The sequence below is a fragment of the Dasypus novemcinctus genome, unplaced genomic scaffold (genome assembly GCF_030445035.2).
Source record: "Dasypus novemcinctus isolate mDasNov1 unplaced genomic scaffold, mDasNov1.1.hap2 H_5, whole genome shotgun sequence".
NCBI classification, from domain to species: Eukaryota; Metazoa; Chordata; class Mammalia; order Cingulata; family Dasypodidae; genus Dasypus; species Dasypus novemcinctus.
The window spans coordinates 1-410,113 of record NW_026688142.1 but is presented as its reverse complement, the minus strand read 5'-3'; the positions used below and the strand labels follow the sequence as shown (position 1 = coordinate 410,113).

At 42.6% G+C, this 410,113-nt stretch overlaps 3 protein-coding genes, 4 long non-coding RNA genes and 1 other non-coding gene across 27 annotated transcripts; 2 read left to right on the top strand and 6 right to left on the bottom strand.

Annotated features, from left to right (window-relative positions):
* Positions 1–124,504: 124,504 nt before the first annotated feature.
* TRNAG-CCC (transfer RNA glycine (anticodon CCC)) lies at positions 124,505–124,577 on the bottom strand. Its single transcript has one exon. It is a non-coding gene; the product is annotated as a tRNA-Gly (tRNA).
* Positions 124,578–142,469: 17,892 nt separating this feature from the next.
* LOC101424339 (probable E3 ubiquitin-protein ligase MARCHF10) lies at positions 142,470–226,580 on the top strand. Of its 13 annotated transcripts, none has more exons than XM_058292499.2 (14): positions 142,520–142,776; positions 144,124–144,212; positions 145,013–145,093; positions 147,642–147,748; positions 150,012–150,050; positions 154,206–154,325; positions 157,310–157,378; positions 175,453–175,624; positions 187,749–187,898; positions 193,396–194,812; positions 208,490–208,656; positions 210,966–211,075; positions 217,255–217,368; positions 226,126–226,580. In XM_058292499.2, exons 4-14 carry the CDS (start codon positions 147,659–147,661, stop codon positions 226,390–226,392), a joined length of 2,715 nt encoding a protein of 904 aa, XP_058148482.1. In that variant the 5' UTR covers positions 142,520–142,776; positions 144,124–144,212; positions 145,013–145,093; positions 147,642–147,658; the 3' UTR covers positions 226,393–226,580. The 13 variants fall into 13 exon arrangements, with proteins under 13 accessions (XP_071069676.1, XP_058148482.1, XP_058148484.1 ...); XM_058292508.2 differs by lacking the exon at positions 142,520–142,776 and adding an exon at positions 222,614–222,656 and having other exon boundaries at positions 144,024–144,212; positions 226,126–226,283; XM_058292501.2 differs by lacking the exon at positions 144,124–144,212.
* On the bottom strand, positions 185,330–191,950 carry LOC131277462 (uncharacterized). Its single transcript, XR_009184633.2, has 3 exons — positions 190,956–191,950; positions 190,751–190,863; positions 185,330–185,491 (listed from the first exon to the last, which is right to left on the bottom strand). It is a non-coding gene; the product is annotated as an uncharacterized lncRNA (long non-coding RNA).
* On the bottom strand, positions 208,287–213,874 carry LOC131277461 (uncharacterized). Of its 2 annotated transcripts, none has more exons than XR_009184631.2 (3): positions 213,704–213,874; positions 213,030–213,160; positions 208,287–208,634 (listed from the first exon to the last, which is right to left on the bottom strand). It is a non-coding gene; the product is annotated as an uncharacterized lncRNA (long non-coding RNA). The 2 variants fall into 2 exon arrangements; XR_009184632.2 differs by having other exon boundaries at positions 208,287–208,493.
* Positions 222,840–224,113, bottom strand: LOC131277463 (uncharacterized). The gene is made up of 2 exons (XR_009184634.1): positions 223,975–224,113; positions 222,840–223,059 (listed from the first exon to the last, which is right to left on the bottom strand). It is a non-coding gene; the product is annotated as an uncharacterized lncRNA (long non-coding RNA).
* Positions 226,581–231,454: 4,874 nt separating the features above from the next.
* Positions 231,455–287,058, bottom strand: LOC131272930 (C-type mannose receptor 2). Of its 4 annotated transcripts, none has more exons than XM_058292518.2 (30): positions 286,496–287,058; positions 254,954–255,355; positions 254,015–254,188; positions 253,639–253,803; positions 253,340–253,453; positions 252,649–252,792; positions 249,346–249,534; positions 249,069–249,223; positions 247,647–247,754; positions 245,792–245,907; positions 245,252–245,400; positions 244,421–244,638; positions 243,599–243,741; positions 242,213–242,315; positions 241,841–241,979; positions 241,700–241,735; positions 241,225–241,385; positions 241,059–241,126; positions 240,351–240,451; positions 239,890–240,032; positions 235,864–235,978; positions 235,594–235,757; positions 235,312–235,420; positions 234,549–234,787; positions 234,264–234,432; positions 234,022–234,171; positions 233,583–233,702; positions 233,270–233,449; positions 232,866–232,892; positions 231,455–232,756 (listed from the first exon to the last, which is right to left on the bottom strand). In XM_058292518.2, the coding sequence occupies exons 1-30, from the start codon at positions 286,596–286,598 to the stop codon at positions 232,533–232,535; spliced, it is 4,428 nt and encodes a 1,475-aa protein (XP_058148501.1). In that variant the 5' UTR covers positions 286,599–287,058; the 3' UTR covers positions 231,455–232,532. The 4 variants fall into 4 exon arrangements, with proteins under 4 accessions (XP_058148501.1, XP_058148499.1, XP_058148500.1 ...); XM_058292516.2 differs by having other exon boundaries at positions 233,255–233,449; positions 286,496–287,057; XM_058292517.2 differs by having other exon boundaries at positions 231,455–232,753; positions 233,255–233,449; positions 286,496–287,056.
* LOC139438491 (uncharacterized) lies at positions 286,494–287,797 on the top strand. The gene is made up of 2 exons (XR_011648180.1): positions 286,494–286,556; positions 287,420–287,797. It is a non-coding gene; the product is annotated as an uncharacterized lncRNA (long non-coding RNA).
* Positions 287,798–296,398: 8,601 nt separating this feature from the next.
* LOC131277464 (serine/threonine-protein kinase tousled-like 2) lies at positions 296,399–405,147 on the bottom strand. 4 transcript variants are annotated; one of them, XM_058292514.2, is made up of 20 exons: positions 405,080–405,147; positions 403,828–403,897; positions 402,867–402,910; positions 402,048–402,143; positions 383,585–383,752; positions 370,182–370,277; positions 368,860–368,952; positions 360,444–360,554; positions 353,452–353,588; positions 334,865–335,017; positions 330,526–330,592; positions 328,825–328,922; positions 326,480–326,561; positions 323,933–324,024; positions 314,443–314,532; positions 310,162–310,331; positions 308,807–308,945; positions 304,686–304,797; positions 302,341–302,448; positions 296,399–299,137 (listed from the first exon to the last, which is right to left on the bottom strand). In XM_058292514.2, exons 5-20 carry the CDS (start codon positions 383,666–383,668, stop codon positions 298,964–298,966), a joined length of 1,806 nt encoding a protein of 601 aa, XP_058148497.1. In that variant the 5' UTR covers positions 383,669–383,752; positions 402,048–402,143; positions 402,867–402,910; positions 403,828–403,897; positions 405,080–405,147; the 3' UTR covers positions 296,399–298,963. The 4 variants fall into 4 exon arrangements, with proteins under 4 accessions (XP_058148497.1, XP_058148498.1, XP_058148495.1 ...); XM_058292515.2 differs by lacking the exon at positions 402,048–402,143; XM_058292512.1 differs by lacking the exons at positions 402,048–402,143; positions 402,867–402,910; positions 403,828–403,897; positions 405,080–405,147 and adding an exon at positions 399,816–399,899.
* Between the last annotated feature and the right edge of the window lie 4,966 nt (positions 405,148–410,113).

Here is a 410,113-nt window from a genome sequence, read left to right as displayed (position 1 = left end):
TTATTTATTCCCTTTACTTTCTTTTTCTTTTTTAATTTATCCTCCCCATCTCCCAGATGGTTCTCTTGTCTGTCTTTTCATTGCTTGCTTGCCTTCTCCAGGAGGCATGGCAGGAGGCAATATCTGCTCCTCTTCTTTAGGAGGCACCAGGACCCAAACCCAGGACCTCCCATGTGGTAGGCCAATACTCAAGTGGTTGAACCACATCTGATTCCCAATTTTGGTTGATTTTTTGTATGGAGTATGAGGTAGGGTTCTTTTTTTTTGGCAAAGAGAGATCCCATTTTCCCAGCACCATTTGTTAAAGAATCTGTTCTTTCTTAATTGACTGGTCTTTACTCCCTTGTCAAAAATCATTTGGCCATAATGTAAGTATTGGTTTCTGAGCTCTCAATTCAATTCCATTGTTCTATACGTCTGTCATTGTGCCAGTACCATGCTGCTTTGATTATTGTGACTATGTAATACTTTTTAAAATCAGGAAGTCTGAGTCCAACTTTATTCTTTTTCAAGATGACTTTAGCTGTTCAGGGCTCCTGACCCTTCCATATTAATTTGATGATTGGCTTCCCATTTCTTTTTTTTAATCCTTATAAATTGATTTATATTTACATTTTATATAAATGGAATCATACAATATGTTACACAATATAGTTTGTTCATAGTAATGCATGCAGTATTTGTCCTTTTGTGTCTGGCTTACTTTGCTACAGGTGGCTTTCCATTTCTGCAAAGAAGGTTGTTGGAATTTTGATTAGGATTGCATTGAATCTATAAATTGTTTTGGGTAGGACTGACATCTTAATGATATTTAGTCTTCCAATCCATGAATTTGGAATGGCCTTCCATTTATTTATGTCTTCTTTGATTTCTTTTAGCAGTGTTTTATAGTAGTCTGTGTACAAGTCCCTTACATCCTTGGTCAACCAAAGGGGTGCTGATGCAAAATACCAGAAATGGTTGATTTTTATAAAGGGTATTTATTTTGGGTAGGAACTTACAGATAACAGGCCATAAAGCATAAGTTACTTCTCTCACCAAAGTCTATGTTGGAACAAGACGGCTGCCAATGGCTATGAGGGTTCAGGCTTCCTGGATTTCTCCCTTCCAGGGTCTTGCTTCTCTCTGGGTTCAAGGTTTCTTTCTTCCTGGGACTGGTGTCTCTTTCCTCTGTGAGCTTACTTCCCAGGGCTCCAGCTTAAGTCTTCAGCACCAAACTCCAACATCAAAACCCCCCAACTCTGTCCTTTACCATACCTTTTATCTGTGAGTCCCCACCCACCAAGGGGTAGGGACTCAACGCCCTTAGACGTGGCCCAATCAAAGCCCTAATCATAACTCAATCACACCCAGGTACAGACCATATTACAAACATAGTCCAATATCTATTTTTGGAATTCATAACCATATCAAACTGCTACACTTGGTTAAATTTATTCCTAAATATTTGATTCTTTTAGTTGTTATAGTGAATGGAATATTTTTCTTGATTTCTTCTTCTGATTATTCATTGCTTGTATATATAAGCACTACTGATTTTAGGATGTCAATCTTGTACCCCACCATGTTGCTGAATTCATTTATTAGCTCTAGGAGCTGCATTGTGGATTTTTCAGGCTTTTCTATATAACAATCATGTCATCTGCAAATAGACAAAGTTTTACTTCCTCCTTTCCAACGTAGATGCATTTTATTTCTTTTTCTTGCCTAATTGCCCTGGCTAGAACTTCCAGTACAATGTTGAAAAATGGTGGTGACCGTGGGCATCCTTGTCTTGCTCCAGATCTTAGAGGGAAAGTGTTCAATCTTTCACCATTAAGGTAGGTTGTTAGCTGTGGGCTTTTCATAAATGCCCTTTATCATGGTGAAGAGGTTTCCTTCTATTCCTAGTGTTCTAAAACAATTTATAATTTGTTTTTAATCAAGAAAGCGTTCTAGATTTTGTCAAATGCCTTTTCTGCATCAATTGAGATAATCATGTGGTTTATTTCCTTCATCACGTTAATTTATATTACTTGATTTTCTTATGTTGAGCTAGCCTTGAATACCAATGATAAATCCCACTTGATCATGGTGTATGAATCTTTTTTTTAAAGAGTCTTTTTTTTTCAAAGATTTATTTTTATTTATTTCTCTCCCTTTCCTGCCCCCCTGCCCTGTTGTCTGCTCTCTGTGTCCATTCACTGTGTGTTCTTCTATGTCCGCTTGCATTCTTATCAGCGTCACCAGGAATCTGTGTCACTTTTTCATTGCATCATCTTGCTGTGTCAGCTCTCTGTGTGTGCAGCACCACTCTTGGGTGGGCTGCACTTTTTTTGCATGGGACAACTCTCCTTGCAGGGCAACGTACTTGCACATGGGGCACCCCTACATGGGGACACCCCTGCGTGGCATGGCACTCCTTGTGTGCAGCAGCACTGCACATGGCCCAGCTCACCACACAGACCAGGAGGCCTGGGTACCGAACCCTGAACCTCCTATATGGTAGGCATATGCTCTATCAATTGAGCCACAACTGCTTCCTTAATTCTTTTACTATGCTGTTGGATACAGATTGCTAGCATTTTGTTGAGGATATTTCATCTTTATTCATGAGCGATATTGGTCTGTAGTTTTCTTTTCTTGTGGTATTTTTATCTGGCTTTGGTATGAGGGTGGTGTTGGCCTCTTAGAATGAGTTACAGAGTGTTTCCTCCTCTTCAATATTTTGAAAGAGTTTGAGCAGAAATGGAGTTAAGACTTCTTGGAATATTTGGTATAATTCTACTCTGAAACCATCTGGTACTGAACTCTTCTTTGTTGGAGGTCTTTGATTACTAATTCAATCTCTTTACTGGTAATTGTTTGTGGAGATCTTCTATTTGTTCTTGAGTCAATGTAAGTAGTTTGTTTTTTTCTAAGAATTTGTCCATTTCATCTAGGTTATCTAATTTATTGGCATACAGTTGTTCAAAGTATCCTCTTAAACTCTCTTTTATTTCAGTGGGATCAGTAGCAATATTCCCCTTTTCATTTCTGATTGTCATTATTTGTATCCTCTCTCTCTTTTTCTTTTCAGTCTATCTAAGGGTTTGTCAATTTTATTGATAGTCTCAAAGAACCAAATTTTGTGGCGCTTTTTTTCTCTCTATTGTTATTATGTTTTCTATTTATTTATCTCCATTCTAATCTTTGTAACTTCTTTCCTTCTACTTGCTTTGGATTTAGTTTGCTCTTCTTTTTCTAGTTCTTCCAGTTTTGTTTGTCTAGTTTGTTCTCTTTTAATGTAAGCAATTAGAGCTAAAAATTTCCCTCTCGGCACTGCCTTCCCTGCATCCGATAAGTTTTGGTATGTTGTATTTTCATTTTCATTCACTCAAGATATTTCCTAATTTTGCTTGTGATTTCCTTTTTAACCCATTGGTTGTTTAAGAGTACATTGTTTAATTTCCACATATTTTTGAGTTTTCCATTTCTCCCTCTGTTATTCATTTCTAGCTTCATTCTATTGTGTTCAGAGATGATACATTGTATGCTTTCAATATTTTTCAATTTATTGAGACTGACTTTGTGACCTAACATATTGACTATCCTGGAGAATGATCCATGTGTACTTCAGAAGAACAGATATTCTTGTTGTTGTTGAATGAGGTGTTCTATATATGTCTGTATGGTCCAGTTGGTTTAGAATATTATTCAAGTCTTGTATTTCCTTATTGATGTTCAATCCATTATTGAAAATAGTGTATTAAAATCTCCTACTATTAATGTAAACCCATCAATTTCTCCCTGGAAATCTGTCTATATTTGCTTCATACATTTTGGTGCTCTGGTGTTAACTGTATATATATTTATAATGTTGAATTGTTCCCTTTATCAGTATATAATGACTGTCTTTGTCCCTAGTAACTATTTTTTACTTAAAGTTTATTTTATCTGATATTAGTATAACTACCCCTGGTCTCTTTTGATTACTACTTGCATGGTATATTTTTATCCATGCTTTCACTTTCAGTCTATTTGTATCTTTGAATTTAAGGTGTATCTCTTGCAAATAGCATACAGTTGGGTTATGCTTTTTTATCCATTCTGCCAGTCTCTGCCTTCTGACAGTAGAGTTTAATTCATTTACATTTTAAGTAACTAGATAAATAATGCAGATCTATCTTCTGCTATTTTATTATTTTGCCTTTATATGTCTTATGCATTTTTTGTCCTTCAAGCCTACTCATAATGCCTACTTGTATACTTACTTGATTTTTTGTGTTGTACTGTATTGAGTGCCTCCTCTTTTCTCTCTGTATATATTTTTCATCTCTTTTCTTTGTGGTTATCATGAGGTTAAAATTTAACATACTAAATACATAACAATCATATTTGGTTTGATAACAACTTAACTTCAGTAGCATACATGTATACTTTTCTTACACCTCTCTACCCCCTACCTTTTAAAAATACTTGTTACCACTTACATCTTTGTACATTGTATGTCCAAAACCATAGATTTATCATTATTTTTTATGCATTTGCATTTTTGCATCTGTAGGAAATAAGAAGTGGAGTTACATGCAAAATAATACACTATAATACAGTAATACTGACATTTATAATTACCCAAATGGTTACCTTTACTGCAGGTCTTTATTCTTTATGCCCCTTTGAACCACTGTCTAGAGTCCTTTCCTTTCAGTCTGAAGAACTCCCTTTAGCATTGCTTATAGGACAGGTCTAGTGGTGATGAACTCACTCTGCTTTTGTTTCTCTGAGACTGTCTTAATCACCCCCTCATTTTTTAATGAAAATCTTGCCAGATTTAAATTCTTCATTGGCAGTTGTTTTCTTTCAGCATTTAAGTATTTCAGCCCACTGCCTTCTTGCCTCTATGGTTTCTGAAGAGAGATCAGTATTCAAATAATTAGATTCCCTTGCACATAATACATTGCTTTTCTCTTCAGTTTTCAAAATTCAATAGTTTGATCAATATATGATGTGGTGTGTTTTTTCCCATTTATTCTGTTTGGTTTTCTCTAGTCTAATTAGATGTGCACATCTGTGTTTTTTCCAAATATGGGAAGTTCTCTGTCATTATTTCTTGGAATATGCCTTCCGCCCCTTTCTCTCTTTCTTCTTCTTCTGGAACAATATAATGCATATATGGGTCTGCTTGATGGTGTCCCAGAAGTGTGTTAGGCTATTTTGGCTTTTTAAATTCCTTTTTTCTTTCTGCTCCTCAGCCTGATTCATTTCACATATCTTGTTTTCCAGTTCACTGATTCTTTCTTCTGCCAGCTCCAATCTGCTCTTGAAACCCTCCTCAGCATTTCTCATTTCAGTTATTGTGGTCTTCAACTTCAGTAGTTCTGTTTGGGGCCTTTTGAAAATTTATGTCTCTTTACTAAGATTCTCATATTGCTCATTTACTGTTTTCCTGATATCCTGTAGTTCTTTCTCTGTTTTCCTTTATATTCTTGAGCATTTTTTAAAGGTGGTTCCAGGGACTGAAACTGGGAACTTGTACATGGAAAGCAGGCACTCAACCAAATGAGCTACATCCATTCCCCTCCTTGAGAATTTTTTTAAAAAGATTTATTTATTTTATTTATTTCTCTCCCCTACCTCCCCACCCCAGTTGTCTGTTCTCTGTGTCTATTTGCTGCATGTTCTTCTCTGTCTGCTTCGGTTGTTGTCAGCAGCATGGGAATCTGTGTTTCTTTTTGTTGTGTCATCTTGCTGCGTCAGCTCTCCGTGTGTGCAGTGCCATTCCTGGGCAGGCTGCACTTTCTTTCATGCTGGGCGGCTCTCCTTATGGGGTGCATTCCTTGCACATGGGGCTCCCCTATGCGGGGACAGCCCTGCATGGCATGGCACTCCTTGCGTGCATCAGCACTGTGCATGGGCCAGTTCCACGCAAGTCAAGGAGGCCCGGGGTTTGAACCACGGACCTCCCATGTGGTAGACGGACGCCCTAACTGCTGGGCCAAGTCTGCTTCTGTCCTTGAGCATTTTTAAGATCATTTTTTAAAAGACTTCATTTGGTATTTCCACATTCTGTTCTTTTTCATTGGTGTTTTCTGGATTTTTATCTTCTTCCTGTGGATGAGCCATCATTTCCTATTTCTTTATTTGTTTTATACTCTCTTGTTGTACACTGTGCATTTTAATATTTTAAAATGTTAATCTTGGAATTTATTCCCTGAGATTTCTGTTTCTTGATTTTGTAACCAGCTAGTGATAAGACAAAGCTTTTCTTGAGTTTCAGCCCTCTTACCAGGAATGTCAGCATAAGATGAATGCAGTGTGCAGGGTTTTCCCTGTCTCTCTAGGCCTCTGTCTTGTCCTGGGCTTTTGCTTGTTAGTTGTTTTAGGGTCACCCTGTTTACAGGATTTTAGTTGCTCCCCTCTGTTTCCCAGAAAACAGACTTCCCTCTCCCAGATGTTTAAAGCCGTCAAGACTTTGCTCCAGACTTTCTACCTCTATAGTGTCTTATATACCTTTCATTTGCCTGGAGGGCAAATTCTGGGGGAGGGGCACAACATAGAAGACTTTCTCAAATCAGTCTTTCTCAGCCAAATCTGAGCTAGGGACACACAAGTTCCCTGAGGAGGGAATCAGGAAGAGTACCAAGAGCTTCTCTTTTTTTTAAAGATTTATTTTTATTTATTTATCCTCCCCTCTCCACAACCTTTTTTGCAGTCACTGTCTGCTCTCTGGGTCCATTTGCTGTGTCCTCTCTGTATCCGCTCATCTTCTCCTTAAGAGGCACCAGGAACTGAACCTGGACCTCCCATGAAGAAGAGAGGGGCGCAATCACCTGAGCCACCTCAGCTCCCTGGTTTGTTGTGTCTCTCATTGTCTTTCCTCTTTGTGTCTCTTTTCTTGTGGCATCTTGTTGCATCAGCTCACTGTGCCTGCCCTCTGCACCAGCTCTTCTTCTCTAGGAGGCACTGTGAACTGAACCTGGGCCCTCCCATGTAGTAGGCAGAAGTCCAATCGCTTGAGCCACATCTGCTTCACCCAAGAGCTTCTTGCGAGACTCCCCAAAGCTGAGCTTTCTTGGCCTGCCCAGCAAATGCAGCCCTTCAACTAACTATCTCCTGCAGCCCTGAGGAAGAACAATGTCCTTCAGTCCCATCATTTCCTATGGTCGGTTGAAACAATGGCTGCCACCACCATTGTCCAGGGCAGGATGAAATAATGGCTATCCTCAGAGCTGTGTCCCCCATGATTTGAAGTTGCTAATTGAAAGCTATGATTGATGATCACCCCCAGTCAAGAGGAATAAGATTTTTATGTCCGTATCTATCACCCACCAAGTTAGCCAGGAGCTGGCCCCCACAGTGGCCTGCCACAAGAGTGGGGGATGAACACCAGTAGCCACCCCATGGGAGAGCATTTTATTGTATATTACCATAATTTATCAGTCTCTTCTTCCTGCTCTCCTCTGGATATTGTACAGAGTTCTTCTGGCCTCTGGAGTTTTAAAATATTTATTTCAGACAGTTCCTGCCTGTTTAATAGTTGTTTTGGTGGAAGGACTGAGTCCTGGAACTCTCAACTTCACCATCTTCCTACAATCCTCTCCCTCTAGGGTATTTTAAATTTCTGTTACTATGGTCTTCAGCTCTGTTTGGTTCTTTTTCATAATTTGTACCTCTATTAATATTCTCTTTGTGTCCAACTATTGTTTTCCTAATTTCTTTTAGTTTTTTGTGTGTTCATCTTTTGTTTTCCTGATTTCTTTTAGTTCTTTTTCCTGATTTCCTGTAGTTGTTTAGCTTGATGTCCCAGATATGATTGTCCTCATGATAATTTCTAATATGTTTTAATCTCCTTTGCCTGGGCCATCACTTCCTGTTTCTTTGTATGCTTTGTAACCTTTTGTTGCAACCTGGCCATTTTGATATTTTAAAGTGTTATCATTAGAATTTAGTCTAGGAGGCATCTGTTAGGCTTGTATCCAGCTAGTGTTATGACAGAGTTTTCCTTGAGTTCAAGGAGCAAACAAGAAGAAGGAGGAGGGGGAGGAGGAGGGGGAAACCTTCCCCAGACTTTGTATAATAGATTTACCTGTGTGTATGCTCTTTTTCAGGGCTTATCTATAACCATGACTTTAGAAAATAGTTTGAGGCCAAACACAGGGTCCTCCCTAATTCTTTCTGAACATGCATCTTGTCTTGGGCAGAAGCATATGGCCCTAGCAATTCCCCTGATTACACAGATACCAATGTCCCCTTCTCTCTAGGAAACAGTTTCTTTGTTGTCTCAGGCACTGCACTTTTTGTCCTACAGCCAGCTATCCCTTGCCCCAGCTATCCCTTGCCCCTATTCACAACTTGAATATACCATTTTTTTAAAAGACTATCTTTCCTCCATGGAAATGGGAACTGTCTTGGCATCCTTGTCAAAAATCAATTGACAATAATGTATGAGTTTATTTCTGGACTAGTCTATTCATTATAGATAGATAGATAGATAGATAGATAGATAGATAGATAGATAGACAGATAGATAGATATAGATGTCCTTATTCCAATACCACATAATCTTGGGTATACACCTGTGTATGAGTTTTAAAATCAGGAAATATGAGTCCTCCAACTTTGTTCTTGTTTTCCAAGATTGATTTGACTATTGTAGGTCCTTTGCATTTCCATATGAATTTTAGGATCATCTTGTCAAATTCTGGAAAAGGCCAGCAAGGATTTTGATAGGGATTGTCTTAAATCTGTAAATCAATTCAAAGAGTATTGCCATCTTAATATTAAGACTTCCAGTCCTTGATCATGGTAGAAATATTGTATCCATTTATTTAGGTCTTCTTCAATTTCTTTCCACAATGTTTTGTAGTATTCAGTATGCAAGACATGCACTTCTTTTCTAAATATATTCATAAGTAATGTATTCCTGATGCTATTGTAAATGGGATTGTTGTCTTAATTTCCTTATCATACAGCTCATTGCTACTTTGTAGAAATACAATTGATTTTTGTATATTGATCTTATCCCACAGCCTTGATGAACTTATTTACCAGCTCAATAGATTTTTGTGTGGTGTTTTGGGTTTTTATGAGGCTGGTAATCTTAATGAATATAAAAAAGATTGCGCAGCTAGTACTGATCATCGGATGACCCTGTCCTACCAAACCCTTTCTTTCCTCCTATAATTCACTTTCCATTATCTCCAGGAGTGAAGAATTAGCACATTCCTTCTGGGTTTTTTGTTTGTTTGTTTGTTTTTTTGAGGTACTGAGGCTGGGGATTGAAACTGGAACTTCATAATTGGGAAGCTGGTGCTCACCACTGAGTCACATTGGCTCCCCTGAGTTGCTTTCTTTCATTTGTTTGCTTGTTGTTTATTTGTTTGTTTGTTTGTTTTCAGGAGGCACTGGGAACTGAGCAGCGGGACCTCTCATTGGGAAGAAGGGACTCAATTGCTTGAGCCACATCCACTCCCCAGCACATTCCTTTTGAAAGTTTGCCTCCTTCTGACCTGCATATTCCTGAATTGTGGCAATTGTCTCTTTGGTTCCTGATACTATAATAACTAAAATTGCTGCCCTTACTTACCACCTAAACTGAAAAAACCTAATTTTCCAAGGGAGTACACCTACAATAAATTCCTCCTCTGCTACATCTTCAAAAATCTTATTTTATGCACCTGCTCATTTACTACAAATCCTCTTTGCGTCACTTTACTAATATGATTTTTATAATTTTTTTCAACAAGTACAAGGGAGGGAAGGGCCCAAAGAGGATTCAGCCATTTTAAATATTAGGGTAAACACGGATGCAAATATTCCATAATGGCAAAAGAAAATGAATTTGTGATATTCTGGAAATATAGCACCAAGCTACGCTCTACTAAACCAAAGATTAATGTTGTAGTAATTGCTACTACAAAAGTAGTGTTTAAGATTACTTACCACTTGCAGCAGTGCTCAGAGATGTATTCACCAAGTGCAATGAATGTCCCATGATGATGGAAAAAGTTGTTGTTATGGGAAGAGTGGGGTAAGGGGGGTGGGGGTATATGTGGACCTCATATTTTTTTAGTGTAACATTTTAAAAAAAGACAAAAAAATAGAGGAAAAAAATAATAAAAGAGTTAAAATGGAAAAAAAAATTACCACATAAAGAAAGTATGATGTAGCCTTTAATAGAATAAGAGAATGTATTATATGGCACAATTTCCAAGACACATTATTTTGTGAAAAAGAAGATTCTAGAATGTATGTGTCTTCATCTTCCATTGCAAATACAAAAAATCACAACAAACTTAGTTGCTTAAAACAACACAGATTTATTATCTTATAATTCTATAGGCCGGAAGTCCAATACAGGTACCAATAGACTAAAATCAAGGTGTTAGCAGGACTATGTTCTTTCTTGTGGCTCTAAGAGAGATTCTGTTTCCTTGTGCACACAGATGGCAGAATGCAGTTCCATGCGATTGTAGGACTGAGGTCTTCATTTCCTTGCTAACTACCCTTAGGTGTTTGCATTTATAGCCACCTATATTTCAAAGCCAGCAATGGTGTGACACATCCTTTTTACACCCTGCTTGCATCATCACATTTTAGGGGTTAGGAGGGTGCATGCAGAGAATGGAGAGTGAATACTAACAGGTGAAGGGTTTCTTTTGGATTGATTAAAGCATACTCAAATTAGACAGTGGTGATGGTCCTATAACTGTGAATATTCTAAAACCCACAAAATATACTAAAGTGGTGGATTTAATGGTAAAAGAATTATGTCTCAATTTTTAAAAAATACATAAAAACCATATTTAAAAGTTTGAGCCAAGATACCTGAATTCAAACATGGAGGCAACATTTCAATTGGACATCCATAACCAAAAGATTGAAAGAGGACCCCTATCTCACTCCCTATACAAGAATCAACTCAAAATGGATCGAAGACCTAACTATAAAAGCCAGGATCATACAAGTACCAGAAGAAAATGTAGGGAAATATTTTCAAGATCTTGTGGTAGGGGTGGTTTCTTGGATCTTACACCCAAAACATGCACAATAAAAGAAATGAGACTTCCTCAAAATCAAACACTTTTTTTTTTTTGGTACTGGAGGCTGAACCTGGGACCTTGGATGTGGAAAGCCAGGGCTCAACCACTGAGCCACAGCAATTCCCCTGAGTTGGTTTTTTTCATTCCTTTGTTTGTTGTTTGATTTTTTTGTTTTTAGGAAGCACCAGGAACTGAACCCAGAACCTCCCATGTGGGAAGCAGGCACTTAATTGCTTGAGCGACATCTGCTCCCAAAATTAAACACTTTTGTACCTCAAAGGACATTGTCAAAAGAGTGAAAAGGTAGCTGACTCAATTGGAGAAAATATTCGGAAATCTATGAAAGATACAAAGATGCTACGACTCAACAATAAAAAGACTAATGGCCCAATTTAAAAATGGATCAAAGACTTGAATAGACATTTGTCCAAAGAACAAAAACAAATGGCAAAAAGAAAACACATAAAAAATGTTCAACATCACTAACAATTAGGGAAATGCAAATCAAAGCTACGATGAAATATAATTTCATGCCTAATAGAATGGTCCCTATTAAAAAGACAGAAAACTCCAAGTGTTGGTGAGGATGTGGAGAGATAGAATGATTATTCACTGTTGGTGGGAATGTAGAATGGTACAGCCACTGTGGAGGACTGTTTGGAAATTCCTAAAGAAGTTGAATATAGATTTGCCGCATGACCTGGCAATACTTGGCATATATGCCCAGAAGAACTGAGAGCTGTGACACGAACAGATATCTGCACACAGATGTTCACAGCAGCATTATTCACAATTGCCAAAAGATAAAAACAACCTAGGTATCCATCAACCAATGAATGCATAAACAAACTGTGGTGTATACACACAGTGGAATATTATGCAACTGTAAGAAGAAATGAAGTCATAAAGCATATGACAACATGGCTGAATGTGGAAGATACTATGTTGAGTGAAGCAAGCCAGACAGAAAAAGTCAAACACAGTATGATTATGCTTTTATGAACTAAATATATTGTGTAAGCTCATGGAGTTAATATCTAGAATATGGGTCACTAGAAAATAGAATGAGTTTAGAGAATGGAAATCTGAGGGTTAACTTGTACAGAATTGGTAAAAAGGTTTTGTGTTAATCTTTGGAAATAATTAGAAAAGGTGAAAATACAACACAATGTTTCTAACTAATAATGCTATTATATGGGTAAGACAGTGGTTGAAAGAGAAAGACTAAGGTCATGTGTATTACTAAAAGGAAAGCTAAAAAATGTAACATGGACTGTATAGCATAGTAAAACCTTATGTGAAATATGAATATGGGTAATAGTGCATAGAGAAGACTTTTTCTTTGAAACTGAACAAATGCTATATATGTTAATGTTACAAGATGTTAATATCAGAAAAAAAGCAGTGATGATGGGAATGGAGAAGAGGGACTCAGATTCAATGAATATTTAATATGTAAAATTCTGTAAGACTCAGTATAATGAGGAATAAGGGAGAGGGAAAAGTCTGGAATAACTCACAGCTTTTTGCCTTGGGTCTCTAGATGGATGGTGGTACCATTACCTGAAAAAGGAATATGAGAGAAGAAGGATTGTAGGCAGAAATAATGACTTTTGTTTGGGGCAATACTTAGGTATCAGGTCCTTGGAAAACAATCAAGAGTATGTGTCCAGCAGGGGCAATGCAACTTTGATGAAGCTACTTAATCTCTCTTTCCTTGGTTTACTGATCTATGAAATGGTACCATTTTAATGACTACTAGCTATTAAATGTATATGTGTATATATATACATATATACATATATATGAGAGTTTTTCACCTAATCTGCTTTGGGAAAATTGTAAACTTTTAAAATTATGTGTTGAATATGTGCCTAGCTATCTACAAAGAAACTTGCTCAGTGTTATCAGATGCATATTTATATTTAGAGGTGTAACTTGATTTAAACCAACTCAATGAGAATACAGATATAACAAATGAATCAGTTACAGAGTGATAGTTTGCAGCCTACAAAGACTCAGAATAAGATTGTTTTTTATTAAGCATTCTTCTTTGTGACTATAAACCCATTTACTTTAGAGAACTAGACTTGCATAAATTACAAAAATAATAAAAGCAAATATTTATTTTATGCTTGCTACATGTCAGACATAGTGCTAAGCCCCTTACAAGTGTTGTCTTTTTTATTCCCCTAATAATCCTATTGAAGTAGATATTAGTATTCTCATTTTATAAATTAAAAAACCAAGGTTTAGAGAGGTTAAATAATATAATCAAGATAATTAATCTGGTAAGTGGTAAAGCCAGGACTCAAACCCAGGTCTCACCCACTCCAAAGTACAAGTTCATGACCCAGTACTATTATTATATATGAAGCTGTACTCTTATTATATATAAAGCCATGTACTTTTATTACATATAAAACCACTGTTATATGCATTCTTAGATCAATTTAATGATCAAAGTAACATACTGGTCTAATTTATGTGAAAATTATTAACTCTCTTCTCTTGCTTTGATATTCTTATCTCTATTTAGCATTCCCAGTTAATTTCCAGTTTCACTCTTGACTCTTCATGTGCAGCTCCATTATTTCCCTGTCTTCCCTTCTTCTCATCACCATTGTTCTATTCAGCACACAAATTGGATATGTTCAGTTAACAAGGAAAACTTTGGCCTGATATCGAAGTATTTGTGCTATCATTCAGAGGGCCTTTACTCAAATTCATTCCTGGTCTAGCCCCCTGGATTCGGCAGGTGCAATGAATATGCCGCCCTGATAAAAGAATCTGGTGATGTGGGAGGAGTGGGGGGGTGGGGAGTGGGGGTATATGGGTCCTCTTAAATTTTTTAATGTAACGTTTTATATGATCTATGTATCTTTTTTAAAAAATTTTAAATCTATTTTTTTTTAAAGTATATAGTAAAAAAACTTATTGGAGAAGAAGGAAGGGCCAAAGCAAATATATATTCATGATGAGATGGACCTAGGCATGTGGTACCAGAAAATTTGCTGAGTGGAAAAGAGGAAATGAAGAGACATTTGTTCTTCATAAAAGAATGCGACTGTGCCTTTTCTGTAAAATGAAAAGAATGTCAGGTCAGCAGGGGTATCTCTAGCACTGAAGAAAGTAGATGTACAAGGGAATGGGCATGACAGGATTTTTCAAAAGATGGCGACCACTGCCAGAGACTAGACTGAAATATATTTCATTTAGGGTGTTACGGGGCTCCTCAGACACACATAGACTCCTTAGGCAAGAAGTAGTTCCTGCTCATGGTTATTTTTTTCAATAGTGACCAGAAGTTTTAAGAAGAACCTTGCCAAAGGACAGACCTTAATTAAACATGCAGATTTTTTTTTTTGAATTGTTGGTATGAATTTATCTTCTCTTGGAAGAAAGGCACTTCAAATAATCAGTATGCATTGTGTTCAGGATCTAATTTCCCAAATGTCAGCATGCAATACATTTTAAAAATAATTCACCTTACAATGTGTTTTTCCTATTACATTCATATGGCAGAAATTATTGCAAATAATAGTCTAGGAAGCTGGGATCATCATTTTATCAGCTAATGGGTCTGACTTGGTAGTTGACAGTGAAGGTTATTTCTATTGAAGAAAGAAAGAGAATTCCACACTATTTCAAAAATAAACATTAATTGTCTTTTATCAGCTGTCCCTCTGCCCCTCTCTAGTCTCGCACATTCCCTGTTTCTCAAGCCTTTCAGTTTATAGCTGCCTGAACATGATTTCCTATTTTACCTCCATGCTTTGCATGTACCTCTCTTGTCTTCGATATGTTTTCATCTAACCTTCAAAACCAGAATAATCATCTGGTTTTTTGTGATCATTACTTATTTTTAGTTTCCTTAGCTATTGCAGCTTTAGTCTATACTATTTTGTCATTTCTTTCAGATTGAAATATTTCTTTGGATTTGATCTCAAGTTGTTTTATGTGTGTATGTTTTAGCTACCAATTAGATTTTACATTCTCTGGAGAGCTTAAGGGTTATGCCTTCTATTTCTTTAGCATTCAATATAAGAACACATTAAAATGAAATAAATGCCATACCTGTGATACATCCTAACCAGCCTTATGTATTTGACAATGATTCGAGAAAGATTTTATTAAACAGTTATCAAATAAATTTCAAATGGTTAAAGATGTGATGTGAGCAACCAGTTTCTCCTTCATGGATCTTTTATCCAGGAATTTATTAAAGCTTTCTTATACATCTTTATAGTGGTTGCCTTTATCAAATCTCAGGTTAATAATTTCTTCACTAATACATGAAGATTCTGTCCTAAAATATAAGGTCAGTTTGGCCTACTCATTACCAATTTATTCTTCCACAAGTTTAATTATCCAACGAATGTTTGTTGAGCACATACTGTATAGATAACAGGTAGTATATACACTAAAAGGACCTTAAGTTTTACATTCTGTTTGGAAAACCAAGACACAAGTGAAATGAAAACAAAAGAACAGAAAGTTGTCTCTGTTTAAGTTCTGAATAAGTGAATGGTGCTAGGTTGGAGGAGTAAGAGAGGAGAAATAAGTAAAGGAGTGGCCAGTGAACTCTTTCTAATGCTATTTTGATATAAATGTTGCCTAAAAGGATGGACAAGAGAATGATCAAAGACACAGAAGTAAGACTGTACATGTGTTGTTTGAGTGATGATAGGTGTTTAGTCCAGCTGTGTGAAAGGTACATGAAGAGTTTTTTAAATAACACAAGACATCATTATTATTGTTGTTTTAAATATTATTAATTTAGATGTCCCCTTTCTAGTGCTCTTCGTTCTTTCTTGCATTTCTGGACTTACATTCACTTCTACCAGCTGTGATTATTTTCATTTCTACCTGAAGAATTCCCATTATTATTTCTTTTAGTGCAGATCTGTGAAATCCCTAGGTTTCTATTTTTATGAAAATGTCTCTGAAAAAAAAAGAAAGAAAGAAAATGTCTCCCTTTCACCTACATTATGGAAGAATATTTTTCCTGGGTATAGAATTCTAAGTTTACAGTCATTTTTCTACCTCTTTAAAGATGCTGTTCCATTGCTTTCTGGTTTCCATAATTTTTGTTTAAAAGTTAGCTTAAGTCCTACAGTTGCTCATTTGAAGATAATGTGACTTTTTTTTTTTTTTTAATCCTGGCTTATTTTAAGATTTTCATATTTACCTTTAGTTTTCAGTGATTTGGCTAGATGTGATTTTCTTTGTATTTATTCTCCTTTGTATTCATAGAGCTTCTTGAATCTGTGGCTTATTGTCCTCTTTTAGTTCAGGGAAATGCTTATCTACTGTCTCTTCAAATATGGCTCCTGACACATTATTTCTCTCCACTTCTTTAGGTCTCCATTGACAATCAGATCTTTCATCATGTCCCATATGTTTCTTATACTCTTTTCTCTAATCCATATTTTTTCTCTGTTCTTCAATCTGGATGTTTTCTACTGAACTGTCTTCCAGTTCATTAATCTCTTCTGCTTTGTCTAATAAGTTTTATACCCATTTACTGGTGTTTCAGTTTACCAAAGGGCTGCCAATGCAATATACCAGAAATGTGCTGGCTTTTAAAAAGGGAATTTATTGGGGGAAAAGAGCTTATAGTTCTGAGGCCATGAAAGGTCCAAAGGCACCATGAGAGATGCTTTCTTACCAAAGGTCAGTTTCTGACAGATCCTGGAGTCCTGTCACCTTCCTGAAGCCCTCTTTCTCTCACATGGCAGGGTCAAAATGTTAGTTTCCTCTCTCTGTGTCTCTGTGCCTCCATTTCTCAGTTGATATAAGACCCCAGAAAGAGGGCAGAGACCCAACCTGGGTCTCCTCACTGGCATAGTCCAACCAAAGGCCCTAAAGTGATCTAATCAAGTGCTCTAATCAAAGGTCCCTTAACTGAAAATAATGCAATCAAGGAGCCCCAGACCCACAGGATTGGATTAGTTCAAGAACATAATCTTTTCTGGGATTCATAAAATTCATACTGTCACACTCCACCCTCTAAATCCTAAAAAGACTTGTTCTTTCCAGGTGCAAAATACATTCATTATATCACAGTATTTTAAAAAGGCTTATATCATTTCAGGAGAAATGCTAAGTACAAAATCTCATAAAAATCAGTTATGGACATGCAATTTGTCTTGGATCAAAGTTCCCCTCTGGTTGTAGACCTGAAAAAATTAGAAAAGAAGTTATCTGCTTCTAATATACTTAGGAGGGACAGTCATAGAATAAACATTTCCATTACTATATGGAAAAATTGGGAGGAAAACAAGGATCACAGATCTCGAACAATTCTGAAAACCTACAGGGCATACTCCACTAGATTTCAAAGTCTGAGAGTCATCTATAAGATGACATCTTCTCTTTGGGACTTGGAAAGGGAGTCCCATGCTTTTGAAGGCCCCACCCAGCAGCCATCTTCTTGGTTTCACCCTCATCAAGCATCTGGGTGGTGTCCAAGTTCTAGGCCTTGCCCTCTAAGAACATTGGGGTGACAGCCACACTCTCCCCAATCTCTGACTTACAGGCCAAACCCCCTCAGAACAGTGGGACAGTGAACTCTTTTTAATCTCTGGGGAATGTGCCCCACCCTCTCTCTAGCCTGGGGCAGTCAAATTCTCTGTGAAAAACTGGACAGAAGGCCCACCCTCTTCAAATGCTGGGGTGACACTTACCACATGGGAGGTTCCTGGCACAGTTCCCAGTACCCCCTGGAGAAGATGAGCAAGACAACAAGCTGGCATGATGGACAGGTGTGGTGAGCTGATGTAACAAGATTAAGCAATAAGGAGACAAAGAGGAAAGACAATGTGAGACACAACAAAGCAGGGAGCTGAGGTGGCTCAAACTATTGAGTGCCTCTGTCCCACATAGGAGGTCCTTGGTTCAGTTCCCAGTGCCCCCGAAAGAGAAGACAAGCAGATACAGAAAATACACAGTGAATGGACACAAAGAACAGACAGTGAGTGCAAAACAATGAGGGGGGGATGAATAAATAAAAATAAATCTTTAAAAAAAATGCTGGGGGGAACTCACTCTTTCTGCATATATGGGTGGAGGTCCCTCTCTTGGCCCAAAAAGATATCTTCCAGACTTTCGAGAAGCTCAGAATTTCCCAAACCATCAACTTCTGGTTTCTTTATGCCCAGGAGTTCAATTCTCAGCTTATCTCTCTTCTCTCACATTTTGCTATAAGCTGCAAAGAGAAGCCAAGCTAGATTTTCCTAAATTAGTTTGGAAATCTCTTCAGCTAAATATCCAAGCTCATCACTTTCAAATTCTGCCTTCCATCTAACATCAGGAGTCAATTTCGCCAAGTTCTCTACCATTTTATTTTTTTATTTTTATTTCTTTCTCTCCCCTTCCTCCTGCCCCACCCCAGTTTTCTGTTCTCTGTGTCCATTTGCTATGGGTTGTTCTTTTTGTCTGCTTCTGTTGTTGTCAGTGGCATGGGAATCTGTGTTTCTTTTTGTTGTGTCATCTCAACATGTGTGCGGTGCCATTCTTGGCAGGCTGCACTTTCTTTCATGCTGGGCAGCTCCCCTTATGGGGTGCGCTCCTTGCGCATGGGGCTCCCCTATGCGGGGGACACCCCTGCGTGGTAGGGTACTCCTTGAGTGCATGAGCACTGCGCATGGGCCAGCTCCACATGGGTCAAGTAGGCCCGGGGTTTGAACTGCAGACCTTCCATGTGGTAGGCGGATGCCCTATCCATTGGCCAAGTCTGCTTCCCACAACTGGGTTCTTAATTTCAGTTATTATATTTTTCAATTCTGTGATTTCCAATTAATTCTTTTAAGTGACCCCAATTCTCTGGTGGAATTCTCCATCTTTTCATCTATTTCCTTAAACATATTAATCACAGTTATTTTTAAAATCAGTGACTGAATAACTCTACCATGCTTATCACTCTTAGGTTTATTTCTATGGTCTATTTTGTCTCTTGATTTTCAGTCATTTGATCCTTCATTCTGGTATTCCTGATGTTTTTTTATTGAATGCCAGACTTTGCATATAAAATTATAAGACTCCAGATGATGTTATTATCCTCCACAGAAGTTTCATCTTCTACTGACAGTGAAATAGACTTCAGGCAGATCACAGTAATCCAGGTAAAGCTGATTTGTCCATACTTCCAGAGAATAGCCCTTTCTGGGACTCAGCTAAAAACTTAATTTTTTTATTAGAGTCTTTTCTCCTTGATAGACCCAATTTAGATGTCCCCAAGACCATGAAACTGCTGAAATCTCTGCTCAGCTTTTTAGCCTCTTAGTAGCTTCTTTTTTATTGATTTCATGATACCTCTTCCTATACATGTGCAGCTTAGGAGTAATCAAATGTCAACAGAGGAAACTGCAATCACAAAGTCAACCTGACTTCTCTGCTATTCCTTTTTTTTTTTTTAGAAGTTAATGGGGATTGAACCTGGGACCTTGTACATATGAAGCACATGCTCAGACACTGAGCTACACCCACTCCCCTCTGCTATTCCATTTTTTTTAAGATTTATTTTTTATTTACTTCTCTCCCCTTCCCTGCCCTACCCCCAGTTGTCTGCTCCCTGTGTCCATTCACTGTGTGTTCTTCTGTGTCTGCTTGTATTCTTGTCAGCAGCACCAGGAATCTGTGTCTCTTTGTTGTTGTGTCATCTTGCTGCGTCAGCTCTCTGTGTGTGCAGTGCCGTTCCTGGGCAGGCTGCACTTTTTTTGTGCTGGGTGGTTCTCCTTAATGGGGCACACGTCTTGTGCATGGGGCTTCCCTATGCAGGGGACACCCCTGTGTGGCATGGCATTCCTTGCATGCATCAGCACTGTGTGTGGCCAGCTCATCACACTGGTCAGGAAGCCCTGGGTTTGAACCTTGGACCTCCCATGTGGTAGGTGGATGCCCTACCCATTGGGCTGAATCCGCTTCCTTGCTATTCCCTTTTATTGAGGATTTTAGGACCCTGAAATCCTGGCTACCTTGGTTGCTCTCTGATGTCTTCAAAAATCTGCATTTTGCATTTTAAACAGATTTTATAGACGTTATCAATAGAAGATTTAATCATAATCAGAAGTGGAAGTAAAGTTTCCAATTTAGAAATAGTAAAAAAAACACCAAAAACTTAGTCCTCTGAATTAATTAAAGTCTCTTTAATGTAAAGTAAAATACATAAAATGTAAAACTAAATGAATTTTAGTAGGACAAACATCATTGAAATTGAATGACTATTTTAGTTTGCTAAGAGCTGCTGATGCAATTTACCAGAAATAGATTGACCTTTGTAATGAGGATTTATTAAGTTAAAAGCTTACAGTTCTGAGGCTGTGAAAATATCCAAATCAAGGCATTGTCAGAGATGCTGTCTTACCAAATGTTGGCTGCAGGTGATGTTGGACTCCTTCCTCGTGGCAAGACACAATGGCAGCTCTATGGTCTGGGTCACTACTACTGGCTTCTACTCCACGCTTACTTAACCCCTGAGTTCAGCTGTGGGTTATCAGGCATATGACTTGTCTATCACCTCTCCTCTGAGCCATGTCTCTTTCAGCCTCTTGGGGGCCTCTTTCTATGCTTCTGTGGCCTCCAGGATCTTCTTCTCAGTCTCTCAGGGTTTCTCTGTCTCTTTTGATTTTTCTCTGTATGTCTCTGCTTCCAATCCTCCATTTATAAAGAATTCCAGCAAGAAGACCAAGACCTACCCTGGGTCAAGCCTCACTGAAGTAATCCAATCAAAGGCCTCCAACAGAAGTGATCCAATCAAGAGTTCCCTCCCATAAGAGGTTTACATGCAGAGGAGTTGATTCACTTTAAAAACACGATTTTCTGGGTCCATAAAAGACTCAAAGCAGCACAATGACTTAGGTTAAGAAATATAACTTTGGCTCCCACCCTGGAATCACTTTCCGTGTGTCTAATTTGAATGATAATCCCCTCACTCTTCCTATAAGGAACCATTATGTATAGTTCTATTACTTCTATAGTAATCACCCCCTTGCATTTTTTAAATTGTCACTCAAATGTGCATCCCTAGGCACTATAGTTTAGTCTTAGCCATTTAAAAAATGTTGTAATTTAAAAAAATCTCCTTTAAGCCATAGGTTCCCTTAATCCCTTTCTTTTTTCTTACAACTTATTGGGTTATTTGACCTGGAAAGTTTCTCAGGACCTGAATTTTGCTGATTGCATATGCTTAGTTTAACATGTTCCTCTGTCCTTTATATTTCCAGAAAATTGGTTGCTGGATCTAGAGTTTAGATCAGACACAGGTTCCACCTCTTTCCAAAGTGCCTGGCAAGACCGTAGAAGTCGCATAATGTTTAGTGTCTCTCTTTTGGGATTGATGTCTTGCAAAACAATAAAAGGTACATAATGTCTGGTTATCTCATTTGATTTAGTGGCTATTGATGCCTAATGTTTATATTTTTTAATTCATTGGCGCTGCAAAATGGTGATATTCTAATTCTTTATTTTCTTTTTCACTTTTTTTAGCTCGGAAACAAGTATGAAGAGGCACTTCCCCTCATCTATTTGGTTATCTGGTGATACAATTCATATAGGAAAGGCAGCATAAATGTATGATTTATTTAGCAGATTTCAAGAGAATGAATTAGTTTCCTATTATCCTCTGAAGGTGATCATTTTCTCTTTTTAAATATCTCATTCTGAACTCATAGGCTTAGACATATTTGGTTGGTTTTAGTTTATTGAAATTATTATTATTGTTGAAATTCAAACTGTCCCTTCTTTGCCAAGTGGGAGCCTCTTCATATTGGAGCCTCACTTCAAATCCTAGCAGTGTTTGATAACTTCCTTGTTATTTAGTTTGACAAAAGATTTTGTTGCCATTTTGTATATTTCTTGTCCAAAACTTGGGAATCACTATTTCTCCAAGATACCCTGGTCTCTTTAAATGAGAAATGGCACTTCAAGAAAACATTCTGGGCATTGGGGATATTCATTGCTACTGGATTGGTTATTGTTTCTAAATATTTTCAAAGGACAGGAAAAGGTTATGATCACATACACAGAGGCAAATACATTTAAATATGAAATACCTGATGTACTGGTCAGGGTTCTCTAGGGAAACAACTGACAGGAGCTATCTGTAAATATTATGAGATTCTATAAAATTGTCTCACATGACTATGGGGATGCACAAGTCCAAATTCCATAGGGCAGACTGCAAGACAGGAACTCCAATAAAGGTCCTTGATTAATTCCCCAGGAGAAGCTGGCTGACTGAAGTAGAGAGAGAAATTTTCTCTTCTGACTGCTGAAATAATCACTTCTCCTTTTAAAACCTTCAACTGATTGGATATGTCTCTCATTGCTGAAGGCAGTCTCCTCAGTTGTACAGATGTAATCTGTACAGATGTAATCGCCATGGATGCAATCAACTTGCTGATGATTTAAGTCCACAAAATGTCCTCACAGTAACAATTAGGTCAGTGCTTCCTTGACCAAACAACTGGGCACAATTACCTGGCCTAGCTGATACATGAACCAGACCATCACACCTCATGAGTTTGATATTGATATTTACAATTCAAATTCAAATTTACAGAGGTTTTACTTAATCTCTTCTCCATTCCATCTGTATCTTCTTTCTTATAAACCAAGAAACCTCATTTTCAAGGACATAGAATATTATAGAATAAGAACACCCCTAATTACTCATTTGTTTTTATATCATATTACGAATAAAACAATCTCAGAATAACAATACTAATATAAGTAATAATATAATATAATAAGTAATATAAGTGATAATATAAGTAATAAAAACATTTTTAAAAATTTGCATATGCTGTTTCCCCAGTTTTTGAAGTTGTACTATAACATTTTAGTTCTCATTTAGTCTTAGTTCTACCAGTAGTAACTGTATTTCATGCTCATCACCAGTCCTTATGTTGATGTCTCTGGTAATTTTTGTTGTCTGATACTCAATCTCTAGTAGATTTCTCAGGAAGGGCTCATGGGAACACTATTCCTTAAGTTTCACATGTTGAGAATAGTCATTTATGTCCTTTATACTTTATTCACGCATTCTTTCCTTAGGTGTCTTTAAGATCTCTCTTAATATTCTGATGATAATGTACAAAAGTAAGTCTGATGATAATCTAATTTTTTCCCCTTATAAGTCATACACTATTTTTTCCTAGAGGCCCAAATAACTTTCTTCTTTTTCTTTAAAATCCAACAATTTTATGAGACTTGGCCATGCTAGGTGTGCAGTGTACTCTATCAATCTGTCATTTCAAATTCTTTTTTTTCCCTCAGAAAAGTTTTCCTGAATTATAGTTTTAGTATTTGTTCTGTTTCCTTGCATTTGTTTTTCTTCTTTATGGACTTCTATTATATGTATATTGGCTCTTCTTTGTCAATCTTATATATTTTACAGTGTCTCTCAAATTCCTTTTGTCTATTTTTTAATTTAAAATTCTTTAAAAATTTTTTTTCTTATTTTTCACCTATTTTTATTCAGACACTACTGTCATGTTTATTTCCTCTTATTTTCGTTCTGGCTTATGCTTTATTTCTTTCTTTTTTAAAAAAGATTTATTTTTATTTATTTCTCTCCCCTTACTCCACCCCCCGCCCCCGACCCATTGTTTGCCCTCTTGTGTCCATTCTCTGTGCGTTCTTCTGTGCCCGATTGCATTCTTGGTGGCACCGGGAATCTGTCTCTTTTGTTGTTGTTGTTGTGTCATCTTGCTGCATCGGCTCTCCATGTGTCCGGCGCCACTCCTGGGCTGGCTGTGCTTTTTTTGTGTGGAGCGCCTCTCCTCAGAGGGCGCACTCCTTGTGCATGGGGCTCCCCAACACGGGGGATACCCCTGCATGGCACGGCACTCCTTGTGCACAGCAGCATTGAACGTGGGCCAGCTCACCACACGGGCCAGGAGGCCCTGGGTTTGAACCCTGGACCTCCTATATGGTAGGTGAATGGTCTATCAGTTGAGCCACATTGCTTTCCATGCTTTGTTTCTGAAATCACTTTTCTTTATTGCTAATTATGTCTTGAGTTTCTAATTCTTATTTCTGTTGTGACTTTATGTCTTGCATAATTTTCTTAATGGATTTTAGCTCATTTGGAAATAAGTTACAGGTTTATTCCATTTTGTGGATATGATTTTCTGGGGAGATTTTCATTTTCTGTAGGGATGTTATTTAGCTCCTAGTCCCTTCTCTCTCTCTGTCTCTCTGTCTCTCTCTGTCTCTCTGTCTCTCTCTCCTTATTTTTCTTAAAATAACTGTTATAGGATTTGACCTGGATATATTTTTTTCTGTTGTCTCTTTTTTTGTGAAATTAGTTTCCTTAACTTTTAGAATGAGTGGCATTTAGTAAAACTTTCATTTCTTCACAAAACTTCCTCTGTTGATTTTGGGGAGTATTAAAAAACAAGGCCATTTGCTCTATGATATTTCACCACTTTGGTCTGGAGCTTTCCTTTATCTCTGTTGTCCATGTTCTGCTCAATTTTTATTCCTCCCCAAACAGTTTCTCCTCAATGCGAGACTCTCTCCTATAAGGAAGAGTTAGCAGGTCAGTTTTGAGACTTCATAGGAGCTCTACTGCTTGTTCCAGTCCCATGGGACATTTACACTGTGAGCCTGGTATTTGTATTGGTCAGAACCTCACCCTGTCTCAGCTGCTGTTGTCAAACTGGCCTGCCCTCTTTCCAGTGAATGCCTGTTGGCTATTTTAGGGTCCTCTTGTTCTCAGGTCCATCAGATGCTATTCCGCTGTTTCCTTCTCTTTTCTTCCATGTAGACACTGATACCATGCAGGTCTTGTAGCTGTGGGTAGTTTGTCCCAACCCACTTGTATTTTGGGGTTTTGCACCTAGTTTTGTTATAAATATTGTTCAAGGGTTTTTGGTTTTGCTATTCACTTGTTCCATTCTTATGTTGGAATTCAGAGAGATTTAAAAACTATGCTACTGAGAAGCAGAAGTGGCTCAAACAGTTGGATGCCTGCCTACCACATGGGAGGTTCAGTTCCCTATGCCTCCTAAAAAAGATGAGCAAGACAACAAGCTGAAATGATGGGCTGGCATGGTGAGCTGACACCATAAGATGACATATCAAGATGACACAACAAAGAATAACCATGAAGAAACACAAGGAGAGACACAAAAAGCTGGAGCAGAGGTGGCTCAAGCCATTTTGTGCCTCCCTCCCACATGGGAGGTCTTGCATTTGGTTCCCAGTGCCTCCTGAAAAAATGACAAGCACGCAGCAAATATACACAGAGAGCAGACAGTGACTGCAAAACAATGGGGAGGGGTGGAAGCGGGGAGAATAAATAAAATAAAGCTTTAAAAAAAAAACAAAACTATGCTACTGATGCTGTTACCTTCCTAGAATCCTTCCTTGAATTAATTCAGTTGTAAGTGTATTTTGTATTACAGTCCCTTTAGAAGACTGGTTCTAACTTATGGATATAAGCAAGGTTGTCCCAGAAGGGCAAAAAAGATAATTCCTATGAAATTTTGGTTCTGTTTGGACCTGGGAAAGTTAAGAGCTTTAAATCTTGCTGTTTATGATACCACAATTAATTATCAAATATAAGAAAACTAAACTATGAGCATAGCAAATTATCAGCTCCCATAAATTTTTTAAAACATTTAAATTTAATTGCAACAGAAATATTTCTTAGGCTTGGGGATTATTTGTAATAATAAATAAAATAATTGGTTATTGTTTGTATACATATCCTCAGAATTAGCACAAGGCAGCTTTCTTTTATGAGGTACATATGCATAAATTACTTGTGTACAAGGATATAATATATTTGCATATTTTACTTCAATTTTACTACATTTGTGGCCAGGAAACTAATAATTGGTCAAAACAAAATGTCTTTCAGAACAGAAGAAATTTCAATTGGTCATTTTATCCAGGTCACTGCCCGAAGAATCTTTCTAACTCAATGCATCTGAGGCAATTAATAATAGCAATGGCTGTAAATAATGGGTTTTTGGTTTTGCTATCTAGTTTTGCTACCAGATGAGCTTAAGTGTGGTGACAACAAGCACAGCAGAAAGATACAATACTTAGGCATGAATTCAAAAAAAATAACAGTGCTATGGTAGCTAGGAAACGCAGCACAGATAGTGCATTGAAGAGGAACAGTTAGGAGCCAGGGGTAACTCTAGGGCCTTGTTACGATGCTATGCAAGTGGCATTGCACACCGTTGCCATAGCTACAGAACCATACAGACTATTGACACACAGACCCTATGTACCACCCACCCTGCTGCCACTTCTTTCTACACCTGCCCATGTGAGTTTTCTACAGCTCCAGTATAAGGAGAAAAAGACCATATGGTTTAAATCAAAATATTTTTTTCACTTATAAAAATCAGAATGCCAGTGATTCAGAGCAGACGTCAATGAAGGATCAGAAAATGCTTATTTCTCAAGGATCAACAGGCCTCAGAATATCTACTCAAGGAGGAAAGTCTGGTGACCCTCACAATGCACCTACATGTCTACTCTTTTGTTCCTTTTCACCCTCTAGATCTTTTTCCTTGCTACACAGGTCCTGTCTTGCTCTGCTTCCCACCCCCAACTTGCTGCCTTGACACTAGTACAGGGGAAATTATAACATTATTCAAAGGAATACATGTGGATTGAATACATGTGGATGTAGAGCAGGGATTAGATATTTTGGTACTCTGTTTCCTTACAGTAGGATTAAAGAAAAGCTTTTGCGTGCCACTGCCAGATTTAAAGCAAAGCCAGGGCAGACTAAAGAGAAAACAGCAAAAAGAAAAAGAAACAGAAGAGAGAAGCCTCTTGGATATAATTAGAGAGATTCCTAGGTATCATTCTGAAGCTGAGGGTGGGAAGGTAGGCAATGACTAACACACATTGTTTGGGAGGGATGCTTGGGGCAGGGGGGAAAACCTAATTTTCCCTAGTGTACCCTTCCTGGTGAACTAACTTGTATTTAGTCAGCTCGGGGTCTTACTTTCCTACATTTATGGATACCATAATGTGAATGAAATGATTTAGGTACTTTCTGGTTCTATTTCTGGAATTTCAGATGAGATGAAGTCTCCAAACACTTTGTGTGCATTCTTTCTCTGCTTATGCCATATAAGCCAACCCTATCCTTAATATCGAAGACAGTGTGGCATAGAGGAAAGATGGTTTTGCCATCCATCATATCTGAATTCAAATCCAAGATCAGGTACTCATTAGCTGTGTGATCTTGGGCAAGTCACTTAGCCTCTCTGAGCTGAGGTTCCCCTATTTATGGAAGAGACAAACATAACACCTGTCTCACAGAGTTGTTGCCACATGGAAAGCAGGAAAAAAGAAAGGCATACTCTTGTGGTAGAGAGTGATGAATTGGTCCTTTGTGGACTTGCCCTTTCATTAGAAGAAGCACTTTTGACCCAGTGAGTGAATATTGTGCTACTAGGGGTGAACTAGTTGGAAGAGCAAAACTCTTCACATGAACCTATGTGGGTTGATTTAATGTAAAACACATCTGATGTTCTATTAATTAAAAGGCACAGATGTAGCCTTGCGTTTGCCAGTAGGCTGCCTCATACAATCCTGCTCTGTGATAAGGTATGTTCCACCATGCATTCCCAGGGTATTTGTTTCATGTTATGCTTATGAGGTTCTGTGGGGCTAGATATTGACACTCTGTGGTCATTTGTTTGTTTGTTCATTCATGCACTCATTCATCAAATACTTATTGAGCAGCTAGTACTTCCCAGGCACTGTTCTAGGCACTGAGGAAATAGAATAAAATAAAGAACCAGCTCTCATAGAGAGACTGACAACATGTTGATTTATAAGGTCAGACAACTATATACATACAGAAAATAAAACAGAGTAAGGGAATAGAACATCAGGAATGAGGGTGGTTGTGGAAGGCATCTCCAGATGGAATTTAAGCAGAAAACTGAATGAATTCAGGGAAAGAATCGTACCGTCTGGGGGAAGCATTTCAGGAAGAAGGAATGGTAAACGTAAAGTCCTTGAAGCTAGAGCATGCTTGATGTATTCAAGGAGCAGCATGAAGGCCACTATGGTTGGAGAGAAGTGAGAGAGGAAGAGAGTAGAGAGTAGCTAGTCGTGGCAGTTTGATATTATTTATGAATTCCAGAAAGGAGATCTTGATTATGTTTGTAAACTGGTCTGTTCCTCTGGGTTTGATAACCTTTGATTGTATTGGATTCAGCTGAGATACCTTTGATTAAATTATGTCGAGATTAGGGCTTTGATTCCACCACAGTAGGACGTGCAGGGTTGAGTCCCTAGCCCTGGGTGGAACGATAAAACAGACTCTTTACATGGAAGTAGACACACAGAAAAAGACTCTTCAGAGGAGAGAACTGGGTTTTGACGTTGGAGTCCCAGGGAGAGTCAAGCCGTTCAGCTGGTAGTTTACAGCTGACCTTGTGAAGAGAACAGGGCAGCTGAGCCTGGAAAGAAATGAGCCCCAATGAGCCTTATGCCAGCCTACAGTTGAGATTGGAAGAAGCTGGACCCACAGAGACTTAAGAGGGAAGAGGAAGGCTGAACCCTTGCAGACATCACCTGCCATCTTGTGTCAACATGTGGCAACAGATTTTGGGTAAGAAAGTACCTCTCAAGGTACCTGAGTTGGACTATTTAGGGCCTTGTGACTGTAAGCTTCTATCCTAAATAAATACCCTTTATAAAAGCCAACAGTTCTCTCTGCCTAGCAGAGGCCACACCAAATCGTGGTGTGCATTTCCATCTTTCTCTCCCATTTCTCAGCAAACTTCATTTCCCCCCCATTTCCCAAATAAATTATTTTTACTGGCCCAGAAACAAACAAACAAACAGATTTCTGAAACTGTGCATCAACACCCCTTTGGCTGACTAATACACTAGTCTTCTGCAATCTTAACGCATTTTAAATGAGTAAAAATTTAATAATAAAAATATGTGAACCAGATTTCATAGAGATCATGGAAGCAATATGACACAGGGAAAAAAGTCTAGGCTTTAAAGCCAATAAGAACTGAGTTCAAACCCAAGCCCTGTCATTTATTAGCTTTATGTCCTCGGACAAGTCATCTAACATTACGAGCCTCAATTTTCTCATCTATAAAGTGTGAAAAACAAATGATTTTGCAGGTGTATTGTGAAGTAATAAGATTTTTTTTTTATTCAGCTATTAGTTTGATAAAGAAGAGGCTTTGGAAGATAGATTTGGGTTTGAATTTCAGTTTTATATTTTGCCCACTCAGTGACCATGAGACTCTTTGTCTTCTTCACCCATGAACTGCAAAAATAGTATTTGTGTGATAGATGGATATGAGAATTTAACTAGATGAAGTATGCTTTTATGTTTTGCAGTTTCATTATTATGTAACTGTGGATTTTTTCTTTTTGTCTTACTCAGGATTCAATATTCTCATTTAATCTGAAGACTCATGTCTTTTTTTAGTTCTGGACAATTCTTATTCATTAGCTCTTTGAATGGTGCCTTTTGCCAATGTCTGCCATTTTCTCTGTATCAAGTTGGTTGGGCTAGGTTATGCTGCAGAACAAACAATCCCAAAATGTCTGTGGCCTAAAATAAAACATTTTATTCTTTATATCACATACATGTCCATGGAGGTCTGACTGGTGGTCTCTGTTCTGTGTTGTCCTAAGTTTAAGACCTTGTTGATAGTCCAACCACTGTTGAAATATTGCTGGTTGCCTTGGCAGAAGAGAAAAAGAATGTGTTTAATTGTACATCAAGCCTTAAATCGTCTGCTCAGAACGGACATATATCACTTCTGCTCACATTTCATTGGCTAATACAAGTTACATGGCCACACCTTATTTTGGTGTGGAGAAGTGCAATTAACCCATGTGTCCAGGAAAAGAGCAAGAAATATTTGGAAGTTAGCAATAATGACATCTGGAACTTCTTTAGAAATATATTGGCCTTCTCATTCTATCCTATGTGTCTCAACTTCTATTTCACATTATCCCTTTATCTTTTTCTGTGCAGCATTTATTAGATCTTATAATTAATGCATTCTCTCTTCAGCTATGTCTTACCTACTGTTCAACTCAACCACTGAGTTTTAATTTTCAAAAACTACATTTTTCATATCTAGAAATTTTTTTTCAAATCAACTGCTCTTTTTCATGTTGTCCCTTTTTGTTTAATGGATTCTATTCCTTCCTTTTTATTTTAAAGCATCTTAAAACATCTTTCAGTTTGGTCTATTATTTCTAGTTCTAGAAGTGCTAATTCTCCTGAGAACTGTATCTGCTGATTCTTATGCTGATTTGTCTTCTTGCCTAGTTTTTAATTCTTTTTTATGAGCTCATCTTCAGTAAGGATAGTTTCATCTGCCCTTGACTTTAGAAATGTCCCTACAGGGTAGTTTTACATTCGCCTCTGTAAAGGACTGGTGGCTACCACTGGTCTAGGACAAATTCTCATGCTAATTTCTCAGCTAGCATCATAGAACTGTGTGGGAAAGATGATTTCAGACCCAATACTCTGTTTCTGAGTGGGTTAGCCTTGGGTTGGGTTCCACTTTCTCATGGATAAATCTCTTTCTGTATATTACCCTGGGTATATATCAAGCTTTACTAATATTTCCAGAGGCTGGCAGAAGGAGTATTTGTAGCTCCTATTTCACAGATAGTGTAAACGTTTACGGCTTGGGCCTATATGGGTAGTTCAGTACTACTCCGCTTCAGTGTAGGTCCTAAAACCTGTACTCCCCATCTTATTCTGCCATCAGAACACCAGCCCTCATCCATTAAGCCCTCTTTCCAGTTCAAAATCCAGATGGCCCAAAATCCAGATGGCCACTCACTTTTTCTTCCCGTTTTAGTTTCCTAGGCTGCTTAAGCAAATGCCATGAAATGAGCCTAGTTAAACAATGGGAATTTCATCACTCACAATTTTAAGCCTGGGAAAATGTCCAAATCTAAGCATCGCTATGGTGAGGCTTTCTCCTTGAGGAGCGTGGCATTCTGAGACTGGCTGTCTTCTGGGTTCCTTTTCAACTTTTTACTTCCTGTGGCTTTCTCTCTAACTCTGAATTTCATTCTCTTATGAAGGACTCTGGTAATAGGATTAAGACCCATCCTGACTGAAGTGGGACACACCTTAACTGAAGAAACTTCATCAAAAGGCCCTACTTACAAGGTTTACAGCCACAGGAATGGACTGAATTTAAGAGCATGTTTTTCTGGGATACATTCGGCTTCAAACCACCATGATTCCCATTCATCACCTAATTTTGAAACCCTCCTTTTTCCAGGACTTGTAGACATCCCTCACTCAATTTGAGCTCAGTTATTTATTTAAGAAAAAAATAATTGGTTATATTTTAAGCAGCATTCCTATGTGCTTGGACTTGAGGATGAGATTCTTTTAATCACCTTAGTCTACCATATTGACCAAATTTCCTATACTTTTAAGATGAGTGGGTGTAGAAGGAATAAGATCAACAAGATTATAGCTGGTAAGGTATTAAGGGCCAAGAAGGGTTTTATAAAGAGGGGAGACATGTTTGAGGAAAGAAACTGAACAATGGAGAGGGAATAATTGTGTAGCGACAAGGTTGGATCAGGAATTTGGAGCACAGGTTGAGGGATTAGCTTTTGACAGAAGATTTATCTCTTCCTTAAAAACAGGAAAGGAGAAAGGAATGGTTGAGGGAGTCTGGAAATTGAGGCCTGATACCTCTCTTTTCTCTGAGGTAGGACTCAAGGCAAGCAATGGAGCTGGAAGCCTGGGGAGTACTGAAGTTTCGTAACATCAGCTGTGAGGAAAAGGAGAGTCAAATATGGACAAAAATAAAAACATTCCCAAATAGAAAAGTAGGCCCAGCCGAAGTTGGAAACCATGTGTCACCAACACAGCACCACTCAACTGCCCACCTGCAGGAGCAGGGAAATACATGGTTGGTTGAGGATTAGACTTTGCAAGGCTGCTGCCGATAAAGGATGAGCAGGTAAGGAACTGAACGGAGAGTCGGAAGAGCATGTTTGAAGGGATGAAATATAGAAACCGAGCTGAACATGAACTAAACTCTCCTTAAACAGCAACACAAAGTTGGAACAAATGACCGTAGTTTGTGACAGCCACAGTGACAGTCAGACCTCTGGGAACTGAAACATCAGGATTCAGTGTTGCTTTTGTGATCAGATTTTCTTCTTTCCCCTTAGGTAAAAATTGCCTTGTCATTGTCCTGACAGTTACTCTACCTTTTTTTTTTTTTAAGATTTATTTATTTATCTCCCCTTCCCCCCCCCCACCCCCCACCCCCAGTGTCTCTTCTCTGTGTCTATTTGCTACGTGTTCTTCTTTGTCTGCTTCTGTTGTCAGCAGCACAGGAATCTGTGTTTCTTTTTGTTGCGTCATCTTGTTGTTGTGTCAGCTCTCCATGTGTGTGCGGCGCCATTCCTGGGCAGGCTGCACCTTCTTTTTGTTGCTGGGCGGCTCTCCTTATGGGGCACACTCCTTGCGCGTGGGGCTCCCCTACGTGGGGACACCCCTGCATGGCACGGCACCCCCTGCGCACATCAGCACTGTGTGTGGGCCAGCTCCACAAGGATCAAGGAGGCCCAGGGTATGAACCATGGACCTCCCATGTGGTAGATGGACACCCTAACCACTGGGCCAAGTCTGCTTGCCGTCTGTATCTACTTTAGATCGCCCTGATTTGTTGACTCTGTATGTCAATAGTTTAAACTCCCCAAGGGAGAACCAGGTTGGTATAGCCAGTATCCAGTCTTACTGAAAGATTCCAGACCACTCATCGGTTTTTGACCTTTGGATCAGGAGTCCATCCTTGGCCCAACCAGCTGAGACAAGGGTGATGAGGTCACATGGCAGGCATGTAATTGCATATGGGAACTCTCAAAAAGGTCTAAGACTTTCCAGAAAACTTTCCAGAAGGAATAAAACTACAGGCAGAACTTTTCCCATAAACATTGGAATAGCATTTCTCCTCCTAAACTTTGTCTCCAGTGCTCATTTTTCTCCAGTTTGGGGAGCTGGACATTGTTCAAAAATTTCCTATATAGAGCACCTAATCGTGTAAGTTGCATATTTTTTATTTGCCTGGAATTTACTGCACCCACTCGCCCCTGTGTACACTTTCGTTTTTTCACTCTAACTCACATTTTGAGGAAGAAATAATTATTTTCTACACGTAATTTTCTTTCTGGCATGCTGAAATTAGAAGTAGTGGTGTAGAATCTTCCAAAGGATGACAAAACAAGTAATTTCAGTTTCAAGGTGTGGGATTTTAACCAATTAATATAAAACATTCTGGCAATGTCTAGTCATTTATATTGTCTGGAGCAGAGCTTGGCAAACTTTCTGTAAGGGGCCAGATAGTAAATATTTTAGGCTTTGCAGGCCATACTGTCTTTATCATGACTACTCTATCCTATAGCACTAAGACAGACATAGACAATATATAAATGAATGAACATGGCTGTGTTCCAGTAAAAATTTATTTACAAAAAACAGGCAACAAACTAGACTTAGCCTGAAGGCTGTAGCTTACCAGTCCTTGATCTAGAGTATAATTATTTATGGTTTCTGCTATTTGGTAGGGTAAGAGCTGAACCTCACAACAGTAGTGGTTTTTATAACAGATGGCATGGAGATTCACCATTCTATTGGCTTTCCATATGTAGATTAAGTTATATTACGATAAATAATTGAATGTCACCACATCACACAACTCTGGAATCATGCAGTGGCCATATGCAGTGGCCCTGAATAAATTTAAAGTGATATTTTGCAGTTCCAATTTGAGATCAGATTAGGCAAAGGAATGGATAGTGTGTTAATTCATTTCTTTATCCAGGAAGGTTATTTGAAACTTATTGGCTCAGACACTGCAATAACTGCCAAGGGCACAGAAACAAATCAAGGAGCTTATGGTCTAGTAAATGAAAAATAAATGTGAAAAATTATGGTTGCTATCATAGAAGTCTGCGTAAGGTGGAAGGTGAGGGAAAGAGGAAGCCACTTTTACCTGGGAGGGGAAGGAAAGGCTTTATAGATGTGGTAAAGCTTGGAGCATCTTCTGGAATGATGCAGAGTATGCAGGATAATGAAAATCTTGGCTGGTCTTTGTCCTCAGTTCCTGGGGAAGCAACCCATGAATCTTTGGAATTTCCTGTGATAGGAGTGTCTTTTGTTCTTCTTCTCCATCCTCTGGGAGAGGAATGGGGCTGCAGATTGAGCTCAACCATGTGGGTATTGGTTCTATCAATCATGTCAGCATAATGAGACCCCCTATAAACTCAGGACACTTGAAGCTCTGAGCTCCCATGATTGAGAAAACACATTGCTGCCATGCCCAGAGGGTGATACATTCTGACTCCATATGGAAAGGACAGGAAGGCTTGCAGCTGAGAACCTTCCAGACCTCACCCTCAGCATCTCTCCTTTTGGCTTCTTATTTGTATCTTTTTACTATAATAAACCTATAAATAGTAAATAGAGCACTTTCAGTGAGTTCTGTGAGTCATTCTAGCGAGTGGACAGATCCCAGGGGGTGGTGGGAAACCCTGAATTTGTAGCCAGTTGGTCAGGAATGCAAGTGGCCTGGGCTCTGGAACCTGTGCCTGGTGCCTGAAGGGCAATCATGTAGAGATGCCCTGAATCTGTGGGGTCTGGCCTGACTCCTGGTAGTTGGAGTCAAAATTTAATTCATAGAGTTACTGCAGTATTTGCAGGTGGTGTCAAGCTGTGCAGTCGATTGACAGAAGGTTTTTGATAGTATTTACAGCTTGCCAGGCATAAAATGGGATTGTAGGATGGGCCTGGGAAACAGGGGCAGCAGCAGGGTCAATAGTGTGACGTAATCTATCCCATGATGTTCTCACTATGACCTGAAATCATAGCTTTCTCGTTTTCAAGAAGGGAAAAAAAAAAGTCTTAACGCCTTAGCTATTTGATGTATCTGTGACAGTTTTTTGAGATCACTGGCAGCTCCAGAATTTCAATACAGGAGGAGCTTAAGGAGGCAGTCTGATTAAAAGGCAGAAGGGTGGATGGTAGGTGACTAATTGAAGCTACATTTGCATGGTAAATGCACTGTTTTTACTTAGTCTGCCGGTTATGGGTTAATAAAAAATAACATTGTCTAAAGATGCCTTTATTGACACTTCACATAAAATGGAGAAAATGCCAATTGTTTATTTCAAAGAATAAGCATACCAAGGAATGGTTTAAAGGGACAGCGATGGGGACTATGAGAGGGGGCACACCCCCTCCCCCACAATTACCTTTTGGCATCACTAGGGCTGAGTGTTGTCTCTGTTCCATGCACTATGCTAAGCGATGAAATGTTTTATATCTTTAGCTAAGCTTCCCCAATTTACAGATGAAGGCTCAGAGGTTTAGAGAGGTTAAATATATTGCCTCACTCATATAGCTGGGAATTTCCTTTCAACAACAATCTAAAAAAAAGAAAGAAAGAAAGGTATAAATTGGAACTCTGCATTAACACAATAGCTAGTAGGCACATGTGACTATTTAAATGTAAATCAATTTAAAATTCCATTCCTAAATGGAGCTAGTCTCCTTCAAGTGCTCAATAGCCAGATGTGACTAGGAGCTACTGTATCGGACAGTACAGATACAGAATATTTTCATCATTGCACGCGGTTCTATTGGCTAAAGTAGATGACCACTTATAATTCAGTACTGACTCATGATTGTGCTCATATTTGCTTTGGATTTGCAATCAAATTGACATGAGATAGCATTCCCCAATTGTCCCTGGCAAATGAGAAAAGAATAAGAGCTAACCTTGTATGTGAATCCGAGGCATTTGCATGGTACTAATGAAGGTGATCTAGTACTTCAAGTTAAGTTCAAGAAATAGTTTTATACACCAAAATCAAAAGAACCTGCCCTGTGGTATTCAGTACCTTGTTTACTTTGTAATCAAGTTATTTCATTTCAGCAAAATAACATCATCCGTCTAACTAAATTAGCATTGTCAATTTGAATATCATTGACTCCATGGTTTCGTTGCCGGATTTTGTCTAGGTTCTTCACTATGCTGCAGAAATGAATTTCAAGAGCACTTTGGGCAAGTTAGGCCAGTAATTTATTCAGGTAGGGAAGGAAGAGAAATGGGAGAAAATAACACATCATGGGTCCCAGGTAGAGAGGAAGAGGCTGAAAAGTGATAAAGTGGGCTGATTTATAGACTACAATTCTCCATTATAGATTATAAATGCCCAGGTTTTACTTGTGTGGCAACCATGGCAGGGGAAAAATGGCAAGAGCAGGGCACAAAAGGCAGGAACAGGAGTCCAAAGGCAAGAGAGCGCTCAGGCCTTCCACCTACTTTTTGAACTATTAATTTTTCCACCCCCCATGAGGGCCCAGTGATAAAGTCCTTGGGGAATATCGGGGGCTTCTCCTGGCTTCCGGGGGAAGTCTTGTTCTGGATGGCAGAATCCTGGGGAGGGTCACCCAGCAGCCATCTTGGGGGTTATTGATGTCCACGTGGACTTTTTTCCAGGTTTCAGATCCATGTATTGATTCCCTATCTTTCTAGCTGGCTTCAGTTCATTTAAATGTAATCTGAGAAAAAGTCTTTGGTTTATAAGAATTATAAACATTAGGAGCTTGTATACCTAGTTTTATTTTTGTACATCTAAAAATAGCATTGTACTAAAAAGAATTTAAGTAAATGTGAGAATCAGTGGAGAATTTGTGTTCCCCTTTAGAAGGGGAAAGCCTTTTGAATGAAGGAGTCTGAACACATCACTTGTAGCACAGTTGTGGGCCCACTGAGCTTGCGTGGTTATTAGAACCCTATCAAATCTGGATGAACTGGAGCATTTCTGGCACCAGTATGCAATAATTCCACCCAGTGAGATATTATAATACAAACTGCAGCAGCTGGCAAGGCTTCACACTGACGAAGCATTTTACTCCCTAATTTTCTAATCACCCCCATTTTAGAATTCAATTAGTAAAATTTGAATTTACACTATTCGTAAATACACAATTTTCCACCACCCCTTCACTGCTCTTAATACACCAAAAATTTTTGCAGTGAGCAAGGAGACCATCAAGCAAAACTTACACTTTTCATTTTCTGGCACATTTAGATTTTTTTTTTCTGTCTTAATCAGACCAACTATTCTCAAGCACCTCACTGATGGGAAATAGGACTCAAGAGTGTCATTTTCATATTACCACTTCACAATGTTTTACTGAAAGATTCCTATCTTCTCACTTAATCTTCAGCCTACAGCTTTCCCCCTGAATCTGCGGATGAGTTTCACACTCTCTGAGGCAAACACTTCTTTTCTCACCCTAAATGAGAATCAGAGGCCTATCTAGGCCGGGCTATGTCACTGGGTGCACCTCGGGGCTGCTCTCTGCTCAGGTCAGTCATTTCACTGTGATTGCAACAGTCTAAGGAGTCCAATTCAGGTACTGCCTAGACCACGGGGGAAGTAAACTATTATTTTTAGTGGTATTGTGTATTACATTGGGGCCCCTTATTTATGTCATTGCATGTATACATAACCCCAGAACCTTGACTGAATTCCTTACTTTAAATTCTCAAAATTACTGGGTAAAGAAGACACAGGTGCTTATGTAAATGACAAACTACCAAAATCCTACGAACCAGGAAACTACAAAGTGTTAAAAATCTGCTTAGCACTTTTTAAAAATACCCCAAAGATATACAAACTAACACTGAAAAGAGTTCTAAAAACCCACCTCCCTCCCCTTGAGAAGGTATTTTTGGTTGTTGAGATGAGTACGTAAAGCAATCTTTTATTCTTTTAGTTGGATTTTGCAAGTGTAACTAATTATAATTGTTGAAGTTAAATAATGCTAAACTCATAATAGTAGGCATATTTTACTTAGCTCTTATTCTAACCAGACATTGTGTCAAGCTATTTACACTTATTATCTAACATATTCCTTATAGCCATTTAGTGATGGCAGGCAGTATTATCTCTATTTTATAGATTAAAAAACAAAAGCAAAACCTGTGGAGGCTTACCAATTAGCCTGAGGCCACAAAGCTAGTGAATGTTAGTGAGAGAGGATTTGAACTCAGGGCTTCCTAAACTTCAAAATCCATAATCTTAGCCTCACAAGCAATAATATAGTAGCGCAAGGATATATGAAATATACCTTTGTATAATATCTATTATAAAGATATATATATATAATAATGAGCTATATTCTGTTGAATTTGTTGCTATTCCTCAAACTAAGCATTCTTATTTTCAATATTCACTTTAACTTCTAGGAAAATCAAGACAAGATCTCACTACGGTCAGTTACAGATCATTCTTAAATTATATCACCGGGTGTTGGCGATGCAAACGCTGTTCACAAAGTGCCCTCTTTTTTGCTGGTTATTCGCAAGTTTTGGTCCAATGTTCCTAAACCCTTTCCTCTCCAGTCACAAGAGTCCCAATAAAGAAAAACAGATGCCCCTTTTCATCCCAAGATGATTTCTCAAGAGTGCTCTGCAAACATCACTTCACTTCTCTGGTGGGGTCACCTTTGTGGGACAGTTCAGTCACCCCAACACCTGGGCATCCACCGGGACCATGGCTTAGGACCAAGAGCAGAATAATGAATTACCCACTTGAAAATGCAAGGGGAATTTTGAGGGCCTGCATTTTTGTCCAAGCCTTTTGATAAACATCCTAATTTCTGTCAATAAAAAATTGTCGCTCTTTGGAAAAACACAAGCATGTTTTAAACCCAGGTTGCTTTCAGAAGATCTTAGTTTATGCAGAATATTGTTCCTTGAGCTTTAACTGTCACCTCTATAAACTCTAAACTGGCTTGGTTCCTTGTGAAAACAGCTATCCCTTCCCACATTCCCGCCCCACCCTCAGGCCTAGGGGCAGATGCAGAAAATCTTTCTACCTGCTATTAATTCCCAGTCTTTCTCAGTTTATTTGGGGGAAAATGAGTCCCACAGAGAAGAGTAACAGTCTGGCAGGAACTGACTGGATAGTTATTTCATATGTTGTAAAATCATATTCGATAAACTGATCTAATATGGACTTTGTGATGTCTGTTATGAACTTGTCTAAAGTTTGTATTTGACCATTTAAAAAAGGGAGTTGACTAAGCAAATAATGTCTATTTAATTGCAATTTGTAAAGAAAAGAGGATTTAAAGCTGAAGGACAAAGTACGTTTTTTCAGTATGTTAGAAGCACCTATTTGCATGCAAAGATAATTTTACAGTTACCATTTATATGTTCATTATAGCAAATTTGACAGGACCTCTTCTGGGCAATGCTTTTATGATAGTCTTAAACTTGGAAGTGATAAAAACAGCCTTTAAAAAATTTGTATAATGCCGCTTACTCAGTTGTAGCCAATTAGTGAAGTTTTATTCTTTTGCCCCAAAACTCCAAATACGTTGTTACATAACATCACAAATTAAATGTTATAGCCTATAAACACAAATTAAATGTTATAGCCTATAAATTCACAAAAGAGTATTAAAATGGAATGGATTTATATTGATAACCACTGAATCTAGGTATTGAGTACTGGTCTCTTCTTCTGTGGATAGTTTAATATATTGCTAATACAAAGTTTTAAATGAACACATACTTCTATACATCAAGCCTAATGGGTGGACAAATTCATTTTGCCATATAGGTGTGGTTGCTTAGTTGTGGTTTGGTCCATAACCTTTTCAAAAAATGAAAATAATGACCTCCTGCCCCTCTTTTTTAAAAGTGCAAACTGTGCCAGCTGATTTGAATGGAAGAGAATGTTTTACACTCTATTTTCACAGCTGTCTTATCAGTTTCCTAAACTGAATTAGGGTGGAGCACAGGGTTCAGGAATTTCACTAGGGGCAGGACTGCCGGCTTTGTTGTTGTGGTTTGAAGATAACGATATCTTCCCAGGATTACCTCTTGGAGTGAAGACATTTCCCCAGAGCAAATAGAGTAGGGCCCTAAAGATATCTTCATATAGTTTACAGAGTGGTTGAAGCTTAGCAGGCTGTAGATGGTCCTGCCAGTCTTGTGGGAAAATGATTTGGTATTCAGTTGTTTTTGCTGGAGCACTTTCCCAAAATATGCATAGAACAACTAGATAAAGCCTCCCCGTTCCCCTCCTCCGCCTGAAGATTCTCTCTGACCCCTAGGTGTGGCAGGCTTGCTTTGTTCAGGACCAAGTAGGACAAGAGCTGGCAGGTAAATAAGCAAAGTATCCTTTCAGGCTTCTCTACTGCTGACGTCAGGGCTGTTCTCTTGGCTTTAATGTGGAAATAAGAATTTCCACAATTTCAAAGGGAGTGTCTGTTACTATTTGGTTATGAGCTGAATAATTATTTAGGTTTTTGACCTCTTTCTATGATCTGGATTTCCATGCCTGTGAGACATGAATTGAACGGAGGACTTGATGAGAAGCTGAATAAACTTTTTCTTTTTCTTTTTTTTTTTTTTTGCAGAGTTTTCATTTTACTCATAACCTAGTTTCAGACTGGAAATGTGGGTGGTGAGTGTCCAGGCCCTTCTTGAAACATTACACAATCTATTAGAGTTATACAAAAGGAACAGAAAAGAGCCTATAACCCACTTTGAAAATGTGTTTCATAATATAGCCTCTGAAACCCTGAAAAATTATTCAGGGCATATTGACACTGTTTCCTGATGGAAGAGAAGAATTCTCAAAACAATTAAAAATACATTGCTTCTATATCCCAGAAGGTAGAAAGGGGAAGAACAAGAATGATAGACCAAGGGGCTTGGGAATGCCATGCTTTGGGAACTTGCCAACCACTTACTGGTTCAAAGGTTTAGACCCTGAACCTTGAAAAGGGTCCCATATTTGGAGGGTTGCAGTTGGTATAACTTTTACATATATCACAACAGATTTTCATCAGAAACTTTTATTAAAATGACAGCATAGATTAAGGTCTTCTATCTCCCTTTGTCTCTCTAGAATTTTTAAGGAAAATTCATGTGCTTTCATCATCATGAATCATATTTTGAGAGCTCATGAGATACATGGCAATGTGATTAGGTAGTTGGGAAGTTTATGAATCACATATGGTCCCAGCTTTCAAGGAGTTTCTCTTTCACTCATTCATTAAATGAATATGTAGAATGCCTGCTATGTGCTGGGAACCATGCTAAGTGCTGGACATGTGGCAATACACAAGAAAGACAAGATTCTTGTTGTTTTGTGTGGACCCACACAGTACAATAGAACATCAGAAGTAATAAGTGCCAAGATGAAAATATAACAGTGTGTATAGGGTATCAGTCAGTGGTCAAGCACCTTTTTTCCTGTGTACAAGGTCCCGAGTTAAATCCCCGGTACGTCCTTAAAAAAAAAAAAAAGACAGGGTGATAGTGAATGAGTGAACATTTTAAACTGAGTGGTGAGGGAAGGCCCCTCTGACAAGGTGACATTTAAATTGAAACCCAAATACTGGGAAGAAGCCAGCTGAGGAAGATCAAGGGAATTCATATTCCAGGGAGAGAGAACAGCTAGGACAGAGGCTTGAGAGCTTAACATGTTCAAGGAACATAATGATCTCAAGTGTGACTGGGGTATGTTGAGTAGGGAAGGGGGTGTTGTGGTCAGAGTGGGCCAGAAACTTGATCCAGCAGGGCCTTGAAGGCCAGGCTTTATTCTAAATTCGGAAAAGGCCTTGGAGAGTTATAAGCAGAGGAGTGACGTTAACTGAGAAGGAAGATTATATAATGTGGCTCTAGTAGTAATTCAGGTCATCATCAAGAGATGATGGTTTGGACAAGGGCAGAGGGGGAAAGAAGCAGACTGATTTGGGATATTCTGGAGGCAGAGTAGACAGTACTTGGGTTCATGGTGGGGCGCTTAAGGGAATGGATGATGCCCAGGCTCCTGGCTTGGGCTCCTGTTGGTGCCATTCGCTGAGATAAGGAGAGGGCAGGGAGAGGAGATCAGGCCGAGGGAAACTAAGATTTGCTTTGGGACATGTTAATTTTGAAATACACATGAAACATTCTGAATTAGAAATGAATATGAAGTAGGCAGCTGGTTCAGATGGAGGGCTGGGGCTGGAAATATCAGTTTGGGAGATCTCAGCGTAGAGTGGGACAGAAGCCCAGGTGAAGTGGGTTGAAGAGAGAATGAGAGGCGAGAAATGAAGACAGCAGCTACAGATAATTATAAGACTTGCTGCAAAAGGGGAATGGAGAAATGGGGTTGCAGGAGCATGTGGGGTCAAGGAACAGGTTCTCTAAAAATAGCTACTATTTTTTAAAGATGGCAGGACTGAACTAGTTTCTAAGCTGATGAAATGATGCAGTATAGAGAGAACAAATTTCAGTCTGGGAAGGGTCTTTAGGGATTACCTAGTCCATCTCCTCCAAATATAAACCCAAAGAAAGGAGACAATTTGGGAAACTAAAAGCATAGCTTGCTATTTGGCATGTATGTTATCTCAGGCTTTGGGAGAGAAATGGTGACACAAATAGAAGGCAATCAAGAAGAAAGGGGACTTGGGAGGGCAGAAGAGGAAGGAAATGTGATTTTAAAAATAGCTGAGAGTCAGAAAATGTACCTGTAGGACCTGGGGAGGTGGCTGCAGAGTAAACAAGTTATGCCCTAAACTTCTAGAGACTACCTTTTTCAGGAGACATCATCAGTTCTGTTTGTCAGCTGAAGTCTTTCTAGCCTAGGGAGGGAGGAGTATGGTGCTGGTAAGAATGCCCACCCCTCACTGGAGAGGAGAGAGTAACAGGTCATGGAACTGCTTTGTGCCTCACTTAAACATGAGGTTATAAATGCTTACCTCATGGAGTTAGTGAGTGACTCAAACAAGACCATTGTTGTAAAGTATGTGGCACACTTAGTATATTTCCAGGCATTTGAAGCCTTCTGGTAATGCCTTTCTAAGTTCCTTGGGGTCAGGAACATATCTTATTATTTTTAAATTTTCCATGGCACCTAATATATAGGTTTTTTTTTAAGATTTATTTTTTAAAATTTATTTCTCTACCCTTCCCCCTGTGCCCCCCCCGCCTTTGTCTGTTCTCTGTGTCCATTCGCTGTGTGTTCTTCTGTGTCCACTTGCATTCTTATAAGTGGCACCAGGAATCTGTGCCTCTTTTTGTTGCATCAGCTCTCCATGTGTATGGCACCACTCCTGGGCAGGCTGTGCTTTTTTCGCGTGGGGCGGCTCTCCTTGCAGGGTGCACTCCTTGTACATGGGGCTCCCCTATGCGGGGGACACCCCTGCATGGTATGGCACTCCTTGCGTGCATCAGTACTGTGTGTGGGCCAGCTCACCACATGAGTCAAGAGGTCCTGGGTTTGAACCCTGGACCTCCCATATGGTAGGCGGTTGCTCTATCAGTTGAGTCAACTCCACTTCTCTAATATATAATCTTAACCTTAAATGGATGGCAAATGTTCAATTCCTTTTTTTCCCTTTGTTTTTGCTGGGCTGAACCCTATATCTCACTTACAGATTCTTGCACACCAAAGCTTGCATCAAAATGCATCAGTCCATGGGAATCAAACTTGGCTCAATGGATAGAGCATCCACCTACCATATGGGAGGTCCAGGGTTCAAACCCAGGACCTCCTGGCCCATGTGATGAGCTGGCCCACGCACAGTGCTAATGTGCGCAACGAGTGCCATGCCACACAGGGGTGTCCCCCGCGTAGGGGAGCCCCACACGCAAGGAGTGCACCTGGTAAGGAGAGCCACCCAGCATGAAAAAAAGTGCAGCTTGCCCAGGAGTGGCACCGCACACATGGAGAGCTAATGCAGCAAGAAGACGCAACACAAAACAGAGACACAAAACAGAGTCCTGGTGCCACTGACAATAATATAAGCAGACACAGAAGAACACACAGTGAATGGACACAGAGAACAGACAACTGGGGGGTGGGGAGAGGAATAAATAAAAATAAATCTTAAAAAAAAAACAAAAAACTCACCAGTCCAGAAAGCTTTCTTAGATCACCTCCAATTGCACTGCTCACCTCCTTGTCTCATATCCCTTCACACTTACATCTTCCGTCTACAGGGTTCTGTTGAATGTAAAATGATAGAAAGTCAGCGTTAGGAGGGACTTCAGCCTCATTCTGTCCTCTTTCCCAAGCAATAAAGATATTAATAACATCACCTTGATTAAACACAAATTTGTATCTATGCTAAATTTACCTTTTATAGCAGAGTTCGTATAATTTCTTGACCTAGTTGATTAACTCCACAAAGATTGGTTCAGTCCCATATCAGTTTTTAACATTCTTAGTTCATTTCCCATGTGTGTATATGTTTGTGTGGTTAAGTGTTCTCTCCCATTAAAATGAAAGCTCCCCAAGGAAAGAGACCCTGCAAAGTTCTTGTAAAAAAAAGAAAAATTTTATTTTGAAACATTTCAGCCAGAAGAAAAAATTGAAGTCAAATGTGTATATTCTATCCTGTTTCAAATATTACACAACTGTAGCTACCTGTGTTCCCTCTTTCCACATCTCTATCCTGAGAATATTTATCATTCCTATGTAGGTTTTATCCCTTTACTTCATATGTGTGAATTCGTATCAAGTTCTGCTTTCCTAGCATTTCTGATGTATGCACTTAGGAGGTTCTCAAAATTCGTTAAATGAATGATGCTTGCTTGCTTGCTTGAGAACAGGAACTGGGTCTTTTTCTTCCTTTTTCATTACTCTTCCTTATATAGTGGATGCTTTGGAGGGTAAAATAGGTCCTTAATTGTTGTTGATTTTTATAAAATCTATGATATAAATTATATATTTATTTTCATTTTTTTATTATTATCTTTTTTTCTCTCCCCTTCCCCCTCCCCCTCCAATTGTTTGCTCTCTTGTGTCCATTTGCTGTGTGTTCTTCTGTGTCTGCTTGCATTCTCAGTGGCACCGGGAATCTTTGTCTCTTTTTTGTTGCTTTATCTTGCCGCATCAGCTCTCTGTGTGTGCGGTGCCACTCCTGGGCTGGCTGTGCTTTTCACAAGGGGTGGCTCTCCTTGAGGGGCGCACTGCTTGCGCATGGGGTTCCCCTACATGGGGGTCACCCCTGTGTGGCACGGCACTCCTTGCACACGGCAGCCCTGCGAGTGGGTCAGCTCACCACATGGGCCAGGAGGCCCTGGACTTCCTATATGGTAGGTGGATGCTCTATCAGTTGAGCCACATCTGCTTCCCTATGATATAAATTATAGATATTCTTCCAAGTCTGAGAGAGTATGCCCCTAATAAGATCAGAATGTAATATCACCAAATTGGATATTAAAATCACCTATTTATGAGGTAGGGTTTACTGGGCATCTTGCCAGTTGCCATTTATAGACTCTCAGTATACTATCTGCCCTTCTGGGCTCTCATCTTTTTCCATGGAACAATATACCTGGAAACTATACTTCTTTGCTTTCTTGCGAGCAGTGTTCTTTGCTTAGATGCTGAGAGGTACTTGCATGAGATTTGGTAGAGGGAAGAGAAGAAGAAGCCGTTGTTTTCTGGAGGTAGTTGTGGGCAGCTTGTGGGCAGCAGCAGAGGGCTGATGGATTTTGCCTATAGCTTTTGGGTGTTGTCCTAAGAACCCTCTTGCCCCACATTGGTGCTACAGGCAGTTGAGATCAGTGGCAGTAGCTTCCTTGTGATCCCTGCCCAAAAAAGATTTCCTAAAGGAGATTTTCTGACTGGCCATTACTCTACCAGCTTTCTCAGTGTTGTGTAAACCTTAAATTCCCTGTATTAAACCTCTTCCTATCTGAAATACCTAGAACAGTGTCTGTTTACCTGACTGTACCATGACAGATCCACAAGCTTCCATCAGAAGCCCCAGGGAAATAGAACTTGATATGGAGATCTCCTAAGGCCCTGAGAGCAGTTACAATGGGGCCTTTGGAATTGATGATCCATGACTTTGGCACTTGGAGGCCCTTCACAGTTGTCACCCAAGCCTATGTTTGGGCTCTGGGGAAACAGGTTTATGTGTAAAATGAAAGTATATTATCATTGAATCTATAAAGCTGTCTAAAATCTACAGAGACAAATGAAGGGATATAAAGAATTATTTTAATATTCACTACACAGGTATGTGTGAAGAATGATTTGAAGAACACACAAAAAACAAATAACAGAGAACTAGGTGACTAAAGGACAGGGGTTGAGGACAGACATTTCACTATATATGCTCATATACCTTCTGAATTTTATACCATGTGCATGTATTATCTATTCTAAAAATAAATATTATTTAATAAATAGCAACAATTGCATACCATTTTACAATCACCAGATTTTCAAAAATCACAAAATCTAACAATATAAAATGTTGACCATGAAATGAGGAAACAGGAACTTGAACCAGGAAGCAGATGTGGCTCAAGCGATTGAGCTCCCACCTACCACATCGGAGGTCCCAGTTTCAGTTCCCAGTGTCTCCTGAAGAAGATTAGCAAGACAGCAAGCTGGTGTGACAGGCAGGCATGGTGAGCTGATGCAACAAGATGACACAACAAGAAGACACAAACAGGAAAGACAATGAGAGACACAACAAAGCAGGGAGCTGAGGTGGCTCTCTCCCACATGGGAGGTCCCAGGCTTGATTTCTGGTGCATCCTAAAGAGAAGAGAAGCAGACACAGAGAGCAGACAGTGTGCACAAACAATGAGGGGGGTTGGATAAATAAATAAAATAAAACTTTAAAACAAACAAACTTGAACCCACTGCTGGCAGGAATTTAAGTTTGTAGAACTACTTGCTAGAGGGTGAGGAAAGGAATCAATTTGGTAATATCCAGTAAAGTTGAAAATGTACAAACCCTGAAGTCAGTAATACCTTTTCTATGTATATACTCTGGAGAAATTCTTACATGTCAGGAGAATATATAAAGATGGTCAATGCAATATTGTAATAGTTGAAAAATTGGAAACATAAAATGACCATTAACAGGGAAATAAATAAATTATGATATATTAAAAACTAAAATACTATCAATAGTGTTCATAACATCATTTACTGTATGCAAAAGATATAAGCAACACAAGTGTCCATCAACAGATGAATGGGTAAACAAAATGTGGAAGATACATACAGTAGAATATTAGCCATAAAAAGAGGGTCTGATACATTCTGCAACATAGATGAACCTTGAAGAAATCTTCAAGACACAATAGGACAGATATATAATTTCATATTTATGAAACAAAATATGCAAATTCGTAGATACAAAAAGCATATTAGAGATTATCAAGGGATTAGGAAAAGGAAAATGGAGAATGGGGAGTCAATGCTTAATGGGTGTAGAATTACCGTTTGGGGTGATGGAAAAGTTTTGGTAATAGTAGCACAATGTTGTGAGTGTAATTAATGCCACTGGTTATTAATATATGCTAGAAAGTGGTTAAAATGGGAAATTTTATGTTATTTATGTTACATAATTTTAAAAAAAGAAATATTGTGTAACAGTTAAAACAAATGGCCTAGCTTTATATATGTCAATATGGATATTTTTCAAAAATGTATTTTTGAGAAAAGAAAGGGAGCTACTGAATTATATATATGGTACGGCAGCATTCACATAATTTCTAAAACACATGTGCTAATAGTAGAGTATAAAAAATGTGCTAGAAGAGTTCATACTTAATTCATTAAAGCAGTGGCTCTTGTAAGAGATAGAGGAGATTGGGACTGAGAAACTTTGTCTTTTTATTATATTTCTTTTTTTAAAAAATCTGAAGCAAAAATGATAAAATATTCTACCCTAATGGTGGTTAGGCTGGAAAGCCATCATTTAGGTACTTAAAGTGCCCCATTTGTCCAAAAGAGTAAAAATCCCTCACAATGTGTTCAAGTTAGCATTTATTAGGCATCTACTCTGCGTCAGATTCTACAGTAAGAAAGAGAGACACAGTTTTCAAAGAGCAATACTGAACAACCAGCAAGATAGCAGCAGATCCAATGGTCAACTTGTGTTCCAGGGCAGTTAGTAATCACCTAGAGCCTAATCTAAAGCTCCTGTTTGGGGGCTCCAAGAGACCAGAGGAGCATCCTGCATCACCCTTGGGGGAGTGAATAGGGGGGCTGTGCATTTGCAGAGAGGATTCATGAGTGTGGCTGGAGTTGGACGCTCCATTTCCTGGGAATGGAGGAGAAGGAGATGGCTGGGCACCAACTTTGGCTGCTAATTAGTACATTTGGCTGACTAAAGTCTAATCTTAAAAACAGCTATGGTTTGAACCTGTCTAAGTCAGAGGGAGGCTGGTAGCTGCCATTTTGACTCTGCCCCTGGCATGAAGGCAAGCAGGGCTGACTGAAAACCACAGTGCTGGTAGGAACAGCTCCTTTCTATCCAGATCAGATTGCAGCTCTCAACTAAGCCCCAGGCCAACCTCCAGCAGGGAGGAAGCTAGGGGTACCTGCTCTAGCCTCTACGGGTAACTGCAGACCACACTGCGAAGGCCAGTGCTCATCCTACTCTGGTGGTGCAAGCTGCCTCAGGAGCTATTCTGTGGCTGGAGTTGGAAACTCCATTTCCCAAACACAGGGGAGGAAGAGACAGTTGGCCATCAACTTCAGCTACTGATTAGAAAATTCAGCTGGCTAAAGTATACCCCTATGAAGAGCTAAAGTTTGAACCTGTCCAAGTTGGAAAGAGGCCAGTAGCTGCCATTTTGACTCCACCCCCTGAATGAGAGGAAGCAGGCAGATTGAAAATCACAGTGATGGTAGGGATTGGCTTCTTACAACCCAGATCTGACTGCAGCCCTAGCCTTGGCTTCAATCCCACCTCTGGCAGGGGGAAGCTGGTGGGACCTGTGCCAGCCTCTCTGGGTAACTGCAGATACATTCGGCTGGCACAGACTGAATAGTAGGAAGTCTACTTGGGCAACTGTGGTCCTTTTGGACCCCCATGACATAGATTGCTGCCCATACTTGCAGCTCTATCCCCTCCCAAGGCAGGGGAGAAAGGGACTTGAAGCTTCATCAGTCTCTCTGGGCAACTACAGACAGTCTTGCCTTGCACAACTTGGATTATTATACTACAGCTGTAGATCTGTCCTTACCCATGTCAAAGGAGAAAGGTGGGAGAAGCTTCATTGGTCCCTGGGACAACATGGGCAGCTTGAGCCTCCACAGCTTATAGCACCAACTACATTCTTGGCTCCTACTATACAACCAGCAAGGGAAGAAGGGCAAGAAAGCCCTAAACTAAAGAGAGAAACTGCACCCAAAATAAATACACCTAGTAAGCCAGATGCCAAGACACCAACACAAAACTACAATCCATACCAAGAAACAGGAAGATATGGCCCAGTTAAAGGAAAAAGATAAGCATCCAGATGACATAAAGGAGTTGAGAAAACTAATCATAGATGTTCAAACAAATATTCTTAATAAATTCAATGAGATGGCTAAAGAGATTAAGGATATTAAGAAGACATTGGATGAGCACAAAGAAGAATTGAAAGCATAAATAGAAAAATAGCAGTTTGTAAGGGATTTAAGTCACAATAAATGAAATTAAAAATACACTGGGGAAGTGGATTTGGCTCAATGGATAGAGCATCTGCCTACCACATGGGAGGTCCAAGGTTCAAGCCCAGGGCCTCCTGGCCTATGTGGTGAAGCTGGCCTATGCCCAGTGCTGATGCACGCAAGGAGTACCATGCCATACGGGGGTGTCCCCGCATAGGGGAGCCCCATGCACAAGGAGTGTACCCCATAAGGAGAGTCACCCCACGTGAAAAAAGTGCAGCCTGCCCAGGAATGGGGCCACACACAAGGAGAGCTGACATAGCAAGATGATGCAACAAAAAGAGACACAGATTCTGGGTGCCACTGACAAGAATAGGCAGACCCAGAAGAACACACAGTGAATAGACATAGAGAGCAGACAACTGTGGGGGGGGCAGAGGGGAGAGAAATAAATAAAAAATAAATCTTAAAAAAAATACACCAGAGTCATATAGCAGCAGATTTGAGGAGGCAGAAGAAAGGATTGGTGAACTTGAAGACATGGCCTCTGAAAGCAAACATACAAAAGAACAGATAAAGAAAAGAATGGAAAAAATTGGACAAGGTCTCAGGGAACTAAATGACAGCAAGAGACATGCAAACATGTGTCATGGGTGTCCCAGAAGGAGAAGAGAAGAGAAAAGGGGCAAAAAGAATATTTGAAGAAATAATGGTAGAAAATTTCCCAGCCCTATTGAAGGACATAGATATCTGTGTTCAAGAATCACGATATATTCTCATCCAAATAAATCTGAATAGACCAACTCTAGGACACATACTAATCAGAATGTCAAATGCCAAAGAAAAAGATTTCTAAGAGCAGCAAGAGAAAAGCAGTGCATAACATATAAGGGATACCCAATAAGATTAAGTGCCAATATCTCACCAGAAAACATGGAGGCAAGAAGACAGTGGTCTGATATATTTAAGATACTGCATGAGAAAAACTTCCAGCCAAGAATCTTTTATTCAGCAAGATTGTCTTTCAAAAATGAGGGCAAGTTTAGAATATTCACAGATAAACAGAAACAGAGAGTTTATAACAAAGAGACTGGCCTTGCAGGAAATACTAAAGGGTGTACTATAGTCTGAAAAGAAAAGACAGGAGAGAGAGGCTTGTAAGAGTCTAGAAATGAAGATTTTTATCAATAAAAGTAACTGAATGTGTAAAAAGAGTGATGAAAATAAAATATGACAGATAAAACCCAAAGGTCAAAATGGGTGAAATAAGAACAACCTTTACAGTAATAGCATTGAATGTTAATGGATTAAACTCCCCAATCAAAAGACACCAACTGGCAGACTGGATAAGAAAATATGAGCTCTTTATATGCTGTCTGCAAGAGACTCACCTTAGAACCAAGGCTCCAGTAGCCTGAAAGTGAAAGACTGGGAAAAGATATTCCACACATGCGGCAATGAAAAAAAAAACCTGGAGTAGCTATACTTATATCAGATGAAACAGACTTTAAAAGACACTAGTAATTCACAATCTGAGGAGGAAGTCAGGAAAAAATTCCATTTACAATGGCAACTAAAAGAATCAAATATTTAGGAATAATCTTAACCAAGAATGCAAAGTACTTGTATTCAGAAAACTACAATGCATTGTTAAAAGAAATTTAAAAAGACATAAAAAATTAGAAGAATATTCCATGCTCATGGATTGGGAGACTAAATAGATGTCAATTATACCCAAACTGATATACAGATTCAATGCAATTCCAATAAAAATCCCACAAGCATTTTTAAAACAAATGGAAATGACAATTATCAAATTTATTTGGAAGAGTAAGGGGTCCTGAATAGCCAGAAACATCTTTAAAAGGAAAAAGGAAGTTGGAGCTCTCTCACTTCTGGAATTTAAATCATTTTACTTAGCTATTCCGTGGTGGAATATTTCTTACAGATTATGAGACAATAACCATGGTCATGTCATGGCATGGCATGTCATGGCACTGGCATAAAGATAGACACATCGACCTATGGAACTGAGTTGATGGTTCAGAAACAGACTCTCACATATATGGTCAAGTGATTTTTGACAAGCCTGTCAAGCCCACCCAGCTTGGGCAGAACAGTCCATTCAACAAATGGTGCTGGGAGAACTGGATATCCATAGCCAAAAGAAAAAAGGAGGACTCCTATCTCACACCTTATACAAAAATTGACTCAAAATGAATCAAAGACCTAAATATAAAAGCAAGAACCATAAAGCCTCTAGAAGAAAATGTAGGAAAACATCTTCAAGACCTGGCGGTAGGTGGTGGATTCTTAAAGGAGATAAGAGGAGGGCTGAGAAGGACTACTGATGCTTAATGAATGCACAAGTTTTAATTTACCTTACTGTGAAAGTATGAAAATGTATAGAGTTGATGATGACACTTAATAGTGAGTAACAGCTGGTCCATAAATGGGAAAGTGGCTGGAAGGGTAATCTAGGGATGTAAATGTCAATTTAAAGAAGGCTAGAGAATAATCTAGGGACTGATTATTGTGGTTGATTGTGCAGATGCAAGAGTGTCCTTCTGTGAGCTATAGTAGATGTACCTCACTATTGCAGGGTGGTAGGAATGTGGAGAAGCATGAGGAAAAATACAACTGGAGTGACTTATGGACTGTGATTAACAGCAATACTGTAATATTCACGCATCTATATCAAAGATGTACTGTGTTGGTAATGGGGGAGTATGGCAAAAGTATGCCAAATGTATGCTACGGACCATGGTTATTGTCTCATAATCGGTAAGAAATATTCCACCATGGTGATGTGTAGATGAAGGGGTGTTGTATGGGAATTCTACATGTGCATAATGGTTTTGTAAGTTCATAACTTCTGTAATAAAAATATATTTGAAAAAATAATAATAGGGTGGGTTGGGGGGGGAAATACACCAAATGTAAGATATGGACTATAGTTAGTAGTAAGATTTTGATGATATTCTTGCATAATTTGTGGCAAATGTCTCACAATGCAAGGTGTTGGGGGTAGGTTGATGTATGGGATTCCTGTATGATACTACACGTTTGTTTTTTAAGTTCACAACTTTTACTGTACATTACTGTTTATGTATGTTCATGTATGAATGATATAAAAATGAAATAATAATAGGGTGGATTGGGGGGGAATTCACCAAATGTTAAGATACTTTGGTTAGTAGTAATATTTTGAGGATCCTCTTTTATCATTTGTTAAAAATGTTTCATGTTTTCCTGAGTTGATTTTTTCCTTTGCTTCGTTTGTTGTTTTTTTATATAGTTTTTTTAGGAGGCCCCAGGAACTGAACCTGGGACCTAACCATGTAGAAGTCGTACTCAATCGCTTGAGCCATATTCCTTTGCTAGTTTTTAATCACATAAATATGATAGTTTGTGTGTATTTTTCACCATATACCAAAGAATATTTGTTGTGGTTAGAGTATAGAAGATATTTTATTTAACAGTTTGTTAGCTTGATTTATAACATTTAAATATTTAGATAAATGGTGCTTGGGCCTCTCTTTACACTCTTGCCCCAAGGCCCACAAATGGAGAGAAGCATGCCTTTAAAACAGGTCTATTTTCTACCCTCAAGGAGTTCCCAGTATAGTGGGGGTGCAGATAAGTAGGTCATTGTGATGATTGTTGTGATAAAACAGTAGATGCTATGGGAACATACAGGGACTAGGGTGTGGTCAGGGAGGGCTTCCTGGAGGAAGTTCTTTTTAGGCTAAGCTGAAGGATAAATATGAGATAACCAGGTGAAGGAAGGGATAGTGGAGAAAGGACATAAGAGGAGAATTCCAGGCAAAAGAAACAATACATCACTGAGGCAGCAAAGTTTTCCTGTACAGGACCAGGTAGCAAATATTTGAGATTTTGTAGGCCATACAATCTCTGTTTCAACCACTCAACTCTGCTGTTGTAGCGCAAAAGCAGACTTAGGCAATATGTAAATGAATGGGTATGGATGTGGTAAAAAAAAATTTATTTCCAAAATAGTCATTGGTCCCATGGACCTTAGTTTGCTAACTCTTGGTATGTGAGGAGGACCAGGCCTGGGAGGAGACATATTTGAAGCACTGACAGTCAATCCATATGACTGATGTCCAGAGCATGAAGCAGGAGAAGGAGTGATGCTTTGGGGGAGTTAAGAAGAAGGCTGCAGAGTGGAAGAGGAGTCTGGATGCTGAGACCTAAAAGGTGGCTGCCACAGGCAAAAATATATTTGGTGTATTTTTCCCCCAACCCACCCTAGGGTAGTGGTGGGCAGAGGGAGAAAAGTGAATGGTTTAGAGATTCAGTGAGTGCAGGTGGAGAGGGAGAGAAAAAGAGAAAGGAAGTGAAGGACCCTCGGGTAAGCAGATTTGAGCTGAGGATTGGGGGTAGGTGATGGGATCTACTCAGCACGCTCAGTTGGTTCAGTGCCTGCCCCTCACTTGGCTATGTATACGCAGGCATTTTTGTCAGAAATGTGGCTGGCAGTTTCTCTGTTAGTACAATCTATACGTTCTGAGGTCAGAGGGAAGCTAAACATGCAGAGCAAAATACTGTGTAATGACAATCCTAGGGGATAATTACTATTGACAGGCTTTCTCCAGCCTACTAGGACTGCTGGCTTCAGTTACTCTGGTTCTCTTTATTCACAACTAATTTAACAATACCACCAGGACCCAGTTTCTGGTGGTAACAATATAGCCAACTTGGTGGGGAAAGGCAGCTTCATCAAGGCAGTAAATCTGGTCAACCAGTTGGCCTGGCACTCCAGGCATCATGTCCCAATATACACGATTAGCTGCTGGCCCTGGTGGGGTCGGGTGGGTAGGTGATGTTCCTACAGCTCCTCACCTACGGTCACCCCCAGAGAGGTATCCTGTAGAAAATGAGGGTGCCATGGAGTGGGGTGGGTAGGCGGAGCAGGTTTTTTGAGCATTCCCTGACACACTCTCTGGAGCGGGTTCGCTGTAAGTGTTGTTCATCTGTTGAGCCAGAACAAGGGTAGCATCACAGAAACAATTTAGAGATCCTGTGGATGTGAATTCATGGGCCTGCGGCATTCATCATCAATCAGAGAACAAATGCTGCTGGGGCTGTTTGAGGAACAGTGGCCCCAGGGATACAGCAGGAGGCAGGTGCTGTGTGATGCCTCCTAGGGCTCTTGCTGGAGAGCTGTAAGCCTCCATCAGTGCACCAGCGTCACGGCCTCCCCGATTCCCCTCTTGCCCCCTTCTAATCCACCAAGCTGCCTGAGTGACCTTTTCAAAATGTAAATCGGATCATGTTACCCTTCTGTTTAAAAGCCTTGAAAACCACTTCCCATTGCATTTAGGAGAAAATCCAAACTCCTCGCCATGGCCTACATGCCTGCACACTCTGGCCCAGTCCTCGCTCCATAGGCTTCCTCCCCTGTATCCTTCCCTTTCAGTCACATTAGCTTTCTCTCAGTTCTTCTGGTGCCCCCAAGAGTCTTCCAAAGTAGGGTCTTTCTTTTTCACTTATTTCACTTTATTCATTTCTCCCCATCCCCTTGTTTCTGCATTTGCTGTGTCTATTTGTTATGTGCTGGTCTTTTTTTTTTTAAGGAGGCACCCAGGACAACCGAACCTGGGACCTCCCATGGAGGAGGGAGGTGCCTAATCGCTTGAGCCACCTCCACTCCCTGCTTTGTTTTGACTTTCATTATGTTTTCCTCCATGTGTCTCTTGTTGCATCATCTTATTGAGTCAGCCTATCACATCAGCTTGCTGTCTGGCTTGTCTTCTCCAAGAAGCACCAGGAACTGAACCTGGACTTCCCATGTGGTAGGCGGAAAGGCAGTCACTTGAACCATATCCACTTCCCCACTTATTCTAGAAGTTCTCTGCATTCCATCCCCCAAGCATAGCTGCCTCCTCCTCTCATTTCAGATATCCACTTAAATATCACCTTCTTAGAGGGACCTTTCCTGATCACCCAGGCTAGGTTGACTCTCTTCTGACAGCTCTTTTTTTTTTTTTTTAAGATTCATTTTATTTATTTTCCCTTCCTCTCCTGCCCCCTGTTGTCTGCTCTCTGTGTCCATTCACTGCATGTTCTGTGTCCACTTGCATTTTTGTCAGGTAGCACCGGGGAATCTGTGTCTCTTTTTTGTTGCATCATCTTGCTGAAATTAGTCATTAAAGGAAACCGGTCCACATTTTGGATGACGGCTTGCCGTGGAAGGAGCAGCAGTCTTTCAATGCCTCTTGGTGTGGTAAAATAGAGGCCAATCCTTCTGGTAAACACCCCGGAACTGTTCTTTCCCTAGAGCAGCACACTGACCCGGATAGCATTTTGAGAGCCAAGTCCAAGGAGACTTGAGTTTGGGAGAGTTTCAAGGGTAGAAGATGCCAGTCCTGTCTCAGTTTTGCCTTGTAGCGAGTGTTTTTATCCAAATGTGCAAAGCTTTCCCTCTCCACCTCTCTTGCGCTCCCATCCCCCTCCCCTTTCCAAAAGTCCTTCCAGCTGCTATTTTTGATTCCAGCCTCAAGGCAAATGTTTCACTGTAGCAGAATTACTGTAAAATTCCTTCCTGTGCTCCCACAGATAATGGAACTGTGACATAAGAGTCAATTCCCTAGAGAACCCCAGAAACCTGCCACTTCAGAAATGGCCCAAAGGCAATCCCAAAAGACAGATCTAAGGAAACAGAACTCTCATGAAAGGTTATCATCAAAGGTATAGGTCAAACAATATGATTGTTTTTAAATGGCACTAGCTGAATCTGGGTACATTTCCATTCTCTTCAAAGCACCAAAGGCAAATGAGGGGCAGAAAATAGTATTATGAAGTTTGAGGATAGGCCCATGGGCCCATAAACACAGAAATCTGGAATAAAAAAAGAACTTAAGTGGGCAGAGTATAAACAGGGAGAAAAAATGTATTTAAAAAGCACCTGTAAAACTGCAGAGGAAGCAGCATCCTTGAAAAACAATGAGTCATAAATCTTTTTTTTTTCCTCCTCTGGTGGACAGAGAATACAAAAAAGGACTAGTATGAATGCTGATGGTGGGTATTTCCACTTCACTGCCATTCCAGCACGTCTGGGGAAGGTCTGGGAATGGTTTGTGTCAAGTTTAAAAAGTAAATTTGAATTATCATAAAAGGAAATTCTCAAATTAAACACTTCTGGGAATTTGTGTGTTGTCTTGAAACAATGCTCCTGATTTCCAATTTCCTTTGTGCCTCAGCTATTAAAATATACTTTCACTTTAAATTCATTAATTCAGTACTAAGACAAATTTGGGTAGTCACCTTCATCAGATCCATTTTAAGTTATAAAAACAGGTTATTTGTTGCATAAGAAAAAAAATAAAAGTTCTTCCTAATTAGAAGATGGTTTACCTATTTAAGTGAACAAAGTAATTAAAAGAGGCAAGCCAGAACTTAATTTACTTGAGAATCTAGTTACAAAAGTTGATGACAGGGAAGCAGACTTGGCCCAACGGATAGGGTGTCCACCTACCACATGGGAGGTCCGCGGTTCAAACTCCGGGTCTCCTTGACGCGTGTGGAGCTGGCCAATGTGCAGTGCTGATGCACGCAAGGAGTGCCCTGCCATGCAGCTCCACGCACCCCCACGCACAAGGAGTGCGCCCCACAAGGAGAGCCACCCAGCGCGAAAGAAAGTACAGCCTGCCCAAGAATGGTGCCACACACACGGAGAGCTGCCACAACAAGATGACACAACAAAAAGAAACACAGATTCCTGGTGCCGCTGATAAGGATAGAAGTGGTCACAGAAGAACACACAGCGAATGGACACAGAGAGCAGACAACTGCGGGCAGGGGGTGGGGGAGGGGGAGGGAGAAATAAATAAAAAATAAATCTCTAAAAAAAAAAGTTGATGACAGACATCCAAGTGCTTCCTACAGCCTGTTGGGGGTAGAGACATATAAGGACAGGTGTATAGGTGTTGGGTAGATATGCCCGCAATTCTTCAGCCCTCCCTGTTTCTGTGCCTGTTCCCATGATGACTTTGTACTTCCTCCCTGAAAGGGGAAGAGTAATTTTCCCACCCTTTGACTCTAAGTAGGGCCATCTAATTTATTTTGGTCAAAGGACATTCACATATGTGAAGCAAATAGAGGCTTGAAAAAGCACTTGCTCCATTGGATGTGTGCTCTTCCACCTCAATCATTGCCAAGAGAAAAATGTTCCCAGGTTGGTCCCAGAAGGGAAGGGAGACACTGGGAGGAGAGTTACCCTGCAAAGCTCAGCCCAGTCAGCCCTAGCTGACTGCAGGTACACAATGGAGCCCGGCCTACATCAGCCAACCCCAATCAATTCATGTGAACTAAAATAAAAAGTGATTCTTTTATCTTTTTTTTTTAGAGAAATTATAGACTTTTGGAAAAAATCATGCATAAAGCATAGAGGTGATTCTTTTTTAAGCCACTGAATTTGGGGGTTATTTGGTAGAGGTGTTATGGGCTTCTGTTGGCTCTCCAGGGAGTTCCACAACCTCAGAGTAGCCTTAATGTCATAAAGGTTACATGCATCATAGGCCCACCATTTCTATTCAAAATCACAGAACGCCTTCCCTATTCTAAGGGAAGATCTTGAGATTTTATCTGAAAACCTCCTGTTTTACTTTGGGTTGCTCTAGAAACCCAAATCCTGAGATAAGGATTCAAGTATAAGTAGTTTATTTAAATGGTGAAGGTATGGAAGTGGGTGATAGAAAGAGAAGGCAGAAATAAAGGGTGTATTACCAAGTGAGCTACTACTGTGGGCAACTGGGGCTTAATTGCACTGGGAAAGTCTGGGAGCCAGTATAGAACACACCTCAGTGTAATCCCACCCGAGGGACAGAGGGAGCTAGGGTATTTCTTCTGGTCCTGCCAGTCATTGGCTAAAGGCTACCCCAGGGGACGTAATCCAGGGGACATAATCCTGAGCACTTCCAGCCTGCCACACTTGCAATTGCCAGAGAGCAGGAAGAGCAAGTGCTGGCTCTAAGTCCAGTAGTCCTGCACCAAACAGATAAAGCAAAGGGATATGCTTTTTTCTTACCTTGGGGAGCATGAAACCATGGCAGGTTGGGTGCTAGAAAGACCAAGTCATATCTTTGGAGCAGGGGATACTGTGTTTGACCATAGGAATGTATACTTCCAGGTCAAGCTTCCTTTTATATTCTGTACAGTTTTCTGTCACTTCCCCAGTCCTTTCTCATATCACTTTCTTATTGATGGGTGGCAACACCCATGGTTGTTTGCCTTGCAGCGGCCCACAAGCCTGACAATCCAGGCTCATCTGGTCCATGGAACCAGGAGACTGATGCTCTCCCTGAAAATGGAAATGCTAATGACAGGCTCTGCAATTTTATGACATCCATGAACACAATGTCAGGCTTCCCTCTAAGGTACAACCTTCCAGAATGTAAAGGGTTTAAAAAATTGTAGAGATTGATAAGTGCTCCTCAATTTTTTCATCAAAGTTTGATTAGCAGAAAAAAGTACCTCAACCCCATTGGTAGACCAAAGTGGGTTTATTTGAATGTAAAATGATGTTTCAAATTACTTATCAGTGAGTGTCATGGACATGGTGCTTTTATCTGCCAGCATCCTTTCCTTGGAGGAAATCACAGTACTCCCACTGCATCACTGCCATGCTGCTGTCAGTCATGGTGGCTGTGGATCCCTATTCGCAGCCGGGCTGCTGACACGTGGTACCCTGCTGGCCCATATTTCACAGAGGGCCCAACTGCAGTCTCTTTTTAAAATTGGCTTATGGATATGAGGAGAAAGTTCTTTTCCTCTGTGGGTGGCTAAGCAAGGAGAACTTGGATCTGAAGTTGCCAGCAGTCAGCTCAACTGCAACTTGGGGAAAACCTACACACAGAGTGAGGTCAAGCAGAGAAGAAAGGTGGAAGGAGAGTGAGCTCTGAAAGCATCCTTGGAGCTCCTGTATCCAACTATACCTGAAGCTTCATGGGCTTCCAGGTCAAGTGAACTCTCAAAAACAAAACACAAAACAAAAAACCAGGGATTTGCTTAAGCCACTTTCATTTGCTATTGAAAGATTCTGAAACTGTTTAGTAAAATTGACATTCCAGAAAAAGTGCCTTGTTTATTCTGCGGCTTCATATTACCCAGCATATTGCATACATCCCCTAGGACGATGTGAGGCAGGTTTTAGGATCATAGCCTTATGTTTTTATTTCAGAGATGCTTTAACCCCACTTTTTTTCCCCTCACATTTGTTATTAATCATGAAAACATTTTTATAATTGCACTATTAACTATAATCCATTGTTTACAATAAGGTTCACTATGTTGTACAGTCCTGTATTTTATCTTTTAAATTTTTATTCTAGTAATCTATATATGACCTAAAATTTCTCCTTTTAACCACATTCACACACATAATTCAATGTTGTTAGTTACACTCACAATGTTATGCTACCATCACCAACATCCATGTCCAAAACTTTACAACTAACCTATTCTGTTCAAACAAAGCATTAATTCCCTATCCCCTACCCCCTCTTCTTACTATTCTTCAAATCAGCACTGATTCTGAACACTTTTGCCTTAAATTTTCCCGATTCCTTCCCTAACCTGAGCCTCCTGTGAAGATCTTAATTAAGCTCTTTGCCAAATCACACCCCCAACTCCCTGTTCCCTGCACCATTCCCTCCACCACTTAAGGTTTGTTCTGATGTTTTGTGGGATCCTCTGCTCCCCACTCAGTGCACAGACACTACTCTTCCCCACCTTCTGCCTCAGTCTCCCTAACTGATTGTGGACAATGTATCCTTCAGAAAATAAAATCCGTGAGATGTTAGCCACCCAGGAGAGAATTTTTGTCAGACTTCAGGGATCAGAGAAGAGACGAATATGCCACTGCCAGAGCAGACTGGGAAAATCCCTATGATGTCAATGCAATGAGCTTGGTTTTGAGGAACAGAAGCGGGAGGCAGGACCCCAACCAAAGCAACAACCACAGAACATTCCTCTCTTATTAAGAGCCTATTGTCTGTGTTGCACTATACTTAAGTCCGACAGGAGTACACAAAGGAAGTCACAGACAGGCCCTACTTTCTAGGCAATTATAATCTAGTTGAAGGATGGAGTAAAAATTCAGAGAATGATCACATGGTGAAGTATAACAGTGTGTGGCAGGGCAGCACAAAAGAGTGTTAGATGAGTAATAAACAGATGCAGTCGAAGGGAAGGGCTGAGTGAGGCGAGTTAGTGAAAGAGGGACTCATGGAGGAAATAAATTTTGAGTCAGGCCCTGAAGGAAGTAAATGACAAATGTAAATTGGGGGTGGCCATGGGGAAAAGCTTCAACTGTCTGCAGAGTTGTGTAACTCAAATATGCTCTGACCTGTTTACCTGTGAAGACACAGGCCAAATCACTCTGAAGGGATTGAGCATGTTTCTGTAAGTCTGCACAAAACCACCACTTTGGTCAAAAGAATGCAGTATGTTTGGAACTGGGCACACCCTGTAGATGATGTCACGTCTGCAGATCAAAGTCAGGCTAATGTCACTTACAAGGGAAGATGACTTAGAAAATATAGTTTGTATTTTGCTTTTATTTAGCCTTTGTTTTCTAAGGTTAATTTATAAGATAAAGATTTTAGTCTTGATTACAGTTCTTAGTAAATGAAAGTCATTTTAAAAGTCTAGTTCCTTGAAGTGAAATGCAGAATTTATGGAAATACAAATTCTTGTTGCTATGCTAATCATGCTAATTGAAATAGAAGCCCTCTTTAAAAAAACAAAAAAAACAACAAAACAAAGCAAAAGAAAACCCACTCGTTTTTGCTATAAGAACAAAAACGAAAGAGAGACATAATAAATGAGTTTGTAAATTGTTCTCTTTGCAGCAGATAGCAGCTAAAATTTGGTCTTTAGCCATAACTAAAACACACTTTCAAGTTTCTTGCTTATTCTGGCAATATAAAAACAGCCTGTAATGAGACCACTTTTGCCAAGACTACAAGCTTTGGCCTTATCACCATTATTAGAAGCAATCCAAGAAACACTATTTAAGGCTAATTTGGTGCCCTTTTGAGGAGACTTTTGAAACCATAAAAAAAGAGCCCAGACGATAAACTGAATTGGAAGGACAAGTTCCTCCTTGGCTGTAAGTGAATTACATTGTCCCCCGTCTATGGATAAAACAGAGAATTATGCTCTCCCAGGCTGCCAAGCCTTACTTGACAACCACTACAAAAATTTAACAATAAATGAAACTGACATCCTACTTTACCAGACTGGGGATGCATCTGAACTTCCACAGAAAGACAGCAGGACTCGAGTTTCCTTCCCTGGAGGCTAGGCTATAGAACACCTAAGGAAAACAACTGTGAGCACATATTTCTTTCCAAGGCATTTGTAGCCTGTGCTCTGCTTCCAGTCTTACCACAGAACCACGATCAATTTTCACAGCTTTTTCACTAGATGCAGGGGATGTGAAATTACTCCCATTGACAATAAGCATTCTCGAGGGCTCTGGTAATTGCACAGTCTAGTGCAGCAGAAAAGAGGTCCTAACAAAAGCACGTTGACAATTGGTTACCATTAATTTCCTCTGGTGCTGGCATTTGTATCTGCAGTAAAAAATTAAGGTCTCAGGTAAAGCCTAGCCTTCTCCATTAGCAGTAAGTTCAACCAGCAGAATACAGCCAGCAGGTGATTTCTTCTCCAGTCATCTTTGAAAAGTTTGTGGCACCAAATCTAATCACAGCCAAGATTTGTAGAACCAAAGTTGTCACGTCCTGCCTGGTAACTTCTGCACATCATCTTTCCCCATCTCACTACACTCTTCCCATCTTTTATTCTGCCCCATTTGCAAGATGAGTGCCCAATGACCTTTCACAATGGACCATGGTAGATAGCTTCAATATCATTTCCATCTTTAAAGGCTTAACATCTGTGGGATGCTTAGACTAGAGGCAGCTTCTGGCTCCTGCCTTCTTGTTTAATGCAATGGTCCATATAACAGGAACAGAATGACAATAAAAGTAACCTACGTCAAGGTGTATTAGGACCCAACTAGAGATACTGATGGAGTGTGTGTGTGCGTTTGTGTCCAGAGCTCAGATTGTCTTGTAGCTACCAACAGCTGATCCAGCACTAAGGAAACATCATTCTCAGGGAGGCGCTGTAAGGTCAACTTCCTCACTGATATAAGAATGATTTATTTTCTCTGAAAGATTCCATCTAATTCAACCCAAAGTAAATTCAATAAAAAGCAATGTGTGTGCTTGTGTAAATATAACTTAAGTAAGAAGTTGCTATTTGGAGAATTTGACAATAAAGGTATAAACAACAGGAAAATAATTGTCATGATGTATTTAGAAAATTGGACTAAGAATGTTATAAGGTCAGGTTCACCTGGTTCTAGTTCATTTTGGGATCTCGGTTGTCAGTCTGTCAACAAAAAGGCACATTTCTTTCATGCCTTTGCCTGCCCAAAGTTAAAAAAATAATAAAATGTTCCCATTCATGTTTGCTATCAAAGAATTTCCTTTTTACAGTCCCAGAAAACCAGATAGAGGAAGGGAACCAACATTTACCGAGTGTCAGACATGATGTTATGTATTTTATATGCAGTATATATTTCACAAATGTTATCTAATTTAATTTTCACAACCCTGAGGAACTGTTAAACTCCAGGGTGTCTGACTCCTAAGCTTGAACTCCTCCCTCCATATTATCTTACAGCACCCAGTTTACCAATTTTCAGTGAAATAGAATACAATAAAATTCACTCGAGAGTAAAATATAATGAAAATAATTTAACCTTTATTTGTAAAAAAAGTACTTTGCCTCGTTTTATTTTTCTGAACACCAGCTATCATGGCATAGTTTAATCTTATTTCTTTTTTTAAAAAAACTAACAAAATAAAAAATAAAATATAGGCTGAGGAAGCAGACTTAGCCCAATGGATAGGGCGTCCACCTACCACATGGGAGGTCCCCCGTTCAAACCCCGGGCCTCCTTGACCTGTGTGGAGCTGGCCCATGTGCAGTGCTGATGCGCGCAAGGAACGCCGTGTCATGCAGGGGTGTCCGCGTAGGGGAGCCCCATGCGCAAGGAGTGCGCCCTGTAAGGAGAGTCGCCCAGCGAGAGAGAATGTGCAGCCTGCCCAGGAATGGCACCACACACAAGGAGACCTGACGCAGCAAGATGATGCAACAAAAAGAAACACAGATTCCCAGTGCTGCTGATAAGGATAGAAGCGGTCACAGAAGAACACACAGTGAATGGACACAGAGAGCAGACAATGGCAGGGGGTGGGGGCCGGGTGGGGGGGGAAGGGGAGAGAAATAAATTTTTAAAAAATCTTAAAATATATATATATATATATATATATATATATATATATATATATATGCTGAATCTATACTGATCCTATGTCATATTCTAATGTCAAATTATTTATTTAACCATTGCCTTTTCTAATAAAATGAAAGGGCAGAAAAAGTCACCTTTTAGTTGTATGGATATTATACACTGTGTGGTATTATTTATGCATGTATGTATGTATGTACACCTATTTTTAGCCATCTCTGAATCTTTGGGCCTGGGAAATGACAAAATTATGGGCCTTTATTCTTCCAAACACCTGCTTTTTATTCACCTGTAAAATTAGATAATACTTGGCAATATAAACAGGTTCAGGTAGGGTTGAGATAAATTTTGTGGATTTCAGCTGCCTATTAGATTAAGTGGAATTAAGAAATTTGGGGCCACACCCCTAATTTCAGACAGCAATACCATGGAAGACAATCCCTCTTCCCTATGGACCATTACTTGAAGAGCATCAAAAGACAGATTATATTTTTAATGCATTTCTCAAGTTAATTTCTATCGTCTTTCCTTCAAAACCCATTTTCCTTTTAACTATCCAACTTCTGTTCATACTATTGCCATTTTCTCACTCTCCCAGGATAAAAAATCTTGGACTAGCACTTCTCAAAATTGGTTCTAGAAATACTAAGGTCTATGATATGCTAATGGGGTATGCAAAATGAAGAACCTCTCTAGGAAATACTAGATTAAAGAGAATTACACATGGGAAACGGACTTGGCCCAGTGGTTAGGGCGTCCGTCTACCACATGGGAGGTCCACGGTTCAAATCCCTGGCCTCCTTGACCCGTGTGGAGCTGGCCCATGCAGAGCGCTGATGCGTGCAAGGAGTGCCGGGCCACGCAGGGGTGTCCCCCGCGTAGGGGATCCCCACACGCAAGGAGTGCGCCCCGTAAGGAGAGCCGCCCAGCGCGAAAGAAAGTGCAGCCTGCCCAGGAATGGCGCCGCCCACACTTCCCGTGCCGCTGATGACAACAGAAGTGGACAAAGAAACAAGACGCAGCAAATAGACACAGAGAACAAACAACCGGGAGAGGGGGGGAATTAAATAAATAAACAAATCTTAAAAAAAAAAAAGAGAGAATTACACAGGTTCCACTTCTCATAATGGTTGGATCAACCCGTTCTGCAGATAAAAACAATAAATTCTCAAAAGAATATAGATGACAACTACTTGAAGATACTAGGGAATGACTATAAGCAGGCAGATACTGAAGCTGGGGGTGGGGGTATGTGAGGCAGTAGTATGAAGACAGGAATGGCTTTGGGTGAATCTCCCACTTTACTATTAGTCTGAGAACAGATCCTATGATATGCTAGGCAGGATGGCTAAAACTCAAAAGAAACTATAATTACTCAACATACAAAGAAATAGGGAAATGTGACTCCCACTCAAGAGAAAAGACAATCAACAGAGACCAATTCCTAGATCACCCAGATACTGGAATTAGCAGACAAGAATTTTCAAGTAGCTATCAAACTATACTCAGTGATGTAAAGGAAAACATGCTCACAGTGAATGAAAAGATATGAAATCTCAGATATAGAAAATGGAAATTCTAGAATTTAAAAATACAGTATCTTAAAGAAAATTATCCAGATTTCTTTGTTGCAGTTTTAAAATATATTCATGTGCATTATTTAATCCCAAAGAGAAAAATAAACTATGGGACACTTTTACAATCTTATTTAATCACAAAATACTTAAGAACATCTCTAAGGAACAAAATTTGGAAATTGCTACCTTACAGATTCAATGTAAGGTATCTGCAATTAGATTGTAACAAAGTTTTATTGATTTAGTCAGCCAAAGGGGTACTGGTGCAAAGTACCAGAGATCTGTTGGTTTTTTATAAAGGGTATTTATCTGGGGCAGAAGCTTGCAATTACAAGGTCCTAAAGAGTCCAACTCAAGATACCATAAGAGGTACTTTCTCACCCAAAGTCAGTTGTCATGTGTGGAAGCAAGATGGCGGGCAATATCTGCAAGTGTTCAGACTTCCATCTTCCTCTTAAGGCATCATGGTCCCAGCTTCTTCTGATCTCAGCTGTAGTCCGGCATAAGGCTGTGTCTCAGGTCTTCTCAGCTGCTCTGTTCTCTTCACAAGGTCAGTTATAAACTATCAGGTGAATGTCTCATCTCTCCCCAGGGCTTCAGCATCAAAATCAAGTTCCCTCCTCTGCCGTGTCTTTTTCTGTGTATCAACTTCTCCACGTTCTTGATTGAGTGTCAGTTTATATAGCCCACCAAAGGGTCTGGGACTCAACCCTGCACACCCTAATGACATGGTTGAATCAAAGACCTAATCTTGATTTAATCAAGGAAATGTAAAGCCTTTGAATTTTAATCAATCAAAGGATATCATGTTAAGAGGAACAGACTAGTTTACAAATGTAATTTCTCTTTTTGGAATTCATACATAATCTCAAACTGCCACACACATTAAAGTTTGAGAAGCATTGGTCTATACCAGTGGTTACCCAAGTATACTCCCTGTACTAGCAGCAGCAGTGGCATAAAGTGGGGACTTGTTAAAAAAGGCAAATTCTTGGGCCCAAATCAGAACTACTGAATCAGAAAATCTGGTTTAACAAACTCTTCAGGTGATTCTGATACACACTTAAATTTGAGAACAGCTTGTCTATACCATGCTGCCTCACATTAAATTGCTGAAAGTACATGCACCTGGCTAGAAGGAAGCATGCATGAAAGGCAAGAGTGAAATAAAAGTACGACCCTATGGGATAGAGATTCAAGTAATAACCTATATGAAGAAAGCATATAATTTCACTGAGAGACATAAAGGTCTCAATATGGAGGAAATGCTAATGCTTTACAAATTAACATCTTATTTAATATAATTCAAATTACTATTCTAGGGAATAGAGCTTGATAAAGAAATTTTAAAGTTCCTGTAGGAGAATAAACAAGTGATAATAACCAACAAACGTTTGGGAAAATATAAAAAGATAAATGAGGGGAGGTTAATTTTACCAGAGATTAAAACGTATTATAAAACTACAATAAACAAAACACAGGTTTATAACTAGATCAGTGGAACAGATTAGATGGTCCCTAATGTAGTGATACTCAAAAAGAGGGACTTTTTCAAATAATTCAAGCTGTTTTAGTTTGCTAGACAGCTTAAGACAAATACCATGAAATGGGTTGGCTTTAAACAATGGTAATTTATTAGCTTTCAGTTAGGGTTGTGAGAATGTCCCAATCAAGGCATCGTCAAGGCAATGCTTTCTTCCCAAAGACTGGCTGCCAGAGATCCTGGACTTCTCTGTCACATAGAAAAGCACATGTTGGCATCTGCTGTTCTCTCCCTTCTCTTCTGAGTTTTGTTGATTTCAGCATCATTCTTCTATGGCTTTCTCTCTCTTTATCTGGATTTCATTCTTTTATGAAGGACTCCAGTAAGAGGATTAAAACCCACCCTGGGCCATGCCTTAACTGAAGTAACCTAATCAAAAGTCCTCCCTACAATAGATTTTACCCACAGGAATGGATTAGCTTTAAGAGCACGATTTTCTGTGGTACATATAGTTCCAAAACACAACACATGCCATCTCCTGGAAATTCTGGTATGTCTCCCTTTGGGATTAAACCCTCCAGTTATAAATTATTGCTTATTGTAAGTTTAAATTTTGTGGAGATTGAAAAAAATACTAAAAACCATTTCCCCAAAATATATAAGGGTTTAGTATATGATTTAAAATATAACTCATATTAATGGGGAAAGCATAGAATATTCAATAATTTGAACAGAGGTATGATTTAGTATTGGGGGGAAATTTTTAACTTAGAGCTTCCTCTCAGAATTTGTACTACATATATTCCAGAAGTTTTTAAATAGTATACTCACACAACATAAAATATATATATAAAAATTTGTTTCTTTATGTCAATATACCACCAATAGAATTTAGAAGGCAATAATAAACTACACAAAACAGTTTGTGACAGTTATGGGTAGAGGGTAACATATTTCATATTTAAAGCATTCTTACAAATCAATGACAAAATTACTAAAGTCTCAATAAAAAAATGGTCAAAGGATATTAACAGACAAGTAATGAAAGAATACAAATGTCAATGATCATTTAAAAACATTAGCCTCATTAATAATTTTTTTTATGAAGTACCAGGGATTGAATCTGGGACCTCATACATGAGAAGAAGGCGCTCAACCACTGAGCTATACCTGCTCCATTTATTAATAATTAATTAATGCAAATTAAAACTTTAAACATTTTGGTTAAATTTAAATTCACTTATTTATATTTGGTTAAAATTTTAACAGGCAATGGATGCGTATCAGTATGCTTCTATGTGGAACGGTAAAGTGGTAGAACTTTTCTAGAAATCTAGTTGACAATGTCTTCATTCAGTAATCTGACCCACAGAAATTAAATCTAGACAAATAATCAGAATTAATCACATAAAAACGAAATATTGGATACAATATAAATGAACAAAATCAGAAAAATAATTAAAAGATGATACATTCATTAGATATAATATCATGCAGCCATTAAAATAATGCTTTTGAAGAAAATTTAATGCTGTAAAATATTTCAAGATGATGTTAATTTTTAAAAGTAAGTTACAAAATTACATACAATAGAATTTCAATTTTGTACAAAATGAAAATAAGCTAAAATATTAACAGTGATTTTCTTTGTATCTAAATTTTTTTCTTTGTGATTTTCTGAATATTCTAAAATAAGTATGTATTACTTTTAAAAAGTGATGATTTTAAAAAAGCTTACTGAAATAGTTTGAGGGGAATTCATGAAAACTTGTTTCTCTCTTTCACTACTAGCACCACAAAAATAGGGCTATTTCTCATAGAATCAATCAGTTAAAATGCATTTAGTAGGCCAAAAACAGATATTAGTAGGGGCCAAATAAAGAAACATAAGTCACATTCTCTGGCACTAATTAGCTTTTAAAACCAGAAGAAAAACTACTTTTGCGTGTCTATTATACATACACATAAGTGTACCTATATATATGGATATATGTGTATGAACTAAACAAACAAAAAAATGAGTTTGTCCTTGATGTTTTGATGTACTACGCTTGTTTCTATTATTGTAAATCTCAGAATTCTGATCTTATTCTTTGCTCCTCCTTGACTTTTTCCTCCTCCTTTTTCCTGTTGTTTGACATTCTTTTCACTTCATCCAGACTGCTCTCCAGCCATTCTTTCCCTAAATATACAGCTCCTCATGTCCTTCACTAGATTTCTCCTAATCTGAAAACAACATGAGCCAGCAGTTATCGAATTGATTGTCAGTACTTGTTTTGACATTTCCTTTTGTCAAGAACTGTGAAGGGTCTGAGATTTTCCTCCCCTTGCAAGCTAACAAGTGAGCCTGTCACAGTATCATGGATGTTGGCAGAAGGTATGAAGGTCCTAGGTCAGAGACAAAGGGCTTTATTACTCATGACACAACAAGCAGCACAAGCTTCTTGTGTTAGTTCCCTTTGCCCCCAAAGTCTTAGAGGGGTGACACGGAGGTTGTCCAGGTAGATGTTGTGTACATAGTAGATCTGTGTCAAAACCAAGGAATGCTGAGTTCAGGGAACCCAGATCTTTTATAATGGGGTGCAAGCAAACCTGTTTAACCCATGGCCAGGAGGAAGATATTATAATCATTATACTCACAGTAAACCAACCTGCCCTTTGCTCCAGTGGAAATTACTCTATCTTCCAAGGCTCATCACTATACAAACACTCTTGAAAAGATAGACTGCAACAAAAGCCTCTGCTCACAAGACTGGCAGGAATGTGGGAGGCCCATGGAGAATTGTCTCCCAATACCTCTTCCAACATTTTTTGGGTAATTTTATTTTGAAACAACTTCAGACTAACAGAAAAGTTGCAAGAATAGTGCAAGGAACTCCTTATACTCCCAAGAATTAAATTTTGTCTATATTTTATCTTTCATTCTCTCTAGATAAATATTGATATCAATATATTCCTATTTTATTTTCTGAACCATTTGAGAATAAGTTGAAAAAGGTATGCCCTTTTGCTTTTTAATAATTTAGTTTGTATTTCCTAAAAATTAGGACATAACCTTGCATAACCTCAGAATAATTATCAAAATCAGGGAATTTAACATCTATATAATACTATTATCTAATCCATAATCCATATTTATCAATTGGTTTACAATGGAAATTTATTGTCTCATGTTTTTAGAGGCTAGAAGACTTGCTTCCTCTTGAGGTCAGTAGCATTCTGGTGTTGGCTTTCCACAATCCTTGGGGTTTCTTGGATTTGCCATCACATGTGATGAACTCTCCTTTCTCTTCCAGGTTTCCACCGAATTTCTGCTTCCAGCTCTTCTGAGTGGCTTTCTCTTTCTTTGTCTGAATTTCTTCTGCTTGTAAAGTATTCCAGTAATCCAGGTTAAGATAAGATCCAACCTCATGTGGTTGAGCCACATCTTAACTTAAAAAATCATGGCTGCTTTGACTAGCATGTCCAAGGCATGGGACTACAGAACACAGTGGACAAAGTGGTAGAAGATGGACTATGGTTAACAGTACAAATATGAGAGTGTTCTCTCATGAACTATAATACATGTACAATACTAATACAGTGTTAGTAACAGGGGGTATATGGAAAAATACATCAAGGGTATGCTATGGACCATAGTTAGTGGTAATAGTCTGATCCTGTTCTTTCATAATCTGTAATAAATGCTCCACAACAATGTAAGGTGTTGGTGGAGGGGTGATGTATGGGAATTTTGCACATAATGCATGATTGTTTTTTAAACTCACTTCTCTTTAAAAAAAATCATGGATGTGTTTTGTAGACATTATGCTGTGGAAAATAAGCTTGTCCTGAAAGAGTAAGGTTTCAGTCTCCTGGCGGCTAAATCCAGTACCATACAATGGGTTGGCTTAAACAGCGTGGCGCTTGGGAGGATTCGCTCATGGTCTTGAGGAGAAGTCCAAAATCGAGGCATCAGCACTGCAGTGCTTTCTCCCTGAAAACTGTGGTGTTCTGGGATTGGCTCCCCACAATCCTTGAGTCCTCAGCCCTTCCGTCACATGACAAAGCACGTGGTGGTGTCTTTCTCCTTTTTCTTCCAGGTTTCATTGACGTCAGCTTCTGGCTGCTTTCCATGGCTTCTCCTTTCATGTATAATTTCCTTTGTTTATAAGAACTTCCGCCACACTGGACTAAGGTCCACCCTCGTTCAGTTTGGGAATATTTAATAATATCTTCAAAGGTCCTTTTTACAAATGGGTTCCTACCTACAGGACTAGGGGTTGGCATCTGAATATACCTTTTGTGTGGGACATGATTCAATCCCCAACACTGTGGTTTTGATTTAATTTTAATTCCCTGATGATTAATGATGTTCAGCACTCTTTTATATGTTTATTGGCCATCTGACAATCTTCCCTTAGGAAGTGAGTTCATACCTGTTCAAACCTTTTTTTTTTTTTTTTTAAAGATTTTTATTTATTTCACACACACACACCATCATTGTCTGCTGTCTCTGTGTCCATTAGCTGTACATTCTTCTGTGTCTGCTTGTCTTTTCTTCAGAAGGCACTGGGAACCAGTCCTGGGACCTTCTGGAGTGGGAGGGAGGTACTCAATTTCTTGCACCCCTCAGCTCCCTGGTCTGCTGCATCTCTTATTATCTTTCCTCTGTGTCTCTTTTATTGTTGTTTCATCTTGCTGCACCAGTTAACTGGCCCACATGGACCAGCACTCCAGCACAGGCCAACACTCTGCATGGGCCAGCTCTCCACTTGGGCTAGCTCTCTGTGTGGGGCCAGCTTGCCTTCATCAGGAGGCCCTGGGAATCAAATCCTGGACTCCCATATGGTAGGCAGGAGCCCAATTGCTTGAGCCACATCTGCTTTCCTAAACCTTTTCTTTTTACCATCTTTATTGAGATATAATTCACATACTATACAATTTCCCAATTAAAGTATGTGATTCAATGTATTTTAGTATATTCACAGTTGTGCATCTATCACCACAATCAATTTTAGAACATTTTCATTAGCCCCCCAAAGTAATTCCTCCCTCCCCACGCCCAGCCTAAGTAACCACTAATCTACCTCCTGTTTCTACAGACTTGCCTATTATAATCATTTCACTAAATGGACTCATACAATATGTGTCCTTTAGTAACTGGCTTTTTTTCACCTAGCATAATGTTTTCAAGGTTCATCCATGTTGTTGCATGTATCAGTACTTCATTTCTTTTTATTGCTAAATAATATTCCATTGTACACATATACCATCTTTTATTTATTCATTCATCAGTTGATGGGAATTTGGATTGTTTCCACTTTTTTTGCTGTTTTGAAATTCATGTACAAGTTTTTGTGTGGACACATCTTTTCATTTCTCTTGGGACTAGGAGTGGAATTGCTGAGTCATATGGTAACTCTATACTTAACATTTTGAGGAACTACCAGACTGTTTTCTCAGGCAAATGTAACATTTTCATTACCACCAGTAGTGTATGAGGGTTCCAATTTCTCTACATCCTTGCCAACACTTGTTATCTGTTTTTATTATTAATATTATTATTATAGCCACTGCTACTCTAGTGGGTATGAAGTGATACTTCATATGGGTTTTGTTGTTGTTGTTGTTTTTTAGGAAGTAGCAAGGATTGAACCCAGGACCTCATACATGTGAAACAGGTGCTCAAACAATGAGCTATCCCCACTCTACTCACGTGTTGTTGTTTTTTCCTTTTTTTTATTATTAGTATTATTTTTTGAGGTAGCAGAGTCTGGGGATTGAAACTGGGACCTCGTATGTGGGAATCTGGTGCTCAACCACAGCCATATCACCTCCCCTGAGTTGTTTTTTTCATTTGTTTTCATTGTTATTTGTTTTTTTGTTGTTTTTTTTTTTAAAGATTTCTTTATTTATTTAATTCCCCCCCCTCCCCTGGTTGTCTGTTCTTGGTGTCTATTTGCTGCGTCTTGTTTCTTTGTCCGCTTCTGTTGTCGTCAGCGGCACGGGAAGTGTGGGCGGCGCCATTTCTGGGCAGGCTGCTCTTTCTTTTCACGCTGGGCGGCTTTCCTCACGGGCGCACTCCTTGCGCGTGGGGCTCCCCCACGCGGGGGACACCCTTGCGTGGCACGGCACTCCTTGCGCGCATCAGCACTGCGCATGGGCCAGCTGCACACGGGTCAAGGAGGCCCGGGGCTTGAACCGCGGACCTCCCATATGGTAGACGGACGCCCTAACCACTGGGCCAAAGTCCGTTTCCCTGTTTTTTTTGTTTTTTAAGGTGGCACCGGAAACTGAACCCGGGACCTCCCATGTTGGAAGCAGGCGCTCAACTGCTTGAGCCACATCTGCTCCCTTATTATTATTTTTAAAGAAGCTTTAGATTACATAAATGTTAAATTGAAAATATAGGGGATACCCATATATCTCCCCCCCCCCACTTTTCCCCATTAACAACATCTTTCATTTATGTAGTACATTTGTTACAATTGATGAACACATATTGAAGTATTCCTACTCACCATGGTCTATAGTTTTCATTTTGGTTTACACTTTGCATCACACAATTTTATAGGTTTTGACAAAATGTATAATGGCTTGTATCCATCACTGCAATGTCATGTAGAACAATATCCCCAAATTGCCCCATGTCACACATATTCTTCCCTCATCCTCCCCTCAGAACCTCTGGTGACCACTGCCTTTATATCAGTGTTACAGGTTCTTTCATTATTAGAAAAATAATAAGTCTACTTTAGTGCATAGTTGCATTCCCCCCTTATGTTTGTGTCCATTTCTCAATCTTGAGGATTTGGGGATGGCGATGCCCCCTCTGCTTACGGTTGAGAGGGGGCTTAGTTCTCATGGGGCAGATGGGTGGAACTGTCTTGCTTGCAGTTGTAGATACTGTCTGTTTTTTGGGAAGGGCATTGTCCATCATCATCCTTCTGTTAATAGTCCTGGGCAAGTCTGATGAACTGTAGAGTGGGTGTTGGCTGCAACTCTGCTAGGTTCAGGGCTCATATGATTTTAATCTACATTTCCCTGATAGATGTCTCTTCAAATCTTTTGCCCATTTTTTTTTAATTGGACTACTTGTCTTGATTAATGAGATATAGGAGTTTTTTATAAATATATTCTAGATATAAGTCCTTTATCAGATGTATGTTTTATAAATATTTTCTCTCAGTCTGTGGCTTTCCCAATTATTTTCTTACTGGTGTCTTTTGATGAGCAGAATTTTAAATTTTGGTGAAGTCCAATTTATCAGTTTTTTCTTTTTTATATATATTTACTTCTGTGTCCTGCCAAAGAAATTTTGCCTACCTCCAGGTTAAATGTGACCTCCATTCTCCTATACTTTCTTCTAGAAGATTTATATCTTTAGTTTTAACTTTCGGTCTATGATCCATCTTGAATTAATTTTTGCATATAATGTAGCTTTATTTTTTTCCACAAGAATATTTAGTTCTAGCCCCATTTGTTGAACACTTCCTTTCCTCATTGAATTTCTTTGATATGTTTGTCAAAAAGTAATTGACCATGTAAAAGAGTCTACTTCTGTCCTCTCTATTCTCAACATGTAATTTTTTTTTTGTTTTTAATTTTTCACTGCACTCCTCATTAAGGGATCTGAACAAAAATGGTATTCAAAATTAACCGGAGGGAAGTGGATTTGGCCCAATGGATAGGGTGTCTGCCTACCACACGGGAGGTCCAAGGTTCAAACCCAGTGCCTCCTGACCCGTGTGATGAGCTGGCCCACTCGCAGTGCTGATGTGCGCAAGGAGTGCCATGCCACACAGAGGTGTCCCCATGTAGGGGAGCCCCACACACAAGGAGTGCACCCCATAAGGAGAGCTGCAAAAAAAGTGCAGCCTGCCCATGAATGGCGCCACACACACAGAAAGCTGACGCAGCATGATGCAACAAAAAGACACAGATTCCCGGTGCCACTGACAAGAATACAAGCGGACACAGAAGAACACACAGGGAATGGACACAGAGAGCAGACAACTGGGTGGGAGGGGGCAGGGAAGGGAGAGAAATTTAAAAAAAATTAACCGGTCCATCAGCTTTGGGAAAAAGTATAAACAGCACAGTTTCTCTGTTCTACCAAGTACATTATTGATGAACATTTATCAACTGTTGAGTGATAATGCATTTCCATACAAAGAACAGCATTATTATGTAAAAAATACTTTATAATTATAATTTCATGATGATCATATGCATCATCACTTCTTTAAAAATAAACTATTATTTCCTCTTTGGTTAATTTTTAATAATTACAGTCAAATAACTGACATTAACAGAATTAATAAATGACATTCAATCAAATAAATTCATTTACTTGGTTTCTAAGTACATGTGCTGTTTGGGTATTTTGTGGATCCCAGAAAATCCTGTTCTTAAAGGAACCCATTTGAGTGTGTAAGCCTATTTATTGTACATGGGACCTACCAGTTAGATTCGGTTAAGAGACCTTTTGATTAGATTGTGGGACCCAGGGTGGGTCCTAATCCTCTTACTAGAGTCCCTTATAAACAGAGGTCTAAAAAGCCAGACACAGAAAGAAAGGTGCAAAAACAGAGAAACCCCGAGAGGCTGAGTGGTCCCAGAGGCCAGAGGCTAGAATCAGCAGAACACAGATAAGGAAAAAGGCCCCCAAGAGGCTGAAAGAATCAAGGCACAGATGAGAGGGAAGAGATGAGCTGCATGGCTGATTGCCCACAGCTGAGCTCGGGGAGAAAGTGAGCCTGGAGGAGAAGGCAGGGGCGGGCAGAGCTGCCATCATGGCTGCTGTGTGCCAGATCGCCCACAGCTGCAACTTGGTGAGACAGCATCTCTTGCTGGTGCCTTGCAGTGGACACTTCCACAGCCTCAGAACAGTAAGCTTTTAACCTAATAAATCCCTGTTATAAAAGCCAACCTGTTTCTGGTATATTGCTCCCCACAGCTTTTAGCAAATTAAAGCAGTAGGTCATATTATTTTAGTTGCAAATTCTCTTCTGGAATGTTTAAAAGACAAGATTAAATAGCAAACAAAAACCAAACAAAAATATTAAATGAAAAGAGAGGCTCTTACTTTATGGTTGTGCTATGAGACCTGCTGGATAAACAGCCCCTATGAGGGCTGTCAGTCACACTGTGTGTGTGTGTGGAAATTCTCCACGTAAGAGGATGGGGTAATAGCGATGTCCAGCTCACGTAGTGTTTTTTGAAAACCAGCAGGCAGACTCACCAAGGTGTTAAGGGAACAGTGTCTTTAAATATTAAAACATAAACACAAACAGGGTGTAGGGGGAAACCCAGGTTTAGGAGTGGGCGGCCAGCATTTGAATCCTGGCTCTGCTGCTAGCCAATTACAACTCCTCTAAGTTTTGGTTTCTCCCCTATAAAGTGGTGGTGATAATACCCGAGAAGCAGGGTTGTTGTGAAGATGAAAGGATATTAAATGATGGTGACTCGAGGTTAGAAATCAGGCTTCCTATCATTACCACAGCCAGGGATTTCTCTTCTTGTTTGCCTCCATCTGCCACCAGGGGATATTGTGGTCTCAACGAGCATGAGTTTTGGAGTCAGTAGGACTCCAGGTAGGAATCCTGGCTTTGCTACTTAAAAGCTCATAATTTCAGGCAAGTTCTTTAAAGCCCCTGAACCCCAGAGACAAGAATACCTAGAGCATTAGGTTAATATATGGATTAAATCCCATGGCTGATATTTAGCTCCTGCCACAGCAGCTGGGACATAGGTGATATTTAATACAAACTGGTTTGCTTCAACATATGCTTCTTAAATACAATATGATCTCACATGCCACGGGTAAAGAGGGTAATGGTACAACATGGAAGTTATGTTGGTTCCTATGTTGTTTTCCAGCATGTTAATGTTTGGACAGTACTGGGGGCATGATTTCTCACAGTTCCTACCTCTGTATTAAGAGGAAACGGGGAAACGGACTTTGGCCCAGTGGTTAGGGCGTCCGTCTACCATATGGGAGGTTCGCGGTTCAAACCCCGGGCCTCCTTGACCCGTGTGGAGCTGGCCATGCGCAGTGCTGATGCGCGCAAGGAGTGCCGTGCCACGCAAGGGTGTCCCCCGCATGCGGGAGCCCCACGCGCAAAGGAGTGCGCCCCGTGAGGAAAGCTGCCCAGCGTGAAAAAGAGAGAGCAGCCTGCCCAGGAATGGCGCCGCCCACACTTCCCGTGCTGCTGACGACAACAGAAGTGGACAAAGAAACAAGACGCAGCAGATAGACACCAAGAACAGACAACCAGGGGAGGGGGGGGAATTAAATAAATAAATAAATCTTTAAAAAAAAAAAGAGGAAACGTCAGCTCTTTATGAAGACCTTAAGGAGATAGCTGAGAATATACAAGGCTGCCTTCTTTAGACTGACTTAGTGACTTTAAGAGCCACCATGCCGTCCTCAGGCCCAGCTTTCTGGAGAAACTCAGGAGGCAGATGAAGATGCAGTCAAGACTCTTCCCTCTGTAGAAAAAAGGTGGACTAATGAGGAGAGCTACTCCTAAATTAAATGTTTAATTTTGGGACGCAGACTTGGCCCAGTGGTTAGGGCGTCCGTCTACCACATGGGAGGTTCATGGTTCAAACCTTGGGCCTCCTTGACCCATGTGGAGCTGGCCCATGCGCAGTGCTGATGTGCGCAAGGAGTGCCCTGCCACACCGGGGTGTCCCTGCGTAGGGGAGCCCCACGTGCAAGGAGTGCACCCCGTAAGGAGAGCCGCCCAGTGCGAAAAAAGTGCAGCCTGCCCAGGAATGGCGCCGCACACACAAAGAGCTGACACAGCAAGATGACGCAACAAAAAGAGACACAGATTCCCATGCCGCTGACAACTGCAGAAGTGGACAAAGACGACGCAGCAAATAGACACAGAGAACAGACAACCGGGGTGGGGAGGGGAGAGAAATAAATAAATAAATAAATCTTTTTAAAAAAATGTTTAATTTTGATGAACTGGTCCCTGTTACAAGTGAATGCCCTCCAGGATGAGCGTCTCAAAGGAGGCGGCTGCTGTGTGCCTTCTGAGGGGTTTAGTGGGGCTAATAGTTTATTAGTTTTGACATTGTTTTTGTTGGTGCTCTGGTTACAAAGTTGCAATAGGTTTTGAGTGGTCTGCCGCAAACCCATTTTTTCCAGCCAGCCGGGTTATTTTTACTGCTCCAATTTGCAGACCACCAGGCTTTCCAGGAACACAGAGGTGGTGTATCAGAAAAGAGATCTGGGGAAACGGACTTTGGCCCAGTGGTTAGGGCGTCCGTCTACCACATGGGAGGTCCGCGGTTCAAGCCCCGGGCCTCCTTGACCCGTGTGGAGCTGGCCATGCGCAGTGCTGATGCGCGCAAGGAGTGCCGCGCCACGCAAGGGTGTCCCCCGCATGGGGGAGCCCCACGCGCAAGGAGTGCGCCCGTGAGGAAAGCCGCCCAGCGTGAAAAGAAAGAGCAGCCTGCCCAGGAATGGCGCCGCCCACACTTCCCGTGCCGCTGACGACAACGGAAGCGGACAAAGAAATAAGACGCAGCAAATAGACACCAAGAACAGACAACCAGGGGAGGGGGGGAAATTAAATAAATAAATAAATCTTTAAAAAAAAAAAGAAAAGAGATCTGCATACATGCCCCTTTCTCTAAGATTTTTATGAGCTCATCGTAAAAAAATGCAAGCAATAGATAAAAGAAAAATAATGAAACGTTTAGTGTGTCCTTTTTCTACACACTAACTTAATTCTCACAACAGCTCTCTAAAGTAGCTTCTGCTGTTACACCAATTTAGAGAAGGGGAAACTGAGCAACTGGTAGATTAAGTAACATGCCCAAAGTCACACAGCTGGAAAGAGGTGGAGCAAGAATTAAAACATGTGCTTCTTCTATATGTTTAAATACACATACAGACACACAAATCATATTGTTTTGTTTTGTTGGTTTTTAGCATTAATAGGATTAGCCTTACATAATATCTTTAATTTACAGGCTCTGCCTTATTAGAAAGCCTAAGTAAACCAAAAGCTGTTAGTAATTCACAGCTATTTACATTTCGCGAGTCTCATGTTTCATTCCAAGAAATCAGGCTCATCAATTATTTGCCTTTGGTAACATGTTAATTATACAAATAATTAGAGTTCAGAGTAGACATGAACATGAAAGTATAATGAATAGTTTAGCTAATTGCTCTTTTTGGTCATGAACAGTTGCCGATCTATGTATTAGCAGATCCCATATTCAGCTAAATTCTCATAACTTTTCTTTGTGGAAAAGTCCCAATCAGGGAAGACAAATAGATTTATGCTGTCCCGACAACCTTAACCCATTGATTACAGCTGTGGGGAGCACTGTGCTGAGATGCCTTCTGCCCCCCCCCCCCCCCCCCCCCCCCCCCCCCCCCGCTCCTGGAATGGCCTTGTGATTGATGAGTCCATTTGCCCCTGGGGAGAGTGTGGTTGGCAGCAGGGGAGCCAGATATCTCCATCTCAAGAAGAGAATGTCCCTTACCCTCGGAGGTCACAGCCACGTGTTTTCTGTTCCCTCTAACAATTCTTCTGTGGGAGGTGAGGAGGGAAAGGGAGTCAGACGTGGATTCTGTCCTCCTAATCGGAAAGGCAGAAATGGCCTGAGAGAGCACCTAGATAGGATGATGTAAAGGCTCAGAGGGGAGAAAGGATGCTTTTCTGTAACAGGAAGAAAGGGCCAGAGGTGGATGAGGTGATCCTCTTCAGGTGGCTCTTGAAGGAGAGAGAAATGGGGGTGGGGCAGGGCGAGGAGGGCTCAGCATTTTTTATTTCCTTCTGGGGCAAACAATGAATCACCTGCTTTAACAAGAAAGAAGGAAATGCAAAACAGTAGCATGGACAAGGGAAGAGTTTAGTGTGGCTGGAATGCAGGAAAATAAAGGAAGGTAAAGTTGGGAAACAAGGGCAGGCCCAGGCTGTGAGAGGCCTGGAAACATCAGATTAAAAATGTTCTAGAACAATGTTTTTCAAGGTATGTTCATAGGATGCTCACGGTTGTTATAGAACAAAAGGGTTCTGTTGAGAAAACTGAATTTAAAAACAATTAAATAGATTTCTACACCTCAGGATTTTTCAGAGCTTTTAAAATGCTTATGTGTACTGTGAATCTCCAAGAAAGACCTGCAAAACCCCAAATTTTATGACATAGAAATTTGTTTTCTTGGGGAACTTCAGGAGATGGGTGTTCTGTGGAACACACTCAGTATAGCAATACGAGCCTATGTGAGAGAGGAAAATAATGACTTCCTTGCATGGTCTGTGTTCAGGGAATAGAGTCATTTGTTCAACTCTTGCCATCCACTTATTCTTTGCCATCTGCTCTAGACAATCGACCCCCTGGCTTCCCTTTTCTCCCCCATAGCACTGTAGCATATAGAAAGAGCCTTCTTTCCTAGATTCTTATTTCAATGTGGAAGAACACTCATTAGTGGAATGTTCTCAGCCTCTCTCCAATCCCTGACTTATTCCCCCCAGGGCAGAACTGACTATAAGGTTTGAGTTTGGGATAAGACAGGGGCATGTTCTTCTCAGCCCTCTCCTCCGTTTCCCTCCTGTGATCTGCCTCCTGCAGCAAGCCAGCAATCAGTTAGATCCTCCACGTTATGACTTCCACAGGGCATCCCCCTCCCTCACCTGTGGTTAGCCAGCTACGCGCACTGCTGGGTGGGTGTTCTGGGTAAGGCCAAGCTACTGCCACAGGGACCTGAACACGAAGGGGCACAAACAAGGTATAAACCTATTTCCCTTCCACCGGTAGTTCCGAACAAGGAGACAGGGTCAGCGTCATGCAGTCATCCAGGTACCCAGGCCTGCAGGGCAGCTCTGCCCTTCTCCAGAAGTAGCACCCTCGGTAGATGTTTCCAGCAGAAAGGAAAAGGAAGAGGAGTCCAAGGCCCAGGCCTTGGTGAGCACTGTCTTAGACGCATGGCCACACCCTGCAGCAAGGAAGGCTGGGAAAAGGTGCCTCTACCTGGGCAGCCACATGCCCAAGAAGAAAGGAAGAATGTAATTGGACCTACAGTCAGGATTATCCATCATGCTGGGGTTCTGAAGAAGGAAATCCATTGCTACTATACCTCTACATCCTGTTCTCCAACAGCTTTGTCAATAACCAAGCTAATATTCTGATCTCCAGCTGCCTGACTCTTCTGTGTTGCTCATTTGGTTCAGAACTCAGATTGGGAAGAGATAGCTATTCTACATTGACTCCCTAAAATCCCAATACTTGCAGGGGCTTTATGAAACTAATGACCTTAGAGTGGTGTGATACCCTCAGAGTACACATGCAACATTACCTGCTAGGTGACCCACTGGCTGCTCTTCTAGGAACTCCTGTACCATTGTTACAGGAGTAGGAAGAAAACTACTTGTTCCAAAGGTGGTGTCAACCCCCTCACCACCACCACCACCCCACTCCCAGTTTATTGTTATCAGGATCTGCCTTTGTAACTTCCTTTGCAGCCAGACCCATTTGTGATGCTTTCCCGGGCTCGGTTCCTGCCCTGATAAGACCTTGCCTCTGTTTCAGGGCTCTAATCATGCCCTGTTTTGAATCACGAGCCTGTCATCCTGGATCCCAGATGTGCTGCCTGCCCTGCCCTCAGTTGCCTGATGCCTCTTGACCTCTACCAGCCTGCCTGGACTCCTTTGTGCTCCTCTGACCTCTACATATTTTGTGTGCTTTGGGCGCTCCTGGTAAACCTAGTGATGTCTGGTCTCTAGCGCTAGCAACCCTGGTGTGACTGGGACTCTGGCTCCAGCCACTTGTTCAAAGACAAAAGTTCCCGTGGACTGAGGCACTGGGCTCATGCATGCCCAATAAACACCTTTCTGCATCCTTTCCAGGCTGTGGCGGCCTCCAGTTGAGATTCCATAATTCTGCTCGGAAGGAATGAGCAAGCAGCTTCTATATTTAACATCATTTAATTATCCCCTGTGGAGGGGGAAAAAAATCTTAGTGATGACATGTTTAGGGCGGCACTTCCAAGGAGATTTAGTCAATTAGACGACATTGGGTGGGGAAATCTCGAAGAGGGGGTGAGATCTCCAGAAGTCACCCGGCTCTGTTAGGTTGAGCAGTCAGAAGCCAATCATGGTGAGATTTAATAAGACTGGGAGAGTGGGCAAAACCTTGGCAGATGAGCTTGATGGAAATAAGAGTGAGACAGGGAGAAAAACCACGACAATAGAATATGAGGGGCTGCCTCTACGAACTAACTGCTGTGACCCAGGAGAGGGACTCGGGGATCCTTGCAGAGTCTGCAGCAAAAGCCTTTGTCCCTATTTGGAAATTGTTAGGGGAAAAAAACAAAAAAAAATTTTTTAAAATAGGACCTTACCTTTGTTCTAAATATAGACTAGAATGTGCATTTGTCATTGATGCATTCAAAAAAGGGATAATGGGGTTCATAAGGCATTTTGAATGATCAAGGCCTTCTGGATGAGGCCAGGATGGAGGCTGGAGGCTATGTGCCGCAGTCCAGAAAATTAAGAAAGGGACAGAGAATGCAAACATCAGCCAAAACCCAGTTTGGAATTAGGAGGTATCCTGAGATAGTTTGAAGATTTCAGCTAAGTGAAAACTTGTTACTAAATGTATGGAGCTCATTACCGTCCAAGAGGTAGGATAGGCTGAAAATAGAAATAAATTTTTAAAACCGCTTATATAACATTGTGGCAGTTGGAACTATCATAGGGAAATGTCATTGCTGAAGATGAGATAATAGGGAGGTCAATCACGTCTCCCAACACACAGCCCTCAGTCTCACTCTCGGCACCAATGGAAAATATCATGGCTTAGACCACACATGAGAATCTTATTGAAAAACAAATATGAGTCCCTATTTGAATGTGCATATTGTCATATTAGAGATGCATATTTTATATTTCGGCCTGTGCTAGGCATTTTTATATACATGTTAATGCTTATAGTAACAGCACAAGAGATAATAATTATCCCCATTTCATAGACAAGAAACCGAAGCACTGACAGGTTAAATAACTAGCTCAAGGTCACACAAAGTCAGTAAATTAGGAAGCTGGGAATTAAAGCCCAGGCATACCCTTCTTCAGTGCAACACTGTCTTTCATCTCACCCATTTCTGATGTTTTTCTGTCCCTCAGACCTAAATTTAAAGTCTATGGCTACGAGCCAAAATTTCAAAAATGATGCTTTTGTCACTGCTTATTGCTGAATAAAATGACCTCAGACATTAAAGGACCAGCCCAAAGTACCCAGCAGGAGGCAGGAAACAATTAGGGTCCTGGGGACTGAGACAGGAAGGGGAAATGGGAGGAAACTAAAAATGAGGCCCTAATGGGGGTCAGGCATCTCTCATTCTGACATGTGATTCTCATAACACCCATTTTAGTTCCCATTTTAGAGATGTGAAGACTGACTCTTAGATTTTGCAAGATGCCCAAGAACCCGTAGTGTATGAGGCAACAGACTCAGTATGTGAAACCAGATGTGTTTAATGCCCAAGCTACCTCCTTGGAAGGGAGGATTGTCATTTCAACTGTGTCCCCCTCCCCAACCACCCAACAACCCACAATCACATGGCTTTTTTTTATTGGTCACCTCCATTGCCACAAACTCCAGACGACTCTCTGCACTCCACTTTTGCTAAATCAGCTGCTGGCAGGGGCTGAAGAGACCCTTTGACTATCCAGAGATTCTGGTTGGAATTGTTTCTGTTGTTTGGGTTTTGATGGGTTCCATCCTTCGCCCTGTCACGATTTTTTCTTAGTCAGCTATCATGCAAGTCTTCAATAGGACAGATGAATATTCTTTGTTGTCAGGGACTGTCCTGTACCTTGTAGGATGTTTAGCAACATCCCTGGCCTGTACCCACTAGATGCTGGCAGCTTCCCCTTCCCCCTCCAGTTGGGTACTGCCAAATGTCACCTGGAGGGCAAACTCCATCCCGGGAATGTAAGCCAAGGAGAGATGGTCGCGTATCACCTGTGGGTGGAGCCTGGGTTTTCTGGTTTGGGGGAGGGAATGCAGCTCATGGATTGCTGGCCCTGTACTTAGCTGATGCCCCACGAGATGTTAAAAATGTAGAGCTTTCAATGTGCAGATGGCTCGCGCTGCTTAATTACCAGCCGAAAGCACGCTAGCATTTCCCTCCCTCTCCCTGCCTGCAGCAGCCCGCCAGGAGCCGTGGAGGCATTAACGACGGGGAGCAGTTGCCCTTTCCCGCATCCTCATCACACACTAATTATTTTATTCTAAAGAGACAAAGTAGAGAGAATGTAACATATGATTCTGACGACAAACACTTTTTTTTAAAACTGTCTGATTTTCCTAGGGACTAGAGCATAGGAGCTGGTTGCTAAGCAACTGGGAATCTGCAGACTCCTGTACTGGCCATGCTGGTTTCAGAAATGAGCCATAAAAGGAATTCCCCAGTGAGAAGGGATCCCATACCATTGCCTGGTTGCTATGGACACCATACATAAGTGATGGATCCTGGGTTAGAGGCCTTGCTTAAGAAAAAAATACGTTGCCTCTGCTTAGGGCTTGAGTGGTATGAGCAAGGTAAGGAAGACTTCTTCCCCTACGGAATCCATGTGGTCATGTCCCAGCCCCTTCCCCATGTGCTCCCCAGAAAGAGAGGTCTGAATCTAAGCAGCTGAGACATTCCATCCAATTTCAGCTCTGCTTTTATTTAATATGTTCCAGTCTTTGCTAGAGTTGGAAGGGAGTCTGCAATCTGGAAAGCAAATTTTTAAGCAAGAAAAGATGCCTCGGGTGGCAGACAGGCTGTCTGTCTATCATCCATCCCTGTTCGGGGGCCACACAGTGCCCAGATCAGGCACAAGGGCAGCTCTCTATGTTCACAAGTTCTATTGGAATTTTTGCAAAACAAGAGAGATTAGCAGAGAAAAAGACAATAGTTGTGCCTCCAAAATGAAATTGGCACATCATGCAGAGCAAGGCCCACAATAGGCCACTGCAATTCAGTCAGAAATTAGAAACAGACTTCACATAATAAGAGTGAAAAATGTGAGGCAAACACAATGATGCAGAGCATAAAACACAAAGATGTGCAGGTTTAACTGGACATCGCTGTGGCGACACTGAAACAGATGTGCCTTGTTGTAGCAGCATAGACTGTAAGATCCTCATGGACAGGAACCTTGGGGACACTAGACTCTAACCCCCAGAAACCACAAATGAGAGGACTCAAGGTCATAGAAGACAAGCATTTCTGAACAGTAAAGGAAAACTCTACATTTTTAATATTGCTGTGTAATGAATTACCCCCAAAATTGAGCAGCTTCAAACAACAAACATTTATTGTCTTACAGTGTCTGTGGTCAGGAGTCGGGACCGCCTTACCTGGGTGCCTCTAGGTGCCCCTGACTTGAGGTGTCTCCCAAGCTGCATGATGCAGGCAGGGCTGCGCCATCTCAGGGCTCCACTGGGGGACGGTGCACTTCCAAGCCCACCGGGGTGGCTGTTGGTGAGTCTCGGGTACCTACTGGCTGGAGATTTCAGACCTTCACCTCCCGGGCCTCTCGATAGGACAGCTCATGACCGGGCAGATGACTTTCCTCAGAGTGAAAGAACAAGAGAGAGCATTCGAGAAGCCACAGACTTTTTAAAAAACCTAATCTCAGAAGTGATATCCCATCATTTTTGCCATAGATACTTCGTTATAAATGAGTCACTAGGTTCTGCCCAGGATTCCACAAGGACATGATCCCAGGAGCTGGGGATCACTGGGGGCCATCTCAGATGCTGCCAACCACAATAACCAAGAAAGCTCCTAGGATGGGACCTATGAGCAGGAGAGACTGGGGATGGGATTGAGCTGCTAATTGCATGTGGAAGATGGGAGAGGGGAGAGTAGAGGGCTGAGGAAGGGGCAACTAGGGGAAGCTGAAGGGAGAAGAGGAGAGGAAAGATAATGTGAGGAGGAGAAAAATAGTAGCATAATGGGGAATGAAAACCTGGTAGAGTGGGAACAGGGAAATTGGGGGTAGGTGGGCATTAGGGAGTTGGAAAGATAAAAATAAAAAAATAAGAAATAAGAAAAAAGAAAGAAACTAGACAGAGAACATGGGATGGGGGATGGGAAATGGAATGGGAATATAAGAAGAATTAAGACCAGGCAGAAGGGAGTGGAAATAGGGGGAGTAGAAATAGAGAGAGAAGAGAACTGGGGAGCATGGGACTAGAGCTTAAGCAGACAGTGTGAGAGAAGAGAGAAAGAAAATTGTAGTGAGAGGGGCATTGGAGAGGGGAAGTGATGATGGGAGAATTCTACAGAAGAGATGGAGAAAGGGGGGTGTATCATGGAACTGGAGCAGAAGGTAGCAATGGGAAAATAACAATAACAATAAGGATTTATGAATACTAAGAATTTTATATGTCTTGCATCATTTAGTCTTCACCACTAGCCAACATTGTAGATACTCTTGTTTACAGCATTTCAGGGGTGAAGAAATGGAATCTTAGAAAGATTAAGTAACTAGCCTAAGGCAATATAGCCAGAAAGTGGCTGCAGGTGTGTGGGGAGGCGAGCAGAGCATCTTCTTGCTGGGCAACCAGCCCCAACCCTCACAGTCATCTTGGCCAAGGCAGAAGGAGCTGAGCAGTGGAAAGTCTACTTACTTATTCTAATTGTACATGAATGTTGGCTCCTATCTCTACCACTGCCCCTGGCACTCCAAGTTCCAACACAGATTTAGAAGGCTGAATTCCTTGGAATAGCAATAGACTCATCAGAATGTAAGGTCCAGGGTGCCTTGATTTATCATATGGACCCACATATTAAAATAAAATTCCCATGCTGTCACTATGTGGTTATTTCTCTACATCTGTCTCCACTACTGCATGGCCCCTGTGAGGGTGCTGTATCTCCTTCAGAACCCTCACAGTTTCCAGAGTGAGTATTCAAAAACTTTGTGGAAACAAACACTTAGTTCTACCAAATCCAATGAGAAATTTTGCTGCCTTAACTTACTAGCTTCACAGCGAGCCCTTCCTTGAGGGCAGGAGAGTGCAGGGGTGGGCAGATTCTACCTAGCCTGAGGTGGCAAGAGGTGGGGAAGCTGGAAGAAGGCATAGTGGTCAAGTGGGGAAAGACAGGCACTCTTTCTTCCAGGCCAGCTCTTCATTAGTTACTTGACTCTGAACAAATTACTTAACCACATTGGGATGCAGTGTCCTTATCAGCAAAATAAACAGTTTGTACTAGGTGATCTCTCAGTGAGACCAATACAGATATAGACTTGCTACTTAAGCATACCTGACATAGATCCGTTCTGAATTCTATTCGCCAAGATGCCAATCTATCAGTATGCTGTCTAGTGAAGTTCAGCTAAACTCTTGCCTCAACTTTCCCCCCCAAGAATGTGGCAAATGTGCGCAATTCAGACTCCATGAGCTGAATTCACCTCATCAACAAGATTCTCCTCTGATACTATGTTAAGAACTCAGAGGGGCTTACCAGCTCCGAGGACAATCGGAAACTTACTGGGAGTGATTGGTTCAGCTGCCTGGGTGCCATGAGGGATAAAGAGAACAGCAGGAGTCACTGAGGACAAGAGGCCCCAGAGACTCCAGGAGCTGTCATGGGAATAAGGATGCCTGGGTTTAATCACACTTTTCAATTGTCAGTGGAGCTGGAAACCAGGAATAAAAGACAGTGTCTCATACCTTTGGTTGGCCCCTGCCCATTCAGAAAGTTACAGATGATCTGCTTACCACACCAAGGTCCTTGAGGTATCCAAGGATTTAGAGTCACTTTTCAAAAGCATCTGCCGGCAAGCATATGCTAAATATAGAAATCCATTGCTGGTGGATTAAGAACACCTTGAGAACAAAGCTTGCATACATTTGCTTCTATACTTTCCATCTACTGAAAATGATGGATGGGAGCATTTTGAGAAGGCTGGATATCCATCTATTTGTTGCGGCCACTGATTCTATTACCTAGTATTTCTGCATAAAGAAACTATTTGGAGGGAAAAGACTTCACTATCATAATAAGCCTTAAGAAAACTTTTTTGGTTTGCAGAAAATCATACAGAGTATACATACACTAATAAGGAGTTTTAGTGCCCCTCAGGAGCAGTGGAGAGTCTACTTTCTCACACGTGTTCCAAGGAGTTAAGGGTTGCTGGCATCCTGCCCATGGCCTCTTGGTCTTCACATTTCAGCACACAGTGCTAATACCATATCTCTTTGCCTGAGGCTCTTGGACTTCTACTTCTGCCCAGGTAGAGGGTATACATACTGGGAAATGAATGCCCACCCCACCCCCACCTTGGAAGTAGCCTTTACCCCTCATGTGGGCTAACTCTGCGACACATCTTCTACACTGTCTCCCAGAGAGCCCAAGCAAGACTGAGCCCCACTTGCCACCACTGTAACCTGCTCAGTGGCACACCATTTACTGACTTCTTTCCCTTCCCTGTGTCACTTCCCCACTCCGCTCCCAGCAACGTCACCTCCCCAGTAAACCACCTGTACAGCATCTTTGTCTCTAGGGGAACCCAAACCAACATGGGAAGGAACAGAGAAAAATGATTGTTGTTTAAAAGAAGGGTTTCTGTAAGCAGTGTGCTCCCATGGTGCATTTAAGAATTTATTTACAGGTCATTACCTTCCTTTACAGAAATGCTGTGGGATAGACTAAGAAGTGCTGCCAAACAAAGACCAATCAGAAATGAAGATAAAGCATCTCTGAAACGGGCAGAGAGGTTAATAGGAGCATTGACTCCATTTACAAAACTTCTATTTACCCATGGCTTTCCTCTATTATGGGAAATGCACCACACCCGGAATGATAACAAATATGCAGCATCCCTTGAGACTCATTTCCATGTAGTCATCCTGGAAAATCATGCTGACGGGGGACAAGGAACTTTTCAGAAGCCACAAGGCTGTAGCTTAGTGGTGCTCGGGCCTGGATTGTCTCATTTGCCTCCAGCAGCATCTGGTCCTGAGGCTGCCCCAGTGCAGACAAATGGAGGGAGGGGAGCAAAATAAGCCTAACATGAAAGATAACTAAAGAGGAAGCAGCTTACAGCATGTGGGCTCAATTTTCCTCAAAAAGCTCATAATATAACTGTCTAAAATGGCACTGTAAACCCAAAGTATAAAATAATTACGTTCAGTCCCAAATTCAACACAATAAAGGTTATTTGCTCGCATGCCCTAGCAACCATCTCATAGAGGGGGAGAAAAAATACCATACAAAACAAAATGTAAACTTGCAAAGCAGTAATAAAACCAGCGCACAACTATTCATTTCAAGTCTATTTTGAAAAGCCTTTGATAGCACCAGTAATTCCCCATAAAGCTCCTGTTCTCTTGCCATAATTCCCTTTTGGAGATAGAAAAAGTTATTTTGTTAGTTTTTTTCTGTCCTACAGTCATTCCTTTTAAGGAGATAAAGTCCACTTTATTTCCCAGTTTTATTTGTTTGTCATTCTTAAAAAAAAAACAAAAACGTGACCACTTGTATCCAGCTAAGCCTAGCCAACAGGCAGGCTTAGTGGCAATATCAGGGCTAATCCTCCTTGTTTTGCTCAACAAAATTTATTTAATAGTCTCAACAAGGTGCTAAATATTGCTCAAGAGATTTGTCCACAAGATGCTGAAATATTCTGATAAAAATGTAGGAAAGTCAACCCATCATCTACCCATTTCCAAAAATTCTGGTGCTTCGTGGCATGCAGGCCTTTGAGGATGAGCAATTCCTTCGGGTGCCTTCACAGGCCTGCCTACAGCAGAGGCAAGGAGGAGAGGTCTTGGGAAACCTTTGGATGCAAGAACAGAAATTGACTTAGACAAGCTTCAGGAAGAGGGGGGGTCGTAGTAAGAATTCATGGACTCCAAAGAAAGGCTCCAGGAAGAGTGGGAACCAGTAGCAGGAGCTGCAGAGGGCCATGTGGGAGAGGTATACCTAGAAGGGAGTGGGTATGTGGGTAGTGATTAATGTCTTTGACATAGGAAGACCAAAAGGGAAGTAGAGAAGAGGAACAGAGGGCAGGAAAAGAAGTAAACTGATAGGAACAAAGGAGAAAAGAAAGATATGTATAGAGTGCTGAAATATCAACAAATGCTTCAGCCAGCAATCACCAACTATCCCTGATGTAGAATCAGTCTCCATAATATGGAGAGATTGCAAACACAGAATGCTTCTAATAAAACCGAATTGGTCATTCTGATTTACATGTTGTTATGGACTATTTTTAAAGAGATTAAGTGAAAAGATGTACATGAACCTGATAGAGTCCATGTACTATTTATGCTTAGGTTTTATTTTTATTTATTTATTTATTTATATTTTTAAAGATTTGTTTTACTTTATTAATATATATAGTAATATTGATTTGTTTAAAAATAAAAAATAAAAACTTACATCAACATAAAAAAAAAAGATTTGTTTTATTTCTCCCTCCCCTCTTCCCCTCTATTATCTGCTTTCTGTGTCCATTTGCTGTGTGTTCTTCTGCATCCACTTGCATTCTTGTCATTTGGCACTGGGAAACTGTGTCACTTTTTTTGTTACATCATCTTGCTGCATCAGCTCTCCATGTGTGCAGTGCCACTCCTAGGCAGGCTGCACTTTATTTTGCATGGGGTGGCTCTCCTTGCGAGGTACCCTCCTTGCTCTTGGGGCACCCCTACTCAGGGGACACCCATGTGGCACAGCACTCCTTTCATGCAGCAGCACTGCACATGGGCCAGCTCACCATGCAGGCCAGGAGGCCCTGGGTATCGAACCCTGGACCCTCCATATGGTAGGCGGACACTATCAGTTGAGCCACAACTGCTTCCCTATATTAAGGTTTTAAAAGTTCAATAACTTGACTTACATGGATAATAGAAATAGTCTGTAATGGATTTTTAGGCAGTTTGATGTTTCTTGCTACTGATGATGTAGCCTTCAGTTTAGTTTATCGTCACACATATGGTGGCACTCTTCCTCTCCAGCTCTTAAATTCCACTTCAATTTTTATCAGAGATGTTTTCTGACTCTCTATGATGTCAAAGGTACTGTGCTAAGTACTCCTATAGATATCGAGTTGAATAAGACATAGCCCTGACTTTATGGAGTTTATAATTTGAAAGTGGAGGTGGGTGGAAGGGGAAGGACATGCAATTAGATGCATACATCAGACCAGAGAGATAGTTGCCTGTGTCCATACAGGCTGCTCTTAGAGTGGGGGCTTTGACGGCTCCTCTCCTCTTAAACCTCCCCCCAATATCTTTTAATCCAATTCCTACCCATCCTTGCAACTTCCATATCCATCTAGTTTCATCAGATCTTTCCCTTGCTTGAGATTTCATTGGAATCTCTCCAACCTTTGCCTAGCCCAGTAGGATGGCAGTTCTTACTGGAGGCTATGTGGTGCCTTTAAGAGCCCCCGAGTGAGCCGACCTAGGGAACCGCTCAAAGACACGTTTGCCTGAGCTCCTGGGCACCTGAACTCCTTTGCCTGCTCAGACGCTGTGCTCTCTGCTCTGTCGCTGGCTTCAGGACTTCACATTTCTGATTCCTCCCACAGTTCTCCGTGCTTTGATCAGGCTGGAATGTGTGTGGACCAGAGGGGAAAGAGAGCTCCAAGGGGCTGGCCAGTCCTCATTCCTTCTATCGCCTTCCTATCCTCAGCTGCCTCTCAGAATCAGGTGGGAGACTGCTACACACCACTCAGGCATTGACAGGTTCATGCATCTCCAGAACTTTCTCCATCAGACCTGTCCTTGGAGAAGCATGATCTTAGGAACTCTGTCCCTAGCGGCTTGGGTATAGTAATTCCTGCTCCCATCCCCTCCACCTGATTCAGGGGTGGCAGGGATTAGATGCCCAGGGTTTTTGCCAGCATTAGTGCTTGGTTGTTGCTTAAGTGTTGGCACCTGACACCTCTGCCCTGCAGAACAAGTGCCATGGGGGAGTAATAAGCTCTTTACCTAGCGGAACTGCACTGTGGCCCAGACTCAAAGCATCTGATTCTTATCAGAGCCAGAAGGGCAGGTTTTACCGGAGTTCCTATCCCCAAACTTGAAAAGCGACTTTACTGTTGACTCCTCACACCGGGGTTTCATGCTATTCTTGAGAAAAGGTCAAGCACTGCACCTCCATAATGTCTCTAGAGAGCACAAAATGGCCTTAGCACTACTGCCACCTCAGATAGGGTGACCAACTGTCCAGTTTTACCTGAGACTAAGGTACTTCCTGGGACTTGGGACTTACAGTGTTAAAACCAGAGAAGACCCAAGCAAATCGGGATGAGTGGGTCACCCTAACTAGAACTGATCCCTGACCTTTTAGAACAGCTACTTGGCATCCACGGGACCTACAACTGAGCAAAAGTACATAAGCGTGCAAAGGGAAATGGATGTGGCTCAAACACTTGGGCTCCTGTCTACCATATAGGAGGTCCAAGGTTCACTACCCAGGGCCTCCTGGTGAATGCAAGCTGGCCCACATGGTGAGCCGGCCCATGCAGAGTGCCAGTCCACATGGGAATGAGGCCCTGCGTGGGAATACCACCCTGCCTCCACGGAGAGCATGCACAGCAAGATGACGCAACAAGAGAAGCAGAGGAGAGGAAATAAGAAGACGTAGCAGAACAGGGAACTGAGGTATTTGCCTCTCTCCCACTCTGGAAGGTCCCAGGATTGGTTCCTGGAGCTGCCTAATGAGAATACAAGCAGACACAGAAGAACACACAGCGAATGGACACAGAGAGCAAACAGCAGGGGGAATAGGGAGGAGAAATAAAGAAAATAAATCTTTGGGGAAAAAAAAGAGGTGCAAAGAAAGAGCTGGTTCTGGAACAACTGCAGGCTGTGGCTGCCTTTGCCTTATGCAGAACTCTTGCTGGGTTCAGAACCCCAGTGTGTACATAGGGTAGGATAGCCATTGTTCCCTTAGATCGCGGCAGGAAGAAATGAGTCTTGTCTAAGTCTTGTCAAATCGGGATGCTGCTACATATGTTTAAATTGAGAAGTATATAACTGGTACAGAATTGGACCACGACCCTTCCTGCCACCGTCTTCTCCACCCTGCAAAGTCCCTGGGGCGGCTGTATGCACTGAGGACAAAGTGAGGCAAATGGACACTCATTCTAACTGGTGCTTGGGCCCCAAACTCCATTGTCAAACCCCAGTTAACTGGCTGGTGTCACTTAGGTTCTGGACCAGAACCAAAGCCCAAACCCAAACCTTAGATCAAACCACTCCAATGTGAAGAAAAGCCAAACTAAGGAGAGTCATCGGCGAGCAGAGCCAAAGAAGGACAACAGACAGGACCAAGAGAAGCCTTGGCCCAAAGTCCAAAGGCAGCCTGGTGTCCCAGCCAGGGCCCTAGTGGTAGAGAGCCCTCCCCAGCCCAAAGCCTCCTGGAAGCAGTGTGATCCAAAAAGAGGCAGTGGCTCGATCTCCAGGCCGTGCTTTATTTTTCTGGAATCATTGAAGTATACTTTAATGCATGTGCTCTAGGACTCTTAGCTATTTTAAAACCTCTATCTCTGTGTAGCGTGGCCCAATAAAATGTCCTGATTTTGACCAGCCTCCTTTTGGAGAGAGCTATGAGCTTCCCCTGCCTTGGAAACCAGAACTGTTTAAGTGTCCCCAGAGCTGGTGTCAAGAGATTTGCACTTCAGTTCTTAAGGATCTCTGTGACTGACTGGAGGCAGAACAATTTCTCAGTTTCCTCACCTATAAAATTGCACTAATTCTCTCTCTCTCACACGCACACACACACGTACACCCGCACATACACACACACACCCCTATTCTGCTTTATTTCTTAGTGCCAGGCTGAGCCCTATTGAAGCCTGAGGCAAAAAGAAAAACGAGCAATACTGCTTCTCTATTCAAAATTTTGTTCATCGTAGATTTTTTGCAGTAGTTTTGATTTTTTAAAATATTGCATTAAAATATTAATCTTGATTTCTAAGTTTTTTCGCACTCCCTTAAATTTTGGACCTGAGGCTCCACTCGCCTGCCTCACCCTAGTCCCAGCCCCCTAAGCCTTCTCTCTGTCTAGGTGAGTTGCCTGAGGAGGGAAGAAGGGAGTGCCACGGACAGGCAGAAAGAAGATACTAAGGGCTTCACAAAATTACCTAGAACCAACCAAAACAGTTATTTTGTTATTAGTAACCCAGCTATGCTATCTAGCCTTGTTTGAGGTGTTAGTCTTGTTTCCCCCAAACTAAAAACTCTTTGAGTGTGGGAACCCTCGTGTCTGCTTTTTAATGCCGCACCCACACCCCACTCTCACCCCAAGTGCCCAGCACAGCATTAAACAGAGTTAAGGACTGAATTGTTATAATGAAAATATAACACTGAATTCAAGATTTCACATTCACCCTTCCCTTGACTTTCCAGAAGACACTATTTATCATTTTAAAACCTTTTTTTTTCTTTTTTTAACAGACAATAAAAACGCAAAAAGTAGAGCAGTTGTTTTGGCACAGTGTTACTGGATAATGAAAAAGAAATTTGCATCTCGTTCCTTGCTTCTTCTTCTCAGCGTCAAGTGGAGCAGGGAGAGGTTCAGACTCAGACAAACAAGCCTCTTGGGGACCCAGGGGGCAGCGGCTCCTCTTCCTGAGGAAGGTCACCAGCTGGCCTCACCCCATTCTTTGACTTGCCAAGCCGAAGGGGGCTGGCTACCCACTACCTGGCTGCGAGTCTGTGGGAGAACATCAAACCCCACCCCTGCGGGCTATGGGTGGGAGGCCAAGGAATTAGGATTCAAACTTTGTGGGTGAAAAGTCTGCAATAGCAGACATTTGAAAGGAATGTCACTGCTTTCGAATAGATGAAGTAATAAAGACTAATCACTATAAAAATAGCTTCGTGTGGAAGCCCTGCCAAGCCTTCATCAAATAAATAAGCAATAATTGGTGTTAAGGTTCTGTAATGGGGGAAGGCACTGAACTGGAGTCTCTTCTTGTTGGGCCACTAACTGACTGTGTGCCCTTGAACAAGTCACTTGCCCTGGATGCCTCATTTTCTTCATCTGTAAGGCAGGGTGTTGACCTAGATAAACACGCCCCTTTCTTCTACCTCTGATGTGAGCTAGGAGGGGGCGGCACAGGGCTGGGCGCAGAGCCTTAAAGGTCCCCTCCAGTCGCCTTTCAGCCCTGGGGGCCTTTTTTTTTTCCATGGAAGGTGTCAAATTCTTAATTAGTGGGTTTCAAAAACTGGAGAATGTGAAGCTTTCCTGTCTATTTGAGGAGAACAAAGGTTTACCTTTTAAAGCCAAGAAAGAGGTCTTGCTTAGTATTCCAACTGAAGCAAGTCGCACCCCATGAAAATGAAATGGAAGCATAAAACGTCCTAAAAATCTGGAACTGTACAAGCAAAGGACAAGTACTGTGCGGGTAGTTTTAAAAAGATTTTCCTTCCATTTGCAACACCTTTGTGCTTCCTTTATGGATCTCGCCATCCCTTTTTCAGCTCTACAACAAGCTATTTTAAGTGTCTGTTTTCCTTCTATACAGTGAGCCTGTTCACATAGGCAATTTAATTGTCATCATACTTTTTCTTAGTCTTTCAAGACCTTTTGTAACGGTGAAATAATTTTAGGCATGCCAAGCACAAATCCATTAAATACTTTCTTATTTCACTAATGAACTATTGTGGGTGGTAAAAATTAATTTCATTCCACCCATGATACTCACATATCTGTTAGATTTTTAGAGTTGAGAAATAAAGGTTGCAAATAACTGAAGTCAAATGAGAGTTTCATCTTAAAACATTCAGGCTGTTGTTTCATTTATGCCAGAACGTATCAGAAGAAAAGTCTACAAAAATACTTTGCAAAATAGAAATGAGTTCAACAGGTCCAACCTCAGGGCTGATGCTGCAAAGGTTTTTATAAGCTGGATATGCTGAGGACCTGGAAGGACTTCGTGATAATGGATTGGAGATGTGTTTGAGCTCATTCCGATGAGCTCATTTGTTTAATGCCTGGCCCTGGCGATGCCAGAGTCCTGGGTTTAATCACCGTCCAGCTCAGTGCTGCTCAACTCCACAGCTCAGGCTGTAGCCCCTGGCTGCCATTTTACACACTTGTATGGGAAGTCACAAATGAGAAGAGTAGAGGATGTGGAGAGAGTCAAGCAAACACTTCCCTACAGCAGGGAAAGGAACTCCAAGCACAGGGACTTCTAACGGAAGGTCAGGAAAGCCATTTGGACTTGCAAGGGAAAGTGCATTGTAGTAATGTCAGGTCAGATCCATAACTCTCCCTGGAAGGTGCTCTGAAAAGGAAAACAAAAATCATCCTCATCACATGGATGACAATAATGATCCTGTTGTGAGTAGCGGAGACCCTCTCCAGGTCCCTTCAGAAAAAGGGGGCAAAAGCCACAACTCAAAAGAGAAGAAACAGGTCTAATGTCACAAGACAAGAAAGGTCAGGGTCCTGTCCCCACAGGTAACCATTTCCCAAACTACTGAGGACCGTGACAGATGCGAGATTGCGATTGACTATTAAATGCTTCCTTCCTTGCTGTCAGGCCCTTCCAGAGTCAACTCTGATTTACTTAAATTAATGTCAGTGCCTTAGGTGGGAGAAGTGGCATGCTTAGTTTTCTTTAGTCAGACTTAATTACAATTTCTGCCTCTAAATGTGTGTAAACTGCTCCAAAGCATTCCATACACCCGGTACTTGAACCTTCTATCCTTCTTTCCTTCAACTCTTATTCTTGACTCCTTTTTTGTTTCTCCCCTCCTTTCTTTGTAAACCCCTAAAGGTAACTAGATGAGGGGACTCAATCAATGATAGTAAAGAGTCCCCCAGTCGGAGGGAAAGCAGACAAAAATCTCAAATTCATTTACTGTGGCCATGAAGCAACTGCTAAGGAGCGTCTGAAGGCGTTTGAAGCTGGGCTTGGGGCTTAGCAACATAACCAGGAAGAAGGACAGCTCCTTGAAAGAACAAATGAAGAAAGAGGAATGATGCAGCAGTTGTCATAATTATTTTCGGTCTGCAAAAACAACGATTTGTTGTACTTCAATACCCACATTCCCTCGCACACAACTTGATACCTTTATTATTTTTTTACATTAAAAGGCAGTAAGCCTTGAAAGACAATAAAGCCTTGGAAAGTAGAGTCTGCCTAAACAAAAAGCTTCTCTCCTCAAGTGACAGAAATTTGGATAAAAGCTATTTTTAGATGAAATATAGCTAACTATATCTAACTAAGGTCCAGATGTGATTCTACCACAAGAATAGAAAAACAAATCATCTAAAGCACTGAGCTGTACTTGAAAACATTTTTTTTTTTACATTTTTGGGTAATAATGATTTATAGTGGAAAGACATGGGCACGTGACACTGACCATCGGCTCTGCAGTGTTTCCCTCGGGAATGACATCTGCACACATGGCTTCAACATGTAGAGGATCCTGAGGTCTGCATTCCGGATTTAATTATTACTAGCTCTCTGGGCTTGCAGAGATATGCAGTATGTGTCCACATGTGCATAAAGCAATGAAGTGAGAGGTTCAATTGTATCGGGATTGCTGTGCTAGGCCAGTGTGGTCCTCTAATAGTTGCCACCTTGAAAGGTCACCTGCTTATTCTAACGATGCTGCTTCTGCTCCAGGCATTCTTGGAAGTCCTCCTACTCATTCACTCAACAAACATTTATCAACATCCACAGTTTTCCAAGTACTCTTTTAGGTGCTGAGAATAAAGTGATGAGCAGAACAAATATAGCTCTTGCCCACATGCTTACAGTTGAGTGAAAGTTCTTTTGGAGCCCAGTTAATAAATTACAAAAGAAAATCAATGTTATGACTCTAAAGACACAAATGGTGGTGTCCAGATTGAATGCTGCCTTCATCACTGGACATGATACTGGCCATCAAAAAAAAAAAGTCTCTTTCTGAAATATAATCACTGAAGATATTCAAAATAAACTTGATGCAGGCTCCAAGAGAAGGGTAACAAACAGATCACTGTGCAAGGGCATCATCACTGGAATAAAGACTTGGCCTTTCCAAGTGGCTATTTCCACAGTTGATGCTCCAATGAGGGAGTAAAGACAGCAGCCAGGTGGTAGGGAGGAAGCTGTGAGGGGTGAGGGGAAGTGGCAGAGAACTAGGTGGGGGCAAATCTAATCCAAGTCCAGGCAGGTGATAAAATCCCTGAGTAGAGGAGAGAGTGGCGCTCTTACTGGGGAGAGAGGCATTTGGTGAGGGCAGCTTCAAAAGAGTTGAGCCCAGGTGGTTGGAGAATCAGTCTTGGCCAATCTATTCAAAAGGATCCATCCAAAAACTGGATGGGGAAGAGCAGAAACTAGGCCTACACGCTGTGTACCCAGGGCAATAGAAATATCTAGGTTACCCAAAAGATTCTGGCTGTTAGTAGCAAAACAGGTGATCTGGTTTCTCCAAGAACCAGGATAGGTAGGGGCTGGACAATATGGCTTTATGGGGCCATGAAAGTACTGGCCCTTGCACCCTTGATAGAGGCAACTACAACTACTTTTAAAACTTCAAACCTGCAGATGATATAGTGTGAAGCCTAAGCATACCTATGCCCTCATTATGGATAGTCAATAAAGGATTAAGATGGAACAAGGACTAACAACTTTACTTGACATTATTTCATAATCATTTCTTAAATATCTAGTAGCCATCTGAAGATGCACATATGTGAAAGGTTATTCTTCTCATAGCTGACAAAATGTGCACACAGTTATGCAGTTGAAATGGTTTTCTCACCATTACAGAGGGATTTGCATGCAGCCATACAAACTCTCCTCCCCTAAATCCCTTACAAATAGCGAACATTGAAGAAATGCATAGCTGGAAACTGGTAAGTACTTTGTAGGTATGAAATAGATTTGATCAAACTGAAGACATTGGACCTGCAACTTCAGTTCCATTAATATTATATTCTACAACTGAACTAATCAGAAGAACCAGAGTGCCCTTCCTTTCCCTCCTCAAGAGCTGGCCCATCAGGACAGTCTTCTAGGTCAGTCACTGGGTTGGAAATGCAGTTACCTTGTGCTCCTTGGTGCCTTGGGGATGCCGCTCATCTGTGGGGGCTCTCATGGAGTTGTCTTCTTGATCTCCACCCCAAAGCCCTGGTTTTCGAACCTGGCGTCCCACAGAACCCTGAGGGTACCTCAGGATCCATGGCATGGCCTGGAGAGTGGGGCCCAGGCTTTCAGGCTTCCCCACCTCAGTACATAACAAAGCTGCTCTTTATTTTTTTAATCCATCTTCTATACTGGTCCTCATGCAAAATTTTGTTTGATAAAACAAAAGGTTAGAAAATAAATCCACCACACCTTGTACTGTTGTCATTGATCATTACCCAAAATAATCATTGCCTTTCTGGCCATCCGTCTTTTCTTGCTCTAACAAAGTAGGGTTTAATTCCAGAACAGATTTTCGAGCTCCTCACCCATCCAGTTGCTTACTGAACTGCATCACTTACGTGTCCCAAGGACACCTTAAACTGAACATTCCTAAAGCTGGACTCTTCTCTCAAAACAGATCTTGAAATCTATTCCTCTGCCTGTCTCTCTGAACCCACCACCATACACACACAGTCACTTCAGACAATGATCTTCGGGTTTTTTCCTTCTTTTTGACTCACATCCCATAGGTGCTAATGTCTTAATGATTTTACATCCTTCATAATGAACTGCTTTAGTCCAGGTCTTCTTCATCTTCCTTCTAGATTACTGCAACAATCATCTAATTGGCCTTCTTAATTCCACTTTTAATGACCTTCCCCTTCTCCCCTTCCCAATCTGCTGCACAATTGCCTTTCAAAATTACAAATTGGACCTCGTAACCACTTCTACTTAAAATCCTTCAATAGATGCCCATTGCCTTCAAATTACAAACTAAACTCTTTACTATGGAATTTAATGTTCTTCTTAGGTTGTCCCCATGTCTCTCTCCACTTCTCCCACCACTCCATCTCTTGGCCAGTATCCAAACCCAGGCCCAGCAAACCGCATGCTGCTTCTCCTGAATGATGGGCCCTCCGCTCTCCACCACCCTTCTTCCCTGGCTTAATACCTACTCAGTCTTCAAAAACATATTGAATGTTTACACAGGGACTGTTTTGGTGCTCTGCACATATAAGATAATTTCTAATCCTCCCAAGAACTGCTTGGGATTTCTAGAAGCTGATGAATCGGCCCAAGGTCACACAGCTGGTATGTAGTTAAACAGAGTCCCACACCCTGGATGCTTGCCTCCAGCACTTGCATTCTTACTACAAAGCTAAGAAGCCTCACTGCACAACTCTACTCAGAAGTTATCTTCTCTGGGGGCCTCCCCTTACCCCTTATCTTGCTCCTCCCATAGCACCCTACCTAGGCTTTCCTCTAACGACGCAGGTTTAATGTGACAGGCGAGCACTCACCTGTCTCTGTCCTAGGTTATGAACTTCTGGCAGGCCGATGTTGGACCTTTTAATTACAAAATTAATACCTGTTCAAAGATGTTAAAATTCAAGTGCGGCGGCTTGCTCAGTCAGTAGAGGTGGGGTCTGGCTGCGGACGAGGGGTCGGTCCCACTTGGGACGAGGGGTCGGTCAGGCAGCAGACGAGGGGTCGGTCTCACAGGGGTTGCGCGGTTCGGCTGACGGGGTCGCCCGGTGAAGCCGGCGATGAACTGGGGACAAGGGAGGCCAGGCCCTTGTCGGGGGCTCTCAGGACTGGAGGGCGCATGGCAGAAGAACTACCGCGGAGACAAGGTAAACGCACAAGTCCAACTTTATTGAGGGAGAGGCAACAGTTTTATAGGGGCTGGGGAAGGCTGATTGGTCGAAGCCACGCCCTGCTCTGATTGGTTGCCGGAGAAAGGTCAGTGGGAGGGGTGGTGATTAGGGATTGGCTGTCGCTGTTGCTGGGGGAAGTGGCAGGGTTTAGGGATTGGTGGCTGCTGTTGCTGGGGTAGAGGGCAGACTTGAGTTTCCCGCCCACACCTGGCTGTTGCTGCTGTCGGGGGGGAGGGGAAAAGGCGGACTGGAATCTTCCGCCCTGCGCCTGCACAGGGAGAAAGAAGAAGAAGGGTGCTGCCCCACAAGGCATCGCGTGGTGCCATCCAGGAGGAGGGGCGGCCGCGGAAGCATGGCTGCCGAGAAGGGGAGACCCGAGGGCACTCTGCGCCCATGCCGAGCTTCCTTCAGGGGTGGCGGTGGGCCCGACCAACCACCCTATTATGGGGGCAGCGGAATTAGGCCTACCGTGGCTGCCCCCCCGCCAGGCCAGCAAACCACACTTCAGCCCGAGGGGTGACCGCATTCAAGTAATATACAAAGCTGTAAGTAGACCCCCATCTCTCATACAACTCCTTAAAAGCAACCCATGTTAACCCACTTCTTACATAACCTTCCAGAATTTTTTCTGTCACTATGGAAAAAAATATACATATATACACATAGCATTTTCCTCCAAGATGGGCTCATATTATGCACACTATGCTGCAAATTTGGCTTTTTTCCCTTAAGACTACATCTTAGAGAAGTAGATGTGGCTCAAGTGATTGGGCTCCCATCTACCATATGGGAGGTCCAGGGTTCGATTGCCTCCTGGTGTAGGCAAGCTGACCCACATGGAGTGCTGGCCCAAACAGCAAGCTGGCCCAAGCAGAGAGCTGGTGCAGCAAGATGATGCAACAAAAAGAGACACGGAGGAGAGACAATAAAAGACACAGCAGAGCAGGGAGCTGAGGTGGCATAAGAGATTGAGCACCTCTCTCTCACTCCAGAAGGTCCCAGGATCAGTTCCTGGTGCCGCCTAAAGAGAAAACAAGCAGGCACAGAAGAACACACAAGCAAAGGGACACAGAGAGCACACAATGGGGGAGGGGAATATAAATCTTAAAAAAAAAAAGACTACATCTTAGACATTTTTCTGTATTATTACATATAGATATACTTCATTCTCTCCTTTTTATATATAAATAATGCATATATATTAATTTTGCAATACATATAAATGAATAAAACTCACTATTTAAAGGCCTGGTGGGGGGATCTAGCTATATGCTGTTTATAAGAGAAACACCTAAAACATGATGCAGAAAGATTAAAAGTCAAGGGATTCATTGAATACATTAAAAATACAATATATATATATTTATATGCATAAATAAATGGGAGCGAAGGGAAAGCTCTGCCTTACAGAAAAAAGCCAACTGATAAATATAGATGATCGATCCAAGTAGAAAATCACCAAGTAGGCAACCATCATAGTAATAATTGATTCAAGCAAGAATAATCAATGTTTACTAAAACTGAGAGGGTAAAGATTTGAGGACTAACAGGATATTTGCAATTGTCTCAAAATATCTCTCCATGAAGGAGGTAATGAATTTATAAATTATCAAGGGAAAAAATAACTCTAATGAACTTATAAATTGACAAGGGAAAAATAATAGCTTCCCAATGAAGAAGATACTTGGCAGGCACCACCTTAACCAAGTGATACAAATTATTAGCACAATTAATGGGACCTAGCAACATCATCTGCTATGATGCACTGAGAGGGAGACAGCATCATTTCTGGACTATTCCTATCAAAAATGAATCTAATCAGGAGGAAACATCAGACTAACCGAAATGAAGGGGCACTCTGCAAAATATCTGACCAGACTCTTCAAAAACGTCAAGTTCATGAAAGACAAAGAAAGCACTGGGGAAACATTTCAACAGTTGTCATATTAACAGTCCCCCTTGGAAGCACAAGCACTTCAGACCTTTGCTGGAGACATTCAAAATTAAAAGAACTAAAGAGATATGACAACAGAATACACTTTCTTTTTTACATAAATTATGTTATTGGGACAGATCTCAGGTAACATAGATCACCTCTAAATACTTCTACACGTATCCCTAAGAGATGAGACTTTTTTGTTATTTTTAGCATTGCCACAATGTCATTTCACAGCAGGCTGGATGTCAGAGCCGTAAGAGAGATGCAGACAGAGCCTTGTACCAGCCTCTCCATCCGGCAGAGTGGAACTGCCTGGGGATTCCTGCAAAACACCCGGATCTCTGGGGTGATGCTCCAGTGGTGGTATTTTTAAATCCATCCACATGAATCCAGTGTGCAACTCAACCGCTGCTAACCTCTCCTTTCTCAGCTCCCACTCTCCATCCTTGTGCTCTGTGCCTTAACGATGTCAAACTGTAGTTCTGGGGGCACCCAGTTTTGACCTTGGCCCTGTTCCTTGGGCTGGCAGGTTGGGTGGGGTGTCCCTCCTCTGGGCTCCTGAGTGCTCCAGCATTGCCACACGGGATGAATGTTTTCCCTGTATCCGTATTTGTTGCTTCAATAGCTACATCTCCTCGAGGTTGCCTGACAGCAGCGCTGGAGTGCATTGAACCGAGAGCTCTGGCGGCTCAGAGGAGGGCACTAGGTCCCTGGGCTGCGAATTTGGGAAAGGCCTTCTGGAGGGAGTGGCCTTTGAGCAGCAACTTCAAAGCAGGGTGGAATGTGTATAAACCCATAATTGGGCTTGCTCCTACTTGAACTGAGTCCCCAGAATGCCTGGGGTGTTTCTTTCTGTCTCCTCCCCTTTCCTCACTTTAAAGTGAGATCTTCCGCATCTTGAGGGTGTTTTAGAGCCCGGTTTTTAAAGTTAAGTTAATATCCAGGCTTTGCACCTGCCTTGCCTTGGGCAATTCACTGGACCTCACTGGCCCTCTGCTTCCTCACCCAAGAACTGAGAATAATGATTCTTCATAGGGTTGTGGCGAGCGTAAAATGGGATGCTGTTGGTAGTGGTGACAAAGAACCACTAAAAATAAGCAGTTGAGTAGCCACTCTGGTTGCTGTGATGAGGCAAACTTGGAGCAGGGGCAAAGCTCTTTGTTAGGACGTTTGTCATATCTTTCCCCAAGCCGAAGAAAGGTTTTGTGACTCTTCTTTTCCTTCGTGTAATTGTCCACATGAAAGACTCCCCATCCTTATACAATTCACATCTCACCGGAGGCTCTGCCTTTTTTTTTTTTAATTAAAACTTTTAATTTGAGATAATTGTAGGTTCAAACACAGTTGTAAGAAATAATGCAGAAAAATCCCATGTATATCCTTTACCCAATTTCCTCCAATGGCAACTTCTTATGAAACTATAGTATAATATCACAGCGAGGACTGTCTTAGTTTCCTGGCTGTTGTGACAAGTACCACACAAAGTGCTGGCTTGACAACAGGAATTTATTGGTTCACGGTTTCAGAGGCTAGAAGGCTTGCTTCCTCCCAGGTCAGTAGCATTCTGGATGGCTGGTATTACTTGGTTCCTTGGCTTTCCTGTCACATGGTGATGTCTTCCCCTTTGTCTTCCAGGTTCTGTTGACTTCCAGCTTCTATTTCTCCAGGTATTTTTTTCCTTCATAAAGCCTCTTGTTATAGGAATAAGGCCCCAACCTCATTAGTGGGGCCACACCTTAACTAAAAGTAACATCTTCAAAAGGTCCTATTTATAATGGGTTCACATCCATAGGAATGGATTAAGATAAGAACATACTTTTTTCTGTGGTTTTTAATTCAACCTACCTCAAGGATATTGAGGTTGATAATAACAGTCACTGTATAAAATATTTCCATCAGCACAAAGATTCTCCTCGTTGCCCTTTAATAACCTTACCCACTTTCCTCTACTCCCAGTCCCTCCTTAAACCCTGGCATTTCTATAATTTTATCACCCATTTCTATAATTTTATCATTTTAAGAAAGTTATATAAATAAAATCATGTAATATATAGCCTTCTGGGGCTGGCTTAATTCACTCATATAATTCTCTGGAGAGTCATCTAGGGGTTATTGTGTGTGCTGATAATTTGTTCCTTTTTATTGCTCAGTATTTCATGGTACATAAGTACTACAGTTTGTTTAACCTTTCTATTCACCTATTGAAGAACATCTTGTTTTTTTTTCTAGTTTGGGGCTATTACAAATAAAGGCGAGATTAATATTCATGTACAGGTTTTCGTGTGAATATAAATCTTTGTGTTTTTTGAGATAAATGTCCAAGAATGCAGTTGGTCATGTGGTAGATGAATGTTTAGTTTTTTTTTTTTAAGAAATTGCCAACAATTTTCCAGGATAGCTGTATCCTTTTACATTCCCACCAGCAAAGCATGAGAGATCCAATTTCTCCACAGCCTCACCAGCATTTGGTGTTGTCACCCTTTTTTTGTTTTAGTTATTCTAATAGGTATTTAGTGGTTATAAGAGTATCCCATTAGATTTTCATTTTCATTTCTCTAGTGGTAATGATGTCAACCATCTTCTGATGTGGTTTTTTTTTGCCATCTGTATGTCTTATTCAGTGAAGTGTTTCTTCATGTCTTTTGCCCATCTTCTAATTGGATTGTTTGCTTTATGCATTCTAGATACTAATCCTTTGCTGGATATATAGTTTGCAAATATTTTCTGTGTAGAAATAAAACCAGATCTTGTCTTTTCATCCTCTTAATTGGCTCTTTCACAGAACAGTATTCCTCTATTATTCTTTGATGTCTTCAGTATCTGTAGTGATATTGGTAATATGTGTCTTCACCTTTTTTTTTTTTTTTTTAATTTCCAACTGTTTAGAGATTTTCTATTACTGGTTCCTAGTTGGTTCTTTTGTAGTCAGAGAACACACTTTGTGTGATTTCAATCCTTTAACATTTGTTGAAGTTTGTTTGTGGGGTTTTTTGGCTCAGGATATGCTCTATGTTGGTTTATATTCCCTGGGTACTTAAAATGAATGTCTCTTCTGATGTTGAATGAAGTGTTCAATAAATGTTGATTAGATCTTGTAGGTTGATGGTGTTGTTGAGTTCTGCTACATTCTTGCAATTTTCTGTCTAGTTGTTCTAACAATTGTTGAGAGAGAAGTGTTGACATCTTCAATTGTGATTGAATTGTAATTGTGTGATTGAAGTGTGGATTGTATATTTCTCCTTGTAGTTTTTTTTTTAAAGATGTATTTACTTATTTCTCCCCCCTCCTTCCATTGTCTGCTCTCTGTGTCCATTTGCTGTGTGTTCTTCTGTGTCTGCTTGTATTCTCATTAGGCTGCTCTGGGAACCAATCCTGGGACTTTCTGGAGTGGGAGAGAGGCAATCATTCTCTTGCACCACCTCAGCTCCCCGGTCTGCTGTGTCTCTTATTGTCTTTCCTCTGTGTCTCTTTTTGTTGCATCATCTCGCTGCATCAGCTCTCCATGTGGGTCAGCACTCCTGTGTGGGGCAGCACTTCACGTGGGCCAGCTTGCCTTCACCAAGAGGCCCTGGGTATTGAACCCTGGACCTCCTATATGGTAGACAAGAGGCCAATTACTTGAGCCACATCTGTTTCCCTCCTTGTAGTTCTATTAGTTTTACTTCACAAATTTTGCAGCTCTGTTGTTTTGTACATACACACATAGGATTGCTATGTTTCTTGGTGGATCAACACTTTCATCTTTATAAATATCCCTTTTTGTCTGTTTTAGTTTACCAAAGGGTTGCCAGTGCAAAGTACCAGAAATCTGTTGGCTTTTATAATGGGGATTTATTTGAGGTAAAAGCTTACAGTCCCAAGGCCATGCAATATCCAAATTGAGGCATCAGCAGAGATACTTTCTCACTGAAGTCAGCTACTGTTGATTCTGGTGTTGTTGCCACATGGTGAAGCAAGATGGCTGCTGATCTCTGCAGAGCTCTCTGCCTTCCCCTCCAGAATCTACCATTTCTAGGAGCTCAGCTGTGAGCAACCAGGCATAGGGCTTGTATCTTTCTGGGCCTTAGTTCTTTGAGCCTTTTGGGGGTCTTCTGTTTTCCTGCAGTCCTCTCTCTTTCTCACATTGCATAATCAACTATGCTGGCTTTCTTTTCCTGCATCTGTCTGTCTGTGTGTCCATTTATATCAGACCCAGCAAGGGTGTGGAGACAACCTGAGTCACACCTCACTGATGTAGTCCAATCAAAAGCCTTAAAGTGATTTTATCAAGTAATTAAAGGCCCTTCAACTGGTAACTCCCAGAAGAATAGATTAGTTAAAAAACATAATATTTCTCTTTTTGAGTTTCATGAAATAATTTCAAACTGCCACACTATCTCTAGAAATTTTTTTGCCCTGAAGTCTACTTTACCTGATATTAATATAATTGCTCCTGATTTCCTTTGATTAATGCTTGCATGACATATGTTTTTTCTATCCTTCCACTTTCAACCTGCCTATATATCATTATATTTGAAACTTCTTGTAGATCATATATAGTTTGGTCATGTTTTTAAATCCACTCTGACAATTTCTGTCTTTAATTGGTGTGTTTAGACCCTTTACATTTAATGTAATTACAGATATGTTAGGGATTACTCTGCCATTTTAAAAAATTTTGTTTGTACTCTCTGATTTTCATTTCTCTATTTTCTTTTTTTTCTGCTTTCTTGTGAGATACTTGAACATTTTTTAGAATTCCATTTTCATTTATCTATAGTGTGTTTGACTATATCTATTTTTATAGCCATTTTAGTGGTTTAGTGGTATTACACTATATCTCTTATCACCATCTACCGGTGTTGTCATTTTACCAGTTCCAGTGAAATATAGAAAACTTACCTCCTTTTACATTCTTTTACCCTCTCCTATTTATAATGATGTGGGCTATGGGTGGAAGGCTCTTTGTCTCTTCAGAGATAACTAAGTTGTTTGGCTTGTGGGTGTGGAACGGTAAGAGGCTGCAGTCCTGCCCTTAGGGACAGTGGAAGCGGCTCCAGTCCCAGGAAATGTTTAACAATGCAAGGGCTATAAACTTTAAGTATTTAGGGGAAATGCAAAAAGTAAATAGCTAAAAGCTTATCTAGAAGGTCTGGAGTCCATGCTAAAAGCTTACCTAAGATGTGGAAGAGATATATGCTAATTGAAGCCTATTGAGAACTGAAACAAAGGGACCATTTGGCCTTTCCTCTCTGTATAAAAGACATTTGAAAATCTTGTTTGGGGCTCGGGATTCAAACTGAAAGCTCCCGAGTCCGGCCGGCTGTCAATAAACCATTTTTCCTTCTCAAAATCATTCCTGAGTCCTGGCCTCTCTATACTCAAATAATTGAACTTCTCTTACATTCCACAACATTTTTGGCGACTCCGCCGGGACTCAAATGAAGGCCAGAGACGGTAGCATTTTGCTGCCCCTTCCAAATCCCCAAGGAAGCCAGGAGGACTCGGGTGAACCCCAAATCTGGGCACCCCTGGATTAAATTTAATCCAGAAAAGATGTGGGCTCCACCAGAATCTTCCCGACAAAAATCGAGGGCAATGGAAGGTCTGAAGAGAAAGATTCTGGGAACGAAAAAGAACTCCAAACATGGAAGAAGGTAAGACTCCCCGGGTGAGCACAGTCTGGAAGGCCCTAGTTTTAATTGCTAGGAAGGGGAGGCTGATCACCTCCCGAGAGAACCCTAGTAGCCCCAGAAGGCTGGGGGGAAGCCGTTCTCTCTAGGCTTGGGAAAAGGAGGAAAACCGGGGAAAAGCCCTGGTGTTTTGGGTTTGTCTAACTGCATGTTAGAATCTGGTACTGGTCTTATATCCACTAAAGGAGTGGAGTCTCGATTTTAATAGGAAGGGCTATTTATAGGTTCAAGTCCTAATGTCCTGGAAATTGGTCTAGATTAAGGAAAACAAAACTTGGTTACAGGAAAATGGATCGGCTTTTCTGGTGGAGCTTGGTCTGGGTGTAAAGTTTAAACAGTGGAAAAGTCTAGCTGAAATCTTTTGTTATAGTGCTAATTTGTGAATGAATTCACTTTATACCAAATGTTAAGTGTTCTGAGGTTTGTGATGGCTGTGGGGGCAGCCATGGTGAAAATAAATATATAAACTTGTGGGTCAGATTAGTGACCTTTGTGCTTCTGTCTGTGTCAGCTCAAGGCTAGTGTTGGAGTTGTGTCCTTATGTAAAGTGGAATTACAGCTGAGCTGGAGCCCTCCCTTGCCATTGGCAAGGGAGTGGAATGATTCTGGGGCAAAAGCTGAGGAGTCTGGATGTTTGCGGAGTCTAGATGTTTGTGCATGCTGTGCTGTCTTGTCTCTGGTCTGGCCCTTTGCCGGGGCTTGGAGGCCAACTGTGTCCGCGCCACGCACCCAAGTTTGTTGGGGATGTCCCAGTCAGGGTAACTGGGTCCCTAGGAGAGTTGCCAAATTTGAGTAGGTTCTGTCTGCCCATTTTGGCTGAAAGCTGGAAAGGGGGGAGTGGCTTGCCCCTTTCCAGTGAGTCCACCCTTCTATTCATAAGCCGCATTCCTGTTTGTTGTGCGCCTGACTGCCTGGAAGGGGGGGGGAAGTGAAGAGGGTGAAAGCAGAATCAGAATAAATGCGGTAAAGTTCCCTCCTTAGGGTGTCAAAGCCAAAATACCTTTGCATTCTGCCCAGGTTCTTAGAAGGTATTGTAGTAACTTTAAGTAAGAGAATGTGTTCTGTGAAGGTAAAATTTGTCTTAAGGGTATAAATAATTATAAAAGTTTTACAAAGCATTGTTTAAATTAAGGTATTTAAATGGCTAATTGCAGAAGGTCATTATTTAACAAAAACTGAATTAATAATAATAATAATAAAAGGCAATTTTATAACAAACATATTCGGCAGCCAGTCTCCCCTGCCAACTTGCTTCCAAAAAAACTGTTTCTGGTATTACATGCTACTAAGTATTTAAAGTGAAAAAAAGTTCATTATTTTAACAAACTTGTTTAGTATTAATGGCAATTACATGTTGTAAGAAGTTTGCCTGGTAACTTAGTATGTGGGATATATGGAGTGTGTTTTTATTGTTAAGGAAACAGAAGATGATTTTGTCCTAAGATAAAATGATTGATTATTGGAAAGAGTAGAGTGTGGGACAGAACCTGAATGAATACTGAAAGTGTAGAAGGTTTGTGGAAGGAAAATTTTTATGATTAAATTGAGTAAGATCAATATACAAAGAAAATCTTTTATCAATAGCTTCTTGTGCTTTAACCTCATCATTTCCTCAGTGTTTGAAGAAGAGTCTTACCTCTTTTAAAAGAACATTTTATGTTCTAGAAATCAAATCCTGAAAAGTAGCCTTTTATTTCAAACTAACTGCAAGAGATTTATTCTTTTACTTTAAAGGAAAAATTAAAGTAATGGTTAAGTTCATTTAATATGTTATAAGTTGAATGAAGGGTATTTAAAGGTGTTATAAAATTAATAGGTTTTTTAAAAAAAATTAATAAAAACTGTAACTAAGGGTTAAAATCATTTATAAATGCATTTATATTATAAAACAGTAGAAAGACAATAACTGAGATTATAGCTGGGTGAATTTAGCCTGAAACTATTATTTAAGTGTAAATTCTACACTAACCTTTCCTTTGTTTATGGTTACTTCAAGCCTAACCTCACCCTTTGCCTTTGCCTATGGTTATTTCATAATTGAGAAGAGCTGGGACATCACTGTCTCCTCTCCTGGTATTAGTAACCCTTTCTCTCATGAATTCAAGTGTAAACTAAATAAATTGCTGCCTGATAGAATAAGGTTAAATGGCCACTGGAGTTTTATTATCTCCAAAATCAAAAAGGGGGGTGGAGGGGGAGAAGTCTCCTGCCTTGACGGTCAGTGTTCCTAAGAGTGGCAATTCATGAGAGAAAGCAGTCTGTCTCCCTGAGGCTTCAAATAGCCTCAGTATATATATATATATAAAATTAATCTTGTTGCTTATCCAAAATTCTGCTAATTTCAAAGTAAAATATAAAGTTCTAAAACAAAATGGTGCTAAGGCATTGAGAACATTTTGGTTATTACAATCCATTAAGTAAGAAAGAAAATTCTTGTGGTAAACTGCATGGTCATAGTGCAAATTAAGAAGAGTTTCAAAAGTCTTTGAAAAGTTTAAAGTAACTAAAGTCATGTTGTTGTGTCAAACTATTCATGTCTGCCTATTTGCTCAAATTGTTGAGGTTAAATATGCAGTTATATAAGTAATATGTATTTCTGGACCCCTAATTAATTAAGCTAAACAGTATATAAAATAATGCAAATTATAAGTAATATCAATGAGTTGTGTTTGTGTCTAACTCTTTGTGTCTGCCCATTTTAAAAAAAATGCTCAATGTATGTCTTCATACATCAGGATAATATCAAATTAACAAATAAAAATTCTTAAAAGAGGTCTATTCAAATTGTTAAAAATTAAATATGCAGTTATATTTATAAATATTCTTAAAGCCCAAATTAAACTAAGCAGGATGAAAAAGTCATAGAAATCTGATTATTGAAACAATTGGAAAAGGGCCTCCTCTTTGCAAGAGCTTTTAAGGCAAGACTAGGTGTGGCAGATTAAACCTATCTACTAGGCTAGGGAATTAAGAATCAGTTTGCCTGGTAATTTCCCAGTTTAAACCTTTGTCAGCCATAAATTGCAAAAAAAAAAAAAAAAAAAACAACAAAGATTAGGTTAATTTTCACATAAGAAAAATGTTGATGTAACCTGGCGGCCTGCTGCCTCAGTCTCCCACTCCCGGGTTTGACAGCAGTGGAGGAGACCAGTTTAGGCCAGTCCTATGGGCAGTGGAAGGATGCCCAAGAAGGAGCTAAGTTGGTGCCATTTCAGCACTAAATTCTATTCCTTATTTGACAAAGGGGGAGCAGGTAAAAACTAAAATGGTTGGAATGTGATAGAAGAAGCAGTTAAATCAAACTTTTGCGTGGGAAAGTTAAATCTCAGATAAGCTGTAACTTCTGAAGTATCCAATCTATGGAAAAACAGGAAGAGTTGCATGCTAGGCTTAGGGGTATAAATTGTGTCATTTTTCTTTGTTCGTGGCACCAGCCATATCTGGCTCTGCACCCCTTCTTGCAAGATTGAGAATAAATTATTTTCTTCTCCACAATCTGGTGAGCCTTAATTTCTTCCAGAAGATTTCTTTCCAACGAAATAAAGGTAATTAGTGGCTCTATTAACAAATTTCAGTAAGTAAAGGAAAGTCCATAAAAACTATGGAGAGATCTTTCCTGGGTTATGATTTTTAAAAAATTAAGTAATTGTGTAATGTGTTTTAAAACCTGGTAATCAGTATGCATGTGTTTTAAAACCTGGTAGTCAGTATGCTTTTAATTTAATAATTTTCATAACTTAAAGAAGTTTTTAGCTTCCTGTAAGGGAAAAAGAGAACATTCCTTGCATAAACTATTATGGTTTCAATTTTATTTAACTTGAGTGTAATCTCCCATAGTTAATTTATAAACTAAATTAACATTATATGTACAAAATCTTTACAGTAATGAAAATTGTAAGTTCACATTGGTGAAATTAGGCTAAAGGAAAAAGATTGTAGATATGCTCTCTTAAATAGAGTAAATTTCTTTCATTGGTAATTGTAATTTAGTAAGTTTATTTAAACATGAGGTGGCTAGTCAATGTGGTTATAGTCAATTATAAAGAGTTTGTAAAACATCTTCCAAACTGAAAATGTTTAAATAGTTCTAGTTGTAGAAGTCATTGTTAACTAAAGAAACTTAGATTGGTATTGGTAGCAGAAATAACTTCATGATAATAAACCTGTCTGAAGGCCACTGCAAAATACACATTTAAGTAAATGGTAATAAAAAGTTGTCTTGATTCTATTGGAAATATTCTGTTTTCATTCTAACAATGAAAAATAATATTTTTCCTCTATTACAAAAGTAAAGTACCTACTGTTATCTTCATAGTAAAATTGTGTAAGTAAATAGTCATTTGATATATGTATTGCGTTAAGTTGTTTAAAATATATATAAAACAAGGAATAAACTTTAACATTGTCAAACTCTTGTGCATTCGAACCAGGCCTTGTATACATTACAGGTGGCCTCTCCATGTGAGTTATTGGCTAGGCTGGTCACTGACCCCTCAATTAAAAATATGTGCTATATCAGTCTCTGGTTCTGCTCCTGAAGTCGATGGAAACTATATTGCAGTTTCAAGCTCCTGCAGCCAATAATGACTCGGTACAGCCAAGTGTACAATGGATATTGCCTCCAGACTGGCACTGTTCCATGGTGCCAGAGAGCACTATGCACCAGGCTAGTGGAATACTGGAAAATCTCTCTAAGATGAAGGATGCTACAACTTGCTCACTGCGTTGAAGAACATGCTAAGTGGAGCCATGATACCAGGATACTGTAAGTAAAACTTAAACACAATTGGCATTATGGCCTGCTCTCATGGAGAGATAACATGTAAAGTATTACAAACCTGAAACTCAAAACTAATAATTGCAACTCTGAATCCTTATGCATTAAGTAATACATTAGTTAATATTAAGTGCTGCACTTTTATCCTGTACTAAATATATGCCTAATAATTGTAATGTTATCTTTTCTATTTTGGATCAAGTGCAGAAGTATATTAGACATGTTAAATTCCTGGTAAAATCATTTTCTAAACAGTTAATAACATGTCTATAGAATAAGGTGGCAGTCTCAGCCAGTCTCAGTCAACTTCTATATTCTGCTGTACTCTGCTGTGTAGCAAAAGTGAGGCTTGCTTGCTGATGGTGAGTCACCTATTGAACAAGTCAAAATTGCTAGAAATTGTACAATGAAAACCAAGGTGTAAAAATCTTTATTCTGTAGTTCTGATCACTCCCACAGGTGAAAACTAAGAGTATTTCCAAATTAATGTTCTAATCCTGAGTGAAGCCAGTTGCCCAAGGAGTGCCAGTTCACCAGGAGCATCTGACAGAGCGAATGAGTGTCAATCATTGAACAGCTTGGGATGTGTCTTCAGACAAAGCTAAGTGTCTGTTGCAATTTCTCTCTAAAGATGGATAACTTAAAAAAGAATATAGACTTCCGGCAAGATGGTGGCTGAGTGAGCTTGCCTTGCCGTCTCTCCTGGGAAGAGGCAGCTGGGCACCGCTGGAGGTTCTCCGGGACCAGGCTTTTTCAGGATTTTTTCAGGGCAGGAAGTGTCTGGACATCGATTTGGTGGGAAGCTCTTGGGGGGAATCGGCTGGGAGGCGTCGGAGACTCTTTGGGACCGGCTGTTTCGGGATTTTTCCTGGTCCGGAGGTGTCTGGACATCGATTTGGAGGGAAGGTAACAGAGAGGATCCATCTGTAAAATATACACGGAGATCCCAGCTACGTGTGGAGGACTCCCTCCTTGGGTAGGCGGAGCCGAGGCAGCTAGCACCGCGGCGGGTGGCGGGCGGGAGAGCCGAGCCGCGCTGTGCCGCGGCGGCGGGCGGTGGGCGGGGAAGCCGAGTCCGGCAGAGCCCGGCTGAGCCGCAGCGGGCGGGGGGGCCCAAGCCCAGCCATGCCGCGCCGGGCGGCGGGCGGGGGACCGGAGCCCAGCTGAGCCCAGCCGAGCCTGGCGGCGGGGTTTCTGTTCTTTGTTTTTTTTTTTAATTTTATTTTATTTTTATTTTTTATTTTTTATTTGTTGTTGTTGTTCTTGTTGTTCTTTTTTTTTTTTTCAATCCTCTCTTTCTTGTCCCCAATATTCTTCTTATACTATCTTACCTTAACAATACAATAGGTCCTACAGGAAATACCTCACATTTGCTGGGTTTCCTCACCCTCCACTGCCGCATTGCTCTGTGAATAGATTTAGCCTATCTACACTATCCTCTTTGCCCTACAACTTGATATCCTCCACCATCTGCTATCTCTCCTATATTCCATCTCCCTTTCTTTGATCCACAAAGTGTCTAACTCTTAATTTCTAATACCTTTGTTTAGTTTTCCATCTGGTATTCGTCCCTGAAACTATTACCTTTCTTTTCTCTTTCCCTCTCTCATGAAAACAATAGCCTCTTAGTACGTACCACATTCCTCCCATATTCAGTCGTCTACCTCATTATAGGTACTTTCCTACTACTATAACTCTACACAATTTACATGATCTAACCTCCATCCTCCCAGAACTCATATTGTTGCTTTGTAAACATATATCACCAATACTACTTCACACTTTTTCCTTCCTTACACAATTGACTTTCCCCAGCACTAATACTTTCCTTTAAAGTGAGCTTAACTAGCAATAAGAAATTGGAATAAGAAGAACAAAGTGACAAAGAGAAGATATAACACTTACGCAAAAACAACAGCTAATTAATCTCCAAGACTAGACAAAGAAGCTAAGGAACTGATTAAACCCGTCAAGAAAAAATGTTGACAAGACAGCAACAAAAATCTACAAACCAAACCAGTAATCAGGAAAACATGGCTGAATCCAATCAACAAACTGAAAATCAGGAAGGGGGGCAGGACTTCGCACAAGCAATGAAAGATCTCAGAACATTTATCACCGACAAATTTGATGAAGTAATGAAAGAGGTTAACAGCGTGAAGACAACACTTGGAGGGGAAATTGCAGACATGCGCAAAAAAATAACAGATATGATGGAAATGAACACCACGATTCAAGAAATCAAAAATACACTTGCAGCAAATATCAGCAGACTAGAAGAGGCAGAGCAGAGAATTAGTGATGTGGAAGACAGTGCATTGGAAATCAAACAGATAGTAGAAGTGGTCAATAAAAAGGTAGAAAAAATCCAGATAGGACTTAGGGACCTGAATGATAACGCAAAACGCTCAAACATACGTATTATAGGCATTCCAGAAGGAGAAGAGAAGGGAAAGGGGTCAGAAGGAGTGTTGCAGGAAATAATGAATGAAAACTTCCCAAATCTACTGAAAGAGACAGATGTACATATCCAAGAAGCACAGCGCACTCCACTGGTCATAAACCCCAACAGGCCCACCCCAAGACATATACTTGTCAAATTATCCAATGCTCAAGACAAAGAAAAAATTCTAAAAGCAGCAAGAGAAAAGAAAACCATCACATACAAGGGAAACTCCATAAGATTAAGTGCTGATTTCTCATCTGAAACCATGGAGGCAAGAAGGCAGTGGTATGATATAGTCAAGGTACTAAAGGAAAAAAATCTCCAACCAAGAATACTCTATCCAGCTAAACTAGCATTCAAAAATGATGGAGAGTTCAAAATATTCACAGATAAACAGAAACTGAAAGAGTATATCAACAAGAAACCTCCCCTTCAAGAAATTCTTAAGGGAATTCTGCAGGAAGAAAGGAAAAAACAGGACAGTCAGAGATGGAGGAGAGTGTAAAAGCAACAAGAAAGACAAAAATAGAAGGGGAAAATAAAATAATACAAACAAAATATAACAAACACAAATCCAACCAAAATATGGCTACCATAAATAACTCTCTAAACGTAATAACACTGAATGTCAACGGATTAAACTCACCTATCAAAAGATTCAGACTGGGACACTGGATAAGGAAATACAACCCATCTATATGCTGCCTACAAGAGACACATCTTAGACCCAGAGACTCATGGAGGTTGAAAGTGAATGGCTGGAAAACAATCATACAAGCAAACAACAACCAAAAAAAGGCAAGAGTAGCTATATTAATATCAGACAAAATAGACTTTAAATGCGAAACAATTGTGAGAGACAAAGAAGGATACTATATTTTAGTGAAAGGGACAATTTGTCAAGAAGATCGAACAATCATAAATATTTATGCTCCTAACAAGGGCGCCTCTAAATATGTGAGGCAAACGCTGGAAAAACTAAGTGAAAGAATAGATGCATCTACAATTATAGTGGGGGATTTTAATACACCACTATCAACTCTGGACAGAACATCTCAAAAGAGAATCACTAAAGAAACAAAACATTTGAACAGTATATTAGAAGAGCTGGATCTAATAGACATATATAGATCATTACACCCAAACACAGCAGGATATACATTTTTCTCAAGCGCACATGGAACATTCTCCAAGATTGACCATATGCTAGGCCACAAAGAAAGGCTTAATGAATTCAGAAAGATCGAAATCATACAAAACAATATCTCTGACCACAGTGGAGTCAAGCTGGAAATTTGCAAGGGACAGAGACCCAGACTTCACACAACAATTTGGAAATTAAACAGCACACTCTTAGAAAAACAGTGGGTCAAAGAGGAAATCTCAAAAGAAATCAATGACTACCTTGAAACAAATGATAATGATAACACAAAATACCAAAATTTATGAGATGCAGCAAAAGCGGTACTGAGAGGGAAATTTATAGCCATAAATTCATATATCAAAAAAGAAGAAAGAGCAGAAATTGAAGAATTAACTGCACATTTGAAGGAATTAGAAAAACAACAACAAAGTAACCCAACAGGAAGAAGAAGGAAGGAAATAACAAAGATAAGAGCAGAACTAAATGAAATAGAAAATAAGAAAGCACTTGAAAAAATAAACAAGACCAAGAGCTGGTTTTTTGAGAAGATCAACAAAATTGACAAACCTTTAGCGAGACTAACAAAGAAAAAAAGAGAAAAGATGCAAATACACAAAATAAGAAATGAGAAAGGTGATATCACCACTGACCCCACAGAAATAAAGACTATCATAAGAGGATACTTTGAAAAACTATATTCCAACAAAAATGACAATTTAGAGGAAATGGACAAATTCCTAGAAATACATAAGCAGCCCATACTGACGAAAGAAGAAATTGATGATCTTAACAAACCAATCACAAGCAAAGAGATAGAATCAGTCATTAAAAATCTCCCAACTAAGAAGAGCCCAGGGCCAGACGGCTTCACAGGTGAATTCTACAAAACATTCCGGAAAGAACTAACACCAATCCTGTTGAAACTATTCCAAAAAATTGAAACAGAAGGAACACTGCCTAATTCCTTCTATGATGCCAACATTACCCTAGTACCAAAGCCAAACAAAGACACCACAAGAAAGGAAAATTACAGACCAATTTCTCTAATGAACCTAGACGCAAAAATACTTAACAAAATACTTGCTAATCGTATTCAACAACACATTAAACGAATTATACACCATGACCAAGTGGGATTTATCCCAGGTATGCAAGGATGGTTCAACATAAGAAAATCAATCAATGTAATACACCATATAAACAGATTGAGAGAAAAAAACCACATGATTATATCTATAGATGCAGAAAAGGCATTTGACAAAATACAGCACCCCTTCCTGATAAAAACACTCCAAAAGATCGGAATACAAGGAAACTTTTTGAACATGATAAAGAGTATATATGAAAAACCTAAAGCCAACATTGTTTACAATGGCGAAGTCCTGAAATCCTTCCCTCTAAAATCAGGAACAAGACAAGGATGCCCATTGTCTCTGCTCCTATTTAACATTGTCTTGGAAGTACTGGCTCGAGCACTGAGACAAGAACCAGATATAAAAGGCATTCAAACTGGAAGGGAAGAAGTCAAAATTTCATTATTTGCAGATGACATGATCCTATATATAGAAAACCCTGAGAGATCTTCAACAAAGCTCCTAGAACTCATAAATGAGTTTAGCAAAGTCGCAGGTTATAAGATCAATGCGCAAAAATCAGTAGCATTTCTATACACCAATAATGAGCAAGATCAGGAGGAAATCAAGAAACAAATACCATTCACAATAGTAAATAAAAAAATCAAATACTTAGGAATAAATTTAACTAAAGAGGTAAAAAACTTATACATCGAGAACTATACAAGATTGTTCAAGGAAATCAAAGAAGACCTAAATAAATGGAAGAATATTCCCTGTTCATGGATAGGAAGACTGAATATTATTAAGATGTCTATCCTACCAAAACTGATCTACACATTCAATGCAATCCCAATAAAAATCAACACAGCCTTCTTTAAGGAACTAGAAAAACTAACTATGAAATTTATTTGGAATAAAAAGAGGCCCCGAATAGCCAAAGACATATTGAAAAAGAAAAACGAAATAGGAGGAATCACACTTCCTGACTTCAAAACATACTACAAAGCTACAGTAGTGAAAACAGCATGGTACTGGCATAAGGAGAGACACACAGACCAATGGAATCGAATTGAAAGTTCAGATATAGAACCTCATGTATATAGCCATATAATATTCGATAAAGCCACCAAACCCTCTCAACTGGGAGAGAATGGCCTATTCAACAAATGGTGCCTGGAGAACTGGATAGCCATATGTAGAAGAATGAAAGAGGATTACCATCTCACACCTTATACAAAGATCAACTCTAGATGGATCAAAGACCTAAATATAAGAGCCAAGACCATAAAGACCTTAGAAAGCAGTGTAGGGAAACATCTACAGGACCTTGTAATAGGAAATGGCTTCATGAATATCACACCAAAAGCACGAGCAGCAAAAGAACAAATAGATAAATGGGACTACCTCAAAATTAAAGCCTTCTGCACCTCAAAGGAGTTTGTCAAGAAAGTAAAAAGGGAACCCACACAATGGGAGAAAATATTTGGAAACCATATATCTGATAAGAGACTTATAACTTGCATATATAAAGAACTCATATATCTCGAAAACAAAAAGATAAACAACCCATTTAAAAAATGGGAAAAAGATTTAAACAGACACTTCTCCAAAGAAGAAATACAAATGGCTAAAAAGCACATGAAAAAATGCTCCAAATCCCTAGCTATCAGGGAAATGCAAATCAAAACTACAATGAGATACCATCTTACTCCCATAAGATTGGCAGCCATGAAAAAAACAGTAGAATACAAATGCTGGAGAGGATGTGAAGAAAGGGGAACACTCATCCATTGCTGGTGGGAATGCAGAAGGATCCAACCATTCTGGAGGACAGTTTGGCGGTTTCTCAAAAAATTATCCATAGATTTGCCATATGACCCAGCAATACCACTGCTGGGTATATACCCATCAGATCTGAAAACAAGGACACAAACCGATATATGTACACCAATGTTCATAGCAGCATTGTTCACCATCGCCAAAAGTTGGAATCAATCCAAAAGTCCATCAACAGATGAGTGGATCAATAAAATGTGGTATATACACACAATGGAATACTACTCAGCTGTAAGAACCAATACACTACAATCGCACGTGATAACATGGATGAACCTTGAGAATCTTATGTTAAGTGAAGCAACCCAGGCATTGAAGGACAAATACTATATGACCTCAATGATATGAAATAAGTTGACTGCCTTAGAGAGCTAGAGTCTGGAAAAGTGGCTTACTGGAAATCGGGGGGTGGAGGAAGGATGTGAGGTTAATGTCTGTAGGGGTGGAATCTGTGATGAGCTGGGGGTAAGTATGAGCACAAAGAAGGGACAAAATGGGGGCAAGGGGTTACCTTCGGGTGGGGTTTTCTGGGTTTGAGGGGGGCTGGGGATGGGAAGAGGGGTAATATGGTCCAAGAAATAGGTGGGAGGGAGGGGCAACATACAAACATGGGAGAGTGCCAGAAGTTCGTTGAGAACTAAATGTTGAGTAAAACGTATCAAAGTATAAATAGGAGGGTCACCTGGTTAGGACGCTCAGGGGGTATGGTCTGATGCGGGACGGACTCCGGAGGGAATAGCTGAAGGCTCATTTTGCCAAGGTGGGTTCTACCATTGGGTGGGGTGGACCCATATCCTGGGGAAGACTAATGCCGTCGAATAGAGAGAACTGTATCTCTCGTGAGAAAGGACGGCTCCCAGGGCATTAGATTGGCAGGTGTTGTGGGCCCTAAGGGGAGGGGAAAATGGACGTGCAATGGATAGAACAAAGGTAAATAAGGGGGCAAAAGAGGAGTTATGTGAGAGTACACGAGGATGAATATAAAACAGCTAATATTACACCAAAAACATATAGGGGACGACAGACTAATAATGAAAACCATAAGACAAAACATAGGATAACTAAAAAATTTAGAAAACTGTACAACCTAAAGTATGAACCACATAGTAAGCACAAATGTTACCTTGTTTGAAAACTATAGTTTCGGAATCTGTACATCAGTTTCAGGAAATATGATATGAATAAGTTAAAAGATTATTGCTGTGGAAGGGAAAAGGTTTTATGGTGGATCTGGGGAAATACTGTATATTGTATATATGAATTTTGGTGATCTAAGACTCTTCTGAAGCTGACATTATGTTGGGATTCACTTTACGGGAAGTTTTGGATCACAGAGTGGTTCAACAATGGCAGCGGAGGAATACTGATATGGGATGTTATTGACAGGATATATATGGTTGACAGGGAGTTATACAGGGCATATGCCCAGGGTATATGGTAATGTCTATATATACTCATAGTGGAAACAATTAAAAACAACAGCTGGGGGGGTACTGGGCTCCTGGCCGGGGGGTCACTGTTGTGGGCCCTGGGAGAGCAGCGGCAATCCTCCAGGTGCAACGGCAAGAACCAGGAAGGAAGGAGGGCCCAACAGTGGGCTCTTGATACTAATGGCTACACTTTTGAGCCTATGCACCTGCAATAAGAACAAGGCCTAGAGTAGTATTGTGCCTGGGGGTTTCCTCCTGACAGCCTTCATGTTACTCAAATGTGGCCACTCTCACAGCCAAACTCAGCGTGTAGATGTGATGCATTCCCCCCAGCGTGGGACACGACACCCGGGGATGAGCCTCCCTGGCACCGAGGGATCACTACCACATACCAGCTGAAGAAGCAACTAGAAAATGACCTTGAATTAAAGATTCAATGCGGAACAGCAGAATATACCTGTCTACATATAATAACATGACTTTGGGAAGCGGTTTGACCTAATGTAAGGGGGAAATGGAAAGGAGAAATGAGATTATAAGGCTGTGAGTCTCTAAAAAAGAGTCTGGAGGTTGTCAGAAGGAATACCCCTATGTACAACTGAACAGAGTCTAAGAGACAGATAAGGTAGATACAACCCCAGGTATTGGTTCTTTTGAGGGATAAAGAGACCCACGGGTTCTATGGTCATGGCAGAAGGGGTTCACTGCCATGACAGATGGCCCTTCTTTGGAGCTGGTGTTTCTGCGTGATGGAAATGGACTCAGAGGGGATCTCTTTTCACAAGACTTGCATGCTACTTTATTGGAATTGTAGTTGGTGCTGAGTTTAAGATATATGTAGGGGATTTGAATCTCTGGACTGATAATATGACACCCAGGCCCAGAGCCTCAACAGACTTCAGCTCCTACACTTTGACTTATTGGACTTACTCCACTCAGCTAACATGGAGTTGAAGAAGGTCAACCACCACAACATGGAGCCTAGAGTGTCTACAACTAGAAGCGGGAAGAGTGCATCCAGTACCCATGTGGAATCTAAGCCCTCACTTGACATAGGTGTGCAATGGACACAACCAATCCAATGTCCACAGAGGAAATGTGAAATGGGTGTGGGAACGGTAGCCATGGGGGCTGCTGGGTGTGGGGAACGGGAGGAAGAGATGAGATGTGGAGGCGTTTTCGGGACGTGGAGTTGTCCTGGATAGTGCTTCACGGACAATTACGGGACACTGTAGATCCCCCCAGGGCCCACTGGATGGAACGTGAGAGAGTCTGGGCTATGATGTGGACCATTGACTATGGGGTGCAGTGATGCTCAGAGATGAACTTACCAGGTGCAATGGATGTATCACGATGATGGGAGAGAGTGTTGCTGTGGGGGGAGTGGGGGACGGGGGCGGTGGGGTTGAATGGGACCTCATATATATTTTTTAATGTAATTAAAAAATAATAATAATAAATAAATATTTTTTTAAAAAAAAAAAGAATATATATGCTGTTCCCACCAGCTTTTAAGGAATGCCATCTTTATAGGCACCTAACCTTGTCTACCTCTGTAATCCAATGTGTCCTCTTTTAAAAACAGGTATTCCAAATTTTTAATTAAGTTTGTTTCTTTCAGAGTGAACATCTTATTAACCATATGAAAACTTCATCCAACTTCGTACAGAATGCCAGATCCATCTTCCTCCAGTTAGAATAAATTAAAGAGTTTTACACCTTATTAGGCAATGACTACAGCCCATGGCCAGCAGGAAGCAGTTACAGAAAAGAGATCGTCTCCCTTCAGCACCCCTTTTAAATTAAAGGTGTAAACTCTTTAAGAGTAAAATAAAAGTAATAGATGGATCTGGAACCTGACTGGAAATCCACGTGAGTGCCAGTGGCAGCAGAATAACTGCAGGAGGCCCCTGCCCAAGATTCTGCTGTCCAGAATGAAAAGTTCTAAACTTCTAAAAACAGTCCTGGATGCTGTACTAAAGACTGATAAATAATCAATCAAGACGACAAAACAGCCATCCACCTCATAGCTCCAACAATAATTATGCCAAAGCTTAGCAAGATAAACTTTGGCAAAAGGGGGGGAATGATGTGGGCTATGGGTGGAAGGCTCTTTGTCTCTTCAGAGATAACTAAGTTGTTTGGCTTGTGGGTGTGGAACGGTAAGAGGCTGCAGTCCTGCCCTTAGGGACAGTGGAAGCGGCTCCAGTCCCAGGAAATGTTTAACAATGCAAGGGCTATAAACTTTAAGTATTTAGGGGAAATGCAAAAAGTAAATAGCTAAAAGCTTATCTAGGTCTGGAGTCCATGCTAAAAGCTTACCTAAGATGTGGAAGAGATATATGCTAATTGAAGCCTATTGAGAACTGAAACAAAGGGACCATTTGGCCTTTCCTCTCTGTATAAAAGACATTTGAAAATCTTGTTTGGGGCTCGGGATTCAAACTGAAAGCTCCCGAGTCCGGCCGGCCATCAATAAACCATTTTTCCTTCTCAAAATCATTCCTGAGTCCTGGCCTCTCTATACTCAAATAATTGAACTTCTCTTACATTCCACAACAATAATGTAATTGTCTTAATATTATGTAATATTACTTCTATAGACATTTAGAACCATATGAGACAATGTTATAATTTTTGCTTCAACCATAAAATATAATTTAGAAAACACAAGAAGGACAGATTATTTTACTTACCCATATTTTTTGCGTACTATATTTATTCTTCCTTCCTATTTTTCCGAAGTCCCTCTTTTTATTGCTTCTTGCCCATTTAGAGAAATTTCTTTAACCATTCTTTTAGACTAAGTTTGCTAGTGAGACATCCTCTTAGTTTCCCTTCATCTGAGAATGTTTTGAAGGATATTTTCACTAATTTTTTTCCTTTGCCTTTAGTTTTCAGAAATTTAATTGTGATGTGTCTTGGTGTGCATTTCTTTGAGTCTGTTCAGCATCCTGAATCTGTAAGCTTATGTCATGAGCCAAATTTGAAAAGTTTTCAACTATTATTTCTTCAAGCACTTTTTCAGTCCCACTTTCTTCCTTCTGTGACTCCAATGACACGAATGCTAGATTTTTTTAAATGGTTTTACAAGCTCCTGAAGCTCTATTTATTTATTTTTCAACTATTTTCTCTCTGTTGCTAAGATTAGGTAATTTCTATTGTTTTGTCTTCCAATTCACTGAATCTTGCCTCTTTCCCCTCATTCTGCTGTTGAGTTCTTTCACTGAGTTTTTATTTCAATCATTGTATTTTTCAGTTCTAATATTTCCATTTCATTCTTTATATCTTTTCTTTCTTTGCTGAGACTTTCTATCCTTTCATTTGTTGCAAGTGTGTTCATAGTTGCTTGTTGCAAGCAGTCATGACTGCTTTGAAATTTTTGTCATATAATTCTAACATCCCTGTCATTTTCATGTTGGCATCTACTGCATGTCTTTTTTCATTCATTTGAGATCTCTTGGTTCGTGGTATTATGAGTGATTTTCATGTAAAACCTGGACATTTTCATATGCTGTCAGACTACAGATCTTATTTAAATGTCTGTTTTAGCAGACTATTTTTTTAGGAGGTACTGGGGATTGAACCCAGGACCTCATACTTGGGAAGTAGGAACTCAAACCACTGAGCTACACCTGCTCCCCTTAGCTGACTTTTTTTTTTATATTGTTCTGGAAGGGGAAAAAAGGGTATAACTTCACTACTGTCAGGTGGAGATAGGAGTCCAGGTTCTCCACTCAGCTTCCATTGACACTCAAGTAATGCTTCTCATTACAGTTTAGCAGGGGTGGGAGTTTCAGCTCCCCACATGGTCTCCACTGACACCATGGGGAGAGGGATGCTTATTACCAGCCAGTGGGATAAAAGCCTTGACTCTCTAAATGGGCTTTTCTGACATCACCCAGGTAGGAAGTTTGGAGTGCCTCATTACAGTAGAAGCCGAAACACCCCAATTGACCTTTACTGACATAGTGGGGGTGGAGACCACAGGTTTTTTGCTGTTGTTTGTTTGTTTTGTAGCATTTGGCTGGAGTGGTTACATTTAAAAGTATTTTGTCTTGCTAGGCTACCCCTTTCCTGGTTCTGGCTAGAGAAAGCAGGCTTTTGTTGGGGCTTTTGTGTGTGTATATGCTGGCTTCTTTGCCTGTAAGTCTGGGATATAGTGGCAAAAAGAAATCCCAGAAAACTCACAACCATGTTGTTCCTCAGGCCCATCGTATCTAGCTGTTCTGCCTTCTACTTTCCATTTTGCAGTCTTCTTACGTTAGCTTTATATTTAATGTCAAGGGTTTTTAGTCATACTTAGTATGTCTAATCCTCCTTCCCACTGCTTCATTTTTTTAAAAAAAACTTCTATTGAAGAGATGCACCATAATTGACTGAAAGACATTTCGTTTGCTAACAAATGTAGTTTGTCCTACTAAAAACAATGCTACCATGAATAGGAGAGCAGGTTGTTTTATTTGTTTGCTTATTTTTTAAATTTCTGTATCACCAAGCCTCAGTAGAGAGCCTGCCACATAGCAGGAGGTCAATATATGTTTATTGAATGAATGAATGCATTATGACTGAACTGCAAACTTCATTCTTTACCAAGTGTGCACCTGTCTCTGTCAGGGATTGTTAGCATACAAGAGAAGACTTTAAGACCTCAAAAATTAGAGTAGATATTGACTGAAAATAAATTTATTAACTAATAAAGACTTGAGATACCACCAGTATTTGCATTTTATAGTAAAAATAAATTAGCTTTCTTGGTATGTGTGCAAATATGATTAGAAGAAAATACATCAAAACAAAATCCCAGTGTTAACCCTAGGATAATGAAAGATTTCCATTGTCTTAGTGATTTAAATTTTCTTCAGTGATCATGTATTATTTCTGAAAAGAATAAAACCATAAATTTCATTCTAAGGGTAGATTTCTAAAGTTTCAAGGTATTGAAACTCAGTGGCCTAAAACTTTGGTCATTAGTAGAGGGTCTGGAGTTTCAATAAATCATATCATGCTGCCTGTCTAAATACTTGTAATCCTGCCCATGTATTAACGTGGAAACAGAGGTTGAAGCATAAGTGGGATTTATCACTTCACCAAAAACATCATGGCATTTAAGGGGGACAGGTCTTCAGGTAAACTGCACAGAAATTTTATATCAGTGTAGATGGCATTAGTTACATAAACTGGACAAAGAAGGTGGCAGACTAATGAAAACAAAAGCTGACATTAATTTAGCTCTTACTTTATGTCAGGTTTTGTCCTAGATGCTTTACAGGACAACATGCCCATTTTACAGGTGAGGAGATAGAGGCAGACTAGGTTACCTGATTGCTATAGGTCTCATAGTAGCAAGTAGAAGAGCCAAGATTCAAAACACAGGCAGTGTGTTTCCAGAACCAACCTCTTCGTAATTGCAGGAAGTTGTCAGGAAGGCCTTCTCTTCCCTAGAAATAACCTCCCCTACCAGTTGTTTCCTAATAAGTAGAGTGTGTCAGAAATAGCATTCAAGTTCTGGGTGAAAAAGGAAGATGTAACTAAACTTGCCTACAGAAATTCGGTGTGGGCAAGTACATCCCTGTGACATTTCCCTGATTCCTTACTACTGACCAGCACCCTTCCCACTTTGGAACCCACGTCATGATTCACCTTCACCCTTATCTTTTGACCATCTCTCTGCCTTTGGAACGAGTCCCTGCCTCTACACTGGTGGTACGTCACACCTCTGAGGGTTTCATCCTTGGGATCTGCTCTAGCTACTCTCCATGTTCACGCACACCTTTAGCCGGTCCCTCTGGCTAAATCTCTGACAATGCGAGAGATTAATTTCTCTGGTTGAAAGTTTTGGTCACTGAGAAAAGCAATATTCCTGGTAAGCTACACTAAGTCTTATTAGTATTTTCTTCACTAAATTCATTCACACAAAGGCATAATTTCCTGGGCCAGAAAGTAAGAATAGATTATAATTCAGTTAAAAATGAAGGACATAATTTTGATGAAGATGATGGTAATTATTGGAGTGATACCTGTGAGGTTCTACACTCTTTACATATATTGTCTATTCATGTATATAATCTTCACAGCCTTGGCAATGATGCATTTCCCTCTTACAGATGGAGAAAAAGAAGCTCAGAAAAATGAAATGAGGTTACAAAGCCACAATTAAAATCCAGGTCTTTCTGATTTGCAAAGTTCAAGCTCTTTCCCCAGTTCCATGCTTATAGGACACTGGTGGATGAGTAGGAAAAGAAAGACAAAAGTTGGGGGCACTAAATACAAATATATCATAAGTCCATTACTGGGCACCATCTACTAATTTTTTTACCACTAAGTGACATTCATTGGCTCATAAACTTTAGCTTACATACACACACAGTCATACACATACATAATGTATTTCTTACAAAATAAAAATGATATTCTTCCAAGAATAACTGAGGAAAATCTAAATAAAAGTAACTTTGCCCAATGAATTAGAATACCAACTTCAGTACATATTATTTCTTCTGTGCCTCCTAAACTCTTTTTGCAGAAAAGTAAGTTAACATTTCACATTTAGAAAACTAATTCTATTTGGTCATTCTGAGGGTTGAACTAAAGAGTATTATGGGCTGCCTTCATTTGCTGTAGATCAGTGATTCTCTAAGTGTGGTCCATAGGCCCTGGGAATCCCTAAGGCCCTTTTAGATGGGTCCATGAAATTAATAGTATTTTTGCTATAACACTAAGATATTGTTTGTCTCTTGGCTGGGTTGAAATTTTCACAGATACTACAAAAGTCATGGTGGGTAAAACTGCTGATACCTTAATATGAATCTGGCAGAGGAACCAACTATACTAGTATGAAAAGTCCATTGATAGAGTTGCAGATTCCTCATTGCAACAAACCTTTAAGAAACTACCACATGTCAAATTTTGGTTTGGGATCAGAGAAGAATATCCATAATTATCTGAAAAAGCTGTTAAAATATTCCTTTCTTTTCCAACTACATATCTATGTAGGGCCAGATTTACTTTGTATACTTCAACCAAAGCAACATATCACAACAGATTGAAGGCAGAAGCAGATAGGAGAATCCAGTTGTCTTCCGTTAAGTCAGACAAAATCTGAAACAATCCCTCTCTTCTCTTTAAATGCTTTTGTATTAGAAAATACCATTATTTTTCTTTTAAAATGTTAACATGCAATGGACTTATTTTTAAGTGAACAAATAAATATCTTTAAATTTTTTCAGTTCTAATTTTTAAAAAAAATTTTAAATTTAAAGATATATAGATCACAAAAAATGTTACATTAAAAAATATAAGTGGTTCCCATAAGTTCTAATTTTTTATACAGTAAATATTGATAGACATGATCCACACAAACAAAAACTCTTTTGGTTCTTAAAAAATTTTTAAGCACATAAAGAGGTCCTGAGGCCAAATTTTGAGAACTACCGTACTAGACTTAAGTGATCTGGTTAAACTTTCATTTTTAGGCTATTTTCTGGACCATTTAACAAGTAATATACTTATTGCAATTATACCTAATAGTTACACTGAAAGTGTCCATCAGGGATGTTGTGATACATGTAAAAAAAATAAAATAAATATTTAAAAATATATATATATATACATACACTAAGCATGTCTTTTTCCCAAACATGAATTTGGAATTTGTTCAATATTCACTTTTCTGTAATTTCCTTTTAAAATGAAACATTTCAAAAAATATAATAAAACACGAAGGTAAATAAAAAACAGTACAAGTCAAATTTATGGTGTGGGAACATAAGGCTTGCTATTACAGTTTTTAATGGCAGATAGTTTACAATAAACATTGGGCTTAGCCTGGTAGAAAATAGTCACAGACAGGAGGTAATTACTTGTCCATCTCCAAGCATGAGAAGCTCTGGAGTCCCTCCAGTTGAATAAAGCAGATCTGCCAACTGTCACTCATTTGGACTAATGCTTTTTTTTGTTGTTTTAATTAAATTGGAAAAAAGAACATAAGCTAAACCTCCCTCTGGAAGTGCTAAAATTCCATGGATGGATAAATCTGTGTGGCCCATCCTTTTACGATGTCTTTATTAGTCTTGAGGAAATCACATAGACTCCCATAAATAGAGTCACAGAGGGGAATGGAATGTATACTGTGCTAAAAAGGGCCCGTTGCCAGCAAATCTGAATATTACAGTGAGGTTTCTATAAACGGTAGGAGAAAAGCAGCTAGATCCCTGTACAGATAACAAGAATATAAATGGACCTTTTAATGAGCTTTGCATCATCACATATGAAATAATAAATACACCCAAACAGAGATAAAAGGAGGAAAAGTGAAATTATGCAAAAATTCTGTCGGTAAGATATGTGGGCAGCATAACTCAAAATAGAAACCAAGCAGCTTTCCAAAGACTTGAAGGTCTTAGATGAAGAAAATATCTTCATATTTTGTTTAATCCTGTTCTCTCCAACTTTTGTCAGAAACTGTTCCCCACCTCTGATTATTTGGGGACAGTGGAACTATTCACAGAAATATACCTGAAACAGTTTCTCACAAACATATATTCTAATTTTAAGATTTTAACACTCAAAAAAGAACTGTGGCAAAATTCAAGGTTATGTGTAGGAAGAAGAACCAAGATACACATGACATACATGTTTTATATTAATTTCTAATATGCTTCACAAATAACATTTATTTCTGCTTTATGAATATTTTGGATTAAAGGGTGATTTAGCATCAATTCAAACTAAAAAGGCTTCACCAGTTATTATTACACCTTAGTTTATCTCAAATCAAGGGCATTTATCTCAAATCATGGTGTTTTCTTCTTGCAATGAAGAACACCAGTAAGAGTAATTTTGATTTTTATTTGCATTGTCGTTTCATTGGCTAAGATGCTGCCCCGTTGCTACAATGGCAACCTCCATTTCATTTTATAATGAATGAAATATTTTTCCTTATGCCACTATGTGTAGCAGAACTTGTGTCTATTCCATGGCGATGCTAGCAGTAACCCAACTCATGTTTAAAATGAAGAACAAATTATGTGAGATCTTATGAACAGTAATGCAATTCCATTATACAAATTTATGACACTTCACAGGTGCCACATGCAAAGGAAGTAATGTGAACAGTGGGAAAATGAATAAAATTTAAGAGAGGAACTGAGATACTGCTTCTCTACTATTTTTCCTTCAGGTGCTGATGCCCACTTCATCAACTTCATAAGAAGTAGTGCAGGAGTAAGTATGATGGTGTTAGGCTACCATTTCATAAAACTCAGTATTGACTATGAAGTCCTGGACTTATCTAAAACATTACACTCTGAAGGCTCCCAGCTCATGGGTGGGCTTTATTTGACCCTTACAGAGTTTTTCTAAAAATTGGATTAGTTTCCAACATTCACAAATCAGGATATTTCACAAACAGAAACCAAACAAAACTTTTTACTGGGTAATTAGAAGGTTGGAAAAGCTGGGCCTGCATCATTCTCCCTCGGCAGCAAGGGGCATAGCATGGCCCCTCCAGCTGGCTGTTACTCAGGCACCTTACCTGCTTGGCTCTTGGAGGTATCTGAGTGTGAGACTCTCATTAATGAGTCCCTTGGACTTAGGTCTTGAGTCAATGGAGAAAAGAGTCATCAGACTCAAGTGTGTGCTCCTTTGGGGTCCCTCCCTATCCTTTCCAAACCTCCATGGTAAGAACAGAGTTTCAGATCCCAATTGGATATAAAATAGGATGCACTGAGGGCCACTGTCCCAGACCAAAATTGCTTCCAAGTTATCTTTGATCTGCAGACATTTTGAGAAATAAGGGTTCAGCACCTCTTCTTGAAGTTTGTATATAACCGAGGCTGAACTCGGGTATATATCTTAATTCAAAATGAAAAGGTTCTGGGAAATTGGCCCAGCATGAAGGTGTTGTTGAAATGTCCTCTGTGAGATGAGGTAGAAAGCACTAGCTAGAAGAATACCTGATCTGGGCCCCACTCTGCCCTAACTAGCTGTGGGACCAGAGCAAGCCAGTTCATCTCAATTGGCCTCTGTCTCTTCACCTATAAAATGAAGGGAATCTTTCCAAGTTCACAGCTCAGGCCTTACATTAAAATCACCTGAGACACCTTAAAAACTACTGATGCCTAAACCCCATCCAGACCAACTGAACCTCATTCTCTGAGGTGGGGGCCCAGGAATCAGTATTTTTCCAAAGATCCCCAGGTGATTCTGAAGCAAAGAGAGGGAAAAGAGCATAATTCAATGTAATCTCCAAGGTTCCTTCCCATTCTCCAATTCTGGGCTCTCCATGGTTCGAGACAGGTGCCAGGAGAACAGCTGTTTGCTTCTGTTCATTTCTCCTTTATATCAGATTGCCAGCAAAGAGTATTTATTTTACCCGCACAAAAAAATACATGGCATGTGGTCATAGCTTTTCATCTTCATGTAAGTCATTAAGAGAGGCCTGAACTGGAACTCCCAGATTCTAACACTCACACCCTTAAATTTACTCTCCACAACCATAGGTCACTTGTCCAAGGCCCACTGATCCCCACATAGTAAGTATTTTTATCTGGCAAAGATATCTAAATTGTTGCCATTTAAAAGATACCAAGAGCTGCATACACTATTACAAGGTAGTCCCCCAGCTATGTGTTGCTACTGAGCACCTGAAGTATAACTTGTCCCAGTTGACATGTGCTGGAAACAAAAAATATACAGCAGACTTTGAATATTTAGGACCCCCCCTAAAAAAAGCATGTAAAATATCTCAATAATTTTTATATTTATTATGTATTGAAATGATAATGTTTTGATATAGTGGGTTTAATAAACTTTATTACTAAAATTAATTTCACTGTTTCTTTTTACTTTTAAAATGTGATTACTGGAAAAATTTAAATTACCTACATGGCTCACATTATATTTCTATTGGGCAGTGCTGACTAAGAGGTGTCTGCTTTCTGAAACTTTAATTGCAGTTTATAGTGTTTAAAAGAAGATGATGAACTAAGTTGGGAGTTTGAAAAACATTTGATAGTCTTAACTGCATTGGCTCCTATAAGGGGATTATTCTTCCCCCCACCCCACCCCTGCGTCATTATTATTTGTGTTTGCTGCCTGCTCTCTGCGTCTGTTCGTTGTGTGCTCAGATTTTTTTTTTTTTTTAGGAGGCACCGGGAACCTGAGTCACCTCCGCTCCCAAGGGGACTATTCTTAATAGAACTGATTGAAAACTACACAGCCTTAGCTGGGTGGGAGACTCACAAATCCAAAGTAATACTTCATGCCAAAAGGACACTCTTGTACACCCAAATAAGACCCTTGGGAGAATCCCAGTAGAACACTTACTAGGGAGAAGAATGTGGAGGTTATTGGTCATTTCCCCTTTCTTTCTACTTAACAGAGTTAGGTGTATAACTTCAGTATCTCAATATCTCTTTTCATAATGTTTTCCCTATTCATGTGCTCACTAATGCCAATTCTGTCCTAAGGCAGGAAGCCTTCAAATCGTAAACAATGAACCACATCAGTGTGTCTATATAGATGAGGACAACCTCTTAATGTCCCATTCAGTTGCAACTTTGTTTTCCATCATTGGTCTCTCCAGTTCTTCAAAGCTGTTGTTTCTACAGTCTAGTGTGATTTCCAACCCAAAGGTCTTAGATTAGTAGTTATCAGGTGCCCCCACCCGTGCCTTATCATAGAGCTACAATAGAGGGCAGGGAGGGAAAAACATGTCAGACGGAACGCTGGGAAATAGAGCCAGCTTTAGGTTCAGAAAAGAGTAGGCAGCTGTCCAAAATGTATGAATTCAGGGGTGCCAGGAAAGCTCCGACACGCAAAGAAAACTTTTTTCTCATTAGCTGGCTGATGGCTTTAACTGCCCCATTAGAGCCAAAGCTCTTTTAGTTGAAGGCACTGAGGCCTCTTAAATGAGCATGTTCCCAGGTGCCCACCCTACCCCCACCCCCATTTATACCTTAACATGAATACTTTGCAGATCAACTCGATTCAATAAACATTGACTGAATACGCATGTGGCAACCCTAAGCAGTTTTTGATAAGACTGTTATGGGCACCCCTCCAGACAGGAAGGGAAAGAAACGTTGGATTGAGGAAAAGGGCACAGACAGGAAGGCCGGGCAAGCTGCCAACCAATGCCACCTAGCTCACCGTCTAGCCGGCATCTGGCACTGCTGAGAAAGACTCCCATGGAAGGGAACTGGCCCAGAGAGGGGCACCAGTGCGTGGGGCTCAAGCAGTACTTGGAGGCCCTTCACCATCCACCGCCGTGAGAACCTTCTTTCCACTTGCTCCCAGCTCCCAGAACCACCCCTACCTCGACTGAAGCACTTACCACGTGATCTTGTTTACTCTCCTTCCTCCCCCACAAGCACAAAGACTCTGCCTTACTCTTCTGAGAGTCCCCAGAACCTATTTGGGGCTTAGTAAGTGCTCGTACGTATTTGATGGACGACTAAATGCACATGCCTTCCAGTCTCACTGGGGCTACCGGGTAAGTCTGTTATCCTACTGATGGCACTCGGGGTTAAGGAGGTTGCAAACCCCTGCCTCGAACTATGCCTACATTTCTAAACTCTGGACATCACATTTTGAAACAAAGACGAGGGTAAGAGGCAAAAGGCAGATTGGGGCATGAACATGTTACCACTCTGTGAGTGCGTGCCTACTTGTACGCTGTCAGAATAGCACGGTGCCGTTTCCCAGGACCGTTCACGACAGCTTCTCCCCAGCCTCAGTAGGTTTCCATGAGGAGGGCCATTATGATGATTTGTTTTGCTCTGTTTTGTATTAAAATAAGTAAAAAGCAGAGTGTATCAAATCCCCCAGCCCCCAATTATAGGGTATAATACTTTTTAACAAAATGAACTTCCATCATTTTCCAGCACTTGTGAAATGTTGACAGTAAGTGCCTGGCACTCTGAGAGCTCAAGGTTCCAGCAACAGTTGTGTGGCCTTGGATAAGGAACACAGGGAGACTCTTTGTCCTCTGGTTTCTTCAGTGTATTAAGGGAAGATAAGGGTATATTCAATGGGTATGAAAAAAGCTTAACATTACTCAGTTCGAAGCTCTTTGAAATGCATGAAGGGCACTGCACTGTATAAATTTAACACTTGTCCTAGTGTTTGCTCAGAGCCCTTTTCTGAAAATTTGTAAAATTTCTCTGTATATATACATATATAAAATTTCTCTGTATATATACATATATAAAATTTCTCTGTATATATACATATATATACATACATGTATATATATACATGTATATGTATATATACATAACATATATATATTATGTATGTATGTATGTATGAATATATCTGAAAATGTTTTAAAATTTTTACAATCACACTGTAATAATGGTAAAGTGTCTGTACAATGTATCTAATGCAAGCCTGCCATGATAAGAGCTATTTGAGAAACTAAATCACATCAATGAAAGAACCGCAATGAGTCAATTGGTGAAATATTGCATTAGCAGTGGCCTCTGACCCTGCACGATGCCAACCAAATGCTTTCTGCTCTCCTTGTAATTTAATCATTTTTCCAGTTAAATTAATTTCTTAAAATCCACTCAGCTAAGCCGCCTGTTTTAAAAACAAAGCAAGCAAGCAAACAAAAAGCAACAAACTGCAGTCGTGCTGTGGATGGCAATATGAAACGATGAAAATGCAGCAACGAGAGGCCATCACGGTGTGTCTGCCATGCAGGACTGGCTGGGAAGGTATTTTTGTAAAGGTAGCATGAGAAAAGTGCTAACAAGCTGGCTCCAAACGTCCTATGCTTGGGCTTGCTGGGAGAGTGTATTCCACACACATCCAGGAATTTGTTTGAGGAGTGAGCGTGGTTAAGTCATGTTTTAAGAATGTTCTCTCATTATCCTGACTCAGAGGGTGCAGTGAGCCGCAGAAGGGACGTTGCACAGTGATACCTTCTGTTTCATCAGTTTTCAAGAACTGCCTTCTACTGTACTGATGGCGGTATCCTGATGTCATGGGAGGTTAACTCCTTCACGTCTTCTTTTTATATGGTCAGAGCAAGAATGCTTGACGCTGTTGATGTTTTTTGAAAAACTGCATAACCCAGGGGCTTGGCTTGTTGAGGGAGGGGAGAGGGGAGAGGAGAAGGTTGTCTAGGAGAGATGACGGGGCCAGAGGAGGAGGAGCGTGGAAGGAGAAGAGAGAACCAATTATAACAGTCTATGAAGCCAGCCAAGAAATTTGTTTGGGAAAATAGAAATCTAAGAGTTGTGGTTTGGCAAGTTACTCTGACTCTTGATGAGAAAGGCAGAGAGAGGGGAAATGGGTATGAAGGGGGGGTGCGGGGAGAAGAAAGGAGAGAAGAGGAAGGAAAGGCAGCCAAGATTAGGAGAGAAAGAAAGTCAAGGGGATGGGGAATAAAAGGAGCAAGAACCCAGTGTCTGAAAAAATGCCTCGGTAAGGGATCGTATGAGGGAATGCATTATAGTAAGAGCCTGGATGTTAAAAATCAGGATAAACTACCCAATGTGGGACATCTGGTCACCTCAGTGTCCAGGACCTAGAAGAATTATCTTTGATATTTCATTTGTGATCATTTTGACTCATGCCAATGACAAGCACATGACATTTTGAAGTTTCCTCAAAGGGCAGAATAGGGACCATGAGGCCATTACTACAAATAAATAAGAGGGTCCCACTCCCCCACCCCCCTATGACTTCTCTTACAACATCCTATCTGTGTTCTGGCACTAGATATCATTTGTCATTGTGTATTTATTGATTGTTCTACTTGTAAATTGTCTGTGATACCTACTAGACATTCAATAAATATTTGTTGATTGAATGAATGGATGAATGGGGTGGAATGTTCCAGATTCACTGATCTAGAGTGCACAGCTTTGAACCCTGGCGGCAGTCCCCAACAGCCCATCTTTTCTCTGTCCCCTCCTCCTCCCCGCAGCTCCAGGCCTAGTTCCCTCCTATGCCTTGAAGCTGCTTCTGCTGCCTGCGAATATAGCAATCGGGACATCTCCTAGTTAAAAGGGAGGTAAGCAGCCATCCTCGGTGGGACAGAGATGATGAGAAGCCACAAAGAGTTAAAGAAAGAAATTAGAGCTCACAACTGATCTCCTTTTCCTTTGTGTGATCAGAAAAACAAAGAAAACCACAAAAGAAAGATATCTGAAGAGAAATAATTCTGGGTCTGGGATGCAGGCTCATCTGTGTGGCAGGGTTCATTTTCCAAGGGATCCCCACCGCATCCCAGTGAGTGCAGAGGGCGCTCTGCAATACCTCATGCCTTGAATAACCAGGAAATGGTTGATTAGAAAGGAGGTGGCTGCCCTCCAAATCAGTGCCCTGGTCCTTTCTCTTGCTGCTTGCTGGCTGTTGCCCTACTCTCTTCCTCACTTGTTCTGCACATTTATCCAAACAAAATGTCATGGAGTACCCTCTGTCTTGAAGCTCCAAGAGCTACATAGTGCTCATGCTTTCCTTCCCTTCTAACCAAAAGGATTTGTTTTTTTGGCCTGAGTATCCATCTGTCTCACGTGGGAGGCCAGACACTTCTATAACCCATTGTGCAAATAACTGTCATAGCTTTCTGAAGCCTAAGTCATCTTACTCAGGGCTTGATGATCAGGCTGCAAATTAACCTCCTGCCCAAATGAGTATGGCTTGAGTTTATCCAAAGTCCAAACAAATCAGATACTCCTTTTGGACCAAAGTCAAAGTCTTTCCTTTGGGAACAATTTTTCAGAAATCCAGAAAAGCAGCATGCCTGATGTTCTCAAGTTCTTAAAATCACATCCAATCTTATATCAGATGCCTCAATTGCCATAATGTAGGGTTTTGAAAAGCCTGAAGCTTCCAAACTGGATAAAGAAATCAAAGACTGTTTGAACTTTTGAAAAATATCTCAACAGTAAAGGATCCAAAAAATTTTATGAGTTTGCCCCCCCCTTTGTAAAACAGCACAGTATATCTGCTACAATTCCAAATGAGGAAAAGTCTAAGGGAGCCCCCAAAGGACACGCTTTTTTATGAATTGTAGAGAGTTTGCCAATCTCTAATAGAGTCTACTTATTCCCACAGAAAGAATCAGGTCTCAAATATCTGATCTATGAAAGCCCAACAGGCCTAACTAATTTTCATATAGTTCATGGATGGTTGCAAGACCCAAATTGGATACACCCTCACAAATAGGGATGAGGTCATACAATGTCACTCTGTGAAATTCTGGATAAAAAATAATCAATATTAAGTTAACCATGGAGATGTTAGTAACATAAGATTATCATCTTAAAGAAGTAATAAACCTTTAGAGGTGCTTTATAAACTTATTGACATTATACTTTAGGGTGTCCTCAGACCTCAGCAAAGAGAATTAAATCTATGTAATATAAATAATAATGATAGCTGCTATATGTCAGTCACAATGCCCAAAATGTTACATCTGTTATTTCATTAATCCTCACAAGCATCTGGTGAAGAGGCTCTGGCTAATCCCACTTTTAACAATGAGGAACTCAGGGTGCAAAGGAGGGGATGAAAGCTGTTCCCTATCATCCAAAGCTGGGATTTTAACTCAGGCCTTCTTGACTCCAAACTCTGCTTCTAGGGGCATAAATGGAAGTAAAATTGTCACGGGAAGTTGAGCAAAAAGGCAGTTAACCAAAACAAAGCTGTGGCAAAAATCTTCAAAAGCTTTGAGGTGAATAATTCAAATTGGTTACCAAGGCTAAAACATCCCTGGAGGACAGGAAGGTTGTTCCTTAAGGCCACCTCAAGTAGTTGGAGATATCCCTTAAGAACACTCAATTCCCTTCGATCTAATTCAATCTTCACCAACTTTCTGATCTGTAATTTGATCTCCTGGGGGTGCCTTTCCACCTGGAGGGCATACTTGGTACACAGGGCCAGGGCTGGTCAGCCTGCGAGCTTTATTCTCAAGGATGAAATAATAACTTGGTTGGGTAGATGACAAATCACTCTGCTGAGTGGGATTATTGGGCACTAAACTCCTAAAAAGATCAGCCCAGGATTAACTAAAATGGAGTTGCTAGTCCTACAAAACCAAGGACCCTATCCTGCTCCATGGTCTCCATCAAAATGTACACCTAGTCCGTGAGCTTGCCTTGAAACAGCCTTCCAAACTCCTTAGTCTTCTTAATGACATCAATTTAAGACTATTGTTAGTGGTTGATGTTAATAACATACCTACATACCTACCTTTACATACCTACAGTCTGGCTAAATATAACTTTGGGATAGATGTAGAATGTCACAGCCGCCCAGGTCTACTCAATAAGCCAGTAGTCAGTTTTTAAAATCAATTGGGTGAATCCTTTGCACAAAGGAGTGCTGAAGGGAGAACACATGAAGCTCTAAAGAACTAACATACCCCCAATCCCCTTCCCAGGAAAACTGCTCCCAGAGATTCTTTCTGCAAACATTGTGGCCATCTGCCTTGTATGAAGGCAATACCACTGCCCTGGTCTCAACTGATGGTACAAAGAACCCATCAAAGTAACATGCAAAAAAAAAAAAAAAAAAAAAAAAAACACTACTCAACAAATTATCACAAACACCCATGCAGGTACCACTCAGTTCAAGAAATAAAATCATATCAGAAATCCCTCTTATGTTCCTTCCCAATTACCACCTCCTCTCTCTCCTGCAAAAGCGATCACTATCCTGACTTTAAACATTATAGTTTTCCTGTTTTTTAATCTTTATATAAATGGTGTCATGCAGTTTTTATTCTTTTGTGTCAGGCAACTTTCATTTATTCAACATTATGTTTGAGATATTCATCCATTTGTTGAAAGTAACTGTACTTTATTCATCTTCATTGTAGTATGTATTCTACTGTAGGATTATACCAAAATATATTTACCCATCCTACTGTTAAAAAAAAAAAAAGAACCCATCAGTTACAGCGAGGCCCAAAGCAAAATCAACCATGTTTAAGTTGGTTATGAAGGAGCTTCTGAGGCCACTTGGCATGAAGATCTAAATCCAGCAGGAGAGCTCCCAATTAGATAGTAACAAACAGACCTAGTTAGTCTCTCTCCGTCTTTCTCTCTCTCTCTCTAAGTAAATATTAGGTGAACAAAGAGGTTGCTCTAGCTCAAGTGAGCATTGGGGCCACGTCTATAGGAGGCTGCTTGACATCCAGTCTTACAAGACGGAAGACTTAGATGTATAACAGCCCCCCTGGAGAGCTCACTCTTTGCACTGAATTAAATATTTCCCTCAAAAGGCTTATTTCTGAAGCTTAATACATGGTCCACTCCTAAAATTTTCTACTTTAAGTTGCCCTTTGCAGAACTCTTAGATTAAAAATTAAATGAGGGAAGCGGATTTAGTTCAACTGATAAAGAGCATCTGCCTACCGTTTGGGAGGTCCAGGGTTCAAACCCAGGGCCCCCTGACCCACGTGGTGAGCTGGTCCATGCACAGTGCTGATACACACAAGGAGTGCTGTGCCACATGGGGGTGTCCCCCACTAGGGGAGCCCCACATGCAAGGAATGTGCCCTGCAAGGAGGACCACCCTGCACAAAAAAAGCCCAGCCTGCCCAGGAGTGGCACCGCACACACAGAGAGCTGATGCAGCAAGATGACACTGTAAGGGTAAGGCCACACTGGGAAAATAGGAATAAAACTACATTAGGAAATAGGAATCGCAAGTGCCTTCAGAAGAGTGCCAATAAATAACTTAGGGCTTAGGGCTGCTCCCAAGAAGATTACCAATAAATAACTCAGGGCTTAGGGCTGATCACAAAAAAGGACTTTTAAAAAGAAAAAATAGATATGCTACCTTCAGCTAACCGCAGTGTTCTGCTTCTGTGCCTGCTTGCACCCTTGCTTACTAGTAAACCCCCTCCCCCTCCTAAAAAAACTATAAAAACACGTCTTCCTTGAAACTCGGGGCTGTTCTCTCCTCTGCGTAGGATGAGGTAGTCGCCGCGCGGCTAATAAAGCTCTCAGTTGGAACTCTATTCAAAGTCTGAGTCTGGTCAATATCACTGGTCTATAACAACACAACAAAAAGACACAGATTCCTGGTGCTGCTGACAAGAATGCAAGTGGACACAGAAATACACATGGCGAATGGACACAGAGAGCAGAAAACAGGAGGGGGGGCGGGAGAAGGGGAGAAAAATAAATAAATAAATAAATCTTAAGAAAAAAAGCCGAAAGAGTGACCTCTGCGGGGGGGCGGGGGGAGGAGAAAACTAAAGGACTTCTCAAAGCTTACTTGGAAACATTACATACCTCAATCAGTAGAATCTATTGTCTCGAGTCTTAATTGTTTTCAGCATTTATTCATCATCTATTAGGGATGTTGTGCAAGAAGTTATAAAGAATAGGGTCCTTTCCCCAATCAGGAATTTTTTCCCCCTCACATTAATATTTATCTTCCTTTGATGCTAGAACTCATCTAATTTGTAATTTTCATGCTAAGTTTAGGTTTACTCTTTAAATGCTAAGGATGGAATTGCTCTATAATATTTTACAGGCTGACCACTGACCCTATCATTCTCTTTCAAGGGAATCATGACTTTTTTCACAGAGCTTAATTGTCAAAAATCCTTGAAATGTGGGAGAGTTTAAAAACGAGATATAAAATGACTTCCCCAGGACTTGTTATTTAACATCTTAAAATATTGTTAACACTCATATATACACTGAATAAAGTATTAAAATATGCCTCAGAAAGTAAATCTAACTGGTTATTGAATGCTTACTATGTGCAAGTATGACGCCAAATGTTTGTTTGTCCTTTCACATTTAATACTCGCAGCAATCTTTTGACATAGATAGTATTATATTGATGTGGAAAGAGAAAAATCTGGGTCTAATTTGTACCAAGGGCTTTTCTTACTAGTGGGCTGAATCAAGGAAATGGGAATGAGAAGTCCTGCTTTTGGACCCTGTTTCTGACCCTGTCACTTCTCTTCAACTATTTCACTGGGCTTCAATTTCCTCCTCTGTTAATTGTTAATAATCAATGATTACCATTAATTGTTATAATAATTTTATTGGGAGGAGGTGTCTTAGCTCCAACAGAACAAGTTCTTTACTAACATTTCACTATTTCAGTTTCAATCCAGTGTGTCTTAAAGAATTTTCATCTTTAAGCATCTCCTTTTGAAAGACAAAAACCGTGGGGAGATGTCTTAGGTTAGTCCTTATCAGTCAACACTTCAATCATCAGTTAATGCTTTAATAAGGATCACTTGATAGTCAGTTGAGAACAAGAACAGAACATGGATTGGGGAACTGGAGGGGAAAGATACTAGGAATTGCTGAAGGACCAATGACGTTTGGATGAGAATGCCCCAAACCAAGACTTCACCTAAGTTTTTATCTGGACTATGCCTGGCTCAGGGTATTCCTTAGAAACTGGCAAGAAGGTGGGGAATAATGTTTGGTGTGTAATACTAGTCCCATCTGGCTGAAGTATGAGTGAAGAGAACTGAAGGAGAAAAACCAAGAAAGCAAGCCCTGAGGGAGAGGGTAGGGCAAGCCATAGTCAAGAGTTTGGATTTTTATTCCACAGGTAATGGGGAATCTTTGAGAGTTTCTTAGCAGGGGATCAGTGACCCTAACTTATGTTGCTTATAGGACGAGGAAAATGGTAGGAGTAGGACCTGGAGAACAGGACATTGGTTAGGAGGTCCTTCTGTGGTTAGGAGTCCAAACTACAGTGTGGCGGTAAGAATAGAAGAAGGATGCAGAGGATGTGACCACTGACTGGGTGGGAGGGGTGGCAGAGAGGACACCCAAACCATAGACATTCTAGGGAACGATGAAAGGTTCAAGAATTTCTATTGTTTCCCTACCCTCTACCCAATCAAAAATGCCCAAACTTGACATCAATTGGCAAGTTATCGAGTACCTAAATATGCAAAATGAATGGAAGAGTCACCTGTGCATATGAAACCACAAACAAAAATAAAGATGGCAGGGAGAGGGCATGGCTGGCAGAGGTCCTGGTGCCCTCCTTCCAAGACTGTGGACACCAGTCTAAATCTCTAAGACCCTCCTCCTTCCTTGTCAAAGGCAGTGAGGACGACTGTTAACCAGGAGACCTGACTGTGGGCTCTGCGGCTGACTGGGTGCCTCTCAATCACTCATTTCTTTCCTCCTTTGTAAGTTGGACCAGAACATTTCTGAGATCATCTGCAGAGCTCAGACTCCAGGGTTGCAGTGTTTTCCCCCCTCTCTCCGTGTCTCCCCTTTAATATTATTTTATTCAATTAAAAATATTTTCCCCTCTCGCTCTCTAATCATGGCGCGGATTCAAGAACGGAGTGAAGGCCTAGCTAGATAGCTGGGTCTTGGCATGGACATCAAGAGGACAAAGCCCATCCGCCCCCTCCTTTAGCATCCCCTCCCTGCCAGCCGCCATCCATCCCCGCTTTGCCTTTCCGACTGCATCCCGGCCCGTTCCCACGGCAACCGGCGCGGCGCCGGCCTCCGGGCCCCGCACCTCCGGGCCGCAGCCCCTGGCCCCGCCCCCCGCCCCGCGCTCGCGGCCGGCGGCGCCCCGCACACGCGCGAGGAGGGAGGCGGTCTGGTTGCCAGGGAAACGCGAGGACGCCCAGCAGCCGCCCGCACCGCCTCCGCCCCTAGAAAGCCCGGCGGCCGCCGCGGAAAGCTGCCTCGGGGGAGGGGAAGAAGAGGGGCCGGCGGAGGGAGGGAAGAAGCGAGCGGAGGAGGAAGCGGTGCGCTGGGACGGCCCCCGCGCCCTCGATGAGCGGCTCCTCCGCCCCGGGCCGGCCCGCCTGCCCCGCCCCTCGGCCCCGTGTGGCCCCGCGCTGGGGAAGAAAGGACAGATCCTCCAGGTAACGGGCCGGCGCCGCCCCGAGGGCCCCGCCTCGCCCCCGCCTCGCCGGCCCCCTCTCCTTCACACTGGCAGGTTCTGAAGGCAAACAGGGCCTGCAGCCCCAAGGCCCAGCGGCTTCCGCCCCTCGGCTGACCCCTGCGGCAGTTTTTTCTGCCTGGAGTGGCAGGTTTTGTGAGGAGTCTTCTGTCCCTTTGCACACTGGCCTCCGCCGCCCACCTACCTAACTTGCCCAAAGACTTCACTGATCTTCAAGTCCAGGAAAGGTGTACCCTGACCGCGACCCCAAGGGCTTCTGAGTGTGGAACTGTTGATACCGTTATTAATAATAACATCAAATTGCTTGTCAAGACTGTGACGTTTCCCTTCAAAAGTTTCACAATTACCCATGGAGTCTCTCTCTTCTGGACTTTAAAGACCAATGTGTAGCCACCCACCTCGTAGTTTCACAGTAAAATGCAGGGTCCTCAGCATAAAGCTTTTCTTACAGGCGGCCCCTCCCCCATCCTTGATATCCTAAACCCAATTGCCTGGAAGAGTCAAGTAGTTCAATGATGTCAAACTGCCCCCACCACCTATCCCTCCTCTTCGTGATCACAATAGTCTCTGAGTAGCTGCTGTGAGGGGACAGGGAATGCTAGGAAAATTGGGCCCAAATCACTAGATTTTGTTGCTTATACTCAAGACGTTTCTATAAACTAAGATTTTTAAAAGCTAAAATTTTTTAATCCCGTAATCTTTGTCATTACAAATTAATTGTGGGAAAAGTTAAATGTCTCCTGAAATGCTTCTTCCAAGCATCCAATTACGGAAAAGGGGGAAGATATAAACCTGATTGTGAGGGATTAATATAGCCATTTAAGATTTCATTTCAAAGGAAACTTCAGCCTAAAGAGGAGTTTTAAATTTCCATTTTCGTTTATTGCTGAGCCATTAAAATATTCGCTTTAATGATATTTCTAATATGAGAACATAGTAAAATAACTTGTTATTAAAAAGAACTCAAATCTATTATGTTGACAAATGTGTTCATAGAACAGAACTATACATATAATATGGTTCTTTTAGAGAACTGAAAGAAATATATTCTGCAGTCAGATTCTGTTCTCCTTAGTCAGGGAAATTAGGTTTGAATTCATTGGAAATTTACCCTAGAGAGGAATGCACATGTCACAAAATTCTTAGAATATCCCTCATTGAAATTTCACAGATAAGTAGAATTTTGAGGCCAAGAAGAGTCATTTTGTTCTTGCTCTGTCAAGCAGGACCCCTTCTCCCTTCCCCACATACCTCCTACTCCCTTCTCTTCTCCCGCTTTAATATGGTTTCTTACTTTTGATTTCTGAAGCACAAATTTGGCACAATACATTATCACTGGAGACTTAAAACAAGTGTGCACGACCATGAGTGAATTTTAAATTGAGAAGCAGTTCAAAGGTGAGCAACAGAAAGAGAATACAGAATGCTCTTTTAGAAATGTGTGCCTAGCCCACATTTTATCATCATTCTCTCCCCCTTCCCCTCCACCTGTCTGTATTTGTTGAGGAAAATATTTTGGCTTCAAATGACCATCTGGTTGAGTAGGCCCACAAAGCTGAGATCTACAAATTAAGCATTTTCTCATGCGTATTTATTTACATAGTTATTTCTGTTTCTTGTCCATCCTGGTTGGCTTTTTCAAAGTTTCAGTGCAATGTGAAGTTCAAGTGACACTTCAGAAATATGGACAATATTTGCTCAGACTTTAGTGACCTACCAACTCTTTGATCATCTGTAATGTTTCCTGGGTGTTGTGGAGTATTTATTCTCATAGAGTATTGATGTATTTAAATGAGAAATTATATGTAGCACCATGATGCTTCTAAATATCTATTTTTTATTAAAATACAATGTTATGGAGAGTTTATGGAGAGAAAACAGACTTTTGTAGGGAATTTTAAAGTCCTTTATTTTGTAGGTGATTGTGAAGTCAGAGGTAACCTAGCAAGTCAACTAGTAGTATTTCCTATCTATTTAGACAAAGTTATTTCATGCCTCCTAACTTAGAAGCCTCCTTAAACTAACACTGCACTAGATCCATGATAGATTAACTGGCTTTTCTGGTTAACTTTTTGACGAAAATTTATCATGCAACTGTACTCTCGGATGTGTCCCTTTAGTGACCTTTAACATATTTTCATTATGAATCCTTATGTTCTCTGCCTGATTAATATTCAGAAGGCTTCTCTTTCCAACAGTAGCAGCAGGGTTCATCTTTCTGCCTGTTTTAACACCATCGTTTTCTGGAAAGGGTGAGAACACAACTTCATTCTATGCAGGTACTAATTCATATGAAAAGTTAAAAGTGACCTTTTAAAATATAATCCCATAAATGACTATTGAAATTATCAGAAACAAAACTTAGGTTACACCTGTGGTATGTGGAACTACCTACTGGACTGTAATTTTATATTTCGACTCTCAAGGACCAACTTCCCATATTTTAGGGAAAATTATCACAAGTTTTCCCTAGTGCGCAGGGCTAGAAGATGAAGGTCTCGAGATTTGGAGCCGATGACTCTCGAGGGTCTACCAGACCAGACGCTCAGTCGCTGTGAGAGTTCCCTTTTTGTGTCTGGACCCAATCAGTTTCTGCATCCACCACCCTCATTACACGAAGTCTGCGGTGTTTAGGGTTAGTATATACAGAACTGAGTAAACTAGAGGAGAGAAGGAAAGTCCCAGAATGTATACTCCTGCGGGCAGAAGTATTGTCTGTCTTATCCCTGCTGGTTCTCCAGAGCTTACAGCAGAACCTGTCATGAAGTAGTCATTTTAAAAACATTGTGTGTGTGGAACTGAATGAAAGAGCTCTAAACAATAAGCAGGAATGGTGTGGGACCTCTGCTGCCCTTACAGATGAGGTCTAGCAGACTCTTTACCAGTGCTGTTAATATAATTTTGTGAACTTAAATAATTTGGTCATAAATTGAGGCCACGTCAATCAGAGCCAAACCTCTTGAAAGCATTGTCTCTTCTTCCTCACCTCCCCTTTATGCAACCCACTGCAATCTGTCTTCAGCCCTGTCGCTCCACTAAATGCTCTCATCAAGGTTATTAATAGCCTCTTTCTTGAAACACTCTCTTCTCTGCATCTATGAAACTGCACCCACCTGGTTTTCCTCCTGCCTCCCTCGTGCTTCCTTCTCAGGTTTCTTTGCAGTTTCTCCTCAAGTACCTTTTCCACAGAGAGATATATTTTAGCTCTCCTCAGAGTTTTGTCCTGGGTCCTTTTCTCTATTCAATACCCCATTTTCCCCAAGGCCTTCAAGCCTTAATTTGACCTTAATTTGTCACCAAAATGCCAGTGATGCCCAAATCTTTACCTCTCTAATAAGCTCCAGAGCCTGCCTCTAACTGCCTACTGGACATCTCCATTTGAAGTGCCCCAAATACTTCAAACTCCACCATATTTTCTCACAATCCTCCTCCTCCTTCCTTGTTTCCTGAAGGGAACTTGGGTCCGACCTGCCCGTAGCCTGGGCATCGTGTCCCCCTCCTACCCCATCCATATAATCTACCAAATTATGATGATTTATTTTCTCTTCTGATCGTCCCTCATATCCATCATGATTAAGAGTGTCGGCACTAGCATAAGACTCCCAGGGTTCAAATCCCAACTTCTCCACTTACTAGCTCTAATTTTAGGCAAGTTACTTAATCCCTTTGTGCCTCAGTTTATTTCATCTGTAAAACAGATAATCACAGCGCCTGCCTCATAGAGTCATTGTGAAAATTGGAGTAATATGTGTAATTGCTTAGAACAATACTTGGCACTGCAAGAAGCTCAATAAATAGTAGCTGTGGTCATTGTCTTCATTTCTCCACGGATGCTATCCAAGTCTGGCCGCCATCTTTAATCTTTTCTAGATTACTATAATACATTCCCAGCGGTTTTACTGCTTCCATCCTTTCTCCCTTCCTCACCACCCGCATCCATTGTCCATACTACAAGTGGAGGGACCTTTTAAAAATGTAAATCTCATCATTTACTTCCCAGGTTGGAAACTTACAGTGGCTTCACATGACTGTTAGAGTCACAGCCCTCACGATCCCCTATGAGCTGGCCCCAGCGTCCCTTCTGGAGTTGTTCTCCCTCTCTCTCTGCTCTGACCATGTTGGCCCTCCAGTTCCTTAGCTGCATCAGCTCCTGCCCCGAAGCCACTGCATCTGCTCTCCTCTCTGTTGAGACGCTCTTCCCATCTTTTAGTTAGCTCACCCTTTATCAAAATCAGTGTTTTCCCTTCCTAAGGAAAATCTTGCCTGACTCCTCCAGTCTAGGTTATGCCATTCCATAATAACGCTCTTTCAAAGGTCCCCATACGTCTGCTCCATACCACTGATCACAAGCAGGGTTCATTGTTCAATATCCATCTTGCACCCTAGATTGTACACAAAACAAGGGCAGGGACCGTATCTGCCTTGCTCACTGTTGTATGCCAGTACCTAGCACTGCCTGGTTAAAATATGGGTGCAATAATTTTTGACAAAATGAATTGAAAAAATCAAGAGCTTAGAACTTTGGTCACTGGTAGGTTCTCAGGTTTCTCTTTTGTCATGTTGTCAAACTGCTTCTGAATCAGGTATCTGCCAGGCTAACTCCCAGTGAATAACCAGGACAGGATCACTGATAACTGTGGCTGCATTATTTATGCCTGGACCAGGAGGCCTGGAAGGGCATTACCCCCAACACGAGGCATCCCTTCAGTCTGAAAGGAGCACCTATGCCTTTCAAACAATGGGAGTTCAACTAAGACTCATAAAGCCCAAAATGGCAAAGCAGCAAAGGATTATATCACAAGGCATTTATTTATCTCTTATATGCAGGTTGGGGATTAAGAATCATGTTGCATGAAGCAAGTGACAGGCAGAAGTTCGTCAGTGATGTGCAATATCTGCGGGACATGCAGCATAAGGTGGACACTGAATATCAGGTAATTGCAGAAAGCAAGGTTTACCTTCCACCTTCTCTTTATTGTAGTGGGAAAGAATTCAGAATACAGTATCAATATCCGATAACCAGCAATAGTTTTCTAAAGTCCCAAACCCACCACTTAATCCCTGTGAGACCATGAGAAAGCCACTTCTCAGAGTCTCAGTTTTCCCATCTGTTAAATGGGATTATTATTAGTATTCACCTTATAACATTGTCATGAGCATGAAATGAAGGAACAGTTTTAAAGTATTTAGCACAGGACTTGGTCAACATGTGATATTAATGGCTTAAATCTGACCAGCCAGCTCTCAGAAGAAGAGATGATAAGGAGTTAACCTGGGTCACCCTATTGTTTATAAAAATCACATGCCCTTCCACTGTCTTCCTGTCCCGCCTAAAGAGAGGTGGTTAGCACATTCTACAATAAGCTAACTACCCGTCACCGTAGTTACAGTGTTTATGTGCAAAACCAAAACAGACGGGGAGCCTGAGGAGCCATGACGCAATTACCCAGAGCTGGCGAAGGACAAACCTGCCAAACAGGATTGTGGGATTCTGGGAGCATTCCTCTTGTCAGGGCCTCAGCCTCGGTTGACGACTGGGAATGGCTCCCTACCTAAGGAAAACACAGCACTGCCGCTACCAGGTTTTCCCCCTTCTTAGCAATTTCAAATATAACTGAAAACTCCTGGGTCACCAAGGAAACCAGACCCATCTCAGTAACCTGATTTCACCTGTATTAGTACAGCTTCTATTTGGGGCTGGAAATGGAGTAAGTGATTTCCTCCCACAATTTGCCAATCCACCTATGAGGAGACTATGAAATGAAGGAAATTCGGTTAAACAAGCAAGAATATAAACATTTGAACTGGTCACCCTGGGAGTCCATCTAGTTTTCACAAAGGTGTCGCTACTACCCTCTTTTACAGAGCTTATAAAATTGTATTGAAATTGCTTTTCGTGTGACTTCCTCTCACACTGGACCACAGGTTCTTAAGGGTGAGCCAAATGCCTTATTGATGAAAGCCCGTGAATTACCTAACTTGACCACCAACTCTGTTTATTAGACTTAGCTCTAGCTGACCTGTGACTATTCCTAAAATTAAAAACCCACTGTTATTGAGCATTTTCAAAACCAAATAGCACAAGGTTTGCAAAAATTAAAAATGGATATCTATAAGATATCCCCTGTAATGTTGACATAAGTGTGTAACAACCAACAGTAACCACATTGTTGGCTATTACAACTGTATTATTTATTTAATCTGCAACTTGTCTTGATCCAGAAAGGATTTAAAGTAGAGGTTTCAAAATCAATTGCTTGACTTTAGTGACCCCTCAATGGTTTGGCCCGCATATGACCTATGTGTTATTGAGATAATTTTCTAAGGTAGACCTTGCATTGGGTGGGTATTGAAACCCTGAATCTTTGATAAGCTTGGCCACTTCTCATGGAAATCCCAGCTTTCACTTGGGGTGCAACGTCCTGCTTAGGACACTAGCCAGTTACCATTATGGGGTATACAAATGGTGTGAAACCTCATAACTTGACAGGACTCCCAAATCATATACATTTGCCACATTTTCCTTCCTGTGCTTGACTCACCTTAATGAACTGGCTCAAACTGAGACCTTTAAGAACCTTCTGTATAAGCTATTCCTAAATGTGCAATAGTGTTGGTATGCACGAAATTAGCAGTGCCTTTACTTTCCTGCTAGCAGCAGGAAAGGAGGGTTAAACCCACCCTGAGTTATTTTGATGCTACTCCTTTCCATGGTTGGGTGGGACTCTTTAGCGAAAACAAGAGGAAATAAACATCTATTTGGCATATTACATGCTATTTCAGAATCTGGTAACTAGTATATAATTATATGCCATCTCGGAATTTGGCTCCATTTCTTCAAGGGTGTTCTTGCTGCATAGCTTTAGCTTTCTTTTCTCTTTTTCTTTTTTTGGTCAACTGTGTTTATGTAACTCAGAGGCAGAATTTAGCCATTAATGTCTACTGGAAAGCTGGAGTGAAAGATTACCCTCAGCATTTCAGAGTGCTTTTCCATAATCTATCAAATGTATTCAAATTGGTTTCATTTCATGTCACTTACTCATCCTGATTCTTTCAAGTACAGATCAAACAACTGAAAATGATTATTTAAGTGTGTCCAAGAATGAGATAGGTGGCTTTACGCCAGGTGGCAGGGCTTGAGGGCTTCCCCCCCAGGGAGTGGAGGGGATGGAAATAATTCAACTTCTCTTCCCATAGGAGTCAGGGAGAAGATGCTCTTCCCTGATCAACTTTGAGGTATGTGTTACTTGATTCTACACAGCTAAAACAGGAAAATATACTAGTTCAAGGGGAATATCATGTCAATTTGGCTTTACACCTTTGATTTCTTAACCTCTTAAAACTAATAAACTTTAATAAATTCACCAACGATAATGAACACTCCAAACTCTGGGGTATGGATGTGATGTCATTAGAACAGTAACAACAAAAGAACCAAATGAAGGCAGTGGCAACTCCCACTCCTCAAAATGCCAATGCATTTCAGGTAAAAATAAGCTTGACAGAGGCTGGTGTTGACTGAGCTGTAAAGTTGGGCTGTAGTTATGGCGTTTTTTAATACCAGGGCTATGAGACTGGGAAGTGTTCCTGTAGCACATGGCTTCCTAAGATCAGGCACAGTGACCCAGGTGAGACACCAGGAGCTGTGGAAAACAGTCTGGCAGTTCCTTAAGTTAAATGTAGACCTACCATATGACCCTGCAATTCCACTTCTAGGTGTGTGATTAAAAGAATTGAAAGCATGGACTCGAACAGATTCTTATAGGTAATGTTTGTAGCATTATTCACAATAGCCAAAAGGTGGAAATAACCGAAGTTCCTATCAACAAGTGAATAGATAGACAAAGTGTGGTATATACATACAACGGAATATTACTCAGCCATAAAAAGGAAGTTCAAAGACATGCTACAACATGAATGAACCTTGAAGATATTACGCTGAGTGAAATAAGCCAGACATAAAAGGACAAATAGTCTATGATTCCACTTATATGAAATATCTAGAACAGGCAAATTCATAGAGATGGAAAACAGATTAGAGGTTACCAGGGGCTGGTAGTAACTGCTTAATGGCTATAGAGTTTCTGTTTGGGGTGATGAAAAAGTTTGGAAATAGATAGTGATGATGGTTGCATAACATTGGAAATGTAATCAGTGCCACTGAATTGTATACTTAAAAATAGTTTAAATGGCAAATTTTATGTTATATATGGTTTACCAATACCATTTTAAAAATGTAAACCAGGAAATAGGGTTGGAAACAAGTTAAAACCTAAACACGACAATGATGCTGATGAACACCATTTGTTGCAGACTGACCATGGGCCAGGCCCTCTGCTAAGCATATTACCAGTGGTACCTCGTAGTCTTCTCCAGACTGTTCTGCGGCAGAGAGACATCTCTCTCCTACCAGCGAGGGAAGTGAGAATCAATGAAGTTAGTCAGCTGCCTCAAAGGTCACGATGCTAGAAAGTGGCAGAACAGGAGTTTGTCATGTTTACCAGTATTAGGTTACAGTGAGTCACAAAACCCACATCATCTCCCACAGGCATGTATGCACTTTCTGCGTTTTGCTTCCATAGTGGTGGCTTCTGCATGGAAGCCTGCCTGACTGGGAGTGCTGGCGTCAGAGGGACAGGCTGGGGCTGGGCTGGGGGGGAAGCCACATCTCAGGGGAAGTGAAGGAGGAAGCGCTGATTCTCCCTGGGAGGAGGAATGAATAAGTTACCTGAAGCCTTCGATTTCAAGACTGCCCTAAGCCAGTTTAGTCACACAAACAGAAACTTATTTATAGCAATCTAGACCCTGACACGTGAAATTGGAAGGGGCATATTTTAAAAGTTCAGGGTAAAGTTGGCCACTAGTCATTCCTAATTACTAATCTGTTCCTCATCTCCATTCCATAGCTTTCACACTCCTCTCCCCTGTCACTTCAGGATGCCGGGAGTACAAACGTCATCAACATCAACAACAACAAAAAATCACTCACATCTACAGTAAAAAGAAAACTAGCCCCTGGAAGGGAATCTGACAACATTCTTGCTAGTTCTAGGACTAGAAGTTTGAACTTGGCTCTGTCCTTGTGTTCCTTCTCCTTAGCAAAGCTATAACTTTGAGAGAAGGATGAATGTTTGATTTTCACAGAAAGATTGCTTGGTTGTATGAGATAAAAATTTCTAAGTGCCTATCTTCCCACTGTTCTGTTCTCCTGCTCCTCTGTGAGAGGGGGGAAGAGGACCCAGAGGGAAAAACAAATTATTAAATGTTGCAAAGCTATCTATCCCTCCTCCCCTTTTGGTACAGAAATATTTTAGTTGCATGAAATCTTGGAGAGGATTTTCAAAAATCACTCAGCCCACAAGAATTCTGTTCATCCCACAAAATCTGCCTGGGTCCTGCGTGCATTTGCTAACGCTGGCTCCTCCACTTTCAATCCATCAGCATTTTCTCCTTCCGCCTTCAATACCAGTAGGTTAGGATAACACAGACATCTGCTGCTTTCCGAAACAACTTACGTAGCCAGGGCTCCTTCCAAACTAAAGCGCCGATTGAGTCCTTGTAAAAGGAATAGGAAAAGAGAGGCACGTAGTCGAACTTCCTAAGCTCTCTGGCAGACTCCCTTTAGGTTTACTTTATTTATTATACTGTCCAGTATCTTTGTTTAACTTATGTATTATAATAAATATTGTCCAGTATTTATTAAAATGGTTTAGTTTTTAAAAAGAAGATGAACCGTGGGACAGAAACACACCCCCCCACCACCACAACCACCATCTTGGAGTGCTCTCCCTTTCCCAGGGAGGCCGGCCCACCTTTTTCTTGGGAATCCAGGATTCTGCTTCCAGGCAGCATTTACTGCAGGCAACCATCTGGCTGCTGCAAAGAAGCCCCCAGGGCTGGCGCTTCACCTGCATCTCCATTGTAAAGCGTAGTGTGGCTGATTTTCTGTCCCCAAATCCAAGTGGTAATGGTTGTTTCTCTGCTTAACCTTGAAGCATAGTATTAGGCTTTCCCTGTGTCATCAGTTTCTAGCAGGTCCTTCTTCATCAAGGAAGGGGGTTCGTTTTTCTAACGGAGGGGAAAAAACGCCCCAGGAATCTTTCCTTTCTTTCTCAAGTCAGCCCCAGGAAAGGGGAGATGTCAGCCCTAAGCTTAGAAACATCGTTGTTGGTTTGTTCACTGAGACAGTGGAGAATTTGGCACTGCCAGCACAAAGGTGAATTCAGTCACTGGATCCACAAGTACAGAGATGCTCCAAGAAGTGTTACTGTTTCAGGGTATTTAAAATATCAGCGGAAATCTCCATAGTACATGTTATCCTTGGGTTTGTTCAATCCTAATACTGGAGGAGAAATAGTTGGGTGCATATATATTTCAATTATTTTATTTTTGTCAAGAGATATGGGAAAATTATTTTTGGTACAATATTTGCACTTGGGGATTGGTATTGTCCTGCAACATAAATGCAATTCAACAAACAACCTGCTAGCTGCTTGTGGTCCTTGCCCTCAGGGTTCTCACCAGCAAGATAAACATAGAAAGCAGACAACTAAATAAAATAGGAAAAACTGAATAACTTAAGCTATGTAAAAAGGAGCAATTTTTTTTAAAGGAGGTACTGGGGATTGAACCCAGGACCTCATAGATGGAAAGCAGACACTCAACCATGGAGCTACATCCGCTCCCCAATGAGAGTTGGTTTTTTTCATTTGTTTGTTTTGTTTTTTAGGAGGTACTGGGGGTCGAACCTGGGCCCTTGTATGTGCAAAGCAGGCGCTCAACCATTTGAGCTATATCAACTCCCTGAGCAATTAATTTTTATCTGGGAAGGAGTAGTGAGTGAGGCAGGGAAAACTAAAGCTTAGAGATGCCACCTGAGCTGGTTCTTAGTAGGTCTGCAGGATTTGCCAAGAAAGCACCCAGTGAAACTCATCGCAAGTGGAAGGAACAGCATGTGCTGAAGCTCTGAGGTGTGAAAATTCTGATCCTGTAACTAAGGTGTAATCCATGGGTGTAGGGCACAGTGAAGTGGATTAGACAGAGGAGCTATGATAGGGATGAGAGCACAGCAAGAAGAGAATGAGGGTATTAGGTACTACCTTCCTTAAGGCAGTTGTTGGGTAAGTAATGGTCAAAAGGCTTCTGAGTATGTTTATTATTTGAATTTATTAAGGAAATGGCTTATATTTTTGATCTGGCATTTTAGGGGAAGGGAAGAAAGAGTGAAGGTGAGTTAATGATACCTGAGCGAATGTCTGTACTTGGTGATGGGTATTTGATGTACCTTTGGTGATTGCACAGTTTATTTCCTGTGCCTCACAATTGGAATTAAGCATGAAGTTACCAATGCCAACTGTAGACCTAAGACAAAGAAATATTCTTGTTCTCCAGGCTTGTCTGAGACGACAGGAACATAAAAGAGACCTGACAGACAAGAAGCGAGATCAATTTTGGGTGCCAGAGACAAGTTTTGAGAGATCCCGGGTTTCAAGCGGGTCATCTTCTAAACAGGTACTTAGAACTCTGGGAGACATTCTCCTGCTGCCTTGTGCGTGCATGCATGCGTGTGTGTGTGTGTGTGTGTGTTACTAGGGTAACACTGACTTGAAAAGGAGACGTTGAAGAATCCTACCGTTGAGAAAGCCCCCGCTGCTCCTCAGCTGTGTGGCTTCCCACTGTACTTTTCGGGGACCTCGTTCTTCTTACCTGGAGATAGCAGACCTGACTTAGATGGTCTCCAAGACTATCCAGATTGGAAATGCTGTAACTTTTTGATTTTAAGAGTCAGGGAAACAGGGTAGTATATGGGAATCCTGTATTTTATGCATGAGTGTTCTGTAAACCCACAACTTTTCTAGTAAAATAAAATAAAATAAATATCAGAGGTACTGGGCCTTCTAAAGCACAGCATCATACTGGTGGCTTATAGTCTTACCCATTGCACGGCTGGATTTAGTTTTTATTTCAAATGAAGGAAGAGATTAAAATGCAGTTCGTTCATTTAATAACTGGCAGTTTAAGTATTTTTGTCTAGGATGATAAATAATAAGAGCAATATAGTAATAGTGATATAATAACAATCTGATAATAATTATAGCTGTTATCATTATTTGAGTATGCATGCTGACAATGTTCTAGGTACTGTGCAAAGCACTTTATACGTATAGACTTATTTATTAAATAATTGTCATAAATCTATATACATTTGCCTCATTTTACAGATGAGGAAAACAGAGCCTTAGAGACATTAAAAAGCTTTTCCTAAGATTTCACAGTCACTATGTGGTAAAGTAGGGATTCCATTCCAGGCAGTCTTACCCCAGAGATGGTGTGCTGAACTACTGAGCTAGATGCTCATATTTCAAATTTAAGATCTTATCCGCGTAAGAATTTTACTTATCCTATGTAAGAGCTAAATACCACAAACTGCATTCAGTACTGGTTGTTAGCATGGTGAATTGATTTAAGATGAGTAATATGCTTTTTATGAATTCTTATTTAATATTTTATGCCTGAAATATACTCTAGAGGATGGACTCTCTCTTGCATGGATTCCTGAGATGGATCCTGGATACCTGATATAAATCAAGTTCTTGTTGGGATTTCTTCTTTAATCGAGGATGTTCACACTGCAGGTTATTTAATGTTCAAAGGACAACTTAGAAACCTCAGTGATTGATGTTTATGGATATAGATGTATCCCTGGGAGAGATACAGCCTCCCTATTAGGGAAAATAAAATCACACAATAAAATATTCCACCTAGAGTCTGAAGGTGAAAGAGGCTATCTCACAATGTCTATAGCACTGAGAAATGAATCTTCTGGATTCTTTCCTGTTAGTCAAGGACTAAATATAATGCCTACTGCTGATTAAACTTAGGGAGTGAGATTAATCCAAAAATTAAATCAAGTTTGGCTAAAATAACATGTTTTTAGCATGAAGATAAATTCTCACATTTTTGCACAAAAACTAGAAACAAATCAAGGACAGATTAAAAATGTAATTTAAGTCAAACAGTAACATGTAGCAATCTTCTTAGATTAGAACTGCTAAACAAATGGGCAGCTGGGTTCTTCCATTTTCATGCAAAGACTCGTGTGAAGTCGTGGCCATTTTGTATGGTCGTGTTCCTGCATTTAGGATATTCTAGGACTTGAAATTTTAGGCTCCTCTCCACAAACTTCGTTGGCAGGAAAAGCTGATGACAGTTTCCTATAGTTTTCTTCTTCATGTTATCAAAATTGTTTATTCTTTAAATCATTGCAAAATGTGCTCATACTATCTCCAAAAAAAGGTGTAGTGAACATAAAAAAGTTATTATGAAATAGCGTCTATAATCCCCGACTATACGGATCTTATTTCCCAGCTCTCAATTTTATTATTTTTGTATTCAACAAAAATATGTGGGAAAATGCATAAAACTGGCAATTTTTATTGTAAAGTACGAGGATGGGATTTTTCATGTGTGTACTGTATCATTGTAGCTCAGTGTTTTGGAGAACCCCAAACAATATTACTTATATAATCTCAATTTTTCCAGATAACGATATCCCAGGGGTTTAGGCCTTGGCTTTTAGAAGTGCCTTCAAAGGCTTTGTCTTCTCTATCAAGAAGAGTGACAAAATCAGAATTTTCCTTGGTGAAATTCCCCTGTTTGCTCTCTGCCTGCAGGAGGATTTGCCTCTGGATAGAAAAGCCCAGGAAGAGCAGGGTGAGAGGAATTGTCACTGAGTGCCTCACTCTCAACAGCCTTCTGACTTGCTGTGCTGAGAATGCTGATCTGCTCCTGGCTCCATTCTATGACTCTGGCTTGGCATGAATGAAGCCAGTGAGCCCTTAGGAGATTCAGACCAGATCCAGACAATCTTGTAGCCCCCAGGATCATGAGCTGGTTTGGAAATTCCCCTCCCAGGTGTGGACTCCCTACCAAACTTTCTATCAAAATCTAGTTGTTCTTAAACCTTCAGAGTCTGGGCCTGCCCTGCTATATCTCAAACCTGCAGAACTAATCAAGCCTCTTTCTTCAGGGCCCTCAAAGCCAGAGAGGTCCTGGAGCTAGTCTCCCAAAGAAGGCTAGGAATAAGAATGCTGGCTTCTCCTAAAGGAGGACCTGGGCCAGACTAATAGGGATCCAAATTCCAGAGCTCAGTGTATTGAATGTTACACAGGCACTGGAGTAGCAAAGGGTTCTTAATCAATCAGAACCAGGCAGGAGGAAGTAACACCCCAGCCAGCCAGTGTAAACACTACCAAACCCTTCTTCTCTAGTAGGTGAACATTCCCTGAATAATTTATTTCTAGACAGTGCTATGGCAGAAAACTCTAAGTAATGTTTTGCTCCCAATGTGTGTTCATTCTCTGATGGGGTGAGTAGTATGAAAATGAATTGCTTAACCCCTGGAAATTGTTCCATTGTGCAGTTACCATGTAAAGCATGCCACCACAAGATTTTGACATTTGTTATTTTCATCACTTGTTCATTCCTTAACCTAGACTCAAATCGTCAGAATGAACCTGGAACAAGAAAGGCATTTGTCATCAAGTAACAGAGCCAGTGTCAAGGTATCCTTTCCAAACGCTGCCTACGGGTAGGCAGATCCCCAAGTGCACAGTTAATGTGGTGGCCATCCCATGGCTGCACAGTCCCCTCATTGTGACTGGGGGCACTAATCGCTATGCAGAGCCTGTGCTTAATCTAAATCCAAGATAAAGCAATAACTATCAAGCCTGCGCTAAGATGTTCTTTAAGTGCTACCTCCTAAATATATTTAAGTTAGTGACTTGGTGTAGTACAAAGAGCACTTATCATCAAAGGCCCACTCTGCCTCTTATTAGCAGTGTGAATTCAAGCAAACCACTTAACTTCTTAGCACTTCAATTCCCTATCAAGGAGACACTTATTATTATGCGTACCTCATAGGATCATTGTGATAACGAGTAAGACTCTAAAGTGGCAGGCCAACACTGGATTACATTATAGATTGCCTTGGTGGCCAGCTGTGCTTGGAAATATTGCTCCAGCAGTTATCAGCGGAGGAACAAGCTTGGAGGTTTCTAGAATAGCTTCTTTCATCTCAGCCCAGTCCCAGGTCCCATTTCTAAAAGCCCACCTAATGGAGTGATTTAATTTTTAACTCTTTTCAAAGTTAAATGCAATCTTGTGAACTGCTTAATCAGATTAGAATTTTTTTCTCTCCCCTTCCCCCCGCCCCTCCAGTTGTCTGCTCTCTGTGTCCATTTGCTGTGTGTTCTTCTGTGTCCACCTGTATTCTTGTCAACAGCACCTGGACAGCACCTCTCTTTTTGTTGTGTCATCTTGCTGCACCAGCTCTCTGTGTGTGTGGCGCCACTCCTGGGCAGGCTGCACTTTCTTTGCACTGGGTGGCTCTCCTTATGGGGCACACTCCTTGCGCGTGGGGCTTCCCTGCGTGGCACGGCACTCCTTGTGCACATCAGCTCTGCGTGTGGGCCAGCTCATCACATGGGTCAGGAGGCCCTGGGTTTGAACCTTGGACCTCCCATGTGGTAGGCAGATACTCTATCCGTTGGGCCAAATCTGCTTCCCCAGATTAGAATTTAACATCTAAAATAGTGAAGTAAAATAAACAGTGACTACGTTTTAGTTTTCTAAAAGTTGCTGGGAGCAATGTACCAGAAATGGGTTGGCTTTTATAATGGGAATTTATTAGGTTGAAAGCTTATCGTCCTGAAACCATGAGAGTGTCCGCCTCAAGGCACCATCAAGAGATGCTGTCTCACCAAGTTGCAGCTGTGTGTGATCAGGCACATGGCAGGGCATGATGGCAGCTCTGCTGGTCTCTGCCTTCTCCTCCGGGCTCACTTTCTCCCTGAGCTCAGCTGTGAGCAATTTTATTCCTCTGTTTATAAAGGAATCCAGTAAGAGGATTAAGACCCATCCTGGGCTATGCCCTCAAGCAATCTAATGAAATGGCCCTTAACTGATTGAATCTAATCAAAGGTTCACAATAGGTTTAATAACATAATTTTCTGGGGTCCACATAAGAGACTCAAACCGACACGCCACATAACCAACTAAACTAACCAACAAAGCAGTCTCATGAGATGGGAAGGAAGCAGGATCCTTCTATCCCGGGACAGCTGCTGACCTGGAGGAACCTGCTGTGATTGGCAGTTCTCCTCTCAAACCTTCCTAGAGAAGGGACAGGGCCCCATTGAAGATGATGAAAATTATTAGCCCTGGACCTGGAGGACAGCAAGCTTCTATGAAGAGAGACATCATGGGTGCTCTTCTTCCAAGATCCTATGTCCTTGCTGGCAGGGACACTTTCAAACGCATAAACCTTTCAAGGACAGAGATTATTGTCACTACTTTTAAATCAGGATGTAGAGACCTCTTAGGTTTTCAAGACACTGTTTGCTCTGGTAATAGGAAGAAGATTTTAGTCCTTTCATCATCAGCAACCATGCAGCTAAATATTTAGATTCCAGGTTACAAGGACCTATCGTTACGTTGGAAGGAGGTGTAGGCAGTTAACCTGATACCAAGAAGCAGCTGGCTGGGCCCCAGGTCTGGCTCGGTCTGATGGAAGATCTCTAAGGTCACCTCAGTCTCTCAGCTAGCAAGGTAAACTTAATGTGAAGCTTAAATATGAAGGCTCTTACCCAACATAGCATTTTAATTCTTTTGTCCATGATAATCCACACAAACATTGGAGGTTAAACTAAAATATGAAACCTCTCCAAGAAAGCTGCAGCAGCATAAATTGTCAGAATGTGCATCCATAGATGAGGACAGTGAAGACCTAGGTCTGTGCCGTCCAATACGGTGGCCACTAGGCACCTGTAACTATTTCTATTAAAGTTATTTAAAGTGAAAGTTGACATTCACTTTCTCTGCCGCACTAGTCACATTTCATATGCTCAGTAGCCACATGCAGTTATTGGCTACCGGAATGGATCATGCAGATACAGAACACTTCTGTTATCGCAGAAACTTCTATCAGACCATGCCGCTGTAGATTATGGTCAAGTCCAAAAAACGAAATGAAACAAGATCGCGTGGACCAGGAAGGGGGTTTGTTTCCCAGAAACTGGTCCTGCACAATCTACAATACAATGCTGTGCCCACTCGGGTCCTTGCAAATGTTAGCCCTCTGATGATTCAGTGGTCTGCAAAGGCTGGCTCGGTTTGCATTTGGTGCTTTTCTGTGACCTGAGTGTATTTGCATGACTTCATTTCATTACCTGTTGATTCACCTTATCCTGTCTGTGCTACCACTGGCTTCTCTTTCAAAAGGCTCTTGGGGAGTCATTCTCCCATCAATCTATGCCAGCCTGCTGATACTCTTAACAGTGTCACAAAAGCAGCCATGGCTTAGGACATAGCATCTGCATTCTGTGCATCCTCTTTCCATTTTTTTTTTTCTAACTTCTGCTTGTTTACTGTCGGATTCCTTGTGAGTTGGACCTCACTTCTTTTCTGGCTCCAGGCCTCCGGTGTATTGTTGAGGCAGTTCACACACAGGCACAGGTTCTAGTTACCAAAGGGCCCCACCCTGGGAGGCTGTGAGTCATCTCTAACACCTGGTGTTGTGTTTTGTCACAGCTGCCCTCTTGACTCTTGCTCAGATTCTGTGCCCCGGAGGTGCACCTGCGTAATAATGCAGCTTCTGCACACAGCATCTTGAGCCCAAGATATACGTCATGGACGGGGAATGTGCGGCCCATAATTGACAAGTGCAGATCTGTGGGAATTTTCATTTGAATGTGTTTCCTATTTTAGCTGCTGATCTGTCTGCCATGGCATGTCCCCTAGGCCCCTTAGACTAAAGATGCAGAATGTATCATCTTATCACCTCAAATTGGGTCCTCATTCTGAATTTATTTCTGCTCAAGTCAGAATTCTGGAAATTATCTTAGATTGTTGCTCCTTCTTATAATCCACAGCAATCAAACACCAAAGCCTGACTTCCTAATCTTCTCCCTCTTGAATCTTTTCCGCCCTTACTTCCCCTTTGCAGAACGCTGTCTTTTATTTCCCTGAATTATTAGAGGAGTCATTTCCCTGGTGGTTTTGCCTTCCATCTCACCCCTTTCAACTAGTCTTCCAGGCTGCCTAAAAGTGTTCTTTCCAGAAGCAATTTGGATCATGTCACTCCTCTGTTAAAAATTCTTCAGTTGTTCCCCACTGTCTTTGGGGTCAAGTTCAGACATCTTAGCAGAGTACTCAGGGTACTCTGAGGGCACCTCTTCTGGGAAGAGTTTCCAGGGCTTCTCCTGGGGGTCAGGTGACTTTGCTCTTTCCCCTCTTTTTATGCTCAAGCACCCTAGGCACGTCCACTATGTGGTAGATTCTTCTGTCTGCCTTCCTTAGGCTGGAAGCTACTCAAAATCAGGCTCTGCTTATCATTATATCTTCAACAGTGCCTAGCACATAATAGGAGCTCAATGAATATTTGATAGCTGACAATTGCAAGAATGTTTGAGGAATGCACACAAGTTGAAAGTCACATCTATAACCTTGACCACCAGGAAAGGGAACCTCAGCCTGAGCGAAGGGAAAGGAAAGGGAATGATGTTACTTGCAGGGCAAATGCTGCCTGACCTGGCTTGAAGTGTTTGAGAGGGGAGTGGTTTGCTTGCAACAGCCAATGTGCAATGGCGAGTTTGGGTCTGAAGGTGGATTGGTTGGTTAGGGTCATCCCTTTGGAAACCCTTGAACTGGTGGTGACCAGAGAGCATTCTTTTCCTGGCATATCTCTCTGCAGGAAGACAGATGGCTTCTTCATAAGCTTAGTGTAGGGGGAGCAGTTGTGGCTGAAATGGTTGGATACCTGCCTCCCACATGGGAGGTCCTGGTGCGGTTCCCACTGCCTCCTAAAGAAGATGAGTGGACACAATGAGCAGACACAGTGAGCAGACAATGAACAGACAACGAACAGAGAGACGAGGGAGCCGTGGCAGGGGAGGGTTGGGCAAAGCGCAGTGTAAGATCCTTTAGCCACGGGTAGGCAAGAGCCTATGGACATAATAATGGCAGAGTTATAGCTCTCAGTGGACAGAGGAGGCTCAGAACATCCCTGAGGTCACCCAGGATTGTACTTCGTAAGAGAGGTCATCTTGTTGCAGTTGAATATTCTGCCAGGTAACTCACGGGACTGAATCGGATATTTCCTTTTTAATTAGATTATAGATTAATTGGAATACCTCGTGTGCCTCTGGGGGGCCAACTAGGGTGCTGGAAGTCTTCAACACCACTAATGGAGCAAACGAGCAAGAACAGTCTCTTGGGCAAAACCAGCAAGGCTTCATTTCTCCTTGCCCTCTGTGCTGTGCCTGAGTTCCACTAGGTGGTTTTAAAAGAGTCATGGCAGTCAAATGGGGCAACTGTCAGACTAAATTGCAGCTGCTACCAAAATGCTGTCTTGCTTTTTCAACAATAAGTGAGACAACCTCAACTCAGTTCTCCCACAAGGGTGATTCTGCCATGTGGCCAAATGATATGAATACCAACTGATATCCCAGCTCACTGAAATTGTTTGTGCTGAGGATTGGTGGCCTCTGACCCCAAAAGATCCCTGTGTTAATTAGTTGGATTTAGCAGTTTAGAAATGGTATAAGAGAAGATTATTGTAAAGTGGCTTTTTTTCATTATATGTAGGGCTATATATTTTGGTTTAGTCTATTTTATTAAAATTCTCTACTTTAAAAAAATGGTTCTAATTAACTTTTAAAACCAAAAAACTTGTTACAAAGTAATTAAAATTCAGCTCTCAAAATTTTAAATTTTTTCAGTTATATGATACTGTTCAAATATATATCTGCATTTTACAAAATATTTTATAGCACACAGCATTTCATCCTAAAACTTTCTTTTGTTTTTATATATTTGCTTTATATTTTGCTTTACTCACTGAGAAATTATAAATCATGTGTGTTCAAGACGCTGTGTTATGTGCTATGAGGATATAGTAATGAATAAGCCATGTCCCTGTCCTTGAGCAGTTTACAGTGTTGGTGAAATAAGACATACATAACTGCCTGCTTTCAAGACAGATCTGATGAGTGTAATAAAAAGGCTAAGGGATAACAGCACAACTCTGTGATGAAAATGAGAGCCACTGAGTGTACACTTTGAATGGACTATATAAAACATGGGGCTGTATAACACAGGTAATCTATTGATAGAAGATGGACTGTGGTTAACAGGACAAATATGAGACAGTTTTCTTGTGAACAATAACAAATGTATAATACTAATAATCGGGTGGGTTGGGGGAAAAATAGACCAAGATGTGGGCTATAGTTATAGCAATATTTTGATGATGTTCTTTCATAGTAACGAATGTTTCACCATAACACAAGACGTTGGTGGTGGGGTGATATATGGGAGCTCTGTATGATGATATGCATGTTTGTTTTGTATATTCACAGTGTTCACAATACCCTTATTATTTATGTATACTCATGTATGAATGGTATACTTCAATAAAACTTTATAAAAAGGCAAGGGGAAGTCTAAGAAAGCCTCACAGATGATGAAGATTTTAAGTTACATCTTAAGAAATGGGCAAGACTTGGGGAGCTGGCAGTGGAGGTGGAGAGCTGAGATGGGGAGGACGTTACAGTGAAAGGAATAGCGTAAGTCAAGCAGATATCGGTGCGTTGAGAAATGGCAGGTGGTCCAGTCTCGTGCAGCCACGAGTTGTCCATCCTTGCTGTAAGTGAAGCCTGGCTCTTCCCTGATGATGCCCCCCCCCCACCGTATCCCCTTTCCAGGGTGGCTGTTCTATCACTCTTCCCTTTTCCTAATACTCAATCCCTCCTCTCTCCTTTTCCCCATACCATAGCTGTCCTCACTTGGGAACTTCCTTGGCTTCTGCACCCCACTTCCCCACCCCCTTTCTTCCTTACCCACTCTTTTCTCATTCCCACCTACTGGCAAACTCTCTGCCTGTGCTCAGGCCCCACCTCCTTGCTCTTCTCAGGACCCTTACCTGTATCCCCTCCTTCATCCCTTCCCTGCCTCGAGCTCCCACCTCTCTGCACCAGCATCTTCCCATCAGCATTTAATCTCCCATCCGGCCTCCCACAAAAGAACAGAACAGTCCTTTCTTTTTTAAAAAAAAATTTTTTTAATTTAAAGTTAATAGATCACAAGGAATGTTACATTAAAAAACATAAAAAGCAAGAAACAAAAGAGGTTCCCATATGACCCACTCCCCACCCCCCACCACATCATTTTTTTAATTGTATTTTTTTGAAGATATATATATCACAAAAAAAATGTTACACTAAAAAATATAAGAGGTTCCTGTATACCCCCCACCTCCCCATCCCACTCCTCCCACACCAACAACCTCCCCCATCATTGTGGCACACTCATCGCATTCAGTGAACACATTTTGGGGCACTGCTGCACTACACAGATAATGGTTTACCCTGTAGTTCACACTCTCCCCCAGTACATTCAGTGGGTTATGGCAGGGTATATAAGGTCCAGCATCTGACCCTGCAATATCATTAAAGACAACTCAAAATCCCAAAAATGCCCCCACATCACATCTCTTCTACCCTCTCCCTGCCCTCAGCAACTACTGTGTCCACTTTCTCCACCTGGATGCTAAAATTTCTTCTATTACTTGTCACAATAGTTTTATAGTAGAATATCAGTAATCCACTCTAGTCCATATTTTGTTCCTCCATTCTGTGGACCCTGATAGGTGATGTCCTCTCCACCTCTAGATCAAGAGGGGGCTTAGATCTCACATGGATGATGGATGCAATTCCTCTGCTTACAATTGTAGGCACTCTTGATTCCCTGGTGTGGTGGTTGACCATCTTCACCTCCCTGTTAATGGACCTGGGTAAGACCAACGAACCAGAGAGTAGGAGTCGCCACTCTGCTGAGAGGCTCAGGGCCCAGCTGGCACATGAGCAGTCCCGAGATTCAAGTCTCCTGAGTATGAACCATCCCTAGCGCCAACCACAGGTTCAGTAAAAGTGACAGAAGAGGCATGTGTAGAAAGGACACATCTGAGTCCAGCTCCGTCACACTCAGGAGCACAAATTCCAGAGTAGGGCCCTCTTAACATGGCATAGAGTTCCAAATCCATCTGCCATGACTATATATCCTGTGGATCTCCATAGCCTTCAGGAGAACCAGTACCTAGGGCTGTATCTACTTTGGCTTTTTTTGGGGTCCTGCTGAGGTGTGCATAAGCGCAACCCCTCTGATGACCTCCTGACTCTTTTTGGAAGACTCTTAGCCATATCAACTAATTTGTCTTTGGCATTTCCCCCTTATTATTCAAGGTCAAAGCAGGGTTTTTTTTTGTTTTTTTTTTTTTTATAATATTACATTGTATGTGTATGCCACATTTTTTTTTTTAAAGATTTATTTATTTATTTAATTTCCCCCCCCTCCCCTGGTTGTCTGTTCTTGGTGTCTATTTGTTGCGTCTTGTTTCTTTGTCCGCTTCTGTTGTCGTCAGCGGCATGGGAAGTGTGGGTGGCACCATTCCTGGGCAGGCTGCTCTTTCTTTTCACGCTGGGCGGCTCTCCTCATGGGCACACTCCTTGCGCGTGGGGCTCCCCCACGCGGGGGACACCCTTGCATGGCAAGGCACTCCTTGCGCGCATCAGCGCTGCGCATGGCCAGCTCCACACGGGTCAAGGAGGCCCGGGGTTTGAACCGCGGACCTCCCATGTGGTAGACGGACGCCCTAACCACTGGGCCAAAGTCCGTTTCCCGAAAGAGCAGTTTTTAACACTTGATCCAACATGTAGGCTGAGATATTCTGCTGGTCTGAGTTGACCCTTTTACTCAAGGTCTCTTTCTAGTTGCTTCTCCAGTTAGTGATTGGTAGTAATACCGCGGCACTAGGGAGGCTCATCCCCAGGAGTCATGCCCCACACTGGGGGGAAGGTAATGCATTTACATACTGAGTTTTGGCTTAGAGAGTGGCCACATTTGAGCAACATGGAGGCTCTCAGGAGGTAACTCTTAGGCACCCTAAGGCTCTAGGCCTAGTTCATATTTCAGGCACACAGGCTCCTAAGCACAGTCATCAGTATCAAGGGCTCATTATTGGACCATCCTTCCTTGTTGATCTTTGCCGTTGCACTTGGGGGGTTATTGTTGTTTCATTGGGGAATGTGACAGAGCTCCCCTGGGTGGAAACTCAGCACTCCCTCAGTTGATGTTTGTAACTGTAACTACTATAAAAATGCCCAACATGTACAGAAATCCTGTATTTTATGCATGATTGTTCTGTAAATGTATAACTTCTCTAATAAAAAAAAAAGTTATTAAAAAAAATGCCCAACATATATCCTAACATAGTTATGTTCCCTAAATTCATGTCCTGGAGAACCCCCCCCTACCCATGTACCCCCCATCAATAACACCCCACACCAGAGTTCCTCCCCTGCCATAGTTAAACCTCCCTGTGGTCCAAAACTTCTTCAACAATGAATCCTAATATATTGCCAAATCAACTAATAGGAAATTGAAATACAGTGATGGGTTTAAAGTTTAGAAATAGAATACATAGTAATTTAGAAAACCTAAAATAAAATAAAAATAAATTGGCCTATTAATAAAATGAAAAATATTATAAAGCTTTGTTTCTAATGTTTTGCCTTTCATCACTGTAATAGGTGTTGCCCTGTATGTACAGTGGCAAGGCACTTTCATTTCTTCCTCAGTGTCTACATCCTTTTTTTTTCTTTCTAATTTTTAATTTTGTCTTCAAAAAAGTTTTAGATCACAGTAATTCACATACACAATATAGGGGACTCTCAGATATCCAACATCAAACTCTTTTCTCCTTTCCCCAGCAATGATCTCTTTACATGTTCATGTTGTATTTGCTGCAGCTGATGTACAAATTTTGAAACATAGCTATCAAACTTGGCTCCATTTTGGTTTACATTATTGTTTATATTTTAGACAGTACAAATTTCTAAATTTTTCGTTTACATTTTAGTTTATAGACTTTTATACACCTTAGATGTAAGTTGACATGTCCATTGTTGCATGATCTTGTGGAGCACTTCCATTGCCCCCCAGTACCCTGCTTCCATCCATACTATACCTCTCTCCCCTCCCCTTAGGGCACACTGTGGCACTCAAGCTTCACTACTTGAGGAACCAGATTTACAAATACTGCAACAATGCTGAGGGCTTGACATACTAGACTGCCCTAACTAATTGGGAGCCAGCAATCCTCTTGAGACACAATTCCCTCTCTTTGGGAACATCGGGTCTCCCCAGGATGTGGATACACCTTCACACTCATTGTATGGATCTCCACCCAATGATATAAAACCACTATGACAAAATGAGCACTCACATACTTCCTAGAAGCTTGTCCCTGTACCAGATGCCCCCCCTTAAGCACCTTAAACACGTGATCCTTCCTTATTATATTTTCTAAAGAGTTCAGAACCCACACCCCCCTCCAGTTACTTCTCCTTCACAGTCAAAAGTTCTCAAAAGAATCATTCACACTGACTGACTCCCTTTCCCCACCTCCTACTCACTCCTCAGCCCACTCCAATCTGGCTTCCACACTCCTCTTTCCTCAGAAATGGCTCTTCATCAAATGACTGCCACATCTTTGAACACACGGGATCTTTCTCAGTCCTCATGGTACATGACAGCATTAGCTTCACTTGGCCACTCGCTTCTCCTGGAAATGTTGCCTCCTGAGCTTCTATGGCACCACATTTCTCTCCTGGTTTCCTCCCTTGTCCCTGAGTGCTGCTTCTCAAACTCCACTGCTCTGTTTCTCATCCTCCTCTGCTCAGGTGCTGAAAGCTGGATTTCATCAACACTTGATTCTCTTCTCACTCTATTCCAGGATTTTGGGGTGGTTTTTTGTTTGCTTCTTTTGTTTTGTTTTTGTGTATGTGTGTGGGGGGGTGGGGTTTGTTTTTCTATATTTTACTAATTTTTGTGCCACAGATCTCTTTGACACTATGGTGAACCTTCTGGGTACCCTTCTTAGAATAATATTTTTAATTGCATAAAATAAAATCCATAGGATTACAAAGGAAACCTTTGTAAAATATAGCCATCAAAATATTTTTAGGAATTTATGATTCAGTAATATATTTGCTTCTTTATTAACACATTGAATAACAAGTGGTGGGTGTAAAGGATATTTTGAGACATCTTCAACAAATTTAATGAGATGTGAAAATATCTGTGATTTCTATTGGTGACAAAAATCACAGGTACTGCTAATACTACCATGGTTTGTTGCCTACATTCATAAATGAAAGATATGCTTCGATTTTAGTTACAGATTAGTGAAAGTAAAGATGTAATAATAAAATAAAGCAGTAACATTTTTACCATCCAAGATTATGCTTCCTACCCACTTAGGTTAGTCCATCTACTCCCAAGACTTTAACTGCCAATAACTCTTTTTTTTTTCTTTTTTATTCCTTTTTTTTTTTTTTTTTTTTTTTTTTTGAGGTACCAGGGCTGGGGATTGAACCCAGGACCATATATGTGGGAAGCCAGCTTGAGTTAAACTGGCTCTCCCAAGTTGGTTTTGTCATTCGTTTGTTGGTTTTGGTTGGATTTTTAGGAGATACCAGGGATCAAATTTGTACATGGGAAGCAGGTGCTCAACCACTTGAGCTACATCCACTCCCTAGCTAATGACTCTTAAAATTACCCTTCCAGCCCAAACCTCTCTTTTGATCTCTAGACCTGGATATCCAACTCATTACTCAATATCGCTACTTGGATGTCTCAGAGACACTTCAAACGCAACATGCCCAGTGCTAAAGTTCCCAACCTGGTCCTTCATTTCTTCCTCATATACCTTATATATCATATATATCTTCTTCCTTATATATCAGAATCTTAGGAAACATCCCTGACACTGTGTCTTCACCCACCCCTGTATTTAATCCATCACCAAGTTCTATCAGTTTTACTTCTTGTATCATCCAGGGTTCTTGAGAGAAACAGAACCAACAGGATATATGTGTATGGAAATTCCAGTAAGAGTGATGTTGAAGTCTTGAGTTTGAGTTTCTTAGGGGAACCCTGCAGGCTGGGAATCCCAGTAAGAGTTGATCTTGAAGTGTTTGGTCTGAAATCCATAGGAGAGGCCAGCAGGCCGGAAACTCATAGAATAATAGAGGATGTAGACTTGAGGCAGAATTTTTTCTTAATATTGAAGGTAGTCTCCTTTACTTAAAGTCAACTCATTACAGATGCTAATTCCAGCTACACAATACCTCCACAGAACACCTAGGCCAGTTCTTGACCAAACAATTGGACACCATGACTTAGCCAAGTTGACACATAAAATTAGCCATCATACTTCCTAAATATCTTTTTAATCCATCTGTGTCTTCTTCTCTGCCATGGCCTAGTCAAGTTTCTGGAGTGGCCTCCTAATGTAAATCTGCACACTCATACTTCTGCCCTCAAATCCCATTTTCCATGCCACAGGTAAAAAGATATTTACAAATAGAACTCAGATCACTTTACTTCCTTACTTAAACTTCCATGACATCCTGTGACTTTTAGAATGGGACCAAAATCTGTCACAAGGCTCTGTGGGAACTGGCCCTCTACTGTTCTTTGCTTCCTCCACATAAAGGCCACCTCCAGCCAGAGAGCATTTGCATATGTTGTTCCTTCTTCTTGCAACACTCACCCCTTCCCCTCCCCCTCCAAATCTCAGATCTCAATTTTGGTCACTTCCCTAACTGCTCCCTCCTCCCAACTAGATTAGGACCCTCTGCCCTCTGTTCTTATGGCTCTCTGAATTTTTCCTTTATAGCATTTATGATGGTTATAATTTTACACTTATTTAATAATTATTTAATTTAAATGATCTACTTTCCCACCTAGGCTATAAGCTCCATGAGGACAAAGTCTTTGCTTTATTCATCATTCTCATAGCCCCACATATATAGTTGCATTGCCTTTTCTGTGGTGGCTCCTGTTAGTATACTAACTTTATGCTTGTCCTAAAGCATCAAGTGAGAAATAGGACAATCTTTTTAAATTCATCTTATATTGACTTTCCAATATTGCTCATTGATCTTAGTGTTACAGGATGATCTCATGAAGGGAACAGCTTTTAATTAATATAATGAAATTAATGTTTATTAATGTTATCAATCCCTTTGCTTTATTGGTGCTCAAGTCACAAATTCTGATAAAATCATCCTGAACATGTGAAGGACTTTGCTGCTATTATAGTTTTTTCCTAGAAAAGAGAAATTTTACCCTGCTTTGTGCTTCAACAGCACTCTGTGTAGAGTATACTTTACTTTCTTTGTTTTTTAAGATTTATTTATTTATTTTCCCCCCTTCTCCTCTTCCTGCCCTGCTGTTTTTGCTGTCCATGTTGTCTTCTCATTTTCTCCCCTCTAGGATTCACTGGGATTTGATCTTGGGGACCTCTGATGTAGAGAAAAGTTCCCTGTCAATTGCACCACCTTAGTTCCTGTGTGACTCACTTGCACGGGCACTGGCTCACCATGTGAGCACTTGCGCTTACCACACAGGCATTCACATGGGCACTGGCTTGCCACACAGGCATGCATTCTCTTCTTCTTTTTCACCAGGAGGCCCCAGGAGTCAAACCTGGGTCCTCCCATATGGTAGGCGGAAGCTCTATCACTTGAGCCACATTCACTTCCCTGCTTTAGATTTCTTGGACACATAAAGTAACTGTCCTATCCAGAATGCTATTTATACAAGCCACCCTCAATTCCTTCAGGCAGTTTTTGAGTCTGAGGTGCAGGTTAAATGCAGACTTTGGGGACAGCACTCTAAAGATGCTCATTTGCACCCATGATCCCTTGGTCATCTTTCCCATTTTCACTCTTTAAGTGTTGAGGTTCACTGCCTTGATCATACTCTTTCATAACCAAATGAGACTAAATTTATTTCAAATGTAATAAGCATACAGTTTCTCTCTGGAACTCTACTCTGCCTCCTCCACCTTATTCACAGCAAATTGTGCCCTTATCTACACTATGTCATAAGGTCTGCCTAGCTCAGCCTTCCATCTTATAGCACATGGCAAAAATGGGTTTTGTATACATAGATTTCAGAAGCACCCCTTGGGGAAGGGAGGGGGTGGCATACCACCTGAGAACTAATTTTCTGGGTCTTGGAACTGAGCCATCAGCTAAGAGGTAGAAATTAACTTCAAATTCTTTCTGTCCCTGACAACTTTTGTCTCCTTGCTCTCCTGAACATCTCTGTTCATTATCGTCTTGCCATTTCATACTCAACGTTGTCTGGTCCCAGTTTTAAAATCTAGTCATTCCCACATTCCTGAGGAAATGCATCCTACTTCCCAGCCCTGGGTCTCCATCTTCCAGGAGGTCTAACTTGAACCATTATAATGTGTCTAAGTCCTAACTTCAGTGTCCTGCTCCATTTACATTCCCTAAATGTAAGTCCCTTTTCTCCCAGTGTGACTCTCTGAACTTATGAGAGATACTAGCCCTAAGCAAAGAAATGTCTCTACTTTATTATGTATGATGCCACACAAAAGCAAGTTGGAGAGCTTAGAAAATGTTAAATCCAAAAATAAGAATATTCCAGAAAATATTGACAATAGCTTCTTTTAGTTAACATAGCTTTATTAGAATTTTCTTGGCAAATTCTCAGTAGAGAATTTTAATTCTACTCTTGTATCATGTAAGGCTTTTTTTTTTTTTTATGTTTCAGGCTTGATTTTGAAAGATAGTGTTGGTTTTCTTCCCACAAAGGAATAGCAATGTGCTGTTGCTTCCACCTCCATGTGACATTTCAACTTATGAACATATGGGGAAAGGAATGAAAATTGTAATTACTATTCAAAATTACAAGAGGAAAAGACACAGCTTAAAAATAACTTTAAATCAAAACAATTTGTTTGATTATCTCTAAATGTTATTAAACATTTGCCGTTAGAGCTTTACCGTATAAAAATTTGTCCCGTATTTTCTTTAGACTAGATAAATTTCAAGTGGCTATTTGTAAATTTTATAGCCTTGGGAGGAAGCTGAGAGTCTGGTATAGAAGTGACCCACCTCTTCATTCATATCCCTTGGAGTAGATGAAATCAAACAAAATGTTCAATTGGGGTTTTTGGTTTTGGTTTCAAACATGGGTAGTTATAAAATTGTGTGGTACAAAGTGTAAACCATAATGTAAACTAGAGAACATGGTTAGCAGAAGTGCTTCAATATGTGTTCATCAATTGTACAAATGTACCATACTAATGAAAGATGTTGTTAATGGGGAAAAGTATGGGGGGAGGGGTGGGGCACATGGGAATCCCCTCTCTCTATATATATATTTTTTAAGATTTTTTATTTATTTCTCTCCCCTTCCCCCCCTCCCACTTTGTCTGCTCTCTGTGTCCATTCATTGTGTGTTCTTCTATGTCCACTTGTATTCTTGTCAGTGGCACTGGGATTCTGTGTCTCTTTTTGTTGCATCATCTTGCTCTGTGTGTGTGTGTGGCACCACTCCTGGGCAGGCTGCGCTTTTTTCACACAGGGCGGCTCTCCTTATGGGGCACACCCCTTGCGCATGGGGCTCCCCTATGCAAGGTACACCCCTCTGTGGCATGGCACTCCTTGTGTGCATCAGCTCTGCACGTGGGCCAGCTCACCACATGGGTCAGGAGGCCCTGGGTTTGAACCTGAACCTCCCATGTGGTAGGCAGATGCTCTATCAGTTGAGCCAAATCCACTTCCCTATATATTTTTTATGTAACATCTATGTAATCTAAGGTTCTATAAAAATAAAGGAAAAAAATGGGTACTTAATAATCAGAAGTTAGGGAGTTAATTTTTTTAAATGCCTGCATATGAATTTATGACTAATTATAAAATCTAACTCGTACTATGTGCCTAGCACTATTCTAAGTAGTACACACATATATTCATTTAATCCTCACAGAACCACCAAAGGTAGCTACTCATTGTTCATGGATGGAAAAAATCTGAGACACAGATTAATTAACTAACCTGATGTCACACAATTGCTATGAGGAGAAGCCAAGATTCAGTCCCAAGAGCTGGGTTCCAGAGTCTTAAATGCCATACTTTAGTGCCAGAATAAGTTACTGTAACTTCTTCCATGTAAGGAAAGGATGGCATGATTGGTTTTCATAAGACAGGCTGATGAAAACATCTGCGAACATGAGAACAAAGGCAGAAGATATTGAAGTGCTTTGTCTAAGAATACTCAGGGAGGCAAGCAGGAAAAGAGTCAGTAGCACATTCATAAGTAGTATAGCTGTTGACATTGCTGACTTCAGTTTCCAACTGACCAAATATCCACTTTAGCTGCTGTTTCTAGAATAAGGAATGATGGTTCTACCCAGGAACCATAGCAGGATGTACTTGGAATACAGGTGTTCAGTCCCATTCATTAGAGACATAGATTAATTGGCCAGCCTTTCCTTCACTTCCTCTATGCTCTGAAGGCTGGAAGTATAATGAAAGTGAGGGAAGGGTAAACACGCTAACCATCCAATAAAGTATCGCCTTTCCAACCCCTCCCAGCTCACCACTCCTGGGACTAGCAAAGAATTCCTTGGCTGGGGAAGAGAGGTGGGGATGGACCCACTAATGCTAATACTAGTCTGTGAAGAGCAGGGCCCAGAGGAGGCAGCCTTCTCCACCCACGAACCTGAGCTGTTTGTGTTGGGCAGTTTTGGAAGAAATTCTATCCCATGCTCACTGATATTTTTATCACCTATGACTTCCAGGATTTAATTATAAGGACAGGCTTAGGGTCATAATTAAAATTTGCCCACATTTCCTTTTCTGGTAATGGAGACCTGTCTCTTGTTCAGAGATGACCTAATGTTTCATTTTTGACATTTCAGAGTAATATTCAAGGGTTTCTATTACATTCCAGATTTGAAAGAAAAGAGGATAATTCTGTCCTTATCCTGGCCCTTTATCTTAAGGTGGTCTTTTTTCTGAAAAGGTATGGAGAAACAATAATTATTTGTTTGAAGGTTGTATCCAGACTCTAAATTACAAAACATGACTTATATTCTAGGTGGATAATGATCTGTTCACATGTAGATTTATACAGACTTTTTCTTAGGAGACTGACAAGTAAGGAATGTTTTTAGGGTTCAGTTTGTGTTACACTGCATGCAATTTTTCAAACCTATTCAGAATATTTTCCTGAGTCAGGAGCTTGTAAAATGAAAATGCCACAACTGTCAATGAGAACGATGAGCAAGATCTAATATAAATTGCAACAGTTGGGGAGGTCTGGGGGATATCTGGGGGATATTAATTTAGCATTCCATGCCTGCAAAAGACCACATTTTCAGAGAACTTTCCAATTTTGGACTAATGTGCCATGTAGAAGAACTTAGTGACCCTTCCCCCAGGGGAAACAAAATTAAAATCTCTTGGTTTGGATTGTTGCAGAATGTGTAACTATAGCAATCACGTTAACACCATGACTTAAACTGAAAACTGTAAGCGGGACTAAAATTGCCTGTTAGTGCTAGGTTTCCAATAGTCATTTATAATTCTTCATTTCTCTGGTAGGTATATATATGGAAAAATTTTAAGACTGTTGAATGCCTACATAATTTTTATTGGGTCTGAAAGACTGTGTTAGGATACTGTCATACCACAGGAATAATGATTTGTCCACCCATAGAATTAAACTGACTTCTTTATAGAAGACAGACACAATAGGGATTTTTTAAAAGCTGAGTTTGTCATATGTTGTACCCAGTAACTTAGAGTATTGAGACTGAGATCTGATTTATTTAGTCCCCACCACATTACCTAAATAACTTTTTGTTGTCAAGTATATGAATAACATAAGTGACATTTTTGGCGACGCACTTGGCCCAGTGGTCAGGGCGTCTGTCTACCACATGGGAGGTCTGCGGTTCAAACCCTGAGTCTCCTTGACCCGTGTGGAGCTGGCCCATGCGCAGTGCTGATGCACACAAGGAGTGCTGTGCCACGCAGGGGTGTCCCCGCGTAGAGGAGCCCCACGCGCAAGGAGTGCACCCTGTAAGGAGAACCGCCCAGCGCAAAAGAAAGTGCAGCCTGCCTAAGAATGGCGCCACCCACACGCAGAGCTGACACAAGATGATGCAACAAAAAGAAACACAGATTCCCATGCCGCTAACAACAGAAGCCGACAAGGAAGATGGCAGCAAATAGACACAGAGAACAGATAACCGGAGTGTGGGGGAGGGAGAAATAAATAAATAGATAGATAGATAAATAAATAGATAGGGACAGTTTTTCCCCATCTGCCTACCTCCAAAGTAGTTCAAATATAAACAGCAAAACGTTTCAAAGCACTATTGTTTCTTCTGATGGCATGGGTAGCTTTTAATACGAGCTGTTTATTAGTCATCAAATCACTTTAAGGGTCAGAAATTCATTCTTGTCACTCTGTTCTACAAAACAGACTCATTAACTTTGCTGTTATTTCTAAGTTAATATGTCCTGTCAGTCAAAATTTCACTGGCGAAAGGGCCTGTAGAGCATGGCTGGATTCTATGGTACGCTTCTGGAGGGTGGGGGTCGCTGTATTTGCTTCATTTCTTTTTATTTTGTCTAGTGAAGGTAATATCTTAGTCATTAATACTCAAGACACTTTTCATTTTCGGTAGAGTTCTGTTGAGGAGGATCCTCTATCCGAAACAAGGTTGTCTGCCAAGACTTCTGTGGTTAAATGTGATTCCAAACTTCCAGCAATTGACCAAACGTCAGTCAAGCAGAAACATAAAAGTACCATGACTCCAAGGAAACCAGAGAAGGCCGGCCCCAGCAAACCCTCTCCAGGTGAGTAGCTGACTTATCGATATTCAAGAAATCTAAAATCCCACTGTCGATGCAACAATCAAATTGGTGGTATTGGTGAGACCTAGTTTTTTCCCCAAATGGCTAATTCAGGTTTTGGAAAGTCAAGAATTATATACAAATGGTCAAATTAATTTCAGAGTAGAATACCAGGTCAAGAAGACATAAACTGTTTACAACAGCTGGGTCCACTGCCCACATTTTCAGCCCCATCATTTGATTTGTGTGGCACTTGCCTAGAATTGCCACCTTTTCATCTTCTTGGGGGATAAAGGAGTTTGGCCTCAGGTATCAAGTTTTATGACTCAAACCAGAGCATGAAGAGAAACTTTCAAAAGCATCTGGATGGCATAATTTATAGCCAAGAGATAGCGTAATAAAGTCCTTAGGTTCTGGGTTTGCTCTCTGTGGGAGAAAAGGAGCTTGATAAATCCCCCTTTTGTGCAATTTGGTAAATAATTCGCTCTTTAGCTGCTTTGAAGCAAGAAGCAGCCCTCTGCTCAAGGCAGAAGTGATTTAATAGTATCCAGTAAGGGGATAAATTCAATGGAAAGTTTAGAGTCCCTCCGGCTCGTCCCCATCAAAGCCAACATCTGTAGGACAAACTTGATTCCTCCCATAACTGATGTCTAAGTCGGGCTAACTAGGCGGAAAGGTCTGCCTTCTGCTTCGCAGTAGGATGGAAATGATCCAAATTAACTGCTGAAGACTTTGTAAATAGTGTGCAATTCATTTAACTCCAAATCACAACTACTTTCTAATCCTAAATAGCTCCTGTCATGCAACTGCGCGTCCAGCTAAACCCTAATGCATTTCTAGAAAATGGCAACTTTCACTTGGATTAACCACCCATGTTTTATTGCTTTAATGAAGTCAAAATCAAATTGACTTCTGAAGTGATGCCTTTTCAGGCAAATTCCCAACTCTTTTTCCTCATTTAATCAAGGGGAAGTACCATCATAGTTAACAATTTATTATTTTAAAGACTTTGAATAGGAATTAGGCTTTTAATTTAGCTGTTTGAGGCTGAAATAGAATTGTTCCCCAAATAGGTTGTTCCCCAACTATTTCAAAGCACAGTTTGTAATTTATTAGATCGAGAATATTTTTTATGGCAAAAATGGAATTTAGTTTAAATAATGCAGCCCCACTCATTAGATATCATTTGTAGACTCTTTGCTAAAAGCAGGTAACTGTTTGCAGACTGCCCTTTTTCATCTATGGAGAAAAATCACTGAAATGACCAATGGAGTCCCACTCAATGATTGCAGTTTGACTGATTAATACAGATGTCTTTCAGTCTGAGCAAACTCCATATGAACCTTAAAACACTGATCAAAAAGAGAGAAACTAATTCATTTTACATTCTTTAAAGCATCAGATTTGAAGAATTATCAGACTGGAAAATAACAACGTGCAGGCAAGAGAGCCAAGCCAGCAGAAAGATATCAGCTTCCATCACATGAGGGGTGGCATTTGTAGGAAAAGCCTTTAAAAACCACCAGCTTTATCATAGTACTGTGGCCAGAGACCACGTCTAGGACCTGGGCTGCCGTGCACTGGACCGAGGCCTGGCCGTCCAGCAAGTGTAGCAGTTCTGGTGATTGATGTCAGTTGCCACAGAAGCCGAATCAGTTGTCCAACTCTTGGGGTTGATCAGGATGCCAGCTAAAAGTAATGCATTGGGAGATCAGGATCCATTCATCATATGGGTATAGACTCACCCTCAAGTTTCTTGATTCTTGAGACTTGGCAAGAGTTTAAGTTGAGTGTCTTCGGGAAAAGTCAAGTGGGTGGTTGTGACAATTCTGAAAATTCAGATAAATACCCTATTTATCCGAACTACCTGACACATTGACCCAATTCACGAGGTAAATTCTCAGTTCCCTCCTTTACTTTGCCTCCACAGGGAAATATTTATCTAAAGCATTTTAGGGGTGACCCAGAGCTTTCAGTGAGTCACGAAATCTTCTTCCCATGACAGGCCTGAGATGCTGTGTGAAACCGATGCACTGAATACAGTAAAATCCCTGGGTAGCATCTGCCCAATGGGCTAGCCTTACAGTGCTATGCCAAACAGTTGAGGACTAAAATTGTATATCTGGGGGAGTGTGACTTGACTTTCATATGAATCTCTATAAATATAATCCATGCCATAGAAGGGTTTTGTTGTGTGTGCATTGCCATGGAGAACCCCTAAGATGGCTATTTATAATATAGGAAATGTCAGTGCCCTTGACAAATAGATGTATAACCAAGAAGGTGTCAGATTCTTTTTGTTCTTCACACTCCATTAGAAGAAATTCACACATTTTAAATTCATATATTTCATGAAACTATTTCTAGATGAGTTGACTTATGCTGCTCCTCATCTCTGTCCATGCAGTAGGGTGTGGCGCTTAAAGGGTGAGTGCTTCAGAGTCAAATGCTTGGATTAGCATCTCAGCTCTGTTTCTTATTTGCTGTGTGACTGGACAGGTAACTTCTGTGTACTTCAGTTTCCTCATCTGTAAAATGGGGCTAAAACAGATCCTACCTGCTGGGGTAGGAAGATTCAATGATAGATCGCCTTCTTAGCTATTAGAACAGTGGCTGGCACCAAAGCCCTCAATAAATTAGCGCACTGTAATATCTAGCGCATGACCACATAATATCTAGCACATAATATCTATCACATGAGAGCTGCGTTTAGTAAGGAGAATGGACCAGAAAACTTTGTTTTCTTTGCCTTAATGTTATTTGTCCCCCTCCATCTTTTTTTCCTTTAAAAATCAGAGCTGTACTTTTAAAATCTATAACACATACACAAGTACAGACACTTTTACTGTACCTTGAATTCCCAAAGCAAAACACCAAACGAAAAGAAGATGAATAATCAGAAAGCAGTCACCAAGCCAAAGATCTGTTTGCTCTCCAAAAAGAAAATTCAGGCAGTGAGTCAAGATCCAGCTGAGCCTGATGTGCAGTTGATTCAGAAATCCTATTTCATGACCAAGGTGAACTCCGTTATAGGGTGAGAATTGAGCCTAGTAGAGTGATGTGGTCTGGCTTCCGAGTCCCAAGTTGATCAGTAAGAAGCAGAGCCGTTAGCAGGTCCAGCGAGTGCAGGAGGACAGGGAAGTGCCTGGACTCCCACAGGCTCCCAAGTCACCTCCCAGCCCCAGCCCGAGTTGGAAAGCAGCCACCTCTCCTTTCCAGGCCACATAGAGGCATCCAAAGGCCATTGCTCCTGCCACGGGGCGCTGGCGCCTGGGCCCTAAAGCGCTGTCTACCCCAGTGCCAGGCACGCAGGGTGTGCCCTCTCCTGTCCTCCGCTCTCACCTGGAACTTGGGCATACTCCGCCTCGTTAAGTGCCAGGAAAACTGATCTGGATCGAGTCCTCCGAGCCTGCTTCCAAAATCTTGCCCTTTAAAACAAAGCCAAGCGTTCTGAAATTATCCTCACTTATTTTTTAGTTCAATGTTAGTCATTATCAGATTCAGATTTGTAGGAGGAGCTAGACCTATTCAACCTTATTGCTTCTTGTCATAAAGATGTACTCTTGAAAATTTAAGAAAAAGCAGTGAAGTCAGATTTAGAAAGATAAATGTCTAAAATAACTGTGGTCTCTTTTGAATTGGCAAATACTTATTTGAAGAGCAGCTGGGAAGAGAAATTTGAGGGCAAATCCTAAATCTTCATTACTTAAGTTGCATATAAATTCTGCTGAAGATTTCCTCTGAAAGACCAAGATTAATGGGTTTCCAGGCAAGTCCAGTTGGTGTCCAACAACTTTCCAAGCTATCTGCCCAAGTTAGGAAATAACCGACATAAGCAAATACTCACATTTTTATATGAAGAATCAGAATTCTCAGTCCCTTTATCATAATTATTCTGAGACACAGAGACTTGGGGGTGTTGCAGACCCCAGATTTTGAAGTCCTGGCCCAGAACCTTGGTTCTACTGCTTTATAGCCCTATAAACAGCAAATGGGCAACTGCTCTGAACTCTGTTTACTCGTCAGTGAAATGGAGTTTTTCCCTACCTCACCAGGGAAAGGGGGGAGTGAAACCCTGGGTCTAGGCTTTAGACTAGGTAGTCTACAGGTTAAGTCTTAGGTAGGCTACAGGTTAAGCGGCAGCCTTTCTGCTATCTGTGAAACCCGCTCACAACACCACCTGCTGCTTCAGGGTTAGTATCTCTACAAGAAAACTCCTGACCACAGAAACTTTCATTTGAGATGTAATAGAGGTTATAAATAGATTATAAAAATTGTTAACCTGTTTGACTATCCATGGGGTCCTCCATTTACCCAGAACCTACATGGATGTTAGCAAATACATTCAGCTGCCACCACTGTCCCCGAGTGAGTGCTATCAGGGAAAATTTGTTTTCTTATCCATCACTCATTCATTCAGCATTTCAGCATTCATATACTGCAACTTACCTGCTCTGCACTGGGGATACAGAAATAAAATGCACTCAGAACCTGCCCTCAGGGGGCTGACAGCCTAGTGGGAGGGGCAGGACACAAACAGGACAAACTGTGATTCAGGACCTGACCAAGGTAAGTTCTACCAGCTCGTGGGGAGGGACAAGTAGGGCAAGAATCCTAAAGGACAAGAAAATTTAGCCAGGCGAAGAAGTGCTGAATGTGCCAAAGGCATTAGGAGAGAGCGCACGAGGAAGAGGGGCTGGGGTTGAAACAGACAGACGTCAGGGAGCTACAGTCTAGGGCCTAACTCCTTTAAGTGTCCCCACAGTAGTAGCAGAGGTGTCACCTGGGAGCTTGTTAGAAATGCAGAACCTCAGGTCCCACCCCAGACTTAGTATCCCGGAATCTACATTTTAACAAGGTCCCAAAGATATCTGAATGCATGGAGTCTGAGAAGCTCTAGTTCAGGGTCAGGGTACAGATTAGGAAAGGCAGAGATGAGACCCTTCAGGTGGGCAAGGACCAGGCCTCCAGGGGCCTTGAACCTCCTGCTGAAAGCAATAGAGTGTCGCTGAAGCAGGGAGGTGACGCAGGCAGATGAGTGCGTGTTTAAAAGCTGATTCTGGCTGTCGAATGGAGAAGGGGTCAGATGGGAGGGTGAGGGCAGCCAGGTGCTGGCTGAGCGACTCAACAAGCAGCAGCAGTAGTAGACTAGGGCTTCTTAACTACACAACCCCTTTGCCAGTCAGGTGAAAAACCACGGACCCCTTACTAAGTCCACACTATACTGTGTATTATTTAATACATACATCACACCCGCACCAACACGTCCCCACAGAAATGTTTTTTTTGAATTTCAATTCAGGCTCACGGAGCACTTGTTAAGAACCCCCGCAGAAATGAGAAGGGTTTGACCTGGAGAAAAGGCAGAAAGGATTAGAGAAGAGGGTGTAGGCTTGAAGGGTGCTTAAGGAAGTAAACCTGGCACAATTTGGTACGTGTTGGATGTAGGAATATGGAAAAGGGAGGAAACCAAAGAGAGCTCAGATTTCTGACCTGAAAATGCGGCCTGTGGGGAGTACCTTGCCAAGAATGAGGAAGCAGAAAAGGGTGGGTTATATTCAGACAGCAATACCAGGAAGTACTTCCTGCTGCCGGGAGGAATCTGAGGGCATCAGTGAGGAAGAGGTGGTTGAAACCACAACACTGTCTCACCTAGGAGAGTGGACCAAGTAAGCAGAACAATAACGAAGGGACCTCGGGAAATGAGAACGGTGGAGGGAAACATTTTTAACAAGCATTCCAGGTGCTTCTCATCACAGAGGTTTGGGAGACTGTCTCAGAGTGGCTCTTAAACTTCCACATGCATGAGAAACACCTGGGGCGCTTGTTAAACTGCGGGTTCTGATTCAGTCGTTCCGGTGGGTCGAGAGCTGTAGTTCTCAGAGGCTCCCAGGTGATGTCCCAGCTGCTGGTCTAGGAGCACACTTGGACAAGCAAGGCCAGAGAAAATGCCCACCTCGTTTGCAGATGAAGGGGTTCTGAGAACGTGAGCAGTGACCCAAGGCGGCCCAACTGGATAGGGCAGAGCTGAGGGTGGTGGTACATGACAGGGCCTCTGGATCGTGACTCCATCAGGCACCCGTCACGTTCTTCCAGCAAGGTTGGCAGTTTGTGAGATGAGTGAACAAGTCATTGCCTCATTTAGACACATCTCTGATCCACCCGCTTTTTTCCCCTTGGCTTCTCTCGCTTCCCATAATCCCTCCAAGATTTCTCTGCTTCTTTCTCTGTTCCCAAACTTCCCCTCTGCAGCAGAAAGGTGAGACGAGGGCACGGCCACACACATCTACAAGCGGTAGCTGGGGGACTGGGAAGAGACTTTACCTAAGTGAGACCCTTGCAGGTCACCATAGGTTGCTGCTAGGACAGCCAGTTAGACTGTAGGAGACGAGAAAGGACCGGGGGCGTCCACGCAGCGGCCTCCGGACAATCTCTGGGAACTTACTAGGGCAGCACGTCCCTGAGTTCCTCAGGGGAGCCAGGGGCTGTGGGCTAGAAAGGAAATGATGGCGATCCCATCTGCCTTGGTCAGTTCTTCAGTGGCTTTGATGTCCGAGCTAGGCGCTTCCTGGGCGGGAGCCAGGCCTGCTGGTCCTCTGGCACCCGGAGACTCTCCCCACCCCCTGAGTTTTGATTGATTTACAGACTTTTTTTTACTTCTGTTCCCACCATGAGTGCTGCTTCCTGATTGCTCTTTTTCTTTTGTGCAGGTGACAGCAGCGAGCACCCCCTGTTCTGTGTTGAATATTCCCCTTACTGCACCGTCTTTGCTCTCTCCCCTGCTGAGCAGTCCAATCCCAATTACTGCTGCCTCCTCCTGCCACTAGTGCCGCCGGTCTCCCAGGCGCCCCAGGACCCAGCCCCTTCCTATCTCCCTCCGATTTCCTTTCCCTCCTTCACAAACCCTCCTTCCTCCTCTCCGGGCCCCGTGCCCCCGTCTCCAGCAGCCCTGTGCTACTTCCCCATCTCCTGCCCTACTCCGTCTGAGATCCCTGTGCTGTGTCTGCCTGGCCCCAGAAGGCCCAGTAAAATTTACCTTGTGTGGTAAGTCGCCCTTGGCAAGGCACACAGCACAGTGGAATTTGGGAGTGGGGGGTGACCTCAAGCTTCCAGAAGGCAGGAGGAAGGGCAGGGGGCCAGAAGGCAGTGCTATGGACAATACCAAGAGGTGTGGTGTGCAGGGAAGCAGGAAGACGAGACAGCCGCTGACACTTCTCTCGGGCCCAGCCGCCCTCTAGCACTAATGGAATGAGCGACCAATAAAATCCCATCACCTCTTGAGACTCATTTGATTTCTTAACTCCTGTACTGGCATATTTTGGAACGTAACCACCAGAAACTGAACAGGCCCTTCTGTGTCTGATCGTACCCTTGGCTGTGTGAATGTGCGCACGCCAAGCCCACCCTGAGAGGGTGGTGCCAGGACAGGTCGTTCTGCAGGCATACACTAGAACTGAAAACCCATTCAGAACCACACCAAGGAGGGACAAATTAAAGGGCTCAGTAGCTGTTTATATTCCCTTTCCTGCCTACTTATTAGGCACTACGTTTCCTGAAATAAAAAATCCCACCCCCTGGGTTCCAAAAGAAAATATATTTATGGTACATAATTAAGCTTTAATTACGATCTCCTCTGGGTATGTGAGACAACAAACATTTCCAGCACACTCAAATAGGCAAATAGAGGCAGCCTATTATTTGTGACTGTACAGAAAGCTGCCTATATGCCAAGGCAACTTCAGTTCTTGTGGTTAAGCTTTATTTCTTCCCACAATCTGAAGGAAGCAATAAAATTTTTGAAAAGATGTCTCTTAGAATCATGGCACTTCCTAGGCACTGGGGATCTGGGTCAAGGTAGCATGAGGGAAGGGTAAAGGCTCAGGGATTTTATTTTCCTTTTTCTTTTCCATTTTATCTATCCAGAAACCTTGTTTGTGTACTGCTAGTGATGTAACTGAACAATTATGAAGTCAATGGAGTTAACGTGGACAGTTAAATGGACTTAGTTCTCAGTTGTCAGGGTCTTACTATATATGTGAGATTTCTACTTTTTTTTCTTTCTTGGCCAAATTAAGAACCATGTAGTTTGCCAAGTACAGTTTCCCAGCATTGCAAGAGAACCAAGGCAGACACCTATTATCCAAGCCGCAGGGTGGTTTCCTTGTTGCTGGAGGCCTTCCCTTGCTCACATGCTCAGGTATCACAGTCTTCCCAAAATACCTGACAATTCAGGATGTCGAGTTACCTGGAGGTGAGACTCCTGAACACAAACGCCTCTTCCATGAGGCAGAAGGCTCGTCCTGCTACCTGAAGAATTCTTGTTTATATTCCAGTGTAAGTCTAACTTTGTCTTCCTGTAAACTGATATATGTAACATAGTGAGGATCTATCTTAGGCCCCAAAGGTCTAAAGTTTGATTCTTTTTTTTATTCTCTCCCTCCCACCCCCCCACCCACAGTTGTCTGCTCTCTGTGTCCATTCGCTGCGCGTTCTTCTTTGTCGCTTCTGTTGTTGTCAGTGGCACGGGAATCTTGTGTCTCTTCTCTGTGCCATCTTGCTGCATCAGTTCCCGTGGTGTGCGGTGCCACTCCTAGGCAGGCTGCACTTTCCCTCATGCTGGGCAGCTTTCCTTACAGGGCGCACTCCCCGCGCATGGGGCTCCCCTACGCAGGGGACACCCCTGCGTGGCAGGGCACTCCTTCTGCACATCAGCACTGCACATGGGCCAGCTGCACATGCTGAACCACGTGGTCTGAACCGCAGACCTCCCATGTGGTAGACAGACGCCCCATCCATTGCGCCAAGTCCACTTCCCAGTTTGGTTCATTTTTGAGTGTGGGTGAAGTGATTAGGAGCTTGGTAGAGAAGCTGAATGGGAGTGATTCAAATGCTTAAATCCACGTACATGCAAATTATGCAGGCTAGTCCACCTCATTTTCAACTACTCTTGCAGGTGGAAGAGAGAATATTTCACAAGAGTTGCTTTTCATAGAATCTAAAGGGTATCACAGGGAAGAAGTCAACAGTAGGGCCAAATTAGATTATTCTCTTTAAGGTCATGACCAAAATGTCTTACTCATCTTTGTGAACCCTCAAATTATTGCACGGCACAGGCACATGGGCTATTTGTTGAGCAAATCATAATAAAAAAGAGTTGCTATTTGCCTTCTGGATTTAAAAAAAGGGTTGACAGAAACCCTCAGCAAGAACTACACAGGAAAGAAGGCTGCTGAATAATTATTCACAACCTATAAGTCCTGCATAACAATGACTTTCTGATCAAATTCTGTTCTCTCCCGTGGTTGTGGAGGGTTATGACTATTACTTCTAAAGGCAGAAGAAGCAACTACTGTTTTGTAGCAGCTGCCATGTAGCAGACACTGTTATACCATTTATGTATATTATTGTTAAACTTGACAATAACCTGATTTAATTAATATTAATGGGAATTGATGTTGCCATTTTCCAGTTACTGAAACTGAGGTTCAAATTGCCAAATGTAAGGTTCAAATTGCCACTAAGAGTGGTGATCTCCACCACTAGGCCCTGGTAAAACAACCTCTAGGTGTTCAGCTTTATTACTTTAATTTGCTGAACACTTGATTAGAGGAGACATGAAATTGGTTTTGGATATCATTGAAGAGATCTGAAGCTTTGAAGAAAGCAACTTTTTGAACAAGAAAACCAAATAACCCACCTTAAGCCATTTGGATGTTTTTTACAACAGAAGACTTGTTTTAGTTTGGAAGTCCACGTGGTTTCAGCTGAATGCATCTTCTTGAGCCCTCCAAATCATTATTTGCCATGTATGATGCTACACAGTGTGAGGCACACACACCCTGGGTAAGAGATGGTCCCTATCCTTACAGTCTAGTTGGAGAGAAAACACATACCCATTAAGCACTTTTAGAACATTTAAATGTGAAAGGTCATGGGAATCTTAGCAGTAAGGATTCTGGCCAAAGCAGAGTCATGGCAGATTTGGATATAAGATTGAAAATGACCCTGAAGGGCCTGTTGGCTGGCCAGGCTGGGTATACAGACCCTCTGGGAGGGAGGGTGTGTGAGAGGGAGTGGTGGGGACCCGCAGGCTATATGAAGTTCTGTTGCCTGCAATGTGTAGGAAAGTTTAATATTCTGCTTGGGATTCCTGCTTGGAATCAGGGTGAAATCCTAACCAGGACCTTTGGGCCTGACATAAGTCCTGGACTTGGCCTGAGCCCCAACCTGCCCCTTCTTTGGTCTTCCCTGTTTCCTCCTCAGTAATAAGAACCCTGCTGCTTCCCCTCTGCCAGTCAGTGTGAAAAGAAGCAGGCAGTTGTTGACTTTTCCATGAGCGAGGGAGGGATGAGGCAACAGGAAGCCTTTCCAGCTTGTCAGGTGGTGAGGGAGAAGTCGCTGGAGCTAAAGGATGCAATTCTTGCTGTCTTCCCACGTTCCCTGTATGGCATGTTCGTTGCTATAAAGCACTTGATCCATCTCCTCATCTCAGCCTCCTCTTGGTCAGTGAAATGTCTAATCACCACTCTACACCCTCCAAAGATGATGTTCTCATTTTCCACCAAACTTCTACACTATTCTTTCAAGTCACATCCACAACCTCTCTGGGCTCTACCAACTTGCCCTCAGCTGGAACAGACACCACCAGCAGCTCCCCTCATTCTAGTAGGTTCTCTGTGCCCACAATTATCTCTGTCTTGGGCACAGAACCCACTGCCTTCCTCTTCTGTCAGGAGAAGTGGGTAGTATCTAATCATTGTTTTAAACTAGGCTTCCTGGGTGCCAGAGACAACGTTCATTCCTTTTCTGAATCCGGATTTACACTCTGAAGCATAACTCCAGATGTCTCCAAGAAAGACTGCTCTTCCACACACAGGGACCTATTCCTGTGTTGCCTACTGGCTCCATCTATTTGTGAAATTTCTAAACTGTCCCTAAGGGGGATGAACCAGGCAAATTCTCATGGATTTGGGGGAGATATTCATAATTTTACTACATTGTGAACTCAAGAACTTGTGGAGATGCGTGAAAATTACTGAAACTGTTTCTCCATACTCCCATGAAGTGATTCTTAATATATGTGAAGAGGAAACTTGAGATTATTCATACCAATTAGCAATCTAATTAAAAATGTCGATTTTTTTTTTTTTTAATATTCTTTGGGAACTCACTCCACAGTAGCACTCCAGCTATTGTGTTTCTACTGAGCATGTCAGCCCAGCACAGGGGTGGGGAGCCTGTAGGCTAGAAAATGGGGGTGTGGCCCCCAGACGCTTGGCACCTTTCTCTAAGGCCACGTGAGCTGCTAATAAACAACCTGAGGCAACATGGATGAACCTTGAAAACATTGTGTTAAATAAGCCAGAAATAGGAGGGCCAATATTGTATGATTCCACTTATATGAAATATAAGTAGATTGGAGTTACCAGGGGCCAGGGAGGAGGGAGGAATGGAGTTATTACTTAGCAAGTACAGAGTTTCCATTTGGGGTGATGAGAACATTTTGGTAATAAATGGTGGTGATGGCCGTACAATTTTGTAAATATAATTAGTACCACTAGATTTTACACTTAAAAAAATGGTTAAGATGGGAAAGTTTGCATCACATGTATATTACCATAGTAAAAATAGGTTTTAAATACAGAAAAATAAACAACTTGAGGACACAAATAGATGGTACAAAAAAATGTGGTTCAAACTTGGATGAGCACTTGGGGAACAGGGCTATTGTGAGTCCAAACTGTAGAAGTCTCTTGACAGTGTTACAAACAGAACTATCCCAACACCTACAAATTGGAAGCTAGATACTTCTTAGCAAAAGAAAAGACACCACAGCGACTCTGCACTGCAGGTGCCATGAGTGCTCATTAAAGGTAATAAATGCCCTGTGCTGTACATTATTTCCACTTAACACATAGGGAAACTGAGGCTTGGAGAGGTGAAGCAAATTGCTCAAGTTGACATGGCTACAAAGGTAGTGGAACCAGGTTTCAAATCTAGCTCTTCTCGGGCTCCAGGGTCCATTCTCCTCCCTGCCTCCCCCACAGCTGGGCCTTTTGAGCATTCTTTATACAGAAAATGTTTTCCCTGTAAAAATTAATTATTCAAAAGATTTTGCACCTTTCAGCAGCCCAGGCACAGATTTTATCAAGGAAGAGGAGGCCAAACCTGGGGAGACTGACAGTCAGCCCAGAAATGCAGAGCCCAAGAGCGTCTGGGGACAGAAACAGACAGAAATCACAGCTGCTGGCAAAGGCGCCGGCTCTCAGGGGAGCAGGTAAGGACTGGTGGCTTGTGCGCCTTGGTCCTCAGAGAGGAGGCCTGACTTGTGCTGTTACCTGGTGAATTCTTTATGATTTTTAGACCCTTGTGCTTTTACATGAAGGATAGTGTACCTTAAAATGAAACACTTAAAAGGTTTGAAAAGCAACCATTTGATCTAGTTCTTTTCTGCAAGAGAGGCTGGTGGGAAAAGGGGAAAAAATAGTGTTTTTTTCCTCTTCCATCACTCCATGAGCATGACGAGGCACAGCTTTGAGTAGATGCCAGTGGTGTAGCTTCTGGAGAGTGCATTTGGGTGGTGGATGGCAGGGAGAGGTGGAGAAACTGTCTGCAACTGCAGGGAGGTCTCCTCTGGCCACAGGTCCCACGCTCCCCAAGAGGGAGGATGGATGTAAGGGTGGCAGACTGCCCAGCGACCACAGGGATCTTCTTCCTCCTGATCCAGGGCAATCATAGCATCAAGATTTAATGTGCAAGAAATATCATCAAAGCAAATACATGCTTTGTGTCAAAACACTGGCTTGGTAGACATACCTCCTCTCTCTAAGTTTCGGTCCTGAACATTGATCCCAGGCCGTGCTGCTCTGCTAGCCATGTCACTCTCTTCTGTAGTGGCAGGAAGGTAAGGAGGAGCCCCCTTTAGGGTTCAAGGAAAGTGACACTCCACAGCCAACATTACCATGGACCTGGTCTTTGTCCTTAGGGAAACCACCGAACATCACATTCCTGCTACTAAATGAACATAGTAGCCTTCATTTTAAAATGTGACATATACTGTGGTGGACACATATATGGTAGAGCATGGGATCATTTGGACAGCTTAGAGTTAAGGGAAATTACAGCATATATGAATCTGTAACAACTAGATATCCACCATGGCCCCAGGTATCTCATGCCTCCTGTCACGGGAAAGGATGTGAGCTTTAGGGCAGACCTCAGTTCTAATGCCAGCTCTTCTACCTAGCAATGGACACTGGCAGGGGCGAGGAGGCACTCTGGGTTACAGTTTCCTTATCTTAAAATAAGTGTAATGGTATCCTGATTGCATACAACAACTAAGTGGAATAATGTGCCATCTAGCACCTGGCACAGAGATCCACATAGCAAGCATTCAGCTATTGTAAGTCTTTTTTTTTGCTACCTACACAGTGGCCCCTGATGAACTCCCATGTGTAATTTGAAAGGTAGAGTTTCCTAGGCAGGAGATGTTCCTGGACCAAACACAGGGCTTATGCAATCCTCCATCTTCACCCAGATGTCTTCCATTATCCTGAGATCTGTTAAGAGTTTGTCCCAATTTTCTATTATACCTTGGGCTCTTTATCTTCCCCCAATTATTTCTTCACTAATCTCTCGAGTTCCTTTTCTCATTTTCTGAAGTGGTTTCCATAAATTGGAGTAGAAACAAGATCAATTTGCATTGTTTCGATGGGAGCAAATGTGACAGAGGTAATATGTGGGAAATTCTCGTAAATCAATAAGAAAAAAACACAAATACCTACGAGAAAAATGGGGATTACAGGCAATTTCACAGAGAAAGAAACACAGGTGGCTAATAAACATGTGAAGGAAAAAAGTTCAATCTCACTAAGTAACAAATATAAATTTACATGAGATGAATTTTGCCTACCAAATTGGCTAAGGTTTCTAAAATACTACTCAATATTGGCAGTGAAAAGAATAGCTAACTTTTCCCAAGAACTGATGTGTCCCTTGCTGGCTGAACACTTGACATGGATTGTTGGTGACACTGTCCTACTAGTAGGGTGATTTGGTCCATCCTTTCTGGAATGAAATCTGGCCACATATGTCAAAAGCCCTTAGAGGGTGGCAGACTTGGCCCAGTGGTTAGGACGTCCGTCTGCCACATGGGAGGTCCGCGGTTCAAACCCCGGGCCTCCTTGACCCGTGTGGAGCTGGCCAACGAGCAGTGCTGATGCGTGCAAGGAGTGCCCTGCCACGCAGGGGTGTCCCCGCGTAGGGGAGCCCCATGCACAAGGAGTGCACCCCGTAAGGAGAGCCGCCCAGCGTGAAAGAAAGTGCAGCCTGCCCAGGAATGGCGCCGCACACACGGAGAGCTGACACAACAAGATGACACAGCAAAAAGAAACAGAGATTCCCGTGCTGCTGACAACAACAGAAGCGGACAAAGAAACAAGATGCAGCAAATAGACACAGAGAACAGACAACTGGGGTGTGGGGGGGGAGGGGAGAGAAATAAATAAATCTTAAAAAAAAAAAGAGAGAGACATTTAAATTAAAAAAAAAAAAAAGCCCTTAGAAAGTTCATACCTTTTGACTTAGTAGTTCCACCATTTTGAATCTTTTCTAAGGCAATGAGATGTAGTCAAAGACATATAAACAAGGGTATTTATCACAGTATCATTTTGACAGCAAAAATCTCAAACTTACATGCCCAACAATTAGGGGAAGAGTTAAATAAATTAATAAACAGTTAATAGTTATATAATATACCCTTATAGTATAATTAATATCATGTTCTTAAAGAATCATTAAGGGCAACAGATAAATGTTCACAATAAAATGTTGAGTGAAAGAAACCAGGATATGAAATTGTCTATGTACAAATATCCTAATTTTGTTTTTATCTCTACATAAGAGACCCAAGGGTTGTAAATGCAAATGCCTTCAGGGAACAGGCAAATATGGCTGGTGAAATACACAACAGAGCTTTGGGACCTGTGGTAAACCACAGTACATGCTTCACCTAAAGGCGTTTAATTCGTTTTTAAAACGCTGAGCCAGTGCTCGCTTTGGCAGCACATATACTAATTGCTGAGCCAAGCCTGGTGAAAGTAGCCAAGGGATCTTGAGTTTGCAACTCACCCCTGAATTCCAGAACAGTCACAATGGTCAGCTGAGTTTGAGATTATAGGTCATTTTTATTTTCTTCATTATCCTCTTCTCTGGTTTCCAAATTTTTTTATGAGCTTCGATTCCTTTTATAATCAAAGAAAAAAGTTAAAAGTTTATGTATGTTGGAATGTAAGAAATGATTGGCAATGCACGGAAGTCCAGACGAAAGGCATACCTCTTAGGGCAAACAGATGCTTGCTCCAGCTTCAACTCATCTCATTACACCTAAAACTCCTGGAAATGGCAGCACTCCATGCAGAGCTGGAGCCCATGCGGGACCTCAGCGAGGCATTCGGCAGCATCTGTAGGACCTGGTCTATGAATAGCACATCCCCAGCATGCCAAATTGGATGTTTATTCCCAGCCCTAGAGCTACTGAAATCTGCTCCCTATTTGATAGACGCAAGAAATAGGGTTAGAATAGCATAAATATAGAATGTCACAGTCTGCCACCTTAGGGGAAACATATACACACACAACAGGGAAGCTCTGATTGAATTTTTAAAGGCGAAGAGAGCTGTGGAGACCAGGATGGAGATGCATTCCCTGGGGTACTTCTGGGATCTGGCAGTGTCACCAGGTGAAAGCTTGGTGGCTTCTGGGAAATGAGTATAAGATTCCTGTAGAGCTTCCAATTTCTGAAGCTGCCCTAGCTGATTCTTTTGCCTATTTGGTGTCTCCACGTTACCCAGGTAGAAAACAGAGCTAAATTGGCCCAGGGGCAGAAGAGGCAGCTCCCGCCATCTTCCCCAGAGACAGCCGGGCTTGAGTGTTCACGGGATGATCAGGAGATCCGGGTTCCCGCACTGGCAGCACTGTTAGCTCATCCCCGCCCTCCATCAAAGTCAAGAAGAGAAATCAACCAGAGCATATGCTTCTGACTCCTCCAGCCTTTTTTTTTTCTTTTTTTTTTTTTAGAAAACTGCCAGGAGAATTCGGCTGGTCATATAGTAGCATTTGTTCCTCAAAATGCAGATCGACCCGGTCTAGGATAGGCACACCAATTTCACTCATATGCATACATAGTCAAATACTCAAAGCATCCTTGAATTGCTGATATCACTCTGATTCTAGATATCACTCTGAGTTCTAGAAGAGCTGATGAGTAAAGATTCACAGTGTTGCTGAGTATCCCGTGCAGTTAACTATATAAAAGAGGCTTATAGAGTATTAGGATATTAGACACTCAGCGGGGGCTCTCTCTATGAGGCCCCTCAGTTAAAGTGAGTCAGGATTGACTTGGCCCTTCACTGAGCCACTGCCCTGAGGATTTGCATTTCACCAGCCTGAGCTGTTATCACACAGACCTGCCCAGACTGTGGGGTCCTGTCCACTCTACAGCGTGAACTCCTTTAGAAACGGAATGATAAGGATAAGCAGAGCCTCATCAGATCCTGCAGAATGGCAGAGAGGGAAGTAAAAGGGGGCAGGAGAGATGTCACGAGGAAATGAAGGTATGGGGCGGCAAAGAAGAAGCACCTGCAGTTTAGTATCCACATTGAGAGGGTGAAAAAGCCCTCAGCAGCATACGCACACCACCACGAATTAAATGGATTCTGTTTTCCACCAGAAAATTGGAAGTTTATTAAGGGATAGCACAGGGTAGTAGCTAAGAATACCAACAATCAAGCAGGCTTGGGCCCAAACGTTCACTCCATCACTTGCTAGAAATAGGATCTCGGGCATGTTCCTTGCTGTCCCTCTGTCTTGGTTCCCCTGTGATAATGTGGGGTGATGGTGGTGCCTGTTTTACAGGGTTGGGAGATTGGCGTGCATGTATATTCTGCAGCTGGCCTGTGGCCTCTACTGCTCAGCGTAAGCCCTCAGTAAGTAGGGCTCATTCACTGTTGTTCTTACATAAGGGCAACTTTTGAACAAGTGATTTCGTCAATAGAAATTCCTATGAGTTGGTACTTTTCCTCTCTCCTCTCTCCATGTATCTTCATATTTTAGATTCCTGGAGGAAAAAAAAACAACTACTACAGTTGTTACAAAGGTTACAAAGTGACTTTTAATAAACAGGAGATAATGATTCCATAAGAGATTTATAATTGTTATTTGCACTAAACAGTAGACGATCAAAATCATCCCACCAGGCACCAGCTTCTTCCTGATCTCCTACGATAAACTCTGTCTTCAGCTTTTGTAAGCTGTGGGGGTAGCAGGAGGGTCATAAACGCAGGCTGAGTGAATCTGGATGAGAAAGCACTGGTGGTTTTTGTAGAAGTCATCCCTGGAGTGCTGCTTTTCCTCTTCAATAAATACTGGAATGAAAACCAGCACTTAGTCATGCGTTTATCCATCATCAGCCCTGACTGGCCTGCGGCTGGACCAGTCTCCGTCCCCGAGGTTGCTTCAGAAAGAATCTAGATCCTCAGGGTCAGCCAGGTTTCCCCAAAGCCAGCCTGCTGGCCACAGGTGTAAAAAGGGGAATTCAGAAACTGTAAAAGGCAGCACTCTGCTCTGCCTCCTCCTGCGCTGCCACCATTTTGACCACACCTGCCTTCCTCTCCCAGGGCTTGTTTGTTGCCGGAAGGGACTCTCACCTTGGTGTTAGAGCTCTTTCAATCCAGGCACCTATAGTAGAGTGATAAATTTGTCTTTTCTCAATGCAGATCCAGTAGCTCAACAACTCGAAGGCCCAATGTGGGCAAGTGACACTAAGCTTAAGAGGCCGGTTCGAGAGAGAAGAAACTTAGTGCCCTCCTTACAACAGACAACAGCTGACAACGCCCCTGAGAGGGCCAGCAAAGGAGACCGGAGTGTTCTCTCCCAGAGCGAACCACACTCAGCTCTAACCCAGGCCTTCCAAGGAGCAAATGTTCCTCAAGAGCTGAGTGAGTCCTCGGGGCCATCGCTCACCTCCACGCCTAAAGGAGGGTCAAGAAGGGCACCATTTAGATTCAGAGACGAAGATTTTTATTCCATTTTATCATTAAATCCTGGAGGAGAAAATGATGACACTGAAGAGGAAATCCACTTAGAGGAAGAACTTCTGTTGGTTGATATGTTCCCACCCCGTTCTCCTTCCAGTCATAAAAGAAGTCGATTTCTTGGGACATCCACCTCGCAGGCAAAAAATAAAAATTTTGAAGAAGATCCTGAAAATCGCAGAGCAAATTCCTCAAGAAGAAGTGAGCTTAGTCATGGCTCATTAAGAATAAGCAATGCAATAGAGCCAGTAACAGAGCAGCCTTCTGTCGGGCAAAAGATGTTCCAAGACCCTGGGCTGATTGATGGGACGTCTGCTAGAGGGAATGGCGGTGGTGACAATGAAAATGAGCAAAAGGCCCTTTATCCATGGGATACCAAATCTGAACCAAGACAAAAGGATGGTGTCAATGCTGAGAGTGTATCTATTGACTGTACTGTGGCAGATAGGCCTGGGACCCATCATTATGAAAGAGATTGGCAAGCCTATTTAAACAGTTCTAGAAATTCTCTTGACTGCTTTCCTTCTGGTAGACCAACAGCTCCAAGACCATCAGTGAATTCACCTTATTATGCTCCCGGGTCATTAGTGCATTCTGCTCTGAGAGGTGATAGTCCAGCAGACTTGTCAGTGTCATCTTCTTTGGTTCACAGTTCAGACTCAGAGGGAAACTCAAGGTTTAATGTTCGTCGGCCACTGTCCCCCATTAGAAATAGGAATCCATTTACCAGTGCTGAAAATCCCAGTTATTTTCCAGGAGACGGTACACATGAATTTGATGTCAGGGAAGCAGAAGATATTACCTTCACAAGCCAGCCTCAGGGGGCTCCATTATACCCAGAAGATCTCATACTAAATCCTCAAGGTGACTTGTCCTCTGTGGATTCTTCCAGCTCCTCTCCATCAAGAATGAACTTACAAGGCCACTTGCACATGTCTGGGTCCCTAGAAGAAAATATGCCTTTTACTTTCTTTGCAGTGTCTGATTTCCCAAATCAAAATGGTAATGGAAACAGAATGGCAGCCTCTGGTTTCAGAGACAACAAGGCAGCCACTAAGATAAGAACAGACCCTGAGAAACTCAAGAAATTACAAGAAAGGTGAGGGATTTTCATGACTTTATATATGTATACATATATTTTAAATTCCATTTTGCCAAAGCTGAAATAAACTGCTTTCATTAGAGGATCGTGGGTATTTTAAAACGTAGATAGGCTCTTTCTTGATATTTCTTTTTTCTGGGCATTTTAATTATTGCTCTTTTGAGAAAAATTATCTCCATTTTGTTTCTTCTGAAAATATATGTATATATAAAGAAAAGCTCAATTTCTTCATTATTCCCAAAATGTTTTTTCGTTGAATACCCTAACTTTAAGAAAGGCAAGTTTTCCAGATAAAAGGTTTTCTGACTGTTGCATACAGCTAGCTCTTCTCACCAGCAATTAAGAACCTAGATTTTTTTTTTTTTTTTTTTTTTTTTTTATGAAAAGGTTGCTATCTCCCCAGAGAATGAACTACTCAGCACTTGAAGTTCACAGCTCTCCCCAGTGGGACTGAACGCAAATCCACCAACAGCTCTAGAATTTGAACCTTCCAAACTAAAAGGCCTTTCCCAAACAGTTACCATAGTTACCTCAGTTCTCTGAAGGGTGGTGCTGGGGTAACCACTGCTTCCATTTTATGTGCTCTTTCTCATACGAGAGAGAAACAAGATCTTTTTTTGAATTGCCCTTTTCTTTGATCTTTCCTTTCTTGTGAGATATTTGGGGGATATTTCACAGCTATGAAATGTGATACTTTTAAAAGCCATCATTAAGTGCCATGTCAGGATTCCACCATTTCATTTATGATAGGTATTTACCCCGATCTTCCCTGGCTGATCTGGAAATTCTTTGAAGGTGAGCTCTTTTTGTGTAGTTTGGTATGGCTCATTTGGCCCATTAATTATCATATTGCTATTCATTTGTAAGTGGGAAAATTCCATGGCAATGAATTAGAAATAAAAAGTAGAAAAATGAACATAAGAATGCCTTGCTTACTCGTTCATCTTTCATCCAACTCCCAGTCATGAGGTAACTTTGCAGTTAGCAGCACCTTTCTTGCCCCCATATTAAACAAGCTACCACAGGGCAGCCCCAAGGTGAAGGGACCAGAGGTCCCACACCCACCCTCCTCATCAACCCACAAACACAACCTCAGACACACTTGTCAGGAGTCTGGACTTCACTGTCCCAAAGTGGTGCCTTTGGGTAAAAAGGAAATTCCTTTTAAAATGCCTCCACCTCTAGGCATGGTAATGCATTAAACAGCTGGTATTTGTGTACTTCTTAGCGTAAGATTCTTTTTTTTCTCCTGTACATGATAAACTTTAGCTCTTCATATTCTTTGAAGTGTTCATTTTAGGAAATATTTAATATAGAGTTTTAACTCATAAACCACATGCAACCTCACCTTCCAGAGAAAAATACTATCAAAAACTTTGTATCTAGTCTTTTATCTTTACAAATAAGTGTATTTTTAGCAGACATTGGCTCATGCTGTTTTATAATGTGCTTTAATATTTTAAATGTCACATTCTCCTAAACTTTTCGCTCAGTTACTTGAATATAAAATATACTATACATATAAGTAAGTATCTAGCATATGCTTTAAATAATTAAACAGCTAACGCTGTGCCTACCCTCCAGCTCATGAGAACATTGTTGACAGGCTGGAGCCCGTCACCGACCAGGTCCCCTCATCTTCGCCCTCAGGTCCCGCTCGCACCCCATCCCACCTTCCCATGCCCTACGCCCAGCTCCCAAGGAGAGCACTCCTGCAGTCTCTTATCATTCCCTTAGTTTTGGTTTTGTTGTGTTTGGGGATTTTTTTAAAAATTATTATTGCTTTACCATATGTTTCCCTAAGCAATGTATTGCATAGTTTTATGTGTTTTTGAACTCTGTAGAAATGGAACCACGCCTCTATTCTTCTGTGAAGACTTGCTTTTTCCCCTTGCTTTTAATTCATTTGGCTTTCACCATTGCAAAGTATTCTTTTGTATGAATACACAATTTAGCCATTCTCTGGTCGATGGGTTGTTTACTGTTTTCTGCCAACAGTGCTGTATGAATATTCTTGTAAATTTCTTCTAGTACATAGGGCAAAAATTCTCTGGGACATATTTATTTACTGTTTTTAGTACAGTACATTCCACTGTACTAACTAATGCCAATTTCTTGTCCCACCTGTAACGTACAATGTACATCCTTGCCAATACTTGGATCGCGAGACTTTCCAAATTTTTGCCAGTCTGGTGGAAGTAAAATATTGTCTTACTGTGATTTTAATTTGCATTTTCATGACTACTAATGAGATTACACATCTTTTAGATGTTAAATGACCATTTGTGTTTTCTCTTCTGTGAAATGCTTACTGTTGTCTTTTGTCTATTTTACTTTTAGAATATTTTTCTTTTTAGTATTTATTTTAGGAGTCCTTTATATATTCTGGCTACCAATCTAACTTTTTGACAGGTACATGTTAGAATTACCTTTTCTCAATTTGTATTTACTTTTTCTTTATGAAGCCTTTTAACAAAAATTCTTAATTTTATGGTAGTTGTGATGGTTAATATCATGTGTCACTTGGCTAGGTTATGTTCCAATTGTTTAGTCAAGCAAGCACTGACTTGATTGTTACTGTGAGGGTATTTCATGGATTTAAATCATTAGTCATTTGATTGCATTTCTGGCTGATTACATCTACAATCAGCAAAAGAAAGTGCCCTCCACAATGAGAGAAGTCTCATTCAATCAGCTGAAGGCCTTAAAGGAAGAACTGATGATTTCAGTAGTCAGAAAAGAGAATTTCTACCTACTTCAGCCAGCCAGCTTCTCCTGGGGAATTCAGTGAAACCTTCATTGGAGTTCCCAAATTGCAGCCTGCCCTATGGAATTTGGACTTGCCAATCCCCATTGTGGTGTGAAGCCAATTCTTATAATAAATCTCTTAATATTTATATATACATAAATATATATCATATCAGTACTGTTTCTCTGGAGAACCCTGACTAATATAGTAGTTAAATGTATCGATCTTATTCCTTTTGGATTGTGATTTGCCTCTTGTCTTTTTTTTTTTTTAAAGATTTCTCTCCCTTCCCTTCCCCCTGCCCCCCCATTGTTTGCTCTCTTGTGTCCATTCTCTCTGTGTTCCTCTGTGTCCACTGCATTCTTGTCAGTGGCACCGGGAATCTGTCTCTTTTTGTTCCTTCCCCTTGCTGTGGCAGCTCTCCATGTGTGCAGCGCCACTCCTGGGCAGGCTGTGCTTTTTTCACACAGGGCAGCTCTCCTTGCTGGGCGCACTCCTCGCACATGAGGCTCCCCTACATGGGGACACCCCTGCGTGGCATGGCACTCCTTGTACGCCGCAGCACTGCACATGGGCCAGCTCACCACACAGGCCAGGAGGCCCTGTGTTCGAACCCTGGACCTCCTATATGGTAGGTAGATGCTCTATCAGTTGAGCCACATCCATTTCCCTGCATCTTGTCTTGATTAAGAAATTATTCTTTGACGTCATTATGATATTTTTCCTATTTTTCTCTAAAATCACTACCGTTTTACTTTGCACATTTTGGACTTGAGGTAAAATGGAGTTTGGATGTAAATGTGAAGTGATTTTTAAAATGTGGTGTGAGGTGTTTGAGTTTCCTCTTTGCTAAAGCAAATACTATGCAATGCATTGGCTTAAACAACAGAAATTTGCTAGCTCACAATTTTGAGGCTCAGAGAAAGTCAAATCAAGGCATTATCAAAGTCTTTCTTTTTTCCCAAAGACTGGCATTCTGGGACTGGCTGCCAGTGATTCTCGGTCCTTGGCTCCTCTGTCACATAGCAGTGCACATGGTGGCCTTTCCTTTCTAGTCCTGGTTCTGTTGACTTTTGGCTTCTTGCTTCCCGTTGCTTCCTATCTGTCTGAATTTCATTTTGCTTAGTAAGACCCATCCTGATTGGATCGGGCCACATCTGAGCTGAGGTAACCTTATCAAAATCCTATTTAAAATGGGTTTACAACCACAGGAATGGTTTAAGAACATGTTTTTCCAGAGTACAAAGCTCCAGATCACCACGTGAGGTAAGATTTATTTTCCCTTTATGAATACCCAGTTGTCCCAGGATCTTTCCCTGGTGGTCTGCAGGGCCACCTCTGTCGTACATAACATGCCTGTACATGTGCAAGTCTGTTTCAGAGCTCTCTATCCCAATCCACTGTTCTTTTTGTCTTTTCCTAATCCACACCATTTTAAGTGTAATAAATCTTGATAACTGATGGCACAAAGCTTGCCTGCCCACTTTGCTCTTCTTTAAGAGTCCTTCACAATATATATTTAAGAATCAGCTTGCTGGAATTTTTAATGGAATTGCATTGAATCTATAGATCATTTTGGGGAGAAATGACATCTTTAAGATAGTGAATCTTTCATCCATAAACATGGTATATCTCTCTTCATTTGTTTACATATTTTTTAATGCCTTTCAATGTAGTTCTTTGTTTATTTGTTTGTTTCGTTTTTGAGGTACCGGGGTCAGGAATCGAACCCAGGACCTTGTATTGGGAAACCAGTGCTCAAACCACTGGCTCCCCCAAGTTGGTTTTTTTTTTTGCTTGTTTTTTTGTTTTGTTTTGCTTTTAAGTGTCAAATTTCTTTACATAATTTTTTTTTTCATTTCCCCCTCTGTCCCTGAGATGGCTCCCTTGTCGGTCTGCTCATTGTCTGCTCATCATCTTTAGGAGGCACTGAGAACCAAACCTGGGACCTCCCATGTGGGAGGCTAGAGCCTAACGGCGTGAGCCACTTCCACTCCCCGCTGGTTGCGGTTTCTGCTGGTTGCAGCTTCTGGTGGTTGAGGCTTCTTGCTGGTTACAGCGTCTGCTCATCTTCTTTAGGAGGCACCAAAAACCAACCCGGGACCTTCCACGAGGGATGTGGGTGCCCAACTGCTTGAGCCATATCCGTTCCGTTTTGTTTTTATTTTTAGGAAGTACCGGGGATCAAACCCAGGTATATGGGAAGCAGGCACTCAACCATTTGAGCTACATCCTCTCCTCAATGTCGTTTTTATTTTCTTCATAAAAGTCTTGCACATTTTTGCTTCATTTATCCCCAGGCACTTTGTTGTTATGTGCTATTGCAAACAGTAATGTAAATTATAATTTTAACTTTGTTGCTGGTGTATAGAAATGCAATTGACTATATGTTTTCTTTGTGTTCTTGCTAAACCCTCTTACTAATTCTAATATTTTGTCTGTAAATAGCTGGGAGTTTTCTATGTAGAAAATCATTTCAACTGTGAATAATAACCTTATTCCTTTCCAAACCATATACCTTTTTTTTGTTTTGACTGTTTTTGTCTTTTTAAAACATTTTCTCCATATACTTTTTGATTCTTTTCTTACAGTGTTACTTAATTTTTTAATAATTAGTGGACCTATTTTGATTTAATCAGTCTCCTGTTTAAGCATGTCCATTAGTAAGAATAACTTTTTTTTTGTTTAAGATTTATGTCCCCCCTACCCCTACCCCTCCACCTTACTGTTTTTGCTGTCTGTGTCAATTCACTGTGTAATCTTCTGTATCTATTTCTCTTTTTGTCTTCTCTTCTCATCTTTGTCTTCTAGGATTCACCGGGATTCGATTCTGGAGACCTCTAATGTGGACAGAGTTTCCCTGTCAGCTGCACTACCTCATTTCCTAGTTTCTGCTGTGCTTCACCTTGACTCTCCCCTTTGTCTCTCTTTTGTTGCATCCTTATTTTATTGCATGACTCACTTGCGTGGGCACTGGCTTACTGTGCGGGCACTGGCTCACTGCACAGGCACGCTTTCTCTTCTTTTTCACCAGGAGGCCCCAGGGATCGAACCTAGGTCCTCCCATATAATAGGTGGAAGCCCCATCACTTGAGCCACATTGGCTTCCCTAGAATAACTTCTTAAATGTGTAATCGCTGAAGAAAAAGAATGTACATTTGTAAGGTTTTTAATGTATATTTTCAAATTGCTGTTCAGGAAAGCTTTACACATTGCTTTCTCACCATCATTTTATGAGAGTCCTATTTCCCTACTCCTTTGCCAATTCGTTTGTCAAATGAATGGACAAAAATTATGACCATGTCAGTTCAATCTGGTTATCTGTTATTGCTGTTGTTTTTGCTTATTAACAATGTTGAACTTTTTCCATGACTATGGTTAATCTTTATTTTTTCACTTGTAATTGCTTGATCATATTCCTTGTCCATTTTTCTATTGGGATGTTAGTACTATTTTTATATACTGTAAGGATTCTATGTATAACATTTTATGTATAACAAAATAGTAACCCTTTATTAAATATTGTGCAAATGCTTTTTCACTTTTCACATTTTATTTACCTTCCTATTTTTATGATGTTTTTGACATAGTAGAAAACTTTAAATTAAATTCAAACCTGGCAATATTTTCCTTTTTGGCTTTTGCAATGGATACCATGTTTATAAAATCCAATGCCCACTCAGGTGTCCTTAGTCACTTTTTTCTAGTATTTTTAAGATCTTATTATATACATCATAGTGATTAAAAACATGTGCTTTGGAGGCTGAAGGTTCTAGATTTGATTTCTGGTTCTAGCAACTCTGTGACTCCGGGCAAATTCCTTTATTTCTGTAAGTTTCTGTTTTTCTACCCATAAAACAGTAATAATAATGTACACTCCTCAAAGAGCAGTGAAAATTAGATGGAGTTATAAATATTTATGTATGTCTTAGTGTGCCCAGCACACAATAAACAGTAAATGGTAAATGTACGTAAATTCATGTGGGATATATTTGGTGAATATAGTTTTGATATAGAGTTCTAATATCTTGTTTTTTTAAAAATGTTTAGCCTGTTGTCCCACCATCATTCTACTTTTTCCTGACTAATTTGAAATGCCTGCTTTGACATGCATTATCCTATACATACTAAAGTCTCTTTCTAGACTTTCAGTTCTGTTCCCATAACCATCTCTTGCTAACCATCATCTGAGGCTTCAGCGAGTCATAATCTTTTTGTTGGTGGAGGGTCTTGCCTTGATGTTGATTGCTGCTGACTGATCAGGGTGGTGGTTGTTGAAGGTTGGTGTGAATGTGGAAATATTTTAAAATTTAAGACAATAAAATTTGCCACATTCATTAACTCTTCCTTTCATAAAAGATTTCTCTGTAGCATGGAATGCTATTTGATAGTATTTTGCCCACAGTAGAACTTCTTTCAAAATTGGAGTCAATCCTCTCAAACCCTGATGCTGCTTTATCAACTACATTTATGCAATAGTCTAAATCCTTTGTTGTCATTTCAGCAGTGTCCACAGTATCTTCGCCAGTAGATTCCATCTCAAGAAACCACTTTCTTTGCTCATCCATAAGAAGCAACTCCTCATCCATTAAAGTTTCATCATGATATTGTAGCAATGCAGTCACATCTTCAGCCTGTACTTGTAATTCTAGTTCTCTTGCTCTTTATATCACATCTGCTCTTCTTTCCTCCCGTGAAGTTTTTTTTAAATATATTTTTAAAAGATACTTAGATTACATAAAAAAAAAAAAAATAAGGGATTCCCATATGTCCCACTCTCCATACCTCCTACTTTTCCCGACGATAACAACTTCTTTCATTAGTGAGGTACATTCATTGCAATTGATTAACACATTTTGGAGCATTGCCACTAAGCATGGATTATAGTTTACATTGTAGTTTATACTCTCTCCCACTCAATTCTGTAGGTTACCTCCCACTGAAGTCTTTTTTTTTTTTTAAGATTTATTTATTTATTTCTCTCCCCTTCCCCACCCCTCCACCCCGGTTGTCTATTCTCTGTGTCTGTTTGCTGGGTCTTCTTCTTTGTCCGCTTCTGTTGTCAGCAGCACGGGAATCTTTGTTTCTTTTTGTTGCGTCAGTTCTCTGTGTGTGCGGCACCATTCCTGGGCAGGCTGCACTCTCTTTCGTGCTGGGTGGCTCTCCTTATCGGGCGCACTCTTTGCGCATGGGGCTCCCCTACACAGGAGACACCCCTGTGTGGCAGAGCACTCCTTGCACGCATCAGCACTGCGCATAGGACAATTCCACACGGGTCAAGGAGGCCCGGGGTTTGAACCACGGACTTCCCATGTGGTAGATGGACGCCTTAACCACTGGGCCAAGTCCGCCGCCCCATTGAAGTCTTGAATCCCTCAAAGTCATCCATGAGAGTTGGAATCAACTTCTTCCAAACTCCTGTTAATGTTGATATATATTTTTTTAAGATTTTATTTATTTATTTATTTCTCTGCCCTGCCCCCCCCACCCCAGTTGTCTGTTCTCTCTGTCTATTGGCTGTGTCTTCTTCTTTGTCTGCTTCTGTTGTTGTCAGCTGCACAGGAATCTGTGTTTCTTTCTGTTGCGTCATCTCGTTGTGTCAGCTCTCCGTGTGGGCAGCGCCATTCTTAGGCAGGCTGCACTTTTTTTCATGCTGGGCGGCTCTCCTTACGGGGTGCACTCCTTGCGCATGGAGCTCCCCTATGTGGGGGACACCCCAGCATGGCACGGCACTCCTTACGTGCATCAGCACTGCACATGGGCCAGCTCCACACAGGTCAAGGAGGCCCGGGGTTTGAACCGCAGACTTCCCATGTGGTAGACAGACACCCTAACCACTGGGCCACGTCCGCTTCCCTAATGTTGATATTTTAACCTCCTCCCATGAATCAGGAATGTTCTTAATGGCATCTAGAATTGTAAATCCATTCTAGAATGTTTTCAAATGACTTTGCCCAGATCCATCAGAGTAATAATTGTCTATGGGAGCTATAGCCTTACAAAATGTATTTTTTAAATAGTAATCAAAATTACTCCTTGATCCATGGGCTGCAGAATGGATGTTATGTTAGCAGGCATGAAAACAACATGAATCACATTGTACATCTCCATCAGAGCTCTTGGGTGACCAGGTGCATTGTCAATGTGTATTCATATTTTGAACGGAATCTGTTTTTCTGAGTAGTAGGTCTCATCAGTGAGCTTAAAATATTCAGTAAACCATGTTGTAAACAGATGGGTTGTCATATAGGCGTTGTTCCATTATAGAGTGCAGGCAGAGTAGATTTAGCATAATTCTTAAGGACCCTAGGATTTTTTGCATGGCAAGTGATCACTGGCTTCAACCTAAAGTCATCAGCTGCATTAGCCCCTAACAAGGAGTCAGCCTGTGCTTTGAAGTTTTGAAACCGAGCATTGACTTCTCTCTAGCTATGAAAGTCCTAGATGACATCTTCTTCCAATAAAAGGCTGTTTCATCAACATTGAAAATCTTTTGTTCAGTGTAGCCATCTTCATCAATTATCTTAGCTAGATTTTCTGGATAACTTGCCGCTTCTGCATCAGCACTTGGAGCCTCCCCTTGCACTTTTATGTCAGGGAAATGGCTTCTTTCCTTAAACCTCATGAGCCAACCTTTGCTGGCTTCAAACTTTTCTGCAGCTTTCTCACCTCTCTCAGCCTTCATAGAACTGAAGAGAGTTAGGGCCTTAGGTGTTGGTTTATGGGAGTGTAGTGGCTGGTTTGATCTATACAGACCACTAAAACTTTCTCCAAATTAGCAGTAAGGCTTTTTCCCTTTCTTATCATCCATGTATTCACTGGAGTAGCACTTTTAATTCCTTCAAGAATGTTTCCTTTGCATTCACAACTTGGCTGTTTGGTTCAAGAGGCCTAACTATTAGCCTATCTCAGCTTTTGACATTCCTTTCTCACTGAGCTTAATCGTTTCTAGTTTGCTTATACTTAAAGTGAGGGACATTCAACTCCTCCTTTCCCTTGAACACTCAGAGGCCATTGTAGGATTAATAGGGCTAATTTCAATATTGTTGTGTCTCAGGGAATTAGGAGGCAAGAGAAGGAGAGACACAGGGAACTGCCAGTTGGTGGAGCAATCAGAACACATACATTTATCGATTAAGTTTGTCATCTTCTATGTACATGGTTCATGATGCCCAAAACAATTACAGTAGTAACCTCAAAGATCACAGATCATCATAACAGATATAATAATAATGAAAAAGGTTGGGATATTGTGAGAATTATGAAAATGTGACATGGAGACATGAAATGAGCACATGCTGTTGGAAAAATGGTGCCAATAGACTTGCTCAACAAAGAGTTGCCACAAACCTTCAATGTGCAAAAAATACAATATCTGCAAGGCAAAGTGTAGTAAAATGAGGTATGCCTGTAGATAGGTAGCCAAATGGTTGCCCTGCCAGTTGTGTGCCTTGTTTCCCGTCATCCTCTCCTCTAAATGAGGGGTTTTGCATAGATGGGCTCTGTTTTTATTTATTGGTTTATTTTGTTTTTGACTTTGGACTTTATGGAAAGTTTCCGTTCTTTAGTGTGCAGTTCAGGAGCTTTTTGCTCCCTTGTCTGTTTGTTCATTGCTTGCTCTTTTGTTTTTGTTCATTGTTTTACTCGTTGTCTGCTCTTTGTTTGTTTTGTTTTTTCTTGTTTGTTCATTGTCTGCTCATGGTTGCTTTTGCTCATTTTCTGCTTGTTTATTTTTGCTCATTGCCTGCTTGTTTTCTTTAGGAGACACTGGGAACCAAACCCAGGACCTCCCAAGTGGGAGACAGTCTCTCAACTGCTTGAGCCACATCCACTCCCAGTTCAGGAGTTTTAACCTGGACAGAAGTACTTCTGCAGCCTGCTGCTTAGTGTAACAGAAGGGGAAGGGGGAGCAGTTGGCCCCAAAGTTCTGAAGCAGCTCTGCAAATTACCTTCAAAATTGCCCTTGTTCCATGTGTTTGTATCCCCAAGCTTGGAATCTCTGTGGATCTGCTCTTCCCTTCTCAATATCTTGCTCATGGGACAGCATCTTGGGTTGTGGTTTCCTCTCTCTTTGTCAGTGTGATCAGATCTGTGTCTATTTTCCAGAAATTCATCATAAGTTCTGGCCTACTTGTTTCCCAGAACTATTGTGGATTTACTCTATTTAAAGTATCTTTTGGGAAGTGAATGTGGCTCAACAGATAGAGCATCTGCCTACCATATGGAGGGTGCAGGGTTCAAACCCAGGGCCTCCTGGCCCATGTAGTGAGCTGGCGCACGCGCGATGCTGCTGCACACAAGGAGTGCCATGCCACACAGGGGTGTTGCCCGCGTCAGGGTGCCCCCTGCACAAGGAGTGGCCCCTGCTCAAGGAGAGCCGCCCCTTGCAAAACCACAGTCTACCCAGGAGTGGCACTGCACACCGAGTGCTGATGCAGCAAAATGACGCAACAAAAAAGAGATGCAGATCCCCAGTGCCGCCTGATGAGACTACAAGTGGACACAGAAGAAAACACAGCGAGTGGACACAGAGAGCAGACAAGGGGCAGGGGGGCAAGGAGGGGAGAAATAAATAAATAAATGTTTAAAAATATACATAAAGTATCTTTGTTTGTCTTTTTAAAGAAATTTGGGGAGGGGAGGGAAGTAGATCGTAGTGCATAGCCCTGTCTTGATCTAATCCTAGAGAGCAGCCTCAATTCTGTGAAAATAGCTTATGCATAGAAATAATGATAGAAGTATACCAAAATGTTAAAGAGCAGTTATTTTGAGGTGGTGACTTTATGCTTGTTTTTAATTCTCTTCTATACTTTCCTGTCTCTTCCTTCACTTTTAATTGTAAAATTTTTTTTTTCAAAATAAAGTAATAGTCCATGGATTCCCATTAATACCTTTGAGAGGATGGAGGACTTTAAATTAGGAACCAGGTATTTATAAACTATAAAAAACTCACCACAGAGCTGTTGATCCTGGTGTTTAAACCAGTGGTCTTCAGACTTGGCAGCTATCCTAATATTCAGATTCCTGCTCCCCTGGTTTTGAACCAGAATCTCTAAGGGAGAGATCAGGAATCTGTTTTATGAGCGCCCCCATGTGTGTTAATTCTTAATTTGTATAAAATTCCTGTTTGGTGTGATGGAAAAATGTTGGTAATGGATGGTGGTGGTGGTAGCACAACATTACAAATGTAATTAACACCACTCAACTGTATATTTGAAAGTGTTTAAAATGGGAAATTTTAGATTGCATATGTTACCAGAATAAAAATTTCAAAAAACCATAGAACTGTACAACACAGTGACCCCTAATGTAAACTGTGGACTACAGTTAATAGTATAATTATAAAAATATTGTTTCATCAATTGTAACAAAGATACCACACTAATGCAAAGTGTTAACGATAGGGAAATCTCTGGGGGTGGGTAGTAATTTGGAAACTCTATACTTTCTGCATGACTTTTCTATAAACCTACAACTTCTCTAATAAATAAATATATATGTGGAGAAAGAGAGAGAGAGAGAGAAATGCTCCCCCAGGTGATCCTGATGATTATTTACATTTGGAAATCACTGCTTTAGCTTATTTGTTTCCAAATGCATTACCTCATACTTACATAAGTGAAAATTCTCTGTCACTTTTCTTCCTACCTTCTTATATTTGCAAGATCTCCCTATAGTTTATCGTCATCAGCTGGGGCATTTAATCCACTGTATACTTGCTCTTCCAGATTATTTATGAAAACAAGGAAAATATAATGAAATTTATTGAAATCTCAGTGTTTAAAATATTTTAAAAGTATTCCGAATGTGCAGAAGGGAAAACTCCCTGACACTACTCCTTTTCATTGAGTGCCCTTTCTTGGGCAAGAAGGCCTCTTAAGAAATTGAGCATATCATATTTTTCATAATGTAATTTTAAAAAATAAATAAATAAATAATTAAAAAAAAAAAAAAAGAAATTGAGCATATAGTCTACATCCAGAGCAATGTCCATTTCTTCCTCTCCTTTAATGTTAGTCTCTAGCCAGTTTCCTTTCCTTGACCAAACAGCCCCAGTCCCATGAGTATTCTAAAGGACAAAAATGCATCTTTGTGTAAAACCTTGTGAAAGGCTTCTTGAAAGCCTACCAACATACCAGCCAGCATTTCACTCGCCATTTATTAAACACAAATATATTTGTCTGCATTTCCATTAATTCTGTTTTCATCAGATTCCAGCAGCTTACATTCAGGAATGTTGACATAATTTGTTGGCAAGTGTGGTGTTATTGGTGAGCTCATGTCCAGGTTCATTGCCTCATCATTTATCCAAACCAGCATCTACTGAGTGGCCTCTGTGCCAAATACTGATTGCACTTTACAGTTTGCAGAACAGGCTTAGTACCACCATCACTGCATCCAGTCTGCCTACAACCCTGGGAAGTAGGCAGCACAGTATTACCATCATGATCCTCATTTTAAAGATGGGGAAATAGAGGCCTGGGTTGCTTAAGTAACTTGTCCAAGGTTGCACAACTCAGCAAGTGTCAGAAGCAGGCCTCAAACCCAAGCCCCTGACCTCAAATCCCACGCACTCATCAAAACACCACACTGCCAACTTCTCACGGTTCTTTTCCCCAGTTTTCCTCTGAAGCCTTTCCCACACCTCTTGCTTTATGGTAAAAGTATGTCTGGTTCTCCTAGTAATCTTATACACATCAATAACTGCAAAAGAACCTGCTGTAAGAATTCTTGCACTTATAATCAGTAACCATTCCGGGAAGAACCGTCAGGTCAGATGGCGCAGCCAGAGAACTTCCAGAACACTGGTGGGCAGGGCGCAGGGTTGCTCCCCCATCTCTCCTCCGATAATGCCCTGGGAATTGGTATTTGTGGAAACTGCAAACGTGTGGACTCCTGGTCACGAGGGCTTGTTTTCCATTTAGTCTCCTGGAGGAGGATTCGGAGGAGGAGGGAGACTTGTGTCGCATCTGTCAGATAGCCGGGGGTTCCCCAACCAACCCCCTCCTGGAGCCTTGTGGCTGTGTGGGAAGCCTGCAGTTTGTTCATCAAGAGTGCCTGAAAAAGTGGCTGAAAGTGAAAATAACATCAGGTAGGTGGGGAAGGAAGAACCAAACGTGCAGCCACATATAATTAATATGAGACACAGTGTGGGCCTCGGGGCCTTGTCAACAGCTCACTGTCCTGGGCCAGGCAGTAACTTGGGGAAACAGGGCCTGGTCCGGTGTGCTCGAGCACAGCTTTGGTAGGCTGTCAGCAGGACTAAAGGCTGTCTTCACTTTATGGGGGGGGGGTGGGGGGGGTGCGGGGGGCGGTGAGTTTAGTTTGGTTTTTCCTAATCTGAAAGAAGAGTCCTGGAATCATCTGCTATTGAACCCGACCCCTGCTTGAGGCCTCAGCAGAGAGGCTAAGCCGGCCCCCCAGAAGGAAGGGTTGGTAGAAATGGGCCGGTGGCTGCACCTCAGCAAGCATCAAGCACACAGCAGGCCTGCCCGGCGCTCCTGAGCACCCGCAGGACGCACACAGGGCTGCTGCTTTCGAGTTTGGTGGGGGGTGGGGGTGGGGAGCCGGTACCTAAGAAACTGAGCAAAGCGGCCTTTTTTTTGCAGTGAAGGGTAGGAAGAGAGAGCTGATCTAATTTTTGAAAACTATTTTAGATAAAGAGATTTCCGTGTGCTGGTTTTGTCAGCTCTCTCTTTAACAGATCTTATAACGGGGTATGAAGCCCCTTCTCAACTCCCTGCGGAGGTTATAACCTAAATATAGCCACATCAGTAGGTCTGCTGTAGTTTTCTTGGCAGAGAACAGAAGGTTTCTTTAAAACAGGAATGAGAGCAACTTTAACAAAAAAAAAACACAACGCGTCAATGCAAAGAGCAAGTCGATTAGAAAAATAGCTGCTGTGTCTTTCAGACCCGCCTCTCTGACAACTTTTACCCCATAGCCAGATCCTGTTTCTTTCCTCTCCCACCCTCTCCTCTTTGGTGATCACTGTTCCGGGCAGCCCAGGAGACCCAGAGCTTTGCCTTGTCCCCAGGGACAGCACACCACTTAATCAGAGGAAGGAGCATGTGGGGTCACACATTCTCTGCCTCATCCCTGAGGCTCTTTTTCTCCCTAGTGTGAGAAATATAGGCTCACTGCCCAAGATCTTTAAATGCAGAATGCCACAGCAAGCAGAGTACGTGGTCCTTCTGGAGGACAAGTGAAATTTTGATTGCTAATGACTCTGCCATACAATGCTTTACCTTACTAGAAATGTGGGCTAATTAAGCATCTCGCAGAGAATATACTCATGAAACGTGATGAAAGTGCTGCTAAAGGCTTGCAAATGCCAATGCTAGTATGTTCAGCAGGATTCGACTGGAAGACACAGGGGACACTGAGTAGCCTAAAGCATTACAAAATGATGCTAAAAAAAAATCAAACAAAATACAGATGCGAGATTGCTTTTTAGCCTTGTCCTTTGAAAGTCTCTAATATTTACTATTTCTGTATATCACTAGTGAGGAAAAATAGACCTGGTGAATAAAACTGCCCAAGCCCTAGTGTCACCAAATAAATGCAGGTAAATAATGAGTCTTCTATTTTCTAATGCATAAAATAAACACCAGTACATCATCGGCCAAAAGGTAGCAACTACACTAAAATGTTTGGCAGAACGTTTGCTTAGATATGCAGTGACTCTTCTTCATCTTCCACTTTTGCACTGGGAAATAGGGTTGTTAGAAGGGGAAAAATAGCTGATGTTGATTGCATTTTTGGAAAAACAACAACAAACACCAGCAGCGAAGGAAGCCTTCTCCTGTTTCTCTTCCCTGGACTGAGCCCAGGCTTAGGGCCTGGCCTTGTGCTACTGTCACTAGTACCCACACATGGCCCCTGGCTGCCTCCCTTTTCTCAGGTGGGAATGTCACTTCGGCAGGAGTAAAGGCAGAATTTTAGGCCTTAGATTGAGGATAGCTTCTTCCATTCTTTTGGTCCTCACTGATTCATTTAGTTGGCCCTGTATTAGGTCTACAAGGGAAAACAACAACAAACAAACCATGGGCCCACTCTTTTGGCAAACACCTGTGTTATAGACTCAGCCTCCATATAGCAAATTCCAATTTTATGAACCATTATTTATATTTGAATTGAAAGCAAGACCTGTTATTTAAAAGTCATGGAAATTTCACTTATATGAAGCTTGCATAGTAATGAGAATGATTACAAAGGAAAATTTTCAGATCTCAGACTCAAGGTCACTTTCTACAGAAGATGACTGGCTTTTAGATGAAGTTCACTGAAGCTCAGAATTCATAACACATACAAGTTTGCTCTCAAAATATCACCTGTCAAAGTGCCAACACAAACAGACCTGGCATTATATGTACCAAATAATTCTCTATCTAATTTAAGGAGCAGATCTAGGTGCCGTGAAAACCTGTGAAATGTGTAAGCAAGGCCTGATGGTCGATCTGGATGACTTGAACTTGAACGAGTTCTACCAGAAGCATCAGCAGTCCCGGGTAAGAAACCCTCTCACCCACCCTGTTTCTGCGGGCTGTAGTCAGTTAGACAGGCGAGGTAGGGCAAACTCACTTTTCCCAAATGAAAGAATGTAGAAGGCCTGTGTGTGGTGTGAGGCTAAGAATGTCCATTTAGCTCACTTCTCTGAGAAGGTCTGTCACTAAATAGGAAAAAAGTCCTGGTCATCATGGGTTGAGTTCACCCTGCTGTCAGGGATAAAAATAGGACGCTTCAGTGGCCAACTGGACACACAGAAGTAGTGAAAAGTCTGGCAAATTCTATGCCAAACTTTGCTGAAATAATTTAAATTTCATAGCAACAGGAACAAAACAACTAATCAGGTTCTTACAGGAAATGGTTCTCAATTTGAATATTAAGTAACTCTGGGGATGTAAGAAACTGCTTTACCCAAGGTTAATAAGCATGTATAGGTGCCTACTGTGTGCTTTTAACACATAGTGAATTAAGTCTCCTGGGGCATTTGGATTGCAATACTAGTATTGTGATAGCATTCATTAACCTTAGGTGGTCAGGTGATTTATGCCAGTGGTTAATCACCCAATTCTGAGGCAACTAATCTCTCATATAAAACTGCACTGCCCAATACAGAAGCCATACGCTAGTTCTAATTGAAACGTGTTATAAGTGTTAAAGACACACTGAATTTCTAAGACTCAGTCAAAAATATATATATATCATTAATAATTTTGTGTTAAATATATACAATATTGAAGAATTAGTCCAAAATAAGAAGTAAATATCACGTTAATAATTTTACATTAATTATGTGTTAAAATTATAATATTTGGGTTTATTGAGTTAACTAAAATATATTAATTTCACCAGTTTTTTACTTTTTTAATGTGGCTACTAGGAATTTTCAAATTATATATGCAGTTCACATTTATGGCTCACATTTCAATTCTATTGAATGGTGCTGATCTAGAAGATGCCTAGCACATAATAAGCAATCGATAAATATTTATCAAATGAAAATAGCCCATCATTACCATGGTGATTTAAGACTGACCTCCCTTATAAGACGATCAGAAGAAATGATTAATAATCCTGGCTGTAAAGCACATCATTTTAAAACTATACAATCATTTAACAACCAAAATGTCACCCTTCAGGGGAGTCACTTCACTTCAGTTTTCAGATCATGAATTTGTATCCAGGCCTCCTTTTGCCAAAAGCACAGCTGAGTCAAAATGGTGCATGTGATTCTGGGCAATTCCACGGTTTGCTTTTTTAAAACTCTAAGGCTGCTAGACAAAGGAGCCCGCCAAAATGATCATAATAAAGGAGATTTGAACAGCTCAATCAACAACATCAACAGGCTTGATACAATGGACCTAATACCACACCAGCCACAAGCATATTCTAGAAAGAACTGTGAAAGTAATTCTGTCAGTCATGGTATGCTCAAAAGGTGTGATTGATGAAAGCTGAATGAAGGGCAAAAATATGGGCAGTAAAAGAAAGGAACAAGGAGTGGTAAAAGAAAAAAAAAAAGGAGTGGTGGAGTACCCTGGCACTAGCAATGTGATCACCTCTCCGTAGGCCTGAAGGGACAAGGGGAGGAAGCTGTAGCTGTAGGAGAGGGACACCCAACAGCCTGTGGCCTTCAAGAGAGAAGGGCAGTCACGGCCACACCTCTCCTCCCACCCCTTGACCTCCTGCCAATGCCTCCCGTTAGCCAAACCCAGCTGGACGGCGGAGAGCAGGTTGCCTACAGAAGGCAGTCTGTTGAAGTCAACCTCTAGGGCACAGAGCAGGGGTAGAAAGTGGATCTGGAGGGGAAAAATAGAAACTACCCACCACAGTAATTATTCTGTGTGGAAGCAGAAAAGATTTCCAATGCGTTTGGATGTGAACTTGACAAACCATCAAAGCCTTTTGAAAATGCCCTTCACTATCACCACAAGTGGAAGCTGGAACGGACAGACTCACCCTGGTGTGACAACAGCGGTCACAAGGGCCAGTGTGCACTATGTATCTACTGATGGAAAGCAGCTGAGGGCGCATACTTTCGCTGAAGTTCTGATTCTTCTGATGGCCGGTTGTGAATTTAATTGTTAAACCTGAGACACAAGGAAAGTGTGACTTAGATGAGTATAGTAGATTAGCTCAAGAGTGAGGTGATTTGTTTAACATAAAGATGTCAGGGGTGAGGTGTGAGGCACACAGGAGCTAACAAGGCAGACACGCTCCTTGTCCTCGCAGACTGTACACCCAGCAGGTTCACCCAAATTCCATCTTTAATTCCTGCCCCTTACAGGGTGATTTGTTCTGTGAAATACCACTTGCATTCGTATTGTTAGCTCACCTTATAATGTCTCAGGGAAGCAGACAGATTAGGGAGCTCCCCGCCTCCCCAACCCCTCGTTTATAAATGGAGTCCCTTTGGTCCTGTATAGTGAAGACTCTTTGCCCAAAGTCATCGCCTTGATGGCCCCTGGCTGTCCGAGTAAGCCCTCTGGGGGCCAGGCCCACTACGTGGTGGGGGCATGCCCCTCGCATCCCTGCTCCTGTGGCAGAGGAGGGTCTCCGCGGGCCCCTGGCCTGACCATGCTCCATCACAGCCAACAGCAGGTGTCCTGGGACATGCGCAGTCACCTACTCACCTTCAGACCTGGGAGAGCTCTCGAAGCCTTGAAGACTTGTTAAAGTGTCCAGTCAAGCTTTCGACTTCTTCTGAGGGATCCTATCGGGAACTTCAGTGGGTAGCACATCTCCGGGTGGAAATGGATAGTAACCAAACAACGGGCGGTGGGGGGAGGGGGTGCAGGAGGAAAGAAAGAAAAACAGCCGCAGGCAGGCAGAGCCCTCCGGAGCCCGCCCCCGATGCTCCCGGGCCTTCTCCCTCTCCAGCCTCACCGCCCCCGCCCTCCACCCCCTTGCCCTGGGTCTGGTGCACGAAGGGAACCGTGGTGGGAGCCCAAGTGCCGTACGGCGGGGTCAGGGGAGGAGCAGGTCAGTCTGAGCTCCAATAAATAACACTCTGATATCTAGTTCCTTTTGCCCTCGCCAAATAAATACTGCAGAACTCTTTCAGATAACAAATTCCTCCCACTTGTAGCTTGGGAGTATAAAGGACGATGACTCTGAGTTGGCTGTCAAACGCCCGCTCGGATTGGTCCACCCGAGCGCCTTTGTGCAGCATCCCAGGCTTTGCAGCGCACGCGGCACACGCAAAGGGCGCACAGAAAAGAGCTCAGCCCCGGAGATTTATGGCGCCATGTGACAGGCTCCCTCCCACAGACCGGAGAAGAGACACAATCTGCTAGAAGTGACTTTTCAAATTATCTGCAGAAACCATTAGTGGATATTTTCCCATCTGCATGCCCCCGGGCCTTATTGAGTCATAAAAAGTAAACGATTTCCCTGCATGCTTTGACAAACCTGATAGTTCCAAGCCATTTTCTAGCTGATTGATTTGCCAGTATGCATCAGAGTGCCTATGAGCCGAAAGGCCGACGGGCGGAGAGAGCTGGAGAGGAAACCAGCAGCAGCTCGCTGAGGGAGCAGCGGCCCAGGAAGACTGAGGGGCGAGGCTCGGCTTGTCTGCAGGAGCTGAGCTGCAACCCCGAAGGCTTCCCAGAGAAGGAGGCTTGTCTGAAACGAGAGGGCAGACACCCGTTCATGGAAAGGCGGGAGGAGGCGATTAAAACAGAAAAAATGAAAACCAACAACTTCCTCTCTCTCCACTCTAGACCAAGGTAAGAAGAGCAAAGAAAACACGGCCACAGACTAAAAATAGGACTGCTAAGGACAGCTGACTTGAGCCTTTAAACGCAGGTCTGGAGGACAGTAGAAGGGCCTTGAGCAGGGACCTTGGGGACCCCCATGGGGCGCCGACTCAGAAGGAAGAGCTGGTTGATGCTAACTTGGGCACTTTTCCTGGCAGCTCTTTTGGCAAGGGAGAGGTGTGAGCTGCACCAACATCTGAGCTACCCCTGATCTAGGGGAATGGGGACAACAGCCCCTGCAGCTCCCTGCGCTGTTGCGAAGGAAGGAAAATGAGACCCTGAAGTGGTCACTGTGTCAAGTCCGAGCTTCGTTTATCCTGGGAAAACAGGGTTACAAGTCTGACCTTTCCCAAGGGCCATGCCCTCTGCGGAGAGCGTTGCCCTGGGGCGGGGTGGCCTCCTGAGCGCCATCTGGCCCTTCCTGGGGCTCCCTAGCCTAGCCGCGGGGATTGGCATGAGCACAGATGCCCTGCAGAGGGGGAGGAGGCACTACTAATGCTGCTAATTCACTGAAGCACATAGTCTGTGAAAGGTCCAAAGGCTGAGGCCTAACAGCACAGCCAAAAGAGCGAGGGCAGAGGAGCCGGGGCCAGCCAGATGGCCACATCCCTCCTGTGTCACACACCTGCTCTGAGCACCGGTGATGCTGCTGGGAAGATGCACAAAAAATTAAACTCAATCCATCCCTCAGGAAAAAGGAGAAACTTTAACAAGTACAAGATACAATATACAAATAAAAATACGGTGTACAAATAAAGACAAAAGCTCAGGAGTCCTGGAGTGAGGCGATGATGGAGGTGGGTAAGGCTCCTCAGGAAGCTTCCCCAAGGAGGTGAAGTCTGTGACTGGAAGTTATGGACACAGCCTGGCAGAAAGGTGGGAGGGGGCATTCAAAATAGATGCATGAAAGCAAGTCCACAGACCAAACCAGAAGCTTGAGCAAGGGCCCTGAGGCCTGGGTGGCCGCCCCTGCCAGGGCAGAATGCTCCCTGAGGACTAAATCATACAGACCAGCAGGAGAGGGTGACCCTGAGGGGAGACCAGCATTCAGCCCAATTCCAAAGGAAGAATCTTCCAGAGCTAAGGTCTGGGGCCCATTCTCTGGGTAAACAAGGGATCTGGGAAAATAAAGCACCCCTGTGGTAACTGTTATACCAGATTCTCCTACTGAAAGCTGGCTGCCCTCCTAAGACAGCGGTCTCCTTGCATTTACACCTCTGCTCAAGATGCCAGTAGCTCCACGTTACACACTGCGTGACATTCAGACTCCTCAGTTCTGCTCAAGATGGTCCCCACCTCACCATCTCGCCAGCCCATGCCGAAAAAAGCGTCTTTAATCCAAAACCAATACCTTCCCCATATACTCCACTCTCCCCACATACTCCAGTGCATAGGGAATCTCATGCAAAACTCTCCGCTGTCTCCTTCCCTAGCCCTTTGCTGGTATTCAGTGCCTCTGCCTGAAAGGCCCTTAGTTCCCCTCACAGCCACCCACTAAAGCCTCTTCCAGCCTGGAAGGGACCGCTCAAAGGCCCCCTCCCCCCCGAGAAGCCTTGCCCCACACTCAACCAATCTCTTTCTTCCCCTTGGCTTCTCCGCTGTAGCCCTTGACACGTCCCGCTTGCCCTGGCTGGTCATGAACAAACTCCCTCCCACATCAGGTGATGGGGTCCCAGCGAGCAGTCGCACAACTTGTTGCCCTCTGTTCCCCACAGCACCCAGCACTAGACTTTCTACGTGTAACTGCTCCCTCAGTGTTACGGAATGGCGCTGAGCCTGGGATCTGGAGCTTTTACAGAGCGTCCTCCTCTGGGAGTAAAACATTCCAGGATGGTTGCCCCCCAGGACAGGCCTTGCCTTGGGGCTTGGGCTCCTGTCCCATTTCTTTTTTTTTCTTTTTCTTTTTCTTTTTTTAAAGATTTATTTTTTATTTCTCTCCCTTCCCTGTCCCCGCCACCCCCCCCCCCCAGTTGTCTGCTCGCTGTGTCCATTCGCTGTGTGTTCTTCTGTGTCTGCTTGGATTCTTGTCAGTGGCACGGGAATCTGTGTTTCTTTTTGTTGCGTCATCTTGCTGCATCAGCTCTCCGTGTGGGCGGCACCATTCCTGGGCAGGCTGCACTTTTTTCGTGCTGGGTGGCTCTCCTTACAGGGCGCACTCCTTGCGCATAGGGCTCCCCTACACGGGGGACGCCCCTGCATGGTGTGGCACTCCTTGCGCGCATCAGTGCTGCGCATGGGCCAGCTTCATCACACAGGTCAGGAGGCCCTGGGTTTGAACCCTGGATCTCCCATGTCGTAGGCGGACGCTCAAATCCGCTTCCTCTGTCCCATTTCTTAACACCTCTCAGTCTTGTCACCCTCCACCCTATGATTTAAATCATGAATATTTTCAAGCTGAACTTAAGAGCTTCCTTTTCCTTATTTAGGCACAAAATGAGCTGATGAATTCGGGCTTGTACCTGGTGCTGCTACTTCACCTCTATGAACAGAGGTTTGCAGAACTCATGAGACTCAACTACAGTCGGGTCACAAGAGAGAGGGTAAGACTGGCTCTAACGTGGCCCTCCCATGGCAGTCCTGAAACCCTTGCAGTGTTGTTTGTCGCATGTGCAATCTGTTGAGGTTCTCACGGTCACTTGGTGGGATATGGGGCTGTCATTGTTAGCACTAAGACTTAGCAGCTGCGGCTTATAGACAGTGACCCTCTGGCTGAAAAGTAAATGATAATTACATAATTGCTTACTATTAAACATGAGTGGTAATTAAATGATCATCACTGGTTGTATAAGTAAGTGGGTCTCCAGGGATATTTGCCCCCCAAAATAGAGGCCAGCAAGAATGCTGGGACTGAGCAAGCATTAGGTTTGGGCATGCCCACTGCCAAGCAGGAAGAGTCCATGGAAACCAGGCACCTTTCTCGAGGAAGAGTTGTTTAAATATTAATAGCAATGAGACCGTAAGAGGGGCCTCTGCGTATTTTGCTTTGGAGTCCAGAGTACATTATGCCAGCGTATGCATGCTGGGGTGTGCATGCCGGCTGGAGGAGACACGCTGCCAAGAAGTGAAGGCGTTCGTGGTACTAGTGTTTGCTGTTAGAAAAGTGTCCACGTGCTTGCGTGGAGTGATCATCTGTGGCTGCCCTTCCTGTAACGAGATCTGAGGGCCCCGGGAGGCTGCATAGTATAGCAGGAAATCCTGGCCCTACTCCTCACTGTTGCCTGCCTGTGGCAAAGTCCACAACCCTCACGGAATCATTCCCATGGAAAAAGAAGATACTGGACTGGCTGACCTCTGAAGTGTCCTCATATACTTGGTCTTTGTCATGTCAGAACCTTGAGCCCCAAGGGACTTCCCTCTTCATTAAATGCCTCTCTGTGGCCATGCCAGGAGAGAGCACTGCCAGGCCCTGCCTTGGTCAGGTCAGGAGCTGGGAGGTTTTTAGTTGTTTGGATCAGAACACTTCTTGAGGCTTGGAACTTGACCTCCGCTCATATTAGAAGGTCATGACTGGAAAGTGAGCCAGTGTGACAGCGGACAGCCAAGCCACCAAAGCAGCCATGAGGCAGTTTTAGTGGTCCTTGCCACCCCACTCCATATAGCTCTATCTTCACTCCTTCTCTTTCTTCTTCTTCTTCCTCTTCTCCTCACTCTCTTTCTCTTTCCTTTATCTGCTGGCACCAGTCCCTGCCTGGGGGTTGCCATCCACTGATTCCAAATGTTCTTTACACAGCAGCAGACCCTGCATGACAGGGGGCTGTTGCAGTCTATTTAGAGTCAACCTATTAAAAAGGCTGGGTTCAAACCTTGCGTTTGTCCTAGGTTTGTCCCTACATGATTTCTGGCTTAAATTCTCCCCTTAGACCCTATGCTCACAATTAAGAAAACAGACTGGGTCTTAGCCAAGATATCTTCTCAGGAATCTCACCCTCTTTTTGACCTGGGCTTGTCCTTCCTTACCTCTTCTATGGTCCTAATGGTGACATAAACTCCTCATAGAAATACATTTAAAGAAAGAAAAGTACAGGAAGCAGGAAATGATCCTTTGTTAACATTTCTGTAACCTCATTTTCATGATTCCACATCTTTTTTAATGAACTTTTTATTGCACATTGAGCTTCAAAGCATTGTGGTTGATTTAGCTTACAGATGGCCCCAATGTCACCGAGCAACATAAGCAAACACGAGAAGACAACAAACAGTCCAACCCAATGGATTGAAACCAAGGCCCTGAAGCATTGGTTTCTGGCTTCCTAGTAAAACTGTCCCAGAGAAAGAGTAGGTTACACTTGGGAGCAAACTAGAAACCAGAGCGGAAGGAAGCAGAAAAGGGTCGGGCAGCACTCTTCTCTCACCACAACCTTCCATGTAATTTCAAAAACCCTAAAATAGATCTTGCCCACTTCAACCACCGAGCAAGAACCATTGCAAATAACCAGCTAAGAGGCACACAGGTAGGAAACGAAATGGCTCTTGGCAAAGTTACACTCTTCTTGATTCAAGTCTCAGAATTTTCTTGTAGGATATGCTCAGAATCTGAGGGTAACATTTAGCAAAATAGAGACCCTCAGTTGGGAGAGAAACTCTCCTTGACTCTTCTTTACCTACCAGAACACTCACATGGGGCTTCTTGGTTGTATCTAATTAAGAGTTCCAGTAATAAATGCTTGTTAATGATGATAATAATCATTCATTCATTCATTCATTCATGCACTGCTCTCTACCACGTGCTGAGATGAGGATCAGGGGAAGTGATGATGATGCCATTTTTTCTCCTTTCTTTGAGGAACTTATGATTAAGCTGGGAGAAGAGACTCACATATTTACAAAACCAGGAAAGTTGGAAAGTGGCACTTGGGCAAGAGAACAGTGAAATTAACAACATAAGATCTTCTCTGGCTGAAGCTTCCTGAGGTTTCCAGGATTCCAAAAGCAAGCGATTTGTCTCCCCAGTGAGGCTGAGAGCTATTTAAAAGCACAGCCAGGACTTTAATACTTTTCTCTTATGTTGGGCACACGATGAGTCCTACATGACTGTTGACTAGGTCTCAGGTACTGTGGGTGCTCAGAGCAGCAAGTGATTGCAAAAGTGCCCAACAACTGCCAAAGAAGGACGTGGCCTGCATGGGGTGGGAACGGGGGTTGTTCTTAACTCCTTGGGCACAGTCCTTTTGTACCCCACAGTCCTCTGGTATCTAGAAAATGCCTGGCACATAGTAGGTGTTCAGTGACTTTTTGGTGCACAAATTGATGAACTAATGAATCAGAACCTAATCTTTCAAGGAGGCAAGTCTTGATTTATGTTTGGAAAAAGTAATAGGACAAATTTGTGGAGAGGAAGTATTCTCAGTAAAGTATTCTCAGTAAAGCTCAAGGTATATTCATTTATTTCAAGATTTACTGTGTGCCTACTATGTGCTAGCTTCTAAACTAGATGCTGGTTGATTAAGACACTCCTTGCCTACAAGGATTTGAGTGAATAGAGAACCATCATGTAACCAAGAATGTGCTGTGTATTATCATAGATGGTGGAGCCAGATACAGAGAAACATAGAGCAGAGTTAGCAATGAACCCCTCCTCCCTCTCCTTCTCTAGGCAGGGGCCTCAGGGACAAAAGCCAATGCTTCTGGGCCTTGCTTTTTCTGTAATTTGGTTGTACTCTTTGCTACCAATCTTCCCGCTGTTTTGGGAGCCTGGTGGCCAACCTGCTTCCATTAACACTCGCCTGATCAAGGGAGGAGATGATGTTTGAACTGAATCTGGGAGAGTTTACAGATAGACAGGGTTGGTTGGGAAGGAAAGGAACTCTGTGCAGTGGGAAGCACACACTTAGAGGCTCAGAGACATGAAAAGGCCTGGCGTGCTTGGGACAAGTCAGGGAGCAGAGTGTGGCCAGGGCCTGGCAGGCAGTGAGCCTGTAGGCATAGGAAGGGACCAGGATATGAAGGGTTTGTCTGGACTCTCCAACAGGTGATCGAGAGCCCCGGACTGGTCAGGAGAGTCCCATTTTTGAAAGATAGCTCAGGCAGCCATGTGGAGGGTAGGCTGGAGGGGGAAGCAGAGAACAGCTGGGAGGCTGTTGGAGTGATACAGGGTAAGGGGACCCATGTGGGGAGCACTGGAGATGGGAAGAACAGGCCAACTTGGGATGGGCACGGGGTTGAGGTACAGCCAAAGGAAGGCATTGAACGTTAATCTCTGCAAGCACCCAGTGGACAGCTGGCCTTTCTTGCTTCAAATTTTCATGGTGGGAGCACCTCCAGAGAACTTAGGACCCCACCAGCCTCAGCTGACCCCACCTGGCTCAACCTTTAGTCTGACAGAGACAGAAGGCTGGCCTTATGAAGGTGCCTCCCTCTGTCCCTTTCAGCGCCCATGTGGATACTCCATTAGTCAGGGCCTGCTCTCCCAAGACCCTCTGGCCTGGGCTTCCTCTGAGCCATAGGTCTTGTCTCTACCACACTCCCTGTTCCCCTCAATGAAATGTACCCGTACCCTGAGACCCCACCCTGCCTGCCCAGGGCAAACCCCCAGACTCCCTGGTGCCTAATTATCAGTAGAAAGAATCCCAGTCACAGAGCTAAAAGGCAAAGGGCCTTCCCTGAATTAGTGTCCAGTCGCCTGGACTTGGCGCCCCTGTTGGCCTTCTGCCCAGGTGTGCTGGTAATGGTGGACACTTCTGGTTAGGTGGAGGGGTAGGGAGTGCAGTCGCTGGCATGGGATGCAAATTGGGTCTTGAAATAGCTTCCAAATCCTACTGGTACATTCAGAGTAGGATTGTGTGACTTTCTCTATACCCCCTCCCCATTCACACCATGTCACACCAAATGTATCCAAACTATGGGAAGCCCAGGCTTGGACCACAGTTGGGAAAGTTTCCAGTACTCACCAAGATGAAGTTTCCTGGTGGAGTGCGGAGAGGTGGTTAGATACTATCACCTGGCCCCGGCCAGCAGCTCAGTCTAGAGCAGGCTGAGATCATCTCCGCAGCCCAGAGACATGAAGGCAGCAGTTACCAGAGTCCTGAGGTATTATTTACCAGGTAATGATACCTGCAACTCTAGAAGAAATTCCAACCCCCACACCAGCCTCCCTGCCCCAGGGGCACGAAAGGGGCTAGAAAGGGGCTCAGGGACTAAAGCTGCCTCCTGCCCAAGCAGTTGCCCCAGTAACAGGGTCCACCACCCCTTGTTTGGTCTCCAGCCTGTCACAAAGCCCCTCTTCTCAGGGGAAGAGCGCCCCATCCCTCCTTCACAGATCCCACACCCTAGTGGCCTGGCACAATGGGCTCCCGCGGAGTACACAGTGTTTCTTATTGTGGCATAAAATGCCATAAAGTCAGAACAAAGAGGGAGCCCAGGGCCTTGATGGGCCTGCTGCTTCCTGCCGGGCAGAGAATACAACTGATTGTTTAAAAGCCAGTGGTGAGGCAAGTGGCCAATTAACACGGCCTTCACCCCCAAGGCCTGTAAATGTGATTCCCTAGTCCGAATGGGATTCTGCTATTCAGATCAATTGCCGAAAGGAAGCAAGTCTGTCCACACTGCCAAATTTAGAAGCCCTGAACAGCGAAGGTGACCTGGGTGATCGCTGCAGCTGTCTTTACAACTAAACTAAGCCCTGCCCATGCCGAGTATCAACATTGTCCTCAGCCCCTATGCCCACTCTCCCTGTCCCTTTAAGGTGATGTAAAGGACACCTAGAACATTCCCGAAACTAGAGAATTATACGTCTGTTCACAGTTGTATTGGAAAACAATTCATTTCTCATTGTCTTCTTTCTCATAGTTGTCAAGAAATTACCCACAACCCAGACCGGAAGAAAATGAAAGTAGGTTTGGGGGTCAGTCTGGCCCTTTTGAGGGTGTTTGTTAATTTGCTTTTTTTTTTTTCTGTTACTGTATTGGACCTAAGACGGTGGAAGGAAGTAATGGCCACCACCCAGAGGCAAATATAACCCCAGAAAGCTTGGGAAACTCTAGCCGCAGAAAACAATCAGGAAGGCCAGTCCAAGTATGCTGAATGCAGAGCAGATAAGAATTTTAATTCATCCTGAAAGCAAGGAAAAGGGCTGACAAAGGGGAAGAGGGTATCAGCAGGCGTAAGATGACTTGCTGCTTGGTTTTTTCCTTTTCTTTGCCCGGATTCTCCAGAGTCCAGTACGTGGTGAGCCCTTCAGGTTTTTTTACTGCCCGGGTCCTCTGGGTTTTTCCTTTCCAAACCCTGGATGGGGGCTGTTTAGCCATTAGGAGACAAATACATTTTCAAGCCAGAGGTTTTATTGGATTTTCTCACCACTCGGCCCTATCAAGTGAGTTTGCTGGATCCAGAGGTTGAACAAGGAAAACAGTTCTGAGAGATGCCCCTCAAAGGAGGCTGGAGGAAAGTCTCCTCCTGTTCACTATCCTCACAGAAAACCCGAGTGGAGAAAATGTGCTTAATGAAAGCAGGCGAGCTTGCAGTCAGACTCAGGAAGAACTTCTCCTTCAGTAGAGGAGAGAATAAACATGGCAGTGAATTGAGGAGGATGTAACAATCTACTCCCAAAGGCTCTTCTGGTGGATTTTGCAACTGCCTTGTCCCCAAGGGTTTAGGACAGTGGTTCCCCTATGGGGAACCTCATCAAAAATACAGATTCCTGGGATCCTCCAAGAGATTCCAATTCAGACGACAGGATGGGGCCCCGCATTTGAGCCGGGTCAGCCTGTTGCAGTCAGTCACCTTTAAGCTTTAGGGACCCCTCCCCCCGCCCCCCCCCCCAGTAGACCTGCTGGAGGAGATGCTGAACCAGCTCAAATCATCACTGGGTGGGGCTCAGATTATGCCCCTGAGAACCCAATTTATTATTCAGGGCATGGCAGTCTGAGAACCCCGGGTGGGGGGGGGGGGGGCGGCCGGGGCGGGAAGGATCATTTTCAGAGACAGTTCACAAAAGGACCTACAGCGTCCCCGTCCTGGGCACGACCGCGTGTGCCCAGCCCAGCCGGGTAAGGGCCCAGCGCCCCCCCCCCCCCCCCGTGCCCTCGCGAGGACCCGGGGGTGCTCCAGGAGCTCCCCAGATTCCCCGGCACAGCTGCTGTTCCCCGCCTCCGGCCGCGGGAAGGGGGGCTGGCGAGGTCTCTAACAGACCTTCGAGGCTCGCCTCTCACCGGTTAAAACGCCTCTGCACCCCGACCCAGTCGCTCAGCGCTGCCAACCGCCTCGCACGTCCCAATCTTGGCCTCCGGCTCGGGGAAGGGCGCGACAGCGAGCCGACCCCAGGCGCGGGGCCCCAGCGGAGGACTCGGGTCACCAGGGGCTCCGGGCGGGGCGCTCCTGGCCGTGCCCCAGCCACCCCCCTCCCCCTCACCCCTCCCCCGGGGTTGCCCCGGCCCTTCCCTGCTCTGGAAACCTGCAGCGGCGGGGCTCGCCCGGGCGTTCGGCGGGCGGCGGCGACCCCTAGTGCCCAGGCGGGCCGTTGCCGCGCCAGCTGCCCCCGTCCTGAGCAAGACGGAGCCTTTTTTCCCAGAGGCCTTGAGCCCGGGCTCCGGGAGGGAATGGAGGCCCCGTGGCCCCAAAGCCCGGGCGATTCCGGGGTGCAGGGGAAGAGCACTCCCTGGGTGGTTCTTAAGAGGGAATTGGCGGCTTCGGTGAGGGAAGGACCCTGCACCGCTGCTGCCTCCCGTGCTGCTACGTGGCACACGGGCCTGTTGCTTGATGGTAACCACTCATTTGCCATCCCTTTTCTGGGAGCCGGGACCACTTCTGAGACCTTCATCCCCAGCCCAAAGCGGGGCACCCAGCCCTCCCCTGGAAATACAGGCCCAGTGCTCCCAGCCCGGCCCGCACCCCCGGCAGGCCCGGGTGGGTACAGCGGAGGCTGAGGAGGGCCCCCTGCAGAGGGACTGACCGACATGCTGGCCTCCTGCCAGAGCCACCATCAAGGCCTGCGCCAGCCCAGCCAGAGGCAGCGCCGCACGCGCCCCGCCCGCCCACGGCGCACCGTCTTGGTCCCCTGGCAGCCTAGCCTGGCTCCCCCGGCTGGCAGCGCTTGTTGAGATGGGCTGCCAGAACCGAGTCACAGCGACCTGCTGCCCTCGCTGGGCTCAGGAAACAGGGACGAGGGAGGCAGAACGTCAGGGCCTCCAGGCGGAATCCCTGCCGGCCTCTCTGGCTCTGTGGTGGCCCTGCCGACCTGCTCCCTGGGCAGCCTCTCCTCTCCTGGGGACCAAGGCTCCACAGAAATGCCCCAAGTCCCTGGGGGGGTGTGCCTGACCACTTGTCAAGTGGCTCCGTGACCCAGCCCTGACAGCTGCTTCCCAGCTGGCGCAAATGACTGTCACCACAGCCAAGCCTGAGGGAGAAGAAGGACACCTCCAGCAGCAGGGCAGGTGCAGACAGGAGCAGGGCAGGTGAGGCCCTCAGGCCAAACCCTGGGTCAGAGCACCTCCTTCTCCGCACAAGTCAGGGCAGCCAGGCTTTGGGGGAAAGAAAACAGTGGGGAGGGCCCAGGGGAGCTTGTGGGGCTGGGGCTTTCTTGAAGCCAAAGGTAGAAGCTGAGGGTCTGCGAAAGGCTGGAGGCTGTCAGCAGCCCCTGTTCCCTGCCCTTCTTCACCAGCCAGAAACTTCCTGTTTTATTTTTTTAAGAGGTACCAGGGATTGAACCCATGACCTCTTACATGGGAAGCAGGCTCTTAACCACTGAACTACACCTGCTCTCCAGAAACTGTTTCTAAATAGTTAGGAAGTACCCACTTAAGCTAATGGGAAAAGAAATATATTCAGAACAAGAGTTTCCCCCCCTCCCAAAAAAATAAAAGATGAACCCAGCTCCAGCTCCTCTACTCGACTGCCATCCACTGCCTCATTGCTCTTCCCCCTCCCATCACATGTCCCTCTGCCTCCATCCATTTGTTCCCTGAAAGACTTCTTAAAATCCTAGGTCAGTCCCCCTCCCTGCCAAGGTAGGAGGTGGGGGGTTGTGTGTGTGCATTATTCTGAAGAGGGGGCTATTTAACCTACAAACTTTGGCTAACACACACTTGGAGGCAGTTTTTGCACCAGACTGTGTGGGATTGCAGAGATGATGGAGATGCTTTCTTTGAGGGGCTTCCAGTCCAGCTGCCTGTGCCAGGCTGGAACCCCAGTGGGCAATCCGGGGATTCCTCAGCCCCCGACGGTGGGGGTCTGGTCCCCAGGCTGCTCTAGGCACTGTAGCCAGGTGTGGGGCCGGGCCGGGGGCAGGGGCTGGCCGTGCTGCTCCACGACGGCTCCCACAGTCTATAAGGCTCTACAGCCTGAAAGAGCTTTTTGCTTTGCAGATTCCGAGTTGGGAGATGGAAATGAAAACACCATTTATCAAAGCAACAGCCGGGTCGTCTAGCGAGGAGGCTGGTCATGGAGCTCAGCGCAGACCTCTCTACCCAGCGGCCTTTTCTATGTCCCCCGTGCCTCCCTTCTTCCTTTTCTTTACTGAAACTGCAACTGGTATGTTCACAGTTACCGCTTCACCTTATACCGCTCTCTGTGGGGTCCAGCTTGGGCATCTAGGGCAGCCACAGAGACCTGTGCAGTCCCAGACAGCATGAGCCTGGGCTTGTTGGGCCCCCAGCGGGCTGCCCTGCTCCTGCCCAGAAGCCCAGAAGCCCAGGGGGACCCAGCGGCCCTGGCAGGCCTGGTGGCCTGGGATCCTCCTGTGAGGGCACTCTGATCAGGCTTCACTCCACCCCGAGTGGAATCGAGCCGTGCATTCAGTAAACTGCCTTTATTCACTCAGCTTCCTTTAGTGAATGTTTCACTCTCTTGGACCAAGTCAGGGCCTCACACTTGGGGAGAAGGAAGCTCATCTCACAGTTCCCACCCTACCTCCACTTCTCTTAACTGCACTCCCCCCCACCACTACTAGAGATGACACAGCCTGGGTCCGTGGGCACAAGCTGCCCTGAGATACCCACTTGGGACCTGTTAGTGACAGAATACACACTTCTCTCCAACTGCCTGTGGGCTCATAGCTCTTCTTGGGCCCAAAGACCAGGTCAGGTGAGCTTGAGGTGAAGATCAGGGACAGTCTAGTGGGAAAAGAAGTGTGTGTATGTGCAGTTGTGTGCTTGTGTGTGAGAGACAAAGATAGGTTTAAAAAAAAAAGATGGAATAAATTACCGATACAGTCAGAAACATGCAAAGGGAAAAACCAGACACAGACTACACTTTGTAAGATTCCATGTGTTTTTAGAAAAGGCAAAAGCATAGAGACAAAAAGCAAATCAGTAGTTGCGTGGGGCTGGGAATTAACTGCAAACGGGTTTGAGAGAACTTTTGGGGACCATGAAGTGTTCTAAAGCTGGTTTGTGGTGATGGTGGCACAACTGGATAATTCTTCTAAACTTCATTGAACTATACACTTAAAATGAACTTTATGGTATACTTGAAAATTATACCTCAATAAAACTTTTTTTAAAATGGAGGGAGGGATGACTCAAATCTACAGATGTGACAGTGATTGAGGCAGTTACCCTGAGACCATCACTGGTTTTACATCAACCAGTCACTTTAAAAAAAAAACTATATTCCTTCTACAGAAAATCATTTCAAGGATTTACCTACGCGGCCCATGGGGGCTGGGGCTGGAGAAACAGCCAATGGCCATCTCCCTATGCTAAGGGGCAGCCCAGGTGTCTGCCAAAAGGGGCTTCTCACAGCCTGAGGTGCCAGAAGGACTGGGTATCATTTATTAAAAGGCAATTGATGAACACGGTTCTCTCTCTCCCCTCTCTAACTGGGTAAATAAGTCCGGAATCTATTCTGGGTCAGGCTTCATAGGTGGGGCAAAAAAGGAGCAAAAAAAACCAAGCAAACAGGCGGAGCCCTCCTGGGGGGCAAGGATCTTGGCTGGTCTTTGTTCCCCATTTCTGAAAGAGGTGGGGAGGATGGAGAGGGCAACCTCTGCGTCTTTGGGATTTCCTGTGACTGAAGTTCTGTTCTTCATGGTGGCCCTGGGACCGCCTGTTGTAACTCGGGGTTACGTTAACTCCCATGAGGGGTGGGCATGTGTGAGCTTTAAAATATCCTTGGTGGTGGCCATTTCTAATATATCAACAGAACCCCTACCCCATTTCTATGAACTGTACCCCACGGCCTATCCCAGCTCATCTGCCAAGGTAGTTCCCCTCTGCCTTGGGGCGGGAGGCCAGAGAAGAACAAAGGAAATGGGTTCATTTCAACGTTCAATCTCAAAATGGGCTTCTCAGACCCTCTGCAGAGATGATAGGTTGAGACAACAGCTCTTGAGTGTCAAAGCACGACTGCAGGATTATAGGGGGCCCTCCAGCCCTGGTTTCCCCCTTCCCCCAAACACCTTCTGTCATGCATGGAGGGTGGAGGACTGACATGGCAAATTCCTTCACCTCCTTGTCTCAATTCCCTCATCTGTGAAGTCGGGACAGTAACACCCACCTCATGGAGTGTTGGGAGGATTAAATGAGTTAATGATGCTAAATGGGGCCTACACACAGGAAATGCGCAATAAACTTCAGTTCTTTTTCATTACTGTGAAGGAGTGGCACGTCTGAGGCAGTGTCCCAGGTCTCCTGCAGTCCCAGTATGGGGAAAGAGCCCATCCAAGACACAGGATGGCTGAGGACTGGGTGAACCCCCACCTGGACACTTCACAGACCTCAGAATTTGAGCACCTGGAAAGAAAGAACATGATGACCCGACTAGGAAACTTTACTGACTGGGACTACCCTGAAATGGCTAAAACTAAAGTTCTGCCATCCGTGGGTAGAGACAGTAAGCTTTGTGAATGCGTGGCCTGGAACCCTGGTGCCCACCATGAGTCTATTTCAAACAGGTGCATTTCAAAATGCTGCTTCACCCTCATTTTCTCTAGTGCTGGCCTCCTTCTGGCTTCTCCAGACAAGGAAGGAAGGATAGCTGTGCCTCAAATGACGCTGATCCTGGTGGGAGTGAAGATGTGAAGTCAGCCTTTCTGGAAGCTCTTTATCTTAATAAAGTATCAGGCCAGGCCTGAACATCTGGGCACTTTCATCTCAGGCTGGTCCCCCCACGCAGCCCCTCTTCATTTCCTTGATTTCCTTTCCCCTTTCCTCCCTTTCTTGGGGTCCCCCCTCAAGATGCAGTTCTTTACCCTATCCCTGCAGTAGACTGGAACACTAGTGCTCAAGGCAGCTTGGCAGAGCCGTGTGGTGTGCTGGTCGCCTCCGCTCCCTGTGGCCTCGCAGCGCTGTCTGCCAGGACGTCTGGGAGGAGGCCTCCTCTGAGCTGACAAGAAGAGGTTGCACAAATACCTGAAGCCATTCTCTGGAGGGCGGCCCCACCCTGCAGTTCATTCCCCGACGCAGTGCAGTCCCTGGACATCCATGCGACCCTGCCAGCGAAGGCTGGGCTCAGAGGCCACAGTCAGTCTTTACCCAGGCCTGCTGGGAGGGGCCTCAGCGCGCTGCCTCCACCCCCCCACCGCCCGCCCCAGCAAATGGCCTGGCACACATTGTAGGCACTTCGTGTTTATTGAGCCAAAATGAGCAGAAAGGAAGGAGGCAGTCCCACAGCTCTGCCAGAATCAGCGCTGTCCTGGAGCCAGAGGGTGAATGGCCCCAGGCCCAGAAGCCTTTCTCCTGCCCCTCCCCATCAGAAAGCTGCGGGAGCAATCCCTTTTCCTTCTCTGGGCTGGCAGGAGCCCCCAAGCAGGGAGGCTTAGAACAGTCCCTGCAGGGACACCACCCCTCACCCCCCAGAGCCCCTAAGCTGTCTAAAATGCTTGCAGGAGGGGTGCAGGGATCTGGGAAAGAAAAGAGAGGATGGCTGTTTTTCAATGTGTTAGGCCCCCAGACATTCAGCAGCCAGGGCCGTGAGCACGGGCGCTGGATCCTCACTCCCTCAGCAGCCCTCTCACCTGCAAGCCCGTGCCCTTGACCCTGCCTGCACCCCTCTGCCTTTCTTCTCTCCCAGGGTCAGGGTCTCCCCCTGGGGTGGCTCCCAGCGGCCTGGTCAAAGGATCCTTGAGTTGTAGCCAAGGGCAGGGCACTTGATAACCCCCAGAGGGCGCTGTTCTGGCCACGGGTTTGGAGTGCGAATCTCTTCAGGGTGAAGTGGATTCCTCATTAAAGACAACCCCGTCAAGGACCGGGGCTCCCTGCCCTGAGTGACCAGGCCCCCTCGTGGGCCCTGCGCGGCCTGTCAGGAGAGCCGCAGCTGTGGCTGCAGAGGGACCCTGGAGGGGCCCCGGGCTTGGCTCCTTGTCTCAGCCAACAGCCAACTGTTCTGGCCAAAAGCTCAAGTTTCCTGACCCCTTCTGCCTCTCACCCAGCTCGTCCAGTCCCCACCAAGTGCATCCGTCCTACCTTCTGACATCTGGCAGCTGTTTGCTTGTATTTTCATAAGGAAACACTGGAAAGTCACGCAAGAACCTAACAAAAGTAGTTATCTATAGGAGGGAGCAGGCTGCGTGGGGACAGGGTGGGAGCAAGACTCCCCAGGGGAAAATCCTTTCATGTTTAGGTTTTGAACAGTATGGTTCCTACCTAATTCAGAGAAGTAGAGACTTAGAAAAATTCTCAACAAGGCAAAACACAGAGTCCAACCGCTGCTGCAGCTCGGATCTAAACTACCATATTCTCGTGCCTGAAGTATTACCAGGGCTTCCTAGCCAGCCTTCCTGCTTTCACTCTCCCATTTCCTATCCATCATCTATTTCCCACGTCCTAGCCAGAATGGTCTGAAAAGGTCAATCAGATTAGCCGTTCCCACCGACTTCCTCCACTGGCTTCCGCCTGTACTTGAAATAATAGTCACACTCTACACTGTCAAGGCCTTTTGCAGTCCCAGCCCGGCCCACCCCACCCCGTGCCCCACCCTCCCACGCTGGCTCCCTTTCCTCACGCTTGGCCAGCTGAGCCTCCTCGCCCGTCCTCCAAAGCCCCCGGGGCCTCACCGCAGGGCCCTGGCACTTGCTGGTCCCCCTGCCTGACGTGGGGTAGGTATTTGCTTTGTTGACTCCCTCACCTCCTGTCGCACTTCCTCACGCAACACCCTCCCCAAACACCCCGTCTACACCAGCCCCTCCCGCCTCCATAGCTGGTGGCACTCAGCAGGACTCGAGGCGAGCCTGGAAGCCTAATCTGTCCTTGGCTGGCAGGGCTTCCTCTGTTTGCTGCTGCTCTATCTCCAGCTCAAAGGGGGGCGGACAGGAGGAGCAGAGTGTGCACCCCATCTCCCATGCTGGCAGAGCCCAGGGACAAGCGTGAACCTCGCCACTCAAAGACAGGCATGAAGGCAGCCCTGGAAGGACAGAGATGCGGAACCAACCCCCGGGGCACCCAGCTGCTCTGGGTGACTGAGTGCTCATGCCCTTAAAGCCACCCTACCAGGCACCCGTTCTACACATGGCGGAAGGTGAGCTAAACGGCCGGCCTCGCGTGCTGCCAGGTGCGGGCACGAGGCTCCTTTGCGCTCCACACACGTGAGGTTCCCCAGGACCAGGGGAAGAGGGAGCAGGCTGAGAAGGGTGAGCCACCATTAGAGGAGAGGGGCCCCCCAGCAGCACAGCAGCAGGCTGCAGAGAGAACATTCTGAAACCGGCCTCTCTCCCAAGGGAGTGGGAAACCTGGCTCACGACAAAACAAAGCAGGAATCTGCCTCTTTCAAGCCTCTTAAAGGTGTTTTATTTGCTATCCTTTTTTCTTTTTTTTTTTAAACAATAATGGCACATTAAACAAATTAAGAACTAGAAAAAAGGGACCATGTCCTTGAGTCCACGTTCACATTGTCCCGCTGGGGCCTGCTGGGACTCTGGCCTCTTGGAAAGGCCCCTGGTGGGCTCCCCGAACTGGGCCTCACTAGGAGCAGGGGTACCGTTCCTCTGGGCCCCCCAAAGGCTGGGCGCCTGGAGCACCCCCGTTCCTGGGGTCCCACTTCTCCAAGGTCCCCAGGATGCTGGCAACCCCTCCCCTCTCTCCAAACCAGAGCTGGGAGCTGGAAACACTAGGGGGCTTATTTTGGTCCCCACAGGGGACTCTTTCAGGGGCAGGAGGCTCCCCCGCCTGGCAGGAGACAACACCCCAGCCCGGCCCAGTCGCCTGGGAGGCTGGGGTGTCTCTCCACAGTCCCATCTCCAGCCCAGCAGACCCCACGAGTGCACTGTTCTCAGGCCCGACCCGCCGCTCCTGCCACACCCCATGGCCACCCCAGCAGGCACAGGAATGACAGCGGCTCAGCCTCCCCTGCTGACCTCTGCCAAGAGCAAGAGGGGGCCCCAAACCCCAGGGCCTTGGCTCAGAAGGAAGGACTGGGTGAGAAGGGGGAATGGGGCAGGGTGGGGACTGAGGCTGCCCAGTGGGAAGAAGAGAAGTGACAGGGGGCTGCCTGAGGGGCAGGGGTGCCTCCTCAGGCTCTGTTAATAGGAAGGGGGCCTGGGCATGGGTCAGCAGGCCTGGGCAGGGGGCCTGGGCAGAAAGAGGCTCCTGTTTCCCCTCCCACCCTGCCTCTGGTTACTGGGGGCACAGGGCCAGGTCAAAAGACCCCAGACCCCACTTCTCAGAAAGGGGAACACCACACTGCACTCAGCCTGGTCTTGGCCCGGCCCTCAGGGGCTCCCAATGGCCACTCCCAAGGGCACCCCTCTGGACTGCTGGCTGGTGGGGGGCCCTGCTGACCCAGGGCCCAGGCCCCCCAGCTCCTCCTGACCCCCCAAGCCCTGCCCATGCCCTTGGCTCTAGTCTTGCTGCTCGTTCATTTCCATGTCGGACACCAGGATGTTCTTCTCAGTGGCCTCGCTGGGGCCGGAGTTGCTGCGGCTGTAGCGGGCGCCCTCGAAAGCCCCGCGCTCCCCGCTCTGCCGCCGCCGGTAGAGGATCAGGGCCGCGGTGAGCAGGGCCAGCAGCAGCAGCACGGCCAGCAGCACCACCACCAGGGCCACCGGGTTCTCCGGGAGCGCTGCTGCAGCAAGGGGCCATCAGGCCTGTGTCCCCCCTGCGGGCGGCCCTCCCGGTCCCTGCCCAGGCCACCACGGATGTGGGAAGAGGGGGGGGCACTGCCTGTGGCTCACCTGACGGAGAGAAGCTGCTCTCTTCAGCTGCGAGGAAGAGAGAGGGACCAGTCAATACTATTTTCAAAAGCAAATACAGAAAAGCAAGTCCGAAGTGTCAGCCCCTTTAAACCTCACTGTAACAACATAAGGCAGGTACTACTACTCTCTTCATTTTACACACAAGGTCAGACTTGGCAAGTGAGGGAGCCGGACTTCAGCCCTATCTGTGACCTTACAGAGTGACAGGGACTGCTGACTTCTGGGCCTTGCAGCCTTGTTTGGAAGATAAATCCCAGGCTGGTTCTCGCAAGTTTACCGGAGGGGAGGGTCCCAGCTGCCTGGGGCCTGGTCTGTCCGTGCCCGCGTGTCCCCCCAGCCCGGCAGTAGAAGGAGGCCCGTGCACGTGCCTGGCAGGCGCTCACCGCGAGGAAGCTTGCAGACAACGCCCATGGTGACATTGGTGCAGCCTCCGGGCCGCCACAGCCCGCTGCTGCTCTGGATCCAGTAGCAGCTGTTGTGGCTCAGCATGCTGGGGCCCAGGCCAGGGGGCCCCCAGTTGGAGTAGTTCACAGCTGTGTTGTCCTGCCAGACCAGGGTCCCTCCTAGGGGGAAGAAGGCACTGAGGGGTGCGGGGCGCCTGTTCTCGAACAAACCCGGCCCCAGCCCTGGGGCAGGGCTCAGGGCAGAGTGGAGGGCATCACCCTGCAGCCCAGGGCCTCAGCCTCGCCGCCTCACCTTTGGGGTTGAAGTTCATGCCCAGCCAGGCACCCTGGCTCTGGCCCTCGGAGCCCTGCAGGTGCTCCCAGACGAACACGTTCTCCATCTCGTCCAGAATGGACAGCACCGTCCCCCCGGCTGGGCACAGGGAGGCCCCCGTCAGGGCAGACAGGCCTCCCTAGGGTAGCCGAGCTCCGCCCCCTCCCCACTGGCAGTCCCGGGTCTCCTCTCTGCCATCCTGAGGACAGGCAGGGCATCTGCGTGCGAGTGTGCGGGCATCAGTGCGATGCACATGTAATGCCACCCACGGCTCTGGGTATTAGGTGGGACCCTGGGCGTGAGCGTGCCCACAGGTACAGTGCAGTGTGGGCACTACCCTCATGGGCTCTCTGAATGGCGCCAGCGGGTCAGCACCTGCATTGGTGTGTTGGGGTGGGGTGGCCTGCGCCCTGCTCACCTCGCTGGCAGCGCTGCAGCGCCTCCTTGTGGCCCAGCAGCAGCTCCATGTGGAAGGAGTAGCAGTGCTCCCGGAAGGGGATCCAGGCCGAGTCAGCCAGCCCCTGGGGACAGCTGCCATGGTGGCTTATTCTTCGGGGAGGAGCAGACCCTGTAGGATGCAGGTTTGTGGACTGGCCCAGAGCCCTCCCCAGGGCCACCTGCACCTGGCCCACCCCTCGGCCCCATGCAGCAGACACTCACCCCTGCTGATGCCGCACACAGCCCCCTGCAACTTGGTGTCGCAGCTGGTGGTGCGCCAGGCCCCATCCACATCGATGTAGGCGCAGCCCCCGGGCAGCTGTGGCTCCCCGTCCTGCCAGCTCCCGTAGACCAGCGGCTCCTCTGAGACCCAGGAGTACCGCCGGGAACCCTGGGCACAAGGGGCCATCAGCACGGGTGCCTCAGAGCAGCAAGGGGAGGGGGAGGGGAACCAGGTGTGAGGGCCACTGGGCAAGGGGGCCCGAGAAAAGCGTGCTGGGAGCCCACCTCCTCACTGGCCAGCCCGATCCAGAGCGGCATGCGCAGCCCTTGGGCGGCCTGCGTGAGGAAGGCCTGGGTGAAGGGGTCGGGCACGTGCGCCAGGCTGGTGTTGCGGCTCTCACACAGCAGGAGGGCGTCGTGCCAGCGCAGAGGCTTCTGCAGCAGCCGGAAGGTTCCATCGAGGTAGGAGAGCTCAGTGCCCGGGGCAGGGGGTGATGCCGCTGGGGATGGGCTCAGGGAGGGGTCTACAGGGAAGGGGCCAGGGCTCAGGCCAGGCTCTGCCTCACCCCATTACCAGGCTGGGGGGACAGCAGGCACCAGGCAGAGACCAGGTTCCCACTGGGCAGAGTGCTTGGCGGAGATGAACACTCCACGTTAGCCCAGAAACGAGTGAACACAGCCAGAGCCTTGACCTACCCCTACCCAGGGAACCCAGGCGGAGGAGCCCTTCCATAGCACTGTACGAGCCCCAGCCATCAAACCGCAGGTTCCCCGACAGCGTGAATGTCTATGCTGCACAGTCATGTCTAGCTCTCCCCAGCCAGCCCTCTGTACCCCCAAGCCTTCCTGCTGAGACCCCTCTGTGCTCTTTCCCTCTTATTAGCAACCTGCCCTGCTGCCTATTTCCCAAACAGATACTTGCTTCAGGTGGGGACCCCAGGGCCCCCTGAAGGCAGGGAGCATGTCTCATTCCTCCCGGCATGGCCCACAACACTTGGGCGGGTGCTGAGGCCTGGCTGGGGTTTCTACATTCACCAGTGACACGTACCAGTGCCCTTCTGGCAGATGAAGCCGTGTGTCTCCTCCGTGCAGCTCCGGCTACCCCAGCGGCCAGTGAAGTGGGCTGAGGGGCTGTGCAGGACCACTGCACAGCTGGTCTGGGGGTGGAAGAGCTGCTCAGGGGAGCCCCAGCAGCTGCACCCCACCCCTTGCATCACTGCTCCCAAAAGGCTGCGGTGGGGGCAAAGAGGTTGGAAGAGGGCAGACCCAGGGGCGAAGGCAGCTGGCTAGGGCGGTGGGGTGAGGATGAGAGCAGGAGGGCTGTCCTCACCAGTTTGTTGCTGCTGGTAACGGGGCTAGGGCCAGAGGGCTCCCCAGGTGCCCAGTTGGCATACAGCAGCGGCTCCTGCTCCACCCACTGGAAGTCCCTCTGCGAGGCATGGAGGCCAATCCAAAGGTCAAAGGTCACATTGGGCAGGCTGGCCGTGATGAATGCTATAGTCCCCAGGAAGAGAGTCAGGAGTGGAGTGGCGAGGCATCTCCTCTGGCTATTTCGTGGGGCTGTGCCAGAGGACACTGGGGCCCCCCAAGCTGGCCCTACCTTGCTCTAAGGGGTTTGCAATGGTGACCAGTTGGGCCTCTTGCTGTTCACAGGAAAACTGTGCCTCTGACCACTTCACTCGGTCCTGGGGATCCCGGCCCCGGATTTGGAAACACTGTGGGATGGAGGGGGAGGTGTGATGTCCAGCTCCGCCTCCCTGACCCACCAACCCAGAAACCCCACTGCACCCCCTCAGCAGCAGCCCCTGCGGAGACTTTGGAGGCTGAGAGAAATATCTGGGAACCAGGACAGCTGGGTCTCCCTGGGAAGGGCTCTGGCACTCTCTCAACATGGCCTGGCAAATCCACACACACTTGCCCATACTCTGGGGGATTTGTAAATAGGAGGATTTCTGTGGGCCACCCAGACTCTACTATGACAATAGCACCAAGCACTAGGTGGATGAGAACAAGGTCTGTCTCTCTTTCTGCTAACCACCTTCCTGAGTGTTGTCTGAAATCTGTTATCCTGCCCTTTGAACTACATAAGCACCTCTTGGATTCTTTCATCTTTATTTTTGAATAGTCTTTGTTAAGGCAGCAGCTTCTAACTCTTCCATTTTATGTGCCTCTTTTTCCACCTTCAATACTTCCATAAGGCTAAAGGAACAATGTGTGGGAAATCTTTTGTCACATGAAGTCTCTTTCCTAAAAACTGAATTGTTGCCAGTAATTTTCTGATCAGAGGCAGTGTGACGGGGGAGAAAGAATGCAAATGAGCTTTGGAGTCACAAAGATGGGCCAAGGAAGGGATCGGATTTTGGGCTCAAATGTGACTTTCTGGCCTTGAGTTCCTTTTCTGTAAAATGGGAATAAAAACCTGCCTTTTGTGTTCATTTTAAGAGCTAAAGATAGTAGTGCTTGACATAGAGTAGGTGCTCAACAAGTGAGAGCTCTTACTACTAATGATTAGATCCAACACCAGCTTCACTGATGCAGATGTCAGACTAGTGGGAGGTGGACCCATAAATGCAAGATGTCTGGGCTGGTTAGTAAATGGGCAAACAACTTCTTCAAAGAGCTTTAAGAGGGCAGAGTAATTGGTATCTTTACAATGACGCTGAAAGAGATCAATTACACATGTAGACTATATTCTGCCTAATAATTAGGCAGAAGGAGCCACGCAAATAAGTTTCCAGAAAAAAATTTAATGACATGGGAGAATGGTCAAGATACAATACCGAGAAAGAAAAATTGGGAATGAAACTGCATTATTTAGCATGATCCCAAATGTATGAGAAAAGGCCAAAGGAGAATAGCAAATATTGATAGTAATGACTTTGGAGGTTATGGGCTAGTTTTATTTTCTCCCTTTCTGTATTTTCCAAAGTTTTAATGCACATCTTAACCCTTTTTTTTAAGGTTGAAGAGGTATGATATTTGCTTGAATATTCTGAGGAGAAAAAGGGAGTTTTGTGTTACTAAGGGGCAGTATGCACTCCAAGTATTGCAAAGGTTTATGGACTATAGTATCTAGTGTTAACTAATCTAATACTCACAGCAGAGATAAGTAGTCTTAAAATATCCTGCAAAGAAGCCACTGACTGAAGCTAATACTAATGACGCCAGCACAAACAATAAGGAAATGGCGAGATGACCCCTTTCTTCTCGGGCCAAGTGTCAGCTACCAGGTAAAAACCATGATGGTCTAACGGGGTCTGATAAGAAGTCAAGGCATGGGTATAAAAGTAACTTTATGGAAATAAACCCACACTACAGAGAAAGCATTTTGAAAATATGTTTGGAAACTGCATCCATTTTGGTTAATTTTTTGCCCCAAATTTTCCTTTCTACAACCTCAAAACACTTGGGAAGAGAATTTTCTTATTTTTTGAAAATAGTTCTTCCAAAGACTTAAAAACAAAACAAAAACACTTGAAGAAATGAATGAAAAAAAAAATGCAACACTTCTGATTAATGAGGCAAACAGGAAGACAAATTTACTAGCCAAATTTTTAGCAAAAACCTTTGTTTACATTGCACTGTACACTCTAAATAGGTGAACTGTACAGTGTTCAAACTATATCTCAACAAAGCCGATTTTTTAAAAAAGTCTTTGCTTGCTTGCTTGATTGGTAGAAGGACTGAAAAATGGATAGAACCATTTAGAAAGCCAAACCCATGATGGCTGAACTTTTTTCACTTAGATCTATTTGTCTTTGGGAGGCATCTTTTTAAGCTATATTAACCATTAAATCTGCATTTTTAAATAATCTGAACTATAAAAATCTTGAGTCAATGAATTCCAGTGTCAGACTAAGATTTTTTTAAAATAATGAAGTATACACTTTGCTCTTAATAAAATTATTTAAGTATTTATAATTATTATAATTGAAAATTTTGAGTGAGTACAAAGTATTTTCATACCACTAATAAAAAAATTTTAAAACTTAAATTATAATTTATTTAATCTCTAGCTCACCCTTTATACTGTTTTATTTTGTTTTTAATTTTTAAAGATTTACTTATTTCTCTCACCTCCCTCCATTGTCTCTGTCCATTTGCTGTGTGTTCTTCTGTGTCTGCTTGTATTATATTCTCTCTGTCCATTTGCTGTGTGTTCTTCTGTGTCTGCTTGTATTCTCATTAGGTGGCTCCAGGAACTGATCCTGGGACCTTCCGGAGTGGGAGAGAGGGGATCACTCTCTTGTGCTACCTCAGTTCCCTTATCTGCTGCATCTCTTATTATCTCTCCTCTGTGTCTCTTTTTGCTGTGTTATCTTGCTGCACCAGCTCTCCACGTGGGCCAGCACTCCTGTGTGGGGCAGCACCCCACGTGGGCCTGGACTCCACATGGGCCAGCTCGCCACATGGGCCAGCTTGCCCTCACCAGGAGGCCCTGGGTATTGAGCCCTGGACCTCCTATATGGTAGATGGGAGCCTAACTGCTTGAGCCACATCCGCTTCCCTATACTGTTTTGTTCTTATACATATTGCACTACATGTAACATTAGTCATATTAGTAGAGAAGTAAATGTATATATTTTATATATAAAAATAAAATGTACATGTACATAGCATACTTTTGTTCCATAAGTTCAATTTTTTTTTAAAATAGGCGTTCATAATAAGTATGTTTTGGACCTAGAAGAGTCACTGTGGTAATTTGAGATTATTTTATGAATCCCAAAAAAAGAAAGATAATGTTTGTAAGCTAATCTATTCCTCTGAGTGTGATACCCTGATTGCATTAAATTCAGCTGAGGGGGCTTCGTTTGATTACTTGATAAAAATACTTTAGGGCTTTTGAGTGGCTACATCAGTAAGCAGTAACTCAGGTTGTGTCTCTACCCCCTTGCTGGATCTGATATAAACAGAAACACAGAGAAACACTGACTGAGACAGACAGGGAAAGAGAAAGAGCTGCCATTTTTTATCCTGCCATGTGACAGAAAGGAGAGGCTCAACACCTGAGTCCCCAGGAAAGATGAGCTATGTGCCTGAGAGCTTACAGCTGAAATTGAGATGAGCAGAACAGCCGAGAGTGATATAGGAGGCCCAGAAGAAACAAGCCCTATGCCAGGAGAGAGAGGACTACAGGATCATTTAAGCAGGAAGCCCCAAGAAGCTGGACCCTTGGAGCTCAATAGGACGGGATGAGCTTGAGGGGAAGGCTGAAACCTGGGCAGAGATCGCCCGCCATCTTGCTTCAACACATGACAACTGACTTTGGTGAGAAAGCACCTCTTATGGTGCCTTGAGTTGGACTTTTCATGGCCTTGGAACTATAAACTTTTCCCCCAAATAACCCCCCTTTATAAAAGCTTACACATCTCTGGTACTTTGCAATGGCACTCCTTTGGCAAACTAATACATTCACCTATCTAGAAATTCTCACTTCCTGATGAATTAGAAAATGCTAGTACACTGAGTTATTTTCAAAAGAATCTAGACCTGGCATTGGGACCAAGTAAGAGAGGCTGGTGGGTATGGGAAAAAGATCAGAGGGCCCGGAATTCTGAGGCTCAGCCTTCTCACGTTCCTGCCCTCTCCTGACCCTCTTGGGTACCCCCTATCTAACTCCTACCTTGTTGAGGAACTGGTTCCAGCCGGAGGGGCAGCCCCCCAACGCCTTGGGTGGCAGGTCTGGGGGCTGCATCTCTCTAGAGCTGTTGCTGCGCTTGCAAATGTAGGGCAGGGCTGTCAGGCACCTCTGGTCCCCCCAATCCTCTACGGAGAAAGGGCAGGAGGGGAGGGCAGTCACTCGAGAGCAGAGCAGAGCTGGCAGCACCCTCACCCCATACCCTGGGAGAAGTGTGGGCTGGGGCTCAGGGCCCGTGTCCAGCTCTGAATTCGAGTCCTCTGTGGCTGTGGGGACATGGGGACAGCCCTCCCCCCTGCCCCAGGGTTGAGTTTTGACAAGATCTGTGGGGTTGCAGAAACATAGAGAATGTTAAAAGGGAAGGGTCCTGCCCAGGCTCAGCTCACTGCCCCCCACATCTCCGCTCTCCTCGGCTGACTGCACCCTCTGCCGCCTTTTGCCCTCACCTCGGCTGGCTGTCATGTACACACACTTCTTGTCCTTGCCGATGGGCCGTGGTTTGCCAGGTGCCCAGAAGATGAAGTTTATAATGGAACCATCTGTCCACCTGCAATGGCACCAAGGAGGGATGACCCCAGCGCCAGCTTCCAGGCTAGGCCTCCCGTGTACAGCAATGAAGGCCGTGGACGGGGGGCAAGGAAGAACCAAGTCCAGGGGCTCAGGGGCTTCAGTCTGCAGGTGGGGGCTACTGAGCTCAATGCAGCTGGGGACCCAAGGACCAGGGGCCCCCAGGTAAGGCCCCATCCCTCCCTGGACACTCACCTCTCTAACCAGAAAAGAGCCCGAGAATCCCAGAGCAGGAACCCAAAGGCAAGGGTGTGCTCAGATTCCCATGTGCTCCCGTGTGTTCCCCATGCTTTGAGCCTCCAGTTCTTTCCTCTTCCTGCCCGCCCCCCAGCCCCCTACCCTGTGTGAAATGATATCCACTCCTCCCGCCAACATGCAGAGGCTTCTCTGGACCATCATGCTTTGCCCATGACCTAATCAATTCCCATTTCCAGGTGAGAAAACCCAGGCCCAGAAAGGTTAAGTCATTTGGCTCACAGTCACACTCAACCAAGGACAGGGCTGGATTCAAATCCAGGCCTGCCGGACTCTGTGCCGTGCTGTCTCCCACCTCCAGCCTCGCCATGGCCATCCCTCGCAGCCCCTACCTGAAGCGGCCGTCATTCTCTGAGGTGTGCAAGCCGATCCACCAGTGCTGCTCCTGGCCCCGGGAGAACTGGGGAAGCAGCAAGGGAGGGTTGGCAAGGCCTACCGCTGGCCTCCTCCCGACTACCCTCCTCCCGCCGGCAGCCCCCTCCTCACTCATGTGCCTACCTTCTGCAGGTTGTGCCCCAGGAAGTCTAGCTCAGCCTGGCTGTGCACAGAGGCCAGCTGGGCCTGGAACCAAGGACAGACGCGCTGCGCCTGTACCCACGTGGAGTGGTGCTCAAAGAACATGTATTCCGCCTCCTGGAAACGCAGCCATTCCCGCCGGCCTGCAGGGGCAGCGTGGGGTACCAGAGTGGGTGGCCAGGCTGGGGCCGTGCTGGGCCCCGGAGGAAAAGACAAGGCCAGGGCAGGGCCAGGGCAAGCCAGCACAGCGGGAAGCAATCCTGTGGGCCCACTGGCCCGGGTGGCTGTCATGCCAGGCTCTGGGCCCAGGGCCTGCCCCTTTCCTGGCGGTGGTGGGGCTGAGGATGCCCTGCTGCCAGTCGCTTTTCTCTTCCCTCCTACCCCTGACTCCCCTGATTCGGGCCCAGTGGGGTTGGCTTTGGGCCGCGGTGGGGTGTGGGGTGGGCAGGGGCCTCACCTTGGGGGTTGACTTCAGGCTGCCGCACGTCCACGCCTGCGGGAACAATGTGGGCAGAGAGGCTGTAGGGGAAAGGAGACCGTCCCCTGGACGCCAGGTCCCGCCACCCCTCGCTGCGTTCCCCCCACTCCCCACTCGCACCTCTAGGGATCTTGCAGATCCAGTCCAGCTGCATCTCGCACTGCATGGCCACCCACTGTAGGGAGGCCAGGTCGAGCACCGCACAGGCCCGGATTCCATCGTCGTCGTGCCAACTCCGGTCGAAATTATGGTAAGAGAACTGCGGGCGTGGGTGCGGAGAGGAAGGGGAGAATGGAGGGGAGTCTAGGTACCCGAACAGGTAAGCAATGAGGCCCGACCCGAACAGGGAACCCCCAACCTGCGTGGGGCGCAAACCGCACCTCCCCAGCCCCCCATCCCGCGCTGCCCTTTACCCGCCCGCTGGGGCCAGAGGCCCCACCCTGCCAAGCCGCGCCCACCTCCCGGGCCCCGCCCTCCTCCCCGCCCCCTCACCCCCAGACCGTCGCTCCAGCGCCAGCTCTGCCCGGCTGTGGGGTCCCGACGGTTCAGGCCGATCCAGAACCAGTGCTGCTCATGGAGCTCGGATTCTGATTCACTTCAGCCCGAAGGGGCGGGAAGGGAGGAAATGGGGAGGGGGAAAGAGATGAGACCAAGAGGAGCTGTGCTCCTTGCAGCTGTGGCCAGAGCAGCCCCCCAGCGCCTTGGGACTCGCCATCTGGGTTTCATACAGACCACACGTTGTTGGAGCCACTTTTTACAAGTTCGCTCCTCAAAGAGATCTGGGGAGGAGGGGAGGCTGGACCAGGTGTCCAGCTCAAGGGCAGAGAACTGCCTCTACCTTCCTTTGGCTTCCCTTTGGGTGGGGGCTACCCTACCCAACAAGATCTTGCAGGCCTCTCCTTGGGGAGTCGAGGGCGTTGATGAGGATGTGGCATAGACCAGGGGCTCTGGAGTCAGGTAAACCTGGATTCAAGCCCTGGTTCAGCCATGTCCCAGCTCAGCGACCTTGGGCAAGTCACCTAATCTCTTATTAAGAGGGTCAGTAACTGCATGTACTTCCTAGTGCTGGTGAGAGGATGAGTGTTTAGCATGGGACCTAGCACACAGCAAGATACAGTAACTGTGAACTATTAAAATCAGTATTCTTGGGCAGCGGGTATAAGCCCAATGGTTGAGACCTTTCTTCCCATATATGAGGTTCCAGGTTCAACCCCAGTACCTCCTTAAAAAAATAAAATAAAATCAGTATTCTAAATAAGGTGATCTTAATGTGTACTGCTGGGAGGAGACAATCCAGGAACGAAGATTGCAGGAAGCCTGGATCCACTGGGATTTTCCCCAGTGCTGAGGGCGTGTAGCTACTCTTAAGTCCAGGATGCTCTGAGCCCACAGAGATGGGATTCTGGAGGGTCCTCCCTGGAGGGACGCCCATGGACAAACACTCAGATGTGCAGCCTTGTGCCTCTTATCTTTCTAGAAAAGCTGTTTACTGAAGGGTGTTGGTTATTATAGGATAATGTAGGGTAGGGGGAAATGCTCACTTGGATCAGATTGAGGGAAGTAGGTTATTTAGGTAAAAGTTGGTGAGTCTGGGGGAGGACGTGCTGATGAGCTACACAGGGCCTCCCACGTGTGTTCTCCCAAGCCTCTAGGGAGACAGTGGCTACTTGCAGGAGGATGGCATGGTCCTGGCACTAGTAGCAGTCACATGGGTCATTCCAAGGCCTCCTGGGGTTACCTTCACTCTGACTCCCTGCCCTGTGTCCAGCAAAACCAAGAGTCTACCAGCCATGCCAGCTCCCACCCATGTGTGTGCAGGCCACTTGTGACACACACAGACCTCCCCCACCCCAGCCCTGACCATCCCAGGAACAGTACCCAAAGATCTTGTTGAGCATGTTGGCCACGAAGTGCTCCTCCTCGTAGCTGGTCAGGCTGAGCAGCTGGGCCCCCAACTCCTGACAGGCTCCCTGGGCCTGGAGCCAGCTCTTCTTGTCCTGAAGCCGGTCTGAGCTGAACACCTACAGGAGCAGAGTTAAGCTGTCTAAGCTGCCTTCCCCCAGAGGCACCTACTGTGTACCCCATGACAGCAAGGGCTGGGCCTGGGGCCTCACTGGACGGGGGGTTCTGCCCAGCTAAGAACAATTGTGCTAATTAGAGAATGGGGAGGAGAAGCTGGCACAGCTAGTTGCTAGGAAATGCCCCTTTGCCCCATCCCCCTAACCAGCAGGGAGATCTGGGCTGTGGGCAAATCCCTTTTCTTCCCCTGGACTTCAATTTCCTTGAGTAATCAAAGGCCTTGGACGACGTCAGTGGTTTCCAAACCAGGCAGGGTTTTAAAATGCAGGTTACCAGGCACCACCCTGACCTACTCAATCCAACTCTCCATCGTGGCTGCCTAGAAGATTATATTTTCATCAAGCTCCCCAGGTGATTCTGAAGAGCAACCAGATTGGGCCTAACACTTGGAAACCTCTGAAATAGATGGTCTCTATGGTTCCTTCCATTCTTCAAATATTTACTGAGCACCTACTATGTGTCAGGCCTCAGTTCCATTTTGTCCAGATCAATTCCCACCCACAAGACTTTTCACTGGAAATTAACTGTCTGCAGCCTGGGGTCAGGAAAGATGTCTCCTGTCTGGACTGTTCTTTGTCCTTCTGTTCTTGTCCCTCCCTCCATGCCAACAGGCTGCCCTACCTTATAGCAGTGCCGGAGTTTGGGGTCTGAGGCCCAGCCCTGGGGACAGAAGCCGGTGAGGCTGGGCGTGGGGTCTGGCCCGGGCAGCTCTGGCGTCACTGGTGTGCCCAGGCTCTGCCGGCAGATGTAGCGAGCCCGGAATGCAGTGCAGTTCTTCACCTCCCACAGCCCCATGGCGCTGCCCGTGGCCAGGGCCACGCAGCCCCCATGGCTGTACCCTGAGGAGGGGGAAGAGAGACCCGCATGCTGGGAGGATGCACAGCCTGGCCCTCCCTCGTTCCCACGGGACACCACCAAGCCCTCACCCTCAGAACCAGTGTGGCCCTTCCTGCAGGGACACCCTCTGGGAGTCTGGGCCAGGTGGGAGGAAAGGAAGTAGAGGCAGAGGGACTAGGTGCCAGCCCTAGCTCTGCATTTACTCACTGTGAGGTCTTAGGCAAGTTGCTTAACCTCCCTGAGCCTGTTTCATCATCTACCTCATTGGCTAATTAGAAGGGTTAAAAAAAGATAACAAATATGCAAAGGTAATAATAACAGCACTTGTATGGTGCTCACTATTCTTTAAGTGCTTGACACCCAAAAAGACTCAACCCTATGAGAGGTACCATTATTCTATTTCACAGATGAGGAAACTGAGACTCAAAGGCTGCACAGCTACTCTACAGCAGCCTCAGGATCGGAGGCCCAGCAGTTTGGCCTGTGCTCATACCCACTATACCACACTGTCCAGATGAGCAGTTTACTAAAGCCCTGGTTGTTGGGACTGGCATCCCAGCGTCACCACAGAAAGTCAAAGCAGGGGGGTGACCAGGTGCTGTGAGGGGGACTCACCAGGCTGGTCCCGGTTCCAGTGGGTATACGTGACCTCATCCCCACTGAGCCAGTGGAAGGAGCCGGTGCTGTTGAGGTCCTGCAGGGCCGTCCAGAAGTACTCGCCGTCCCAGTTGTAGATGAGGCTGCTGATGAAGGCCTGCTCAAACCTGTGGGAGAGAAGTCGCTCAAGGTAGGGTGCTCACCTCCCGCCACTCCCTGCCCTGGGAGCTGGGGGTGCTGCTTCTGGCCAGTAATTTGCTCAGGGAACCTCACAGCTGCCCCTTCTACTGTCTGCACGTCCTTGCCTGGCTGAGAAGAAAGTAGACAGGGCTGGATGCCCAAGAAGAATGTCTCTCCAGCTCCTGTGCAGGCCCTGCCCTATAATGGGGTTGCTCAATGAATGACAGTCAGTCTCATGATAAGACAAGAAAAGGACTCTGGGGCCTGGCAGGGCTCAAAGGAGTGTGGTTCCCTCTGGCATGACAGGAGTTGAGTGGTGGCTGCATTAGGCCAGGACAGGGGCCAGGGGCTGGCCAGGGTGCCCACTCCCTCCGGTACCTGTTGGTGATGGTGACAAGCTGGGAGCCGTGGCCGGTGCACAGGCGCCGGGCCTCGCTGTAGGTCACTTGGTCCTCTCCCAGCCAGTAGCAGGATGGGCTGTGCCATGTCCAACCCTGGCTCAAGAAGAGTGGGCAGAAGAGCAGTGTCTGTGGGGAGGACGACTCTCCTCCTCACCCATAAATCCTGGGGTGGGGGCATGTGATAGGTGACATCACTAAACGTGCCCTGGCTTGGGTGCAGGGTGCAGGGACACTGGTTTTGACACGAGGGATGGCAGTCTTGGGGCTGTGGAATGGGTGGGGAACTGTGTTCAGCACCTTGTCACTTTCCACACCCTCCCCACCATCATCCACAACTCCTCAAACCATGGGTAGAAATTTGGCCCAAGGGTGGCTCATGGGAGGTCAGCCAGTGGTCGGGCTCATGGCCTGACTGAGAAAGAGGAAAGGCTCAAGGGAGTCCCCTCTTGGGATTCCCATAGTGGGGAAACTGCCAGGTGGCTAGGGATCCAGAGCTCAAGAGTTGGGGGCAGTTCCAGGATATAGAGGGGGCTGGTAGTCCTCAAGGTGCTGGAAAAGCTAGAGAAGAGGAGGATGTCCCTAGGCAGAGAAGGGACTGTGTGGGCAGAGCCTCAGTAAGTAGCAAGGCTGGCACAGGCATGGCATGGGCTCCTGGGAGCTAGCTCTCCACTGCCCACACTCACGAGGCCCTCCAGGGCTTCACCCCACCAATCTTTCTCCTTGTGGGCCACCCTGAGAGGTTCTGCTCCCAGCCACCAAGAATCCTGCCTTAGAGGGGAGGCTCAGAGAAAGTTAGTGACTTGCCCAAGGTCACACAGACCGCACAATGTGGAACCCACTTGCTTTTCCTTGACAGAGCCCTGCACTCCTAAACTTTGCCTCCTGGAGGCCTTGGGCCTGGCAGCGTTGGGATGAGCTGGAAGATGGCAGAAAAAGATACAGGCCTTTGGACAGAAGCCAGTGCAGAAGAGAACCATGTGTGTGTGCTGTGGGGTGGGGGTGGGGGTGAAGGTATCCCTGTGTGCCCAGCAGGGGCTATAGTAAGACTTCTGGCTGCTCAACACGCCCCCCACCCTCCAACACATACATTCCACGCTGGCCCTGGTGCTAGGGTGGTTCCTAATTCCCCCACCCCCAGGACAGAGCCCCTGGGCCATCCCTCACCCAGCTGGCCCCAGGCCCCTTGGCCTCTCCCTTCTCCCCCACTGGAGGTAATGCCTGTTGGTGTTTCCTGCTCCTTCCCTGAGGCAGGGCTTGGGGTGGGGTGGGTGGTTAAGGGGGCTTGATCTGTAGGAAACAGCAAGGAGCCAGAGTGTCAGCAAGGGGCGGGAGGAGGGGAGTGACCACTGGCCTGGGCAAAGGGAGCCATTAGGGGCCAAAACGCCACCAAGTATCTTATGAGCAATGTCTCTCCCTCCCTTCCTGAACATCTGGGGGCACAAGGAAAGAGAAGACACATCCCCACCCAGCACAGCCTCTCATTCCTCCAGAGACTGACAAGCACACCCTTCAGCAGGTGGTGTGGACTCTGCTCACCAATTAGAGGTGGGGTGGCAGGACCTGGTAGGCAGAGCACATGGCCCACCCGCTGGCCTCGGCTCTGGGAGCAGCTTTCCATGGAGAGAGAGCTCTGGGTGGGGGGTGGGAAACTGTTTCCTCCCGCCCCACCCCCACCCAGCATCACTCCTTCAGGAACAAAGTAAGCTGGAGAGCGAAAGGAGGGGCTGTGCCAAGGAGAGGCGGGTGCCAGGCAAGCCGTCAGTGTCCCGACCACCTGCTACATCCTGGGAGCCCCTGTGGCCCAGCCAGGGCAGCTCCAGAAACACCTTCACCTTCCGGCAGCCATGGTCCTCCTCGGTGGTCCCCTGGCTCAGCTGGCCTGCCTTCTTGCAGATGGACGGCAAGGACTGGTTACAGGGACTATCATTCCAACGTCCCTCCTGGGAACAGAGGATGAGGGACAGTCTCAACCCTGAGCTCCCCACCTCCACTCCCAACTCCCCAAGCTGTTCAGCAAAACTCATTTCTAGACCCGGCCCTGCCTGAGCCAGAGATGTGACTTCTCCAGGTCCCAGGTGGTGGAATGGGGGTGACAGTATGAATTCTATAAGCCTCATGGGGTTGATGAGGGCACAAATGAAATAACTGACATTCAGATTCCTTGAAACTCCGACAACTATTGTCTAAACGGAAGAGGGTGATCTTGTACATTACTTGTAGTTCATTCTATGAACATCTGGGGCAAGCTGGCTACGACTGTTAAAGTAACCAACAGCAGAACAGAAGGACGGGATTCCCAATTCTGGAAAGGCACCCACCCAGTACCTGTAGCCCAGGTGAGCAAAGGTCTGTGTGCTGAGCCCCGCGTCTCAGCTGATGACCCTGAAGAGGACTCGGTCCTCAGCCCCTAATCATCCCGAGCCCTCTTCAGTGTCCACAGCCTCCCAGCCAGCGGCTTGTCTGCCTCAGGGGAGAGGTGTTTGTGCATGCCCAGCACCCAGGAGAGTGCCTGGCACATTGCAGGCACTCAATAAAAAAAAATTTTTTTTTTTTAATAGCATCCCCTCTGTCAGATGGTTCTGACACGACAGCCCTTGTTTGCAGCATCTGATGGCAGAATGTCTGGTCTGTCCCTGGGGCGGGTGGTTTGTCCCCTGGCTGCATCCCACTTTTTAAATGGTTTATCTCTGCTTAAAGCCTTGAGTCAATCCCTCCATCTACCCACATGGTATCTGAGCCCAAACTGTGACAGTCACAACCCTATAATTTCTGGAGACAGGACCCTGGGCTGGGAGGTTCCTGGAGGCAGGTGGTGGCAGCAGCAGCCCTGCTCAAGGGGCATCTCCACGAATAACGTGGGTTCTGATGCCACCTGCTGGCGAGGAAGCACAGCTGGCAGGAGACCAAGAACGCACCTCCCATCAACCCTATGAAGTCAGCACCATTGGTGTTCCACTGACAAATAAGGAAACTGAGGCACAGAGAGGGTGAGTAACTTGTCCAAGGTGATCAAGATAGTTGGGGGTGGAGGTGGGATTCAAACCCAGTCTCTCTACATGGAAGGGAGGGGAGTGGTGGGGAAGGGGAGCTGCAGAGAGGCGATGGGGGGGTTATAGGCAGGCACTGAGAGCAGGACGTTCAGAGGTGGGAGGAAGAGGGGTGGGGAGGCTGCTAAACACGCCCTTCAGCTGGGGTAGCACGAGGAGGGTAGCAGTGTATCTTGGAGCCCTGTCATAGGGAGAGGGGGATCTCACCGGCCCCCAGATGGTGACACAGTCCTCCAGGCTGTCCCGGAAGTTGTTAGGCTCAAATGGGTGCCAGTGGGTGAAGCTCACAAGGCTCCCGTCGGACCACTCAAAATTCATCTGCAGTTTCAAATCGTTGAGGCCAATCCACAGCTCCTCCACCTCTAGGGGTGCAGTGGGAGGGGAAAAGGGAGGGGATAGTGAAGGGGTCAGCCTCAGCGACAGCAGGGGAGGGAGGCACACCGCCTGGGCCTCCTGGGGAAGGCAGGCGCCAGGCAGCCTTCACCTTGCTTGATCTGCTTGGTGATGAACTCCAGCTCGGCCATGCTGTGGATGCTGAGCAGGTCGCCACTGCCCCGCAGGCACGCCTTCTTGGACTCCTGCCAGCTGCGCTTCTCGGCCTGTAGGCGGTAGCAGTGGCCCTGGAAGGGCTGCCAGCTGGGCTCGCACTCCACCTTCACGTTGGCCCACACATCTGCAGAGACCGCGAAGCTGCTGTTCAGGGGCCCAGCCACCCAGCCCCTGCCACCACCCACTCGGTGTCAGCAAAGCGCAGGGTCCTGGAGTCACCTCCCCCCGAGGTGACCTGTCCCAGGAGTGCCCTCCCCACCAGGGCTGGCCTTGGAGATGCTGAAAAGACAAAACCCTCCAGCACTGAGGAGGAGGAGGACCCAGGGGTGGTGGCAGAGTCGACCCAAGACAGGCCAGTCCCTCTGGCTGGGGGTCTCAGAGAGAGAGTCAGGACAGACCAGCCTCAGTTTCCTCCTTTGTAAATGCGGTTTCTGCTACAAGATTTGATCTCGCCTCCTCTCCACCTGGCTCCATAAACAGAGCCACCATACTTCCCTCAAATAACTTCTATTGACACGGACTCTGTGCTGGCCCAGCAGCCCCGGATGAGGAGAATGGGACACGAGGCCCTGAGCCCCCGCTGGGGCCCAGGGGGCCACGGCCAGCCTGAGGCGTTGGCAGGTCGGTGCTGGCAAGGTCCACGGGGCAGGCAGGGCTGGCGGCGCGGGAGTCACAGCTGGCCGCCTGGGAGCGAAGCCATCTCCCACCTGGCCGGGATTCCTCCCCGGGCCCCCTCCCCGATTCCCAGCTCTTCTCCCTGCTCCCAGGGACCGGACCCCAGGCCCTTCCTTGCCCCTGCGTCGGGACATTTCAGGTACACCCTGTGGCCAGAGATCTAGGGACGGGGTACGAAGGCAGTTGAGGCAAACAAGCCCTCACCTGGCCCTTGGAGAGATAAAAAGGACTTCGCCAAACCACCCACACTGTCAGGCTCAGGCAGGATTCTGCCTGGCAAGGGGAGAGCGCGCGCCCACTCGAAGCCGCGCCCGGGATGCCCTGTGAGGGGAGCGCCATTCTCTACCATTCCTGGAGACCCCGCACCGGGGGTAGGGCTGCGAGCCCAAGGGGCTCGCGCATTGGTTCAGGGCCTGTCAATCATCTCTGGCTAGCCAATGAGCTGAGACCCGAGGCTGCGGCACCAGACAGACCACAAAGTTCAGGGAAGGTTCAGACTTGAGGAGGCCGCGTGGGGCTGTGGGAGGCAAGATGGCGCCTTCTTTTAAATGACGTGAATTTAGGGAGGAGACCCAGAAGACAGAACCCGCCTGGACAAATGCCTGGAATACGTGCCTCATGCCCAGAGAAGTGGGCTGGGATGAGGAAAGAACATCTGGGGTTTCCACCGTAGACATACATGCAGGCCCCGTGAGGCCCCAGAGGGCTTCCCACAGAGGCCGCGCTGGTCACAGCCCGGGGACCGAGGGGTCAGGCCCGCCGGGGGCCTGTGGGTCCTCCTCTCCTCAGAAAGCAGCTTCTGGGAAAGCCTCAGATAGGCGCCGCCCCAGCCCCCCGGCGGCTAGAGGTGGGGTGCTCTAGTTGTGGGTTGTGGGTGATTTAAATCTTTGCTCCACTAGGGGTTGAGGGCAGAAAGCAGTGGCCCACTGTCCCTGAATCAACCTTTGGCAAGACTTTAAGGGTCAGGAGCAGAAAATTTCACTCTGTAAGCTATTTACAAGCTCTTTACTTTCTGTGGGTTTGCAGGGTTTTTTGGATTTTCATGGGTTTTTTTTTTTTTTTTTGCCATTTTTTCCTTATAAAGATCCCCTCTCCACAGTCCCTGCAGCTGCTTCTGCAGAAGCCCCTCCACTCACCACTGATTAGCACCCACCAACTCCTGAGAAGCTCCTGGTGCCAGGCCTGGGGCAGGGCTTCACCCTGCACCTGACAGCCCCCACCTGCACGTGACAGCAAGTGCCTGCCCAAGGCACAGGCTGGGAACGGGCAGAGGCAGGAGTGCAATCCAAGCTTCTTCTGGTCCCCAAAGCAGGGCCCTGCCCATCGCACAGCACTTCTCCACGAAGCCCCTAGAGCCACCCCCCTGAGTCATGAAGCTAAGCAAGCCACTCCCTGGCTTAGAAACCTGGGAAGGAAAACAGCCAACGGGGACCCACACAGGCTTTATCCAGAGGCCAAGACCTTTCAGGGCCAGGCCACAACTTGCCTTTCTGAACGGTTCTCTTCACCATGCTCTCAAGCCAGGCTTCTCACGCTAGGAACACACGATCACAAGGGCCTTGCTAAACGCAGGTTCTGATTCATAAGTATGGGGTGGGGACAAAAAGCTCCCAGGCAATGCTGTGCTGCTGCTCTGAGGGCCACACTTCAAGTAGTGGCTATGCTCTAACCAAATGTACCACCAGGCCTCCACCCCTTGGCACAGGTGGTTTCCCTCTGCCCAGAGGCCCTTCCCTCATGCCTTCTCATGCCCTTTAAACTTATACTCAGCCCGAAAGGTCGAAATCAGGGAAGCAGACATGGCTTAGCTGATAGAGCATCTACCTACCATATAGGAGGTCCAGGGTTCAATACCCAGGGCCTCTTGGCCTGTGTAGTGAGCAGACCCACATGCAGTGCTGCCATGCACAAGGAGTCCCGTGCCACGCAGGGGTTCCCCCTGCATAGGGGAGCCCCACGCGCAAGGAGTGTGCCCCACAAGGAGAGCCGCCCAGCGTGAAAAAAGTGCAGCCCAGCCAGGAGTGGCGCCGCACACAGAGCTGACACAGCAAGATGACGCAACAAAAAGAGACAGATTCCCAGTGCCGCCTGACAAGAATGCAAGTGGACAGAGAAGAACACACAGCGAATGTACAGAGAGCAGACAACCGGGGTGGGGTGGGGGGAGAAGGGGAAAGAAATAAGTAAAGCTTTTTTTTTAAAAAAAGGCCCAAATCAAATGTCACTTCCATAAAAACCCTTCCTAACAGATCAGTTTCTTCTAATACACACATTTCTGTAACAGCCCATAACTTAGGGCATTCTAATCAGGCATTGCGAGGTCTGTTGCCTCCAGCAGGGCACAGTGAGGGATGCCAGCATTTAATGCAGCTCTCAGCAAATGCTCCCCAGATGGAGAAATGACACATGCCCACTTGTCCAGGCATGAACTGGGCGATCAAGAAAGAACAGAGCAGACCCCGAGTCACCTGGTGCCCTGCCGGCAGTGGCACCACCAACTGGACTGGACCAGCTGTGGCTGTGGTCCTGGCAACACCCTCTGCCGCTCAGAGTCCCCACTCACCTGGAGGGGTGGGCTCAGCCGTGGCATTGGGCTTCTTTTTGCACACGTAAGGTAGCGCGATGCTGCAGTCGCGGTTCTGCCAGCCACCCGAGGACTCGGTGCGGATCACCCCACAGTTCTCCTCGCTGGGGTTGTCGGGCTGATCTGTGGGGAGGGCAGGGCGCCAGCACCCCAGGAGAGGGAAGCTCACACCCTGGGCCCCGGGCCCTGCTCAGAGCCTGTGGCCTCAGAAGCCTGAGCCAGCTCCAGGTGCCAGCCCTCGGCTTGGTTCCCCCTTGCTGGGCTCTGCAGGTCCTCTGCCGTTTCTGACCCAGGCCAGCACCACCCTGAACTCTGCCCAACCGCCAGCCCTGGTACCACCTCCACCCCCCACACACGCAACCCCTCCCTGTGGGCCTGGCCAGGCTGCTGCTGGGTACACGGGTAGGCTGAGGGGCTGAGTGGGCCCTGAAATCCAGCCCACTCCTCAAGGCCCGTGCCCTGGGGCAGAGCCCCATCTGCCTGCCTGGAGGAAAGGGCAAGGCTCCTAATTCACACAAAGGCCCTGCAGGGGCCAGAGTGGGGGCCAGTCCAAGAGGAGGTCAAAATCTGAGCCGTCCCTCCCCTGCCACCACCACAGACCACTGCTTACTGTGGAGGAGGGGGCCTGTCAGGTCCCAGACCTCCCTGTACCCCAAAGCCCACGCCTCACCGCTCTCCCAGTTGAGATACTTGAGGGGCGAGTTGTCCGACCACTGCCAGCCTCCACTGGTGTCCAGGTCATTGAGCCCAATCCAAAGTGTGGAGCTATAGCCAGTGAGGAGCCCTGACAGCGGGGAGAGAGGGGGTGCATGAGAAGGGGCGGGCCCCCCCTCAGCCCTCCCACAAGCAGAAGGGGCTCAAGGCTCTTCTAAGATGGGGAGCAAAGGTCTCAGGCTCCTGTTGCCTCACCCTGCCCTGCCCAGGGTCTGGGGACCCAGCAGGGAAGAGGGGGCGTCCCCACCACCTCACCATTGATGTAGGTCTGCTCGTGGATTTCGGTGATGCTCAGCAGATCCGCCCCCTGCTGCTCACAGCTGGCCCAGGCCTCCCGCCACGACAGCGTGGACTGGAAGTTAAACTGGTAGCAGCTGTCCGTCAGCTGGTCCTTGTCCCAGAAAGTCTCGCAGTCATTACCTGCCACCAAGATGGCCAGACATGGGTCCCTCCCCAGCCCTTTCCTTCAGGGCCCACACGGGGGTCCCTCAGGAAGAGAAGAGACCCCACGCTGGCTGAAAGTCCTGAAAGTTCTGCCACTCGTGTGGTGATCCCTCCCCGGTTCCCGGCCCCAGAGGCTCCTCCGGTACCCTCCCTGGCCCTGGCCCTGCCCAGCCCACCCTGCTCTCACTCTTGATGGGGCAGAAGCCCCAGCGCTCATCCTTGCCGTAGTCCTGGGTGGTGGCGCACCACAGGTGCCCGTCCTCGCGGCCCGTGCTGGTGCAGCCGTGGAACCACTGGTTGTCGTACTTGAAGGGGATGGTGCACGGCTTCCCGTGGGAGTTCCCTTGGATAGTGTAGACCTCTGTGGGGGGAGAGAGGCAGGCCCTTAAGGAAAAGCCCCTATCACCCAGGGAGCTGTGGGTGGCAGGGGGCCAGAGAGAATGGAAGGGGGCGAGGGCAGCAGGCAGTGGCCTTAATGTTCCCTGTGCCCTCAGGTCAGTCCAGGAGCTTGGGGAGGGTCCCCCAGTTCAGCCTACAGGGGGCACTGGTGTCTATCCACAGTCCAGGCAGGGGAGGGGCTCCAAATCAGCCCCAGCAGGACTGAGCCCTATGGAATCCCAGCTCAGGGGCACCCCACCCAAAGATCCAACCGGGAACTCAGGGTGGCTTCCAGGGAAAGGAAGCCCAGGACAAACACTGCCCATAAGAGGCCTCTTACTGACTGACCCTGGTCCCCACTCACCACCTGCAAATGGGATTAGGGCCCCTGTGCGGTCTCGCACCCTGTGCGGGGTTACCTGGGGTCTTGCGGGGGTGTAGGCCTGGGGGAAGGGAGTCACTTAATTTTACTTTATACCCTTTTGTACTGAGAAGGTCTTTGCAAGCATGTATTCATTCTGTAATTTTCTAAAAAATGCTTTGAAATTAATCGACTTAATTATTCAACAATGATATTAAGCTATCATTTAAAACTCATACAAAAAGTCACTTCCTATGTGATTAAAGGCACAACTGCCAAGGCTCCACAGAGGCCACAGGCCCTTACCGCAGGAGTCTGTCCCTCCCGGGCCCCAGGGTTCCCCCACACCAGGGACCCCTCCCCCCTCCCCCGTAAGCAGCCCCTCACCATAGTAGGGCCGAGCGCACAGATCCTCGTCGCTGCCGTAGATGCGCCACTGGCCGCTGCGGGTCTGGTCGCCGCGCTCAGGGGCGCCGGCCTTGGAGGCATTGCCGGCACGGCCCCCCAGGAGCAGGGAGAGCTGGTCACTCAGGGTGCGGCAGTGCCAGCGAAGATTCAGGGCCTCCCGGTCACACTCGTACAGGCCCAGGGAGGCGGTGGTGTTGGTGCCCGGCCAGCCTGTGCCCAGGCACTGCATGGCCCCCAGGCTGAAGAGCCGGTTTCGGGAGACCCACTTCCAGTGCTGGGCAGGCAGGCTAGCATTGCAGGCTGGGGTGACTCTGACCTGCCCACCCTGGGCTTCCAGGCAGCCCTGGAGTCCATGGCTGAAGATGAGGAAGACATTGGGTTCTGGAAGGGAAGGTAGGACATGAGGCCATCACGGGGGCCTCTTGTGGCTAGCCTTGACGGCTGGCACCGCCTACAGACACTGCCCGCAAGCCGGCGCTGGGTTGTGAGCCTTCTCTCATGTTAGGTGGCTCAATGCTCACCTCTGACACTTTGACATGGAGGTGGGGGGCACTGCTCTCCCCTGCACCTGGATAAGGCGAAGCCCGCATGGCCAGCCTTGTTTCTAGCCCCATGCCCACTCAGAGGCAGGACCCAGCCTTCTGTCCCACCCCTAGAAGCAAACCCAACTTCACATGACAAGTTGAGTACAGCATACTTTTTCTAAAGATTTTATGCTTACATTGCATATCCCATGGTGACCTAGATAGCTTGGTGTTCCCCCAAGGTCTTCTCTGGCCTGGAGCCATTTTGTCCCACCTTCCCCCTAGCCTGACAGCGTCACTGGTTCCATTGTTTCCTCCCTCTAGGACTGTCCCAACCACTTACCCCTACACCCAGCCACTCATGCCATCTATAACCATTTCACTCCTTACTTTTTACAGTGCAATTTAGCTCTTTGAGTTCCCCAATCTCACATCCTCACCCCTCACTGCACTGACCAGACACCCTCTTTGAAAGGCAAGAGAAATCCAACCCATCCCCCTAGGACAGCCACTTTATAGATTAAAAAAATGAGGCTTAAGTTTATAGAGACAGGAAGTTGATCAGCATTGCCTAGGCCTGAGGAGAGGAGGGGGCTGAGAACGGAGTGACTGCTAAAGGGTAGAGGATCTCTTTTGGGGGTGATGAAAGTGTTCAAAACTTAGGTTGTTGTGATGGTTGCCCAGCTCTGTGAATATGCTAAAGCCACCTGGAAAAGCTGTTGGGAGGAAGGGAGGGGAGGAGGGAAGGAGGGAGGGAAGAAGGAAGAAACTGCAGCTTGGCGACATGAAGCTACTTGCCCTGGCTCATACAGCCAGTAAGCACACCCAGGTCTCTGAGTTCAAAGCCTGTGCTTTTAACATCCACATTTCACTGCCTTCCTCTCGCTTCCCTGCTGCCACTTACGTAGACAACACTTGTAGCTGCCACTTACGTGGACAACACTTGCGTACAGCACATCTCAGTCTCCAAAACACTTATGCATCCATTAGCCACTGCCTCTTCAAGATGATTTTCATGCCTTAAGAATGAATCTGACTGCTAGGGTTCAAATCCCAGCTCTGCCACGTAACATGTGACTCGGGCAAGGTATTTAAACTTTCTATGCCTCAGTTTCCTTACCCTTAGACTATTGTAAAGATGAAATGAGATAATACATGTAAAGTGTTTGGAACAGGGTCTGGCACATAGTAAGAACACAATAAATGTTGCTTATCACAACTATTACTATTATTATTCTATGTTAAAGAAATGGAATGGGGCAGTGAAGCAATTGGACCAGAATCACAAGGGATTAGCTGAAACTTGGGCCCAGTCTCCCAGACTCCAAATCCCAGGCTCTTTCTGTTTTGCCATGCTAACCTAACTATCCCCCTATAGTCCATTCTCTGTGGGCAACCAGATGACTTTTTTTTTTTAAAGATTTATTTATTTTCACTCCTTCCCCTCCTCCTGCCCTGCTGTTTTTGCCGTCTGTGTTGTCTTCTCATTTTCTCTCCTCTAGGATTCACTGGGACTTGATCCTGGAGACCTCCAATGGGGAGAGAGGCTTCCTGTTAACTGCGCCACCTCAGCTCCTGGTCCCTGCTGCACCTCACCTTGACTCTCCCCCATCTCCCCTCTGATGTGTCATCATCTCGCTGCATGACTCGCAGGGCACTGGCTCACCACATTGGCACTTGCGGGGGCACATCCCCCTTCTTCCCTTTCACCAGGAGGCCCCAGGGATCGAACCCAGGTCCACCTATAGGGTAGGCAGCAGCCCTATCAGTTGAGCCACATCCACTTCCCCAGATAGTCTTTGAAAAGTGTAAATCAGCTCTAGAAAAAAATTTGGGTGAGTTTGCTTTTGAATTTCGGAGTGTTGAAGATCATAAAGAAAACAGAAATTCAATGACACAAGACTTAATTTTTTTCCTATCAAGAAATATCCCATAAACAAATTCAAATAACAAATAGGTTTTTAAAAATGTAATTCATTAAGGGCAAACAGCTTATTGGTTAATATAAAAAAGAGCTTCTACAAAATAAATTATAAGGAAAATATCAACAACTTTAGAAAAATGAGTAACAGATCTCTATAGGTGGTCAAAAAAATGAAAAGCAATTGGCTCTTTAAATATTTGAAATGACTGCCAGACTTACCCATAATAAAATTTTAAGTCTCTCTCCTTTAAGCAGGAGAGAGACTTAAAGGCAATTCATCAAACTGAATTATACTCAAAGTCCTTCCAATGGGCTATGAGGTTCTATTATATATATATGATCTGATCCCACCTACCAGCCTGGCCTCATATTACTCCCTCTTGCTCAAGCCACACTGATCTCCTTTTTTTTTTTTTTAAGATTTATTTATTTATTTACTCCCCCCCTCCCCTGAATTGTCTGCTCTCTACATCCATTCGCTGTGTATTCTTCTGTGTCTGCTTGTATTCTTATTAGGCAGCTCTAGGAACTGATCCTGGGACCTTCTAAAGTGGGAGAGAGGCAATTACTCTCTTGCACCACCTCAGCTCCCTGTTCTGCTACATCTTCTTATTTTCCCTCCCTCTGTGTCTCTTGTTGCATCATCTTGCTGTGCCAGCTCTCCGCGTTGCCCAGCACTCCTGCATGGGGTGGCATTCCTGTGCCAGGCAGCACTCCCATGCAGGGTGGCATTCCTGTGCAGGCCAGCACTCTGCATGGGCCAGCCTGCCATGTGGGCCAGCTTGACCTCACCAGGAGGTCCTGGGCATCAAACCCTGGACCTCCTATATGGTAGACGGGAGCCCAACTGATTGAGCCACATCCATTTCCCAACACATTAACCTCCTTGATCTTCCTTGAACAGACCTGGCTCGTTCCCGCCTCAAGACCTTTGTACTAACTTTCCTCTGCCTGGCATTTCATGTTTCAAAATAAATGTCACCTCCTTAGAAAGGTCCGCCCTTACCATAATCTAAAGTAACTATACTGGTACTCTCTATCATGTTACTTTATTTTAATTCTCTTCACAGCAATTATTATCTGACATCTTTTTCAAATATTGGATCAAATTTGGATCACTTGAGTCTATTGACTAATTATTCTCTTAATTATGTGCCACTTTTTTCCCACTGCCTTCATGTCTAGTAATTTTTATTGTATACTAGGCATTGTAGACGACATTACAGGGAGTCTGGATTTTCTATGGTATATTGGACTTCACGGATGATGTTATAAGAAGACTGGCATCTTTTTTTTTTTTATCTCCCTATAAAGAATGTTGAATTTTGTTCTGGCAGGCAGTTAAATGGTTGGTGGATCACTTTGATCCTATGGACGCTTGCTTTTAGACTTTATTAGGGTGGGGTTGTTTTGGTTTTGCCCTTGGTACTAGGGCATGGCCCTTAACCTTGGATTTAGGCATAAGGTGAGGCCCTTCTGAGGTTTCAGAGGAAAACCTAAGGTGATTGCTAAGCCCCTCTAACCTGGCAGAACTTTAATTCCAAATTCTGTTTCCTCAGCACCAGGTAGCCACTGAAATCTCTGCCTCCCAACTGCTTCTTATTGCTGGGCTTCTTAGTCTTACTCTCATACATGTAGAGTGTAGGGGTCACCATGGGCTTGAGGAAAATTTGTAAGAGGACATCTCTATGGTTTCTTCCTTTCTGGGATTTTCCCTCCCAATTTCTTGCCCTTCTGGTAGTCCCAAACTGGTCCAGAATAACTGCCCCTTTCTGTCTGAGCTCCTCAAACTCATCAGTACTCCTGGAGAAAAATGGTTAAACATGGCACTCACCTAGTTTGTCTCCCTTCTTTCAAGACTGTTTCCTCCCCAGCATCTGCATGCTTTTGGTTGCTCTCTTGTGCCTTCTAAACACTGCATTTTATATTTTATCCTGAGCTTATAAGCATTCTGGGCCAGAGAGTTAATCTGATAAGAACTGCTGATTTGTCCTGCCAGTTCTGGAACCAGAACTCCTTATCTGACATGTTCTTGTTTATTTTCTGTCTCCCCTCTAGTTCAGAATCTCCTTGAGAACATTCTCTGTCTTTTCCACCACTGCATCCCCAGTTCTATAATTCTGTCTGACATACAGTAGTGCTCAAACAAATGAACAAATGAATCCCATGCCTAGATGAAAATCACAACCAACCAGCCCATCTTTCTGCTCCTTATCTCAGCTGCCAGATTAATTTTCTTTAAAACAGCTCCCACAGCTCCTGTCACCAAGTGCTCAAGACAATGCCAAAGGAAGGGGTGGTGGAGCAGGGACACTGGCCACTCTACCTTCCAAGAGCACCAAGATGGGGGTCCTCTCTAAGCAAGACCCACATGAGCTTCCTGATGGGCCAGTGTGGCTGCCACAATTTATCCTCCCCCATGTCTTGGCCCCATTCCTCAATCTGATTCTTCTCTTCCAAACACTCTCCAGAAGCCGTAAATTGGCCCCAAGACTTAACCGCAGGCCTGAGAAGCTTCCTTTAAGGTCTGGGTGTTTGATTCTCTGAAATCCCACCCCTGTTGAGTACAGTAAGTAGTAATAGCTAGTGGCTCTTGGCAAGGGGTAGGGAAAGGTCCTGGGACCAGAAAAGGGAGAAAATACTGCTTGCTTTTATAAATGTTTCTCAGAGACAGGACTGGACCATAGAGCCCAAAACTTCAAGGGAGCCCACAATAGCCCAAGGGGAACAGTGCCTTCCCCATTTCCCCAAACAGAAAACCCACGCATGGGTTAAATCGATGCCCATTAGGCTGTTTCAGTTGTAACAAATAGCAATGAAAGGCCCTAAATAGGTCCCTGTAAATTAAGAGAGGCCAATGCCAGGATCGGGCCCACTTCCCTTCGCTTGACATATGAGGAAACTGAGGCCCAGAGAGGGGAGGGGATTAGGATGTCCAATTGCAGTACCTTTCAAGGCCTTGGATACCTCCTGTCACTTGAGGTTTGGCTACAGGTCCCCTCCTCCCCCTAGCGTCCCAGATTCAGGGGTTCCAAATCCACATATCTTCCTGGAGCACCTGCTATGGGCCAACATGTTCCGGGCAATGCTGGGGCCATAAGAAATCTTATGGCCCCTTCCCTGTCTTTACAGGATTTACAAGCTAGTTAGAGAGGAGTAGTGCGTTTGGACATGGCAGGACGTGAGGACAAACTAGTCCTCAAAACCCCAGGTGTCTAGAGCATGGGAGGGAGCCCTGTGCCTTCCAGGGCTGGGAGGCTCAGCCGGGAAGAGAGCTGAAGGCACTGGGGGATCTGGAGGAGGCACAGGATGAGGAATACAGGTTCCACAGTGGCGTTGGCCATGAACGAGAAAGGGATGAGAAGCCTGCAGGAGAGGAACAAAGCAAAGGAGAGGCGGAGGGGAATTCCTGTAGGTGGACCCTAGGGACTCTGCCAAACTGGTGGCCAGGAGCTCTCGGGACAAGTTTCCACCCAGCGTAGAGGGCTGGGCCATGGTCCCTCACAGAAGAGCACCAAGGAGAACAAGCAAGCCCAACTGTGGCCAAGCTGGAAATGCTATAGGGGCTCAGAAGGGAACTTTGGTCTTTTGACCCCTGACTTGGCGTTCTTTGCCTAGGGGATCTCACCAGGCACATATGCAGCAGGCAGAGGGCACTCGAAGGGCAAAATCCCAGGCCCCCGTCCTAAGACTGCCTCCTCCAGCCTGCCCAACCCCAGGGATGTGCCAGGAGTGGCAGTGCAGGGAGTGAAGTGCCCACCTCAGAGATCCATGCTCCTCACTAGGATCTCAGCATTTTGCTTCCTATCTTATCCTAATTCTGGCCCAGTGCTAGGCATTAAGCTGTGCTCAATGGGTGCTCATTCAGTGAAGAAGTGAACGAAGCTAGGCCGGGAACTGTACGCTGAGTCATGCATTCAATGAAAGAGTATTTCTTGAGAATCTCATAGATGTCAGGTCTACTCCTAGGCACTGGGAATATAGCAGGGAACATATAGACATGACCCCTGCCCTTATCGCCATATGGTCTGGGAGGAAGATCAGAACATGAATAACAATCCTTGACCTCACTGAGTCACCCTGACTTGGGTTTTCTGCTTCGGTCCGCGCAACAAATTTCTGTCCCTTTCTTCTTAGCTCTGCCCTGACCTCCCCTGGCTATCTCCAACAGGGTAATCGCAGTCCTCCCTGAAATACATCAGTTTTCCTCTTTCTGTTGAGATTGCTGCCTGGGGCTGCCAAAGGCCAGGCTTCTCACTGTGAGGAAAAGACCTCTCCGCAGTAGGGAAGCATGGAGATAAAACCCGAAGAGCAGCAGATGTGAGCAGAGCTGAGCGGGGAAGGAGGAAGCCAGTCCTGGCCATGCTGAGCACCTGCAGCCCTTCCCGCTACCTGCAAGGCAGCAGGACGCTTAGCTGCCACATGGGCTCCCACACCCCTTTTTGCTAAACTTGTTTGCATTGGCTTTCTCTCCCTTGTTCCCAAAAGGATCCTGATTAATACACAGCCCCATGCCGTGGGGCACAGCCTTTCTCCCAGCCCTCATCCCCGCCCTTTCTCCTCAGTCCCCTGGAGGCTGTGGCTCCAGGACCTCTCTAACCTGCCAGAGCAGTAAAAGCGAGATTCTTGGGCTCAGAGGAGGTGCTGGCTCCCCGCCACCCTCCTAATTCCCATCCTGGCTCTTCTCCCTGGGGTCCTCTCATCCCTGGTAGATGACAGGCATTTAGGAAGTGCTGCACTGGGCACTACAGGGAAACTGAAACGAATCAGACAATATGGCCTCGGCCCCCATGGTGTTTACAAAGAAGATGGAGAAGCAGAACGCAGGAGGCAATTCATGAAAAAGTTGCAAGCAACGCATCAACAAGTGTGCCAAAGAGACCGATAGAGCTCGTTTATACCGCATGGTTAGGGGTGAGGTGTTGGGCAGAAATGGCTTTTCCAGGTAACTGAAGTGTGAGAGGAATCTTGCCTACGTGCCGTCTACCCTCCCTGCTTCTCAGCCTGGAAGCTCGCTCCTGCACTCAAAGGCAACAGCGGGGCTAAAGCTATCGGCCTCACCCCGAATAAGCGGGGCTCTTGCCTCCCTGTTGACTGTTCCCGTGGCCTTCTTTCCCTTCCTGTCTGCCTTGAGAGCCACACAGAGCTTCAGTGGAATCCTGCAGATGAGCGCAAAGGCTTGACCACTGTCTGCCTCTCCGGAGCCAACCTCCCAGCCGTCCCTGCAGCTTCCCTGGACCGCCCGGCAGCAGAGGCAGCTAGAGAGGTCTGGCCTGGGACAAGACCACTGCTCTCCACTACCAGCAAGGCATCGCTGCCACAGGATGTGGGTTTAAGTTAAGGCTGGCACAGCGCCTGGCACGCAGCAGACGCAACAAGGATCTGTTGAATGAGAGGCATGTCAAGCAAAACCGTGAACGGCACAGGCGGAGACTTGGACAAGGAGGGTGTTCCAAGTGGGGGGAGTGGCAGGCGCAAAGGCTGGAGGCAGAAGCAACCAGCCTGCTGAGAGCCCCAAAGCTGGGGGCTGAGGGCTGAGGGCCAGCTGGCAAGCCCTGGAGGCCGACAGGGAGGGCACGGCAGGGCAGCTTCCAGCTCCTGAGCCCCCCCTCACCATCCCAACCCGTCTGCCCCCGCAGGCCATGCAGAGGCGAGGGGTCATCCCGGGGAGAGCCAGGGGCCGTCCCATCCACAGGGTCCCCAGCCAAGAGGACCAGCTGTTTTCAATGAAGTGCTTGGCCCCGAGGCCAGGCCTGGAAATGTCCCTGAGTCAGCAGAAGCTGCTAGCCCAGCCCAGCTGAGGGGCAAGCCCTGGGGACCCAGCACTCCACCCGCTCCACCCCCTGCCGGAGGCTGTGCTGTGGACTAGCACGCACATGCCAAGGACGGGAGCACAGGAGGCAGGCGACCCTGGGCGGGGGACTCCGCGCCTCGAAGGCGGAGGAGGCATGACGTGGGTGCCCCAAACCCTGCCCAGCTGTGCTCTCTCCACACACACACACCCAAGTCCTCGGCATGGCGGGCTTCTCTCTCCCCGCTGCGATTTTCATACTCCCCTCTCTCCTCCCAGCTGGCCCTCCTTTCCAGCCAAACTGCTTGCCCTCCACTGTGAAGAAGCCGTGACTAAACATCACTGCTCTGGGGCTGTCAAAGGCGTGTGTGTGTCTCTCCAGCTGTGGCGAATTTCCTCCACCCTCAGTTACCAGAGATGCTACACACACACATACACACAACACACTTAAAATGTGTGTTGCGAAATGTGATATGCTGCGTTCTAGGAAGACATAAAGAAAACTCTTGGGAATGGGTTTAAGGGTGGGAATGTCTCCTCCAAGTTCTCCAATCTCTAGGACCAAATGCAAGAAAAGGTGTGCGTGGAGGGGGAGGGAGAGGATGGGGATCTGTGCAAATTCAGAAAGGCGATTTTCACCCTTCCCCGTTCCTTGCGGGTGGTGCGGGCGGAGCCCCTCGGGGTCAAATCCCGGGCGACTTGGTGGTGTTTGATCTCGTCCCCTGCTGGCTTTTGTCTTCTCAGCCTAAAGGCAGGCTGTCATTTCCCAAGCCCCAAGCACGATGAAGGGGGCAGCCGCCGAGCCCCACAAGCCCTACCCCGCCCCTCACGTCGGCCCCGCGCGCCCGCGGGCAGCTCCCGGCTCCCCTGCCCGGTTTGTGCCCTGCACTTTCTCACCATGGGTCACCCCAGGGGCCCGCGCTTCTCTCTCTTTCTTGCTGGTCCCCCACCCCCTGGGTCTGGGGCGCCAGGCTCATCTGCGCTTGGAGATCAGGGTCTTCGCCACTGCGCCCACCCCCTCTTCCCGCTGAGACACACGCGCGCACGCGCGCACGCCGCGCCCCCTCTCGCTGCGCGACGCCCCGCAGCGTCCGAGCGCGGAGCCGCCCGAGGCCCCGAGGCCCCCCCACCACCACCACCCAGCCCTGCTCCGCGTGGCCCGCGGCCCCGGCGCCGTCTGCGAGCCCGCAGCCAAAATAAACTGCCCAAGAGCCACTTCCTTCCCCGTGGGGACAACTTTCACAACGATGGCCGGCTCCGGTCACAGCAGGAAGTGGCTTTCTGGGCGAGCACAATCCAACCTCATTGACCAGGCCGCGAAGGGCAGATTTCAGGGAAGTCCGAGCCTGAGCCAAGCGCGGAATTTTCTAGTCGGAAGGGCTGACGCGTGGGCGGGAGTGGATCCACGCCTGCACATCACTGACCACGCCCGCTCATTAGAGCGAGTCCACAGAGCCTGCTGCTTAACCACACATTAAAAAAAAAAAAAAATCTGGGGAAGTGAGCTGTGAACAGATGACTTCATACAATCATGATCTGAGAGCTCACAGGGGGGTCGGTCAGGCCCTCCCTATACGGGTGTGGATGAATAAATAAATGGGTGAGTGAATGAATTTATTAGGAGAGACCCAGACAAATTTGGGGAGAGCATGTTTTTAAAAATTAGTTTTGACAAAGTCTGCTGGCATTTGTATGTCAGGGGTAACCTAAAGCTAAAATATTAGAAGCCCCCCACCCACCCATTTCCTGTAGAGTCAAGAGAAATGAAAAAAAAAGAATTTCCTTCAGACTTCTACTTTTCCAAATTTTCCACAGTGAAAGTATATATTAATTTTCTGAGTTAAAAAAAAAATTAGATGTCTACACCCAAATAAGAAATGTATAGAGAATTATGTTGAAATGCAATGATTTGTCTGCGAGAAACTGGGGTTTAAATGTAAACATTCAATTCACAAGAAACATTTTATGAAAAAGGTTTTGGTACGAGGCTTTCAAATAACACTTGAAAAGAAGGAGGAGGGTTTCCAACCAACGGACACTGGAGTCCTCATCGGGCTTGCTGGCCAAGGCCCTCCTGAGAGCCCAGGTCTGTCCCTGGTCTCTCTGCGCCCTGGGTGTCAGCGTGGCACAGTCTGCATGCACAATAAATGTTTGTTGAATGACAGAATGGTTATGAACTGAGGGCTCCTCGAATTCATTGCAGTTAACTCTTTATAGTGTGGAAACTGAAACACAGAAAGGTCAAGTGGCTTGTCCAAGGACAGTCAAACAATTGGAAGCATGACTTTTTTTTTTCTTTTTAAGACTAAAACTTGTTAAAAGTCCTGAACAGCATAATACCAATATTTGCTTATATAGGTTGACAATATAATTTATTGTCCAAATTAGGACACTTTTGTGAATAAAAGGGAGAATTAGTAATATTAATAGTTACACCGGGACAAGGATAAGCCAGGTCTGTCTCAGGCAAATGAGGACATATGGTCAGCCTGAGCTTACGGACGGAAGGAGACAAAATGAATAAGAACTAACATTTACCTTGCGCTTGTGAGATACCAGGCACTGGGCTCCAAGGCTTTCCCTACATCCTCTTGGTAATCCTCATAGCAACCCTTAGAAGTAGGTAAAATTCCTATCTCCATTTGGCAGATGAGGAAACAGAGGCACTGAGAAAGTAAACATCTTGATTACAGAGTTAATAAAAGGCAGAAGTAGGAGGGCTGGTCAGGAAGGCTGGTTCCAGAGCTGAACCCCAAACAAGTAGTCTAGGTATTTTAAACCAATAGCCCAAGGAAATTAAAAAGTATGTGAAAGAAAAGTGAGCCAGCATTTAAAATTAAAGCGTTTTCACAAAATATCTGGATTTCCAGCTTCTCTCAGAAATACCAGGAAGACTGACAACACTTAGCAGCCAGCATTCCATTCCCACAAGGCGCCAGTCATAGGAGCTGGGCTGAACTGCCATCTGAGACGGATGTGGGCTCACTAGCTTGCCACAGTCCCCACCCAGCCGTTTTGCAAACCCCCTCACGATACTGAGGAGGAATGAGAGTGTCCATACAGTATCATGTGTGCACCACTGCTTTCCTCAGAGTGGAGAGGCATTCCTCAGTGTCCTGGTCTCTATTAAGAATGATCAGGGACTTTGTCTATTTCCAAAAAAATGTTTGAAGGTGGGGTGTGAATCCTCTAAATTAGGCTCCACTCCTGTGCAGTATATGTCCCTGTGATGTGCTGTATTCTTTTCACAAGAGATGTCTGATGCACAGCAAAATAAGACCCTGGAATTATGACACATTACATAACAAACTTCTGGTCTACTCACTGGCCAGTCCCTGACCTTCTGATGTGGCAGCGTTCGAGAGTTGTTTGGTTCCTAAATGAGGAACCAAAACACTGTTTCCCAAAAGTGAAGTATGGTACTCTTTAAAGTGAACTGAAAAAAATTAAAAAATTAAAAAAATAATAAAGTGAACTAAATTTAAAATCTTTTTTTTTGTTTGGGAACCTTCCCGATTTCCTTTATACTCTACACCAAAGGTTAAATGCATGCCAATTCTGTGCAACCTTGCGCGCACCTTCTCTGAGAGACAACATGGTAGAGTAGTTAGAACCGTCATTCTGATCTGGACCTGCCCGAGTTCAAATCCCTACCTGGGCTCTTGGGCTGGCTGCCTCACTTCTGTGTGCCTCCGTTGGGGGAGGACACTAATAAGACCTGCTGGATGGGTTTCTGGGAAGATTCCACGAGAAAATGCTTGAAGACGCTCTCTACCTAGCAAGCACTCAATAATCGAAGGCCATTATTATTTCTTGATATTTAAGCAAGAGACTTTACCCTGCCTGACTGGGACCCTCACAGCAGAGCCTGGGAACCAGGCTAAGCAGATACAACAATCTGGATAAGAAGAAACGATAAGAGGAAATAAGGCCAAGAACTTGAGTGTTTAAACTGCTCTTCAGAGGAATTAAAAGAAAAATAAACCCACAATCCGGATGCGAAATCTCCCATTTCCACGGGTGCCCAGTACCTTGCCATCACCGTTTGTCCCTGGCCCCTGAAATGTCGGACCCCCTCTCGGGTGTGCTTGGAAGGGAGACATCAAGGGGGAGAAGACTGGAGGCTGTACTGGGGGAAAGGGGGGAATTTCTGGAAGGGTCACGGCAGATTGGGCCACGCGCCTCTCTCCTCCACATTCCAGTTCTGCAGAAATAAGCCCCAGGGACAGCAGAAAAGGGAAAATGAGGTCACAAACACTAAGCTGGAAGGGAGAGTGTGGAAGGAGGTGGGGCAGCGGCAGCACCGCTTGAGCTGGCGGATGCTGGGACAGGAGGAAGAAGGAAGCGTCCAGAGTCACCTCCCCAGGTCTCAGGCAGTCAAAGGAACAGGAGGAGGAGGAGGAGGAGTGGGGGCAGAACCGGGATTCAGGTTCTGACTCAGCCATTCACAATCTAAACGGCCCAGGGGACTCGGTCTGTTTTCGAACCTGTGAAATGCATTCTAAAGAACACCCGCTGCCTCCTCACAGGTTCCTGGGAAGAGCTACGGGGATGCTGCACAATATTCACTGATTCACTGAGGCACTGTCACACCCACAGTCAGTTCCTTGAGAGCAGGAGCTGTGTCTTGTCCATGGTCTCCCCAGCGCCAGGCACACAACAGGTGCTTAAAGCCGACATGAGCAGATTGAACTGAGCTTGACAAGGGGAGGGGGAAAGGCAAGTTGCCGGCGCTTGTGTGTGTCCGTGCATAGCATCCTCTGTATGATAAATTTCTTTAAAAACAGATCAACGTATCAATGAAGAGTAGAAGGGAGAAAGGGAAACATGAAAGTGCTTGTTATGCCAGGAGCCTGGGATTGTGGGTAACTTTCTTTTGTACTTTTAGAATTTTTCCAGAGTAAATTAAACCGAGGGAGGGGTATAAAAAAAAAGTTTAAAAAAGTAAAAAAATTTTAAAAAACAATAAAAAAAGGAGGGAGGGGTAATACATAGGGGTCTTAAGATCTTCAAAGGAACCAAGTCTTATTCTGTCTTTCCTGCAGAATCTGACTTGGTACCCAATGTTTGGTGGGTGTTAACGTGCTTTGTCCTTGAGAGCCACAAAGGGTCACATAACACCCCCAAAACTACCAGCAGCACTGGACCTACAATAATACACTAGACTTGACCTACAAAGGATTATCTGTGTGGGTTCCCCCAAATTACTTCTTTTTCTTCACGCTGCCAGCCCCCTTTCCTGATTCCATCTTTAAGTGTTTAGCACCATATAATAACAAAACACCACTCCCACAACCATCTCCATTCCTGCCTCCCTGATATTGATTTAAAAATTAATGGATGGGAAGTGGACTTGGCCCAGTGGATAGGGCGTCCGCCTACCACATGGGAGGTCCACAGTTCAAACCCCGGGCCTCCTTGACCCATGTGGAGCTGGCCCATGCGCAGTGCTGATGCGTGCAAGGAGTGCCCTGCCATGCAGGGGTGTCCCCACGTAGGGGAGCCCCACGCGCAAGGAGTGCACCCCGTGAGGAGAGCTGCCCAGCGCAAAAGAAAGTGCAGCCTGCCCAGGAATGGCACCACACACACAGAGAGCTGACACAGCAAGATGACGCAACAAAAAGAGACCAAATTCCCGTGCTGCTGACAACAACAGAAGTGGACAAAGAAGAATATGCAGCAAATGGACACAGGGAACAGACAACTGGGGGGGAGGGGGGAAGGGGAGAGAAATAAATAAAAAATAAATCTTAAAAAAAATTAATGGAGTTGAAGGGAAAAATTTTTTTAATTAATGGGGTGAGGTCAAGGTGGCAGAGTGAGACATTCCAGGGCTCCATCTCCCCACAGAAGCTTTGAGCAATCAGGAAGAACTGTCAAAAACAACACCCTTGTCAAAGCTCCAGAAAACAGTTAAAGGACTGCAGTAACAAGGTGAGTGCCAAATTAAAAGCAGTAGAATCTCATGGGACCCTGGCTGGCTAGTCCCCTCCTGGCTTGGCAGGGAGCCCGCCCATGCTCCCAGGGCAGGTCCCCAGTCCCGGTTCTGGAAGGAGCAGGTAGCCATCATGCATGTCCTCGGAGCGTGTATGTCTGGCCTAATCTGTCTGGTGGTGGCCTGAAGGACTGAACCCGGAGGCTCAGCATGGGCTCACCACCCCAGAACCTGCCCTGCATGTGGATGCAGCTCAGCTCCTTACAACACTGTGGGAGAGCAATCTAGTCAAGCTGCCTGGTGCAAAGAAGTGCAGGCTATGGGACACAGTGCAGTGGTGGCACTGTGAGGAGTCATCTCCTAAGGAGCAGGGGATATTTGTAGGCTGTAAATGGGCAAACTCCTAGGGCCCAAGACAAGACATATGCACAGAAAGGACCAGGGAAGACCTTTCACGTTTACCTTGAACTATGCTCCAAATTCACTGTATGGCTAGGCGCCAAAGGACAGCACTACCATGGGCCAATCTGCAAAGACTGGGAAAGGTGCTTGCTTTTTCCCTTTTTATTTATTTATTTATTTATTTTTAATTTATTTTTATTTGTTAGCTCCAGGCATTCAAGGAAAGCTCTATCATAACACTAGCTGAATACAGGTTTAAGGAACAGACACCTCAGAGTCTCAATTCCAGTGATAACACATTAAAATATCAACATGTCCAGGTTTCAACAAAAGATTACAAAATTATACAAAAAACAAAAAAAGTCAGGAAGAGATGACCCAGGCAAAGGAAAAAATTAAAGCATTAGAAACCATCAATGAAGAGGACCAGACCTGGAACATGCCAGACAAAAACTTTTTAAAAAATGATCCTATTTCGAATGTAATATTTAGAAGAAAATAAAGAAAAAATAATAATAATAACCACATTCAAAAAAAAAAAAAGATCCTAAATATGCTCAAAGAGCCTAAAGGAAAACATGGACAAAGAACTAAAGGACATTAGGAAAACAATAGATGAACACAAAGAGAATATCAATAATGAGACATAAATTATGAAAAGGAACCAAAAACAGCAAAAGACGATAGTATCAGAAATTTAAAAACTCCCTAGAGGGGTACAATAGCATATATGGGCTGGCAGAGGAAAGAATTGGTGAACTTGAAGAAAAGACAATTGAGATCATTCAGTCTGACAAGCAGAAAGAAGAAACACTGAATATAATTAAGATGCTGAATGCCAAAGATAAAGAATCCAGAAAGCTACAAGACAGAAGAATGTATCACATTCAAGGGAGCTCCGATAAGATTAAATGCCAACTTCTCATCAGAAACCATGGAGGCAAGAAGGCAATGGAATGATATATTTAAAGTACTGAAAGGGAAGTGGATGTGGCTGAGGCGACTGAATTCCTGCCTACCACAGGGGAGGTCCAGGTTCAGACTCCAGTGCCTTCTGGAGAAGACGAGCAAGACGGCGAGTTGGCATGACAGGCTGGTGCAGTGAGTTGATGCAACAAGCTGATGCAGTGAGTGACGCAACCAAGAGACACAGGAAGGAAACAATGAGAGATGCAGCAGGGCAGGGAGTGGAGGTGGCTCAGGTGATTGGGCACCTCTGTTCCACATGAAGTGGACCCAGGTTTGGTTCCTGATGCCTCCTAGAAAGAAAAGACCAGCACACACAACAAATGGACACAGAAAATGCAAACAACAGGGGTGGGGAGAAATAATTAAATTAAATAAATCTTAAAAAAAAAAAAAGATAAAGTACTGAAAGCAAAAAATTGCCAACCAAGAATTTTATATTTGGCAAAACTATCTTTCAAAAATGAAGGAGAGGGGAGTGGATGCAGTTCAGTGGTTGAGTGCCTGCTTCCCTTGTATGAGGTCCCAGGGTCAATCTCTGGTACCTCCTTTAAAAAAAAAAGGGAGAAAGATTAAGTCACTAGAAAGACAAAAGCTGAGGAAGTTCGTCACCACAAGATCAACCCTACAAGAAATGCTAAAAGGAGCTTTAAAGGTTGGTAGGAAAGGACACTAAACAACTGACTGAAGTTGCATGAAGAAATAAAGATCTTCATCAAAGACAATGATGTAGGTAAATTAATACCAGTACTACTGCATTTTGGTTTGTAATTCCACTTTTTACTTTCTACAGGATCTAAAAGGTAAATGCATAAAATGCAATGAAAAATCAGTGGCTTTAAACTCATAATGTATAAATATGCAATTTGTGGCAAGAAGTACATAAAGGTGGGAGGGCAGAAGGTTATAGGAACATCATCTACGTATGCCATTAAAGTTAAATTAGGGAAGCAGATTTGGCTCAATGGATAGAGCAGCCCCCTACCACATGGGAGGTCCAGGGTTCAAACCCAGGGCCTCCTGACTCGTGTGGTGAAGCTGGCCCATGCACAGTGCTGATGCGCGCAAGGAGTGCCGTGCCACACAGGGATGTCCCCCGCATAGGGGAGCCCCATGTGCAAGGAGTGCACCCCGTAAGGAGAGCCACCCCACATGAAAAAAGTGCAGCCTGCCCAGGAAAGGCACCGCACACATGGAGAGCTGATGCAGCAAGATGGCGCAACAAAAAAAGACACAGATTCCAGGTGCTGCTGACAAGAATACAAGCGGACAGAGAAGAACACACAGCAAATGGACACAGAGAGCAGACAACTTGGGGTGGGGAGGGGGAAGGAGAGAGAAATAAAATTAAAAAAAAAAATCTTAAAAAAAAAAGTTAAATTAGCATCAGAATAAACAAAATTGTTATAGATTTAGGATGCCAAATTTAAAAATCATGCTAACTACAAAGAAAATACGCAAACTTGTAAAAACAGAAAGTAGAGTACAGGTTACCAGGGGTAGAGGGTAGGAAAAATGTAGAGTTCATGCATAATGGGTATAGGGTTCCAGTTCGGGGAGATGGGAAAGTTTTAGTAATATTAGGAAGGTGTTGCGGGCAGCACAACATTGTGAATGTGATTAATCCCACCGAATGGTATGCATGGCAGTAGTAGATATGGGAAGGCTTATGTTAAAAAAGAAAGAGCAATTAAAGAGACAATGACAATTAAATCCAATATACAACCCTGGAAGAATCTAAGAATGGAGGAGAAAAGGCTCAAAAGGACATTATTGGGACATACGGAAAAACTGGAATATAGAAGGTGTAAACTTTATATCAATGTTAAATTTCTTGACCTTGATAACTGCACTTAAGGTGATTATGTAAGTGAATATCCCCATTTCTAGTAAATGTACATGGAAGTATTTTATGTTCAAGGAGTATGATGCATGCAACCTGCTATCAAAGGTTCAGAAAAGAGAGAGAGAGATGGGAGATGGATAGAATTATCAGCAAATGTGACAAAATATTAAACATGGTAGATGTGGATATCAGCAATGGAAGGGATGTCTGTTTGAGTTCTCTTTATGGATTTTGTGTATTATTTTTGCAACTGTCCTATAAACGTAATATTTTAAGATAAAAAGTTTGAAGAGAAAAAAAAAGGAAGCAAAAAGAAATGAACAGAGTAGTCAACAGAGCTCAGGTGCTGGATTCAAATTTGGGTTTGAATTTCTGTTCTTGAGCAAGTCAGTCACTTGACCTCTTCATCTCTCAGTGTTAAATAGTGAAAATAATACTCATGTTTTACCACACCTAATAAGTACCGAGCACTTAGCCTGTGCCAGGAGGCCGTGGATGGTTGCCAGGACCGGCCGTGCTTGTGTATGTAAAGGCCTCACCGCACTGCCTCACACAGAGTCAGTTCCTGGTGGCATCAGCCCCAGCGGGGCAGCCTTCTGGAGGAGAGAGTGTGGCAACATTTATCACAAGCCTTCAAAAGCAGTAACTCTTTAACCCTAGAATTCACTTCTAGACGTTTTACATAAGGAAATAATTAAGACTTTGCGAAAGATACAGCTACACAGCATTATTTATAATGGTAGTAATTGGAGGATGTAATAGTTTTATGTGTCACCCTGGCTAGGCTGTAGTACCTAGTTATTTAATCAAAAGCCAATCCAGGTGTTGCCGAGAAGGCACTTTTTAGGTGTGGCTAACGTCTATCATCAGCTGACTTTAGATAAAGGAGATCACCCTCAGGGATGTGGGTGGGCCTCATCCAATCGGTTAAAATGCAGCTTAAGACTGGAGCTTTAATTTCCAGCCTGCAGGGCTGCCCTGCAGAATTCCTACTTGCTAGCCGCCATAATTGCTTGAAACAAACAAATAAATATCTACTGGTTCTGTTTCTCTGGAGAATCCCAACATATAGGGGGGAACACATGTCTAGCTATATGGCATTGACTGAATAAACTAAAATACACCAACATAACAGAATACCATGCTCTTAATAAAAATGTGTAAGAGTGTTTAGGTATAGATAGAAGTTTACATTCTACTACTGACTTTTTTTTTTAAGTCAATGTACACGATCTCGTTTCTACTTTTTTAAAAGATCAAGGGAAGTCAAGAAAGACATTTCTGCATTCTTGTTCTTTAATGTGGATGTCTGCAGTTGCCTGGGAGCTTGTTTATAATGCAGGTGCCGAGGCCTTAGGGCAGGCTACTGAATTGGAATCTCTGGGGTGAGGGAATATCTGTTTTGAACAAAATTCCTGGTTAATTCTGAGGCACATCGGCGTTTCAGAACGCCTGTATATACGCAAGCATTAACAATGGTTATGACTGACTTATGGGATAGCTGGTGATATTTATTTTCTTCTCTTTGTATTTTCTATAATTAATGTAGATATTTAGTAACTAAGAAGAGATAGAGGAATATGTGTGTTGTGTTTGTCCTTTATTTCAAATATGACCCGATGTAACCTTAACCCATATGTGAAGAGTTTTACACTAAACCCAGGCCATCTGGAAGGGGCAGGAGGGGGCATAAACCAAAAGAGCTGCTCCCTCTGTGAATGTAAAAAAACGGGTGAAGCCAATGACCCAGTCCTGAGGCCAAGGAGCACAGACTCCCCTGAAACAAAGAAGCTGGCTGAGTTTGCAGGCATTTAGTGGGTGCAGGTCAAGACGTTTTCCTACCCTGAGTTAGGATCCCCATCAATCTGGAGGTCAGAATAAGGGTCCATTCTGCCAAGATGCACAGGTTGTTTGTAACAGCGAAAAACGAGAAATGACCTAAATGTTCAATAGGGGACAAGTGGCGGTACATCCATACAATGGAATCCTAGGCAGCCAACAGACGTGCTGGACATGAAGTAAGTCGATGACATGTTGACAAATGAAAGAAGGACACAAAACAATATGAAAACATCTATGCAAAATTATGTATGGGGAGGGGAAGGGAGGGGAGATCTCGAGGGATGTTCTCCAAAATGTGAAGAGTGGTTATTTCTTGGTGGTGAAATCTGGGACTTTTTTTTTTTCTTTTTTTGGTAACTTTCTCTATTTGAATTGTATATTATGAATAGCTATCAATTTTACAATCCCAAAAATCTATTCTTATCTTGAAGAAAATAAAACTGTCTTTTCACAGCCTCATTCAAGTCGCTAATGGAAGCTCCCCGCAAGATACCGTAGGCTGCTGGAGGCTTTGGGAGGGCGGAGGTTAGTCAGACAGAAAGCCTGGGGGTGCGAGAGGCGGTGCTCACAGCCCTCCAAAGCAGGGGAGGCAGCCTGATCCAAAGCATGTAAACCTTACTAAAAAGGCCAAGTGTGCGTGGGGGGCGGGGGGTGCTGAAAAGATATTTCCCAAATAAAGTTTTAAAATGAACAAACAGAAGATAAGGCAAGAAACTCATATAAACCAATGAGAAATACACAGAGAACCCAATAGTGTTAAGGCAACAGGACCTGAATAAATAAAATAAAGAATATGAACAGACAGTTCACAAAGAAAAAATACCAGAGCCTAATAAAACAATGGAAATATGTTTAAAGGCACTTGGGGCTCCAGGTAATGTTCTCATTTTCTGGATCTGAGCCATGGTTACACAGGTGTGTTCAGTTTGTGAAAAATCATTGAGCTAAACATTTACAATATTTTCACTTCTCCGTATTTATCGTATACCTCAAGAATTAAATTTTTAAAAGCAAGGAATGGACAAAACCAAAATTCAGGAGAGATTGCCCAAGTGGGCGCAGCAGGGGATTACGGGAGACACACACAGAGACAGATTTAAATATTGCAATATTCTATGTCTTGGGCTAGGTGGTGGGCTCACAAATGTTAGTTATAATTAATTTTTGTTTATAAATATATGAAAGAGGGCTTGCATGGAACCAAACAGGCCTGGACTGCATTCCCTGCTCTGCCATTCACGGAGTGATGTGGCTCAACTTTCTTATCTGTGAAGTAGAGGAATGTGCAGATAAAAAAAAATAGTGTACGTGGAGTTGCCTAATACTGACCCTGGCAGACTTTATGTGGTCAGTAAGAGTGTTTCCTTGTCTCACTTATTGCACAAACAACATTATATAGAAACGCTATGAAGTTTAAAAAGGCTATCTCCTAATATGGTATACTAGTGCCTTTCTGATTTTGCACTCCAGTCTCGCACATATGCACCATCATTTAGTGTTTATGAAATTATGGTTTCTGTTGTTTTCTAAATGGTTGTATTAAAATGTTTGAGTCCTCTATCTTTGCCTCTTCCCCTTCTGTAAAAACTCAGCTAAGCGCATAGCAAGAAGGCAGCAGCACATGCCACAACATCCGTCCCACATTAATGGACAGAGCCACAAAGCGTTTCCCAGCAGCCTCACTTGCAAACTAGCTCTTGTGTGTGTGCACCTTGTATGTGTCATTGTCACGAAAACCTCTCTGAGGCTGACCTTCTGAGACAGGCCAAATCCAGCTGACTTAAGTCCTAAACAGAGCATCTGCGCACTATGCTTTAAAACATGGAGTGGGGAAGCAGATGTGGCTCAGGCAGTTGGCTGCCCACCTACCACATGGGAGGTCCCAGGATCAGTTCCTGGTGCCACCTAAAGAGGAGACAAGCAGACACAGAAGGACATGAATGGACAAAGAGAACAGACCGCGAGTGCAAAAAAATGAGGGGCGGGGCAGAATAAATAACTAAATAAATCTTTTAAAAAATTAAGGAGATGGAAGAGATACGACATCTAGCTAAATCTTGGACCAAAATAAAAGGAGGAGAGCTATAAAGGACATTACTAGAGTAATTGGAGAAATCTGAACAAAGATAAAATTATTTCATCTATATCACTTTTCTTGGGTACGATTATATCATGGGTATGTAGGAGAATGTCTTTGATTTTTAGTTGATACATGCTGAGGTGTGAAATGTCAGGATGTCAACAATTAACTTTCAAATCTTCACCAAACACCCCATACACACTCAAAGACACATAGTGAGGTAAAGCAAATGTGGCAAAGTGTTAACAGTTGGTCACTTCAGGTGATGTTTCAGTTTGCCAAAGGGCTGCTGATGCAAAGTACCAGAAATGGGTTGGCTTTTATAAAGGGGATTATTTGGCGTAAAAGCTTACAGTTCCAAGGCCATGAAAAGTTCAAATCAAGGTACCCTAAGAGGTGCTCTCTCATCAAAGGCAGACACCACGTGTTGAGGCAAGATGGCCGCCAATCTCTTCAGAGGTTTGAGCTCAGCTGAAGGCAACCAGGCAGAGGTTTGTCTCTTCTCCCATCTCCTCTATCAGTCTGTTCGGTACCACATTCTTTCTGAGTTCAGCTGTAAGCTATTGAGCATGTGGCCTGTCTCTCCCTGGGCCTCAGCTCTTTGAGCTTCTAGGGCGCTTCTCTCCTCTTGAGCTGCTCTGTGGGCCCAGCCTCTTGGGGGCTTCCTGCTTAAACGAGCCTCTAGTCCTCTCTCAGGTGACAGGGTCAAAAATGGCAGCTTCGTTTTCCTCTGTCTGTGTGTCTCTCTCCACGCATCAGACCCAGCAAGAGGGCGGAGACTCAACATGATAGAGTCCAATAGAAAACCCAAAATCCATCTTACCAAGTAATTTAATCAAAGTTCCTTCAACCAAATTTAATGCAATCAAAAGATATCACAATACAGGAATAGATGAGTTTAAAGACATAATCTTTCTCTTTTTGGGATTCATAAAATAATCTCAAACTGCCACAAGTGAAGAGCATTTAAATTTTATTTTTTTCAACTTTTCCAATGGTTTGAAATCATATCATACCATAGTTAGTCCTCCAGAATTTTTTTTTGTTCCACTCAGTATTATGTCTCTAAGATTCACTCATGTTGTTGCATATAGCTAAGGTTCATTAATTCACTGTTACATAATATTCCATTGTGTTTCTATGCTCTATAGCAGGGGTTCTTACCTTTTTTGTTTCACTGACCCCTCTGCCAGTCAGGTGAAAACCAGAGACCCCTTACTAAGTCCACATTATACTGTGTATTATTTAATAAATATATCCCACCTGCACCAACATATCTCCACAAAAATGTTTTTTTGAATTTTAGTTCAAGTTTATGGAACCCTTGCCAAGAATTCCTGTTCTACAGCATAATTTATATATCCATATTTCTTTTTACACGCACTTTTTGTTTTGTTTTCACTATTATAAACAAGCTACCAAGCCCTTTCCAAAACCACCAGTGCTTTTGTATCTTCAGATCCTTCAGAACTGAGGGTAAGCACCTCTGGATTAAACAGATGTCAGGACTGACTTGCACAAGGGATTGCCTGAGGGATTAAGACTGAAGGAAGGCGGTGGACTTGGCCCAGTGGTTAGGGCGTCCGTCTACCTCATGGGAGGTCCGCGGTCAAACCCCGGGCCTCCTTGACCTGTGTGGAGCTGGCCCATGCGCAGTGCTGATGCGGGCAAGGAGTGCCCTTCGTAGGGGGGCCCCATGCACAAGGAGTGCGCCCCGTAAGGAGAGCCGCCCAGCGAGAAAGAAAGTTCAGCCTGCCTAGGAATGGCGCCGCCCACACGGAGAGCTGACACAAGATGATGCAATAAAAAGAAACAGATTCCTGTGCCGCGGACCAAGAAGATGCAGCAAATAGACAGAGAATAGACAACCAGGGTGGGGGGGAAGGGGACATAAATAAATAAATCTTTAAAAAAAAAAAAAAAGACTGGCGGAAGAGGGAAGTGGACTTGGCCCAAAGGATTGGGTGTCTGCCTACCATATGGGAGGTCCAGGGTTCAAACCCCGGACCTCCTTGACCCATGTGGAGCTGGCCCACGCGCAGTGCTGATGTGTGCAAGGAGTGCCCTGCCACTCAGGGGTGTGCCCCGCGTAAGGGAGCCCCACACGCAAGGAGTGCACCCCGTAAGGAGAGCCGCCCAGCGCAAAAGAAAAGTGCAGCCTGCCCAGGAATGGCGCTGCCCACACTTCCTGTGCTGCTGACGACAACAGAAGCGGACAAAGAAACAAGACGCAACAAATAGACACAGAGAACAGACAACCAGGGGAGGGGGGGAATTAAATAAATAAATAAATCTTTAAAAAAAAAAAAAAGAAATGAATGTCAGTGATTAGGCAGGCATCTTCCCTTGTAACCAGGGTGTGCCTATCATTTTGTAAGATTATCTTGTAGTCATGAGGATGTTTTTTCTTGGACACATGTCCATGTACTGACATTAACTATATATTTGTCATTTAAGGAATTATGCAAACTCTCCATAGTGTAAAGATATCTTAGTTTGCTTAGCCATTCTCTTATTGTTGGGCATTTAGGTGGTTTCTAATTTGTTTTGCTACTACGGAAAGAATGTCTACGAGCATTTTCCCCTGTAGAGATTAATGCTTTCTAAATCCTAAAAAGTGGAGTTAGGAGGTCAAAGGGAATAGTCTTATAGTTTCTTACATATTGTCTGAAACACTGAATCCTGAACAATTTAAACCAATTTATAGTGCTCCCATCATACATATTGATTTTGTAACAGCTCTGCCAAAATTAGGTTTTTTGTTTTTAATAGTTTAAATGCATATATATATATATATTTTTTTTTTTCTGAAGAGTTACTGAGGTTCAAACCTGGGACCCATACATGGGAAGCAGGTGCTTAACCATTTGAGCTACATCTGCTCCCTGTAAGTAAATATTTTAAAGAAAGTTCATCTTTAATTTCTAGAGGTCTTTGTACTTTTCTATGTGACAACTTGCCATCAAGGTATAAATTGAAATTAAAATATCTAATTGCAATCCAGTTGTCTCAATTACACTTAAAAGCAGATTTCTTTTCCCATTAGTGTGTTGTTCCTGGTGTGTCTCACATTAAGGTCTTACAGCAGTTTAAACCTACTTCTAGCCTATTGGACTTTTTCTGTTTATTTTAAATGCCATATGGTTTTCAAGACTATGATGTCATCTATCTTAATCTTAAATTCTGGAAGGGTAAAGCTCTTAATTGCCTTTATATTTAAAGAAAAAAAGAAGTCTTGGGAATGCTTACCTGCTATCTTTGTTTATTTCAAAAAATATTTACTAAATGCCACTGTATCCAAAGCCCCAGGCCAGACCCCGTGTAGAGATAAAAAGGTGCTTACAGTCAGTCTGGGGAAGGAAGAAGTGGCTCCACCAAGAGGTGGCAGTTTTAAATGCTAAGAAGCTCTGGAAAGAAAGGCTCCTTCTAGGTGAGGGCGACCTCAGTGTTGAGCTCAACTTGGAGAAAGAGCTGTGGAAACCAGGTGTCCCTGGCAGAGGGAAAAGTCAAGCAGATGTTTTGCTGGGAGGAACTTGGGGCATCTGTGGTTACCAGCAAGTAGCTCCGTCTGACTTGCACAAGGGGTTAGGAATAAAGGGTAGAACCTCACTGGGGAAGGCCTTGAGTGCTATATTCAAAATGTTTTGACTTTGTTCTTGTGGTGGCTTGGAGTTATGCACCACAGACAAAGATGTTCTTAATCTTAATCCATTCTTATGGGTATGAACCCATTGTAAATAGAGACTTTTAATAAGGCTATTTAGTTAAGGTGAGGCCCACCTGAATTAGGATGGGCCTTAGTCCTGTTGCTGGGCCTTACAGGAAGGCCACAAAGAGAGAAGCCGCGTAAGTGGCAAGAAGCTGGAGGCCAAAGAACCCAGAAGAGAAGACGACATCGCCATGGGCACTACCATGTGAGAGAAAAGCCAAGGACCGAGGATCACCAGCAGCCAGCCCCAAAAAGCTACAGTCTTCAGGTAGAAAGCACTGCCTTGCTGACGCCTCGATTTCGGACTTCTCTAACCGCAAAACCATGAGCTAATAAATTCCCACTGTTTAAGCCAACACATTGTATGGGATTTGCTTTAGCAGCTGGGAAACTGGAAAAAAATTCTGTGGTGACTGAAGCTGCCCTTTAGGATCACAAATCTGGCAGCAACGTCTGCCCTGGACTGAAAGGGGCAGGGAGACCATGGATGAAAACTTTGTCACAAAGGCCTGTAGAAGAGAGAATTTTCAAAAAATTTCCCTCGGTAGGGAACCAGCTTATCACTATTATTTTTAACCATAGTACATCCTTCCCCTATCATCCTGAGTACAGCTAATAAGACCAAGGCGGTTTGGTAGTCCTGTCATGGAACAATCCCATTTTACTTGGGAATGGTGTGAAATGTTTCCACTGGGTGTGCTCTGTCAGAACCCAGGTTGTCTGTCAAAAGCATCCACGCTGCAAGGTGAGGCCTCGGGCCTCAGTGGATTTAGGCATCAGCGAAGCAGTTAAGAACTAAGCAGGCAATCCGTGACTGCGTGGACAGGACGTGGCGGCAGAGTGACCAACTGTCTCCAGTGTGCCTGGGACTGTCCAGGGTTTAGCACCGAAAATTCCAAGTCCAGGGCAAACTGGGATGGTAGCTCACCTTAAATGAAGGTTAGATGAAGGACGGTGGTAAACTGAGAAGGTTGAGGGGTTAGTACACTTGAAGATGAGGTTTGTTTGTCTTTTCCTTTAAGATTTAAATTTGGGAAGCAGTGTGGCTCAACTGATAGAGCACCCTGCCTACCATATGGAGGGTCCAGGGTTCAAACCCAGGGCCTCCTGACCTGTGTAGTGAGCTGGCCCATGCGCAGTGCTGCCACACACAAGGAGTACACCCCGCAAGGAGAGCCACCCCTTGAGAAAAAAGCGCAGCCCACCCAGGAGGGGCATCGCACACACGGAGAGCTCATGCGGCAAGATGACGCAACAAAAAAACCAACAGTTTCCCGGTCCCGCATGACAAGAATGCAAGCAGACACAGAAGAACATACAGCGAATGGACACAAATAGCAGACAATGGCGGGGAAGGGAAGAGAAATAAAAATAAATCTTTAGAAAAAAAAGATTTAAATTTATTTTCAGAAAAAGTATGACTACTTTTAGGCACTTAAAGTAGTTAGCAAAGTGTCACTGGCTTTGATAAACAAAGTGGTTGTAGTTTGGACTTTGTACATTGGTGATTGGTTTCATCATATCTGAGTCCCTTGAAATTCATGTTTTCTCTTCCTAATAATAAAAATAGCAATAATTTAATCCGATTTGCTAAGAAATGACTGTGCCCAGAACTGTACCAGGCATGTGACACACATCATCTCACGTTTATGTAATTCCTTTTATACCCCTACAAGGGAAGTGTTATTTTCTCCCTTTTACGAATGAAAACCCTCAGCCTTTGCCTGAGGTCATACAGCTGTGAGTGCCTTGAATCAGTCACACGGACCGTCCCTAGCTCCATTTCCAGAGGACAGAGTGGAGGAAGGAATGCTCCTGGCCAGCCTCAGTCTACAGGAGGAGCCGCTGGTGACCACCACCTCCTACTACCCTTCCAAATACACCGATTACGGCAGGAAAGGCTGAGGAACTCTGGCTTGTAGGTTTTCCTCATTAGGAGCTCCCAGTCCGCCACGGAAGCTTCTCCCCGTTTCCTCCTAGAGGCAACTCCTGAGAAAGATAAAAAGGGGGGCCAGCCCTCGTCCTGGGACTTATCACCATGTGCCATGTCTGGGTGCTTGCCTCCCCTCGTGTCTCTCTCAGGGACCTGGAGCCTTGAAGGAGGGGTAAGCGTAGCCAGGGAAGAAGGGGGGGGGGTGCAGTGCGCACAAAGGCCCGGAGGTGGGCAAGCCCAGAGGAGGGCCAGGGAGGAGAGCAGTGGGCGCTGAGGAGGAGAAAGCGGCCGGAGGCGTCGGGGTGGGCAGTCACACAGCCAGACGCGCCGCAGTAAAAGGAACCGAAACCGGGAAGGGGCAGGAAATGTGCAGGCAGAGAGGTGGAAAGGAGAGGAAGGCAACACGATGTTTCCGAAGGGGCTGGGGGCCGCGGATGCTGCTGGCGGCCTTCATCCGCCTTCCTGTTCGCTGACACGACCCCGAGCAGAGGCGCGAGTAGGACTCAGTGCCCAGCGTGAGTTCCAAGAGCTACGTCGTCTCTCCAGTGCCCTCCCGCCCAGGTTTACAGGAGCACGTCATGGGAGAGTGGCCCTTCCCTGTCTCACGAGGGATGAAAAGGAGGACACATCAGGTGCCAGCATTGCCCAGGCCCTCCAAGTTCAGGGACCCCCTTTCAGGGTGGGCAGGGGGAGGGGGCCGCAACAGAGAGCAGGCTACGGTAATCCCTGCTCTCAGTACTGCGTGGGCTCAGCACACACGCACTGAATGAAAGAAAGAATGAACGAATGAACAAACACAGGAATCCCTGACCTTCAGGGCGCTGAGGTGCTGGGCAGGGCGGGCTCCTCCCGGATCAGGCCCACTTATCATAGACACCCCCCTGGAGTGGGAACCTCAGAGATCCTGAAGACAGAGGGCTCTTGGTCCCTCTCTCCTGGGTCCACTTGGACCACGAGACCGACAGCCAGGCAGCTGAAGCACAACCAAGGGCTGCAACCCACTTCTTCAGGATTCCTCCGTACTGAGAGGACTTCCTGGAGGGCTGGGGGCTACGGAGGAAGACCCTACAAAGCAGAGTCCTCCAACCTTTCGTTCAGGCTCTGCAGCCACGGTGAGCCTTCCACCAGCACTTGTACCACTTTCTCCTGGTGTGGCCTCGAGCTGATTTTTGACTCCTAATGTGTGAAGTGGGTGAGAACACCCATAGGGTTGTGAGATGGGTGTGAGCACCAGGTGGGGCACACAATAGCAGCCATCAGTTATTGCTTCATCCCTGGAGGGGGTGGGAGGGCTTCGGCTTCATGCTCCCTCTAAGGGTGAATTCAAATAACTAGTCCTCTGAGAATTTCACAGCGTGGCCAGAAATCATCACCTCTGCCAAATCGCCGTACCATGTGGGCAGCAGAAAGCCAAGGCTTCCCCGGGGTACAAACGGTGTCAGAAGCTGGGCTTCCACCTCCTCTCCCTGCATTTCCACCTTGCCCAGGTGAACCCAGGGGAGAGCGGGATCCCAGTGCCAGCGCCAGCTCAGCCAGGCACCACGGGGCCCTGGCAGCTCACGGAGGGCGAGCAGGCTGGAGCAAGGAAGACCACGTCCTGTGGGGCGAAAAGTGGGAAGGCTCCTGGCGGCTGACTCACCAGGCACTCGGGCGGAGGCGTGGGCGACTGTCTAGCTGACTCCAGCAGTAGCAGCAAATACCTGATGACTTCAAGAACCCCGCCTCCTCCCCTGTGCTCCCACACTCCCCCAGGACATATCACAGGGAGATTTCCTAGGGGTGCCTCACTCACCCACCTCTAAGCCTGATCCCTGCACCCCGTTTTCCACACTGCACCTCATTTCTCTGCTCAGAAGCCTCCAGGGGTTCTGCCAGCTGGCAAGTCGCTCCCCCACCCTGGCCTCCAGGCTCCTGGCCAGTCCCTCTGACACTCGAGCTCCTCCCCACCCCTCAGCAACTTCCACCGCAGCCAGCCCGGCAAGCCTTGCGTGGTCCCACACAGCCCGGTCCACCTTCTGGTCCCACGCGCTCTGCTCCCCTCCCTGCCTCTGCGAAGCCTGGTCCCACCCAGGAACCTCAGAACGTCTTGGCGACCCTGTGCCCCCCACTCTCCCTAGCCTCCTGACAGTAAGCTGGGGCAGGGGTGTCCCAGCCTTTCACTTTCTACTTGAGTGACCTGGGGTCAGGAACTGGACCCTCTTGGCTTCCATTTCACCTGCAAAATGGGCCCAACTCTACCTACCTCCCTGGATTATCAGAATTAAATGAGAAACTGCACAGACAGCGTTCGGCCGGCTCCCGGCGCAGGCTCTGGGTCAGTGGACTTCCCGGCTCCCCGCCCTGTTCAATGTTTTGTGTTTCGTTCTCCAACAAGCTTTTATATTCCCGGAGGATGCATCTTACACTCCTCTGTACCTTCCCTCCTCCCCCAAGTACTTGGCTCGGTGCTGAGCAAACAGGGAACGCTCCAAAAATGCAGTATTACCGCAATTAATAACGAGGAGGCCCTGCAGCCCCGCGCTTTGCGGGAAGCTGCACCGAGGGCGAGAAAGGGTGGAAGACGGATTCTGCCAGCGCACACCAAGAGGGCAAGGCTGCCGCCGCCCCCCCCCCCCCCACGGGGCTGCAGTGCCCCCTCTTCCCGGCAGGGCGCCCCACCTGATGAGCAGGAAGCCACCCACCCAAGGCCCCCTCCCCAGAGTGGGTTTCACCCGGAGCAGTGCTGGCTGGCCAAGAGCAACCGTATCTCCCCAGGCATTTCCTGCGACAGGGTGGGTTCCAGGGACTGGGGAACTCATCCCAGGGGGGCGGCCACCTCAGGCCCCAGGGGATGAGAGCTCTGCTGGAACGAATTCGGCCTGGAGGCTCTGAAAGGCTTCCCAGAGGAGGACAAACAGAAGGTAGCAGGGTGGGGCAGGAGCATTCTGGGCAGACGGAGAGTTACTCACAGGGCTCGTGCTCACCCGCTGCTGCAGAGCAGGCACCCCTGCCCCTTCCCCCTCCCACCCCGACCTGAGCTCCTTGGGGCAGTGTCCTTTCTTCCTCGTGGGGGCTGGGGGTGGATCAGTGCAGTGCCACTGGGAAGGGGCCCTCTGAGGCCGTGGGGCCACAATTCCGGGGACAAGGACTGAGGGGGGGCAGTGCGCGCGCTTCTCGGGCGGCAGAGGGGGCACTGCAGGTATCCTCCCGGACAGGGCCTCTCACCAGGCACTTCCAAACCCCCTTGCCAAAAGCTCTAGGGGACAAAAAGCCAAGTCAGCACTCTGGCTGTGACCCTCTCCCAGGGCCTGGCTTTAAAGTGTGCTCTGGAGCATTGGAACACAGCCCCCACCCCACCCCCAGGTCCTCTAGAGCAGGAGGCAGGGAGGCAGGGGAAGGCGTGTGAGCCTGGACCTGTCGTCAAGAGGGAGTTGCGACCTGGCAGGAGGGCTCTGCTCAGTGTGACTGTGGCACCCACAGCATGGAAGGGCATAATCAGGAAGGATATGAGTCTCAGATCCCCACGTCACCCCAGCAGGCCAACCCAACAAGCAGTGGCCACAGCTGGAGGCCCCAGGGTCTCCTGAGGGCTGAGTGGTCCTTCTACAAATCCCCAAACCCTGCACCCACCACCCCCACCCCGTTTCACTCATCCCCATCCCCAGATTAAGCATAAAGCAAGCCCAGGCTGGGGTGCTTGGCCATACCAGCTTTACCCCTGACAACCTCCCAGGAAGCAGATTTTTCCCATTATTTTGGCATAGGATCTGTCTGTCCCCACACTTCACTGTCACCCCCTTTGAAAGAGAAGCAGGGAGAGGCAGTTTCTTTTCTTTTTTTTTTTTTTTGCTTTCTGTTGGTTGGGTTTTTGCATCTTTTTAGCAGCTCTCTTGCCACCCAAGATCTGTCCACTCTGAGGGGATGCCAGTTTGGACAGAACCACTGGCACGACAAGACATTATACACACACCCGGTGCCCAGCCTGTTCCTGTGTCCTGCAAAAAAGGGCTCCACAGGACTCGGATCAAGTGGCGCGGATGCGCATGCTACAAGCCATCCTTGAAGTCCAAGTGTGGAAAAGAAAATAAAAAACACCCTGAAGATGCCAGGAAGGGTGAACAAACCCTTAAGAATAATTTGAAATCAATAACAACGCCTGAGTCCTTGGGGCGAGGGGGCCGGCCTGGAGACTCCTGGAGGGCCCGGTCTCTGGTTTGCGGGACGCGCCCTGCGGGTCCCCAGGCCGAGCGCAGGGCCATCGCCGGGTGATCTGTAGGGCAGGGCGAGGGGGTCCCCCGGAGCCCGCTCGCTCGCTTCCTCCGAGGCTGCTCAAGACCCTCAGTCTCCCCTCCCCTGCCACCCGCCACATCTGGTTCCACTCAGGTCCTCCCCCACCTCCAGGCGCGCTCCTCCTCCCCTCTCCTCCCCCGCGTTCGAAAAAGCGGAGACGATTTTTAAAAACCCGGTCACACACACACACACACGCATGCACACACACACGCTTCTGTTGGGGAAAAAAAGAGGCAAGTCGAGAGAGGCCCGCTCCCCGCCGCCCGGCCCCCGAAGTTGGCCAAGTTGGCAGCGCCTTACCCGGGAGAGCTGCGGAGGCGCCGAGGTGAAGGCCCCCGAGGAGCAGGACGCAGCGCAGCAGGTGACGAGGCCGGGGTGCTGGGGCCGGCCGGCTGGGCCCCATCCCCACGGCGCGGCGCGGGGGCCAGACGCGGGCACCGAGGGCGCACGGGCGCAGCGCGCGGTGGCAGCCTCGGCGCAGGGCTGCGATGACCACCCGCCAGGGGCTCGTGTCCTCCTCTGGGTTGGGACGAAGTGATGCTTCCCGGAGAGAGGAGGGGAGGGTGGGGAGGCAGGCGGGCGGAGGGAGGGCGGAGGGAGGAGCGCAGAACCCGGGAGGAGGGTTTGAGGGGCAGAGGGGAAGAGAAGCTGGCAGCGTGAGAGGGGAAGGGGAGGAGGCGCGGGTGGGCACGGGGCCAGGAGAGAAAGAAGAGGTGGCGGGAGAGGAAGATAGCGGGGTCTAAGAGAACCCGGGGCTTGCACTCTTCCTCTGGCGTTTTCCCTTTCTCTCTCGGCCTCGCTCTCCAACTCTCTAAACCTTCCTGGCGCCCCAGACGCTGCGTCACAGCTCCCCGGCTGGCGCGGGCGGGGAAGCGACTGCAAAACTTTCCGCAAACTTCACCGCGTGGCTGGCTGTGTGCTGCGAGGCCCCACCGGTCGGGGACGCGGGCGCGCGGCTGGCCCAGGCTACCGGCTCCCCTCTTTCCCGCCACCTCCTCCCGGCTTCTTTCGCCGCCAAACCTCCGCTACCTCCACGCCTAAGAGGACCCCTCCCCCGAGCTGGTGGGGAAGGGGTGGAGCGCAGAGCTCGGCCACCCGGGCGAAGTGTGGGGGAGGGGGAGACAGGGCCCCTGCTCCTCGTAGGGAGCGCTAACAATCCTTGCACGTCTTGTTCAAACATTTGCGTGACTTCTGTGCCCACGTCCTTGGCGCAAACGGGTGTAGCACTTTTGCTGATTGGGGCCGCATCCAGAAACCTAGGGAAAATCTGTCCACTTGGATGTCCCAGAAGACCGACATCATCACGCCCCCAGCAACTGGACTGCTGGCCGCTGTCGCAAAGGACCAAATGGAAATTTCATAAAAGGGAAGTTTTATGGACGTTATTCAGTATTATGCAACAGGTCACCGCAGCGCAAAGCACTGGACTGTGAGGATGGCTGGAGCCCGGCCCTACCTCTACCACCACTCCCTGAGAGACCTGGAAAAGTCGCTTGGGCACTGTGGGCTCCCTGCCAGACTGACTTTTAAAGGCGCTAAATGCAGAGAAGATTCGGGTTCTCCCACCGCAAATAATCAAATAAAAACAATATGAAGCTATAATACGAATTTTGTTTCCTGTGTTTTTTGGGAAACAAATTCACATTTTCTTCTTTTTTATTACCCCTGTCCTTGGATAAATCTTTCTCATCCCTGTGATGAGGGTGTTGGGTCAGAGATGTTCACTGAACACCTCTGCCAGGCTGCGATTCTTGGCAAATGAGTGCAGAGGCTGCAGGGCCCCCAAGCCAGCACTCACTGAAATCCCTTAGAGTCCCCCCGCCAGGAGCTTTCATCCTTACCCACAGACCTTGGCCTTGAAGAGTGGTGAGCAGCCAGGCCCAAAGCCCCTGGCAATTCATGGCTAGCTCGGGCAGGTCTGACCAACAGGGCTGGGTCATTTGTGGCAACTGCTGCTTTTCTGCCCCTCAGGACACATCTTGGTGTGGCGTATCCTGGGAACCCAGCGCTCTGCACGCAACAGGAGGTGCTGGGGCAGCCTCCAAGATCTCCTCTTGGTGCCCCTTTCTCACAGTCCTCTTATCTACAGGGGCTTGAAGATTTGCCAGCTTCAGCTAAGCTGCTCTCCCTTTTCCCCCATCTGCACAGCCAACACATAGGACACTGTTTCTTTAAGTTGTCTTACAAGCTTCCATCTGCTCACTGTCTCTGGATGTGCTGGCCACAGTCCTCACCGAGGGGCCCCCTTTCCTCTGAAGGCACTGCATGGCCTCTGAATTCAGGCAGGGCCCTCAAGGGGCCCTCCAAGCTCTGAACCAGGGTCCCCTTCTCCCCACCAGCCTGAGTAGGCTGGGGCAGTCCTCCTGCCAGCAGGACAGAAGCCAACTACCTGACATCATCAGTGAGTGACATGGGTCCAGAAAGTCCACCTTTTGCCAGTACCCAGTACATGACTGCGTGACACAGAGGAGGTGCTCACTCATTTCTTCATTTACTCATTGAACAATCACTGATTGCTAGCCCTGTACTAGCTGCTGGGGAAACAATGGTGAGAAAGCATGGTACTAACCCTAGACATTTTTCACTTGGTGGGCAATATCGGCATATTTTTTGCCATATTCCAGGCAGAGAAAACTCGCTCCAAGGCCAAAGAGCATGAAAGTGCATCAGGCTGTTGGGGACAGATGTTTGTTCAAGTCTCTCAGGTTCTGTCCCAGTTTCCCCCCACCGTGAGACTTCCAGCTCCAGTGCCCCAGGGTTACACATCACCTTGCGCTGCTTGTCAGCCTGGGTCTGTGTCTGCATCCACCATCTTAGATCTTGAGCTCCCAGGGCAGAGAGCAGGGCCAGGTCTGGTGATTCTCCCTGTGGAGACTCAGCCCAGCCCCCGCTTCTTAAGCTCCTGTGCAGGATCAGTTGTCAGCGGGAATGTGGTTATGGTCTGCAGGAGAGTGGGGGTTTTCTGAGAGGACTTTCAGAGAAACCCCTCACCAATACCCAGAGCCTCATCTGCTTCCAGAGAAGCTGCAGTGTCCTGTGCCCACATCTGTATCCACATCCACACCACTGCTGGGCTCAACAGCCATTTCCAGAGGGCTGCGTGGGCTCGGTGCTGGGGACTTAGCGAGGGCTCTGACCCAGTCCAGGGCATTTTTGCCAAAATGGAATACCAGGAAATGGGTCTCCTCCAAATACTGGCCAACTATCAGACAGCAAGAGGCACTGCCAGTCTGCTGATTTTGTCAAAACCAGTTGAGTGGAAGGAGCACAGACCTTGGAGTTGGAAAGACCCGACTCTCCCAAGTAGTACTTAGTGACCTTGAGCCAGGTTACTTAAGCTCTGAGACTCCCAATTCTCACTTCTAAGTGGGGGAACAATTCCTACCTTGTCTTGAGAATTAAGTGCTACGTGTAAAGGGCTGGCATAGCTCCTGGTTCACAGGAGAGTTTCCTCCATTTCCCATCTTCCTCGTACATTTGGACATCAGGGTGTCTTCTGGTTTCTCACTCCTCACTCAGCCTATCTCCCACCACTGCCTGTGAGCTCTGCACAGGTCAGTTTTAGCAGGATTGCAACACTGGGCATTTTATTTTTACCTGAGAAGACAACACAACCTCCCCCTGACCCCTTTGGAGCCCATGTGGCTACCCCTTACCTACAGCACTGGGGATCTGAGAAGGAAAGGAAGAAGGTACCCTTGGGATTTAGGCAGATACAAGTTTCAAGGAGCCCCCACGTCTTCTAGGCATTGCAGCCTTGGTAAAGTCTGGTAACCTAAACCTAAAGAGCTATTTCTCCCTGACCCACCTTGCAGGGGAATTTTATGGCTGGTCTCTTCTCCTGACTGTTCTGCCCCTCTGTGACCACAAACACAACCTAAGAAATAGTCTGCCTACTTTCCCTAGGTTCTTCCCACGGATGCGTTTTTCTTTCTCTTGGAGAACATCTAGAAGAGCTCCCCCACTTCCAGGAGGGCCTCTGCACTTGTCTCCATTCACTTTGCCCAAGGTCTGGGTTAGATGACTACGCCTTTAAAGAGACCCCAAACCTTAACCCCGTTGCCCCCCACCACCCCTTTTTTATCCCAAGGGATAAAAGATATTCACAGCCTCTTCCAGGAAGCAGGAAGTGTAGACTTCCTCCTCAGGAGTCTGGGAGTTTGGATATAGGTTTGGTTCCCAGTTAGGAGAAACCACAATGCTTCCAGCTGCTAACAGGGTCCAGGAGTAAGCTTTGGACAGGAGAGCTCAGGATTGTGGCTCAGGATACTGCAGAAGACACAAAACAAAGGCCTCTAGGATACTCACTGCTTCCTGTCTCCACTTGGGAGGACTGGCAAGATGCAGTTTTCTCTAGTCTTAGTATTTGAATCTCTAAAGCAAGGCTGGCCTAGTTCTAGCCAACAGCCTTCTGTGGCTCCCACTATCCTGGCCAGGAGGCAAAAGAGGTGGCTCCTCCCTTGACCCACCCCTTCCTCCTGAGACCCCTGGTGGAACAGAGCCACTAAACAGAGCAGGAGCCAGGTGACTATGTCCAACAACCCACCATTCCCATCCCACTCCCAAAAGGCTGGCCAAACTTCCCATAGCCCCTAGTGAAGCAAGAAGTGGACTGGGGTGCCTAGGAGGCATGTCTGTGTAAAGCAAAGTTTTTCAACCATTCAGTGGTAAACAGAATTTTAAAAATGAAGTAAAACAGTGAATATCAGCACACTGCATGTGAGTTAAGTACTGTTCTGTGAAATATGTATTGGATTGAGATGTTAAGTATGTTTCTTACGGAGGGTAACCATCAAACAAACAAAAAGCACTGCTGTGGAGGACTGTGGAACCAGCCACCTAGGCTCCCCAGCTGTCCCTGCCCAGCTCTGATCTGTTCACTCCCTGACCAAAAGACTGACACACTGCCCCAACCTCCTCCACAGTCTCACATCTCGGTCCTATACCTCGGCTTGCCCAGTGCTACTTCCCCTTTCTAGGCACTATGCAGGCCACATGACTCGTCATTCCTTCAACCAGGCCCTGGGCTTACCATGGGGCCAACTCACATGGTGGTCTCAGTCCAGTGGGAGAGCCTGGCAAGTGAGCACACACTGTGACAACATGATATGGTCAGTGAAGTAAGGGAGACACACGCAAGATGCTGGGAAACCCCAGATGAGGGAAGGCTGGAGGTGCACCTAAGTGGAGTTTTCAAAGATGGCCCAATGGCCAAAACAGGTGAACAGCATTTGCAAAGGCCTGGAGGGGGAGGGGAATGGAAGGGTTGTGGAGTGACAAGCATTCTGTGCGGGAAGAGCACGGACAGCATGACGGACCTTTCGTTGCAAACACCCTCCCCTTATCCTTGTATTTAATTCTGCCTATCTTTCAAAGCCCAGTTCAATGTCATCTCCCAAATCCCCCATGGCCTCATTTCACACTTGAACACACCATCTCCTAGCTGGTATTTAGTTTCTAAACTATAACCTCTCTTAAAGCTGAAGCCTAGTCTGATAAACTTTTTAAAAAATCTCCCACAGAGCCTAGCCCAGCATATTATAAACAGATCTCCATAGGTGTGTTTTAAGAGGATAGCTTATAAATGTGGCACCTGTAGCTCAGAGCTTGAACAGTTGGCCCAAAGTCACACAGTAAGTTGTAACCTGAACCTAGCTCTCACTTGGAGCTCTACAGCTACCTACAATTCCAAAACTAGGCTCATTTTTGTCAAGGTGACATGGGGCAGGGGAAATGGCTGAGGAACAGGGTAGTGTTAAGACTATGGGTAGTGTGTTAATTTGTTAAAGGCTGCCAAGGCAAAATACCAGAAATGGACTGGCTTTTAGAATGGGAATTTATTAGATTAAAAGCTTACAGTTCTGAGGCTTTGAAAATGTCCAAACCAATGCATCATCAGAGATTCTGTCTCACCACAGCTTGGCTGCTGGTGATCCTAGACTCATGCCAAGTGGCAGGGCACAATGGTGGCTGGTATCTTCCAAAGTGTCTGCCTTTCTCTCCAGGTGTACTTCCTCTTGGAGCTCAGCTGTGGACAATCAGCCATATGACTTGTCTCTCCCCTCTTCTCTAGGCCTCATTTCTTTCAGCCTGTCAGAGACCTCTTTTCATGCCTCTGTCCTCCACTGACTCCAGCTTCTTGGTGTTTCTCTGTCTCTGCCACTTTTCTGTTTCTGCTTTTCCTTCTCCATTCACAAAGGACTCCTGCAAGAGGGCCAAGACCCACCCTGGGTCAAGCCTCACTGAACCAAGCCTATCAAAGGCCCACAATTGAATCCAGTCCAATCAAAAGGGTCCCACACCCACAGGAACAGACCAATTTTAGAACATAATTTTCAGGGCTCCACAAAAGACTCAAACCAACACAGGTAGTTGTCTGCAACTCTTAGATGCAAAGAAGCTACAGCTCCTGAAATTAATTTGTTAAGGAAAAGACCTTCCTCTTCCTGCTTCCCGGTGGGGTAGGGGGGTTCTGTTAGGGCATGGGAGCCAGGCTGAAGGACTCACGTCTTTATTACAGGCTTCCTTCTACCAACAGGCAGAGGCCCACACCAGGGGCCTTCCATGTTCTGCAAACATCTCTTTGGGGGCCACTGTAACAAGGTAGGTGGCATCTAGCAACACCCTCTGCCTTTTACTTTTTCAGTTGCTGAAAACATGTTCACATTTCTCATGCCATTTATATTAGTCAGCCAAAGGGGTGCTGATGCAAAGTACCAGAACTCTATTGGCTTTTATAAAGAGAATTTATTTGGGGTAAAAGCTTATGGTTACAAGGTCCTAAAGAGTCTAACTCAAGGTTACCAAACTCTATTGCCATGTGTTGAAAAGCAAGATGGTGGGCAACATCAGCAAAGGTTCAGCCTTCTTCCTCTTAAGGTTCCATGGTCCAGCTTCTTCCTATCTCAGCTGTAAGCTGGCATTGGGTTCGTCTCTCTTTCTGGGGCTCATTTCTTTCCAGGCTTAGCTGCTCTGGTCTTTTCATAGCTGTAAACTATCAGGCAAATGGCTCATCTCTCTTCCTGGGACCTCTGTTGTGTCTATGGAGCTGTTTCTCTTCCTGTGTATGTCTACTTCCATCTTCTTGATCGAGTGCCCCTTTATATAGCCCACCAAGGGGGAAGGGACTCAAACCTGCACACCCTAATGACATGGTGGAATCAAAGCCCTAATCTTGATTTAACCAAGAAACTGTAAAGCCTTTGAATTTAAATCAATCAAAAGGTATCATGCCCAGAGGAACAGTCCAGTTTACAAACATAATCAGAATCTCTTTTTGGAATTCATAAGTAATATCAAAATGCCACACCTTTCAAGCCTCACAGCACCCATGAGGAAGCCAGGGCAGAGAGACCCATTCCTGCTTGGCCAGTGAAGACACTGAAGTGCAGGAAGATTCCAAAGGGAAAGGCAGAGCAGGGAAGGATTTTCACTTTCTCACCTATAAAGCAAGATGACAGGACTAGATGACTTACGGAACCTGAAGCACTAATATAATGTGAAGCCATGCCCCCCTTTCCCCAACTGAGTTCAGATCCAGCCCAGGCTTGCCCAGGATTCGTGGGTCTCCCAGATTTCCAAGGGCTAGTCATGGGGGAGAGGAGGGATACAGTGAAGGGAGCCTGGGCCAGTACAGCCCCAGATTAGGGCAAGGTTCTCTAGCTGAGAGTGCCAACTGTGGCCTTGGCCCACAGGCTGTCTCTGCCCACAAACAGTGCTCAAAGCCTGCTTCACAAAAATTTCAAACCCACAGACCCCTCCTTTAATTGCTCCTGCTCCACCCACTGCCAGTCACCAACCTTTTCTGGGCCTCACTTCACTCACCCATACCTTGCCCCACCTAGGTTGCAAAGCAACACAGTTGAGAAACCCATTCTCTTGGCTGATCCTGCCCTCCATGCATCCCCCAACCCCCAAGCTGCCTTCAGAGTGAAAAGGTTCAGGATAAGGGTCTCCACAGTTGCAGGCTGCTCCCTGAGGCTACCACAGCTCTCTAGCTAGGCACTTCCCTCCACACCCAGGAGGCCTGACCTGTGGCCAGGCATAAGGTGGGGCCAAGTCAGTCAGCCAACTGCTCTCAGATACCTCTCTCCATGGGGGTCTCTTGTCCAGCGCCCCATACACACACACATATCCCTGGCTGACTCCAGCCTGTCTCAAGCCCCTGCTGAGCTCCTCCAGCACAATAAGGCTCTTGTATTCCCTGCCCCCACTAGGTCCAGACCTGCTCCCAGACCTGACTGTTTTTCCAGCCTCTGGCAGGTTCCTCCAACTCACCCAGAGAGCTCAGTAGCAGCCAGAATCCCTAACCACTCCCTCTCATAACCCTTCTCCACTTTCCACAACCTCTCTACTTCTCCCTCCCCTGACCCCTACCCCCAGGGATCTGTAGTCCAGCCCCAGGCTCTCCTTACTCTCGATTCAGACTGCCAGGTTGGTTTCTTAAGAAGGCTCAGGCCTCAGTCCGCCCTCTCCTGCAGCCCTGGGTGGGCCCCTCAGGTAAAGGGAAAACATGATAAATTAGTCTACAATAAGGTACTGTGAGTTTTTTATTTTAAGGGAAGACTAGGGGATGAGAGTGAGAAGCTTTGCTCAAAGAAATTAATAAGTCTTGAGTGCACTGTTTGGTACCAAGGCACTTGTACCCTCCTGGTACTCCCTGAAAAGGCAGCATAGGTATGACTTTGGTCCTAGGAAAGTCCAGCACACATTCCTAACATGGAAAATAAAAGAAGGGTCATCATGTCTTTCAGCTGGGTGAGTTCAGGCACTGCCTGGCAGCCATTCTCTCCTTCCCAAATGTCCACCCCCCACCCATTAGATGGGACTGATGGGAAGGTCAGGACAACTGGTAACCTTCAGCACTCATCCCATCTCAGAGGCAAAGAGCCTAAGGCAGCATGACCTGGAGGCCTTGTTAAAAAGTGACTGTTGGGCCCTACCCCAAGTTTCTGATTCAGATCCGGGGGAGAACTTGAGTTTTGGACAAGTTCCCAGGTGATGCAGCTGCTGCTGGCCTGGGAGTCTGACTTTTGAGAACAACTGACTTTGAGGCTGCTCCTCTTAGATGCAGTCAAAAGCATTCTTGGATCCAGGGTCAGAGATTGCTGAGCTCCTAAGACAGAGGTTAACAATGAATCTCAAAGCAGAGGAAAGACTCCCAAAAGGTCTCCATTTCTTGCCCAAAGCAGGACTGTCTAAGCAGCTGACAATGCCAGCTTGTGAGATATAACAGCTAATTTTAGGAAGCAGGGGCTTCCCATACCAACAAGTTTGTGCATCATGCCTTTACCCCAGCTTATCCCAGGCAGAATTTAATGACAGACAAAGATAGCTTGGGCAATCTGAGTGCTATAAGAAAGAGAAAGAGTCTAAAAAAGTAAACAATCAGCAGGGAAGGTCAGGTTAGTTGTAAGTAACCTTTGCCTTCCTAGAAGCAAGGATCTGGACCAGATCCTTGCATCTAGCTCTAGGATCTAAGAGAGGTAACTGTATTTAAAGAGAATTATTTTCTAAATTAAGAAACAAGGGGAAAAGATGTAGCTCAAGTGGTTGAGCACCTGCTTCCCATGTATACAAGGTCCCAGGTTTGATCTCTGGTACCTCCTAAAAACAAATGGAAAAACCAATGCTCACTGGGGAGTGGGTGTAGCTCAGTGGTTGAGCACCTGCTTCCTGTGTATGAGGTCCCTGGTTCAATCCCTGGTACCTCCTAAAGAAAAAAACAAAACACAACACACAAGACCTCTCTGACTGCTCATCATGTCAGTAGGAGGAAAACCTGTCCTACCTGGATTAGAAGGAAGGAGGTAGGCAAACCCTCTAAAACAGTGCGCAAACATGCCCAGGTCAGTCACAGAAGTGGGGTCTGGTTCTGACTGGTGATTTTCCAATTATAGTTGCCTATCTTGTGATGGAAACCTAAGAGCCAATTCCCTCCCCTCAGTTCCTTGCATTCCATCCACCCCTTCCTGGGACCTAAAGCCTTCACCCCTATTCTGTTCACTGCTGCAGTCCCACTAACAAGCATAATTCTTGGCACACTGGAGGGGCAAAAGTATTCCATGAATTAACGCATTCCCTCATGCCTTCAGCATCTACTGGGACTCCACCACCAGAATTCCACTATCCACACTGCAGGTAGTAGTAGGTAAGGTCCTGTTTGAAGCTGAAGAACTGGAGTAAAATCAAGAGGCTGGGAAATTCATGTCTTAAAACTTAAATTTTTAATATCTTTCTTTCCCCCTATTGGGAGAGGCCAAAACAGTCTGGTTGGGTTTAATTACAAATTAATACATATCTTTTGTCATCGTTTAAAAGAAATGAACACTGTGGCAATAAGGGATTATCCTTGGAAAAAGTGAAACCCATATTAACAAAATATGTCATGGAAGAACTTCACTTGGTGATTTCTTTCACTGGCTATTTAAAAGACAAGAAAAGGTCAAATCTCTGCATGTACCCTGGGGCTTGTCTCATGCTGAGGGGAGAGGCCTTGCCCAGACTCAAAAAGCATAGTCAGCTCTACCCATGCCCCAGGCCTGGAGCAAAGGGAGATTATACCCTTTCTTCAGCATTAGAGCAGAAAAGGTAGATCAATAAAGTCCTGCAGCTTCACTTATAAGCTCATGGGATAAAAGGGGGCAAATAGTTAGAGGGAAGGTTTAAAGATGCACAATTTTATTCAACCTTAAAAAAAAAAAGGCTGTATCAATGAGTGAGAGGGAAAACTAAAAAGGAATATTAGTTTTAGTAAGTTTATACATGGTCCCAACTTCATCCATCTCTTCATGTATGCAGACACCATCCTTTCAGCACTGCTCAACCTTGAGATCCCATGGCTGCTCTTGGCTTAGCAGCTTGACGGCAATGGTTAAGAAAAAAAGGTACTCTACACACACACACACGTTTGTGAGCACGTGCATATGTACATAAACACACGCACACACATACATTGTTGCAATAAAATAGTGTGGGAAAGTCAGGGCACCAAGGCCTCTGGGGCTGATGTCCTTCTTTTCATAGTTCCACAAGACAATTCCTACCCACGATCTTCTTTCCCGGCACACTCCATCTTCCCTTAAGATCGCCTGATACTGCAGAGAGTGGAACAAGTCCAGAGAATAAACAGAAATCCTAGAAAATGTGTAGTTAGTGGCACCGTTTACATGTAAAAAAACTACTAGAATCATGAGTTATTTGAGAGCTCTCAACCCTTCCTGACTTCCCTCCTCTGGACCAGGGAACTTGCATGCCTGAATGCTGTATCTTTAAATATTTCTGGCTGAGCCCTCTTGCCACATATGTCAGTAACATTCCAAGCTGGCTGCCACATGTTCAGACTCTGGCCTCCTTCCCTCTCTACTGTAGAGTGCTCTGCTATTTCAAGGGCACGGTGAGGCCATGTGTCTCCCATTTCAGCTCCACCTTCGTTGATCACACACCTCTGAATCAACCAAATTAAAAAAAAAAATTAGTTTCAAAAGAATGTTTATATGTGAAATACCTATTCCTCTTGAGATTATTTTTTAAATTCCACTTGATGAATCTATTAAAGTGATTTAGACAAAGTGTGTGTGCACAAGCACACACAGACACACACGCACAACCACACACCCACAAAATTTAAAGGACTGGGGAAAGGTTGATTCCTGCCAACAGATCTAACAGAGGAAAGCTTATGTGCTGATCAAGTTTTAATAACATGGTTAACAAGAAATGTACACCATTTAGCAAGCACACAAAGACTGTGGGTAGGAACTACTGATCCCTGGAGCATCTGCCTAGCTTTGGAACAGTTTCGATAGTTACTATACTCAGAGAATCCAAGAGGACTGCATGGACAGATGAACCTTTATTTAAAAAAATAGCACTTCAAATAAATTAAAAGGGACAACCGTCAAGTGTTCAAATTGTGAAGAAATAGTTGAAAACCTAGAGAGACTCCAAGCTGCAGTCTTCTAACCTCATTCTTCGTCCAATGGCAAAAACCCACACATCTTAGTACTCCCACTCAATTCTTTTTCCCTTACTGAGACAAGGGAAGCAATTGCAAACAGGAGACCAGACGGAGGAGAAAGCTGCATCTGACTGGAATGAACATTGCCACGTACTTGCTAATACGGGTTTCACTTTATGACCAAACGTATTCTTTCAAAAATAAAAAAGGGGGGAGGGAAGCTGCATGTTTTTAAAAATTGAAATTATTTAGGGATAAAACGCTAACTCTAGTGCCGTTAACAGGCAATAGCAACTTTTTTCCTCCGAAGTCAAACACCATCCCCAGCTGAGCCTTTGTGCTGCAAGCTTTTCAGGAGATGTTACCTAAACTTTATTAAAAGAAAAGAACAAGTTTAAATATAGACACTGGACTAGCCCAGTCTGTATTTTCAAGTCCACATTCTTCATCTGAAGCACTGCGTCCATCAGGGACCTCCCCTGAGGCTGCATGTTTTCAAGTTCACAGTACATGGAACCAGTTTTTCTTTTAAAAATTTTCCTCACTCAGAGCAGCCACGTACAGTGGCCGGTGACGCTGGAACCTTGGGTGGGGCCTTTTCCTACGAGGCCTGGCCAGAGCTGCCCAAGGTTTCTCCTCAATGAGAATCAATGCTGTCATGCTCTATGGATGGGAAAAAAGCAAGAAAATAAAAGCACCTGGTACAGGTTTCATGAGATCCATTCGGATTCGCTATGTCCCAAACCCGCTGCTGAATGCCATTTGTTCACTTTGTATGTGTTGAACAGTTTGTGGCCTAGGAGTCAGTCTCAATTTGAAGAACTGTTATTGGATGCCCCAGAGGTTGATGCAATAGCAGCTCCAGCAGGGCTACTTGTGGAGACTGACTTTCGGATGTGAGGCAGCAAGTACGGGTCACAGGCCAGCTGCTGGACATCGATGCGGTCCTCCTTTCGGTAGGCCAAGCATCGCCGAATAAATGCCTGCAAAGGAAAGTTTCTTAAGGAAGCCTGAAGCAGATAATCGTGAGCCCCCCTAGGGCACCCTCAGGCTCTGTATTAGGTGCCAGGGCCCAGCGCAAACATTTCCTAAGAAGGGGCTTAGCGTCTTTCCTGGAAACCACCAGGCAGACCCAGAGAAGGCAAGGGAAGGAGATGCACTGGCAGTAGGACTTCTATAACTCCTTCTTGCGGAGGTGACTGAGCCATACCTGAAAGCGGGAAAAAGGGGCATGGCCTTTCAATACCTCTGCCCCACAGATCAACCAAAAAATCTCTGCCTTGGTTGGTTTGGATGGAAACAGTTAAATTTCATGGCCCTGCCAATACAGGCCATGGCCTCACATGAACTTCCTGAGGAAGTGGGAATTCTCATGACAAACTACCACCATATGCAGGGAAAGGAGACCAACATTTACTAATACTATAATGTGTCAGAGACTGGTAAGTGCTTCCCCAAGTGTCTCATTTTCCCCTGAAAGGTAATTAAGCCAATGATCAGGCATACAACCTAAGTAGTAAAGGGAAGCCTAAATAGTACTTGTATCTCCAAAAGTACTTCAGACATAAAAACATGCTGTGAGGGGTGTACTGTGGAATCCAAATATACGACCGACATGGAGGTTTACTTTGCATTATCTATGAAAAGGCTAAGCAGTTTCAGTTTCTATGCTATAATGCTAAAGTACTTTAAATTGACTATCTGTGTTTTCTTGCTTGCCTTTTTCCCATTATTTTAACCAGTTTTGTTTAATGAAAGTCTAGTAACAATATTTTAAATAAATCAGTTTTTAAAAATCCAAAACAAATAAAAGGAAAATTAAAATAAAGCTAAAGAACTGCCCGTTGTTTTTTTAAAAATAAAACATCAAATTATTAGTTTTCCAAATTTTTCATGTTTGATTAACAAAATATAAAAGTATAATACCAAGCATGGTTTTTCAAAATCAAAGTCATTTATAGGAAGTTGCTTGGTAAAAGCATCTGGAAGACAAAAACAAACTCAGAAAAATGCACATAAATGATCCGATCCCTGGCCTTTAAAAATGAAACTTTATTTGTGAGAATTCTGGAACTGCATTTAAACTGGTTATCTTGGGTTGAATGCTAGTCAAATACACTCCTTTTACTTTGAATTTTCTCTCTATACATCTGTCAGTGATTGATTGAAACAGAAATCATCACATTGTTGCCTTGATGGAAATCTTCAACTGCTTCCCATCACATTTTACAATCTACCCCTAGTCCTCTTCTCCTACCACTCTCCCCTCTGCTCAGCCTGATCTGTGGACCTGCCAAACTCACACTCACATCTGAGCTTTACACACTTCTCTCTGCTCAGAATGCTCTTCCCTCAAATCTACGCATGGCTCCCACCTTCACATCATTCATCACTGCTCAAAAATGTCACTTCATTACTGAGGTCTTCCTGACCATGCTGTATCTACAAGAGGGTTTGTACCTTCCCATCTCCCTTACTCTGACTTATTTTTTTCATAACATTTATCACTATCTGAAATGCATCTGTTCTTTGTTTTATTGTTCATCTCACCTAGTGGAATGTAAGGTCCCTGAGAACCTTGTCTGTGCTGTTCATTGCTGTCTCTTTACAGTTCCATCTCCACTACCAAGCACAGTGCCTAGTGCTTAGCAGGCACTCAATAGATATTTGGAGTGGAGGAGAGGAGGGAGTTGGACAACTGCACATTTAGAAGGAGGAGGCTGAGGCAGACTGGAGAAAATGAGTGGAAAGATTTGGAGGTATTTCTGTATTATTCATCGCATGTCCACCTAAACAGTCTTCTGAAGTTTTAGGAACCATCTGTTCACTATTTATTGAATCAACACCATACTTTGACAAAAGAGGTATAAGAAGATAGTCTCGAAAGACCTGAGAGATGAGGCAAATTAAGCATCTGTCAGGCAACTTACCCAAATCCCTTTTTCAATGCTAGATGACAGTTTGATGTGGGTAATAAGCACAAGTGTGAAACACTACCAAGTGTTAGGCACTACAGGTCACTTAAATCATATAATAAACTTTCAGGAAGGTACCTTTGTTTTCATTTTACCAATAGAGAAAAGGAGCTCAAAGGCTGAACTTGCCCAAAACGGACAGCTACGAAATGCAGAGCTTACAACAAATTTAGTGTATCAAGCTTCAAAAGCTTGGACCCTCTCCACTAAACTGGCCTTCTCACAGGATAGCCAGGAAAAGTATACTTCCCTTAGGAATGTATTACAGGACTTCTTCCTTGCTGATTTACTTTTTAGGTTATGTAAAGCTTAAATTATTGAATCAATGGGTGCAGAGTCATTGGTTACGAGTTATAAGTACCTGCTAAGAAGTTAATTCTTGCCATGTAGTACATCAGCCAAACCATTCTGAAAAGAGGCTCTTTCCTAACTTACTTCACTTAGATGCACTGTGAGGGGACAGCAGAAACCAAAAGCTGAGAAAAGGGATTATATCTCTAACTGTTTACTTTGACTTTAAAAATGCCAACGACCACAGCATTAGATGGGGTTGGCCACCTATCCAGGTAGGGCTACTTAACATATAAAAATAAATAACATAGCAAGGAAAATCTATGGGTAGCTACTAAATGTTGGTCTGCACATGTGTAAGACTGAAGTGATTATTTATAATTTCCTTTTTCCACCTAGCATTGCATGTTTCCTTTGCCCAAATTAGTTTTTTAGTAATATCCTTACCAACTGCTACATAATTTACTGTCTTGACTACTCACTTGCCATTTAATTCTACAATGCCTGGTACTCTTGATTAATTTCTCCTGTGTGGGCCTTAGGTCCCCAACTTAATCACAACCCCTGAACTGGGACTAAGTTGAGTATCCATCATATTGCCCACAATGCCTAGGATACTTCTGCTGAAAAGCCTGCTCTCCCTTTCCATTTCTGACAATAGTCTTTGTCATGGATTAAAAAATCTACCCACCTGAAAAAAAAAATCTGCCCATCACTATTCCCATTACTGGAATTGGGGAATGGAGTAGATAGGGTGTGAACAATATTCTTCTGTTTTTCTTAGGAATATTAATTCATGCATATACTAATGCTTTTAGTGACTACTGAATTTTGTATTAAGTAATCCATCCAGTGTTACCAAAAGAAATAACGCAGAAAGCAAAACAACTGTTTCAGCTGACTAGTGAATCAAAACTTACCTTTGCTTCAGGTGTTACTACTGGCTTTGGTGGAAACTGTACTTCAGTAGCTTTAAGAATAGTATTCTCTTGTAGAATGTCTTGCTGGGACTGGTTATGACCAAAAGGCTATCAGGTAAAAACAAACAAAGAAATAAATAAAGAACACAATTCAAAACCACAGGTAAGAGAAAGGAGAAGACATCTCCCATGAGAATTGCTGGAAGGAATTTTGAAGTTCATCTCCTCTAATCCTCTTGTTTTACGGATAAAAGGGGGAAAAGCTCAGAGCTTAAGCAACCTGGTTCATGGTAAAACATCTAGGTCAAAGCAGAGCTGGAACTAGAAGCATCTCCTATATCATAATACTACTGCTAAGCTTTGCTGACAACAAAGAAATAGAAGATTCAGAAAAAGAACTAGCAACCTCTTTTGCTCTAAGTGATACCCGTGGGCTTAAGCAGTACATACATGTGTCACTGGCAGACCCATAACACAGATAAAAAGAGATGAAAAAAGGAAGTAAAATGGAAGGAGTAGAGAAAAGACAACAGAAAAATGGAGGAAAAAACAGTGTTGGGGCAACTTAGTGACTTCATCTGTGTTCCATGCTCCAAACTGCCTTTTTAAAAAAAGTAAATTCTTTAGGCTCAAGCTCTCAGTCATCTCTACAGTGTTTCTACTGAGAGATTTTTTTTTAAAGGTTTATTTTTTTATTTATTTCTCTCCCCTTTCCCGCCCTAGTTGTCTGCTCTCTGTGTCCATTCGCTGTGTGTTCTTCTACATCTGCTTTGTATTCTTGTCAGTGGCACCCAGAATCTGTGTCTCTTTTTGTTCCATCAGTTCTCCGTGTGTGCAGCGCCATCCCTGGGCAGGCTGCACTTGTTTCACACTGGGCAGTTCTCTTTACGGGGCGCACCTCTTGCGCGTGGGGCTCCCCTGCGCGGCAGGGCACTCCTTGCATGCATCAGCACTGTGTGTGGGCCAGCTCATCATACAGGTCAGGAGGCCCTGGGTTTGAACCTTGGACCTCCCATGTGGTAGGCGGATGCCCTAACTGTTGGGCCAAATCTGCTTTCCTCTACTGAGCGATCTTACACAGTTCTTTCTAGATAACCTCTACCACTATTTTTGGCAGCACTTCATTATTAGAGATTATAAACCATAAGTAAGCCTTATTAATTCTGAACAGTTTCCTCATTTTAGACAGGCAGGATAAAGAAACAAAGACCAAGGAGAAGGAGGAAGCTGAAATTGAATGACAAGCTTGGTCTGGGGATTGTAATCAAGGTATTAAGAATCCAGAGGGATTGCAGAATTACCAACAGGGTTATAACCACAGCCTAACAGGAGCACTGAAACACACTGAAAACAGAAAAATGGATGTACATACACAACTAGATCCTAATGTATACATTTATAAGATATTATGCTCACGAGAAAAACACAAATGTGAAAATCTATTAGGTATAGTTTATTACCTAGGTTATTACTTGATCAAATATGCCATTCCGATTAGAAGTTAACAGAAGAGTAATATTTTCTCATACTACCTCCCCAGTACAGAAATGTAAAGCATACTTTCATTATTAATAATCTTTAAAAAATGGGGTGATTGGTAATAAAGAACTCTGGGAATGTAAGGGTCCTAGGACTCTTAAGAATGGCTCTTGGGGGAAGCGAATTTGGCTCAATGGACAGAGTTTCTGCCTACCACATGGGAGGTCCAGGGTTCAAACCCAGGGCCTCCTGACCCTTGTGATGAGCTGGCCCACGCGCAGTGCTGACATGCGCAAGGAGTGCACCCTGCAAGGAGAGCCGCCTAGCGTGGAAAAAGTGCAGCCTGCCCAGGAGTGGTGCTGCACACACGGAGAGCTGATGCAGCAAGATGACGCAACAAAAAGAGACACGGGTTCCCGGTGCCGCTGATAAAAATACAAGCGGACACTGAAGAACACACAGCGAATGGACACAGAAATCAGACAACTGGGGAGGACAGGGGACGGGGCAGGGAAATAAAGAAAAAATAAATCTTTAAAAAAAAAAAGCCTCTTGGGAAGATGGCATACTTTAAACTATTTTATATAAATCCCTATACATACTACCAGAATAAAAAAATGTTTTGGATCTAATTGAGAATTACATTTTCAACAGTCCTACAGAATTCAATAGGTGTCCTAGGATAAAAAATTCCTGCATATATATATATGCAGGAAATATATAAAATTATTATTAAGTCTGTAGTTCAGGATTCCATTTTGTATAACCATTGATCAACTCTAAGAGAATAACCCATACAGAAATATTCCTGTATATGTGCCATTCAAGAAGGAAGTCAAGCCACTACACCTGCCGTTCTTTCTTACCTTCCTTCCATAAAGACACTGGTAGAAGATCACACCCACTGACCAGACATCAACTTTATTTGAGATCTTTGGTGGTTCTTTCCCAACCACAAAACACTCTGGTGGTAAATACCTGAGACAAAAGGGAAATCAAAGTTCTTACAAAAATGATGGTATAAATCTAAATAGTCAAAAAGGTAAAGTAGATGACCTTGTTGGAAATAAGACTATCTGAATTATAACAACTGAATTTTGTCAGACCTACCTAGAGATAGTCAAGGAAAAGACACTCTAACTTATGGAGGTGGTAATGTCCTACAAAACCTTAAAATAAAATGTATTTCTCAATGAACTAAAAAAGGCAAATATTTTCCCTAGTTCCTATTTCATCCACCACAGTCTACTTTCCCAGGCTATACCTAATACAAATACCATTCAATAAGTTTAAAAACAAAACAAAAGCACAAAAGAAGTCCGTTTTCTTTTATAATAGCTTCATCAATATTACTAGAAGTGTGTGGGCTTCCTTTCATGTTGGCTGAAGAAGGAGATGCCTCTAAAATAAATAATTACTTTAAAAGATCAAATGAATTCATGACCCAGTACAGCTAGCTCTCTGAGGAGAAAGGTTATTCTGCCTTCTTAAGATGGCCTCTTTTGACAATCCGGACTGAAAATACTCCAATGTATAATCAATGATGGCATTAAAGTCCCAATTATCAGAGGATATTTTATATTTCTTGCTTTAAGGGTGATCAGGGGCTTACTGGAAAGAAATAGTTTAGCAAAATTCAAATTAGTTCTTAGTACAACTCCTTCCTCATCTGAATTCCTCCCTTCCCCACAACTGGCCTCAAAAGACACTAAATGAACAGTCAACCACACCAAATTGTATGGTATGGAAGGTATGTGCCTCTTGGCACTTAAGAAACCAAACAAATATGCGTCCATTCACAGCCTGGAGCCTCAGCCATGGCACAGCTGGAATGCAGAATACTGGAAAAAACGGATCAATTTCTGTAGCTCTCATGCTGGCAAAATCAATTCTACAAAAAACTTTCTTTTGGACCCTGCTGTGCTTCTGGTATAAAAATCTAAACTTATAGACTGACGAGGACCACAAGAGGTGAGAGGCAGAAAATATTCCCTCTCTAATTCACTGTGTCTATCAAATTCAGTTTCAGATGAGTTTTTTTTTAAAGAGGTTAGTTTCATATTCTCATTTCCTATTTATTAGATTTAACTGACACATTTGAATGATTTGAGATCTTTAACTAGATTATTATTTCACAATGAAAGCATTTTGCCAAACAATACAGACAAATAAAAATTTAGATGGAGAACTCACTAAGAGAATAAAAGCAAAAAACTAAAATGTAGGAAAAAGGAAAGAAAAGAGAATAGCTTTTCCCACCAAATGCCAGTAACATCTCTCTGAACCCCAGTTTTTAAGATTCTTGATGACTTAATACACATAACCTAAATATGATCTTGGATAAATCAGACTACAAAAGACATGGTCAGTCGATAGTAAAAATCTAGCAAATCACTTTTTAAGGTCTCCATTTACTAATCTGCACATGAACAAATTAAACTAGTTCTTCACCCAAATAATAGTAAAAATAATAAGTATTCTGATTTCCTATCAAGGACTTTAGAAGACAGTTCTAGTGTAGTAAATCTGTTTTGTTGTTTTTAAGTTGCACATTCCATCACAATAAAAAGTCCTTATACAAAAAAAAAAAGTGGTTCTTAAGGCTTAGTCTACAAGTCATTTACTTAATAAACAAAGTACTAATAAAAGAATACAGAATTCTGGTACAATCAAATACTGCAAATAGTCACTTAGAATTTTTGTATCCTCCTGACCTATTTGTACTCTCTGAGTCATTTTATAAAAGGATGACATATTGAGGATGGTGATCAGGTTATCATGACCCTGATTTCCTACCAATATGGGAACTCTTCAAAATTTCACAGAAATCCACAAAATTTTCTTTTTTATTATGAAAAATTTCAAATATGATCTAAAGTAGTGTGAACAGCAAAACAAAGCCCCAAGTAACTATTACCTAGCTTCAGTAATTATCAACATATGACCAATCTTTGTTCATCTACCTTCTTAGCCACCACCTTCAAACAGATTACCTTGAGGAAAATCCCAGTTATTATCCAACCACTGACTTCTTATAGCTTAGCAAATAGCATGAGGTAGCAATGAGATAACTAATTTAAATGTGAAATAACTACATCTTTTAAAAATAACAAGCTCTCCCAAGGAATTCAACATGAAAGTATCTCAGAAAAATCTTTGACAATCCCAAACTAGGTGATTTGGGTGCAATCTCCAGTTCAGGAAGGATTGTAGTGATTATAAATTGAGATTTATTAATATGCCTCTACTCTGTCGGGGGACATCTAGGGGAGAACAGATGCTTAGCCTGTAAAAACCTTTCTCATAGTGGATTACCTATGAAGTTGTTGGTGTGTTTTGGATTTAAATTTTGAAATATAAATAAAGTTTGTTTAACTTGAAAAAAAGGTAAGCTATCAAGCAAAGAGCTCATATTGACGATCCAGTGAGGTGAACTTACATAGCAGAGTTATGGACTTGTTCCCAAAGTTTCCAAAAGCAGATACTTTTGTATGATTTAAGTAGTGACAGGAACACCAACCCACAATAACCACCACCACAGTGAATAAACACACTGTAAATGTAGCTTCTATTTTAAACATAGAATTTCAAAGTTCTAATCTAGGGAATGATTTCTACTGTAGGTGCCTTCTCTCCACAAACAATAAGGCACAATGAAAAGAAGGTGTAGGGAGCTCCAGGACTCTTCCTCCAAGAACAGCTTGTAGACCCACAGACACTGTCTGAAGCAACTCTTCTGGGGCTCTGGAGGACAGGGGAACATATTTTATAAATCCGGATTTTATGGATTTCTGTGAAATTTTGAAAAGCAGAACAAAGAGACTAAGAAACTTCATTTGAAAAAACTGTGAGTCCCAAAGAAAAATTATCTAACCAACTGAGCCTAGGGTAAAAAGTGCACGTTACCACTCTATGTGCTGGCAGAGGCTTTCTCCATGTTCAGAATCACAAATTCCAATACTGGCTCTGTGTTAACATATCTCCTCCCTCAGAAATGAAACAGATACTTCCTCCCTCCCCCCATGCCTTTGTTGTTTCGTGCTCACTGTCTGCTCTCTGTGTCTGTTTATCTTTCTAGGAGGCACTATGAACCGAACCCAGGACCTCCCATGTGGGAAGGAGGTGCCCAATCACTTAAGCAACCTCTGTGCCCTGCTTGCTATGTCTCTCATTGTGTTTCCTCATTGCATCATCATGTTGCGCCAGCTAGCTGTCTTGCTTGTCTTCTTTAGGAGGCATGAGGAACTGAACCCAGGACCTCCCATGTGGTAGGCAGGCGCCTAACTGCTTGAGCCAAATCTGCTTCCCGATATACTTTTACAATCACAAAGTTAAAAACCTAAACTGCACGATTGTATGCAGAGGTAGGACAAGTCATTGAACAGGGAAGGTAGAGCTTGCTAGGGTGCTTGGTGGAAGATGAGTGACAACAGATGGAAAGAAATATGCCTCAAAACCTTTTAGAACACGGCTAACAGAGATGGATAAACTTCTTTGTAATTGTGCTCATTTTTTCCTGTATTGACTCCATGTGATACTGTGGTTATTTGACATCCTGATCTTTGCAATGCCTCACCCTCTTCCGGCAACTGTAGAAATGAATCCCTCATTTAAGAGCCCTTGAAGACAGGAGCCTGCATTTCTACCGAAAAGAACTCAGGGTCATTGTTTCTACTACACCACGTTAGCAGCCCTATTATCTTACCTACTTATAAGGCCAGACCTGCAGAGGACATATATCTCTCAAACAGCTGGCCACACACAATCTCTCATTGTTTTCAAGGAAGGAAAGAAAAATTAAAACAAATTAATGAAAAGACAAAAAGTCAAACTGGTCAAAAGACAGTAACTATTTGGGGAGGAAAGTCAGGTTTACAGCATTTTTGCCTTAGCAGACAGCATGCAGAAATTAATAATTACTAATGTTTCAGTATAGCAGATAACCACATCACAACCAGTTAACCTGGCAGACATTCTGAATACCTACCAATAAGTACCAGCACCTTGTGATGTTAGCTCCATGCCATCCACTGAATTGTAGCTATCATCATCCATGATCTTGGAAAGACCAAAATCTGTGATTTTTATCTCTCCACATGCTGTACCATTTACTAAAAGAATATTACCTAGAAAGATAAAAACCATCATGAATAAGTACAGACTGATTTAAGAGAATAACCCAAGTTAATAACAGACAAGGGGACAACTAAATTCAAACTCTTGCACACAAAAAAGAACATCTGAGTCCCTTAAATAAAGTGCTCTGGACTATGGATGCTGGGGGAGAGTCCTCAGCATCTGGCTGCAGACTTCTATTTTCCAAGAATCACCTCCTTACTGTGCCAAAACCACCAGTACGAGCACTAGGAAAAAAAAATAACCTGCCAAAGTAAAATACCACTTATAAAGTCAGTCAGAAATAGTGGGAAAATTTCATCTGAATTTTCTGTGAAGATCTCTAAACCAATGTTCAGAGCAATAGTTTCAGAAGGAAAAAAAATTTAAGGAAAACACACAAGGGAATCAAAGCTAATACCACAGTGCCACCTACTGCTACTATGGTAGGAAAGGGTGTTGGATTTAGTGATGAAAAACCCAATCTTTTAAAAAATCACTTCACTATAATACTTTAGTCACTTGAATTATATTAGTATGTTAAAGAATAGTCAACAGTGAGATTTAATATATAGCTTCCAGAAAAGGAAAGCAAAGTTACCAACTGTGCCCAAACCAGGAGGTGAACGGGAAGCATTTTCCTAACACCCAACTAAGCTGGTTAGAGATATCTACATAGAACTTACATAGGCATCAAAAAAACAGCTAAGGAAACAACAACAAAAATAGAGGTGAAAAGTCTTTGGAACATCTGCAGTAACTAATCCTTTGCTCTTTGCTGATGTCTTGAAAGTTAGATAGAAACCATACAAAAGATGAAAAAACTCAGCTCAGAACTAAATGAAATGGAAGGTATATATACAAAGTTAAGTTACCTTTGGGGCACCTATCAAAGAGACTTACTTGGAGTAGAAGAAATGCTATATAGTATGAGTAATGGGGAAAAAAACAAAACTGAACTTGCCAGAACAGTTCTTTCTTTAATTGGAACTGACATCATGAACTGCCCAGGCTCCAAAGACAAGGGCATTATGTCTCCAAATCTGACCCATCCTCCAGGACTGCGTGGCCAGGGCTCTTTCATTCCCACACCTACCTAGGAAATCTAAAGTCAGATGCTATTAGGTCTCCTTGGCTCCTACCAAATTATCTAACTTTATAAAATTAAAATCACTTATGGGACCCAAGAAAAGCCACCAACCTTATCTCCTAAAAGTTAAGACATACCTGGCTTGAGGTCATAGTGTATGATGGGAGGTTTTATTTCATTTAGGTACTTTAAAGCATTCACAATCTGCATGATAATGGATCGGGCCTCTTTCTCGGACATTAATTTGTGCTGTTTCAGGTAGAAATCCAGATCATTTCCCTCACAGTATTCTAATACTGTACAAAACCTAAAGAAATAAACCAACATGTAACCATGGGATAAGAACAAACAGATTAAGACTATCTAAGCCAGTTCTAATAAGAACTTTAGAAAATTAGCTTTTCACTCTTTTCCTCTTTCTTTCTTCACATACACTCTTCTATTCTTTATTCAATATTAGCTAACAGAGTGGATGACAGGATAAAAATGCTTGCTCTCTCAGTGAAGAGCCTCCATACCCTCCATGGTGGAATCTGTTGTGCAGAAGTTCACCCATGCCCTATCTCTTTATGAATGCAGACTAAGAATACTGACAAGGACTATAAAGAATCCTATTTTCCTGGAAGGGTCTTCTTCACACACCCATACCACACATTCATTTTTAATCAAGTATATTGTGAGCATTGGTTTGTATGATACTACAAGGATGAACACATGACACTTTGCATTTGTTAAAGCCTATAAAACTGTACTGTACAACATATAAGTCATTAATATAAACTATAGCCTTTAGTTAGGAGAAAATGCTTCAATATTGGTTCATCAATTGTTACAAATGTACTACAATTAATATCAGATGTTAACAGGGGAATCTGAGTGTATGCACGGGGCAGGGGGCCTGTTGAGGGGGTAATATGGGAATCCCCTATACTTTTTTCTTAAACTCCCCCGCCCTGAGATGGCTCCCTCGTCTGCTTGCGCATCGCATCTACTCACTGTCTACTCATCTTCTTTAGGAGGCACTGGAAACCGACTCCAGGACCTCCCGTGTAGTAGGAAGGTACCCAACCACTTGAGCCACATCTGCTCCCTGCTCATTGTGTCAGCTTGCTGTGCTAGCTTATCTTCTGTAGGAGGCACCAGGAACCAAACCTGGGACCTCCCATGTGGGAGGCAGGTGCCCAACTGCTTAAGCCACATCCACTCCCAATCCCCTATACTTCTGATGCAACTTTTTTGTAATCTAAAACTTCTCTAAAAATAAATCTTATTATTTAAAAAAACAATTCTCACTGGAAACAGCACTTTATACAACGCTGAGTGTTGGCAGTGAGAAAGAATCTAGGGTTTGCCAGATCATGAGAACTGACTGTATACTGAGTCTCCTGACAGTGTGGCATAATACTACCCTAGAGTTTCTCTTTGCCAGACACAGGATGTAAAGTTTTTAAAAATATACTACTTGTGGTCCTAACAAATGTGGTATTACACAGAAGTATTTTTGTTTTTTTCCCTTCAATTGTGTGAATATACCATGAGACTCAGATTTAAATCTACCATTCATGGTATACAATTCATATCATTCAAGGCATTAAGGGACATGTGTCTGTTTTCCAAGGCAGTTATAGACTGAAGTAAGATCTCCTGAACTGTCTGAATATCCCAGAGAGAGGAACAGCTTTTAAAGTATTCTATGTTGTAACAATGTGGGTATATCCATCAGGGACTGGCCAGAAAATAAAATACCACCTAAGTATTTAAAACAGAGAAGCTTCATTTAGGCAACTGATCACACAGATGATGGAAGAGCTTAGAAGACAAATGGGCCAGGGAGGCACTCCTGTGATCATCTAGAGTAGGAAGTCATTAGCATCCTAAGGCTAGAGAGACACAGGGAGGAGGGGATTATGCAACCAGAACCCAAGGACCAGGATCACCAGTGGAAAAGCAGAGCTACAGTAGAAAGAGGCAGAGAAATACCTTGGTTTCTCTTGCCCCTCCTCACCAATCTCTGCCTCCCACTGGCTGAACCTAGTTGGATGCCAACTGACACAGGAGCCTGTTCAACAAAGCCTACAAGGGTCAACCCATCTAAGATGCAGAGCAGGAAAAGCGTGAAGAACAGAGCTGAGCACGAAGAGACTCAGACGCTTGGCAATTTAGGGCCTCAAAAAAAACACAGATTATCAATTTGGATACACACAGTACTATGGAATCCCCAAAATGAACAACAGCTTAGGCTTCTTATTGTTGTCATGTAGGCAACATGCAGTTTATGTGACAACATCCTATGAAACATACCAAGGCATGTTAGTGTCATATTTGAGAATAAGTGTCTAAAATTTATACATTCTCTTATCTGAGACATTGAAATTGGAGGTACAGATTCTTATGCTCAGTAGAATGATTCTCTGACCCAAATGCAAGCTGAAAATAAAATCCCACTTTTCATATTGAAACAACTCCCAGAAGACTTTCTAAAATGATCTGACTTATTTTTGGTGAAAATTCACCATACACATAATAGAAAGAACAAAGTAAACAATGTAAGAATAGCACAATAACAATTTCTCAAAATACTTAAAAGTGTGTATATAATTCAAAACTGCAGATAATCTCAGTTACTACATTTATCTTTGAAATAATGTTTGTTCTTAAATTTCAGAGTGAAGGTCTACCTAATATTTAAGGAATTTACTCAGAGAAAAACAGTGAAGCCACACTGTGGCGGTCTGTCCAGGAGTTAGGAAGCCCTCTGTTTCCCCAAACTGCCCTCTGACTACATCTTTCTGAATCCCACTCCATGCTACACACACACAGTTGTGCCTGGTACAAGGACCTCCCTACAAAAAAAGGAAAATCCCCGAGTGGATGCAAGAGGGCATAGTTCATGTTTCTAAAGGGAATTTATGGTCTCCTTTTGGGGTCATTTCTAAATGTGGGGCAGTTTTCTGTGTACAATTGCTGAGAGAGCTGCTAGATGGAACAAGCCAAACTCCTAGAACCATCCTGGGACGCTAAGGGGGTATATTCTCCTAACTTAGTTCAGACTCTTACAGAGAAAACATTTGCAAATGCTGGAATAGTTCTACACTCCTAGATAAACCCAGAGCCATGGAGCTTCCCAGTACCACGTAATAACTTGCGACAATCACCAAGACGACCAAATATTTTAGACAAGTCATTTAACCTCTCTGGTCTTCAAATCTCCACCTATAAAATGAGAAAGCCAGACTCTGAGTGCCCCTCCAACTCTTAACATTCTACGTGCCTATAATCCCATATCTTAACACGCAGCACTGGGCTCTGCCCTCATGCCACATTCATTCCTTTGTTCTAGGGTAGGATAAAATCACATTGCTGGTACTTTAAGAAAGACCTGTTACAGCTGGAGGATAATACTGGGAATGTACAACAAGTTTGGAAGTAGATGAGGATTGTGGTTAATAATACAAATATAAGAATGTTCTACTACAGGATGTTAAGAATGTGGTGATACATGGGGAAAATATAACTAATATAATTTATGGACTATAGCCAGCAACAAAATTAAAATTTTTGGCTTTTTAAAAAAGTCTTTTTAGTTTGTTTCATTTTTCTTTCAAAATTGTAATGTTTTTGTAGCAAAAGCAAAGTTGGTACTATATTAATTCTAAATGTAAAAAAAAGAATATGGGGTTTGGTTTTGTGAGATAGGAATAAAATTAAGCATGCTTTTTCTCTTCATTTTTTTTCACTAATGAGGAAACCTTGACTATGTCATTTAACTAATCTGTGTTCATCTGTATATCTTTCTGAACACTAAAGGAACATCAAAGTTAGAAGTTGGAAGTAGATGAGATAAAGGTAACTGAAAAAGAACTTTTTAGGAGTAAGGTTTCCATAAGTTGTTGAGCTGCGTTTTTCTGCTCTTTATTTTTGTGAATCTGAAATAAAGTTGTTTAAAAAAAAAAAAAAGACCTGTTAGTGTTCACCAGAGTTTCCAGGGTGGGGTAGGGCCAGAGACTCCCCCTTTAAAGTCTACACTCACTGGTCAGTTCAATGCTGGCACCAATATGGTATGTATGTCCCAAAAGCTGTTTATTAAATTTTCAGGAATTTTATGAGTTGGTTATTCTGCTCTTGGTAGCTTGAAATTGGCCATTATATCATGGAAATTGGCAAATGTCTCTCTCTCCTCACCCAGGCAGTTGTTAAACATTTACCAAGACCTAAGTGCATATATCCTTTGGTTAAGAGATGGCTGGTTGGCCCAAATGTGAATTTGCATAGTCACTGGCCCATATATTAACATATTATTTGGTATCCTCAGAGGGTACTTCCTGGACTGAGATTTACTCTATTCCATGAACAGTGTACTCCATGAACAGTCAACACACTACAAGAAAAGAATACAAGTTAAATGGCATAGCACTTACGAGTCAGTGTCCAGTGAAAAGTAATCATACAGTTTAACTATTCTGGGATGATCCAGTTCTTTATGAATCCGATATTCCCTACATGCATGCCTGTAAACAAAATGGAAAATTAACAAGGTATTTTGGCCTGCCTTTTCAAACTCTTCAAGGAATACTCCTCAATATTTTCTCATTTCTCCACTGTTTCCACCTGCTTGTTCCATTCAGATTCATCTGTCCCTTTCTGATTTTTCCCCTCATTCTATTTTCTCTGTTAGTACCTACACAGTTGCTGAGAAAATAGTAGGTACTCAAATATTTGTTGAATGGATAACAACCTTTTATCCCTTTCATGTTCATTCTATGACATCACACCTCTTTAATATTTGTACCCAAATAACAGAGATGTAAAAATTACAAAGAAAGTCTTTTCTCTCCTTTAAAGCCGATATTTCATATTTGTTAATGCTTATATTCTGGTAACATAAAGGGAATCAATTTTAGCATGTAAACTCCTTGGGTAAAGAACTATCTGCTATGTAAGTCAATTAGCAGTAATTTATATTTATTTTTAAACCTTACCTCCATACAAAAAGCACTTAACGTACCACGAGCTTTTCCTTGTTCTAAGAAAATGTGAAATTGATAGAAAATTTGAAATCAAGGAAACCCCAGTTTTCTCAGGATGGAGAATTTAAATGTATGTATTAGAACTTTTTCTCCCCTCTTAGCTCTTTCCACTCTAAAATCATTTGTTAAGATTAGGAACAAAAATACATTATGGAATCTGACATTTTTACACAGTATGTTTAAAAATAATAATAGAATATTTATATGATTGCCAGTAATTTTTAAGTGTTTAAATTTAAAAACGAAGCACAGGAAACTATTACTATTACATAATCTAGCACCATTTAATTTGGGGCATGTTTTCCTAAGAGTTAGAAATCAGAAATTTTATTAGGGGCACAAAATAGCCAAAGTCATCTTGAAAAAGAAGAATGAAGTTGGAAGACTTCACTTCCCAATCTTAAAACTCAGTACAGAGCTACAGTAATCAAAACAGCATGATAATAGCACAAGAACAGGCATACACGCAACGGAATTTAACAGAGTTCAGAAATAAACTCTCGTATCTAGGGCCAACTGATTTTTTTACAACAGTACCAAATCCTCTCAAATGGGAAACATAGTCTCTTCAACAAACAGTGCTGTGAAAACTGGATATCCATAAGCAAAAGAATGAAGATGGACCCCTACTTCATACCATATACAAAAATCAACTAAAAAATAAATCAAAGACCTGAATATAAGAATCAGAACTATAAAACTCCTAGAAAAAAATACAGGGAAGCATCTTCAGGACCTTGTGTTAGGCAATGGTTTTCTTTTTATTGTTTTTTTTTTTTCATCTTTCTTTTTTTTTAAGATACATAGATCACACAAAATGTTACATTAAAAAGTATAAGATGGGAAGCAGACTTGGCCCAGCGGTTAGGGCGCCCGCCTACCACATGGGAGGCCCACGGTTCAAACCACGGGCCTCCTTGACCCGTGTGGAGCTGGCCCATGCGCAGTGCTGATGCACACAAGGAGTGCCGTGCCATACAGTGTGTCCCTGCTAGGGGAGCCCCACGCGCAAGGAGTGCACCCCATAAGGAGAGCCACCTAGCACAAAAGGAAGCTCAGCCTGCCCAGGAATGGCGCCGCACACATGGAGAGCTGACACAACAAGATGACGCAACAAAAAGAAACAAGAGATTCACGTGCCGCTGACAACAACAGAAGCGGACAAAGAAGATGACGCAGCAAACAGACACAGAGAACAGACAACTGGGGTGGGCGGAGGGGAGAGAAATAAATAAATCTTAAAAAAACCAAAAAATTTTTTAAAAAAAGGTAAAAGAGGTTCCCATATGCCCCACTCCTCACACCCTCCACTCCTCCCACATTGACAATTTTCATTAGTGTGGTACATTCATTGCATTTGATGAGTACATTTTGGAGCATTGCTACACAGCATGGATTACTGTTTACACTGTAGTTTACACTCTCTCCTAGTCCATTCAGTGGGTTATGGCAGAATATATAATGTCCTGCATCTATTCTTGCAATATCATTCAGGACAACTTCAAGTCCTAAAAAATGCCCCAATATCACACCTCTTTTTCCCTCTCCCTGCCTTCAACAACTCCTGTGGCTACTGTCTCCACATCAATGATATAATTTCTTCCATTCCTAGAGTCACAATAATTCTATAGTAGAATATCGGTAAGTCCATTCTAATCCATATTTTATTCCTCCATCCTGTGGACCCTGGGATGGTGATGTCTACTCCACCTCTCAATCAAGGGGGGCTTAGATCCCACATGGCTGATGGATGGAATTCTTCTGCTTGCAGCTGTAGACTTTCTTGGTTTCCCTGGTGTGGTGGTTGACCATCCTCACCTCCCTCTTAACTGACCTGGGTAAGTCCAATGAACCGAAGAGTAGCCGTTGCAACTCTGCTGAGGCTCAGGGCCCAGGTGGCACACAGACATTCCAGAAATTCAAGTTTCCTGGGCATACACCAACCCCAGTGCTAACCACAGTTTCAGTAAAAGTGACAGAAGAGGCATGCACAGAGAGGTCACATATCTGAATCCAACGCTGTCACACTCAGGAGCACAAATCCCAAAGTAGGGCCCACTGGCAAGGCACTGAACTCCAGAGTCATTTGTCATGACCACAGGAGCTGGGTGTCTCTGTAGCCCTCAGGAGCACCTCTACCTGAGGTTGTATTTACTTTGGCTGTCTCTGAGATCCTGATGATATGCATAAGCATGACCCCTCTGATGACCTCCCGACTAATTTTGAAATCTCTTAGCCATATAAACTCATTTGTCTTTACCATTTCCCCCTTTTATTAAAGGTCTTTTTCTAGTTGCATCACCAGCTGGTGCTTGGTAGTAATCCCTTGATGCCAGGGAGGCTCATCAGTGGGAGTCATGTTCCATGCTAGGAGAAAGCAATAGTCTCTTAGACTTTATACCCAAAGCACAAGCAACAAAAGGAAAATAGATAAATGGGATCTCATCAAAATTTAAAGCTTTTGTGCATCAAAGCTTTATCATAAAAGTAAAAAGACAACCTACAGAATGGGATAAAATAGTTGGAAACCATATATTTGGTAAGGGCTTAATATCCAGGATATATAAAGAAATCTTACAACTCTACAACAACAAAAAAAACAAGCAACTAAATTTTTGAATGGGCAAAATACTTAAATGAACATTTCTCTGAAGAAGATATACAAATGGCCAAAAAAGCACATGAACAGATACTCAACATCATTAGCCATTAAGGAAATGCAAATCATAACCATGAAATAACATTTCACATTCATTTGAATGGCTATTATTAAACACACAGACACAGAAAATTGCAAGTGTTGGGGAGGTTGTGGAGAAACAGGAAGACTCACACATTGTTGATAGAAAAGTAAAATGATGTAGCCACTGTGGAAGACAGTTCCGTGGTTCCCCCACAAAGTTAAATACAGGATTACCATATAACCTGGCAATCCCATTTCCAGGTACATATTCAAAAGAACTGAACAGGGACACGAACAGATATTTGCACACCAATGTTCACAGCAACAAAATTCACAATTGCCAAAGATGGGAGCAAACCAAGTAACAGATGAATGAATAATAAAAATGTGTTATGAACATATAATGGAATATTATTTAGCCATAAAAAATGAATGAATTTCTCATACATGATGCAACATGGATGAACCTTAAAGATATCATGTTGAGTAATGCAAAAGGACAAATATATAATCACTGATATGAAATAATTGTAATAAACTCAGAGTCAGAATCTAGAATACAGGTTACCAGGATCTAGCCTGGGGGTAGGCAATGGGTAGTTAATGCTAAAAATTGTACAGAGTTTCTATTTGTGTTGATTCTAAAGTTTTGATAATGGATGGTGGTGATGGCAGCACAACATTATTAAACTAATTAACAGCACTGAGTTATATATGTGAATATGTGTTAAAGGGGAAATTTTAGGTTGTTTAAATGTTACTAGAATAAATACTTAAAAAACAAACAATCCACAACACAATGCATAACTCAGTGAACCCTACTGCAAATAATGGATTATAGTTAATAGTACAATTATAAAATGTTCTTTCATGAATTTTAACAAATGCGCCACACTAATGCAAGGTATTAATAATGGTGTGTGTGTGTGTGTGTGTGTAATACGGGAACTCTATTTTCTGCATGATTTTTCTGTAAACTAGAACTTCTCTAACTAGAAAAAAAAAAAAAGGAAAAAGAAAAAAATTTTCCAAAGAAAATTAAGTAAAACTTAAAAAGTAATGTTTTGTGTGGGAGCAGGTGTGGATCAAGTGGTTGAGTTCCCACCTCCCACAGGAACAGATCCCGGTGCCTCCTTAAAAAAAATAAATAAGCAAACAAACAAACAAAAAAACAAAAAAGGCAAAACAAATGAAAAAAAATCAACTCAGGGAAGCCGATGTGGCTCAGTGGCTGAGCACAGACTTCCCACATACAAGGTCCTTTGTGCAATACCCAGTCCCCAGTACCTTAAAAAAAAAAAAAAAAGCAATGCTTTTTGAATTGGTATACTCTATCCAGCATGTCAAAAAGTCACAGAAAGGGGAAGTGGACTTGGTCCAATGGATAAGAGCGTCCACCTACCACATGGGAGGTCCGCGGTTCAAACCCCGGGCCTCCTTGACCCATGTGGAGGTGGCCCATGTGCGGTGCTGATGCGCACAAAGACTGCCGTGCCACGCAGGGGTGTCTCCCGTGTAGGGGAGCCCCACGTGCAAGGAGTGTGCCCCACGTGCAAGGAGTATGCCCTATAAGGAGAGCTGTCCAGTGCGAAAGAAAGTACAGCCTGCCCAAGAATGGCTCTGCACACACGGAGAGCTGACACAAGAGGACGCAACAAAAAGAAACACAGATTACCGGTGCAACTGATAAGGATAGAAGCAGTCACAGAAGAACACACAGCAAATGGACACAGAGAGCAGACAACTGCGGGGGAGGGGGGGACAGAGAAAAAAATCTTTGGAAAAAAAATCACGCCCATACTCGACTAAAGAAAAGCTGAGAAAAAAATTAAGGAAAGGGGGAGGAATAGGAATCTAAGATACATTTCCCCGCAATGTAAGAATTTAATTAACTTTAGTTTTCAAGCTGTCATTTTTGGCAGTTCGCATTCCTTCTGATGCTTCATTTTATCATCCTTGATTTTCCGATAAGGAAAGACTTGCCTCACAATGGCAGAGGTGAGGTAGCATACACACTACACTGGGAACCAAGAAACCTAGCTTAGTCGTAGCTCTGTGAACCACCTCTGTGGACCTAAGTTTGGACATCACCAAAATAAGGAACAACACTGGACTGTGTTCCTTGGAGATGGTCACCTCTGGAGCCCCTGAGAAAATGTTGAGAAAATTTAGCTTTAACCCAAGCCCCCATTCCATCAAAGATGCTCCATACTTGTCTTTATATATATATATATATATACACAGCAAGATTCTATGTAATTATTTTATTGGGTAAAATAAAGGTGCTGTTGTTTAAAAAAAAGTTTGAAAACCTATGAACTAAACACAATTAACTGTTCAAGTCATTTCTTACTCTAGCATGCTGTAAATCTATAGTTCTGTGCCTTTTGCTTCAACTTCTTGATTTTGTGCACATCAAAGTCAAGACTAATTTTTCTGTCAAGATACGGAAAACTAAACAAACTAAAAAAGGTAAAAATTAAGAATCAAAGAAGTGTCACGCAAAGTCCTTGCCCCCAAGGGAATTTGCTGAGTGCCACTGAAAGCATTCCCACAATATCAAGCTCTAAGTGTGCTTCTTGTACTCGTCAGGCAAGTCATTGGCTGTGCCATATCCCTCACATGTTCAACTTTGAACTTAGCACCCAAGGTATTAATGAATTGTAACTGGAGGTTTAAATTAGAAACTGAAGAAACTTATCCCCAATGTGCTTTTCTTTTACTCTCTTATAAGTGGATATATAGTTAGATTTTCAAAATACTTACTTTTATCTTAGAAAGTTAGAAAAGAGTATCTTATAGGAACATACTAATTTAGGAGCAATTATTTCTGTGGATAGTTTTAACTGAAATTTTTCTTACTGCAGAGATTTTATATGTTATTTCTGAGAGTTAAAGAAACCTAGCAGTATTTATTAATGCTTTCATAACCCAAACATAAAAGTTTATTTTTGTTTGTTTCTAACAGCAGGAAAAAAGAGAGAAAGAAGGGCAAAACAGATGTCAAATTTTAACAAGAACAACCACCTTTTCTTTCCTTCAAGTATTTCCTTGTTTTTTACTAAAGGTCTTGAGTTCAGATGGGGCTACAAAATCATCCCCATAAATGGCAAAAATACTGTGCAAGGTGAATAATAGCAGTATTTTCATATTTTATGATGTTACCACAACACTGAAGTGCATTAATTTTTAATTTTAATACTGAATTTTTAAAGCACTCACTTAAATCTGTTATATGCTTGATAAATGCCTCCATTAAATTCAAAGGAGTTAATGACAATTTTGCCAATTCACCGTTATCTGTAGCCTGAAATTCATCAGTATGATTTCAGATGATTTAGTAAGTAAGCAAAATACAACCATCTTACAAAGAAAAGTGGAGGTACATAAGAATGTCCCCCAAAGCATGAATGGAAGTCATGAGAATTCCTTCCCTCCCTGTCACCAGTGTCTATCAACTGCCCAGGTGGTGCAGAGAAGGTGGTCAGGTGCCACGATTCCCACTGGTGATGATCCAACAGTTAAGAAGCAACACTAGCAGCCTAGATGAAGCTCAGAAAAATGGGGCAGCCCCCTTCACCTGTTCCACGACTCCGTCTTGTAGAAAAATGTGAGAAAGACACCCGAATCTGCACTCACCAGGACCCATGAGGACCCAAATTACTTTCCAATTATCCTGAGAAGGTACCCAGCCCTGGCATCAACCCCTCTGTTTCAAAAGGGTAGGGTGAGCAGAACGCCCATCTGAAGTTACTGTAATATACAACAATAGAGTTCTCCTTAAGGTCAGTCTAAAACCTGAACACAGACAATTTATATATAAATCCTAGCAAAGGGACTGTTTTCTCAAGGTTGGCCAAAGTTGGTCCCTGGTAGAGTTTAAGAAGAGTGCCCTGTCCCAAAAACCCTTTTAGGTACTCAATACAATAGGGACATTTCTCATTTATAACTAGTCATAACAACATAGTTTCCTTCTCTGAACTGCTCTTGGCATTCAGTGCTGCATGCCAACTGTCTCTGCACATCAAGTGACTGGAATGGGCTTATAAAAGTGTCACTGCTCCACAGAAGCATCTGCACTGCACCTGCCTATCATGTAAGGTATGCACAGAGTACACGCACAAACCACACACCATCCCTTTTCTTTCCTCTGCTTAAGTCCCATTTCTCCTTTTTTCCCCCTCCCCCTCTCCCTGCCCTGCTGTTTTTGCTGTCTGGTTCCATGTGCTGTGTGATCTTCTCTATCTATTCTCTTTTTGTCTTTTCTTCTCGTTTTTCTCCTGTAGGATTCAGAAGGATTTGATCCTGGGGACCTCTGATGTGGAAAGAGGTTCCCTGTCACTTGCGCCACCTCAGTTCCTAGTCTCTGCTGTGCTTTACCCTGGCTCTCCCCTGCTTGTCTTTCTTTTGTTGCATCATCATCTTGCTGTGTGACTCACTTGCGCAGGCAGTGGTTCACTATGTGGGCACTCAGCTCACCATGCAGGCACTCAGCTTGCTGCACAAGCAGGCCTTCCTTCTCTTTTTCTTTTTTACCAGGAGGCTCCAGAGATCAAATCTGGGTCCTCCCATATGGTAGGCAGAAGCCCTATCACTTGAGCCACATCTGCTTCCCCCCATTTCTCTTAATGCCACAAAACCTCCTCTCCAGTGCTGAATGCCACTGCCAATCTGTACAGAACAGGAAGAGTTCCTGGGTCCCTGATGAACAATAGGTATAAAGTAACAATTGCCTTGGTCAATGCCCCAATAACTGGCTAATGATATAGAAATGCTTTATTTTCTCTTTGAGATTTAGAAGACAACTAAAAGATTACTTCAAAGTTTACTGCTCTTTTCCCTCCAAAGTTTAATTTATACTTTTTTTAAAAAGTTGGATTTACAGAAAGGAGGTGAATTGTTTCTATCAAAAAGGGGCTTAGGGAATGGATGTAGCTCAAGTAGTTGAGAGCCTACTTCCCATGTACAAAGTTCCAGGTTCTATCCCCAGTACCTCCAAAAACAAACAAACAAATGGAAAAAAAAAACAACTCTCATTGGGAGCACCTGTAGCTCAGTGGCTCAGCGCCTGCTTCCCATGTATAAGATCCTGGGTTCAGTCCCCAGTACCTCCTGAAAAAAGGGGATGGGCTTGTCTCCTCTTTTTAGAGCTAGGATGTATTTAATCCACTACTTCTACCTACTCAAAAAGAAAAATTAAACCCAGTAGGGAATCTATTAGCAAATTAAGCCTACATGGCCTTGAAAGCAAATGAGCCATGAACTTCAATGTTCTGAAGCTCAAGGGGAAACAAACAAAACCTAACACTAGTGGAACAATGAAATTCATAGCTACACATGAAATGAGGATACAGGCTAAAGAAACCACCCCCTGACCCCCAACCCTGACCCAGTGCAGATGAGGCTGCTGCGGGTGGCATTCTGAAGAGAAACAAGCACTGAAGTGAAGTAGACACTAAAGATGGAATTTTTGAGACAAATAAGTTGTGACTAGATAGGAGAGCATAGCACTGAGGTGCTAACAAGTATAAGGAGTGCCACTTATTGTCTCCTTCAGTAATAATGTCAAAACAGAAAGAGCCAGAGTCACATCTCAAGGACCCTAGATAACTTAAGGATACTCTTGGGTGATTCTCTACAGACAAGCAACAGTGATTTCTGAGGCTTAACCTGTTACTGTTTTGGATCAATGAATGGAAGGGGAGGTTAAGAGCAAGGGTTGTGGATTAAGGAGAAGTCTAGGTTCAGATTCCAGCTCAGGCACTTTTAAAATTTTTTTTTAAAGGTACCAGGGTCAGGACCTTGTATGTGGGAAGATGGTGCTCAACCACTGAGGCACATTGCCTCCCTTGAGTTGTTTTTTTTGTTTGTTTGTTTGCTTGTTGTTGTTTTGTTTTTAAGAGGCATTGGGGAACGAACCCAGGACTTCCTATTGGGAAGTGGGTGATCAACCGCTTGAGCCACATCTGCTCCCCTTAGTCACTTCTTAACTGTTATCAAACTCTGGAAGTAGCAGTTTCTTCATCAGTAAGATGGAGAATACACTCATTCTCCTAAAGCTGTTTTGATACTTAAATGAAACAACAAAAATGCATGTCAAACTCCTAGTATAGTGCCCAGAGCATTCTAAACACTTACACTACAATCATTATTATTATTACTAAATTTTGAAAAACCAGACACTCCAGTATCACTTACTTGTGGTAATTCTCCTTTTTCTCATCTCTCCAGTTTTTATTTAACTGGTGAATTTTCACAGCTACGTATCTTTGCTCTGTTAGATCAAATGCCTATAAAGAAAAGGAATAAGTTATATTCTGGATAAATTCTAACTAGAATTATAGGCACTGGCTTGAAGCTTCAATTTAACAGGTCAGCATAATCTATACACTGTTAAATAAAAACGGCAGCAGACAACAGCACATGACATACTTGTTTCCATTCTACAGCCATCTTCTTGAAACTTGTGAGCAGATAATTTAAAAGTCTCCAGACACACTGGCACCAAGGAGTTTAGAAAATAAAAACAAGCATACACCACGAACAGAAGGCCCACATCTTAACAGTCATTTCCAAACAATTCTCTTTCTAGACATCATGATCTACCCTCATCTGAGACCTTTTTTCATTAGGTTGTCTCTCATGCCTTGGCTGATAGGACTTTACAGAATTCAGCAGTAAGTCCCACTACTTTCATAATGTAGGGGAACACATACTGTCTGCCAGGCTATACAGTATGCCTTGAAGAAATAACCTCTCAGTAAGTATCTCTTTGGTATGACTGTTCAGAAAATAACCTTAGGGTTTATTATATTATGTTTACCGAAACAAAAACAAAAAACAGCCCTGCCTTTAGTCCCATTTCCCAACCTATGGAGTGTAAATGAAAAGCAGGTTTTATTTCAATGGTGTCTGATATTAGTTGCACAAGTCACTTCTCCAGCACTGTCCAGAGAAACATGCTCATCCCTCAGAGACCACAGCTGCTGGCAAGTCCAGCATCAGCTAGGTAGTGCTATATCATGATGTGAAAGAGGAGGTAACAAATGATTTTTGTTTTTTTTTTAAGGTACCAGGGACTGGGGATTAAACTCTGGGCCTCATATGAAGGAAGCCAGCACTCTACCAAGAGCCATATCCCACATCGGCTTCCTTGAGTTGGTGTTTTCGTTTGTTTGACTTGTTTTGTCCTTGCCTTCTCAGGAGGCATCAAGAACTGAATGCAGGACCTCCCATGTGGGAGGCGGGAGCCCAACATTCACTCCCCAGATGGCTTTTTGAGAAAGCTGGGTGTAAACCATAATTTGATAGTCTTATTGTAATATAATAGGAAATTCCTCCATACAAAAGAATTGATTGAGGAGCTCCTTTAGAATGCAAATAGTTTTTCTTAGTTTTGTAAATTCAGATGTAATTGTAGATTTTCTAGGTAGAAAAACCTTTGGCTCGACTGTCTATTACAACTAGTATAGAGTACAACAAGAAACTCTGTAGATACAGAGGCCATAGGCCTGAAGATATCTTACTACTTTAGTTCCAGTAACATTACCATACAATGCCAATTTCCACAGATGTATGAACAGTGAAGGCATTTGGCACAGGACATACAGACCATGAACACTAATGATTATTAGTCTCCATTTCTTTTAAAATGAAACCTACCTCTAAGAAAGGGCTGCAAGTAAGACAGGGCTGTTCATAAAATGGACAAACTTCTGATTAATACTAACTTTAAACCAGTATTTTTTAAAGTATAAAAACCATTTAATTCAGGTACAATATTTTATTTCACAAAAATGGAAGTTTTTTGAGCTATTTTTCTTAGAAAACCTGAGTCTACCTACAGGCATCCATACTATCATGACTTTAAAGGAGAGTAGCATTTCAAGCTGTTAAAAAAAAAAACACACATTAAAAATCACCTAATTTGTAGGCACACTAACGATATTGCAAGTATTACCTCCAAATACTACACTGTGACATTTAAGTCCAAGACAATATGGATTTTAAGACCCAACACTGACTTAAGAGGGCTTTTGGAGAATGGAGAACATCAAAAGAACTAAATTAAATGTACTCATCATTCTAAGAAGCATCTAGATTTCAGAAATGTTGAAACATTTCAAGAAGTACACTAGAAAAAATAGGATATCAGTAACCAGTACAATTGGAAGCACAAAGAACCTATTTTGATGATTTTGAAATAGAGAAACAGAACTAGTTTCTACTGTTTTTATCCTAAATGAGAACTAATTATTTACTTATTTAACTTAATTATTTAAGATTTCCCATATATAAATTCATATGAACAAAATATAAATCACATCAGTGAAGGCTGCATCTTAGAAGAGGAAATTACCACACCTGCACACTGAAGACCATTTAATGAATCAATTCTCCATTTGTCAGGCTTACCCCCAGGGGCTGGAAACATCAAGAGAAATTGTGGACAAGGCAGAAAGTGCTGAATCATAATAAAAATCACCTAGAAATAACTACTGTTTTTTCTTCCTTTTATCTATAATTACTTATTTCTCAAAATTGGAAACGGTAAAATATTGTATCCAGCTTAAGCAACTTGTTTATTAGAAGCAGTTCTCACAATGATATAAGTTCATAAAAGTTTTAAATTTTGACCACTAGCTATCGACCCACAGTTATTGCTATTCAAAATGTTCCCAAGCTGGTAATAACCAATAATTTAACCCTTAGTCTTTGCATAATGATCCAGTTTATCATACTTACCTTGTAAACTTCACTGAAACCTCCTCTACCCAAAAGATGTAACAACAAATATCTGTCATTTAGCGTTGGGTGATCTTTAAATCTGTGGAAACAGGCAATATGCAATGTCCTGAGGTCAAGGATTACAGTCCTCCATAACTGCAAAACCCCCAGAATACCTAACACATTATACATGATTACTCAATGTTATTACAGATATTTTGATAATCAATGCCAATATAGCAATTATAAGCATAAATTAAGTTATATAGTTCAAAGAGGCAGCATAATTACACTAAACAGTATTCACTGTGGAGCCATTGAGACAAAGGAGCTGGTCTCAGGATAGCCATGATTAGCCTTGTGCCCTTTCCTGACTCCCCTTCCTTTTTACCCTGCTATAAAGTAAGGAGAGTAGACTAAGTTAGATCAGTAATTTTCAAACTGTGCTGTTTGGCTTCTCTAAACCATTCAAGGGCTACAAGCTCCCACCATTCCAAAACTACAACATAGGGAAATTCCAAGGTATTTTACATTGCCTTAAAAATGGATTTGGTCCTTCTCAGAGTGGATGTACATCACTATTGCAGGTGATGGGAATGTGGAGAAGCATGAGAAAAATACAATTGGTATGACCTATAGACTGTGGCTAACAACAATACTGTAATATTCTTGCATCAATGCCAGAGATTTACTGTGTTGATAATGGGGGAATATGGAAAGTGTGCCTAATGTATGCTATGGACCATGGTTGGTGGTACTTGTCTGATATTATCTCAAAATCTGTAAAAAAATGTTTCACCATGGTGTGGTGTGTTGGTGAAGGAGCGTCGTATGGAAATTCTACACATGTGCATGATTTTTTAAGTTCATAACTTCTTTAATAAAAATATATTAAAAACAATAGGGTTGGGGAAAAAATACACCAAATGTAAGTTGTGGACTACAGTTAGTAGATATAATATTTTGATGATATCTTTCATAATTTATAAAAAATGTTTCACAAAACATAAGATATTGGTGGTGGGGTGATTATGGGACCCCTGTATGATGTTATGCATGCTTATTTTGTAAGTTCACAATTTTTACTATACACATTGTTTCTGTATGTTCATGTATAAATGATATATTTCAGTAAAATTTAAAAATAAATAATTTTTTAAAAGTAATTTGGTTATAAAGTGAGTCACATGTTCTACATGCATTCTGATTTCCCTCTCTAAAAAAAGTCTGATATGACTGTTTTCCTCATATGGAATTCTACCTTGTGTCCTGACAATTTGGCAAGAAATAAAAGATTCTGGCAAAAACAATTTAAAGTATTTCTATTTATTTTCTGATTTTAATGAAGCCCACAATTCATGATGAAATTATATTTTGATTTTAAGAAAGTGTGGTACATGTGGAGAGATGACACTACCACATGCATGGCTGGCTCAGGAGTTACAGATCTAAGTTTGGCTCTTTGGTTGGTCACACTAGTTAAGGGTCCCAGTCAGATTAATTTCTCTAAACCTGTTTTCAGATCCATGTATTGAAGATGACCTACCCCACTAGATTATCATGAGGATTATATCAGAGAACATAAGCACACACAGCACTGTGCCTGACACATAGAGGGTGGTAAGTAAACTGTCACTGATCGGGCCTACTACTTTATAGACAAGTTCATGGCTACTCTGGGCAAGCAAAAATATATAAAACAAAAAAAAAACCACAAACCATGTTTCAGAGCCAGAAAAAAGATCACTAATAGAAATGATTTACCACTGCAATCTACTTTCCCATTTCAATCTCTTAAATGATTCATGAACAATGGCTGGTATTTATGGTATTTATCTACAATTAATATGCTGAACTTAAGAGTCTTGCTTAAAATTTCAATACAGGAATGGCCCTTAAAGGTCATTCAGAAACCAGGTATCCTCTCAACACAATCCTCTTTCCACATCACCACACTGCCACCTATGCTTCAATTTATTAAAGCTCTGTAAGTAAATCTGAATATATAGTGTATCCCAACCATTAAGAGCTGCAAAACTATATTGTTTTAGTCACCCATGTACTATAGTGCATGTACATACAAATATAAATAAATTTAATACATTTATTAAAACTAAAACAAATCAAAAAAGTAAAAAAACATTACAAAAAACACAAAAGAAAAACAATAAAAACAAAAAAATAAAAGCTAGAGCAAATCATAATTGTGTTCATAAAATTGTATTATACTCTACAAGATAGCTAACTACACTGTGGAATCATTTCACAAATTAATATTAAAGAAAAACATCATTCAAGACCATTTAATTCATGTCAGACAGTATTCAACAATTTCCATCCCAACATACCCCCAAGTTGCTTACTGTGAATTATCTTCATTATGTATCCTTTTCAGTTCCCTGATATGTAGATTTCTAACCCTTTCTAACCTTTCCAGCTCTGCCTGGATCTCTGCTTCCTCCTAAAGCCAAAAAGAAAGGAAAAGACAGCTCAGAACACAGTGAACGTTACCTTTTCAGAGTCTTATTTCAAAAACAACAGCAAACATTTTACTTATAAAAAGCTAAAGGAGAAACTGTGCAAGGACAACAGGATTTTTTTAAAAGAGCTAGCATTTTAATCATAAAAATCAACCTCTTCTCAAATAATAAATAAAATTCAAACCAAACCAGAGTGCCCTGCTCTCTATACCCACTCACTCCCCAGACATTAACCACTGCTAAATTTCTTGTATAAGTTTTTAGAGATGTTTTGTGGATATACACACATGTCCACAAACATATTTTAAAATAACATAATAAACCAAATTAAAAACACAGACAAAAATGAAATCAATTTTTACAAATAACCAGCTCTCTTCCATAAGTTTGGGTTAACATTTGGTACCTTAAGTTCCCATAAAAACAATTTTTGATGATCCAGTGGGGGAGGGGGAATGAAAACCAAAATGCAAGATCAAAAAAGGAACAGCAGTTTATTAAGTGCTTACTGATTACTATTTGCACAACAGCTTTCTCCAAAAATGCTGAATTTAAGAGATGAGCTATCTACATTTAATACATCTAGGGAAGCGGATGTGGCTCAACTGATAGAGCGTTGCCTACCATACAGGAGGTCCAAAGTTCGAACTCAGGGACTCCTGGCTTGTGTGGTGAACGTTACCCACATGCAGTGCTACCGCGCACAAGGAGTGTCATGCCACGCCGGGGTGTCCCCTTCACAGGGGAGCCCCATGTGCAAGGAGTGCACCCTGCAAGGAGAGCCGCCCCACGCAAAAAAAGTGTAGCCCACCTAGGCGTGGCGCCGCACACATGGAGAGCTGACGCAGCAAGATGACACAACAAAGAGACACAGATTCCCGGTGCCGCCAAGAATGCAAGCAGATATGGAAGAACACACAGCGAATGGATACAAGAGAGAAGACAACGGAGGGAAGGCGAGAGAAATAAATAAAATAAATCTTTGGAAAAAAAAAAACATCCGGTGAGCGTCATCAATAACAAATTCTATGTAGAGGCCTCTGTGTTAGAATATGGTTAGCACTAGACCTTCTCAACTAGTTTAGCAAAGAAATAAGAGCTGCTATGTGATTTTTTTAAATTACAAGAATTTTAACATCAATTTCAGAACCATTTGATTTTGTTTTATATTTAATTTTTACTTATAAGAATAAAGCCTTACGAAATACGTTATGATGTATACAGAGTTATCTACCGATAGCTTTCAAATGGGGGAAAAGTACTCTCATTGGATGGTTGGAATTGACTCAAATGTAAAGGCATGAATTCCACCATGAGAATACAAGAAGTGACAGTGAAATGAGCTACTCAAGATTTCTGCAGCTATGTGAAATTACTCTTACATTTGCTTAAATGACCAAACAGCTTCAAAGCCAAATGTAAAAAGAATGAGGGGATGCATGCAAGGCATTTAGGGTATTCCAGGTACACGGAAAATATTCAACTTCAATAAAGGTTACAGCCAATGTAAAATTAAACAACAACAACAAAACAAATGCAAACTAAAAATTGCATTTTCCAGATGGATTTTCTTATTGTACTTACCTTTTTAAGATGACCTAATCTGAGTTTGAAAATTTCTTCTTGTTCATGGTATTCTGCTAATGTTAACCTGGAAAATAATGGTAGAAATTTCCATAAATACTTGAAATCATAGTACATCTATCTGAAGAGAAATGCCAAATCATGGTATAAGATATATTCAATCTCTTAGTTAATATGACTAAAAGATAGGTTATCTTGCAGTCCCTTCTAACAGCCAAGAGAAAACTTTGGTGATTTATCAGATGTGCCATGAAGCAAGAACTTCAAAGCCAGAAGTCTAATTTGTAAAAAATGAGAAAAAGAAATGAGCCATGTTCTTACATTATTCATGAAATGAGTTTTGAACCATACGTTACTCAAGATGAAAACCCATTAGGAGAGGTTAACTAAAAATTACATGTCTAAAAAGTTTTTAAAAGGGTTTAACGATAAGGCAAAGGATTTGGTTATTCTTCATAAACTGTAGACCCTGGTCCTACAATGACATGGAGAATAATGACATAGTACAAAGAGTCCAGGATTTGGAGTTTGAGGACAAGAGTTCAAGGCAGAACTTAGCTACTAACCACGTAACCTTGGGCAAGCAACTTTAACCGCTTCATCTGTTTCCTTAAAAATGCAGTAGTAGTACTATCTATCTGACAAAGGTATTGTGACTATTAAATAAGCAAGTGAACAAAATCTATAACATACTATTATTTAGAAACAATTCTAAAAGAGCTGACTTAATAGGTAATTACTTGCTTCATATTTTACCTACCCCAAATTTCATCCTTATATGTCAAGCACAAGCATGTAAGAAATAATCTTTATTTTAAAGATTTTTTCCCTTTCCCTCCCCTTCCCCTGTCCTGCTGTTTTTGCTGTGTACATTCGCTGTGTGATCTCCTGTGTCTATTTCTCTTTTTTGTCTTCTCTTCTCATTTTTCTCCTCTAGGATTCAGAGCGATTCAATCCTGGGGACCTCTGTGGAGAGCAGTTCCCTGTCAATTTTACCACCTCAGTTCCTGGTCCCTGCTATTCTTCACTTTGACTCTCCCTTTCATTTCTCTTTTGTTGCATCATCATTTCATTTTGCTGCATGATTCACTTGTGCAGGCAATGGCTTACCACATAGGCACTCGGCTTGTTGCTCGGGCACTGGCTCACCACGTGGGCACTCACGTGGGCACTTGGCTCACTGCATGTGCCCTCAGCTTACCACGTGGGCTCTGGTTAGCCACGTGGGCATGCTTTCCCTTCTTTTTCACCAGGAGGTCCCAGGGATCGAACCCACCTCCCACATCGTAGGCAGAGACCTTCTCACTTGAGTCACATCCACTTCCCAGAAATAATCTTACTCCTTTATCAAATATTCTCTTCACATTATAGAAGCACACATATACACTTCAAAGTTTCAGATCATACTTTTTAGATATATTCTAAATAGCAAGAGGAAGAAAAAGTTACCCTATCAACTAGGAAGGGCTACAGAATGGAGCCTTTGAGGGCTGACTCAAAAATAAAAAATAAAAATAAAAGAAGAAACATACCCACTAGGGTTGTTTCAGCTGCAGAAATACTTATACCCTTCTAATAAAGAAATTAATGACAAGAAGTACAAAAAGAAAAAGAAAAGAAAAGAAATACTTATACCCATTAGTCCATTTCATGCCAGTGAAAAAGGGAGAAATAAAATATAGCTAAAAATTCTCTCTGCCTGAAGCAAGTTCAATACGAAGACAGGATAATGTTATTTACTCCAAAACACCAGAAGCTTCTGGCCAAATGAATGAGCCAAGCCATAGATACACTAATTAAAAGCTGGACCAAAGGCCTTCTAGCTTAGATTTACACAGGCAACTGCTTACTGACGTATTACTGGCCTAGATTAAATTCTAATTATTGTTCTGTGACAAGGAAACAACCAATGCCCTCTATGACTCCTAAGCCAATGGTTTTATGCACTAGTATCTGATAATTCTCAAATAATACTGGAGAGAAGATCCCTTCACAAAATAGATACAAGAGTCATGAAAGATGACAATCATCAGATTAATGTAAACAACATTTGCCTGGGGAGCTTTTCAAATGTATGCTTCTATTTGGAATTTTTGCAAGGAAATATTTTGTATTTAGAATGCAATTTTAAAATATTTATAAGAGGGAAGCAGACTTGGCCCAATGGATAGGGCGTCTGCCTACCACATGGGAGGTCTGCGGTTCAAACCCCAGGCCTCCTTGACCCGTGTGGAGCTGGCCCACGTGCAGTGCCGATGCGCGTAAGGAGTGCCGTGCCACACAGGGGTATTCCCTGCGTAGGGGAGCCCCACATGCAAGGAGTGCACCCCATAAGTAGAGCCACCCAGCACAAAAGAAAGTGCAGGCTGCCCAAGAACGGCACCGCACACACGGAGAGCTAACACAACAAGAGAACACAACAAAAAGAAACACAGATTCCCAGTGCTGCCAATAAGGATAGAAGCAGTCACAGAAGAACACAGAGCAAATGGACAAAGAGAGCAGACAACTGGGGGAAGGGGGAATAAACCAAAAAATAAAAAAATAAAAAAATCATAACCTAAAAAATTTTTTTATAAGAATGAAGGTGTTTTCTAAGCTACTCACTATGCATACCATTATCACTCTATTTAATGTAATTAGTTTAATCTGTCAATATTTAATTAATTTAATCTGTCCTTTGTGAGCTCCAAAGGCTGGGGCTGCATCCTGTAGCTCTGTATTCCCAAGGTCTACAACTGGGTCTAGCATATAATAAGTATTTAGCATCAACTTACTAAATGAATGTTAAGCAAAAGGCTCCCAACACATTATCAGGTATGTAAGAGGTTGGAGTTAGCGTCACTCCACCTTTCTCACTAGAATGAAGGAAGATGCATTTCTGTGATGTCATGACTTCTATCAATGGTGTAATACAAGTAGTAGTATACTTGAGGTAGACTATGGGTTAATACGCTATTTTCAGCCAACATGAAAACACAAAAAAGACATATTAGACAATAAATTACACAATATATCTTCTATTTGTGGCCATCTTTGTATCAGAACTTATTTTCAATTAAGAGATCCCAAATAAGAGCTTTAGAAAATTTTTTTCCTTATAAAAATCATTTTAGCCATTATAGATATAACAATCAAAATATGAACTGTTTCAATGGAAAAATATTTTTAATTTCAAATATCTGATTCAGAAACCAACTGCAGAGTTACCATCACTTCTTTAGGGATTGCCTATACTATTATCTCTACAACTGTCTTTTCCCATTTAATTTGAAAGTCTCTTAAAGACAGTGGTGATACCTTAAATTTTTTAAGGGTTTGTATCAAAAGTATTTGAAATAGGTTAAGTGATATACAAGTTTCATTTCCCATGTCAATTTGGTGTGGCAGTGAATGCTTCACTGGCATATAGCCTATGGGCCAAATCCGCCAAAAGCTTGTTTTTGCAAATGAAGTTTTAATGGAACTCAGTTACACTCATTCATGTAGTCTGTGGCTGCTTTTGCCCTATAAAGGCAGAGTCGAATAGCTGCAACAGAAACCATATGGTCCGCAAACCCTTAAATATTTATTACCTGGTTCTTTACAGAAAGAGTTAGCTAACCCCTATCCTGGATAAAGATTCTCTGGGTGAGCAAGAGTATGATGACCAATTAGGAAAATCTGTTATGAGGTTGAATGGAAAAGGAAGATATCTGTGCCCAGGATTTTCTACCCTTTTGTACATGGTACCTATGAAATCACTGATGACTGGCATGAAAAAACGCACTTCAATTTAAGATACTGGTGTTTTCCTTAGGTCTCCAAATAGAGAAAAAACCTGGGACATCAACATTTGGCTTTGGGAAAATGTTTTTTTCCTAAAGTAACAGCTATTTTTATCTTGGTTTACTCCTATATTAAGTACCATAACTCTCCCCAATAGATAAAGGTGCTACACATTCTTCAGTATAAAACAGTAACCAGGCAATTCCCATAATATGATAGCAATGTATCATAACCTAGAAACACATATAAACAATAACACATCATTTGAATATACCACTGACCACTGATATGGCAATTATTAAAAGTCACCAAATATCCTAAAGTCAAGTTAAGTAACATTACTTCTCCCTCGTTTGTTGTTTTAAATGCCCAAATAAAAAGCTAGCCTATGAAAAGCAGTTAACGGAACCCTCTTTTACATGAATTCAATAAATCCATTAATGTGAGTAAAAAGAAAGCTTAAAGACTAGATGCCTCCAGAATTTATACATTTTTTCCAGTGGCATTCAATGGACATTTGTAGTTTATGGGAGGGTGTGGTATACTCAGTCCACATCAATAAAGAACATACGTTTCATTTTCAGCTCCATTGGTCTTGCTCTTCCTTTGTTTCTGCTCATTGGTTGCTGGAGGGGCCTGTCCCATGGCAGGAGGTTTCCGCTTTGCTAACATTTTCCGTTGTCTTTCTATCTCTTCCCTCTGTGAATTTATCCTTTCCTGTTGCCTAGAGATAAAAAAGATATTGGATAGAGGAGGAAGGTCACAAAAATGTTTCAACATAGCTAGAGAACAAACACAAACATCTTGTCATATATCTGACAGGCTTCAGAAAATAAAAGGCCCTATAAAAGTAGTAGAGATTTGATTTTAACTTTGGTTGGAAAAGCTAAATAATGGTGATAAAAAGTTGGTGACCCTGTTGTTTTTAAATAAGTGTATGGCTTCAGGTCATTAACTACAATTATTCTCCAAGGAGGAGAGTGGGTATGACGCAAAGTTAAAGAAAAGGAACATCAAATTTTTATTGTGACCTTATTTTCTGATTCAGACAATTTTCTAATTCCTTTTTGAATAGCTAAAGAAACAATTCTCTGGTATAAGCCCCTTAAAAGTAAAGCTCTCCATTTAGGTATAGAAAAAAGTACAAACAGTTCCAAGTGTCTTTTTGTTTTTCATCTCGATTAAAACTTCCTCTGATTTTATCTATAAAGACAAGTTTGCAGTACACTTATGAGAGTAAAAAGAGGGAGGTGGATGTAGCTCAACTGATGGAGCTTCTTCCTGCCAAATGGGAGGACCTGGGTTCTATCTCTCGGGCCTCTGGCAAAAAAGAAGAAGAGAAAGCATGCCTGTGCAGCAAGCCAGTGCCCAGGCCAAGAGCGCATATGGTGAGCCAGTGCCCCAAGAGTGTCCACGTGAATCTCTGCGTGGTGAGCCAGTACTCCGTACAAGTGAGTCACGCAGCAAGATATGATGTATCAAAAGAAAGACAAGGGGAGGGACAAGGTGAAGCACTGTGGAAACCAGGAACTGAGGTGGCGAAATTGACAGGGAACCTCCCTCCCAATTAGAGGACGCCAGGATTGAAACCTGTGAATCCTAGAGGAAAGAAAATGAGAAGACAACACAGACAATAAAAACATCAGGGTGGGAGGAAAGTAAGGGGGGAAAATAAAAAAATAATAAAAAAAAGAAAGTAAAAAGATTTTCTTTTTTTAGACCAATAGTTTATTCAGGTCTCTATGAGCCATTACCTATTCTCAAGTCATTCCTGCTTATTGTTATGGTAACATATAAACTATGTTTTTAAAAACAAATACATTCAGAAAAACCAAGTGAAGCTTTGTGACTGGAAAGCACTTCACAGGGACTGGTACATAAAATGAACTAGTATAAAACATTATTATATGGGGAAGCGGATGTGGCTCAGCAACTAGACTCCTGCCTACTGCATAGGAGGCCAATGGGTTCAGATGCCAGTGTCTCCTAAAGAAGACATCGAGCTGGTGCAACGGTCAGATGTGGCAAGCTGACACAACAAGAGACACGAAGAAAAAACACAATGAAAGAACAACAAAACAGGGAGCAGAGGAGAGGTTCCTGGTGCTTCCTAAAGAAGATAGCAAGCTGAAGCAACAGCCAGGTGCAACAAGCTGACAGAGCAAGAGATGTGCAGAAGAAAAAACAGAATTAGAGATACAACAAAGCAGGGAGTAGAGGTGGCTCAAGCAATTTATAGGCATCTCTCTCCCACATCAGAAGTCCCAGGTTTGGCTCTGGTGCCTCCTAAAGAAACAAGGAAGATGAACAGATCCAGCAAGTGAAAAACAACAAGTGGGTGGGGGAAAATATATATTTTTTAAATTATTAAATGAATTCTGAGATATCTAAGACAATTACCATAAGAGTTTTGCCTAAAGATGTCTAATTTTTCTATAGGAAACTAGTTTACAAATTAGGAATCAATAAGAACACCTAAAGAAAAATCATTTTCTCTCATGTATCGAACCGTTTGATAGTTAAGATTTATACAAATGATATATCAAAATATACCAAGATTTGAGAAGTCAGGCAGAAATGACCAGGAAAATAAATGTTCTAGGACACCAGGGGAAGCTGGACACTGCCCAGAAGAGAGAGAGGGACAAAGGAGAGGAATTGTGACAGCAAAGCTGTGAGTTGAAACCAACAGCTACTACTGCTGGCACCCTCCCCCATGCTAAAGACACTTCAGAATTCTCAGACCTTTGGGCTATAGAAAAAGGGGCCTCCAGGTATCCATTGCCCCAAGAAAGGGGAGAGGGACAAGACTAAGGCTGACTCAGTTTTTGACCCACAAATTCCGTCTGCTGTGTCCCACAACCCTTCCAGGCTGAGTGTGGCCATGCCATGTTTGCTTTGGAGCACAAGATTGGAGATATCAGACCCTCTCAATCTCCCTCTGTTCTAACTGGAACTGACTTTTGAGGATGCAGTGGGGAATGGAATTGTTTCCAAGGGAGGGGACTGCCAGAAGAACTGTCTCACAAAGTATGAATTACAAGTCCTCCAGTAGGAACCTCTATCACATTGATCTGGTCTGTGTTGTAGCAAACACACTCCGATGAGGCACTAAACTGAGAGCTGCCAAAGAGTGCTGTCTGCTGGCACACAAAGGAAGTGCATGCAAGAAAACTGAAAATAAGTAGGAGAGGCTTTTTCCATTCCCTATAGACTCCCTCCCCGAGACCCTAGGAAGTGACTCTAAAACCAATTACTGGGTCCGCTGCCCAGTTTTGAGCAACCAGCAGGATACTTCTAACAATCCAGGTTGAGCCAAGAATCAAAGAACTGTAGGTAAGGAACAGCCTCCTGCCACTAAATGCCTACAAAAAAGAAAGAAACTGAGCATCTGACTAAACTATATCCTAATCAGATGCCTAGATATCAACAAAAAATTATGAGCCATAATAAGAAAATAGAAGACACAGCCCAAGAAAAGGAATATATCAAAGTCCTAGAAGAGATAAATAATTTGAGAGAATTCATCACTGAGATACATAAAAATTTCCAAAATCAAATTAATGCTGAAAGACAATATGGTCAAAGAGATAAATGACATCAAGAAGACACTGAAGGCGGCGGACTTGGCCCAGTGGTTAGGGCGTCCATCTACCACATGGGAAGTCCGCAGTTCAAACACCAGGCCTCCTTGACCCGTGTGGAGCTGGCCCATGCGCAGTGCTGATGCGCACAAGGAGTGCCGTGCCATGCAGGGGTGTCCCCCGCGTAGGGGAGCCCCATGTGCAAGGAGTGCACCCCGTAAGGAGAGACGCCCAGCGTGAAAGAAAGTGCAGCCTGCCCAGGAATGGTGCCACACACACGGAGAGCTAACACAGCAAGAGGACGCAGCAAAAAGAAACACAGATTCCCATGCTGCTGACAACAGAAGCGGACAAATAAGACGCAGCAAACAGACACAGAGAACAGACAACCGGGGTGGGAGGCGGAGGGGAGAGAAATAAATAAATAAATAAATCTTTAAAATAAAAATAAATAAATAAAGTGCTAGGGGAAGAAATTTTTTTTTAAAAAGAAGACACTGAATGAGCACAAAGAAGAATTTGACATCCTGAACAGAAAATTAACAGAGCTCATGGGAATCAAAGACAAATAGGTGAGATCAAAAACACAAAAAGGCAAAGAACAGCAGACTCAAAATGAAAGAAGAAAGAATAAGTGATACCAAAGAGCTAAAACTGAAGAGAGAAAAGGACAGACAGAGAAAAGAATGGAAAAAATTGAGTAGGGGCTCAGTGAGTTGCATGACAACAAAAACAACATACATGTCATGGGAGTTCCAGAAGGAGAAGAGAAGGGAAAAGGAGCAGAAAGGGTATATGAGGAAAGGGTAGCTGAAAATTTCCCAACTCGCACAAAAGAAATGAACTTATATGTCCAAGAAGCACAAGGTACCCCAATCAGAATAAATCTGAATAGACATACTTCAAGACACATACAACTTAGACTGTCAAATGTCAAAATTAAAGAGAAAATTCTCAGAGCAGCAAGGGAGAAGCAAACTATTATGTACAAGGGATGTCTGATAAGGCTTAGCACAGATTTCTCTTCAGAAACCATGGAGAAGAGAAGACAGTGGTATGACACAATTAGGATACTGAAAGAAAAATACTGCCAGCTGAGAATTCTTTACCTAGCGAAATTGTCATTCAAATATGAAGGTGAGTATAAAATATTCAAAAACAAACAGAAACTAAGAGAGTCTGCAAAAAAGAATCTACCTTAGCAGGAAATATTAAAGGAAGCCTTAGATGCTGAAAGAAAAAGACAGGAGTGACAGGCTTGGAGCAAAGTATAAAAGAAAGAATAGCAGAAAGGATAACAAAAAGAATAAAAAGACAAAAATAAGATGATATATGAAAAGCAAAGAATAAAATGGAGGAAGTAAGTAGTGCATTTACAGTAATATCACTGGATATGAAATGATTAAACTCCCCAATCAAAAGATACAGGCTGACAGAATGGATAAAAAAACATGAGCCATCCATATGCTTCTTACAAGAAACTCACCTTGTAAGCCAGTTGTAAATGAAACTGGCTGTAAGTGAAAGGCTGGAAAAAGGCACTCCACATGAATAGTAACTAGAAAAGAGCATGGGTAGCTATACTAGTATCAGACAAAACAAACTTTAAATGCAAAAAAGTTACCATGCTAATGAAAGAAAGAAGTTATGTGTGAAGTTATGTGGGGGGTAAAGGGAGTGGGGAGTGGGGTATATGGGACCCTCATATATTTTTTAATGTAACATTATGCGTGATTTATATATCTTTAAAAAAAAAGATAGGGAAGTAGACATGGCTCAAGCAACTGAGCTCCCATCTACCATAGAGGAGGTCCAGGGAGCTGGCCCTCGCAGAGTGCTGGCCCACACGGACAGCTGACGGCAGTAAGATGACGCAGCAAAAAGAGACACAGAGGAGAGACGATAAGAGACGCAGCAGACCAGGGAGCTGAGGTGGCACATGAGAATGATCACCTCTCCCCCACTCCAGAAGGTCCCAGGATCTGTTCCTGGAGCTGCCTAATGGAATACAAGCAGACATAGAAGAACACACAGCAAATGGACACAGAGAGCAGACAATGGAGGGAGAGAGGGAGAAATAAATTAATAAATCTTTAAAAAAAAAAAAAGATAAAAAAATGAAAAAACGTTATGAGATACAGAGGCCATTATATGTTAAGAAAAGGGACAATCCACCAGGAAGGTATAACACTCATAAATATCTATGCACCTAACTAGGGTGCCACAAAATACATGAGACAAACTCTGGGAAACTGAAGGGAGAAATAGACATCCCTACAATAATTGTTAGAGACTTCAACTCCCCATTCAAATCACTGATAAAACAACTAGAAAACAGATCAACAAGGAAACAGAGAACTTAAAACATTATGATAAACGAGTTGAACCTAACAGACATATACAGAACACTGCATCCAAACGCAGTGGGTTATACATTCTTCTCAAGTGCCCACAGATCTTTCTCCAGGATAGACCACATGGTAGGGCACAATGCAGCTCTCAATAATTATAAAAAGACTGAAATTATACAAAACTCCTCCTCAGATCATAATGGAATGTAATTGGAAATCAGTGATACACAGGGAAAAAAGTAAATTCACAAATGTGTGGAGGCTGAACAACATACTCCTAAATAATCAGTGGATCAAAGAAGAAATTACAAGTGAAATCAGTAAATATTTATATATTGAGACAAATAATAACAAGTACACAACATATCAAAACGCATGGGATACAGCGATGGCAGTCTTGAAAGGGAAATTTATAAACCTAAGTGTCTATAAATTTATAAAAAAGAAGAGGGAAGCAGATGTGGCTCAAGCAGTTGGGCTCCCATCTACCATACAGGAGGTCCAGGGTTCGATGCCCAGGGCCTCCTGGGTGAAGGCAAGCTGGCCAATGTGGTGAACTGGTCCACATGGAGTGTTCCCCTGCACAGAAGAGCTGCCCCGCACAGAAGTGTTGGTCCACATGGAGATCTGGGGCAGCAAGGTGACGCATAAAAAGAGACACAGAAGAAAGATAATAAGAGACACAGCAGACCAAGGGAACTGAGGTGGCATAAGAGAATGATCACCTCTCTCCCACTCCAGAAGGTCCCAGGATCTGTTCCCAGAGCTGCCTAATGAGAATTCAAGCAGACAAAAAACAACACACAGCAAATGGACACAGAGAGCAGACAATGGAGGGAGGGGGGAGAAATAAATAAATAAATATTTTTTTAAAAATTAAAAAGAAGAGCTAAACTCAAAGATTTAACTGAATTAGAGAAACTAGAGAAAGAACAGCAAAGCAATCCCAAAGCAACCAGAAGGTAAGAAATAATAGATTAAAGCCAAAATAAGCAAAATTGAGAACAACAACAACAAAACAGAGAAAATCAAGGAAACCAAAAGCTGGTTCTGTGAGAAGCCCAATAAAACTGACAATCTAGACTAACAAAGAAAAAAAAGAGAAAAAAATGCAAATTAATACAATCAGAAATCAAAGAGGGGAAGTTACAACTGGCCCCACAGAAATAAAAAGGATCATAAGATATTATGAGAAACTATATGCCAAGAAACTAGACAACCTAGGTACAATGGACAAATTCCTAGAAATGCACAAACCACCTACACTGATGCTATCGGAAATAGAAGAACTTAAAAAAAAAACAAAACACAAAATCAAGATTGAATCCATCAACAAAAATCTCCCAACAAAGAAAAGTCCAGGACCAGATGGCTTCACAGGTAAATTCTAACCAAGCATTTCAAAAAGAATAACATCAATCCTGTTTAAACTCTTCCAAAAAATTGACAGAGGGAAAATTCCCCAACACATTTTATGAAGCCAACATCATCTTAATACCAAAGCCAGATAAAGATACAAGAAAAGAAAATTACAGACCAATCTCTCTAATGAACGTAGATAAAAAATTCTCAACAAAATACTTGCAAATCCCATCCAACAACATATCAAAAGACTCATACATCATGACCAAGTGGGATTTACTCTTGGTATGCAAAGCTGGTTCAACATAAGAAAATCAATCAATGTAATACACCACATTAACAAACTGAAGGAAAAAAACCATATGATCATCTCAACTGATCAGAAAAGGCATCTGACAAAATAAAATCTAGCATCATTTTTTGATTAAAACATTTCAAAAGATTTGAAAAGAAGGAAAATTCCTCAGTATGATAAAAGGCATATTGAAAATTCTACAGTCAACATCATACTCAATGGGGAAAGGTTGAAAGCTTTTCTTCTAAGATTGGGAACAAGACAAGGATACCAATTGTCACCACTGTTATTCAACATTACATGGAAAGTTCTAGGTAGAGCAATTAAACAAAGAAAAAAAATTAAAGGCATCCAAATAGGAAAGGAAGAAGTAAAACTCTCACTGTTCGTGGATGACATGATCCTGTACTTAGAAAATCCTTAAGTATCCACTACAAAGCTATTTGAGCTAATCAAAGAGTTCAGCAAAGTAGCAGGATATGAGATAAACACGCAAAAATCAGAAACGTTTTTGTACACTAGCATCGAATAATCTGAGAAGGAAATTAGGGGGGAAATTCCATTGATTAACAAAATAACAATAAAAAGGCTCAAATACCTACAAATCAATTTAACCAAAGAAGTACAGGACCTATATGCAGTAAACTATAAAACAATGGTAAAAGAAATCAATGAAGACTTAAACAAATGGAAAGATAGAAATGTCAGAGGGGATATAAAGAGATAGGAATGCTTATTCACTATTGGTAGGAATGCAGAATGGTACAGCCACTGTGAAGGACTGTTCTGTATTACTGAACAAGTTGAATACAGATTTACCACGTGACCCAGAAATACCACAACTGGATATATATCCATAGAACTGAGAGCAGTGACATGAATAGACAGCTGCATACCTATGTTCACAGCAGAAATAAATGGAAAGAACACAGGTGTTCATCAATTGATTAATGAATACACAAACTGGTTTATCCACACGATGGAATATTATGAAGTTGTAAGAAGAAATAAAGTTGTAAAGCTTATGACAACCTGGATGAATTCGGAGAACATTACGTTGAGTGAAGCAAGCCAGACACAAAAGGACAAATACAGCATGACTGTGTTACTATGAACTAAATACACTGTTTAACACATATTGTATGATTTCGTTCTTATAAAATATAAATAAATATCAATTCATAAAGATGAAATTTTATTAGTGGTTATGTAGAGCTGGGGAAGGCATGGTAAGGGGTGTGGAGTTTTTCTTTTTGGAGTAATGAATTCTAGAATTTTTTATGATGATGAATGTACAACATTGTGATTGTAAGAAAAGTCATTGATTATACACTTCAAATAGATCGTATGGTATGTGAATGTATCTCAAAAAATGCTTAATAAATACATGTGCAAGAATAACCAAAAATAGCAGCTATGTACAGCAGGGGATACAGAGAGATTGAGAGGTGAGGAATTTTCTTATTTGTATGCTTTTTGTTTATTACTATTACCATTGAAATAATGAAATGCTCTAATAATGACTGAAGTGATGAATGCACAACTACGTGATTATACCAGATACCACTGATTGTACATTTTGGATGAAATATATGCTTTATTAATATGTATCAATAAAATTAGTTTAAAATTTTTTTAAAAACAACCTAAACAAATGAAAGACATTCCATGTTCATGGATTTGAAGACTAAATATCATAAGATATCGATCCTACCCAAACTGATTAATGCAATACCAATCAACATTCTAACAGCCTATTTTACTGAAATAGAAAAGGCAATAACCAGACAAAAGTATTCTAAAAAAGAAGAGCAATATGGGGAGGACTTTCACTACATGACCTTCAAACGTACTACAAAGCTGCAGTGGTCAAGACAGCACAGTATTGGCATAAAATTAGACACATGGATCAGAAGAGAATTGAGAGCCCAGAAATAAACCCTTACCTCTATAGCCAACCAGTTTTTTACAAACATACCAAGTACATGTTTGTTTGTTTTTTATTTTTTGTCCCTTCCCTCTCCCTCCCCACTGTTTTTTGCAGTCTGTTTATTCACTGTGTGATCTTCTGTATTATTTCTTTTTTTGTCTTCTCTTCTCATCTTTCTCCTCTAGGATTCACTAGGATTCGATCCTGGGGACCTCAGATGTGGAGAGAGGTTCCCTGTCAATTGCAACACCTCAATTTCTGGTCTTTGCTGTGCTTCACTCTGACTCTACTCTCCCTTTCATCTCTCTTGTTGCATCATCATCTTGCTACATGACTCACTTACATGGGCACTGGCTCAGCACATGGGCACTTGGCTTGTTGTGTGGGCACTCAGCTCGCCACGCGGGCACTGGCTCACCATGCGAGCACTCATGCGGGCACTCAGCTAGTCACATAGGCACTGGCTCAACACATGGGCACTTGGCTCACCATGCGGGTACTTGGCTCACCATGCAGGTACCCACACAGGCACTCACCACGTGGGCACTCGGCTCACCACACAGGCACTGGCTCGCCACGCAGACACGCTTTCTCCTCTTTTTCACCAGAAGACCCTAGCGATCAAACCCGGGTCCTCCTATATGGTAGGCGAAGGCCTTATCACTTGAGCCACATCTTCTTCCCCCAAGTCCGTGTTAATGGGCCAAAACAGTCTTTTCAACAAATGGTACTAGGAGATATCCAAAATAATGAAAGACCCCTATCTCACTCCCTATACAAGAATCAACTGAAAATGGATCACAAACCGAAATGTAAACGAAATATACTGGGGAAACTCACAGAGTTAATAACTAGAATATGGGTCACCAGAAAATAAAATGAGGGTAGAGGACAGAAAGCTGAGGGTTAACTTGTTCAGAATTGGTAAAAAGGTTGTGTGTTAATCTTTGCAAATGGATGGATAAGGTGAAAGCACAACATAATGTTTGTAACTAGCAGAGCTATTAAATGAGTATGACAGTGGTTGAAAAGGAAAGTCTAAAGTCATGTAAACAAAAGCTAAAAAATATAACATGGGACTGTACAGCATAGTAAAACCTCATAAGAAATACGAATACGAGTAAAACTGCAAAGAGAAAACGGTTTTTCTTTGAAACTAAACGAATGTTATATATGCCAATGCTCCATATTAATATCAGGCAGAAAAAAACCCAAAAAATAACATCATGCTAAGTGAAAGAAACCAGACACAAAGCACTACATACTGTATGATTCCATTTGGTTCCACACACATGGAAAGCTGACGCAACAAAAAGAAACACAGATTCTCGGTGCTGTTGATAAGGATAGAAGAAATCACAGAAGAACACACAGTGAATGGGCACAGAGAGCAGACAATTGGGGGGGGAGGAGAGAGAAATAAATAAAAAATGAATCTTTAAGAATATATATATATATAAATACAAATCTATTTATAAAGATGGAGTTAGTGGTTATGTAGGGTTGGGGAAGGATAGAGGGATTGAGAGGTGACTGCTAAGGAGTGTGGAGGTTTTCTTTTTGGAATAATGAAATTGTTCTAAAAATTTTTGTGGTGATGAATGTTATTATACTAAAAACCACTGGCTGTACATTTTGCATAGACTGCATGGTTTGTGTGTGTGTATCTCTTAATAAAACTGCTTTGGGGAGCGGATATGCTTCAAGTGGCTGAGTGCCTGCCTACCACATGGGAGGTCCCAGGTGCCTCCTAGAAAAAAACAAAAACAAACAAAAAAACCCAACTCAGGGGAGCAGATCTGCCTCAGTGGTTGAGCACCAGCTACCCACATACAAGGCCTGGGTTTAATCCCCAGATTCCAGGACCTCAAAAAAAATAAAAAGTGACAGTGACTGGCAAACTCACAGGGTGCATTTTATTCAGGAATTAATATCAAATCTTAAATGTAGCTGCTGCCACTTGTTAGGCACCTATCATGTCAAAAACCTATTTATGCAGTAGAGCTTAGCTTCAAAATGAATACACAAAAAGATCTGTGATAGGGAAGAGAATGCCAATGAGTAGAGGACCAACATCTGTCAGGTACCCATGTGCCGACTGCTGTGCACACATTTTCTCAGTTAACTGTATGCCAAGTCTGTGAGGTACAAATTATGACCTCCTTTGTGCAGTGAGAAAAATAACATTAAGAAAAGCTGGTGTGATTTATGTATCTTTTAAAAATAAATTTAAAATATATGAGAGAGAGGAGGGAGGAAGAGAGGGAGAGAGAGGGAGAGGGAGAAAAAAGCTGGGTAGCCTGCCTAAGGCCATCAATCACTAATTGCCTCTAAATATTTTCTCCTCATTCCAGTAAGAGTACTCTTTCTAGCTGAAATATCTATAAACGAATACATATTTTAAAGTGTCTAAACAATGTGACAATTGGGGTACATCAATGGTTTAGTAAAATAATCTGTCTCTAAAAATAGCACCAAGACATACATTGTTGGAAAGGATAGTAATCTTCCTTTATGGAGGCTTGATTCCCATTATTTTATTTCTCATCTCTAGAAAAAGTATCCAAATGTTTCTTGAAGCTGTTTATTTCTGATTAACATATATCTTAGGATAAATTAATTTTCTATAATTCCTATTAGTCATCAATAATTGTTTTCTTTGATTTCCTTTTTTTAATAATGAAATTTTTTTTTAAGATTTATTTTTTATTTATTTCCCTCCCCTTCCCCACCCCCAGTTGTCTGCTCTCTGTGTCCATTTGCTATGTATTCTTCTGTGTCTGCTTGTATTCTTGTCAGCGGCACTAGGACTCTGTCTCTTTTTGTTGCATCACCTTGCTGTGTGTGTGTGGCACCACTCTGGGCAGGCTACACTTTCTTTGCACTGGGCGGCTCTCCTTATGGGGCGCACTCCTTGCGCATGGGGCTCCCCTATGTGGGGACACCCCTGCATGGCAGGGCACTCCTTGTGTGCATCAGCTCTGCGCGTGGGCCAGCTCATCACAGGGGTCAGGAGGCCCTGGGTTTGAACCCCGGACCTCCCTGGGTTTGAACCCCAGATAGGCGGATGCTCTATCCGTTGAGCCAAATCTGCTTTCCTGATTTGCTCTTAAACTGGCTCTTCCACACTTCAAGGAATGCCCTTCAGTTACAATATTCAAAGGTTTAGCATACAGATCTATATTTTTCTTAATCTGTACCATACACTCCATTTTTGGAGAGAGAGAATGTGATAAACAAAGAACAAAGGCTTGAGAGACAAACCCAGACCCCAATTCTGGCTCTAACATTTCCTATCTTCAAGATGAAAAACAAGGCAGTTAACCTCTCTGAACCTATTTACTCGTAAGTAAAACAGGCATAATACTATCTACCCTTGAGACTTAAACAGACTAAAATATTTTAAATCAACTCTCATAGTTGACAGACAAATGTTCCTTTCTCCCTTTATCATGTTTTTCCCCCATCTCCTTTTATAGATAGAATCTTCATTTTTGTAGAATGGCGGAATCTAATTTTTTTTTTTTAACTCAACAGTGTTCTAAATAACCATTCATCTTTTTAAAATTTATTATTTATTTATTTATTTATTTTTCTCCCCTTCCCTCTCATCCCGGTTGTCTGTTCTCTGCTGCCTCTTCTTCTGTCCGCTTCTGCTGTCAGCAGCATGAGAATCTGTGTTTCTTTTGTTGTTGTTGTTGCATCATCTTGTTGTGTCAGCTCTCCATATGTGCAGTGCCATTCCTGGGCAGGCTGCACTTTCTTTCACGCTGGGCGGCTCTCCTTATGGGGCACACTCCTTGTGCGTGGGGCTCCCCTACGTGGGACACCCCTGCGTGGCACGGCACTCCTTGCGCACATCAGCACTGTGCATGGGCCAGCTCCACACGGGTCAAGGAGGCCCGAGGTTTGAACTGCGGACCTCCCATAAGGTAGACGGACGTCCTAACCACTGGCCAAGTCCGCCGCCCCATTCATCTAATGATACAATCCCTTGACTTTTTCTATACCAGATAAGCTGAGTCAATGAATTAGGTGTCTATTTAAGAGCAGAATGAAAATTTTAATTCAGTAATTTTCTGCTTGCCTGAAAAACCAGTGATTTAGAGATATGACCTCATCCCACCTCCTAAGAAACCATGCATACGCATACATATTCCTGGCTCCTAGGTTGAGACACAGAATCCTCAGGTAAAGTCACAATCCTGCTTGACTTAAATGTTATCTAAACATTAGTGTCCTAATCAGTAAAAATGGCTGAACACCTTTAGCTCAATCCTTCCCTCTGAGTAGCCACAAGTACAAGGTACTTCCTGGAAAAAAGCATGCAATATATGGTTAAAATGAGCAAACTCAAGAGGAGTTCCCTTGGGTTAGTGGACTGCCATGGCATTTTGCCTTTGAAGACTGTTTTAAGGGAGAATGCCTACATTCAATCTTTTTGGATTTACTAACAAAGAAACCCTACAGACATCATATATATATATATATAAAGTCATAAGCAAGGGTATACAAATGTCAAAACACCTTTCAGGAAATCTGAAGCTGTCTACTCTGAGAAAAACAGAGCTTGCTTAGACATAAAAACTGCTGCACCAGAGTTCAATGTTCTAAGGATTACCATATTAATTTTCCAAAGTTCTTGAAACTACATAGCTATTTATACTTAAGAACAAAAGTTATCTAAAGAGGAAAGCGGACTTGGCCCAATGAATAGGGCGTCCGCCTACCATATGGAAGGTCTATGGTTCAAACCCTGGGCCTCCGTGACCCGTGTGGAGCTGGCCCACGCGCACTGCTGATGCACGCAAGGAGTGCCCTGTCATGCAGACGTGTCCCCTGCATAGGGGAGCCCCACGTGCAAGGATTGCACCCCATAAGGAGAGCCACCCAGCATCAAAGAAAGTGCAGCCTGCCCAAGAATGGTACCGCACACACGGAGAGCTGACACAAAAAAAATAAACACAGATTCCCGGTGCCGCTGATAAGGATAGAAGCGGTCACAGGAGAATACACGGCGAATGGACACAGAGCAGACAACTGGGGGGGAGAGGGAAAGGGAGAGAAATAAAGAAAAAATAAATCTTAAAAAAAAAGTTATCTAAAGAAAAATCTACCAATGGTACTTTTTAGGTTTATTTGAGGGGGTGGCGGGGTAAGTCAGATTGATATTTATTAATTCCAAATAGATACAGATTTATAGATTATGTTTGCAAACGGGTTTGTTACTCTGGGTGTGATAACCCTTTGATTGTATTAGATTTAGCTGAGATGTTAAGATTAGGGTTTTAATTCCCAGCCCTTGTGGTGGGCGGACAAAACAGACTCTCAGGTGAAAGTAGATACATAGAAAAGATACACAGAAGATCCTGTGGTCCCGGGAAGAGAGATGAGCCTGACAGTTTACACTGACCTTGTGAAGAAAACAGAGCAGCTAAACCCAGAAAGAAATGAGCCCCTGAGGAAGAAAGACAAGCCCTATGCCAGCCTACAGCTAAGAGAGAAGAAGCTGGGACCACGGAGCCTTAAGAGGAAAGAAGGCTGAACCCTCGCAGACACTGCCCACCTTCTTGCTTCAACACATGGCAACAGACTTTGGGTGAGAAAGTACCTCTTACAGTACCTCAAGTTGGACTCTTTAGGGCTTTGTAACTTTAAACTTCTACCCCAAATAAATACCCTTTATAAAGTCAACAGATTTCTGGGACTTTGCATCAGCATGCCTTTGGTTGACTAATACAGGGTACAAAGTCCATTTTATGTCACTAAACTGTAACTCTCTTAGAAGTTAAAAGAATAATATCCTATCAACTTTTATATCCCCTAGCACATATGACATTGCTTTCATAAAGCTGGTCCTTAAATATCTGTGTTGCATCAATTTTAGAAAGTGTCATCCTCATCACCCACGGAAAGAGTATTTTTCTAATTTTACGGAAGTATTGATAACCTGATAAATCCATTTAACTCAAATCTAAATAACCCTATTTAAAAAGCCTTTGCCTACAAAAGAAAACAAGACAATCAGTCCAGAGCACCTTCAACAGTAAAACTGTTTTCCACAATCTACCCACACTATAAATAACTATTTGGAGAGGAAGTAAAAGACAAATGCACATACTTTCAGACATTAACAACAAAAATTTATCAGTTACCTAATCTATCACCTGCATATTTCTGATTATATTTTTAAAAGATCCCTAGGATTTCATAAATCCTGTTTATTGGGAACTGTGAAGATTTGTGGACTAGCTAGGGAAGAGCTGACATTTATAGAATAAACAATATAGGCGGTCTCACTGTGACTCATGTGACTAAGAATCAGAAGGTTCACAAGAAATTGCTTTTAAAAGAGATTCTATAATCCCTTACACACCAGAATAAATACCTGGACTAGCATTACAAGACTGTAAAGTTTATTTTACTCCCTCTGATAATCCACAATTTTTATTCAGGTCAAATTATCCAATTACATTAATGCTGTCCATTTCAATATAAACAAAATCTTAGGAAGAAATTTTTATTGCCTTGCCATTAACTGTTCAGGACTTATTTAAGTTTAAAAATAGTGTACCAAAACCACTTTCTCAGTACTATGAAATATGCTATTTTTTTTCTTTTTTTTAGGAGGTGACAGGGATTAAACGCAGGACATTATACAAGGGAAACAGGTGCTCAACCACTGAGCTATATCCATTCCCCAATGAGAGCTGGGTTTTTTTGTTTGTTTATTTGTGTGTGTTTTTAGGATATACTAGGGATCAAAGCTGGGGCCTCATACATGAGAAGCAGGCACTCAACCGGTTGAGCTACATCCACTCCCCAGCTACTTTTTTAAAAACAGGTTCAAAAATACTTTGTAAAGGAAAAATCACTAATCTAGCCAAAACAAAACAAAACAAAAAACATTACAAATCTGATATGATTTTCCTATTAGAAGGTAAATCTGTTTAGGGAATAAAAATCACTCTGGAGGGAAGCGGATTTGGCTCAATGGATAGAGCGTCCGCCTACCATTTTGGGAGGTCCAGGGTTCAAACCCAGTGCCTCCTGACCCATGTGATGAGCTGGCCCACACGCAGTGCTGATGTGTGCAAGGAGTGCCCTGCCACGCAGGAGTGTCCCCCATGTAGAGGAGATCCACGTGCAAGGAGTGCGTCCTGTAAGGAGTGCTACCCAGTGCGAAAAAAATGCAGCCTACCCAGGAGTGGTGTTCCACACACGGAGAGCTGATGCAACGAAAAGAGAGAGAGATTACTGGTGCTGCTGACAAGAATATAAGCGGACAAAGAACACACAGTGAATGGACACAGAGAGCAGACAACGGGGGGGGGGGGAAGGGGAGAAGAATAAATAAAACATAAATATTAAAAGAAAAAAAAAACTCTCTGTAAATAAAGAGCCAGGGAGCAAAGTGAGAACAAAAGAGTGGCTCCTGATTATATTTGACTATCTGACTAAATTTCTAAATGTCTTCAGATTTTGTCTCTTCCCATAAAACCCAGTATTGCTGTCAGTGTCCAGCTACCTTGTCCAATAAATTACTATTTGTCATGATTTTTAATACACAAGAACTGTCATTTCTGAGAATTATATAGAACCTTTAACTAAAGAATTTTGATTTTTGCATTTAAAATTAAGAGAAAGAATACATTAAAACAAAATTTTAAGTAAAATATCTTTAATTAATAGGTATCTGCCAGAAACAGCTTCTCAAGAGAAGAAATGGATATCCTACCATCTATGTGACTTAAAACCATGAAAAAATGCTATCCAGCTAGAGGGAACAGTCCTGATTAGTCAGCTCATTCAGAGAGTCTTGATGGTTCTAGAGCAAAGTGATCATTTTGTACTGTGCAACTGTGTAAGATTTCCAGAACCTTCTGGACATCAAGCAGCTTACAGTTTAAAAAGACAAAATACTGTTAACTATTAGCAAAATCTTTAGTCACTTCTTAGATTACATCCATACTCAAATCCACCAGTTTTAAAGGATAAACTGTAAAAGGACTGCCATCGAAGAAGGAATTACCATCGGCAAAGGCTGGTAGTAGTCACTATCACATCTGGGGCTCAGTCTGAGCATTATGTGTCTTTGGCCAATAATGGGGGTGTTAATTTATCTTCTTCTAAGCCCATTCTAACGAATCCGTAAAACAGATGGTGTCATCTTCAAGGCAATTTGCATGTCTTGGTCAGAGTGTTATGGAAATAGATATCATGCCTCCCTATAGCTGTTTATATCACCTTGGTACACTGCTGCTAGGACCAACCAGCTACGTATGCTTAGAATTCAACGTGGACGATTCTCTGAACCTCTGGCACCTGGCCTAAGTCAAAAGTTTTTCTTCTAAGGTATTCTACATTTGGCTTGATAGCCTCTTCACACACCAAAATACACATATATGAAGTACATTTATGAGGCAAAAACACACCTAGACCAAGTTGGAGGGAGATGTTTTATATATGTAACTGTTAAGAGAAAAACAGCACTCACTGGGACATGGAGACTGAGGACTGCAGGCAGGAAATTTATTGAAGCTCTCCCAACAGACGGGATCTGAGGATTACACTTTCAGTTTCCATGTCCCAGTAAGTGCTGTTTTTTCTCTAACAGTAACAATAACCAGTAAAGCATAATTCAGAGGTTAGTTTTGACAAAATATTATTAATAACATCAATATCTGTGCTTTTCTTTTAGGCAGAGATTTATTATTTATTTATATGTTTCATTAACACTGAAAAGTAGCCCCACACTCTCCCATTAATATTCAATAAGCTATTTCAGCCAGGAAAAACAGGTAGGAAAGACAGTCTATGGAACTCTCTAACTCCAAAGTGATCTGCAGAGGTAAGTTTAAGAATTCATGATAAAAAGATAATAGCCTACCTTCCACCCCAAGTGTCAGATAGAAATGATCTAATTAACAAATCAAAATATCAAAATAATTAAGATATACCAAAATTACAATTTGAAGATTTTTAAGTCCTGGAGCCAAGACCAGCTATTTAAAGAGTCAGAATTCTAGGATTTTAAATGTTAATTCCCTCTTTGGAGTATTACCTAAATGTTTCAACTCAGACGTTAGGAAAAAGAGAAGATTTCAAGTTGTGGGAAGGCACAGATGGCAGGATTCATCACCAGCCTGGTCATGGATTGGGCTCTGTTTTCAAGGAAGTAACTATTTTGAACAACTACACACACTACCTCTTTAGGTTCTCCTAAAGTTCTATGTTTTTTTTTGTTTATAACTAACTCAATAAATTCTTCCTTAGGTCCTTGCCCATTGCATTTTTCTGTGGATCCAAAATAAATGATAAACAGACTCCTCATAAAAACCTACTACCATAATTAAAAAGATATCAAGTCAAGCCCTAGATTTTTTTCCTGAGTTTCAACAGTTTTATTCTTTATAGCTTTTCTATAAATCTCAATCCCTTTATTCCTTTGATTACATGGTCATTTCTGCCACAACTTCACCTCATTACCCACATTTCTTTAAACAGGTGCTAACAAAACTGAATAGAAAGATAACTACCACTACTAGGATTATTAGTGATTACAATCACAGAAAACCTAAAAAATCGAAACCATCAACTTTTCAATTCTCCACTTAATCATGAAAATTCACTTACTTGATAAGGTTCTGGAAAGCATAACCATCTGTCCATTGTTCAGTAAATGAGGCTCCATGTCTGACAGTGGTAAAGTGGCCCAATCTCAAGCGGTCTTGCATGCTCTTATCTCTACATGCCATCTTCTCTTGTTTTGACTTAGGAGAAAAGGACAAAAAAGGAAATTCAACATAATTAGTATGGAGAAAGATATTCCTTAGAAGCTCAGAAGCTCAAATTTTAAAGATTATTAAGGAAAATACTGTTGAAAAAATCATACATATCTCAGAGCAGTCAGTAATGACTCCTAAATGACCCACCATTCTGATTCAAACAGCATAATGTGACAGGTAGGATAACTGAAGAACAGAAGGATCTTCCTTGATAAAGTTTCTTCCACCTGTCTGAACCTTCCTATCTTAGACTTTGACTTCTTATATTTGGATCTCATCAATGCCTATCTCCTAAGATGGTTCCCTCCCTATTTTCTTTTCTTTTCCATTTCAGCAGTTCTAGAGAACTCCTGCCAATTTATCTTCTCACAGCATCACTTTTCATGATTCCACTTGAACACTCCAAACCTTCCAAGGCTCTTTGCTGTCAAATTTGGGTCCTGACATGAAAAAGTCCTCCATGAGCTGGAAGATTAAGTTCACTTTTCCACAAAATCATTACTCCCAGACACCTTATGTAGTCCTGATTCTTGAGCACATCATCATTCATTCAACATATACTAAACATGTTCAACATACACTAAAAACCAGTTTAGTGCCAGACATTTACAAAGTGCTAAGTACAAAATACAAAAGGTCAGGCATTTACAGTCTAGACAGAGTTATAATCATTCACTATGCTAATTCAAAAACATTAAGTACAAATTGTGATAAGGAACTTGAAGGAAAAGAACAAAGTGTTGTGAGAGATAACATAGGACATACTTTTGATGTTCTGTGTATTTTAACTGACAAGCAATTTAGACATGTAAGTCTCCTTGTCTAAGAACACATATTTCCTCTTCCTTGCAGCATTCCCCAAATGCCTACCCTCGATTTCCTTTCATGAATTTCTTAATGTTTCTTACTCACCTGAAGAGGTTTCCTTATATTTGTGAATGTAGCTTATTCCCCCATCTAGACTATTAGCACTTTGAAGGCAGGAGTGGGGTCTTATGTTTCTTATGCTCAAAGTAATAATTTTGTTGCTGGGTTTTTAAAAAAATTACTTTAATTGTGATAAAATATGCATAAAAAAATCATCTTAACCATTTTAAGTAGGCAATTCTTTGACATCAAGCACACTGATTGTCAATACTGTATATATAACTTTCACCACTATCCATTTTCACACTATTTTCATCATCCCAAACCAAACTTCATACTCACTTAACAATAGCATCCCATTCCCCTCTCCCATTGCCTCTGGTAACGACTATTCTGCTTTCTTTCTCCATGAATTTGCTTATTCAAAGTATTTCATATAAGAAAAATCCATACAATATCTGACCTTTTCATGTTTGGCTTATTTCACTCAACATGATGTCTTCAGGGTTCATCTTGTTGTATCATGTACCAGCACTTCACTTTCTTTCACAGCTGAAGCATATTCCATTGCATGGATGGACCACATTTTATCCACTTACCTGTTCATGGACACTTGGATTGCTTGTACCTTTTAACTATCATGAATAATGCTGTGATGAACACTGGTGGTACAGATACTTATCTGAATTCCTGTTATCAATTCTTGAGAGTGGAACTGCCAGAATATATGGTAATATTAAGTTTAACTTTCTTAGGAACAGCCCGTTTTGGCTACACCAATTTACATTCTCACCAAAATGTATAAAGGTTCTTTCCTGCAAACATTTACTTTCAGTTTTTATTAATAACTGCCATCCTAATGGGTATAAAGTATCTCACTGTAGTTTTATTTGCATTTCTCTAATAACCAATGATGTTGAGCATCTAATCATATACTTATTGGCTATCTGAAGATTATCTCTGGAGAAATGTCTAATCAAATCCTTGACATTTTAAAAATTGGGTTGTCTTTTTTGCTTTTGAGCTGTAGGAGTTCTTCATATATGCTGGTTTTTAAATGCTTATTAGATATATAATTGCCAAATATTTTCTCTCATTCTGTAGGTTGTCTTTTCACCACCCCTTGGTGGATGGGGACTCACAGATAAAAGGCATGGCAAAGGACAGAGTTAAGGGTTTTTGATGTTAGAGTTTGATGCTGAAGCCTTAAGCTGGAGCCCAGGAAGAGAGGAACCCTAAGCCTGGAAAGAAGCAAGCCCTGGGAAGAGAAGAACCTAGGAAGCCTGAACACTCGCAGATGTCGGTAGCCATCTTGCTCCAACACATGAAAACAGACTTTGGTGAGGGACTGGTATCTGTAAGCTCCTACCCCAAATAAATACCCTTTATAAAAACCAACCAATTTCTGATCTTTTGCATCAGCACCCCTTTGGTTGACTAATATAGTTTCAAGGTTTTAGAATTTACTAAGGTTTGATTTGCAGCATAACATATGATCTATTCTGTAAAATGTTCTATGGGCACTTCAGAAGAATACGGTTTCTGTTGTTGTTGGGTGGTGGTCAATATATATTTATTAAGTCTAGATTGTCAATAATATTATTCAAGTCTTCTATTTCCTTATTGATTTTCTGTTTGGATGTTCTTTCAATTTTTGAAAGTGGTGTACTGAAATCTCCAGCTATTATTGTAGAACTGTGTATTTCTCCTTTTAATTTGTCAATTTTCACTTCATAATATTGTGGGGCTCTGTTCTGAGAAGGATGTTTGTAACTGGTGGACTTCCTGGCTGAACTGAACCTTTTGTCAATATATAATATCCTTTTCTGTCTTTTGAAATCTTTTTTCGGCTTAAAGTCTATTTTGTTTGACAATAATATAACCACTCTGGCTCTCTTTGGTTACAGTTTGCATGGAATATCTTTTTCCATCCTTTACTTTCTTTTTTTTTATTTCTCCCCCCCGCACCCCCGGTTGTCTGGTCTTTGTGTCCATTCGCCGTGTGTTCTTCTGTGACCGCTTCTATCCTTATCAGTGGCACCGGGAATCTGTGTTTCTTTTTGTTGCATCATCTTGTTGTGTCAGCTCTCCGTGTGTGCAGCGCCACTCTTGAGCAGGCTGTAGTTTCTTTCGCACTGGGTGGCTCTCCTTGCCAGGCGCACTCCTTGCGTGTGGGGCTCCCCTATGTGGGGGATACCCCTGCGTGGCAGGGCACTCCTTGCACACATCAGCGCTGTGCATGGGCCAGCTCCACACAGGTCAAGGAGGCCTGGGGTTTGAACCGCAGACCTCCCATGTGGTAGGCGGATGCCCTATCCATTGGGCCAAGTCCGCTTCCCTCCACCCTTTACTTTCAAGTTCTTTGTGTCTTTGTACATAAAGTGAGTCTCTTGCAGACAGCATGCAGAAGGATCATGCTTTTCATACAATCTGCCAATCTCTGGTTTTCATAGAGAAGTTTAATCCACTGACATTTAAGGTATTAACTGAGGATTCATTTCACTCCCATTTAGCCATTTGTTTTCATTATGTTTTGTATGTTATCTGTTCCTTAATTACTCCATTACTATCTTTTTTAAAATTTAAGATTTTTTGTAGCATCTATTTTGAGTCCTTCACTTTTCTCATTTTTACTTTAATAGTTACCTTTATAATTACAATTAACCTCTTAAATTAATAACAACTTAGCTTGACTAGTATCAACCTAGTTTCAATAGATTATAAACTCTCTACTCCTATATATCTGTTCTCCACCCTTTATATTGTTGTCTCAGATTATACCTTTACCCACTATAAGCCCACTAACATATATTTTAAATATTTGCTTGGAAAGTCATATTGGGAGAAAAAAAAGCAGTTACAAACCAAAAGTACAATAATAAAGACTTTGTATTTACTCATGTAGTTACCTATAAGACTGTTCTTTATTTCTTTTTCTCTAGTGTCCTTTTATTTCAGCCTGAAGGATTCCCTTTAGTATTTCTTATAGGGCAGGTCTCTGCTAATGAACTCTTTCAACTTTTGTTACCTGTAAATTCCTTAATATTTCCTTCACTTTTGAAAAACAATTTTGCCAGACAGAGAATTCTTGGTTAACAGTTTTTTCCCTTTAAGGACTTTACAATGCCATTCTACTGTCTTTTGGCCTCCATGGATTCTGAAGTCTACTGTTAATCTTATCAGGGATCTCATATGTGAAAAGTTGCTTCTCACCACTTCCAAAATCTTCTATTTGCCTTTGGACTTTGACAATTTCACTATAATCTGTCTTGCTGTAGATTACCTAGAGTTTATCCTGCTTGGAGTTCACCAAACATCCTGGATGTATATATTCATGTCTTTCATCATATTTGGGAAGTTTTCAGCCATTATTTCTTCAAATACTTTCTCTGCCCATTTTTCTCTCCTGTACTCTGGACTCCAGTCATGTGTATATTGGTACACTTTATGGTGTGCCACAGGTCACTCAGGCTCTGTTCATTTTTCTTCATTATATTTTCTTTCTGCTCCTCACATTGGATAATTTCACTTGTCTTTGGCTTCAAATTCACCAATCCTTTCCTTTCTTCTGCCCATTCAAATCTGCTGTTGAAGCCACCTAGTGAGTTTTTCATTTGCAGCTCCAAAATTCATTTGATTTCTTTTCATAATTTCTCTCTCTTCATTTTGTTCAAACAATCTTTTCTTAATTACTTTAATTCTTTGTACATGGATTCCTTTAGATGACTGTAATTGATCTGAAGTCTTTGACTAATAGTTTCAATGTATGAGCTTCCTCAGGGATGTTTTAGGCAAATACTTTCTTCTGTTGTGAATGGGTCAACGTTTCTGTTTTTCTGTGTGTTTGTAACTTTCTGTTGAGAACTGGACATTCTGAGTGTTATGTTTTATTAATTCTGGAAATCTAGTTCTCCTTGCTAAGTGTTTTGTTGTTGTTGAGAGCTAGAGCTGTCAATTTGTGATTTTTCCAAACTATTTTTGTTCCCAAACAGGGAATGGAGAGGTTAAAAAAAAAAAAAAAAAAAAAAAAAAAAAGGCACTGCCTCTTTCAGATTCCAACTACTGCTTTTGCCAGAGGGGGTTTCGAACAATAGCCATCCTCAGAGCTGGTCTCCCCAAAATGTGAAGTAACTGATCAAAAGCTCTGATCACAGACCAGCTGTGGCTCAAGCGGCTGAGCATCTGCTTCCCACATGGGAGGTCCCAGGTTCGATTCCTGGTGCCTCCCAAGGAAAACGGTAACAAAAAACAAGCAAAAACAATTGTAAAAACCAACTCAGGGCAAATGATGTGGCTCTGTGGTTGAACACAAGCTTCCCACAAACAAGGTCCCAGGTTCATTCCCCAGGCCCAGTACTTAAAAAAAAAAAAAAAAAGCTGTGATCAGCAATCAGACCAAACACACCTAGGTTTTGGAGGACTAGGTCCTCATAACCCACCCTGACACTAGCAAGATGCACCCGACTGCAGCCTACCATGCAGCTGGGTGACAGGAAATGGTAACCACTGCAAGGACAGTGAAATTTACCAATATTTAAGACAATTTATCAGCCTTTTCCTCCAGAACTTCCCTAGATGCTATACAGTGTTCCATTAGATTTCAGAGTTTCAAAATAGTTGATTCAGAGAATTTCTGTCAGTGCAATAGTTGTTTAGGTAGAGGGACCAGTTCCCGGGGCTTTCTACTTTGCCATCTTCTCACAATCCTCCACAATTATGTGTTTTTTTTTTAGATTCATCCATGTTGCTGCATGTATGAGTCCATTCCTTTCTGTTACTAAACAGTATTCCATTTTATGAACGTAGTACAGTTTGTTTATACATTCACCTCTTACAGACACCTGAGTTGTTTCTGGTTTTTGGCTACTGTGAATAAAACTGAATATTTCTGTATAAGTCCTTTAGTGCAGATATGATTTCATTTCCCTTGGGTAAATACCACGAGGACTGGAACTGCTGGGTGGGGGTTAGTGTATATTTACCTAAATAATAAAATGCCCAATTATTTTCCAGTCTAAGAAATCTGGCTATCGTTCACATCTGGCTGAATCTATATAGACTTCAGGAAGTCTCCTAAACCTTTAAAATAAGTTCTCAATCAATATATGTTTCACTGTTTCCCACTGTTATATAACAGAAAAAAGTAGTTTCCCATCTCTAACATTAATTAACGAGTCAAAGGATAAAGTAAAGTTATCCTTGGTTAAATAATCTGCTTCACATTTATTAGCATTCCTTGTCTAAAAATACACTTTGAGGTGTTAAAAAGAGATTTTGTGGGTGCTGGTTTAGCTCAGTGGTTGAGCGCTGGCTTTCCACATACATGGAATGGTCCCAGTACCTCAAAAAAAAAAAGAAAGAAAAAAGACATCTGGAGTAATAAAAAACAACACTCCCAAGATTCCAGCAAAAGTCTGCCTTAAACCTCATTAGGAAATACTGTCATCTTAAAACACTGGGAAAAAAAAGAAAAAAGAAAAGAGAAAAAAAACGTTTTTTAATTAAAAAAAAAAAGCTACTATTAAACTGACTTGCAATTACCCATTTATTATAAGGGACACTGGACATTTAAAGTAATCACGATCATGGAATGGACAATTTTTAAAAACACAAAACACTTATATACATAAATTACACCTAATACTATCTCTAAACAGAAACATAACTATTGCTGTTTGTAATATTAAAGAATACTCACTTCAATAGATAGGATGAAAATAAAAATTTAAGAAAGCAATATTCCAAGTAAGACAGGCAACAACAAGTTGTCCATGTTTAATCAATATCACACTAAAAGCAATGCACAACCAGAAAACATGCCATCCTCAGGTATCACTCTGGCCATTTGGTCTAGTATACTTGCAAAGAAAGATTCCTAATTGTCAGATCATAAGGAGTCTTTTCATAAGAAGACCCAAAACGACAAGCATTAAGCATCTTGGTATTCAGTTTAGATCACCATTAATCACTAACCTTTTCTATAAGGAGTTTCTTGCTCATTGTCACACATCTATTTAATCGTTCCTTGTATTTCTCTAGCATCTTTTGCTGTTCATCAATCTGCCGTCTCAAATCACAGTTGGCCTTCAACGGGAAAAAAATTAATTTAGCTCCAAGGAAGAAATGTAAACATATTCCTTTATTTCTCTTAGTAAGTTAGTATGTACTTATTGATTAAAGAGGAATTTTTTTACTACATGTAGGCATGTTTTTCTACTGATCCTATTTTGCTCCTGCCAACAGGCAGTTACTGCTAAACCTAGTATGCCACATAGACCTAAGCTGTTACAAAATAAAAGAAAAATAACCTTCAATAATGAGATGTTTAAAATGGATACAAAGGATGATAAAGCATTTGCAAAATTTAAAAAATACATAATGGGGGGGTGGGGGGTATATGGGAACCTCATATTTTTTTAACGTAATATTTTTAAAAAATAGATCATAGAACCAAAAAAACAAAACAATATAAGACTTATAAAAAACAATTAGCAAAATGAAAGAAGTAAAAAAAAAAAAACACATAATGTTCCTCATGTCCAACTGGTCTTTATTCGTCTATTTCTATAGCCAAAGAAAAAGAAACTTGACCTTACATAAATATTTCTTAACAGAAAAACCAGGCACACCCATGCCTACACAAGACAGGGCTAACAAACAAGTTGAAGAGAAGATCTCTGGCCCCTGGCTCAATATGAAATAATGTAAATACATGGTTAATTTAGCTCTGGTCAGAAGCCTGTGGGTGGAAAGGATGGAAAGAAACACCAACCCAAGGACTTGCAATTCCTGAATTTATTCCTCTTGTGTTAAAACAAAAGATTTCTACTCTTTCAGCAAATAAATGCTACTTGCTTGAAATATGAAAATAATCTGATATTTCCTAATCAAATGATAGAAGCATTTCTGAAATAATAAAAAGCAAAAATGAAAGATATTACATGAATCTCAATTTTTAAAGACTTTCTTGCTTCATTTTAAAAGTTACCCATGTGAAAGAGCTACCATCCCCAGTTTTTACTCTCCCTGTAAGCATAATTTCTTCCTATTAGTTTTCCTTCCGTGTCCTATGGATCACATTATCCGAAGCAAATTGTAACTATATTCAGGTAAATGTGCCTATCTAATTCATACTCATGAAACTCCAAAACGAAGATTAGATAATGCTGATGTGAAATCTAACCTACTTTTGGATGGTGAGCATTCCCTTGGTATCTATAATCAAATACATAAATTGAATCAACCTCTGGCAGTTTATTTAAAACTTTAAGAACTCTAAATTTTTGTGATTTCTAACACTACTGCCTTCCAGGAGTTCATGTTTAAAACAGCATGTCAGGGGAGCAGATGTAGCTCAAGTGGCTGAGTATCTGCTTCCCATACGGGTGGTTCCAGGTTCCGTTCCCAGTGCCTCGTAAAAATAAAAAAAACAGGAAAGCGGATGTGGCCCAAGCAATTGGGCTCCTGTCTACCATACAGGAGGTCCAGGGTTCGATACACAGGGCCCTACTGGTGAAGGCAAGCTGGCCCATGTGGTGAGCTGGCCCATGTGAAGTGTTGGCCCACAAGGAGTGCTGCCCTGCACAGGAGTGCTGTCTCACACAGAAGTGCTGGTCCATGCAGAGAGCTGGCACAACAAGATGACACAACAAAAAGAGACACAGAGAAGAGATAAGAGATGCAGGAGACCAGGAAGCTGAGGTGGTGCAAGAGAATTATCACCTCTCTCCCATTCCAGAAGGTCCCAAGATCAGTTCCCGGAGTTGTCTAATAAGAATACCAGCAGACACAGAAAATACAAAGTGAATGGACACAGAGAGCAGACAATGGAGGGAGGGGGCAGAAATAAATAAATCTTTAAAAAATATAAATAAATAAAAAACAAACAAGAAGCAAAACAAAAGAAAAAAACCAACTCAGGGGAACTGATGTGGCTCAGTGGTTGAGTGTTGGCTTCCCATTTACAAAGTCTGGGGTTCAATCCCCAGACCCAGTACCTAAAAATCAAAGAAACAAAAGAAACAGCACCTCAGTAGCAATTTCAAATGCAGCTTTTCCCAACATTTCACAAAAATGGAACAAGACTGAAAAACATAATGAATGAGCTAACTGCTATGCCTGCCTGGGATAGGAGTTTTTATACACACAAGTAATCCAGTTAGTTAAAATCTTAGATGGCAATCAACCAGGATCCAAGTGAATGAAAACAGAAGCAACCTCAATTACCATCTCTCTTGCAAGATAGGAACTGAGCCTTAAGTATAGTTCTTTCCTCATTCAAAGACAGAAAACAGAAACAAACAACAAATAGGACTAAGGAAAAATATTTCTGAATAAGGAAAGGGTACATCAGCTTGAAAATGATCTCCTACTGATATCAAAAGAACATTTTTGTTTAACTACTTTAATTCTCCATAAATGCAAAAGAATAAAAAATATGGTGTCTGAAATAATATTCAAAACCCATAAAGAATGTACAGAATGGGATGAAACAGGTGAATTAGATAAGGAATGGGAACAAGTAAATTAAAAATGTGAACAAAAGAATTCAAATTCACATCTAACTGCACTGCAATAAATTGAAGTGACACAGCAGAAAATATACGGGAGAAAAACTTAATCATTAATGACATTCAGAAGGAAAGGGCAACCATATTAAAATGAGATATAAAATTATAGACAGGACAGAGATAAGAGATCCAAGCTGGGAACCATGGAAGCAATCTGCATAAGAGGGGGAAAAAGCAGTAATTAGACGTAACCATATTTTTCAGAATTAAAATATACCAACTCACATAAAGCTATATCCTGTATTTTTTGGAGGAGAGATAATCACTAATACAGTAACTCATTATCATTAATATTTTATAGAACCCTATTGTATTCTAACAAAATCTTACCCAGAAGCCCAATCAGAGAAACTGATAAAAGCCCAAGCAGCTGAATCTCAAGGGCTTCATAGAGCCAGTTTTTAAAAACTACCACATTAGTACTAATAAAGATAAAAATTATACTAAATCACTAGAGAAGATAAAATGTTACCACCAATTTTATTTATAAACCAGTAATCTTTATATATATATGCATATATATGTCCTACAAAAGGTTCAAAGTAATTACTGAAGAAAAATTTACCAAATGCTTTCATATGAGTGCATTTTATTTTTCTTATTCTCTAAATTTATTATAAAGAACACGTCTTACTTTTAAAATAGGAAAACAATGAACAATTTTTAAGTATTTTAAGAACAGATCAATCATCTCAAACTGCATATTCAAAACCTATTTTTTAAATCTTTGTTTTTTTTTCAAAGATTTATTTTTTATTTATTTCTCTCTCCTTCCCCTCACCCCAATTGTCTGCTCTCTGTGTCCATTTGCTGCATGTTCTTGTTTTTGTCCGCTTCTGTTGTTGTCAACAGCACAGGAATCTGTGTCTCTCTTTGTTGCGTCATCTTGCTGCGTCAACTCTCTGTGTGTGTGGCGCCACTCCTGGGCAGGCTGAACTTTCTTTCACGCTGGGCGGCTCTCCTTACAGGGCACACTCCTTGTGTGTGCCCTACGTGGGGGGCATCCCTGCGTGGCACGGCACTCCTTGCATGCATCAGCACTGCGCATGGGCCAGCTGCACACGGGTCAAGGAGGCCCAGGGTTTGAACCGCAGACCTCCCATGTGGTAGACGGATACCCTATCCACTGGGCCTAGTCCACTTCCCTATTTTTTAAGTCTTATGGTATATTTTCTACAGGTATCTTTTTAAATTTCAGACTATTTTAAAAGTTTCTTTTGTAAGCACTAAACACTTCAGATGAATAGGTTATAAAGATGCAAAACATAAAATCAGGGATGAAAAGTCTTTGTGAAATAGTTTTTAAAAATCAGGAACCTTAAAATAACTTTTCTAGGCCCCACCTAGATCAAGAAGCCAGTGAGAAGCTTCAGGGCTCTTCTACAAAACAATGGAGGTGAACAGTCAAGTCACGCTGCCTGGGCAAAGGGACTGCTGGCTGTAGGACACAGAATGCAATGCCTAAGACCATAAGGAAACTATTTCTTGGGAAGAAGGGACTCTTGTATCCGTGTAAATGGGGGAATTCCTAGGGCCACAAGCACATGCCAAGGACAAGATGTATATGCAGAAAGGATCAGGGGCGTCTCTATACTTTGGCCTGGAGCTATTCTCTCAACTCACTGTTCCGAAAAGCTTTAAAGGAGAGTAGCTGCACAGGTAAATCTGCAAAGTCTGGACAAAGTGTTCTCTTTTTTTCTCCTTCCTTTCTTTAAGTTAGCACTGGGCATTCAAGGAAAGCTCTGTGATAACACTAGGTGGATACAAGCTTAAGGAAAAGACGCCTCAGAGTCTAAATTCTGGTAATAACATATTATAATATAAAAATGTTCAGGTACAAAAGATTATAAAACATATGAAGAAACAGGAAGCAATGGCCTAGACAAAGAGGATTAAAGAATTAAAAACTATTAATGATGGGAAGTGGATTTGGCTCACCTGATGGGAGTGTCCACCTACCATATGGGAGGTCCAGGGCTCAAACCCAGGGGCTCCTGACACGTGTGATGAGTTGGCCCATGAACAATGTTGATGCATGCAAGGAGTGCCGTGCCACGCAGGGGTGCCCCCCGCATAGGGGAGTCCCACATGCAAGGAGTGCACCCCATAAGGAGAGCCGTCCCGCGGGGAAAAAATGTGCAGCCTGCCCAGGAGTGGCACCGCACACACATGGAGAGGTGAGCAGCAAGATGACACAACAAAAAGAGATGCAGTTTCCCAGTGCCACTGGATAATGCAAGCGGACGCAGAAGAACACACAGCAAATAGACACAGAAAGCAGACAACTGGTGGGGGTGGGAGGAAGGGAGAGAAATAAATAAGTCTTTAAAAAACAAGCAAACAAACAAAAAACTATTAATGAGGAGGACCAGGCCTGGGCTATACCAAAGACTTTTAATTTATTTATTTATTTATTTTTATTTTTATTTTTTTATTTCTTCCCCCTCCCCCCACCCCACCCCGGTTGTCTGTTCTCTGTGTCTATTTGCTGCATCATCTTCTTTGTCAGCTTCTGCTGTCAGTGGCACGGGAATCTGTGTTTCTTTTTGTTGCATCATCTTGTTTTGTCAGCTCTCTGTGTGGACAGCACCATTCTTAGGCAGGCTGCACTTTCTATCGCGCTGAGCGGCTCTCCTTATGGGGCGCACTCCTTGCACTTGGGGTTCCCCTATGCAGGGGACACTCCTACATGGCACAGCACTCCTTGCGCGCATCAGCACTGCGCATGGGCCAGCTCCATACAGGTCAAGGAGGCCCGGGGTTTGAACCACGGACCTCCCATGTGGTAGACAGACGCCCTAACCACTGGGCCAAGTCCACTTCCCCCAAAGACACTTAAAAATGGTCCTAAACATGCTCAAAGAGCTAAAGGAAAACATGGACAAAGGACTAAAGGAAATTAGGAAAATAACAGAGGAACACAAAGAGAATATTAAAAAAATAGAAACTATAAAAGGGATCAAATTGAGCTAAAGAACACAGTAACAAAAATTTAAAATTCCCTAGAGGGGTTTAACAGCATATTGGAGCTGGCAAAAGAAAGAACCAGGGAAACGGACATGGCTCAACTGACAGAATATCCATCTACCATATAGAGGGTCCAGGGTTCAATACCCAGGGCCTCTTGACCTGTGTGGTAAGGTGGCCCGTGTGCAGTGCTGCCGCATGCAAGGAGTGCCGTGCAATGCAGGGGCACCCTTGCATAGGGGAGCCCCATGCACAAGGACTGTGCCCCAAAAGGAGAGCCACCCTGCATGGAAAAAAAAACCGCAGCCCGCCAGGGAGTGGTGCCGTACTCATAGAGAGCTACGCAGCAAGATGACATAACAAAAAAGAGATGCAGTTTCCTGGTGCTGCCGAGAATGCAAGTGGACGCAGAAGAACACACAGTGAATGGACACAGCAGACAACAGGGGAAGAAAGGGAGAAAAATAAATAAATCTTTAAAAAAAAAAAGAGAGAGAGAAAATCAGTGACCATGAAGATACAATATTGAAATTATTCAGTCAGAGAAGTAGAAAGAAGAAAGAAAGAAGAAAAGTGACCAGCCTGAGGAACTTGTGGTTCACTAGCAAGTGTGCCAATATAAACACGGTGGGAGTCCCAGAAGAAGAAAGAAAGGAGCAGAGAAAACATTCAAAGAAATAATAGCTGAAAACTTTTCAAATTTAAAGGAAGACATGAACGTACACATCCAAGACACTGAGCAAATGACAAACAGAAAAAACCCAAAGAGATCCACACCGCAGCATATTATTAACAAACAGCTGAATGCCAAAGATAAAGAGAGAATTCTGAAAGTCCAAAGACACAAGCAACATTTCATGCACAAAGGAGTCACAAGAGGATTAAGTGCCCATTTCTCATTGGAAATCATATAGGTAAGAGGACAATGGGATGACGTATTAAAGTGCTGAAAGCAAAATTCTGCCAACCAAGAATTCTCTATGTGCCAAAACTGTTTTTCAAAAACGAGGGAAAGATTAAGACATTCTCAGATAAACAAAAGCTGAGGGAATTAGTCACCACTAGGTGGGCCCTACAAGAGATGCTAAAGAGAGTTGTACAGGTTGAAAGGAAAGACAAAGATTCTGGTGAGGATAACAACATGCGTTAATATAAATGCCAGCACTATTTTATTTTTGGCTTATAATTCTATTTTCTTCTTACAAGATCCAAAAGGAAAATATATAATGTAATGCAAAATAAGTGGTTTTGGACTTTAAAGTATAAACATGTAATATGTGACAAGAACCACATAAGGGTGGGGAGGGGCAGAGGGGTATAGGAACATAATTTTTATATGTTACTGAAGTTAAGTTGGTTTCAAACCAAATGAGATTGTTATCAATTTTGTGTGTTACATTTAAGCCCATGGTAACTATAAAGAAAATATTGGAAAATACGCAAATTCACAGAAACAGAAATTAGAGAAAGGGTTGATAGGGGCGTGGGACAGGGGAATGTGAGTTAATGCATAATGGATGCAGGGTTTCTGTTTGGGGAGATGGGAAAGTTTTACTAATGGAAGGTGATGAAGGTACTTCAATATTGTGAATGTGATTAATTCCATTGAATTGTATGCTTAAAAGTGGTTGAGAGGGAAACGGACTTGGTACAGTGGTTAGGGTGTCCGTCTACCACATGGGAGGTCTGCGGTTCAAACCCTGGGCCTCCTTCACCCGTGTGGAGTTGGCCCATGCGCAATGCTGAAGCGCACAAGGAGTGCCCTGCCACGCAGGGGTGTCCCCCGCGTAAGGGAGCCCCACGTGCAAGGAGTGCGCCCCGTAAGGAGAGCCGCCCAGCACGAAAGAAGTGCAGCCTGCCCAGGAATGGCGCCGCCCACACTTCCCGTGCCACTGACAACAGAAGCAGACAAAGAAACAAGATGCAGCAAATAGACACAGAGAACAGACAACCAGGGGAGGGGGGGAATTAAATAAATAAATAAATCTTTAAAAAATAAAAATAAAAAATAAAATAAAATTGGTTGAGATGGGAAAGTTAATGTTGTATATATTATCCCACAAATTTAAAAAAAGAAAGCACAACTAAGAGACAATGACAAATTATACATGATCCTGGATGGGAATCTAGCAAGGGAGGAAAAAAGGCTCAAAGGTATAATATTGGGATGCATGAAAACATTGGAATATAGACTGTAAGCTTCATATCTATGTTAAATTTCTTGAATTTGATAACTGTATTTAAGGTGATTACAAAAACGAATATCCTTGTTCTAAGAAAATATACATGGCACTAGTAAATGTTCAAGGGGCATGATGTATACAACCTATACCCAAGTGTTCAGAAAATGGGTTTATAAATATTTATACAAATAGATGGATGGATGGATGGAAAGAATGATATGGCAAATGTGGCAAAATGTTAAAACAGCAGATCTGGGTATCCAGAGAAGTAGAGGTATGTTGAAGTGCTCTGTATGTAGTTTATATATTTTTTTTTAACTGTCCTTTAAGTTTGAAAGTAATTTTAGTAACTCTCTGGGATGGGTAAACATTTTATACTTATTTCCAGAGCCCATGGAAGTCCCAACACTCCATGTATCTATTCCTCTAATATTAATTTAAATAATAAAATTCTATAATATGAGATTTCCAAGTTAAAGACAGTACTTAGACTATAGATATGATCTTGGTTACTACTTACATTGTCTCAGATTAATGGAAAAATATCCAAACACAGATTATTTAATTTACTATTTGGCTTTAGTAATTATTTCTAAGTTACTGACATGATACAAATACACAAAACATCAATCAAGTTATTATAAAATGCTACCCCATTTTAATACTTACTCTTAATAAATCATCTATTCTTCCTTCCTTCTTCTCTAAATCAGAATTTTTACTGTTTTCTAGTGCAGATATTTTTTCTATTGTGAGGTCAGACTATATAGACAAAAGGCAAAACAAATTTAGGATTAGGCTCAAAAAATTACAATGTCATCACATTTTTCTCATTACCGTTCTGAAAAAAGCACTACCTTACAAAAATAGCCTGGAATCATATGACTCAAGAAATTAAATCTACTTTCCTCATATAAGGGTTAGCTGGATTCCTTATATCCTCTTCACCTGTACTTCAAAAACACGTTAACTCTGGAAATAAACACATGAATTCTCAAACTACTGTTGCAATGAACAATCCGGAAATATGCTGCGCTAGAAACTAAATTCACTTTGATTAGAAAAGGACTTTACAGGAAAAATGATATATCTTTATAGAATAAACCTGCCATCTAGTGGGAACAAAGAGCACTCAGAAGGGGAGAAACAAAGTTACCTGAATGCTCAACTATCTGAAACATTAAAATGTCCAAAGAGCTGGTGATTCAGAAAAATTAAAAGTAGCTTATCTGCTCGTGAGTCACAGAGCTTTTGAGCCTTAAGAAATATTCCTAGATTGCCAAGCATGCTATCTTGAGGTTAACATGCATAGGGCCAAAAGACATTGCAAGAAAACCCAGTGTTATGTTTGGCTCCCTCAACAGTACAAAATGAAGGTTATATTCACCATTCTTTTCAGATATAATTTTTTAATTCCACAACATTCCCTAAATTAAAGAGTCTCTGAAGACTGTTTAAGGAGAAAATTATTTGGTGTACCATATTGTAGAGAAGTTTAGCTAGTTTTGCCAAATAAGTAAGCATGTACAAGAATTAAATTAGCTACTTTCATAAAGTAGGGAGTTAACATTTTTTCAAAGTCTGCTGTAAGTATTGTCCCAATAAGCACTACATGAGATAATTAGAATCAAATTACATTTTACAGATGATCTGTACTCAGAAAAACTGAGATCCAGAAAGATAAAGTGTACACTGCAGAGCTAGAATTTGAATTCAGGTCTGCAGGCTTCCAAAGAGTGTGCTCTTTCCTTAGCACCATGCTGCAATATAAACATTTCTGCTACAGTACAACAGAAAGGTAAAGAAAAGCCTCAAAAAGTTAAAGTACTACCAAAGGACTTTAAATACTATAATGCAAGGTCTGAATATAATACACAATATGAAGTAAAGTCAGAGAAATAAAGGGAAGACAAAGAGAGGAATCACAGACTTTATATGCAGTTAATGTTTATTCCTAAGCAGATCTTCTCCACTGTCCATCATTTACTGACCTGAGTCTGTCTGTGCTGGATGGAGATCTGTTTTTGGGAGCTGCAGGAATGCTCTGTGTTGACAGATCCTGTAGAAGAGGGACTGTTTTGCTGAGCCTGTAATAAAGGTACATCACCAATCAAAACAGAAATCTGTATCTTTCTTCACAAACGTGTATGAATGCAAATGATTTACTCTACAGAATACAAACCCTTTTTGATGAAAATCACAAGTTAGGGTCATGTAACCAAGAAGAAAGTAAATCAAGTGAAACATGAGGCACAAGGGGTCAACACAGAAGAACACACAGCAAATGGACACAGAGAGCAGACAACTGGGGTGGGCGGGGGGGAGATATAAATTAAAAATAAATCTTAAAAAAAAAAAGGTACAATTGCATCTAACATGGCTTGACCCATCACAGATATAGCTAGAGAATATCAGATATTCTGAGGATTACAGGATAATAGAAATACAGTACTACTACCTCATCAGAGAATGCAGTGTTTCCAAATATGTGAATTTTTTCTGATACTTTCTACATATTCCTTTAACATCAATTTATCCTAATAATTGTTCATATCAGTTTATCCTATTAACAATGGTATAACCACTATATATTAAGCAATTACTGATTGCTAAATGCCTCACTGACACAATTACATGTAACCCTTACAACATCCTAAAAGTTGTTATTATTATTATTTCCATTTTACAGATACAATATGCAACTCAGAGACCACTCTCAATGATCATGGTAAACTGTCTCTTATTAACAGTTACAAGTACTGCTACAACCAGGCCTGAGCAAGCCAAGACCTTCATACACATGATGTCACTGAAGCCACACAACAGCCTTATAGGGTAGGCAATATTATCATCCCCATTTTATTTATTCATTCAACAACTACCTATTGAGTACTCATTATGTGGTAAGCACTGTGTTAGATGCTAGGCACAGAGTAACCAAGAAAAACAGAAAAAACCCCATAGACCCAGTCTTATTCTTACTTAATAAAGCTTACAATCCAAGGGAAGATTTGTTTTTATAAATACTTGTTTAAAAAAATTGTTGAATAAATGAACACATAATAACTGTAAAAATTATAATTAAGTGCTACATGAGCATACATAACCAAATCTGGAGAGGTAGGGGCAAATTCCTTGAGAAAGTACCAACAGAGTTAAAATTTGAAAGGAAAAAAAAAAAAGCAGATAAGGTAAAGAAGAGAAAATGAGGTTATTCCTGTTGGAAGATAGTAGTACAAGGGCTCTACCGGAGGAGAGAAGATCAGAGTGGGGGTTCAAAGATGAAGAACTAGTCTCAAAGAGGTCAGTTTGCAGAGCCCGTAAGTGGTAGAGCTGTGACTAGAAGTCAAGTCTATGATTCCAAATAAATGTTGCCTACTCTCTCCAAAATGCAGCAATTCTGCCCTTTTTTTTTTCAAAGAGACTTTTTTAAAAAGATTTATTTTATTATTTATTTATCCCCCCCACCCCCGGTTGTCTGTTCTCTGTGTCTACTTGCTGCATCTTCTTTGTCCGCTTCTGTTATCAGCGGCACGGGAATCTGTATTTCTTTCTGTTGCGTCATCTTGTTGTGTCAGCTCTCCGAGTGTGCGGCACCATTCCTGGGCAGGCTGCACTTTCTTTTGCGCTGGGCGGCTCTCCTTACAGGGTGCACTTCTTGCGCATGGGGCTCCCCTACGCGAGGGACACCCCTGCGTGGCAGGGCACTCCATGCACGCATCAGCACTGCACATGGGCCAGCTCCACACAGGTCAGGGAGGCTCGGGGTTTGAACCGCGGACCTTCCATGTGGAAGGCGGACGCCCTAACCACTGGGCCAAGTCTGCCGCCCTCTGTCCTTTTCTTAATGATTAAAGTCATCAACATGAATTTCAAGTATTATACTGCATTTTGATACAAGAGTTAGCTTCTTGTATGCTCTTACAATACTCTTTTTATTTTTGTTCCTAAACATTACTGGGAAGCAGATGTGATTCAAGTGACTGGGCTCCCACCTACCACATGGGAGGCTGCTTGTTTGGATCCTGGTGCCTCCTAAAGAAGACAGTGAGCTGGCATGACGGGCAGGTACAGCAAGCTAACTCAACAGACACAAAAAGAAAAGACCACAATGGGAGACTCAACAAAGCAGGGAACAGAGGTTCCTGGTGCCTTCTAAAGAAAACAGTGACCTGAAGTTACAGGCAAGCTGACACAGCAAGATGACACAATGAGAGACGTGGGGAGAAAAAACAGAATGAGAGACAAAGCAAGCGAGGACCAGAGGTGGCTCAAGCTACTGGACACCTCCCTCCCACATCAAAGGCCCAGGGTTCAGCTCCTGGTGCTTCCTAAAGAATCAAAGAAAATGAACAGACAGTAAGTGAAAAAAACAACAACAAGAGGGTGGGAAGAAATAAATTTTAAAAAACAAACGATGAGTGCACCAAGGGACGATCATCAGGCATTAAAGACTTGTACTGCCAAAAACTGCTAATAGGACCTCTCCTTAATTTCTTTCCCCTTATACTGAAGGGCCTGGATACTACCACTTCGGACTCCAGGATAAAATACAAAAACAGATTTTGTAAATAAATATATAATAACAAAATAAACAAACATTAAAGCAAAGAGATATTGTAACTCTACTCTCCACAAATGATATATGCAGGAAGGAAAGGAAGACAGTTCTGAAAAGAATAATATTGTTTACTCTTAAGAATAAAGCCCTCCTCACTTTGACACTTGTAGAGGAGCTGGTCTTTCTGTCTGAAGATGATCAGACACTTAAACAGAGAGATCACAATCAACCCTCCTACCAATCTCAGTGAAGGACTATTCAGGAAGCATTACTATGCCTCTGCAGAGAAAATCCATGCCAGCAACCAGTATAAATCATTATCTGCTTGTTGGTTTTTTGCTTGGTGCCTCCTAAAGAAAAAACAGGCAACAAGCAAAAAACCAACAAGCAGATAATGAGCAAAAATAATGAGCAACAATGAGCAAACAGACAAGGGAGCCATATTGGGGGGAAGGGGTGTCAAAAGGACACTGCAGGGGCGCATATATGGTTGAGCACCTGTTTTCCGTGTACAATGTCCCAGGTCCAATCCCCCCTACCTCCTTAAAAAGGGGGGAGGGCGGTGTGGGATACTACATCCATAAATATGAAAAGCAAGGAACATGAAAGGTAAACCTGACAAAATTAGAATATCAAAATAAATCTTAAAAACTGAACAGAATAGTTAACTAACAGAATGGACACAGTTGTAAAAGTCTATAAAATGGAAGACAATGTCAAGAAAAACTCCCAGAATATAAAACAAAGAGATAGAAGATCAAAGAATATAAGAACTTAGACTGACATGGAAGCTCCAAAATCTATCAAATAGGTTTTCCAAGAGAAGAGAGGGAAATAAACAATAAAAGTTCTCTGAGATAAAGATAAATCTTCAGCATGAATGGAAAAGCCTACAATGACAAGTAGTGTTAATGGGGGAAAATATAACTATGGGGTAGACTTCAAAAACAAAAAACACATGTTCATTTAATAGAGAAAAAGCATTTGACAAAACTCAGTACATTAATGATAAAAACTAGCTCACTCAACTAACCAGGAATAGCAGGGAACTTTCTCAATCTGACAAACCCATGTTGAAAAAAAAACACCTCACAGCTAACATCACAGTTAATCGTTAAAGACTGGATGCTTTCCCCGCAAAGACCAGGAAACAAGGCAAGGATGTCTGCTCTTACTACTTCCACTCAGCATTGCAATGGAGTTTTTGTCAGGGCAATTAGAGGTAAGAAAATGAAACAAAAGACAAAGGTTGGAAAGGAAGAAGTAAAATAATCTCTATTCACAAATGACTTAGAATTGATCGAAAACAAAGCAAAAACTATTAGAACTAAAAAATGAGTTCAGCAAGAATGTAGGATACAAGGCCAGTATACAAAACTCAACTCTATTTCTATACGACAGCAATGAAATCCAAAAATAAAATTAAGAAAACTTCCTTTTGTAATGGATTCAAAAATAATAAAGTACTTGGAAATAATTTTAATGAAAGTGCAAGACTTGTATATTGAAAACTTAAAAAACATTGCTGAGGGGAGCACATAGAGCTCAGTGGTTGAGTGCCTGCTTCCCATGTATGAGGTCCTTGCTTCAGTTCCTGGTACCTCCTTGAGAAAGAAAAAAACTGCTGAAAGAAATTTAAGACACAAAGAAATGGAAAGACATCCCATGCTTATCATGCTCATGGATTAGAAGATTAAAATTGTTAAGATGGCAATGCTCCCTAAATTGATCTACAGATTCAACATAATCCTTACCAAAATCCCAGCTTCTTTTTTGCAGAAATTTACAAACTGATCCTAAAATTTATATGGAAATGCAAGAGACCCAAAGTAGCCAAAAAACTCTGGACAAGGAAAAAGTATGGAAGAGTCACACTTGCAGATTTCAAAATTTACTTTGTACAAAGTTACAGTAATCAACATAGTGTGGCAATGTAAAAAGGATAAACATGTTTTTCAATAGAATAGAACTGAGAATCCAGGAAAAGAAAAGGAAAAAAAAAAAAAACTCTTATATTCCAGGTCAAGTGATTTTCAACAAGAATACCAAGACAATTCAATGAGGAAGAACAACCCTTTCAACAAACAGTGCTGGGTGGGATACCTAGATATCCAAATACAAAAGAATGAGGTTGGACCCTTCCTTATATTATTTGCAAAAATTAACTCAAAATGGATCACAGTTAGGTAAATATGAGAGAAACTTTTAGAAAAAAATATAGGAGTAAATATTTATGACCTTGAGTCAGGCAGACTTCTTACATGTAACACCAAAGCACTAGCAATGAAAGAAAAAATAGATAAGTTGGACTTCATCAAAATAAAAATTTTACATTTTCATGCTTCAAATGACACCAGAAAAAAATGAAAATACAATTTAAGAATGGGAAAAAGTATTTGTAAATCATACATCTGAGGAACTAGTATGCAGAATATATAAAGAACTCACAGCTCAACAATAAAAAAACAAATCACTCGATTTTTTAAATGGGCAAAAGATCTGAATAGACATTTCTCCAAAGATGATATGCAAATGGCCAATAAGCACAAGAAAAGATGATCAACATCATTAGTCATTTAAGAAATGCAAATCAAAACCCTTGTACACTGCTGGGAAGAATGCAAAATGGTGTAGTCATTTTGAAAAGTTTGGCATTTCCTCAAAAAGTCAAACACAGAGTTACCATAAGATCTTGCAATTCCACTCCTCAGAATGTACCCAAAAGAAATGAAAATATATTTCCCCAAAACTTACACAATGATGTTCATAGCAGCATCAAAGGAGTCAAAAAGTGGAATCAACCCAAATGTTCATCAACCAATGAAGGGATAAATAAAATGTGGCTAGCTGAGAACCCAAAAGAATGATTATGTTTACTGAAAAACATCCATGAAAATCTATGAGGATATAATGACAATCAAAGAAGAGAAAGCTATTTGTCACCCTCTGTTGTAGATACTATACTAACACACTTTAAAAGTTAATATTTAATTTAAAAAATTAAAATTGGTAATTAAAAGGAAAGAACTAAGCACTTAACCTGCCTTTCTAGTAGGAAATGTATCTCAGCATAACACAGATGAAGAAAGGAAAATCCTATTTTACAGAAGAATGGATGCAGAGGTTACATGTGATAATGTTATTTTAGCTAAATTCCTGTTAAATTTCAACATAGGTTAAGATTTCTGAAACATACTTAAAAATACTTCTGCATAATAAAAGCTAAAACACATTTTTTAAGCAAATCAAGCTTTTAAGAATACCTTAGGGAAGCAGTTGGGCACCCACCTACCACAAGGGAGGCCCCACGGTCAGTTCCCGGTACCTACTAAAAATGACAAGCAAGACAGCGAGAGACATGACAGGCCGGTGTGGCAAGATAATGCAACAAGGAGACACAATGAGAGACACAAGAAACAGGGAGTAGATGTGGCTTGGGCAATTGGGCACCTCTCTCACACATGGGAGGTCCTAGGTTCAGTTTGGTTCCCAGTGCCTCCTAAAAAGAAGACGAGCAGACACAGAGAGCACAAAATGAACTGATATAGAGAACAGACAGTGAACACAAACAAAGAGGGGGGAAATGGGAAATAAAAGAAACAAATCTTTTAAAATATTTATATAAATCTTGGATAATATTAAAAGATGCAGCTTTGAAGGAAATAATGGACGTTAAAAAAAAGAATTATCGGGAAGTGGACTTGGCCCAATGGATAGGGCATCCGCCTAACACCTGGGAGGTCCATGGTTCAAACCCTGGGCCTCCTTGACCCGTGTGGAGCTGGCCCATGCACAGTGCTGATGTGCGCAAGGGAATGCCGTGCCACGCAAGGGTGTTCCCTGCATAGGGGAGCCCCACACACAAGGCGTGCACCCTGTAAGAAGAGCCGCCCAGCGCGAAAGAAAGTGCAGCCTGCCCAAGAATAGCGCTGCACACACGGAGAGCTGATACAAGAGGACGCAACAAAAAGAAACAGATTCCCAGTGCACTGAAAAGGATAGACGCGGTCACAGAAGAACACACAGTGAACGGACAGAGAGAGCAGACAAATGGGGGGGGGGGGAAGGGAAGAGAAATAACTTAAAAAAATCTTAAAAAAAAAAAAAATTATCCAGGAGACCAGGGCAACTACAATGGTCTCAGTGAATCAAAACTGATTCAATGACTAGGAGTGTTTACTTCTCAGTGAGTCCAATAAACTCCTTTGATTTTGCAATGCCTAATAATGAAACAATTATATAATATTATAAATGCTCCTTGTTTTCAAATTTTAAAATAATTTACAAAGCAGAAAAGATGCAATTATAGTAAAATAACAGATACTACACATCACAGAATTATAATGTAACAAGTGAAAAGTTGAAAAGTAGGGAAGGAAGCTGGGTGAAAGTTATGAGTATGTTCGACTCACCTTTCTTAATGGGGAATAAACAGACTTTGTTTAAAGTTATTAAATAAGAAACATTTTTTAAAGTTACAAATGCTAATCACTCGAAAATCGAAAACAGTCAAAGGTGGAATGCCTCTGAAGAAAGAACAAAGTGCAGAGGAAAGAATTTTACTTTTCTCTACCTTTTAAGGGGACCAGTTACATATATTATTTTTACAATTTAAGAATTTTTTTAAAAGATTTATTCATTTATTTCTCTCCCCTCCACCCCGCCCCAGTTGCCTGTTCTCTGTGTCTATTTGCTACATTTTCTTTGTCTGCTTCTGTTGTTGTGAGCAGCATGGGAATCTTGTGTTTCTTTTCGTTGCGACATCTTGTTGTGTCAGCTCTCCATGTGTGCAGCGCCATTCCCGGGCAGGCTGAACTTTCTTTCGCACTAGGTGGCTCTCCTTATGGGGCGCACTCCTTGCGCGTGGGGCTACCCTATGCGGGGGACACCCCTGCATGGCAGGGCACTCCTTGCACGCATCAGTACTGCGCATGGGCCAGCTGCACACCGGTCAAGGAAGCCCGGGGTTTGAACCGCAGACCTCCCATGTGGTAGACGGACGCCCTAACCACTAGGCCAAGTCCACCGCCCTACAATTTAAAAATTTATATGCTAATGATAAAAAACCAAATGCCCTATGTTAAAACATATAAAATTAGGAAATATCTTAAACATTTAAAGGATCAAACAAAACATTTTTATATCTGTTTTTACATATCAACAGTTTTAGAGCTCTTTCATTACTAATATACACAGGTTTCTCACTTCTTTTGTCAGCTATATAGCATTCCATCATGCACATCTATTGTAATTTAGTTTACAGTCCCCTTCTGAACGAAGTTTTAGTAATGCATGCAACATATAATTACATTAAGTGCCTATTAGAGCAGACCCTGTTCTGGGCATTGGAGATACAAAAGTGAACAAAGCAAAATCCTTGACCTGCTGGGAGCTTACGCTCCAGTAGGGGGAAGTCAGACAAAGTAAACTATCGAATATCAGCTGGTGATAAGAGCTATAGAGAATATCAATGCAGGGCATAAGAGCTAGAGAATATGTGAGGTAAGCAGGGAGGAGATGTTACTTTATACAGTGTGTTCAGGGTAGGCCTCTCTAATATAATATATTTAAGCAGAGATGAGAGAGAACTGAGGGAAGCAAGGTATGCAGATATGTAGGGGAAGACTGTTAAGGCAAAAGCAATAAACAGCAAGCACAAATGCCCATAAGTGAGAGGAATGTGGTGAGCAGTATTCAAGGAAGAGCAAAGCCACCAGTGTGGATAAATTTGGTAAGAAAGGGAGATACTAAGAAATGTCAGGGTGGGGAAAACAGATCATTTAAGGCCTTGTGGGGAATTTTAAGGATTTGGGGTTTTCGTCTGAGTGAGATGGGAGCCATTGGATGGTTTTGAACAGAGGAGTGACATGATTTGACTTCTATTTCAATACAAATACTCTGCTGCGTTGAGAACAAATTAAAGGGAAACAAAGGTGAAAGGAAGGAGTCCAGTTAGGAGGCTATCTTGGTGGGAAAAAACAATGGTTTAGATTTTCATGGAAGTAGTGAAAGGAGTTAAAAGTGGTTGAATTCTGGGAAACGGACTTTGGCCCAGTGGTTAGGGCGTCCGTCTACCATATGGGAGGTCCGCGGTTCAAACCCCGGGCCTCCTTGACCCGTGTGGAGCTGGCCACGCGCAGCGCTGATGCGCGCAAGGAGTGCCGTGCCACGCAAGGGTGTCCCCCGCGTGGGGGAGCCCCACGCGCAAGGAGTGCACCCCGTAAGGAGAGCCGCCCAAGGTGAAAAGAAAGAGCAGCCTGCCCAGGAATGGCGCCGCCCACACTTCCCTTGCCGCTGACGACAACAGAAGCGGACAAAGAAACAAGACGCAGCAAATAGACACCGAGAACAGACAACCAGGGGATGGGGGGAAAGTAAATAAATAAATAAATCATTAAAAAAAAAAAAAGTGGTTGAATTCTAAGCATACTTTGAAGGTAAAATCAATAGGATTTGCTAACGGAATTTAGGATATAAGATTAAGAAGAGGGAAGCAGACTTGGCCCAGTGATTAGGGCATCCGTCTACTACGTGGGAGGTCCGCGGTTCAAATCCTGGGCCTCCTTGACCCATGTGGAGCTGGCCCATGCACAGTGCTGATGCGCGCAAGGAGTGCTGTGCCACGCAGGGGTGTCCCCGCGTAGGGGAGCCCCACGTGAAAGGAGGACGCCCTGTAAGGAGAGCTGCCCATTGCCAAGGAAGGTTCAGCCTGCCCAGAAATGGCGCCGCACACACGGAGAGCTGACACAAGATGATGCAACAAAAAAACACAGATTCCCGTGCCGCTGACAACAACAGAAGCGGACAAAGAAGAACTACACAGCAAACAGACACAGAGAACAGACAACCAGATGTGGGGGGGGGGGGGGAAATAAATAAATGTTTAAAAAAAAAAAGAGAGATTAAGAAGAGAGAAAAATGACTCCAAGCGTTTTAGCCTGAAACAATTAGGAAAGAGCAGCCAATTATTGGGATGGGAAAGGCTGTGGAAGAAATGGGTTTGGGGGAGAGAGAACATGAGATCAGTTTTGGACATATTAAATTTGATATGCTGGGAAGTAGACATGGCTCAACTGATAGAGTGTCCGTTTACCATACGGAGGGTCCAGGATTCGATCCCCAGAGCCTCCTGACCTGTGTGGTAAGCTGGCCCATGCACAGTGCTGCTGCCACGCACAAGGAGTGCCGTACCATGCAGGGGTCCCCCACGTGCAAGGAGAGCCACTCCGCGTGAAAATAGCACAGCCCGTCCAGGAGTGGCACCACAGACAGAGAGAGCTGACACAGCAAGAGATGATGAAACAAAAGAGGAGACATAGTTTCCCAGAGCCACAGGATAATGCAAGCAGCTGCAGCAGAACACACAGGGAATGGACACAGCAGACAATGAGGGGGAAGGGGAGAAGAAGAAATAAAATCTTAAAAAAAAAAATTGATATGCTTACTAGACTTAGAAAGGAGATGATTAGCAGCATCTTACTATACAGGTTTGAAATTGAGGGCAGACTTCTGGGCTAGATATATAAATTTGGGACTCCTCTGCATATAAATGATAATCAGAGCACAGAAAACAGATGAAATTACTTAGGGAATGAAGATAGATAAAGGACTCTGAAACTGAGCCCTGGGGGCACTTCAATGTTTGAAGGTATGGAAAATGAGAAAGAACCAAGAAAGTGGAAGCCAACTGAAGAGCCTGTGCTTGGAGAAGAAGGGATCAACTGTTAAATGAGGTCTGAAAACTGATTATTGGATTTAGCAATGTGGAGGTTATAGATGACCTTCTAAGTTCCTTTCAAACCCTGTTGGAGGAAAATTGCTCCCAGATTTTTACAATTATAAATAACTACAAAATAAACACCTTTATGGAGTTTCATGGTAATAAAATTTCTGGACAAAAGGATATATAAACAATAACATAACTTACCAACATATACAAATGACTGCATCAGTTTAGTCAGTATAAAACTGTAGGTGTATTTTCTTTTTCTTTTTTAATTTATTCCACCCCCCCCCCCCAGTTGTCTGCTGTGTCCATTCGCTGTGTGTTCTTCTGTGACACTTCTATCCTTATCGGCAGCACCGGGAATCTGTGTTTCTTTTTGTTGCATCATCTTGTTGTGTCAGCTCTCCATGTGTGCAGTGTCATTCTTGGGCAAGCAGCACTTTCTTTCGCGCTGGGCAGCTCTCCTTATGGGGCGCACTCCTTGTGTGTGGGGCTCTCCTACACAAGGCACACCCATGCGTGGCACAGCATTCCTTGCGCGCATCAGCACTGTGCATGGGCCAGTTCCGCACGGGTCAAGGAGGCCTGGGGTTTGAACCGTGGACCTCCCATGTAGAAGGTGGACGCCCTATCCATTGGGCCAAATCCGCTTCCCTGTAGGTGTGTTTTATGAACCATCACTACATGAGAATTACCAAACTCATTAACCTTTGCAAATTTGACAGGTCAAAAAGGTAATCTTATTTTATTATACATTCCTTTAGGGCTGAAGTTGAGCATTTTTTTCATATTATTAACGTAACATTTGTCAGTTTTCTCTGTAAAACTGCCTGTACATAGACATTGCCTAATTCCATAGGAAACTACTTATCTATTTTTTTAAAGATTTATTTATTTATTTCTCTCTCCTCCTCTCCCCAGCCCGGATGTCTGTTCTCTGTGTCTCTTTTTGCTGCATCGTCTTCTTTGTCTACTTCTGTGGTTGTTAGCGGCACAGGAATCTGTGTTTCTTTCCGTTGCATCATCTTGTTGTGCCCACTCTCCATGTGGGTGGCACCATTCCTAGGCAGGCTGCACCTTCTTCCGCGCTGGGCGGCTCTCCTTACGGGGCGCACTCCTTGTGTGTGGGGCTCCCCTACGCAGGGACATCCCCGCGTGGCACGGCACTCCCTGCGCCATCAGCACTGCGCATGGGCCAGCTCCACACAGGTCAAGGAGGCCCAGGGATTGAACCGCGGACCTCCCACGTGGTAGATGGATGCCCTAACCATTGGGCCAAGTTCGCTTCTCACTTATCTATTGATTTACAACATTTTCTGTATATTAATGTTATCCCTTTTAGTTTTTTTTCTTTCTTTAAATTACTAAGCTTATATCCTGGCTGGACTAGCAGAGAAGCAAAGAAAAACAGAACTGTATCAGAGTATTTAAGCTTTTGGTTTTGGTACTGTTTCCATGCTCCATCTTCATACATGATCTTCTCCTCCTCTCTGCTGTCTCTTTCACGTGAGCTCAATCTCACTATACCATCTGTAATTCCTCTGTCAATGTGAGTGTACAAGCTGACAGACTGGGCAGGTGGTGTCCTTTATGTATACCTACCCCAAGCCTCCAAGTGCATACCTTTATGAAAGGTTTATGTTAGGGTAGTGAGTTCCTGCTGATCAAAATCCAGTATATTTAACTATGTGCTTATCACATAGTAGGTACTCACAAATAAATAATAATTATGGAATGAACAAAAGGAACTCCCCTCAAGTTAAAAAGGTGGTAGTTTTTAAGGCAATAAAAGAACAAAAGAAAGAAAAAATAAGACAAAAAAAAAAAGAACAAAATAATAATCCCCTGATTATCCAAGGTTTTGCCTCGGAAAGTTACTTCTAACATGATGATTTAATTAAAATCAGTGAGTAACAAGCATACAATGAAATATATGCTTTAAAACAATACTACAGAGAATAATACTACATTCTCATAGAAACTATCCCATGCTGCTGTCAGGCCCCATCCACAGTACTACATCGGTCAACCCATATTATGTTCTGTTTTCTTTGCTACCCAGTGATAAAATTACACTGTCTTCATAAGAACTTTCCTTATTCCTCTGAGGATTAAAAAATCCTGTAAAGTTTTTATAAGTTGTAGCATCCTTTTCTTAAGTTACAATAATTATATGCCATATTCCAAATAATGCACGATGATTTCTCTCATCTGCCTAATTATTTTATTACTTTTAATTCCTGTCCTAAAAACACCCACCATTTTGATGGTCCTTTTGAATTCAGATACACTGTGGGCTAATGATTCATGGAATCCACATGGCAAATAAAGGGGAGACTTAGATTACAACTGAGGGAAATGAATCAGTAAGTGAGAAAAAATTTGTATCAGTAATAACTAGAGTGGTGACTAAAAATATAAGAATAGGGCAATGGGCTTTCTTGTGCTTTATACCACACTTGGCAACAAACAGGTAGAATATGGAAATAAAAAATAACAACTGCATTATAATTTGGCAAATAAAAATGGGATCAAAGTTTCATAATACTCCAATTTTTGTTCTTCAGGTAAGGAGAAAGAAGCTGAAAGGAGCAAACAGGTAGTCAGATATTCCTGGAAAAAGTAACTGTACCATAAGTCTGAAGGGGTTAGGAAGGCAAGCATGGAGGCAACCCAAGTAACACAAGGGGGAAATGATCATGCTATAGAATGTATACCTACATACTAAAATTCTGCAAACTTGAATGTTAAATAAGGGATGGCTGGAGTCAGGAGATTTTTTATCATACAATATTTTGGTTGTAATGGGATTTGATCTCTGTTTTCGTCTTTGTCAATCTAGGATTGTATTTTCCTTTCCACTGCATGCTCAGACTTTGATAAAGCAGTCTCATTCAGCAGCTTAAACCAAGGGGGATTTTGACTAAAAAAAAACAAACTGCCTTCAAAAGTAATACAGAAACAAACAATAAAAAGAATAAAGGGGAAAAAAAAGTAATACAAAATTGGAAGTGTTATCATCTCTCTAACAATACAATTAACCCAACATTATCAGGGAGCTCCAGGGCAATATCAAGGACCTACATAAACTCAGTCTCAGTACTTACTGAAACAAAAGTGAAGCAGAGGCCAGCTCCCCTTTGTGCCAGCTGCTCGGTGTCAAGTCGAGGTTTTGCTAGCATCACTGACATCAAGGTTGGCAGAGCAGATTGCTCCTCTGATGCCTCCTTTGCAGCACTGCCATCTAAACCATAAACGGGCTGCTCTACTCGTCTCTGGAAAATATAAAAAAAAAATAAAAACAAATTACATAAGATAACCTGGGTGTTGCCAAAATACACAAGATTAAAACATAGTTGTCAAATATAAAATAAATTATTTTTCTAAAACCCTCTCTGAAAAGAGTTATAAAGAACATTATGCTATCCTTAGATAATAATAGCCTATCTATAATATTTTATTCAATCGCCACAAAATTACATTTTAATAATTCCACATTTACGTAACTCTGAATTTATAAATTGCTGTGTAGAGTTCAACAAATGAACTTCACAAAACCTTCAATTCTATACAGGAAATGTTATTTCTATTCTGAAAGTAAATGAAGATTAAAACATTTATGCTATGTCTTTACAGTCAGGACTTATTTAACTCTCAATTCTATGCTTGCTACATTATACTCAGATGAAAAATCTAAAATAAATACAAGCAAAACAAGTTCCACCATGTATGAAAGGAATAATATACCGCAATCACATATGATATATTCCCGAAATATAAAGATGGTTCATTATTAGCAAATCTACTAATACACTTCATTACATTAATACTGGAGGAGGAGATCATAATTCTTTCCTACAGATGGCAAAATGGATTTGTACATTGCTGGGTAACTTTTAAGAAACTGAATATATCCACCTTTAATACAACCAAGAGTCTTTTTCAGAAACCAATTTAGTATCAAAATTAATGGTCCAACAAGAAGACCCTTTCATTAAAATTAGGAACCAGATAAGGATACCACATTAATACCACCATTATACAATATTATACAATGTGATAAAGGAAAAAGTATGAGACAAAACATGGGAAAATAGTAGAAAGTGTCATTTTTGGATGATATAACTATTCACAGAGGAAACAAAGCAAATCAACTGCAAAACTACTATAACAAATAATTAAGATATATATTAATTTAAGTTAAAAGTTAAGATGGTCAATTATAAAATAAATATACAGAAAATCAATAACTTCCCCGTATGTCAACAATTGATTATATAATTGGTTAAAACATGTAATGAAAGAAGAAAAAGGATATTAAAAATAAAAAACTATTAAAGCAGGACAACTAAGAAGATGGTGGCAGATTAAGAAGCTCCTAGAGGGAAGCAGATTTGGTTCAACTGATAGAGCATCTGCCTACCATATGGGAGGTCCAGGGTTCAAACCCAGGGCCTCCTGACCCATGTGGTGAGCTGACCCACATGCAGTGCTGATGTGCGCAAGGAGTGCCGTGCCACATAGGAGTGTCCACCGCGTAGGAGAGCCCACACACAAGGAATGCACCCCGTAAGGAGAGCCGCCCCACGTGAAAAAACGTGCAGCCTGCCCAGGAGGGCACTGCACACACACGGAGAGGTGATGCAGCAAGATGACGCAACAAAAAGAGACACAGATTCCTGGTGCCACTGACAAGAATACAAGCGGACACGACGAATGGACACAAAGAACAGACAATGGGGAGGGGGAGAAAAATAAAGAAAAAATAAATCTTTGGAAAAAAAAAAGGCGCTCCTAGAGTCAGCTCGTGCTACAGGGCATTTAGTAATCACCCAAAGCTATCTAAAGCACCTGTCTGGGGCTCCAGGATACCAGAAGAGCATCTTACAATATCCTCAGAAGAATGTAGGGGAGACTGCCCATCTGCAGGGAAGATTCCTAAGTAAAACACTCCATGCCACAGAGGCCAGGGCCCATCCTCCACTGGTGGCACAAGCCACTACAGGAGCTATTCCGCTGATGGAATTGGAAGGTCCCCTTCCCGAAAATGGGGGAGGAAGAGACAGCTGGGCACCAACTTCAGCTCCTGGTTAGTAATCTCGGCGGGTTGAAGTATAATCCTAAAAACAGCTAAAGTTTGAACCTGTCCTCTGCCCCTGGCACGAGAGGAAGCAGGGCAGACTAAAAATCAGTGCTGATGGGGACTGACTTCTTCCCATCCAGATCAGATTGCAGCTCTACCCTAAGCCCCAGCCCCACCACCAGCAGGGAGGAAGCTGGGGAGACCTGCGCCAGCCTCTCTGTGAAACTAGAGGCCACACGGCAGAGGCTGGTGATCATCCTACTCTGGTGGCGCAAGCAGCCCCAGGAGCTAGTCTGTGGCTGTAATTGGAAGCTCAAATTTCCCAAAAACAGGGGAAGAAGAAACAGTTGGCCGCCAATTTCAGCTACTGATTAGTAAATAAGGCTGGCTAAAGTATAATCCTAAGAAGAGCTAAAGTTTGAACCTGACCAAGTCGGAAAGAGGCCAGGAGCCACCATTTTGACCCCATCCCCTGCAAAAGGGGAAGCCAGGCTGACCAAAAATCACAGTGATGGCAGAAATTGGCTTCTTTCACCCAAATCAGCCTGCAGCCCTAGCCTAGGCTTCAGCCCCACCTCTTAGCAGGGAGGAAGCTGGCAGCCTGGCACTAGCCTCTCCAGGTAACTACAGGTACATTTGACTGGCATTAGCTGAATAAGTCGGAAATCTACAGGGGCAACTGCAGTCATTTTGACCTGCTCAGCAGATTGCTGCCCACATCTGCAGCTCCATCCCCGCCCTGGGCAGGGGAGAAAGGGACGTGAAGTTTCATCAGTCTCTCTGGGCAACTACAGTCTAGGCCTACACGACTTGGATTATTTTACACAGTTGTGGCCCTGTCCCTACCCCTGGCAAAGGAGAAAGTTGGGAGAAGCTTCATCAGTTCCTGGGGCAATGAGGGCAGCTTGGGCCTCCATAGCTTATAGCACCAACTACATTCTTGACTTCTACTGCACAACCAGCAAGGGAGAAAGAGTAAGAAAGCTATAAGCTAAAGAGAGAAACTACACCCAGAATAAATACTCTAGTAAGCCAGAGCCAAAATATCAACAAAAAATTAACAATCCACATCAAAAAAAGAGGAAGATATGGCCCAGTTAAAGGAACAAGATAAGCCTCCAGATAACATAAAGGAGTTGAGACAACTAATCACAGATGCTCAAATAATCTTAATAAATTCAATGAAACGGGTGAAGAGATTACGGATATTAAGAAAACATTGGATGAGCACAAAGAAGAATGTGAAAGCATACATAGAAAAACAGCAGACTTAAGGGAATGAAAGGCACAATAAATAAATTAAAAATACACTGCAATCATGTAATAGCAGATTTGAGGAGGGAGAAGAAAGGATCAGAGAGCTTGAAGAAACAGCCTCTGAAAGCGAACATACAAAAAGAACAGATGAAGAATAGAAAAAATTGAAAAAGGTCTCTGGAACTAAATGACAGCAAGAGACGTGCAAACATATGTGTCATGGGTGTCCCAGAAAGAGAAGAGGAGGGAAAAAGGGCAGAAAGGATATTTGAAAAAATGATAGAAAATTTCCCAACCCAATTGAAGGACACAGATATCCATGTCCAAGAAGCACAATATACTTCCATCTGAATAAATCCAAATAGATCAACTCCAAGACACATATTAATCAGAATATCAAATGCCAAATACAAGCTGAGAATTCTTGAGAACAGCAAGAGAAAAGCAATGCATAACATATAAGGGATACCCAATAAGATTAAATGATGATTTCTCATCAACAACATGGAGGAGTCAAGAAGACATTGGTGGTATGATACATTTAAGACACTGCAAGAGAAAAACTTCCAGCCAAGAATCTTATACCCGAGAAGACTGTTTTTCAAAAATGAGGGTGAGTTTAGAATATTCACAGATAAACAGAAACTGAGAGAGTCTGTAATCAAGAGACCGGCTTTGCAAGAAATACTAAAGGGTGTGCTAGAGCCTGAAAAGAAAAGACAGGAGAGAGAGGCCTGGAAGAAAGTCTAGAAATAAAGATTGTATCAATAAAAGTAACTAAAAGTGTCAAAAGAGTGGTGAAAATAGGACAGATAAAACCCAAATATTCAGGTATAAACTTACCAATGATATAAAGCACTTATATTCATAAAGCTACAACTTATTGTTAAAAGGAAGCAAAAAAGACCTAAATAATTGGAAATCTAAAAATCATTAAGATATCAAATCTACTCAAATTGATATACAGATGCAATGCAATCCGAATAAAAATTCCACAAGTATTTTTTAGATAAATGGAAAACACAACTATCAAATTTATTTGGAAAGGTAAGTGGTACTGAATAGCCAGAAACATCTTAAAAAGGAAAAGTGAAGCTGGAGGACTCTCATTTCCAGACTTTAAATCCTATTACCTAGCTACAGTGGTGAAAAACAGCATCATACTGGCATAAAAACAGACACATGAAACCAAACTGATGGTTCACAAACAGACCAACAGAACCAAACTGATGGTTAAGAAACAGACCCTCACATTTATGGTCAAGGGATTTTTGACTAGCCTGTCAAACTCACCCAGCTGGGCAGAACAGTCCATTCAACAAATGGTGCTGAGAGAATTGGATATCCATAGCCAAAGGAAGGAAAAGAGAATTCCTATCTCACACCTTATGGAAAAATTAACTCAAAACGGATCAAAAAATTAAATATAAAAGCAAGAATCATAAAGCTTTGGAAGAAAATGTAGGAAAATATCTTCAAGACCTGGTGGTAGGTGGTGGATTCTAAAAGGAAATAAGAGGAGGACTGAGATGGACTACGGATGTTTAATGTATGAAGACGTTTTAAGGAAGGGGATTTGGCTCAACTAATAGAGCATCTGCCTACCATATGGGAGGTCTGGGGTTCAAACCCAGGGCCTCCTGACCTGTGTGGTAAGCTGGCCCACATGCAGTGCTAATGTGTGCCAGGACTGCCATACCATGCAGGGATGTCCCCCGCATAGGGGAGCCCTATGCACAAGGAGTGCGCCCTGCAAGGAGCCGCCCCACGTGAAAAAAGCAGAGCCTGCCCAGGAGTGGTACCGCACACACAGAAAGCTGACACACCAAGATGACGCAACCAAAAAAGACATACAGATTCCCAGTGCCACTAAGAATGCAAGTGAACACAGAAGAAGAACACATAGCAAACGGATACAGAAAACAGAAAACAGGGGATGGGGGGGTGGGGGGTGTAAGGAGAAATAACTTTTTTTAAAAAAAAAGGAGTTTTAATTGGCTTTATTGTAAAAGTGTGGAAATGTAGAGTTGATGATAACACATTAGTAAAACAGCTGGTTTATAAATGGGAATGTAGCTGAAAATGGTAGTCTAGGGATATAAATGCCAAATGATAGAAAGCTACAGAATAATCTAGGAAATAAATAGCACAGTAAACTCAGAGGTGGATGAGAATTGTGGTTGATGGTACAGATGCAAGAGTGTCCTCTGTGAGCTAGAGCAGATGTACATCACTGTTGCAGGGTGGTGAGAATGTAGAGAAGCAGGGAGAAATACAACTGGAGTGACCTACAGATTGTGGTTAACAGTAATAATGTAATATTCATGCATCTATGCCAAAGATAAAGTGTTGACAACAGGGGAATACGTAAAAAGTGTGCCAAATATACGCTATGAACTTGGTAATAATCCGATGATATTATCTTACAATCTGTAACAAATGTTCTACCACAATGTGATGTGTTGATAAAGGGGTGTTGTTTGGGAATTCTGCACATGTGCATGACTCTTCTGTAAGTTTACAACTTCTGTCCTAAAAATATATTTTAAAAAAATAATAATAGGATGGAATGGAGAAAAATACACCAAATATAAGATAAGGACTATAGTTAAAGATTTTGACAATATTCTTTCAAAACTGTAACATATGCAAGGTGTGGTGGTTGGTTGATGTAGGGAACTCCTGTACGATGTTATGTGTATTTGCTTTATAAGTTCACAACTTTTATTATACACTTGTTTACGTATATTCATGTATAAATGATATAAAAATAATAATAGGGTGGGCTGGGGGAAAATACTTTGGTTAGTAGTAATGTTTTGATGATGCTCTTTCATCATTAGTTAAAAATTTTTCACAACAACGCATGGTATTGGTGGTAGGGTGAGGTATGAGAGCCTTGTATGATGTTATACTTGTTTTGTAAGTTCACAACTACTACTATACACTCATTGTTTATGTATGATTATGGATGAGTGATAGACTTCAGTTAATTTTTTTTAAAAAGAAAAAATATATTAAACACTTGGGAATAAGCTTAATAAGAAACATGTATGGTATGTTCGAAGAAAAACTATACAGTTTCACTGAAGGCAGTAAAAGATAACCTAAATTAAATAGTGATACATACCATATTCCTGTACTCTAATTGTAAAGATATCAAATTTCTCAAAAGTCCAATGCTTGGGGTTTTTAGGGCTTTTGTATTTGACTTTGTTTTTGCAAGGGGGAGTGTTGTGGTGGGAGTAGTCATACAGGATCTTTCTTACTCTCTTTTGGGTGCTTTTCTAGAATCTAACAATTTAATTCTGAGGTTTACTTAAATCAAAATTAGCTACATCATTTTTGATAAATACCAGGGCCATTTGATCAGATAACAAACATACTATAAAGCTATATTAAAACTATAATATAAGTATAGGAGGGACAGAGCGATCAATGACATAGAAAAAAGAAGACAGTAACAGAACCATATACATATGGACACATAATCTGAGATTAAGGTACATTTCATATTAGTGAGAATTTATTCCAAAGGTGGTAAGACATCTGCACAATTTAGAAAAAAAAACTAAAACGTGGACTCCTACCTTATACCATATATAAAAAGCTTAAGAAAAAAATATTAAAAACATTTTTTAAGGTACTAGGTACTGGAGATTAAACCTGGGTGGGACCTAATATGTGGGAAGCTGGCACTCAACCACCAAGCCACATCAGTGTCCCTGAGTTGTTTTGGGTTTTTTTTGGTTTTGTTTTGTTTTTTTTAAACTCCCATTACTTTATTTTTTTTTAACACTTTTGTAATTAAAGTTAATAGATCACAAAGAACATAACATTAAAAAACATAAGAGATTCCCATATAACCCACTCCCCACTCCCCCACCCCCATTATTTTTGTAAATTGTGTATTTTTTTTGAAGATATACACATCTCAAAAAATGTTACATCAGAGGTGGCGGACTTGGCCTAATGGTTAGGGCATCCATCTACCACATGGGAGGTCCATGGTTCAAACCCTGGGCTTCCTTGACCCGTGTGGAGCTGGCCCATGCGCAGTGCTGATGCGAGCAAGGAGTGCCCTGCCACGCAGGGGTGTCCCCCGCGTAGGGGAGCCCCACGCGCAAGGAGTGCACCCCATAAGGAGAGCCGCCCTACACGAAAGAAAGTGCAGCCTGCCCAGGAATGGTGCCACACACGTGGAGAGCTGACACAACAAGATGACGCAACAAAAAGAAACACAGATTCCCATGCCACTGACAAGAATAGAAGCAGACAAAGACGACACAACAGATAGACACAGAGAACAGACAACTGGGGTGAGGGGGGGAAGGGGAGGAAAACAAATCTTTAAAAAAAAAATGTTACATTAAAAAACATAAGAGCTTCCCATATACCCCCCACCCCCCAACCCACTCCTCCCACACCAACAACCTCCCCCATCACTGTGGCACACTCATTGGACTCGGTGAACATATTTTGGAGCACTGCTGCACCACGCGGATAATAGTTTACCCTGTAGTTCACACTCTTCCCCCAGTACATTCAGTGGGTTATGGCAGGATATATAAAGTCCAGCATCTGACCCTGCAGTATCATTTAGGACAACTCAAAGTCCCAAAAATGCCCCCACATCACATCTCTTCTTCCCTATCCCTGCCCTCAGCAATGAATGTGGCCACTTTCTCCACCTCAATGCTACAATTTCTTCTATTACTAGTCACAATAGTTTTATAGTAGAATATTAGTAAGTCCACTCTAATCCATATTTTATTCCTCCATTCTGTGGACCCTGGGACGGTGATGTCCACTCCACCTCTAGATCAAGAGGGGCTTAGATTCCACATGGATGACTAAATTGTTGTGGTTTTTTTTGCTTGTTTGTTTTTTTCTTAGCAGGCACACAGAAACCAAACCCAGGACCTCCCATGTAAGAAGCAAGTGCTCAACCACTTGAGCCAAATCTACTCCCCTAAATGTTTTTTTTACTACTTTCCAGTGATGAAGAGCTTTTTAAACATGATATTAAAATAAAAAATGGAGCAGATATGGCTCAAGCAACTGAATGCCTGCCTCCCACAAGGGAGTTGCCAGGTTTGGTTCCCAGTGCCTCCTGAAGAAAACATACAAACAAGGAACAAACAAGGAGCAAAATCAACAAGCAGACAACAAGCAAAAACAAACAAGCACTGAGGAGCTGATGTGGCTCAAGCAGTTGAGTGCCCACCTCCCACATGGGAGATCTTGGGTTTGGTTCCAATGCCTCCTAAAGAAAAAACAAACAAACAACAAGCAAAAACAAAACGAGCAAACAGCAAGCAAAGAGACAAGGGAGACAACTCAGGGGAGCTGATATGTCTCTGTGGTTGAGTGCTGGCCTCCCACATACAAGGTCTCAGTACCTCAAAAATACAACAAAAAAACCTATGAACCGAATGTACAACTATGTAATTATACCAAATATCACTGAGTGTATACTTTGAACGAACTGTATGCTTTATTAATATGTATCAATAAAATTGATGTGTAAAAAGGAAGAAAAAGAAAAAGAAAAAACATAAACCAACATCTAAGAATAACACAAAGCCCATACATCACAAAGGAAAACATTGATAAATTAGACTTCATCAAAATTTCTGACTTCTGAATGGTAAAAATCAATATAAAGTTAAAAGAGAAAATTAAAAACAGGCAAAAATATTTATAATATAAATGACAAAGATATGACAATCTTAATAAAATTTAGTCCTTTTACCCATCAGTAAGAAAATGCTAACATTCCAATATAGAAATATGCAAAAGACCAGAAAAAAATATTAAAAGAGAAATCCAAAAGGCCATTAAATGTATGAAAAGATGTTTAATACCACTAATGAAGAAATGCAAGTTAAAACAAGATTATTTTTCTCCTAATATACTGGCAAAGATTACAATGATAAAACTTGATATTAGCTGGCACTTTCAAACTTCCTATAACATTCTAGCAATTTATGTGATAACCTTTTAAAATAACCATACCCTTAGACTCAGGAATTATACTTTGGCAATTTATCCAAAGGAAAAAAAGAACAGATTTATGCACAAGGACATTCATTATAAAATACAAAAATGTTTATAGGATATTGGCTAAATAAATTAATATAATGGAAATGGGGAAACTCAATTATATAAACACACATGTACATATCCAGAAAAAGTCTAGAAATACTTACTCACAAAATTCTTTGACAGTAGTTCTTTTGGAGGGAACTTTCTATTTTACTATTTTGAATTGTTGAACTCTCATAATCAGAATGTATCTCTTTATTAGGAAAAACTATTTAACAATTTCATTTTAGAAAATAAACCAACCAAATGATCTTGACAAAGGAATTCAGTTTGTGAATCTATAAGTAGAGTCCTCTTAAAATCAATACTCCCAACCCCTCCAAATCCAACAGTTTAAATTCAGGCTCTAGAACACCTGTGATACCCATTCATAACAATATTCGCTCTTTGTGGGAGAATATATCTCTAAAAGCTAAAACTAAACCAGAAGAATAATGCTGCAATACTAAAGTTATTCATTTTGCCATGAATTCAATAAATACTTGCCAAACGTTAGAAGATTGTCAACTATTTCTGGAAATAAGGCAGATCAGGGTATCTGTACCAAACTTCTCTTGGGGGAAAAACTATAAAGGTGGTATAAAATATTTTAAAAGACACCAAAGGCATCAAAAAGTTGGTAAGATAAATCTGTCAGTGCAAAATCTAAAAGAAATTATAAACACAAGACAGGTAAATGAAGCACAAAGTCACAGCTGCCCTAAAGGCACCTGCAGATCTTGAATTTCCATTTCCAGGGCACCACTGTGCCAAGGAGTTGAGTCAAAAGCCAAGGCCCCTCCAGGGTAGAGGGTTCAATAGGAAACCCTTCACATTTCAACCTAGGCCTTCAAAGAGCTATACCCTTAAAGAAAGGATAAAGCAGAAGAAAACTTGCCCCAACTCCCAGGGGACTAACAAGGAAGTTGCCTTGGCAGTTGAGGGGAAGGAAGGGAGATGTTCTCTTAAGAAATGTTAACGCAATACAAATGAATATTGCCTGGGTGGCTAAAACAAAATGCTATCCATTAATTAATTTAGTAATTTAAAGGAATAACGCAGTGGTGGAATCTCTAAGCATTTGGCAGAAGTAAATACAAATTCTCCCTGAAGGAAGGCACCTTCATCCTAGGCCTCAAAGAAACCTCACAAATAATATTTCAAAAAAAATGAAAAGAGAAGGAAAAAAAAAGAAAAAATAAACGGTAATATTAAAAAAAGACAATGAGCAGTACACAATAAAAAAAAATGAAACATAAAAGAAATAAAGCTCTGAGCTACTAGGAGAAACAGGAGACAGCAGAAACATACTCACAAAAACTCCAGACAGCAAAATTATCAGACAGATTATAAAACAACTATGTCTACTATGTTTAAAAAATAAATCAAAGATGAGCTTGAAAATATTTGCAGGGAACATAAACCTAAAACAGAGAAACATCAAGAAAAAAAAAACAACCAAAAAAGTGGTCCAGCTGAATTGAAAAAGAACCAAATAGAAATAAAAAAACACAATAACCAAAATTAAGAGTTCAATGGGGTTAACAACAAATTAGACACAACTAAGCAGAGAACTTGAGACTGAAAAACCAGCAAAATGAAATAATTCTGAATGGAGCATACAGAGACAGAAAGAAAATACAAAAAGAAGTTAAGAGGTATAGCAATAAGAGAAGAGATGGCTGCTCTGACATATATTTAACTGTAATTTCATAAGGGGAGAAGAAAGAGAACAGAACAGAGACAATAGTTGAAGAGACAATGACTAACTGGTAAAAGGCACCAACCCACAGATTCCAGAAGCCCAACCTATCCCAAGGAGGAAAAATAAAAAGACACATCATAGTGAACAGCAGAACATGAGAAATGAAAATTTTAAAAGTAGCCAAGGAAAAACAACAGGTAAATGAAAGGTGATTTCTCCAGCTTCAATATATTTTAAAAAAAGGCAATCCAGAAATGTACACAGCAAAACTACCTTTCAAAAATAAAAGTCTGCTGCTAAGGTTTCCACAATAGACACAGGAAAAAGAAGTCCTCATGCTTTCTGTCTGTCTGATTGTGGCAGCCAAGACTGAATGGGGGAATACAGGAAATCCCAAACATGGGAGAGGGGAAATAATCTTTGCTGCTCAGAAATGAATTTAATAACAGCACGTAGCCACAAGGAGTCTGAGGATTGGATTTACGTGAGAACTGTTGGACAACGATTTCCCTACATGCCTTCTGGTAAAGCTGCAACAATTTTGAAAGGTTAAAAAAAGGAAACAGGATTAAAAGCAAGCTGGTAGAAGGGGGGTGGGGAGTATATGGGGACATCTTATATTTTTTGAATGTAACATTAAAAATAAAAAATAAAAAGAGAAGGGGAAAAAAAAAGCAAGCCAGTGGTTCTTCCTTTGGAAAACAAAAACAAAAACAAAAACAAAAAAACCCTCAGTATTTAGTATTCAGAACTTGAAAGGCTCTAAATCTCCTGAAGATTCAACCCTCAACCTTCTGGGATCTTTGAAGATCACAGCAAATGATTTACTGACAGTAAGCTTCAACCTCCACCCATATAAAACAGTTTTTAGTTGTTAAAAAAAAAAAAGGGGCAAAATAATTTCAGCAAACAAAACCCTAGAGAGTTAACCTTCAGCAAATATACATGAAAGTAAATAAAAAGATGGTATGTTTAAATCTAAATAGCAATAATTATTCAAAATGCAAATAGATTAAATGTTGACATTAAAAGGTAGATTTTTAGAGTAGATATATAAATATTTATAAGAGATATAGTGAGACATAAAATGAGAAGTAAAAGAAGGGAAATATTTATATCATATAAATACCAAACAAAAGAAAAATGGTTTGGAGATATTAAATATAAAATAAACTACATTTAAACCAAAAAACATTATAAAAGAAGAGCATCACATAATTAATAATAATAGTTTATTTCATCAGGATAATACATCAAATCTTTTTTTATATTTTTTGTTTTTGTTTTTTTATTTACTATAACAAGTTTTAATTTGTATGTACCTAATAACATAGCCTCAAGATATATTTTAATCTATATTAGTACTATACTTGATAGATGTATATCCAAGAGACTTAAATCTTTGGGCTGTCCATGTGCGAGGTGGGCCCTGAATCTTAGCAGAGTTGCAACACATATACTCCAGTTCATTGGATTCACCCAGGACAATAAGGCGATGATGATGAACAATACTCATTTCAAGGAACAGAGAGAGTCTGCAACCGCAAACAAGATAGTTCCATTCATCTGCCCCATAGGAGCTAAGCCCTCTTTCAATTAGAGGCAGAATAGGCATCAGCATCCCAAAATCCTCGAGATTGGGGAATAAACAATGGACTAAAGTAGACTTTCTACTATTCTACTACAGACTTACTGTTATTCTAGCAATGGAAGAACTTTGATCATGATGTGGAGGCAGTGGCCACCGGAGGTTCTAAGGGGAGGAAAAAATAAGCATAATGGGGGCATTTTTTTGGACACTAGAATTGTCCTGCAAGGCGCTGCAATGACAGATACAGGCCATTATATATTTTGTCATAACTCAAAATTGCGTGGGAGACAGTGTAAACTATAATGTAAACTATAATCCACGGTTAGTGGCAACGCTTCAATGTATATTCATCAATTGTAATAAATGTACCACATTAATGAAGGTTGCTGTTAATGTGGGAAAGTATGGGAGGGGGAGGGAGTGGGGTATATGGGAATCCCCTATATTTTTTTATGTAACCTAAAGTTTCCTTAAAATAAATAGTTAAAAAAACAAAGATATATAAATCTAAAGTTAACACAAATACATAAGGAAACAGACAACTCCCACAATCATAACAAGAGACTTAAATATACCTCTCATAGTAAAGGATAGAATAACCTAAAATCAAAATGTAAAGGATTTCAACATGATTAACAAAATTGCCTCAATGGCAAAACTAAACCAATTTTCTTAGGAAGATATATATGGATGGTGAAACTATAAGGAAAAGCAAATGATTATCACAAAAATTTGAATAGTGGCTACCTTTCAAATCGAGGGAAGAAAGGAGTGTAATCAGGACAGAGCATATAGGTTTCCAGGGTGCTGGAAATATTTTTTTTCTTGACCTAAGTGGTGATTACAAGGATGTTACCTTTATAATGATTTTCTGGAAACTTTTTTGTAAAGTGCCAGATATTAATTATAGGCTCTCAAGGCCACATAACAGCTCTGTCATATATTCTTTGTTTACAATCCTTTAAAAAGTTAAAAATAAAAAAGCTCATAGGCCATGGGCTGTAGTTTATCAAATCCTAAGTTTAAAAAAAGTTCATATTTTATGTACATTTTTGTATCTTGTTACATTTGACAATAAAAGTATCAAAGAATGGCTTAGGGGAAAAAGGTTGAAGTAATAATTATTCACCCATCTATTCTTCTCTTTCAACAAACAGGTGCTGTTTTATCTTCTTTATTTCAACTAACAGTTTTGAGTACCCATTGTGTGTCAAGCACTGTTTTGGGTACTAGAAACCAAAAATTGAAGATGACCTTATCTCTTCCATGTCAAGTGGGAAAAATTAGTTAAAATAATTACACCTTTATGTGGTGAGTACTGTAAAAGAAGAGCCCAGCAGGAAAGAAAAAAAAAAGTCCTGGCTCTCATGGGATTAACATTCTAATGGGAGAAGATGGACAATGAATTAATTATACAGTTTAAAATTAAATAGGGGGCTGCGGACTTGGCCCAGTGGTTAGGGCATCTGTCTACCACATGGGAGGTCCACAGTTCAAACCCCGGGCCTCCTTGACCCGTGTGCAGCTGGTCCATGCGCAGTGCTAATGCGCGCAAGGAGTGTCCTGCCACGCAGGGGTGTCCCCCGCGTAGGGGAGCCCCACGCACAAGGAGTGCGCCCCGTAAGGAGAGCCACCCAGCGCGAAAGAAAGTGCAGCCTGCCCAGGAATGGCGCAGCCCACACGGAGAAATGACACAACATGACACAGACAAAGAAGATGCAGCAAATAGACACAGAGAACAGACAACCGGGGTGGGGGGGAGGGGAGAGAAAAAAATAAATAAATAAAATCTTAAAAAAAAAAAATTAAATAGGGGAAGCAGTTGTGGCTCAAGTGATAGCGCTTCCGCCCACCACATGGGAGGACCCAGGTTTGATCCCTGGGGCCTCCTAGTGAAAAAAGAAGATAAAGCAGGCCCATGCGGAAAACACAAGTGTCTCCATGGTAAGCCAGTGCCTGCCCAAGTGAGTTATGCAGTAAGATGATGACACATCGAAAGACAGACAAGGGAGAGTCAAGGTGAAGTGCAGCAGAAACCAGGAACTGAGGTGGTACAATTGACAGGGAACCTCATTCCACATCAGGGGTCTCCAGGATCAAATCCCAGTGAATCCTACAGGGAGAAAAGGAGAAGGCAACACAGACAGCAAAAACAGCAAGGAGGGAGGAGGGGAAAGGGGGAAAATAAACAAATCAATCTTTTTTTTTTTTTAATCAAATACATTAGGAAGCAGATGTGGCTCAAGTGACTGAGCTCCCGCCTACCATATGGGAGGACCCAGGTTTGGGACCCAGTGCCTCCTGGAAAAGATGAGCAAGACAGTGAGCTCAAGCGACAGGCTGACATGGAGAGGTGATGCAACAAGATGACACAACAGACACAGAGAGGAAACTCAATAAGAGAGAAAACAAAACAGCAAGCAGAGATAGCTCAAGTGTTTGAGCACCTCTCTCCCACATGGTGCCTCCTAAAGAGAAAATGAGCAGACACAGAGAACACACAGTGAATGGACACAGAAAGCAGACAGCAAGTGCAAACAACAAAGGGCTGGGAGGGGTGGAGAATAAATAAATAAAATAAATCTTAAAAAAAAATTAAACAGATTAAATGAAAAATATACTAAAATTGTACCACACAGCAATGACAATGAGTGATTTACAACACATAATAATATGGATGAATCTTACGCAAGTAATGTTGAACAAAAGAAGCCAGACATAACAGTACATACTATATGTCTTCTTTTATGCAAAGTACAGAAATAGAAAAAACTCATCCATGCTATTAGTAGTCAGGGTACTCCTACTGCTAGTGTCGAGGAAGCTAATGACTGGAAGTGATCACAAGGGGGACTCCTCTGCAGAGCCGGTAATTTTTGTTTCTTGTGCTAGTCACCAAGGAATGTACAGTCTGTGAAAATGCATTAAGCTATAGACTTAAATGTGCAATCTTCTATATTTACAAATACGAATCAATAAAAAATTTTCAGTAGCTATAAAAATTAAATATATACTCCAGGTGGTGATAACTTAGAATTAAAATAAAGCAGAATTAGGGGAAAAGTGATAAGGAGCCAGGGACTACTATTTTAGAAAAGTTGGCCAAGAGAGACCTCTCTCATAAGGTAATTTCTGAGCAACAAACTGATGAAGAGATTGTAAGTCACACCATTATTTAGGAAAAGAATACTCTTGGAAGAAGGAAAATCAAAGACAAAAGCCTTAAAGCTAAAGGGTATTTTCCAGTGTTTTGAAGGAACTGCAAGGAGACCATTGTGGCTGGAGTGCCATGAAGGAGAGGGAAAGCAGTAGATGTCACAATCAGGACGCGGGTATGAAGAGGGAGCAGAGACCACATAGGGGCCTCTAGGCCATGTAAGGAGTTAGGTATAGAAAATCCAAGAACAATTTTGAAAAGAAGAATACCAGGACCTACCTTAGCTTTTTAACAGAAATGCTTTGGCTACTGTATATACTGTATATATATGTATACAGCGAAGAGGTGGGATAGGGCAGAAACAAGGAAATTATTTCGGAAAATTAACGCAGAAAACCAGAGGAAGAAAAAAGTAGTTGGATTCTGATACATTTTAAAGGAAAAGGAACAGGACTTACCAGTGGATTAGACTGAGGGCATGAAGTTTTGGCCTGAAAAATTAGAAGAAGGAAACTGTCATTTATCATGACAGGGAAGACTGCAAGAAGAACAGGATTTTGGTATTTGGTAGTGTGCTGGTGCTAGTGGTAGTGAAGAGGGATTAAGAATTCTTTTTTGGATATGTGGTAAAACTCAAGTTGTCTATTAGCTATATAAGTGGAAATATCAAGAAGGGGGTATATACAATTATCACAGAAATACGGTACATATTTGTAAGCATGTAAAGGGCTGGCAAATACATTCGCCCTAAAAGAAAGAGCATATGGATACTGATGCAAGTAGCATGGCAGATTTGGGGTAGGAAGGTAGAAATTTTCTTACTTTTATTCTCAGTAAACTAAAAAGCAAGGCCGTCACAGTTGAGATAGTAAAGGGCAAAAGGTGCTACAGGAGGCTTGCAGGAAAAAAGAAAGTACGAAATAATCATCTAGGAAAGATAGCTGAGGAAAGGGAGCTGACAAGCGAATACAATAGGTCTGACAGGCAGCAAGGGGTGCACGTGAAGTTAGTGGTCATGAATTAAAGTGATATCAGTCAGCATGGATGTGCGTCTGTGTGTGTATCTTCTGCTTAGAGGCAGGCAAAGGGTGGATTTAACCAGAGTTGGATTTTTTTTTCCCCAAGCAAGTATGGTAAGAGAGAATGGGGCAAGGAAACTGAGGACTAACACAAATTAGTGATTATAATAATGAACCATAGAATCTAAGATGGGTAGTGATCAAAAGCTTCTTGTTGCAATGGAAAAAGGAAAATAAGGTTTCATTCCTGTTCCAACACTTAATAAATCTGCATAGTGAAGCTGAGGCCCAGTCACCATTCATATAGCTGGCAGAAACTGATTACATCTCTTGTTCTTCAGGTAGACTCAATTTTAACTGACAAACAAGAGATGGATGGTCACTATTAAAAACCAAATGAAAAAATATTTCAGGAAGAGTGATAAACAACACTGAAAAATTCTACAGAACAGGTTTACCCTAAATAGATAATTCTGAAATCTCATTTTTTAAGCTTTAATTGGTTTAAAGCTTAATAAAAATAGACATAAGCCTCCTTGACAGTTATCTAACAAAACTGAACATAGCAAAATAGATCTAGACATTAAATATTTCTAACATTTTAAAACATGGCAAGGATGAAAAAATAATAGTAAAACTTTCCAGTCATATACATTTTCCTAAGTGCTTTAATAATTATAATCACCTTAACGAATACATGTTTTTATAAGACAAGAGAAGCGGAGGAAGTATATTTTAAAGTACTTTTGAAATACAGAAGTCTAAATCACTTAAGAAGAGTATTATCCAACACTGCTGAAGCAGAGAAAAACAACTTTCCAACCAGAAACCTCACTGCAGTTCCTTCAGAACACTGCAGAATACCCTTTTGCTCTGATCAGTTCAACTTGATCTCAGAAACTCTCAGACCCTAGAGATCCCACAGAAATACCTGAGGCATTAGTGGGTTTCAAAGAGGTCTTATATAGTATCAACAAATTTTCCAAAGACACTTGGCAAAATAACACAAAGTTCACATTGGTTAACTCAGGGGTTTCTCAACCTCAGCACTATTGACATTGTTACCAGATCATTCTTTGTTATGAGGGACTGTCCTTTGTACACTGTAGAATATTTAGCAGCATCCTTGCCCTGTACCCATTCACTATATGTCTATGTCACCTCCCTTCCCCTCCTCACCCCAGTTTGACAGCCAAAAATGACTCCATACATAGCCAAATGCTCCCTTAGTAGCAAAACTGCCCCAGTTGAAAACATTAAGTTAGCTATAACATTTTCAGATCTTCAGATCTCACATATAGGACACAAACCTATTTAATATTTGTAAAGTATTAACTCTCCTACTGCTATATCACGAAGTATGTCTTGGAGATAATTCAAATGCCACAAGCTGACCAAACTAAAAATAAAATAAAATTTTAAAAAATTAAGTTACAGGAACATGTAAGCTTGACAAGAGTTAAAAAAACAACAAACCCTAATGTTTGGATTGCAAATCATTTACTGATGTAGATTTGAATCTGAATGAGGAATTCACAATTAATGCTAAGAACTATTTTCCCTAAGGCCTTGTTCCCAAAGGGTAATTAATTGAAGAGAAACTTTGCTTGAGTGTTCCTGGACTTCTTGTTTCCTACAACAGGCGTCAAATTTCTCCAGGTGAATGCTTACCGGTAAGGGATTGGATAAGGAATGTTGCGGTGAGGATCGTGCAACTGGTGGAACACTTCTGCCAGGGCTGGTTCCTGGCCCGCTTCCCCCAGCAAACTGGCCAACAGGGAAAAATGGATATGAATAATTCAAAACAGTACTATGCTTCAGATAAGGAGAGTAAAAGGTTAATACACAAACAGGTTTTAATTACATATGACCCCTTACGTCAATACATCTTATTCTAGAGAGAAAATGCCATGTAAGTTAAATGTTGCTATCTTTTCAACAAGACTTAAGAAGGAGCTCCAGCAGAAATGTACCAAGAAATAAAGAAAACATGGCTAGAAAGCTGAAGGTACACATGGTTTTGAAAGGACATGAGAGAATGTTTTCCGTTCCTGTCTCAAAATACACAAAGCAGCAGAAGTTAGTGTCTTCTTTAGAAACCACTAATGATGGGTCAAGCAAGCTCACTACATGTTCCACTGGAGTAAAGGGAAAAGGACAAAAGAAGAATCCAAGTCATTCCACCTCAATCTTTCTAAGACACGAAACCCAGTATGACCAAGAGAAAAATCACCTCATTTGTGAATTCTTATATCATCACAGACAAGACACATAATAAATTTAAATTTAGGAAATCAGCAGCAGTTTCCTCTTATTGAGAAATGGGGCAGAATTATATTGACGAAGATGGGAAGGAAAGTGAAGAGAGCACAGTAAAGGCAAGATATTTCTTTCTAATGCCTTAAGCGAAGACCTCAAGGATTTAGGTTAAAAAAAAAGGTTATAGTTTTGTGGGTTGTTGTTTTTTTTTTTCAAAAAAATTTAACTTACCTCAAAGTAATCACTAATTTTATGTCCCCTAGGATTGCCTTTTCCTGAAAATGAAACCAAAATAAGTACAATTTTTCCAATACACATGTAAATCATCATTTACTAAAATGCAGAATAAATTCAATAACTGTATATTGTTTTCAAGTCAAGTGTCAGCTTTTGTTTATAAAGAGCTGTACTCTAAGAACACAGTGTTTCCTCCATATAATAAAAGTCTGAATAAGCAGCAAATGGAATAATTTTCACAGGTTGCTTTCCTTTAATATGAAATACACTAGCAAAATTCATGCCAAAACTGTGAATCAAAATAAATCCAATCCATAATCAACTCCTCCCAATCCTTTAACATCTCAGAGAAATGAGAGTTTAACAGTTACACTAATCAGAATTTAAAAGTTTACACTATTTACCACAAAACTTATATGACCTTGTCACTTTGGGAGAACTTTTCCCCACAATCAGAAACACTTTTATTCTTTCTTTGATTATTTACAGATATTTAGCATTATAACCTTAATATTTAGGGATTCATTCTAGTGGGCTCTAAAGTTCAACTAAATAATTGCCACTGAAGAACAAGAGGAAGTGAGGACAGCAATGTAAATAAAACAACTTTTGCCTGTCCATTGTAAACAGTAACTGATTTCATGCAAGACATAGTTAAAACCCCAAAACAATAATCTCTTTTCTGTACAGTATGTTTAATCTGAAGAAAAACCTGTGGTGAGAAGACTGTTAACTTGTAACAGAGAAAGCAAGAGTCCCCAAAGAACTAACACTGTTTTGCCAGGTTATCTATCAAATGGCAAGTCTGTAATAAACAGCCTGATATTCCCTCAAAATACACAAATCTCCTTGATTAGGAATCCCAATGTACAAACTAATTATTTAGTGTGAGTGTGAAAATTCTATCTTAGAACATGAGGATTTAGTATTTATATTGGTGTGAAATTATTACTACCTTGGCTAGCTTCATATGGTTCAGCTTTTCTTTTCCGGTTTCGCTGGTCATTCTGCTTTTTCTCAGGAGTCTGTTAAATACCATATATGTCATTTTTTCAGTAGATTTTCACATTATGGAAAAGTGAACAGACACAAAATATCAACTATATAAAGGAAATATAACTGGCACAGACAAATCCTAAGTCTCCTGCTCGTAGAACAGGGAAATGGAAAGAATACAGGGTCTGGGACTGAACTATCTATGCATTTGGGCAAATTTCTTAAAGAATATCAGAGCCTCCATTTTCTCAACTGTAAGTTATGATTGCTGCACAGGCGTAAATATTTATAAAACACAAATGTAGTATGACCATCTAGCATATGCACACTCTCAAATAAAAACTATTACAATATTTCTACTATAAAAAATAAAATAGTATAAAGTCCTTATATTAGAAACTAAAAACCACTGTTGCTTATAATGTAGATTTTTTATTTTAAAATAATGTTTCTGAATATAACAGAAATGAAAATTTATCAATGGCATTGAGTATAAAGTCTACAATGTCTTCATGTCCCTGATGATTTTAGTTCCTTTTTCATTTTCAATCCTGTTCATAAAACTTATCACACTATTATCTTTTGAAGCCTTATCAACATCTACTCCCCATTCTCAATAGATGAGATCCTATACGTATGAGAAAGTATTTTTTTTAGTTTTCAACAGTCTATATACTTACATCTGGTTTGAGAGAATACCAAAAGAATGCGTTAGCTTAAACCCAATCTTTCTAAAGAAAAGGCCTACATAATAAGTAAATTGGCTCTAGTTTTATCCATGTTTTATCTATCTTCAAAGTTAGTAGAGATTTAGCTAAGTTGCTTGACTAATTTAAAAATCTTACCTTTTATTTAATCAACATCTTCAAATTCTATTATTAAAGTCAGTCAGGCTACACAGACCCCACTCTGTTGAACCACTGGCAAGTATTAAAATTCAAGGGCACCTAAACTAATTTAGCTAAAACTGCAAAACTCTGCCCTTTTTAACTCTAAGTGCACACACACAAAGACAACAGTATATATACATACATGATTATAATAAGAAACCATTAGGGCCACAATCCAGCTGCACAGCTGGAAAGAGCATACAATTCAAAGATTCACATAATCTATAACAGTGCCCCTTGGAGTTACACATTATCATCTTTTAACCCAGATTGAAAGTATAGGAATATAAAAAAAACCTTACAAAGGATGCGGCTTCTTACCTCTACTTCTTTATCACTCAAGGACCCCACACTGCACAAACTCTGGTTGGAAGACTCACTATTGAGTGGCCCCTGGAAAGAAAATAAAACAAACCAAAAGAAACTTTAAGTTGACAGCAAAACTGAGCGAAAGAAGCCTGCTGATTCTGACATCTAAATCAGGTCAACAAAGCTAAGAGTTCACTGCAACAACTCCATTTAAAATTCTCTAGCTACTATTCATTTCTACTACAAACTATACTCAAGTGCATGTTTTCCCTTTTTAGAAGTACTTCTGCATGTAGTGAGTTCATTCTTTAAGGAAAACAAGCATGGGTAATCAATTCTCCCATTCTCGAGAAACTATCAGAAAGTTGAAATATTAAGGAGTATGCTAAAATTCTGGATGAGGAGGGGTCAGGGACCATAACGAAGGAAATACTTTTCTGAGTCACTCCTTAAAGGAGGCATGAATCCCAGTTTAAACAGTTACTAGGTTTAGTATCAGAAATATTTTATATTCCTAGTAGGAATATAAAAAATACATTAAGTATTTATAGTTATTTCTTTCCCTGTATCTTTAAAGCACTATTTTTAAACTATAACTAACACAATATACCAGGGAGCTTCACAGTGAGATACTTGTGAAGCTGCAAAGAAAAACAATAAACTGAAACTAGGGAGAAGAAATATAAGCAAATCATTTATTCCCAGTGACATACGTTAACAAAAGACAAGTGTAATGATATAAAGCACAAGGATACATCTTCTTGAAACTACTTTAGTTTTCATTATGATTTCTTCATTAACCTGGGTTATGTTAACCTCGAAGGTAACTTTTTGTTTGTTTCTTCTCATGGGTTTTTAAAATTTATCTTTTTTTGTTACTGACTGCTAACTTAACTGCACTATGGCATAAAACAATATGCCGGCATGAAACCAATTCTTTGAAATTTATCAACTTGTTTTATAGTCCATTTTTGTAAATATTCAACCAATGTTTGAAAAGAATACATATCTGGGCGGTGGACTTGGCCCAGTAGTTAGGGCGTCCATGTACGCCATGGGAGGTCCATGGTTCAAACCCAGGGCCTCCTTGACCCGTGTGGAGCTGGCCATGCGCAGTGCTGATGCGAGCAAGGAGTGCCCTGCCACACAGGGGCGTCCCCAGCGTAGGGGAGCCCCATGCCCAAGGAGTGCCCAAGGAGAGAGAGAGAGAGAGAGAGAGAGAGAGAGAGAGAGAGAGAGAGAGAGAGAGAGAGAGAGAGAGAGAGAGAGAGAGAGAGAGAGAGAGAGAGAGAGAGAGAGAGAGAGAGAGAGAGAGAAAGAATCTGTAATTTGGGAATACAAGATTCTATGTAAGTTTATTACATTTTATTCAAATCTCCCCAATTTTACCAATTTTCTAGGTGCTTGACCTATATCAATCATGGAGAGAGAGGTATTGAAATCTTCCAGGATGATCTGGCAATTTCTCCTTGTAGTTCCATCGATTTTTGCTTCATTTATTTTGAGACTATTTTATTATGTACATACACACAAGTTTAGAATTTTTTTAAGTCCTTAGAAGTGATGACCCTTTATATACTAAATAAAAGCTTCCATCTTAAAGCTTGTCTAAATGGTAGATCCCAGCTTGCTTTGACTAGTATTAGAATTTGCTCAATATATGTTTTCCCATCCTTCCATGTCCCTACACACTTCAGATGTGTCTCCCGTTAAACATGTAGCTGGACTGTCTTTAAATCTAATTTGACCATCTCTTTTTTTCCCTAGCAAGTTTAGACTGCATTGATTTACTATGACTGTTTATCTATTTAAATTTGTTTCTATCCATTTCTACTCCTTTTTGACCTTTGTGTAAGCTTCTTTTTTCTTTTTTTGACTGAGCCACTTTATTAATTTGGTTTTCTTATTCTATTTCCTTCCTTTTACTTGTTTGAAATTCATTCCTCCTATTTTTCTTCTTTTAGTGGTTAACACTGAAACTTTAACAAGCATACTTATAATCTGAAGTTAATATATCCGGTATTTGTTTTTTATTACGAAAGTTTTAAAGTTTTATATATAGGGGAAGTGGACTTGGCCCAGTGGTTAGGGCGTCCGTCTACCACATGGGAAGTCCACGGTTCAAACCCCAGGCCTCCTTGACCCGTGTGCAGCTGGCCCACGCGCAGTGCTGATGCGCGCAAGGAGTGCAGTGCCAGGACGGGGTGTCACCTGCGTAGGGGAGCCCCACACGCAAGGAGTGCGCCCGGTAAGGAGAGCCGCCCAGAGCGAAAGAAAGTGCAGCCTGCCCAGGAACGGCACCGCACACACGGAGAGCTGATGCAGCAATATGACACAACTAAAAGAGACACAGATTCCCGTGCCACTGAACAACAACAGAAGCGGACAAAGAAGAACATGCAGCAAATAGACACAGAGAACAGACAACTGGGGCTGGGGGGGTGAGGGGAGAGAAATAAATAAATAAATCGTTAAAAAAAGATAAAGTTTTATATATAAATTTTTTTCCTTTGTCATTTCTTCTCAGTTCTCCAATTCTTCTAACTTTCCCAAGTTATTGTAATTGCTACTGTTATAATTTAAGTAAAATTCTTTGGTTTGTCTTATATGTTTTTGTACATGAGGTTTTAATTTTTTTTTTTAAACAAATTGTTAACCAGCTTCAATGTTTTTCAAAAACATCAAGATATGAAAGACAAAGAGAGACTAAGAGAATGTTATAGACTACAGGAAACTACAGAGAAACAGCAGGTAAATGCTATGTGCAAGCCTGGAGAGGATTCTGGAAATAAAAAGCTGCATTAGTAGAAAATGTAGTAAAATCTGAATAAAGTCTTGAGTTAACAGTGTTGTACCAATGTTTTACCTTCTGGTTCTGACAACTAAACCATGCTTATATAAGATATGGACTGTAGGAGTAGTGCTGTAAGGGAAATATGGAAACTTTGCATATTATTTTTGCAACTTTTCTCTAAGTGAAAAGTATGTTTTAGGAAACAAATTGCTTATCAGTTCATCCTTAAATACACGAATTAAATAATTTTTCATATATCTGTGGAAATCTATTACCTATCATATTCATGTTTGTATATGTAAACATATATATATACACACATACATAAAATAGGATTTATTGAAGCTATTCTATGGATTTAAAACTCCTAATTATCTTAGTTCATAATCCTGTTTAGTAACTGGAAAGGCAGATCCTCCCTTCAATTATAATATTTCCTTTGATAATCTCAATTATTTATTCTTCTGGGTGAATTTTAAAATAGATCTGTCAAAATGCCTTAAATCTATACCTTAACTAAGAAGGAAACAATATCCTTAAAATATTCAGTTCATCTACCCAGAAATAGATAGCCTAAAATTTTTTTGGTGTTACAAGTTCAACCTTTTTAAAATTGCGTATGTTCTTCTTTGAAACTGAACAAATGTATGTTAATACTACAAGATGTTAATATCAGCCAAAAAACACATTATGCTAAGTGAATGAAACCAGACATAAAGGACAACATATTGTATGATTCCATTTATTTAAAACGTAAACATAAATCAATTTATAAAAATGAAGTGAGATTAGTGGTTATGTAGGGGTGAGGAAGGACTACTAAGGGGTGTGGAGATTTTCTTTTTGGAGCAATGAAATTGTTCTAAAAGTTTTTGTAGTGATGAATGCACAACATTGAAATTATATTAAAAGTCAATGCTTGGGAAGCGGATTTGGCTCAACAGACAGAGCGTCTGCCTACCACATGGGAGGTCCAGGGTTCAAACCCAGGGCCTCCTGACCTGTGTGGTGAGATGGCCCACGCGCAGTGCTGATGCGCACAAGGAGTGCTGTGCCACACAGGGGTGTCCTCCGCGAAGGGAAGCCCCACATGCAAGGAGTGCGCCCCGTAAGAAGAGCTACCCAGCACAAAAAAAGTGCAGCCTGCCCAGGAGTGGCACTGTACACACGGAGAGCTGACACAGCAAGATGACGCAATAAAAAGAGGCACAGATTCCTGGTGCTGCAGACACAGAAGAACACAAAGCAAATGAATAGAGAGAACAGACAGACAATGGGGGGGGGGGGGGAATAAATAAAAAATAAAATAAAATAAAATAAAAAATCTTAAAAAGTCAGTGATTATACACTTTGGATAGATCATATGGTATGTGAATATATCTCAGTAAAACCGCTTAGTAATAGCCAGAAATAGCAGCTATATATAGCAGGGGAAACAGAGAGAGATTGAGAGATGAAGAATTTTCTTGTTTGTTTGCTTGTCTGTTTTTTATTATTGAAATAATGACAATGCCTTAATAATTACTGAAGTGATCAATACACAACTATGTGATTATACCAAATACCATTGATCATACACTTTGGATGAACTGTATGCTTTATTAACATGTATCAACAAAATTGATTGTTAAGAAAAAATTTTTTAAAGATACTTATATTACATATATATTACAAAAAAATTACGGGGGGAAGCAGATATGGCTCAACGGATAGAGCTTCCGCCTACCATATAGGAATTCCAGGGTTTGATACCCAGGGCCTCCTGGCCTGTGTGGCAAGCTAGCCCATGTGGAATGGTGCCGCACCAAAGGAGTGTCGCCCCAAACAGGGGTGCCCCATGCAAGGAGTGGCCCCCGTGCAAGGAGTGCAGCCCCCACACAGAAGTGCAGCCTGCCCAGGAGTGGTGTAGCTCACACAGAGAACTGATGCAGCAAGAGGACCCAACAAAAAAGAGACACAGAGAAGAAACAAAATGAAACAGTGAACTAGGAAGCTGAGGTGAAGCAAAAGAATGATCGCCTCTTTCCCACACCGAAAGGTCCCAGGATGATTTCCCAGAGCTGCCTAATGAGAATACAACAGATACAGAAGAACACACAGCAAATGGACACAGAGAACAGACAACAGAGGAGGGGAGGGGAGAGAAATAAGAAAAGAAAAAAAAAAAGCAAATAAAAAAAAGTTTTAAAAAATGTACATAAATAGGGGATTCCCATATGTCCCACTCCCTACCACTCCCACACTTTTCCACA

Bases quoted from the DNA above. Each gene is read 5' to 3' on its own strand.
- LOC131277464 (XM_058292512.1), bottom strand. From the start codon at position 399,884: ATGATAAATGACAGTTTCCTTCTTCTAATTTTTCAGGCCAAAACTTCA. The intron at 326,562-328,824 runs GTAAGCAACTTG...CTGTTTCCACAG, and splicing joins CATAATGAAGATAATTCACA to ATTTAAAGATCACCCAACGC. The intron at 314,533-323,932 runs GTAAGTGATACT...TTTTGTTTACAG, and splicing joins AAAAAGGAGAATTACCACAA to GCATGCATGTAGGGAATATC.
- LOC101424339 (XM_058292500.2), top strand. From the start codon at position 147,659: ATGTTGCATGAAGCAAGTGACAGGCAGAAGTTCGTCAGTGATGTGCAA. The intron at 154,326-157,309 runs GTACTTAGAACT...TCCTTAACCTAG, and splicing joins GCGGGTCATCTTCTAAACAG to ACTCAAATCGTCAGAATGAA. The intron at 211,076-217,254 runs GTAAGAAACCCT...TTCCTTATTTAG, and splicing joins AGAAGCATCAGCAGTCCCGG to GCACAAAATGAGCTGATGAA.
- LOC131272930 (XM_058292516.2), bottom strand. From the start codon at position 286,598: ATGGGGCCCAGCCGGCCGGCCCCAGCACCCCGGCCTCGTCACCTGCTG. The intron at 235,758-235,863 runs GTAGGGCCAGCT...TGGGGACTATAG, and splicing joins TGCAAACCCCTTAGAGCAAG to CATTCATCACGGCCAGCCTG. The intron at 234,433-234,548 runs GTGGGCTCCCAG...CCTTGTGCCCAG, and splicing joins TCGGGCTGGCCAGTGAGGAG to GGTTCCCGGCGGTACTCCTG.